Source organism: Salvelinus alpinus, chromosome 20, assembly GCF_045679555.1.
Source record: "Salvelinus alpinus chromosome 20, SLU_Salpinus.1, whole genome shotgun sequence".
Lineage (NCBI taxonomy): Eukaryota > Metazoa > Chordata > Actinopteri > Salmoniformes > Salmonidae > Salvelinus > Salvelinus alpinus.
The window spans coordinates 31,735,111-32,223,571 of NC_092105.1; the positions used below are offsets into that span (position 1 = coordinate 31,735,111).

The 488,461-nt window shown below is 43.5% G+C and overlaps 11 protein-coding genes, 1 long non-coding RNA gene, 2 other non-coding genes and 2 pseudogenes across 43 annotated transcripts; 8 read left to right on the forward strand and 8 right to left on the reverse strand.

Annotated features, from left to right (window-relative positions):
• Positions 1 to 490: 490 nt before the first annotated feature.
• gli2a (GLI family zinc finger 2a) lies at positions 491 to 114,336 on the forward strand. The gene is made up of 14 exons (XM_071355278.1): positions 491 to 896; positions 27,956 to 28,097; positions 69,277 to 69,382; positions 80,070 to 80,275; positions 87,371 to 87,565; positions 95,982 to 96,183; positions 97,413 to 97,614; positions 99,043 to 99,153; positions 99,373 to 99,504; positions 102,627 to 102,776; positions 103,752 to 103,916; positions 104,192 to 104,470; positions 107,674 to 108,022; positions 109,932 to 114,336. Exons 2-14 carry the CDS (start codon positions 27,983 to 27,985, stop codon positions 112,277 to 112,279), a joined length of 4,560 nt encoding a protein of 1,519 aa, XP_071211379.1. The 5' UTR covers positions 491 to 896; positions 27,956 to 27,982; the 3' UTR covers positions 112,280 to 114,336.
• A 12,382-nt stretch (positions 114,337 to 126,718) lies between these two features.
• LOC139547101 (sterile alpha motif domain-containing protein 9-like) lies at positions 126,719 to 155,875 on the forward strand (annotated as a pseudogene).
• A 15,110-nt stretch (positions 155,876 to 170,985) lies between these two features.
• Positions 170,986 to 186,042, reverse strand: LOC139546656 (sterile alpha motif domain-containing protein 9-like). Of its 4 annotated transcripts, none has more exons than XM_071355283.1 (6): positions 185,765 to 186,042; positions 183,229 to 183,278; positions 182,875 to 182,934; positions 181,893 to 181,947; positions 181,719 to 181,789; positions 170,986 to 177,668 (listed from the first exon to the last, which is right to left on the reverse strand). In XM_071355283.1, exons 5-6 carry the CDS (start codon positions 181,722 to 181,724, stop codon positions 173,127 to 173,129), a joined length of 4,548 nt encoding a protein of 1,515 aa, XP_071211384.1. In that variant the 5' UTR covers positions 181,725 to 181,789; positions 181,893 to 181,947; positions 182,875 to 182,934; positions 183,229 to 183,278; positions 185,765 to 186,042; the 3' UTR covers positions 170,986 to 173,126. The 4 variants fall into 4 exon arrangements, with proteins under 4 accessions (XP_071211384.1, XP_071211381.1, XP_071211380.1 ...); XM_071355280.1 differs by having other exon boundaries at positions 183,108 to 183,278; XM_071355279.1 differs by lacking the exon at positions 183,229 to 183,278.
• A 5,712-nt stretch (positions 186,043 to 191,754) lies between these two features.
• On the reverse strand, positions 191,755 to 197,413 carry LOC139546657 (transcription factor CP2-like protein 1; annotated as a pseudogene).
• Positions 197,414 to 201,488: 4,075 nt separating this feature from the next.
• clasp1a (cytoplasmic linker associated protein 1a) lies at positions 201,489 to 292,192 on the reverse strand. Of its 22 annotated transcripts, none has more exons than XM_071355286.1 (44): positions 292,040 to 292,192; positions 289,982 to 290,673; positions 257,717 to 257,795; positions 257,332 to 257,435; positions 256,982 to 257,073; positions 256,549 to 256,624; positions 256,041 to 256,138; positions 248,893 to 248,963; positions 229,892 to 230,115; positions 229,701 to 229,793; positions 229,430 to 229,575; positions 228,812 to 228,947; positions 228,523 to 228,593; positions 228,353 to 228,412; positions 227,535 to 227,612; positions 226,108 to 226,275; positions 225,563 to 225,609; positions 225,295 to 225,468; positions 224,525 to 224,551; positions 222,013 to 222,120; positions 221,514 to 221,543; positions 220,419 to 220,583; positions 218,755 to 218,859; positions 217,677 to 217,739; positions 216,871 to 216,974; positions 216,408 to 216,431; positions 215,836 to 215,947; positions 215,547 to 215,679; positions 215,020 to 215,083; positions 214,468 to 214,631; positions 214,136 to 214,214; positions 212,962 to 213,105; positions 212,054 to 212,158; positions 208,805 to 208,951; positions 208,482 to 208,588; positions 207,998 to 208,126; positions 207,508 to 207,646; positions 206,964 to 207,213; positions 206,615 to 206,674; positions 206,222 to 206,412; positions 205,793 to 205,921; positions 205,419 to 205,625; positions 204,174 to 204,290; positions 201,490 to 201,761 (listed from the first exon to the last, which is right to left on the reverse strand). In XM_071355286.1, exons 2-44 carry the CDS (start codon positions 290,174 to 290,176, stop codon positions 201,675 to 201,677), a joined length of 4,902 nt encoding a protein of 1,633 aa, XP_071211387.1. In that variant the 5' UTR covers positions 290,177 to 290,673; positions 292,040 to 292,192; the 3' UTR covers positions 201,490 to 201,674. The 22 variants fall into 22 exon arrangements, with proteins under 22 accessions (XP_071211390.1, XP_071211398.1, XP_071211387.1 ...); XM_071355284.1 differs by having other exon boundaries at positions 221,487 to 221,543; XM_071355285.1 differs by having other exon boundaries at positions 221,487 to 221,543; positions 292,045 to 292,170.
• On the forward strand, positions 258,175 to 258,299 carry LOC139547427 (U4atac minor spliceosomal RNA). The gene has a single exon (XR_011669497.1). It is a non-coding gene; the product is annotated as a U4atac minor spliceosomal RNA (small nuclear RNA).
• On the forward strand, positions 266,733 to 267,172 carry LOC139547224 (uncharacterized). Its single transcript, XR_011669365.1, has 2 exons — positions 266,733 to 266,956; positions 267,070 to 267,172. It is a non-coding gene; the product is annotated as an uncharacterized lncRNA (long non-coding RNA).
• Positions 292,193 to 296,805: 4,613 nt separating the features above from the next.
• On the reverse strand, positions 296,806 to 312,104 carry LOC139546662 (MKI67 FHA domain-interacting nucleolar phosphoprotein-like). 3 transcript variants are annotated; one of them, XR_011669261.1, is made up of 7 exons: positions 311,910 to 312,104; positions 307,485 to 307,579; positions 305,078 to 305,159; positions 304,093 to 304,299; positions 303,910 to 303,970; positions 299,708 to 301,715; positions 296,806 to 299,607 (listed from the first exon to the last, which is right to left on the reverse strand). XR_011669261.1 is itself a non-coding variant. In XM_071355308.1 (6 exons), the coding sequence occupies exons 2-4, from the start codon at positions 307,552 to 307,554 to the stop codon at positions 304,178 to 304,180; spliced, it is 246 nt and encodes an 81-aa protein (XP_071211409.1). In that variant the 5' UTR covers positions 307,555 to 307,579; positions 311,910 to 312,099; the 3' UTR covers positions 296,806 to 301,715; positions 303,910 to 303,970; positions 304,093 to 304,177. The 3 variants fall into 3 exon arrangements, 1 of the variants encoding a protein (XP_071211409.1); XR_011669260.1 differs by having other exon boundaries at positions 296,806 to 301,715; positions 311,910 to 312,097; XM_071355308.1 differs by having other exon boundaries at positions 296,806 to 301,715; positions 307,513 to 307,579; positions 311,910 to 312,099.
• On the reverse strand, positions 307,424 to 307,549 carry LOC139547428 (small nucleolar RNA ACA64). The gene has a single exon (XR_011669498.1). It is a non-coding gene; the product is annotated as a small nucleolar RNA ACA64 (small nucleolar RNA).
• A 16-nt stretch (positions 312,105 to 312,120) lies between the features above and the next one.
• On the forward strand, positions 312,121 to 323,860 carry LOC139546661 (high affinity cGMP-specific 3',5'-cyclic phosphodiesterase 9A). The gene is made up of 14 exons (XM_071355307.1): positions 312,121 to 312,560; positions 313,986 to 314,147; positions 314,286 to 314,337; positions 315,863 to 315,965; positions 316,090 to 316,232; positions 316,414 to 316,473; positions 320,234 to 320,411; positions 320,889 to 321,011; positions 321,216 to 321,308; positions 321,431 to 321,498; positions 321,610 to 321,712; positions 322,372 to 322,476; positions 322,660 to 322,806; positions 323,081 to 323,860. The coding sequence occupies exons 1-14, from the start codon at positions 312,473 to 312,475 to the stop codon at positions 323,282 to 323,284; spliced, it is 1,629 nt and encodes a 542-aa protein (XP_071211408.1). The 5' UTR covers positions 312,121 to 312,472; the 3' UTR covers positions 323,285 to 323,860.
• Positions 323,861 to 330,186: 6,326 nt separating this feature from the next.
• LOC139546664 (translin-like) lies at positions 330,187 to 332,737 on the forward strand. Its single transcript, XM_071355313.1, has 6 exons — positions 330,187 to 330,447; positions 330,730 to 330,823; positions 331,184 to 331,280; positions 331,496 to 331,611; positions 331,833 to 331,912; positions 332,038 to 332,737. Exons 1-6 carry the CDS (start codon positions 330,382 to 330,384, stop codon positions 332,266 to 332,268), a joined length of 684 nt encoding a protein of 227 aa, XP_071211414.1. The 5' UTR covers positions 330,187 to 330,381; the 3' UTR covers positions 332,269 to 332,737.
• Positions 332,738 to 333,957: 1,220 nt separating this feature from the next.
• LOC139546663 (putative nuclease HARBI1) lies at positions 333,958 to 337,913 on the reverse strand. Of its 3 annotated transcripts, none has more exons than XM_071355311.1 (10): positions 337,298 to 337,913; positions 336,938 to 337,008; positions 336,674 to 336,850; positions 336,522 to 336,583; positions 336,353 to 336,439; positions 336,224 to 336,265; positions 335,982 to 336,155; positions 335,214 to 335,902; positions 334,821 to 334,932; positions 333,958 to 334,726 (listed from the first exon to the last, which is right to left on the reverse strand). In XM_071355311.1, exons 1-8 carry the CDS (start codon positions 337,453 to 337,455, stop codon positions 335,867 to 335,869), a joined length of 807 nt encoding a protein of 268 aa, XP_071211412.1. In that variant the 5' UTR covers positions 337,456 to 337,913; the 3' UTR covers positions 333,958 to 334,726; positions 334,821 to 334,932; positions 335,214 to 335,866. The 3 variants fall into 3 exon arrangements, with proteins under 3 accessions (XP_071211412.1, XP_071211413.1, XP_071211411.1); XM_071355312.1 differs by having other exon boundaries at positions 335,029 to 335,902; XM_071355310.1 differs by lacking the exons at positions 335,982 to 336,155; positions 336,224 to 336,265; positions 336,353 to 336,439; ... (2 more) ...; positions 336,938 to 337,008; positions 337,298 to 337,913 and adding an exon at positions 335,029 to 335,144 and having other exon boundaries at positions 335,214 to 335,859.
• Positions 337,914 to 338,468: 555 nt separating this feature from the next.
• LOC139546665 (uncharacterized) lies at positions 338,469 to 348,112 on the reverse strand. The gene is made up of 4 exons (XM_071355314.1): positions 346,744 to 348,112; positions 343,951 to 344,549; positions 343,643 to 343,788; positions 338,469 to 342,922 (listed from the first exon to the last, which is right to left on the reverse strand). Exons 1-4 carry the CDS (start codon positions 346,832 to 346,834, stop codon positions 342,103 to 342,105), a joined length of 1,656 nt encoding a protein of 551 aa, XP_071211415.1. The 5' UTR covers positions 346,835 to 348,112; the 3' UTR covers positions 338,469 to 342,102.
• Positions 348,113 to 349,274: 1,162 nt separating this feature from the next.
• Positions 349,275 to 351,825, forward strand: LOC139546666 (translin-like). The gene is made up of 6 exons (XM_071355315.1): positions 349,275 to 349,535; positions 349,818 to 349,911; positions 350,272 to 350,368; positions 350,584 to 350,699; positions 350,921 to 351,000; positions 351,126 to 351,825. The coding sequence occupies exons 1-6, from the start codon at positions 349,470 to 349,472 to the stop codon at positions 351,354 to 351,356; spliced, it is 684 nt and encodes a 227-aa protein (XP_071211416.1). The 5' UTR covers positions 349,275 to 349,469; the 3' UTR covers positions 351,357 to 351,825.
• A 1,294-nt stretch (positions 351,826 to 353,119) lies between these two features.
• LOC139546667 (uncharacterized) lies at positions 353,120 to 437,482 on the reverse strand. 2 transcript variants are annotated; one of them, XM_071355317.1, is made up of 8 exons: positions 437,224 to 437,482; positions 389,348 to 389,519; positions 384,296 to 386,217; positions 363,437 to 363,635; positions 361,395 to 361,596; positions 358,602 to 359,200; positions 358,294 to 358,439; positions 353,120 to 357,573 (listed from the first exon to the last, which is right to left on the reverse strand). In XM_071355317.1, the coding sequence occupies exons 3-8, from the start codon at positions 386,185 to 386,187 to the stop codon at positions 356,754 to 356,756; spliced, it is 3,858 nt and encodes a 1,285-aa protein (XP_071211418.1). In that variant the 5' UTR covers positions 386,188 to 386,217; positions 389,348 to 389,519; positions 437,224 to 437,482; the 3' UTR covers positions 353,120 to 356,753. The 2 variants fall into 2 exon arrangements, with proteins under 2 accessions (XP_071211418.1, XP_071211417.1); XM_071355316.1 differs by lacking the exon at positions 437,224 to 437,482 and adding an exon at positions 413,569 to 413,834.
• Positions 437,483 to 441,500: 4,018 nt separating this feature from the next.
• LOC139546669 (ELL-associated factor 2-like) lies at positions 441,501 to 452,910 on the forward strand. Its single transcript, XM_071355318.1, has 6 exons — positions 441,501 to 441,692; positions 442,137 to 442,231; positions 442,323 to 442,459; positions 442,658 to 442,830; positions 443,455 to 443,724; positions 451,320 to 452,910. Exons 1-6 carry the CDS (start codon positions 441,590 to 441,592, stop codon positions 451,367 to 451,369), a joined length of 828 nt encoding a protein of 275 aa, XP_071211419.1. The 5' UTR covers positions 441,501 to 441,589; the 3' UTR covers positions 451,370 to 452,910.
• The last annotated feature ends 35,551 nt before the right edge of the window (positions 452,911 to 488,461 follow it).

Genomic DNA, 488,461 nt, shown 5'->3' on the forward strand with positions numbered 1-488,461 from the left:
AGACACATTTATCAGAAAGGCCTGCTATATATATGAAAAAAGTGTCAAGCCCATTGATAATTGCGTAAAGTGCCTAATGTGTAGGGTATATGGAAGGCTTGTTTCCAAATATATTTTTTTATCAGTGTTGCTGCTGCTATAATGCCAGGCCAAGACAACTAGAGATGGGGAAATAAATATCAATTACCAGAAATATGTGAAGGCCAAATAATTATTCATTGGGTGGGGTTCGGTGGGTGATATACTAATAAATTGAAATGATATCGTATTCTCAAATGAATAACCCAAGTGTCTCTGACAAAAACTGTCCTCCCACAAAACGTTCTGTCCGTGAAATCAAACAATAATTAAACTTTATCTAACTTTTCCCGAAACCCAACTGTTGGATTGAGTTAGCCCGGCCCATCTGGAGCAGCAAATGGCCCAACTCAACAGGGAGCAGGGAGGAGGTGGGGGGGTGAGAGTAGAGGGAGAGAAAGAGGGGATCGGATTGAAAACACATCAGCCTGAAGATCTCACCACCGCATGTCTAGAACAACTGTCGATTAAAATCGAGTCTTTCAGCGAAAACACGCAATGCGCTTTCATATGAAAAAGCGCAAAAGGGAGTGAGAACTTTACTGCTTGAAGATGATGGATTGTAAAAGTTAGATGCGAGTATAAATGCGCCCCTCCGAATTAAATTTGTTATCCGAGGGATGCAGTGCCCGTAATTTCGAGTAGAATTTCAAACTTTTCTTGAAGTGCACCTCAATGGATTTTTTTCAAAGGGACATATCCTGTCCAAGCGGTTTTGATTGAAAAAGTAGAGTTTCAGTACTATAGTTCCCGGATTCTTTGCGGAGAATCATCGGACAAAGTGAACAAGAAAACAGGGTCTAAATAAATCATTCAAGGTAAGAAAAGTTTTTGTTGTGGTGTAGCCTAGATGACAGCTTTCACCACCGCACATTGATTTGGATACATTTTACAATTCCAATTGTTCTTATTTTCTTATTTGACAACTCTTGATGTTGAATGTAATATGTGTTTAAACTTAAACCACTATCCTGCAGTCACAGTTTAATATTGCGTGTCAAGGACTGAAGGGGTTTCTGGTAACTCCACATCTCATTTGCACTTTGAAATTATTTTACATAGGAATCTAAACAATTCTGTCCTGCAACTTGATCCAAATGTGAAGAGATGTGATCAGAAAGCTGCAGCGCCATTCCTACAGTCCTACAAATGCCTCGGAGTAGTAGAGCTATTGTGATCACTCACCATCTTTAACTATGATCCCAAAAGTTTGTTCAAAGTTCAGTGTAAACAATAACTTTTATTTTGCAATACATTTTGTGCATATTTTTTTATGGTTGAGATTGAAGGACTCATTGTGAGAGGCTATAACCTCTAGAAGGTTTGTGTTTTCAAATATTGTTGTATTGTCGATCATCATTTTTTGTGCATTCTGATAGACAAATATTGCATAGGCTACATTCCAACTTAAGGTAGTGGCTACAAGTTGATAGTGTCGAAGAAAGTGATAGGTAGGTGCTCAGGAGGCTCTCACTTCACTATGTGTACAGACTATTTCAAGATCCCTCTCATTTAAACACTTGCAAATAAAGATTTAAAAAATAAATGCTTCAAGTGCTTGGCATGCTGTAGAATTAAGGCCACCTTCTTGGATCTCCCTGGTCAGTAGGAGTTGTGTAGCCTACTTATTGTTGAAAGATTCTCAGTTAGCTTGTTTGCACTGTAGCCTGAGTAATCAACAAACACTTGATGCTTTTGTGCTGGGTAAAAACACCTATATTTGCGCTTGGCTTTTACTCATCTAGAGTGTGTGCTAATAATCCCTAGGCTCACGCCTGAACTAATAATATGAGCACCATTTTCTTCCTTGCTTTGGTCTCAGATCAGTTACAGAACAACTGGTTTTAGGGTTGTGTGTCATTTCATAGGATAGAGCTTAAAGGTAGAATAAATTCCTTAATCAGTGACTTTCATCAACTCAATGTTAAATCTGATGAAAGTCATGTTAAAGTTATTTTATGTTGAAACTGCAGGGTTTTACAAAGGAACAATATGAGTTTTTCTAGAGAATGAAGTGAAAAGAAAACAGTGAAATTACAGAAATTATTAAGAGTAAGAAAAAAGTAAGAGAGAACCAATGTTTCAGGAAAAATCTGACTTTTTCCAAAAGCATTTTTGGTGGTGTGCATTTCTGCATTGCGCATGGTGTGTATCTCTGTGCATGCACCATGAGTGTGTTTTTAATTTAATATGATGATGCCCATGCAGTTGGAGGGATCATTAGCATAAGAAAAAAGGTTTAGTGCATTTACCATTGTGCTGAATGAAGAGTTCCAGCAGTCAGACCCAGGGAGAGTGAAAGGATGTAAAGAAATGATGGGGCTATTCAGCTTATTCAGACCCTGCCTGGGGCTCCCTTCTCTGGGCTCTGAAACCCATGGTGGCGATGTCACTTTCATCTCCTGAGCCAGATCCAGCCTCCCTCTTTTCTGTTTCCCCGTTCCCCGTTTCCCCCCGTTTCTCTCTTTCACACGTCTCTCCACAGCTAGACCCACTTTATTGATCTTCTCCTTTTCTTCTCTGGAAGTCTGTGGAAAATGTAATGAACCGAATACTGGAAAGGGAAAGGATGGGAGGGGAGGCTTTTTTAAAGACAAATACCGATGAAGTCTAGCGTGCAGAAGGGAGAAGAGGAAAATAACAACCCCCCCCTATGGAGAGATCTCAAAAGTTTAGAAAATAACAGGGTCTTCTTCTTTCTCTCTCACTCTCTCACCTCATCTCTCACCTCAGTGAGCTAAGACACTGTACTGTACTAATAAAGCCATTTCATTTACCACTGCATGGTATTCCTAGATTGCAGTCCCCCTTAAACTTAAAGGGATTCTCTGGTACTTTTGTATACTTTTTAGCCAGTTTCTGAAAGTAGCACTCACAAGCCAAAAGTGGTCCCTGAAAATTGCGTACTACGTCACACACTGTATGTGCAGATGTGCGACACCACGTAATTTCTCTCTGTCTGTATGTTGTTACAAATACATTTTTCCAAGCATTGGATTTTATATACACATTTGCATTGATTATCTTTTTAATTTTTTTTACATGTCCGGGACAGATGATATATATTATTTTCAGTCACAACTATTACAGATTAATAACTAATACAGATTAAATCGCCTTGTTAATGTCCAAAAGCAGAAGGCTCTCTTTCTATTTCCCCTGAAAACCGTAACATCCAGTTTTTGGGTACCCAGCAGATGCTAGCTGTCACTCATATAGCAAGGGGCTGAAGCTCATTGGTTGAACTCGAATTGCTAGGGGGCTGACCCACGTGGGGGAAAATGTAGGGAAAAGGGCACAGCACAGGTTTCAGAAAAACAATTGCTTTCAAACTAGGGATTTTGTGCTAATTGAGGTAAATCTGCTCATAGATTATGCATGTATGAACTACACATTGACACATCCAGCCCAAAGCGGGAGGTAAAAAATATACTTAGTAGTCGCCAACGTACCGGAGCGTGTCTTTAACTGCTCTGTAATCTAGAGAAAGGTCAGTATTTCAGTTATTAAGTTTAGAAAATTGTTGTGCTTAGGAAATAATTGTTGTTGTGCTTGTAAGAGAACCTTAGCTGGTTCATCTCTCCATAGATGACATGTTTTCCAGAAGGCTGCTTTCCCACAATTATGTGCTTGTTTTGATTGCCAAAATACATGGTTATATTAGGCCATTATGATTTTAAACCACACAGTTTAGATACAGTGAAAATGTTGATGGTTGAATTGTATGCAAAGTGCCCTACAGTGCATTTAAAATGTATTTTCATCTTTCCATTATTGTTAAGGAAAATGAACATGCCAACTTCCCAACTTGTTAGGCCTGCTGTATGTTTTGGAACACGTTATTGAGGTCAACACTATTTCCCTTTTATCTACATGAAGTATATCCCTGACATTTTGTACAACGAGTGGTTGCTATGGAGTGAAAAGAGCTTTATCATTGTAGACTTATCAGAGACACCCCTTTGAGCCTGTGGGACAATACTGCAGGACCTTGCAGCCTTCCTTCAGCCCAGCCCGGGGGGAGCTGTGGAGGGTGGCTGAAGTACACTCATGTCTGGAGCTCAATTGGTGGGAATTTAATGGCCATTTAGGGAGCTGTAAAAAGACAGCTATGTGATGAGTTAGTCTAGTCGGCCGCGCCTTGCTCTTCTTACAACGAGCCTGTACTTGAGATGGGGGGGCAAAGTGGGAAGTGGGGAGAAACACAGAGACGACTAAAGTGCCAGCAGCCGGCAGAGTAGCTACATTCATTTATTTTCAGGGTCCCTGTTTGAGTTCCTCTCTGCGTTGGCTTGGATGGCAAGAGGACACAATCAAGGCTTTTTAGTGGCTGTTGTCCCACACCCTCGAGGCATCCGGCTCATTCTCTCTCAAGTGTCTGGGGTTAAATAGGATCACATGATATCCGGTCTGGGAGAGAGAGTGCAGTTCAGCCTGCTCTGCCTGGCCTTGTCCCCTCATCCCCCTCTACATCTCCTACAGGGTTGGCTAGGAGTGAGCACTAAGATCCGACCTCGTCCCCTTCTCCATCTCATAGTGCCAGCCATGAATGAGACACACAGTCACATGGAAAGTGAGGTTTCATTGGGTTGAGAGAATTGACTTCTGTTATCAAAAGAAAATGGGAAACCGGTATGGCCTAGTTCTTTGTAAAAGCCATATGTCATTGTAGAAGTAAAGGAGCGAGCCCGATGTGGTTTTAACTAGCCATTTAAGTACTGTAAGGTAAAATCACTGACAACCTCCTTCCATCGCGATTGATGTCATCAATCATGCGAGGCGGCAGGCACAGTGAGTCCCCCTCATCAAAAGGCAAAAAGCTAGGCTACAATTATGAAGGAGCTGGTTTCTCTCGAGGAAACACTATTTCCAGGTTTCTGTTAGTCACGCAACAAGGCCTAATGATCTATTTCCTCTAGGCCTACCCATTTATTTCACCAAATTGTCCCAGTCAATCACCATGACAGGCACTAAAGTGGGGATATTTTGGGGGCTTTTGGACTTCAAGGGAGTGTCCAGAATGGCCCCTATTCTCTTTTATAGTGCATTAGTTGTGACCAGAGTCCTGGTCAAAAGAAGTGCACTACGTAGGGAATAGTGTGCCACTTTGGGGCCTCTGGACTCCATGACTCTGTAGTCTCAGCCTACCTTTACATGTCCAAGCTGTTCTCTGAGGGAGGACGGAATGAAACTTCAACAGATTAAATAACGTATACTATTTACACGTTGTTATATATGTGTCAACACCAGAACATCTTGACATGGTACCCAGCCCCCTGCCAGAGTTCTCCAAAGGAAGTTGTCCAGCTTGTGGAGGGGATGACACAACATTTATTTAATTACTTCACCCTAAAATAAACCATTGGGTTTAAGCTGCAGAGCTATGCACTAGCACAGCAAAAACCACAACTGGACAGGCCCACTTTGCTCAACCCGCTGCATGGCTTAAAAAAATGACTGGTTGCATTGGTATTACATCCCATGTTACCAATACACTACTAGTCAAGCTTTTCTGGTGCACTGGCACCAACATGTAGCTGAACCATGTGCCTGTGCCTGGTTCTTCTTAGTTCTTGGAGAGACCTGAGCTCATCGTGGCTCATCTGAGGGGGTTGCCTTGATCCTGCTGCTAATTACCTCCTATAGCGGGTTAGCTAGAGTAAAACTTGATCTTCTGTTACATCAGGGAATCCTTCTTCCACTGTAGCTGGCAGTAGCCCAGGCAGAGTAGCATTATTAACACCACTGTGTCTTCTCCTATCTTCCTCTCCATTGCCAATGAATGAACAGATTCATTGTGTTGGTTGTTCTTAAGACTGACATGGACTCCCAGACAATGCAGCATTGTCTTGAATGTTTGCCGTCGGCTTTAATCTGATGCAGCAAGAGGCACTGGCAGCACACGCAGCACATTCAACAGTGTGTGTGTGTGCTGTGCATGCATGCTCTGTTTGTGCTTCCAACATTGGGGTTTTGAGAAAGGCGAGAAGAGTCAGTTGTAAGTTGTGATTTATCCGAAGGCCTCCCATAGCTACAAAGCAAAGTTGACTTGTTGACTTGCCCATAGGGGCTGAGGGGCTGAGCGGTTGGCTGGCTAGGCTCTTCTTATTACGTTTCATATAATGAGAAATATTAACTCCTTGACTCTCAGCCAGGCCACAGACTCCTCTGTAATAGACTGGGAGACGAGCTGAAAGCATTGAAAGCATTGAGCTGCTTGCTAAGAAACCATGTGGCAGTCTTTAGCAATCTCTCCCCTTCTTCTACCCCTCCTCCCTCCCAGAAACATGACCACTTGCTGTCTGCCTGCCGCCATTGCATCGGCCTCTCTCTGACTCAGAACAAGACTGGTTCTGGGTTCAGTCCAGGTTGAGGTTACTCTTGTCTTGGAATCCTCTCATTACAGAGAGAGAGAACAGGATGGGATGTTGATTGTATGTGTACATGCTGCCTTTGTCTTCGTTTTCTCTTTGAATGTAACTGGAAACATATAAGACTGTCAAATACAATGCCGTTGCACGATGTGTGCTGGTCAGGGTTGCATCAGCAGGCAGTTATGGCATAAAAGTCTTGAGGTTCTCCTCGCCTGAGTTAAAATACCTCTTGATAAGCTGTAGACCGCACTCATAGGGCTGTATAGGGCATAAGCAAACAAGAAAATGCTCACCCAGAGGCAGCGCTCCTAGTGGCTGGTGATTTTAATGCAGGAAAACAGAAATCCGTTTTACCTCATTTCTACCAGCATGTCCCCTGTGCAACTACAGTGATAATAACTCTAGATCTCCTTTACTCCACACACAGAGATAAATCCGAAGCTCTTCTCTGTACTCCATTTCTAAATTGGAACATAACTCTATCCTCTTGATTCCTGCTTACAAGCAAAAACTCAAACAGGAAGTACCAGTGACACGCTCAATACGGAAGTGCTCCGATGAAGCGGACGCTAAGCTACAGGACTGTTTCTCTGGCACAGACTGGAATAGGTTCTGAGATTCATCCGATAGCATTGAAGAGTTTACCACATCGGTCACCGGCTTCCTTAATAAGTGCACCAACGACGTCATCCTACAGTAACCGTACGTACATATCCCAACCAGAATTACAGGCAACATCCGCACTGAGCTAAAGGCTAAAACTGCCACTTTCAATGAACGAGACACTAACACGGACGCTTAGAAGAAATCCCGACAAACCATCAAACAAGCAATGCATCAATACAGGACTAAGAGCGAATCCTACTACACCGGTTCTGATGCTCGTTGGATGTGTCAGGGCTTGAAAACTATCACATATTACAAAGGGAAACCCAGCCACGAGCTCCCCAGTGCCATGAGCCTACCAGATGAGCTAAATGCCTTCTATGCTTGCTTCGAGGCAAGAAACACTGAACCATGCGTGAGAGCATCAGCTGTTCCGGACAACTGTGTGATCACACTCTCTGTACCCTATGTGAATAGGACCTTAAAACAGATTAACATTAACAAGGCCACAGGGCCAGATGGATTACCAGGACGCATGCGCTGACCAGTTGGCAAGTGTCTTCACTGACATTTTCAACCTCTCCCTGACCCAGTCTGTAATACCTACATGTTTTAAACAGACCACCATAGTCCCTGTGCCCAAGAATGCCAAGGTAACTTGTCTAAATGACCAACGCCTCTTAGCACTCGCATCATGAAATGCTTTGTAAGGCTGTTCATGGCTCACATCAACACCATCATCCCAGACACCCTGGACCCTCGCCACAGATGACGCAATCTCTATTGCAACCCACACTGCCTTTTCCCACTTGGACAAAAGGAACAAATACGTGAGAAAGCTATTAATTGACTACAGCTCAGTGTTCAACACCATAGTGCCCTTGAAGCTCCCTGGGACTGAACACCTCCCTCTGCAACTGGATCCTGGATTCCTGACGGGCTGCCCCCAGGTGGTGAGGGTAGGCAACAACACAGCTGCCGCACTGACCCTGAAAACATGGGCCCCTCAGGGGTGCATGTTTAGTTCCCTCCTGTACAATAGCGTGGCCGTGCACGACTCCAACACCATCATTAAGTTTGCCGACAACACGACGGTGGTAGGCCTGATCACCGACGATGATGAGACAGCCTAAAGGGATGAGGTCAGAGACCTGGCAGTGTGGTGCCAGGACAACAACCTGTCCTTCAACGTCAGTAATACAAAGGAGCTGATCGTGGATTACAGGAAATGGAGGGCTGAGCACACCCCCATTCACATCGATGGGGCTGTAGTGGAGCAGGTCGAGAGTTTCAAGTTCCTCGTGTCAACATCACTAAGGACCTATATTGGTCCAAACACACCAACACAGTTGTGAAGAGGGCATGACAGCGCCTCTTCCTCCTCAAGAGGCTGAAAAGATTTGGCATGGGCCCTCAAATCCTCAAAGTTCTACAGCTGTACCATTGAGAGCATCTTGACTGGCTGCATCAGCGCTTGGTATGGCAACTGCTTGGCATCCGACCGCAAGGCGCTACAAAGGGTAGTGGGTATGGCCCAGTACTTCACTGGGGCCGAGCTCCCTGCCATCCAGGAACTCTATACCAGGCGGTGTCAGAGGAAGACCCCAAAAATTGTCAACGTCTACAGCCATCCAAGCCACAGACTGATGTCTCTGCTACCGCACAGTAAGTGGTACCAATGTACCAAGTCTGGAACCAACAGGCCATAAGAATTCCCCAAGCCATAAGACTTCTAAACAAGACTGCTAAATAGCAAATCAAATGGCTACCCGGACTACTGCATTGACCCATTTTTGCACTAACTCACTAACTTTTTTGCACATATGCTTCTGCTACTGTCTATTATCTATCCTGTTGCTTAGTCACTTTACCCCTACCTATATGTACAGTACACAGCTACCTCAATTACCTCGTACCCCTGCACATCGACTCGGTACTGGTACTCCCTGTATATAACCATGTTATTATTTACTTGTTATTTCTATTCGTTATTCACTGTTTCACTATTAAAACAATAAATTAAATAAACATGTCATCCTTAACTCTGAATGACTGGAAAAGGACCAGTAAGTAAACATTTCACTGTGTCTACACCTGTTGCCTTCGAAGCATGTGACAAAAAGAGGTGATTGGTCTGTCCTCTTCTACACATAGCTCCCCTTTGTCAGTATGGAGAAGTGTGGAAGTTCCTTAAATTGCAGAGATTGTAAAATGTAATGAAGTCACTTGCGGTGTTAAACTGCCTACTACTGCCATCTCGTGTGGGTGGCTGGTCTTTATACCTCAAAGTTGTGAGGTCTCAATGCTTTTGAATCATCGCTTGTAAAAGATGGACACATTCTGACAACTGATAAAGTAAAGTAATCTCTTTTCACTTCTTAGTGTGCTTGGGCAGCTGGTGGTACAGAGCTCTGACCCCCCACACACACAGACAACAGCCAGGGCTGTCCCATTCTTGTCACCAAGGCATCCGATCTGAGAAACAGCTGATACACTGACGACTCACACCACACACACAAACACGCACTCACTACAGAGATACAGTCTAGTTTCAAAAGCACTTATACTGTAATGATAATCTCTTGTAATAACAATGTGGATGTCACCATTAGATAGACAAACTTAGAACGACAAATGGCAACTTTAGATTTTTGCTAACTTTGATTGAAAGGTATGCACACATACGCTACACACCATACCGCCCACACCACCCACCATGGACTAAGGGGCCTAGTGAGGATATTGACAGCTGTAACTGTTGAGAGTGAGTGCTAACAACACATTTAGGATAAATTACCAGGCCCCAAATGCTACTGGGAGAAAGAAGACAACTCTGCAATGTGGCACAAACGACAGCTGATCTGAGCTGGGGGTTTCGCCCATAGAATTATATGAGCATCTTTGGTTTGTCCTCTGGAAGGGAAGACAAGGGGATCACCTGTCCTGAGCAGATGACCACTTCACTGACCATACATGACACAACTTGATAAAGTGCCCAAATGTGCTTGTTACTGCATGGCCAGAGCATTACATAACAAAAACCTCCCCAACACACAAACCCCTATGTAATTACATAGAGATAAATTGAAATGATCACTGTTAGCGAACATGAAGCAGAAGTTAAATAACCAACAGTTAGGAAATTCCTTGGGTGATTGTGTGTAGGCTGTGTGTGAGTCTCCACATCTGTTTTCTATTGGTCAGGAGACAAAGAGATTAACCACAGGATATTACATTTACTAGCAGGGAGTGGTGATGAGGAGGGTGGGTAACAGGGAACAGCTCATCCACATGGCTTTTCTTTCTGTGTAGATCTTTTCATTATGGGGCTCACTGGAGAAACATGGTCTCTGAGGGACTGACTGATTGCTTCCCAGTTACTAAGAACAGGACACATGATCTAGTGGACCCCAGTCATTGACTGTATGTGTGTACAAAATTTGTTTTCTCATAGACAAAATCCAAAATAGCATCCTATTTCTTATGTAGTACACTACATTTGACTTAGCTCTGGATAAAAGTAGTGCACTTATCGTGAATAGGGTATATAGTCAACTGCCGGTTCTTTCAGGCTTCCTATGTGAACATGTTACAGCAGTAATAGTAGTATTTTCCTAGCCTGGGAATCCACACTACCTTTCACTGTTTCTCTTCAACTGTTAGTCTGGCCTTCCTCTAGCGTTTGTGCTCAAATTTCTCAATCTACGGTTGGTTCACTCAATCTTCCTTTGTGAACATGTTAAGGTAATAGTTTCCTTTCCCGGTTCATTGACCAGGAGGATGCCTATCTATATGACATATCACACAACAGATATTCCTTCCTGGATCTGAGTCAGGCACATGACTAATGAAGGCTCCCAGGTCTTTTTTCGCCATATTTAAACATGTGCCCTTTTTAAACCAGGGCTTCAAAGGTTTGCAGGAGTCTATGTTTTTCTGAAGATAGTGATTCACCCATCTAGAATGTGCCTTTGTCTTAACCCCAGCTTGTCTTGTTTAACAGAGACATCTCCGTGTGCCATCAACCTAATAGGACTAATGTGAAACATGGCCCCTGGAAAGGCTTGGAAAATAGACTAAATCAACTCAGATTTTGAAACTAAACAGAATGGTTGGAGATGTTGCTTTTGTTTGAATTAAAATAAATCAAATCACATGTTATAGTAAGACAACACACTTATTTTTGTACAATATATGAGAGAGCGAGAGGGAGAGAAAATGTGCATTACACATGCTATCTTGAGTGTAGAATGAGATGAAAACCTGTAACGATCGTCCTGGAAAGAAGGTGACCAAAACGCAGCGGGGTAAGTGTTCATTATAATTTAATAAATAACCTGAACACTGAAACAACCAAAAACAACAAAGTCTGGGTCTGGGTGGGCATCTATCCGCGGTGGCGGCTCTGTCCTTAGTCTTGGCCCACTTAGGTGGCGCCTCTGGAGCGGGGACCCTTGCCGCCGACCCCGGACTGGGGACCCTTGCAGTGGGCCCCGGACAGGAGGGCGACTCTGGCGGCTCCGGACAGGAGGGCGACCCTGGCGGCTCCGGACAGGAGGGCGACCCTGGCGGCTCCGGACAGGAGGGCGACCCTGGCGGCTCCGGACAGGAGGGCGACCCTGGCGGCTCCGGACAGGAGGGCGACCCTGGCGGCTCCGGACAGGAGGGCGACCCTGGCGGCTCCGGACAGGAGGGCGACCCTGGCGGCTCCGGAGAGGAGGGCGACTCTGACGGCTCCGGACAGGAGGGCGACTCTGGCGGCTCCGGACTGGAGGGCGGCTCCGGACAGGAGGGCGACTCTGGCGGCTCCGGACAGGAGGGAGACTCTGGCTGCTCCGGACAGGAGGGAGACTCTGGCGGCTCCGGACTGGGGATCGTTGCTGGCGGCTCCGGACTGGGGATCGTTGCTGGAGGCTCCGGACTGGGGATCGTCGCTGGAGGCTCCGGACTGAAGGGCGTCACTGGAGTGGAGAGACACACAGGAGGCTTCGTGCCATGGCTCATCACTGGAGGCTTCTTGCCATGGATCATCACTGGAGGCTTTGTGCCATGGATCATCACTGGAGGCTTCGTGCCATGGATCATCACTGGAGGCTTCGTGCCATGGATCATCACTGGAGGCTTTGTGCCACGGATCATCACTGGACGCTTCGTGCCACGGACCATCACTGGAGGCTTCGTGCCACGGATCATCACTGGAGGCTTCGTGCCACGGATCATCACTGGAGGCTTCGTGCCACGGATCATCACTGGAGGCTTCGTGCCACGGATCATCACTGGAGGCTTCGTGCCACGGATCATCACTGGAGGCTTCGTGCCACGGATCATCACTGGAGGCTTCGTGCCACGGATCATCAGTGGAGGCTTCGTGCCATGGATCATCACTGAAGGCTTTGCTCTGGGAGAAGGCACAGGACTCACCAGGCTGAGGAGACATGCAGGAGGGTTAGGGCTTAGCACAGACACAGGACTCACCAGGCTGGGGAGACATGCAGGAGGCCTCTTCCTTGGCCGAGGCACCGGATACACTGGGCCGTGGAGGTGCACTGGCGGTCTCGAGCGCAGAGCTAGCACAACTCGTCCTGGCTGGATCCCCCTGTAGCTCCACCGCATAACACGGTGCCTGACCAGTATGACGCTCGCCACGGTAAGCACGGGGAGTTGGCTCAGGTCTCCTACCTGACTCCGCCAATCTTCTCGTGTGCCCCCCCAAAGAAATTTCTGTGGCTGCCTCTCGTGCACGTTTCCTCGAGCCAACTCCTCGTAGCGTCGCCGCTCCGCTTTAGCTGCCTCCAGCTCCTCTTTAGGATGGCGATACTTTCTCGGCTGTGCCCAGGGTCCGTTGCCGTCCAAGATTTCCTCCCATGTCCAGGAGTCCATTCCACCACGCTGCTTGGTCCTTTGGTGGTGGGTAGTTCTGTAATGATCGTCCTGGAAAGAAGGTGACCAAAACGCAGCGTGGTAAGTGTTCATTATAATTTAATAAATAATCTGAACACTGAAACAACCAAAAACAACAGAGAGAGAACGAAACGAAACAGTTCTGTCTGGTGCAACAACACAAAACAGAAAACAACTACCCACAACAAACAGGTGGAAAAAGGCTACCTAAGTATGGTTCTCAATCAGAGACAACGATAGACAGCTGCCTCTGATTGAGAACCACACCCGGCCAAACACACAGAAAAAGAAAACATAGAACACCAGACATAGAATGCCCACCCCAACTCACGCCCTGGCCAAACCAAAATAGACACATAAAAAGGATCTCTAAGGTCAGGGCGTGACAAAACCACATAAATGATACAGGGGCTCATCACTAGCCAAACCACTGTAGTAGTGGGATTGAATTATTACGAATAAAGAGGTAGATTATACTGAGAATAACTCACTGTGTGAGACCTCCAGATGACCAAACCACCACATGCAGTGGGATTGAGTTATTACGATTGAAGAGGTTAGTACTGAGAATAACACACTGTGTGAGTGCCTTGACCCCAGATGTTACCCCTGAGAGAGAGAGAACAATCTGAGCTGTTTGTCCTGCTGATAGATAAGTACTGTAAGTACTCTGTGGGTTTTAGTGAGTAATGTCCTGTAACGCCACATGTCCTCTGGGTCCAGAGGGCATGCAGAGTACACTGGGCACAAGTGCAATGTCTAGGTAGAACAATAGTAAATAGGATAGGCCAATTTCATGTTCAACAGTGTGTGGGTCTAAAGGGAGGAGAAACCTAGGCCTAAACCATTATGTTGTTGTGGTAAAATCATTGCTAAGGTTAGCCAGAGTAAATGCACAGTTGCGAACTTGGAGGGGAAACTGTTGGTAAGTGAAAAGAGGATTCAATTCTAGGTGTTTTGATGGTGCTGTATGTCACAAAGTCAGAAGGAAGTCAGCATCGGTCTGGCCAAGGCAGTTAGGTTAGGTCTGGCCATGCAATGGAAAATAAAACAGCTGTATTTTGTCTGAATTAGCCGGTGGCCTTCCGTTTTTTCGAGGAGGAAATGGGTTGGATTTTGGGTTAGCTGAATGACTATGTTCATTCACTGTACTCTGTTAAGGCCAGGACAGGGGAGAGTTTTTGTAATGGCAGGTTGCAGAGAGAGAGAGAGAGGGCGAGAGAGAGAGAGAGAATCTTACCAGCATCATCATCATGAGATAGGAAAAGGAGTGCAGAGAGGAGTCTGAGAATCTTCAAATAAGAGAGCTGTCTTTGATGTCTGTTTGCATTCCTTTCAGTGTTGGTGAAAGAAGAGATGTTAAACGGAAATGGAAGAGAGGGAGACACTTGAAATTGAATAAGGCGCTAAGAAAAACACACACCAGGTCTCCAAACAAAAGCAATGGGGAGAGAGAGAGAACGAGAGGGAGAATAATTGAGAATAAGAGTGTAGAGATCAAGGGATCGAGAGACTTAAGGAAGGGAGAGAGAGCGAGAGTGTGTGTGTGAGAGAGCAGAGAGAGGGTAGTTGTCCGCTACATCTCTGTGCTGTTTTAAGGCTTTGTTGTGGTTAAGTGGCACGTCCTGGTGATCCATCTAGCTAAGTAAAGGCTGGCAGTATCAGGCTTTGTCCTAAATTACATCCTATTCCCTAAGTAGTGCACTACATAGAGAATAGGGTGCCATTTGGGACATAGTGTCACATAACCATTGTTCAGGGCAAGGAAGGGTTCATAATGGAGCAGAAGTACAATATCTGGGTCTCCTCTCACTTGTTTGCGGTGGTTGCTCCCGTCCTCATGCTTTTCCCTCAAATGGGCTGTTACACATGCCTTTGTTTCCTGTTGATTGTCTCACTCAGAAACGCTATAATGACAATGTGCATGAAGTAACATGTATACAACTTGTTTATGGCTTTTGAAAAAAAAACTTGTGTAATGCAGTATGATAAAAACAGGACTAGAGGACCTTGAGCAGAGGCAGGGAATGAAAACACGAAAAGCCTTCTCTCATTGTAGTTAGTGCACAGTAGAGTATGGATGGAAGAAGCTGCTTTTTACTATCCCAGGACCCAGCCTTGGCCAGGCTCAGACTCGCTCACTGAGAGGTGTGGTATTGGGAATGGGGCAGCAGAGGGACAAATTCAAGAAGGGGGGCTGGGGGTCTGGTAAAGGGGATTATCCACACCACCCAGCACCGTAGAGTCTTCTGCCTCTAGTACTGTGGGGTGGAGGGTGCCGGGGTGCCGTGATTCTGTTGGCACGCTGCACTAGGCTGACCAGCCAACCAGAAGAAGGGGAAAAGAAGAAGAAGAAACGGCCTCTTGTTGTTTGTTCTCCTCGTCCTCCATCTGTCTGTTCAGTTCCTGACACCTGTACTGTCCTGTCAGAGCCTGACACCCTGACAGGGGCAGATAGGCCCAGTCTTCAGGGACTGATGGAGGGGAGGATAGGGCAGCTAGCGAGACCTGCATGGTGCTGTGGGGGGATGGGATGGGGGTGAAGTTGGGGCCACTTCGCTTCTATCCCAGCAACACACTTTCTAGCTCTATAACCCAAGCTTACAGTACACTTAAGATCCAAGCCCTACATTTTTTATAATGGACTTAACAGAACAAGCTTTTGTCTGTTAAATTCACAACTTGGAGCTTAATTTGTATTTGTGATAGTGATAGGGAAGGGCAATTGATAAACCAATACTCGACTTGATTTAAAAGCAGAAAACAACTGCGATTATTTATTTTTTTAAATTTTATTTCACCTTTATTTAACCAGGTAGGCTAGTTGAGAACAAGTTCTCATTTGCAACTGCGACCTGGCCAAGATAAAGCATAGCAGTGTGAACAGACAACACAGAGTTACACATGGAGTAAACAATAAACAAGTCAATAACATGGTAGAAAAAAAAAAGAGAATCTATATACAATGTGTGCAAAAGGCATGAGGTAGGCAATAAATCGAATAATTACAATTTAGCAGATTAACACTGGAGTGATAAATCATCAGATGATCATGTGCAAGAAGAGATACTGGTGTGCAAAAGAGCAGAAAAGTAAATAAATAAAAGCAGTATGGGGGTGAGGTAGGTAAATTGGGTGGGTAGTTTACAGATGGACTATGTACAGCTGCAGCGATCGGTTAGCTGCTCGGATAGCAGATTTTTAAAGTTGTTGAGGGAGATAAAAGTCTCCAACTTCAGAGATTTTTGCAATTCGTTCCAGTCGCAGGCAGCAGAGAACTGGAAGGAAAGGCGTCCAAATGAGGTTTTAGCTTTAGGGATGATCAGTGAGATACACCTGCTGGAGCGCGTGCTGCGGGTGGGTGTAGCCATCGTGACCAGTGAACTGAGATAAGGCGGCACTTTACCTAGCATAGCCTTGTAGATGACCTGGAGCCAGTGGGTCTGACGACGAACATGTAGCGAGGGCCAGCCGACTAGGGCATACAGGTCGCAGTGGTGGGTCGTATAAGGTGCTTTAGTAACAAAACGAATGGCACTGTGATAAACTGCATCCAGTTTGCTGAGTAGAGTATTGGAAGCTATTTTGTAGATGACATCGCCGAAGTCGAGGATCGGTAGGATAGTCAGTTTTACTAGGGTAAGTTTGGAGGCGTGAGTGAAGGAGGCTTTGTTGCGGAATAGAAAGCCGATTCTTGCTTTGATTTTGGATTGGAGATGTTTGATATGAGTCTGGAAGGAGAGTTTGCAGTCTAGCCAGACACCTAGGTACTTATAGATGTCCACATATTCTAGGTCGGAACCGTCCAGGGTGGTGATGCTAGTCGGGCGTGCGGGTGCAGGCAGCGAACGGTTGAAAAGCATGCATTTGGTTTTACTAGCGTTTAAGAGCAGTTGGAGGCCACGGAAGCAGTGTTGTATGGCATTGAAGCTCGTTTGGAGGTTAGATAGTACAGTGTCCAAGGAAGGGCCGGAAGTATATAGAATGGTGTCGTCTGCGTAGAGGTGGATCAGGGAATCGCCCGCAGCAAGAGCAACATCATTGATGTATACAGAGAAAAGAGTCGGCCCGAGAATTGAACCCTGTGGTACCCCCATAGAGACTGCCAGAGGACCGGACAACATGCCCTCCGATTTGACACACTGAACTCTGTCTGCAAAGTAGTTGGTGAACCAGGCAAGGCAGTCATTAGAAAAACCGAGGCTACTGAGTCTGCCGATAAGAATATGGTGATTGACAGAGTCGAAAGCCTTGGCCAGGTCGATGAAGACGGCTGCACAGTAATGTCTTTTATCGATGGCGGTTATGATATCGTTTAGTACCTTGAGCGTGGCTGAGGTGCACCCATGACCGGCTCGGAAACCGGATTGCACAGCGGAGAAGGTACGGTGGGATTCGAGATGGTCAGTGATCTGTTTGTTGACTTGGCTTTCGAAGACCTTAGATAGGCAGGGCAGGATGGATATAGGTCTGTAACAGTTTGGGTCCAGGGTGTCTCCCCCTTTGAAGAGGGGGATGACCGCGGCAGCTTTCCAATCCTTGGGGATCTCAGATGATACGAAGGAGAGGTTGAACAGGCTGGTGATAGGGGTTGCGACAATGGCGGCGGACAGTTTCAGAAATAGGGGGTCCAGATTGTCAAGCCCAGCTGATTTGTATGGGTCCAGGTTTTCCAGCTCTTTCAGAACATCTGCTATCTGGATTTGGGTAAAGGAGAAGCTGGGGAGGCTTGGGCGAGTAGCAGCGGAGGGGGCGGGGCTGTTGGCCAAGGTTGGAGTCGCCAGGAGGAAGGCATGGCCAGCCATTGAGAAATGCTTGTTGAAGTCTTCGATTATCACGGATTTATCGGTGGTGACCGTGTTACCTAGCCTCAGTGCAGTGGGCAGCTGGGAGGAGGTGCTCTTGTTCTCCATGGACTTTACAGTATCCCAGAACTTTTTGGAGTTAGAGCTACAGGATGCAAATTTCTGCTTGAAAAAGCTGGCCTTTGCTTTCCTGACTGACTGCGTGTATTGGTTCCTGACTTCCCTGAACAGTTGCATATCGCGGGGGCTCTTCGATGCTATTGCAGTTCGCCACAGGATGTTTTTGTGCTGGTCGAGGGCAGTCAGGTCTGGAGTGAACCAGGGGCTATATCTGTTCTTGGTTCTGCATTTTTTGAACGGAGCATGCTTGTCTAATATGGTGAGGAAGTAACATTTAAAGAATGACCAGGCATCCTCAACTGACGGGATGAGGTCAATATCCTTCCAGGGAACCCGGGCCAGGTCGATTAGAAAGGCCTGCTCGCAGAAGTGTTTTAGGGAGCGTTTGACAGTGATGAGGGGTGGTCGTTTGACCGCGGACCCGTGGCGGATACAGGCAATGAGGCAGTGATCACTGAGATCTTGATTGAAGACAGCAGAGGTGTATTTGGAGGGCAGGTTGGTCAGGATAATGTCTATTAGGGTGCCCATGTTTACGGATTTAGGGTTGTACCTGGTGGGTTCCTTGATGATTTGTGTGAGATTGAGGGCATCAAGCTTGGATTGTAGGACTGCCGGGGTGTTAAGCATATCCCAGTTTAGGTCACCTAACAGAACAAACTCTGAAGCTAGATGGGGAGCGATCAATTCACAGATGGTGTCCAGGGCACAGCTGGGAGCTGAGGGGGGTCGGTAGCAGGCGGCAACAGTGAGAGACTTATTTCTGGAGAGATTAATTTTTAAAATTAGAAGTTCGAACTGTTTGGGCATAGACCTGGAAAGTATGACAGAACTTTGCAGGCTATCTCTGCAGTAGATTGCAACTCCTCCCCCTTTGGCAGTTCTATCTTGACGGAAAGTGTTATAGTTGGGTATGGAAATCTCAGAATTTTTGGTGGCCTTCCTAAGCCAGGATTCGGACACGGCAAGGACATCAGGGTTGGCAGAGTGTGCTAAAGCGGTGAGTAAGGCAAACTTAGGGAGGAGGCTTCTGATGTTGACATGCATGAGGCCAAGGCTTTTTCGATCACAGAAGTCAACAAATGAGGGTGACTGGGGACATGCAGGGCCTGGGTTTACCTCCACATCACCCGAGGAACAGAGGAGTAGTAGGATGAGGGTGCGGCTAAAGCCTATCAAAACTGGTCGCCTAGAGCGTTGGGGACAAAGAATAAAAGGAGCAGATTTATGGGCGTGGTAGAATAGATTCTGGGCATAATGTGCAGACAGGGGTATGGTGGGGCGTGGGTACAGCGGAGGCAAGCCCAGGCACTGGGTGATGATAAGAGAGGTTGTATCTCTGGACATGCTGGTCTCAATGGGTGAGGTCACCGCATGTGTGGGGGGTGGGACGAAGGGGGTATCAGAGGTACGGAGAGTGGAACTACGGGGTCCATTGCAAACCAAAACAATGATAGCTAGCCTGAACAACAGTATGCAAGGCATATTGATATTTGAGGGAGACATACAATAAGGCATAAAGTGATTGCAGGTCTTGATTGGGAGAGCTAGCTAAAACAACAGGTGAGATAACAGCAGCTAGTCAGTTAACACAGCAGCAGCAGGTAAAAATGGCGACGGCTAGGCAGAGAGGGTCGGATTAACTACACACAGATCCTGAGTTAAAGCACAGAGCCGACAGATAAAACACAAATAAACGGAATGGAGTACCGTGAATTAATGGACAGTCAAGCAAGCATCAGCTATGTAGCCAAGTGATCATAGTGTCCAGGGGGCAGCCGTAGATGGAGCAGTGAGGCCTCCACTAAGCTAGCCCGCGGCGTAAGATTGTTCGATAGACCTGTTCAGATAGCAGCCGATATGCTCAAGACAGCTAACGATTAGCGGGCCGCAGTTAGCATATGGGCGTTCAGGTTACGTCGCGATGGAGGGGCCAGTTGAATAACTCCCTCGGGCAGATAACGTCGGTATCCCAGTCGTGAAGGCCCGGGGGGGCTCCGCATCGGCAGTAAAACGGGTCCGGATAGGTAATTGTAGCCCAGGAGTGGCTGATGGAACTCTTCAGCTGGCTAGCTCCGGGATAATTGGTGTTTGCTCCGGAATTGATGTTAGCCAATAGTCACTCGGATAGCAGCTAGTTAGCTGCAAGATCCAGGTGTAAATGTCCAGAGATTGCGGTAAAAATCCGGGGATATGGAGAGAAAATAGGTCTGGTATGCTCTGGTCTGAGTCGCGTTGTACAAAACTGGCAATAGTTTTCCGAGCTAAAGGATAGCTGATAAGCGCTAGCTGTGGTTAGCTGAACTACTCACGTTAGCTTGTGAGCTGGCTAACTTCTGGCTAGATGAATAACTCCCTCGGGCAGATAACGTCGGTATCCCAGTCGTGAAGGCCCGGTGGGGCTCCGCATCGGCAGTAAAACGGGTCCGGATAGGTGATTGTAGCCCAGGAGTGGCTGATGGAACTCTTCAGCTGGCTAGCTCCGGGATAATTGGTGTTTGCTCCGGAATTGATGTTAGCCAATAGTCACTCGGATAGCAGCTAGTTAGCTGCAAGATCCAGGTGTAAATGTCCAGAGCTTGCGGTAAAAATCCGGGGATATGGAGAGAAAATAGGTCTGGTATGCTCTGGTCTGAGTCGCGTTGTACAAAACTGGCAATAGTTTTCCGAGCTAAAGGATAGCTGATAAGCGCTAGCTGTGGTTAGCTGAACTACTCACGTTAGCTTGTGAGCTGGCTAACTACTGGCTAGCTTCTGTTGTAGATTTCGGATACGAGGTGAATAATACCTTTGAGGAGAAAAAAAGCAGATCCGCACCACATTTGGTGAGGTAGGTTGCAGGAGAGTGTTTTGAAGTTGAGTTTTTAAGAAGAAAAAAAATATATATAAAAGAAATGCGAAGAAAAATATATAAAAAATATATACACGGGACAGGACGAGGACAAAGCACACCTGACTGCTACGCCATCTTGGATTGACGATTAATGGGTTGTCAGCCAGATGTTCCTATAAAACATTAATCAAATCAAATGTTATTGGCCGCATACACATATTTTGCAGATGTAATCGCAGGTGCAGCGAAATGTTTCTAGCTCCAGCAGGGCAGTAATACCAAACATAACACACAAATCTCAAGACTAAAAATGTATTAATTAAGGAATATCAGAACTAACAATGTAGCAGTCACTAAGGTGCAGGGTAAAGTTGCAGGGTCTCCGCCTTCTAGATGGTAGCGGGGTAAGCTCGTTGATGATTTTCTGGCCTTCCTGTGACGCTATCAAGAAGAAACTCTCCTCTTTAGGGGTCATTCCACGGAACACAGTTAGACACTGACGTTGAGGGTTTAGTATGTGCTCTGGGGCTCATCCAAGAGCCTTTCATTGTCTTTGATTGTAAAACAAACATCTTTGTTCCAAATTCCTAAATATAACACTTCTTACTACTTTGGTTTGTGATCGGAAAAGGAAATGTCTTATGGTTGAGTTGTCAGCCTTAGTGACAAGATGGCTGGAAGGAAGACAACTTTTATTTGCTTTTGGCATGACAATAAATAAACAGATGCTTTCTAAACCTGTTAGCTGCCCACCTCTTAATCGGCTTACCTTGGCACAGGGACGGGCAGCGGGATGGGCGACTGGCACCTTTGAAGGGTCATACCAATAGCCAGTGGTCCACCCTTCCTCCAATAGAACATAACATGTTGGAGGACTACATGATACCAAAAAGAATACTTCATACATGAGCACACATTCAATTACTTGATAGAGTTCTGTAAGTACTGCTCACAGTGACTTGTGTATAACGGTAGAGGAACAGAAAATACATATTTAATCAATATATTACCAAAGCATATAGAATAATTCTTCGAAAGACATCATCAGTTGAGAAGTTCCTATTTGGTCTCTAAAATATCAAAATACTGCAAATACTGTGTATGCCATAACTCAAGTGCTGTTGGTTTTCTTAAGCTCTGAACCTATCAAGTCATTTAAACATTTTTAGTATATGACAGTGTAAAATAAACAGTGTAAAACATAGTTTATGTTGCATTCATTTAAAGTTCTGACTGCCAAGTGCCCACATCTGTTAACAAGTGTGTGGAAACTGTGTCACTTCACTTTGACACCACAGCAGAGCTGTTTTAAGTGTGTTTTACTACATTGAAGAGTAGTCCTAAAGAACTACAGAATTGTCAATATCCCACCCATGAATTAGGTAGCACAAGTTATCTGTTGTTGGGAAATCATGATTAATAAGCCCATAAATTAAATCAATTAGGTTTGTTTAGACACTGTCAATAAGGAAACATTCATGTTCTCTCACTGAAGAGTAAAACCAGTGTGGATAACCATGACCACAAGCTAGTGCCTAGTGAGGGTGTGGAATGGCCTCCTCTCTTAGCTTTAGACCGCTACTTGTTTGCACTTACCCGAGGATAATCGTGTAGGTTCCACAAACTCAAACAAATGGCTTGCTGCCAAGTCTTCTGCCGTTCAAACAAACATGTAAATGTGTTGACATAGTGGTGTCATAGTGGCTCAGGACAGACTGCTGAGCGTCTGTTCTTGTCACATTTTTACTATGGAGGACATTAGGAACGTATTACACTGAAAAACTGAAAAACCTGTATCTACAGTGCTTTCAGAAAGTACTGTACTCACACCTCTTGACTTATTCCACATTTTGTTGTGTTACAGTCTGAATTTAAAATAGATTAAATATATATCACTGCCCTACACATAATACCCCAGCCATCACTAACACAGAGAGGTTGTTGCCTACATACAGACTTAATATCATTGGCCACTTTAATAATGTTTACATATCTTGCATTACTCATCTCATATGTACAGTTGAAGTCTGAAGTTTACATACACTTAGGTTGGAGTCATTTAATCATGTTTTTCAACCACTCCACAAATTTCTTGTTAACAAACTATAGTTTTGGCAAGTCGGTTAGGACATCTACTTTGTACATGACACAAGTAATTGTTCCAACAATTGTTTACAGACAGATTATTTCACTTATAATTCACTGTATCACAATTCCAGTGGGTCAGAAGTTCGCATACACTAAGTTGACTGTGCCTTTAAACAGCTTGGAAAATTCCAGAAAATTGTGTCATGGCTTTAGAAGCTTCTGATAGGCTAACTGACATAATTTTAGTCAATTGGGGGTGTACCTGTGGATGTATTTCAAGGCCTACCTTCAATCTCAGTGCCTCTTTGCTTGACATCCTGGGGAAATCAATAGAAATCAGCCAAGACCTCAGAAAAAAAATTGTATACCTCCACAAGTCTGGTTCATCCTTGGGAGCAATTTCCAAACGCCTGAAGGTACCACGTTCATCTGTACAAACAATAGTACGCAAGGAAAAACACCATGGGACCATGCAGCCGTCATACTGCTCAGGAAGGAGACGCGTTCTGTCTCCTAGAGATGAACGTACTTTGCTGCGAAAAGTGCAAATCAATCCCAGAACAACAGCAAAGGACCTTGTGAAGATGCTGGAGGAAACAGGTACAAATGTATCTATATCCACAGTAAAACGAGTCCTATATCAACATAACCTGAAAGGCCGCTCAGCAAGGAAGAAGCCACTGCTCCAAAACCGCCATAAAAAAGCCAGACTACGGTTTGCAACTGCACATGGGGACAAAGATCATACTTTTTGGAGAAATGTCCTCTGATCTGATGAAACAAAAATAGAACTATTTGGCCATAATGATCATCGTTATGTTTGGAGGAAAAAGGGGGAGGCTTGCAAACCGAAGAACACCATCCCAACCGTGAAGCATCATGTTGTGGGGGTGCTTTACTGCAGGAGGGACTGTTGCACTTCACAAACTAGATGGCATCATGAGGAAGGGAAATTATGTGGATATATTGAAGCAACATCTCAAGACATCAGTCAGGAAGTTAAAGCTTGGTCGCAAATGGGTCTTCCAAATGGACAATGACCCCAAGCATACTTCCAAAGTTGTGGCAAAATGGCTTAAGGACAACAAAGTCAAGGTATTGGAGTGGCCATCACAAAGCCCTGACCTCAGTCCCATAGAACATTGGTAGGCAGAACTGAAAAAACTTGTGCGAGCAAGGAGGCCTACAAACCTGACTCAGTTACACCAGCTCTGTCAGGAGGAATGGGCCAAAATTCACCCAACGTATTGTCGGAAGCTTGTAGAAGGCTACCTGAAGCGTTTGACCCAAGTTAAACAATTTAAAGGCAATGCTACCAAATACTAATTGAGTGTATGTAAACGTCTGACCCACTGGGAATGTGATGAAAGAAATAAAAGCTGAAATAAATCATTCTCTCTACTATTATTCTGACATTTCACATTCTTAAAATAAAGTGGTGATCCTAACTGACCTAAGACAGGGAATTTTTACTAGGATTAAATGTCAGGCATTGTGAAAAACTGAGTTTAAATGTATTTGGCTAAGGTGTATGTAAACTTCCGACTTCAACTGTATATACTGTATTCTATATTATCTATTGCATCTTAGCCTATACCACTCTGACATTGCTCATCCATATATTTATATATTCTTATTCCATTCCTTTACCTAGATTTGTGTGTATTAGGTATTTGTTGTGGAATTGTTAATGTTGCTGCACTGTCAGAACTAGAAGCACAAGCATTTTTGCTACACTCGCAATAACATATACTAACCATTTGTATGTGACCAATAAAATGTTATTGTATTTTTTCGTTTATTTCACCTTTATTTAACCAGATAGGCCAGTTGAGAACAAGTTCTAATTTACAACTGCAACCTAGCCAAGATAAAGCAAAGCAGTGCGACAAAAACTACAACACAGAGTTAAACATGGGATAAACAAACGTACAGTCAGTAACACAATAGAAAAATCTGTATTCAGTGTGTGCAAATGAAGTAAGGAGGTTAGGCAATAAATAGGCCATAGTGGCAAAGTAATTACAATTTAGCAATTAACACAGGAGTGATAGATGTGCAGATGAGGATGTGCAAGTACAAATACTGGTGTGCAAAAGAGCAGAAAAACAAAAACAAATATGGGATGAGGTAGGTAGTTGGTTGGATGGGCTATTTACAGATGGGCTGTGTACAGCTGCTGTGATCGGTAAGCTGCTCTGACAGCTGATGCTTAAAGTTAGTGAAGGAGATATAAGTCTTCAACTTCAGTGATTTTTGCAATTCGTTCCAGTCATTGGCAGCAGAGAACTGGAAGGAAAGGTGGCCAAAGGAAGTGTTGGCTTTGGAGATGACCAGTGAAATATACCTGCTGGAGCGCGTGCTACGGGTGGGTGTTGCTATGGTGACCAGTGAGCTGAGATAAGGCGGAGCTTTACCTAGCAAAGACTTATAGATTACCTGGAGCCAGTGGGTTTGGCGACTAATATGTAGCGAGGACCAGCCAACAAGAGCATACAGGTCGCAGTGGTGGGTAGTATATGGGGCTTTGGTGACAAAACGGATGCACTGTGATATACTGCATCCAATTTGCTGAGTAGAGTGTTGGAGGCTATTTTGTAAATGACATCGCCGAAGTCAAGGATCGGTAGGAGAGTCAATTTTACGAGAATATGTTTGGCAGCATGAGTGAAGGATGCTTTGTTGCGAAATAGGAAGCCGATTCTAGATTTAATTTTGGATTGGAAATGCTTATTTAATGTCAAAGTGGAATTATGTTTTTCGACTTGAGTCAATAAGTATTCAACCCTTTTGTTATGGCAGGAGTAAAGATTTACTTAACAAGTCACATAATGGGGCATCCCGAGTGGTGCACTGGTCTAAGGCACTGCATCGCACTGCTAGAGGCATCATTACAGATCCGGGAGACCCATGAGGTGGCGCACAATTGGCCCAGTATCGTCCGGGTTAGGGGTAGGGTTTGGCCGGCTGGGATGTCCTTGTCCCATCGCGCTCTAGCGACTCCTTGTGGCTACCGGGTGCATGAACGCTGACTTCGGTTGCCAGCTGTACAGTGTTTCCTCCGACACATTGGTGCGGCTGGCTTCCAGGTTAAGCGAGCAGTGTGTCAAGAAGCAGTGCGGAGTCCATACGGGAGTTGCAGCGAGGAGACAAGACTGTAGCTACCGATTGGGGAGAAAAAGGGGTAAAAAGTTTTTATATTTAAAAAAAAATTATAAATAAATAAATACAAGACAAATAGTAAGTTGCATTGACTCACTCTGTGTGCCATACTAGTGTTTAACATGATTTTTGAAGGACTACCTCATCTCTGTACCCCACACATAAAATTATCTGTAAGGTCCCTCAGTCGAGCAGTGAATTTCAAACATAGATTCAACCACAAAGGAAGGTTTTCCAATGCCTTGTAAAGAAGGGCACCTATTGGGTAGATGGGTAAAAAAAAAATCTGACACTGAATATCCCTTTGACGATGGTGAAGTTATTAATTACACTTTGGGGGGTGTATCAATACACCCAGTCACAAGAAAGATACAGGAGTCCTTCCTAATTCAGTTGCCGGAGAGGAAGGGAACCGCTCAAGGACTTCACCACGAGGCCAATGGTGATGTTTAATGTCTGTGATAGGAGAGAACTCAGGATGCATCAACAACATTGTAGTTACTCAACAATACTAACCTAATTGATAGACTGAAAAGAAGGCAGCCTGTACAGAATAAAAAAAATTCAAAACATGCATCCTGTTTGCAACAAGGCACTAAAGTAGTACTGCAAAACACTTTTTGTCCTGAATACAAAGTGTTATGTTTGAGGCAAATCCAATACAACACATTACTGAGTACCACTCTCCATATTTTCAAGCATAGTGGTGGCTGCATCATGTTATGGGTATACTTGTAATTGTTAAGGATTGGGGAGTTTTTCAGGATCAAAAAGAAACAGCATGGCACTAATCACAGGCAAAATCCTAGAGGAAAACCTGTTTCAGTCTGCGTTCCTCCAGACACTGGGACAAGAATTCACCTTTCAGCAGGACAATAACCTGAAACAGGCCAAGTCTACACTGGAGTTGCTTACCAAGAAGACAGTGAATGTTCATGTTCATACAGTTTTGACATAAATCGGCTTTAAAATCTATGGCAAGACCTGAAAATTGTTATCTAGCAATGATCAACAACCAATTTGACAGAGCTTTAAGAATTTTGAAAAGAAGCTCTTAGAGACTTACCCAGAAAGACGATTCTAACATGTATTGACTCAGGGGGTTGAATACTTATCTAAGTTATATTAGTGTTTAATTTTTCATGATATTTCTTCCACTTTGACATTTTACAGAGTATTTTGTGCAAATCGCTGACAAAAAAATGACAATTACATTTATTTGAATCCCACTTTGTAACACAAGAAAATTTGGAAAAAGTAAAGGGGTGTGAATACTTTCTGAAGGCGCTGTATTTAAGTGTACGTTTTCATATTGAGTGACCTCTTAAAACTATGTACAAACATGGTAGTTACAAGTTACAGTATGTTAATGTGTTATTTGACAACTATATCCTGAGCGATACTTCTTATGACATACAGTCAAAACGTTTTGTTTTTATTCTCTGCCGAAAAGTTAAATAACTACATTTAGTTTAACTGTGCAAGAGAGAAGACTAGGACCAGACACGCTAGATGATGTAAAATGGTAGCTAGACTAATTTCTCCTTTTGTGTCGTTGTTCCCAGACAGTGCCCGGTAACCAGCAACGCTATGCTTTACCTCAGAGAAGTCTGCTTCATGTCATAGAACTAAATAGTTATATATACAGTATATATATATATATAATAATTTTTTTAAACGCAAGCATTTTCTTTCTTATTCATTTCATATTTTATACACATTGTTGGACTGTAATACAGAGTGTAAAATCTGTAGAGCTCCCTCTGTTGGCAACTCGGGCACAGCTGGGGGAACTCTTACATAGGATAATACAAGCAGTGAATGTGTTTTTTTCTGCGTGTGTGTATGTGTGTGTCCATGTGTTGTGACCAAAATAACCTCCTCATTCCAAAATATCCTAATTAAAAAAGGAATTGTGTCAACAACCTTTTTATTCGCTTTCCACATGTTTTGCTTTAATCTCTCCTTCTCCCTCTCTGTTTCTCTAGGTTGACTCTGACTCCCTGCTGTCCACCATGGAGACCTCTGCTCCGACAGCCACTGAGAAAAAGGAGCATAAGGGATCAGGTCTGGATGGAAGCAGCTTCTCAGACCTGCCAAAGAAACCATCTCCCACTACTGTGACCAGAGGTATGAATGACTAAGCAGTGGTGGAAAAAGTACTCAATTGTCATACTTGAGTAAAAGTAGATGCCTTAAAAGAAAATTAATCAAGTTCACGCAGTAAAATACTACCTGAGTAAAAGTCTAAATGTATCTGGTTTACAGTGGTGGATACAGTGGTGGAAAATACAGTGGTGGAAAAAGTACTACATTTTCATACTTGAGTTATATTTGGGAAAAAACAGACAACATTTACGAACGCATTATTTGTTTTTAGTGATTCTGCCAGATCAGATGCAGTAGGGATGACAACGCGTTATATTGATAGATGCGTGAATTGGACCATATTGCTGTCCTGCCTGAGCATTTGAAAACGAGTACTTTTGGGTGTCAGGGAAAATGTATGGTATCATAAATATAACATATTTTCTTTAGGAATATAGTGGACTAAAAGTAAACTTGTCAATGATATATATTAAAGTATAGATACCCCCCAAAACAACTTAAGTAGTACTTCAAAGTATTTTTACTTACTTTACAGCACTGTGACTAAGAGCTAACACCTTCAACTATACCTCCAGTCTCTGTCTGTACACTATAGCAGTGCTCCCAGTCAGAAGTTGGCATCTTTGATACCCAAATCAAATACATTATAGGTGTCCCCCTGTCATATGGTATCTCCAGAAGTTTTCTTCCAATATTTTCATTCTGAAAATATTTTCAATATAAAATACTTCTTGACTGAAATTGATTGTGCAGAAGGTAAAATCTTGCCTTTAGGTATTGTTTTTCTTTCGGTGGTCCATGTTGGTGTATGCTTTACATAGTGTCTTATTGACCCACTCAGTGGCACGTAAAAAAAAGAGATATGGAGAGGGACTGCATGTTTCAAGGATGTCAGAAACTGGGTGATGGGGGGAAAAAACACTATAATGAGGGCGAAAGACCTTGTTCTTACCTCGTGAGTATAAACGTTATAAATTACTAAAGCAGTCTGTGGTAACAGTGGACGACACAGTGCATCAGAGTCCTCTGACACCGGCGAGGACCGGGAAGTACCTTTTGATATGCTAATGAGCTGTATCTGATATTGTGGCATTGGTAAGTTATATTTAATGATAAGCTTGGTGACCTGCCATAAGCAAAGCCATATGAGCATTAATTGTTTAGAGAAATAGATTTAAGAAAAATAGGACGCTTCTCTCTGCCCTCAATGGCACCTCTTCAAAGAAATCCTACAAGATTGTTTCCAAACCTATTAATTATATTTATTGTACTGTATCCTATACAGGGTACCCTATTGCGATTATTCAAATCTACATAGACCAAATAATTGTGATAGTTGCAAATTATATTGTAAGTAATATAAAGCTGGTATAGTTTATTTTTATGGAAAGTAGCTGGCAGGCAACTCTTATGTGATGATAACTGTAGTGAGTTTCCATCCGGTCTGAGGAGAAAAAAGAGAGAGTGTGCGAGAAAGAGTGAGAGAAACAGAAAGTGTTAGAGAGGGAGGGAGGAAGAGGGAGATACAGATTAAGGGAGAGAGAGACAGGGAGAGAGACCTCTCATGTATTAAATATGAGACCTCGTGTTTTCATCAGTGAGTATATGTGATGAAATCTCCCCATAACGAAGACTGAGGACCTTGTTCTCGCCTCCAGAGGTTTAACATTATGAATTATAAACGACTGCATGGCGGAGCGGTTCAACTGGACTCTGAAGTCCTTCCTTCTGAGATGGACAAAGACATCTAGCGAGGGCCCACCACTAAAATGTTAATAGAACTTATCAGTCGTACATTTTTACTGTTTAATGAATGGCTTGGTGGCCTGCCATCGCCAAACTATAATCATCATGCATTCTTTATTCACGCATTGGCAACAGCGAAAGTAGAACATTTACACCCATACTGACTTTGTTACATAGTTATACTCCTATGTTTCTCATTTGTTTTTGTCCTTTTGATCAGTCTTTTCACTGGTCCTGCAATTAGTATGAATATGAATATAGGGCCAAATCTGTTCCTGGAGAGCTACCCTCCTGTATGTTTTCACTCGAACCCCAGTTGTAACTAACCTGATTCAGTTTATCAACTAGCTAAATATTAGAATCAGGTGTGCTATATTAGGGTTGGAGTGAACTTACTCACCAGGAACAGGGTTGAAGAGCCCTGATATAGGGCATAATGTGAATAAATCAATATGATAGTGTATTATTCTTAGTACATTTCTCAAAGTAGCCAATATCAATGGCCTCATTCACTCAACTCTATTGAAACTACTGTTAAGTCAAAGGGTAACTAACTGAAGGATCATCAGACCACTCGGTGAAAGGTCTAAGAAAAGCGCTCTAATGTCTGCATTAGCTTCAATGGTAAGTCATTACAAATGAACAGAGTTCCAACTACGGTACATCGTTTCCCTTCGCTGGCCTGCCCTGGACACGTTGGCAGGTTGAACATCAGTGTCTTACAAAGAAGACTCCATTTCAGTTTCATGGAGACATGCCTAGTTCAAGGGAAACTTCACCGCTGAACATTATTTGGGGTGTTTTTCCAGTTTCCTACATAATTATGAGTGATGAGGTGTTTCAGACATAATTATGCACCATAGCGGTATTTTTGCATTTCTGCCCAGGAGAGTTCAACCAATGATGTCATTGGTTGATTGAGCCTGCTATCTGAACAAAAAATGGGTTTAGTCCTGTTTTGTAGCAATTATTGTGGCCTTTGTGTTTTGCCGATTGCATGACGATCACGCTAGCAGCGAGTAGATATGATTGTCCTTGTTCAATAGATAGGAACGATGTTCCTAGCTGCCACATCATTGCAGGATATCTAGGTTGACTCATTTTCCCGAGCTTTGTAAAGACTACAGCCTGACGGGAGCCCTATTTCCTTGTCCAATTGTGTTCCCACCCTCGAAGGCAGGTTTTTAAAAATGGGTTTGGTACTAGTTTCTACAAGGTTCATGGGAGCTATGTTACCATGCACTGTCTAGCCAAGATGGCTAAATAATTACAATGGCTGCTTCTGATGATTCCTCTTTCCAAGAAAAGCTGGACGATGAAACAGTTTTCGATGTTCTTTTACATACTAACATGGGGACATACTGCCCTATTCATTTGAGCCGGGAATACACTGAAGAGGAGTTGAGACGAGTACATGAATTGCGAAACCAGCAAGCAGCGATGGGGAACCACGGTCAGACTCCGATGGATCGTGTGTATGTGACAGACCATATAGGTTTTGTTGCACACATGGATAGGAGTGTGCTGTAGACCCCTAAGATCAACTGGCGGCGGCAGCCTAAACCAGTTAGACCAGGAAGGCAAATGACAAACGAGTAAGTTGTTTTGCTGTTGGTACCTAGCTAGCAATATAAGCTATCTTTTCACACGAGGCAGTGCTGTTCAGTAAAGTATAATTTCGTGATCGATTCAACCATAACAGGGCTTACTAGTAACACTACAAGCCAAGCTAGCCATGTTGAGGTAGCTTTGTTTGCTTTACCCAAAAATGTACTGTAGCCTAATGTTATAGGTAGTTAGCTAACGTTAGCTAGCTAGCCTCAATGTATCTTATTAGGATTAAATGGATTAAATTAGAATTGATGATGATAATGAAGAGTAATGAGTAATGAAATTACTTTGGCTTTATGACTCGTATTAGTCTTTGAATAACTATACCTGTGTGTTGTAGCTAGCTAGGTAATGTGTGTCTGTGATATGTGTAATATTCTTTATTGTGCTGCAATACTAATACAGACAGTACACAACAATTGCCCATAATAGCGTTTTTGTAATTATTTTACAGACAATACCGCTTAGTGGCCTAGGGATTATATGTGTAGTTTGTTCTATGTGGGGAGAAGCTAGGCACAGGACACCGAATCCCCTTGCCTGCGTGGGTTGTTTGGGCCATTTAATTTATCCTTCACACGATGGACAGTATGTCGGATACAAATAAGTGGATGACTCGAGGAGATATGAAAGGTCCATAACAACAATCTCCCATTGTATCAAAGTGACTCCGAACATCTCACTGCACCCACCAAACACACCATATACAAATATTCCCTTTGTAGACCTGTAGTATTTGTTATAGGCGTTAGTTGTATATTTGTCTTTACTGCATACAGTATATGTCATACATTGCCATAATGTTTCTGTGTACTGCTGTGTAAACTCACCTCGCTCTCCAGAGCAAATTACATTTGTCTTGAATACAATCCATGTCTATTTATTTGCTACATTGACAGACTAATCTACTGATTTATTCAAACATGTTTACTTGCCAACAAATGAAAGTTGAAATGATACACCAACTCCCTCCATCATTTGTTTTAGCAGTAAGATTGTAGCTAGTTACTTCCCCCCAAAAGTATGAATATCACAAAGAATACATCCAGAAGTAGAACTCAGCACTTTATTGGTTTCTGATGCAGCTTTAATCACTTTGTCACTTGTCAGTACACATATACAAAAATATTATATAAACATTTTATCAAACTCCATTATATACATATGTAAAAGAGCTAGCAATATCTATACCACAGTGCAATTGTGAGCATACTAGGCATTCTATATTATATGACAACATCAGTCTAACATGGATGTGTTGGCTGAAATTATTCATCCAATGGGCTATAGGATCTCTACTACTAAAGCTGGTGTCACGGTCAGCAGCAGCAGGATTAGTCAGTGATTAACCAACATTTTTTTGTTGTAAAATGGTAGCCTAGTGGTTAGAGCGTTGGGCCAGTAACCGAAAGTTTGCTGGATCGAATCCCCAAGCTGACAAGGTAAAAATCTGTATTTCTGCCACTGAGCAAGGCAGTTAACCCACTGTTGCTGAAGACTTGGATGTCGATTGAGGCAGCCCCCCACACCTCTTGGATTCAGAGGGGTTGAGGTTAAATGCGCAAGACACATTTCAGTTGAAGGCATTCAGTTGTACAACTGACTAGGTATTCCCCTTTCCCCAGTACACACTCAAACAAGGTACTATATCCACCACTATATCCACCCATCACCCTCGTGTCAATACATCATGCTGACTAACCTTCACACACAATACCCACCGCCAGCAGACACCAATCTTTCATCCACACCATCCCATTCTTACTAATAACTCTGCTTTACTCCAATTTAGACTTCAAGTTTTGCATAAACAATCAACTAAGCCTCCATAATACAGAGAAAACTATGTTGTAGCCTACTTATAAACACGCCAACTAGGACAAGACACAGGCCATGTTTATGCCTAGCTCCAGCATATTTATTTGCTCATCGTGGAGTCATGGAAAGATTTACAGTAGCAAAGGTGACTTACAGTGCATTTGGAAAGTAATCAGACCCCTTGACTTATTTTTTATTTTTTATGCGTTACACCCTTATTCAAAAATGTATTAAATCGTTTTTTTCTCTCATCAATCTACACAATACCACATAATGACAAAGCAAAAACAGTTTTTTTGAAATCTTTGCAAATTAGTAAAAAAAGAAAAACTGAAATATAACATTTACATAAGTATTCAGACCCTTTACTCAGTACTTTGTTGATACACCTTTGACAGCGATTACAGCCTCATTTCTTCTTGGATATGTCACTACAAGCTTGGCATACCTGTATTTTGGGAGTTTCTCCCATTCTTCTCTGCAGGTTCTCTCAAGCTCTGTGAGGTTGGATGGAGAGTGATGCTGCATCTCTATTTTCAGGTCTCTCCAGAGATGTTTGATCGGGTTCAAGTCCGGGCATTGACTGGGCCACTCAAGGAGATTCAGAGACTTGTAGCTAACATTAGCTAACGTTCACTTGCAAAGTTACAAATCACATTGCCAGATAGCAACTGGAAAATTACATTGATTTGCTTTGGAATGTCTAGCCAGCATACTAAGAAAACTAACTAGCTTGGTTTAGATAAACAAATGTAGTTCGCTAGCTACGTTACCTCTGCTCGACTTCTTAGCAAGGTAACCAATTAAATGTTACCCCAGCAGCCTGTGCTTGTAGTTTGCACATCCATGTAATGAGCACCACACCATGACTAAACTTTACAGTTGTTGTCGACACAAAAATATAAATAAATAGTTGTTCGCAAGCTGATGTTCTATGAACGAGTGGCTGGTCCAGTGAGTAATTTTAGCAACCTGTTGACACCCATTCTCAGCTGGATCCACCTCGACAAGGGCGGTACTATGTCCTGAAATCGCTATGAATGATGGATATTGTGGTTTGCTTTTAACCAGGAAATTCACATGGCCCGTTTTATACCGATGAGATGCAGAAATGCTTGTATTTGGATGTAGTGAGGAAATTCTAGATTTTTCTGACACACATATATGTTAGTAACATATGAATGGACATATACATTGAACGACCAGCAGTGAAATGTCCCTTTTAAATTGGAGTCCATGACTCTTAAACCAAATGGAAGTATGTGTAGCCCCTATAGCTCTTAGTGCAAGGGGCCCTGACTAGAAGGGGAGGGGATGATGTTGGCTTGGCATGAATTCGCCTGTTCCTTGATATGCATCAGGCTGTTTCTTTAGCCGGGCCTTGTTAATGATTTTAAATGGGCACCCACGTTCTCCGTGACAGCCCGCATCTGTCTGGCAGGGCAGGCTCTTACTGTGTGTGTGTGTGTGTGTGTGCGTGCGAGCGAGCGATCGAGCGAGCGAGCTGTAAAGCTGCAACAGGACCCCTAGTCTGTAGGAGTTATTGGTCTGTCTCTCAGGTTGTGGTTCGCCAGTTGTAGGAACATGTGCACAGATCAGGTACTTCATACCGGGACAGATAAACATTCAAAGCTAAACCTGGCCTGGCTTTAGCAGATTCTCTTTCACACCAGCAAGGGAAGAGTGATGTGTAGGCATAGATAGACACAAGCTGTGTTCGAATACCCATACTATCATACTGTATACTACATATTTAAGGAGTGTATATACTATTAGTTCATTTTAGTATACTGTAAATGAACGGTATCCCTTCAGTTGAGTGTACTAGCGCTTTGCCTGTCTACCGGAAGTTGATGCTGTTGCTATGCAACTTCTTGCTAGCTTGTTAGCATAGCTAACAAATTACCAGCTTGTCAGAGTCGTGTGTATAGGTGGCAGGGAAGTCAGGCACAGGAGAGTCAAACGGAGTGTAAATGGAGTCTTTTAATATATGTCCACTTAAAATGCTCCAAACACTAATATGTACATACATAAAATAAACATGGGTACGAGGACCCGTCGCGCACCTATACAACCAGAAACAACACTGACATAAAACAATCTCTGACAAAGACATGAGGGGAAACAGAGGGTTAAATACACAACAGGTAATGAATGGGATTGAAACCAGGTGTGTGGGAAGACAAGACAAAACCAATGGAAAATGAAAAATGGATCAATGATGGCTAGAAGACCGGTGACGTCGACCGCCGAGCACCGCCCGAACAAGGAGAGGCAAGTCGTGACACAGCTAGACATTTTACTTCTTCATTAGCAATGTCCATTAAGAACGCACAACGACTATACCTTTTAGCTAAGCTAAGAATGCTGTGAATAATTCAATAAACGTTGGGTAGTTAGTTAGATACCATTTAGTTAATTTACTGGCAAGCAGGGACGGCACTAGAGATTCATGGATAGGGGGGCTAAGCTTCTTTTAGTGGGGTCTGGGCATACTCCCCCCTATAATAGGCCTAGCGACGTCCCTGCTGGCAAGTTTTATGTATTATTAGCCAACTAACGTTAGGTAGCTAGCTAACATACCAGTACATACAAGCAACTGCTGTAATGATATGCAATGAGGTTGGTTAGGCTAGCGTAGCTAACAAAATGGCACCGAACTGAACGTGTAACATAAGTTATTTGAAAAGGCATAATTTTTTTACATTGCTCAGTATTTTCTTAACATTTGTCATAATTAGTTTTTTACATTCTTCAAATCTGAAAATGTTGTGAAACCACGCCCATTTTCAGAAGAAATGCATTAAGGGCCCCAAAAGCACAGAAATAATGTTCACTGCTTGTATACTTCCTATTTTGGCAAATGTAGTACGACATCCGGGAACCTTTTGGCATACTTTGACCAATAAGCATACTACATACTCAATTTACATCACAAACAGTATGGTTAGTGCGGTTAGTAGGAGTATTTGAACTAGAGGTCGACCGATTATGATTTTTCAACGCCGATACCGATTATTGGAGGGCCAAAAAAAGCCGATACCGATTAATCGGCCAATTTTATTTTTAAATTTGTAATAATGACAATTACAACACTACTGAATGAACACTTATTTTAACTTAATATAATACATCAATAAAATCAATTTAGCCTCAAATAAATAATGAAACATGTTCAATTTGGTTTAAATAATGCAAAAACAAAGTGTTGGAGAAGAAAGTAAAAGTGCAATATGTGCCATGTAAGAAAGCTAACGTTTAAGTTCCTTGCTCAGAACATGAGAACATATGAAAGCTGGTGGTTCCTTTTAACATGAGTCTTCAATATTCCCAGGTAAGAAGTTTTAGGTTATTAGTTAGTTAGTTATTATAGGAATTATAGGACTATTTCTCTCTATACCATTTGTATTTCATATACCTTTGACTATTGGATGTTCTTATAGGCACTTTAGTATTGCCGGTGTAACAGTATAGCTTCCGTCTCTCTCCTCGCTCCTACCTGGTTTCGAACCAGGAACACATCGACAACAGCTACCCTCGAAGCAGCGTTACCCATGCAGAGCAAGGGGAACAACCACTCCAAGTCACAGAGCGAGTGATGTTTGAAACGCTGTTAGCGCGCACCCCGCTAACTAGCTAGCCATTTCACATCGGTTACACCAGCCTAATCTCAGGAGTTGATAGGCTTGAAGTCATAAACAGCTGTCACGGCCGTCGAATGAAGAGGACCAAGGTGCAGCGTGGTGAGCGTACATATTCCTTTATTTATATGACGCCGACAAAAACAATAAACAATCCAAAACAACCGTGAAGCTAAAGGGCTATGTGCCACAAACAAAGTTAACCTCCCACAAAGACAGGTGGGAAAAAGGGCTACCTAAGTATGGTTCTCAGAGACAACGATAGACAGCTGTCCCTGATTGAGAACCCTACCCGGCCAAAACATAGAAATACAAATAATAGAACTAAAGAACGTAGAATACCCACCCCAAATCACACCCTGACCAAACCAAATAGAGACATAAAAAGGCTCTCTAAGGTCAGGGCGTGACAACAGCGCAATGCTTGAAGCACAACGAAGAGCTGCTGTCAAAACGCACGAAAGTGCTGTTTGAATGAATGCTTACGAGCCTGCTGCTGCCTACCACCACTCAGTCAGACTGCTCTATCAAATCATAGACTTAGTTATAACATAATAACACACAGAAATACGAGCCTTAGGTCATTAATATGGTCGAATCCGGAAACTATCATCTCGAAAACAAGACGTTTATTCTTTCAGTGAAATACGGAACCGTTCCGTATTTTATATAACGGGTGGTCTAAATATCTAAATATTCCTGTTACATTGCACAACCTTCAATGTTATGTCATAATTATGTAAAATTCTGGCAAATTAGGCGGCCCAAACTGTTGCATATACACTGACTCTGCGTGCAATGAACGCAAGAGAAATTACACAATTTCACCTGGTTAATATTGCCTGCTAACCTGGATTTCTTTTAGCTAAATATGCAGGTTTAAAAATATATACTTCTGTGTATTGATTTTAAGAAAGGCATTGATGTTTATGGTTAGGTACACATTGGAGCAACGATACGCACCGCATCGATTATATGCAACGCAGGTCACGCGAGATAAACTAGTAATATCATCAACCATGTGTAGTTAACTAGTGATTATGATTGATTGATTGATTGTTTTTTATAAGATAAGTTTAATGCTAGCTAGCAACTTACCTTGGCTTACTGCATTCGCGTAACAGGCAGGCTCCTCGTGGAGTGCAATGTAGTCAGGTGGTTAGAGCGTTGGACTAGTTAACTGTAAGGTTGCAAGATTGAATCACCCGAGCTGACAAGGTAAAAATCTGTCATTCTGCCCCTGAACGAGGCAGTTAACCCACCGTTCCTCGGCCGTCATTGAAAATAAGAATGTGTTCTTAACTGACTTGCCTAGTTAAATAAAGATTAAATAAAGGTGTAAAAAAAAAAGAAGATTGTTATGAAAACTTGAAATCGGCCCTAATTCATCGGCCATTCCGATTAATCGGTCGACCTCGAATTTGAACAGTCTTTCTGTTTTGCCATTTTATTTTAATTGTCCTCTAGTAAGCAAGGTGCATTGTCTTCAATGTTACGTAAAAAAAAAAGAGGTTAGCCCAGAAAACCAGAGTAACCCTCAGATTGGAGTTGAGTTCAACAGTCACCATTGTGCCCTGTTGTGTCCCTCCCCCCACTCCACATACACTGGCTGTACAAATGTGGACTGTAGAGTGTAACCACTAGCCTAAACTCTGGGTCTAGTGACTACACTAGATGGATGAAGTGTCATTAGTTTTGTTAAGAGAGTAGTGAGCTAGTGATAAGGATGGAGCAGTGTGTTAATCACGCCCTCTGGTGTCCGTAAAGATGGTGAGTGAGTAAAGGTCAGGGTGAGATGGGTTCCGAGGGGTGATGGGGAGGTTAAGGCATCCGCATGCTTCCAATCTGAAACAGTTCGGGACAGTTTGTGAATATATTATGACAACATTTTGTGAGGTTTTTGTTCATTTTGTTCTTCGGCAAGGGTTTTTTCCGCTGTTTGTGCACACACATTTTTCTCTTGGGGCAACCCGAATTTCAGTAGCCGAAGTCTACGCCCATTATTCGGTCATTGTTCAACTGTGGGGATTCTTCAATGAAGTGTTTGTTATTATTCAATGGTAGACGACTCATTTCCATGCACATTTTCTCACTTGAAAAATACTGCACCAAACATCTTAGTTAGATGTAAAATTGCGTAACTAAAAGCATAAACATTTGACAGATTTCTTAAATTATTTTAGACTTATTCTATTTTGAGGAAGTGTATACTGACTACGTCATCTCAAGATGGACAAACGGTACTATTGCCACCTTTTTCTCGTTTTTCTCGAGTTCGGCTAGTCGCCAGCCGACCGAAGCGTGCATAAGGCTTTTGAGGTGTGCGTGAGAGGGGGAGCAAGGTGCGTCTCTGCCATAGACCTCTCTCTGGGTCCCTGGGCTGCTCTGGAGTGGGCGCTCCGGAGGTTAGGCTGCTGGCAGAGAAAAATGTGACCAGAAAAAAAGGCTACCCGCCCGCCTGGTTGTCCACAGGCAGCGTCACTCCAAAGGGACAGACACAAATCTTCCTGAGAACAGGATTTCTGCTCTTTCTTTCTTTCCCACTAATTGGAAATACCTAGTCAGTTGTACAACTGAATGCCTTCAACTGAAATGTGTCTTCCACATTTATCCCAATCCCTCTGAATCAGAGAGGTGCAGGGGGCTGCAATAATCAACATCCACATCTTCGGTGCCATGCTCAGGGGCAGAGCAACAGATATTTAGCTTGTCAGCTCGGGGATTCGATCCAACAACCTTTCGGTTATTGACCCAACGCTCTAACCACTAGGCTACCTGAGGCCCTTACCCTGCTGTGGTACTATGGCCCCATGAAAAAGCAGGGAGAGAATAGAGGATCTGTGACTCAGCGGTTAGCCAGTGCTGTCTGACCTCTACCTCCTCCCTTATATGTTGAACTAACTCCATGGTCCCTCTGGTGTTTTAAACTGATCAAATAATAAATATCCTGATGAGTGGAATATTCTCTGTACTTTTTAAGATATTCATAGCGTTACTCTAACTGCACAACGTGGATGAGTGCCTTCGTATTCGTTCCCTTTGTCTTTAAAAAGAGTAAACAAGACAATGCAAGAGATAAATAGTTCTGGTTACTGTCTTGCACAAGACACCACCTCCATTGACCTTATTATTTTGAAAACAGCTTGACACACACATTTGAAAAGCCCATAATATATTTATCTTTAATTTCCCCAGTATATTGTCATGTTGGGAAAGAAACGACCAACTCTATCCAGTGTCATCTATTTCATGACATTGTATCAATACTGCATTGGCTAAGACCCGATACCTGAGAAGACTATACCAGGCAGGTCTTACAGGAAGGCCAAGCTATTGACTGGTTTGGCCCAATTCTGCTTTCCTGTCAGGGCGCTCCTCTTCTATAGCACACAGAGACAGATATCATTACAGAGCGGGAAAGACGTTCATTTTATTTTTATGGTCATGTTCTGTCAAACTGAATAGATCCTCCTAAAATGGTGTCTTATTTTACAGTAAATAGGTTATATTTCATATCTAATATGTTTTAAAAGAGGTTCATACAGAGTCTGTCCTGGGCAGTCAGCTCAATACATTTCTTTATACTTATACATTCCCTTGACTCTAAGTCTACATCAGTGTGAAACAGAGCTCCTTGGAAAACAGATTGTGTTATACTGAGGAGTTTCAGAAGTTACTCTGCCTCTGTCGGTAGTCATTAGAGCAAGTTCAAGTCTGAAAAAGTTGTTGCCTGCATAGGCTTCAGCACAGGGTCCGATACACTTCTGTTCTCTTGCCGGAAATTGGACACGGGTTGGGTTTTGCATTTTACAGTTGATTCTCTGGATAGTTGTTACATAGAGTAAATACATTCCTATGCTGAGTTCAGATTAATATTTAAGATGCTTAGAACACTACTGTGATCACAATAAAAAAATATATATATATGTTTGTGTGTGTGTGTGTGTGTGTGTGTGTGTGTGTGTGTGTGTGTGTGTGTGTGTGTGTGTGTGTGTGTGTGTGTGTGTGTGTGTGTGTGTGTGTGTGTGTGTGTGTGTGTGTGTGTGTGTGTGTGTGTGTGTGTGTGTGTGTGTGTGTGTGTGTGTGTATTTAATTAATTAAATCAGCACAGTATAGTACATCAATGCTTAAAGTAACAGTATAGTGTCTGTACTGTCTCTTTTCTATAGATTGACAGAGCTGAATACTTTGACAGAGTTATGTCTCTAATGTGGTTATGAAGCATAAATCATTCTGTAATAAAAATACATCTCTGATATTGGTTGTTTCTTTGTAACGTTCTTCTGCCTCTTGCTTCAAAGCTTCTAGTTAAAGTGAAGAAAAGAAACTGTGTGCTTTGGGCACCCTCTGCCTATCACACGTAAATCTCTCCTTACAAGATGTGTCCACACACACACACACACACACGCACACACACAGCGTCCAAAGACAACACGTTAGGAGTTGAGAGCAATATATGGATACTTTAGGGGATTTGCTGACACCCTTCCTCTCTCTTTCTTTCTCTCTCTTTCCTTCTTCTTTTTCTCTAACAGCACGCCGTTCCCAACATGCTCTGTTTAATCCAGGTCTCCTACTCTGAGATGTATATTTCCTGTTTTGGGTACGTGATATGGATCTGTCGGTCAGCTCTGGATGGGCTGTAGAGTTTTGGTTCTCCGCTTTCCCCCCCCGGTGCCCCCCCTAGGAAACCCCTGCCCTTTGCCTTCTCTAAATGGGGGGGGGGGGGGGGGGTTTACACATCCAAAATAATAACAGTAGCTAGCTGGACAAAAACAAGGTTCACTACATAAAGAAAACGGGAATGTCTGCTTAACGTAGACCTCTAAAAAGACCCCCACCCCTCACCCCCCACCCCATGTAACTCTAACTCTTATCAACCTGAACTAAGAGCCTTCCACGCCTGCTTTCATCCACTAATGTACCCCTTCACGCTCACAGTTCAAGTGAACAAAAATAAACCACTGAGGAGTTAAACAAAAATGTGTGTAAAACTGTAAACACAGACAGGGGTGCTTATGTAAACAGGTCTGTTCCTATAGCTGGGGTAAATGGGCTAGAGGCTATTCATATGGCTGGTCTTCTAGGCTACAGCAGGACAGCCTGAGGCCAGAGGAGTCCATCTTTTCTGAGAATGTTGTCGGGGAAAGTTAATTCCAATATTGATTGTGAACAACCAGAGATATATTATTGCCACAATTGATAAAATCACAGTTCTTTACTGTGCTTAGCTAATTTGACACTTCACCTAAAAAGAGCTATTGGCCTATAGCCATCGCCAGTATTAGAGCGCTTTGACTGTGCTGTTGCAGCTCTGTTAAGCTCACAGGAAATTGACTTGTAGCGACACTAGAATTTCTCCTCAAGCTGGGGGAGTTGGTTTGCTGGTAATTACAGATCTAAGGTTACACTGCTGACAACGGCTGGCAATACCACAGCATTAGCAATTAGTCTCCTTATGGATGGCTTTTATTAGTAGAGAGAGTCACACATCATGTTCAATACCCTGCATCTGTAAGCCAGACAAACTTTGTCTAAGTAAACTCCAGTCAAATAAACAGACAAAAGAAAGGGTTTTAAAACATGTTTCTTTTGGTTTAAAAAACAAACAGAAATGGTTTAACGTTTTTTCATTATTTGTTGGGGTCGCTTTTGTCCAAAATAAGCGTCAGGTCAGCTTAGCTTGAGGATGAGTAGGAGAAGAAATTCAATAAACATTGTGTGGTCAGTGCAGGAGTCAGCAGCAGCGTGAATCCTGTCTGAAACAAGAAAGCAGTACGTCCCAAATGGCACCCTATTCCCTGTAGTGCACTACTCTTGAACAAGGCCCACAGGGAATAGGGTGCCATATGGGACAAGCCCAGTGTGGCCCACGGCCCTGACACCAGGGCTACTGGCCTTCCTCCAAGGACAGAACGCATGCAGGCAGGCATGCAGACGGCATGACTACAGTAAACTGTGTGACCAGCAAAATAAGCAGACAGGGTAGCCTGAGTAAATGCATCAGACCCAGGAATAACAAACAAACAGAGGCATCCCAGACGAAAACTCTGTCCTGGCTGGAGACTAGTATACAGTTCTCCTAGAACAGGGTCAGAAAGGAAGGAACAGCCAATCCAAGAACCAATCTATGCCTTATGTTTTCCATTGTGTAGTGTTGAAGTCTCCTCCATTTTTCTTGTTTGGTTAATAGTGCAAATGAGTGCAGAATCAGTTCAGTTCTGCACATATCCCCTGCACTATGCAATGGAGTAGCAACGTTTCCTCCACTCTGAGAAAGTCCTTTCTATCACTAGCTAAATTACAGTATATACAGTACACCCTGTAATTATACTGCAATCTTGAGACCTCAATGTATGGTTGTCATGGTCCTGAGTAACATGTAAACAAGCCGCTGCCAGCCTTATGGAAAACGAGTTTGTAATCTCATACATCAGACAGCTCTGGGAAAAGTGTTGGGGGATGAGACGAAGGATGGATTTGGGAAAAATAAATAGTAATTTTCATAACAACTGGGTAGGAATGGAGTGAGTGATTGAGTGAGTGAAATCCCTTCATGTGAGCTCTTTGGTTAGGAAGTATGGAGATTTTGAGGATTCCCTCATACCTTCTTTGTTTCATTAAAATGTTATTTACACTGAACAGAAATATAAATGCAACATGTAAAGTGTTGGTCCCATGTTTCATGAGATGAAATAAAAGATCTCAGATATTTTCCATGCGTACAAAAAGCTTGTTTCTCTCAAATTCTGTGCACAAATTTGTTTACATTCCTGTTAGTGAGCATTTCTCCTTTGCCAAGATAATCCATCCACCTGACAGGTGTGGCATATCAAGAAACTGATTAAACAGCATGATAATTACACAGGTGTACCTTGTGCTGGGGACAATAAAAGTCCACTCTAAAATGTGTACACCACACAATGCCACAGATGTCTCACGTTTTGAAGGAGCATGCAATTGGCATGCTGACTGCAGGAATGTCCACCAGAGCTGTTACCAGAGAATTGAATGTTAATTTCTCTACCATAAGCCGCCTCCAACATCATTTTAGAGAATTTGGCAATGTGTCCAACTGGCCTCACAACCTCAGACCCTGTGTAACCACCTCATGTTTCAGCATGATAATGCCCTGCCCCATATCACAAGGATCAATCCACAATTCGTGGAAGCTGAAAAATTCCCAGTTCTTCCATGGCCTGTATACCCACCAGACATGTCAACCATTGAGCATGTTTGGGATGCTCTGAATCAACGAATCGATGTGTCTGACGGCGTGTTACAGTTCTTGCCAATATCCAGCAACTTCGCACAGCCATTCAAGAGGAGTGGGAAAACATTCCACAGGCCACAATCAACAGCCCGATCAACTCTATGCGAAGGAGATGTGTCGCGCTGCATGAGGCAAATGGTGGTCACGTCAGATACTGGTTTTCTGATCCATGCCCCTACCTTTTTTTTAAGGTATCTGTAAACAACAGATGCATATCTGTATTCCCAGTCATGTGAAATCCATAGATTAGGGCCTAAGGAATTTATTTCAATTGACTGATTTCCTTATATGAACTGTAACTCAGTAAAATCTCTGAAATTGTTGTGTTTTTGTTCCATTTAAATGCATCTTGTCCTTATGCGCTGTACATAGTGGCAATGGTAGATAGTGTCATGCCCTCTGTATACTTATTACAGTAATGAAGTGTTGCCTTCCCTATTACCACTCTGACACTGTGACCAGTTCAGGTGAACAAGAGGTTAGTGTTGTTAGACTGGACCCATTATTAACCTCAGTCAAATGACATTTCTTTTTCCAATGCATTACGACTTACAATGTAAAGCCTGTGTATTAGCAGTATAGTCTGTGCAGTCTGTGTTGTGGCCTAGGTAATTTCCCACAGTAGGAAATATGCATGTGCATTCTTGGCCCAGGCTTCAAAGGATCAACAGGGTCATCCCACGGCTGCAGCAGATACAGACTTGTCTCTCTCTCGCTTTCTCTCTCTCTCTCTCTCTCTCTCACCCTAAGATCCCCCCCCCCCCCCCGCGCCCTCACCTCCACACCTCCACACACACATAAACACGCATGCATACGCACACACACAGACACATGCCTCCACCTCTTCCAATCCCGCTGCTTTAACAGGTCCTTATCTTATCAATGATAGTGAGGATGGAATCAAACTGTCATGGTAAACAAGGCGGTAGTCTCTGACATGTTGTGGCATGGTTATAGACTGTAATTAATATAAGACCCAGAGACAACTTTCCACTTCAATTCTGGCCAATAGGGTCTCGACTCTCAATTTAATGGCACATACTGCAGCGTTGCACACAGCTGCATCTACAGTATGTTACATTTAATTCAGTTATTTCCAAAATACAGATTCCAAACACGTGGAATCCCAAACAATGAGAGTTTACTTACTCAATCTATAACAGTGTAGAAGCAGTCTGAGACATGTACATTTGCAGGAATGTACATGTGTAAAGTATATACAGTACATGTCCTATGGATGTGTACATTGTCCAAGTGTTAGCTTTGGCTCTGAGAGGGTTTGGATACTTAAGAAAGAGCTCAGTAAATCCTTCTTATTCATCAAAGTTGTAGTTCCTGCTCGCTCTGAAATTCCCACGGCTGTATTCACTACACAGTGTACTTAACTGAAGAGGGGGGGAATGTTTACATTTCAAGCGTCCGCTTCTTTAAACTCTCATGAATAACAATAATTTAGCCAGTGAGTTTTTACAGTTTAATTTCTTCATTGTGAGGGGATAAACCTTTAATTATGACTGAGGAAGTTGCTTAATCCACAGACAGAAGGAAGCTGAGCTCACAGGCTGAGAGGTATCTGGGACTTTTTTCTTCCTGAGGCCACAGTTTAGTTTACTTCTCTCTCTCTCATATATATTATTTGTTCAGTTATGAACATTTTGCCTGATCATTACCACTAGCAGGGTGTCGGGGTCCCTTGCAATTAGTGTTATGCTCCAGGTAATATTTCCTTCCTCTAGGCCAGTCAGGCCAACCTCTCTCTCCTGGTAGAGAGAGGCAGGCGTCTGGGCCTGGAGGGATACAGTCAGGCCAACCTCTCTCTCCTGGTAGAGAGAGGCAGGCGTCTGGGCCTGGAGGGATCCAGTCAGGCCAATCTCTCTCTCCTAGTAGAGATAGGCAGGCGTCTGGGCCTGGAGGGCCGAGAGGGAGCCAGTCAGGCCAATCTCTCTCTCCTGGTAGAGAGAGGCAGGCGTCTGGGCCTGGAGGGCCGAGAGGGAGCCAGTCAGGCCAATCTCTCTCTCCTGGTAGAGAGAGGCAGGCGTCTGGGACTGGAGGGCCGAGAGGGAACCAGTCAGGCCAATCTCTCTCTCCTGGTAGAGAGAGGCAGGCGTCTGGGCCTGGAGGGCCGAGAGGGAGCCAGTCAGGCCAATCTCTCTCTCCTGGTAGAGAGAGGCAGGCGTCTGGGCCTGGAGGCCCGAGAGGGAACCAGTCAGGCCAATCTCTCTCTCCTAGTAGAGAGAGGCAGGCGTCTGGGCCTGGAGGACCGAGAGGGAACCAGTCAGGCCAATCTCTCTCTCCTGGTAGAGAGAGGCAGGCGTCTGGGCCTGGAGGACCGAGAGGGAGCCAGTCAGGCCAATCTCTCTCCTAGTAGAGGCAGGCGTCTGGGCCTGGAGGGCCGAGAGGGAGCCAGTCAGGCCAATCTCTTTCTCCTAGTAGAGAGAGGCAGGCGTCTGGGCCTGGAGGACCGAGAGGGAACCAGTCAGGCCAATCTCTCTCTCCTGGTAGAGGCAGGCGTCTGGGCCTGGAGGACCGAGAGGGATCCAGTCAGGCCAATCTCTCTCTCCTGGTAGAGAGAGGCAGGCGCTGGGCCTGGAGGGCCGAGTGGGAACCAGTCAGGCCAATCTCTCTCTCCTAGTAGAGAGAGGCAGGCGTCTGGGCCTGGAGGGCCGAGAGGGAACCAGTCAGGCCAATCTCTCTCTCGTAGTAGAGAGAGGCAGGCGTCTGGGCCTGGAGAGCCAAGAGGGAACCAGTCAGGCCAATCTCTCTCTCCTAGTAGAGAGAGGCAGGCGTCTGGGCCTGGAGGACCGAGAGGGAACCAGTCAGGCCAATCTCTCTCTCCTGGTAGAGGCAGGCGTCTGGGCCTGGAGGGCCGAGAGGGAACCAGTCAGGCCAATCTCTCTCTCGTAGTAGAGAGAGGCAGGCGTCTGGGCCTGGAGGGCCAAGAGGGAACCAGTCAGGCCAATCTCTCTCTCCTGGTAGAGGCAGGCGTCTGGGCCTGGAGGACCGAGAGGGATCCAGTCAGGCCAATCTCTCTCTCCTGGTAGAGAGAGGCAGGCGCTGGGCCTGGAGGGCCGAGTGGGAACCAGTCAGGCCAATCTCTCTCTCCTAGTAGAGAGAGGCAGGCGCTGGGCCTGGAGGGCCGAGTGGGAACCAGTCAGGCCAATCTCTCTCTCCTAGTAGAGAGAGGCAGGCGTCTGGGCCTGGAGGGCCGAGAGGGAACCAGTCAGGCCAATCTCTCTCTCGTAGTAGAGAGAGGCAGGCGTCTGGGCCTGGAGGGCCAAGAGGGAACCAGTCAGGCCAATCTCTCTCTCCTAGTAGAGAGAGGCAGGCGTCTGGGCCTGGAGGACCGAGAGGGAACCAGTCAGGCCAATCTCTCTCTCCTGGTAGAGGCAGGCGTCTGGGCCTGGAGGGCCGAGAGGGAACCAGTCAGGCCAATCTCTCTCTCGTAGTAGAGAGAGGCAGGCGTCTGGGCCTGGAGGGCCGAGAGGGAACCAGTCAGGCCAATCTCTCTCTCCTAGTAGAGAGAGGCAGGCGTCTGGGCCTGGAGGGCCGAGAGGGAACCAGTCAGGCCAATCTCTCTCTCGTAGTAGAGAGAGGCAGGCGTCTGGGCCTGGAGGGCCGAGAGGGAACCAGTCAGGCCAATCTCTCTCTTCTGTTAGAGGCAGGCGTCTGGGCCTGGAGGGCCAAGAGGGATCCAGTCAGGCCAATCTCTCTCTCCTGGTAGAGAGAGGCAGGCGTCTGGGCCTGGAGGGCCGAGTGGGAACCAGTCAGGCCAATCTCTCTCCTGGTAGAGAGAGGCAGGCGTCTGGGCCTGGAGGGCCGAGAGGGAACCAGTCAGGCCAATCTCTCTCTCCTGGTAGAGAGAGGCAGGCGTCTGGGCCTGGAGGGGCTCGAGAGGGAACCAGTCAGGGGTTGCCAACAGCCAAGAGCCAGGCAAGCCCCATGCATGCAGCCTCGAGGAACATAGAGCCAGAGCTTTCCCAATACTACTCCTTGGCCTGATGATCACTCCATAACCACATACTGGACTGTCCAGTGCAGGTTTGGGGTCAATTCCATTTCAGTTCAAGCCTCAAGGACAATTGGAATTGGAGGTAGATTTTTTATATATATACATTAGTAGGCCTACAGCAGCTACAAATGACTTACTACATAGGAGATCTGACATTTTAGTGTGTCAAAGAATGTAAAAGTGTCAAAGATATTTGTTCTTGTCTGCTTGCCGAAATGTAAAAAAGTATCATTTATGTTCACTAACACAGATTTCTTCAATACAGTCTTGTATGGTTTTGCCAGGAAATATAACTTTTAGCAAGTCAAGAGAAACAGTGAATAGTGTTTTTGCAGGTGTGCATGCATCGACTAACACTAGACAAGGCTTTAAATTATTCTTTAAATAGGGCCTTGTGTGCCTGTCTGTCTGTTTAGTTAGCTCATGTTCAGGACAACTTGACATGGCAGCTTGTCAGACCAATAGAGACAGTGTAATTGCCCTCAACTCCCTAAGAAAACCTAGTTTGACTGACGAAATAACATGAATACGAAACCATTTTCCATTTCCAATTGACACAACTCGGCTACAATGAGAAAAGCCATAACAGTGTAGCCTAGAAATCAAGCCTTACTACAAAAATTCACAAGCTGTACCATTATTCCTATAAAGTAAAAGATCTGTGAAAGAGCATAAGTAGTGTTGGTATGTAAATGAATCCCTTCAGAAACTGACACCTTGTCCTCCTTCACCAGTTACAAAACAGTGTGCATACTGCTTGTATAAGAAAAGAAACTCTTTGTCGAGAATGTTCTGTATTCTAAAGTTTTACATAAAACGTATGGCAAATTTTTTTCCCTCATAAACACTGTGAAATGGAATTGGTCTGAATCGAACGGCTCCAGTTTCTTTCCTACAGGACCAATGGAAAAAAAAGTCCCAATTAACCAGCTGCGTGTTTGTCACGATATTTAGCACAGGTATGGAGAGGTCACACTTTGAACTGAACAAGGCCCTTTTGTTTGTTAAGGACTGTGTTATTAAGGATAATTGTCACCGCCGGGGTTTTAAATGTACTGCAACATGCAGCCAGGCAGACATGTTCCTGTTGTGAGGCAGAGCATTCAAAAGCATTGGCCTGAACAAGGCACTGTGCAGATCCATTCAACTTGAACAGATACAATTAGTAGTTATTGGGGATGCTGCAGTACTGTAGGGGATTTGTAGATCAGTAATTCTGTGTGAATTCTTACTTAGGTTTATCCGCTCAAGCGCAGCAAATGTATTTTCTGTAGGGGGGGGAAAGTATAGTTTCTGCTATAGTCTCCCCCTCTCTCTGCCTCCACTCAGTTAATGGAACCATTACCCTGTCATATTACAATACATATAACCTCAGGTGATCTCAGGCCTCGGTGCTTGTAAATTCTCCTGAGACTGGGGGGGCTGTTATGGGGGGCTGGGGGTAGAGACGTGGGACTATGGTGGCTGGTGGAGGGGCTCAGTTACTCCATGGTTAGGGTGATTAGGACCACTACTTAGTATCTATAGGAGCTGATACGTGGCGGTCTGCAGGTCTGACAGGTTGCTGCTGGCTGCATACATGGTTTCAGACATGATCCTGTTCAGGCTCAGTGATAGAGCAGCCTCGACACTCTAAAAGACAGTGAAGTAGGACCTGCACACACCATTGCTCCACCACATACCGTTAATTAGGCTAGTAAATGCGCAATGTTTTGATCAGGATCATATTTAACTATTTTAACAGGATAAAGCTCTGTCTCCCCTACTCACTCCCCACTCACTCCCCTGTCTAGGCTGCTGCGGTGACCGGATTACCGCCACACTGGCAGTCATGAGTCATGACCGCAGTAAAATTCCACATGACCCTTGAGTCACGGTAATCTCCTCCTTATCATACTGTGGACACGTGCTGGTAGTACCCAACTTGCTAATGACAATCAGGTTGCTAATGGCCTGGTACTCAGGGCTCTATTGTCCCTCTAACCACTCTGACATTAATGCAAATGTGATTGAAAATCACATCAAACACTTATCATCAAAACAGTATGTGCTTTTAAAGCTCACCTCACTGTGATTGATCAATTTGAAGAAAGAAGTTCAACAACAGGTTGAAACTGAGTGGAAAACATGGTTGTTGTGGATGTTGTTTCAATGCCTTAACACAACGAAATGGACAACGCTTTATACGGTGATTAATTCAAAACACCCATAAGCATATTAGAGTTTATGCATAGGCCTATGAGCCCAAGCCTGAAAAAACCCTGAATTAAAATAATGATTGTGCATTGTACAATACATAGCCTACCGCATATTACGCACGGCAGAATATTTTTTATTATTTAAGATGTCTTTGGTACACTCAAATTAAACAAATTCTAGCCTTTTGAATGTGGACTATATTATTATGCATACTGGATGGACTGGTTACCCTATGCTACGCTCCAAACGTTCTATTCTGGGAGAGGACCTATAGGCCTAAGCGATGCTGTTGGTTCATTGATTGTGCATGGCGGCTAAGGCTAGAATTATAGTACATTTGTATTTGATTTTGAATAGCCAAGTAAAAGGGATTTTTTTTATATTTTCATAATTAATAGGCTGACAAATGACCTTTAGCTACAGAATATCTCACCACCGTGCATTTCCATCTCTTCCTCTCTCTCCTTCATTCCTTTCGCCAGCGCGCAGAGAAATGAGTTTAATGAAATATGTTTCATTGTGAAAACACGTTACTATCGATGTTCCCAAACAGATTTCACTAGGTTTCCCAAATTAAGCACTGGGTAAATGCAGGAACGGGGTTGGAGAGCCCATGGCATACTTTCTGTTTTATTAATCTAAGTTAAATTATATTCTTCTTACTATAAAATGATATGCTATAAAATAATGGCACGGGACTTATAAGCATATCTTGTCTGCTAAATGAACAAGCTTACAGCCTGTGGCAATGGATTTATTGTGACGGTATAGGCCTATATTAAATGTATTTATGAAACTTTTTTTAATGTAAATGTTCCAAATGTGCGCATCAGTGGCTTATATGCCTGGAGATGCTAAACGGGTTTATGTTAGTTAATGGTCAATTACCGTGAGACTGGAAGTCTTTTGCATGACAATAACCAGCTAACAAAATGTAATGAATGCCAAAGCCCTACCTCTGTCCATCCCACCCCACTTCACCCCAGCTATGGGTGTAAAATGCAGGAAATGCCCAGGAGTTAGTGGCCTAAGCGTAAGGGGAAAAGAGGCTGAGGTAAGACAAAGAAAGCAGCTCTTGAGTCAAGTGGTGGTGGTGGTGGAGCTAAGCTGTGTGTGGCTCTGGCAATATAATACGTCTTGGAGAAAAATATGAAATATAAAGCTATCAAAGCAACCACTGGATTTCTGCAACGTCGTCATTAATTTCCCACATCCAGCAGCTATGATGACTTCACGGTCACACGAGAGCTCCTCTCTGTCGAGAGAGCAGCATGTGGTCGGCTTATTTAAAGTTTTGAGAATTAAAAATAACACGAGCAACATATGCACTCAGTACAACCCACATGAACAATTTGACAAGTGTTGCGTCCCAAATGACAACCTATTCCGCCCTATATTGTTCAAAGTAGTGCACTTTATAGGGAATAGGGTGCTATTTGCGATGGATACTTGGATTATTTAGGAGACATCTGTGGCACATGTGGATCATCTCATCATCAAGGCGGCAGCGGCGATTGTTAAACCAATGTGCTGCTCTTAGATTGAGGGCTTTCTTTGCTTTGAGTGGGAAGGATTTTTTTTGTCAGAGCCTTGGAAAAACAAGCACTGTGCTGTTTTAACCCCGTCAAAACCATCCTAACCAACCAACCAATGTCAGGAGGCCAGATGCTTGCCTTACTGTATGTATGGATACATTCCTTGACATTTAGATCTCAAGTGCAGTATGTGAATGTATAGTACTTTACATTACATCGCTCTAAGGTAGGGACAAACCAAAAGGATGGGGCAACAGTCAGGTGATTTTTTTGGGGTGGTTCGCCAGTCCTATGTGTCCTCTACTTAAGAGACTAGAGCTCAAACCATTGACACCTGTTAGGTTCTGAACAAACAGAGTGAAAACTCAAACTAAGTTTATTCAACCCACTGTGTGCTTTAGCTGCAGACACAACATACAATCACACAAGCGTATATTTATACCTTCCGACTAGGCGGAGTCATCTCCTTGCATGTCTAAGATAAACACTCCCTCTTTGTCACTAGGCCAAAACACAGTAGGTTCCACTTACTGGTATTGTCATGGCCCTGCCTAAGTCTAGGACCCGCATGGGCGTGTGTGTGTGTGTGTGTGTGTGTGTGTGTGTGTGTGTGTGTGTGTGTGTGTGTGTGTGTGTGTGTGTGTGTGTGTGTGTGTGTGTGTGTGTGTGTGTGTGTGTGTGTGTGTGTGTGTGTGTGTGTGTGTGTGTGTGTGTGTGTGTGGACTGTAATCAGATGGTCTTCAGGGTGGGTTCCACATGCTTCATGGTCCTAGTTCCACAGCAACTGGCTTTACGTATCAGGAACTAAAACTAGACGGCTGCTCTTTGCCTACTTCCTTAGAAATATCAATATTCAGCATAACATGTTTGAACAGAATATTAACTTCTGTATTTCCGCTTGTCTCTCAGTAACTTTCCATACAGAGTTCCTACTCAACCTTAATTGACCCCCCCCCCCCCCCCCCCAACATATACATTTCTTATACATGTAAAATCATCAATAAGGTCTAGTATGGTAACATGAATAAGTACAGTATATTTCAAGCTAGAATCCAACACACCAAAATTATGTCATCCATGTTGTCACCACATACACACAAACAGCATTGACTAAGTTCCACTTTTCCTCCTCACCTCCACATAAACATTAAGGAGTCCTTTTAAGTCTTGATGGGAAACATAAAACCTCTCTGTGCTCTTTGATAAGTTCCCTAAATGTCTCATTACAACAGTAGTAGAGGAGAGGGTCTCACCGGCTGGTAGTGATTTAGATGTGGGCTGAAGCCTTAATGACATACTCCTCAGTTACACTGCTGCTCTATCACTGGTGACAGCCACGTTGTGTGCGCGAGCGTGCTTGTGTGCATTGGCCTCGTTGTGTGTGTGTGGGGGGGGGTATTACAAAGTGCCGGAGCAATGCAAGGCAGCCACAGCCATGTAGAAAGTCCTGATTGTATTGGCGTCATCACAGTTTAGATTACATTTTGAATTAACTTTTTTCCAAAGCAACCATGTACCATTTCTGTAATCTAAATTACTCTAGGATAGGGTTTTTATTTTTGACTTTTATATATTTAGAAATATTCTAATTATGAGTGTAATGGTATATCTGTACAGTATATAGTAAAAACATACTAGTTCATTTGTTCCAGATGCTGAGAAAGAAATATATAGTATATGAATTCAAAAATCCATTGGTTGCATGTCAAAATCAGTTTAGTCACTACGAAGCCTGGCTGAATAGTGCAAGGTGAGGACAAACACACACACACACACACACACACACACACACACACACACACACACACACACACACACACACACACACACACACACACACACACACACACACACACACACACACACACAGCCTTCCCGCCATTTCTTTTCACCTCTCATTCTCCCAGAGAGTAATTGTACCTGTCATTAACAGTATAATTACCATATTAATGTGTCTAGTGTGATGCCTGGCTCTTTTCTACAGGATAATGACCCTCCTGTTAGCTGTGACAGCACCTATTGAACACTCCCCTCTCACTGTCACTCTCTGCCTATTCACTCACACTCCTCACCATTTAAACACTTGAGTCAGCTGCAGGCTCAGTGCTCTCTCTTCTACTTCACCGTCTCTTCTTACAAATCATTGACTATTATCAATCCTTCATTCTGGATACTTAGTATGAATCTTTCATTGTGACAGTGGGAGGAGGTTTGACTTCTATTAGCAGATTGATGACCTCTATAGTTGTTAGACTGATTTGTATCTTCTTCCTGAGGACCTCAGATTGACAGACTTGGGCCTGGGTCTGACTGGATCAATAGAACTACATTTAGAATGTTTCTGATTCTTAGAAGGCTGGGATTCTATTTCTATGACTGGATCAGGGAAGCAAACAAAAAAGTGATTCACATTATCGCTGAGTAATACTGTCACGCCCTGACCTTAGAGATCCTTTTTATGTCTCTATTTGGTTTGGTCAGGGTGTGATTTGGGGTGGGTATTCTATGTTCTTTCGTTCAATTATTTATATTTCTATGTTTGGCAGGGTAGGGTTCTCAATCAGGGACAGCTGTCTATCGTTGTCTCTGATTGAGAACCATACTTAGGTAGCCCTTTTTCCCACCTGTCTTTGTGGGAAGTTGACTTTGTTTTATGGCACTTAGCCTTTAGCTTCACGGTTTGTTTTGTAGTGTTTATTGTTTTGTTCGGTGTCTTTTCTAATAAAAAGAGAATGTACGCTCACCACGCTGCGCCTTGGTCCTCTTCTTACAACGGCCGTGACAAATACTGAATCATCAATGCAAGAGATGGCAAAAAGTACCGGCACACTCCCGTTAACCGAGTGTTACACTCAGTAGCACCCTTTCTATCACCAGACAGTCTCTTAATGGTAGCGGGTGAACAGATGGTAGCCCACTCTGGGCTGTGTACGTGTGTAAAGGGCACTGCTTGCTTAGCTAGTTCCACTTCCTCCTGATTTGGCTCACACCGAGGCTCGAACCCAGTACCTTTTGCTTTGCTAGCATACGTGACCGCCCTGCCAAAGTGTCTTACCAGTCGTGCCATTCAAAAAGCTAGCTATTCCGCGGAGAAATGGGGATACTTCAGGCTGAGGAGTAAGTTTCACACATCGTGTGTGTGTGTGTGTGTGTGTGTGTGTGTGTGTGTGTGTGTGTGTGTGTGTGTGTGTGTGTGTGTGTGTGTGTGTGTGTGTGTGTGTGTGTGTGTGTGTGTGTGTGTGTGTGTGTGTGTGTGTGTGTGTGTGTGTGTTGTCTAGAACCCATGTAGGGTGTTTACCCAGGAAGGCCCGTCCGTTCCTCCCCCCTCACCAAACCACGCATACCAGCCTCCCCCAGACCACACTAAGATCAATATGACAATTCTTTGCTCATCAAGGACTGAAATCTGAGAGACAGACGGAGAGAAGACAGAGGTACGCCATGCCCTCCTCTGACAATATTTACCATGATGTTGAGAAGGCTTATAGGAGTGTGTGAAGAAAACTTAGTGGACTCACAATTGACTCCTGGGCTTGACTCCAAACACACTTCAACACATGGACTTTCTTTCTGAGGGGCCTTGATATGTATACGTATACAATCTTATTAGAGCTATATAGTGGCAAATAGTTTTTTACTATTTATTCTTGCCCCACACAAACTTTTTGGGAAGATAAAGGAGATCCCAGCAGACGAGTTCTGAGGTAAAAAAAACTCCTCACCTCTCTCATCTGGGACTGTCACACACACTGGGGAAGTAGCAGCTAATTTTATCACACAATGTAGCAGCTAGCTATTGTCACTGGACTCCTGGTGACAGATGATTAGTTATCATGAAGGTTGTTGTTGTAGCTGAGTAATGTCCCAGCCGCTCTTTCTCTCTCCCTCCTTTTTTCTCCTTCCCTCTCTCTCTCTCTGTCTTTCGTTTCGGGTCTTTTTTTTTCACCTCTATTTTCAGTGAGGAGCTGTTGCAACAAACACGGATGGTGCTTAACAAGTAACATCTTAAACAAAAATGTTCCTTGGGTTGTAAATGGATTCCCCAGTTCTACATGACTTCACCCTCGGCCCTATACCACCCTACACGTCAACCCATATCCCCCAGTACTAGTAACTGTGTGTGTGTCTAAGGTCTCTGTAATGGGCTTACTCTCACTACATTTTACTCAAGTCACTCGCAATGTTGTATGAACTCTCCAGTGCTTGATTTGCCTGCACACTCAAACTAAATGAAGACTAATTAAGATGGACATATAGACGAAGACAGATTAACCTCCCTTCTCTTCTACAACGTAAATCTACTGTTAAATATTTTGACCTCTCTGCCAGCCACGAAGGGGCTGAAGAAAGAGACATGTGTTCCTCATAGACCCCTGTTTATTTTACTTTTATACTTGCATTACAGCGTAGTAAACATATCAGCTGCGCCTGGTATGTGAAGCCAGCTCAAAGATGCCGGCTTCTGTACTATGGCGAGATGGCTTATCGCTTTCCACAAGGCCCTCTCAATGCAATAGTTTGATCAAGGGAAGAGAAGCATCTCCCATTGGAGGAATCAAGATGTATTTCCTTTTTATTGGATTAAAAACATTAATGTAATCAAGATGATGTAATCTGAGTCTAACTCAGTAAAATGCTAACGATTTTGGTACAGTTCAACATTTCAAAAACATTTACGATAAATCCACTGAAACTTGTATGAAGGGTCCATAAACATACCTTTCTACATCTGGAAAGCAGTACGGTTTCCAAAACATTTAGTCACTATTGATATGGGTACCATGCTGAGCTTTGGGTGCTCTGAGAAGCTCTGAGAAGTGTAGGCAGTGTGTTGATGCATTGAGCTCTCAGCTCTCCGCTCTCTCTCTCTGTAGTGCTTGATAGTGTTTGGGTAAGGAGAGCTCTTCTGCCTGAAGGGTTGTTCTACTTATACAAGCACTCCATGACAGACGACAGAAAGAAAAAGACCACGTTTACTTGGCCGTTCCTGAGGTTAGCCTTTTAATTCATGCCATTGTTGACTCTGTGCCCCCCCTCCCGCCATCCACCAATCCCATTCCATTCCTCCTCTACTCCAGCGTGAAGCTAGTCAGTGTGTTTATTTTTCTGTTACTGGGCCGAGGATGTTGTGAGAGGACGACTAGCTCCCATTTTGATTTAATGATTACCCGGCCGCATCACCCCCTCCATCTCACCCGCCAAACCTCCAACACCCTCTCTGTACCTAACCATCACCCACTTCCTATACCTAGCCTAACCCAGCCCTACAAACATCCAACTCCCTCACCCATGGTTCATCCTCATGCTCCAGATTTATACAGTCCAGCCTGGTAATATCCTAACCACCCCAGTGAACACCCACTTAACAACCCAAAAATGCACCCCTATTGTCCAGGGAGAAAAGGTCCTCTCCTCCTCCTCCCTCCTCCTTCCCACCCCACTGTCCCCTTTTGAGACCGGGCCCTTCCATGCTGTGCTATTGGACATTCCCTTGGTTTTTCCCCCACCCCTGACTGCCTCACTATAAACCAACCCGGATGCTCCAATTAAGAGCCTTAATCTCTGACTAGGCCCTCGGACATAAAAGGGGGAGTGAGCGAAAGGGACTGAGAAAGAGAAAAGGGGGGAGAGAGGGGCAGAGAAAGAAAGAGCGGGAAAGGTAGAAAGAGGGGGGAGGGTGTAAGGGAAATGCGTCCCAAAGTTCAGTGGCTTTCACACTGGCGGTGCGGGTCTGTGCTGTAAAAAAATTATAAAATGAAGGCTGGTGATAAATCATTTCACTTTCTCTGTGTGGGAGATGGAGCTGTAGCCAACACTCTCCTGGTTTAAGACCTTGCTTGTTGTTTTTAATGTAAATGTGACATTGATTCCTTCAGTTAGCGTAGCCTGCCCAGCTAGCTGACACAAAAACCAAATAGTAGTTGCAAGGCACTGAGTTAAATCCCCTACTAGACTAGCAGTAGTATATTCACAAACAAAATGGTTCTGTTTTAGGAAGAGAAAGAGTCAGAGCCTGACCGGACAGCCTGTCTGAATTCTCAGACCCCTAAAAAAGCACCTGCGAACCAATCAGACAGAGGATCTCTGACCCTTACCCAATCACATCAACCATCTCAGATCCTCCACAGCTGTTTCTCATTGCTGTTTTTAAAACTCGTTCCCTGAGTGAGAGAGTTTCCTTCAGACCAGAAATCCCAGGAGAATGATCCTGAGACCAGACTGTCTGTGAGGAGGTGAGTCAGGTTCTTGTTCTGTGTCAGCAGCCTAGTGTTATCAGTGGCAGTTTAATAGAGTCCAGAATGTGTCTCTCTCTGAGACACTCCCCACATCCCCTCTTGGCTCACCCCACCCCTGTCAGGCCCCAGTTAGGGCCCAGAACCCTGGCTACCCAGGAGGCTATCACCCCGGGGTGACCCCCAGCCACAACACCCAACCCCCCTCAGACAATGCTCCCACGCATTGTCTGGCTATGGAGGGCACTTCCTCTGTTTCTCCCACTCTCTCCCTGTTCCCGTTAAAAAATACCCTTTTGTGAGGGGCAGAGGGGGGATGTGCTGAACCAGTGCTGACCATGCCGTCATCGGGCCGTTAGGGTTGTGAGGGCGTTCTTTGTATGAGCTGGCAGCTTTTCTATCAGCTGTGATGCAGATGTCAAAGGGTCAGATAACGCTAGCTGTTGTGGCCGCGGTTCCCGCACTGGGTTTGAGGTGAGACTTTGCTTAGTTGTTGCATTAGGAAGACGAACAAAAAAAAACAATGTGCAATCAGTAAGAATAGAGAATAATATAGAAATTGCAAATCATGTCAACTGTGTTAGAATAAGAAATAATACAACTAAGCTTGTAGATAGCATTGTGTCGAGGGACAGTTTTATTCACACAATCTTAATTCAACAGACAACCTCGTTTTATCACCATCTCTGCTGTATAGACAATAGACTTAGTTCTCTGTGCTCTAAGGTAATTAGTGAACCAGACCCACACCTGGGTGTGTTAACCAGGGTTAGGTCAGCTGATCCAGTGATCCATCAGAGTCTGGTCAGGTAGCTGATTAACCAGACAGACCATCAGTCTTACAGAGACCCTCGCTCCTCTCTGGTCCCCAAAGCTACAGCATGCTAACGGTATGCTAACATACCAGTCATCAGTCTTACAGAGACGGCACGCTAATGCTAACATCTAGGCAGTGGTGGAAAAAGTACCCAGTTGTTATACTTGAGTAAAAGTAAAGTAAAGATACCTTAAAATGGCTCAAGTAAAAGTAAAAGTAAGTAAAAGTATTTGGTTTTAAATTTACTTAAGTATCAAAAGTAAATGTAATTGCTAAAATATACTTAAGTATTTAAAGTAAAAGTATAAATCATTTGGAATTCGGCACGATTTCCTTTTATTATTTTACGGAGAGCCAGGGGCATACTCCAACATAATCTACAAACAAAGTATTTGTGTTTAGTGACCCAGCCAGATCAGATGCAGTAGGGATGACCAGGGATTTTCTCTTTAAGTGCGTGAATTAGACCATTTTCCTCTCCTGCAAAGCATTCAAAATGTAATGAGAACTTTTGGGTGTCAGGGAAAGTATATGGAGTAGAAAGTACATTATTTTATTTTGGAATGTGGTGGAGTAAAAGTAAAATTTGTCAAAAATATAAATAGTAAAGTACAGATACCCCAAAAAACTACTTAAGTAATACTTTAGTCTTTTTACTTAAGTACTTTACACCACTGCATCTAGGTTCAAAAGAATTCTTAACAGCTTCTACCCCCAAGCCATAAGACTGCTGAACAGCTAATCAAATGGCTACCCGTACTATTTGCATTGACCCGCACTTTTTTTTAACGCTGCTGCTATTCACTGTTTATTATCTATGCGTAGTCACTTTACCCCTACCTATCTGTACATACTGCCTCAATTACCTCGACTAACCTGTACCCCCACACATTGACTCTGTACCGGTACCCTCTGTATATATACCCTCATTATTGATATTTTATTGATACTTTTTTTTACTTTAGTTTATTTTGTAAATATTTTCCTAACTCTTATTTTTCTTAACTGCATTGTTGGTTAATGGCTTGTAAGTAAGCATTTCACGGTAAGGTCTACACCTGTTGTATTCAGCGTATGTGACAAAGACGATTTGATTTGAACATCACAGGCCAGTGAAGCCACACGGCTGCCCCCCTCAAGCTCTTCTTTCTCTAAATGCCCAGCATAATGTAGTCCGCTCCCAGCTGGGTGATGCATGGCGGTCATTAGACCCTGATCCCCAAGACACGTCTGCCCAACGCGGATATCTGCATTTCCCTTCCAGCCATTGCCCCCCTTTCCCCCACACTACCATAACATACAGGCCCTACTGTTATAACTTACTATATGGCAAAGAGAGGTGAGGTCCTAGTCTTATTACAGTGCCCTAAAGACAATTAAGAGCACAAGAGGACCAGTGCCCCTCCCTACCTCAGCTCAGGTATAGGTGATGCATCATACTGACTGGTGGTCAAAGAGCAGTCAGATTTGGGGTTGGCTGAAACTGAGTTTCTTAGGAGTGATTGGTTGGATTAGGCCTGTTGTTTGACGGAGACGGATGATGGCAGAGAAAAGCCAGCTGGAGGGAGGGAGGGAGGGAGAGAGAGAGAGAGAGAGAGAGAGAGAGAGAGAGAGAGAGAGAGAGAGAGAGAGAGAGAGAGAGAGAGAGAGAGAGAGAGAGAGAGAGAGAGAGAGAGAGAGAGAGAGAGAGAGAGAGAGAGAGAGAGAGAGAGAGAGAGAGAGAGAGAGAGAGAGAGAGAGAGAGAGAGAGAGAGAGAGAGAGAGAGAGAGAGAGAGAGAGAGAGAGAGAGAGAGAGAGAGAGAGAGAGAGAGAGAGAGAGAGAGTGAGCGTGTTGTGAGAGTGTTGACTGTTAAGGCCCATCATGCAGGCTGTGTTTAGGGCCAGTTGCCATGGGCACCCCAAGATGTGTCCGATCTTCATCGGGCGTTGTGTAGCCGTGTCCTGAGTTCGTTTCCTGTACACAACTCTCTCTCTCTTTCTCTTACACACACACCCACACACACACACATTGTCTAACATTTACAATGGTGCTTCTCACACAAAGTTTCCCTGCCTGATATGATTTAATGAACACCATCGAAGAATCTGAAGTGGAATAATGAGTACTCTCTATAAAAAAACATTTTCAAAGAACATTCTCCCATCCTCCCTACATAGTCTCCCTTCAGCCCCCTCAATCTTACTGTTTAACACGGCATATGGATGCCCTAGCCAAGCTGTAACTGTCACCAAATGGACAATGTACCGTTTGAGACGTCAACGTCTTCAAATAAATAATTTAAATCAACCACTTCCCTGAGTCAACAGAGCTGGAACTGAAAACAATGTTACTTTTCCATACTGTATGTTTATTTGAATATTAAAGTGAATTTCCTCTGCCTCTTAGCAGCCAGTCACTGACTTCAAACTTCAAATCAGTCAAAGAAAATAAACACAGGTTCTCTGATAGACATTCATTCTTCATGTCACATGTTGCTATGGAGCCAGGCCCTGACCTAATTTACTTACCTTTAACCCCAAATCCCCTATCAATAAAACATGTATCATTTTACCATCTGCCCCTGAGGGAGGGGTGTGAAGAGAAGAGCACACACACACAGTCTCTCTCTCTCGCACGCACACACACTTAATACTTCCTTTCAGAGGTGGTATGGTTGTTTCGTGCTCTGCTGTAAGCCCGTAATCCTTCTGTCGCCATGGTGAGCCCATGCCTCAGGAGGAGTCAGCACCGCAGACTAAACCTTGGGCTGTGAACTTTAAACTGGTCTTGGATCAGTCTTAATACATTGGCCTATTAACCTGTTGTGTGTGTTGAATTGGACTAGGATCTGACTAACCACACAGGCTTATTAACCTGGCTGGTTCATGCTGTGTGTGTGTAATAATAGTCATAGGTCAGTCTAAATACACAATAGGAACAGTTTAACCTCTCAAATGGGGCTAAACTGTTGTGGTTGAATGGATGTGCAGTACTATTGACGTCTAAAAAAAGGCTTCTCTCCCTGTATTTCTCCTCAGCTTGGCGTTAACAAATTGCACGCTAGCTACCGAAATCTTTCCTCCAGCCACCGGTAGCCTTACGCCGGTCAGACTGTTGCTTTGCTTCCCATGGTGCAGTGCAGCACAGGCCAAGACGGGACGGGGCTGTTCGTTCGTTGTGTGTAGAAGTTGGCATGGTGCTGTGTAGTTAGGACCCCAGCCAACTTATTCTGCTGGAATGTCCTGTCTGAATGGAACCCCCTCCTACTCCTCTCCTTCTTTCCCTCCTACCCTAGCCCCCTCCTCTCCTCCTTCCTCTCTTCCCCTAGCTCCCTCCCTCTCTCATACCCCTCTCCCCTAGCGTCCTCCCTCATTTTCTCAGAGAGCGTGACAGAAAAGCTGTTTTAATTACCCTGTCCAGGCTAGGTCTCTCTCTCTCTCGATATTATTATCACTAAGTACTTCCTTAGTGGATGACCCCCTGTGCGTTCCTAATGGCACCCTATTCCTTATATATAGTGCACTACTTTTGACCAAAGCCCTATGGGTCCTAGGTCAAAAACCGTGCACCATATAGAGACTCGGGTGCCATTTGGGATGCAGACCCTCTTCACTTCAATGTAGAGCCCTGATCTGATCCTTGCTACTGCTGGCTGTGTCTGGACATGAAAAGTTAATGTTTTCCCTTTGCTTTGAGCATCACAGACAAAAAACACACACCAGTGCCCTTTGTTAATAACACATGTCTCTGTCTTTAGGGTGAGAACACACCCGACCACAACAAGAATAAAGGTTGTTGTCTGGATGTTTGACACATCTAAGATCATTATTATGGGGGATGGAATCCAATAATATTTTTAAAGACATTTAAGCAAATGTAATGATGAGGGAACATCTACAGGTGTTGAGAGCACACAGATATGTAAATGAACACAAACAAAGTTAACACAGTTTAAGAAGCATGTTCCCATGAGGTGGGTGGATCAACTCCACTAAGCGATCCACAGAGATGAAAGTAACTGCCTTGAAGTGACAATGAGCTGCTTCACGGACACTAACTAGAATCTGATGAGAACATCCTGGCTGTAACTAAACCTTTCTGCACTGGAGGCTCACATTTACATTTTACATTTGAGTCATTTAGCGGACGCTCTTATCCAGAGCGACTCACAGTTAGTGCATTCATCTTAAGACTGCTAGGTGGGACAACAACAAATCAAATACATTTTTATTTGTCACAGGTGTAGACCTTACCATGAAATGCTTACTTACAAGCCCTTAACCAACAATGCAGTTAAGAAAAATAAGAGTTAAGAAAATATTTACTAAATCAACTAAAGTTAAAAAAAGTAACCATAAAATAACAATAATGAAGTTATATATACAAGGGGTACCGGTACCGAGTAAATGTGTGGGGGTACAGGTTAGTCGAGGTCATTTGTACATGTAGGTAGGGGTAAAGTGACTATGCATAGATAATAAACAGCGAGTAACAGCAGTGTAAAAACAAAGGGAGGGTCAATGTAAATAGTCCTGGTGGCCATTTGATTAACTGTTCAGCAGTCTTTTGGCTTGGGGACAGAAGCTGTTAAGGAGCTTTTTGGACGTAGACTTGGCGCTCCGGTACCGCTTGCTGTGCGGTATCAGAGAAAAGTCTATGACTTGGGTGACTGGAGTCTTTGACCATTTTTTGAGCCTTCCTCATAGTAAGGTGGGGGTTGAGGGGGGTGCTGTGGGATTATTTCAGATACTCTTTGAAGAGGTAGGGTTTCAGGTGTTTTCGGAAGATGGGCAGGGACTCTACTGGCCTAGCTTCAGAAGGAAATAGAATCCCTTCTATCCATTCAAGTAGTTCTATGTCTATGATTACATGCAGTTTTGTATAGTCTACACTACTGTAGAGTCTACAGAGAGCAAAGTGAGAGGGTGTGTTCTAGACACTTTCAGCATTGTCTTGCCAGAGGAGAGTGAGAGTGTCAGGGTGCAAAAGTGTGTGAGGGGAGGCTGGGGCAGTGTGTCCCTACATTGCTGCTCACCCAGGGGGACAGCTGGCAGTCCAGTGCCTGTGGACCCTACCCTGTACCATGTACCCAACCCCTGTACCTGCCTCTTGTTGTCCCTGTGGCCCAAGAAACAATGCAGCTGTCTGGGTGATGGAACAGGCCTACTCAGTCTATCCCCCTAGATCAGAACAGCTCCTCTCTCTCTGGGGCTCCTTCCTTTGTCTAATAAGAGGAAGTTGTTCCTATTTTCTTGTTTTCAAGTTAGGGTATGCCAACTCCAGTAGACTCTGAGTACCACTGACCTACTTGACCCAGACCCATTCCATATCACTCCATCCTCTTCAACAGCCCACTCTCCCTGCCTCGCATCCAGAATTGTTGGGAGCCAGGAGACATGTTTGGATAAACGCTGGAACTTCTCCCCACAATCATCTCCCCATTAAGTTTTTACAGGGTGGCTTTTTGTTGCTTCTAACGTACAAGTTGACTTGTGTCTGAATGTGTCTTCTCTTTCATATAAAGGGAAGAGAGAGGCTCGTTGGCAGACGTCCAAAGTAGAACAGGGTTTCCCAAACAAGGTCCTGCCCCCCCCCCCCCCCCCCCAAAAAAAAAAACTGCAAATGTAGTTTTTTGTGTAGTGCTAGGGCAAAAAACAAAACGGGCACCCAGGGGGGGCCCTAGGACCGAGTTTGGGAAACCCCGGTGTAGAACGTTACAGAGACTGAGGTCCTGGAACGTGGAGGGCGAGGATGTTCAATTACACTGACTTGATGTCATGATGAACACTGTTTTGTTTTAGTTGTGCTACTTGACAAGCAGTCAATGATGGGGAAAAGAACATATACATTACCTTCTTCATGATTAATGCCACAACGCTTGTAAACAATTCCATGCAAGTCAACCATTTCTAACAACAATCACAGTTGTTGGGACAGTGCATACCTGAAACCATGCATTTGTATGTCACAATAACCCACAAATTAGGTTACGGTACAACAGGCAATCATGAGAACAATAGGCTCAATTGCGACTAAGTACCAGTAATGTCTTGCTTTGTGTTTGCAGTTCCCAAAGAAAAACATTCAAAATATTCCTGTTTGGCCTCCAGGCAGACAGAGTCGAGTTACAGTGGCATGTTTTCTCAGCCATGGCTTCAGGAGCCTCCATGAGTCTTTGTGCAGTAATGAAGCTAAGTACATATCAAACAGGAGGCTGCCAAGGAAGGAGCCATCATGCTCAGAGAAGAAAGTTGAAGAAAGTTTCCTGTCTTGTCTTCAAACACCACTGCTCAGAGGCAAAGCACTGTGGTGGGCTTAGCCTCAGTCCTTATAGCTTTAGTCCTTTTCCTCTCAGGTGGGACATGAGGCCACAACAATCTCTGTCGTTTGCCTAGGTTTGTGCTCTGTTCGTGGGCTAAGCTTTGTAGTGTGGTGCCTGTCCATCAAAGTGACAGGGGGCTCTGCTGGGCTTTAGTGGCTTTAGTGATGACCCAGGAATGCTGACTCTTGCAGGTAGAACTTCCCCTTGAAATCACGCACACACACCCTCATTGCCTGCTTCCACATCCCCCTATCTCCTTCATCACCCTATCCCACACAGGAGATAATGATCTGTGCCACCTAACCTCTGACCCCTATAGTCTCTGCTCCCCAGGTCATCTCTGACTCACTGGAGCGCATGATGCTGCACAAAGAATCTTAATACAGAGATCCCAGAGACCAACCAGCCAACCCAAGAGAGCTGGCCTGGCCTCCTCCTTCTCCTTCTTCTCTTTCTCCTCACTGCAATGCACACACACTAGCCTGGATCCAGTTATAAAAACATATGCTTTCACTTACTCCCATTTGTGGAGTAGAATCAGGGCAATTGTTGGGGTGGCATGTGCTGCTGAATATCCTCGCTTTGATTTTATTCAGCATACATTTAAAAGGGGAGGATGTTAAAGGAGGAGAAACTGAACTGGTTACAACTTAGAAAGTGTTCATAAAGACAGCTAGAGGGGGAGCTAAAGAGGGTCTAAATAGGCTCAGACTCAGATGTATTCATCACACTAATTAATGAATGTCTGTTGTTTTTAACAAGACGTCCCATTAGCTATGAACCTTTTTATGGCAGGAAATTGTTGATTTGTGCATTTTTCTAGTCTTTCACATAAACACACTCATCGTGAAATAACTGTGTGTTTCATCCCTTTTACACATAGAGCGCTATTAAGAGACACAGTACCCGGGGCGAACGATCCAGACCAGACTGATTGTAATTTAAGGTTTCAATTACTGGTATTATTGGAACAGTAAAAATGTACAGTTACACCCCATGCTGTGGAGGTATGGAGCAGGAGTACATCATCCTCAGCTAGCTAGCTTGGTGAAATGCCTGCTGCTTCTCTTTGTTGACTCATTCCAGCTCAGGACAGCAAGTAAGTGCTCTCTCTCCTCTTACATGAACCACTACTAGTGTGTACGGTAATAATGGTTTAGCTGCTGCCTGTGAGGTGAGCATCTCCAGTATAGCAGGGAGGTTTTCATCTCAATGCTGTTGTTCCTTGTTTATGTCCAGACTGTAGCACTCCTTCACATGGGCACCTCTACACGCACGCACACACACACACTTACACACACACACACACCAAGTTCAAAGGGATGGATCGCAGCAGGTCTTTGTCATCTCTCATGTTTGAGATGTAGGATTCCTCAGGACCACTCTTTATTTAGTCATTCTTCTTCATGTGTGATAGTGCCAATATTTGACACAAAACTGCTCAGCCAGCCCTCTGAAGTGGTTATGTTTGCTGCATTATAGCTTTTTACCCTTTAAAATATTTCACTGGAAAGTCTTTATTGAAGTGGATTTTCTCTCTCGCTCTCGCTCTCTCGCTCTCTCAAATTCAAAAATTCAAGCTGCTTTATTGGCATGAAAAACATTGTGTCAATATTGCCAAGCAACAATATACATTGTAATAAAATTATAAACAATTACAAATAATAATATAAAATGGCAGTAAATAATAATACAAAATTAAATACAAAAATAATAACAATAAAAGGGTAACAGTCAATAGTAGAATGTAATGTAATAAATATAAAAATATAAATATGGAAAATGAAACTATAACTAACTTATAACTAAATAACGGTCATCTTCACCATTACATCAGTACTACAACTACTATCATCATTACCACTACTTCTACCACCACCATCACTAAACTGCTATCATTACCATTACCACCCATACCACTACTATTTGGAATGATAAACAACAATAATAATAGTAATAACAATAACAGTAATAACAATAATAGTAATAATAAGTAAGTTACTGCTTACTATGCAGATGTTATTATTCAGTGTCCCTCAGGCTATGGCAGGCAAATACATATTTGGCTGCAAGAGGAGCCATTGCTCCTTCGCCCATGAGTATTTTTAGTTTTTCCTCTGGGTTTAATAAGTTCAAATTTGGAATAAATGTAGTCATTTCTGTGAATAATGAATCTCTTGGTGAGGAATATTTATCACAGTAAAGGAGAAAGTGCATCTCTGTCTCTACCTCCCCTGTCGTGCAGTTACCACATACACGCTCCTCTTTGGGTAGCCATGTCTTTTTATGTCTGCCGGTTTCTATTGCCAATCGGTGGTCACTCAGCCTGTACTTGGTAAGGATCTGTCTCTGCTTCGTATCTCTGACAGAGTAGAGATAATCAGCCAATTCATATTCTCTGTTTAGGGTCAGATAGCAATTTAGTCGGCTTTGGGATTTTGTTTCGTTTTTCCAATGTTGTATATATGAGTCCTTTGATTGGTTCATGATTTTGTTTATTGGAATTATTTATTTTGAAGCAGTGCTGGTGTCAGCTTGGTTGGTTAGGTCCAACACCAGCTGACTGAGAGGGCTCGTTTCTGGGCTCAGCTCTTGGGTTTGAAGTGCTTTAAATTGCAGACTTGAATTTGGACTTGAATTTAGATGTAGCTGAAATTTTAATGATCTTTTCTGTATTTTCATTATTACTGGAAAGCGGCCCAATTCTGCCCTACATGCATTAGTTGGTGTATTTCTCTGGACTTGTAGGATTTTCCGACAGAATTCTGCATGTAGAGCTTCAATTGGATTGCCATAATTTGTCCCACATTTTAAAGTCCAGTTTATTGAGTGGCCCCCAAACCTCACTTCCGTAAAGAGCTATTGGTAGGATTACACTGTCAAATATTTTGGTCCAAATTCTAATTGGGATGTTGATTTTGAATAATTTCATTTTTATTGCATACAATGCTCTGCGGGCTTTTTCTTTGAGTGCATTTACTGCCATATTAAAGTTTCCCAATGCAGATATGGTCAGACCAAGGTAGGTGTAATTTTTAGTGTGTTCAATTATGGTGTTGTTCAGGGTGAATTTATATTTGTGTTTCTGACATCAGTATTTTGGGGGGGAAATCATGATTTTCGTTTTTTGGAAATTTACTGCCAGGGCCCAATTATGGCAATATTGCTCTAGAATATTAATGTTCTGTTGAAGACCTTCTTTGGTTGGTGATAGAAGTACCAAGTCATCAGCATATAGCAGGTATTTCAACTCTGTGTCAAATAGTGTGAGTCCTGGCGCTGGAGAATGGTCCAACATGTCTGCTAATTCATTGATATAAATGTTGAAAAGATTTGGACTCAAACTGCAGCCTTGTCTCACACCTCGACATTGTGAAAAGAATTCTGTTCTTTGGTTTTTGATTTTTATTGCACACTTGTTTTCTGTGTACATACATTTTATTAAGTCATACACCTTACCACCAAGCCCACTTTGGAGAATTTTGTAGAATAGCCCTTCGTGCCAAATAGAATCAAATGCTTTTTTAAAGTCAATATAGCAAGCAAAGATTTTGCCCTCTTTTTTTGGTGGACTTGAGCTTTGCATTTAGTTCTTGTTGGGTTATTGGGTAATCTAATGGATTTTGGTTGTTTTTAATGACTGATTCAAGGATGTTAAATTTTTCTTTAATTTCTAATTGGTTCTGTTGTAAGTCTTTTTGTGGGATGTTTTTGTATAGATTATCAAAATAAGTTTTCCAAATTCCTACATCTTGTATGGCTAATTCTTGTGGCTTTGTTGTGCTTAAATTGTTCCACATGTCCCAGAACTGATTTTGGTCAATTGCGTTTTCAATTTCATCAAGTGTCTTGTTGGTATAATTCAATTTCTTGCGTTTGTTTATACTGTTTCAGAGTTTCAAAGTATTCATATCGTAGCTCTGGGTTGTTTTGCTGCTTATGTTTTTTGTTTGACATTTGTCTTAGGTGTTTTACATTTCTCTCTCTCTCTCTTTCTTCCCCCCTCCCTGTACAGGTCCTCACCATCTCTTCCCCACGTTTCACACACCGATCCCAATCGATATGCGTCACCACGAGGGGAGGTATCATTACGAGCCACATCCCCTCCACGCCATGCATGGGTAAGTAAGACTAATGTACTCATTAATTCATAAAGTGGTGGTTTGAATTTAAGTTCAGATTTGCACCAGTTGTGTTGCACAGGAGGGCAGAATGTGAGTGTTTATGGCCAAGGCATCTAGCTCAGTGGTGCCCAAACTCTTTATAGTCCCGTACCCATTCAACCTCCAGCTGCGTACCCCCTCTAGCACCAGGGTCAGCACACTCTCAAATGTTGTTTTCTTTTGCCATCATTGTAAGCCTGCCACACACACACTATACGATACATTTATTAAACATAAGAATGAGTGTGAGTTTTTGTCACAACCCGGCTCGTGGGAAGTGACAAAGAGCTCTTATAGGACCAGGGCACAAATAAAATATAATAATAATAAATAACTTTGCTCTTTATTTAACCATCTTACATATAAAACCTTTTGTTAATTGAAAATTGTGACTAACTCACCACAGATTAATGAGAAGGGTGTGCTTTAAAGGATGCACATAACGCTGCAATTTTGGGTTGTATTGGAGAGAGTCTCAGTCTTAAATCATTTTCCACACACAGTCTGTGCCTGTATTTAGTTTTCATGCTAGTGAAGGCCGAGAATCCACTCTCACATAGGTATGTGGTTGCATAGGGCATCAGTCTCTTAACAGCGTGATTTGCCAAGGCAGGATACTCTGAGCTCAGCCCAATCCAGAAATCAGGAAGTGGCTTCTGATTCATTTAAATTTTCACGGAACCATTGTTGCAATTTCGATGAGGCTCTCTTATTCAGATATCGGTAAGTGGACTGGAGGCAGGACATGAAGGGATAACGAAACCAGTTGTTTGCGTCATCCATTTCGGGAAAGTACCTATGTAATTGCGCATCCAACTCACTCAGGTGCTTCGCTATATCACATTTAACATTGTCCGTAAGCTTGAGTTCATTTGCACCCAAAAAATCATACAATGATGGGAAGACCTGTGTGTTGTCCTTGTTAATGCAGACAGAGAAGAGCTCCAACTTCTTAATCATAACCTCAATTTTGTCCTGCACATTGAATATAGTTGCGGAGAGTCCCTTTAAACCTAGATTCAGATCATTCATACGAGAAAAAACATCACCCAGATAGGCCAGTCGTGTGAGAAATTCGTCATCATGCAAGCGGTCAGACAAGTGAAAATTATGGTCAGTAAAGAAAACTTTAAGCTCGTCTCTCATTAAAAAAAACGTATCAATACTTTGCCCCTTGATAACCAGCAAACTTCTGTATGTTGTAAAAGCGTTACATGGCCGCTGCCAATATCATTGCATAGTGCAGAAAATACATTTGAGTTCAAGGGCCTTGCTTTAACAAAGTTAACCATTTTCACTGTAGTGTCCAAAATGTCTTTCAAGCTGTCATGCATTCCCTTGGCAGCAAGAGCCTCTCGGTGGATGTGGCAGTGTACCCAAGTGGCGTTGGGAGCAACTGCTTGCACGTGCGTTACCACTCCACTATGTCATGGCTTTTGCACCATCAGTACAGATACCAAACATGAGCAACAGCTAAAAGCACTGTTTGAAAATGTGAAGGAAAAAATTAATTTGGCGTACCCCGGATGGCATTGCATACCCCAGTTTGTTAATACCTGATCTAGCTAAATTGTTGGGCACTGGCTTCTGTTTCAGTTTGTTAAACCTTATCTTTAATTAAATGAATGTTTTCTGGAGTGTGTCCTGTTCTTTACAAGAATGTGAATGAGCAGGTCAGTCATCACCCTGGAGTGATTTACCCTCGGTGGTCCCGCCATCTCTCCCTCCTTTCATCCAAGTCAGAGAGAGAGAAACCTTTCCAAACGGAGAGAGAGAAAGCCAGGTCCATATTAAAGACAGATGATACTGAGAGAGAGAAAGGAGAAAATAAAGAACCAGTCGGTTTAGCACCAATACAACAGAATGTTAACATTTCCGTTGGTATCTCCCTTTCGTTTCATGGTGTGGGACTTGGAAAGCTCTGTAGTTCCGCTGGCAGGGTGCGCTGAAACGCTAGGGAGCATTGCCAGAGAGACATCCTCTTCACATTAGAGGAGATCCACAGAGAGGGATCTGTCAGACAGACAGACAGACTGAGGCAGGCAGGCATGCAAGCTATCAAGAAAGAAAGATAGACAGAACTTTGGCCAAATTGGGCTTATTTTCGTCATTCAGGCTCCACCCAAACTGACACATTTCTTTCCAGTCCACACCTTTTAATTTGTTGTCCGTCCCAGAAAAAGTTTGGTCTGCTTAACATTGCCAGCTCTCCTCTCCTTTCTCCGCTTATCTTAAAAAACACAAAGAGGTGGATGAAACAAATCAATAGGTTTGTGGGACTTCTATTTGCATTCCCAGATCTGATGGTGATGGTGATACATACTTGGTTCCTGCAGTGGAAAAGCTATTCATCACTAGACAAACCAGGGAGGAGGACGAGTGGAGTTGGAAACAGAGTCCTTACTCCGACTGCCATGATTAATGTGATTTGATCTTGACAGTGCTCCCCTAATTCATCAAGCCCCTGATCTAGCTGTCTGTTCCTCCGCCTGTGCCAAAATCACCCTAATTACATATACCTTGCTCTGCAAATTAAGTAGCGGTGTCATATGTCGGCGGTGTATGTCGCTTTGTTACCCGCACTGCAGTATGTCAGGGGTTCTGCTTCCTGTCTACCTGAACAAGACGGCTCCGCACTGAGACCCTTCATCACTGTTTGCTTGGAAAATAATGAGGGCATGGGTCATTTTGTCAGAGCTGTCATATTTACAGCTATCGGACTATTCCTACTCTGGTAGAAGGGATGGATGCTGCCTTCATGCCTGGCTGGCAGCGCCTCAGAACAGAGCTAGCTATGGGACAGTTCCTTCTCTGTTTATAGCTAGTTTCCATATACACTGAGTGAACAAAACATTAGGAGCACCTTCCTTATATTGAGTTGCAACCCCATTTGCCCTCAGAACAGCCTCAATTCATTGGGGCATGGACTCCACAAGGTGTCGAAAGCTTTCCACAGGGATGCTGGCCCATGTTGACCCCAAAGCTTCCCACAGTTGTGTCAAGTTGGCTGGATGTCCTTTGGGTGGTGGACCATTCTTGATACACACGGGAAACTGTTTAGCGTGAAATGTGCCTGGCACCTACTACCATACCCCTTTCAAAGTCACTTAAATATTTTGTCTTGCCCATTCACCCTCTGAATGGCACACATACACAAACCATGTCTCAAGGACTAAAAATCCTTCTTCAACCTGTCTCCTAGCCTTCATCTACACTGATTGAAGAGGATTTAACAAGTGACATCAATAAGGGATCATAGTTTTCACCTGGATTCACCTAGTCAGTCTATATCATGGAAAGAACAGGAGGAACAAGAACCAGAGTTCCTAGGGAGGGATGCTGCATCAGTCAGTACCTGGCTAGATAGGCCTCTTAGTTACTCATGGATATGGCTAGATGCACCAAAGACATAAGAGTAAACTGCCTGGAGCATTTCGCTGGTCTGGACTAGGGGAATTTGGCAAAGTTCTTTGGAGAAAGATTGGGACATTTGGGGAAAGATGCATTCATCCCTCAACAGTACACTACAGTGCTTGCTTGCTCTGAGACAGTGTAACAGTACAGAGCTTTGCTTTGAGACAGTGCTTATAATGTGCGGTGTAGGCCTAAAGTGGATTGTGGAAATGGGCATCCTCTGTGTGAACCCATAAGTCAGTGAAGAGGGAAGCCAGCCTCTTCTCTCTGCCAACATGTTGGAGGGGGTAATTAGTATCCAAAATCCAGCCTTCCGTTCCCAGAACATAAACGGCAACACAACGAGAGGAAGCAGAAAACAGATCCCCACTCATTCCAGATCAGCAGGACCGCTATTTATTCTTTTTGGGAGTTGGATCCAAATTGCAGCATTAAACTGAACTGAATTCTGCCCCAAGGTTTTGTGAGGTGGAGCTGGAGAGCTGCGGCCTGCACCACCCCTGTACGCAAACACATGCGGTCCAGCTTACCAGGCAATCAGTCTAGGTTTGGAATGTGTTGATTAAATGGACTTTCCAGATCAGCTATTTGTTTTTTCTAGTTTAAAGTACAGTTCCCGAGCGTGCGTTAGAAGGGAAGCCGATCTTGAGCATGCTGATTGGTTAGCATTGGAAGATTGGGTTAATCCTGAGCATGCTGATTGGGTGTCAGTCCATTGACACTCAGTTTTTTAGGATGTTGGTTCTAGCCTTCACTCAGTACTAATGGAAGGATTTAAAAGTTCCTGTGAATTATTGCGAGGAATGCATTCATGAAAGGACAGAAGCAGCTATCAATCAAATGGTTTGAAAATGTCAAGATTTATCTGGCAAATTTAGATAATTTGGTTTGAAGAACTGCAGAAGTCACCAAGTTGAATCAGAATAAAAGATAAGTGTGTCTTTGCATACTAGCTACTGTCCCCACTAGGTTTCTAGGTCATCCTGATTCCTTTGTCTGCTGTACACAGAGTCCAATTGTTAAAGAATAGTATATCATCAAAGTTTGAGTCCAAATCCTCAGCATCCTGATGAAGAGTCCCAAAAACAACTAGGAGCTCACTGTAGCCCCATCCCCAGCCCCTGTGGGGTAACACAGCTTGCATCCCAAATGGCACCCGATCCCCTTTATAGTGCACTACTTTTGACCAGAGCCCTATGGGCCCTTGTCAAAAGTAGTGCACTATATAGGGAATAGGGTGCCATTTGACACACAACCACAGTGATTTATCTCAATGGGAGTGGCTGCCCAGAAGTACAGACGAGAGTGTGTCACGTCGTAATTCATCTGCTGAGCCAGTAGGGAAAAACATGCCAGAGAGGCAAATACTAACTTGTTGGCGGTTCCAGACAGCCAGGCAAAGAAAGTAGAGAGAGAGATCCACTGAAACAGGATGCCTGAATTCACATAACCTTCAGTGTTGGGGAGGAGAGGTAAAGGCTGCTATCTGTCTGTCTGTTGGTCCAGAGAAAGGCTTCCTTAACTCCTTGTTCCACCACCCTGGAGTTGCTGGAAAGACTAAGGCTACTTAAAAAGAGGTGTTGAATACAGTAGGTACAGGTGGCCCTAACCAGCCTATGTCCATTTACTGCCCTGCCCCACACCAAAAGGACCGCACAGAAACATCCCCCTCCCCTATCCTCTGTACTCCACATGCATACACACAGTTATGCACTTACTCATATGTTTTTGAAGCTCAAACAAGCAATCCCTTGTCCAAATGCACTTTTTCTCACACTAGGAATCTAACAATGGGATAGCAGAGAGTAGCTACATAAGCTGGTAATCATACAGTGAAGCAAACAACAATTACTTCAAGTGGAAATGTACAGTACTGTAGTTTGTGTGGCTTGTATTCACTCTCCACCTTTTACTCCTCCTACAATATACAGTGCATTCGGAAAGTATTCAGACCCCTTCACCTTTTCCCCATTTTGTTATGTTACAGCCTTATTTTGAAATGGATGAAATAAAAAAAAATGGACTCATCAATCTATGCACAATACCCCATAATGACAAAGCGAGAACTGTTTTTATTTTTTTATTTTAGCAAATGTATTAAAAATAAAAACAGATACCTAATTTACATAAGTACTCAGACCCTTTGCTATGAGACACGAAATTGAGCTCAGGTGCATCCTGTTTCCATTGATCATCCTTGAGATGTTTCTACAACTTGATTGGAGTCCACCTGTGGTAAATCCAATTGATTAGACATTATTTGGAAAGGCACACACCTGTCTATATAAGGTCCCACAATTGACAGTGCATGTCAGAGCAAAAACCAAGCCATGAGGTCGAAGGAATTGTCCGTAGAGCTCAGAGACAGGATTGTGTCGAGACACAGATCTGGGGAAGGGTACCAAAACATTTCTGCAGCATTGAAGGTCCCCAAGAACACTGTGGCCTTCATCATTCTTAAATGTAATAAGTTTGGAACCAAGACTCTTCCTAGAGCTGGCCAAACTGAGCAATCGGGGGAGAAGGGCCTCGATCAGGGAGGTGACCAAGAACCCAATGGTCACTCTGACAGAACTCCAGAGTTCCTCTGTGGAGATGGAAGAACCTTCCTGCAGCATTCCACAAATCAGACATTTATTATAGAGTGGAAAGACGTAAGCCACTCCTCAGTAAAATGCACATAACAGCCCGCTTGGAGTTTGCTAAAAGGCACCTAAAGGACTCTCCGACCATGAGAAACAAGATTCTCTGGTCTGACGAAACCAAGATTGAACTCTTTAGTCAGAATACCAAGCGTCATGTCTGGAGGAAACTAGGCACTGCTCATCCCTTGGCCAACACCTTCCCTACGGTGAAGCATGGTTGTGGCAGCATCATGCTGTGGGGATGTTTTTCAGCGGCAGGGACTAGGAGACTAGTTAGGATTGAGAGAAAGATGAATGGTGCAAAGTACAGAGAGATCCTTGATGAAAATCTGCTCCAGAGCGCTCAGGACCTCAGACTGGAGCGAAGGTTCACCTTCCAACAAGACAACAACCCTAAGCACACAGCCAAGAAAACGCAGGAGTGGCTTCGGGACAAGTCTCTGAATGTCCTTGGGTGGCCCAGCCAGAGCCCAGACTTGAACCCTATTGAAAATCTCCGGCGATACCTGAAAATAGCTGTGCAGCAACGCTCCGCATCCCAACCTGACACAGCTTGAGAGTATCTGCAGTGGACAATGGGAGAAACTCCACAAATACAGGTTTGGCAAGCTTGTAGCATCATACCCAAGAAGACTCGAGGCTGTAATCGCTGCCAAAGGTGCTTCAACAAAGTATTGAGTAAAGGGTCTGAATACTTATATAAATGTGATATTTCTTTTTTTTTTCAATTATAAATTAGCAAATATTTCCCCAAAACATTTTTTGCTTTGTCATTATGGGTATTGTGTTTAGATTGTTGAGGGGAAAAACAATTTAATACATTTTAGAATAAGGCTGTAACGTAAAAAGAATATGGGAAAAGTGATTCTGAATGCCTTCTAAATGCACTGTACATAGCTACAGACAAAGATAAAGAGACGACTGTCTGTCTTCCACTCTCCCAATGACTTCATAATATAAATAATAATAATAATAAAATAAATTATAAATGCCATTTAGCAGATGCTTTTATCCAAAGCGATTTAAAGCCAATTTATGCTGGATCTGAAAATGTGGTCGGAGGCTCCGTATGGAGGGGGTGACGCAATTGAGAAACCTCCGGAGGCATGCAGAGGCCAAATCGAGCTCCGTGCCAAATCGAGCTCCGTACTGCTTCACCGTGCACCTCCCAAATTTTGTAACAATGTGGAGGGCTTCGTATAGCTGGTTGACAGTAGGTGGGCCGGGAGGTCCTGTATAAACACAAATTCACTTTCTTGAAAACTTCCTTCGCAACAGCTCTGCAGTGCTACAGGAAGCGCATGAAGTATGAATGCCCTGAATTCTGCAGAGGCCGTATCGCAGTAAATGCTATATGGCCACTGCAGACATCAGATTGACCATGCAGGACCTTTCACAGTCATGCTTTTATACATGTTACGTACAGGTGGTCCCGGAAATCAAACCCTCTATCCTGGCGTTGCAAGCGCCATGCCCTGCTAACTGAGCTACAAAGGACCATTTCAGTTTCTTCAGTTTAGTCTGGTAGCCACCCATGGCGCTATGTATGATGGAATTCTCTTTAAATGACAGGTTCTGATGTAGAGACTGCTCTCCCAGGCTCGTTTGTTCAGGGTTGTTGCACTACATACTCCGTCTGTGACTAAGACCTGTCTGTGGAGAAACAGTTCAAGTAACATCTTGTCAGAAAGAGGGCGGATTGACAAGACTTCAATAATAGTAGCTGCCAGAGAGGTCTCCTATTTGTTGTCTCCTGACAGGCCAAGGTAGTACATTTCACCTCATTATCAAAGACTCAAACATGCACGTGTGTGATTAATGGTGTTTGTTAACATGTTCTGTGTCATACCGTGACAGACAAATAAGGTTTCGATGATGATTATGTGTGAAAACTGCAATGTGTTACTGCGGTATTTTGAAGCTCAAAGAAAAAGGCATTCAGAAACGCTTCACCATTGAAACAAAGGAATTCAAGGGATTTAAGAAAGGTATATGTGTCAATTGTATGTCATTTCTCCATTTGAGCTCTGATCAAATAAATAATTTAAGTCTGGGAGGTAGGGCACGACCAATTCATTTTGCACCAGTCAGGTCAGTTGTTGTTCATCATTCTTGCACTTCAAGCTTGTTTAGATTCCATCTAGGACGGGGCTCCCATAAGGGAGAGCATTCACAGCCTCCACAAACTAGCCAATTTCAATTTCACAGTTTCAATTAAGTTTATTGACTTATATTCCAAATGCTTGAAAGGAGTCCATACCACTGTATGTATAAACACAACATTGGCCTCTTATCTGGCTTTAAATGTTTATTAAGAAATGGCACATTTGAAAATGTTCACTTGTGTACTCTGTGTTGATTCTCTGTGGTTGAGGTCGGGACCACAGGCGAGTCAGTCAACGTCCAAAATTGTACCATATTCCCTATTTAGTGCAATACTTTTGACCAGGGTCCATAGGATTTTGGTCAAAAGTAGTGCACTATATATAAGGAATAGGGTGCCATTTGGGATCGCAGCCTCAGCCGGCTCTAAAGGCTCTTTGGGGTCGTCACACCTCAGATCCCACCGCTGCCTCCAAATGACACTCCCCCCACAGCGCAGCGATAACCGGGAACACTGTGGCTAAACATGAAGGACGGTGACCAACCAGCACGGTCCGTAGTAAATTACTCAGACAGATAAGAGCACTCTGGTGCCAGTTTTACGAAACCTGGAGCTTCAGTGAAGCTGAACGCTAGTCTGTGAAACTTGCACAGGCCTCTAGACCCGCGCCTTGTGGAAGCTCCAAGGGGAGGGAATCAGCTTGTGTTTTTGTGTATGGAGCGTCTGTTTCTTCTCAGCTCCCCCAGAACAGAACAGAGACCTCTTTATGGGCCGTCCATTGGAGGGGTTGACGGCAGAAAGTTGGCCATCAGACAAGGCTGGTTGTCTGTAGGCGTTTACTGGAAACGGAGGGAGCAGCAAGAGCTGGGTTGGGTTGGGTTGGGTGCAGGTTGGCTCCCATACAGAGGGGTATAAATGAGCGACTGAGGTGAACCCAGGCCTTGCCAAGAACGCTAACATCTCAGACCCACCTTTCAGACCCACAACCAGCCTCTGCCAGCTTCTCATCCCTATGGATTTCAGTGAGAGATCAGTATAACCAAATCCACAGATTTTACGGGAAGAAGCCATATCAGTATTTCAACTATTTTCTTTACCTCATGTACTCCTGGCACATATCAGCATTTACTACGGAAATGTGTGTTGTAAGTCTAAGGTCCACGTAGTATCTAATATGAATTCTTATCATTATAACTAATAGATATTAAAACATCTTTGTGTATACTAACTTATATCGGCTTCAAATACTTTTTTCTTCAAAGCAAGAGCATTTTTAGTGTGGTGCCTGCCTGCCCTGCAACTCATCAGTTGAGCAGACTGAAGTCTGGTACGCTGAGCCCCCAACCCCACCGTCCCCACTTTCCCCCATCCTCCCCCACCTCCTCATCCCACTCTCCTGAATCCACCCCCATGTCCCGCTCCACTTCATCAACCCTCTCCTCCCCCCTCCCCAATGGACAGCATACTATGACTCATTACAGTGGTAATTTGGAGACTAATGAAGTGTGAGGACGTGGTACTGGCCTGCTTTCTTTAAAAACACCTCCTGACACATCTACTCCTTGGTTAAGAGAAGCAGCCTGTAGTATAGGAGAAGCCTGTAGGCCTCTATAGCAGCAGACAGAGAGTGGAGAGGTGAGGACGTGGTACTGGCCTGCTTTGTTTAAATCCTGACATCTTCTCCTCTTCACCTGTTTCCAGGTGCTGTACTGCCTGGCTCACCACACACAGAGGTTTCAATTAGACCCAACAACCATATTAACACAAGGAGTAGCATGCCCCTTCAAAGAACAAGCTTTGCCAAAAACAGTTAAAAGAACTGTGCCAGCGGCCAGCAGACACCCGGCACGGTATTCGGTGTTCTATTCTGGCTTCAGGGAGTAGCTATCAAGAGTTACAGCAGCCTCCTGGCTGTGTTTCTACAAGCAGACCTGCTAGTTACCTGCCAACAGATGACACATTTATATCCCACTGACTGTGACCTGTGGGCTATATTATCAATGACTCAACTTTAGTCAGGGTATCTTGTTCTATTAATCTGGTAGCTTGAAGGTGGCCGACGAGACGCCTCAGTTTTTTACAGTTACATCCGGATGGATGTGCTGACTCGTAACAGGGCTAAGTACTAATATGAGAGACACCTTGGCTGTGCCCACCCAAACAGACACCCAAACAGTAGGCTTTTTCATAGGAGTGTAGTCTGAGACCCTCAGTCTCAACTTGTTCAATGCTTCAGGCAGGAGCGGTTCACTAGGACAGATCAGGAAGTAGTAGTGGATCTGGATTGACATGTACATGTTTTCAGGGAATGACCTGAATGGCAGACATACAGCACATGTAAACCACTAACATGTTCAATTCACAAAAATCCTGTTGTACAAAACACTGTTTTGCATTACTCTTTCAAGGTATTCATGCTTGTGCATGGTTGTCTCTTTCACTCTATTTCTGTTACTAACTCATTTTCCCTCTCTCTTTCCAGACATCATGGCCTAGCAGGCAGCCCGGTCATCTCAGACGGCATCTCTCTGATCCGTCTGTCCCCCCACGCAGCAGGGACGGGGGATTCCCCCTTCAGCCCCCCTCACTCCTACGTCCACCCCCAGATGGAGCACTACCTCCGCTCCATGCACAGCAGCCCCACCCTCTCCATGATCTCTGCTGCCCGCGGACTCAGCCCTGCAGAAGGTGAGACACACACATACAAACTACTGGCAGTTATAGGGGAGCTTACTGTAACGGAGCATTAAAAGAAATACAAAATATTAAAAAGTGCATCATATTTTCTACGCCCATATCTGTCAGATTGTACATGATATATATACAAATGCTAAGAATAAGACAGAAATATAGTTTGAAAGTTGTTATGTAAGGGTGTGTGTTGATAGATTTACAGACATTCGGTTCAGTTTTAAGGAGGTGAGATGAGAGGATCAGACTGTGTTTAAGGGAAATAACACTTAATGGATAGTTCTCGCTATAAACACAGAGAGAGAATGTCTGGAACACATCTCCCAGAACACACCTGGGTATATGTTGTTATGTTGTTTACACACCAGATTACCCACCATACTGTGAAAATTTGTCTAACACCTAATACACTCTGCTACATTAAAACTTTCTCCATTCATCCTCTCATGTAATGGGATGTGTATGGTTTATACAACGGGTGGGTCTAATCCTGGACGCTCATTGGTTAAAACCGCATTCCAACCGGTGTCTATTCCACAAGTTACCACCGGCTAAAGCTATGACGTTGAAATGCCTATTTACTCTGTTCCGTCTCACTGCGCAATCCACTGTCTCATCAGCCCAGCCTGGCAAGTTATGAACTTGATTGCCACTATAAAAAGTTATGAACTTGATCACCACTATAAAAAGCATGTAGACATTATCTCCCATTTCTTTTAGACTAGCAATTGGTTTTCAATAGCGGTAAAACTTGCTGTCTTTCCCTTTGATATTTGCAACATTGTTTCAGTATTGAAATTCAATCTCCAGCTGTCCCATGTAATGAACGTGTTGGGAGTCAGAAGGAGACAGACAGACAGGCAGGCAGCTTTTCTCAGCCAGTCGAAGTCATGAATCAGCATAATTTTTATGGATATTTACAAAGAAAATATTTACAATTTACCGGTTAAAACGAAACGAAGTAAAAACAGGTCAAACGAAACAAAGTGCAGCTAGTTTGCAGACTTTCCAGCTTCAGTTTGAAGTGATTGTGTTAACTGTGTTGTTGGCTAGCTCCTCTGAACAACAATGTCCTGACGAGAGAGCACATTATCTATGCCAGGTGAAATAGTGTATCATTAGCTCATTATTATTGATGTATCCTAATAAATATCACTAGAAAACAGCTTAAACAAACGCAGCTACTTTGTTGTTATTCTGGCTGTGCTGTTTGACGTGACTGTAAATTATCCGTAGTTGGCTAGCTAGCAAGCAAGGGATAAGAACGTTGCCAGCCAGTATGGCAATGGAACATTTAGAACAAAGTCAGGGTTGCGTCCATAGATGCAGAACAAAAAGACTCAACGACTGGGTCACGTCACCGGCAACCAAACCGATAGAACGAACGACCAGCTGGCTTGGGTAGCAACCATAGATTTGTGTCGGGACTATATTTTGTGGAAGAATGAAATAATATGAATACATTTAAATAAAGTTTTTAATGAAAATACATACAGTTGAAGTCGGAAGTTTACATACAGTTAGGTTGGAGTCATTAAAACTATTTTTTCAACCACTCCACAAAATTCTTGTTAACAAACTATAGTTTTGGCAAGTCGGTTAGGACATCTACTTTGTGCATGACAAGTAATTTTTCCAACAATTGTTTGCAGACAGATTATTTCACTTATAATTCACTGTATCACAATTCCAGTGGCTCAGAAGTTTATATACACTAAGTTGACTGTGCCTTTAAACAGCTTGGAAAATTCACAAAAATTTTGTCATGGCTTTAGAAGCTTCTGATAGGCTAACTGACATCATTTTAGTCAATTGGAGATGTACCTGTGGATGTATTTTAAGGCCTACCTTCAGTAGGTGCCTCTTTGCTTGACATCATGGGAAAATCAAAAGAAATCAGCCAAGACTTCAGAAAAAAATGTGTAGACCTCCACAAGTCTGGTTCATCCTTGGGAGCAATTTCCAAACACCTGAAGGTACCATGTTCATCTGTACAAACAATAGAATGCAAGTATGAACACCATGGGACCACACAGCCGTCATACCACTCAGGAAGGAGACGCGTTCTGTCTCCTAGAGATGAACGTACTTTGGTGCGAAAAGTGCAAATCAATCCCAGAACAACAGCAAAGGACCTTGTGAAGATGCTGGAGGAAACGTGTACAACGTATCTATATCCACAGTAAAACGAGTCCTTTATTGACATAACCTGAAAGGCCGCTCAGCAAGGAAGAAGCCACTGCTCTAAAACCGACTTAAAAAAGCAAGACTACAGTTTGCAACTGCACATGGGGACAAAGATCATACTTTTTGGAGAAATGTCCTCTGGTCTGATGAAACAAAAATAGAACTGTTTGGCCATAATGACCATTGTTATGTTTGGAGGAGAAAGGGGGAGGCTTGCAAGCCGAAGAACACCATCCCAACCGTGAAGCACGGGGGTGGCAGCATCATGTTGTGGGGTGCTTTGCTGCAGGAGGGACTGGTGCACTTCACAAAATAGATGGCATCATGAGGAAGGGAAATTATGTGGATATATTGAAGCAACATCTCAAGACATCAGTCAGGAAGTTAAAGCTTGGTCACAAATGGGTCTTCCAAATGGACAATGACCCCAAGCATACTTCCAAAGTTGTGGCAAAATGTCTTAAGGGCAACAAGTCAAGGTATTGGAGTGGCCATCACAAAGCCCTAACCTGAATCCTATAGAAAATTTGTGGGCAGAACTGAAAAAGCGTGTGCGAGCAAGGAGGCCTACAAACCTGACTCAGTTACACCAGCTCTGTCAGGAGGAATGGGCCAAAATTTGACGTTTGACCCAAGTTAAACAATTTAAAGGCAATGTTACCAAATACTAATTGAGTGTATGTAAACTTCTGACCCACTGGGAATGTGATGAAAGAAATAAAAGCTGAAATAAATCATTCTCTCTACTATTATTCTGACATTTCACATTCTTAAAATAAAATGGTGATCCTAACTGACCTAAGACAGGGAATTTTTACTTGGATTCAATGTCAGGAATTGTGAAAAACTGAGTTTAAATGTATTTGGCTAAGGTGTATGTAAACTTCCAACCTAAACTGTAAATCATTAAATGTTGGTTACCTGTTGTATAAAAGTGTACACTGTGTGTGTGTGTTTGCATGCGTGAGCGTGCATGAATGTGTGAGTGCTTACGTGAGTGTAAGAGAGCTAGAGAGAGAAAGAAAGAGTGTATGTGCACATGCTAGAATGTGTGTATACGTTTCTGAACAAATGTTTGGGTATCGGAAACCATGGAAATTAGCAAGGACTAACAGAGCACATTTCCCTCCCCAATATGGAGCTCATATGATGACAGGCCTGTCCTCACGACCCTGTTACAACAACAGGTTGAAGAGAGTAGAGAGAGCTGCCTGAGAGGCTACAAAGGCTGAGAGATAGAGCTGTCTTAGATACAGATAAATCACTGAGTGTACTCCCCTGTTGACTTTAATGGCTCTGTGGCTTTTAGGAGAAGCAATGCGGAAGAGATTCTGTCACTGATAAAGTGGCAGTAGTGGCAAAGAAGTATGTCATAAAATGGAGGGCATTAAGCTTGAGTGAACATAAATAAAGTTGTGTAAGCGTGGAGCCTATCGGAGAATACTGTAGATAATTCTCGAGATAGAATACCTGTAAAGTAGTTGTAGACAACTTGTTTTGAGTGTAGTTTTAGTAACCTAATGCCTGGACACTACTGTTAATTGTCCCAGAGATTATTATTTTTCCTATGTTGTTGTGGAGCTATAGAATCAGTCCATTTTATCAGCATATCAACTTGGTTACATCAAGAAAGGGACAGATCTTCCAATTATAGGAAACATCCACACCCTTTATAGTCAGTGTTGTCAATGTCTACTATATGTCTGATACAGCAGTGTAGGGTCACCCCAAACCATGTAAATGAGATAGAGCCTCCTTGCTCTGCCTTCTGTCTGTTGAATTCCCTGGCTTTATGAGCTGGTTTCACCGGGACGACTACTGGTTTTATCCACTACCCTCCACTACCATGCTCCTGTCCTTGTGTCTGTCTTATCCACTACCCTCCACCATCCTCATTCAGTCTGTCCAGTCCAGTCCACTACCCTCCACCATCCTCATTCGGTCTGTCCAGTCCAGTCCACTACCCTCCACCATCCTCATTCTGTCTGTCCAGTCCACTACCTTCCACCATCCTCAGTCTGTCTGTCCAGTCCACTACCTTCCAGCATCCTCAGTCTGTCTGTCCAGTCCACTACCTTCCACCATCCTCAGTCTGTCTGTCCAGTCCACTACCATCCACCATCCTCAGTCTGTCTGTCCAGTCCACTACCTTCCACCATCCTCAGTCTGTCTGTCCAGTCCACTACCCTCCACCATCCTCATTCGGTCTGTCTGTCCAGTCCACTACCATCCACCATCCTCAGTCTGTCTGTCCAGTCCACTACCTTCCACCATCCTCAGTCTGTCTGTCCAGTCCACTACCTTCCACCATCCTCAGTCTGTCTGTTCAGTCCACTACCCTCCACCATCCTCAGTCTGTCTGTCCAGTCCACTACCTTCCACCATCCTCAGTCTGTCTGTCCAGTCCACTACCCTCCACCATCCTCATTCTGTCTGTCCAGTCCACTACCTTCCACCATCCTCAGTCTGTCTGTCCAGTCCACTACCCTCCACCATCCTCATTCTGTCTGTCCAGTCCACTACCCTCCACCATCCTCATTCTGTCTGTCCAGTCCACTACCATCCACCATCCTCAGTCTGTCTGTCCAGTCCACTACCCTCCACCATCCTCAGTCTGTCTGTCCAGTCCACTACCCTCCACCATCCTCAGTCTGTCTGTCCAGTCCACTACCCTCCACCATCCTCAGTCTGTCTGTCCAGTCCACTACCCTCCACCATCCTCATTCTGTCTGTCCAGTCCACTACCCTCCACCATCCTCAGTCTGTCTGTCCAGTCCACTACCCTCCACCATCCTCAGTCTGTCTGTCCAGTCCACTACCCTCCACCATCCTCAGTCTGTCTGTCCAGTCCACTACCCTCCACCATCCTCAGTCTGTCTGTCCAGTCCACTACCCTCCACCATCCTCAGTCTGTCTGTCCAGTCCACTACCCTCCACCATCCTCATTCTGTCTGTCCAGTCCACTACCCTCCACCATCCTCAGTCTGTCTGTCCAGTCCACTACCCTCCACCATCCTCAGTCTGTCTGTCCAGTCCACTACCCTCCACCATCCTCATTCTGTCTGTCCAGTCCACTACCCTCCACCATCCTCAGTCTGTCTGTCCAGTCCACTACCCTCCACCATCCTCAGTCTGTCTGTCCAGTCCACTACCCTCCACCATCCTCATTCTGTCTGTCCAGTCCACTACCCTCCACCATCCTCAGTCTGTCTGTCCAGTCCACTACCCTCCACCATCCTCAGTCTGTCTGTCCAGTCCACTACCCTCCACCATCCTCAGTCTGTCTGTCCAGTCCACTACCCTCCACCATCCTCAGTCTGTCTGTCCAGTCCACTACCCTCCACCATCCTCAGTCTGTCTGTCCAGTCCACTACCTTCCACCATCCTCAGTCTGTCTGTCCAGTCCACTACCCTCCACCATCCTCAGTCTGTCTGTCCAGTCCACTACCTTCCATCATCCTCAGTCTGTCTGTCCAGTCCACACAAAGCAGCTACTGGAAGTGGTTATGTGATCCGGCAGGCGAGGAGAAACTAAAGCTTCTCTGTGGGCCTCCTAGCCAGCACAAACAGACGCCTGTTCTTTTTTTACCACAGCCAGCCCTAATTAGTCCTGATAGGACCGTTTTGGTGTGGCCCATGGTTTAGGCACTGCAGAGGAAGGGGGCTCAAACCTCCACCCCTCCTTCCCCTCTCTCTCTCTTCTCCCCAGTTTATCTAACTAACAGTAGTGACATTAGGTCAGGGGTGGTTGGAGTAAAACATATATACTTTAAAATGACTAAAACCAAATGGAAACTGTGTAGAAAAATAGACCTACATTCATACAGTTTCTTGACTGTGTCCACCTCGCTAATAATCACCCAAATGAAAGCTAGACATTCAGGGAGCATCGGAAATAAAACTATGGATAGAGGACTATTTTTTGTACATTTCTACGGCGAGGAAATATAGCACATTTTCAGTGCAGCCCTCCAGACCTCTTTGATGACTGAATGTGGACCCCCAGGGTAAAATTGGTTTGACACCCCTGCATTAGGCCCTTTAAGGGAGTTCAAACCTCCACCCTTCCATCCCTCCTTTCTTCCGCTTCTCCTTTCTCTATCTGTAGAGACGTTAGCCCCTGATATATCCGCAGGGGCAAACGGAGAGCAGGAAACAGGGGGAGGAGGCCACAGTTATGGCTATAGGCCACAGTGGCTCACTGCAAAAGGAAAGAAAACAAATCTACATCTCACTCTTACAGCTTGTGACACTTTTAAATGTGGGTTTACAGGGTGCAGGTGTTAACACGTTCTACATCAATATTTCCGTAATGCTCAAGGGTTTCCCTTCTCTACCACTATGGATGCCATTTTATGGCTGTGTGTGTGTGTGTGTGTGTGTGTGTGTGTGTGTGTGTGTGTGTGTGTGTGTGTGTGTGTGTGTGTGTGTGTGTGTGTGTGTGTGTGTGTGTGTGTGTGTGTGTGTGTGTGTGTGTGTGTGTGTGTGAGCACGTGCGGGTAATCTGTCTCAATGAATTTATGTACGAGACAGGAGAAGAGCAGGAATGTTCTATTCCCTCCCTCTTTCTCTTCTTCGTTTACTCCCCGAGGTCATTCACACACCCCAGCAAACCTCAAAGACTTCACCTATCTTTTATCAAAAGCCTTTTGCCCTCCAGGCATCTTCTGTAGCATAGATCTTCAAACCTGTGAAGCAACGCACCATGTCTGTTCCCCTCTGTCTCTCCGTCTGTCAATTCTACTACTCACTGTTTTGGTCTGTGTCTGTCTCTGCGTCCTCTCATTTCCCCCCCCCCCCCTCTCTCTGTCTGTTCCCCTGTCAGTCTTCCCTGTCCCCATGTCAGTTGTTCATTAGTTGACCTGTGTCTCACATCTCACCCCTCTCTCCATCTCTGTCCGACAGTGACCCATGAGCACCTGAAGGAGCATGGTCTGTTCAGCCTGCCCCCTCCACCTCCAGGTGCCAACCCTACAGATTACTACCACCTCATGGCCAGTGGCAGGAGCACTTACGGAGACCTCATCATGCAGACCGGGGCGGCCGCAGCAGCAGCAGCCGCAGCAGCACACCTGCCCGACTACATCAGCCCTGTGGACGGTGAGTGACCCTGAAATCCTGAAACACACCTTCCTGGGGTGTACCCCAAATGACACCCGATTCCCTAGATCAGGGGTTGGCAACCCTGGTCCTGGAGTGCAACAGCCACTGCACTGCAGGATTCTTTCCCAACCAGACACCACACCTGATTCTACCTGATTCTACCAATCACCTCACTCAACTTAATTGAATAAATTCATCACCTGGTCTAAAGCAAAACATGAAGTGCCTGTGGCCCTACAGGGTTTCCTACCCCTGAACTACCTTTGACCTGACACAGCCCAGGTCACACTGACTATCATATGTGGGACTTTCCCACCTTACTGCTAGCTGTATCATACACTGAGTGTACCAAGCATTAGGAACAACTTTGTAATATTGAGTTGCACCCCCCTTGCCCTCAGAACAGCCTCAATTTGTCAGGGCATGGACTCTACAAGGTGTCGAAAGAGTTCCACAGGTATGCTGGCCCATGTTGACTCCATTGCTTTCCACAGTTGTGTCAAGTTGGCTGGATGCCCTTTGGGTGGTGCACCATTCTTGATACACACAGGAAACTGTTGAGCGTGAAAAACACAGCAGTGTTGCAGTTCTTGACACAAACTGGTACGCCTGGCACCTACTACCATACCCAGTTTAAAGGCACTTAAATCTGAATGGCACACATACACAATCCATGTCCCTATTGTCTCAAGGCTTAAAAATCCTTCTCTAACCTGTTTTTGTCCCCTTCATCTACACTGATTGAAGTGGATTTACCTGGTCAATAAGGGATCACAGCTTTCACCTGGTCAGTTTATGTCATGGAAAGAGCAGGTGTTCTTAATGTTTTGTATACTCAGTGTACATTGTGAAGTATCCATATGCCACACTACTAAATACTAAGAGCCTCATCACCCTTTGTGCTTACCTCCAGGTATGTGGTGCTGTGCTTTTCATAGATGCCCTTTCTTCTTCTTGTGGCTTTCTGTGTGTAAGACTTCCCCACATCAAAGCAAGAGGAGCATTCCTGGACTTATAAAAAGCCTCAGTCATAGCAGGGGGTGTCTATAAACACATAAAAGCCCATGACAGAAAGGCCGACCACTGTTCTCCCAACACAGGCCTCTAATTTACACAGCTAGTCGCATAGTGTTTCAGGTGTGTTACTCTGTTATGAGTAACATCCTACAAATCCACAGTGGTAACCTTAAAAGGGCAACCATGTTGAGAGGGAGAGGAAAAGAGAGAGAGAGAGAGGAAGAAAGAGGAGAGAATGAGATGGAGAGAGAGAGTGAGTGTGTGAGAGATGATACAGAGATGAGAGACAAATAGAGAAAGCGAGAGAGAGAGAGGTTTGGCAGTGGATGTACTATATTTCAGGCAGCAGCAGATGCCAGGGCTTCTGAATCTGTCTCTTCTCTGTTTCTCAGTCAGTGTTATGGCAGGTATACTGTAAATCTGTGGTCCCTGCTCTGCTTGTGCAATCTAACGGCAGGGATAGAGGATAGTGGCAGGCAGGGGAGATTTAGTGACAGTGTGACAGAAGAGACGTGGTGAACAACCCTGCTTTTCACAGGAGAGGTCAGACATATGGTCAGGGACCATAGCCTTGCAGACAGTCCCAGGCCTATGAACAGAGTGATAAGTAAGGCCTAATAATGCTGCTAGGACCTGGAGATTATTTCAACTCAGGAACCTTCCAGTTAGCTGTATGAATGGGCAATACAGTGCTACAGAGTGGAAAGCTAAACTAAACTGTCCATGAAAGTAAGCCTTTCGATGCCTTTCGACCGTCAAACACATACATTCTCTGCCTGCCTGGCACAGACTCCCTGTTTGGTATCCATATCACTTTTATCCGGTCTCAAACCACCCAAGGGAAAAGAGTGAGAACGAGCCATCTACCATCTAACGGTGTTTGCACCTCCTGTCACGCTCTCCGTCCACCCTGCGTGACGCTAAAGCACCAATCCTCATGTGCATGCTAGGAAAACGCTACCGCCATGATCCCTGCCAACGCAGGATCCACCTTGAAATGAACCGTTTAAATTACCCCTCAATCACTAAATCAAACATGAAGAGAGGGAGGAGGAGGGGAGGGCATGCAGATTTGGGCATAGAGGTTGTTGTCTTCCTCCTTCACTACTCCGTCCCTCCATTCCTCCATCCATCCTCCCACTCCTCTCTCCCGGCGTGACCGCCACTGCTGCTGGCTTCCCACAGTTGTTTGGGGAGGCTGTTTGCTCAAACACCCACAGACACCGACTCACACAGCACAGAACTGGGCCTTCTCCTCGCCTCCCCACACCCCCCTCACCTCCACACCTCCCCCTGGCAGGTTTATTTGGTGTTCTCTACTTCTCAAACCTGGCTGGGTTTGATGTGGTCAGCGTCCTGGGCACTCTCTGGCTTGAAGCTCTCCGTTAGTGCGGTTAGCGAGGCTAGCAGCTCCACAGACACACACAGACTCTGTATTGACCTAGCCAGTCAGCTAATGGCTCAGCGTCTCAGCATACGGCCTGGCTGAATAAAGACCCTCATTTAATGGCAGAGAGGGCGATACATATGCATCGAGACCGCTACGTTTGTTTTGGAAGCCTAGCGCTGATAAAATTAAATAAATTCATATGCATATTTAAAAATCAATTTATGCTCTAATAAATTCATTGGACCTACCACAAGAGCTGAGTCCTCAGCGAACCCAAAGTTATAGTATGGCTGGTTATTTTCCCTTCCCAGTGATTCCTATTAGTACTGCAAACATGAGAGAGTGGGCTTAAAAAATAGTGATCGTTAATAAAAGGGAGAAATGTGTTCATGGAAAATTCTGCAGACTAGCCCTAGTGCCGGGTGTACAGTAAAGTTTTAAGACAGTCAGGTGTTCTCATAGTTCCATAGGGTTAATGTATGGATTTACTGTAAGTTTTACCACTTGCCATTAAGCAGAGCTATAACCTGGGTCTTTTCTCAAGAACATAGCTAAATGACACTAAACATGGCACCCTGATGCTGTCCAGTTTCCCAGAGCTAGCTGCTCAGGACAGACCATGTATCCCTGTGCTCATGCGTGGTACTGTATACAGTACGTTGACAATTGTATACCGTAATACAATTAATGAAACAGTCAATAATCTGATCATTAATCTGACTGTGTGCAAACCCATTCTCAGTTTTGGATCCCTTTGTTGAGGCCTTATGCTCCGCAGAGAGTGAAGGGGAGTAGGTAGCTAAGTAGTAATGCTTTCTCTAAGAACACATTATGGGCCCTGGTCAAAATTACTGCACTATACAGTGTAGGGAATAGAGTGCCATTTGGGACGCAGCCCAGTAGCTCTCTGCTCCTCTCCTCCGCCCACTGTGTGACTGATTGAGGCATGGGTGCCATGTAGGCTACATGCAGTCTGCTCCGACAGGCCTACAAAACAAACACCGACAGATCCTCCTGCCGTCCGTCAGTTGGTTGGTTAGCGTGGGCCGTGCTGAAATGCCAAGTGTGCCTCTGTGCCAGTGGCGTGCTCTGACACGTTCATCCACTAAAACAACATAGACCAATTTCCCCCGCTAATAGCAGACACAAATGTTTCCACCAAACCAGGCAGAGGCCAGTTGGGCCTTGTTCCCTAAAGCCCTTAGTAAATCTATTGCGTGTGGCGTGTGATGTTATGAATTGTCTCACCCAGAGATCTCAGATAGATCGATGGATAGATGGAACAAATCGGTCCAGAAAAGAATGTGTACAGTCCTCCTCTGAATTGTTTAATACCGATGTGGCCCTCAAGACAAAATGATTAGCCACCTCTGCACTAGCTGGAACAGCATTTTCACCCTTTTCAGTGTAAATTTAAATACTGTAAATCCTACAGATTACACTTCATCATGTCTTAATAGTAAGCTCACTGAGGAACGCGCCAAACAAGGCTAAACAAGGGGGGAGGGTTGTAGAGCAGCATAGGACCCTGCTGCCGGGAAAAGAAACGCAAAGGTCCCATGACAATAGCTGCTGCCAAAGTAAATGTCTGCCATGCAGTCAGAGGAAAAAGAGATCTTAGTGTTTGGGGAGCAGGAGGGAGGGAGGGACGGAGAATGAGGGGGGTCTTGTCCAGTCCCTGCGGACTACATACACAAACACTTACTGTATGAACACACATGAGCCCCCGGCAGAAGTGTGCACATACACAAAAACACACAGCTGGCTTTAGCAGGACACTGGGGGCTCATAGGGGAATCATCGCAGTGAGCTCCCTCTAATAAAATGTGCAGTGATGGTATTAGCGAGATTTACCAGGAAAAATAAACATTCCTCCCCACTCGGAGGAGAGCAGAGGGGATCGGGGGTGGCTGGACTTGGCTGGGGCTCTTGGCTGGCTGGTACCCAGGCTGCGGTGTTGTTTAGGGGGGAGAATGGGCCTCGCGCTGGGCCTCTCTCCCTCGCCTCGGAGGACCAACGCCTGACCCGGCATGCTTTACCTCAGTCTGGGGTCATCTGAAAGAGAGAGAGCTAGAGCAGTGGAGGTAGTGGATCCACTGTACAGCAACCCTACTAGAGAGAGAGACCGAGTGAAAGAGAGACCAGAGAGAGACCAGAGAGAGACCAGAGAGAGACCAGAGAGAGTCCAGAGAGAGTCCAGAGAGAGTCCAGAGAGAGGCCAGAGAGAGGCCAGAGAGAGAGACAGACAGACATAGCCAGAGAGCAGCAGAGGTAGTGAATCAACACTCCTAACTAAATGACCCAACAAAGCCAGGCCCTCCACAGGGCTCCACTGGCTCTCCTGATGGGAAAACAGAGCCCAGATAAAGAGACCCTACATCCCATTGTAATATCATTCTCTCAGGCTAACTACTAACTACAGGCCTCTAAAGCCTGTTGCACTGAACAAAGGGAGACTACCTTTGTGTGCTGTGTGTGGAACCTGTGCCAACTCTCATTCGGGGGGCTTTGGTTTGGGGGCTGTACTGGGAGGGACGGGGGGGTAAAGGATTAAGGATTACTACCCTTCAATTACAGTATTCAGATTTTCCACAAAGCCATTTCCATCAAAACAGCAAGGCAGATGCTTAAAATAATCGCTCAGCCCCCTTTTAGTTTTTTTTGTTAATGTGCACTCAAGTGCCTGTGATTATGAACCTATATATCAGTCCAGATCCCCCAATTATAGCTAACCCTCCCTGTGCTCCACTCTGCTCCCACAGAGACAGAGTCCTAGACCTAGAGAACAGGACATATCCCTCGGGCCAGCGCCACGCCACCTCCCTGCTGCCAGAATCTGGCATACCCCTAAATTAGAGCCCCGCCATCGATAAAGCACTCCATCACTGTGTATGTTGCCTGAGTAACCTCAGGCAGAGCAGACACAACAATGACCTCACAGGGGTGCTTATTTTTGTCCTGTTACGCACGTGTTTTTCTGCATATACCAACTCCCCCTGAGACACCCGCAGGGAGTGGGGTCACGGCCAGGGTCACCATTATACAGCGCCCCTGAAACAATTAGGGTTAAGTGCCTTGCTCAAGGGCACAGTGATAGATTGTTCACCTTGACGGCTCCAGTATTCGAACCAGCAACCTTTCGGTTAATGGCCCAACGCTCTAACCTCAAGGCTACCTGCCGCCCTAATAAATTGCGGCTGTCTTCAGGCGCTGTCTCTCTAATTTGGGGGGCCAGTGGAGGAGTGCATCCTTGGTGTGCCAGGTCCAGGCTAGAAAAGCAAACGCTGCGCTCTCATGCACACACTGTTGACTAACACATTAACTACGGATGGGGATTTTGGGGTTGGAGGTATGAGGTATGAAAGGGGTTGAGACAATGTTAAGGGGGTTATTACTACAGTATGTCTGGGGATATAGGTGTGGGTTTTTGGGGGGTGAATCAGTCTTTTGTGAAGGGGTTGAGATCATGTCTGGGGCTAGGGATATGGAGGGTTTTGGGGTATGGGGTATGAGGCTGTCTTTTGGGAAGGGTGTCCAGGGGGTGAGGCAGGCGCCAGTTTCGCCAGGCTGTGAGCCGTACCTCGCTTAGTTTCCTGCTTTATAAAGTGGCACATTAATAAGCAAATCTCCCCTGAGGTTCAGTTCTGTGGTGAGCAGAGATTAATAAGACCACTGCACCACACACACAGACCGAGACACACACACAGACAAACACACGGCAGCTCCACAATGGGCCAGCCCAGTCCCAGGCAAGAGAGAAAGAGCCATTACACTCGATGCAAATCTGAATCCACCCCTAGCCTTTCTAAAGAGTATAATATAAACCACTGTCGTATCCGGGTAGCAACCCTCTCCTCTCCCCACTCCACCCCCTCTCTCTCCTCCCCCTCTACTCCCCCGATAACCCCCCCCCCCCCTCCTTTCGCAATATGCCTAATGATACTTGATACATTTATTTTTTTAGCTTCATAGAAGAACATTCTTAGGGACCGATTGTTGTTTTTGTCAACTTTTTCATACATCTCTACAGCTGAGTTTTCATTGAGCAGCCAGAGTCCCTCTGAAGTCCTGCAGCTCTCTAAGTAAGCACATAAGCCTTTTGTTTTACAACTCAGCAACATAATAGTCTTTTTTTACACACACCCACACACGTGCGCATGCCCCGACACCCACCCACACACACACCATGTATAAGACTACCATTTTTACGGCCATAGGTTTGGATAAGTATAGTGGTCTCTGAATCCATATGGCCTGAAAGAAAGGATCACTAATTTACCCAATAAAGGGTCAGGGGATTGGCTGCAGGTTGACAGTGGTGTGTTTGACATGTTGGCAGGTGGTGGTGTGTGCGTCTGTCCGTGTGTTTTGGGGAGGTGTGATGGGAGCTATTAAGAACTTCCTGTTGCCAGCGCCTCTGATGATGCCCCCTGTTAGGCCTAATAACCCCCCATCCCAGACCAGTACTACCCCCACCACTCTGCCCTGGTATGTGTCCTGCCACGCCACATCACACCAGGGCTAATACTCAGCACCTGTTGGCCCACAGCAGCTGGACAACGCTACCCCCTACCCTTACCCCGTATTCTGCTAGCCACTGCCCCCTACCGAAAGGTAGCTGGATCGAATCCCAGAGCTGACAAGGTTAAAATCTGTCGTTCTGCCCCTGAGCAAGGCAGTTAACCCACTGTTCCCCGGGCGCCGAAGACGTGGATGTCGATTTAAGGCAGCCCCTGCACCTCTCTGATTCAGAGGGGTTGAGTTAAATGCGGAAGACACATTTCAGTTGAAGGCATTCAGTTGTACAACTGAATGGGAAAGTATCCCACTTTCCCTTTACCTTCCCTACCACTACCTCTGTCTTTCTCTCCCTAACTGTCACCCATTGCCACAGGAACAGAGTCAAACCCAATCCCACCAAAGAAAAATTCTATTAACTTTTTGAACAACCCTGAAAGACATCTTTCTAAATGTCTTTGACCACCTGAAACTGTTTTATGTAGCCTGTAAAAGGGACTTTCCATTGCATGTCCCAAAGAGGAAGGTTAAAGTGAACTACGTGCTCAATTCAGGTCAGAATTACATGCACAGAACTCGGTTAAGGATGTCTACATGCATTCTTACAGAATAATGATGATTATAATACACAACCTGAGGGAATTAGTTCCAAAAGTGTCAAAGTTGACACAATACCAAATCAACAGTTCGTGGAAAAAAACGTAATGTTTGGTTTTTATTGTAATATTCGTGCTCCAAAAACAGCTTGGTAAAAGCCATCCATGACTCTCTGGGTTTACCTTTACCTTTTGTAGCTATGCTTCATTCTTTTAATGGTATTCTCAAATCAATTTGTATAAATTGCCTCCATTTAACATGCTGAAATACAACTGACTGGGTGAGATTCTTATCACGGTAATTACAGCAAATTATTGGGAGGGATTCATTATGCATAAGAGGATGTGAGCGTTAAGGGGAGGAGGGGGGTTGGGGTGGTGTTAGAGAGATGATGGAGAGAGATATAGTCTGCATCCCAAATGGCACCCTATTAGCTATGTAGTGCACTACTTTTGGTCAAAAGTAGTGCAGTGCACTAAATATGGATAGAGTGCCATTTGGTACAGCATAGACAGACTGAGGGGGACTGTACCTTAGTCTAGGCTAGACTAGCACTAGAATGACCTCTACTAGAACACCTCTGGATAAACAGGTTTCTTCTGCTTTCATCTTAAAACTGTAACTCTTTGGGGGTTTACTGACTGACATTAGTATTCTTACTTTTTAGTATGCTGTGGGAGTATACTACTAGTGACATTTTGTTTTCTTCTCACAATTGTTGTAACACTTAGTCAGGGTAGGGAGAAAGGGTCACTAACATGTTGTGTGTATAGGCTTTCTCGTTGGGATTTAGCCTGGGTACTGCAAAGCACTGCTGATGTTAAAAAGGCTTTATAAATATGTTTGTTTGATTGATTGATTGATTGATTGATTGGTGCTCTCGATCTGCAGTGTCCCGGTTCTCCAGCCCCAGACTGAACCCCAGGCTGAACAGAAAGCGAGCCCTGTCCATCTCCCCTCTCTCAGATGCCAGCATCGACCTGCAGACCATGATCCGTACCTCGCCCAACTCCCTCGTGGCCTACATTAACAACTCACGCTCCAGCTCTGCAGCCAGCAGCTCCTACGGACACCTGTCAGTCAGCGGCATCAGGTACAAGATACACTACATGACCAAAAGTAAACTCGTCAAACATCTCATTCCAAAATCATGGGCATTAATATGAAGTTGGTGCCCCCTTTTCCGCTATAACAGTCTCCACTCTTCTGGGAAGGCTTTCCACTAGATGTTGAAACATTGCTGCGGGGACTTGCTTCCATTCAGCCACAAGAGCATTAATAAGGTTGGGCACTGATGTTGTGCAATTAGGCTTGGCTCTCGGTCGGTGTTCCAATCCATCCCAAAAGTTGGAAACAGAATTGTCTAGAATGTCATTGTATGCTGTAGTGTTAAGATTTCCCTTCACTGGAATTTAGGGGCCTAACCCGAAACACAGCCACAACCATTATTCCTCCTTCACCAAACTTCACAGTTGGCACTATGCATTGGGGCAGGTAGCATTCTCCTGACATCTGCCAAACCCAAATTCGTCCATCCAAACCCAAATTCGCCAGATGGTGAAGCGTGATTCATCACTCCAGAGAACACATTTCCACTGCTGCAGAGTCCAATGGCGGCGAGCATGGTGATCTTAGGCTTGTGTGCGGCTGCTTGGCTATGGAAACCCATTTCATGAAGCTCCCGACGAAAGGCTTCCAGAGGCAGTTTGCAACTCAGTAGTGAGTCTTGCAACAGGACAGATGATTTTTACACACTATGCACTTCAGCCCCCGGCGGTCTTGTTCGGTGAGCTTGTGTGGCCTACCACTTCACGGCTGATGTTTCCACTTCACAATAACAGCACTAACAGTTGACCGGGGCAGCTCTAGCAGGTCAGAAATTTGACAAACTGAGTTGTTGGAAAGGTGGCATCCTATGACGTTGAAAGGCATCCTATGACGTGCCACGTTGAAAGTCAGTAAGGCCAATGTTTGTCTATGTATATTGCATGGCTGTGTGCTCGATTTTATACACCTATCAGCAATGGGTGTGGCTGAAATAGACAAATCCACTAATTTGAAGGGGTGCCCACATACTTTTGTATATAGTGTACATGTGGTGCACACACATACAGTACACAACGACTGTTCTACACATATACATCTCTAGAACTTATGTATTACTTTCAACAATCGACACATAGGGCTCCACATACACCAATCAATCATAGAATAGCTGCATAGCTTATCTCTATAACTAAGTGATTACAGTTATTTTATTTGCTGTTGTATTTAAAAATGGAGTGCATCCGCTAATAACTGTCCTGTCCTTTCATCTCTCAGTCCGTCGTTCACCTTCCCCCACCCCATCAACCCCATGGCCTACCAGCAGCTGCTCAGCCAGCAGAGAGGCCTGAGTGCGTTCGGCCATACTCCTCCCCTTATCCAGCCCTCGCCCTCATTCGCTGCCCGCCAGCATGCCCACGCCCTGGCAGCCTCCACCCTCAACACCACCCACAACACCTCCAGCTCTGAGTCCAACCAGGTGAGTAGCATTGTCTTACGTCAGATATCTGCACTTATATGTCTGATATCTCACAGACACTGGTTTAATTGTGACGCGCATGACGATGTAGTCCTAGAGATCCTATAATTCATGTTTTCTATGCAATTCTATGAATGGAGTTGTGAATACCCAGAGAGGGATACGGATGAATTCCATTCAGCTATAACACAGAAACCAAAGCTCTCTAACGTGAATGGAATGTAGACTGTATATTGTCCAAAGTATACTACGTAAATTATGGATAAAATGATGGCATGCTAAATTAATCCAGCCCAAGAGTATCATAAACTGTCAAGTGTTTTTGGCTAGGGTTCGCTCCGCTATGAGCTGGAGGATGACTCCCTCCCATTAGCAGCAGTTTTTATCTGTCTCAGTTCATAGAAGTGTTTCCTTTGTCTCCTTTATCAACCTATTGTATACATGGTCTCTATGAATGTAAACTTCCCCCTCATCTACCGTCACCCCCTCACACACACACCCATAAATTCCATCACTATGTCAATTTTAGTATACCAATGTACACACAGATACACACACACACACACACACACACTGAACCCCCCCCCCCCCCCCCACCCCTCACAGACATTGATCAGAACCACATTTCCCCTGGTTTCCAGCCATTGAAGGTAGTGTTAGTGAGAGCATGGGGCCGCTGAAGCACAGTCAGCGCCGTACTGTACTGTAGTGGCTGGGTGGGATTTGGATACTAGAGAGACCCCTCCTCACTGACCCCCAACCCTCACTTCATATCCTTTTTTATGATGCTTAAACACACACACGCACACACTCACACACTCACACTGAGCGTCTCCTCCACAGAGCCTGTGACTGAGGCGTAAAAAGGCCTGTCTGTCTGTTATGTTGAGAGTTGGTTGGAGGATCAAAGCTCTGAGCGTTGCAGTGTGGATAATAATTTCTCTCTTTTCATATTTCCCCTGGCTGACTCTCATAAAGCAGTCTAAACTGTTTAGTCTCTGTGTCGGGTCGCTATACGAGTTATGGGCCCTGAGCCTGGTGCTTGGCTGGCTCTGGTTGACTCTGAAACCAACCAAACCTCACATCATCACGTTACCATAGAACAGAGCCAGTCAGCCAGCGCCAAGAACAATACTGTGATGTCGCTCTGACTTTGCTCTGAGTTATCTTAACTCTGCCTCTGTCTCTACACACTCCAGAGCACTGCATCTCTGACTCCTTCTTCTGTTTAGCCACTTAGCAGACACTTTTATCCAGTGAGTGCATACATTTAGTGTATAATCCCTGTGTGAATTGAACTTGACATTTTTACCAACTGAGCCATTAAGGACCACTCTATCTAACCTCTACTTCTCTCTCTACAGTATGTCCTTCAGAAGGCTGGTATAGTCTGTGTCTCTAACGTCTACCTCCTTCTCTCTCCTGCAGAATGCTGGTGGTGACCCGGCGGTGAGCAGCACAGTCAACCCCATGATCACCAAGAGGCACAAGGTCAAGACAGAAGCAGAAGGACCCCGGCCCATATCACCATGCTTTCAGGTATGGGATCCCACAACCTATTTTTTGCTTCCCTTATCTTTACAGTGAGTTGTGCAAAAGCAATCTTAGATCGTTAAGCTGCAGATTAGCAAATGCAGAATAGTACAGTATACTTGGTTATATACAGTACAAGCTATTGTCAACACACACACAAACTGTGTGCTTGCATGCACATAAGACAGTCATGAACCCCTTTTGACTGAGTCCTCTCGTCCACAGGAGCATGTCCTGGACCTGAGTGAGGAGCTGGACAAAGATGAGTGTAAGCAGGAGCCAGAGGCTGTCTACGAGACCAACTGTCACTGGGTCGGCTGCAGCAAGGAGTACGACACCCAGGACCAGCTCGTTCATGTGAGTAATTATTAAGTGATCTTTAGTAACCACATAGAGTTAGGACATCTGTGAGTAGGGGCCTGCTGGTGCCTCTACAGTCAGGGGATATGCTTGTGACTTTCAGTGGACAAAAACTTAAGGCAAGAGAGAGGCACACAGATACAGGAAGAAGTCTGAAAGACACCCTCCCATTTCCCACCTTTTTTTAATGTTCAAAAAGGCCTCCTATGCTCCTCATTAAAGCATCAGTCCAGTCAGGTTTAAGATTTAACCAGTCAAGGCAGTAGTAACTGATCCTTTCCTGTGGCGGACACGCGCAGGGTTAATGAGGCCTGTTGATTCTGACTGAGGAGATGGAGGTACTCTAACGCCCCTGCAGATGTGACCCCAATCCTTGGCTCTCAGCCACCTCTGACCTCTGAACCCTAGAGGCATGGCAGTAAATCCATCGTCATACTCAGAGCTCTGGAACTCTGTTTTATTCCTTTCCTCTCTAAGGAACCCCTGATGCAGCCCTATGTACTATACTCCAATAGGCTATGATTAACTGGGATTGTCAGTCCAGTACCCAGACTGGGAGTCTCTGAGCTGAGTCTGGAATGTTCTGAAGTCTCTAACTCCCAGTGTTACGGGTCAGGAATGGATTCACCTTAGCCCCTTTCTCGACCCCTTTCCACCCTCCAGTCTGTCTTGACAAAGAAAGTCCAGGAGTAGAGCCACCTTAGAACCCCATTTACCCCCTCTTTCCCCCCTTTGCTCCCCTCTCCTCCCCCACCCTATCACTTCTCCCCCCTCGTCCTGCCACCCAGCCCCCTGGCCCCAGTCGTCCTGACAGAGGGCATGTCCAGACCAGCCCCAGTAAGTTCCAGGATCCATTCCCCCTACACTGCATCTCTGTCAGGGATTGAGGGGATTAGGGAACAAAGCTAGGGCCTGGTGGTGTGGATGGACATGGTGAAGCAGATCACATACCACAACTCACTGGAATAAGGGAAAGGCAGCAAGGAAGGAAAATAGAAAAATTAACAGTAAATGTCCATGTGTGAATGAGTCTCTTGTTACAGTAACTTCTAATTACATACCAACGTAGATGTAGACATCTGTAGATGTAATAACTGAGAGTCTGCTGCCAAGTATTTGATAGGACTTTATCCCTCCATCTACAGTACACACCCCCTATACTGTAGTTCCAAGGTTTCACACAATGTTCTCACCAGTCATACAAGTGAAATCACTCACCTTGACAAAAAATACACTAAATTATGGCGTAGAACTTCTAAGTTCTATTTACCCAAAGTAATCCTTCCCCAATAGCCCCAAATTATGGTTTCAGTATGGTATGAAGAGTACATGGCTGAAAATGGAAGCCTGTTGCAGGCCACACACTTCACTTGTTCATCCACTTTTCCTCTGAATAAGAACTGGGCAGGATCAGGACTGTCAACCACTAACCCAGTCAGTGGGTGGATGGCTACATCCCAAATGGCACCCTATTCCCTATATAGTGCACTATTTTTGACCAGGGCCCCGGCTTGTGACAAAGTGGCCACATTAGTAGGATATAGTGAGGGTAAAGGTCCCAAGGAGACAAAGTGGTTTGTCTGGCTGTGTGAATATTTTCCATGTGGTTGTTTGTGTGTGTGTGCGTGTGGCTCAGTAGAAATAGAGGGATAGGCACTAAGCAGGGTAATCTTACCAAGTGGCCTTGCATGCCTAGACAATACAGCAGAATGAGTCTTCCTGCCCTCCTGACCACACACACTTAAATGAAAGACAGGCAGTTCCTCTGAAACAAAAACTCTGTGTTTGATTCTCAGTTTGTTTTCTGTAATTTAATGGAATGTAACTCTAGACATTTATGTCCAATCACTGTCATGTTTTTGAAACGCTCACGCAAAAATGGATGCATGTCTCCAAGGTCCTTTGACGATCTTTCAACCATGTCTGTGACGGCTAACATTTTAAAATACCAACTCTAGTTCAGTTTGTATCGTACAGTACAGTACAGTACAGTACAGTACAGACAGACAGACAGACAGACAGACAGACAGACAGACAGACAGACAGACAGACAGACAGACAGACAGACAGACAGACAGACAGACAGACAGACAGACAGACAGACAGACAGACAGACAGACAGACAGACAGACAGACAGACAGACAGACAGACAGACAGACAGACAATTTATCTCCAGGTAGAAAATAAAATCAACCATTCAAGCATGGACATCTCAGAGTAGTGTACACACGGTATGTTACACACCATTGGTTTCCTGATCAAAGCGAGAGAGAGAAGGAGATGTGTGTAAATCTCAGGTGTCAGGAAGACAAGTCAGGATTGTGTGCGTGTGTGTTTAACTATTCTTGAATAGTAAACAAACAAAAATTTGACCAACTGGGGACATTTTGTTAGTCCCCACAAGGTCAAATGCTATTTCTAGGGGGTTTAGGGTTAAGGTTAGAATTAGTGTTACGGTTAGAATTACGTTAGAGTTAGGGTTAGGAGCTAGGGTTAGTTTTAGGGTTAAGGTTAGGTTTTTGGGTTAGGGTAAGAGTACGGGTTAGGTTCAGGGTTAGGGGTTAGATAAAATAGGATTTTGAATGTGTGTGTGTGTGTGTGTGTGTGTGTGTGTGTGTGTGTGTGTGTGTGTGTGTGTGTGTGTGTGTGTGTGTGTGAGACGCAGGGCCTGACAAAACAGTCCCACCAATAACACATCACAACCCTTTGTCTACAACGTGACGAATGGAAACTTACTGTCAGCCTTGATGGATGGCGTTGTCACTCGTGGTCTGGCGTGGGGAAGGGAAGAAGGTTGTTCCACTCTGGTGGGAACTCAGAGAGGGATGGTTGGGAGGTCTGCTCTCACAAGCTTTTTGCTGACTCAACTTCTCCTCCACACACACACACACACACAACAACAACACACACACCATCCCACCTCAAATGAGCAGGAAGGGGACATTTTTAAAGACATAAACAAATCTGACAACTTGTTGATTGAGAATATCAGATCCTGAAACAGATGAGGTTCATGTCTATCTCCCAGACAGGTTGAGATACATGGATATGCCTGCTCTGTTTTACTTCCATGTGTTTTATTCCCATGTAACCCCATGTTCCCCTGTTCTCTCTGCAGCATATCAACAATGACCACATCCATGGGGAGAAGAAGGAATTTGTGTGTCGCTGGGATGAGTGCTCGCGGGAACAGAAGCCCTTCAAGGCTCAGTACATGCTGGTGGTCCATATGAGGCGACACACTGGAGAGAAGCCACACAAATGCACAGTAAGAACTCTAATTCCCAACATGCACCTGGGAATGTACACATTCTCCCAATAAGCCCAGAGCCTTCTGTAATAGATCACGGATAAGCCACTCACTTAAGTATCTCTGCTTGTATCACACACATTTATAAGTCCTACCTCTGGTTATGATTCTGCTTTGTGCACTATAATAACTATAGACCATAGCCTTAAAATGGTACTTTAGCTTCTCACCAGTAGAAATCCATCCACTCCACATAGTGGGATTCATCTGTTGCACTGATTCACTCATGATAACATTTTTGTGTGTAGTATCCTCAGCTTCAAAGCTCAATAATGAGGGCTTGTGAGTCCATTAAAAGAGAACTTCTGAGAAGAGAAGACTTCACAAGGCTGATTGACATGAGAGGAGGATGTTAGTCATTCAAGTGTAAAGAGGACTAGGGGTCCATGGGTCCTTATTAAGATCTACTCTACTGTATAGTTTAGTTGCTAAATCCCACATGCATCTCATTCACCCTAGCTATCTCCCTCTCTACCAAGTCTTGTGTTTTTGAAAGGGAGGATCTCAGGTCTTTTATGTCCACATTTGAGCTAATCTAGTTTGATCCCATCTCACACTCTCTGTCAATTACCCACAGTGCACAGCATAGCGCACTCTGAAGGAATACCAAATCCTACCACATAACAATGCATAGCATACCAAACTAAACACAGAACTACTCAGCTGCTTTGTTTCAACAAAGTGTTCCATGATGTCTGGCGCTTTGCTTAAATAGTTCTAATAGTCATTTTTCTCAAAGAGCAAATCATTTTTGTGGTATATGTCAGTCTCTTTTAATAGTCATTTTCTCAAAGAGCAAATAATTTTGCATGATGCATGTCAGAGTCTCTGAGGCTATTGCTAATGCTGACCTTTGTCTGTCTGTCTCTCTTCTCTCTCCCTCCCCCTTTCCATCAATCAATTTTTCCATCCATCCCTCCTCTCTCTCTCTAGTTTGAAGGATGCTGTAAGGCCTACTCTCGCCTGGAGAACCTGAAGACCCATCTGAGGTCTCACACAGGGGAGAAGCCTTACGTCTGTGAACACGAGGGCTGCAACAAAGCCTTCTCCAACGCCTCAGACAGAGCCAAGCACCAGAACAGAACTCACTCCAATGAGGTAAGGCTTCTATAGACACCCAACCATAGACAATCAAATGAGAGACATACTGTGAGCTACATCTATGTATTTACCCACTGCCATTATTTAAATCAACTAATGCACATTTAAGTTCATTGTGTTTACACTTTTAAGGATTTTTATGTCCAATATGCAGTCAACATTCTCTGTTTTATTTATGTTTTACATAATGTATTTTCAGAAGACAATGGATGAAAACAATAATCAACTTTAACATCAGATAATAAGATATTATGTAAAATGATTCTTTCCAGAAACCCTACATCTGTAAGATCCCTGGGTGCACTAAGCGCTACACAGACCCCAGCTCTCTCAGGAAGCATGTGAAGACGGTTCACGGACCTGAGGCCCACGTCACCAAGAAACAACGTGGCGATGTGCCCCCCAGGGGTCCTCCTAAGGGGAATGGAGAGAACGAGGCAAACGCCAAACAGAGTGGTAGAGGGATGGATGGAAAAATGGAGGCCAACAGCACCATTAGAGGAGCAGAGGACTGCCTGCAGGTCAAGTCAATCAAGACTGAGAACTCAATAGTAAGACTGGATGTGACATTTTATTGTGTCATAACAGCTGCTTTTAACAAAGCATTGACTTTGACTATTGTCAAAATCCTATCATCTACTACTAACGACTTAATACTATAAATGCTAATCTTAACATTATCATTCATACATGTTCTATGTTATTTGAGTCTTGTGACGCAAATGCAAGCCTTTCACCATTTATCACATCACCTTTCACATGAACTGATCTGTGATACAACTGCTGATGGTCTATCCTCTTCTTAACCTAACTCACCTCTCTGGTCACTGCTTGAATGTGCTTCTCTTTCCTTAACACTTTCCCTATTGGACAGGCTTCCCAGAGGTGAGCACCACCACTGTTTCTATTCCTTTCAATGCTTTTTAACACTGCATGTCAATCCTGAGTCAACAGTCAATATATTTGAAATGTACTACTCTGTTCCTCCATGTATTAAAAACAGAGGACTTTCCAAGAGCTTCTTGTTTTAAAGTGTGTACTAGCTACAGTTAGATGTTGTGATGTACTGTGAAATCTACCCAATGAGTTATACAGTGCCTTTGGAAAGTATTCAGACCCCCAGACTTTTTCCACAATTTGTTACATTATAGCCTTATTCTAAAATGGGTAAAAATATCATTTAAAAAATCCTCAGCAATCTAAAAGGCCCACACCTGTCTATATAAGTTCCCACAGTGGACAGTGCATGTCAGAGCAACATGACAGCTTGAGTGAATCTGCAGAGAACAATGGGAGAAACTCCACAAATACAGGTTTGCCTCATACCCAAGAAGACTCGAGGCAGTAATCGCTGCTGTCTTCTTGTCAGAGCGAAAACCAAGCCGAGGGAATTGTCCGTAGAGCTCCAAGACAGGATTGTGTCAAGGCACAGATCTGGGGAAGGGTACCAAAAAATGTCTGCAGCATTGAAGGTCCCGCAGAACACAGTGGCCTCCATAATTCTTAAATGGAAGAAGTTTGGAACCACCAAGACTCTTCCTAGAGCTGGCCGCCTGGCAAACTGAGCAATTGGGGGACAAGGGCTTTGGTCAAGGAGGTGACCAAGAACCTGATGGTCACTCTGACAGAGCTCTAGAGTTCCTCTGTGGAGATGGGAGTACCTTCCAGAAGGACAACCATCTGTGCAGCACACCACCAGTCAGGGCTTTATGGTAGAGTGGTCAGATGGAAGACACTCCTCAGTAAAAGGCACACGACAGCCCACTTGGAGTTTTCCAAAAGACACCTAAAGACTCTCAGACCATGAGAAACAAGATTATCTGGTTGGATGAAACCAAGATTGAACTCTTTGTCCTGAATGCAAAGTGTCATGTCTGGAAGAAACCTGGCACCATCCCTACAGTGAAGCATGGTGGTGGCAGTATCATGCTGTGGGGATGTTTTTCAGCGGCAGTAACTGGGAGACTAGTCAGAATTGAGGCAAAGATGAACGGAGAAAAGTACTGAAAGATCCTTGATGAAAATCTGCTCCAGAGCGCTCAGGACCTCAGACTGGGGCGAAGGTTCACCTTCCAACAGGACAACAACCCTAAGCACACAGCCAAGACAACGCAAGAGTGGCTTCGGGACAAGTCTCTGAATGTCCTTGGGTGGCCCAGCCAGAGCCCAGACTTGAACCCTATTGAAAATCTCTGGCGATACCTGAAAATAGCTGTGCAGCAATGCTCCGCATCCCAACCTGACACAGCTTGAGAGTATCTGCAGTGGACAATGGGAGAAACTCCACAAATACAGGTTTGCCAAGCTTGTAGCATCATACCCAAGAAGACTCGAGGCTGTAATCTCTGCCAAAGGTGCTTCAACAAAGTATTGAGTAAAGGGTCTGAATACTTACAGTATATAAATGTGATATTTCTTCTTTTTTTTCAATTATAAATTAGCAAATATTTCCAAAAAATGGTTTTTTGCTTTGTCATTATGGGTATTGTGTTTAGATTGTTGAGGGGAAAAAACAATTTAATACATTTTAGAATAAGGCTGTAACGTAACAAAATGTGGAAAATGTCAAGGGGTCCAAATAGTTTTGAAGCCACCGTGCCTCCATCTTGGCACTCCCTCAACGTTGTAAGAAATATTTTAGAAGCTATAGAATGGCGTTTATTAATGTCAACAATAAAAAATCCACGTTTATTCTATTGCACACACCTTAATGCTTACTTTTAAATTATGTTATGTGAGCTAAACATACAAATAAAACATTTAAAAATATATTTAACAATTTCCTTAATTAAATATAATATAATTTGAATATAATTTTTTTCAAAGTACTAAAGTTACTGCCCCCACTACAACAGAACAATACTTAAATACATGTCATTTTGTCCTTAAAACATTTAAGTGAAATACTGTGGAATTCCATTCATTCCTATGTAGGACTGCTCTCCTGGGGAGTGCCAATATGGCCAACAGGTGGCTTCAAACCCTCTCATTGGCCAATACATAGCATCAGCAATCCAGGGTTTGTATACTATAAGGACCCCTTTGTACACACACACACACACACACACACACACACACACACACACACACACACACACACACACACACACACACACACACACACACACACACACACACACACACACACACACACACACACACACACACACACACACACACACACACACACACACACACACACACACACTTCAGTTCTATTCTTCTGTGGCCTAGAGATCTGACAGTAATGTCTGTCAGGCCATGATAAAAGTAATTATCAAATTAATATTCAAACAACGGGACTGTTCAGCATGTGCGCCGAACAAATAGTTCCAGCAATCAAGCTGTGATCAAGACTCTTTCTAGTTCAGTCTATGTCAGAAATAACCACTGTCAACACTTGACTGTGATGAGAATCACAGTATCCCCCGTCCCTCCACTAGACATGTTTCCTTTAGAAAAAATCTAACAAATCAATGATAAATAAGATTATGAAACTTTAGCTAGGCTACATAATTCATTTAATTTGTGGTTTTGCAAAGTTTACCTAATTTATTAATCAGAATTTTGCAACTGTATTCCAGTATTTAATCTTTAAGCATCTTTTTTATAATAACAATGCCCTGTCTGACAGTGATAACCGTTTCACACTACCATGCCAATCCGAACCAAATCGACTAGAGTAATGTGAAAAGCCCTTAATAGGCTTGATTCGGTGTCTAACCTGAACCACCTATCCTGTCCCCCTCTCCAGACGTATCAATCCAGCCCGGGCGGTCACTCGTCATGTAGCAGTGAGCCGTCGCCACTTGGCAGTGCCCACAACAATGACAGTGGAGTAGAGATGGCCCTGCACAGTGGGGGCAGCTTTGGGGACCTGAGTGCACTGGACGACCCTCCCATGGTGGACTCCTCCACCCTCTCCCCCCGCAACTCGGTGGGGGTGGGTCTTGGGCTTCATAAAGGGGGAGGAGTCACCATCAAGCTGGAGAACATCAAGAAGGAGAGGCTGAAGAATGTGAGGGACTCTTGTCCCTGGGCCAACTCTGGTCCTCAGGCACCTCAGGTCCGAAACACCAAACTGCCTCCCATTCCTGCTGTTGGTAAGTGTGAAGTTCTATACTGGAACAATATAGTTTTTGATAACAACTGTTTTTAAGAACCTACAATAATGCTGAAGGATTAGTAAACGATAATAAGGAAGAAAAAAAATATTGTGGAAAAAATATTGCACATCCATTATAGGAGAGATTGAGTTGAGAGGAATATGTGAAGAAGCCTTAGAAACCTAGAAAGGGGTTTTGCCCTACAGTGGCTTGCGAAAGTATTCACCCCCCTTGGAATTTTTCCTATTTTGTTGCCTTACAACCTGGAATTAACATTTTTGGAGGGTTTGTATCATTTGATTTACACAACATGTAAAGATGTCTTTGAAGATGCAAAATATTTTTTATTGTGAAACAAACGAGAAATAAGACAAAAAAAACTGAAAACTTGACCGTGCATAACTATTCACCCCCCCAAAGTCAATACTTTGTAAAGCTACCTTTTGCAGCAATTACAGCTGCAAGTCTCTTGGGGTATGTCTCTATAAGCTTGGCACATCTAGCCACTGGGATTTTTGCTCATTCTTCAAGGCAAAACTGCTCCAGCTCCTTCAAGTTGGATACGTGCCGCTGGTTTACAGCAATCTTTAAGTCATACAACAGATTCTCAATTGGATTGAGGTCTGGGCTTTGACTAGGCCATTCCAAGACATTTAAATGTTTCCCCTTAACCACTCAAGTGTTGCTTTAGCAGTATGCTTGGGGTCATTGTCCTGCTGGAAGGTGAACCTCTGTCCCAGTCTCAAATCTCTTGAAGACTGAAACAGGTTTCCCTCAAGAAATTCCCTGTATTTAGCTCCGTCCATCATTCCTTCAATTCTGACCAGTTTCCCAGTCCCTGCCGATGAAAAACATCCCCACAGCATGATGCTGCCACCACCATGCTTCACTGTGGGGATGGTGTGGGGATGGTGTTCTCGGGGTGATGAGAGGTGTTGGGTTTGCGCCAGACATAGCGTTTTCCTTGATGGCCAAAAAGCTACATTTTAGTCTCATCTGACCAGAGCACCTTCTTCCATATGTTTGGGGAGTCTCCCACATGCCTTTTGGCAAACACCAAACGTGATTGCTTATTTATTTTCTTTAAGCAATGGCTTTTTTCTGGCCACTCTTCCGTAAAGACCAGCTCTGTGGAGTGTATGGCTTAAAGTGGTCCTATGGACAGATACTCCAATCTCCGCTGTGAAGCTTTGCAGCTCCTTCAGGGTTATCTTTGGTCTCTTTGTTGCCTCTCTGATTAATGCCCTCCTTGCCTGGTCTGTGAGTTTTGGTGGGCGGCCCAATCTTGGCAGGTTTGTTGTGGTGCCATATTCTTTCCCTTTTTTAATATTGTATTTAATGGTGCTCCGTGGGATGTTCAAAGTTTTGGATATTTTTTTATAACCCAACCCTGATATGTAATTCTCCACAACTTTGTTCCTGACCTGTTTGGAGAGCTCCTTGGTATTCATGGTGCCGCTTGCTTGGTGGTGCCCTTTGCTTAGTGGTGTTGCAGACTCTGGGGCCTTTCAGAACAGGTGTATATATACTGAGATCATGTGACAGATCATGTGACACTTAGATTGAACACAGGTGGACTTTATTTAACTAATTATGTGACTTATGAAGGTAATTGGTTGCACCAGCTCTTATTGTGGGGCTTCACAGCAAAGAGGATGAATACATATGCACGCACCACTTTTCCGTTTTCTTTTTTTTTTTATAATTTTTTGAAACAAGTAATCTTTTTTCATTTCACTTAACCAATTTGGACTATTTTGTGTATGTCCATTACATGAAATCCAAATAAAAATCCATTTAAATTACAGGTTGTAATGCAACAAAATAGGAAAAATGCCAAGGAAGATGAATACTTTTGCAAGGCACTGTATATGTTATAATGTGGTTCCTTTTGTTGGTTCCTCAGGTTCCCTTCTGGAAAACTCTAATATGATCGCTCCACCCGGGCCCTACCCTGGTCAGCGTCTTGGTGACCTGTCATCATGCGAGGTGACCATGCTGAACCAGCTAAACGAACAGGGCCGCCGGGACAGCAACACCAGCACTGCCAGCTCAGCCTACATCAGCCGGCGCTCCTCTGGCATATCCCCCTGCTACTCCAGCCGCCGCTCCTCCGAAGCCTCGCAGTTCAGCAACCGCCACAACAACATCAGCTCAGCCGACTCCTATGACCCCATCTCCACAGACCTGTCCCGTAGATCCAGCGAGGCCAGCCAGTGTGGAGGTGGAAACCTCTCTAGTTTGCTCAGCCTCACCCCTGCCCAGCACTACCATCTCAAGGCCAAGTACGCTGCTGCAATCGGGGGAGCTCCACCTACACCTCTGCCCAACATGGAGCGTATGAGCCTCAGGACCAGGATGGCCCTGTATGGGGACCACGCCCAGGAAAGAGAGAGCTTATCCCACTCTCAACTGTTCCACCCACCTACCGCATCAGTTCCCAGACGCTGCAGTGACATCGGCTACGGTAGCCATAGCATGATGCCCCACGAGGTCCCTGGGAACCTTCCCCGGCGAGCCAGCGACCCCGTCCGCAGACCTACCCTAGACCCACTGTCCCTTCCACGAGTCCAACGCTACAACAGCATGAACAGTATGAACCCCAACAGTATGATGCCTCCTCCCTCTGCCGACCGCCGGGGCCTGGCCATGCAGAGCTACACGCGATCTGACGGAAGCCTGCACCACCACCCCTTCGCCCCACGGCCCCCCAGCATCTCAGAGAACGTGGTGATGGAGACCATGGCCGTGGACGGGCTGGACCATGCAGGAGATGAGGACATGGTGCTACCTGATGATGTCGTACAGTACCTCAGGTCTCAGAACACTGGCCCCGGCCAATCAGCAGGCCCCGCCGACTACGCCAACAGTCAATCACAAGGCGGCTTCCAGGTCCAGAGGAATATGACCTCCTCCCAACAGCAGTTCTATGGGCAGAGGAGGATGGCCATGGTGGATGCCAACATGCCCCTGTCTGGGTCAGGCCAGGCTCCCCTACCCCCCTACCAGATGAGCCCTGGGTCTGGCTCCCAACAGCAGCAGTACCCAGCCTCTCATAGTATGAACAACAAGAACAACATGCCAGTCCAGTGGAACGAGGTTAGCTCAGGGACTGTGGATGCTACAGCCACCTCCAGACTCACCAAGCAGAACCTCCTCAGAAACAACAACCTGGCCATGGTCCAGCAGAGACAAAACTTTGGGCATTTCCAGGGTAGAATGGGTAGTAACAGTAACCAGCAGGTGATGCCCATGAACCAGAATATGGTGCTACAAGGCTACACCCAGAGAAGCAACTCCCAGTGGATCAACTCTGTCCAACAGCAACAAAGGCAGCCATGCAGCATGAACTATCCTGAGCAGATGAGTCCCCAGCAGGGATATGGCCAAGAGATCATCCCTGTCCCTAACTCTGGATCTGGGAATGGCAGCCTACGACCCAACTTTAATGGCATGGCACTGCCCAATGGCAGGGTGATGGCTACACACAACAATCCTGATACGCAGATCTACAGGTCAAGGACTCAGGTTGAAAGCTCTGCCCCCCACATGATTCAGGTTGACCAGCAGAACTACAGTATTTCTTCTCAGCAGCAAGACGTCAATACTGGGAACAGAGCTGGGATGCAGCCCAGGCCTCCCATGGAGCCCAAGTCTATGAGCAGTAGACAACACTCAGGGTCCAGAAGTATGATGCAGCAGAACCGTTTCCCTCAGTCTGACTTACATCACAACACCTCTGAGGCCAGTCCAAAGAGGCCGGGTGGCACCGCAGCACATACCGGCGGACATAACAGAGACTCAAACTCCAATGCTTCAATGTTTTATGCTGGCCAGATCCAGATGTTTGAACCCAATAACAACCACAATGTGAGCTTCAACTCCCCCATGTCCCCCTTCATGGGCCAGACTCCGGGAGGCACCACTGTTACCATGGCATCTCCAGGGGTCAACCAGGTCACCAGCACCGTTGACTCATCCGGCTCCTCTGGATCGATCTCTGGGGTGGAGCATACCCAGATCGACTTTGACGCCATGTTGGATGATGGAGACCACTCCAGCCTGATGTCAGGGACCCTAAGCCCCGGACTCCTCACCAGCCTGTCCCAGAATTCCTCGAGGCTTACCACCCCCCGTAACTCTGTGACCCTGGCCTCTGTGCCAGCAGGGATCGGTAATATGGCCATCGGAGACATGAGCTCCATGTTGACCACCCTGGCTGAGGAGAGCAAGTTCCTCAACATGATGAGCTAAGGCCTTGGCTGTATCACAATAATCTCTCCTTTCTCCCGAACTGTGCACTTGTTCACTTCCCTTCTTGGATTTGAAAGAAAATGTATGGAAACTCCCTCTAGCATAGCCCATGCCCCACCAATCCAATGCTTTTAATTTTGTGGGGAGTAGGGAAAGAGTGCACACTTCGGAAGGAAAGAAAGATTATTGGGATGCCCCATTGTGTATTACGACCATTTCAAGGAAAAATGTACTATAAAAGCACTGATTATATGTAACAATATGGAAATAGTTACTCTTCAGGAGCATGTCGATCTCCGCTGGCCTGTATAGAGACTTTGCTTATCCAGTAATATGTCATATTTGCTCAAGTACATTTTAAGTAGTGTTTGTGTTGAGAAAGTAAGTATAGTAAAGACATAAGGAACATTTTAAAGACATAAGGAGCATTATCACTGTTTTGAGAAGCCATACTTTGTATCTACGAATAAGAATAGACCAGGGTATAAAAATACATCAGCAAATATGTGTCCATTGCTCCGTATTTGTTGATGTTTGTTACTCTTTAAAAAGCAGTGCACTGATAGCAGTTCACGAAGTGCCTTGCTAAATAGATCATGTTTGAATAATATGTGAATTCATGAAACATACATACATGTAACGATGTTGCCAGGTAAAAAGGCATATGGAAATATTAGAATAATTTTCTCATTACGACCTTTGATCATGTTTATAGATATACTGTATGGTACGTGCTTTAAATTATGTTAAAGAGACTTGATTATTGCAAGCTAAGTACAATATGATGCAACTATTGAACATTGTGATGCTACATTGTTAACATCCATCCATGTATAGAGGAGCTTGCAGAGGAACAGGATCCCATGCAAAGCTAGAGCCGGTTTTCGTGGAGCCAGATTAAGCCTAATGAAGGACTAAAAACCATCCTGAGTGGAGATTCTCAATTGAAGTGATTTTTAGTCCAGGACTATGCTTAATCTGTGTATGTGAAACCAGCCCCTAGTGTGCAGGAGATGGCCACTTGTCATACTGTATAAAATATCTTCCAAGTGCCCTCCAGAAGCTGTACAGTAATTTCTAAGGACCCTCCTCTTTGTGAGACTGACTGTATGATAAAAAAAGGACAGAGATCTGCCTCAGTGTAAATCAGTCTGTGGAGACACACGCTAACCTGGACTCAGGGGTAGACGTAGCATAGTAAATTTAAATACGGGACACTCCTATTAGTAGGATATGTATTAATTTGTGGATGCCCATCATCCATTTCGGATGGTATGTTATGAATTACAATCCGTATGATATGTTATGAATTGCAATTCTTACAATATTTAAAGAATTGCAATTCGTTCAATATGTTACAAATTTGCAAAACGTATGATATGTTACGAATTCCAATTTGTTGTGCTTAGCTAGGTGGTAAGGTGGCTAATGCTAACGTTAGCTGGGTGGCCAATGTTAGCTAGACTAGGGATTCAAGTTAGCAGTTGGATTAAAGGATTAGGATTAGGGGAAGGGTTAGCTAACATGCTAAGTAGTTGCAAAGTAGCTAAAAGTAGTAGGTAGTTGCAAAGTTGCCAAAATGCTAAAGTTGTGAGATTCGAACACTCAACCTTTGGGTTTCTAAGCGTTTGTGTTATACGCCTGCCCACCCACCCTGACCAACCGCCCTACTTTAATTTTTGCCTTAAGTAACCTTCTCTCTTATGTAACCAATCCAAACTTAACACATCCTAATTTGAGTATCCCTGATTTACATTTACTATGTTACGTCTAGTCTATTAGACCAGGGTGTACACACAGACCCTGTGCCTGTCTAGGATGTATCAGATCTCTGAAGGAATATGCTAGTACTCCATGTGTACTCGGTGGACATGATTACACACTAATTTGTGGATTCATTACCCCTCCCTACTCCCTGGGCTAGACATGGACTATATGGAGAATCAAATAAGGGATGAATTACTTTGATTACAAATCATATCAAGAACAATGATACACCGCAACCTCCTCAGTTTTTATTTTAGTTTGCTTGCTGGAATTAAAGTAGCCTTACCGTATGTACAGGTATGCTGCCCATCCATTTTACTATTGTGTGTGTGTGTGTGTGTGTGTGTGTGTGTGTGTGTGTGTGTGTGTGTGTGTGTGTGTGTGTGTGTGTGTGTGTGTGTGTGTGTGTGTGTGTGTGTGTGTGTGTGTGTGTGTGTGTGTGTGTGTGTGTGTGTGTGTGTGTGTGTGTGTGTGTTGTATATAGCTTTTGTACATTTCAAATACAGTATCTCAGTTTTTTCTGTTTTAACCAAAGTGCTGTGTTGTGTCTCCTTTGAAATCACATGGTCTCGTCCCTCTGGGACACATGAAAGCAAAGAATCGTTATTCAAACTCTTCAGCACACACCCTAATGAATTCTAGACACCATGAAAACCATCCTCATGTCAAAGAATTCATCTTGATCAAAAATACACTGGACGTGTCGGAGATTATATTTTTAATATTTTTTTTCTACATCATGTTTACACCGTGAAGAGAGCACCTGTTCACCTGTTCAAGAAGTTGAGGGGATCCTACCCATATAATTGCATAGGATCTTTATGATTCTACCCCCTTAACACTGCCCATACGTTTCATATCATACATAATTTTTTCCCTGGTCATTTATACACACAAACTTTTTACTGTTTATAGCTAATATTTGTGTTAGCTGATGTAAAAAAAAATATGCATTTGCTGTTGGAAAAATATCATCTAGCTACAGCATTTGATGCTTAGCGGTAAACGATGCCTATTGTTCACTTAGTTCACGTTTTGAAGGGTAATTTTATCATAGATGAAGGTGAGTGGTGGTTAAAAAGAAAACTCTAAGAACATAATAAGTTACTAGTAAATAATGTAGGGCAAACTTTTTCTCTTTGATCCCTTCTCGTTCATACATTCACAAAACATATTTACTTAAACAGGCTCCATAGATATGCATCTTATGAGGCTTTTACAGTTTTTTTTTTACAACGTTGGCGAGGGCAAATATTCTACCTCTGAAAACCCAGATGAAAAAGGATCCTCCGAAAACACAAAACGCTTAAAGAGCCGTTTCTAAAGTTAGCTGGCATGTTGTCCAAAATCGACAGTGGCAGGCAGGCTTTGAGGAAAGGTTTTTCAGGAATCACATAAAATGCACCAGTGGAGAAAGATAAAAAGAAAGACAGACAGAAATAAAGAGAGAAGGAAAAAGAGGGAGAGCGAAAGCGTGTGTGTTGAAGGAGAGCCAAAGAGAGGGGGCTGTAAAAGGGATGACGCGTGGAGAAAGTGTAAAGAAAGGGGGAACAAATGATTTTACTCTGACAGGCAGCAGAACTCTGCTGAGGATCCTTTTGATGTTTGTCACTGATTGCTCTTGCCACTGGAATTCCTTATTCTCTCAGAGAAAAGATGGGAGCAAAATAGCCCGGGGTAAGAATGGATCTCAGAGAACAAGATGTTAACACGGGAGCCAAGATGATCAGTAACGGACAAGGCACTAACTAATTAGACAAGAACACAAACGAGGTGATACAAGACTAAGAGAGAGGGAGAACTGAAGATCCAAAGAGATGGCCTGCCTGCCTGGCCTGGCATGCAGTCTCAGAGCATCACATTCTAGAATAGTGTTCTCCATGCTGCTTGGTCCCATGGTTCCAGTGATTCCACACAGAGATGCAGTTTTCTAAGAACAGGGAGAGGGTGGGCTGTGATCTCTGACTCTTTCTCTGTCCCTCTCTCTCTATCCATAACCCCTCTCCACTCAGCTGTCCCCTAGTTGGTAGACTCTGGGCAGCTGGAGGAAGGAGAGAAAAAGAGAGAGGAGGGAGGGCAGGGTTTTTAGCTGCTGAGGGAATGCATGAAACAATGCCACCAGACATTACAATTCACACTAGGTTCAGAGGCCTCACGTTTTTTTTTTATCTCAGGACATTTCCCTTTGTGCATAAGTGTCCTTAGTGGACTTTTGCCAGCAATATAAATCACTAAGTAAGCACCTCTTCCTATCCTCATCCTCTCACATGTCAAGATCCACTGCTTTAATAGTAAGCAATTTTCATCAGCTCTCAAAATCCTCCCACTTTCTAATGGTATAAGGGAACCACGTTACTAAGCAGTTAAACTGAACTCAGTCGGTTGTAAACAATAGATCATTGCTTGTGGGGCGGAGTGAGTTAAATACCTCAACATAATACAAATAAATCCATCCGGAGAACTGCATTTGTTGTTGAAAGAGACAATGATAAGCCTAAGAACAATGTCCCACACAATGTTTGATCTGTTGTCTATCTATATATTTATAGATATAAATGGATAGAATATATATATGCAATGCATTTGGTCAGTAATAAGTCCCCTTGACTTTTCACATTTTGTTACGTTACAGCATTATTCTAAAATGGATTCAATAAAAATATTTCCACACGATACCCCATAATGACCAAGCGAAAACAGGTGTTTTAAATAAATACGATTAAAAATTATAAACAGAAATATCTTATTTACAGAAGTATTCAGACCCTTTGCCATGAGACTTGAAATTGAGCTCAGGTGCATCCTGTTTCCATTGATCGTCCTTGAGATGTTTATATAACTTGATTGGAGTCCACCTGTGGTATATTAAATTGATTGGACTTGATTTATATAAGGTCTCACAGTTGACAGTGCATGTCAAAGCAAAAAACAAGCCATGAGGTTGAAGGAATTGTCCGTAGAGCTCCGAGACAGGATTATGTTGAGGGCACAGATCTGGGAAAGGGTACCAAAACATTTCTGCAGCATTGAAGGTCCCCAAGAACACAATGGCCTCCATCATTTTTGGAACCACCAAGACTCTTCCTAGAACTGTCCACCCAGCCAAACTGAGAAATCAATTTGAAAAAGGCACATGTGACTCAATAAAAGGTACATGACAGCCCGCTTGGAGTTTGTCAAAAGGCACCTAAAGGACTCTCAGACCATGAGAAACAAGATTCTCTGGTCTGATGAAACCAAGAGTGAACTCTTTGGCCTAAATGCCAAGCGTCACGTCTGGAGGAAACCTGGCACCGTCCCTACGGTGAAGCATGGTGGTGTCAGCATCATACTGTGGGGATGTTTTTTAGCGGCAGTAACTGGGTGGCTAGTCAGGATCGAGGGAAAGAGGAATGGAGCAAAGTACTGAGAGATCATTGATGAAAACCTGCTCCAGAATGCTCAGGACCTCAGACTGGGGCGAAGGTTCACCTTCCAACAGGACAACTACCCTAACACACAGCCAAGACAACGTAGGAGTCTCTGAAAGTTCTTGAGTGGCCCAGCCAGAGCCCGGACTTGAACCTGATCGAACATCTCTGGCGATACCTGAAAATAGCTGTGCAGCGATGCTCCCAATCCAAACTGACAGAGCTTGAGAGGATCTGCAGAGAAGAATGGGAGAAACTCCCCAAATACAGGTGTGCCAAGCTTGTAGCGTCATACCCAAGAATGTGATATTTCTTTCTTTAGTTTTATAATTTGCTAAAATTTCTAAAAACCTGTTTTTGCTTTGTCATTATGGGGTATTGTGTGTAGATTGATGAGGGAAAACATATTTTTAATGCATTTTAGAATAAGGCAGTAATGTAACAAAATGTGGTAAAAGTCAAGGGGTCTGAATACTTTCCGAATGCACAATGTATATATACAGTACCAGTCAAAAGTTTGGACATACCTACTCATTCAAGGGTTTTTCTTTATTTAATTTTTTTTTTTTTACATTGTAGAATAATAGTGAAGACATCAAAACTATGAAATAACACATATGGGATTATGTAGTAACCCAAAAAGTGTTAAACAAAACCAAATATATTTTATATTCTTTAAAGTAGCCAACCTTTGCCTTGATGACAGCTTTGCACACTCTTGGCATTCTCTCAACCAGCTCCATGAGGAATGCTTTTCCAATGGTCTTGAAGGAGTACATGTACTTCAAATCAAATCAAATGTATTTATATAGCCCTTCGTACATCAGCTGATATCTCAAAGTGCTGTACAGAAACTCAGCCTAAAACCCCAAACAGCAAGCAATGCAGGTGTAGAAGCACAGTGGCTAGGAAAAACTCCCTAGAAAGGCCAAAACCTAGGAAGAAACCTAGAGAGGAACGAGGCTATGAGGGGTGGCCAGTCCTCTTCTGGCTGTGCCGGGTGGAGATTATAACAGAACATGGCCAAGATGTTCAAATGTTCATAAATGACTAGCATGGTCAAATAATAATAATTACAGTAGTTATCGAGAGTGCAGCAAGTCAGCACCTCAGGAGTAAATGTCAGTGGGCTTTTTTAGCACGTCCGGTGAACAGGTCAAGGTTCCATAGCCGCAGGCAGAACAGTTGAAACTGGAGCAGCAGCAAGGCCAGGTGGACTGGGGACAGCAAGGAGTCATCATGCCAGGTAGTCCTGACGCATGGTCCTAGGGCTCAGGTCCTCCGAGAGAGAGAAAGAAAGAGAGAGAGAAGGAGAGAATTAGAGAGAGCATACTTAAATTCACACAGGACACCGGATAAGACAGGAGAAGTCCTCCAGATATAACAAACTGACCCTAGCTCCCCGACACATTAACTACTGCAGCATAAATACTGGAGACTGAGACAGGAGGGGTCAGGAGACACTGTGGCCCCATCCGATGATACCCCCGGACAGGGCCAAACAGGAAGGATATAACCCCACCCACTTTTCCAAAGCACAGCCCCCACACCACTAGAGGGAAATCTTCAACCACCAACTTACCATCCTGAGACAAGGCCGAGTATAGCCCACAAAGATCTCCGCCACGGCACAAACCAAGGGGGGGGGCGCCAACCTAGACAGGAAGATCACGTCAGTGACTCAACCCACTCAAGTGACGCACCCCTCCTAGGGACGGCATGAAAGAGCACCAGTAAGCCAGTGACTCAGCCCCTGTAATAGGGTTAGAGGCAGAGAATCCCAGTGGAGAGAGGGGAACCGGCCAGGCAGAGACAGCAAGGGCGGTTCGTTGCTCCAGAGCCTTTCCGTTCACCTTCACACTCCTGGGCCAGACTACACTCAATCATATGACCTACTGAAGAGATGAGTCTTCAGTAAAGACTTAAAGGTTGAGACCGAGTCTGCGTCTCTCACATGGGTAGGCAGACCATTCCATAAAAATGGAGATCTATAGAAAGCCCTGCCTCCAGCTGTTTGCTTAGAAATTCTAGGGACAATTAGGAGGCCTGCGTCTTGTGACCGTAGCGTACGTGTAGGTATGTACGGCAGGACCAACTCGGAAAGATAGGTAGGAGCAAGCCCATGTAACGCTTTGTAGGTTAACAGTAAAACCTTGAAATCAGCCCTTGCCTTAACAGGAAGCCAGTGTAGGGAAGCTAGCACTGGAGTAATATGATTAAAAAAAATGGTTCTAGTCAGGATTCTAGCAGCCGTATTTAGCACTAACTGAAGTTTATTTAGTGCTTTATCCAGGTAGCCGGAAAGTAGAGCATTGCAGTAGTCTAACCTAAAAGTAACAAAAGCATGGATTAATTTTTCTGCATCATTTTTGGACAGAAAATTCTGATTTTTGCAATGTTACGTAGATGGAAAAAAGCTGTCCTTGAAACAGTCTTGATATGTTCGTCAAAAGAGAGATCAGGGTCCAGAGTAACGCCGAGGTCCTTCACAGTTTTATTTGAGATGACTTTACAACCATCAAGATTAATTGTCAGATTCAACAGAAGATCTCTTTGTTTCTTGGGACCTAGAACAAGCATCTCTGTTTTGTAGAAAGTTTTCAGCCATCCACTTCCTTATGTCTGAAACACAGGCTTCTAGCGAGGGCAATTTTGGGGCTTCACCATGTTTCATTGAAATGTACAGCTGTGTGTCATCCACATAGCAGTGAAAGTTAACATTGTTTTCGAATGACATCCCCAAGAGGTAAAATATATAGTGAAAATAATAGTGGTCCTAAAACGGAACCTTGAGGAACACCGAAATGTACAGTTGATTTGTCAGAGGACAAACCATTCACAGAGACAAACTGATATCTGTCCAACAGGTAAGATCTAAACCAGGCCAGAACTTGTCCGTGTAGACCAATTTGGGTTTTCAATCTCTCCAAAAGAATGTGGTGATCGATGGTATCAAAGGCAGCACTAAGGTCTAGTAGCACGAGGACAGATGCAGAGCCTCGGTCTGACGCCATTAAAAGGTAATTTACCACCTTCACAAGTGCAGTCTCAGTGCTATGATGGGGTCTAAAACCAGACTGAAGCATTTCGTATACATTGTTTGTCTTCAGGAAGGCAGTGAGTTGCTGCGCAACAGCTTTTTCTAAAATTTTGGAGAGGAATGGAAGATTCGATATAGGCCGTTAATTTTTTTATATTTTCTGGGTCAAGGTTTGGCTTTTTCAAGAGAGGCTTTATTACTGCCACTTTTAGTGAGTTTGGTACACATCCGGTGGATAGAGAGCCGTTTATTATGTTCAACATAGGAGGGCCGAGCACAGGAAGCAGCTCTTTCAGTAGTTTAGTTGGAATAGGGTCCAGTATGCAGCTTGAAGGTTTAGAGGCCATGATTATTTTCATCATTGTGTCAAGAGATATAGTACTAAAACACTTAAGTGTCTCTCTTGATCCTAGGTCCTGGCAGAGTTGTGCAGACTCAGGACAGCTGAGCTTTGGAGGAATACGCAGATTTAAAGAGGAGTCCGTAATTTGCTTTCTAATGATCATGATCTTTTCCTCAAAGAAGTTCATGAATTTATTACTGCTGAAGTGAAAGCCATCCTCACTTGGGGAATGCTGCTTTTTAGTTAGCTTTGCGACAGTATCAGAAAGAAATTTTGGATTGTTCTTATTTTCCTCAATTAAGTTGGAAAAATAGGATGATCGAGCAGCAGTGAGGGCTCTTCGATACTGCACGGTACTGTCTTTCCAAGCTAGTCGGAAGACTTCCAGTTTGGTGTGGCGCCATTTCCGTTCCAATTTTCTGGAAGCTTGCTTCAGAGCTCGGGTATTTTCTGTATACCAGGGAGCTAGTTTCTTATGACAAATATTTGTAGTTTTTATGGGTGCGACTGCATCTAGGGTATTGCGCAAGGTTAAATTGAGTTCCTCAGTTAGGTGGTTAACTGATTTTTGTTCTCTGACGTCCTTGGGTAGGCAGAAGGAGTCTGGAAGGGCATCAAGGAATCTTTGTGTTGTCTGAGAATTTATAGCACGACTTTTGATGCTCCTTGGTTGGGGTCTGAGCAGATTATTTGTTGCGATTGCAAACATAATAAAATGGTGGTCCGATAGTCCAGGATTATGAGGAAAAACATTAAGATCTACAACATTTATTCCATGGGACAAAACTAGGTCCAGAGTATGACTGTGGCAGTGAGTAGGTCCAGAGACATGTTGGACAAAACCCACTGAGTCGATGATGGCTCCGAAAGCCTTTTGGAGTGGGTCTGTGGACTTTTCCATGTGAATATTAAAATCACCAAAAATTTGAATATTATCTGCTATGACTACAAGGTCCGATAAGAATTCAGGGAACTCAGTGAGGAACGCTGTATATGGCCCAGGAGGCCTGTAAACAGTAGCTATGAAAAGTGATTGAGTAGGCTGCATAGATTTCATGACTAGAAGCTCAAAAGACGAAAACGTCATTTTTTTTTTGTCAATTGAAATTTGCTATCGTAAATGTTAGCAACACCTCCGCCTTTGCGGGATGCACGGGGGATATGGTCACTAGTGTAACCAGGAGGTGAGGCCTCACTTAACACAGTAAATTCATCAGGCTTAAGCCAGGTTTCAGTCAGGCCAATCACATCAAGATTATGATCAGTGATTAGTTCATTGACTATAACTGCCTTTGAAGTGAGGGATCTAACATTAAGTAGCCCTATTTTGAGATGTGAGGTATCACGATCTCTTTCAATAATGGCAGGAATGGAGGAGGTCTTTATCCTAGTGAGATTGCTAAGGCGAACACCGCCATGTTTAGTTTTGCCCAACCTAGGTCGAGGCACAGACACAGTCTCAATGGGGATAGCTGAGCTGAATACACTGACTATGCTAGTGACAGACTCCACTAAGCTGGCAGGCTGGCTAACAGCCTGCTGCCTGGCCTGCACCCTATTTCATTGTGGAGCTAGAGGAGTTAGAGCCCTGTCTATGTTGGTAGATAAGATGAGAGCACCCCTCCAGCTAGGATGGAGTCCGTCCCTCCTCAGCAGGCCAGGCTTGGTCCTGTTTGTGGGTGAGTCCCAGAAAGAGGGCCAATTATCTACAAATTCTATCTTTTGGGAGGGGCAGAAAACAGTTTTCAACCAGCGATTGAGTTGTGAGACTCTGCTGTAGAGCTCATCACTCCCCCTAAGCACTTGTTGGCTGCTTTTCCATCACTCTGTGGTCCAACTCATCCCAAACCATCTCAATTGGGTTGAGGTCGGGTGATTGTGGAGGCCAGGTCATCTGATGAAGCACTCCATCACTCTCCTTGGTCAAATAGACCTGACACAGCCTGGAGGTGTGTTGGGTAATTTTCCTGTTGAAAAACAAATGATGTTCTAACTAAGCGCAAACCAGATGGGATGGGGTATCGCTGCAAAATGCTGTGGTAGCCATGCTGTTTAAGTGTGAATTAAATTATAAATAAATCCCAGACAGTGTCACCAGCAAGACACCCCCATACATCACACCTCCTCCTCCATGCTTCACGGTGGGAACCACACATGTGGAGATCATTCGTTCACCTACTCTGCGTCTCACAGACACGGCAATTAGAACCAAAAATCTCAAATTTGGACTCATCAGACCAAAGGACAGATTTCCACCGGTCTAATGTCCATTGCTCGTGTTCCTTGGAACAAGCAAGTCTCTTCTTATTATTGGTGTCCTTAAGTAGTGGTTTCTTTGCAGCAATTCAACCATGAAGGCCTGATTCACGCAGTCTCCTCTGAACAGTTGATGTTGAGATGTGTCTGTTACTTGAATTCTGTGAAGCATTTATTTGGGCTGCAATTTCTGAGGCTGGTAACTCTAATGAACTTATCCTATGCAGCAGAGGTAACTCTGGGTCTTCCATTCCTGTGGCGGTCCTTATGAGAGCCAATTTCATAATAGAACTTGATGGTTTTTGTGACTGCACTTGAAGAAACTTTCAAAGTTCTTGACATTTTCTGGATTGACTGACCTTCATGTCTTAAAGTAATGATGGACTGTTGTTTCTCTAAGCTTATTTGAGCTGTTCTTGCCATCATATGGACTTGGTCTTTTTCCAAATAGGGCTATCTTCTGTATACCACCCCTACCTTGTAACAACACAACTGATTGTCTCAAACACATTAACGCATTAAGAAGGAAAGAAATTCCACAAATTAACTTTTAACAAGGTACACCTGTTAATTGAAATGCATTCCAGGTGACTACTTCATGAAGCTGGTTGAGAGAATGCCAAGATTGTGCAAAGCTGTCATCAAGGCAAAGGGTGGCTACTTTTAAGATTCTCAAATATGAAATATATTTTGATTTGTTTAACACTTTTTTGGTTATTATGATTCCATATGTGTTATTTCATAGTTTTGATGTCTTCACTATTCTTCTACAATGTATAAAATAGTACAAATAAAGAAAAACCCTTGAATGAGTAGCTGTGTCCAAACTTTTGACTGGTACTGTATATGGATGTGTCAAATGTATCATTTGAAAAGTTTTTTATTAAAAATGTAGTTACTTGTCACATTTGACTACTACTACTTATTTCTCTGAGAGTGAGGCGTATATATAGCGTTTTGCAATAAAACATGATAATTTGTCTTTCTGAAATGATACCATCAAGTGATAGACGTCAAACAAATACTTATGTCATTGAACAACCCCTTGCCATGATTAGGTGGTGAAAAAACACATCTCTTTTAGAAGTTCTTTAAACAATAAAAGCTCATTCTGAAAATGGATATAGAGCGTTTTGTAATGAAACTCTTCATATCTACACAAGACCACTAATCATGCAATTTTATACATCCATTACTGAAACATTAGATAGCACACACAAAAAGAAAGTAGATCAAAAGAGGCTGTACACTCAGAGAGTGAATGAGAGTGGATGAAAGTATCTCATTCTATTTTTAGAAACAACAGTGTGTCACATTTTCACATTTGACCCAAGAGGGCAGGTCATCATAATAAAGTGATTGGACTGGGGCCCTCTCTCTCCATCTTTATCTCTCTGTCTCTCTCTCTCTCTGTTTCCCTCTCTATGTTTTTATCTTTCTCTCCCTCTCTCTCTTTTTCTCACTCTCTCTCATCAAAATCTTCCTGTACACAGCCCAGTCCATTGAGATCAGAGGGACGTGACCTGCGTCAAGGGGCACCTTCTACACCAAAGGGGCCTTGGCCTATCACCCAAGCCTCCAGGCAGTAGCCTATGCAACACTATATAGCTCAATCTGACACCATAAGTTATTATCACCCTAGTCTCAGCCCAGAGGATGTGCACGCTCCTCCATGAAGGACTGCATTGTGGCCTGACTCTGGGTAGAGACCATAGAGAAACAGGACCTTGCTATGATCCGTGACCTTTCATATATACGCTGCTACTGTGACGAAGCACTGGAGAGGTCAATGGCTACAAGGGGGAAAGAGCTGTGTGGGCTGTTAAAGAAGAATGCATTTGTGAATGGGGTTTGGGTTGAGGGCAGAGGATTGCTGATTGAAGACTTCTGTGAGTGAGAGTGAGAGGTAAGGGAGAGGCGAGAATGGATGACCCTGTTCGAGCCCTAGCTGGTCAGGGAGGCTCATAGTTCCTTCTTTTAAGTTTATAATGTATTTCCCTTTCCTGTTGTAATTGGCCTTTGGGATGGATACACCCATCACCATTCCACCCCTGACTACTCCACCCACATAATTTTCCACCGGAAATTGCTGTTGTAAGGACTTTATAACTTAAGAAAGTGTAAGAAACTATTTTTTAATCATTATGTATGGAAACCTCAACTTTTAAAAGCTTAATTGAGCCAAACATTCTGTTTAATAATTGTTTTATAATCTGAAAGTTGAGGGGGAGTTCAATTGGCAAAAAATTATCTGAGCAAAGAGTTATAAAACGATCAAGTTTAGTACTGTAAGTAGAGGCAGTTTGGTTTTGGCTAACGTCTACTGGTTTGGCTCACTTGTGTCTTTCTTTACCCAGGCCACTAACCCAAGAACCTACCTTAAACCTCCCTTTAACTATAAAAACCCTCTAATTTCCCTGTTTTTACTTCTGGGGGAATCACACTAATAGGCTGAGCGGTGTCCACCCAAACCCTGACCTTGTGACCTCCTAGTTCTGGGACTGAGAGACAGACCTAAACTAGGGATTCAACAGAGTGGAGCACAGTGGGCGGGGATGGAAACTCCTACTAGGCTGTCCTGGGTGCCTATTTTCAAAACTTTACCATTGCAATTATACCCCAAAATACAAACTGAAATGACCGTTTGAACAGCAGAACAGCTAGAATAATAGAGAAACAGGGTTTTAGGGTTAGAGGCACCTCAGGTATTTATGCTAGTGTTAAATATCCTCTGCCCTTAATTTACTTCCTGGGCCAATATTCATAAAGCATCTCAGAGTAGGAGTGCTGATCTAGGATCACATCCCCCCCTGTCCATTCATTATAATCTGAAAGTCAAAAATGATCCTAGATGAGCACTCAGATGTTTAAAAATACATGCCATGGTCTGATTTTGTAATGTGTCTTTTCCCAAGTCCCCATAAGAATGGGTCAGATGAGGATTTGCAGCAATTAAATTACCCCTGATTACATTAAGTGGGTAAGGGACCCCAGCATGTCACAGGGATAATATATTCCCCCAGAATCCCCCTGTCTGTCACATGGTACAGGAAACAAGAAGAGGTCATGATGCAGCAGAAACCAGCTGCCCAAACAAAACAGCCTGTTTCCCTCTATAATCTATTCGACGCTTACCCTACTTACCCTGGTTTTCTATTCTACCTGATAATTATTGTACCCACCTGGTGTCGCAGGTCTAATACACTCCCTGACAAGAGTTGAACAATGAAAAAACGCAGTGGAACTGGCTTCGAGGTCCAGAGTTGAGTTTGATGGGTCTATACCACAGGAGGTTGGTGGCACCTTAATTTGGGAGGATGGGCTCGTGGTAATGGCTGGAGCGGAATAGGTGGAAGGGTATCAAACAAATGGTTTCTATGTGTTTGATGCCATTCCATTTGCTCCATTCCAGGCATTATTATGAGCTGTCCTCCCATCAGCAGCCTCCACTGGTCTATGCAATGGCACAGTAGTCCACCAGGCAAATCATTCATGTGTCTCCTTTAACACCAAGACTTACTGTGGGAGAAGTGGTCTGATGAACCACAGTGACATTGTTGGGAATGAACCAATGTACATATCCTGAAAATAGCTCCATCCCATGAAGGGTGTGTATATTTGGCATGTGTCCTCAGATCCTCAAAAAGTTCTACAGCTGCACCATCGAGAGCATCCTCACTGCCTGGTATGGCATCTGCTTGGCCTTTGACCGCAAGGCACTACAGAGGGTAGTGCATACGACCCAGTACATCACTAGGGCCAAGCTTCCTGCCATCCAGGACCTCTATACCAGGCCATCAGATGAAGGCCCTAAAAATTGTCAAGACTCCAGCCACCCTAGTGATAGACTGTTCTCTCTGCTACCGCATGGCAAGCGGTACTGAAGCGCCAAGTCTAGGTCCAAAAGACTTCTTAACAGCTTCTACCCCCAAGCCATACAGCTAATCAAATGGCTGCCGAGACTATTTGCATTGACCCCCCCCCCCCCCTTTTATGCCCCCCCCCCTTTTATGCTGCTGATACTCTCTGTTTATTATCTATGCATAGTCACTTTAACTCTACCTACAAGTACGTATTACCTCAATTACCTGGACTAACCGGTGCCCCCTCACATTGACTCTGTACCGGTACCCCCTGTATATAGCCTCACTATTGTTATTTTACTGCTTTTCTTTAATTATTTGTTACAGTTATTTTTTATTTAACACTTATTTTTTATTTAAACTGCATTGTTGGTTAAGATATTCTTGTCTTTCATTGTGATTCAATTTATTTTTATGTTTCTACCTCAAGACCTGGTGTGACCAGTTTGCTTTTGTGGTGTTGTCACGATCGTCAACGGGACTGAGAGAGGACCAAGGCGCAGCGCGTGGAAAGTACATCTTCTTTTATTTTAAAGAAGGAAAAAACAAAACAACAAACAGAACAGACGACCGTGAAGCTATACAAAAATCAGTGCTGACACAAAACACTTCGACATAGACAATTCCCCACAAACAGCTAAAGCCTATGGTTGCCTTAAATATGGCTCCCAATCAGAGACAACAATAACCAGCTGTCTCTAATTGAGACCCAATTCAGGCAAGCATAGACTTTCCTAGATACCTACACTCAACCATAGACACAGCTAGACTACTATACTAAACATAAACCCAACTACTCTAATAAACCCCCTAAACCTTACAATCACCCTAGACACTACAAAAAACACATATATTCCCCATGTCACACCCTGACCTAACTAAAATAATTAAGAAAACAAAGAATACTAAGGCCAGGGCGTGACATAACCCCCCCCCTTAAGGTGCGAACTCCGGGCGCACCAGCACATAGTCTAGGGGAGGGTCTGGGTGGGCGTCCGTCCACGGCGGCGGCTCCGGCACTGGTCGTGGTCCCCACCCCACCATAGTCACTACCCGCTTTCTTAACCCCACTGGAATAAGGGGCAGCACCGGACTAAGAGGCAGCACCGGACTAAGGGGCAGCACCGGACTAAGGGGCAGCACCGGACTAAGGGGCAGCACCAGGATAAGGGACAGCACCAGGATAAGGGGCAGCACCAGGATAAGGGGCAGCCCCAGGATAAGGGGCAGCTCCGGACTGAGGTACGGCAGCTCCGGACTGAAGGGCAGCACCGGACTGAAGGGCAGCACCGGACTAAGGGGCAGCACCGGACTAAGGGGCAGCACCGGACTAAGGGGCAGCACCAGGATAAGGGGCAGCACCAGGATAAGGGGCAGCACCAGGATAAGGGGCAGCACCAGGATAAGGGGCAGCCCCAGGATAAGGGGCAGCACCAGGATAAGGGGCAGCCCCAGGATAAGGGGCAGCTCCGGACTGAGGTACGGCAGCTCCGGACTGAAGGGCAGCACCGGACTGAAGGGCAGCACCGGACTGAATGGCGGATCCTGGATGGCTGGCTCTGGCGGATCCTGGCTGGCTGGCGGATCCTGGCTGGCCGGCTCTGGCGGATCCTGGCTGGACGGCTCTGGCGGATCCTGGCTGGACGGCTCATGGCTGGCTGACGGATCTGGCTGCTCATGGCTGGCTGACGGATCTGGCTGCTCATGGCTGGCTGACGGATCTGGCTGCTCATGGCTGGCTGACGGATCTGGCTGCTCATGGCTGGCTGACGGATCTGGCTGCTCATGGCTGGCTGACGGATCTGGCTGCTCATGGCTGGCTGACGGATCTGGCTGCTCATGGCTGGCTGACGGATCTGGCTGCTCATGGCTGGCTGACGGATCTGGCTGCTCATGGCTGGCTGACGGATCTGGCTGCTCATGGCTGGCTGAAGGATCTGGCTGCTCATGGCTGGCTGACGGATCTGTCTGCTCATGGCTGGCTGACGGATCTGTCTGCTCATGGCTGGCTGGCGGCTCTGGCAGATCCTGTCTGGTTGGCGGCTCTGGCAGATCCTGTCTGGTTGGCGGCTCTGGCAGATCCTGTCTGGTTGGCGGCTCTGGCAGATCCTGTCTGGTTGGCGGCTCTGGCAGATCCTGTCTGACGAATGGCTCTAGCGGCTCCTGACTGACTAACGGCTCTGACGGCTCGGGACAGACGGGCGGCTCTAATGGCTCGGGACAGACGGATGGCTCAGACGGCACTGGGCAGACGGATGGCTCAGATGGCGCTGGGGAGACGGACGGCTCAGATGGCGCTGAGGAGACGGACGGCTCAGATGGCGCTGGGGAGACGGATGGCTCAGATGGCGCTGGGGAGACGGATGGCTCAGATGGCGCTGGGGAGACGGATGGCTCAGATGGCGCTGGGGAGACGGATGGCTCAGATGGCACTGGGCAGACGGATGGCTCAGATGGCACTGGGCAGACGGATGGCTCTGGCCGGATGAGGCGCACTGTAGGCCTGGTGCGTGGTGCCGGAACTGGAGGCACCGGGCTAAGGACACGCACCTTCAGGCTAGTGCGGGGAGAAGGAACAGGGCATACAGGACCCTGGAGACGCACATTAGGCCTAGTGCGTGGTGCCGGAACTGGTGGTACCGGGCTGGGGACACGCATCTCAGGGCTAGTGCGGGGAAAAGGAACAGGGCATACAGGACCCTGGGGACGCACATTAGGCCTAGTGCGTGGTGCCGGAACTGGTGGTACCGGGCTGGGGACACGCATCTCAGGGCTAGTGCGGGGAGCAGCAACAGGACGCACAGGACTCTGGGAACACACAGGAAGCTTGGTGCATGGTACCGGACTGGAGACACGCACCATAGTGCTAGTACGTGGAGGAGGAACAGGGCACACTGGACTCTCGAGGCGCACTATAGGCCTGGTGCGTGGTACCGGTACTGGTGGTACCAGGCTGAGGGCACGCACCTCAGGAAGAGTGCGGGAAGAAGGAACAGTGCGTACAGGGCTCAGGAGACGCACAGGAGGCTTCCCAACCTTACCTGGTTGTATGCTCCCCCATATCAACATCTCTCTCTCTTCGCTCTCCTCCAATAACACCAACAACTCCTCAAATGTCTCATAATCTCCCATCCTTGCACTTTCCTCCAATCTGTCCAATAACTCCTCCACATTCTCCGACTCATACCTTCGTTTAACAAACTGCTCCTGATGGTAAGCACGGGGAACTGGCTCAATTCTCCCACTTGACCCAGCCACACTCCCCGTGTGCCCTCCCCCAAGAAATTTTTGGGGTAGCCTCTCGGGCTTCCAGTCACTCTGCCTTGATTTACACTGCTTGGTCCCATGTTGGTGGGGAATTCTGTCACGATCGTCAACGGGACTGAGAGAGGACCAAGGCGCAGCGCGTGGAAAGTACATCTTCTTTTATTTTAAAGAAGGAAAAAACAAAACAACAAACAGAACAGACGACCGTGAAGCTATACAAAAATCAGTGCTGACACAAAACACTTCGACATAGACAATTCCCCACAAACAGCTAAAGCCTATGGTTGCCTTAAATATGGCTCCCAATCAGAGACAACAATAACCAGCTGTCTCTAATTGAGACCCAATTCAGGCAACCATAGACTTTCCTAGATACCTACACTCAACCATAGACACAGCTAGACTACTATACTAAACATAAACCCAACTACTCTAATAAACCCCCTAAACCTTACAACCACCCTAGACACTACAAAAAACACATACATTCCCCATGTCACACCCTGACCTAACTAAAATAATTAAGAAAACAAAGAATACTAAGGCCAGGGCGTGACAGGTGTCTAACTATCAGATCATTTTAAATTGTCCGCACACATATCGTATAATTTAGGTTTATGCGCTTACTTTTTATATATGACAGAGAAACCACTGGACACTGGTGGTTCAACGAGTCCACCAATCTTACATCTCCAAAACCATCAAAAGGGTTCATTAACTATCATAAGGACAGTGTGTCATTGGCTCTCTCTCTCTCCATACATCGACCCCAAGTCAGGTTAGTGCCATGCACCAACATGAAAGGCATCTCTCCTGCAGTACACTGAACATCCCCCAGGAGAGGCCCTAGAAAATCTTCTACGTAATTAAAATTTTACTGAGTGTCAGAGAGCTAGCTGAGTTAGCTGAGGCTCGACGCCTGGGGGTTTGTTCAGAAGGCATTTTAGATCGTGATCGCCTGAGGTGCCTTGAAGATGTTTCTATTGATATTCACTTTAACAAGCTACATGTGCAGACAACTAAGACACGACAGAAAAGAAAAGCAGATGATTTAGCTAGCTACTAGCACATAACAGTGCAAACATAACCCCTTACATGGCCGGTGATAAAATAGTAGAAACCATTTTACATGGCCTTGTGGTTTTGCTTCCAGTTTATATGAGAGTATTATTCTTGTGAAAGTTAGGAAGGTCATTCTTTCAAACCACTTGCATGCGCCCTAACAAATACACAGTTAATTATGAAGTTATAAAACAATGTGTTTGTGTGTGCGTGCGCATTCGTGTGCCCTTCTCTTCAGTTCTCCACCAGCGTGGCTTTACAAGCAATGCTAAATAAAACGCTGTGCTGTGGCCAGCAGTTCACATTTACCTAAAATGGACTCCAGCTGTACAGCAGAGTAGAGCAGTGAGGTTTCCCAGCTGTGGTGCGATGCAGACATGGGTTCAAATACTATTTGAAATCTTTCAAATACTTTGAGTGTTTTCTTTAGCCTGTCTGGAGTGCCAGGTAGGTGGAGTTCGCACTTTTGCGACTATTGTATTTGATCCATTGCGACAGGCAAGATCAATCAAGCCCAGCTAATGTATTTGAAATTATGACAAATAGTACTTGAACCCACCCAGCTGTGGTGCGATGCTGACAGCGCTGACAGGCCTATCCGCCCAGAGCACCCGCCTGCCTGCATGCCCTCCTGCCCTCACACAGGAACAGGAAACCCATCTCTGTACCAACAGCTCTAGCAGGAGCAATCAGCATACCCCAAGACAGCCATGTTATTTCACAACCAATCAGTTTTCAGGGAACTCTAGGAAGACACTTGTTTGGTATTCTCCAGTGTAGTGCCTATCTTGGGTAAAAGTGTTCCCTAGTCCTTTTTCACATTTCTCATACATGTCAGAATGAAAATGTACACACATGAATTGATGAACAAATAAAAGACGAACAGCAAACAGATAACTGCAAATAGAGACAGCTCGTTTTACTACTTCCTTACACACACACATGTTAACCAAGCTAAAGAGGTCTACCACCGTGGCACTCGAACCATAGATCCCACTGGGCACAGACGTCAATTACACATCGATTCCACATTGGTTCAATGTCATTTAATTGAAATGACGTGGAAACAACATTGATTCAACCAGTGTATTCCCAGTTGGATGTCACTGTATAATCCACCTGTAATTATTCATGATATGCCCCTTTCAATATCCCTCCATCTGCCTAAGTGACTCTGTTGCACTTGGAGTTTATTAAGACAACATAAAACAAGCTCTGATTAATACACAGTAATGACACTGATCATTATTTCATCTAGGTGCCCAAGACACTGAAATAGCACTGAAATAACAATTCAATAAATTCATAAAATCAGCATTAGAAAGGCAATTCTAGTTACACTTTAAGTGTTGCTTCTTATGGCGACCTGTGCTGCTTGCTACTAGCCCCCAGAACATGTACAATAGCCTCAGTCATTCTGCCCATAGGGATGGAGAGAGGAGACACTTACTAGCCCCTTTTAGTGTAATTTAAGCACAGTGCTAAACCCCACACCAATATCTGGGCTTTTAGCACTAGCAACATGTCAAAACCTTCCATTTTAGGTGGGAAAGGATTCTCACACGTCACATCAACATGGGTGGGGGTGCAGGGCCAAAACAGTTGGACTGGCATTATCACCAGCTAGAGATTCTGGTGTCCATCACTGTGGTACGGTGCATTCCCCTGGACATCCTTGTTAGTGAATTTAGTCCTCACAGTTAAACCTGATTCTCATGATAAACAACACATTTATCATAAACATATGAATATTATCATTTGCAAACAATTATTGACTATTTTATCCAGGAATCTTATAAGCAAACCACAAGCCTAAGTACAGTGCATTCGATAAGTACTCAGACCCCTTGACTTTTTTCACATTTTGTTATGTTACAGCCTTATTCTAAAATTGATTAAATTGTTTTTTCCCCCCTCATCAATCTAAACACAAAACCCCATAATGACAAAGCAAAAACATGTTTTTAGAAATTGAAATATCACATTTACATAAGTATTCAGAAGCACCTTTGGCAGCGATTACAGCCTCACGTCTTGGATATGATGCTACAAGCTTGGCACACCTGTATTTGGGGAGTTTATCCCATTCTTCTCTACAGATCCTCTCAAGCTCTGTCAGGTTGGATGGGGAGCGTAGCTGGATGGGGAGTGTATTTTCAGGTCTCTCCAGAGATGTTCAATTGGGTTCAAGTCCGGGCTCTGGCTGGGCCACTTAAGGACATTGAGACTTGTCCCGAAACCAATCCTGTGTTGTCCTTTCTGTGTGCTTAGGGTTGTTGTCATGTTGGAAGGTGAAACTTCGCCCCAGTCTGAGGTCCTGAGCAGTCTGAAGTAGGTTTTCATCAAGTATCTCTCTGTACATTGCTCCGTTCATCTTTCCCTCGATCCTGACTAGTCTCCCAGTCCCTGCTGCTGTAAAACATCTCCACAGCATAATGCTGCCACCACCATGCTTCACCGTAGGGATGGTGTCAGGTTTCCTCCAGATGTGGCACTTGGCATTCAGGCCAAAGAGTTCATCAGATCAGAGAATCTTGTTTCTCATGGTCTGAGTCCTTTAGACTCCAAGTGGGCTGTCATGCACCTAATACTGAGGAGTGGCCTCCGTCTGGCCACTCTACCATAAAGGCCTGATTGGTGGAGTGCTGCAGAGATGGTTGTCCTTCTGGAAGGTTCTCCCATCAGGAACTCTGGAGCTTTGTCAGAGTGACCATTGGGTTCTTGGTCACCTCCCTGACCAAGGCCCTTCTCCCCCGATTGCTAGGTTTGCCCAGATCTGTGCCTCGACACAATCCTGTCTCGGAGTTCTCTGACAATTCCTTCGACCTCATGACTTGGTTTTTGCTCTGACATGCACTGTCAACTGTGGGACCTTAAATAGACAGGTGTGTGCCTTTCCAAATCATGTCAAATCAATTGAATTTACCACAGGTGTACTCCAATTAAGTTGTAAAAACATCTCAAGGATGATCACTGGAAATAGGATGCACCTGAGCTCAATTTCGAGTCTCATAGCAAAGGGTTTGAATACTTAGGTAAATAAGGTATTTCTGTTTTTTATTTGTAATAAATTTGCAAACATTTCTAAAAACCTGTTTTCACTTTGTCATTATGGGGTATGGGAAACAAATATGTAATCAATTCAAGATTAAGGCTGTAACGTAACAAAATGTGTAAAAAGGCAAGGGGTTTGAATACTTACTGAGTGTATGACTGTATGTTGTCAAACAAATAAAGTGAAATATTTTTGACAAACCAATCCTTCTTGAAAAAATTCACCATGATGGGTTTTAGCCACTAATCATAGGCCAGTTTAATGGTCATGAAGACGCCCATTATATTCTGTGGCAATTATGGGGCCAGTTGTTGCAGAGGGAACGTTATCGCCAGGTCCAGGAATATTGGCCTCTCCCACCACTCTCTTCGGCCCTATCAACCATTGACTAAAGACATCTGTGGAAGACATCTTTATCACTGGATAACCAGAGGATATTGTGAGAACATTGGCCTGGCCTGGGCTGTCCCTTAAGTACACTGTTTGAACAAGGTCTCAGAGGACAAAGGGGTTTCTGGTCTAAAGCCAACTGGAAGAAGAATAAATGAGGTTAGGACATAACTGGAGTGATTGTCCTTTAAATGTGATCCAACTGTGGGGCAGAAAGAATGTGAGGGATGTTCTGTCACAGAGAGAGCATGTGCGCAGCACGCATGCACATGCACACATGTTTACACTTATGGCTTAAAACTATCTATAGTTGGTATCAGCCAACAGGCAACAAATATGAGATACAAGAAGAATACAGCCTCTCCTATCTTAGTAAATCACTTGCTTGGCTACCCAGACTCCTTGCTCCGGCCAAACGCTACAGCACGCCCACGGACATTAGTTTCTTGTCTGCAATGACTCTGGATCTGAGTACCTCCCTGACCCTTCACTGAATGCGAACACATTCTGGGCTGTCTGATTGGTGCAGACACCAATGGGTTGTGGGCCAGAGCCAGATCACACATGGGTAAAGCGGCGGATTAAAAATGTGTCATTGGCTTTGATACTCTTGTTAGAGAAGATTCAGTCGCCCCTCGTCACCATAAATGACTTCAATGATGGCAGACTTAGAATAAAGTATGTAGCAAAGAATTTTGTGTGAGTCGTCAGGCTAGTAAATCACATACGTGGACTAAACCAATAAAACATTTCATTTTATATCAGTGTAGTCTATACATCTCCTCTCCCACCAGACCATGTTTTAACATCCATGAATGACAGACAGACAAAATGAAGACAAAATGATGATCTGGCAGCGATACAGACAGGGCTCTCTCTGACTTAGTGACAGTCTGAAAAACCTTCTCTCTCACTCGGAATAGAATAAAAAATCTGCCTGCTTTGTATTTCAGAATTAAAAACCTCACTGTGGTTTTCCATTTTCCTCTTTCCGGCCACACCACTAGCCAGGGCCGGATTACCAAACAGGCATACAGGGAAATGTGTAGAATAGCAGTAGATTTAATTTAAAACTGAAAACATTTATCTCAGCCTCATGGAAAAATGTGAACAGAAAAAATGTGAACAGCATGAGATGACCTATAAAACAAAAAAAATATTTGCCACGTAGAAAAAAGTGTTGAATTAAAACTGCAACATTTTCTCTTGAAATGCAGTAAGTTAGCTGAGGGTGGTTGGTAGGTCGGTGTCCCGGGGCCCCAAATGCAGTAGTCCGGCCCTGCCACTAGCCTTTGTGACAGCACAGTTCCAGGAGCCAGAATCCCTACTGGGTTTTGTCCATTAGCAATGCAGAGAAAGAGACATTTACTGAAAAACAAACAACAACAAACAAAAGTGAACGGGGGGACAAAAATAAACTTGCACATGACATAAAATAATTGCCAGTCACAATTTCAAACAGATGTGTGTTTGGATGGAGTTGGCCCGGCCAGGCGGCTCGGCGGCTGTTAAATAGAGTAATTTGATTCGAAAAACAAGCAGTGAGTGAGTGTGAGATGGGCTGAGGGCCAATGGGACCATTCAGAGAGCATTCTAATGACTCTGGAGGTCAGGGGTCGTCGGAGTAAAAGCAGATCAGAGAGGATGTGAGGCCGGCCGCCAGGACAAGGCCCATAAATCCACCCATCTCAGCTCCCCTCTCTCTTTTGGAGGAAGCCATCTTTTTGCTTGCCATTAGAATTAAAACACAATCACAAGCCTCATATTGTGCTACAGCCAGGGCCAATCCTAGCGGTTATAATTCAAAGAGGTCAATGAGGTCATGTATTTTAAGAGCATTTGAGGAGCATTGTGTTGCTGGCTGCTCTCTGGGTGACTGAAGGGTTGTGGGAAACTGGCCTGGACTTTATTTGAATTTACAACTGAGTGAACAGTGCATGCACTCTGTAATGTTGAATACAACATGATTTGGGACATTTTCTGTGAGTAATTATTCTACAAATGCTGCATATTACAAACATAAAAATGCAATATTTCAATCAATTAGGATTTTTTTTAAATCAAGAAGAATGCCATGAGAACAGTGTTGTATTAAATGTCCTCTAAATCACTGTAACAAAAAAAATATGCGAGTGCAAGAAAATAAACTAACCGTCTCCGGGGAAAATCCCAGAATTAAATAGTTATTCTTCCTATTTTCAGCCAGCCAGTCAGCCATTCGTTCAGCCAGACAGCCATACAGAAATGTTTTAACACTGAGCGGACAGCTGCAGTTTACGGCAGAAATGGTGCAAGACGATCAGGGTCATTTTCATGGCTTGGCCCTTGAGAGAACACACACACGCCTTTCAATTCTGCATGTAAAAACTTTCAGCAGGACGGCAAACAATGGCTGAGAAAAAGTGTGAAGAAGGGAAAATGGTTCTTTCACTCAACAGCTCAGGCCAATTTGAATGCTCGGGTACTTCACTGTAGAATAGCTGTGATATGCCCTCTAGTGGTGAAGGAGTAGAATGATTCCTTTTTAAATTACAAACTGGAGGAAAAAGCAGATTGCGGTTTTGTTCAGATACAACCCATGAGTTACAAAGAGTAGATACACACCAAGTATCTCTGAAAAAGACATATAGAACATCCAATCAAACATTTCAAAGAATAAGCATGTGAAGCTCAGATCAGTCATTGTAGATCACATGTTTTACACAATATCAGCCATTATCATCATGGACAGTATGTATATGTGTTCCCTTCCCACATGAGAAATTACTCTCTGAAGCATACTATCCCCACATTCCTAGCCCCCCACCACCCAGCCCACAGGGGCTGACAGAAAGAACCACAGAACAGGGGGCATAATGTTCCACTCTGTGGCCCTGCATGGGGCTGTGTGACCATTGGACCTGATGAAGACCTGAGTGGTCAAAACATTGTTAAATAAATCACATGGGAGCATAGAATGCAATAACTGGACTGTAGAGATGCTTTTCGCCCTTGGTGCACCAACCATGACTCTATCTCTAGGACTGTGCAGCACCATGCCACCCCTCACATCCCAGTCTCCAACCAGCTCCAGTGGATTCACCTCTAACCTCTGACCCCTTTCTTCTAACCTCCTGACCCTCAGCCCATGACATGGTGTGGATTCCTTTAAGCTTGGCGACTCACCCCTGTCCACTGGAACCTAGAACATGAACTCTGGGTAACCAACGTGCTACGGCGTTAATGCTATGTACTGACATCTACCAGGCCTCACCATATAGATAGCTCAACCTAATGTCAGATGAAGATCTGTGAGTTAGGCTGGTGTAAGAGTAGCTGGAGCATCTCTGGAATGCTTTAGAGCTGCTGTGATGTGTCATTTTTCAGTGGCAAATATTGTAAAACGCAGCTGGACATCTTTGTTTTAGACCCTAGAACGAATCTCGGGAACCAAACAGTCTGTCACAAACAAGAAATTACCCTAAAAATACAATATCTCAGAGTCATGCTGCTAGAAAAGTCAAAGTCAAAGTCAATGAAATAAGGATTTACAAATCCCCCCCAAAAATGTGTTGTAATTTTGTTAAATCTAGAGGAATCTTAAATAATAGCTCTACCGTGTGTTAAGTACTCTGATTCAGACTCAAAAAGCCTAACACCCCCCCACCCCTGGACCAAATTTGGGAAACCCTGTACCAGAGAATACTGTCATTAAGAGATACATTTGTCATCATAATATCATTCTGACAGCTCTCAATCCCCTGAGCATGATGGAGACCTCAGTTATCACCATAGACATACATACATCGTTGGCCATTACCACCACATCCATACTAAGCAGGTGTCTCCAGACCCCCATAAACAGGGAGACCTAGCAGGTGACAGGGTTCCCAGGAGGATCAATCACACGCCTGTCTGTCATTCATCCAGTCAGGTACTGAGAGGAGGAAAGTGGACACAGGTAGAAGAATATGGGCCAGATTTACTAAGCTTTCCCCTATGTTTGAACCTATTTCAAAAGGGAATTTAACATGTGATTTGTCCCTATTGGTGCAAACGGTTAGGATATCTGGCTTTTGTATCTCTTTGTGTCTGATCAGCCACCATCTTCTGTGCAGTGACCCTGCAGACCTCAAAAGTCTGCCACATTCTACAATGTCCCAGCATGCAAAGGGACATGTCACCTCCCATGAGCTTCTCCGATTGCAGCCATCTGCCACCGTAATATATGGACTACAAATACCTGCTAATCATCAGGACACGACACCTTTGAGTCACTCAGGCTACCATCAAAAGTCTTACCACCCTCTCAAAGCCTCCAACTATATATTGTCCATATTTGGGAGATTGGCTCTCAGTAGTACTTCATTTTGGTCTAGACATATCTTGGTTCAGTAATGACTGAGGGCACTTACAGTTATCGTTTATTTGTATTGATGAGTAGTTACTTGTCATAGGTGACTTACTTGTTGTAAAACACAAAATAAATAAAGCATATACAATCCTTTTTGAACACTCACACAAAACGGGACAAACTATTTTCATGCCACATTGATACAGCTATGACCCGAAGTGGTTTTCCTAGCAGGTAACAAGAGCATTTTTTCACTAACCCTTTTCCTAACGTTAACCTAATTCTCCTATAACATGCTACAAATAAGTAACTTCCGGTTGTAGTTGTATCGAAGTGGCATGAAATGGGTGTTTGAATTTCTCTTGGACCCATAAAGATAGATAGAGGACTCTTCATGGATATAACTTGTTTTAGCATTGACATTGCAATTGCTATTGGACATTGCCATCACCCACCATGTTAAAGTAGTCAATTGTGTGGGGATTACTATGGGTTGTAGCCTCAATAGTGCTGCTCGTGCTGTCACAGACGTTACAATGGCACAGATATAAATATGGTTCCTATATCTATCTCTATGGTTGGACCTTGCGTATAAGGGGCACACTCTTTTCACAGCACTTGGATACAGCGACGAATGGAAGTGATTCGAATTTATATGTTTAAAGATAATGATTAAATAATTCCACTCTGAAACCATATAATTGTATGAAATTGATTAGAATCATAAAACTATAATCTGATGTGTGTAGTTTTAGTCAGAATTAGAACAATGATCTATTGTTCCTTTTTAGTATGTAAGCAGGGTGCAAGTGGGAAACAAATGATAAGAGGAGCTATCGACAGACAAGTTGTACTACTGTGTTCCTTACAGGACATTCTGTCTCCACACGTGGAGGGGAGAAACTGTTAGGCTTGCAGAAAATTATGAAACATGTTGCAGATTAAACAATGTATCTGTGTAGTGGAAAAACACTGACTGTCTGAGCAAGGCGTAGTTTAACATTTGAACTTGTTTGTGTGTGTTATAAAGACTGTGTTTTGCATTCTTGACTTTAGAACGTTCTCTGAATAAACTGAACTAATCTTTTGCATGAGCTGAGTCTTTGCCTAATTATTATTAAACCCATGGTCTTACAAACCTCGGGGATTGGTCAAAGCTATTGATTGTTAGTTATTATCATTGGGATTGAAAATTCTCGTGACAGTTGAAGCCTCAATAGTGCTGCTCGTGCTGTCACAGACGTTACAATGGCACAGATATAAATATGGTTCCTATATCTATCTCTATGGTTGGACCTTGCGTATAAGGGGCACACTCTTTTCACAGCACTTGGATACAGCGACGATTGGAAGTGATTTTCCTAGCCGTTTAGGAGAGCATTTTTGGTATCCCTAAACCCTAACCCTTTTCCTAGCCTTAACCTAATTCTCCTAACCTGCTACATTCATTCTCCTAATCGTATGCCTAAATTCTCCTAACCTGCAACGAAAAAATAACTTCAGGTCTTCTTCTTTTAGGGTACCTGTTATTCCCCTCTTGTGCTTGAGGCGCCATCATCTGTCAGACTTGGGCAGTGCGTCCTTATTCAAAGAAAGCATGATGCCTCCGATGCCAGCATTATATTGCTCTGTTTTGGAAATGTACAAGTTAGATTTGACTCACTTTACTCAATGGGACCACACAGAACAGTTGATTGCTGCCTGCAATCTTATGCTGTACTATAGGTAAACTGGAGCCCCAATGTTGGATACTGTGACATATTTGACAAATCCTCATGTCACCATGACAAACTGGTTCTTCGATTATAGTCACTTCATCAATGTGTCTTCTTGCATTGTTGAAAATACAGAATCTGCCTATCAAACGCAGAAAGGCCATAGTAGCCTACATATATGATCAAACCAAAATAACATCTACTAAAACCTGAGGCAAATAAAAGATACAGGGTTAATTTGGGAGTTACCTGAGATTCTCCATTCTCCAGACGTTCTGTCTGGAGAATGACGTTCTGTCTGGAGAATGACGTTCTGTCTGGAGAATGACGTTCTGTCTGGAGAATGACGTTCTGTCGGGAGAATGACGTTCTGTCTGGAGAATGACGTTCTGTCTGGAGAATTGGTCATATATTTATTATGGTACTTGCTTGGGGAAAATATCGAAAAATGTTCAGCCATACAGTAGCAAGACATTGAGTGTTGGCCTGATGTGAGAGTGTGGAGGGTAAGAATGGTCTGCAAATAAAGGTCTGAGCTTTCAGCATGAGTGAAATTTATCAGCATATATCAAGGTTGTACAGTACCAGTCAAAAGCTTGGATACACCTACTCATTCCAGGGTCTTTCTTTATTTTAACTATTTTATACATTGTATAATAATATTGAATACATCAAAACTATGAAATAACACATATGGAATCATGTAGTAACCAAAAAAGTGTTAAACATATCAAAATACATTTTATATTTGAGATTCTTCAAAGTAGCCACCCAGGTGTGTCTAAAATGTTGACTGGTACTGTATATTTACACTACCGTTGAAAAGTTTGGGGTCACTTAGAAATGTCCTTGTTTTTGAAAGAAAAACACATTTTTTGTCCATTAAAATAACATCAAATTGATTAGAAATGTTAATGTTGTAAATGACTATTGTAGCTAGAAACGGCTGATTTTTTATGGAATATCTACTTAGGCGTACAGAGGCCCATTATCAGCAACAATCACTCCTGTGTTCCAATGGCACGTTGTGTTAGCTAAGTTTATAATTTTAAAAGGCTAATTGATCATTAGAAAACACTTTTGCAATTATGTTAGCACAGCTGAAAACTGTTCTCAATAAAGAAGCAATAAAACTAGCCTTCTTTAGACTAGTTGAGTATCTGGTGCATCAGCATTTGTGGGTTCGATTACAGGCTCAAAATGGCCAGAAACAAAGCACTTTCGAGTGACGAGTTTCAGAAGATTCTTGTCCTGAGAAATGAAGGCCATTGCATGTGAGAAATTGCCAAGAAACTGAAGATCTCGTACAACGCTGTGTACTATTCCCTTCACAGAACAGCACAAACTGGCTCTAACCACAATAGAAAGAGGAGTGGGAGAACCCGGTGCACAACTGAGCAAGAGGACAAGTACATTAGAGACTCTAGTTTGAGAAACAGATGCCTCACAAGTCCTCATCTGGCAGCTTCATTAAATAGTACCCGCAAAACACCAGTCTCAACGTCAACAGTGAAGAGGCGACTCTGGAATGCTGGCCTCCTAGGCAGAGTTCCTCTGTCCAGTGTCTGTGTTCTTTTGCCCATCTTAATCTTTTCTTTTTATTGGACAGTCTGAGATATGGCTTTTTTTTTGCAACTCTGCCTAGAAGGCCAGCATCCCAGAGTCGCCTCTTCACTGTTGAAATTCAGACTACTGTTGTGCAGGTACTATTTAATGAAGCTGCTAGTTGAGGACTTGTGAGGCGTTTCTCAAACTAGACTCTTGTCCTCTTGCTCAGTTGTGCACCGGAGCCTCCCACTCCTCTTTCTATTCTGATTAGAGCCAGTTTGAGCTGTTCTGTGAAGGGATCTTGTTTAAGTTGACGAGCAACGAGATCTTCAGTTTCTTGGCAATTTCTCGAAACCACAAATGTTGATGCTCCAGATACATACAATCCAAGATGGTGTAGCAGTGCAGACATTGTTTGTCGTTCTCCCGTGTAACTTTTTTTTCTTTTCTTTTTTTTTCTTTTCTCGTCTTTGTATATATTTCAATCTCTTTTTCCATTTTTAAATTAAATATACCTTCCGGCAACCCGCCTCACCCAATGTGATACGGATCTGCTATTTTTAGACCTTATAGCCAGAACCTCCATCATGAGCTAGCCATCAGAAGCTAACCAGCTACTAGCTATTTAGTCATCGTTAGCCACTGCTAGAGGCCTTTACCTTTAGCACAGACATCAGCCGCTTTTAGCCTGTTTTTTTCCACTACAACACCGGATTCCTGCCGTAAGCCCTGGACCATTACTCCTGATCATTGCAGCTAGCTAGCTGCTACCGAGTGGCCCAGCCCCGAAGCTAGCCTTGAGCCAGGCCCATCTCCCAGCCTGCTCAGTGGACCCTATGATCACTCGGCTAAACAGCTGATGCCTCCCAGACTCTTCACTGACATGACTAGAATCCAGAACATCACCGGATTCTTGTCGTAAGCTCTGGACCTTTGCATCGGGTCATCGCAGCTAGCTAGCGGCTACCGAGTGGCTATAGTGGCTAACGCCCTTGTCCCAAAGCTAGCACCAGTTGCCTCGAGCCAGGCGCATCTCCCGGCTAGCAAACAAAATTTCTCCAGCTACAATACCTCTTTTGCCAACTGGCCTGGACCCTTTGTCGACACGGAGCCCCGCCGATCCATCACGACTGATCTGCCAACGTAATTCCATCCATTGTGCCCTCAACCAGCCTTTGCCGGACATCGGTGAAGATGCTTCTTCTAGCCCCGGCCTGCTAACTTTTTTTTTTTTTTTGAACGCCATGTCTCCCGCTTGCTAGCGTAGTAACGACTACCAAGCGGCTTCCCTGATTCATCTATTGCTGTTCACTGGACCCTATGATCACTTGGCTACATAGCTGATGCCTGCTGGACTGTTCATTAATCACGGTACTCCATTTGGTTTATTTGGTTTATCTGTCGGCCCCAGCCTCAAACACAGGCCATGTGTGTAGTTAACTGACCCTCTCTGCCCATTCATTGCCATTTTACCTGTTGTTGTTGTCGTAGCTGATTAGCTGTTGTTGTCTTACCCGTTGTTGTCTTAGCTAGCTCTCCCAATCAACACCTGTGATTGCGTTATGCCTCGCTTTATGTCTCTCTCTAATGTCAATATGCCTTGTATACTGTTGTTTAGGATAGTTATCGTTGTTTTAGTTTACTGTGGAGCCCCTAGTCCCACTCAACATGCCTCAGATACCTCTTTTGTCCCAACTCCCACACATGCGATGACCTCACCCAGCATAACTAGTGCATCCAGAGATGCAACCTCTCTTATCGTCACTCAATGCCTAGGTTTACCTCCACTGTACCCGCACCCTACCATACCCCTGTCTGTACATTATGCCCTGAATCTATCCTACTATTCCCAGAAATCTGCTCCTTTTATTCTCTGTCCCCAACGCACTAGACGACCAGTTTTGATAGCCTTTAGCCGTACCCTCATCCTACTCTTCCTCTGTTCCTTGGGTGATGTAGCGGTTAACCCAGGCCCTGTGTGTCCCCAGGCGCTCTCATTTGTTGACATATGTAACCGTAAAAGCCTTGGTTTCATGCATGTTAACATCAGAAGTTTGTTTTTCTCACTGCTTTAGCACACTCCGCCAACCCTGATGTCCTTGCCGTGCCTGAATCCTGTCTTAGGAAGGCCACCAAAAATTCTGAGATTTCCATCCCCAACTACAACATTTTCCATCAAGATAGAACTGCCAAAGGGGGAGGAGTTGCAATCTACTGCATAGATAGCCTGCAAAGTTCTGTCATACTTTCCAGGTCTATGCCCAGACAGTTCGAACTTCTAATTTTTAAAATGAATCTCTCCAGAAATAAGTCTCTCACTGTTGCCGCCTGTTATAGACCCCCCCTCAGCTCCTAGTTGTGCCCTGGACATCATATGTGAATTTATTGCCCCCCATCTATCTTCAGAGTTCGTTCTGTTAGGTGACCTAAACTGGGATATGCTTAACACCCTGGCAGTCTTACAATCTAAGCTTGATGCCCTCAATCTCACACAAATTATCAAGGAACCCACCAGGTACAATCCTAAATCCGTAAACATGGGCACCCTCATAGATATTATCCTGACCAACTTGCCCTCCAACCACACCTCTGTGGTTTTCAATTAGGATCTCAGCGATCACGGCCTCATTGCCTGCATCTGCTATGGGTCCGCGGTCAAACGACCACCCCTCATCACTGTCAAACGCTCCCTAAAACACTTCTGCGAGCAGGCCTTTCTAATTGACCTGGCCCGGGTATCCTGGATGGATATTGACCTCATCCCGTCAGTAGAGGATGCCTGGCTGTTCTTTAAAAGTAATTTCCTCACCATCTTAAATAAGCATGCCCCTTTCAAAAAATGTAGAACTAAGAACAGATATATCCCTTGGTTCACTCCAGACCTGACTGCCCTAGACCAGCACAAAAACATCCTGTGGCAGACTGCACTAGCATCGAATAGACCCCACGATATGCAACTTTTCAGGGAAGTCAGGAACCAATACACACAGTCAGTTAGGAAAGCAAAGGCTAGCTTTTTCAAACAGAAATTTGCATCCAGTAGCTCTAACTCCAAAAAGTTTTGAGACACTGTAAAGTCCATAGAGAATAAGAGCACCTCCTCCCAGCTGCCCACTGCCCTGAGGCTAGAAAACACTGTCACCACTGATAAATCCACGATAATCGAGAATTTCAATAAGCATTTCTCTACGGCTGGCCATGCTTTCCTCCTGGCTACCCCAACCCCGGCCAACTGCTCCGAAACCCCTGCAGCTACTTGCCCTGCAGCTACTTGCCCAAGCCTCCCCAGCTTCTCCTTCACCCAAATCCAGATAGATAGATCTTTCAGATGTTCTGAAAGAGCTGCAAAACCTGGACCCGTACAAATCAGCTGGGCTAGACAATCTGGACCCTCTCTTTCTAAAATTATCCGCTGCCGTTGTTGCAACCCCTATTACCAGTCTGTTCAATCTCTCTTTCGTATCTTCTGAGATTCCTAAAGATTGGAAAGCTGCCGCGGTCATCCCCCTCTTCAAAGGGAGTGACACTCTAGACCCAAACTGTTACAGACCTATATCCATCCTGCCCTGCCTTTCTAAAGTCTTCGAAAGCCAAGTTAACAAAAAGATCACCGACCATTTTCAATCCCACTGTACCTACTCCGCTGTGCAATCCGGTTTCCGAGCTGGTCTCGGGTGCACCTTAACCACGCTCAATGTACTAAACGATATCATAACAGCCATTGATAAAAGACAGTACTGTGCAGCCGTCTTCATCGACCTGGCCAAGGCTTTCGACTCTGTCAATCACCATATTCTTATCGGCAGACTCAACAGCCTTGGTTTCTCAAATGACTGCCTCGCCTGGTTCACCAACTACTTCTCAGATAGAGTTCAGTGTGTCAAATCGGAGGGCCTGTTGTCCGGACCTCTGGCAGTCTCTATGGGGGTACCACAGGTTTAAATTCTCAGGCCGACTCTTTTCTCTGTATATATAAACGATGTTGCTCTTGCTGCGGGTGATTCCTTGATCCACCTCTACACAGACGACATCATTCTGTATACATCTGGCCCTTCTTCGGACACTGTTAATTAATCTCCAAACGAGCTTCAATGCCATACAACACTCCTTCTGTGGCCTCCAACTTCTCTTAAACGCTAGTAAAACTAAATGCATGCTCATCAACCGATCGCTGCCCGCACCCACCCGCCCGACTAGCGTTACTACTCTGGACGGTTCTGACTTAGAATATGTGGACAACTACAAATACCTAGGTGTCTGGCTAGACTGGAACCTCTCCTTCCAGACTCATATTAAACATCTCCAATCCAAAATAAAATCTAGAAATGGCTTCCTGTTTCGCAACAAAGCCTCCTTCACTCACGCTGCCAAACATACCCTCGTAAAACTGACTATCCTACCGATCCTCAACTTCGCCGATGTCATTTACAAAATAGCCTCCAACACTCTACTCAGCAAACTGGATGCAGTCTATCACAGTGCCATCCGTTTTGTCACCGAAGCCCCATATACCACCCACCACTGCGACCTGTATGCTCTCGTCGGCTGGCCCTCGCTACATATTCGTCGCCAGACCCACTGGCTCCAGGTCATCTATAAGTCTCTGCTAGGTAAAGCTCCGCCTTATTCAGCTCATTGGTCACCATAATAACACCCACCCGTAGCACGCGCTCCAGCAGGTATATCTCACTGGTCATCCCCAAAGCCAACACTCGCCTTTGGCCGCCTTTCCTTCCAGTTCTCTGCTGCCAATGACTGGAACGAATTGCAAAAATCGCTGAAGTTGGAGACTTATATCTCCCTCACTAACTTTAAGCATCAGCTATCTGTTCAGCTTACCGATCGCTGCAGCTGTACACAGCCCATCTGTAAATAGCCCATCCAACTACCTACCTCATCCCCATATTGTTTTATTTACTTTTTTTGCTCTTCGGGCACCCCAGTATTTCTACTTGCACATTGTTACGTTCCCCAGTTTCTGTGTTGTAGCTTTTGTATTTGAGTGTGTTTCTGTGTTGTAGCTTTTGTATTTGAGTGTGTGTGTTTCAGGAGATAGACTCCTGTAACTCCCCAAGCAGCTGATTGGTCGACCCCAGGCTAATTGATGATTGGAGCTGACCCCGCCCCCTCGTCAAGAAGCAGCTGACTCTAATCACCATTGCCACCTGAAGATATAAAAGCCAGTGTTCTGTTCAGAAGAAAAGAGATGAGATCATGAGAAGAGATTAGAGGAAGATTGAATGTTTTGGAGAGAAAATTGTTAGAGAGAGAGAGATCATTGTAGGCTGAGGAATGCAGAGAGTTTGATTGTGAGAGAGATATTTGCTAAGAGAGGAGGCTGATGGCTTTGGGTTAATTTACTATGTTAGTTGTTGTTGGTAGCAGCTTTGCTATGTTCTGTGTTTGTTGTTCTTTAGTGGCCTGAGTTAGTTTACTCAGTTTTGTTGTAAAGTGTTTGTGAAATTGTTAATAATTATTCTGTTTCATTTGTTCCCAGGGGGGAAGGGGAAGGCACTTAGGGAGTGCTTAGGCAAGAGGCCCGCGGGCATACATATACCCGTAGTATATTCATTGTCTAGGCACACTAGGTAAGACCTGGGCGGACCACCCCCTGTATTTTGGTTTAGGGCACCAGGTGGTGTTAAGTTAGTTAAGTTAGGTTAGGTAAGTTAAGTGAGTAGGCAGGTTAGATAGGAGAGGGGAGCTTTGATATTTACTTTCTTTGCTTTGGTTCCGTCCAGCCCCTTTTCCCCATATGACCGTGTAGGAAATAAATCCTAGTAAACGGTAAATTCTACCTTTGTCGTCCTTTCTCCCACCTACAGTTCATACCTCTTGCACTTCACAGAGTTGGGTTGTAGCAGGGAGTTGCGTTCCCTCTTCTCAGAGGCGTGCGTAACACACATCATGTTCTGCACATCTATCACTCAAGTGTTTAATTTCTAAATTGTAATAATTTCGCCACTATGGCCTATATATTGCCTTACCTCCTTACGCCATTTGCACACACTGTATAGACTTTTTCTATAGTGTTATTGACTGTACGTTTGTTTATTCCATGTGTAACTCTGAGTTGTTGTTTGTGTCACACTGCTTTGCTTTATCTTGGCCAGGTCGCAGTTGTAAATGAGAACTTGTTCTCAACTAGCCTAACTGGTTAACCTTTTCTCAATACAGGGGGTGCTGTTTCCACTTTGGAAAATATCGTCTCCAAATTAAACTGCCTCATACTCAATTCTTGCTCGTACAATATGCATATTATTATTACTATTGGATAGAAAACAATCTCTAGTTTCCAAAACCGTTTGAATTATGTCTGTGGGTGAACCAGAACTCTTTCTACAGCGAAAATCATGACAGGACATGCGAAGCTCTGAAAAATAGTCTCTGATCTCGGATCAGTTAAGCTCTGTGTGCCCTATGGATCGAAATGAACTGCACCCGCCTTCCCCTGGATGTCAGTAACCAATGAGAAGTGGAATGGCGTCTCTACGTGTTTCTCAGAGTTTATAAAAGGCAATGGAGTGAGATGTCCCTTCTTTTGGACGCTCGCCAGGACGCAAGGGAGGACATCAGAATGGCATGCTCAAAAGCTCTCGTTATTGACCAAAGATCTATCCGTCTGTGATTTAATTCGATATAGGTGTTAGAAACATCATAACGAAGTTATTTGAAACCGATTTATATCAGTTTATGCGAGTATATTGCTATTTTTCGGAATTTCCTTAGTATTGCGTTTGAGGATTTGGACATGTGTGTGCCGTGTAGCTATCGTTAGCTGCTAGTTCCGAAGTTGAAGAGGTCGTTTTACAACAAAGCAACGATTCTTTTGGACAAAGGACACATTGCCCAAGATACTGATGGAAGCTCGTCCAAAAGTAAGAGTTATTTATGATTTTATTCCGTATTTATGTGGAAAAATGTAAACGCAGTTGTCGGCCATTTTTTGCGGCACTAGTCTGGCTGTAACTCACAATGTATGTCTAGTAACGTTAATTTTAAAAATCTAAATCAGCGGTTGCATTAATAACCAATGCATCTTTCATTAGCTGTCCAACCTGTATTTTTTTTGTCAATCTAATCGATAAATAATCGTAAACATAGGTGCCTTTCCAAGATGGCGCCGGCCAGAATGCATGCCATGTTTTGACAGATTACATTGCATAACCACGATTTGTGATGCTAAATATGCACATTTTCGAACAAACTCTATATGCATTGTGTAATATGATGTTACAGGACTGTCATCTGAAGAATTCTGAGAAGGTTAGTGAAAAAATTAATATATTTTGGTGGCGTTATCGCCCCTTTTGCCTTGATTCAATGCTGGGGTGATGTTAGCTCATGTGGTATGCTAATATAACGATATATTGTGTTTTCGCTGTAAAACACTTAGAAAATCTGAAATATTGTCTGGATTCACAAGATCTGTGTCTTTCAATTGCTGTAGGCTGTGTATTTTTCAGAAATGTTTTAGGATGAGTATTTTGGTAATTGACGTCGGTCTCTGTAATTATTCCGGCTGCTTCCAACGCTATTTCAGATTGCAGCTGCAATGTAGAACTGTGATTTATACCTGAAATATGCACATTTTTCAAAGAAAACATATGCTATACCATAAATATGTTATCAGACTGTCATCTTATGAAGTTGTTTCTTGGTTAGTGGCTATATATCTTTATTTAGTCGAATTAGGGATAGCTACTGATGGAGTAAAAAAAGTGGTGTCTTTTGCTAACGTGGTTAGCTAATAGATTTACATATTGTGTCTTCCCTGTAAAACATTTTAAAAATCAGAAATGATGGCTGGATTCACAAGATCTGTATCTTTCATCTGGTGTCTTGGACTTGTGATTTAATTATATTTAGATGCTTGTATTTACTTGTGACGCTATGCTAGGCTATGCTAGTCAGCTTTTTTACTGTGGGGGGTGCTCCCGGATCCGGGATGAGTACCAAGTAAAAGTTAAATAAAGGTGAAATAAAAAATAGAAATACTCAACTAGTCTAAAGAAGGCCAGTTTTATTGCTTCTTTAATCATAACAACAGTTTTCAGCTGTGCTAACATAACTGCAAAAGGGTTTTATAATCAATTAGCCTTTTAAAATGATAAACTTGGATTAGCTAACACACCGTGCCATTGGAACACAGGAGTGATGGTTGCTGATAATGGGCCTCTGTACGCCTATGTAGATATTCCTAAATAAATCTGCCGTTTTGTGGCGGCTGAATCAGAATTAGTTGGGTAACATAGATAAATAAGATGTTTTATTTATATAATATGCTTATGTGAGATACTTGTCATTAGAATGTATCCCTTTGGACTATACTGTTGGCAGGTGCACTTTTCCCTTCTCAGCTAGGGCTCAGTCACTTGGGGCCCAGAGAGGGGTGAGGTCAGAATGGAACATTGTCTTCATATGTGAATGTATCTGTTAAACCATGTGAAGGGATGGCGTGATTAAGGGGGAACCAATTATCTCTTGGCTCCACAATGTCTGTGCGCAAGTCACTCCCCTCAGTGAGCTTGTCCAGGAGTGGGGAGAAGAGGGGGTTTATTTGAGATAGGAGTATATAAGAGTTGACACTTGAATTTTGGTCATATTTTGGTACTATGAAGTACCAAGAACGAGATTAGAACCTCGTTTTAGAGACCAAACTGAGCGATAATTTATAGCTAATGCTATCTGGCTATGGGATACTCCTTTCTCAAGTTAAAGGCCCTTTGTGAAGAGTTCCTAAAGATCTGTGGTTCGTCATGTAAGTTGAGAGGGGTGTATCTTTGCTATAAAAGATCTGTTGCCATTATGTTGGGACTCTCAACAATTCATTATAGATAGTGAATTGTTGAAAGTCACAGGGCTATGGTGAAGCTCATATTATTAAAGATGAAGTTTAAGTATAACTCTGACTGGTGTGTGGTTTGTAACTCTCCTCATTTGGTAATACAAAAAATTGCCACGACAGTTTCCAGCTACAATAGTAATTTACAACATTAACAATGTCTACACTGTATTTCTGATGAATTTGATGTTATTTTAATGGAAAAAAAATGGGTATTCCTTTCAAAAACAAGGACATTTCTAAGTGACCCAAACTTTTGACCGGTAGTGTGTGTGTTATATATATATATATACACACACACACACTACCGGTCAAAAGTTTTAGAACACCTACTCATTCAAGGGTTTTTCTTTATTTTTACAATTTTTTTACATTGTAGAATAATAGTGAAGACATCACAACTATGAAATAACACATATGGAATCATGTAGTAACCAAAAAAAGTGTTAAACAAATCAAAATATATTTTATATTTAAGATTCTTCAAATAGCCACCCTTTGCCTTGATGACAACTTTGCACACTCTTGGCATTCTTTCAGCCAGCTTCACCTGGAATGCTTTTCCAACAGTCTTGAAGAAGTTCCCACATATGCTGAGCACTTGTTGGCTGCTTTTCCTTCTCTCTGCGGTCCGACTCATCCCAAACCATCTCAATTTGGTTGAGGTCGGGAGATTGTGGAGGCCAGGTCATCTGATGCAGCACTCCATCACTCTCCTTCTTGGTCAAATAGCCCTTACACAGCCTCGAAAGTGTTGGGTCATTGTCCTGTTGAAAAACAAATGCTAGTCCCACTAAGGCCAAACTAGATGGGATGGCATATTGCTGCAGAATTCTGTGGAAGCCATGCTGGTTAAGTGTGCCTTGAATTCAAAATAAATCACAGAAAGTGTCACCAGCAAAGCACCCCCACACCATAACACCTCCTCCTCCAAGCTTTATGGTGGGAAATACACATGTGGAGATCATCCGTTCACCCACACCGCGTCTCACAAAGACACAGCGGTTGGAACAAAAAATCTCCAATTTGGACTCCAGACCAAAGGACAAATTTACACCGGTCTAATGTCCATTGCTCGTGTTTCTTGGCCCAAGCAAGTCTCTTCTTCTATTTGGTGTCCTTAGTAATGCTTTCTTTGCAGCAATTCGATCATGAAGGCCTGATTCACAGTCTCCTCTGAACAGTTGATGTTGAGATGTGTCTGTTACTTGAACTCTGAAGCATTTATTTGGGCTGCAATTTCTTAGGCTGGTAACTCTAATGAACTTATCCTATGCAGCAGAGGTAACTCTGGGTCTTCCTTTCCTGTGGCGGTCCTCATGAGGGCCAGTTTCATCATAGCGCTTGATGGTTTTTGCGACTGCACGTGAAGACACTTTCAAAGTTCTTGAAATGTTCTGTATTGACTGATCTTCATGTCTTAAAGTAATGATGGACTGTCTTTTCCTTTGCTGATTTGAGCTGTTCTTGCCATAATATGGTATTTTAACAAATAGGGCTATCTTCTATATAGCCCACCTACCTTGTCACAACAAAACTGATTGGCTCAAACGCATTAAGAAGGAAAGAAATTCCACAAATTAACTTTTAAGGCATTCCAGGTGACTACCACATGAAGCTGGTTGAGAGAATGCCAAGAGTGTGCGAAGCTTTCATCAAGGCAAAGGGTGGCAATTTGAAGAATCTCAAATATGAAACATACTTTGATTTGTTTAACACTGTTAATGTTACTACATGATTCCATATGTGTTATTTAATAGTTTTGATGTCTTCACTTTTATTCTACAATGTAGAAAATAGTAAAAATAAAGAAAAACCCTTGAATGAGTAGGTGTTCCAATTTTTGTTGACTGGTAGTGTATATATAAACTCACTTTGCAATCATCAATTTGTATAATATCCCCACAATATGCTGTCTTCTCAGAAACACCAGAGACCACATATGTATTATGTGAATCTGACAATTTTTTAAAGCTTTTTCATGCTTGCTTTGTGTAGTATACACATCTGTTATGTTTGGCTTGTGAGGAGAGCTGAATATGCGCTAAAACACCAACAAATGTTGAGTAAACCTGCTCAATTGTGAATGATTTTGTTGTTAACATCTATATGGCTTATGAATTTCAATCAAATCAGCCTATTTTTTTCAGAATGAAGAGGAAGGCAAACCAACTGACCTGACAGATGAGATTAAGAATTGTAATAAACATCACGTGAAACAATGGGCTCTCAACGAGGCTTGTGTGGACGGTGAATTTGCAGATATCTTGCTTCAGCAGAACATTAACGGGCCCAGTCTTTTACTTTTAGAAAAATCTGATTTACTAGAGGTGGGTGTCACACTGGGGCAAGCAAAGTTGATCATTCACAAGCGGGATGAACATTTGAAATTTAAGAAAGAGCAGTTGAGTAGCTCAACAACTAATCAGTCTGGGAGACCATGCAAGCCGTACCCTTTTCATCGACACCATGATGCCTGCAGATACAAGGTGAACAGCGTTCTTGATGTCACAGAATCAGGTGCATCAGACTATATCGAACCCTGTCATGAATATAAAGGATACATCCATATGTCAGAGGCAGCTGTGGAGAGCAAAATGAACAAGTTCACTGATGAGGTTATTCGATTTGCAGCAGCCTGCATGAATAGCCGCACTAATGGCACCATACATTTTGGAGTTGGTGACAAGCCAGACTTTGTTCATGGACAAGTTTTGGGAGTTAGCGTCCTGGACAAAGAGGCTCAATGCTCTGCCACAAGCCATTGAGGGTCATTTTGAATATAAACATATCCAGACAGCCAAGATCTGCATCAAACCACCTCGATTTGTTGAGGTTCTCAATCCTGATATGACATCATCAGAGAAGTATGTGATAGAAGTGGACATCGTGCCAGACTTTGTGATCTGTCAAGAGAACATCTATCACGTTTCCAGCTTGGATACAAGGACATCAAAGAGGAAATCCAAAAGCAAAGAAACAGAGAAAAAGGAGAAGAAACTCTTCTTCATTCGTGATCACAGCAGCAGCAGGGATCTCCTTGCACAAACCACTTCTGCCAAGCCAAAGGAAGAATACAGTAGGTTTGTCGACAATGTGTCATAGCTGTCACAGCTAAGAAAACAAGCGGAGGAAAATCGCCTTAGTGTGGTTAAAAGTAGTGTCCAGGGCTCCAGACTAAGTGAAATGATAACAGGTGGATCCCAATCCTTAGACAAGTCCCACTTCGAGAGGTATTTGATAGTGACCAACAAATCACATTTAGTTCAATTGGAATCCCTGGGATATATTCCTGAACTGAACCCAACTGCTGATTTGGACTTTGACCCTGAGTCGACAAAACATGGATTGATGAAGTACTTTGAAGACCAGAGTACAATAAATGTCCACTTGCCAGTACAATATAAAATCACAGAGGCTGTCGAGGACATTGCTAGCAAGCTAAAACTGACTCGAAACACCAGCTGGATCCTCTGCAATGGGGGTATTGAAAGAGAGATACCCTCAGATGTAGATGACTGGTTAATAGAGAAAGGAGTCTGTACGAAATGTGATTTCATTCCTGTGCCGGAAAGATGTGCTACCACACGAGATTCCTGGTTATTTTTATATTGCTGTCTACTGTGAGTGAGAAAATGGACCCTCTACTTGAGACCTTCAGCACATTCTGGCAGGAGCTCAGAGGAACAGAGCAAATACTTTGCATCTGTGAAAATGAAGAAGGATTCACTTGCTGGAGGGACCTGATTGAAGCCAGCTATGGATTAGACATTAAAGCAAGATCAATATATGAGCTCAGTTTTGCTGACGTTAATGGCACCGTCCTCAGCCTGTGGTCAGACAACCGGAAATCCAGCCGTTTCCTACCCTGTGGAGGAGGCAGCAAAGTGATGTTAAAAAAGAAAGAAGAGGACAGCCTGTACATCCTGAATATTCTGTGTGTGAATCAGTGTGAGGGAGGAAATGAAGACAAGGCTCGCATACAGGAGAAGTTCTACAAAGGAGGAAAGGTGTTATGGTGGAACTTCTATTTCTCTGAGCAGCCAGGATCCATGTCATTCATCAAACGGGACAAGTTCGACTACATCATGAACACTGTCCTACCAGCTTTGAGCTCTTTGAGAAACGCTTGTGTGTCCTTCAAACTTTTGCATGTCCCAGGATGTGGTGGAACTACACTAGCCATGCATATATTATGGGCACTGAAAGACAAGTTCCGTTGTGCTGTTCGAGGGACAGAACTGCTGATCCTGCTGTTGTTGCCGAGCAGGTGGTCAAGCTACTGATGTATGAGACAACAGAACAATCGGCCCGGATTCCTGTGTTGCTCATGCTAGATGACTTTGAGGAGATGGATGACGCATATGATTTGCAGCAGCTCATTGAGAAGGAATGTGTCAAGAAGGACATTGGATCTAGGTCCCCGCAGGTCATTCTACTCAATTGCATGAGGGCTGAGTCTTCGGAGAAGACTGAATCAACTGAAGACACTGTGTTCATTGGCAATAACCTCTCTGAAATGGAGCAGAAGCAGTTTGAGAAAAAACTAGAGGAGATTGAGAAGACCTATAAGAATGCAGACACATTCTACGCTTTCATGATCATGAAGAACAACTTTTCACCTGAGTATATACAGGGTGTGGCTCGCAACACCCTAAAGAGCTTCAACATAAATCACAAACATGCACAACTCATTGCCTAGAAGGCCAGCATCCCGATGTCAACAGTGAAGAGGCGACTCCGAGACTGGTGTTTTGCGGGTACTATTTAATGAAGCTGCCAGTTGAGGACTTGTGAGGCGTCTATGTTCACCGACTCGTTATCACAGGGCTCTCTCCCCCCGACGCTAACCCAAGCCTCCATCTCACTTATACTTAAGAAAGAATAAGATCCTGCGGAATGTGGTGGATATTGGCCCATTTCACTTTTGATGTCGGTTGGAACCCTGCCTTCAGGATCTCATTTCTGATGATCAAACGGGTTTCATAAAAGGGCGACAACTGTTTTCCAATGTATGAGGGCTTTTGAATATTATACTCTCTCCTATCTCCCCAGACCCAAAAAAGTGTTGTTTCCCTTGATGTGGAGAAGGCTTTCGACCGGGTGGAGTGTGATTATTTATTTAAGATTTTGGGAAGATTTGGTTTTGGGTCCAATTTCATCTCATGGATATGTCTGCTCTATTCTGCTCCTACGGCTAGTGTACACACCAACTCTCAACACTCAAAATACTTCCACCTCTGAAGAGGGACCCGTTAAGGGTGCCCTATGTCCCCGATCCTTTTTGCTCTTGCGATAGAACCACGTTCCTTGGCCTTTGAATTATCACCATCATACACTGGAATCCACCGAGCTGGTGAAAAGCACAAAGTGTCACTGTACGCAGATGATCTACTATTATATACAGTTGAAGTCGGAAGTTTACATACACTTAGGTTGGAGTCATTAAAACTCATTTTTCAACCACTCAACAAATTTCTTGTTAACAAACTATAGTTTTGGCAAATCGGTTAGGACATCTACTTTGTGAATGACACAAGTCATTTTTCCAACAATTGTTTACAGACAGATTATTTCACTTATAATTCACTATATCACAAGTCCAGTGGGTCAGAAGTTTACATACGCTAAGTTGACTGTGTCTTGAAACAGCTTGGAAAATTCAAGAAAATTATGTCATGGCTTTAGAAGCTTCTGATAGGCTAATTGACATCATTTGAGTCAATTGGAGGTGTACCTTTGGATGTATTTCAAGGCCTACCTTCAAACTCAGTGCCTCTTTGCTTGACATCATGGGAAAATCAAAAGAAGTCAGCCAAGACCTCAGAAGAAAAATGGTAGACCTCCACAAGTCTGGTTCATCCTTGGGAGCAATTTCCAAACATCTGAAGGTACCACGTTCATCTGTACAAATAATAGAACACAAGTATAAACACCATGGGACCACTCAGCCGTCATACCGCTCAGGAAGGAGACGCGTTCTGTCTCCTAGAGATGAAGCAAGGAAGAAGCCACTGCTCCAATACCGCCATAAAAAAGCAAGACTGCGGTTTGCAACTGCACATGGGGACAAAGATCCTACTTTTTGGAGAAATGTCCTCTGGTCTGATGAAACAAAAATAGAACTGTTTGGCCATAATGACCATTGTTATGTTTGGAGGATAAAGGGGGAGGATTGCAAGCCAAAGAACACCATCCTAACTGTGAAGCACGGGGGTGGCAGCATCATGTTGTGGGGGTGCTTTTCTGCAGGAGGGGCTAGTGCACTTCACAAAATAGATGGCATCATGAGGGAGGGAAATTATGTGGATATATTGAAGCAACATCTCAAGACATCAGTCAGGAAGTTAAAGCTTGGTCGCAAATGGGTCTTCCAAATGGACAATGACGCCAAGCATACTTCCAAAGTTGTGGCAAAATGGCTTAAGGACAACAAAGTCAAGGTATTGGAGTGGCCATCACAAAGCCCTGACCTCAATCCCATAGAAATTGTGTGGGCAGAACTGAAAAAGCATGCGAGCAAGGAGGCCTACAAACCTGACTCAGTTACACCAGCTCTGTCAGGAGGAATGGGCCAAAATTCACACAACTTATTATGGGAAGGTTGTGGAAGACTACCCTAAATGTTTGACCCAAGTTAAACAATTTAAAGACAATGCTACCAAATACTAATTGAGTGTATGTAAACTTCTGACCCACTGGGAATGTAATGAATGAAATAAAAGCTGAAATAAATAATTCTCTCTACTATTATTCTGACATTTCACATCCTTAAAATAAAGTGGTGATCCTAACTGACCTAAGACAGGGAATTTTTACTCTGATTAAATGTCAGGAATTGTGAAAAACTAACTTTAAATGTATTTGGCTAAGGTGTATGTAAACCTCCGACTTCAACTGTATCACTAACCCTGTTTATTCTGTCGATAACATAATGCATATTTTAAACACGTTTTGATCATTTTCAGGATACAAATTGAACATTCAGAAAAGTGAATGTTTTCCTATCAACCCTGCTGACAAGCAAATTCCCCAAATTAGCCCTGCCTTTCCCTCTGTTGCCTTCTGGTTTTTCCTATTTGGGTGTGAATATAACACACTCTCTGGCTACCCTCCATAAAACTAACATTGCAAGCCTAGTCACACGAGTTAAAGCAGACTTACAATGCTGGGATTGTCTGCCTCTCTCATTAGCTGGCCGAATCCAATCTGTTAAAATGAATATTTTACCTACAGTAGGTTTCTATACCTTTTCAATGTCTTCCGATCTTTCTGCCAAAATAATTTTGGTTGTATAGGCTCATCAGTCATTTTATCTAGGCAGGCAAATCACCTAGGATACATAGAGCAATACCTCAAAGAAGGAGACAAGATGGAGGATTGGCACGTCCAAATTTACTGCTTTACTATTGGGCAGCCAACATTCAAAAGATTATGGTCTGGTGTAATGCTCCAGGTACCAACTGGTGCTCATTAGAGGCGCACTCCTGCCAATCATCCTCCCTTTCTGCTCTTGCCTGTGCCCCACTATCCTTGTGTCCTTCAAAGTATACGGGAAACCCCATTGTGCGCTCTACTTTGAAGATCTGGAGACAATTTCGGCAACATTTTAGCCTTTCTGCCCCTTTTCCTCTAAGCCCTATCTGTAACAACCACCTATTTTTTTTATCCTATTTTTACCCTCCAAACTCCACCAGGATTTTGTTTTGTGGCGTGAGAGAGGTTTGGTTTGTTTCAAAGATGTATTTTTAGATGGGAAGTTTGTCAGTTTTAATGATCTCGTAGCTAAATCTAATCTTGCTCATTCTAATCTTTTCCGCTATTTTCAAGCCCGTAACTTTGTTCGCTCTCATTTTCCCACCTTTCCTCAACCACCTCCCAAGACGTTGCTAGAGGAGATTTTGTCCCTCCCGTGGAATCGGCAAGGTCTGATTTCTAGATTATATGACATTATGCTGTCCTCTGAGCCCTCTCCAATAAACAAAATCAAGACAGACTGGGGTAGTGAACTTGAACTTGACCTTGCAGATGACTGGTGGGAGGAGGCCCCTCTTAGGGTTAACTCCACATCCTCGTGTTCTCGGTTGAGTTTCATTCAGTTCAAAGTATTGCACAGAATTCAATACACCAAAGAAAAACGTATTAAATTCCTCCCAGATGGATGACACGTGATAGATGTTCATTCACTACGGCAGACCACACCCATATGTTTTAGTCGTGCTCTTATAGCCCACCGGCAGATCGTGCTTAACTGGAAATCCTTCAAACCTCCCACTGCAAAAAAATTAATTAATGTACAACATACTTTCACCACAATTTTTGTGTTGTGGTACAAAAGTGAACCTAGTACTTCACAGGAAAAGCGCTCGAGAGAGAGATGCCAAATCATGTTGTCAAGTCTGACCTTGAGGCTGGCCAGGCTGGTAACTGACAGCCACCAGCAGGATCTACTTGAACTGGCCCCAGGATCCTAACCAGCTACAGGCATGCTGGGTAAGCTAGAGACCAAGTTAGGGAGAGATTGGTGCAAGGATAGCCTAAATAAAGAGGAACACCCTTGGCATGGGCCATCATCGCGGACCTTCTTTCCGTCCACACTCTCACTTCAGGCCAACAACTTAGGATGCCTTGCTTTTGCTATAATAAAAACTTTTTGGAGATGTTTTGTCCCAGGTGCTGCTTGTTGTTACTTGGCTACCTGCCAAACTTACATTTAATAACCATTTAATCAAAATCTGCATTTAACACAAATACCAACGTCTTAGTTTTTGCTTCGCTCAACCTTTTTCACCCCAGACTCTTTATCTGGACATGGTTCTACAGGACCACCAGCCGAAAAAGCTAAGTAGTAACAATAACACTATGCCATCTAATTGCATTCGCTGTACTCATAATTTACAGGAGAACTATCGCCTTATGGTGAGGATAGCCATGTTGCAAGCCCAGCTTCAGATGCAATTGCTAGGCATGGGCAAATTAAGTGTAGGAAAGGATGAAACAGCATGTGCCACCAGTAAGTACAGAAAGTAGTAAAAATGTCCCTGCGCAGTCGGGCAATTTTCTCAAGGCTTCTGGAAAGAAACGCTGTTGGCATGCTCAACCAGTGTCGCTCATTCAGCCTACAGAAACTTTCAACCGGTTCTCCCCATTAAGCTACGATTCGGAGTCTGAGGCCGAGCCTTCTCAGGTCTCTCCTCCATCCGTTACGGGGTCTGAGCCGCCGAAGCCTCCCACCATAAGATCGGAGAAATTGAAAACCCTCTTCATTGGTGACTCCATTACCCGCAATAGATTTATCCGCAAAAATAATAATCCGGGGATCATACACTGTTTACCAGGGGGCAGAGCTACCGACATAAAGGCTAATCTGAAGAGGGTGCTGGCTAAAGCTAAAACTGGCGAGTGTAGAGAGTATAGGGATATTGTTATCCACGTCGGCACCAACGATGTTAGGATGAAACAGAGATCACCAAGCGCAACATAGCTTCAGCGTGTAAATTAGCTAGAAAGGTGTGTCGGCATCTAGTTATTGTCTCTGGCCCCCTCCCAGTTAGGGGGAGTGATGAGCTCTTCAGCAGTCTCACAACTCAATCGCTGGTTGAAAACTGTTTTCTGCCCCTCCCAAAATATAGAATTTGTAGATAATTGGCCCTCTTTCTGTGACTCACCCACAAACAGGACCATGCCAGCTGAGGAGTGACAGACTCCATTCCAGCTGGAGGGGTGCTCTCATTTTATCCATCAACATAGACAGGGATATAACTCCTCTAGCTCCACAATCAGATAGGGTGCAGGCCAGGCAGCAGGCTGTTAGCCAGCCTAACAGCTAAGTGGAGTCTGCCAGCCTAACAGCTAAGTGGAGTCTGCCACTGCACAGTCAGTGTAGTCAGCTCAGCTATCTCCATTGAGACCGTGTCTGTGCCTCGTTCTAGGTTGAACAAAACTAAAGATGGCGGTGTTCGCCTTAGCAATCTCACTGGAATAAAGACCTCCTCCACTCTTGTCAATATTGAAATTGATTGTCATATCTCACATCTCAAAAAATTGCCTACTTAATGTTAGATCCCTCACTCCCAAGGCAGTCATAGTCAATTAACTAATCACTGATCATAATCTTGATGTGATTGGCTTGATTAAAACATGGCTCAAACCGGATTCATTTAATGTGTTAAATGAGGCCTCTCCTGCTGGTTACACTAGTGACCATATCCCCCTGCGCATCCCACAAAGGTGGAGGTGTTGCTAACAATTACGCCAGCAAATTTCAATTTTAAAAAAGAAAAGAAATTACTGCGTTTTTGTCTTTTGAGCTTCTATTCATGATATCTATGCAGCCTACTCAATCACCTTTTATAGCTACTAATTACAGGCCTTCTGGGCTGTATACAGCGTTCCTCACTGAGTTCCCTGAATTCCTATCGGACGTTGTAGTCATGGCAAATAATATAATTATTTTGAAACATGGAAAAGTCCACAGACCCACTCCAAAAGGCTTTCAGAGCCATCATCAACTCAGTGGATTTTGCCCAACATGTCTCCGGACCTACTCATTGCCACAGTCATACCCTGGATCTAGTTTTGTTCCATGGACTAAATATTGTGGATCCAATTTTTTTTTTTCATAAACCTTGGACTATCGGACCACCATCTTATTATGTTTGCAATTGCAATTTCTCAGACCCCAACCAAGATCATCAAAAGTCGTGCTATAAATTCTCGGACAACCCAAAGATTCCTGGGTGCCCTTCTAGACTCCCTCCACCTACCCAAGGACGTCAGACTACAAAAATCGGTTAACCACCTAACCGAGGAACTAAATTTAAACTTGCTTAATACCGTAGATGCAGTCGCACCCCTAAAAACAAAAAACGTTTGTCACAAGAAATTTGCTCCCTGGTATACAGAAAATACCCGAGCCCTGAAGCAAGCTTCAAGAAAATTGGAACGGAAATAGCGCTACACCAAACTAAGTCTTCCGACTAGCTTGGAAAGACAGTACCGTGCAATATCGAAGAGCCCTCACTTCTGCTCACAATGCTAACTAAAAAGCAACATTCCCCAAGAGAGGATGGCTTTCACTTCAGCAGTGATGAATTCGTTAACTTCTTCGATGACAAGATCATGATCATTACGGACTCCTCTTTGAATCTGCGTATTTCTCCAAAGCTCAGTTGTCCTGAGTCTTCACAGAACTGCCAGGACCTAGGATCAATGGAGACACAAGTTTTTTAATCCTGCATCTCTTGATACATTCATGAAAATAGTAATGGCCTCTAAACCTTCAAGCTGCATGCTGGACACTATTCCAACTGAACTACTGAAAAGGCTACTTCCTGAGCTTGGCCCTCCTATGTTGAACATAATAAATGGCTCCCTATCCACCGGATGTGTACCAAACTCACTAAAAGTGGCAGTAATAAAGTCTCTCTTGACCTTGACCCGGAAAATGTTTAAAAAACGAATCGGCCTATTTTAAATCTCCTATTCCTTTCAAAATTTTGGGAAAAGCTGTTGCGCAGCAACTCACTGCCTTCCTGAAGACAAATAATGTATACAATTAATCTTTGTACAGTTGTCTCAAATAAAACTGTGGACCCTGATCTCTCTTTTGACAAACCTATCAAGAATATTTAAAGGACAGCTTTTTTCCATCTTCGTAACATTGCAAAAATCTGAAACGTTTTGTCCAAAAATGATACAGAAATGCTAATCCATGCTAATCCACTTCTAGATTAGACTACTGCAATGCTCTACTCTCGGCTACCCAGATAAAGCACTAAATAAACTTTAGTTAGTGCTTAAAACCTGTTATGGCTGCAGGGGGCGTATTGGAAAAACTGGAAAATATGTGCCAATTTTCAAACGGCCTCTTAATCAATTTTTGCTCTTACAATATGCATATTATTATTAATATTGGATAGAAAACAATCTCTAGTTTCTAAAACCGTTCTAATTTTTTCTCTGAGTGGTACAGAAGTCATTTGGCAGCACTTTCCCTGACCAAGAAGTAGAATGTCAGAAATCTATGCTCGCTTCAACGTTATGCCTATACATGGTCATTATACGTAAGACCCTACGTACACTCCATACGCCTTGCTCTGGGTGTCAAGAGGGTGTGAGAGAAGAAATCTTGTGATCATCTTGTTCAGAGGTTGAATAAGAGCTATTTCTTTGACGTGACCGACCACTTCCGGAAGTCTGAAGCGCGCGACTTGGGAGTGATATTGCGTTCTGTTTTGCTGCTGTTTTGGACGGGAACAATCTCCGGCTGGGTTTTTATTTGATAAATGAGACCATATCATCGTAATGTATGTTTTTTCAATATAGTTTAATCAGATTATTTGAATTTTTTTCGGGAGTTTTGCCGTGTTCCGTTCTCTGACTTTTTTTACGTTGGACAAATCCGTGCCAGTCGACCAGTGCCAATGCTAAGTGAGAAGGGAAAGTTGCCATTCTGACTCCAAACAACGACTCATCTGGACAAAGGACACCCTGATCAACATTCTGATGAAAGATCAGCCAAAGTAAGACCCAATTTATAATGTTATTTCATATATCTGTCGTGCATGTCAACTGGTCGCGGGCGCCCAAGTGTGTCTGGCTATTGTGGCTATGCTAACATAGCGCTACATTTTGTTTTCGCTGTAAAACATTTAATAAATCGGAAATATTGTCTGGAATCACAAGAATCCTGTCTTTCAATTGCTGCACAGTATGTATTTCTCAGATATGTTTTATGATGAGTAATTAGTTATTTGACGTTGGTGTCTGTAAATGTTATGGCTGCTTTCGGTGCAATTTCTGATTGTAGCTGAAATGTAATTTATGATTTATACCATAAATATGCACATTTTTCAAAAAAAACATATGCTATACAATAAATATGTTATCAGACTGTCATCTTATGAAGTTGTTTCTTGGTTAGTGGCTATATATATCTTTATTTGGTCGAATTAGTGATAGCTAGTGACGGAGTAAAAAACTGATGCAGTTAGAAAAGTGCTGTCTTTTGCTGACGTGGTTAGCTAATAGATTTACATATTTTGTCTTCCCTGTAAAACATTTTAAAAATCGGACATGTTGGCTTGATTCACAAGATGTCTACCTTTCATATGCTGTATTGGACTTGTTAATGTGTGAAAGTTAAATATTTTAACAAACTAGATTTTGAATTTCGCGCCCTGCACTTGAGCTGGATGTTGTCATAAGTGTACCTGTGTCGGGATTGCAGCCCACACGGCTGCTGGAGATCTAGAACTAAAAAATGTGATAATGTTACTCCAGTGCTAGCTTCCTGTTAAGGCTAGGGCTGATATCAAGGTTTTACTGCTAAGCTACCAAGCATTACATGGGCTTGCTTCTACCTATCCGATTTGGTCCTGCAGTACATACCTACACGTACGCTACGGTCACAAGACGCAGGCCTCCTTATTGTCCCTAGAATTTCTAAGCAAACAGCTGGAGGCAGGGCTTTTTCCTATAGAGCAAAATGTTTATGGAATGGTCTGCGTATCCATGTGAAAGACGCAGACTCGGTCTCAACCCTTAAGTCTTTACTGAAGACTCATCTCTTCAGTAGGTCCTATGATTGCGTGTAGTCTGGCCCAGGGGTGTGAAGGTGAACGGCAAGGCACTGGAGCGATGAACCGCCCTTGCTGTCTCTGCCTGGCCGGCTCCCCTCTCTCCACTGGGATTCTCTGCATCTGACCCTATTACGGAAGCTGAGTCACTGGCTTACTAGTACTCTTCCATGCCATCCCTAGGAGGGGAGCGTCACTTGAGTGGGTTGAGTCAGACATTATCTTACTGTCTAGTTTTGCACCCCCTCGGGCTCGTGCGGTGAAGGAGATCTTTGTGGGCTATACTCAGCCTTGTCTCAGGGTAGTAAGTTGGTGGTCTGTTGATATCCCTCTAGTGGTGTGGGGGCTGTGCTTTGGCAAAGTGGGTGGGGTTATATCCTGCCTGGTTGGCCCTGTGTCCGGGGGTATCGTCAGACGGGGCCACAGTGTCCCCCGACCCCGCTATCTCAGCCTCCAGTATCTATGCTACAATAGTCTATGTGCCGGGGGGGCTAGGGTCAGTTTGTTATATCTGGTGTAATTCTCCTGTCTTATCTGTCGTCCTGTGTGAATTTAAGTATGCTACCTCTAATTCTCTCTCACTCTCTCTACCCCTCCCTGAGGACCTGAGCACTAGGACCATGCCTCAGGACTACCTGGCCTGATGACTCCTGGCTGTATCCAGTCCACCTGGTTGTGCTGCTGCTCCAGTTTCAACTGTTCTGCCTGTGGCTATGGAACCCTGACCTGTTCACCGGGCATGCTACCTTGTCCCAGATCGGCTGTGTTTGACTCTCTCTCTCTACCGCATCTGCTGTCTCGACCTCTGAATGCTTGGCTATGAAAAGCCAACAGACATTTACTCCTGAGGTAATGACTTGTTGTACCCTCTACAACCCTGCCAGTCATCTATGAATGTTTGAACATCTTGAAGAACAAACTGGCCTTAATTGCCATGTACTTGTATAATCTCCACACCTGGCATAGCCAGAAGAGGACTGGTCACCTCAGAGCCTGAATCCTCTCTAGGTTTCTTCCTATCTTCCTAGGTTCCTGCCTTTCTAGGGAGTTGTTCCTAGCCACCGTGCTTCTCCATCTGCATTGCTTGCTGTTTGGGGTTTTAGGCTGGGTTTCTGTATAGTACTTTGTGACATCTGCTGTTGTAAAAAGGGCTTTATAAATAAATGTGATTGAAGTGTCATACGCGTAATACTAAACAGAGAAAGATACACATTTTGGTAAATGTATGACAAAATGTATCTGACTCTATTTATTAATGTACAACATACTTTCACCACAACTTGTGGTAGGTGTTTTTGACAAGATATAAAGTGTACAAAAATGAACTAGAGTGAGATGTGAAATCATGTTGTCAAGTCTGACCTTGAGGCTGGCCAGGCTGGTGACTTACAACCACCAAGACCTACCTTGACTGGCCCCATCCTAAGCTACAAGCATTCTGGACAAAGCTGAAGCCCAAGTTGATTTTGTTTATAACACATGCCATTGAATAATAAATTGAAGTCAGAAGAATAGTGCAGAGCAGTGCAAAATACTTGATGTTGAATGAAATCACATCCTCACAGTCATGGCAGTCAAGTCTAAATTTAAGATGGTCTTTCATAAAAATGTAAGCATTGCCAGTAATACTTTATTCAGGGGCGCAACTTTCACTGTGGACGTGGGGACATGTCAAATAAAATAAAATAGTATTTGTCACATGCGCCGAATACAACAGGTGTAGACCTTACAGTGAAATGCTTCTTTACAAGCCCTTAACCAACAATGAGTTGAAGAAAAATAAGTGTTAAGTAAAAAATAGATAAGTAAACATTTTTAAATAACAGTGACGAGTAATTAAAGAGCAGCAGTAAAATAACAATAGCGAGGCTATATAGGACCATGCCTCAGGACTACCTGGCATGATGACTCCTTGCTGTCCCCAGTCCACCTGGCCGTGCTGCTGCTCCAGTTTCAACTGTTCTGCCTGCGGCTATGGAACCCTGACCTGTTCACCGGACGTGCTACCTGTCCCAGACTTGCTGTTTTCAACTCTCTAGAGACAGCAGGAGCAGTAGAGATACTCTCAATGATCGGCTATGAAAAGCCAACTGACATTTACTCCTGAGGTTCTGACTTGTTGCACCCTCGACAACTACTGTGATTATTATTATTTGACCATGCTGGTCATTTATGAACATTTGAACATCTTGGCCATGTTCTGTTATAATCTCCACCCGGCACAGCCAGAAGAGGACTGGCCACCCCTCATAGCCTGGTTCCTCTCTAGGTTTCTTCCTAGGTTTTGGCCTTTCTAGGGAGTTTTTCCTAGCCACCGTGCTTCTACACCTGCATTGCATGCTGTTTGGGGTTTTAGGCTGGGTTTCTGTACAGCACTTTGAGATATCAGCTGATGTAAGAAGGGCTATATAAATACAATTGATTTGATTTGATTTGAAAGAAGGACACCTCATTATATTGCTCTGAACGAACATGACCGCAACATGATATCTGCAAATTATTGAAATAAATAATCAATGCACACATTTGATCAGTAGGCTAGTTTAGGAAATGTGATTCAAATTTGACCCACTTCATTCAATGTCGTGGGACAGCCATTCACTACAAATAACATTATGTGGCTCAGTGGCTGTAACCTTATTGCAGTACCGTAGATAAATTGGAACACCAATTTAGACACTGTGAAATGTTTTGAAAAATCCTCATGTCACCATGATAAACTGGATCTTCGATTATAGTCACTGCATCAGTGTCTTCTTGCATTGTTGAAAATACAGTCTGTAATATCAAATGTAGAAAGGCCATAGTACATGAACAAACCCCAAAATCAGCCAAACCTGAAGCAAATAGAAAATACAGTATGGGAGGGTTGATATGGGAATAAGAATAACAGGTGGAAGTTCTGTCTGTATCGGAGTCCCTTTTTGACATGCCGGGGGGTAATTCTGACCTTTTGAAAGAACTGTTACATTTATCTAAGCACCAGACGAGAATGCATCTACATATAGTCACTCTTAGTGATTATGTGCGTCAAGGCATTATTCCAAGGGGACTCAGGTGGCAAAAAGAACCATCATTGGGACAGCGCACAGATTTCTGTGAGCGCTGGTGTGCCGTCCTGAACAAACGCTCTATTGATATAATGACATTAATTGTTGACCAGATGAAAAATGATTTTATTGAAATGGATAACACAATTGAAGAGAAACGCACAGCTATACAAGGAGCTGTTAATGATGATGGCTACAGAAATAAAGGAACTTAAAATCAAGAAATTCAACCAAGACAAAAAAGACAAGGCCGATGACAAAGTCTACTTCTGGAGAAACTCTGATTATAGAGGTCCTGCTTCTGCTCTCCATGACAGACGCAGGAGGGTTACCGCCTACTTCTATCCCCCTGTCTCACTAACGCTCTACAACCAGCGCCTCATCTGCTTCCAGTGCCAGTTTTTTATCCAACAAGAGACTGTGCCGACGGAAGGGCGGAGGTGGCCGCAGGCATGCGCACCGACCAGATGCCGCACCCGACGGGGTAAGAAGAAACGACTACCAGAGGCAGAGAGTCCCAGAACCCACGGGACTGTGTGTCTTTAATTTATCAAGCAAGATATTGAGCCCTGCCCATGTCTCCTTGCTTAATAAAGGGTTATCTTTTGTGCCTACAACCCAGTGCAACGATTTTGATGTAAAGGTAGACATGTTAAGTTTTTTAGAAACAGCCGTTTAAGGGAATACTTTAGCTCCCCTAATCCTGACATTTCTATTGAACCAGTAGGTTGCTCACCTGCACATACTCCGACTCCTTTTAGAAGCAAGAGTTATTTTGTACCTCCAGCTAATCGCAATCACTCTATTGAGACATATTGCAGACTTGTTGAAAAATATGTTGTTCATCTCCTTAAGAACAAACAGGAGTACATATCTTTCCATAATTTACCTAAGGATGAAAAACAAGCTTTGCTTGATTTACAATCCTATACTTCAGTCCTTACCCGCCCTGCCCTACCTTACCCGCCCCGCCCCACCTTACCCGCCCTGCTGGTTTAGTTGTACTCATGGATAGGACAGTTTATGTAAATGAGTGTCATAGACAACTGTTTGACAACACCTTTTACAAGAAACTCAGAAGTGGCCCCACTGCCCAATTTCAGAAGACGATCTTTACTGTCCTAGATGGGTATTTAAGTTCTGGTCAGATAACCAGAAAAGAACACGACCTTTTGGCTATTCAACACACTAAAATTGCCACTTTCTATACTTTGCCGAAATTACACAAGAATTTTACAAAACCTCCAGGGTGCCCTATTGTAGCGGGCATCGATGCCGTAACAGCCCCTCTATCTACTTTTGTTGGCTTTTTTATTGGACCACTCGCAGAACAGCTCCCCTCCTTTGTAAAGGACACCAGCAGTATGATCTCTATCATTGAATCTCTTGATCCTCTCCCTGAGAATACTTTGTTAGTTACTTCTGATGTTGAGTCGTTATACACAAATATTCCACACGATGGCGGTATTGAAACTATGGAACATTTTCTTCTGCAACGTTACCCTAATGAACTACCTTCCAGTGCATGCATTATAACATTGGCTGAAATAGTACTCACACACAACTACTTCATGTTTCTAAATTATTTCTATTTTCAGACGAAGGGTACTGCTATGGGATCCCCCATGGCTCCTAACTACGCTAATTTGTATGTGGGTTACATGGAGAAACAGTCTATTTTCAATCCTCAAAAATGTTTTCTTGCCTAACATCATTATTTGGAAACGGTATATTGATGATATTTTTGTTCTATGGAGGGGTGAACTCCTGTTCTGAGCATCTGAGATTTACTATGCAATCTGATACACGTCAAATCAGTTTTCTTGATCTTCTGATCTGTGTGGAAATAATGTTCTATATACTGATCTTTTACAGGAAACCTACTGATCCTAACAGTTTGTTGAGGGCTGATAGTTGTCACCCACCGCCCTTGAAAAATAGTTTGCCCTACAGCCAATTCTGTCGAATCAAAAGAATTGGCAAAAAACTATCAGAAATATGGCTGAGACGCCAAAAAAATTCAAGGAGAGGGGGTACAAAAATGGTCAGATTAATACTGCCATTAAGAAACTTCTAAATAAAACGAGACATGACCTTTTTCAAGGTCAGTCACGCAAAAATAATCATTCTTGCGTTCTTACTACCCGCTGTTCAAAGTGCTCTGAACAAATTAAGGGAATCGTTCACAAACATTGGCACATTCTAAGATCCGATGATAGTATCGGTAATGTGTTCTCGGACCTTCCCTTGGTCGTATTCTCGCGGGGCAGAAATCTCAGAGATCAATTGGTAAACTCTAATTTACCACCCCAAGATGGTAACGTCTATTTGCGCCCATACTGGATGGAAACTACAAGTGTAATGGCTGTGCTCAATGCAATGGCACTTATAAATGTAGATCCTTCAAACACCCCCAAACAGGGAAACAGATCCCAATCAAAGGTGTTATCACATGCTCCACTAAGGCAGTTATTTATCTTATAACTTGTCCTTGTGGTAAAAATTATGTTGGTAAAACAAAGTGTGAATTAAAAGTACAAATCTCGGGGGGCATCGTAGCACCATTCGGTGCAAAAACTCGATTTACCCAGTTGCGGCCCACTTTTTGGAAGTGAACCACTCGATTTCGTCTCTTAAGTTATATTGGCATCGAACATGTCACCTTCCCTAGGAGAGGGGGTGGCCTCGATAATTTATTGTTAAAACGAGAGGCTGCCTGGATCTTTAATTTAAAGACCCTTGCTCCCTTCGGTCTCAACATAGACTTTGATTTGAAGCCATTCTTGTGATTTTGCTATTGTAATGTTTGTAGGCTTATGTAGACAAATTGTATCTATGATCGTACGCTATCCATGTATGTTTTTTGTATGCTATTTTAAGATATGAGAATTAACCAATGATATCAGGCCACACCCGGCCATGATTACAGACACCTGTGTGTCTTTTGACACTATATAAACGAGTCACCCCGCAGTGTTTGTCATTATACCCTGATGAAGACAGCTTGTCTGTCGAAACGTTGGACATTACATTTTTGCATCTGAGCTCCTAGAGTGTGCGGCTCTCCTTTATTTTTCATGTGTTCCACTGAACTTGACACCTTTTTATGGCAGTGATGGTCGCCTTACTGATTATATGATTGCTGTAACACATCATAATCTTGGCATTTAATACAGAACAAATAAGTAAATAATTTTTATTCAGGAAACATGATTGGAGTATTTACTACATGGTTATGATATTGAGTGCTTTGGAGATATTTTAACAAATAATATTTTTTACAAACATCAGTGCATTTATAAACACATGAATGAAAATGTTTAACTGGATAGCTGCACTGCATATATAAACATCAAACAATTATATCAATATCACTTTAAAAACAAACAGTAAAACAGTCAAATAAAATTGGAATGCATATACTAAATGGTAAAACTAATTGTAAAAGGAAATATAAACAGTAGCACTGTACAAACAGTAAATCAAACTTGGAATGCATATAGTACTAACAGTAAATGGTAAAACCAAAGAAAAACAGCAAAACAGTACACACAGTCAAATGAAATTGGAACACATATACAGTAGAAGTAATAGTAAATGGTAAAATAGTAATATTTCCTTACTCAATTTTAAACCTAAATATTATTGTGCTTGAAAGAAATAGATCCTGGAGTCTTTGCTAGAGATATAACATTGCAACAATCTGACAAAAACCCAGATTAGATTATGTATACAGTATATTTTATATTTACACTACCGGTCAAACGTTTTAGAACACCTAATCATTCAAGGGTTTTTCTTTATTTTTACTATTTTCTACATTGTAGAATAATAGTGAAGACATCAAAACTATGAAATAACACCTATGGAATCATGTAGAACCCAAAAAGTTCTTAATGAGTTTGAGACCATCAGTTATGTTGTGACAAGATAGGGGTGGTATACAGAAGATAGCCCTATTTGGTAAAAGACCACGTCCATATTATGGCAAGAACAGCTCAAATAAGCAAAGAAAACGACAGTCCATCATTACTTTAAGACATAAAGATCAGTCAATACGGAAAATTTCAAGAACTTTGAAAGTTTCTTCAAGTGCAGTCGCAAAAACCATCAAGCGCCATGATGAAACTGGCTCTCATGAGGACCACAACAGGAAAGGAAGACCCAGTGTTACCTCTGCTGCAGAGGATAAGTTCATTAGAGTTACCAATCTCAGAAATTGCAGCCCAAATAAATGCTTCACAGAGTTCAAGTAACAGACACATCTCAACATCCACTGTTCAGAGGAGACTGTGTGAATCAGGCCTTCATGGTCGAATTGCTGCAAAGAAACCACTACTAAAGGACACCAATAGTAAGAAGAGACATGTTTGGGCCAAGAAACACGAGCAATGGACATTAGACTAGTGGAAATGTGTCCTTTGGTCTGAAGTCCAAATGGGATATTTTTGGTTCCAACCACCGTGTCTTTCTGAGACGCGGTGTGGGTGAACGGATGATCTCCGCATGTGCATTTCCCACCGTAAAGCATGGAGGAGGAGGTGTTATGGTGTGGGGGTGCTTTGCTGATGACACTGTCTGTGATTTATTTAGAATTCAAGGCACACTTAACCAGCATGCCTACCACAGCATTCTGCAGCGATACGCCATCCCATCTGGTTTGGGCTTAGTGGGACTATCATTTGTTTTTCAACACCTCCAGGCTGTGTAAAGGCTATTTGACCAAGAAGGAGAGTGATGGAGTGCTGCATCAGAATGCAGAGTGAAGGAAAAGCAGCCAACAAGTGCTCAGCATATGTGGTAACTCCTTCTAGACTGTTGGAAAAGTATTCCTCATGAAGCTGGTTGAGAGAATGCCAAGAGTGTGCAAAGCTGTCATCAAGGCAAAGGGTGGCTTTTTGAAGAATCTCAAATATAAAATATATTTTGATTTGTTTAATACTTTTTTGGTTACTACATGATTCCATATGTGTTATTTCATAGTTTTGATGTCTTCACTATTATTTTACAATGTTGAAAATAGTAAAAATAAAGAAAAACCCTTGAATGAGTAGGTGTTCTAAAACTTTTGACCGGTAGTGCACATTTTAGTCATTTAGCAGACAGTTAGTACATTCATCTTAAAATAGCTAGCTGAGACAACCACATATCAGTCAGTTAGTACATTTTTCCTCAAAGTAGCTATCAGCAAAGTCAGAGCTAAAAAGGGGGGATAAAGTGTGAGTGTTAGTTAATAATAACAGTAGGTTTATAATAGGATTCAATGTTGAACCAATTTTTAAGACTTAGGCCGGAATTGCATCAGTTCTGCTCTTCTGGATGTTCAATATATGTCGTAAGCCAGTGGGCCCTTCATTGAGAAACCAATGACAAAAGATACTTTTTCTCCCTCCAATTTTCCACAAAGCTGGCTTTTGAACATTGGAATGACTTCAATCGTTGAGCCTGTGCTCCAGGTATCTGTCAAAATTAATTTTCTTTGTACCCATCCTATCACCCTGCAAAGAAGCTCCTTGACCCTCTCGTGCTTCCATATTTTGCCATTTTCCCAGAGCGAAGCAAAGTTTTCTTGTGGGCTTACACACCTCTCAAGTTCTCCAAGGTGGATAAGACGGTCATAGCCCTGTTTCTTCCCCAAAAGGAAATGGACAACAGGCGACTTTCCATTCAGCACAGATTTCATCTCGTTCCAGAATGATGTCCTCATCTGTGACACATAGCTTCCCAACTTCTGAGACTCCACAGTTTGTGACACAAAGATCTGTTGTGGCCACAACAGAGCTACAGCAATGAAGTGCAATGCCAAGGTCTCACCATACGGGATTTGACCTTGAAGAACTTGGCAAAGAAGATCAATGAGGGTCTGATACGGGCGAAGGAATTGAGATTCAGGTTTGACACAGCTTAGCACAACATTGGCATAGATGAAATTGACTATTTCTCTAACACTCCTTACAGGATTTTTACTCAGAATGAAGTCATACTGCCGGACTGTCTTTACCATCATGTCAGTTTGGGTACCATTAGAGAGACAATTTAGAATCCCAGAGTAAGTATCAGCTTTTCTCATCTCCAAAAATTGCCTTGCCTTGTGAATTTGAAGCATGATGCTCAGGTTCTTGTTTTTAATCAATTCTGTGGAATCCATCATGCAAAAGAGGTCACTGTATAGCTGAAAGCATCGGAAGAGCTCCTGTCGAGTTCTTTCCTCTCGACTGTCTTTCAGGGTGAATCTGGAACCCAAATTGACATGAAAGCTGTCAAGAAAATCAAAATGCCTCTTCATGTTATGTCTGAGGTTGTACAGAAGATCTTCAAATTCACGGAGAATGCCGTAATATGAGGCATGTTTGTGATGTCTGGAATCGTTCCTCGCAACATCTTGGATTGTAATTCTGCCAGAGAGAACTTCACTCAGAATATCATGACGGACATTGCCTGCAGAAAACACTGGACTTTTTCCCAGTATTTCGATGATGATGACCGCAACCTGGATTTCTCCAAGGCAACCTGCAGTGTTGAAAGGGCTGTTGTCTCTCTTGTTTTGTACTCTCAGAGTAGCCTCCTTCTTTGCAATTTCCTGTGTATCCCTGAAGGCCTCTGTTGCTGACTGGGCCATTCTAAGATAGGCTTTGAGCTTTTCAGGCTTCATGGTACCTTCTTTGTCACTTTGTATTGCACACTTTAGCTCATGCTTGATCACTTGTGCAGATGTGTCAGAAATATAGGAGTTATCTCTGGAAAGATCTTTCGCATTCTTTGCCCAGGTCTTTGCCTCCCTGAAATCCCTTTTCTTCAGGTATTGGTATCTGGCAAAAAGCTGAGAGATGATAGCATCTTTTTCAAAGCGCTTGGCTGCATTGAATAGCACATTTTCTTCAACACCCGGTGTCTCCTTTGCAATATCCTGGATGAGAGGTGAGAACTGAGAATCTTCACCCTTGACTGAGTGACGTCTTTTCACTAACATGGTGTGAACATCCTTCATGAGTTTGTCTTTGCCCTGTACGCACTCATAAAGCTTATCTGTGGTGAGCAGTAGATCAGTGATCTCAGCTTTGGTTACACTGTTTGTTGTAAGCTCCTGCAAACAATACACGGCCATGCTTGAGTGGATCATTCTCACTGCCTCAAATACAACCTTAGCCTCCTCTGTGCAGCAGGTCACTAGAGTGGAAAACTTCCCAAATCCAGCCTTAACATCGGAGGATCCACTATGTGGCTTGGTCTGGAGGCCAAGAAACTCTTCACAGAGAGAGACTGAGAGTGTTGCACCCTTGCAGTAGACATTCAACAAGACCAGAACAGCAATGAGTTGTGCATGTTTGTGATTTATGTTGAAGCTCTTTAGGGTGTTGCGAGCCACACCCTGGATATACTCGGGTGAAAAGTTCTTCTTCATGATCATGAAAGCGTAGAATGTGTCTGCATTCTTGTAGGTCTTCTCAATCTCCTCCAGTTTTTTCTCAAACTGCCTCTGCTCCATTTCAGAGAGGTTATTGCCAATGAACACAGTGTCTTCAGTTGATTCAGTCTTCTCCGAAGACTCAGCCCTCATGCAATTGAGTAGAATGACCTGCGGGGACCTAGATCCAATGTCCTTCTTGACACATTCCTTCTCAATGAGCTGCTGCAAATCATATGCGTCATCAATCTCCTCAAAGTCATCTAGCATGAGCAACACAGGAATCCGGGCCGATTGTTCTGTTGTCTCATACATCAGTAGCTTGACCACCTGCTCGGCAACAACAGCAGGATCAGCGGTTCTGTCCCTCAGAACAGCACAACGGAACTTGTCTTTCAGTGCCCATAATATATGCATGGCTAGTGTAGTTCCACCACATCCTGGGACATGCAAAAGTTTGAAGGACACACAAGCGTTTCTCAAAGAGCTCAAAGCTGGTAGGACAGTGTTCATGATGTAGTCGAACTTGTCCCGTTTGATGAATGACATGGATCCTGGCTGCTCAGAGAAATAGAAGTTCCACCATAACACCTTTCCTCCTTTGTAGAACTTCTCCTGTATGCGAGCCTTGTCTTCATTTCCTCCCTCACACTGATTCACACACAGAATATTCAGGATGTACAGGCTGTCCTCTTCTTTCTTTTTTAACATCACTTTGCTGCCTCCTCCACAGGGCAGGAAACGGCTGGATTTCCGATTGTCTGACCACAGGCTGAGGACGGTGCCATTAACCTCAGCAAAACTGAGCTCATATATTGATCTTGCTTTAATGTCTAATCCATAGCGGGCTTCAATCAGGTCCCTCCAGCAAGTGAATCCTTCTTCATTTTCACAGATGCAAAGTATTTGCTCTGTTCCTCTGAGCTCCTGCCAGAATGTGCTGAAGGTCTCAAGTAGAGGGTCCATTTTCTCACTCACAGTAGACAGCAATATAAAAATAACCAGGAATCTCTTGTGTGGTAGCACATCTTTCCGGCACAGGAATGAAATCATATTTCGTACAGATGCTCCTTTCTCTATTAACCAGTCATCTACATCTGAAGGCATCTCTCTTTCAATATCCCCATTGCAGAGGATCCAGCTGGTGTTTCGAGTCAGTTTTAGCTTGCTAGCAATGTCCTCGACAGCCTCTGTGATTTTATATTGTACTGGCAAGTGGACATTTATTGTACTCTGGTCTTCAAAGTACTTCATCAATCCATGTTTTGTCGACTCAGGGTCAAAGTCCAAAACAGCAGTTGGGTTCAGTTTAGGAATAAATCCCAGGGATTCCAATTGAACTAAATGTGATTTGTTGGTCACTATCAAATACCGCTCGAAGTGGGACTTGTCTAAGGATTGGGATCCACCTGTTATCATTTCACTTAGTCTGGAGCCCTGGACACTACTTTTAACCACACTAAGGCGATTTTCCTCTGCTTGTTTTCTTAGCTGTGACAGCTGTGACACATTGTCGACAAACCTATTGTATTCTTCCATTGGCTTGGCAAAAGTGGTTAGTGCAAGGAGATCCCTGCTGCTGCTGTGATCACGGATGAAGAAGCGTTTTTTCTCCTCTTTCTCTGTTTCTTTGCTTTTGGACTTCCTCTTTGATTTCCTTGTATCCAAGCTGGAAACGTGATAGATGTTCTCTTGACAGATCACAAAGTCTGGCACGATGTCCACTTCTATCACATACTTCTCTGATGATGTCATATCGGAATTGAGAACCTCAACAAATCGAGGTGGTTTGATGCACATCTTGGCTGTCTGGATATGTTTACGCTCAAAATGGCCCTCAATGGCTTGTGGCAGAGCATTGACATATGCCTCTTTGTCCAGGACGCTAACTCCCAAAACTTGTCCATGAACAAAGTCTGGCTTGTCACCAACTCCAAAATGTATGGTGCCATTAGTGCGGCTATTCATGCAGGCTGCTGCAAATCGAATAACCTCATCAGTGAACTTGTTCATTTTGCTCTCCACAGCTGCCTCTGACATATGGATGTATCCTTTATATTCATGACAGGGTTCGATATAGTCTGATGCACCTGATTCTGTGACATCAAGAACGCTGTTCACCTTGTATCTGCAGGCATCATGGTGTCGATGAAAAGGGTACGGCTTGCACGGTCTCCCAGACTGATTAGTTGTTGGGCTACTCAACTGCTCTTTCTTAAATTTCAAATGTTCATCCCTCTTGTGAATGATCAACTTTGCAGGCCCCAGTGTGACACCCACCTCTAGTAAATCAGATTTCTCTAAAAGTAAAAGACTGGGCCCATTAATGTTCTGCTGAAGCAAGATATCTGCAAATTCAACGTCCACACAAGCCTCGTTGAGAGCCCATTGTTTCACGTGATTTTTATTCCAATCCTTAATCTCATCTGGCAGGTCTGCTGGTTTGCCTTCCTCTTCATTCTGAAAAAAAAATAGGCTGATTTGATTGAAATTCATAAGCCGTATAGATGTTAACAACAAAATCATTCACAATTGAGCAGGTTTACTCAACATTTGTCTGTGTTTTAGCGCATATTCAGCTCTCCTCACAAGCCAAACATAACAGATGTGTATACTACTGCAAGGAGTGTGCAAAGCTGTCATCAAGGCAAAGGGTGGCTATTTGAAGAATCTCAAAAATAAAATATATTTTGATTTGTTTAATACTTTTTTGGTTACTACATGATTCCATATGTGTTATTTCATAGTTTTGATGTCTTCACTATTATTTTACAATGTTGAAAATAGTAAAAATAAAGAAAAACCTTGAATGAGTAGGTGTTCTAAAACTTTTGGTAGTGTATATATACAGTTGGTAGTGTACCGGTAGTGTATATATACAGTTGAAGTTGGAAGTTTACATACACCTTAGCCAAATACATTTAAACTCCGTTTCTCACAATTCCTGACATTTAATCCTATGAAAAATTCCCTGTTTTAGGTCAGTTAGGATCACCACTTTATTTTAAGAATGTGACATTTCAAAATAATAGTAGAGAGAATGATTAATTTCAGCTTTTATTTATTTCATCACATTCCCAGTGGGTCAGAAGTTTACATACACTCAATTAGTATTTGGTAGCATTGCCTTTACATTGTTTAACTTGGGTCAAACGTTTCAGGTAGCCTTCCACAAGCTTCCCACAATAAGTTGTGTGAATTTTGGCCCATTCCTCCTGACAGAGCTGGTGTAACTGAGTCAGGTTTGTAGGCCTCCTTGCTCGCACATGCTTTTTCAGTTCTGCCCACACATTTTCTATAGGATTGAGGTCAGTGTTTTGTGATGGCCACTCCAATACCTTGACTTTGTTGTCCTTAAGCCATTTTGACACAACTTTGGAAGTATGCTTGGGGTCATTGTCCATTTGGAAGACCCATTTGCAACCAAGCTTTAACTTCCTGACTGATGTCTTGAGATGTTGCTGCAATATATCCACATAATTTTTCTGCCTCATGATGCCATCTATTTTGTGAAGTGCACCAGTCCCTCCTGCAGCAAAGCACACCAACAACATGATGCTGCCACCCCCGTGCTTCACGGTTGGGATGGGGTTTTTCAGCTTGCAATCCTCCCCCTTTATCCTCCAAACATAACAATGGTCATTATGGCCAAACAGTTGTATTTTTGTTTCATCATACCAGAGGACATTTCTCCAAAAAGTACAATCTTTGTCCCCATGTGCAGTTGCAAACCGTAGTCAGGCTTTTTTATGGCGGTTTTGGAGCAGTGGCTTCTTCCTTGCTGAGCGGCCTTTCAGGTTATGTAGATATAGGACTCGTTTTACTGTGGATATAGATACGTTTGTACCTGTTTCCTCCAGCATCTTCACAAGTTCCTATGCTGTTGTTCTGGGATTGAATTGCACTTCTCGCACCAAAGTACGTTCATCTCTAAGAGACAGAACGCCTGCGTGGTCCAATGGTGTTCATACTTGCGTACTAATGTTTGTACAGATGAACGTGGTACCTTCAGGCATTTGTAAAATGCTCCCAAGGATGAACCAGACTTGTGGAGGTCTACAATTATTTTCTGAGGTCTTGGCTGATTTTCCCATGATGTCAAACAAAGAGGCACTGAGTTTGAGTACAGTATCCACAGGTACACCTCCAATTGACTCAAATGATGTCAATTAGCCTATCAGAAGCTTCTACAGCCATGACATCATTTTCTGGAATTTTCCAAGCTGGTTAAAGGCACAGTCAACTTAGTGTATGTAAACTTCTGACCCACTGGAATTGTGATACAGTAAATTATAAGTTAAATAATTTGTCTGTAAACAATTGTTGGAAAAATTACTTGTGTCATGCACAAAGTAGATGTCCTAACCGACTTGCCAAACCTATACTTTGTTAACAAGAAATTTGTGGAGTGGTTGAAAAACGAGTTTCAATGACTCCAACCTAAGTGTCTGTAAACTTCCGACTTCAGTGCTCAGACTGTCCGCAATAGGCTGAGAGAGGCTGGACTGAGGGATTGTAGGCCTGTTGTAAGGCAGGTCCTCACCAGACATCACCGGCAACAACGTCGCCTATGGGCACAAACCCACCGTCGCTGGACAAGACAGGACTGGTAAAAAGTGCTCTTCACTGACGAGTCGCAGTTTTGTCTCACCAAGGGTGATGGTCGGATTCGCATTTATCGTCGAAGGAATGAGCGTTACACCGAGGCCTGTACTCTGGAGCAGGATCGATTTGAAGGTCACCGTCATGGTCTGTGGCGGTGTGTCACAGCATCATCGGACTGAGCTTGTTGTCATTGCAGGCAATCTCAACGCTGTGCGTTACAGGGAAGAGATCCTCCTCCCTCATGTGGTACCATTCCTGCAGGCTCATCCTGACATGACCCTCCAGCATGACATTGCCACCAGCCATACTGCTCGTTCTGTGCGTGATTTCCTGCAAGACAGGAATTTCAGTGTTCTGCCAAGGCCAGCGAAGAGCCCGGAACTCAATCCAATCTGGGACCTGTTGGATCAGAGGGTGAGGGCTAGGGCCATTCCCACAGAAATGTCCGGGAACTTGCAGTTGGCTTGGCGGAAGCGTGGGGTAACATCTCACAGCAAAAACGGGCAAATCTGGTGCAGTCCATGAGGAGGAGATGCACTGCAGTACTTAATGCAGTTGGTGGCCACACCAGATACTTTTGATTTTTACCCCCCCTTTGTTCAGGGACACATTATTCAAATTCTGTTAGTCACATGTCTGTGGAATTTGTTCAGTTTATGTCTCAGTTGTTGAATCTTATGTTCATACAAATATTTATACATGTTAAGTATGCTGAAAATAAACGCAGTTGACAGTGAGAAAAAAAGCAGATGCCTCACAAGTCCTCAACTGGTAGCTTCAATAGTACCCGCAAAACACCAGTCTCAATGTCAACTGTGAAGACGCGACTCCGAGATGCTGGCCTTCTAGGCAATGTTCCAAAGAAAAAGCCATATCTCAGACTGGCCAATAAAAAGAAAAGATTAAGATGGGCAAGAACACAGACACCGGACAGAGGAACTCTGTCCAGCATCCCGGAGTCGCCTCTTCACTGTTGACGTTGAGACTGGTGTTTTACGGGTACTATTTAATGAAGCTACCAGTTGAGGACTTGTGAGGCATCTGTTTCTCAAACTAGACACTCTAATGTACTTGTCCCCTTGCTCAGTTGTGCACCGGGGCATCCCACTCCTCTTTCTATTCTGGTTAAAGCCAGTTTGCGCTATTCTGTGAAGGGAGTAGTTCACAGCGTTGTACGAGATCTTCAGTTTCTTGGCAATTTCTCGGACACAATAGCCTTAATTTCTCAGAACAATAATAGACTGGCGAGTTTCAGAATAAAGTACTTTGTTTCTGGCCATTTTGAGCCTGTAATCAAACCCACAAATGCTCATTCTCCAGATACTCAACTAGTCTAAAGAAGGCCAATTTTATTGCTTCTTTAATCAGAACAACAGTTTTCAGCTGTGCTAACATAATTGCGAAAGTGTTTTCTAATGATCAATTAGCCTTTTAAAATTATAAACTTGGATTAGCTAACACAACGTGCCATTGGAACACAGGAGTGATGGTTGCTAATAATGGGCTTCTGTACGTCTACGTAGATATTCCATTAAAAATAAGCTGTTTCCAGCTACAATAGTCATTTACAACATTAAACATTTCTACACTGTATTTCTAATCAATTTGATGTGATTTTAATGGACAAAAAAATTGCTTTTCTTTCAAAAACAAGGACATTTCTAAGTGACCCCAAACCTTTGAACAGTAGTGTATATATACAGTACCAGTCCAAAGTTTGGACACACCTACTCATACTCACACCTACTTTTTTCTTTATTTTTACTATGTTCTACATTTTAGAATAATAGTGATGACATCACAACTATGAAATTATACATATGGAATCATGTAGTAACCAAAAAAGTGTTAAACTCGTACAGTAAATATTATTATTATTTGTGTTATGAATTCAATGTTAAATACCTCCATTTGGACTTGTTCAGCCTTACTGAAATCCTTTAGATCCTTGTCTCTGAACTGGTTTCTCAGTCAAACTGATGGAAAAATCGAAAAATTGTTTAGTACATGAAATGCAATAGTCAGTCACCCATTGAATAAGCCAGAGAGAAATACCATTAAACAAAAACCGTGATTTACCACATTGTTTTCTGTCTTCACCATTTCCGCATAACTGCTGTGCTGCTGCAACATGCTGTAAACATAAAACCAGGAGGGGTAGATTACATTATTGTGAAACTGTCTAAGGATACCAGCACAAACATTGTAACCAAGGTGTGGCGCACTTGCTGACCCAATCGCTTTAGTGCCCCTCATTACAGACACAACCCGTTTCAATTAATATATATTAAATCATGAAGTGAAACAAAAATGAACTGAAGCAATTCAGTTTGGATTCAGTCTCTGAATGCCTACTATAGCAGCCACTCTGTATAAGGCAAGATGTGGTTGGGAAAATCAGGTGCAGGAGAGAACAGACAAAACCGCAAATGTACATCTGATTTTTTTTTTTTTTAAATGCATTACTTTTACCATGTCATTTCTAAGTACCAAGTAAATACCATGTAACAGAAATACAATCTTAACTGCTGTTCAGTAGTCATTTCAATTAAGATTAATTGATTCTATAAAAATATAATTTAGGCCCATGTAAACAAACTGCCTTCTTGTTCAAATATGTGTAAACATGTTGATCTCATGGGCTGTCCATCATTGCATCCATACCAGCTCTATCTATCAATTTGAGAGTGGTTACATTTCTCCAGACCCATTTCTCACTTTCATAGCAAGTGGGGCAGGGCTGCATCTTGCCTGAAACACTAATTAAGAGGGTTGAGGCTTAAATTATTTAAAAAGTAGTGTAGGCCCCCACTTTTCTTATAGTCTAGGCTTTATATGTTAGGCTTCTCAAGTTTAATATGCATCATGTCAATGATTTTCATAATGCACGAAAATCGGTTCAAATAGGCGTTTTAATGGCATTAACTATAGAAATGTATGCAATATCCGGATAATGTATAGCCTAACTGCGAGAGGTGTTCGATACTTCAGACGAAACATATTTTATCATGTAAAACGTTGTCTATGTAGCCTATAACGTTACGTAAAACTGCAAACTTACCTTTCATTATTATAGCTTTCCTGATAGCAACTTGTTCGATTGGGTCGAAAGAGAATAAACCTAAGAATGCGGAAGATGGGGAGGGCGGTCTGTTAGCAATTTGGCAAGCTTTTGACTTCGCTGAAATATAGTGTAAACAATAGCAAGTCTTTCTAAACCAATTAAATTGAACACTAGTATAGAAATATTAAGACTTAGTTGAAATAGGTATTTTAAACGAGTATGTGTTATACTGAAAAACATAGCATGCGGAGGTGGGCTTTAGCTGTCCGTCTCTTCTGGAAATGTTGTATTCCTTTCCCTCAATTCGGCGCGTTTCAGTTGAAACGAAACTTAATTTGAGGTGTATCTCACTCGTAAAAGGTGGCTTCCTCAATCTCATCATTTTATGTGCTTCATCTGATCTGAAAAGAGAGGATATGCACTCTTGATGTAGTCCTGTATTGTGTTTTATCCCCTGTTCTCTACACAAATTATATGGAAATCCAGACGAGGGATCTACTTTGCAAACATACAGTACCAGTCAAATGTTTGGACACACCTACTCATTCGAAGGTTTTTCTTTATTTTGACAATTTTCTACATTGTATAATAATAGTAAAGACATCCAAACTATGAAATAACACATATGGAACCAACAAAGTGTTAAACAAGTGTTATAAAATCAAAATATATTTGAGATTCTTCAAATAGCCATTAACTTGATGACAGCTTTGCACACTTTTAGCATTCTCTCAATCAGCTTCTCCTGGAATGCTTTTCCAACAGTCTTGAAGTTCCCCACATATGCTTTTCCTTTACTCTGCAGTCCAACTCATCCCAAACCATCTCAATTCGGTTGAGGTCAGGTGATTGTGGTGGCCAGGTAATCTGATGCAGCACTCCATCACTCTCCTTTTTGGTCAAATAGCCCATTCACAGCCTGGAGGTGTATTGGGTCATTGTCCTGTTGAAAAACAAATGATAGTCCCACTAAGCGCAAACCAGATGGGATGGCGTATCGCTGCAGAATGCTGTGGTAGCCATGCAGGTTAAGTGTGCCTTGAATTCAAAATAAATCACTGACAGTGTCACCAGTAAAGCACCCCCACACCATCACACCTCCTCCTCCATGCTTCACGGTTGGAACCGTTCATGTGGAGATCAGCTGTTCACCACTCTGCGTCTCATGGTGGTTGGAAACAAAAATCACAAATTTGGACCCATCAGACCAAAGGACAGATTTCCACCGGTCTAATGTCCATTGCTCATGTTTCTTTGCCCAAGTAAGTCTCTTCTTCGTATTGGTGTCTTTTAGTAGTGGTTTCTTTGCAGCAATTCGACCATGAAGGCCTGATTCACACAGTCTCGTCTGAACTGTTGATGTTGAGATGTGTCTGTTACTTGAACTCTGTGAAGCAGTTATTTGGGCTGCAATTTCTGAGGCTGGTAACTCTAATGAACTTATCCTATGCAACAGAGGTAACTCTGGGTCTTCCTTTCCTGTGGCGGTCCTCATGAGAGCCAGTTTCATTATGGCGCTTGATGGTTTTTGCGACTGCACGTGGAGAAACTTTAAAAGTTCTTGAAATTTTCCGTATTGACTGACCATGTCTTAAAGTAAATGATGCACTGTTAATTTGATCTGTTCTTGCCATAATATGCACTTGGTCTTTTACAAAATAGGGCTATCTTCTGTATACTACCCCTACCTTGTCACAACACAACTGATTGACTACCTCATGAAGCTGGTTGAGAGAATGCCAAGAATGTGCAAAGCTGTGGCTTTGGGTGGCAAAGGGTGGCTACTTTGTTTTGGTTTTGGTTACTACATGATTCCTTATGTTATTTAAAAGTTTTGATGTCTTCAATGTTATTCTACAATGTAGAAAATAGTAAAAATAAAGAAAAACCCTTGAATGAGTAGGTGTGTCCAAACATTTGACTGGTACTGTATGTGCGTAAGATCACGCAGCATCGAGCCAGAGTTGTTAAACTTTGATGGAGATTGCTTGGTGGGTTTGCAGTTGTTCTGAAGTGTACATGTATGTATTTGCAGAATCAGCAAAGAGTTATTCAACTTTGATGGAGAATTAAACATGAAAGAGAAGAGCACTGAGTCCTTCATCGATGAGCCATATGAGAGCCGTTACACAAGGTTTTGAACACCAACAAAATCTCGTTTAGGGCCCCAAAAATGCTAGGGGTTGCCCTGCATAGAATGCAACAGGTTGAACAATCTAATTGGTAAACTTTTCTACTATGAGGTTGTCTGATTTTGCTGTTGCTTACAGGTGTTGTTGGCTGTGGAAAATGTAATGTGGGCAAAAATGTTTCATTACATAGGCCTACTACCGCGATTCAGCTCTGCTTGGCTTAATTTAATACCTGGAGTAAACAAGTGGTGGGGTTGCATAAGGCTGAAACATAAATTAAGGGTTGTGGCTTTAATTATAAAACAATTCAAAACTCCATGAAGAACCCTCTGTAGAAAGGGTTCTACATTGAACCCGAAAGGGTTCTACTTGGAACCAAAAAAGTTTATTCAAAGGGTTCTCCAATGGGGACAGCTGAGGAACCCTTTAAGGTTCTAGATAGCACCTTTTTTCCCCTAGGGTGTAGTGTAACACTTTTCTTGTAGTTTGCACCCTATATGTTAGGCTACTGTAGTTCAATCTGCAACATGTCCATGATTTCCATAATACACGAAAATCGGTTCAAATGGACGTTTTAATGGCATTAATAATAATAGGCCTATAGAAATTTGACATCCAGATAATGGATAACCTACGTGCGAGGGCTCGTCGATGTCAAATGAGGATCGATATCAGACTGAACATGAAACATATTTGATGTAAATTATAATTATATTGGATGCTTTATTATAATGTAAAACGTAATGCTAACTTACCACTCATGATTACAGCTTTGAAAACAGCTTTCAACATGACATAGTTTGCTGGTCTTTGTGGTGAGAAGAAACGATGGTCCGGTGCTGAAAAGATTATGTTGAAAGGAGGAAAAAGATCTGAAAGGATGCAGAAGACTCAAATAATATCACGGAGAGGGCGGTCATAGTCCGAAGAGAGGGCGGTCTGATGGCTAACATCCGACTTCACTGAATTAGTGTAAAACAATATGAAGTTGTTGTTGACAAATTCAATGTAACACTATTATAGAAATATGAAAGATTTTCAAAGACTTTGTTAAAATAGTTATTTTAAACGATTATGTGTAATACTGCACCTGCGTGCGGGGGTGGGCTTTAGCTGTCTTCTCTGGGCAATCCCTTTCCTCAGTTTCCTCAAACATTCGGAGCATTTCAGTTGAAACGAAACTTCACTTGGGGTGTATCTCAATAGTCCGAAGTGGTCCTCTCTCTGTCTTCTCTTTTTCATCTGTGCTACTGAGTTGAAAGGAGAGGATATGTCCATGATGTACACCTGTACTTTAAGTTAATATTATTATTTTTTACTATTTCTTATTGTTGTTGTATTGTCGAGAAGGAACCTGCAAGTAAGCATTTTGTTGACAATGTATACCATGTCTATCCCATACATAAGAATAATAAACTTGAAACGTGTTCTGTTTCCTATCCCTTTTCTCTACACAAATGATATGGAAATCCAGAGTAGGGATCTACTTGAAATTTATTCAAATGCAGACAAACCCAGCAAACAGCCTACAACCTTGAAGCTGAAAGCTCAGACCATTATTGTAGATCATTCTGAGTCCTCCTACCCTGGCCACAGGATCCTAACCAGCTACAGGACATGCATGCTGAACGAAGCTGAAAGCCAAGTTGGGGACATTGGTGAGAGGACAGCCTACTGTATGCTGCTCAATATAACGTACCATGAAACCTGATCGTATGACTAATTTGAACTTTGTTTTGCGACTACAAATGCAGTCCTGGAATACTCTGTAATAACCATAGATCCTATAATTGACTCTGTATGTAATTCTATGGTGATAATGTTATAAATACTTCATACACGTAATGTAAAACACCAATGTGTAGTGTAAACGGATCATCAGGTACAACTCAAATTGTTACTGTAGCCCAGCGAATTTATATAAAAAAATGATAAAAACAGCTGGGAGTATTAATGGTATTATAAGCAATTTTACATTGTTTTTCACAATGCAAATAGTTTATTACAATAATAATAGTAAGCCTTTAGTCTGTCACATTCACTGATAAAATTGACTAAATTTGACAGACTAGATATTGTATGTAAAAAATACAGAATGGTGGTCCTCAAGAGCTTTTGATAGTGATTTGGTGGACCCCGGAACGGAAAAGGTTGATAACCGCTGGCCGGTCTTACACAAAGTGGCATTGTTACCAAGTTGTCTGGTTCTGGTACTCCCTCTCTCTGTACCCCTTGTGACCAGACTGACCTCACTGCTACAGAGGAACTGGGAGGTTATGTCAGGGGTGAAGAAAACAGTGAATAGTCAACATCACAATACCTAATGAGGGCCCTTAGACCAGGGATGGGCATCTTTGATGGGGGTGGGGGCCACCGAAAAACAGAACTCACCATGAGGGGTCGCAGTGGCTCGTGGGTCGCATAACAGACCCCCCACCTAGCTTGCGAGCAACATTTATTTTTTGTTTTAAAGTTCATTTCCGGCAATTATACACATTTTGTCATGGGGCTGAGAGAAGATTTAGTAATTGTATAACTCATTTCATGCAATTCTACTCATTTTGCCATGGGGCGGAGAGAAAAATGTGCGATTTTACAGCTAATTTCCTGCAAATTCTACACATTTTGCCATGGGGTGGCGGCAAATGTTTGCAGTTTTCAATATGATAGCTGATTATCAATGTGCCTCACCCCGGTCGGTAATTCGACCATGCTTACTACAAGGTTAGATACCTGGCCGGCAGACTAATTTACCAATCTAATAAAAAAAATGCTGACATGGGCTAATTGAGTGACTGCACAACCAAATTTCAAAATTGCACCTTGTGTATTCTGTTATTCTAACCGTCAACAGTAGGTGAGACCCCGACTGAGTTCCTAACATGAAACAACCCCCCCCCCCCAATTTAACATAAAACTATTTTTTCCGCAATCGGTCCACTGGCCTACAAAAGGGGGCCAACATTTGCCCATCACTGCCTTAGACCATCCACCTACTCTTTCACAACTCCCGTGTTATACAAGTGCACCCTGACCCGTGCTTTTAGTAGTCGGACCTGCAGTTTGTTGTAAATCTAATCTATATGAAATGCATTGAGATTATTTCGTTTATAACATATGCCATCATTATAGTCGTTTGTCATTGGTTGAAGCTCAATATTAAAATCTCCCTACCATCATATCTACAGTAAGCCAATAAAACACCAATGTCGATGAAAATGTGCAAATCAACTTGGAGGTACACAACACACTCTCCTCCTCTCATTATGATCTGTCCAGCCGTTACCGAGAACAATACCACTATACCAGATTTTTTACAGTCAAACTGGCTAGACACTGTAGCTGGCTTCATGCCATTTTAATCCAAATTTGCGCTGACTGACCAACAGTGAGTGTCAAGTTACTTTTCAGTGTGTTCCCAAAGATCTGAACCCAGTAAGCAAAATTAGGTTTATACTAGTCAGGGCTGAATAGATTTTGTCAAAAGGAGGAGAAAGATCTGGAAGGATACAGAAGACATACAAATAGCTAAACTCACGGAGAAGACAGTCTGATGGCAAACATCTGATTTAACTGAATTAGTGTAAAACAATAAGAAATTGTTGTGCACAAATTCCATGGAACACTAATATAGAAATATAAAAGATTTTCAAAGACTTAGTTAAAATAGGTATTTTAAACGATTATGTGTTACATTATACTGAAACTGCGTGCGGGCTTTCGCTGTCTGTCTCCTCTGGGCAATCCCTTTCCTCAGTTTCCTCCTTACAAATTCAGAGCATTTCAGCGGAAACAAAACTTCACCCCCCTCCCCTCTTTAAAGGGAGAATCCATATGTTTTGTATAAATGCAAATAGCCATGTCTATGACGTAATAGCCAGGGCAATTTTCCCAATATCGATGGAAAGCTTACAAGTGTTTTTTATTTCACCTTTATTTAGCCAGGTAGGCCAGTTGAAAACAAGTTCTCATTTACAATTGCGACCTGGCCAAGATAAAGCAGAGCAGTGCGACACAAACTACACAGAGTTACACATGGAATAAACAAACATACAGTCAATAACACAATAATAAAAAATATATATACAGTGTGTACAAATGAGGTAAGATTAGTGAGGTAAGCAATAAATAGGCCGTAGTGGAGAAGTAATTACAATTTAGCAATTAAACACTGGAGTGATAGATGTGCAGGAGATTTTAATGATTCATTGTTTCTATAACGGTCAAAGAACTCACGTTTCTCAAAACACCACGTACAGAAAACGTTCAATGAGTGCATCTTTAAAGCATGTGTCGATACTGATAGGATCCAAAGAAAGGCAGCACTGCTCTCAGATCAGTGTTCTCCATTCAAATCTTACCTTAACATTAGATACGACGGATCAGCTCCTAGAAATAAATGATCACCTATAGCTGCAAATATTGAGGCGGATTATTCTAATGCTTAGGCTATGCACTAAATCAAATATTTGGCACATCGTTGAGCACATGCTGTTAGGCCTACACATCATGAAATTGAGGCAAAAATTAGATACAGTAGCCTACAATTAGCAAAATAAATCTACATTTATTGAACATGAAATTGATTTAAATATATAGGCCTATGTAGCCTACTGTATCTTTTAATGTAGTCATGTGACAAAACTGCACATAGAGTGGCCGTTTGTTGCCAGCACAAGGTGCACCTGTGAAATGATCATGCTGTTTAATCAGCTTCTTGATATGCCACACCTGTCAGGTGGATGGATTATCTTGGCAAAGGAAAAATGCTCACTATGAGGGATGTAAACAAATTTGTGCACAACATTTGAGAGAAATAAGCTTTTTGTGCATATGGAACATTTCTGGGATCTTTTATTTCAGCTCATGAAACATGGGACCAAAACATTACATGTTGCATTTACATTTTTGGTCAGTATACATGTTCATTTCACAGAGGTAATGAACTGCCCATTGATCAGCACAGCATTTTGATAAAACAGGACCATGTGTGCAAAACAACAGTTGCCGTACCAGGCGGTGATACAGCCCAAACAGGATGCTCTCAATTGTGCATCTGTAACAGTTTGAGAGGGTTTTTAGGTGACAAGCCAAATTTCTTCAGCCTCCTGAGTTAGAGGCGCTGTTGCGCCTTCTTCCCCACACTATCTGTGTGGGTGGACCATTTTAGTTTGTCCGTGATGTGTACGCCGAGGAACTTAAAACCTTCCACCTTCTCCACTGCTGTCCTGTCGATGTGGATAGAGGGGTGCTGCTTCTGCTGTTTCCTGATCCTCTACTTTGTTTTGTTGACGTTGAGTGAGAGGTCGTTTTCCTGACACCACACTCAAGTGCCCTCACCTCCTCCCTGTTGGCTGTCTCGTCGTTGTTGGTAATCAAGCCTACTACTGTTGTGTCGTCTGCAAACTTGATGATTGAATTGGAGGTGTGCATGGCCACGCAGTCATGGGTGAACAGGGAGTACAGGAGGAGGCTGAGCACTCACCCTTGTGGGGCCCCAGTGTTGAGGATCCCAGGTTATTTTCTCCAAAGGCCTTTAGCATTAGAAAGTGAGAAACAATTATAGATTTGTAGATGTGTCTGACAGTCATCGGAGTGCAATTCATGGGTGAATTATTTCAATAGAAAAGAAGAAAAATACATTTCCTAACCTATATATTTTATTTTCACTGGAAAAGTCCTTCAAACATCAACCCCTGGGCATCAAAACAAAAAGATACAAAGACAGCTGACACTTAGAAACAAACATAACATTATCAAGCAAATTTTCTGGCAACAGTGTACAGGAACAAACTAACAGTAGGTTAAGTCTTACATTAGATGAATCACACACACACACACTTTAAATACTTGATTTGAATCAACCAATCAAATGTACAAAAAAGGATCCAAACATTTCAAAGGTCCCTGTATGCATGGCACGGGTACAGAAAGCACCTTCTCCAAACAGCTAGGCTGCCCACGACAGATGAAAGAGAGCAGTACCTAGCCAATTGCTTTGCCCTAGTTTTTGTCAGGCCTGCAATCTGGAGCCCGCGCACTGCAAGCCTGTGTACCTGGCCGAGACTGACGAATATCAGCGCCACCAGCTTGCACCTACACCCTAGGCTGTCCAAGCGTACCGCGATGGGCTGGTACTTAAACAGCTTCTCGGCAAAGGCCCGCTCTGTGTAGTCATCAAATGAGCAGCCCACTTAAAAAATGAGCACACACACACACTGTAGAGTATCTGAGAAAGTGGAGAAGATCCTACAGAAAGGCGGGAACCTGTGACACTGAAGCCACTGCAGCGTGTCCTGCGGTGAGGACGATGGCACAAGGTGCTACATGTCAAAAAGAAGAAGAGCCATTGAAATAACTAACTATAGCACCCACTGACTGCCCATCGTCTCCAAACAATCGCCTAAAAAGATAAGAGATGAGAGCAATGGCATTAATACTACTCCTGCTGTTACTTACTCAGAAGAGCAGCCAGACAGAATCAGCTCCCCCTGCTGGATTGGAGAGCTGTTGCTATAAAAGTAAAGTGTAACACAAACAGGGAAGAGAACAAGAGTTGGGTCATGGAGTAATGATTTGTGCTGATCGGACTAGTGCAAATAGGCAGTTCCAATGGATTGGACGGTAGATAATGGAGGATCTAATTTGGCTGAACTGAGACCTCGTCCTACATTTGCCTGACGACTCATACTGAATTTTACTCCGCCCGTCCGCCCTCCCTCCCTCCCTCCCTACATCCATTTATCGCAACATACATTCAGTCTTTGACTACCACCGCAGAAGTCCTTTCTGGTGACGTCAAAGTGAGGGGCATTGTACAAAACAAGTCATCAGCGTTTGGATCGTTTCTAACCAATCAGAGAATTAAAGCCAATGACTATTTCTGAAATGCAGCTTTACCCATGACTTTTTAATGTTGTTGCACTGCCGAGAAGGAACCTGAAAGTAAGCATTTCGTTGGACGGTGTATACCATGTGTATCTTGTACATTTGACTAATAAAACTTGAAACTTTAGTTTTACCCATCAGTGAAGCTACATGAAGTAGGGGAGCTGTGGTAGGCTGGGAAAGGAGTGCAGTTAGTGCTACCGAGATTTGGGGCATCAGGCCAAAGGGAACACTGAAACAAAAGAGGCAGAAAAACTTTAATAAGATGGTCCTGGCAGTGAGAGTGGCAAGTCTGGTGCATGTTTTACTAGAACATTGTGATTGTAGTCTGACACAGACATAGGTGGGAAATCCTAGAAAACCAAAACCAGGTTAGTAGAAAACAATCACTATTTGTTCTGGAACAACAAGCACTATTGGTTCCTGCATGTTGGCTGATGCCAAAAGACAAGGCACTGACACCCTAACTGTCTAAATCATTAACAGACAACTGTATCAAGGGCTAGTTAGAGTGACATTCAACTACGGAGTCCAACGACTAAAGCAACATATTAACATGTTATGACAGAATAGCTAGTCAAGAGACACACGGCCACAGTGTCAGGTCCCTTACCTCTGTAAGCATGGTGGTTTCATGAGAGGGATGATATTTCTCCCTGTCTTAATGGGACTTTATCAATCTTTTCCCTGTCAGTCTTCAGTTTGCGATCAGCTCCTTTTGTCTTCAAGAAGACAAGAAAACATTAGTTAAGTACAGAAAGAAAATAAATGAACAATTAGCTCACACCCACACCCAGTAAGAGCCCCTTTACCTTGAAGACCTCGACCTGACAGCTGGAGAAATGCAGATGCTCCAGGTACTCTCCATGTTCGTTCTGAGTGAAGGTGTCTATCTGGAAACGGAAGGGCACTCCCTTCTCCCCACAATGCTTCCTAGGGGTTAACTCGGTGCTAATGCAGTTGACCTGCACACAAACAAACATACACAATCCATGAGACATTCTATAAATATGGTAATAAGAATTTCAAATGCAAGAGACGTGTGGGATTGGAAAATAGTCACTCTGGGAAGTGGGAACTCACAAATACTTTAGAAATTCCTTAAATTCACCTTAAAAAAAAAAAACATTTTATATGTCAACGGGATTTTACTTCAATCCCAATTCCACCTCTGGACCCAAATAAGGTAGAAAGCAGGGACAATAAAGATATTTGACCGTGTTACCTGAATGAAGATGGATGCGTTCTTGACAGGATCCCAGAGAAACTTTACAGTGTTGAGCTGCAGCGAGTGGGCACGAGGCTTGACGACACCCACAGAGAGGAGAATATCTGAACACAATCAATAAATCAGTCAATGAAGCAATCAGTCAATCACAGCAGGCAAGAAGGAATTGTAACGCTCTATTTTACACCCCGCCTTTTGCCGGGTAGTTACTTAGAAATTACTAGTTAAAATGATAAATACCTAATAACTGAATAGTAATTACACTTCAATATCAGACCTGTTATAAAGTTGATACAAAGGTAATGTAGAAATCCTCAGATATCTTAGGTCAATTATCAAACATAGACTGTGGTCAGACTTTACTTAAGACGTTCTCTGGTCTGCAGGCAACCAGACTGACCTATATCCAGATCCTGTCCCCGGTATGTTCCATCTTCATTCCTCCAGCTGCTGATGTCCTGTGTACTGCAGGCAGCAGTCATGAAACACCACATGCACAATGCTCTGTGGACAAGCAGGACAAAGCATTAGTACGAAGCACAGTGCCTAAGCAAGGCAGCCTCGCATGTGGCCAATCACCATGTCGTTCGGCAAAGTGCGAAAAGCTACACACAATCCCCCAGAAGAACCATTTACAGATCATTTCGTCAGGCAACATTAAAGGAGTGGAAATTCTATGGATTTCATCACCCATGGCTTCAGCTCATACGAGTAACACTTAAAAGAACAGCCTACAGATTCCCACAGAGTAAAAACATATCAAGGGAGATAATGCTGCTGTTAAAGATGGAATCCGCAGAAGGGGGAAACAGCGCCACTGGCTGCCCCACCACCATTGCTATTGTTGTCGAACTAAGGAGCGTCGCGCAGCATGGTAAAATAAAAATACACCGCGCGATGATGTCTGATGAATGTTTCGCCATTAAGGATTCCGGCTTTAAAGCCATAGGAGTCCATTATGTCTGTCACGCCCTGGCCTTAGTTATCTTTGTTTTCTGTATTATTTTAGTTAGGTCAGGGTGTGACATGGGGGATGTTTGTGTGTGTTTGTCTCGTCTTGGGTGGTTGTATTGTCTAGGGAGTTTTTGTAGAGTTCATGGGGTTGTGTTCAGTGTAGGTGTTTAGGTAAGTCTATGGTTGCCTGGAATGGTTCTCAATCAGAGACAGCTGTCTATCGTTGTCTCTGATTGGGAGCCATATTTAAGGCAGCCATAGGCATTAGGTAGGTTGTGGGTAATTGTCTATGTCTATGTTGCATGTGTGCACGTAGTTTGTATAGCTTCACGTTTGTTGTTTTTTGTATTAGTTTGTCAGTGTTCTTCAGTTTTCGTCTTCGTTATATTAAAAGAAGATGTATTCATATCACGCTGTGCCTTGGTCCACTCTTTCACCTCAAGACGATCGTGACAATGTCTGATTGTTGTGAAGTAAATAACTGCCTTTATAACACAATTATTTGTTGACAGATGCTGTGGGATAAAAACATCTATGAGTGCTATTAAGACGTTAGTGAGGAATCAATAGTAGCAGTTTGAAATGGCACCATTTGAGAACTTTTTGCTAAGCACATACATACAGCGTTGAATGTTTAAACCACTGGTCTGGAGAGTTAACGACAGAGTAGATAACTGTCTATACATACTTTATTATTGTTTCCACACATACAAAAGGACATCAATTCATGTTTCTCCTCGCTGTTGCATTAGTATTAAGTTAATTGCACACTAAACCTACTAAGATAAAACAAATCGTAAAATGAACAACCTGTAAAAACAACCTGTTTCTGTTCATTTCAGGCTGTTACACGGAGACTCATGCATGGCTGCCCAGAGCCCAAGGCCATAGACACACCAAACATGTCATATGTTTGTACAAGTTCCACCTGTTCCATTCTAGTGTTGTTAGACTGCTTCATTGAGCACAACCGAAATCTGACGGTCCTTTCCTGACAGCCTGACGACACGGAACTTTCAAGTTGATGAAGCTGTGTATTCGGACATGTCTAAATTCAATCAAATGACTTAATTTTTGCATATGCATATCAGCCTTTGTTTTAAAGAAAGTCAACTGATTGAATGTCAATGGTGATAGACAAAGGTATGTCAAAGTCTTGACTCCCATAATTGAAATCACTTAAAAAACAAACATAGAACCAACATATTATAACAACCTGCAACAAAATGTGCACACAGTGGCAACTTGAGTTGTACTAATGGGTGTTATTCATAGACCAAATATACCACTTGTTCTTTTTCAAATAATGAAATAAAGTTAAACAAGGTTTCCTTTACAACAAACAACAAGTGTCTTACTGAAGATATAAACAAAGGATTGTCCTAATTTCCTTGCTATAAGATAAAACACTCGATTTACATTTCAACAACGTAAAAATGTTATAAGTCCCAGAAAGCAGAATTGTCCCATAAAGCAGAATTGTACGTAAGATAAACATATGCAAAAAGAGCAAATAAGACAACTAGAAGGTACATGATGTGTTGTGTGATGAAGCTGGTGTGTTGTAGGGTAAGCTGAACTTAGTGGTGTGTGTAGTGGTGTCTAAGTTCAGAAGGGGAGAAGTTGGATGATAGTACCAAGTCTTCAAAGATGGCACCTGCCCAAACCCAGAGGTGGAAAGAAGAGGACTGATGAGTCACCTGTGTGTTGACAGTTTCAGGAAATGGAGGATACATAAACAGATAGAGAAAAAAGGGTCAGGGAATAGGTTACATGAAAGTCAAAAATACATACACAATACAATTAACCTACCTTTAAACATTTGCTGCTTATATCTGTATACTACACTAGTTCTGTTAACCATACGGATTTCGTAGGACTGACCTATATTTTTAAACATTAAAACAAACCTGATTAAAATGGAAAAATGTGAAATAAATTAATCAGAGAAAAAGGCAGTGTAGGAATAGGAATGTATTAAATTCAACACCTTTTCTTTTTTACTTTAAAAATCAGGTGGTGCCTCTAGAGAGCCCTTGCAGTATCCCCCAAAGGTTTTCAACCACATTATGGTTGAGCCTGCCAATTGTAAACTGCAAAGCTTTACTGTTACAATATACATCCTAGCAAGCAAGTGCTTCTGTGCAATAGTAATATCATATAAACATATACAAGAGAGAGAATATGACCAATACATTAACTTCCTTTGCCTAAAGATGAGCTTGAAGTTGTGTGTGATGCAGTTTTGTTTAAGAAGGATGTTTTTCCACATTTGATCTGTGCTGAGGGAGAATGTTCTTCTGAGTGGGCCAACCCTCAATGAAATTAGTTCTTCAATCCCATCCAACAACATGTGCATTTAGTAATAAAGAAAGATAGCTACCTTGGTTTAGATAAGTCAGAGTTTCATCCTGCTGTTTTACAGCAGGCGAGGTTGCTGCACAGAGAACATATTGAAAAGGAGACAGTTTGTCTCCATTTTCTGTTGCGTGTCATTCCTCATCGTGTTTCAGGAAAGGTGACAAAATATCTCTAGAGAGAACAGGAAAAAGAGGGGGGGAAAGGTGTGGTTGCTCATTAGAAGATTTATCTAATCACAAATAAGTCGGAGGCTTCTCAATGGTCAGCCAGAGATTGATCTCATCAGCACCTCTTGGCCAAGGTGCAAAAGTAGGTAAAAAAAACAACTTGTATGATGCATAATCACATTGCATAAAATTATTTAGGCAGATGATGTGTACATTATATTTATATCTGAAATACATTGGAATAGGTCAATTTGCAAGGCCTCGGCCAAAGTTCATGCAAGCAAGACTCAAGTGTGATAATGGTGAAATGGGTAAAACAAGTTTAAAAAGTCGAGGGTGTCATGGCCTTAGTGCGCAAATAAACAATTATTGTTGCTTTCAGTCCCCTTCAAATAAAGCATTTAAGAAAAAAATCACGTTTTTCTCTATTGCATTAAACTTTTCTGATGATAAAAACGTTTCCTAAAAATACAAACGTTTCCCGATTGGAGATGTCCACTTACCGAATATAACTTGCAGTTGAATGCTGATGGTAGTGCTTGGGCTGGTTGTGCCAAAACAACATGTTTTCCAGTGCAGCGTCTATGGTATCCTCAGAAACAGAGAATGGGAATTGGATATGGCACCCTGATCTTTCACTTCCACAGGTAGGTCTGCTAGCTCTCTCAGACGTTTGCTGGCCAGCTCCCTGCTACAGGCTTATATACCCGCTATGACATCACTTTCAATGTATTAGGACACCTCACATAACCTTTGAGAAGCAGAGTGTGACTCACTGTTTGTGTCCCAAATGGCACCCTATTCCCAATATAGAGCACTACTTTTGACCCGGGCCCATATTGCTGTGGTCAAAAGTAGTGCACTATGTAGGGAATAGGGTGCCATTTGGGATACATTCACTGACCCACCTCCCCTGCCCCGCTGGTAGTGGTAGCCTAAAATCAAATCTTATTTTTCTAATGACAAGCACAGTCAGATCTATCTTCATGTAACAAAAAATGTGGCTAACACACCTCGGCACTCAACTCTGTAAATGAACGGGAGACTGAGCAATCCAACTGCAAACAATGCTACTGATACTGCTGCCTCGAGTCAAAGTGGATCAACTAAATATACAAAGACCAACCTACATAAAGTATATTATAAAAAGTGAATCAACTTTCATGGTTGTTTATTTCTAGAGCAAACAAATGTACATTGTTGCAAATCATCTATCACAGGTGGATGTTAACGAAACCTTTCTGTACAAGTTGTCATGAAAAACAAAATAAAACAATTATATAAATACAGATATGACTCTTACATGACAAAACAAACACAAATAATAACATGCATAGTGAACAGATTTCTAGGAATACCATCATCAGTAGATCATGTGGACAGTAAATGAGCCAGATCTTCATGAGTCATCAGCCAATACAGTACTTTATGTCTGTAACAAAATGACTGGCTTCCCTTACACACAATAAAATACAATTAACATACTTGTAAAAGGATGATGGCCCCATTTGAAAACAAAAACCATTTTTTTGCGATTTGAAACTGTTAAGCAGATGGGAATAGTTGCCAGATACTGTACTTAAGTACCAAGGCACACACACAGCATACCTTATAAAGCCACATGCCCAAATTTGTAGTACTTTACTAAAGGAGAACTAGGATACTTTTACAGTACATGTCTGCTTGGCATTTTGAGACGGTTATGCCCTGTACAGTGTACATAATTGTCTAGGGCAGACGGAGACTGTTAAGTTTTGGTCAATTTACAGAACACCGTGAGTGTATTGCGGCCAGGTGTCTTCCTCCCCTACCAAAATAATAATTTAATTGTTGTAAAGGCTGACCAAACTGATGAGGTTACAAGTGCACTTCAACAGCCAAAACAGGACCCATCGATGTAAGGCAGCACAAATTGGATGTGCTGCCCAAAAACATGCAAGCTAATTCACTAAAGAGCAAAAAAGTGAGACAGCCAACCTTTTCATTTCATTTCATGAAAGTTGCAAAGCGGTGATTGATCAAAAGTTATGTACAAAATACTTAGTTTGCTCATCATGGTATTTTCTTTATTGCAAAAGCTGTAGTTAGGTGACGGGAAGGTGACAAGAAGAAATGTGTAATACTGTATTATTATAAACAACTTAAATTTGCATCATCATGGTGAATATTATTGTATCTGTTTGCAAGCCTGTTTAGTGTAGTTCATGGGGTAATGGTTTCACATTTTTAAGATCTGAGAACTTCTGTATGTACATCCATCCTCTCCTTTCAACAGTACAAGTGATCCAAACATTATTTAGGAAAATGAACATAAGGCCTGATAGGGCCGGTTTCCTGGACACAGATTAAGATTAGGATTACAAACACACTTTCAATTGATATTCTCTATTGAGAATAGTTTCTAATCCAGGACTAGAATGAATCTGTGTCTGGGAAACCAGCCTGTAGTTTCTTTAGATTCTGTCTCAATGAATGCACTGATCTCCTTCCAAAACCGAGCATATAACTTTCGCATTATCTACAAGTGTAGGGTTTTTACTCATCAGACAAGTACACGTTATAAGCAGCAGCATCATAGTTAACAAGTAAAATGCCATAATCTGGCTACACAGGTGGAAAAAGGGGGAATAAATAAATGTGACACTGGATTGTTTGTTGTCATGACTGACAATGGCCCATTCATTCAGTGTCTGACATCATTAGCAACATGGTCATTGAATAGGTTGAGAACACTCATTCTAATTTTATGAGTTGGGAGGGATCCATTAAATTTCACTTGATTTGAATCAGGGATAAAAAATAAAAAAATATATTATTGTCTTTTCTTCCCTAAATAATGTTGTTAATTTGACAAATCCGAATGGAGTTAACCTCAACCATAAGGTCAGAAAGAAACACAGTTCCATATTTCTCTATATCCTTATTTCACACAAAAAAAGTTTAAACATTTTGAACAGCTTTACATTTTAGTGTTCATTTTGTGTTGAAAAAATGTAGATTATCAAATGTATTTTACTGTATTTTTATTTAATACAGTACTTATTTCTCAGGTTAGAGCCAAGCTATTAGCTGCAAGTTGGTCTCTGACAATGTTTCCGCCGGAATTTCTCACAAACTAATAGATAATAATAATAAAACATAATGTTTGCCTACCTGGGCGTAAGTGAGGCTTCATAATTGTCCAACTTAAAATGTTCAAATATTTCTTCTAACACTTTTTATAGGATTTCATAACATCATCCCTCAGTTTATAAAGAAAAAACATGAGATTACTACTCATTCTACTAATTTCAATTGCTGCCATATTTGGTGTTCAATGTTCCCAAACACAAGTCTTCAACCTGGTTTATATCAGGGCTTTGTATCATCACTGGGCCAGCCATATGATTCTTAGTTTATCACAAACTGAATGCCATGTGGTCCCCATGCGAAAGAGGTATTCCGACCTCAATTGGCCTTCCTTGTTAAATGTGAAGGAATTCATTCGTCCAACTACAGTATAACTGCATTTTAAAAGGGATGTTTTTTTATTTTCTTCCGAACCAATTTCAGGGCATTATTTGCTATTGGACCATATCATTGTTATTGGACCATATCATAACTCCTGGTTTCGCCTTTCCCCTCCTGTTACTTTTTGAATGCTCAACCAAATAAGCATCCAAAGTTACATTATAAAAAATGTCAGCAAAATAGAGTGTTGCCGTAGATGTACAGTAGCTTGACCCCCATTCATTCTTATAGAGAAGTCAAAAAGCGTTAAACCACCCTATACCCAGACCACACGTTTACAAAAACTAAATTAAAAAAAGACAAAAAGGGAGAAAATTTGTCATTTGTCATCGAAAGAAATTTGATGACAAATGAAAGGACAAGTTCACTGGAGAGAAAATAAAGAAAAGGCCGGGAGCAAAAGTAAGTGAATTGAAGATGTGATTGAAGCAGAGGGTCATCCGGAGGAATCCAGCGTGGTGAAGGAGAGAGAATCTCAGGAATGGAGAGGTCTGGAAGAGGCACAACTACAGTACCAGTCAAAAGTTTGGACACACCTACTCATTCAAGGGTTTTTCTTTATTTTGACTATTTTCTACATTGTAGAACAATAGTGACGACATCAAAACTATGAAATAACACACATGGAATCATGTAGTAACCAAAAACGTGTTAAACAAATCAAAACATACTTTATATTTGAGATTGTTCAAAGTAGCCACCTTTTGCCTTGACAGCTTTGCACACAATTGGCATTCTCTGAACCAGCTTCATGAGGTAGTCACCTGGAATGCATTTCAATTAACAGGTGTGCCTTGTTAAAAGTTAATTTCTGGAATTTCTTTCCTTTTTAATGCGTTTGTGCCAATCAGTTGTGTTGTGACAAGGTAGTGTTGGTATACAAAAGATAGCCCTATTTGGTAAAAGACCAAGGCCATATTATGGGCTCAAATATAATCATCAAAGAAACGACAGTCCATCATTACTTTAAGACATGAAGGTCAATCAATGTGGAAAATGTCAAGAACTTGACCTGGCCTCCACAATCACACGACCTCAACCCAATTGAGATGGATTGGGATGAGTTGGACCGCAGAGTGAAGGAAAAGCAGCCAACAAGTGCTCAGCATATGTGGGAACTCCTTCAAGACTGTTGGAAAAGCATTCTTTATGAAGCTGGTTGAGAGAATGCCAAGAGTGTGCAAAGCTGTCATAAAGGCAAAAGGTGTCTACTTTGAACAATCTAAAATCTAAAATACATTTTGATTTGTTTAACACTTTTTTGGTTACTACATGATTCCATATGTGTTATTGCATAGTTTTGATGTCTTCACTATTATTCTACAATATAGAAAATAGTAAAAATAAAGAAAAACCCTTGAATGAGTAGGTGTGTCCAAACTTTTGACTGGTACTGTATGACTGTGTCCCAAATGGCATCATATTCCCTATATAGTGCACTACTTTTGACCAGAGCCCAAACGTAGTGGCCTATATAGGGAATAGGATGCCATTTAGGACACACACTATATCCCCTAATTTAGATGCAAAGTACAGACAGGCAGATCCCTCCTACAGCTAGCTGTGTGAGGACACATCCGAGGAACTGCTGCTGTTGCTGTTGGTCGTCTGGGCCCTCTTGATGTACAAGTTCAGCAGCTTCATCTGCAAGAAGAATGTTATATTATATGTTAAAACATAGTTATTATCATGGTGGAGCAAGGAGAAGTGGTAAGAGAAGTTATAATGGCACTGTCAATTCGGAAGTAAACTGAAATTCCAATACTAGGTACTTAATTAGTAATTCAACACTAATTAAATGTTTCCTTTGCACAACGTTTTACTACAGTGTTCCCTAATGAGTACAACCCTGACAAACTCCAGTCCTGTACCCTTATGCAACCCAAGGACACGGGCTCCCGCAGATGGAAACTGGGGCAAAAATGACCCTCTCAACAACACACCATAGAGCAAACTAGTTGAAACCAGATGCGATCTACAGACCAATGCTGGCACTAAGACCGTACTCAATGAGCTGTATACCGCCATAAGCAAACAGGAAAATGTTCATCCAGAGGCAGCGCTCCTAGTGGCCAGGGACTTTAATGCAAGGAAACTTAAATCTGTTATACCTAATTTCTCCCAGCATGTTAAATGTGCAACCAGAGGGAAAAAAACGCAAGACCACCTTTACTCCACACACAGAGACGCGAACAAAGCTCTCCTTCGCCCTCCAGTTGGCAAATCTGCCCATAATTCTATCCTCCCGATTCCTGCTTACAAGCAAAAATTAAAGCAGGAAACATCAGTGACTAGGTCAATAAAAAAGTGTTCAGATGAAGCAGATGCTACGCTACAGGACTGTTTTGCTAGCACAGAATGGAATATGTTCTGGGATTCTTCCGATGGCATTGAGGAGTACACCACATCAGTCACTGGCTTCATCAATAAGTGCATCGATGACGTCGTCCCCACAGAAATCTCTATTGCACTGTTCATTGAGTACAGCTCAGTGTTCAACACCATAGCGCCCTCAAAGCTCATCACTAAACTAAGGACTCTTGGACTAAACACCCCAACTAGAAGCCATGGATTACAGGCAACATCCGCACTGAGCTAAAGGGTAGAGCTGCTGCTTTCAAGGAGCGGGACTCTACCCGGAAGCCTATAAGAAATCCCACAACGCCCTCAGACAAACCATCAAACAGGCAAAGCATCCATACAGGACTAAGATCGAATCGTACTACACCGGCTCCGACGCTCGTCGGATATGGCACGGCTTGCAAACTATTGCACAACTGAGAGCTGTCCAGTGACACGAGCATACCAGACGAGCTAAATTACTTCTATGTTCGCTTCGAGGCAAGTAACACTACGGCTGGGCGATATGGTCAAAATCTCATATCCAGATATAGGTCATTTCATATCCCGATAATGATACATATCACGATATAGCACATTCAAATATAAAATGAGCACATGTAAAGGCCTATTTCTTATTACATTTTGAATTATACTCAACAAATAAAAGGTACTTACTCATATTTGATTATTTATCCTTTTATTTAGAACCATTGTGCAAATTTTCAATTAAGCATTTAACAAATTTATAAAATATGACTGTATAAAATCTAAAAAAGGTAAATAGAAAACACTTAAACTATAGTTGCAAACAAAATAAATATAGACCTAAAATAAATAAATAAATAAATAGTTTGTGTTGCAAATTTCCTTCCACACGACACGTGGAAGAACGCAAAGCGTCGTCCAATTGACAAAAAATATTAACAATGTCCACACTGTATTTCTGATCAATCTGATGTTATTTTAATGGACAAAAAAAAAGCGAATTTCTTTCAAAAACAAGGACATTTCTAAGTGACTCCAAACTTTTGAACGGTAGTGTATATATGGGGCGGCAGGTAGCCTAGTGGTTAGCGCGTTGGACTAGTAACCGAAAGTTTGCAAGATGGAATCCCCAAGCTGACATGGTAAAAATCTGTCGTTCTGCCCCTGAACAAGGCAGTTGACCCACTGTTCCTAGGCCGTTACTGAAAATAAGAATTTGTTCTTAACTGACTTGCCTAGTTAAATAAATGTTAAATAAAAATAAAATATATCTTAGATTCTCCCCTTTTCAATCGACTCACTATTTACCCCCTTCCAATGGTTATGCTGGGGAGAAAATCTTAGCTCTAAATTGTTTAACCTGTAATCAAGGCTTTGTAGTATTGCTAATCATGGCTATGCCACAATAGCAATTTTGCCACCTAATTGCAGGGTATGTATACTAGTAGGCCTAGTTGGATAAGGCTGAATATGCACATGATGGAAGTTAGAGGTAAAAATGAATTATTTAATGGAAAATGCATTGACTAAAATATGACTAAAATTATCCAGTTTTACTCGACTGATAATAACAAACTAAGAATGATGAAATTACTCAAATGTGACTAAGACAAAACCTAAATCTAAAATAGCTGCCAAAATGAACACTGGTGTGTGGTGTAGTGTGTGTGTCTGTCAGTCAGGACTTTGAGATGCTGATCGAGAACATGACAGTGGTGGGTAGTGTACCTTGCTGCCTGTGAGTAGCTGCAGGTGTGGTTTGAGCTCTTCTCCAATCACGGAGTAGATGGCCACCAGACAGAACACACTGGCCTTGCGAACACTACTCTCCGTGTTGTCATAGCCCTGGGAACAGATTTACGACGATCAGTATTAATGGACTGGCTGCCAGAAGGAAATACAGACAGAGAAACAAGTGCACACACACATTCACAAGCAGCAATCAGTGAACACACACACGTACAGAACACACACCGAGTCATTGGGAATGTGGGAGCAGTGGCAGATGTGTGTGCTCAGGGATCGAGTACAGGCAAACATTTCCATATATAAATAAGGCAAACTGTTCCCACTGTCCAAATATGAACATGAACAAATATGGTATAGGCCTAGAAACTGCCAAGGATTTCTCTAGATTTTCTTTCAATGCCTCCTTTCCCTAATCCTGCATTCACAGTTCTTAACAAAGTCATCTGCAGAACTAAAACAAATTTAGATCTAAGAAAACAGAGAAACACTTATTTTACTATGCAGTCATAATATGATTGAGGCATTTGCTGTCTGTCCACCACTCCATACACAACTCCACACCTACATAGACACATTTCCAGGTACAAATAACTGTTCCCATAGTCCAAATATCAACATGAACAGATACGGTGCAGATACCGTCAGGATGTTTCTACTTTTCCTCCCACAATGCCGCCTCCACTAGTCCCGCATTCGATACAATAAAATAATATATGCCACTTGGGACACACTTCATTGATCCATGCTGAAATTGAACCCACAACCTTGGTGTAGAAGGTCCAATTCAGCTGTTTTTATCTCAATATCAAATCTTTTCTGGGTAACAATTAAGTACCTTACTGAGATTGTTTTCTATTAAAATGGTAAAAAAGAAACAAAAATAGCTTCTTAGCAAAGAGCAATTTCTCAAGCAAGAATTTAACAAAGACTGTCTGGAAGTGGTCTGAGTGGGGAGGGGAAAACTAGCTGTTATTGCAGAGAGGTTTGGAACTCTCTTATTTGTCTATTAACTAATTTACCACCTGGTAGGTAAAAATTCCATCGCACCAAAACAGCCTGAAATTTCAGGCAGTATTTTCAAACAGCTCTTACACTAAAAGGTAATTATCATAATTTGACAGTATTATTCCAACCAGTGTGGCAATATATATAAAATCAGTTTTGACAGCACTGGGCCACACTCTTACCAAACACTCATAATGCCAAACAGGACCAGATTCTCACCTGCAGTAGTCCTGGTATGATATCAGGCAGCAGCTGGTGGAGGGACTCCTTGGTGATGCGTTCTATTACCTTGGTCTGCATCTTGATGGCAGCCAGGTTGATGGGGTAGTCAGCCGTCTGGACGATAGGACACAGCACCTTGATACACTGCTCTGGGTGGATGGAGCCGGCTAGGGTGGAGGCAGCCTCCTCCGCTGCCCGTACCACCTGGACAGAGAGGGAAGAGATCACTCATAATGCCTTTGTATATGGTGTGTACAGAGAGAACAGGACAGGTCCTAGTACCGAGGCATGGGGGGACACCCTTGCTTTTTCAGATGCCTATTGTGTAAAAGGCTATAGAGCAATAATGTAAAGAATAAAAGGAGTTGTACCTCCTTGTGGGAGTCTTTGTGTGCCTCCAGGGTCTTCATGATGGTGAGTTCAGCATAGTTCTTGAAGCGGGCCGGTTGGTTTCTCAGGATCTCCTTCAGTACCCGCAGAGCCAGGGCCCGGATGGTGTGCTATATGAAGGGAAGAGGAAGAATGAGTGTCCATTAAACCTCAAAATATACACATACTTTACAGCCCTGCTGGAACCATGCATGTCCACCACACACACCCACACCCACAGCCAAACCAAAACCTTCAACCCGTAGCAAGGCTTTCAAGTTAGCAGCTTAATAAACAAGCTATTTGGTAGTAAAGCTGCTGTCTAGTTATTCTGTATGCATGTGTTTGACACAATCACAATCATTGCAAGTAAAACCTTTGAAATAGCAGTGATCTGCATAATCAGAGCTGCAGGAGTATAGGATCCCTACGTCTTTATCTCCCAGTGTTTCCAGAAGCAGTAGGAGGATGGTCTTGAAGTGTTCGTCCCACACGGCCAGGCTGTCCTCTCGTGTGATCTTCAGCAGCTCCACCAAGGCCCCCTTACGCTCATCCACACGCTCATTGTGATTGGACAGCTCCTTCAGAAGATCTGCCACAAGGTCTGAGTGGTCCTGGGAGCCTGAGGAGAGGACAGAGGGGAGCACTGGGTGAGTGGTATGGCCCATACACCCCTCAGGCATACTTAGCGAGCTAGTATCCCCATGAACACAGCAAAAGTGACAGGGAATCACTCAAGACATTGAAATGGATGGCAATGGAAACAGCAATGAAACACTATAAAAAATTAAAAAAACAACAGTCATAGAGTAGTGAGTCTTTACCAGGAGCAAAGCCCTTAGGCAGCACCATCTTGTTTTCACCACTGCCGTCCTGCCGACGGCCTGTAGTGGGAGGGAGGGAGGGGGTGAGGAGGAAGGTAGACAATCAGGAGGGAGGACTGACTATAGCCAGCAGACTCACTATTCACTGGTAGAGGGCTATCCTATTCCCAATGTTTTTCATTAGCCACCATGTAACACTAGAATGGGCCAAACCTATTCTTTCTTTGTGTTGCCAAAACCTGAAGACGCCACACCATCATGTCATGACATTACAGGATGGATCAGAGTTGGTCAACATGGAGGTGGCGTCACAGGGTTAAGGGTCAAGCAGAGGTCAAAGGTGACTCACAGTCTCTGAACTGTTCCACGTCATCGTCGAACACGGCCTCCTTTAGGGCACTCTTGTCGTAGGATGAGGTGATGGTGTCCCCATACCCGTAGGGGGCGAACTCCCTGGCCCGCGGCCCGGAGAAGGAGCGGGGAGACGGAGTGTTGAGGAGGGAGGTCTTGTTATCCAAGGCTGTACGCCCACCCTCCACCACATCCAGCCCCAAACGGGCATCTGAGCCTGGGGAGGACGCCACACCTTCACGCCCCACCTGAAGAGAGAGATAGAAAAGAAACATAGTTGTAGTCAGTTTTTATGTCTTAAAGATGACAACTTTTGATGTAAAAAGAGCTTTATAGATTAACGTGATTGATTGTTACTCATGCATGTGAAAATGGCTATGATAACCAGGGAGGAAGAAACAGGAAGCAACAGATTAGCCTAAATCTACACTTGATTTAACAATTAGCTATTTTGTAATGTGCTTCTCGTTGATGTCCCTTTCCTTCTCCAACATCAGTGTCAGTCAGTCAGTTTAATTTCCAGAGCTGAGGTAATGACTCACAGCATCGTCCCTCTTCCCTCTTGGTTCGTTGAGGTCCTCCTGGCTGCGATAGCTGAAACTCTGGATGGCCTCTGTGACCCCTCGCAGGGAGCTGTAGATCTCATCAGAGTTCATGTTCTCTGTGTCATACTCCAACATACTGAGACAGAGGACGACAGGGGTGAGGGGTTATATACAGGGTGGTAAGGACAAAAACAAACACAGAGACAAATACTCACACGAAGAGACTAGTTGTTTTAGTCTTATACCATGCAAGGGCTCATATTCATTGCTGTAGGTAAAATATGTATTTTGAATGCAGCTCTGACCATCGATGATTGGCGTGATGCTATAACTAAGAAGGGAGAGATAACTATCCAGAGAAGACTGGATGCCATAATGCAACATGAGACTTGAATCCCAAGGAATCCCTATTGGTCGAGCGAAATTTGGAGGACTTCCAGTCCCGCCCCTCCTGGGGCCCTGAGGCCCTGCCCCCTAGGAGTGTTACCTGGGAGAGTACGCTCTGCGGAGGACCCTGAGGGCGGGGCCAGAGGGGGTGGAGGGAGGCGGAGGAGGATGAGGGGGAGGGGGGTGCTTAGACAGCCCATCGCCACTCCAACACCCACCCCACAACCGACTGTGGCCACAGCACAGCACGGCCACGAGGGAAGGATGGACAGAAGGAGGAGGGAGAGAACGGGGCAAGGTGGGGGCAACAACACAAGGGATCACACACACAGAGAAGAGAGAAAGAAGGAAAAAGAGAGAAAGAAGAAGGGAAGAGTGCAGCAGAGGGAGGAGAAAAGAGAAAAAGACACTAGTCTGATCTGAGTTGAGGTTAGAGGTCGGCATGCATTAACAAGGAAAGAGTATTAGAATGCATGGTGAAGAAGAACAAGCCATCAACCAGCGCTCCGTGGTTTAGCCATGCATTAGGAGACACAATGACACTATCCCTGTAGATAAAGGTCTGAGAAAAGGGAGGTACGTACCTCGGAGACAGCCCACCGTGGGAGCAGTTGGTCGGAGAGGTGAGGGGGCTGGTCCGGCTGGGGGTGTGGCGGGGTGGGGTCCGCCCAATAGTGTTGCTGGGAGAACTCTGAGAAATAGAAAGAGAAAAACAAGTTCATGACTTACAAAACGTAATAATCGAAGATCATGACCAAATGGAATGAAACCATTGGATCGCATACAAGTGAATTAACTAATCTACCTCAGAAATAGGTTCAAAAGCTCAATCTTTCAAATCACCCCACCAAAATTGACATGGCTGCTAGTGTAAACACATCATATATTCCTGGTTGTATTCCTTTACCACGCTGCTGGTGTTGCTGGAGTTCTTGAGGTGGTTGTGGAGCAGCTTGGTGGCCCCGTCCTGGAAGGTCTTGGGCAGGGCTCCCAGCAGCATGGTGAACTCCGGGGTGTTCAGCTCAAACAGAGAGATCAGCACCACCTGTGCCGCCTGGGGGGCAGAGGACAGAGGGACATACAGTAGTCAATAGTGGGTTATGGACTACCTGGGGGGCAGAAGGGATAGGTACATACAGTAGGGAGCAGAGGGGATAGGTACATACAGTAGGGAGCAGAGGGGATAGGTACATACAGTAGGGAGCAGAGGGGATAGGTACATACAGTAGGGAGCAGAGGGGATAGGTACATACAGTAGGGAGCAGAGGGGATAGGTACATACAGTAGGGAGCAGAGGGGATAGGTACATACAGTAGGGAGCAGAGAAGATAGGTACATACAGTAGGGAGCAGAGAGGATAGGTACATACAGTAGGGAGCAGAGAGGATAGGTACATACAGTAGGGAGCAGAGAGGATAGGTACATACAGTAGGGAGCAGAGAGGATAGGTACATACAGTAGGGAGCAGAGGGGATAGGTACATACAGTAGGGAGCAGAGGGGATAGGTACATACAGTAGGGAGCAGAGGGGATAGGTACATACAGTAGGGAGCAGAGGGGATAGGTACATACAGTAGGGAGCAGAGGGGATAGGTACATACAGTAGGGAGCAGAGAGGATAGGTACATACAGTAGGGAGCAGAGGGGATAGGTACATACAGTAGGGAGCAGAGAGGATAGGTACATACAGTAGGGAGCAGAGAGGATAGGTACATACAGTAGGGAGCAGAGAGGATAGGTACATACAGTAGGGAGCAGAGAGGATAGGTACATACAGTAGGGAGCAGAGAGGATAGGTACATACAGTAGGGAGCAGAGGGGATAGGTACATACAGTAGGGAGCAGAGGGGATAGGTACATACAGTAGGGAGCAGAGAGGATAGGTACATACAGTAGGGAGCAGAGGGGATAGGTACATACAGTAGGGAGCAGAGGGGATAGGTACATACAGTAGGGAGCAGAGAGGATAGGTACATACAGTAGGGAGCAGAGAGGATAGGTACATACAGTAGGGAGCAGAGAGGATAGGTACATACAGTAGGGAGCAGAGGGGATAGGTACATACAGTAGGGAGCAGAGGGGATAGGTACATACAGTAGGGAGCAGAGGGGATAGGTACATACAGTAGGGAGCAGAGAGGATAGGTACATACAGTAGGGAGCAGAGAGGATAGGTACATACAGTAGGGAGCAGAGAGGATAGGTACATACAGTAGGGAGCAGAGAGGATAGGTACATACAGTAGGGAGCAGAGGGGATAGGTACATACAGTAGGGAGCAGAGGGGATAGGTACATACAGTAGGGAGCAGAGGGGATAGGTACATACAGTAGGGAGCAGAGGGGATAGGTACATACAGTAGGGAGCAGAGAGGATAGGTACATACAGTAGGGAGCAGAGGGGATAGGTACATACAGTAGGGAGCAGAGGGGATAGGTACATACAGTAGGGAGCAGAGGGGATAGGTACATACAGTAGGGAGCAGAGGGGATAGGTACATACAGTAGGGAGCAGAGGGGATAGGTACATACAGTAGGGAGCAGAGAGGATAGGTACATACAGTAGGGAGCAGAGGGGATAGGTACATACAGTAGGGAGCAGAGGGGATAGGTACATACAGTAGGGAGCAGAGGGGATAGGTACATACAGTAGGGAGCAGAGAGGATAGGTACATACAGTAGGGAGCAGAGGGGATAGGTACATACAGTAGGGAGCAGAGGGGATAGGTACATACAGTAGGGAGCAGAGGGGATAGGTACATACAGTAGGGAGCAGAGAGGATAGGTACATACAGTAGGGAGCAGAGAGGATAGGTACATACAGTAGGGAGCAGAGAGGATAGGTACATACAGTAGGGAGCAGAGGGGATAGGTACATACAGTAGGGAGCAGAGGGGATAGGTACATACAGTAGGGAGCAGAGAGGATAGGTACATACAGTAGGGAGCAGAGGGGATAGGTACATACAGTAGGGAGCAGAGGGGATAGGTACATACAGTAGGGAGCAGAGGGGATAGGTACATACAGTAGGGAGCAGAGGGGATAGGTACATACAGTAGGGAGCAGAGGGGATAGGTACATACAGTAGGGAGCAGAGGGGATAGGTACATACAGTAGGGAGCAGAGGGGATAGGTACATACAGTAGGGAGCAGAGGGGATAGGTACATACAGTAGGGAGCAGAGGGGATAGGTACATACAGTAGGGAGCAGAGGGGATAGGTACATACAGTAGGGAGCAGAGGGGATAGGTACATACAGTAGGGAGCAGAGGGGATAGGTACATACAGTAGGGAGCAGAGGGGATAGGTACATACAGTAGGGAGCAGAGGGGATAGGTACAGTAAACAGTGTGTTAGGTGGGCTTCCTCTGGGAAGTAGGGTACAGACATAATAGTCAATAGTGGGTTATGTATTTATGTATTCCTACAGAGAAGCCCTTTGCTCCACTAAGAGCTATGTCTGTTGTCAGGTATCCCTACCAGTGGAAGGCTTGGAGGTACACAGTGAGTAGTGTTATATACTGACTAAAACAGTACTGAGAAACCATTGGTCACTTTATCAAACACGTTTTTGCAACTATCGCTGTAATAGAGTCCATTATATGTTTGCGGTAAGAGACATCATGCTTCTAGCAGGTCAGATATTGCTTCCAACAAGCACTGAGACATTCCCTTAATAAGCACAATGTTAAATCAAGTGATTCCTTCTACTACAAACGACCATGTTAGCATGCATATGGGCAGGGTGTTAATGTGGTTCAGAACAGACAAATGTGTTCGGCACAGAGAACAGAAGAGGAAAAACAGCAGTCAAGTTTTCACGTGGTTATTTAGCAATGACATCGGCCGGTAGAACTCTCACTTCAAAAAACAAAGCAACAATCCATTCTCACAGTCCTTACATAAATACTGTTTAGTGTTTTGTTGGCCAACAAAAGTATTTTCACTCTCAAACCAGTCCATTTATCCACAATCAAAATAGCAAGGCATAGCTATTGCAGGTTAGAGCGAGCGATAGAAAGGGCTAGAGAGGGTAAAGGTGAGGTGGAGAGGCCACACTTGAGATCGTTTCCCACTCGTTGAGGCAGTTTGGTGTCGGTGCAGCTCGGCGGGCGGAGCGTGCTTGGCATTGGACAGTGATTGGTTGATGAGCCACTACCTGCTTACACCTCTCTTCCAGGTGCCCCTCCCCGGCCTGCTGGGACAGTAAGGCTGCCGTACCGGACCTGCCTGATAGCTCCTCCACCACCCAGTTATGAAGGGTCTGGGGCACAGTGGCAGGGGGGTAGAATTATGGGTATTGTAGTTTTGACAAAGGAAAGCAGATGTTTATAGTAGTACACTACTATAAACCTAGACATGGTTATAGCTGTAAGCCGGGTTCTCCTGTGGGATGCAGTTGAGGTATATCAAATTTGGTTCTATTATAAAACAATAAAAAGCATTAAGAAAAATATCTTTCCCCCACCATCAAAGGTCATTTTGAGTCTACCTGTTTTTAGTACCCTACTGCGTGAGATACGCCTTGTGTTTAAACACTAGCTAGTTGAGGACTTCATTTGGAACTAGTGGAAAAACAAACAACCCAAGAATATACACGTCCTGCCTCAGCACAGGGAGATAGTGTCTGCTAACCCAAGCTCATTCCTGGTGGCACATGGCATCATTGACAACCGCTTAGAACATCAACGAATACAAACAAAGGAGGTAAAACCCACTGGATCGATAGCTACAGTACATAACTAGATCTTAATATCAATAACATTGAAAAACTATTCAATGCAATTCCTCTAAAAGGATGGGTTCTGAGTTTGTTAAGATTTATCAACAAATGATAACACACTTAATCCAAGTGAATATATCATAAAAAACAGTTCAAGCTGAATTTGTTTGAGGAAGTAGGCTAATCCAGCTGCTGTACTATTAGCAGTGCAGTATTCGCATGGCTTTCTGCCTGGACAGCATGTGGTTCAGCTAGTCCTTATAGAGCAGACCATAGGGACTACATCACCTACTGCAGCAGATACCTACAGTAAGTAGTAGTTCCTACTTCCCACTGAGACATACCTTCCTGACGTCAGAGCTCTTGGGTTCTGTGGTCCACGTAATGATGCGAGATACAGCCAGTCGCGTTTCACTGGAGTTGACAAAGTCTGTAGGATCCATCTGTCTTCCCAGTGACTCTATGTACTTCAGGATGGCCACCTTCACCTGTGTGATACACACATGGTTTAGCTTCACGATACACACATGGTTTAGCTTCACGACACACACATGGTTTAGCTTCACGACACACACATGGTTTAGCTTCACCATACACACATGGTTTAGCTTCACCATACACACATGGTTTAGCTTCACCACACACACATGGTTTAGCTTCACCATACACACATGGTTTAGCTTCACCATACACACATGGTTTAGCTTCACGACACACACATGGTTTAGCTTCACGATACACACATGGTTTAGCTTCACCATACACACATGGTTTAGCTTCACGACACACACATGGTTTAGCTTCACCATACACACATGGTTTAGCTTCACGACACACACATGGTTTAGCTTCACCATACACACATGGTTTAGCTTCACGATACACACATGGTTTAGCTTCACGATACACACATGGTTTAGCTTCACGATACACACATGGTTTAGCTTCACGATACACACATGGTTTAGCTTCACGATACACACATGGTTTAGCTTCACGATACACACATGGTTTAGCTTCACGATACACACATGGTTTAGCTTCACGACACACACATGGTTTAGCTTCACCATACACACATGGTTTAGCTTCACCATACACACATGGTTTAGCTTCACCATACACACATGGTTTAGCTTCACCTTACACACATGGTTTAGCTTCACCTTACACACATGGTTTAGCTTCACCATACACACATGGTTTAGCTTCACCATACACACATGGTTTAGCTTCACCATACACACATGGTTTAGCTTCACCTTACACACATGGTTTAGCTTCACCTTACACACATGGTTTAGCTTCACCATACACACATGGTTTAGCTTCACGACACACACATGGTTTAGCGTCACCATACACACAGGCATTTAGCAAGTTTACTTTTAAAATGTTTGACAATATCACCATTGTACTGTAGTTACTGGCATATGAAATCTTAAATTGTTAGACCCAGAGCCAACCCTCAAAACAAACACAATGATCTAGTTATGTGACCTTCTCTGCATACTGTACCTTGAGGTTGGGTGTCTGTGTCTGATCCACAATGAACCTCATCAGGATGTTAAACTGCTGATCAAACGGAAAAGACTCCCTGAGAAGAACAAAACAATATTAGTTACTAAATTAAATGAGCGAAATTACACTCAAAATTGTATTTTCACACGACTGAGCCAAAAACAACTGTAATGAGCTGGGCTAGTTACAAATCCACCATAGTCGCTAGAACAGTGCTGAAAAGGACTGTAAAAAGAAAATATCCAAGTCAACACAGTTTGGTTTGGGTCGGCATGATAGTGTAAAAATGGTTTGAGATGTTATTGGAGGGGGGATTTAGAGGTCCATACCTGGTGATGTCCAGAGCCTTCTGAACCTTGGCCTGGACAGACCCCAGCAGGTCAGCACCCATCTTCTTCAGTAGCTGGGTGAGCAGGACGAACAGCCAGTCCTGCAGGTCCTCTCTGTGCACCAGGATAAAGTCTACCAGAGTCTCTAGAAACATACTGAACACCTGAGGAACACACACACACACACACACACACACACACACACACACACACACACACACACACACACACACACACACACACACACACACACACACACACACACACACACACACACACAGCTACCATCAACAACTGACAACATATCATCTTTATAAGTAACAACACAGGCAATAAGTGTCTGTATAGTAGAAAACTGAGAATAAAAACACACACTTACTCTCTGTTGTTAAAATCCACACCAAAGCAGGCCATGCAACAAAACACACTCAATTAGTTTTCAGACAAATCCCTGCTAAGCAATGGGTTTTTGAATTTCAAAAGTAAAAGTTATGAGTGAGTATCATTGTATTGATATGAAATGTTCAAACAGCTGAACATCCTGTCACCTACCTTGCTGTGTGGATCTGCAAACATTCTGGTGAAGATTTCACAGAGTCTCTTCAGCTCCACCCGGCTGCAACACACAACAGCATCCGCCGGCACACATGAATAAACATAGGCACACACAGACATCAGAGAGGCTTGACGTAAAGCGCCTCCTTCAGGATACAGAATGCTGGAGGCCTGACAGGGAAACTAAGAGAGAGCCGACAGTGAAACTGCTTTGTCTGAAATTCATCTTTAACTGCACAATCTGACAGGCGGCTTTATACCTGCAGGCTGCTCACAAAGTCATTTCTCCCCCAATTAAGGAAAGCTATAAAACGAAACCGATCGCAGGACCCTTGACATAATCGCCTCTTCAAAAGTTGGACATTTTCAAAAAGGAAATGACCATGAAATATGAACAAACACAGCAGGCACAACACTCTAAACAGAAAATATACCTTCTCCAAATTCTACATTAGAAACACAAACCATTACTTTATCCTTATAGATTCCTTTGTATAAGGTCCACCCCCCTGCCCTGGGCTGACCTGAGTATTCTTTGACTCTTCAGCAGGTTCTGCAGTCCCAGCAGTCCCTCCTTCCTCTCAGACCAGTTGGAGCTGGCACAGTGGTTGAGTACCTCTGCCACATCCTCTGTCTGACGCAGGTAGTGAGGGATACCTAGATAATGACAATAATTTATACAATTTAGCAGACGCTTTAATCCAACGTGAGTACGTACATTTTAGCATATGTACATCTAGTGGGAATCAAACCTACTACCTTTGTGTTGCTAGTGCCACGTTCTTATCAACTGAGTAACACAGGACAACATACCTCCGTTTCGGGAGCCGTACGACCGTTCCGAGCAGGCGCTGGACGCATCACTGTTAGCGTCATCGTCAGAATAGATACCAGGAGACTCATAGCGCCGCCTCATAGGCTTCCGCTGTTGGGAGGGGAATGGGGAGGGATGGGTTAATGGTGAGTTCATAGGTCATAGGACCAGGAGAAAAGTGGGACAGACAGACTAAAACTCTAGGAAAAGCTTGTTCACTCAAACTCAGCCATGATGTAGGATTTGATGAGCTACGACGCACAATTTCTAGTAGGTTGCCATTCGCAATGAATGAGGTATTGCCATGCAATTTGTTCCAACTGTTGATTTATCATGATTGATATGGACATGCAATGAGATTATTAAGTTATGTTATAAGAATGCATACTGTTAATCATAATATGGGAGATTTTATTGAATAATAAATCAAATCTGCCAGTTAGGCTTTTAGGCTAAGGGCAACATTTAGTGATAATAATATAATATATATAATATAATATTTTGCATGTACAATCTTTGTTGATTAGTGAATAGAATGAACATACAAACGGTACACAAATTGGACAATTACCTTATTTCTGGAGTCTCCTAATAGCTGAAGTTAAAGAATGAGTTAACCAATGAGGAAAGAAGAAAAGAGGTGAACTGTCAAGGGAAAACATGAGTGCAGTCCTGCTGGTGAGTAAAAGAAGCCATTTTAAAATGTTTTTCTCTACACATTAGCAATGTTGAATTACTTGCAGTCTAAGTTTATCCCCCATATATATTCTGATAGTCATACACAAACCAACACAAGCACTCTTGATGATTTCATGTCATTACATTTGACTTCTTAATGCAGTTATTTTCTGCCAAATGCAAAACAGGCAAAACCTCCTGGGAGTAATTAGATTAAACAAGGCCCACAGCAAAAATCCAAACACTGCATACAGCTCCGCATCAATCCCTCGGCCATTAACTGTCACTCTATCTTGAGACAAACGGTAGTGATGTCTTCAGAACTGGCAACCGGTAAGAGTTGATTGGTGACTTACCAGTGCGTCAGCCACAGCAGCCTCCACCTCAGTGCCAGTGTTGAGGACTCTCATGGCGTTCACCGAGGCAGAAATGCGGGCCTGGTGGATCAAACCAAATCGGTCTGGGGGGGGGAAGAGAGGGGTGAGAGGAAACAGAGGAGAAAGCCATTGGAATTGATGTCAGGGACTTACCTCAGAATACGGTAATCAAATCTCAGGTAAGACATGGCAAAGAAATTAAAGAGTTTGGCATGAAAACACCAAAAAGCTTGAAACTGAAACACCAAAAAGCTTGAAAATGAAAACACCAAAAAGTTTGACTGATAAATGAAAAAAGATGCTGAAATAAAGATGAAGAGGCACCAACCACCAAAATAAATCACCACAGAATGACTTGTTGAAACACCTCATGAAAAATGAAGAAAAAAGAACCCCACTGACACATGCAGACAGGAAAATAAAACAAATCTGATATGAGATACTTAATACACTAAAGTACAAATACATTATACAACGTCCAAAAAGTCAATAACAAGGAGAAAATGATATAGGTGGGGATATCATGATTACGCAGTATGAAACACAAGCATTTTAAAATAAAATCACAAAACATCATATTGAAGCAGAGGACCACAGCACATACTATGAAAAATCTTCTTGTCAATTAAAAGAAAAGACCATTACAAGCTTGAAAAGTTGGAATAAATGTTGCCTCAGGGTGGGCACAGCAGGGTGGGCACAGCCCTCACAGTACTATGTATGGACACATGCTGGCATAGTCACTAATATGGGGGACGGGGAAAGGGGTGGGGCATGCAGGTCACCTGACTGGCTGTGGGGGTCAGCCGTGGATAAGGCGCTGGTAGAGCGGGAGGTACGTCGGGAGGCTGCAAGGGACAGGACGGGTGAGTGACACCAGCGGCGTTAGTGACACATACACGACAGGTACCGTCCTCTGTAGACGACCAAGGCTCAGCGCCTGGCTGCATTCAGCTACTATTGCTATGACCAACCAGCCAAACAGGGGGTGCTTATATTTGTCCTGTTTCACACATGTACAAGTGTGTGTTGTGAAATGGAAGTGTGTTTTTTTTTGCATATCCCACGGCGACCCTGGAGCAATTAGGGTTAAGTGCCTTGCTCAAGGGCAGATTTAATCTAGTCAGCTCGGGAATTCAAACTAGCAACCTTTCGGTTACTGGCCCAATGCTCTAACTGCTAGGCTTCCTGCTGCCCACATCTACAACAGTCATAGGGTAGGAGGGGTATCCCTCACGCATCCCACTTTGTCACACAATTTTGTTGCTTTTTCCCCCTCTGTCTCACATGACAAAGCAGTGACAAAGTTGTGTCCTTTCCTGTAATGTGACAGCAACACAGGAAAGAGCAGAGAAGCAGGTCAGCTATGGACATTGAATACGATGATGCACAGTAAACTGTTTACTGTAGTCACTGCCTTTTTTCTCTGCCTCTTGATTTAGATTTATTATGAGATATGTACAATAAATCAATAAATCATTGGAGAAAAATTTTCAAACCGAATCCTTCAACATCCAGAGATTGTGATCTTTTGGTGGTAATTTATTACACATTCAAAGACACAGAAACGTACTTATATAGGATAACATTCGGAGCATTCCCAACAAAACAGACAGAAGATATTCTATTCCAGAACCTTTGAGAGGGTTAGTGCATGCAGACTAGATCAGAACAGGCAAAAGGAGAGGTCTATACGCCTTAGTTCTCGAGTGGGATCTTCTATCTAGATGTCCTGGGGTGTAGAGAGGCTGGGACAGAGAGTAGGGGTCTAGAGGAGGGGGACTAAGAGACTGAGGGGTGTGTACTAGTGGGCCTTGCTGCTTCCAAGAGGCTTCCTGGTGTCCGGTTGGTTGTGGTACTCACCAAGAGGCTTGAAGCCCCGAGCAGGGCTGGTGTCTCGGCTGCTTTCCCTAGATGTGTCCCTGCTGCAGCCCTGACTCATGCTGGGCCGGGGGATACGGCTCCTTGCTAGCGTGTTGTAGGAGGAGAGAGGAGTACCAGGAACAAGAGCTTTACCACACAGCCTGGCTGTCAGTAAGACGGTAGAACACAGGTTTGTGGTTAGTGAGGTGAGGCCTGGGGTGGGGCTGGGGTTGGAGACTGGGTGGAGAGTGGGGTGAGGGGGAGGAGGACTCTGGGGCGTGGTGCTGGGTTGGAGTATGCTGGACGTCAGGTTAGATTTTAAACACCTACGTTAGCGCAAGTCAGTTATTAAATGTTTTTCTTATTTCACGACAAGGTTAGGTTGTCTGTGAAAAGACTTTTGGTATGACCGTAGCTTACAACAGATACAGAGTTAACATACAAAACAAAAACAAAAAAGATAAACAATAACAAATAAATAAAAAATAAGAGGGTATAACATGGTTTGGTCAAATCACCAAAGGAAATGAAAGACAAACAGTTATATTCAGTTATTGTTATAATAAAAAAAAAACATATGATGAAAAAAGACGTCAAGAAGAAAACCAACTACATATCAATGGAAAACTTTCATTACAACACATAATTGTTTATTGTGTGTATCCATCATTTTTAAATCTCATCCATGGACAGATATAAAAAAGGCACCCTTCCCAACTCAGACGATGGTATTGTTTACAACAGACTGACAGACAGACAAGAGGGTGACCTCAGACAGCACACTGATAACAAGCCAAGATGGAGAGAGCTGGTTGGTCAGCCCTGGCATTGAAGAAATACACAGACCAATCAATCACAGCGATAGCACAGAGTCAGAGAAGAGCCAGTGACTCAGACTGACTGGAAGGACATAAGCTGGGCTGCTGATGACCAGGCTAGCCCTACAGAGGCTCATCCACTTTCCTGAAAAAGGAGGCACCACCCCATTGATGTGACACGCCTGGAAGATGCTAACAAATACAACCAAGATGAGAGCCCTCCCAAAACACAGTTCTACTTAGCTGCTAACCTAGACAGACAGTTATAGTCTGAAGAAGCTGAAAGACAAACTCTTACCATTCACCCTCTACTAGGGGCCTTGACTTTTGCCATTCAGCATTTTTTCATCCATTATTTGAGTGCAAAAGGTACTTCATAATAGAACTATGGGGGTCCCTTGTTCAAGGCTTATCTTCTGTGTTTGTGTTTCCTTGTTTTGTGTTTATGACCAGGAAACCTAGATCATGTATATCTGAGCTTCAAAGGACCCTCTTGGTGTACTGTATATACTGTTATCACTAGATAGATGGGAGAGTGCAATGACGGCGTTGGGCATATCATCGGTGTGGTATTATTTATCAAGCATTTCGCTACACCTGCAATAACATCTGCTAAATATGTGTATGTGACTAATAAAATGTCATTTGAGCAGCATGTGCTGTATGCTATGTATGTGCATCCGGTGTGTAGGTTATATAATGCACTGTTTATTAAAGCAGTTACTTAGTTACTATGTGCGTTGTTAGCAAATGACAAATGTATTTTTCCTAGTGTATAGTGTGCATGCATGCTCTATGTTGGGTTTACTTGCATGATGCTGATATTGTGATATAAATGTCCCTTACCTAGGCCCAGTCTGTTAGGCGAGGAATCTCTACTGCAGCCCTGGCTGCGGGGGACCTTGCTCCTCTTGTCTGCAGGAGTGCTGGAGGTTGCGGGGGGCCTGCTGATCCTCCCGTACCCAGACGAGTGGCCCAGCAGCTTGCCAGGGGAACTGGAGCGACTGCCAGCTGCAGCAAGGATAACACACAGGACCCACAGTCAGAGAGAGTGAGACATTACACCCTTTCAGACAAGATATGATGGGTCACAGCGAGTGACGCACCTCTCCATGGCATGCTGGGAAGGTTCTGTCACGGCTCAAAGCTGAATTCCCTCATGCTCTGCCTCCCTCTTTCTGGGGATGTTTCATTACTTCAATGTTTCTAAAGGCATATGTTGCTTTTATTGTGGTAATAACACCTAGCAGACACTTTTATCTAAAGTGACTTACAGTACAGTGAGTCCATAATATGTGTATGTGATCCCAGTGAGAATTGAACCCACGACCTTGGCTTTGCTAGCGCCACACTCTTACCAACTGGGCACATACAATTTGTTTAGAGTGCTTTGGGACAATGATATTCTCTGTATATCCTACTAGGCGGATAACATAGACATGTGGTTTCAGCTTCGATGAGATAAATAGTGACAGACAAACAGATAATAAACAGTTGCAGGACAAACAAGATGGGGTTAAATCCAGGGTGTAACTGGGCTTTGGGAAAACAAACCAGTGATTATAACAACAACAACAACGACAACAGTTCAGAGGACATAGACAACCACCAATATTAACGACATTGGACAACAACCAATATAAACAACATTGGACGACAACCAATATTAACAACCAAAATTAACAATCAACAATTTAAGATAATAAGGCAATGCGGAAGGAACCACGTATTCTACAATGCAAACTCCAAACAGCTTGTGAGACTATAAAAAAAAAAGAATTATAATACAGACACTTGAGTTGAATGGAGCATGCTGGTATGACGTGATGAGTCTAAAAACTAAAAGAATGAGTTGATTGACATGCAGAGATCTGCAGAGGATGAAGGGGCGGTACTAAGAACTGGACGCTTTACTCTGATTGGATGAAGTTCGGGCCTTACCACCCCCAGTGGGGTTAGCAGATCTGGATCCTGTGGTTGTTATGGTAGCGAGCGGCAGAACAGGACGTGAAAATAAAAACGGTCAATGTGACAGGAAGTAGTGTTTACCCAGCATGCACTGGGTCAGATGTTAACTGTGCATGTCATGTTACACGTGCAATAATCATTGAAGCCCCTCAAAGCTTCTCAGACACAGAGAGAGAAAAACCACACACAAGACACAAATACATCTTGTGAAAAGGTGCAGTAATAACAGTGGTTCCAAGTTCCTTCAGGATGCTGAAGTATATGAGGTAAAATATCACACAGACTGACGAGAGAAACTGAAGGAGAACCTAGTATGACCTCACAGCAGGCAGGTTAAACGTCATACTGAGGGTTTACATGAAAGAGACTGGAGATGACAATGTGGACTGGCTTCCCTGTGTTCAGACAGTGTGCAGTGAGGGATAAATTTTGCTGACAGTGTGTGTGTGTGTGTGTGTGTGTGTATACTCACGCTGGGACTGGGACATCATTTTGGCTCGGCTGCGCCCCCTGCTGTCAGTCACAGTAGCGCTGGCTCCGACGGCATTGCCGGAGCTTGTTCTCCTCGTACGCACACGGCCTGGAGACAACAACACACACACAGGGAGAGATGGACACACACACAGGGAGAGATGGACACACACACAGGGAGAGATGGACACACACACAGGGAGAGATGGACACACACACAGGGAGAGATGGACACACACACAGGGAGAGATGGACACACACACAGGGAGAGATGGACACACACACAGGGAGAGATGGACACACACACAGGGAGAGATGGACACACACACAGGGAGAGATGGACACACACACAGGGAGAGATGGACAAACACACAGGGAGAGATGGACACACACACAGGGAGAGATGGACAAACACACAGGGAGAGATGGACAAACACACAGGGAGAGATGGACAAACACACAGGGAGAGGTGGACACACACGCAGGGAGAGATGGACAAACACACAGGGAGAGATGGACAAACACACAGGGAGAGATGGACAAACACACAGGGAGAGATGGACACACACACAGGGAGAGATGGACAAACACACAGGGAGAGATGGACAAACACACAGGGAGAGATGGACAAACACACAGGGAGAGATGGACAAACACACAGGGAGAGATGGACACACACGCAGGGAGAAATGGACACACACGCAGGGAGAGATGGACACACACACAGGGAGAGATGGACACACACACAGGGAGAGATGGACAAACACACAGGGAGAGATGGACAAACACAGGGAGTTAGTGAGAGAGTTGAAGAACCTACACTATAAATGATACTGTATCCAGGAAGCTGTTCACCACAGTTCACTACAACACAAAACACTGAAAGAAACTACTATAAACAGATGGTGACAAAAGACCTGGCTGAGGAGAGAGAGTGTTCTGAAACACAGATATAGGGAGAAACAAACAGAATATTTCTACAGATTCCCACAAAGACCACATTCTCACTCAAGGGCGCCATCAAACATGCATTGGATCTGAGAAAGGTTTGTCTTGGTTTTGCTTTTTTATTATAGTTTTTTGTTGTTGTACTTTTTACTCCTTTTTCTCCCCAATTTCGTGGTATCCAATTGGTAGTTACAGTCTTGTCCCATCGCTCCAACTCCCATATGGACTCAGAAGAGGCGTAGGTCGAGAGCCATGCGTCCTCCGAAACACGACCCTGCCAAGCCGCACTGCTTCTTGACACACTGCTCGCTTAACCCAGAAGCCAGCCGTACCAATGTGTCGGAGGAAACACCAGCGTCAGCGTGCATGCGGCCGGCATGCCACAGGAGTTGCTAGAGCGTGATGGGACAAGGACATCCCGGGCGGGCACACCCTCCCCTAACCTGGACGATGCTGGGCCAATTGTGCGCCGCCTCATGGGTCTCCCGGTCGAACCCAGATCTGTAATGACGCCTCAAGCACTGCAGCGCCTTAGACCCCTGCGCCACTTGGGAGGCCCGAGAAAGGTTTGTCTAAAGCAACTAGTAACATGACCCAACACACCTTGCTTTGGAACATGTCAAACTGTGCATATTATACACAATGTATGACATTCATTAGCAAAATCCCACATATAATGTCTCTAGCATTATCATACTTGTAATCCAGCTAAGTAATGTTCCTAAAAGCTAGGACAACACAGACTGACACTGAGAAAGTGATCTCTTTCCACAACAGCAGGAACTTGGCCCTAAATTAAGGAACACCGTAGCCAATAATAACTCTTACTTTCAGACAGTCTTCATAAGCGCTTTGTTAGAATGTGGGCGGAAGCTATGACCTTATTTTCATTGGAAGATGTTTGTTATGCGAGGTCCTCCTTAGTCAGAAAATGTTGCACTAGATTCTAGAACAACCGCATTACACAACAGGATAGGGGACAGCCCTTTCTTTAAACAAACAACAAACTTTGGGTCTAGAAAGTCTCAGTGACATGTAGATACAGGGGACTAAATATAGAAAACCAAGAGGTAGACGATCAGCTTGAGAAGCAGGCAAGACTAAACCTCAGCGGCCTCTGACCCCTAACTCAGACCACTCACACACAGACAGAGACCACAGGGTGGGCGAGTTTCCCTGCATGCAACATTCACCTTTACACAAATACCACAGGGTCCTTTCCCTTCGCTAATCACTAATAAACAGTACAAAATGTAAAGGACAACGACTTAGGAGGATAACAAAATGAGTTGTGTATAACGTGCGGGGGAGGAGAGGTGTTGTGCTGTGTTGACTGCAGATAGCTATCTAACCATGTCTGTCGTCAGTAATCAATTATTACCGTGTTGGTCAAACATGCAGACCTACCAGATATACCAGACGAAGAGGTCAGAATGATGTAGTAGTGCACTATGGGTTAAGTTAGTGTGTAGACAACACGGAAAAGAGGACAGACAGGAGGGAGGGGGGCCAGTCGAGCAGTTGACTGTCCCCGACAGACACGGAACACAAACACACAATCTTACCAGTATCAATTTTACCAGGTGTGCCATCTTTTGAGCATAACGCAAAGCAAGGTGGGGGTGGGGGGGGGGGGGGGGGGTGGAGCAAGTGGAAGAAGAGGTATAGAGTTAGACATTAGCACCAGTTAGGCAGGAGAGAGAGAGAGGAGAGAGAGACAGAGAGGAGGGGTGGGGAAGGAGAGAGATAGTGGTGACAGGGAGAGGCAGGAGTGAAAGAGGGAGAGAGAGGTGAGTGAGCGGGAGAAAGAGGTCTCATTGGTAAAGGACTGCAAGCAGTACACTCCACAGGGATGTGTTAGGGCAAGAACAGAGGGACAGCATCTGGATTGCAGCACGCTTCAGTATCAAACTGCGCCATTTTCGGGGGGTTCATCATTAATTATCACAATCTTAAATATTGATATAAAGGTCAGTAGCCATAACTTGGCTAGAGTGATTATAGGCAGCCATTTGTCATGTTTAGTTTAATTAGTTTACAGACAAACCTTCTGGCCTTTTTGTATGTTTCTCTTCAGAGCACAGCTTAACGATGTCTTACTAACAACATCACATGAATTAACATATCCACTCTGGCCATAAAAACCAGTGGTTTTCAGATTAATATTTCTTCTAAATAACGTAATTAAGACATTGTGGAGACTTTGAGAAATGACTGTTGCAGAACTGACATCCTGTGACCATGACATTTTGAAATATAGTTTGGTGTGGTGTGTGTGGGGTAGTTAGGGCCTGGCATAGATGGACCTGGGGAGGGGGGGTAGTGTGTGTTTTACCTAGTGAGGCGTAGGAGCCTGGGGGCAGGGCAGCTGCTGAGCTGAAGGGAGAAGCGGAGGGCACGGTGATCAGGCGTGACTTGGCGCTGGCCGCGGCGTTCACGTCGATATCACTACGGGAACGTTGAAGAGAACCGCCGGAGTTGGAGTTCACCCTGGAACTCACCATCTTACCTGCCATGGGGGAGAAGTTGAAATATCAACTGATTATAAAAACATATAAAAAAGGTGACATGGAATAAACCCCACATTTTAGTAGTACTCTTACCCCTTGTCATGCTGCCTCCTATGGCACTCTTGACAGACAGGGGCCGGCTGAGACAGAAGGACACACCACCATGAGGTTAACAAACAGATTTATGACAAACAGCCCAGCATCGCTGTGCATCAAACTGTCAAAACAAGACAAAGTCATAGGTCTGGACATTAGTACAGGGCTCGGACCCCTCTGATGATGAGGCAGAAAAACCATCCTCAGTCTTAAGAGTAAAATGACATCACTCTGTCCAAATCCCAACTCCGGCCTCATCATAACAAACACTGTGCTGGTGAATCATGGTATATGAGATCAATGGTCAACAAGCAGAGGAGGATGATTAAACTGGATCAACCAATAAATCACTCCCAGTGTTTTCCTAATCTGATAATAATTGCTGTGCATGAGGTAGACATATCCATTAGTGCTATCTTAAAATCAATGTTAAATACCCTTTTAAATCTCTTTCCACACATCCTTATGAATCATGGTAACATTTCACAGAAATGGAGGAAAGGGTGGATGGATGACGAGAGGAAGGAGAGGGGATATCTTACTTGAGGCTCTCCTGTGAGGAGGAGGATGAGCGGTCTGATTGGGGGAGAGACACGACACTGTCAGAACTCTTCAGGTGAGACTGCAGAGCCTTCTGATAGGTTGACTCCAGGGCCTGGAACAGATGCTCCGCCTCCCGGCTGTAGTGGCCATGGAAACCCCAATAACACCTATGGGTGAGGGAGGGAGGGGGGAGACAAGGTCAGAGGTCACATGAAGGTCACAGACGTCACAGCCCCTTGTATAAGTAGATGAACATAACTGTCAGCACACGACTCATATGACAGCACACCTGACTCTGAATAAACTACATGACCAAAGGTATGTGGACACCTGCTTGTCGAACATTTCATTCTAAAATCATGGGCATTAATATGGAGTTGGTCCCCCTTTGCTGCTGTAACAGCCTCCACTCTTCAGGGAAGACTTTCCACTAGATGTTGGAACATTGCTGCGGAGGCTTCCATTCAGCCACAAGAGCATTAGTGAGGTCGGGCATTGATGTTGGGCTATTAGGCCTGGCTCGCAGTCGGTGTTCCAATTCATCCCAAAGGTGTTCGATGGGGTTAAGGTCAGGGCTCTGTGCAGGCCAGTCAAGTTCTTCCAAACCCAATCTTGACAAACCTTTCTGTATGGACCTCGCTTTGTGCACGGGGGCACTGTCATGCTGAAACAGGAAAGAGCCTTCCCCAAACTGTTGCCACAAAGTTGGAAGCACAGAATCGTCTAGAATGTCATTGTATACCGTAACGTTAAGATTTCCCTTCACTGGAACTAAGTGGCCTCGCCCGAACCATGAAAAACAGCCTCAGACCATTATTCCTCCTCCACCAAAGTTTACGGTTGGCACTATGCATTCGGGCAGATAGCGTTCGCCTGGCATCGCCAAACCCAGATTTGTCCGTCGGACTGCCAGATGGTGAAGCGTGATTCATCACTCCAGAGAACGCGTTTCCACTGCTCCAGTGTCCAATTGCGGCAAGCCGAAATTTGACGAGCTGGCTTGTTGGAAAGGTGGCATCCTATGACGGTGCCACGTTGAAAGTCACTGAGCTCTTCAGTAAGGCCATTCTACTGCCAATCTTTGTCTATGGAGATTGCATGGCTGTAAGCTCGATTCTATACCCCTGTCAGCAACAGGTGTGGCTGAAATAGCCGAATCCACTAATTTGAATGAGTGTCCACATACTTATGTATATATACTGCACCTCACCGCCGGAGAAAGTGACATATGAAACAATGCTTTGTAATTAAAAATCCAGAAGCATTAATACTTTTTCAAATGATGACTAGCAGTAAAATGAGAGACACAGACAGACGGCATATTATTCCATATCGTCATCCACTTGTGTCGGTCGTGAACTGCTAAGACTTGAGGACAAATTCTGACTCATTTACAAAAATAAACAACCCCCCCAAAAAAACTTACTTTCTCGCGACCGATCTGGCCTCTGAGTCAGCATCATGGATCCCTTTCTTGATGGTTTCAGTCAGAACAGCCACGTGCCTGGTGGGGTAGTAGGGAAACATGACAGAGACAACTTCAGGTACAGCAGCCAGGAAACCACAACTACACCAATGGAGAGGACACACAGACTTCCTCATTTCCCTTGAGACTTCAGTATACACTCCTCTCTTCTTCTCTTCTCCACTCTCCTTCTCCACAGGGGGAAAGTGACCACACAGCACGCTTTCTACATGCTTTTAAAAATCTCAGCAGGGTTGTCACGGCAACCACTGGGGACGCTCCGTCGAGGATTCTGATGGTGATGGCTCGCTCCAGCCCTCCAGCATCATCAATTTAACTAGGGATCATCAGTCGCCCAGTCAACCAACACCCAACTACTTACAGTAAATGTCACACGGCAGAGAGTAGAAGAGAAGTGAGGAGTAGGAGCGGAAAGAGGGAAATCTAAAGCGCAGCACCAACAGGAAATGTGAATTATTATGTGGATTATAATTTATATTTTTGTAGGGGTTGATATGATTTTCGTAAGGGAAATTTCTAAGCGAAAATTATGAACTTCAGAAGCCTTTTTAAACCTCAAATACATTACATGTTTTAAATATCCTGCATTGCAGTTTTCCTGCAACAGGGAGATCAAATTAAGATTCTACATCTGTACACAAACACAAATATTGGTTGGATCCTGAGCAGAAAAGCATGCTACAGTCTGTTGTTAGTGTTTATGTCCTGGATGAATAGTATTAGCATGCAGGGTGAATGCTGAAAGGGTGTGTGTTTACCTCTCCAGTGTGTGTGTCTGCCACTCCAGTAATAACAGCTCTAAGAACTCATAACTGCGCCTGCAGAGAGAAGACATGATGAGCGTTAACACATTATAAGGGAAACCTCAGGAAAAGCTAGAAGATTTTCACACAAAGTAACATCACACAGAAAGTCCTCGAGTCGTTACCTTCTGACGGCCACTGATTTGGACATGCAGTTACTAGTGATGATGGGTATGAGACGTGAGTAGTGTGTGTGCTGGAAGAGAAGAGGAAGTACCAGACATCATCCAATACAGCTTATTTCACACCTCCCAGTGTCTTAACATTTTGCAAGCAGACATCATTCCAACTGAGTAATAAATACATCAGGAAATGATTTATTTTACAGTAGAAAATGCATGAATCACACTCATCCACTGTTGGTCAACCCCTGACATATATGATTGCCCGTGCATATGTGTGTACAGTACTCACCCTGAGGATGAGACGTATGGCTGCCATGCCAGACGTGGCCATCACCTTGGCACTGTTGGGCACCAGGTTGAGCAGTGTGGGCATCAGGGTCTCTGCACAGTGGTCAAACTTGTTGCCCAGCAACATGGACAGGTATCTGAAGAGGAAAGGGGAGAGATTCAAGACATCAAAACAATAATCAATCAGTTTTCAAATCTCCACATATACATTTGATTTGAGGTTCTAGACTAGTGTACCCGTACTTAGATATGAGGCAGTAGCAGCCTACAAGTTTTCCAGACTCAGAGTGGTTAATTGTCAGTCAGTGATGTGCTCCTAATGTGGTAGTGATGATGAGCGATAGAGCGGAGAGTCAAGATCCACATATAAAGAGTATCCGGGTTGATGGACTGACAGACCAGGCCAGGCGAGACCAGGTCGCTTTCCTCATGTTAATGTAACCCCTTCACTGAGGCATTTCACCTGAGCTGCTACATCTCTAAATCATCTCTCTGGTCAACCTTTACTCACCCCGAGTCTGAGATAGCACCTCTTGGAACAGATAGGTTCAACAGTGTAGTTAACTCTACTTGGTGTGGAAGACTGAGGTTGAAAGCGGTTTTGTCTGCAGGTCCTTACCCCAGTGTGATGCAGGCCTCTCGTACCACCTGGGACCTCAGGTCTTTAGCTGACAGCTTCAGAGGGGCCTCCAGCAGACGGAGCTGCTGAGGGAAACTATCATACTCCAGCGCTCCAGCCAGGAGCAGAGAACGAACCTTCTTCAGCTAGAAAAAAAGGAAACACAAAGAACTATAATACGCTACCAACATCGTGTCTTACTGCAAGAATTTACAGTACGAGGCTGAAAACGATCATTTAGAGACTGATCATTTGTGTGTGTGGTCCTTACGGCGACAACTCTGTGCTCCCAGTCGTTTTTGTCGTCAGATAGAACCTCCCGAACCTTGGAGAGATTGTCCTCCATATCTCTGTTGGAGTGGATCTGGAGATGTACAGAAAGACAAGGACAGGAGTCAGACTGGGGTTGATAACAATTCAAACTGTAAACACACACACGTTGTGCCTATCTGTGCAGGTTACCTGGATTGTAGGAACCTCTTCAAAAGCCTTGATGAAGTCCTCCTCATCAACAGCACCTGCAGCAGCATCTTTAGCAGAGATCTTGCCGGGTCCGGTGGCAGAGCTGGGCCTGCGGACAGAAACCGCAGCTACAGCCCTCCTACCACTGGGGGGCGCCTTGGAGGACGATGCAGAGGAGGAGGACCGACCCCCGTCCACAGAGTCCTCATCATCAAAGTTCTTATCTGCAAGGGGAGAGTGAGAAGTGGTGTTCATCCATTTTGATGTCATATTCTCAGCATTTGTGACCATGTTCATTAGGACACACCACAGGGAACCGAAAACAAGCATTTTCTATTGGACAGCTACCCCAGTACGTCCCAGTTTCACTCAGTTTTCTGACAGTTTTCTTATGTTTTGTGCCTACTGAAGACTAGGATTTCTGGAAAACCAGGGCATTTATTGAAAGTTCCCAGAATTTTGCTACCCTACTGAAGACGACCCTGTTCTTTGGGCTGAGAGTGTGCGTGCCTGAACCCAGCCATCTGCAGTGCTGAGTGTAGCTAGCCCAAGTCATCTGCAGTGCTGAGTGTAGCTAGCCCAAGTCATCTGCAGTGCTGAGTGTAGCTAGCCCAAGTCATCTGCAGTGCTGAGTGTAGCTAGCCCAAGTCATCTGCAGTGCTGAATGTAGCTAGCCCAAGTCATCTGCAGTGCTGAATGTAGCTAGCCCAAGTCATCTGCAGTGCTGAATGTAGCTAGCCCAAGTCATCTGCAGTGCTGAATGAGTGTAGCTAGCCCAAGTCATCTGCAGTGCTGAATGAGTGTAGCTAGCCCAAGTCATCTGCAGTGCTGAATGAGTGTAGCTAGCCCAAGTCATCTGCAGTGCTGAGTGAGTGTAGCTAGCCCAAGTCATCTGCAGTGCTGAGTGTAGCTAGCCCATGTCATCTGCAGTGCTGAGTGAGTGTAGCTAGCCCAAGTCATCTGTAGTGCTGAGTGTAGCTAGCCCATGTCATCTGCAGTGCTGAGTGAATGTAGCTAGCCCAAGTCATCTGTAGTGCTGAGTGTAGCTAGCCCATGTCATCTGCAGTGCTGAGTGAATGTAGCTAGCCCAAGTCATCTGCAGTGCTGAGTGAGTGTAGCTAGCCCATGTCATCTGGATTGTCACTGTTACACAAATACAAGCCGTTCTGTCACCTCTCCAGTTTTCCAGTTTACACGAGGGATTATGAATACAGGGAAAATATGATCCGGGAGATATGCCTCGACCAAGCCAGCATTATTTTAGAGAAGGCATCAATATAATAATAATAATTTAACAAGTGTAGCGCTTTTCATTACAGAAAATAATTTCAAAGCTATATCTCTCAGCACGTAAAACAAATTGACAATAATAAACCATTTTTAGGAACGAACCAAACATACAATAGGCCATCAGAGTCTGAACTAATGTAGGCTAGTCTGAACAGATCACAATAGTAGTGATCATTCTGAAAGATAGCAAAACAAGACACCACTCACACTAAAAGACAAATAGCCCCATAAACAAAGCAACAGGTAGACAGAGAGAAACGCCCCGTTCACCACTCCGTCCATGTCCCCCTCATCCTCCTCTCACAACCCTCCATCCCTCCATTAGACTGCTAACCTGGAATTACCATGAAACTGATACATCTATCAGAGACAGACAGAGAGAGAGACATTTGAGAAAGGCAGATCAATTGGGGGAAAGAGGAGGAAAAGATTTGTAGAAATATCGGTAGGTAGTGTGAGAGGAATGGTAGAGAGAGAGAGAGAAACACCACAGGAAGAGATAATAGCAGCAGGTTCTTACAGGCACAGATCTTCTTACACACCAGCTTCCTCAGCAGCATGATTTATGGCACACTCACTAAAGATTTCCCCAACCAGGCTTCTGCATCAACAGTGTGTGTGTGTGTGTGTGTGTCTGTGTGTCTGCATGACGCGGGCAGCTCTGATGACACGGTGCTAGACCAGCTTAAGCCCTTCTGGCCAAGGGTTAGCTGTCAAAAACAGCAGTGTGTGTGTGTGTGTGTGTGTAGCAGGAGGATACTGGCAGCTCCTGCAGTGCCAGCATGGTGTGACATGTCCATAGGGACACTGACTCTCGACCACAGAAAGGGGGGGAGGGGCCAGCACCTGTGATGTCATCTCAGACCAATCATTGTTTATACAGGGAGTTGGGTGAGGAAAAAACAAAGAAACCTAGCCTGATGGTCATTGGTCCTGGACAAACACTGTTTATAGTCCCACCGCTGTTATTTACACTGAATAAATGCATACGAATGACATGTAAATTAATTATTTGGCGCCGCACCATAACACTATGAGAGCTCAACATTATGTTGGCTTTATTGTCCCCTGAAGCCTGGTTAGTGTGATTACTGCGCTTCACAGCATGCTATCTCACCCACCCAGAGATAAGAAGCTTTGGTTCCAACATAACAAAAGCTTGCCTCATGCAAGCTGCTAAAATGATACATAGTTTGTCTCTTGAGTCTCACTGTATCCATCCACTTTTCGTTTATCTGGAGAAAGGTGGTGAACATGAAGCACATACTGGTCGTATCAAACGTCTCTCTCATGTATACATACTCATCCAACGACGTGCTTTATTACTTGGACAGTGAGAATACACTAGTTATTAACCCCTGGCTCTCCAGTGAATTGCGTTTTGAGTGTGGGGGCTAGCATTATCGTTATGAGAAAATAGTCAATACCGTGAGGACTGAGATTACCATTATTGTACCAAAGAGATCAGGAGGAGACTGCAGCATGTGAAAAGGCTCAATCCTAACCTTCAGCTTCATCCAACGACGTCTATCTTATTGATGGCGCACTTTCCATTTGCTTTCCACTGAGGCCAGTAACATGACGATACCAGAGACAGGGAGGGGACTGCAGCATGTGGGATGGATCAATCCTTTGCTAGCAGTAATGTCATTGAGTGAGCATCTTCCATCCGTTTTTTTACTGATCGTTAAATTATCTGCAGAGAGGTTTTAGAGAGCTGAAATAGAAACATTCCTTGAGACAAGATCCATGATGAATTTCACAGAATTTGAGCACAAGATGTATGAGATAACCGAGGTAAATACCAGCTCTAAACAGCAAGGCAATTAACCGAAACACCTTTAGTGAAAGAGCAAAACACGATGATGCATTTAGTTTATTGATCAGAGCAGCACTTGATCAAACGCTGACACAAATGTCAAGCTGATTTATACACACATAGGGACCAATTAACAAAGCCTGCAGAGACACGCGACTGACACACATGCCCTACGGGAACACACACACACGCATCTGCCAACTCTGCGGGCAGTAGCCTGGTTGTTAGCTGTGTGCTTGGTGCCTGTGGCAGAGCAGGGGTCGTGGTAGTGATCCACATGGCTCGATGAGATCATGCCTGCTCTGTCCAGTGATATATTTACTGTAAGCTGGACAGTCCTGTATGTGGGCTACTGTATAAATGTGCAGAGTATGACATATTTCCTGTGCTGAACTCTCAAAGGAAGAGAGTGGTGTAGCAGACAGGTAAGTTCATAAGTGTCATTGATGATAAAGGCAGTATAATAGGTGATGATGTCATGGAGAGAGGTTGTCCTCTGGCTCCCTCTGCTGGTTGAGGTGAAACACTGCTTTATCTGCCCCATAGACACATTCACATCATTGTTCGGCCCCATCTATCTTCATAGGAAGTTGTCTGACTGTGGTCTGTATCCTTCAGGAAGTTCAACGGTTCAAGTGTCCGCCGCACTGCAACAGTCTATGACTGGATTACAAATGGCACACTATTTCCCATGTAGTTAAATAAAGGTTAAATAAAAATAAATAAAAAGTAGTGCAATACATAAAAATTAAAAATAAATGTACCTTTATATAACTAGGCAAGTCAGTTATGAACAAATTCTTATTTACAATGACGGCCTACCCCGGGCAAAACCCAGACGACGCTGGGCCAATTGTGCGCCGCCCTCTGGGACTCCCAATCACGGCCGGATGTGATGCAGCCTGGATTCGAACCAGGTACTGTAGTGACGCCTCTTGCACTGAGATGCAGTGCCTTAGACCGCTGCGCCACTTGGGAGCACCCTAATAAGGGATAGGGTGTCATTTAGGATGCATCCTCTCTCTTCCACTGTTAAACATCCCAAACAGCACTGACCCCATTCTGACTGCTGCTGGAATCCAGCTATAAAACAATATTGTGCAGGAAACTGCTAGCTAGAGCCAGACAACTACATGGAAGAGAAAATAAGCCAGGCGAGACAGTTCAGAAGAACCAAAATAGCTCACAGTTCTCAGACTTCAGGAATGTTACAGAAACTTGGTTGACAATGTACTGTTCTGAACAGAGTTCTAAAGATAGAGAGAGGAGATAGAGGAAATAGAGAGAAGAGAGAGAATGGAGAAACAAAGATAGGATGATGAAGGTAGAGAGAGGGGGAAGTGATTGCCCTGCCAAGATAAACTGGTTATTATGACATTCTCTGAGAGGAATAATGAGGTAATGGTGGGCCATTCTCATGTTATGATTACTGTACGGACAGCATGACAAAACAAACTGTCATAAGAACTCACTGAGGGTGACTGTCATAACCACAGAGTACAGCACACTACACAATGTGTCCACTGGCTGCAGGCTCCAGCGACTGCAGAAGCAGAAGCAGATGAGAATCCTAATTTCACTCTCCACCCAGCATCCTAACTGCAGTGCAGGCAGCACTGGTAATCCCTGGGCCAAAGATTCATATTTGGGGGATTTTTTTAACTCACGAGATGCTTTTCTCCTGTCTGTCCTAAACTGCAGGGAGAGACTAAAGACACCCTGACACAATATATTTGATTTAGTTCCTCCCAGGCCAGCTTCTCCTGTCCTGTCTGTGTCAGGCTTCAGGTGCTCTGAGCACTCAGCTAATCTGGGGGGAGTTAGCCTGGTCCCAGATTTCATTGTGCTGTCTTGGCATGGCAATTGGTCTGTCAGCCTGCGAAGCTGACACTCTAGCCAGCAGTTTAGAGGAGTCTGAGGGCTAGAGGCTAATGGTTCAGCACAAATAGTACAATGTCATTACAGTGATATCTCTAAATGTGGACGACTATAAAGAAAACAGGGACTGCTCAGCCAAAACACTCTCCCCCATCCCTCGCTACTCTTAGACACACACACACGCATACACACATATACAGTTGAAGTCGGAAGTTTACATACACCTTAGCCAAATACATTTAAACTCAGTTATTCACAATTCCTGACATTTAATCTGAGTAAAGATTCCCTGTCTAGGTCAGTTCGGATCACCACCATCACTGACTGATGTTTTGAGATGTTGCTGCAATATATACACATAATTTTCCTCCTTCATGATGCCATCTATTTTGTGAAGTGCACCAGTCCCTCCTGCAGCAAAGCACCCCCACAACATGATGCTGCCACCCCCGTGCTTCACGGTTGGGATGGTGTTCTTCGGCATGCAAGCCTCCCCCTTTCTCCTCCAAACATAACGATGGTCATTATGGCCTAACAGTTCTATTTTTGTTTCATCATACCAGAGGACATTTCTCCAAAAAGTACGATCTTTGTCCCCATGTGCAGTTGCAAACCGTAGTCTGGCTTTTTTATGGCGGTATTGGAGCAGTGGCTTCTTCCTTGCTGAGCAGCCTTTCAGGTTATGTCGATATAGGAGTCGTTTCACTGTGGATATAGATACTTTTGTACCAGTTTCCTCCAGCATCTTCACAAGGTCCTTTGCTGTTGTTCTGGGATTGAATTGCACTTCTCACACCAAAGTACGTTCATCTCTAGAAGACAGAACTTGTCTCCTTCCTGAGTGGTATGACGGCTGTGTGGTCCCATGGTGTTTATACTTGCGTACAATTGTTTGTACAGATGAACGTGGTACCTTCAGGCGTTTGGAAATTGCTCCCAAGGATGAACCAGACTTGTGGAGGTCTACAATTATTTTTCTGAGGTCTTGGTGATGTCAGGCAAAGAGGCACTGAGTTTGAAGGTAGGCCTTGAAATACATCCACAGGTACACCTCCAATTAACTCAAATGATGTCAATTAGCCTATCAGAAGCTTCTAAACCTATGACATCATTTTCTGTAATTTTCCAAGCTGTTTAAAGGCACAGTCAACTTAGTGTATGTAAACTTCTGACCCACTGGAGTTGTGATACAGTGAATTATAAGTGAAATAAATCGGTCTGTAAACAATTGCTGAAAAAATGACTTGTGTCATGCACAAAGTAGATGTCCTAACCGACTTGCCAAAACTATAGTTTGTTAACAAGAAATGTGTGGAGTGGTTGAAAAACGAGTTCTAATGACTCCAACCTAAGTGTATGTAAACTTCCGACATTAACTGTACCTCATGCAGCACTGAATAATAATAACCATAACTAAAGCGTTTGACAATTTTCTTCCCTATAATGCAGAGATTTAAAATACATGTGAATGTAATATTGGGACTAGGAAAAGAGAAAGAGGGAAGAAGAGAATAGAGCTCTTGATACCATTCATTGATAGCCCGCTATGGGAGGAGCTCACATCCACTCTGTTGCAATGGTAAAGTAACCATAGAATAGCTGTGACAAACCACTTTGAGACTCTTGGTCAATCCTGTGTCACAGAGGACCAGAGTTCTTCTGCCTGGTCAAACTCTGCCTGGTCAGCCAATGATAAGAGAGCACAAAAACTCTCCACTCCTTTCAATAAGAAACCACTAATCATTAATGAATGCCCTTCTGTGCTTGAAATGATCTATTCGTTAATTTTAGCCTAGCTGGGTGTTAGACAGCCAACAAAGTAAAAATGCTGTCCTCAGGGAGGTAGACTAAGTGTGTCCCCAAGGAGCTACCATACCAGTGGGGTCTCTCCTACGTAAGGGCCATGATTGGTGATTGCCTACATGGTTGCCAGGGTGAGCAGACAGGAATGAGCAACCGCTGAAAAAGAGCAGAGGCAAAGTATTCATCCTAAAGTGTGGCCAAGTAAAGGGTAAATGTTTAGAGTGTTGTAGACAAGACTGTGGTAAAGTCAACAGAGTGCTGGCTCTCATCGTAAAGTACATCACCTCTGCTTAAGAAACGCAAGTAAGGGCCTCTGACATTTTCAACCTCTCCCTGACCCAGTCTGTAATACCTACATAGTTCAAGCAGACCACAATAGTCCTTGTGCACAAGAACGCCAAGGTAACCTGTCTAAATGACTATCGCCCCGTTGCACTCACATCTGTAGCCATGAAATGCCTTGAAAGGCTGGTCATGGCTCACATCAACACTATCATCCCAGACACCCTGGACCCACTCCAATTCGCATACTGCCCCAACAGCATTCTCCTCTGAACAGTTGATGTTGAGATGTGTCTGTTACTTGAATTCTGTGAAGCATTTATTTGGGCTGCATTCTGAGGTGCAGTTATACTAATGAACTTATCCTCTGCAGCAGAGGTAACTGGGTCTTCCTTATGAGAGCCAGTTTCATCATAGCGCTTGATGGTTTTGGAGACGGCAACATTTTCTGGATTGACCGACCTTCATGTCTTAAAGTAATGATGGACTGTCGTTTCTCTTTGCTTATTTGAGCTGTTCTTGCCATAATATGGACTTGGTCTTTTACCATATAGGGCTATCGTCTGTATACCACCCCTAACTTGTCACAACACAACTGACTGGCTCAAACACATTAAGGAAATTAATTGCACAAATTAACTTTTAACTATGTACACCTGTTAATTGAAATGCATTCCAGTGGACAAACTCATGAAGCTGGTTGAGAGAATGCCAAGGGTGTGCAAAGCTGTCATCAAGGCAAAGGGTGGCTACTTTGAAGTATCTCAAATATATTTTGATTTAACACTTTTTTGGTTACTACATGATTCTATATGTGCTATTTCATAACTCTACAACGTAGATAATAGTGAAAATAAAGAAAAACCCTTGAATGAGTAGGTCCAAACTTTTGACTGGTACTGTACATGTACACTACTGTTCAAAAGTTGGGTGTCACTTAGAAATGTCCTTGTTTTGAAAGAGAAGCACATGAAGAAGAGGACAAGTACATTAGAGTGTCTAGTTTGAGAAACAGACGTCTCACAAGTCCTCAACTGGCAGCTTCATTAAATAGTACCCGCAAAACACCAGTCTCAATGTCAACAGTGAAGTGGCGACTTCGTGATGCTGATCTTCTAGGCAGAGTTCCTCTGTCAGTGTCTGTGTTCTTTTGCCCATCTTAATATTTTATTTTTATTGGCCAGTCTTAGATATGGCTGTTTCTTAGCAACTCTGCCTAGAAGGACCGCATCCCGGAGTCGCTTCTTCAATGTTGACGCTGAGACTGGTGTTTTACGGGTACTATTTAATGAAGCTACCAGTTGAGGACTTGTGAGACGTCTGTTTCTCAAACTAGACACTAATGTACTTGTCCTGTTGTGCACCGGGGCCTCCCACTACTCTTTCTATTCTGGTTAGAGCCAGTTTGCGCTGTTCTGTGAAAGGAGTAGTACACAGCATTGTACCAGATCTTCAGTTTCTTGGCAATTTCTCGCATGGAATAGCCTTCATTTCTCAGAACAAGAATAGACTGACGAGTTTAAGAAGAAAGTGCTTTGTTTCTGCTCATTTTGAGCCTGTAAGTGAACCCACAAATGCTGATGCTCCAGATACTCAACTAGTCTAAAGGACAGTTTTATTGCTTCTTTAATCAGAACAACAGTTTTCAGCTGTAATAACATAATTGCAAAGGGTTTTCTAATGATCAATTAGCCTTTTAAAATGATGAACTTGGATTAGCTAACACAACGTGCCATTGGAACACAGGAGTGATGGTTGCTGATAATGGACCTCTGTACGCCTATGTAGATATTCCATTAAAAAAATCTGCCATTTCCAGATACAATAGTAATTTACAACATTAACCATGTCTACACTGTATTTCTGATCAATTTGATGTTTTTTAATGGACAAGAAATGTGCTTATCTTTCAAAAACAAGGACATTTCTAAGTGACCCTAAACTTAACGGTAGTGTTGTTTTTTTCCTAAACCCCCCCCCCCTCTTTTCGGAGCTCAAAAAATATATGTTTTTACAGCTTTTTCTTTTGTTGTTGCATGTATTTCTACACACATTTTACATACATGGCACTTCTTTTTTTGTTGTTAAATAGTTAACCAATAGCTACCCAGACTATCTGCATTGACCCTTTTGCACCAACTCTTTAGACTCATCACATACGCTGCTGTTAATGTTTATTATCTATCCTGTTGCCAAGTGACTTTAACCCTACCTATATGTACATATCTACCTCAATGACCTGTATATCCCAGCACATAGACTCGGTACTGGTACCCTGTGTATATACAGTGGGGAGAACAAGTATTTGATACACTGCCGATTTTGCAGGTTTTCCTACTTACAAAGCATGTAGAGGTCTGTAATTTTGATCATAGGTACACTTCAACTGTGAGAGACGGAATCTAAATCCAGAAAATCACATTGTATGATTTTTAAGTAATTAATTTGCATTTTATTGCATGACATAAGTATTTGATACATCAGAAAAGCAGAACTTAATATTTGGTACAGAAACCTTTGTTTGCAATTACAGAGATCATATGTTTCCTGTAGTTCTTGACCAGGTTTGCACACACTGCAGCAGGGATTTTGGCCCACTCCTCCATACAGACCTTCTCCAGATCCTTCAGGTTTCGGGGCTGTCGCTGGGCAATACGGACTTTCAGCTCCCTCCAAAGATTTTCTATTGGGTTCAGATCTGGAGACTGGCTAGGCCACTCCAGGACCTTGAGATGCTTCTTACGGAGCCACTCCTTAGTTGCCCTGGCTGTGTGTTTCGGGTCGTTGTCATGCTGGAAGACCCAGCTACGACCCATCTTCAATGCTCTTACTGAGGGAAGGAGGTTGTTGGCCAAGATCTCGCGATACATGGCCCCATCCATCCTCCCCTCAATACGGTGCAGTCGTCCTGTCCCCTTTGCAGAAAAGCATCCCCAAAGAATGATGTTTCCACCTCCATGCTTCACGGTTGGGATGGTGTTCTTGGGGTTGTACTCATCCTTCTTCTTCTTCCAAACACGGCGAGTGGAGTTTAGACCAAAAAGCTCTATTTTTGTCTCATCAGACCACATGACCTTCTCCCATTCCTCCTCTGGATCATCCAGATGGTCATTGGCAAACTTCAGACGGGCCTGGACATGCGCTGGCTTGAGCAGGGGGACCTTGTGTACACTGCAGGATTTTAATCCATGACGGCGTAGTGTGTTACTAATGGTTTTCTTTGAGACTGTGGTCCCAGCTCTCTTCAGGTCATTGACCAGGTCCTGCCGGGTAGTTCTGGGCTGATCCCTCACCTTCCTCATGATCATTGATGCCCCACGAGGTGAGATCTTGCATGGAGCCCCAGACCGAGGGTGTTTGACCGTCATCTTCAACTTCTTCCATTTTCTAATAATTGCGCCAACAGTTGTTGCCTTCTCCCCAAGCTGCTTGCCTATTGTCCTGTAGCCCATCCCAGCCTTGTGCAGGTCTACAATTTTATCCCTGATGTCCTTACACAGCTCTCTGGTCTTGGCCATTGTGGAGAGGTTGGAGTCTGTTTGATTGAGTGTGTGGACAGGTGTCTTTTATACAGGTAACGAGTTCAAACAGGTGCAGTTAATACAGGTAATGAGTGGAGAACAGGAGGGCTTCTTAAAGAAAAACTAACAGGTCTGTGAGAGACGGAATTCTTACTGGTTGGTAGGTGATCAAATACTTATGTCATGCAATAAAATGCAAATTAATTAGTTAAAAATCATACAATGTGATTTTCAGGATTTTTGTTTTAGATTCCGTCTCTCACAGTTGAAGTGTACCTATGATAAAAATTACAGACCTTTACATGCTTTGTAAGTAGGAAAACCTGCAAAATCGGCAGTGTATCAAATACTTGTTCTCCCCACTGTATAAGTTATTTTTCCCTCGTGTTGTTATTTTTCTATTATCTCTCTCTCTGCATTATGGGGAAAGGCCGTAAGTAAGAATTTCACTGTTAGTCTACACCGGTTGTTTACGAAGCATGTGACAAATAAAATGTTATTAGCAGGTTGTGTACTACTGTCATGATTCATGAGGTCACCTATCATTTCTACCGTTGTACCCTTAAACAGGGCAAAACTAGCTTAACTGTGCTCCTCTCAAAGATGTGTGTTTTAGGGTTGTATGGGGGATTTGAGGCAAGGAGAAGATTAATTAACAATGTAACAGCTGAACAAAAAAGACGTCATAGTGGTGGACAGACTGACTGGGGCTACAGAGCAAGCAACAGCATCCTAACAGTCAGGGTTAGGGGAAATGCTTAGTTATCTCTTCAAGTCCAGACAACATAGAATTTATTCTGAACCATGACATTCGTGAAAACCATTCAACAGACAAGATATAATGCCGGGTCTAGTTCAGACCCGGGCAGTACACTAAATGCTTGGGTTCAGACTCTAAAATACCATGGACAGAAAACAAACAATGGCCATTTTGGGGGGGAAATGTTATCACAGCACAGAGACACATTTGTACTGTGAGACACACTGCAGCCATTTCAATGGCCTGGGCTATATGACCTCATTATAACTAAACACCCAGAAGTCAAACTTCACAGTAGCCAGTCTCTCTGCTTTACTTTCTCCCTTGTTCGCTCTCTCCCTGTCTGTCTGTCTACAGAGGAGCATATAGTTCTAATGACAAGTCACTCAAAAAGGTTGAGAGGAAAGACAGCAGCCTTCTATCTGTCAGTGAGGAAGGCCATACAGCAGGCTGAAGGGCAACGTCAGTTAACCCAACACTGATAGAACTTTGAGATATCCCCCGGGTCTATGGCAAGACAGACAGTGATGGATAATGGATATTCTGTCACTGGTACTCCTATGGTTGTAGCAAGGGCAGTAAGAGGGGTCAGTGCATCAACTTTTCACCTAGAGGTCTGACTGGCACAGCCATAGCTTCAGCAACATAACGCAGTGAAATTATAGTCCTTGCGTTCTTTGTATAATACCCTTCTATGTTTTATCTCATGTGTTAGGCTGCGGCCGGCTATATATCTTATAATTTGTCTCATGCACCCCCCTACTGTCAAAGGCATTCATTTCCCGTTATCTCCCTGTAGGAAGCATAAACATGACTGTAGTGGCAGCAGAGCAGAGATCAGCTAATGACATTCAACAGCTAGTTAATGTGACTGTCTTAGGGGTCCAATAGTTAATGTGCAACTGAATCAAAGACTCAGAGCTTCATTTATTTCTGATGGCAGAGAGGTGATGATACGAAGGCAATGAGGCCGTATGTTATGTATCAGAAGCCATTTCCTCTGAGCAGGCAGCAGAGGGATGAGCAGAGAAAGAGAGACAGAGTCACAGTGCATTGACTGCTGCTGTTAAGACTGTACACGTAGCAACTGCTTGTTTTGCATTTGAGGCACACAAGTCACATCACACACAGTCCGATCAAATGAACACTGAAGCCGGGAGAGATTTTTGAAGACCAACACTGTTACAGCAGACAACAACACACGTACTTGGTGAAAACTGTCTGAAGAGCAGATTAGTAGGCCAAGCAAAAACCCAGTTGGTAACATGCACTGACTGTTTTCCCTGATGGGTGGCAAACCTTTAGTTAAGCTTTGGCAGAGCCGCCCATGCCCTGGCAAGTAGGTCCTGTACACCCTTACACAGACCTCAAAGACATCCATTCATTCATTACAAGGTCCACGTGGGCAGATGGCTATTCACAGAATCCACTTGGTTGGCACCCTCATGGACAGAGAATGAAGTGGACAACAGGGACATTCACACAGTTTGTTTATGGTAAGTGATTTCAGTCTCGCTTACTCGGGCCTCTGGAATCAAAAACATAATACATCATTCAAGATCCATCTTATCAAAAGCAACAGTTTTATCTCTTATCTAATGAACAACATGCATGTCCATATTTATGCATCACATTTCCCAACAACAGTGATGGGGATATGATAGGGAGTCTGAGAGAATAAAAGCCATAACAAATGGTTGGTTTGAATGAACAGAGCTTCACTCTGTCCTTGAACTCTCTCTACTATCCCTGTGGACAGGTAGGCTACTTATGCTTGTCTTACATACTAGCACTGGCATTTGGAAGTCGATGAATGGGTACAGGTTATTCTCACCAGGCCTCTGGTGTTTCGTCCACCCTTCACACCCTTCACACACACACACACACCTGTCAAGGGTCTAAGTTACGTACACCCTGCCACCACCCCCACTCTGCCCCAGTGACCAGCGCTGGAATGGTACTCTGCCACAGTGACTGGAATGTGACCCATATAAAATGTGCACATTCACTCTGATGTAGCCTCTTGAGGTAGCAAACAGATGTAGTGATCATATCCTGTCACTGTTCCTTTAAGTTTTGGGGTGGTTGTTACCTCGTACCCCTGCCCATCGACTCGGCACTCCTTGTATATAGCCATGTTATTTTTTACTCGTTATTGTTATTCACTGTTTATTTATTCCTTGTGTCACTATTTCAATTGTTTTAATCTTTAACTTGAATTGTTGGAACAGGACCCGTCATTAAGCGTTTTACTTTTAGTCTACACCTGTTGTTTACAAAGCATGTAACATTTGATTGATTTGATTTGGTTGTCGTGGTAACAGCAGGTCATGTGCATAAAAACCACTTCAGAGGAACATAAATCTGACCCGAGCGTCCAGACAGAGGTCGCATATGGAGGATCGGCTTTGTATTAGGATTCAGATCCACATATGGAGGTGGTAGAAATCGGAAGTCAAAAGATCAGATTGCCTGTGTACATCTAATCTTCTCATTTCACCATAATATTGACCAACCTCGTCTGAAATTCATAGCAGCTTTCAGCTCTCTGTCACAACAGACAAGATGGATTCTTCCAGGGAGGACCGAGGATCAACTGTGTGGTTATGTATTGCCCGGCCGTAGCCTAGCGTGTCTGACAGAGAAAGCTTTGATCAAAAAGCTGCTGGATGAAAATATGAGCTAAGCTTTTCCTTCCAAATATCTTCTGCCTCAGGGAACAAACACAAAGCTTTCACGACAGGGCAAAAAGCAGCTTGACCTGATGCATGACAGCCAGCCCCATGAAGTTACTCAGTCCGAAACACGCACAACAAACAACTTATGAGTCACTGACCACTGTTAAGTGCAGAGCTGTTTGGGCCATTGGGTGGTTGTGGCATTTTAAGAGAGCAGAAAACAGCACTAAATTCAACCTGCCGTTTTCAGTCACCACAGGGAGGAAAGACAGAGACAGCGGTGGGCCATCTTACCTGAGCAGGTCAACGCACCAGGTCCAACACCGTCAGACTCAGCACAAAACTGACTGAACTCTAGTGTTTACATAACAGTACAGCTATTAACAGACTCTCTTCAAAGGGCTTGCCACAGTGATTTCACAGTTTGCGTCGCGTTCCAAAAATTACGCCGCACAAAAGTAAGTAGAACTACGCAGAGACCTACGCAAACGAAGCTCCATCGAATCCGTTGCGTAGACCGTGTGGAGCACTTAACACTTCTTTATGCTGTACAGAGCTGCAGCATCCATTGTGTGTGTGTGTGTGTGTGTGTGTGTGTGTGTGTCGCAGCTTGCACCATGCGATCCTCTGAGTGTGTGATGTGATTAAAAGGCTTTCTTTTGAATCTGAATTCCATCTCTGGCCTGTGTTAACCATCTCTTCCCCTCCTTTAAATGTTCCTTTCAAGAACCTTGCACGCACACACACACACACACTGAAGGCAGCTCACACAGCGCTCCCAGTCAGCACCACGAGACTAGCAGTAGAAGGTGAGGCGTGTGACTCATTATAACAGGTACATGGTCTAAACTGTGAAAACAAGGTAACAACTGGTGTTCTGCTTCCTCAGAGCTGAGCCTTGTGGGAAAGACAAGCAGCCATCTCTAGTCTGCAGTGTTTAATATTACACACACGCACACACCCACAGGACCGTGTGTAGGAGACAAACAGTCTTAACATGAGCTAACGTACCATGGAACCCCAAGGATTTAACACAACAAGGATGCTTTCTAACCAAAGCACCAGCTGACACATTATTATTACAGCATAATTCACAGTGACTTGGCTCGAGCCCATCACCCAGGCAGAGTTATTAATAACACTCCAATGAGAGCCATCCTTCAGTCCTCTCACTGCATATGTATATGACTTCTAGGAATGTCCTGCAACAAAAATAAATAAAAGGTTTTACACAGACGTCACAAAGTGTTGGGGGCACTGCAGCCTCCTGTTGTGAAGAGGGAGAGGGACATCTTGGAGGAGACCTCAATAAGAGATCTTTTACCTGAAGTAGGCTATTAAACACGTTACTTAAAGTGCCCTCAGTACTGCTTATTGTACAGGACGATCTGAAGTTAGACACAGGTACAGTGAGATGGAGCGGGCAGTGGCCGACGACGCAGCATCTTATCGCCAAAACAGCAGAACCCAAAACAGACTCATGAAGCAGCAGGCTGAGGGGGCGAAACATTTCCCACATTAAAACTGCAGAGAGGCAAAGAGGCGTGAAATACAATGTTTAATGTTTGAAATGTTAGCGGTGTGATATGGGCTATATAAAACTACACACCAAAACAGTGGTCTGTTTTATCATAATAACATCTCCTAGAATCAGAATGGCTCACATAGTAAACAACAACAAATTCTTCTCTATTCAGAGTGCTGGAATACAGCAGCCCACTGTCTGGACAATATGACCTGCGCATACAATCTCAAAGTGGTACATTGTCTCACAAGAAAGACACAAAATAAATAGGAAAAGGGTTAATATGATTTTCTCTCCTTTGCAAAAAACTGCCCCCCCCCCCCCTCCCCCAGTGCACCTCTAAATAGGCCAGGAGAGAGAGAGAGGAAAGAGAGAAAGATGGAAGGAAAAGCTCTACAACCATTAGCACCTGAGCCAGAGTCCAGTGTGTTCTGCCCTTGACATTAAAGAGTCCAGTCCATTCATGCTCTTACCTTCCCCGGTTGTCATAGTGCAAAGCCTTCCTTCCACGCAGAGCAGAGAGAATAGTGAACAGTCAGGGAGAATGTTGCTTTACGTCTGTGTGTGTCTCTCTCTCTCCCTGTTCTCCTCTCTCCATCCCCTCCCTTTCCTTCATCCTGTTCTAGTCTTGTGACTACTGCACCCGATACCGCTGCCATACCTCTCCTTCACCAGAACAAGAGGCTCAGGCTGCAGTGGCCCCCTCATTTTGCAGAGGAGTAACATTTGGGCTTTCAGCTGAAAAGCATTTCTCCTACCACGTAACTTTGGCATGAGATTTAACAGAGGCATCATGGAGGGTGAACATACAGTACAACAAGCAGCACAAACTGAGTCAATAGATGGCTGCTCTGTCTGTATCTTTATCTCATAAGTCTATCATCAACAGTACCTAGAAGCCTTCTACAAGAGTCATCTGGAGAGTTAGGCCAAATCACAATGTAGCAATGTGACATCTACAGTACGTCTTTATGAGATTTCCATCCCCAATCAGACAGCAGCCAAGCACCCTACATACCACAACCTTTCACCTCTTGAGGGGGAAAGCCCAGTGCTGACACCTCAGGAGTCAGGACAGTCCAAACATCATATTCCGTCATCTCTCTATCCAAGGACGATTAATTGCTAAAGCTCCTATTTCATGTCAACTGAACTGGAGCATGGTCTACTTGCAGCATATGTATGCCCTTTTGGGGAATACAGATTAGGACTACAGATAGAGATGAAATTCAATAGGTTTCTGAAGTGTACTCTTGTGGAGGGAGACACTCTATACGTTTTCCTCCTGACAGTAGAAGAACTACTCAGTCTCCTTGCTCTAACCAAACTGACACAGGGAGAGGGAGACAAATGTTTGGGCATGCAATTCAGAACACTATTTATAACGACTCTAACAAACAATCAATGCCCTTTCCTTTGGTTTCAGTCCATTAGCCACATTTCTACTGTGTTCCTTTGGGGTAATACAGCTGGTTGAGGAGAGGTTGAGGTTAATCTCGTCCGAAGGAAAGGAACAGCTACTCCTTCAGTTCACTGACTAGCTGAGAGCATTCTGAACCCAATCTGTGTCTCCAGGCAACGGCTAGCGGGCCCACACAACGCTGCACAGAACAAGGCCATGGCAGTACTCATTAGAACACATTGCAATAACAACAAGCATTTCTTATTGGTCAAGTTCAGGTAGTCCCTCCCGGTTTCAGTATGTTTGGTGCCTAATGAATATGACCCACGTCTCTACAACAAAAAGGCCCTCATTACCATGTTGTGTTCTGTTGACTGCACTCCTGTCCTCTGCTGTTTACGTACACACAGAAACTATTTCCCTCAGAGTGGAGAGCTGAGCTCCTTGTTGCAAGCTAAGGGGGAAATCTTAGTCATCGCCTAATTTGAGCAGAAGCGTTAGGGGAGAACAAAACGACAGCGCCAAGTGCATAATGAATAGTTTAATAAGTGTCATGGAATGAATCATCTATTACTTTTCCTTTTCCAATGAAAATGTCATCAAAACCGTGTGAGCCCGAAAGTAATCTGGAAATATGAGTTTAAATAGTGAGGGGGTGAAGCAACAAAGCCCTTACACCAAGAGAGGTGTCCTTGAACTGTTTCCTCCCTTTGAAAAGTTGGACTCTGATCAACACTGAGCAAAAGCAGACATAGTGGATTGTTAACGATGTGATGCACAATAAAACAGAAAACTTATGGTTAACTTAAATAGAATATATTTACTGTGCTACTTCTCAGGGTGGTTAGATTGCCATAATAGATGTGTTGTCTCTCTCAGTAAAGTCCATAGTAATTGTCCTTGAGGGAGAAGTTACTGAGGGCATGGAAAATAGTTCCTAAATGCTGAGCAGTTTCCACAGTTCTCCTCAGCTCAGCCATTCTACCTGTCCTGCAAACAAACACTACACCCAGTCAGCTAGAATGTGATGGAGTCAGCGAGCCATTGCCCATGACACTGCAAAGAGAACTCACAGCTCTGCTTACACACTGACAGTGAACACTGAAATTTCTATGAAACACACAAGGACAGTCCTACACATACACACACACAGGCATGGCTACACTGAGGGAATGCGACATCTGAGGCCCAGAGGAGCCTGTCCTCCTGTGGGGAAACTCCTCCACTCAAGCCCCAGGATGTCCGTCTGGCCTCCTCTCACCAACACACTAACCCACACACTGGCATGACGTCTGAGAGGACCTAACATGGGCAGGAGACAGCCAGGCCACAAAGGTGCGAACAGCAAGGGGGAGGAAGGTGAGGATGGAAAACAAGTGGTGAGAGAGGGGGAAGAGAGAAAGCTGGGGAAAGATTGAGGAGTGAGTGAGAATACAACCGTAGGAGAGAGGAACTCCATTTCTAAGCATAGCTGCTGGCCTAGTTCTCTCACACAGATGAGAACAACAAAAACTTCGACAGACAAACAGAAGTGGTGCAATATCTGTTTATCACCATCCCAAATCCTAGCCACATGTTTCTACAAGTACAAAAGAACACTAGTGACTGATATTTTTTTGTTTTGCCAAATCTCAGGCGGCACTTCCTGCATTTGGTAGAAAAAAGTCTAAACTTAAAAGGAGAAAAGTAAAGACTATGAGCTCCAGTTGTGTTGTGTTTAATTCCCTCAGCCCAAATCGAAATGTGCCTAAATATCCAGCCTACGGAGACATAGAGTCACGTGTAAGAGAGACGAGATGGGGTAGATCTCCTCATTGCCATCACTGCAGAGCCCTATAGCTTCATGAGAAACTGCTTTCAGCTTAGTCAACATCAGTCAATAACACTGTATTTTGAGTCCTTCAAACAGTTCCAGAAACTAGAAGTGCATACAAAATACACACGAACAGGAAAGAGAGAGGAACACAGGAAGCAAACACACAGACAGACAAACACCTCGAGAAGCCATGGTAATAACCATGAATCAACAGCTGCATCACTCACCTGAACCTGAGGATGGGATCATGTTCCCAGATCTTTGGACTTCATCAAATCTGCTGAAGATTACATTCAACCTGCAAAGGAGCGTTACAGAGGGTTATATTCAACCTAAGAGATTGAGGAAAGGAAGGTTAGAGAAAAGGAGAGAGAGAAAACAGGTCAGGAAACAGAGAGAGAGACAGGAAGATGAATCGCCGAGACTCACTGATTCAACGGACTGTATCGATTTCCACCTGGCCTGCTCAGAAGAATGGAGAGCCAAACTAGACCAAAAATAGACTAGTGACGGGGGGAAGAAACTCAATACAGTTACATATTGGGATGTTCTTTTTGACACTATAATCATATCATTTTGACAATATCGGAATATAACTGTTGCACAAGTTGGCTGTACCTGCACCAAAACTCCAGTATTTTTCCTTCATAGCTTGTTCCCCATCTTCTTTTTAAGTAGAGAGCCAATTTGTTTTCAGCACATTTATTTCCATGGCTGATCAAAGCTCTTTTTCTTATGGCTCTCTTGTCCCTCTACTGCAGACATATGGTGAGCAATATGTTTGGAACATCAAATCGCAATAAAAATCACAGTATCGAATTGCAATATATAAAGAATCGTGAGAATCGCAATACATACGTATCGGCACCTACACTACGGTTCAAAATCTTGGGGTCACGTAGAAATGTCCTTGTTTATGAAAGAAAAGCACATTTTTTGTCCATTAAAATACATCAAATTGATCGGAAATACAGTGTAGACATTGTTAATGTTGTAAATGACTATTGTAGCTGGTTGCAATTATGTTAGCACAGCTGAAAACTGTTGTTCTGATTAAAGAAGCAATAAAACTGGCATTCTTCAGACTAGTTGAGTATCTGGAGCATCAGCATTTGTCGGTTCGATTACAGGCTCCAAATGGCCAGAAACAAAGACATTTCTTCTGAAACTCGTCAGTCTATTCTTGTTCTAAGAAATTTAGGCTATTCCATGCGAGAAATTGACAAGAAACTGAAGATCTTGTACAACGCTGTGTACTACTCCCTTCACAGAACAGCACAAACTGTCTCTAACCAGAATAGAGGAGTGGGAGGCCCCGGTGAACAGCTGAGCAAGAGGACAAGTGCATTAGTGTGTCTAGTTTGAGAAACAGAAGTCTCACAAGTCCTCAACTGGCAGCTTCATTAAATAGTACCCGCAAAACACCAGTCTCAATGTCAACAGTGAAGAGGCGACTCTGGGATGCTGGCCTTCTAGGCAGAGTTCCTCTGTCCAGTGTCTGTGTTCTTTTGCCCATCTTAATCTTTTATTTTTATTGGCCAGCCTGAGATATGGCTTTCTTTGCAACTCTGCCTAGAAGGACCGCATCCCGGAGTCGTCTCTTGAGAAACAGACGTCTCACTAGACACTCTAATGTACTTGTCCTCTTGCTCAGTTGTGCACCGGGGCAGCCGTTTCCAGCAACAATAGTCCTTTACAACATTAACAATGTCTACACTGCATTTCTGATCAATTTGATGATATTTAAAAAATGGACAACAACAAAAAATACTTTTCTTTCAAAAACAAGGCCATTTCTAAGTGACCCCAAACTTTTGACGTAGTGTAAGTATTGTGATAATATCGTATCGTGAGGTCGCTGGCAATTCCCACCACTAAAATAGACCAAATAAAACTGGCAGTTGATAATTTAATAGGTAGAATGGGTATTTGGAGTGGCCTTGGCCAGGAGTAGAGTAGAAACCTGAAGGCAGGACTGATAAAATTGTATTACATTCTAAGTTCCCCCATTCTACAAAATAACGATTCTCTCCCCTTACAGCGGGGAAGAATCACATATGTGTTTCTGTCAGTGTCCCTGTATCCATATTGTACCTGTAAGTCAAAAGCAGCCTGCAGCACTTGGAGAATTACTGCTGACTCATACTTACACAGAACTTCTCCATCTCATCTAAAGAATGTGTTATTTAGTTTACAGGGAGAATCAGTCACTGACAGTCCCAGAGACATCAGTTCAAACACAAAAAGTGACTGAGGAATTTCAATATGTGAGGACTGGCTCAGCTGATGTGTTGAAAGCGGTCGCTAACTAACAGATGTTTACGACACACACATTTCTAAGCTACAGTTCTCTGCAAACTCAAATCAACAAAATGTAAAGATGTACTGTATGATGTACTAAAGATGTAGGATTTATCATCACTGCATTACACTGATAAAATGAGCCAGGAACATATTTGGTGTCAACTAGGGAAAATGCTGCGTAGATGCACTTAACAAGAACGTGTCTAGTAGGCAGCTAAATCCTTTTACACTCCAATGCAATTTTACACAATTTGCATCTCTCATTATATTCACATACACATATACTGTGTATACAAAACATTAAGAACACCTGCTCTTTCCATAACATACTGACCAGGTGAATCCAGGTGAAAGCTATGATCCCTTATTGATGTCACTTGGTAAATCCACTTCAAATCAGTGTAGATGAAGGCGAGGAGACAAGTTATAAATGTACACTGCTCAAAAAAATAAAGGGAACACTTAAACAACACAATGTAACTCCAAGTCAATCACACTTCTGTGAAATCAAACTGTCCACTTAGGAAGCAACACTGATTGACAATAAATTTCACATGCTGTTGTGCAAATGGAATAGACAACAGGTGGAAATTATAGGCAATTAGCAAGACCCCCCCCAATAAAGGAGTGGTTCTGCTGGTGGTGACCACAGACCAATTCTCAGTTCCTATGCTTCCTGGCTGATGTTTTGGTCACTTTTGAATGCTGGCGGTGCTTTCACTCTAGTGGTAGCATGAGACGGAGTCTACAACCCACACAAGTGGCTCAGGTAGTGCAGCTCATCCAGGATGGCACATCAATGCCAGCTGTGGCAAGAAGGTTTGCTGTGTCTGTCAGCATAGTGTCCAGAGCATGGAGGCGCTACCAGGAGACAGGCCAGTACATCAGGAGACGTGGAGGAGGCCGTAGGAGGGCAACAACCCAGCAGCAGGACCGCTACCTCCGCCTTTGTGCAAGGAGGAGCACTGCCAGAGCCCTGCAAAATGACCTCCAGCAGGCCACAAATGTGCATGTGTCTGCTCAAACAGTCAGAAACAGACTCCATGAGGGTGGTATGAGGGCCCGATTTAAAGTAACTGTCCAGTGTTTCCAGATTTCTATTAAATATAACCTATAATTAATTAACTACAATATGAGTGAAATTGTTTTCCTTCCAATAATTTTTTATTAAGTACTTTAAAAAGCTGCTTTTCTGTGTTCGAATGGTGTGGTCCAGGGTTTCCGTTAAGAACATATGGCGCCAGACAACGTGACCGGGGAGATTTTAATTTACCGGCCATTAGAGAAATTTACCGGACACTTATGCGTTGGGTGTGTAACACATTAGGGCGTCCACTGACAGTTCTCAGCATGACACAAATCACATTTCCATTGCGGTAATTAATCTTAACAAAACATGCAACTCCTGTAATGAAGCAGCCAATAAAAAGTAATTTTCAAAAATGTGCCAAAATGCAACTAGCGTGGAAAAGGGAAAACACCATTCTAAAAAGCACACCTGATGCAAGCGGTATATGACAGAGGTGAAAATCTCAGCTAGGAAACTCAGAAAGAGGGTGATTTTAAAGATGCAACAACTAGGATGGGTTGCTACTGTGACTAGGATAGTGTATTTGTCTTCTAGACAATGAAAGAACTGTTGATATGAAAACCAATAGAACAGGAGAGAAATGACATTTGAGGTAGTCTTTCATAGGCAGGGTGAGTGGCACAAGGCCTCGCTGATTATTGAGTTGGGCTGCCAGTGAAAAGCATCTGAAATATGTGTGAAGACAATGTGTCTTGAGTATAATTTAAAATGATGAGACAAGAAGAAGGGGAGGGGTGTGAGGCGAAAATAGCCTACAGACCCGTCTCTCTCCAGAATGCATGCGCTCAGCGCTCCAGAATCCACTCAGCTGTCTCCTGTCAATTTTGTGCATTCATTATTTCATGTGAATTGTTTGTTCTTTGATTGTTTATTTTGACAAATTCCCCGTTACATATGTCACAAGTAGTAAATGTACAGTAACCATTAATACCCATCATTTGGTTAAATTCATTTCTGACTCATTGCTTTGCAGGTCTCCATCACCTTGACATAACTGTTTCTGTTTTGTCCTGTCACACTAGAAGTGCATTGTATTACTAATTAGGCATACAGTCATTTACTGTTCTCATTCTCGGAGAGAAACATTGTAGAGTTCACAACCTGCTACACTTCTGAGAAACAAGTTTTGGTTTATTTCATAATCATCATTTACGAGTATAAATGTTTTCATTGTCTTTTCTTTAGAGTGCTTTGCTTTTTCTCCCAGTCAATTTGGCCGGGCAACAATTGTATTTATCAGCTTTTCATTATATATTTTTTATGGCCAAAAAGACAACAATTACCGGCTAACGGAAACCCTGATGTGGTCACACCCCAACAACAAAATGGTGTGGGCGTATAGCAATCATACAAAATATTCATCCGAGTAGATCGCTGATTGGCCAGCTGCTCCTCCTCAGGAGGATGACATCATCCTCTATGAGGAAATAGCAAGCATTTTTGAAACAGCCTGTTTGAGACACAATTTTGAGGTGGGTTTTTTTAAGTGTTTTTTTCTCCAATTTATGCTTTGTACACAAATACGAAAATAGGATGAGTCAACAACATTATTTGGGTAACAGAATCTTATTTACATTTTAAAAGTGAGATTTTCACTGGACAGTTACTTTAAATCACATTCATTATATCTAACTGTGGAAGACTTTGATGTATTCAAAGCTTTATTAAAAATGTTGAATCAAATAAATACAAGGTATTTGGCAGGAGGAATCTCCTCTGAACATATGGATATGAAGGCTTAGTTAGTATTTAACTGGATCTAACTAATCTCCATTGTAATTGCTCATGGATCTCTTGGAGCAAATGGATTGAGAGTGTGACTACAGACAGAAGGAGGGCACAGGTGGCCACAAGAGAGCCTCAGCACCCACCCTGGCCTACGCCCCAGACCAAATCTAATCATGGGCAGAGAAGCACTCCTAAAGCGAGACCAAATGAGCTTACCCTCTTCAAGTTCCCTTTATAAAAAGGCATCTCTTCCCTTTGGGTCTGGGAAATAGTTTTGCAATACTAGCTAAAACAATGAAGAGTGGTATGATTACCAATACAAGGACCAAAAATGGCAGCAGTAAACTAAATGGGAGGGGGGCGATCAGAGAGACAGATGGCTCGGTCAGAACAGATGTTCCCCTTTAACTCTCGAACCACGGAGACAAATGGGTATTAATCAATCTGCTTCCCTTCCCCACTCAACCATGCAGGCACTTAGCTGGAGGCCAGGCTGAGTCATCACAATTGTCCCCGTCACACCCACTACCATCATGATTAAATACTGTGGTATCACTTGGTATCATATCACTGAGAGACTTCAAGGGCAACTCAAGAGCCTCTGTGGCCAAAATTAGCCTATCGCAGGCCTGCGTCCAAGCTCTCCTCAGTAGTTGTTCTCCAATGAGGCATCACGGTACAGTGGACGTTCTAATCCAATAACAAGTGTATTGGTGTATGGATTCATTCAATAAAGACTGACGTCTGGCTACCATACACTCTATCCCTTCCCTACAGCCACTCCACAGACACAGGCAGGCTGGTGTGGCAGCGGTAATGTTATATATTACCCATGGTGCTTCACTAATTGGAGGTCTGACAGCCACAGTGAAAGGGAAGCTAGCTAGCTAGTGGTTATGATGGAGTGTTCCTTTATTAAACGCTGCAGGCCAGGGCAGAGCCCGTGGAGAGGGATCAGTAGATTATGACCGCTGATAGAAGACACTAGACAGCCATTCTGGGGTTATGGTCTGAGGCTACCAGAGCCTATGAGGCTTTATGTGGATAGCTGGACACTAGGGACTAATGGCCTGTTGAAATGATCAGCTTTCAGGGAGGCACTGCAGAAAAGTGAGACAATAATTTTCAAAATGCACTTTTGATTGAAAGATTCTGTATTGTCAGTGTTATACAGTAATCTTGAATGAAACACATCTAACACTTGATATTAACAGATGATTTAAACTAGGTTGTTTCCTTTACACGAGACCAACACCTCTTTCACATTGTTCTTGTCTACAGGGTTCTGGTATACAGTGGTTTTTCTACAGGGTTCTGGTCTACAGTGTTTTGGTCTACAGTGTTTTGACAGTGTTCTGGTCTACAGGGTTCGACAGTGTTCTGGTCTACAGTGTTTTGACAGTGTTCTGGTCTACAGTGTTTTGACAGTGTTCTGGTCTACAGTGTTTTGACAGTGTTCTGGTCTACAGTGTTTTGACAGTGTTCTGGTCTACAGTGTTTTGACAGTGTTCTGGTCTACAGTGTTTGGACAGTGTTCTGGTCTACAGTGTTTTGACAGTGTTCTGGTCTACAGTGTTTTGACAGTGTTCTGGTCTACAGTGTTCTGGTCTACAGTGTTTTGACAGTGTTCTGGTCTACAGTGTTCTGGTCTACAGTGTTTTGACAGTGTTCTGGTCTACAGTGTTCTGGTCTACAGTGTTTTGACAGTGTTCTGGTCTACAGTGTTCTGGTTTCCATGTTCTGGTCTACAGTGTTTTGATCTACAGGGTTCTGGTCTACAGGGTTCTGTAGGCTGTTGAAAGGATCAGAGAAAGTGTACAACAAGCACTTTAAGATGAAATGGTAGAGGCCTTTAGGACCTTTAAATTAGACCACACCCCTCTTTTCCATTGTTGTTGGCTACAGTATTTGCACAATAACCTGGGGGTGGGGCTGAGGTATGTGTCCTACCCTCCATACACACACCGCCTCCCACTCTGCGAAGTGTTTACCTGATCCATGCACAGTGTTTTTCACCTAAGAAATAATTCCTTTATTCTACTTCTGTGTTTTTAACTATGATCACAACCTAACATCCTAACGCACAGCCTTGTGCTGGGAAGGCTGCTGAATCAGCACTATACCTGACCCATTTACACACTCAGTACAGTAAGGGGGGTGGAAGAGGGAGAAAGAAGTATGAATAGTGATGGGGAAGAATGCGAGAGAGAGAGAGAGAGAGAGGACACACACGAGGTAGAAAGTCCATCGTACCGTGACTGTGGTAGGCCCTTCTTGCTAAGGTCCATCCTCACCCTCTCCCCCACGTGTCTGTAGATCTCCACCAGGCAGCCCATAGCTGCGTCTCTCACCTGAGGACAACGGGGGTAAGGTTCAAAAGGCAATCTTAGCGTTCTTAGACTAGATCAACTGTCTGTTAGAACTAGCTGGAGAATGCAATTATCAGTCACTTATATAAACCCTGTTTCAGCCATATTACTTGAAAACGATCATTAGATGTTTATGCGCCCACTAGTATATGTGTAATGCTCTTAAACAAGTAACTGTAGATAAACATTTAGCCTGCCTCCACCAGCAGATGGCCCTGTCATGTTGGGTGGTTGTACATCTCTTTACAGCCACTAAGGGGCTCCATGCCCCTATGGTAAAATGCTGCTGCAGTCGACTCCTTTGTCTGTGCTCTCTCTCTCCCTGGCCAGCAATGTAATAAACTGATTCATGACACAGCAAACAGACTGGGACACAAATAGGCTGTACATACCTGACTGGTGGGATCTCCTAGAAGATTACATATGTGAGGGACTATTTTACTGAGGGTTAGGCCTTGGGCTCCGTACCTGGAAGAACAAAGACAGAGGATGTCAATGACATCATTAGGTAAGCATTAGCTATAGCATCACAACAAAATAAAGACTCCTGACTATAAAGACCTTACCATATCATTGTATAATTCTCTATGATACACATCAGATAATATTGTCACATTTTAAATCAAATCAAGGCTCATCTATTCTCTTGGCAGTTAGCAAAATGTCCATTGCTATCAGAGAATTATACCCTGTCCATTACGCACAAATTACAAAAAACATTAGCAATGTTAAAATAAATCAGCTGAGAGCTATAATACACATCTGGTGTATAAGTAAGGACAGACAGATTCAAAGATGGGTGATTGAGAGGCCAGGCAGTCTTACATGTTGAGAGTTGAGATGAGACAAAGGCACACTCCCTCTCTGGTCCTGTTGTTCTTGTGTTTGAAGCCTCCCAGCATTCTGTCCCAAACATACTAGGGAGGAGAGGACAGGATATTTGTACCAGGTCAACAATCGATCACTTTTTTAAAATCATGGATCAGGATCATATAAATTAACATACAATCGAGTCAGGAATCAAAGAGTACTAGGGATACAGAAATCAATAAACTTGGCATTTATCAATTTGAGATTGTAGGATTGACTTTTGATAGTACTGTAGTATCACCACGAGAAAGCGAGGGAATCATATGATCCTGGTTTGTCAATAACTCGTCTGTGTGTGTACATACCTGTGGGGAGGCAGCCTGCTCCATGATTTTCAGCAGCAGGATTTGATCTTGGTCTCTGACTTGGTCTTTGGAATCACCCAGACGATCTATCAGACTGGCCAGTACTTGAGACACAGCAGAGAGATGGAGACACAGGGAAGAGAAGAACAGACAGGGAAAGAGGTAGCATTGTTATCTAAAGGTGTGAACGAGGAGTTAAAATCCAATGGAGCTCAATAGTCTAGTCTATGCAGGAATACAATACAGTGTTTTTTAGTCAGACATTTTGTCTAGAAACCTAAACCTATTTTTAATTTTGTCTAGAAACCTAAACCTATTTTTATTTGAACTAATTTAACCATGAAGAAAGCTATATTTTTAAGATAATAAAATTACACAATCTTACCTGTTCCCACATGGTTCCTAAATCGGTCCTGTAACCTTGTCACTAAGGCAGATAAAAGGTCTATACCTAGCAAAGCCACCTGGGAAAACACAAGAGGGACATTTTTAATAAATATAAAATACAAAATGACAAAATATGAAAAACCACATAGAAATTACAATATCATAAAAGATTTTACCAAAATTCTACTAAAACGAACAATTTCCCCCTCTTCCTTCTGATTGAGTTCAGTATGCAAATTTTGTTGCAAAGCATTGTGGGTAAACGGAAATATCTTCACTTGATCTGCTCATAAAAGAACAATGGATGATGCTGCTGCTCTGAAATCTTCGTAGTCTTGACCTATTAAACTTTAGTACAGCACTGCCATAAAAAAAAATATTTAAAAAATTGCCACCCACCATGAGGAAAACCATGGCTGATGTAAGCTAAGTGCACTGCCCCCCCCAATATATTCAACTTTCCTTGTCATGGGGTGAGGGAGCTGCTCAATGAACGTCTAGTGAGAGTAGCCCTGCTAACACCATAACGACACATAAGCATCACCTGAGCTTGCTCAGTCCATGGTGCAATTTTTGGAACCCAATCTTGTAAATAACATGCCACACTGACCAAAGATCCCAGCTGCATTGAAGAACACTGGCATCTACTGGTATGTGTGAGAAATGTAGGATGTACCAGCCATGGGTCGATTTTTTTCTTCAGCAGATGGTCGGGGGCCAGAACTTAAATACAAATAATTTGCTGACTGTAAATTGACTGCAAAAAGCCTAAACAGATTTAACATTTGACTAGATAATAATTTTAAACCTTTATTGGCTGGTGTTTTACAGTCTTATATCCAATAATAACATAAATAACACAATAAATATATTGGGGAAACCTAGTCCATATTATCCAATTTAACAGTCAGCTTCCTTCTACTGCACAACTTTAGCAGATATCCTTTCCTCAATTTAGGCTACAGGCTGGTTAAAGTTTACTTGAACAATACCAGCAGCAGGCATGTCTCCTCTGGGGCATAATCCTGATCCTTTGTTCCCAGGCGCAGACAAAAGGGAATTACAGTAATTATACTGATGACAAGCCTGAAACAAAAGGCCTGGAGGAGAGAACTAAAACTGGGTGGCCAGAGGAGAGGACCTTAAAAAGAGCCTCAAACTGCAGCTCTGATTTCAACCACATTTAGTCTCTTCTCGGAGCAGAATTTAGATTCCCTCTATGGACAGAAACTACTCACCCCAGAATCTGCTTACCCCATTGCTGTCAAAAGTGTATGATTACACTCACATGCACACTCTCCCTGTATTCATCTACACACAGACACACACAATGTCAGACTTGGGTGTCGGCCAATAGTGCCAGGAGGCAGGGTCATCAGGGGGAGAGGCGGATGGAGGATGGCTGCTGCAGTGCCCCCTTCCTGCCTGTTGATAGTGTGTGTGGGGGTATGAGTGTGTGTGTGTGTATGAGTGCGTGCGTGTAAGTGTGTGTGTGCGCATCCTCTCTTTAGTCTCCACCCCCAGTCTGAGAGACAGACCCCTCCCACTCTCTGGTCCCTGCAGACAGACAGATGGCTACCCCCTCCTGTCTCCCCCTGGCTCAGGGCTGGTAAACATAGTAGGGATTTGTCCTATCATCATGAATCTCTGTCATTTCCCCTCTCAATGACTTTCACCAGGGGAATGTTGATGTTCTGAGACAAGCTGGCAGACTGACTGGGTCTATCGTTCTACTTTTACTTTTTGTCAACACTTTCTTTCTCTTGTTTGTTTTAAAAGTTCACAGGAGGTGGTGATGAAGAATAAATAGGGGCAGAATGTACACTCTCCTGCCAGCCCACATCAATTCTGACCTACAACACAATTAGACAATTCCCAGACCTGTCTGTCCGTCCCACCTTGGCTAACTAACGAGTAGCAGAGTATGGATCCCCACCTAGAGATATATGCTACAGGATATTGAGGCTGGTGGCCATCCTGTCTGATGACACGCTGGTAAAATAAGCTCATCTCAGTCGCTGTGGGACCCACGTCCCCATTAAAACTGCAGCTCTCTCTACAGCACTGTATGCTGTAGCCATCTCTAGCATACAGTGGCATCACTTGCCAAGAGGACAAATGACTCAGACAATTATATGACAAACAGCACCTACAGTCCTACACACAGTAGATCTTTATATGTCAGAGATAAACAAGGAAGGGGACATCAGAGGAGTACATGCCCATCCTACTAGCATGAAGACATGCCACACAAAGCAAGTGGCCCCAGCCAGTAGGGCTAGCTCGGTATAGCCAGCCAGTAGGGCTAGCTCGGTATAGCCAGCCAGTAGGGCTAGCTCGGTATAGCCAGCCAGTAGGGCTAGCTCGGTATAGCCAGCCAGTAGTGCTAGCTCGGTATAGCCAGCCAGTAGTGCTAGCTCGCTATAGCCAGCCAGTAGTGCTAGCTCGGTATAGCCAGCCAGTAGGGCTAGCTCGGTATAGCCAGCCAGTAGTGCTAGCTCAGTATAGCCAGCCAGTAGGGCTAGCTCGGTATAACCAGCCAGTAGTGCTAGCTCAGTATAGCCAGCCAGTAGGGCTAGCTCGGTATAACCAGCCAGTAGTGCTAGCTCGGTATAGCCAGCCAGTAGGGCTAGCTCGGTATAGCCAGCCAGTAGTGCTAGCTCGGTATAGCCAGCCAGTAGTGCTAGCTCGGTATAGCCAGCCAGTAGGGCTAGCTCGGTATAACCAGCCAGTAGTGCTAGCTCAGTATAGCCAGCCAGTAGGGCTAGCTCGGTATAACCAGCCAGTAGTGCTAGCTCGGTATAGCCAGCTATATGTGTTCTCTATTAGTAGAGGGTTTCCTCTCGTGCCAAAATCCATCAGCCATCTGTATTACAATGGACACTTAATGACATCTCATTCACTCAAACATGTCTGCTATTCATCCCTGTGAGTCATGGAAAAGAAGGATTCCCCCCACACTCCTCTGATGTGGCTGGACCAGGCTTAGATTTAATCATGGCAAAGCCCATTCTCTTTTATATTACTTCCAGTGGCTTGACAAACCACACACACACACACACACACACAAATGCAGAGTGACCTCCCTCCCTTGTCTGCTGAGACAGTAGAAGTACATATTAGATCAGACAGGCATGGATGTAATGCAGATTCATATGCACGTACCCCCCCCCCACCCACACACACGGTGGGCTCTCACTGCAGTGATTTTCCATGAGTCAGGGGAACAGCTGGGCTGAGTGGTGGCTGAGTGGTTGAATGGCTGGAGGAGAGGAGAGAACAGCCAGCCAGTTAGACAACCTGTCCCTGTCCGGACAGACAGAGCCCAGAGGCAGAGCTACACAGTAGTTACCTAACACATAGCACCCTGTCATTACTCTGGATGCCTGACCCTCCTTTCCTCCCTCACATCAAAGGTTTAGCAGCTGATTCTGGATCAGTTTTGTGTTCTTAGCACTACCCTGGTTGGAGTCAGAACTGGGGGTTGACTGGACTGGTCCTAGACCAGTGCTTGGGGCCGGTAGTGAGTGATGCTGGTAATATTATGCTACAGCTACTGTGTGTGTTGTTCCCAGCAGCCGAGCACAGTGACTCAGCAATAGGTAGGCTAGTCAGCAGGCAGTACTCAGGAGCCTGAGGGAGAGCAGTCCTAAAGCAGAGTAAAAAAAAACAAGTAAACACGCATTAACCAAACATAAACACACGGCAGTATTTCCAGTCCACTTCACACATACGATGCTCCCTGCCTCCCCCTGTTAATGCTTGAATTCCTGAAGTGAAAACCGTCTCGTCCTCCAGCTATATAGAGATCCTAGATGAGTACCTACCCATCATATCTTCCCTCTGCTGAATGCAGCACTACAGAGGTGCTACGGCTATAGCTCTGGTATTTATCGTTTACTGATAGTAGTCTTATCTAAAGGCCGACGGTTCTGCCTGAACTTCAGCTCCAACGTGTGTTCTTCATGCTTAGGCCCTATATGCATATTCACTAGACTCAGCCATTCCCTAGTGCTGTGTTATGGTCACATCTCAGATCGAGATGAGATATTACATGGGACAGGGCTTCCAGATAAGCGGTGTGTATCTATCTGTGTGTGTGCAGAGGCTTTAGCCCTGGCTCTGTGTCTCCACACCTCCACATTACTGCAGCTAGGCCACATCCCTGCTCCTGCCTGAGGCTGTACAACCATCCCTACAGAACTAACACTAGCCTGTTAGACAGCTCACTACCATCCACGGGTTACATTCCCCACACCTCCTCCATCTCACATAGTTCAGTATAGAGATGGGTGCTGGAGGCATAGGTAGAGAGGTATAAGAGAGAGGCCATAGAGATGACTATAAACGCTACATCTATTTCTATGTATCAGGCCCAAACCATGGGACATCAATGTTCTGATAGTCTGGTGTTTTTAGGCAAACAGTGTGTAAGGGACCAGTGTTCTGATGTTCTGGAGGTGCGCATGGGACCGGTTACTGCAGGCAGGATGCGTAGCATCGTGACCACACAACATACTGACACTACGTAAAAATACACTTATGGTGAAGTGACGATAGAGAGGATTTGCAGGTTTGTTAGGCGAACATTATTGCATAACAAGTATTATGCTCCTCCATGACAATCTGTCGGTGTATGAGCGCAGGATAAATGAAAAGCTGAGTTAAAGGGTAGCCTCTGACAACACATCAAACACAACTCTCTCTCACACACACACACACACGTGGCAGCTAGGGTTGCACATTTTGGGGATTATTCAGAGGTGGAACATTTCCATGGAAATTAACGGGAATATATGCAAATTAATATTAATACCATTTAAATGTAGATGTTTTTTGCATTGGATATATTTACCATATCATATGAAGACCGAAACATAAACCTTATCATAAGTAGACAAATTGCAAATGATTAAATCCTTCCAATAGAAATTTAAAAAAACAATTTAGTTATGAATTTAACTTTAATTAAATGAGTTGACTCTTCACATGGGATGATTTCACTGAACCAACAAAAGGGAATATTGAATGATCCATTGCATCTCCCAAAAACATTTTCAACATACATTTGTAAAATGATAGTCTAGAAACTAAAGCTTTGGTTGTCTTCCTCTCAGGCTTCCATGTCTTCTCCCTGGACCTCCTCAATGTCCACCTCTTGAACATCAGATTCTGAGGCCTCATCTTCACTGTCACTTTCCAACCTTGTTGAGGATGGCTCGTTGTCAAGCTCAAAAAGCCTCAAATTTGCCTGGATGGCCACCAATTTTTCAACCCTTGTATTGGTCAGCGTGCTTTGGTGTGTGTGTTCCCAAACAAGGGCCAGTTGCATTCTGAGGCGGCTGATGTTGATGGGATTTGGAGGATGATGGAGGCAACAGGGGAAAGAGCCTCAGATCCACAAAGTCCCTTCCACCAGGTGGCTGATGAGATATGTTGGCACAACTGCCATATTGCATCTCCATCCCAAAGCCCTTGCTTGGAAGTGTACTTCGCCAGACTGCCAAGAACCTTGCCCTCATCCAGGCCAAGGTGGCGAGACACAGTAGTGATGACACCATAGGCCTCGTTGATCTCTGCACCAGACAGGATGCTCTTGCCAGCATACTTGGGGTCCAACATGTACTCTGTGGCGTATATGGGCTTTAGGCAGAAGTCTTTACACTTGTTGATGTATTTCAGAACTGCAGTTTCCTCTGCTTGGAGCAACAGTGAAGAGGGCAGTACGGATTTCTTCTCTTACATCTGCAAGCAGAGTCGGAACATCAGACAGGATGGCATTATCTCCCCCAATCCGTGCAATGGCTACTACTATAGGTTTCAGGAGTTTCAGGCTGCTTACCACTCTCTCCCAAAATACATCATCCAGGAGGATCCTCTTGATGGGGCTGTCCATATCGGCAGACTGTGATATGGCCATTTCTTGGAGAGACTCCTTCCCCTCCAGGAGACTGTCAAACATGATAACACCACCACCTGAATGGGTGTTGCTGGGCAACTTCAATGTGGTGCTCTTATTCTTCTCACTTTGCTTGGTGAGGTAGATTGCTGCTATAACTTGATGACCATTCACATACCGAACCATTTCCTTGGCTCTCTTGTAGAGTGTATCCATTGTTTTCAGTGCCATGTCCTTGAAGAACAGATTCAATGCATGAGCAGCACAGCCAATGGGTGTGATGTGAAGGTAGGACTCCTCCACTTCAGACCAAGCAGCCTTCATGTTTGCAGAATTGTCTGTCACCAGTGCAAATACCTTCTGTGGTCCAAGGTCATTGATGACTGCCTTCAGCTCATCTGCAATGTAGAGACCGGTGTGTCTGTTGTCCCTTGTGTCTGTGCTCTTGTAGAATACTGGTTGATGGGTGGAGATAAAGTTAATTATTCCTTGCCCACGAACATTTGATCACCCATCAGAGATGATTGCAAGATACAGTTTGCTTTCTCTATAATTTGCTTGACCTTCACTTGAACTCTGTTGAACTTTGCATCCAGCAAATGAGTAGATAAAGCATGTCTGGTTGGAGGGGTGTATGCTGGGCGAAGAACATTCAGAAATCTCTTCCAATACACATTGCCTGTGAGCATCAGAGGTTAACCAGTTGCATACACAGCTCGAGCAAGACATTCATCAGCATTTCTCTGACTACGTTCCTCCATTGAGTCAAAAAAATATATGATTCCAGGAGAACCATGAGCTGTTGCTATCAATAAAGTGCCTGATTCATCATTTTCACCTCGAATAGAAGTAGAGGGACTTTTGTCAGAGGTTTCTTGTTGTGAGCGCTGAGTGAACTTTATGCACTTGGCCAGATGATTCTGCATCTTTGTTGCAATCTTCACATATGATTTGGCACAGTATTTGCAAATGTACACAGCTTTTCCTTCTACATTAGCTGCAGTGAAATGTCTCCACACATCAGATAGTGCCGGTGGCAATTTCCTATAAAGATGAGATTTTTATTTTTGTAAAAATGAATAAAAATACAATTCCATGTACAGCTAAACAGTTAAGCAGTTAGATTAAACAACTCCTTTATAAGATAAATGTTTTAAAATGAAACAAGTATGGAAACAGGTGAATTAACACTCCTCAGTTAGCAGGCTCAAGCAAGCTGAAACCCACATGGTAGCAAAAAACTAACTAGCACAAATTTTTAACAAGTTAGAAATTATTTAAACACACTTTGCTGTAGGCTACTATTTACTAGTTAACAAAAGATCATGAATGTCGTATAAAATATATTCACCCCATCCAGTATTGTAATCAAAACTTACCAGAAAGCACGTAGTCCTGGGCTCAGGCAGTGTAGTAGTGTGGGCTCAAAAGCATCTCATTAGTGTGCAAGATCTTGAGAATCAGCTGTACATGTGAAGGAAGAGTGCGCTGAACATGTAATGGAAGATTGCACTGTGCATGCAGAAGGTTGCAATTCCATTGAATTGGGGATAGTTTAACCAAAATATGCCACAAGACCTAGAATTGCCTTATGTGTATCCCACAAAAAGGTTCACTGTTATAAGCTATATTTTTTGATGAATTTAAGCAACATTTCTATGGAAGATTCCCGGGGAAAATCTGGAAATTTACCAGAAAGTTTACGACCCTTTGCAACCCTAGTGGCAGCTGATGTTTTACTCAGCAGGTTTACCGCTTGCCCTCCCCTAGCCCTTTGTCTTCTCCCCCTCCAAGCCTATTCTTTGGGCAGAGTCAGTGAGTGAAAATGACCCAGAATCACCACGCTGAGGCTGAGGACAGAGTGACCACACACGTTCCCCTCACACACACATGCACAGGGATAGATACACAAACACACACACGGACAGCGGAAGCACAGCGCCAGCAACGGGACAGGCCTGTCCTACAGGATAGAAAAGGGCATCAGTCTGCAACATGATGACAAACAGGCAGCAGCTAATTTGTGATGTTTGACACTACATGACAGAAATCTGGGATCTACAGCCTGATCTGACTGCCTCTTCTCTGGGAGGACTTGTCTTAAAGTGATTAGTTATGCAGGTAAAATTGGTCAAAAGAAACTCCCTCAAGTTTGGCCCAAGCCATTAAATAGGCTAAGCATTGGCTAGCCCATGGAAACAAACAAGAAGAGAACAGGGGATATTTTTGATCAACCTTCCACAAACGAACACCATTCATGTTATTGAACAAAGAAGTGTCTTTCATGGAGAAGATGGGCTAACTGTTGTAGCCTAACTGTTTGGGTCTTGCTGGTATCGTGTGGTTAGTAGCTAGGGGAAACCTTTGAGATTGCTATCTTTCAGAATGCTATTAGAAGGTAAAGAAAGAGGTTGTGGCTACCTGTAGAGACAGAAGGGCAGGAGTGAAGCCCTGACTAGCTAAGACAAACCATAACAGAAGTCAGGAGGGGCAGGAAGAATTACCACAAACAGCCACACCCCGTCCTTATAGACGAGGCAGGCCACTTCCTTTTCTCTGACATAGACTTATCCGTGTGTGTGTGTGTGTGTGTGTGTGTGTGTGTTTCCTCAGTGTGTGGTCTCTGTAAGTCAGGATGGCACACGGCAGTGGGGGGCTTCCACTTGGAGAGAGACAAGGACAGGGACCTCAGGTACCCATCTGTGTTTCCCTAAATAGACAAAATTCCCTGCCTTGTAAGAAACTGTTTCACTTATGTCTGAGGTCAGTGGGGTAAGGTGGTAAAGGGAAAACATTTGGGGGAATCCCAACTCTGAAGACTGATAATAGATCAAATCAAATGTTATTGGTCACATACACATGGTTAGCAGATGTTATTGCGAGTGTAGCGAAATGTTTTTAGATCCGACAGTGCAGCAGTATCTGTTGCGCCTTCTTCACCACACTGTCTGCACAGTGTGCAGTGTGAGGGCGATTGCATCGTCTGTGGACCTATTGGGGCGGTAAGCAAATTGGAGTCAGTCTAGGGTGACAGGTAAGGTGGACGTGATATGATCCTTGACTAGTCTCTCAAAACACTTCATGATGACAGAAGTGAGTGCTACGGGGTGTTAGGAATTTTGTTAATAAATAGTTAAAACAAATTCTAGCTTTAGATAAAACTATAACTAATTGAACTCTGCACGCCTGGTGAAAAGAGATTTGTGTTGTGGGTTATAAAGTAAGCAGAAAGGGTCATTAAACTATGGTTGAACTGACCCAACTTAGCCCTGAGATGTTTAGATAAGGCTGTGGGTAACTTTTTAGGTCTTCCATTATCTTGAGTTGTCTGCTAAAGTGGTAATAAATTATAGTGAGCCTTCAGGATAATTGATTACATTGTGTGCCATGTGTGTGTGCTGTGAAGTTGGAATGAACTTTTGAACCTGTTTTCTATTTGTCAGGACAATGAGACTTATTCTGTAACCTATGACGTCATATCTTGTATATAAACCTGTGTTTATGATCAAATGGCAGCGTGCTCCGAGAATAAACACTATTATCTAATTTTAATAAGACTGTATCCTGTCTATTTTATGTTAATAAGTATCTTACAAATTCTTATAAATAGACAGATTGAATTTAATTAATGAGTATATTAGAGGAATTATTTAATTCCACTAACAGGGGCGATAGTCATTTAGTTCAGTTACTTTAGCTTTCTTGGGAACAGGAACAATGTTGGCCATCTTGAAGCATGTGGGAACAGCAGACTGGGATAGGGATTGATTGAATATGTCCGTAAACACAACAGCCAGCGCATGCTGTGAGGACGCGGCTAGGGATGCCGTCTGGGCCGGCAGCCTTGTGAGTAAAACATTTAAACGTGTTAACCCTCGCGTCGGCTACGGAGAAGGAGAGCCCAAAGTCTTTGGTAGCAGGCCGTGTCGGTGGCACTGTATTGTCCTCAAAGAAGTTGTTTAATTTGTCTCGGAGCAAGACGTCGATGTCTGCGACAGGGCTGGTTTTATTTTTGTAATCCGTGATTGTCTGTAGACCCTGGCACATATGTCTCGCGTTTGAGCCGTTGAATTGCAACTTCACTTTGTCTCGATAATGACGCTTTGTTTGTTTTATTGCCTTACGCAGAGAATAACTACACTGTTTGTATTCGGCCATGTTTCCAGTCCCCTTGCCATGATTAAATGCGATGGTACATGCTTTCAGTTTTGCGCGAATGCTGCCATGTATCCACAGTTTCTGGTTAGGGAAGGTTTTAATAGTCACAGTGGGTACAACATCTCCTATTCCTTATAAACTCGCTCACCGAGTCAGCGTATACATCAACGTTATTGTCTGAGGCTACCCAGAACATATCCCAGTCCAAGTGATCGAAGCAATCTTGAAGCTTGGAATCCAATTGGCCACACCAGCATTGGATAGACCTAAGCACGGGCGCTTCCTGTTTTAATGTCTGCCTATAGGAGGGGAGCAACAAGATGAAGTCATGGTCAGATTTGCCAAAAGGAGGGCGGGGGAGGTCCTCGTATGCGTCGTGGAAGTTAGAGTAGCAGTGGTCGAGTGTGTTACTTGCTCGTGTACTGCACGAGTCCAGTGAAGTTCCTTGATGGCCGTCTTGGTATCCCCTTGCGGGGGGATAATCACGGCTGTGACGATAAACGAGGAGAGTTCTCTAGGGAGATAATACGGTCGGCATTTGATTGTGAGGAATTCTAGGTCAGGTGAACAAAAGGACTTTGAGTTCTTGTATGTTGTTACAATTACACCATGAGTCGTTAATCAATTTGCACGCTGATAGCCACTGACCTCAGTGTTAAAGGTCACTCATAAAGGAGGTCATGGTGGGGCATCTGAGATAGAATTCCAACCGCTGACAGTACAATCAGTTGTTGTGTAGGTCTAATCAGCGTGCAAATTACAGTGCTAGAAGATGTTGGAGATGGGACCTGCTTGTTGGGTTAGGACAGTTGTCAGCTCTTAGTCGCCTGTCGCGTGTATTGTTGATAACGGATTTAGGTGTAACTGTTTGCACATGGAGCACCAGCTCATTTAACCAGAGCCGTTGAAACAATTGCAAATATGCTAGCTAGGACCTACAGTACACACTCATACTGTTATGTAACTTTAAACCATGAATTCAGTGTAAATTACACACAGCCGGTCCCTCAGGTCCAGATAAGCATAATGCATACCGTAGTACTCATTTAAGAGAACGTACTCCATCTTCAAGAGAGGCTATGGGCCTGTGCATCCCAATGTTTGAGATGTGTTCCTCAGACATATATTATTGGTGTAGGTGCTTGCTAAGGTGTTGCATTCTCTCCAGTGCTTGTAAATTGGGAGGTACCGGAACGCCTGAAAACACCCCCACCTTTATAATAAAGCATTGCATGGCATTATCATCACTTTTGCATACTGGCATAGCGCAGTAGAGACATTTGCAGAAGTTGCACACATGGGGACATTTTTTTGTAGCCTAGGGTCCGGGAAAAAGTTGTCCTTTTATGAACGCATTTCATTTTGAGAATCTGAGATCAATAACAACAACCTTGTCTTGAATCCATGAATAGCCTAGGCCTAGGTGTGTGGAGAGGAGACACATACTGTACAATATGAGGACGAAATTAGTCCTCAAAAAGCTTTCCAGTTCCACTGACTCACCCAAGGATGCAAGGCTCACTCAGCCCGTGTAAAAAGCCTCTCTCTCGTTTTACTTTGTAAAACAATGCTGTTCGCTCAATAGGCCTATTTGGAAGTTGATATCATATTAGGTAGCATACAGGCATATTAGTCTTCTAATTTCAGCAGGAGCCATTTGCTTTCCAATCTGTGTTTTCCCGCGATTTGGGAGCATGCTGTTCACTGACAGATTTGCCGCACGTTCTCAGCCTATATGCCTTGTGATTGGGCTACACACAATCCAAATCTAGGATTTTTTTTTAAACAAGCTATTGATCATCTGTGGCTAAATTATAGGCTTACTCCTGGTGTAGTATCCTGAACTATTTCATTTCTTTCTGAACTGACAACAGTAATTCCATAACTTTGGCAAAATGCATTTCCATTCATCATCAGGGGTGCTGCAGAACCTCCAGCACCCTTCCCTTCACCTATAATCCTATAAGGAAATAGATGTAAGTTGATCAGTAGAATGGTGGTACAGTATCATATTGTTGTTGACCAGCAGAACAGTGGTGCTAGCTGTGTAGCGCTGCCATGACACAGCAGCTCTAGCCTAACCTGTACTCACTTCCTCAGTAAGGCTGACTGGGAAAAACGGAACAACTCTGACAATGTACTATAGATAGAATAGATACACAGGAAAATGATAGGACAGAATCCAGAAGATTAACAGAAGGTGTTCTCCTTCTCCTCTCTGTCTACACTCAGTAGTTTTTTTTAATGAAATAGTTTTTAAATCATAGCTAAAGTTCGTACTGGTACAGATTCCGCGACGTGGTCAGCCTTTACGGCTGGGACCGCAAGTTTGTGTCCCAGATTCCTGTTAAGTAGCAGTTAGCTGCTAGTCATCCTCAAAACGGAGCAGGCTACTGCTAGCCCACCTGTGTTTTTATCCACGTCTGGGCAGAAATATCCACGTCTGGGCAGAGATGATTTCCACACAATCACAAGATCAAGATGAAGGTGGAACTGGTTGGACAGGGATTTGTCTGCCCTAAATGCACCACCATCAAGCAGTTTAGGGAAGAGATCCTCCGGCTGTTAGCTCGGCTGTGAGAAAAAGATAACCTGCTTTCTAAGTACACCAACCTTGCTGTAACCCAGGCAAACCGAATCTCAGTTTTAAATGCCCTCTGTAGCAAAGCTGTCAATAAGTCGGGCGGCGTTGATCTGTCGCAATCTAACGGACAGATGTTTAAAATCAACTCTGCGGCCCATGGGAGACTGGACACTCGCAAGGCGTAGGAGATCGGGGAGGCAGTCTGTCCACCCCTCTACCTGAGAAGATCCGATCCAGCTATCAAACAGTTTTGCCCCGCTTGAGACAGCACAGATCCTTGGTGTATACCAACAGCCGGCAGCCTCCCAGTGGCACCCTCCCCCATGCCCACCGCAGTTCAGCAGGTCGCTTCCCCATCGGATTCCAGCACGATCACTATCATTGTGGGAAGCTCGAAGGTGAGAGATTTTGGCCTGCCCACGATCTGTGGACCGACCAAGGTCCACTGTCATCCAGGAGCCCGTGTCCATGACATCAACTCCCCCTTGCCCACGGTTCTGGCCAACTACTCCAATACTGACACCATCGTCACGCTCAAAAGTTTTTAACGACCTACATTTTAGGTCATCTATGGAACTGAGGGAAGACTATAAACATTTTTTCAACACCCTCGCTAGCACAGGGAAGAGAATAATTTTCTCAGGCCTCCTCCCGTTCTGCCGAAGGGATTCGGAACATTTCAGCCGACTCTTTGCCTTGAACAAGTACTGAAGAAAGTTTGCAACGACAAGAATGTCTCTTTTTGTGACAACTTAGATTTGCTGTGGGAGCAACCAGCACTTTTTAAAAGAGACGGGATTCACCCCAACCACAGGGGTTCCAGGATTATATCCAGCAACATCGAAACTGTTTTAGAGACTGAAGACTGACGGACAAGGTCTGGTAGTGCTCCAGTTCTCCCTGTCAGAATAAGCAACAGAAGACTTGGAAAGCATATCAACTCCTGTAGACACGGCCCTATGGTTATTATGAGTAACATCATTTATGTTCCTTTAACTATGACTTCTAGTGAGTTTATACAAACTGTCATCTGCTACCATTCTGATAGATTGGAGACTGTCAGAAAACATGGTTGTAAAGTTAATAATTTGGTAGTTTTTCCATTCGTTACCTCGAGGCAGATGCCCCAGAGGCAGAGTAGCCCACACTCATTGAATATGGCGCTTTTAAATATTCGAGCAATCACAAGTAAAACCTTTCTCGTGAATGACCTCATTACTGAGCACAAAGTTGATTGCATGTTTCTCACTGAAACATGGCTGTCTTCAGACTGTAGTGCTTCTCTTATTGAAGCCTCCCCCAGACTACAGCTTTTCATACTCTATCAGAAAAGGGAAAAAGGGTGGGGGAACAGCCTCTATTGTTACTAATGCTCTCAAATGTAAGGACATTTCGATTGGCGTCTTTGGGTATTTTGAGCATCATGTTATACTGTTTAAATGTCAGCCACCAGTGCTGGCTATAACCCTGTATAGGCCACCAAAGCACTGCCCCACTTTCTTTACTGATTTTGCTGAACTATTGTCTATTGACCTTGAGAACTATGATAAAATCATTGTGTTGGGTGATTTTAATATGTATGTTGACAAAGCCCAATGAATTTATGAATCTTTTGAGCTCTATGGACTTTCTCCCAATATGTTACTGGGCTAACCCATAACCACGGCCATACTCTGGACCTGGTTATTACCAAGGGGCTTTCTATTGACATATTGACATATCCTCAATTGTTGATGTTGCTTTATCTGATCACCACTGTGTATTTTGTACTACTTTGTTGCCCATAGCACAGGGTAATACTGAACGCATTATTAAGAAACGCTTACCTCTGAAGTTGCTACAGATTTTATTGAGTGTATGAACAATATTCCATCACCTATTTTGCCTTCCTCTTGTGTTGATTTAGTTGATAACTTTAATAGCAAATTAAAGGGCAACCATTGATGCCATGGCTCCAGTAAAGTTGAAAAAGGCCACATCCAAAGGGAGAGCCCCTTGGATGAGTGAGGAAACTAATCAATTAAAAAGAAATTGCAAAAAGGCTGAGCGGAAGTGGAGAAAGTAAAAGTTGCAGGTCAATTATGATATTCTGAGAGAGCAACTTGGCATACACAAGGCAATTAGAAATGCTTATTCTAACTTGATCACCATTAAATCAGAATAATTCAAGAGTGCTCTTCGACCATTGACGACCTGATAAATCCTACCCCGCAAACCTATGTGAACTTTCCTCCTAATCTAAATGTGATGAGTTTGCGGCATACTTCAGAGATAAGATAACCAACATTAGGCTGGGTATCAGTCAAGCAAGATCTGATGAGAAGTTTGATGATGTGCCATAGCCTACCACGCAAAGGCACTACGGATTTATTTCCCCTGGTTGACACAGACGTGATATCCCTTTCCTGAGCATAACTTAAGCCTTCTACCTGCCTTCTGGATCCTATCCCCACCACCTTCATATAAACAATTTTTAATTGCATATCTGAAGAAGTGAAAGCTATTGTTAATCACTCCCTGTTCAAAGGCACTTTCTCGGAATAAAAGTAATCTAGATTCTTCAGCGTTTAGCAATTTTTGGCCAATCTCCAACCTACCATTCTTAAGCAACAGCTAAATGTTTTAAGTGACAACTATATTTTTTTACAATTCCAATCTGATTTCTGTGCCCACCACAGCACAGAGACAGCCTTAGTTAAAGTGGTAAATTATCTTAGAACCAACACAGATGCCAAACAGCTCTCGGTCCTTGTACTCAGACTGGAGAGGTGGGTGCCCTACCCGGTCAAGTTCTAAATTGGTTTAGCACCTATTTTAACCGGTCAAGAGTTTATCACCCTTGGTGAACAAAACGCAGAGAAAATACATATCACTTGGCGTCCCAAAGTTCGATTTTGCGTCCGGCACTGTTCAGTTTAAATATGTTAGCGTTATCAGAAAGCACAGCATTGATTTTCACTGCTACGGAGACGATACACAACTTTATGTTGTGTTACCAGAGGATTTTAGCTCTACGGATAAATTAATAGACTGTATTAGTGATTTAAATACTTGGATGCCTCACAACTTCCTCCAGCTAAATCAAGACAAGACTGAGGTACTTATTGTTGGAGCCAAAGCACAGAGAGAATCTAGCCGCACATTTGAATTCACAGGCAATAAAGATAAAACACCAGGCAAAAAACCTAGGTGTTATTTTAGATTCTGAATTAAATTTCGTATCACACATTAGGAATGTGACCAAAATAGCTTTTTACCAGCTGAGGAACATTGTCACGGTGCAGCCGTTTCTCTCTCAGGCTGATACAGAGATTTGATTACAAGCAGGCTTGACTACTGTAATGCTCTCCTGTCTGGTCTACCCAAGAAAGCCACTGGTCAACTGCAAAACATACAGAATGCTGCAGCACGGGTACTGACCAAGACCAGATGGAGAGCACACATTACACAGGTTTTAAAGTCTCTGCACTGGCTGCCTATGAGTTTTAAAATATATTTTAAGATTATTCTATTGGTTTTTAAATCAATCCATAATTGTGCACCCCAATACATGTCAGACATGCTTTTAAGTTATGTAACCAGTAGGTCCCTCAGGTACTCTGGCACTGGTCTTTTAACTATCCCAAAGCCTTGGGCCAAGAGGCATGGCGAGGCAGTCTTTAGATGTTATACCCCCAGCCTCTGGAATAGCCTGTCAGAGAACCTGAAGGGGGCCTTAACTGTGGACATATTTAATAGAGATCTTAAAACACATTTTTAGCTTTGCTTTTCCATGGGGTGCTTTTTTAAATTGTTCATGTTTTTTTATATATAGTAATATTTCAACTTTTATTTTCATAGTTTATTTGTTTTCCCCCCTGTAAAGCACATTGCATTGCATGTCTGTAATGTGCTGTATGAATAAAGCTTGATTTCATTTAATTTCATGCATGATACATCGTGCACACAAAAAAAAACATATGCTACATGAATCAACTGCGGTTGTAATCAAGTGATCGCTTGTATACCCTAATTGAATTGAGAGGAAGGGACTTTGCAAACACTGGATTACAGCAAAACAAGACAACACAAGAGAGGAACAAAGATGGAAAGACAGCCTTTAGATAGGGTCCATGACAGAGGGGCCTACACACAGGGGCCTGTTGTTTAGGAGACGAGAGGGGCCATCCTTATTGACGCTCATCTGATCAGCCACTCGGGGCCTCAAGCTAAGCCCCACTTTCAGGCCACAGACATCCCGCAATTCACTATGCATTCATTTACATTTTAGTCATTTAGCAGATGCTCTTATCCAGTGCGACTTACAGTTAGTGCATTAATCTTAAGACAGCTAGGTGGGACAACCACATATCACAGACATAGATGGGCAGGGATTCTGGGGTGCCAGGACAGAGATCAACTCAGACTGGGCTGAGCGGGAGCTGCCCTCCCGTAGGGAGCCCGTATGCCAGGGAGTAGCCTTAGAGAGAGGAGTTTATGAATAAATGTTTACAACGGTTTCCAAGTATTATAAAACAGAAGGTACAGTACATTTCTCATATAAACAGGGATTATATTGTACAGTGTCAGAATTTAGAAGTCTCTGATACAGAGGGGTCGAAAATGCTATTAGATGGTCAAGGGGCAGCTTCCGCTGTGCTTGAGTCATATTGAGTCGTGACGGACTGCAGCACTATGGACAGCAGCTACACTCAAAGGTTCTCTCTCTGCTCAACAAAGGGCCTGATGGAGAACTGTACAGTATGGTCAGAAGCCTCACTGACTCAAAACAAAACACATTGGTAATTCAACCCGTTTCCCATTACTATCACTTCACTCACTCCCAGATTTTGCAATCAAATGCTCTACATTTGAATAATAATAGTAATTTAAATACTAAAATAGCTGTGCAGCGACACCCCCCATCCAACCTGACAGAGTTTGAGAGGATCTGCAGAGAAGAATGGAAGAAACTCCCCAAATACAGAAATGCCAAGCTTGTAGTGTCGTACCCAAGAAGACGAGGCTGTAATCGCTGCCAAAGGTGCATCAACAAAGTACTGACTAAAGGTTCTGAATACTTATGTAAATGTGATATCAGTTTTCTATCTTTAATAATTTTGCTAAAATGTTTAAAAACCTTTTTTTACTTTGTCATTATGGGGTATTGTGTGTAGAGTGATGAGAGGGGAAAAAACTATTTAAGACATTTTAGAATAAGGCTGTAACGTAACAAAATGTGGAAGAAGTCAAAAGGGTCTGAATACTTCCGAATGCACTGTATTTGAAGTTGCCGGGTACTCCATATTATGTCAAACGCCGCAAAAACACTTTCCGGCATTCTGATCGTTTTTATGTAATAACTTGAGAAAGTAAAGTCAGGTCTAACTTTGCATTGGGACTTGTGTGTGTACTAATGAAAATCCATATGTTACATTTATCCTACCTACCCTTCAGTTAGAGAAATAGGCCTATCATCTTAGATACATCTCACAGGAAACCAAACCTTTCTCTAATTGGCCTGATGAATAATATGATAAAATGTTCCCCAATCATCTCTGAAAGGGCTATAATGAGCGTCTGAGGGCAGGACTGAGTGAGTTAATGCCTATCCTTTCCCATCTCTATTGTCTGGTTGCCACAGAGATCCCATATTCACCTGCTGGTGAACTAGGTTTAGAATTTTCAGAGTGATAACATTGAATGTTTGCTTAATTTTCAAAGTTGGTTTTCTTTCCCTCCAGCATAATGCTTTGACACAACCACCGAATACACAGAAAAATGCAACGTATAAGGAAATGTAAGCATGCCTGGCATTGAGATGTGCAATGCTGCTTAACTCGACAAATAAACTACCCCACAGATGAAATAACAGCCCAAATGAAATATTAACAGTACAAAGAGGAGTGACAGACAAAGCAGAGATGCAGCCCAACAGGACAGGGATGAGACCGCAGCAGGGATACTCTGGCAACAAAGAGCTTGTCATGACTTTGGGTTGTGTTTAGCCTAGAGATGATGCCTTGACAGGGTTAACAAGAGAAGACAGAGGGGAGAGAGAGAAAAAGGGAGCTGGCGGGCTGCCAAAGAGAGGAGGAGAGACACACACACACTAGCAGTCCAGTAGCAGTTCATTAAGACATACTCTAGTCCCCTTTCTCCCCATGCTATCCCATCCTCCTCCTCCCTCCTCCCCTCTGTGTCAACCCCATCATGGCGCTGCCCTGCTGCCAGCCCGGAAGTGCTCTCGCTGGAGCTCCACATCACCACAGTACAGCGCTGCCGTCTTAAAAACACCACTACCGCAGCAGCACCGGCATTAAAACCTGCTGCACAGCACACGGACAGGCACTTAGGTTAACTGCACACTCACACACATATGATCATGGATGCAGACACAAACACACTGCAGCAAGATACAATATGATCATCCATCCAATGACTTCAGTTCAGAGAACAAGGACAGAATGTAGCTAGCTAAAGAAATGAAACATGATGCAGAAGGACTGCCATAGGGGGGGGCTATTCTCAGACAGGTTTAAGAGGAATCTCACAAGAGAACATGGAGGTGGATGGCAGTCTTCCAATAGTGCATTGGCTCAGATGGGGGGGGAGACAGAAAGACAGACTGAGTGTGTGGAGATCGTGTGGAGGCCCAGAGCAGAGGACAGGAAGCTAAGATAGAGCACCTAACCCCCCCTGTAAACATCACTGACTGCAGCCTTGTGCTCCCTCCAACCACACATCAGTGTTTACAGTCTAACGGCTGTTTGCACCAAATAAATGGCTACACTACATTACAAGAAGAACACGGAGAGGGACTGTGTCCACAGCCTTCCTCTGCCTAATCCTTACACTGGTGCTCTGTGCATTCCTAAGGCTTCGCAAAACATAACAAGGAAATATTTTGGATTAACGTTTAACACAGGCTTGTGTTTGTCTTGGTTCTACCGGCACAAAGTCCTCCTCAGTGGGTTGACATGACCCCAGAGACGTTTCAGTACTGAACCCTACAGTCCTACCTGTCCCTGTCCCACAGTAGTGCTAGCTTCAACAGTCAGTCAGTCAGCAGGTCAGTCAGTCAGGTTTCCAAGAAGAAAAGGCTGGGCTTGCTGCTGTGCTGTACAGTGCATCATATTACAGTGACAAACTAGCCAGTAAGCCACACATAGGTCTGTGTTGCTCTGTACAGTACATATCATACAAGGTGAATTAAGACCAGAGCATTAGCACAGGCTTTGGGGAAAGGTTCGAGGCTTACTGGACTGGTTTTACTGCTCCCATCACTCAAACGAGGGACATGTTCCCCTCCTTGCCTCTCACCACCTGAAGCCAAGTGGGACTGTGAACAACTGCAGCTGAGCTAAAACGAAGGAGCAGCTTTCCATGACAAATGCCATCTATCATAAAAGAACATCCCCAGGGGAAAGACAAGTAGCAGTACTGGATTAGCAATGCAGAATATACTGACTGAGGAAGTATGTAGAATATAGAATATAGTTTGAGGCTACATTGGACAAGCAGCATTGCACCGATTAGCAGAACATATTATTGAGGAACTATTTGTATACATAGAATATGGTTTGAGGGTACGTTGGACCAGTGCCAGTTTGCCTCAGGTTTGTAGGATTTAGGTGGCCTCTTCAGTGACAACTTAATGCTAATACACCTTCAATGTAGCCACAGGGCTTATTGGCTTATCCTGATTTTGACAGTGCATACTGCATATCATGTCAGTACAGCAACAAGGCCAATATCAGCCGGCCACTATAATGGTTGTGACATTTGTGCCCTCTGTCCTCTTCTCGTCTGTCCGATGGCCATCATCCTCAGAGGAGAGAGGGACAGTGGGGGCGACACACAGGACTCCTCCAGCCAGAGGACAGGACTACACCAGCTAGATGACAGGACTACACCAGCCAGAGGACAGGACTACACCAGCCAGATGACAGGACTACACCAGCCAGAGGACAGGACTACACCAGCCAGAGGACAGGACTACACCAGCCAGAGGACAGGACTACACCAGCCAGAGGACAGGACTACACCAGCCAGAGGACAGGACTACACCAGCCAGAGGACAGGACTACACCAGCCAGAGGACAGGACTACACCAGCTAGAGGACAGGACTACACCAGCCAGAGGACAGGACTACACCAGCCAGAGGACAGGACTACACCAGCCAGAGGACAGGACTACACCAGCCAGAGGACAGGACTCCACCAGCCAGAGGACAGGACTCCTCCAGCCAGAGGACAGGACTACACCAGCTAGAGGACAGGACTACACCAGCCAGAGGACAGGACTACACCAGCCAGAGGACAGGACTCCTCCAGCCAGAGGACAGGACTACACCAGCTAGCGAGCCAACCTCTCTCTCGCTGCTGCAGCCTGTAAGACACAGGGTATTTGTCCCAAATGGCATCCTATTCCCTAGAGTGCACTACTTTTGACCAGGGCCTATAGGGCAGCTCAGTGTCACAGTGCTCTGTGCCTCGGTGCAGACAGAGACTTCACTAACACCCTGACACAGGGTGACAACGCTTCAGCCCAAAACTAGAGAGACAGGGTTCTTGCTGGGGTGTCTCTGAACCAGACAGAAAGAGAGAAAGGGAGTGACAGAGGCAGAGAAAGCGAGAGGGAGGGAGAGAGAAAGAGGTAGAGAAAAATAGTTATTCTGAAAAAAGTAGAGAGAGAGAGGGGGTGAGGCTAGAGAGAGAGAGAGAGGGGGTGAGGCTAGAGAGAGAGAGAGAGGGGGTGAGGCTAGAGAGAGAGAGAGGGGGGGTGAGGCTAGAGAGAGAGAGAGGGGGCGTGAGGCTAGAGAGAGAGAGAGGGGGCGTGAGGCTAGAGAGAGAGAGAGGGGGCGTGAGGCTAGAGAGAGAGAGAGAGGGCGTGAGGCTAGAGAGAGAGAGAGAGGGCGTGAGGCTAGAGAGAGAGAGAGGGCGTGAGGCTAGAGAGAGAGAGAGAGGGCGTGAGGCTAGAGAGAGAGAGAGAGGGCGTGAGGCTAGAGAGAGAGAGAGAGAGGGCGGGAGGCTAGAGAGAGAGAGGGGGCGTGAGGCTAGAGAGAGAGAGAGGGGGAGTGAGGGTAGAGAGAGAGAGAGAGAGAGGGCGTGAGGCTAAAGAGAGAGAGAGGGCGTGAGGCTAGAGAGAGAGAGAGAGGGCGTGAGGCTAAAGAGAGAGAGAGAGGGCGTGAGGCTAGAGAGAGAGAGAGAGGGGGTGAGGCTAGAGAGAGAGAGAGAGAGAGGGCGTGAGGCTAGAGAGAGAGAGAGAGAGGGCGTGAGGCTAGAGAGAGAGAGAGGGCGTGAGGCTAGAGAGAGAGAGAGGGGGTGAGGCTAGAGAGAGAAAGGGGGGGTGAGGCTAGAGAGAGAAAGGGGGGGTGAGGCTAGAGAGAGAGAGGGGGGTGAGGCTAGAGAGAGAGGGGGGGGGGTGAGGCTAGAGAGAGAGAGGGGGGGGTGAGGCTAGAGAGAGAGAGAGAGGGGGTGAGGCTAGAGAGAGAGAGAGGGCGTGAGGCTAGAGAGAGAGAGGGGGGGTGAGGCTAGAGAGAGAGAGGGGGGGGTGAGGCTAGAGAGAGAGAGAGAGGGGGTGAGGCTAGAGAGAGAGAGAGAGGGGGTGAGGCTAGAGAGAGAGAGAGAGGGGGTGAGGCTAGAGAGAGAGAGAGAGGGGGTGAGGCTAAAGAGAGAGAGAGAGGGCGTGAGGCTAGAGAGAGAGAGAGAGGGGGTGAGGCTAGAGAGAGAAAGGGGGGGGTGAGGCTAGAGAGAGAAAGGGGGGGTGAGGCTAGAGAGAGAGAGGGGGGGTGAGGCTAGAGAGAGAGAGGGGGGGTGAGGCTAGAGAGAGAGAGGGGGGTGAGGCTAGAGAGAGAGGGGGGGTGAGGCTAGAGAGAGAGAGGGGGGTGAGGCTAAAGAGAGAGAGAGAGGGCGTGAGGCTAGAGAGAGAGAGAGAGGGGGTGAGGCTAGAGAGAGAGAGAGAGAGAGGGCGTGAGGCTAGAGAGAGAGAGAGAGAGCGTGAGGCTAGAGAGAGAGAGAGAGGGGGTGAGGCTAGAGAGAGAGAGAGAGAGAGGGCGTGAGGCTAGAGAGAGAGAGAGGGCGTGAGGCTAGAGAGAGAGAGAGGGGGTGAGGCTAGAGAGAGAGAGAGGGGGTGAGGCTAGAGAGAGAAAGGGGGGGTGAGGCTAGAGAGAGAAAGGGGGGGTGAGGCTAGAGAGAGAGAGGGGGGTGAGGCTAGAGAGAGGGGGGGTGAGGCTAGAGAGAGAGAGAGAGGGGGTGAGGCTAGAGAGAGAGAGAGAGGGGGTGAGGCTAGAGAGAGAGAGAGAGGGCGTGAGGCTAGAGAGAGAGAGAGGGGGGGTGAGGCTAGAGAGAGAGAGAGGGGGGGTGAGGCTAGAGAGAGAGAGAGGGGGTGAGGCTAGAGAGAGAGAGAGAGGGGGTGAGGCTAGAGAGAGAGAGAGAGGGCGTGAGGCTAGAGAGAGAGAGAGAGGGGGTGAGGCTAGAGAGAGAAAGGGGGGGGTGAGGCTAGAGAGAGAAAGGGGGGGTGAGGCTAGAGAGAGAGAGGGGGGGTGAGGCTAGAGAGAGAGAGGGGGGGTGAGGCTAGAGAGAGAGAGGGGGGGTGAGGCTAGAGAGAGAGGGGGGGGGTGAGGCTAGAGAGAGAGAGGGGGGTGAGGCTAAAGAGAGAGAGAGGGCGTGAGGCTAGAGAGAGAGAGAGGGGGGGTGAGGCTAGAGAGAGAGAGAGAGAGAGGGCGTGAGGCTAGAGAGAGGGCGTGAGGCTAGAGAGAGAGAGAGAGGGGGTGAGGCTAGAGAGAGAGAGAGAGAGAGGGCGTGAGGCTAGAGAGAGAGAGAGGGGGTGAGGCTAGAGAGAGAGAGAGGGGGTGAGGCTAGAGAGAGAAAGGGGGGGTGAGGCTAGAGAGAGAAAGGGGGGGTGAGGCTAGAGAGAGAGAGGGGGGTGAGGCTAGAGAGAGAGAGGGGGGTGAGGCTAGAGAGAGGGGGGGTGAGGCTAGAGAGAGAGAGAGAGGGGGTGAGGCTAGAGAGAGAGAGAGAGGGGGTGAGGCTAGAGAGAGAGAGAGGGCGTGAGGCTAGAGAGAGAGAAAGGGGGGGTGAGGCTAGAGAGAGAGAGAGAGGGGGTGAGGCTAGAGAGAGAAAGGGGGGGGTGAGGCTAGAGAGAGAAAGGGGGGGGTGAGGCTAGAGAGAGAAAGGGGGGGTGAGGCTAGAGAGAGAGAGGGGGGGTGAGGCTAGAGAGAGAGAGGGGGGGTGAGGCTAGAGAGAGAGGGGGGGTGAGGCTAGAGAGAGAGGGGGGGTGAGGCTAGAGAGAGAGGGGGGGTGAGGCTAGAGAGAGAGGGGGGGTGAGGCTAGAGAGAGAGAGAGAGGGGGGGTGAGGCTAGAGAGAGAGAGAGAGGGGGTGAGGCTAGAGAGAGAGAGAGAGAGAGAGAGGGTGAGGCTAGAGAGAGAGAGAGAGAGAGAGGGGGTGAGGCTAGAGAGAGAGAGAGAGAGAGAGGGGGTGAGGCTAGAGAGAGAGAGAGAGAGAGAGGGTGAGGCTAGAGAGAGAGAGAGAGAGAGAGAGAGAGGGGGTGAGGCTAGAGAGAGAGAGAGAGAGGGGGTGAGGCTAGAGAGAGAGAGAGAGAGGTGAGGCTAGAGAGAGAGAGAGAGAGGTGAGGCTAGAGAGAGAGAGAGAGAGGTGAGGCTAGAGAGAGAGAGAGAGGGGTGAGGCTAGAGAGAGAGAGAGAGGGGTGAGGCTAGAGAGAGAGAGAGAGAGAGAGAGAGGGGTGAGGCTAGAGAGAGAGAGGGGGTGAGGCTAGAGAGAGAGAGGGGTGAGGCTAGAGAGAGAGAGGGGGTGAGGCTAGAGAGAGAGAGAGAGAGGGGGTGAGGCTAGAGAGAGAGAGAGAGAGGGGGTGAGGCTAGAGAGAGGGGGTGAGGCTAGAGAGAGAGAGGACCGTTGAACCCTCCACTGAGACATGGTGCGGGTAGGAGAGTTAAGAAGGCTGAGAGGAGACATTGAGGCGGTGTTGTCTAACTGGTTTCTTCAAGCCTCATCAAAACAGCAGATTCTGTGAGGGCATTGATTTGGTCAGAGACGGCCCAGCTTACCTTGTTTCCCAGGGCTACGGTGTGCTACACAGTGTGAGTGGCAGATTGATGGCTGAGAGAAGTAAGAGAGACAGTAGCCCTATCCTGCAAAGATTTAGAAGTGGTAAAAATGTGAGACAAAGGCTAGAGCTTAGGTTCTATTTTGCTGAGCTTGGGGTTGAGTATTATTTCCTGAGCTATAGAATCTGCGTCAGAGGTAAGCTGCTGCTTTGGGTAACAAAACAGATTTAAATAGAGCTACAGGAGTTTGGTGTTGATTGGTAGAGGAGGTTATTAGTGTGCTTTGGTGGAGGGGTTTAGTGTGCTTTGGTGGAGGGGTTTAGTGTGCTTTGGTGGAGGGGTTTAGTGTGCTTTGGTGGAGGGGTTTAGTGTGCTTTGGTGGAGGGGTTTAGTGTGCTTTGGTGGAGGGGTTTAGTGTGCTTTGGTGGAGGGGTTTAGTGTGCTTTGGTGGAGGGGTTTAGTGTGCTTTGGTGGATGGGTTTAGTGTGCTTTGGTGGATGGGTTTAGTGTGCTTTGGTGGATGGGTTTAGTGTGCTTTGGTGGAGGGGTTTAGTGTGCTTTGGTGGAGGGGTTTAGTGTGCTTTGGTGGATGGGTTTAGTGTGCTTTGGTGGAGGGGTTTAGTGTGCTTTGGTGGAGGGGTTTAGTGTGCTTTGGTGGAAGGGTTTAGTGTGCTTTGGTGGATTGGAGCAGGGCAGAATCAGGTGGCGATTGCTGCAGAAGACCTGAGTTTGGATGCCTCAAGGGATACTGCAGCGCCAGACAAGCAGGAGAGCAGGGCCAGCAAGCACTGTACCAAACATAAACACACAGTACCGCAAGCAGGCCTATGTTCTGACAGGCCACAGTGCAGACATTAGACACACATTCATCTTGCCTGGAGAAACCTCAGGATTAGCTGCTATAATGACAGTGTAATATGCCATTGAAAATACTGCTCCCATTATTGTGATATTTATTCAACATCAGACACACCAGCATCATTAAACTTTCATTAGGTCTACCATTACATGTTAAATGTTGTTTTAGAGTTGAAGTGAGGCAAGGCTGCTGGGTCTACAGACACACCCTTGTATGGCAGAGACATGAAAAGAAAGACTGCAGCAGAGAAACCATTGTGAGAAAGGAAATGTCAACTACTAGCACACTGATCACAGCTCTCCCTTGGTTGTTTGCCTGTATTTCCTCATTACATATGTACAAATCATGATGATGTCCACTGTGAGCTGAGAGTACAGACATGTACTGTTGTTATCACTGCCCTCCCTGTAAGTCTTAATGGCACAGTCTGCCAAATGAAGGACTAAATCACAGATTGAACAATGAGACAGATATTTCACTGGATGTATAAATGTGAAGCATCCGGTTGGCGTTTCCACTCACTACCAAATATGGTGATGAGGAAGCCAACTGTGGGGCAGTGGGAGAAGATGGAACGAGATGATTTTGGCCGACATTCTGGAAATGTTCTCATCGATTAAACATTTGATCTCAATAGTTTTCTGTACATAAAACAAAAATCTGTTATGAACAAAGTGGACAACATTTTGTAGACTTTACCCTTTGCAAAAGTTATGAAAAATTGTGCTGTTTAGGAGTGCAAAGGCGAATTGAGTTATTGCACATGCGCACTTCACAGAGTAGGCGTTCCCTAACGGAAATATGCAGATGCATACTAGAACGAGCCAATAGGATAATCGCTAGCGCGTGCTTGGCTCTGCCCACCTCCTTGCTTGTTATGCCCACTATGACTCATTTGTTCCCATTGGAAACGACAAGCTGTGGTCTATCTTGGTTTAGTTACAAACATCTTTGACGAAATACTACAGTAGTACTACTACAGTAATTCCACACACATCACACACTAAGCTAGAGCAGTGTCAGTTACTACGTAGGCGGGCTAGGACTAGTCTACATGTAGAAGAGCAGGAGATTCACTATTCTTCCGTTAGGGATTGGAGAGTATGCCTATAGGACCACTTGTTCATTCCATTATATATTATCTTGTTCCATTCAACAAAGACAAACAACAGGCCTGTAGTGACGACAGGACCAGATATAGGCCTATTCCTAGATTTGAGGATCAGTCAATGTGTTCAAAGTGAAAAGCTGTGGATATCCTTTGGTTAGGCTACAGGGCAATGTATTGGGAGATGTCAGTGACCATAAAGCCTGCACTACTTAGTCTGACCTTAAAATGTTCTCAGGCATCTACCCCAATTCCCCATTTATGGAGAATGCCCGACACACACACAGACTCTCTCTCTGGTTCTACCCAAATACTTTCCACATTACTCGGCCCATTAACCGCAGTCTGCATCCAGGCAAGCGTCGCTCCGAGGCACAGCCACTGCCTGGCCTGCTGTTCAGAGGCACAGCAGAGAAATCATTACACTACCAGACAATGAAGACTTTCAACTTTTAACCTGTGACACTGCACTAGTGTCATCACTGCGAAGGATCAATATGGATTGTGGTCCGTCTGGGCTGCAATCAAAAAGTGATTACAACCCTCTTTGGACCTGTGGAGCCCCATTCCTGAAACCCTCTCACTTAGTCATCACTGAACCTCTATGGAGCCCCTTCATCTAAGCAGTAACCAGGCCAGGGCAGCTCCAATTAGGCCTCTCTCTTTTTCAACACAGCTTTCAGGTCCTAAAGCCCACCTCCTATCCATGCCAGAAACAGCATGCGGGGGGGATGGGAGTGCTCTGCCTTAGTATACCAGCTCAGAGGGCCTGAGGCTTGGGGCAGAAACAGCTAAACACAGAGACTGCAAGGGTGCAAAACAGGGCAGACAAATGTCTGAAACCCACTAAACTATGTAAGCCAGGGCAAGTATGGCTTTGTTTAGATAGAGATCTGCAGTACCAGTATACATAAACGACGTATCACAACAAGAAATCACCAGCTTTGTAAATAATACAAGGAAATATCAACACAGACAGATGGGAAAGAAAAGGCGCATTGATAAATTGGACTGCTGATGTCCTCACAATTGTGATAGATAAGTCATAGGCCTACGTAATCATTTTTGCATGAATATCTGTTTTTGAAGGGGAACAATTCAGTTTATGTTAAGGTGCAATGCATCTCACGTTATTCAGGAGAAGTGATTCTTCGAGAATTGGGAAGGAAGGATTCAGGTAAAATGTCCGTACTGCCATTCTAATTTAGTGGAGTTCGTCTGTTTGTCCCAGGCACATAACATATGCTACATACATAGGCCAGTTAATTGCTGTAAAAAACATGCATGGTAAGGAGGAGACTATGAACCACTACCCTGTTAAGATCTGCTTTGGAGCGGATATCTTATGGGCCAGCAGCATAATATATGACATTCATGTTTTAATCATGTTTGTGGATTCATGTCATTAAACTTAATGGAGGCACTTAATCGAAGATGCTTCCTTTGTAAATCAGCATTAATTCTAAAATTATCATCAAATGTGTCCAACTATCTGAAATGAAAGTGTGCTTTCCCCCCCAAAAAGATTTCCATTCCAATCTTTCATCTGAAAAGCGTGATTATGTTGGTGACTTCATTGAAATAACTTGGATGACATGGCAAATTTACTCTGACCTCTGAAAACCAACAGGCTAATGTTCGAATGCCAACACAGGATCGATGCCATTAGCCTACTCTGTCTACCAACCGAACATGCTCCACGACAGCCTAAGGACAAAGGATATTGGACAGTCTGACCAACCAGTAAAACCTCTCTTAACTTCTCTTCCTTGCTCTAACTGTCCAACTCCCCTGACTCATCTCTTGAAAGCAAGCCCTTCAGCCTGCATCCATTTGATGCTCTCACATAGGGCTGTGGCGGTCACAAAATTTCGTCAGCTGGTGATTGTCAAGCAAATAAATGTCGGCCTCCCGGTAAATGACCGTTAATTAGCAAACACATTTAGCATCTCCTACAAGCCACTGATGCAGACCTTTGGAACACCTTCACAAAAAAGCCATTATTTATTTTAGATAGACAACATGCTTCTTTAGACCTATTTCAGAAGAACAGAATAGCATACTCTGAGTTGTCCTTATGTTAGGTCCTGATCTGGGCTACACTAGTTAATTTAGCAGACAAGATTTGCTTAGAATTTCGTGGCATTATTACATATTATTTTACATGGCATTTATGCACATTAATTAGCAAATCGATGACTATTTTCATTTTCATGCCAGCCTAGTAGGCTATACTCCAGTTGTAAAGATTAAAAATGTGCTTAATATTAGGAAAGCTGAGAAGTAGGCCTAGCCAATAGAAAGCTGATGGGATCCTCTTTTTAGTAGAGGCCATCACTCGGTTTTCTCACACAATTGCATAGCCTATAGAAATGTTGCGCAACATGAGCTCATGAAGTGTTTGATTAGATTTGACTACATTTGCATTGATGTCAGAGTGATTAGAGGGACAATAGAATGCCGAGTACAAGGCAGTTAGCAAGTTTGGTAGACTACTAATGACCATGAGCAGCATCAGCGCTTGGAAAAGCCTAATTACCGTGACTAAACGGTCACGTGGAATTTGACTGCTTTCACTCATGACCGCCAGTGTGGCGGTAATACCGTCAACGCAACAGCCCTACTCTCAATTAGAGGTCGACCGATTAATTAGGGACGATTTCAAGTTTTCATAAAAATCGGTAAATCAGCCTTTTTGGACGCCGATTATGGCCGATTACATGGCAATCCACGAGGAAACTGAGTGGCAGGCTGACCACCTGTTACGCGAGTGCAGCAAGGAGCCAAGGTAAGTTGCTAGCTAGCATTAAACATATCTTATAAAAAACAATCAATCTTAACATAATCACTAGTTAACTACACGTGGTTGATGATATTACTAGTTTATCTAGCTTGTCCTGCGTTGCATATAATCAATGCGGTGGCTGTTAATTTATCATCGAATCACAGCCTACCTCGCCAAACAGGTGATGATTTAACAAAAGCGCATTCGCGTCAGGAAATATGCAGCCGTTTGGGCCGCCTGACTCGTTGTGAACTGTGTGAAGACCATTTCTTCCTAACAAAGACAGTAATTAATTTGCCAGAATTTTACATAATTATGACATAACATTGAAGGTTGTGCAATGTAAGAGCAATATTTAGACTTAGGGTTGCCACCAGTTCGATAAAATACGGAACGGTTCCGTATTTCACTGAAAGAATAAACGTTGTGTTTTCGAAATGATAGTTTCCAGATTTGACCATATTAATGACCTAAGGCTCGTATTTCTGTGTGTTTATTATATTATAATTAAGTCTATGATTTCATATTTGATAGAGCAGTCTGACAGAGCGGTGGTAGGCAGCAGCAGGCTCGTAAGCATTCATTCAAACAGCACTTTCCTGCATTTTCCAGCAGCTCTTCGCAATGCTTGAAGCACAGCGCTGTTTATGACTTCAAGCCTATCAACTCCCGAGATTAGGCTGGCAATACTATAGTGCCTATAAGAACATCCAATAGTCAATATCAATACTCTACTCTCAATATCTCCAGTGACTGATATCTCTCTCTATTGAACGATGACATGTAGCTAGCTACACTCCTGAAACCCTTCATATCTCTATGCATCTCTATGGGATGACAGACATGGAGCTATCTAGCTTCTCTCTAACTGTACAGTGCCTTCAGAAAGTATTCACACCACTTGAATTTTTCCACATTTTGTTGTGTTACAGCCTGAATTTGAAATGGATTCAATTGAGATTTTGTGTCACTGACCTACACACAATACAGTAATCCCTCGTTTATCGCGGGGGTTACGTTCCGAAAATGACCCGCGATAAGTGAAATCCGCGAAATAGAAAACTTTTTTTTTTTTTACAATTAGCAACTATTACATGTATACAAATACAGTGACTCACGTGTAGGCCGTTTCGTCGACATTATGGGTTTAGGAGATGTTCGAAATTACAAGATAATTTGGCCAACTTAATGTAAATTTGCCAAGCTGTTTTATGTACGTACACATAACTGCACGAGACGACAAAATGATAGCACAATTCGTAGCATGTTTTGATACAAGAAGCGGGAGTGAGTTTTTAGCGAATCAGAATGCAGAGCACAATGCACCAAAAAAAAAAAAAAAATGCATTATGAAAATCCGCGAAATAGCGAATCCGCGATAAGTGAACCGCGAAGTGGCGAGGGATCACTGTACCCCATAATGTCAGTGGAATTTAGCTTATTTTTATTTTATTTTTTACAAATGAATTAAAAATGAAAAGCTGAAATGTCTTGAGTCAATAAGTATTAAGTGTTATAGCAAGCCTAAATTAGTTCAGGTGTAATGTGCTTAACAAGTCACATGGACTCACTCTACCCCCCTTTTCTCCCCAATTTAACAAAGGGGTGATATCCAATTGCGATCTTGTCTCATCGCTGCAACTCCCCAACGGGCTCAGGAGGGGCGAAGGTCGAGTCATGCGTCCTCCAAAACATGAACCGCCAAACGGCTCTTTTTATTAACACCCGCCTGCTTAATCCAGAAGCCAGCCGCACCAATGTGTCGAAGGAAACACCGTTCCCTGACGACCGAAATCAGCCTGCAGGCGCCCGGCCCACCGCTAGAGCGCGATAAGACAAGTAAAGCCCCCCCTGACCAAACCGCTGCACCACTCGGGAGCCCCCTACAATAATAGTGTTTAACATGATTTTTGAATGATTACCTGATTTCTGTACCCCAAACATACAATTATCTGTAAGGTCCCTCAGTAAAGCAGTGAATTTCAAACACTCATTCAACCACAAAGACCAGAGAGGTTTTCCAATGCCTTGCAAAGAAGGGAACCTATTGGTAGATGGGTAACAATAAAAAAGCAGATATTAATAGCCCTTTGAACATGGTGAAGATATTAATTACACTTTGGAAGTTCAAAGTATCAATACACCCAATCACTACAAAGATACAGGCGTCCTTACTAACTCAGTTGCCAGAAAGGAAGAAACTGCTCAGGAATTTCTCCATGAGGCCAATGGTGACTTTAAAACAGTTAGAGTTTAATGGCTGTGATAGGAAAAAAGGATGGATCAACAACATTATAGTTACTCCACAATACTAACCTAAATGATAGAGTGAAAAGAAGGAAGACTGTACAGAATAAAAATAGTATTATACATGCCTCCTGATTGAAATAAGGCACAAAAGTAAAACTGCAAAAAACATGGCAAAGAAATTAACTTTATGTCCTGAATACAAAGTGTTATGTTGGGGGCAAATCCAATACAACATATTACTGAGTTCCACTCTCCATATTTTCAAGCATAGTGGTGGCTGCATCATGTTATGGGTATGCTTGTCATCGGCAAGGACTAGGGAGTTGGCAAAATCCTAGAGGAAAATCTGATTCAGTCTGCTATCCAACAGACATTGGGAGACAAATTCACCTTTCAGCAGGACATTAACCTAAAATACAAGGCCAAATATACACTGCAGTTGCTTACCAATACGACATTGACTGTTTTTGAGTGTCCTAGTTACAGAAAATGTTTTATTTTATACATTTTGAATTCAGGCTGTAACACAACAAAATAAGGAATACGTCAAGGGGTATGATTACCCTTCTTACCTTGAAATTGGAGGAGTTGACCCAGGTGGTAGCGATGCCATCCACCATCCTGTCCAGAGCTGTCTGGTCTTGCTCCAGGTCCTGGGACTTCTCCTTATCCATGATGTAATCTATGAGCTCCTGTCCCACCTGCACCTTCCTCCCTAGGTCTTTCTGCACCACCTGGGCAAGACAATACTCCATATTGACCTCCATGGTCTCTGCCTCGTCACTCTCTCCTCGGTCCCACCACTAACTACCACTGCTCCAGGCAGAGGGAAGACAGAAAACAAATGGGTGTGACCCCTACTAGGCGTGTGTATGACCCGGGGAAAAAAGGAAACAAGTGCACACTCCACACACTAGCTGGATGCTGCCTATTTATATCCCTTGTGTGCCAGGAGCTAGCTGGAAGCCGAGTCACGGGGATAGATGGAGCCTAGAGAATGGCAGCTATGCACCATGTGTGTCTGGACGGCAGCTGGGGAGGGTTCTGTTCTCCCTCTCTCTTTCTCTTTTTTTCTTCTTTGTGATGAAGTGAGTGAGCCAAGCTGCTAGTACCAGGCTGAGCAGAGATGGTGGTTGGGAGAGCAGAGATGGTGGTTGGGAGAGCAGCAGCAGGTAAAGCTTAGGCTGTGACAGTAACTGGAGAACAGGGAAGGTCTGGAAGGAAAGAGCTTCATAACTTAGTGGTCCCTGGATCCCAGGAAGCCCTACCGGGGTCAAAGATAGAGAAGGGGAGACAGTTAACACAATCCCACCCTCCTCTCTTCAAATAGTAAATGCTCAACAACCTGCCGCCATGGCAACTGGGGTCAGTGAAGAGTTCACGGGAGCCCCCAAACCCAGTGTGTTACTGTAGCGTTGACACATGCCACTTCAAACACATTCATACCACTTGCTCTCCCTCTTTGACATGCTGACAGCTTGTTCACTGCAAATAAGATGGCTTTGTTTGTGTATGAAGTGACCTGCCAGCGAGGAAAGCCTACTTCTCCTAAGTACGTAGAATATGTCTCTGTCTGGACAATACATTTGTAGTCAAAGTGTTTGGTCAGATATGCCAAACTGGTAAAGGGCTAAAGATTTGCACTGCCAGAAAGTCTAACCCACATACTAAGAACCATGAAGTATAACTTATATGAAATATCTGTCAAATAAATAACTGTAAATTCAGCAGTGATATACCCTGGCCTAAGTCTGTGTTGTTTTACTAACTCCCATGGTAGTTGTTATGCCATGGGAGTTTTGGGACCAGGTTATATCATCTAATTTCATGTCAACTGTACAGTTTTATTAGCATGGTTCTCAGTTTGTGGGTACTGTCAGATTGCATGAATAGACACAGCACACTCACAAAGGATTATTCAAACAAAGACTTTCAGACCCACAACCTAGCTCTGGGACACATCATCGTGAGTCTGTTAATTGGTTGGTGTCCAATCAATACACAGACTCCCGATGTAGTGTCCTAAAGCTACCCACAAACTAAGCAGTCATACAACAAAAGTAAGACTTGTAAGACACCATTCTTTTGTTTGTTATTTACACTGTCTGAATGTACGTCAGAGAAACCAAACGTTTAGCTACAATGAATGAACAGATACAATTCTGACAAACATCCTTGTGTTTGAATCTTTGTACAGTTGCCTAGTACTGTAGTTAACATTACCTAGCTAGTTTTTGTGTTTGCTTGTGGCTGACAGATAACTAAAAGCAAAAGCAGCCGTATCCATTTGTCTCACTCATATTGCTAAACCGTTATTACTTAGTCAGGCGCTATCTGGTTCAAATAAACAAAAAATGCAGTAGTTCAATGGAAACACAATAAAAACAACAGCATATTTTGACGAGTGTTCCTACGGATCGGAGTCAACCGCTACAGTAGAAACCTTTTATTTGAACGAACTAGCTACCTAGCTAGCTAGCAAGCAAGCTAGATGGCGCTAACCCTTTTTCATTGATTAGCTAGCTAAACGTCCGATCACACACAGCTAGTGTAGCTGCCAGAACACACAATGTGAGCATCTACTCTGAATGAATGAATGCATTCATGAATAGATTAATATTCGTACTTACCATACCCTGTTCAGAAAGAGCAACACAAATATCTGAAGTCTGACAGCTTTGTAAATATTGTCGGGTTATGACAGTAGCATCGAGGCACCTCAGTCTCCACCCCGGAATGCCGTTTGGTGGACAAAGAATGGGATTGTCGTGCGCACGCGTCAATCTGGGGATTTTGGCACTTGGGAATTGACGCATGCACATTTCTGTTGTTCACTACTTCACTCTACTAGATAAATATATTTCATTTCCTGGATTATATGGCCATCTATGTAACTAGTACTTCCGTGAATGCACCGTTTCTTCATTTGAAGAGAGTGCTACAGCAACTCAGAACCTTTATAACTAAAGGGAGGCGAAATTGTGCCACCCATTTGACTCCCATTCCGATGCTCTGAAACCTGTTAAGCCAGTGCCACGAGTCTTTAGTGACATCGTGTGGCCTAAACAGAGAATAATTTTACATTTGGTGTCAATGGTGTCAAATTGAAATTTAATTGAATAGTTTTACATAGTATTGATGGCTGTCGTGGCTTTACTAAGGATGTGACCAAACCCAATATTATATTATATATATTTATTATATATATTATATTTATTACAGATCATATTGTAACGACCCGGTATTGTGTTCTGTGTTTGTGGGTGTGTTATGGTTCTCATGGCTACTAGCAGGGGTTAAATATGTCAGGACAGATGGAAAGGTTGGGGGGGTATGATGGGTAATCCCGCGGGATTTGGAAATGCATAAATAGGGATTACTGTCTCATCTTTCTTCTTTCTGTTCGGGGCCTTGATCTGTTCCTATGAGAGTGACCCTTAACTCGACAGGGTAACATTGTGTACGTTCGGCATTTAGCGGCGTGGGCTGTGGCCGGAACAATAGCCCAGTTTAGGAATAAACCTGTGTTCTGACCTGCACACCTAGAGTCCGTCTCTTTTCCCTTTATGACCCAGCTGGGTCATTACAATATGTTAAATACAGATCGCCCATCCACATCGAATGGGCCGCTATGGAGAGGCTAAAAAGCTTAAAGTTCCTAGGCGTGCACGTCACTGAGGACCAGCGCCTCTTCAACCTCAGGAAGCTGAAGAAATCGGCTTTGCCCCCTGAGCCACAGGCTGTTCACCCAGCTACATCTAGAAGACAGAGACATTACAGATACAGCAAAGCTGGGACCGAGACTGGTAAACAGCTTCTATCTCCAGGCCATCAGACTCTTAAACAGTCATCACTAGCATACCTCCGGCCAGTACCCTGTCCTGAACCTTAGAGACGGCTGTACATAGAGTCATTGGTGCTCCTGAGTGGCGCAACAGTCTAAGGCACTGCGTCTCAGTGCTAGAGGCCTCACTGGTTCGATTCCAGGCTATATCACAACCGGCCGTGATAGGGAGTCCCATAAGGGTGGCGCACAATTGGCCCAGCGTCGTCTGGGTTAGGGTTTAGACAGGGTAGGCCTTCATTGTAAATAATAATTTGTTATTAACTGACTTGCCTAGTTAAATAAAAATATATAATAATAATTTAACTCTGGTCACTTTATATGTAAACTTAGCAAAAAAAGAAACATCCTCTCACTGTCAACTGCGTTTTTTTTCAGCAGACTTAACTTGTAAATATTTGTATGAACATGAGAAGATTCAACAACTGAGACATAGTGTAAACTGAACAAGTTCCACAGACATGTAACTAACAGAAATTGAATAATGTGTCCCTGAACAAAGGGGGGGGGGGGGGGGTCAAAATCAAAAGTAACAGTCAGTATCTGGTGTGGCCACAAGCTGCATTAAGTACTGCAGTGCATCTCCTCCTCATGGACTGCACCAGATTTTCCAGTTCTTGCTGTGAGATGTTACCAAGGCACCTGCAAGTTCCCAGACATTTCTGGGGGGAATGGCCCTAGCCCTCACCCTCCGATCCAACAGGTCCCAGACCTGCAAATAAATATATCCCAATCTCGTCATATATACATATACAGTGGGGCAAAAAAAGTATTTAGTCAGCCACCAATTGTGCAAGTTCTCCCACTTAAAAAGATGAGAGAGGCCTGTAATTTTCATCATAGGTACACTTCAACTATGACAGACAAAATGAGAAAAAAAAATCCAGAAAACACATTGTAGGATTTTTTATGAATTTATTTGCAAATTATGGTGGAAAATAAGTATTTGGTCAATAACAAAAGTTTATCTCAATACTTTGTTATATACCCTTTGTTGGCAATGACAGAGGTCAAACGTTTTCTGTAAGTCTTCACAAGGTATTTTGGCCCATTCCTCCATGCAGATCTCCTCTAGAGCAGTGATGTTTTGGGGCTGTTGCTGGGCAACACGGACTTTCAACTCCCTCCAAAGATTTTCTATGGGGTTGAGATCTGGAGACTGGCTAGGCCACTCCAGGACCTTGAAATGCTTCTTACGAAGCCACTCCTTCGTTGCCCGGGCGTTGTGTTTGGGATCATTGTCATGCTGAAAGACCCAGCCACGTTTCATCTTCAATGCCCTTGCTGATGAAAGGAGGTTTTCACTCAAAATCTCACGATACATGGCCCCATTCATTCTTTCCTTTACATGGATCAGTCGTCCTGGTCCCTTTGCAGAAAAACAGCCCCAAAGCATGATGTTTCCACCCCCATGCTTCACAGTAGGTATGGTGTTCTTTGGATGCAACTCAGCATTCTTTGTCCTCCAAACACGACGAGTTGAGTTTTTACCAAAAAGTTCTATTTTGGTTTCATCTGACCATATGACATTCTCCCAATCTTCTTCTGGATCATCCAAATGCTCTCTAGCAAACTTCAGACGGGCCTGGACATGTACTGGCTTAAGCAGGGGGACACGTCTGGCACTGCAGGATTTGAGTCCCTGGCGGCGTAGTGTGTTACTGATGGTAGGCTTTGTTACTTTGGTCCCAGCTCTCTGCAGGTCATTCACTAGGTCCCCCCGTGTGGTTCTGGGATTTTTGCTCACCGTTCTTGTGATCATTTTGACCCCACGGGGTGAGATCTTGCGTGGAGCCCCAGATCGAGGGAGATTATCAGTGGTCTTGTATGTCTTCCATTTCCTAATAATTGCTCCCACAGTTGATTTCTTCAAACCAAGCTGCTTACCTATTGCAGATTCAGTCTTCCCAGCCTGGTGCAGGTCTACAATTTTGTTTCTGGTGTCCTTTGACAGCTCTTTGGTCTTGGCCATAGTGGAGTTTGGAGTGTGACTGTTTGAGGTTGTGGACAGGTGTCTTTTATACTGATAACAAGTTCAAACAGGTGCCATTAATACAGGTAACGAGTGGAGGACAGAGGAGCCTCTTAAAGAAGAAGTTACAGGTCTGTGAGAGCCAGAAATCTTGCTTGTTTGTAGGTGACCAAATACTTATTTTCCACCATAATTTGCAAATAAATTCATTAAAAATCCTACAATGTGATTTTCTGGATTTTTTTTCTCATTTTGTCTGTCATAGTTGAAGTGTACCTATGATGAAAATTAGAGGCCTCTCTCATCTTTTTAAGTGGGAGAACTTGCACAATTGGTGGCTGACTAAACACTTTTTTGCCCCACTGTATATCAACAGATTGGCAAGGGCACTAGAACAGTCTGCAGCACCCGGCATCACCCTACTAGAATCTGAAGTCAAATGTCTACTGTTTGCTGATGATCTGGTACTTCTGTTACCAACCAAGGAGGGCCTACAGCAGCACCTAGATCTTCTGTACAGATTCAGCCAGACCTGGGCCCTGACAGTAAATCTCAGTAAGACAAAAATTATGGGTGTTCCAAAAAAAGTCCAGTTGCCAGGTCCACAAATACAAATTCAATCTAGACACTGTTGCCCTAGAGCACACAAAAAACTATACATACCTCAGCCTAAACATCAGCGCCACAGGTAACTTCCACAGAGCTGTGAACGATCTGAGGGACAAGGCAAGAAGGGCCTTCTATGCCATCAAAAGGAACATAAAATCTGACATACCAGTTAGGATCTGGCTAAAAATACTTGAATCAGTTATAGAACTCATTGCCCTTTATGGTTGGGAGGTCTGGGGTCCGCTCACCAACCAAGAATTCACAAAATTATTTGTGGAACAATAACCAAATTGAGACTGCATGTAGAATTCTGCAAAATATCCTCTGTGTACAATGTAAAATACTAAATAATGCATGCAGAGAAGAATTAAGCCCATACCTGCTAATTATCTAAATCTAGAAAAGAGACGTTAAATTCTACAACCACCTAAAAGGAAGCGATTCCCAAACCTTCAAATACAAAGCCAACACCTACAGAGAGATTAACCTGGAGAAGAGTCCCTTAAGCAAGCTGGTCCTGGGGCTCTGTTCACAAACACAAACAGACCCCACCGAGTCCCAGGACAGCAACACAATTAGACCAAACCAAATCATGAGAAAACAAAAATATAATTACTTGACACATTGGAAAGAATTAACAGAGCAAACTAGAATGCTATTTGGCCCTAAACAGAGAGTACTGTACACAGTGGCAGACCTGGCTCTCAAGAGAAACCAGGCTATGTGCACACTGCCCACAAAATGTGGAAACTGAGCTGCACTTCCTAACCTCCTGCCAAATGTATGACCATATTAGACACATATTTCCCTCAGATTACACAGACCCACAAAGAATTAGAAAACAAACCCAATTTTGATAAACTCCCATCTCGATTGGGTGAAATACCACAGTATGCAATCACAGCAGCAAGATTTGTGACCTGTTGCCACAAGGGCAACCAGTGAAGAACAAACACAATTGTAAATACAACCCATATTTATGTTGATTTATTTTCCTATTTGCACATCGTTACAACACTGTATATAGACATAACATTTGAAATGCCTCCATTATTTTAGAACTTGTGAGTGTAATATTTACTGTTTATTTCACTTATGTTTATACATTTCACATGCTTTGGCAATGTAAACATGTTTCCCATGCCAATAATGCCCCTTGAATTGAGTCTAACTAGTAGAAATGTTGTTTTCGCTTCCCTAGCAGTTGAAACTCAAACATAGAAAAACAACTTTGCTTGTGAACAATACAATGTGAATAGCCAAGAAACTCAAGGACAAAGTCTTACTTTTGACTTGTTTCAAGTAAATTAGAACAACTTTTATGCCGGTGCATAGCTCTTCACGTGCGCACAGCCCCCATCCAGGCAGTGTTGCAGCGCGAGGTGGAATAGGCTATATTCATGGCTGCACGTTTCGTCACAATAATGTTAGGAATGTTGGTTTTAGGATTGATGCCTAGCTGAGCATTCAACTCAATTCAGTCTCAATTGCTACTGATTAAGATTTTGTCTAAAGTGCATTACTTTGGCTTGGAAACACAATGAAATTTCAAAAGGAGGCAAATAATTAGTAGGAAAAGCTTTTGTCATCATTGTGATGTCTCCAGATTTACTTTAGATGCATTATAACTTCTATGTTTGAGTTTCAACTGCCAGGGAAGCAAAAACAACATTTCTACTAGTTACTCATGCTAACATTGCCATCTCTTTAAATTTTCTATTTAACCTTTATTTTATCAAGGAGTCATACTGAGACCAAGGTCTCTTTTACAGATGAGCCATAAATTACATAAATTACACACATCAATATAAATACAAAATGCAAGTACAAAGAAAAACATGGTCATAAAAAAACAATCAGTATTAAGGTCCTCAATCGGCCTTCTGAATTTCCCTAGAGGCACCAAAACATAACATTTTAGAACATTTTGAAGATTATTCCACAAATAACATAGCAATGTATCAACCTACATGACATCAAAGAGGGCCAACCAACTTTCTGATAGAGAATGCAGTGATGAGTACAAAAATCATCACCTATAATAAAGTGCAGTGCAGTATGATAAACTGCATCTGGAGGCTTTAATGAAGTGGCAACTGCATTCACACGTCGACTGAATAATCTGCTTTCTACTGTTTAGTGAGAGGCAGGATCTATTTCTATAGAAGCCCATTTTTATTCTCAGCTTCTTTACTAACGCCTCAATATGCTTTTTAAAAGCTATCCAGATGCCCAGATATTTGTAAGAAGGGACACTATCATCAATATAGACACCATCAAAAGTACGTATGCTTAAATCAGAGTAATTATTATGAGCTCTAGAGAACATCATACTTAGTTCTCCCTGCATTCAATACTAATTCCAGATCAATAAAGATTTTCTTTAATACAATGAAGGCAGACTGTAGTTCAGATAGAGCCTGGTCAACCGTGGGGGGAATAGCATACACAACAATATCATTGGCATACAACTGCAGGTTCGTTTTTTACAGACAAGTCGATATTGTTAATGTAAACTGTAAAAGGTACAGGACCCAGAATCGACCTGTGCAGGACACCTTTCGTAACATCCAGGAAACCTGATTTAACACCATCAGTCAATACACATTGAGGTCCATCTGTCAAGTAATTTGTAAACCAGTTACATGCAGCCTGGTCTAGGCCAATTGAGGAAAGCCTCTGAATTAGCAGTGAGTGATCAACAGTATCGCGAGCCTTTGACAGGTCAATGAAGAGGGCAGCACAATGTTGCCTTTTATCCATACAGTTAACCACATCATTTATAACTAGAGATGCAGCAGATAGTGCTATGGCCTGGTCTAAACCCCAACTGATGTACATTTTGATTACATTTCAAAGATAAAGATCTTAGTTGAGAATGAATCAAAGATTCTAATATTTTAGCTAGGCAAGAAAGTTTAGAAATAGGGCAATAATTACAGTCGTATGAAAAAGTTTGGGCACCCCTCTGAGGCTGCATAATAATGTACTCTGTCGTCACAGAAAATGATCACAGTGGCATGCCATTCATTTTCTAATAAAAGCTGAGTACTGGGGTATTGTCCAGACAAAGATTTTTAGTGTAGCAATATTAAGTTGTATGAAATTAAATCAGATGTGAAAAATAGGCTATGCAAAAATGTGGGCACCCTTGTCATTCTGTTGATTTGAATACCTGTAACTACTTAGCACTGATTAATTGGAACACACAATTGGTTTGGTGAGCTCATTAAGCCTTGAACTTCATAGACAAGTGCATCCAATCATGAGAAAAGGTATTCAAGGTGGCCAATTGCAAGTTGTTGTTCTCTTTGACTCTCCTCTGAAGAGTGGCAACATGGGGGCCTCAAAACAACTCTCAAATGACCTGAAAACAAAGATTGTTCAACATTATGGTTTAGAGGAAGGCTACAAAAAGCTATTGCAGAGATTTAAGCTGTCAGTGTCCACTGTGAGGAACATAGTGAGGAAATTGAAGACCACAGGCACAGTTCTTGTTAAGGCCAGAAGTGGCAGGCCAAGTAAAATATCAGAGAGGTAAAGGCGAAGGATGGTGAGGACGGTCAAAAACAGCCCTCGTCCAAAGACCTACAACATCATCTTGCTGCAGATGGTGTCACTGTGCATTGTTCAACAATTCAGCGCACTTTGCACAAGGAGAAGCTGTATGGGAGAGTGATGCGGAAGAAGCCTTTTCTGCCCACACGCCACAGAGTCGCTTGAGGTATGCAAACGCACATTTGGACAAGCCAGCTTCATTTTGGAATAAGGTGCTGTGGATGAAACAAAGATTGAGTTATTTGGTCATAACAAGGGACGTTATGCATGGCGGCAAAAGAACACAGCGTTCCAAGAAAAACACTTGCTACCCACAGTAAAATTTGGTGGGGGTTCCATCATGCTGTGGGGCTGTGTGGCCAGTGCCGGTACTGGGAATCTTGTTAAAGTTGAGGGTCGCATGGATTCCACTCAATATCAGCAGATTCTTGGGAATAATGTTGAAGTTACGCCGGCGCTGGATATTTCTACAAGACAACAACCCAAAACACTGCTCAAAATCTACCCGGGCATTTATGCAGAGGAACAAGTACAACGTTCTGGAACGGCCATCCCAGTCCCCAGACCTGAATATCATTGAGAATCTGTGGGATGATTTGAAGCGGGCTGTCCATGCTCGGCAACCATCAAACCTAACTGAACTGGAGATGTTTTGTAAGGAGGAATGGTCCAAAATACCTTCATCCAGACACTCATTAGAGGCTATGGGAAGCATCTAGAGGCTGTTATTTTAGCAAAAGGAGGCTCTAAATATTGATGTGATTTTTCTATTGAGGTGCCCAAATTTATGCACCTGTCTAATTTTGTTTTGATGAATATTGCACATTTTCTGTTAATCCAATAAACCTCATTTCACTACTGAAATATTACTGTGTCCATCAGTTATTTGATAGATCAAAATTAAATTGCTGATCCAAACACCCAATTATTTATAAATGGAAATCATGGAAACTGTCAGGGGTGCCCAAACTTTTTAATACGACTGTATATAGGTCACAAGGGTCTCCACCTTTGTGAAGGGGGAGTACATGGGCCACCTCCCAAACCTTGGGGATAGTACCAGATATAATAGTCAGGTGATTCAATATGATTCAACAATCAGGTAGGCAGAAAGCTACAGCAAAAATGGATCAAGCATATCAGCCCAGTGGATAAAAATAAATCTAAAAAATTTATATTATATATATTTTTTAATTCACTTGACATAATGACAAAGTTGTTTTAGACTAATTATTTGTCTATTTCAGCAATGTCATTGTATTTCCAGGCCACTATAGAGTAAATTTGATGAAAAACAGTCATTAGCCCCTGTTCAGAAAGACTTTCCATTAAACATCAGTCAGACATCAATATGCTGCGGCATCTGTAGAACGTTGATAGCAATGGCAACAACACAACAGAAAGACGGCGGTGAAACACAGGATTCTTAGCTAGTTCGTGAATTAATTTACCAGCTCTGAAACAAAACAGCAGAAAAACTTTGAAAACAGCTACTCCAGCATTTATTTTATATAAATGTCATCATACTTTCCTATTTTTATTCACAAATGCGAGTGAAATGTTTGCACTGTGGAGCCCTGACCACCCCCAACTGGGCTCGTGAAATCAACATCTGACCAGCAAATACCAAAATCTACCCACATTTGGCAGGTGTTAATTTTAGGCCTTGGCTATAGCACTTTAGGAGGTGCTATACAGGTGCATAGGCTCTAACACTGTCAAACAGTCATTGAGTCTCTAGTCATTCTCTTCTGGGCAATTATATAGAGGACCAACCACCTTGTAAAAATGTATCTGCTTTACAAGCAAGGCAATTTAATTGAGTCATTGTCCCTTAAACAACAGGTGTTGACGTTCGTTCACTCTGCTCCTTCCTATACGACTGGCTCTTGTCCCCTGAGGGCTCTTCACATGTTGTGGGCTTCTCACTCCCTTCTAGGAAGGACTCCTCCTCAGTCTCTTAGTCGGACTCTGCTCCTTCGGTTGCTCGATCTAATCCCCGAGCAGACAAGGTAAAAATCTGTCATTCTGCCAGAGCAAGGCAGTTAACCCACTGTTCCCCAGGTGCCAAAGACGTGGATGTCGATTAAGGTAGCCCCCCACACCTCTCTGATTCAGAGGGGTTGGGTTAAATGCGGAAGACACATTTCAGTTGAATGCATTCAGTTGTACAGTCTGACTAGGTATCCCCCTTTCCCTTCACATTTGCCTTTAGACTTTTTTGGGGCGGGGGTATTCTTGATGATTTCCCCATCATCATCATCGTTGATCTTCATGGACCTCCTCCTGTCCAGAACTGAGGGGGTTCACACTGGAGTCACGTCTTGAGGAGAAAGACATTAACACAGAGAAACAACGTTTTAAATTTCGGAGCTATGGGGCTCTATTAGCATCTCCAATGATTTTCTTCCATGGATGGGAACATGTTAATTCCTACCGAGTGCAAGAATCCTTTACTTGTTAGATGTTGCGAAGTGAATGTGGGCACATGGGTTTAATCACCTTGCTATACAGAGCAGGCAATAAGCTTAAAACCTTTTCTCAATAGGGGGTGCTGTTTAGACTTTGAAGATTTTTCGTTCCCAGATTAAACTGCCTCGTACTCAATTCTTGCTCGTACAATATGCATATTATTATTACTATTGGATAGAAAACATTCTCTAGTTTCTAAAACCGTTTGAATTATTTCTCTGAGTGAAACAGAACTCATTCTGCAGCTCACTTCCTGTCAAGAAGTGAGATTTCTGAAATTGAGGTCTGTTCCAGGGTCGGTTTATAAATTCCCTTATAAGCTATGGGGCTACATGCACTGCATACGCCTTCCCCTAGATGTCAGTAAGCGGTGAGACTTTGAATGGAGCGGATAGCACCATCTGGGGGAGTATAAAACCTCTTGGAACGGAAGTACCGACCTTTTTGACGAGGCGCCTGACGCAGGAGGGAAACCGGCATGGCGTCTTCAAAAGCTTTCGGTTTAGCAGTTCTTTATCTCCGGCTCTGATTTAATTTGTTTTTTGTCTTAAAAACTTCATAAGGTAGTTAATTTAAACCGACTTATAGCAGTTTATTGCGATTTTCTGGAGTTTCTTTGTCAGGCGTTATCACGAGTTGGGCACCTCTCCGGTACATCGGCGTTAGCAGCTAATTTCTACAGGAGTAGAGGACATCTTTCAACCAAAAGACGATTGTTCTGGACAAAGGACCACTTGCCCAAGATTCTGATGGAAGATCATCCAAAAGTAAGAGCTATTTATGATGTTAATTCGTATATCTGTGGAAAGATGTAAAATTATTTGTCCGCCATTGATTTAGGCATGGTCTCGCTGTAACGCACGCTGAATGTCGAGTAACGTTAATTTAAAAAATCTAACACAGCGGTTGCATTAAGAACTAATGTGTCTTTCATTTGCTGTCCAACCTGTATTTTTTAGTTAAGTTTACGATTAGTTATCGATTAGATTAGGTTCCTCTCCAAGATGGCGTGGGCCAGATTGCCTGAAATGTTGCTACTAATCACATTGTATAACCACGATTTGTGCTGCTAAATATGCACATTTTCGAACAAAACCTATATGCATTGTGTAATATGATGTTACAGGACTGTCATCTGATGAAGTATATCAAGGTTAGTCAAAAATTATATATCTTTTGCTGGATTGTTACGATCGCTAACCTTTGCTACTGGTAAACGGCTTGTGTTTCCGGCTATTGTGGTAAGCTAATATAATGCTAAATTGTGTTTTCGCTGTAAAACACTTAAAAAATCTGAAATATTGGCTGGATTCACAAGATGTTGGTCTTTCATTTGCTGTACGCTGTGTATTTTTCAGAAATGTTTTATGATGAGTATTTCGGTATTTGACGTTGGTCTCTGTAATTATTCTGGCTGCTTCGGCACTATTTCAGATTGCAGCTGCAATGTAGAACTGTGATTTATACCTGAAATATGCACATTTTTCTAAAAAAACATATGCTATACAATAAATATGTTATCAGACTGTCATCTGATGAAGTTGTTTCTTGGTTAGTGGCTATATATATCTTTATTTGGTCGAAATTGTGATAGCTACCTATGCAGGGAAAAAATGGTGGGGGAAAAAAGTTGTCTTTTGCTATCGTGGTTAGCTAATAGATTTACATATTGTGTCTTCCCTGTAAAACATTTTAAAAATCAGAAATGATGGCTGGATTCACAAGATGTGTATCTTTCATCTGGTGTCTTGGACTTGTGATTTAATGATATTTAGATGCTAGTATTTACTTGTGACGCTATGCTAGGCTATGCTAGTCAGCTTTTTTACTGTGGGGGGTGCTCCCGGATCCGGGATTGGGACCAATTAGAAGTTAGAACGTACCACAATACTGTCGGCACAGTTATCTTACCCCAGACAACTGGCAAATCGAAGGTAATTTTCAGACTGTGCCTAAATCAAAGCTAAATGCATCATAAATGCAATCTTGTACTTTGATGTAGTCATTCACAAAAGTGTTGCCTAGTTCAGATTAACTGTCCTTACCTCATTACACGTGGATGCATTCAGTGTCATCTAACTTCTTCTTCTGTTGCACTTGAGAAGCCTTCAAAAAGAGAGTTTACAATTAGGCTACAAGAAAATAATTCTAGTTAAAATTGTTTAAAAAGTCAGGAATACAAAAAATATATATATCTTTTAAACCAATGAGTCAAATGCAACACTTACAAACCCTGGGAAGTCATAGTTGATTCCCTTTTCTGCCAGCCTTTAACGGAGCTTGACCTCTTTATGTAGGAGTCGTCCGGTCATCTCATTGACCTCCTCTGGTGTGTGTCTCGTTGTAGTGAGCCACAGCAGGCTGCCTGGGCTTCTTAAACGCTCTCTGTGATCCCACAAACAGCTCCTCATGCACCTCAGTAGGAACCAGATTATCTGGAGAATGCAAGAGAACTTTATTATCTCAGCTCTGGTGATGCTGAAATGGGTCTGCTGCTCTCCTCCCACAACATGCACTTCAAGACATCAAGAGCTAGGGGAAAATGTTAAACCTGAACATATGATTCTAGAATGAAATGAAGAGGTGAATTATTTCTTCAGATAAGGGAGCGGTCAAAATATACATAATTGTTACCCGGAGGAAAATGGGGTAGGGTCCTGCTCTTCTCAATTTCAGTCAGGGGGAGGATTTAGTATCTTTTATTTTTTTAGTCCAAGGGAGGGTCATGTAACTGGTAATCGATGAAATGTCATATTGCTCAGGGTTTGATCATTTGTTATCTCCATGTGTGCCCCTCATCCCTGATTCCCTGCAGGGCACACTATACCAAGTGCGCATAGTGTGTTCTCAAAATTATCCACAGCCTAAACTATAGGCCTAGGGTATGGCCAAGTCATATTTTTAAGAAAATGTACTTCCTTCTAGTTTTTGTGCTGCTGGGATGATGTATATAAAACTAGGCTACACTGCATTACACACTGCAATGGATAGGTGTTCTCAATCATGAGCCCGGCCTGTAGTTGCTCTTGCTGATGTAAACCCTTTTGTGCTGCCTAACCAATGCCTGCTGTGTACTGTGGCACTCCAGAATGCGAGTCAAAGTCTTCTTCCAATTTAAAAATATATATTTTACTGAAGGGAGGGCTTATTTCAGAGGTCCGATTTTCTCCTGGTATTCCTCATTATTAATAACAAGTACAGTCCCTAACTTACATTTGATCAGTCTCTCGCCCATCAGGTAGTTGTTCATGGTCTCAGCAACGATCTTGGTGACAATCAGTCGAACTCCACCTGTCTGTGAGAGGAGAATGTTGTTATGTAAGGGTTAAACGCTGACGTTCTGTACATTACCTTTGAAATAATGGACGATGCAGCGTGACGAGGAGGAGCCCATTTTTCAAGGTATTTATGGACGCGAACACAGTCAATTGTTCTTTATGTTCCGTTGCCATGCTCTTATCCCTTGCTTGCTAGCCAGCCAACTACCTACGGCTAACACAGTCACGACCTCTGTAGCCAGATTAACAGCAAAGCAACTGCATTTGCGTTTGTTTAAACTGTTTTCTACTGACATTAATTTGGATACATCCATAACAATGTGCTGATGATGCCCGATTTTGCCTGGCTGGCAAAGCTACAAAAGTTTGCCTTCTCGTCAGGACACTTGACACTTTTCATTACTTGGAGATTGCATTGCATATCAAACACAGGGCTATAAGCTAGCTAAATAGTTTGTTGTTAGCAAACCTGACAATATAACAACCAAATAAAAATAGAAGTTGCTGAAAACAGGAGGATTTGACAGCATAGCGCCACTTGCGACATGACTGCAACATTGAAGGACCGGAGAAATGTATATGTTCATCACTCACCACCTTAGGTCATCAAAAGATAGTGCAACAATAGTCTCTTCAAAAACAAATCAGTTAGAGAAGGGCCAATATTGTCCTTTTCTAGTCTATCAGTTTTGCTGATAGTCCCTCTACATAGCAAAGCTGTTGCTATGCCAGCCACCATTCACCACCTGAGACACGAGCACTACAAAATGCCCAGGAATGTCTAGCTAGGAAAATCAGCAGCAGCAAGCTTGCTCATTCTCCAACAGAAAGGTGCAGTATTGACACATTTATTAATTGACTAATCAAACTCTTGTTGCAAATATTAGTTTAGTTAATTCACTAATAAGAAGGCTTGTGTCAATGTGCCCAGACATGTATGCAATAAGCAAGCTCGCTAAGAAGATAAACGTTTACACTGACGGGTCAAATAGCTAACTAATTGTGATGTTAGCTAGCTAGCTAAATTAGCTACTATGCTAGCTAGATAAGCAAGGTTCTAAGATATCAGATAGGCGCTAATAGCCAACGTAGCTAGCTAATGTTAGCTGGTTATGATTTTGAACATGCACCATTTTCAGCAACGAGTCATCTGACTTGCTCTTTACTGGTGTGCTGATCTGACAAGCCACAAGCATATCCGTAAATGTAGTTGATAGACGGATTAGATGATTGTTGTAATAGGGAAAGAAGGAAGTGTTTTAAAATGTCTAAATAAAAGGTTGCCAATAGGTTTAGCTACCTAAGAATATTCCTGCATGTTTATGGACCAAGAAAGCTGTAGAGCAGTGTGAGTTCTAACTTCTCAAACTATGGACAAATGAGTCATTCAAACAGAACATGCATCGTAGTTTCACATTTTTTCCTACTCTCGCTCTCCTTGTTAGATATTATGCACATTTATGGCTTGGTAACAAACGTCATCGCCATTGAGCTAGTTCTCCTCGTAGCAGCAGCAAGTGAAATTATCGATGAGGGAGACGTGAAAGGGAGCGGAGTTAAAGCCTCGCTCTATCCAATCGTAGCAGTAGGATCAAGTTACAACCCACCCATTTCTTGACAGATAGTGCCTATAAGATGTCCTTCCATACAGGCGTGACATGCTGGAGTGATGCTTATTTGCAAATGTTGTTCATCAGTAGGCTAATAGAAGTCCCAAATTGAAGGCAAACAGATTGTCATCTGTAGCACCATAGACTCCACTGATCAGCCAAAACAAGATCAATAACTCAATAAATGCACACATTCCTATTGAATATGCATTCACCTGTATTGTGAGTAGGCCTATGCCATCTTAATTTACCCAGTTTATTAAGACATTTACCATTCAAATAAAATTACCATTATGTTATGTAGTTTGTTTTTTACTAATCTAAGTCACATTTGTTTGATTTTAAAACGGATGCATTAATGCATACATGGCTGTCTGGGAAATTTGGTCAATTTAATGATATTAAATATTGTCCATCGCCCTCTTTGATCCCCAAAAATCATCACCAGCCTTAAAAAAAATCCATTGGTTGTTCTGTAATCAGGACATCCAACTGTCCCGATATCCGGTTTAAATGCCCATTTTAAAATGCCCTTCTAGCCAATCAGAAACGAGTATTCAACAACGCTGTGGTATAAGGTCAAATAATTTAGCCTGTATCACCTCCCAATATGAACTCTAATGGTATCTAAATCTGATTGGTGCATGGCTGTTTCCATGAGTCAAGGGCTGTAATGTGGGGACATGGGTTTAATCACACTGCTATGCAAAGCAGGCAATAAGCTTAACGTACCACAATACTGTCGGCACAGTTATCTCACCAGACAACTGTTACATCTGAGGTAATTGTCAGGCGGTGCCATTCTTCACACCTGTGCAAAGTTGTCCCTGTAAAGAAAGAGGAAAATGTGGGTAAGACAGAACATTATGTAAAATGTAGTTCTCAAGCCAGCAGATCTCACTTGCTTACAGCTGCACTAGGGTGGAACCAGCATGAGATATGGCTCAGAAAACGTACCTCAATCCAGGGATGAGAAATTCGTTGTACTCCGAATTGTCCCATTATCATTAACTGTTACACCGAATAAATTAAACTACTGCTAGTTTAAGTATACTGCCATTTTCCTACAATACATTTTATAGTTTATCCAACCGCATTGTTTCCACAAGGGATGTGCTATAGCTGCATTAGCCTGCTAGCTAGCTAACTAGCCTCACTAGCTAGCTAACAGTAGCTAAGGCCTGGTAGTTAGCTAACTTGCCTTGCTAGCTAGCTAACATCACCCAAAGTTCACTCTCCGGCAGGGGTCGCACAAATCTACCCACATACTTCCATTAATTTGTATGGGTTACTATCAGACCAGTCATGTAAAACTTGTCGGGGTTGTAGAGCAAAACATATTAGTTTATAGCGCAAACGGTTCAGACAGAATTTGGTACATCGGCGGTACCGCAAATGCGTTAGGCTGACATAGGTGGATGCCGTGGATTGAGACGCAGCCCATGCAAAAAAAAACACCTATCTTAAATTGACGGATTTTGAGAGGGATTTTTAAAATCATGTTAATTAGATTGATGCATGGCTGCATCAATAGATTTAAGGATGAATATTCTTTGGTTGCATCTCCGTCGCGTCATGCCATTGTTAATTCTTGCAACTATAGGGGGTGCTGTTCCGCATTAGCATTTTTTGGTCTCCAAATTAAACTGCCTCGTGCTCAATTCTTGATCGTACAATATGCATATTATTGTTATTATTGGATAGAAAACACTTTCTAGTTTCTATAGCCGTTGGAATTTTGTCTCTGAGTGGTACAGAACTACTTCTACAGCACTTTTCCTGACAGGGAGTCAGATTTCAGAAATTTTGACCCCTGATCTGGGGTCGGTTTTAAGGTGCCTGTAGATGCTATGGAGAAACCGACACTGCCTACGTCTTCCTCTGGGTGTCAGTACGTCATCACGCTTTGAATGGATTCGATTGCGCAATCAGAGCCACTATAAAACACGAAAACGTGGAAGTACCGTTCTCTTCCTGCATGCGTCTTGCGCAAGATGGACATCAGACCTGCCTCCTTCCAAATGGTTGTTTAGCCAGTGATATTTCTCCGGTCATGTTTTTAGTCGTTATAGTTGTTAAAAACATCATAATGTAGTTAATTTGAACCGTTTTATAGCAATTTATATCCGTTTAGTGCGATTTTGAGGAATTTCTTTGTCGTGCACTCTGAAACTTTGGGCACGTTTCGGGGTCCCGTTCGATCGTTAGTGGACATTTCGAAGGACAGAGGACATCTATCGACCAAAAGAAGATTAGACCCAAGAAAGGATACATTGCCCAAGAATCTGTTGGAAAATCACCTCATAGTAAGAAATATTTAATATGATAAATCGTTGTTCTGTCGAAATATTTTAAACGCATATTACGCCATTTTGTTTGTTATAGCTTCTCTTGGCGAACGCTGTATAAGAAAGTAAGGATAATTTTAGAAATGTAAATCAGCGATTGCATTAAGAACTAATTTGTCTTTCGATTCCTGTCAACCCTGTATTTTTTAGTCAAGTATATGATTAGCTTTCGATTAAACTAGATCACTCTGAAAGATGACGTCCGACATTTTGAGGCTTGATTTCCTACTATTTTCATTGTGTAACCACGGTTTTGTATGGCTAAATATGCACATTTTCGAACAAACTGTATATGTATGTTGTAAAATGATGTTACAGGAGTGTCATCGGAAGAATTCTGAGAAGGTTAGTGAAAAAATTAATATATTTTGGCGATGATTACGTTATAGCTCTCTTTGGCTTGAATCGATGCTCTGGTAACGTTTGCACATGTGGTATGCTAACTTATCGATTTATTGTGTTTTCGCTGTAAAACGCTTAGAAAATCTGAAATATTGTCTGAATTCACAAGAACTGTGTCTTTCCATTGCTATGCTTTGTCTATTTTTATGAAATGTTTTATGATGAGTAAATTGGTCATACACGTTGCTCTCTGTAGTAATTCTAGTCGAGTTGTGATGGTGGGTGCAATTGTAAACTGTGATTTCTACCTGAAATATGCACATTTCTCTAACAAAACCTATCCTATACCATAAATATGTTATCAGACTGTCATCTGATGAGTTTTTTTCTTGGTTAGTGGCTATCAATATCTTAGTTTAGCCGAATTGGTGATAGCTACTGGTGGAGAGAAAAAATGGTGGACAAAGAAATTGTGTATTTTGCTAACGTGTTTAGCTAATAGATTTACATATTGTGTCTTCCCTGTAAAACATTTTAAAAAACAGAAATGATGGGTTTATTCACAAGATCTGTATCTTTCATCTGGTGTCTTGGACTTGTGATTTAATGATATTTAGATGCTACTATCTACTTGTGAAGCTATGCTAGCTATGCTAATCAGTGTGTGGGGGGGTGGGGGGTGATCCCGGACCCGGGGTAGAGGCTCATGAAAGGTTAAGAACGCTCTCAAGCCACCCTTTACCAGCGGTGCCCTAAAGTGGTGATAAACCCAGTTATTCTGGACAGAGGCTAACTACTGTTTAGTCTAAATTACACTATGCTAACGTTAGCTAGCTAAAATCCGGTAGCAAGCTCTCAATCTTAGCTAGCTAATGTTATACTGCATCTAAAGTCAATCTAGCGACATCAAAATGATGACAAAAGGTTTTCCTACTAGTTATGCCTCCCTCTTAATGTCATTGTATTTCCAAGCCACTGTAAGGCACTTTTGATGAAGACTTCATCAGCGCTCATTGACAATGCATTGTGTAGAATGCTCAGTCGAGGATGTACAAAACGAACGTTCAAAACAATATTGTAACGAAACATGCAAACCATGAATACACAGGAATGCTATCCGATCTTGTGCAGTTGTAAGCATGCGGTTCGGATCTGCTGGCTAGTAGTTAGCTAACTAACTAAATACTAACATTTAAGTCAGATAAATGCTGTCACTCAAATGTTGGGTAACCTAACGTAGCAGGCATAAAAAGACGTATGAGCGGAGTCTCCACAACCGTTTTATAGGGGAAACGGAAGTTAGGTTGAAAATACTGTATCCCTGAAACATCTGCATTCTGGCGACCCCACGAAGCGTGAACCAAAGACAGTACAGTGTGAAGATGTGCTAAAACTGCTTCTCCTATAGAAATCCCTGATCATGTTTGTAGGCGATGTCATGGCGATATTGGCTAGATAAGCAAATGTGCAGAATCACGTCGTTGGGTCTAATAGTCGCCTCACTACTTCAACTCCAAGGCACTCCCTATATAATGCAGTTTGAGGAAAACTAAAATGTGTCAGTTTGTCACTTTCACGAGGTTGGTGTAATAACATGTTCAACTACTTCAGACGTTGTCTCGAATTTAGGTTGTGCCTTTAGATTAAGAAAATTAACAGCTAAGGAAGAATGTTTTACTTCTCTCATTGACATCTCAAACCCCACACACCAGCCAGGAAGGCCAAAAAGATCATCAAGGACAATAACCACCCGAGCCACTGCCTGTTCACCCCGCTATCATCCAGAAGGCGAGGTCAGAACAGGTGCATCCAACCTGGGACCGAGAGACTGAAAAACAACCTCTATCTCAAGGCCATCAGACTGTTAAATAGTCATCACTAGCACATTAGAGGCTGCTGACCTACAGTAGTCACTTTAATGTTAAGATATTTTGCATTACTCATCTCATATGTATATACTGTATCTTAGTCTATGCCGCTCTGACATTGCTCATCCAAATATTTATAATTCCATTCCTTTAGATGTGTATTGTTGTGAAATTGTTAGATATAACTTGATAAATGTTACTGCACTGTTGGAGATAGAAACACAAGAATTTCGCTACACCTGCAATAGCATCTGCTAAACACGTGTATGTGACCAATAAAATTTGATTTGGTCTGCTTCGCAAGCGTTCCCGGAGGTCTCGCGATGTTGCATCTCTGGGTTTAGAAACTGGTTTGAATTTTGGGTGATGCTAGCTAGGCGTTAGCTACTGTTAGCTGGCTTGCTAGTTAGCTACCTACAAGTATAATGCGGCTATAGCACACCCCTTGTGGAAACAATGTGGTTAGATAAACACATCTATTGTCTAGAATAAAATGTATAGGTTTTGGGTATTAAGACTCTAGCTAGCAAGCTAGCTTGAGAACCTGGTCCCACGTGCATGGTGTGGATTTCAGTACAGTGCAATTTGGGCAAACCAACCTTGTTGGGTCGCTTCTTCATCTCCTGGACTTTCGTCTTGAATTCAGGCTCCTCTTTCAGGTTCAAAGCCAACAAAGCTTTAGCCGGCTTAGTAGCCGCCGGTGCCTTAGTTTCTCTCATGGCACTTATTTGACTATTTTTACATATATAAAACGATTCGCGAGACCGAAAACACGTTTTCTTCTTCCAGACGTCCTTAACACACGTGACTAGACTCAACATATAAATGCGAGACAGCGTCATATATCGTTTTGGAGGTATCAAGACAGCAAGCCTTATCTTGACCACAAAAACAAAATTATTCACAATAACTAATGATGACAGTTTGGAAAATAGTGAGTACCGAAAAAGATTTGCAATATCACTTTGAATAAAATGTATATCATATGAAAAGTGTAATGTTTATGGAAATCCATGGCATCAGATTCAACTGTTGCAAAGGGAGGGTATGTGTGTGTGTCAGAGGGAGGAGGGGTCGTTGGAGTGGGTCTCTACTAAATTAATGTGGTCACACAATAAATTCAGAACATTGAACAGTGAAGGCAGTGGCTTTAAAAACTGATATGGCAACAAAAATCATCTACTTTACTGTGAATGGAAGACCAGAGCAGGCAGAGTTTCCAGTGGATTGCCCTGCCCAGGATGTCAAAGGTAGGCAATTAAAATAGTATCACCTTATTATTTTGGTGTCTTTGAAATGTCAACAAATTTTCTTTTGTTGTCTGAAACATGATTTTGTTTTTGAACTCATTACTCTGATATGAGAAACCTCTCAAAACCTCTGAATTATTTATGATTTGTATACTTGTTTGACATTTCACAGCACTGTTAGGAGCTAGTAACACAAGCATTTCTCTGCACCCACAATAACATCTGCTATACTGTGTACACATCCAATAAACGTTGATTTTGAATTGATTTGATTTTGATTTGAAATAAATAAACAAAGTACATAAAGGGAAAGGTTAAAAGCATAGAGCACTTTCATTGCTTCTCTACCAGATCAAACAATGGATCAGAACTCAAGTAAAGCACTGAGACCTAAAATAGTTATGTAAGTGCAATCCATCAGAAGATGCAAAGACATGCAATCATTGTCTTCATCAAAAGAAGCAGACAGTCTCTGTATTGATAGAGAGAAATAGTGCATGCTTGATGCTTCAGCAGGGTAGAGACAGACACAGGTGCAGCTGACAACAACACTCTGCACTTGCATTTGCGTCAAAGCTAACATATGGTGTACATATGGCATCTTTAGAATTGAGTCGAGATGTGACGTATTGATGTGAGGGTTATTGATGTCTCAGCATTGTTGTGGGTTGCTACTCTAATGAGATAGAGGGAAGGGGTTATTGAAAGTCCATTAAAATAAATACATAACATGTCAATAATATTATTTTCCAAACAGTACCAAGGACAGGCATAAAGGAATGTAATTTAATTCAGTGATCAAATAGCTTGAGATGCATCTCATAGATGCTAATGTAATGAGAATTCATTTTCTTTCAAAGATTCTGCCTACTGCCTGTAGATTTGAATGCCTATAAACCTCTTTGGAGCGCACAAAAATAGCATTGATATAAAATGCAATCATAAAGTGCAATTGATCGTGGGTTTGAAATTAGCTCTCGAAGAATATCTCTCGAATCCTTTACCTTCTCATTTCGCCTCTTATTTTCTTCTCCCTTTTATTCCTTTGGTAGATGTTTTGCACGTCTATTTAGGCACAGACACAGTGTGATTGATAGCTTTAGATTACCCCTTTACAGAGCTGCCTCGGGCAATAATATTCCCTGTCTTCTAATCTTTGTGTGTATGAATGGCATTGACAAAAGCTTGGCCAAGATGCTGAGCACATAAAAACCTAGTATTTTGTGCACCTGCTGTACAGAGAGAGATCTAGGGGGTATGTGTGTGTGTGTTTGTGTGTGTTTGATTGCAAAACTCGAAACTAGTGTTGATTGAAGTGTTGAGTATTGGCAAAAATAGCTCTTGGTTGCCTGAGCTATTTTCACAGGAGATCAACTTAAAATGTTGTCTGTGTTTGCATGCATGTGTGTGTTTGTTACTTTCAAGATCTGTTCCGCTCTGCAGCTGAGGCAGGACCCCATGACATTCTGAAGCTGTACAACCCTAAGGGCAACATCATCAACATCTCCCCGTGCCTGGAGCCCAACAGTCCTAACTCCTGTTATAAGCTAGAGGTGGTGGCTGCTGACTGCAACAGTGAGCCATTAGGTATTCTCTGCCATGGCGCCAGAGACATTGGCTGACAGTGGGCATACTTGCATTGTTATTGTGTTGTAACTCTTGTTTGTTTCATTAGGGCCTGTGTATATTGATGTTAATATTTTAATTGTGTACCTCATGTTGCAGGTGTGGAGCTTGCTGTGGCACTAGGATTTGACCTCTCCTCCATGGAGAAAAGGTAAGGCTGACATGGTGTATACAGGAGTGACCATTCTCAAGGTTGGGACCCATTCTGAAACTGTCAGACCATGTAAGGGACCAAGCTGTGTGAGTCAGGAGGGCCATATGTTTTGTACCCCAGACTGCAGGGCTGTGTGAGTCAGGAAGACCATATGTTTTGTACCCCAGACTTCAGGGCTGTGGGAGTCAGGAAAACCATATGTTCTGTACCCCAGACTGCAGGCTGTGGGAGTCATGAAAATGTTCTGTACCCCAGACCAATGTTCCCTCTAATTGTTTTAGTCACTGAGCAAATCTCAGGTCTGCTGAGCGCAAACTTGAACGTTGTGAAAATTCTGTGCAACTTCCGGCGTGCGTTTACTGTGAACACTGAGGCTGTACCCACTTTAAATTAGTTTTAACAGTGGTCAAGTAGGCTACTGTGGCTATTTGATCAAAATGTAGGCCTACCAGAGTGGCATACCATGAAAAACAATGGAGAAAATGCCTCCCATAACATTTGAACATGGAAATAGTTGTTCTATCATTCAGCCTATAGTAGCAGCCAATGTGTGGTGTTCAATGTAGGCCTACATTCTATGAGACTTTTGAACAAAAACATGCAGGGATTGACATTAACCAGTTTATCCACTTGTCTTTCAGACAAGGAGGTGACAGCAAATGATGTTGTGTTGTTTGATGCAAGAAACCACTTTACAAAATAAAGTGCATCATTGTTCCCATAACATTATTACAGAGAATCAGACAAATGATGGAGTACTCTGCCTATTGGCTACTTAGCTTATTAAAGCCTGTCTTAAAATACAATACTGCCCCTTTTGAGACAAAAAAAGGCTCTTTACTTGACTCGCTTTTCAAAGATGTCTAGAAATGCACACGTTTTGTGCTCTTGTAGGAAGAAATCACTCCCCCAATGCTGACTACAAATGATCTATAACTGGGCTAATAACTCACTAACTAGCAAAGGATATGAACAAATGTCCACATGTCGCTATATCAAGCTCTCGCTTTGATCTCTAAACAAGCGCATCTACTCACGACCACTCATGCTGTAGAAACAGTCCAGTTCAAAGTGAATGGCACAGATCCATATACTGTATAATATAATATAATGGTATAACCATATAATGGTCCATTTGCATATAGGCCTACTGCAACTCTGATTGGTTATAGCGCACCGGTCTATGTAGAGTACAGGACTCGAATGCGTTCTGCCTAAAATCTCTTGCATAGTAAGTCTTGCATAGTTGGTTTTGTTTTGGTATATTGCCTTGAAAGTGGCTAATATTGCATTGATTAAATCACAATTCCCACAGTAAAGGAAAACATTGATAGTGTTAACTAACGGGGAAAACTATAGAAAGTTGAGTGAAGTTGAATCTCGTGCTTCTCTACGTGGGCTGATATTTCTTCTGTGGCAGTCCCGGGAGCTGTGTGCCCGTGCACACCCGCAGCTTAGAGGGAACATTGCCATAGACTTCAGGGCTGTGTGAGTCAGGAGGGCCATATGTTTTGTACCCCAGACTGCAGGGCTTGGAGAAGAAGATCCTGATCGAGGCTGGTGAGACTCCTGCAGTCGTGTACGAGATGAAGAGACAGGTGGAGTCATTCCGGGAGAAACTTGAGGTACGTTGTGTTATTGATGCTGTACAGATAAAATTTGATAAATGATGTGTAAAGGCTCATTCATATACCAGTATCATGTAAGTTCACTGTGTCTGCCTAGCCTAGTGTATCTGTGTCTCCACAGAGTGTTGAACATCTCAGCTGGCTGGGCCTATTCAAAGAGCTATCTGAGGGAACACAGAAGCCCTCTCCTTTCTACCACAAGAGAACGCTGCGCAAGACCAGAGAGGAATGTGAACATGTACGGGAAAAGTTCCTGCAGATGAGGCAGGTTTACTTACACTCAATGATGATAGAGACCATGTGACATCAGATTAATAGGCTGTGCCACTCTTATCAAGACTCCATTGCTTGAATAGTGGTGTTGCAATTGAGATCACACTTTGGATATCATATTATAAAAATTTGAGATGAAAATAACAGAATAGAAATGTTATGTTCTCCATAGTTCCCTGGAGGTTTCAGAGGAAGTGAGACAGTACCTCAAGACCCCAACTTTTGACAACTGGTGAGTTCCCCATCTATTTTCATTTTTTCCACTTTCCTTAGAAAATGTACTAATGGACTTTCTTACACAGTAGGAGTTACAGAGAGACTACAGACAGGGTCCTGTGAGTGGTGGTTGTGCGTGGGAGGTGAGAGGGTCGAGCAATGTCTCTGTTGTGTGATAAACAAACAGCATCTGCACCTGCTGCTTCAAAAGAGAGACAGGGAGAGACAAGGAGCCGGGCCTGAAGAGGATGGGGTTATTCAATCCTTTCATCTGTCGTACAGGCTCATATCAATATGAATGGCTGTCTGCTAAAGGAGGTCTTTATAACAAGCTTCGTTAACACAGGCACTTTTGAAGGATACATTATGCGTACGACATGCACGTCACAGCTTTCAGTCCAGTTTGGTTACAGTATATATTACTTCAGGGCCTTTTAGAACTAACATAACAAGGTGGAGACCACACTTCAAAAGAGGGAATATACAGTGGGGAGAACAAGTATTTGATACACTGCCGATTTTGCAGGTTTTCCTACTTACAAAGCATGTAGAGGTCTGTAATTTTTATCATAGGTACACTTCAACTGTGAGAGACGGAATCTAAAACAAAAATCAAGAAAATCACATTGTATGATTTTTAAGTAATTCCTTTGCATTTTAATGCATGACATAAGTATTTGATACATCAGAAAAGCAGAACTTAATATTTGGTACAGAAACCTTTGTTTGCAATTACAGAGATCATACGTTTCCTGTAGTTCTTGACCAGGTTTGCACACACTGCAGCAGGGATTTTGGCCCACTCCTCCATACAGACCTTCTCCAGATCCTTCAGGTTTCGGGGCTGTCGCTGGGCAATACGGAATTTCAGCTCCCTCCAAAGATGTTCTATTGGATTCAGGTCTGGAGACTGGCTAGACCACTCCAGGACCTTGAGATGCTTCTTACGGAGCCACTCCTTAGTTGCCCTGGCTGTGTGTTTCGGGTCGTTGTCATGCTGGAAGACCCAGCCACGACCCATCTTCAATGCTCTTACTGAGGGAAGGAGGTTGTTGGCCAAGATCTTGCGATACATGGCCCCATCCATCCTCCCCTCAATACGGTGCAGTCGTCCTGTCCCCTTTGCAGAAAAGCAGCCCCAAAGAATGATGTTTCCACCTCCATGCTTCACGTTTGGGATGGGTTCTTGGGGTTGTACTCATCCTTCTTCTTCCTCCAAACACAGCGAGTGGAGTTTAGACCAAAAAGTTATATTTTTGTCTCATCAGACCACATGACCTTCTCCCATTCCTCCTCTGGATCATCCAGATGGTCATTGGCAAACTTCAGACGGGCCTGGACATGCGCTGGCTTGAGCAGGGGGACCTTGCGTGCGCTGCAGGATTTTAATCCATGACAGCGTAGTGTGTTACTAATGGTTTTCTTTGAGACTGTGGTCCCAGCTCTCTTCAGGTCATTGACCAGGTCCTGCCGTGTAGTTCTGGGCTGATCCCTCACCTTCCTCATGATCATTGATGCCCCACGAGGTGATATCTTGCATGGAGCCCCAGACCGAGGGTGATTGACCGTCATCTTGAACTTCTTCCATTTTCTAATAATTGCGCCAACAGTTGTTGCCTTCTCACCAAGCTGCTTGCCTATTGTCCCGTAGCCCATCCCAGCCTTGTGCAGGTCTACAATTTTATCCCTGATGTCCTTACACAGCTCTCTGGTCTTGGCCATTGTGGAGAGGTTGGAGTCTGTTTGATTGAGCGTGTGGACAGGTGTCTTTTATACAGGTAACGAGTTCAAACAGGTGCAGTTAATACAGGTAATGAGTGGAGAACAGGAGGGCTTCTTAAAGAAAAACTAACAGGTCTGTGAGAGCCGGAATTCTTACTGGTTGGTAGGTGATCAAATACTTATGTCATGCAATAAAATGCAAATTAATTACTTAAAAATCATACAATGTGATTTTCTGGATTTTTGTTTTAGATTCCGTCTCTCACAGTTGAAGTGTACCTATGATAAAAATTACAGACCTCTACATGCTTTGTAAGTAGGAAAACCTGCAAAATCGGCAGTGTATCAAATACTTGTTCTCCCCACTGTATATATTGGCCACTTAGGGAAAAAACTAAAGCTACCATTAGGGTTACGAAATTCAGGGAACTGTCAATAAATTCCCTACTTTTCCAGAAATCCTGGTTGGAGGGTTCCGGATTTTCTGCTTAATTCCTCTTGGTTCTGGGATCCTCCAAACAGCATTTTGGGAAAACCAGGGAATTTATTTTTAAGTTCCTGGAATTTTTAAACCCTAGCTAGCATACAATAACCCATATCTTTGTGCCATTTACACTAGGACCACTTTCAAAACTGTTCTCTGAATATATATATGATTAAATATTCCAGGTAAGTGTTTGTTAGACCCGTACAGAGATTAGTCAAAAGGGCAACTCATCCGGAGCTACTGCATCCAGAAATCTATTAATCCATCACTTTACCTTATTTATCAACCCTTGACTAGGACACTAAAGGGCACATTTAAAGTGGTTATTGCTACATATGAAACATACAGTAGGTTACAGTTAGTACCTTGTTTAAAAATATATATACTGTATATTTAACCTTCAATGGAAAAGCCCATTGAGACCCAGAGTCTCTTTTTCAAGGGGGACCTGGCCAAGAAGGCAGCAATAATCAATACATTACATCATTAAAACATACAACAACATGATCCTACCTAAAAAACAGTCTGTAACAGTCTCCCATCAATATTTTAAATTCATTCAGTGGCACTAACATATCTAGATGAAGCATGGATTTTAGATTATTCCATGCGTTTGGTGCACAAGAAGAGAAGGCAGTCTTGCCTAATACTGTGAATGTCCTAAGGACTAAGTAGCAACCACCTAGCAGACCGGGTATGGTAACTGCTGGTAGTGTAGGAGACCAGACTACAGAGGTAAAGAGAGAGTTTACCCAAAAGGGCTTTGTACAGTAGATGAACACATACAAATGTATCTTTCTGCACATATAAAGTGAGGTCCAACCTACCATTTGGTACAATGTGCAATGGTGGGTGGGTGACTTGGCATTTGTAATAAAGCGCGAGGATGCATGATAAACAGAGTCCAGTTTCTCTGTAAGACGGAGGAGGTTGCATGCATATACAACAAGTCACCGTAATCAATTACAGAGAGAAAAGTGGCCTGAACAAGCTTCTTTCTAGCCATAAGTGGGAAGCAAGTCTTATTACAAAAATAAAAACCCAATTTCAATTTAAGCTTTGTCACAAGATTATCCACATGAACTTTAAAGGACAACTTGTCATCCAACCAAATACCTAGGTATTTGTAGGATGACACTTTCAATGGATAAGCCACCAGATGTGACAAAGCTAACGTTCTCTGGCAGAGTTCTAGCTCTGGTAAAGGTCATGAATTTAGTTTTTTGTACATTCAAGACCAGTTTGAGACCATAAAGGGAGTGATTGAAAAGTGACTGACAAGCAGTCTGGAGCTCTTCAACAGCCTGAACCAGAGAAGGAGCACATGAATATATAACTGTATCATCTGCATATAGATGTAACTTTGCTGGTTGCATCCCATTTCCCCAAATCATTAATAAAAATTGAGAACAACACAGGAGCTAAAATGGAACCCTGGGGCACACCTATATTAATCTCAAGAAAGCTAGACTTGTGATTGTCAGTATATACACAAGCGGTTTTATGACCTCCTAAAAATGAATGATTTGACCTTTGACACTTGACTTGTCCTGCTATGCGTGTGCAGGCAGTGGGAGGATGCAGAGATCATGGTTCTACTGCAGGTCATGTACACAGACCTGGACTTCATTGCCACCTTTAACATTGAGCCTGAGGTGCTGCACCAGTTCCTGTATGAGGTGTACAAACGCTACAACAACATCCCCTTCCACAACTTCAAACACTGCTTCTGTGTCACCCAGATGGTGGGTGAGTGAGTGAGTGAGTGAGTGTGTATGTGAGAAAGAGAGAGAAAAAGAGGGTGGTCAGGGGAAATCATGTAGTCCCATTCCTCTGTGCAATCATATAAAATGATCCAATTATCCAATCACCCTAAACCCTGATTGGTTAGGACATCCAGGCCCCTCAACCGATTTAAGAAATGGACTCAATATAATCATTCAGAGGTTTGCCAGTTAAGACATTGCGTTATTGAAGACCCACAAGGGATAACAACCTGCCATGATGTAGATTGAACAACCTGGCATATACAGTTTAAATAATATGCAATAACACACCAGTGCGACAGCACACCACCACTAAAAGTCCTTTAGAAACAAACAAAAACAAATGTCAATGTTTCTATTAATATAATTCCTGTGGATGAATGTTATAGCAATTATCCATCATTGAGTTGTATTCTCTCTGGACTGCTGCTCTTGCGTTTCTTTATTCTCTGTTAGATGTATGGGCTGATCTGGCTGACGGACCTGAAAAGTAAGATTGACAGCATTGACCTGCTCACCATGCTGACCTCCGCAGTCTGTCACGACCTTGATCACACGGGATACAACAATGCTTACCAGGTGACCTACCTGACCACCACAGATGTGTGTGTGTGTGTGTGTGTGTGTGTGTGTGTGTGTGTGTGTGTGTGTGTGTGTGTGTGTGTGTGTGTGTGTGTGTGTGTGTGTGTGTGTGTGTGTGTGTGTGTGTGTGTGTGTGTGTGTGTGTGTGTGTGTGTGTGTGTGCGCATGAATTGATAGCTCACTATCAGCTCTATCTTTCAGATAAATGCTCGTACAGAACTGGCCCTGCGCTACAATGACATTTCCCCCCTTGAGAACCACCACTGTGCTGTGGCTTTTGAGATCCTGGAGAAGGTATGAGTATGGGTGACTGGAGAAGTTATGGGTGGTATTGGCATGGGTGACTGAAGTTGGGCTATGGTGTGTGTGGGTCAACTTTTTAGATGTCAACAGTAAAGTGTATGTCTTTCTTACAGAATGAAAACAACATTTTCAGAAATCTGACAACTGAACAGTATAAACGGATAAGAGAGGGCATAATCAAGTAAGAATGTATTTCTTCGCATCCTCTTCACTAACACAAATATATGTTTACTTTGATCTAACCGTAATGTGTGGCGAGTGCATCAACTCAAGGCATTTAATGTATTCTTAGATGCATCCTGGCCACTGATATGACGAGACATAACGAGATCCTGAACAAGTTCAAGTCCATCCTTCCTGTCTTTGACTTCAGCAACAAGGACCACAGAGACGTGGTAAGAAAGGGTATGAATAAACAGTATGTTTCAGAAATAGTCCTATGTTTAGCCCAGTGTTTGAGGTGTCATGTAAATGTCACCCTGACTGGATGTCAGGTAAATGTCATCCTGGTACTCCCTGTTCCTTTTTAGTCAGATGTTGCCATGGTACCATAGGAGTCTACAGCCATGTTGCCAAGCAACATCAGATGGGAGAATCTTGGTATCTACTCGTGCTGATAGGGTACCAGCCTTGGGCTCTTCCTGACTGGATTAAAGTGATACGTACACTACCGTTCACTGTTGACTCTTCTTTAATCAGCACAACAGTTTTCAGCTGTGCTAACATAATTGCAAAAGTGTTTTCTAATGATCAATTAGCCTTTTAAAATTATAAGCTTGGATTAGCTAACACAACGTGCCATTGGAACACAGGAGTGATGGTTGCTGATAATGGGCCTCTGTACGCCTATGTAGATATTCCATAAAAAATTTGCCGTTTCCAGCTACAATAGTCATTTATAATTTATGACATTAACAATGTCTACACTATATTTCTGATCAATTTGATGTTATTTGAATGGATTTGCTTTTTGCTTTTCTTTCAAAAACAAGGACATTTCTAAGTGACCCCAAACTTCTGAACAATAGTGTATATCCCCCCTGTCTCCCTCCAGCTGATGATGATCATGATCAAAGTGAGTGACATCTCCAACGAAGCACGGCCAATGGATGTGGCTGAGCCCTGGTTAGACTGCCTCCTGCAGGAGTTCTACAACCAGGTAACTAAGCACCACAACACAGATATTGGTTATATTCCAATATAACTGCTAGCATATAACTTGGAATGTGTGGCTAAAACACTGCTTCATTCTAAATTGTATGCTACGGTGTATCATAGAGATACAGAGAGCCTACTACAATGTAATATTAATTCAGTCCTGCTCTCAACTGGCCTCCCTCAGAGTGACATGGAGAAGCTGGAGGGTCTTCCTGTCACCCCGTTCATGGACAGAGACAAGGTGACCAAGCCATCCTCTCAGACAGGCTTCATTGGCTTCGTCCTCTTACCCCTCTTCATTGAGCTGGCTAACCTTTTCCCCTGCCTGGAGGTAAGAGCTCCCGGTCTACAACCACTACACTAATGTAGCTTCACTGTGATGCAACTTCATTTCCAACTGCTCTGCATGAAGTGGAATCAAAAGGTACTGGGACTCATTCATATTTTAGAGTGAAAAGGGGTGCCGTTACTCAAGCAGTAGAAAATGCAAGGTGCAGCCGTGCCGGTATTCTGTACTGGTTGGCACTGGCCCAACTAAAGCACTGCCTAGCTGCCATATTTGTATAAACATATCCAGATCCCTTTTCCTCTCTGTGCCCCTGTAGCAGCACATCATAGACCCGGTGCGTAAGGCCCTGGACTACTACACAGAGATGGAGAAAGCCCTAGAGAGAGAGAAACTGATCCGAGCACAGAGCGACAAGGCAGCTGCAGCCAAGAACACTACACCCCAGAACTTACAGAACCCTCAGAAAACAGCAGATAGTCTGTCAGAGGCTGGGAATGCCTTGAAACCACCCACTCTGTGATGGCCTGCTGATAGGCTAGTCTACAGAATAACCAGGAGTAACCAACCAAACAATGAAAAGGACATTTCTGTAACATTACTGACTGTGTCACAAATAGGGCTTTGTGTTGTGTGAATTGAAGCACTTATATGGTTCCTTTGGTCTTTGTAGAGACAAGTTATTCACTATGTCGTGTTACAGGAGTTGTCTGCTGTGTTTTGCTACATAAATGTTTTTCACTGCATATATTCAGTTTTTCAAAATATTTGCATATGAATAATGGTTAATTACACAATATGACATACAAGACATACGAATAATTAGTGTGCAGTTATGTTTTTGTATTAGTGATATGCTTAAACGAAAGACCAGAAGAGCTATTGTCTAACTGAAAAATGGGGATAAAGCTTAGTGGATTTGTCTTCACTGAAAATCTGGACTATGGTTGCCATCTAGTGGATATGGATGTTTTTCATATTGATCATGTATAAAAAGGTCAGAAATAACAGATATTATATGAAATATGTTTTTGTATGTATTGTACTTTTAGATTTTTAAGTGTTCTACTTGGAGACAAATAAATAAACACAACAAACATTTCCTCTCGTTATATTCATATTTCATATTATTCCGCAATGTACATTGTACAATGGATACATTTTCATTATCTTGATCATTTGTAACTGGTTTCCACTAGATGGCACTCGGCCACAAAGTCAAAATTGCCTACTTAAAAATGTGCCTTTTGTCTAAATTTAAGGTTAGGGTTAGGCATAAGGGTTAGCAGTGTGGTTAATGTTAGGTGTAAAATCACATTTTAAGAAGATAAATTGTAGAAATAGGCGAGGTGTATGACTTTGTGGCTGTGACGACCTTGGAATTGCAGTAAAAAACGTTGAGCAAAATGCCGCGTTAATATGCTAATCGGAACTAGGAAACGCAGAAATGTTCAACTTTCCTGTTTCCGACTAGCTCGGAACGCGGCAATATTACGAACGGGTGAACAATCAATGATGTAGGGAAATTATGACATCACCTAAATGCACACATTTACGAAGGACCCATGCGTTGGGTCATGGCAGAGACCAAGCAAGGAGTTTTTGTATGGAGGTCAATGAGTGTCGAATTTGCTCAACACAAAAATGAATGGCAACAACTTCTCACCTCATAAATGTTTTATATGGAATAATGGGTCGATATTACATAGAAACAAGATTTTACCATAACTGGTTCTCGAAAATCCTTGTCCTTGTGTGAGGAGCTGTGTTTATTGCGCTATAACCCAATACTATATCACATGTGATATAATATTAGCAACTGTTGGCCTGGGTGCCTGTGTGTGTGTGCTGGAAGTAACATTTTGCCCCAGATAAGTGTGCTGAGAAGCTGTGGTTAACCTTGAGCGGGAACAGTATGCTTTCTATGCAGGTGCAAATAGTCCAACAGTGTTACAAAACTGTCTGACCTCAGTCTCTAGGGTGTGGGAGCGTAATCTACACAGCAACAGCGCCGGACACCAAGGAGCGCCAAGAGGCTGGGACCAGCCTGAGCACCTGCGATAGGCTGAGCAAGTTTAAACCACGCTCAGCGTCTACTGTGATAGGCCAACAGACGGGTTGGAACTACTTCTATCACAGTATAATAACTGTTGTTTGTACACATTTTAGCAGTTCTCTGCTTTACCCTGCGTGGTGATACAGTGAACCCGTATATACGAAAATTGCATTTACCATTTATCGCTTGAGTTTAATAAAAATACTTAAAGTATATTCGGTGACTCTGAATCACATTTTATCCTGATACCAGATTTGAATTGACGCAACCCTTAACACTTGTCAGCCAATTAGTTAGTATTAGTGGGAATCTATTTACGCAGAGAGAATTTATGGAAAGATACAACTTTGAGGTTTCAAGCAAGGAATATGACACTGTTATAAAAGCTTTACCTAGTGGGATAAAATCTTTACTTCAGAATAATGCATATTTTGGAACATCTATTGTAAGCGATATCCAGGTGAATGGCATAGGTTTACTAGATAAGAAATTCAACAATCGTTAATTAAGGGATATTTTCTACAGGAAGTCTATTCCCTCTGCAATATGTTTTTGGGCTTCATCGTTTGATGTAAACTTGCGCTGTGCTAGGCTCACTCCACACAAATGTATGGCCAATAAAGTATAGGACATCTCCTTTAAGATTATCCATAGATTATATCCGTGTAATAGCTTGATTTCAAAATATATACCTGATGTTACCAGTGAATGCAGTTTTTGTGAACTAAAAAATGAATCTATTGAACACTTATTCTGTAATTGTTTACATAGTGAGGTGTTCTGGACTCATGTTAAACTACACCTTGGCAAGAAAATGCATACAATCACAGATAAATCTAAATTTGACATATTATTTTACTACTCTGATTCCACAATTGAACGCCAGTACGTCATAAATCTCTTTATTTTATTGGGAACATTTTTCATACACAAATCTAAATTTATGAAGAAAAATACCCTTTTCTTAATTTTTTTAATCTGATTTGGAAAACTATTTAGAATCTTTAAAACATTTACCAAACAAAATGTCAATTTGCTTTATTTGCTACATGTCTGTATTTGTTTATATATAATGTGGATTTGTATTATAGTTTTTTGGTTCTCTTCCTTATTTCTTTGTGTAATCCCCCTGGCTGTTCTGTTTCTTGTGTTTTGCATGTTACTGTTTAATAATAAAAAATAAAAAATGAATGGCTTATTTGCTACGTGACGTTTATTTGATCGAATAGAAGTTTTGTAATGCTTAAGTTGTTATGAGCGTATTGATATAAGCAGGACACGTGACATCCCGGCAATTTTGAGAAAAAACACGTTATATCGGAATTCGAGATGGCTATGCATATGTAACCGATGTGAAATGGCTAGCTAGTTAGCGGGGTGAGCGCTAACATCGTTTCAATCGGTGACGTCACTCGCTCTGAGACCTTGAAGTAGTTGTTCCCCTTGCTCTGCAAGGACCGCAGCTTTTGTGGAGCGATGGATAACGATGCTTCGTGGGAGGCAGTTGTTGATGTGTGCAGAGGGTCCCTGGTTCGAGCCCAGGTAGGGGTGAGGAGAGGGATGGAAGCTATACTGTTACACATATTCAAATCAAAGCAAACTTTATTTGTCACATGCGCCGAATAAAACAAGTGTAGGCTTTACCGTGAAATGCTTACTTACAAGCCCTTAACCAACAGTGCAGTTCAAGAAGAAGAAAATATTTACCAAGTAGACTAAAATAAAACAGTAACACAATAAGAATAACAATAACAATAACGAGGCTATATACAGGGGTCACCAGTACCGAGTCAGTGTGCAGGGGTACCGGCTAGTTGAGGTAATGGGGGTGAAGTGACTATGCATAGGTAACAAACAAACAGCAAGTAGCAGGGCCGGTGGCGATTTTATGAATTGTTCAGCAGTCTTATGGCTTGGGAGTAGAAGCTGTTGAGGAGCCTTTTGGTCCTAGACTTGGCGCCCCGGTACCACTTGCCGTGCGGTAGCAGAGAAAACAGTCTATAACTTGGGTGACTGGAGTATCTGACAATTTTATGGGCTTTCCTCTGACACCGCCTATTATATACAGTGGGGAGAACAAGTATTTGATACACTGACGATTTTGCAAGTTTTCCTACTTACAAAGCATGTAGAGGTCTGTAATTTTTATCATAGGTACACTTCAACTGTGAGAGACGGAATCTAAAACAAAAATCCAGAAAATCACATTGTATGATTTTTAAGTAAATAATTTGCATTTTATTGCATGACATAAGTATTTGATACATCAGAAAAGCAGAACTTAATATTTGGTACAGAAACCTTTGTGTGCAATTACAGAGATCATACGTTTCCTGTAGTTCTTGACCAGGTTTGCACACACTGCAGCAGGGATTTTGGCCCACTCCTCCATACAGACCTCCAGATCCTTCAGGTTTCGGGGCTGTCGCTGGGCAATACGGACTTTCAGCTCCCTCCAAAGATTTTCTATTGGGTTCAGGTCTGGAGACTGGCTAGGCCACTCCAGGACCTTGAGATGCTTCTTACGGAGCCACTCCTTAGTTGCCCTGGCTGTGTGTTTCGGGTCGTTGTCATGCTGGAAGAACCAGCCACGACCCATCTTCAATGCTCTTACTGAGGGAAGGAGGTTGTTGGCCAAGATCTCGCGATACATGGCCCCATGCATCCTCCCCTCAATACGGTGCAGTCGTCCTGTCCCCTTTGCAGAAAAGCATCCCCAAAGAATGATGTTTCCACCTCCATGCTTCACGGTTGGGATGGTGTTCTTGGGGTTGTACTCATCCTTCTTCTTCCTCCAAACACGGCGAGTGGAGTTTAGACCAAAAAGCTCTATTTTTGTCTCATCAGACCACATGACCTTCTCCCATTCCTCCTCTGGATCATCCAGATGGTCATTGGCAAACTTCAGACGGGCCTGGACATGCGCTGGCTTGAGCAGGGGGACCTTGCGTGCGCTGCAGGATTTTAATCCATGACGGCATGGTGTGTTACTAATGGTTTTCTTTGAGACTGTGGTCCCAGCTCTCTTCAGGTCATTGACCAGGTCCTGCCGTGTAGTTCTGGGCTGATCCCTCACCTTCCTCATGATCATTGATGCCCTACGAGGTGAGATCTTGCATGGAGTCCCAGACCGAGGGTGATTGACCGTCATCTTGAACTTCTTCCATTTTCTAATAATTGCGCCAACAGTTGTTGCCTTCTCACCAAGCTGCTTGCCTATTGTCCTGTAGCCCATCCCAGCCTTGTGCAGGTCTACAATTGTATCCCTGATGTCCTTACACAGCTCTCTGGTCTTGGCCATTGTGGAGAGGTTGGAGTCTGTTTGATTGAGTGTGTGGACAGGTGTCTTTTATACAGGTAACGAGTTCAAACAGGTGCAGTTAATACAGGTAATGAGTGAAGAACAGGAGGGCTTCTTAAAGAAAAACTAACAGGTCTGTGAGAGCCGGAATTCTTACTGGTTGGTAGGTGATCAAATACTTATGTCATGCAATAAAATGCAAATTAATTACTTAAAAATCATACAATGTGATTTTCTGGATTTTTGTTTTAGATTCCGTCTCTCACAGTTGAAGTGTACCTATGATAAAAATTACAGACCTCTACATGCTTTGTAAGTAGGAAAACCTGCAAAATCGGCAGTGTATCAAATACTTGTTCTCCCCACTGTAGGTCCTGGATGTCAGGGAGCTTGGCCCCAGTGATATACTGGGCCGTTCGCACTACCCTCTGTAGTGCCTTACGGTCAGATGCCGAGCAGTTGCCATACCAGGCGGTGATGCAACAAGTCAGGATGCTCTCGATGGTGCAGCTGTAGAACCTTTTGAGGATCTGGGGACCCATGCCAAATCTTTTCAGTCTCCTGAGGGTGAAAAGGTTTTGTTGTGCCCTCCTCACGACTGTCTTGGTATGTTTGGACCATGATAGTTCGTTGGTGATGTGGACACCAAGGAACTTGAAACTCTCGACCCGCTCCACTACAACCCCGTCGATGTTAATGGGGACCTGTTCGGCTCGCCTTTTTCTGTAGTCCACGATCAGCTCCCTTGTCTTGCTTACATTGAGGGACAGGTTGTCCTGGCACCACACTGCCAGTTCTCTGAATGCCTAAATGATTATGTCGGTAGCCATGAAGTGCTTTGAAAGGCTGGTCATGGCTCACATCAACAGCATCCTCCCAGACACCCTAGACCCACTCCAATTCGCATACCACCGCAACAGATCCACAGAAGACGCAATCTCAATCACACTCTACACTGCCCTTTCTCACCTGGAGAAAAGGAACACCTATGTGAGAATGCTGTTCATTGACTACAGCTCAGTGTTCAACATCATAGTGCCCACGAAGCTCATCACTAAGCTAAGGACTCTGGGACTAAACACCTCCCTCTGCAACTGGATCCTGGACTTGCTGACTGGCCGCCCCCAGGTGGTAAGAGTAGGCAACAACACCTCTGCCACGCTGATCCTTAACACTGGGGCCCCTCAGGGGTGTTCTGACATGAGGCTAAGGCTAGTAGCATAATGTCTCTCTCCATTGAACAGGCAGTTGACGTCAACAACCCTCATTGAATATTCAAATAACTACAATAATGAGAAGTATCCACCAAGCCTAAAGGATCCACAGCCCACATTCCCGCTTCGCCGACAACAATTCAAATTGTTAACGCGGAGAGATCGATCATCTTTGGTAACAGTCGTCTCGCGCCAAACTGCGCATGTGTTGGCCGTCAACTCAAGCACTAAGTAGCTCTGTTCGAATACCTATACTAACATACTGTATACTACATACTTAATGAGTATATACTACATACTATATACTACATCTCCTCATTGGTTTATAGAAGCAGGTACCCACGTGCCATCTCCTCATTGGTTATACCCACGTGGGTGATTGAAAGACGAACTTTGTTGCCGGTTGTCGTGGTAATACAATGAAAGTTTAGATGCGATCACCATATAAGTTCAAAGATGAAAAAGCCTGGAAGGAGGAGAGATGACTAAAAACGATTCGGTTGGCCGTTTTATGTGTGGATTAATTGTTGGAGTAGAGGTCCTTGTGCATTTCAGGTAAAATAACAACTCAATGTTTATATCCCAGGACAAATTAGCTAGCAACAGCAAGCTAGCTAAATAGGACAAATTAACGTTAGCTAGCAAGTGCAAGCTAACTAGCTAAATTACCATACATGTTTAATGCTTTTCGACCTGTCCCCAAATTAATGTCATTGGTTCAGAGTTTGTTTTGATATTTTAACCTGCGTGTCGTGATCGCGTTTGGTGTGGGGGGGCAAAATATATTTATGCATGATAGCGCACGATGGCGCACGCGCGCAGCCGGTTTGGGCAAGGTGTAACAAATCATTTTTAACTTCTCTCATTGACTGCTCAAACCCGGGCTTGGTCTGCTTTACTTGGTCTGTTTCGCAAGCGTTCCCAGAAATCTCGCGATGTTTCGCCTCTGGGTTTAGAAACTGTTGTTTAACTACCAACTATTTTGATTCATTTTGCAGAAAGAACCAAACTAGCATATATTTTTTACAAAATACAATAATTTGTGTAATATGTCTGTCACGGAAATGTTCAGCTACATTCAGGCTTTTCTGAGTGCGGATCAAGAAATAAGAGAGGTAATCAATCAACAGACTGCTTGCTAATGTTTTTGTCAATCGAGCTAGCACCGAACCACTAGCAATTTACTCGCAGTCAGTTATACAGTCAGTAAGGTTTGCATTGAATATGTGAGGAATATAATAACATCCATTAAATGCACTGTATGTTCAACACTGTGCAAATGTATGTATTGCTAACTAACGTCAGGGCCGCTGATAGGACACACATGCATGCATTTCGTTTCTTCAAAATCATAACTACAGGTGTCTTGCTAGCTAACAGCGGACGTTCTCTTGCAGGACATAAGGAAAGTGGTACAGGTTCTGGAACAGACGGCGAGGGAGATCCTGACCCTGCTCCAAAGTGTCCATCAACCATCTGGCTTCAAAGAGAGTGAGTGCCCAATCACATGGGGTGTAAGTTAGTTATTCATTCTTGAACCGTAGCAAAACGTTCTGCAATCATTTAAGGTAGTCCCTAACTGTTTTGTTCCGGTTTCTTCTGTTTTTAGCCTAGTGAATACGACTCTGGACTATCACTTATGGTGGCTTACCTTCCTGACTGACTCATTGCTTTGCAGGTCTCCATCACCTTGACATAACTGTTTCTGTTTTGTCCTGTCACTCTAGTTCCCAGTAAGTGTGTTATTGCTCTGGAACTGTTAAGCAGAGAGTTCAAACCAAAATCCCCCTTGGAACAGCATTACAGGTAGCTACATAAACGTCTCTTTCTTGTCCCCCTGTCTGTCACAAGTCCCCAGTAAGTGCACAAAGGCCAAGGAACTGTTTTGTACAGTCAGGACGCAACTTGGAGAACTCAAAAACAAGTTCCCAGTGGAGCAGTACTACAGGTAAGCCCTACACATGGGTGAATCTGAAGTTGGCTACTTATTCATAACTACTTATTCACAGTTCCCGGTCCACAGAATGAAGTTCAAGGGAAATTTCAAGTCTCTGTATTACCATGTGAAGTAATGGAATGATATTGTCTGCGTGCGTGTCTTCTCTCCTTGTTATTGAAAGGACAATCTAACACGTAATTTTCCATCCTCCACTCTGCTTCTAGGTTCCATGAGCACTGGAGGTTTGTTCTGCAGCGCCTGGCCTTCCTGGCAGCGTTCGTGGTCTACCTGGAGAGTGCATCTCTCGTGACACGCGATGAAGTGGCACAAATACTAGGAAGTAGGTTCCCCCGGTGGATGGAGTTTGAACATTTTAGACCATTCCATTGGTAAATTTCTGCCCACCATGAGCACTAGGCAAGCTAATATGAATGTACCTATTGCCTTAAGTTTAGCTTTTCTTAAGGCAATGGGTGCATTCGCAGACTGTTCCTCTCAGACAGTCAATCGACAGTCAAGTAGTGTGCTGTGGTGGTCATACATTTTCCCTATTTCTTGCAGTCGAGGTGGTGCGAGAGAAGGGATTCCACCTGGATGTTGAAGATTACCTGGCAGGTGTGCTGATCATGGCCAGTGAACTGGTGAGAATGAATTAAGTGGCTTCGTAAATTCTATTACATCAGACAATACCATTTTCAATAATATATGATTACTTTTTGGATGGATTATTTACATGTATAAACTCATCTGTGTCTGTCCTCTCTAGTCTCGCCTGGCGGTGAACAGCGTCACAGCAGGGGACTATGGCCGCCCCCTCCGAATCTCCAACTTCATCAACGAGCTGGACTCTGGCTTCCGACTGCTCAACCTCAAGAACGACCCCCTGAGGAAGCGCTACGACGGCCTCAAGTACGATGTGAAGAAGATAGAGGAGGTAGTCTACGACCTCTCTATCCGTGGCCTGGCCAAGGAGCAGGAGGCTGGGGGAAACAAGTAGAGTTGTTAGGTGTAGGGCTGGGGCTCTACCCTAGGCTGGCTCCTGACCTCTCCATAACTGGGACTGTGGAGTCTTGACCTGCTGAATAGGAGGTCTGTGGCCCCTAGGACAGACTTGTGCATGTGATGAATGACAGTCTTGTCAGTGGGGTTTGTAAGCTTTTGATATAGAGGCACAGTTTGAAGGGGAGGGGTTGTTCCAGTTTGATTACTGGTGTTTGGAAATGTTCACTGTAATATCCAACATCATACTGTAATATGCCTGTTATTATCTTTCAGTAGTTTTTGCTGTTCATACATTTTGAACTGATATTTTGTACTTGTGTATGAATTATTGTTAATTTCATTTAAGGGGGTGCTGACTGGGTGTAAACCTCCACCCAGAAGAAAAGAGAAAGTGTTAACTACCATATTTAAGAAGCGCTTATTTTGTTTTAGTTCATGAGCAAATAAATAATGATTTTGTGCCATTTGTCTGCCAAAAGCCACGTGATGTAACATACGAATTTGCTTTCTGCTAGTTTGGTCTCTGATTGTTCTGTTCAGGGTTTATAACTCAAAATGCTCAAACAACCAATCAACAAAACATCAGAGGGAAGCAAGGAGACTAGGGGAGAATCTCAATTGCCTACTCCTCGCCTCCTTCTCAAAACCCATTGTAGGAGAAGGTCAGAGGGATAGCACCTCTGGCTTTCTCATCCAATGGGTTTTGAGAAAGAGGCGAGGAGTAGGCAATTGGGGTTCATCCTAGTAGGAGGACAAGAGGAATCACAGGGAGATTCTCATTTGGGGAAAAGACCAAAAAAGGAAAAGGGAAAAGACTCTGTGTGACCCGGAAACCGATAATTGGTCGAGGAGAGTGTCAATTTGTTTGTAAGCGAACGGAAGTGTCCTCCCCTCGATTTCCTTTCACCTTTATTTAACCAGGTAAACTAGTTGACAACAAGTTCTCATTTACAACTACGACCTGGGGCCTGTTGCACAAAACTAGGATAAGGGATTAAGCCAGGATATCTTGGTGATCCTGGCTCAATTGATCCGTAATCCGGTTGCACTAAAGATGGATAGGGGGCAGGAGGATATGTTATGGTATAAATTACCATGGAGATTTATTCTGTGGAGCTAGCCTGCTCCAGACCAGGCTAAATTCCAGGATCTATTTAATCTCATCCCTAATGTCAGTCAGCAGTCACCACAAATGGAAACCAATAGTTATTTCACTGCTCACTATACATTGTTATCACATAACTAGACCCACTGTTATTATTTAAACGTTTGTGATCATTAATTTCAATGATTTTGGATAAAAAATGATTTTTAGATGATGTTGCTATCATTAGATAATTTACAGTTTCCCATAGACTATAAGGCTATATATAAAATGATAGAATATTAGGGCCACAGAGGGGAAAAAAACACAAGTCATAATATTGTAACCAGTTGTTTTAAAGGAGGACAGTTGTTAAAATGACAGATGTGGGGCATTGTGAAATTGTACTTCAGTATGGTTTCATAAACAAAGACATGCTGATGTGCCAGAATATTAAGTATCACATTGTCATAAGTATCAAAACTGTAAAAACAATATGTAGCTTTTCTGCAGAAAGAACCAGCCTCATAAATTTATGACTTTATCCTTTTTCTTCAGTGTGGCCCTAGTACTCTGTCATATAAACAAATACACATTCCATATGAATATAAAAACACAATGTGTAACATTATGTTCCTTTATTGAATAAGGACAAAACAAAGCAGGTAAACCATCAGCTCCTTTCGAAACTGAAGTCACAGTGACTCTACAAGATGGAAAGCACAGAATCCAAGCATATTATACAAAATGATACATACACATTCAAAGGTCTGTATATAACACACCCTGCATGTCTGCACACTAAAATAAATGCAGGACAAATCCATACACATCAACTGAACAGACAAATGAATGGATGCAGTAGCCTCCCTGCAGCCTTGTATTACACACAGTATACCGCACAAACATCATAAGAGGCCAAATTCGTCAAAAAACGAACCCAAAAAAACCCAAATTCCTCTGCCACCGCAGGACATATTTAACCAAAATTGAAAGCACACATACTAACTAAAATAATTCAACACATATTGGTCCCTCAGCAGCCGACCACTGTCGTCATCAGGGAAGATTGCCGGATTGTCCCAGTCCATGGCTGGTGGCACTCTGGGGGCCCTCTCCTTCCTCAGGCAGGCCACATTGTGGAGGACAGCACAAGCCACAGTAATATCACATGCCCTAACAGGGCTGACCCTTAATTTGTGAAGGCAGTGAAAGCGTGCCTTCAGGAGGCCAAAGGTCATTTCAACTCTGGCCCTGGTCCTGGCATGGTTGTAGGCCTGCTGTGCTTCCTGGGGGTCTGTGAAAGGTGTCAGGAGAAAAGGCTGGCAGCCATACCCCCTGTCTCCCAGCAACACACCAGAGAATTCACCTGTCAACACAAAATCTCATCATTACTACCTCATAAACACAGTGATATTCTTGACACAGCCATGATGGTTATAAATAGGGGTTGTGTGGCTTACCTTGTGATAGGCACTGATAGATTTCAGAGGCCCGAAAGATTCTGGAGTCATGGACTGAGCCAGGCCATTTTGCCACAACATTGCTGATCACACAGTCAGCATTGCAGACCATCTGAAATCATAAGATGAGGAATATTACACCAATCAATGCACATCACTGGCAATGCAGAGTGTTCGTCAATGGACAATATCAAAAAGTTATGTTCACCTGAACATTAATGCTGTGAAAGGATTTCCTATTCACAAAATCGGCCTCATGGGCACCTGAGGGGGCTTTTATCCTTATGTGTGTGCAGTCCACTGCACCAATGACATTGGGGAAACCTGTCACACAAAGTAATGAGTATCCTACTATGTGTTAACAGTTGTCCTGTAATTTGTAGATCCTCTTACCTGCAATCCTATAGAACTCCTCTTTGATGTCACAGAGTCTTCTGTGGCCAGGGAAGGAGATGAAGACATCTGCTAATGCTTTGATAGCCAGACACACACTCCTTATTGTGCGGCAAATTGTGGCCTTGTTCAGCTGTTCTGCATCCCCCACTGAGTACAGGAAGGCTCCACTAGCAAAAAAGCGCAAGGCCACACAAACCATTTGCTCCACACTCAGTGCATGGCTCCGTGCAGTGCGGTGCTTAATCCTGGGACCCAGTAGTCTGCATAGATACCTGATGCCATCTGCAGAAAACCTGTATCTTTCATATAGATGGTCATCAGGGAAGGCCAGTGGGTCCAACCGGTCCCTGAAGACCCTTTCTCGCCTGAAGGCTCTCCTCAGCACAAGTGCTTCTTCATCCACCACATCTCGCACGAATGGGCATGCCATTGTCAGAGCAGAAAGGAACACACAATTTTGGGCCTTCATATAGGCTAGTGGCCACACCTGGTGCTGGGGGGGTGGGCAAAAGAGGGCGATGCCTTATAACGATGACTTGGTTGTACTGATTGCTGGGAAAATAAAAAAAAACTTAGAAAGATGCCACCGTCCTGTGTGCTCACAATAAGAGCTCATATGTCATGGCTCACTTGACTTTACGAGAATATACCTAATTTTTATTTTCAGCTGTGTCATCTTCTTGGAGCTGGGGGAGGAAAGAAAAATAATGATTAATACATTTGTGTTACAGTTAGCATACAGTGTACATTGAAGGCATATCTCACCTCCCTCTCAAGTTTTTTTATTTCAAGGTCCAGTTTCCTAATTGTCCTCTTTTTTATTTCGGACTCCAGTGCAAGATTTTCCATCTTTTTCTTCTTGTACTGAATGTCTATGTCTGCCAGTTCTATTTGGCGCCGGAGGTGGTTGCCATACAACTTTCTGATAGCTTGTGAGCTCTGTGAACACAATACAATTAGCGCAGCTGGAATTTGGCAGGATGTGGTGTCCTTTTATTAATACGCACTATGTTGCCAGGCTGGTTTTCCCACTGTATAGCATCTGGGTCCTGTAAAAGAAATTAGATTTTTTGATTTTGATGAGGACTCCTCACCATTGTAGAGTAAATAGTACTTTCACAGTCTTAACATGATACCTCATGCCTTCTGGAATCCAGAGAGATGGTCTCCTCCTCATCATCGTCTCCATCATGTGCTGTTGCTGCTGCACTGGGGCCTTCACCCTATCACATTTAATCGGATTCATATTGAAGCTAGTAGACAAGACATGCCAGGCCTACAGTATGCCTTTGATGGAGTACTCACTGGATCAGCATCGTCTGGTGCTTGTGCTGGTGGCTCTAACAGGAACACAGTGCTGCCAGACACTGCAAGGCAATAGGTAAACCAAAGTCAGACAGTCCAAATTGATTCAATATGAATGTGGTTGTATCCCATGTAGAGATGGAAGGACATACCTTGAATGAAGCGGGTGGCATCTTGGGAGGAACCTATGCTCGTCTCTTTCCCCCCAGGGATCCCCTCTAAGACGGGCCTGCCTTTATTTAGCTCCAAGGCCATGTCCTCTGCTGGGGTAAGGTCAGCCTTTGGTGACCCACCACCCGTGCCTTGTCTGTGGGTATTCTTTTTCACTGCTAAAACAGTACAGACAATGTGTGAGCAGGCACCTTCTGGGTACAATATATGCTTGTGCTTTGTTAAATATTAGTCAGGGACCATACCATTCTGCAGAATGTTCTTGTATTTGATTTTGACCTGCTGCCATGTCCGTTTTGGCCCGTTCATGTTTAATCTACACACACACACACACACACACACATTTAATGGAGTCACACTGCAAAAAATTACTTGGTATTTTTGTCTTGTTTTCAGTAAAAATATCAAAAAATGTATCATAGCTTTATACAGTGTGATGGAGTTACTTTACACAATTTCACTCATATCTGCAGTGCATTTCAATTAAAAATTTAACCGTTTCATAATTACAGTACAACTGCATTTTTGGAGATGTGAATTAAATATTTGAATTGTAATTGTGATGTTTCAGCGGAGCGGTGAGTGTGTAATTGTGCACTACTTACGCATTCAGGCGGTCTGCAATACTTTGCCACGCTTTTTCTCTTTGCTTTATCACTGTGGCGGTGTTGCCTTTCTTCTTAATTATATCTTTTACCTCCTCGTATGCCTCCATGAGGATTTGTGCTTCCGACGGGGAAAAGTACGCGGCTCTAGTTGCCATGGTAAATCAGTTAATCTGTGGCGGGGTCTATTTGAGTGAGCCGTGAGCGCGCACCTATCCAGGATTGGTTTCACCTGGCTTAATGAATCCGTGTCTGCTCATCCTGGCTTGGTCTTTGTGCAACCAATTAAGCCTGGACGCACATGTTTTGGCTTCATTGAGCTCAGCTGAGTCATTTATCCCGGATGTCTTAATTCTACTTTTGTGCAACAGGCCCCTGGCCAGGATAAAGCAAAGCAGTGCGACCCAAACAACAACACAAGAGTTACACATGGAATAAACAAGCGTACAGACAACACAATAGAGAAAAAAAGAAAGCCTGTGTACAGTGTGTGCAAATGGCGTGAGGAGGTAAGGCAATAAATAGGCCATAGTAGCGAAGTAATTACAATTTAGCAGATTAACACTGGAGTGGTAGATGAGCAGATGATGATGTGTAAGTACTGATACTCGATAACCAACTTTCGTTGAAGATAGTCATGTTTATCCTACCTGAGTCATTCGCGGAAGAGTTTTGATATCTGCCACACCCCCTTTGAATCAGCTGTTTTGTCAGAGGAAAAAAACATGCACACGTTTAAAAACGATATGCTACTTATAGTTTCATCTATAAAATGTCTGCAACAACTAGCAAAATAAATGTTTACTACTTTACACCTTTTGGGAATCCTCCTCTCTAAACGTAATTTGCCTGATGACCCGGTTATGGACAAGGAGAGTCTCAATTCATACAAATGCATTTGTTTCCACATTTACTTGCCTCTTCTCTTTGATTACCTTTGATCTTTTTCAAAAGGAGGAGAGAGGAGTTAGCAAGCCAATGGAGAATCTCCCTAGGAAAGAGCCATGGTGAATCTCAATTACAGTATTTCCTTGTCTCCTCTCTCTGTCTCCTCTCTCCTTATTTGCATAAGAGAACATCTTGTTCACTATTTCAGAATATCACTTACCTCAAGGCACAGTGGATGCCAATGGATAGCAATAAGTGGAAAGGAGTTACGTACAAAGACATATGTATTTAACATGTCATTTTTTAATATAATTCACAATATCTTACATAAAGGAAATATTACATTAGGTCTTTAAAATACAGAGGAAAACATTTGACAGTTCAGCAGGTCTAGGATATTGAAAAGGGTATTTTCAAACTGTTACACAGCATCAGTCTTCTCATATACTGTACGGTAGTAATCATTTAGTGGAACAAGATGGAAGCTGAAAGAATTCTAACCATAGTAATAGATTGGGATTCTAGAAATAAAATGAGATTCTAATTCTATGATTGTAACAGGGTAACGCCATTGGAAGGTGATGAACAGTAAGAGACAGGCAGTAGTCTACTCTGTACACCATTCTCTGCCCCAAAGTAGATTCACTACCTCATTGACATGTGCTACTCCTGGACTAGACCTAATCAGACTGAACAGTATACGTAGGTTAGATTTAGATGATAAGTATTGCCTTGACCTGCTGTGTGTAGTCAGCTGTGGTCTTATACGTTTCCCTAACATAAAGAGTTCTGTAAATAAACCATACAACAGACAGAATAAAGCTTTTGAATTCATGAACTGCAGATAGCGTTGTTGGAGAGTGACAGTCACACCATTCTCTGGATCTAGTTTGTAGTCTTAATTATAAAGTGCATCAAACAGAAAGAAGAGCCTTTAGATTCAGAAACATCAGACACAAAAACACATGTTAGAAGTAGGGAAGTCACACTTGAGATAAGAGCTCAGGTAAACTATGACGTAATAATGTAGTAACACTAGTAGCCAGATGGTGTGATAAGTATTGCCTGTAAGGTCTAGTCTGGCATCCAGATTGGTAAATGCAGTGTTCAGACTGGTATAACCAGGCTATATGTAACTTCTGCTACCTAGGGGCAGAGGGCTGTCTGACTCGGTGACCCTTTCCAGATACTCAACGTTTTATCAATGTTACTGTGACTGACAACAGAAAAAATGCTTTTTGTTAATTTAGAGTGAAATAAATACCCAAGGCACAAAAGCTCATAATTTCCCCATCTGCTTGTCGTGGAACGGAGCACTGTGGGGACATTTGAGGGGAGCTACTGTTTGCTTTAGCTACTAAACTCATGGTCCAGGTTGACCAACCAGTGTTTGAGGCCTTTCCACCTCCACTTTGGCCATGCTCTACTACCACATTCAGTTACAGGTAAAGGCTTTTTCGAGTTTGAATAAGCAGTTGGAAAATACTGGTTGGGGCAAAACCAGGCTAGGATTGAAGTTCAAGTGCAAATTATTCTAGGGTCTTAACCTCTGTAGCTCATTTGTGTCTATAATATCACTGTCACTCATAGGTGGTATAATAAGCTCTCGATTTACACCAATTACAAAGTCTGCCCAGATGTGAAGAAACAAAACTAAATAGCTAAAATTGCACAAATTATTGCTGCTTTGTGACTTGAACCCAGCCCAGTGATATAAGTACGTCCACCCAATGTGTATGAAAGACACGGTCTGCCTGGCATCCATAGTACTGTAGGAAGTCTCATGGGGTAGTAGGGAGTTTTGTCTGACAACTGAGTGACTTTCTTATTTGGATGCCGTATAGCTGCTCTTCTCTCCTGGCAGTGGACAGTGCTCCTGACACAGAAGGCAAAAAAAGAGGGAAGAGCCCAGTGCTTTTGACTTACCTTGGTCAGGTAAACAAAAAACTAAAGTTCCTGTCTTTTTTTTACTAAGCTGTGGTCCAAGTCCCCATTGTATAACTTAACATAGTTTTTCACTCATTTGTGCATTTTCATGAATACTACAGAGTAAACGTTTTCATGTTTTTTCAATCATCAACTTCAACCATGCTTTTCAACGCAGACACCTTGTTAGTCAGTATACTGAAAACAATTATCTTTCTTCAAGAGCAAACCATTTTGACAATCAAGGCCGGCAGTGTTCCCAACCAACCAAGTGTCTTTTTTGGTCATCCAAGTGGCTGATCGTTTTTTGACAGAAGCTAAAAACTACACTGAACAAAAATATAAACGCAACATGTAAAGTGTTGGTCCAATGTTTCATAAGCTCAAGTAAAAGATTCAAAATCATTTCCATACGCACAAAATGCTTATTTCTCTCAAATTTTTGCCACAAATTTGTTTACATCCATGTTAGTGAGCATTTCTCCTTTGCCAAGATAATCCATCCACCTGACAGGTTTGGCATATCAAGAAGCTGATTAAACAGCATGATCATTACACAGGTGCACCTTGTGCTGAGGAGAGTAAAAGGCCACTCTAAAATGTGCAGTTTTGTCACATAACACAATGCCACAGATGTCTCAAATTTTGAGGGAGCATACAGTTGGCATTCTGACTGCAGGAATGTCCACCAGAGCTGTTGCTGGAGAATTTAATGTTAATTTCTCTACCATAAGCTGGCAGTATCACAACCACAGACCACGTGTAACCACGCCAGCCCAGGACCTCCACATCCGGCTTCTTCACCTGCGGAATCATCAGAGACCAGCCACCAGGACAGCTGATGAAACTGAGGCTTTGCACAACTGAAGAATTTCTGCACAAACTGTCAAAAACTGTCTCAGGGAAGCTCATCTGCGTGCTTGTCCTCACCAGGGTCTTGACCTGACTGCAGTTCGGCGTCGTAACTGACTTCAGTAGGTAAATGCTCACCTTCGATGGCCACTGGCACGCTGGAGAAGTATGCTCTTCACAGATTAATCCAGGTCTCAACTGTACCGGGCAGATGGCAGACGTGTGGGTGAGCAGTTTGCTGATGTCAACGTTGTGAACAGAGTGCCCCATGATGGAGGTGGGGTTATGGTATGGGCAGGCATAAGCTACGGACAACGAACACAATTGCATTTTATCGATGGCAATTTGAATACACAGACATACTATTACGAGATCCTGAGGCGCATTGTCGTGCCATTCATCCCCCGCCATCACCTCATGTTTCAGCATGATAATGCATGGCCCCAAGTCGCAAGGATCTGTACACAATTCAGCTGAAAATGTACCAGTTCTTCCATGGCATGCATACTCACCAGACATGTCACCCATTGAGCATGTTTGGGATGTTATGGATCAACGTGTACGACAGCATGTTCCAGTTCCTGCCAATATTCAGCAACTTTGCACAGCCATTGAAGAGGAGTGGGACAACATTCCACAGGCCACAATCAACATCCTGATGAACTCTATGGGAAGATGTCGTGCTGCATGAGGCAAATGGTGGTCACATCAGATACTGGTTTTCTGATCCACGCCCCTACCTTTTTTTGAAGGTATATTTGACCAACAGATGCATATCTGTATTCCCAGTCATGTGAAATCCATAGATTAGGGCCTAATGCATTTATTTCAATTGACTGATTTTCTTATATGAACTGTAAAATCTTTGAAATTGTAGCACGTTGCTTTTATATTTTTGTTCAGTGTATACAGTATCTTCATACGCTTCGTTACAATATGGTGCACTTGTAGTTCTTCTTAGAAAAAAGTGTTATCCTCATCATAACATGGAAGCTCACAAGCCTCAGACAAACCCCATCCTAAAACTTCAGAAACAATTGCTCCACCAGAAGCATGGTCAGTTGTTTTTGCAGGAGTAGTACATCTATTTACACTGGTATCCAGCCAAAGAGTAAAACGGTGTTCCTCAGGGTTCGGTCTCAGGACCTGCCCTGGTTTGTGTTTATCATGATATTGGGGAGCGCGTTACGCCTCTTCCTCCACGGTCCCAGGTCACGGGTATACCTCTTGATCTGCCGGAACCACTGCTGCGTGCGGGATTTGTCAGATGCCCTGAAAACAAAGGCCTCCTTCCGTATATCCAGCACCTCAAAGGTGTCCTCACAGTCAGGGTCGGCCGACACCACACAGTTGGCCAGGCGGATGGGCTCCCTGAGCACAGTGAACTTGCCGCTGCTCTTGTCTTTGATGAGCACCAGCACACCATCCCAGACACCGTGCTCCTGCTGCTCCACCTTAGCCCCGCCGTCTGTCGGAGACAGCCCCTCCCCAGGCCGCTGTGTACGCACCATCAGCAGGCCCTGAACGTTCTGGAACTTGAGGCCTTTACTGCCCTTCTTTACCCACTGTCCGTCTGCGGGCTGGGAGAGCTGCAGGGGCCCTTCCATGACGAAGCGTGTGTTCTCCCTGGCCCATCCCACCGTCTTCATGGACATCTCCCGCATCTCAATGTTGATGACCTCGCGGTTCTTGCGGCTGTCGCGGCGAAAGGAACGCAACGACCAGGTGAGTGTTCCTTCCTGCTTGGTCTTCATGTTGATGTGCTCCAGGTGTGACTCCACGCGGCTCTTGGCCTCTCGGAGGCGGGCGTGGTCCGGGTGGCACTCTGTGGTGGCCTTGCTGATGCGGCTCAGCAGGAGGGGGTACTTGGTGACCCTCTGGAGGGGAGCCATGAGGAATGACCGCAGGTTCATACGCCGCAGGGCTGTATTGTCATTCTGGGAGACATCCAGGAAGATCCTGGGAGGCGAGGAGCGAGAGTGAGCAGGAGGGAGGGAGAGAGAAAGAGAAAGTGAGAGAAAGAGAGATAGAAGGTAGGGAGAAAGAGCGAGGGAGGGAGAGAGAGAAAGAAAGACAAAAAATTATATTAGCATACTGTTTAATTGCGATTGTAGGCCAGAGGTTCTCAGACCTAATTCTAAATTTGAGAGAAGTGGGAATCACAACCCACTGGGCAAAAACTGGTTGAATCAACGTTGTTTCCACATCATTTCATATTTTTTTCACCCAACTTTTAATCTAAATCCAATGACATGGTGACATTTTGTGTTGATTTCACATTAGTTGACAACTCAACCATATGTAAATCAAAGCTAGACGTTGAACAGACGTTTGTGCCCAGTGGGAAGACAAGGCAGGCTGAGTCATTATGGGTGAGATGTGATGTAGTTGGCTGGGTCTAAAAAAAGTTATGACTTCAGCACTGTTCTCAAAATAGGACCAGTTATGAATTAATCATAACCTTCCGTCTCTTCCATTAAGAATAACACTGCGCAGTGGGAACTTAGGGTTCAAAGTTACTGTTCCAGTACTCAGAGCACAGAAGAGGGCAAGAGCGCAGAGAATTCCTAAACAATACATTTTGTGTACATTTTATCTTCGTCTTGATCTTGAATTAGGAAAAATAAAAACCAAAGTTCCCTTATTTGTCTTTGAAGTGCTATTTTATACAGTCTTTACCTGAGCAGTTCCTTCTCCTTCTCCAATGTGTTGAGCATGTTGACAGAAGTGGACTGCTGCAGGCAGTATGTCTGGAAGGCTGGCAGCATGTTGACAAACTCCAGGAAAATCTCTCCAATGCACACTGTTAGGAGGTCCTCATCTCCCTGAAAGGGAACAACAACAATGACAATGATTCCATTGATCACTGTGTAACTACAACTCAAAATCAGAGCCATGAATGCAAGGATTTGCTGCCTATGAGATTGGCATCATATTAAACATTTGTTGAGCTGACTGGTGCTCTAGGTTGGAAAGTGTCACCTCACCTGGTCAAAGGCCTGATCGATGCTGTCCTGCAGATGTTCAGTGAAGCGTTCGTTGACGTCTATGAGCTCCTGAACGTTGCTGAACACCACAGTCAGCTGTTCTGAGGTCAGCAGCCCGGCACTCTGCATGGGACAGTAGAACTCCTCCTTGATGATCCTCAGGTCCTCCCCGTAGCTTGACTCTGTGTTCAGGAACTCCAAGATGGCTTCCTTCCTCTCTGTCCTCAGCTTGGAGCAGCGCTCACACATACCGGTGCCCTCCCCGTCCGTCCGGGCCACCCCGTGCCCGTCTCTCTGGCCACAGTCTGTGCAGGGTCTTTGGGCCTCCCAGGCCCGAAGGGAGTTAGAGGGTCTCTTCCAGCCGCGAGCCAGGCAGGGTCCAATCCCGCTGTCCACCCGTTCTACCTCTGCCCCTCCGCTGCTGTGTACTCTCCGGGTATCTTCGTCATCGTCGCGGTCGTCACACAGGCCCACCACGCCGCTGTCGGCACTGAGGCTGCTCACGGTGCTCCAGCGGTTATGCCCAGCCCTTGTCACGCCCAGAACCCCAAGACGCTCCTCACCGCGGGGCTCAGAGCGCACCCGCACCGAGGCAGGTGCTATGGGACACACATGCACAGAAAGGAACACAGGTTAGACCAACTAATGTTTATAAACACACAATATGTCTATGGGCTAGATTCAAGTCACAAGTCATTGTTAACAAGTGTACAGGAGGCCTCCCTGTCTCCAATCAATCCCACATTGTTGTAACGCAAAATTATATAAATGAATAACATGGTCAGATATGTAAAAAACAATCTTACCCCCACACCATCCCCTCACCTCTAAGGCTTGACCCTTGTTCTGACAATAATGTCAGTAGTATAAGGTCAACATTACTATATAGCAGGGGTAGGCAACTAGATTCAGCCGCGGGCCAATTTTTGTTGGAACATAATTATAATAATTTATACACTGCAAATTGAATACAAGTTTTTATTTTATTTAACTAGGCAAGTCAGTTAAGAACAAATTATTATTTACAATGATGGGCTACCGGGGAACAGTGGGAGCAGTGGGCTAACTGCCTTGTTCAGGGGCAGAAAGACAGATTTTTACCTTGTCAGCTCAGGGATTCAATCCAGCAACCTTTCAGTTACTGGCCCAACGCTCTAACCACTAGGCTACCTGCCTCCCCAAAAAGAGATTGTATTTGAAAATAACAATAATTTCATACCTTGATTACATTGAGACAAGATCACAAACCTCTTTTTATTTGTGGGAATACTTGGAAACAGATTTTCTAAAATAAACAAATTTTTAGCTGAATTCCTGTTAGCAATAAGGGAATTGAGGAGTGAAAGGTCACAAACATTCTGAGAATATGTTGTTATATAACTCAGCACAGCAGCCCTATCCTGAAGAGACAATACTTGTAGGCTCCTACTCTTCAAAACAGGCCCAATCTTAAAATGTCAGGGTAAGTTAGTGTAAGGGCCTCTGAAGATTGCCATCTAAAATCACAATCCGATAGCTAGCTCCTTTACAGTGATTCAGCTGGCTGCCCTGAACACAATCTGAGGGAAACAGAGAGGGGGGCTGAGGCTCTAAATATGAGCCCAGTGATTCAGAATGTTTCAATAGCAGAAAGACAGTCACACTGCAGTGTTGAGGTCCATAATGTACAGCTGAGGCCAGCACTTTAGAGAGAGTAAGTGAGGTCATAGCCAAGAACAATAACGTTTGTGGCAGTGGAACTGTTTGGGCGTTTGGGCAGCCTGAGGTTGGGTTCATGTGGGTTTTGGTTTCTTAACCCGGCTCATTGTTAGACTGTACAACATGGGCTCCATGCCAGACAAAGCCGCTGAGAAGACTGCCCAAACGGTAAGTAGGATGAGAAGGATGTGTGTGATGACTTGTGTGGGTAATTTTGTGGAATGGTGCGTTGTCAGAGGAATTAACACACGAAGAGAGGCTTGTGTTAGGAAAGACTATTGGATAAAGACTGAGGATAATGTGTGATTATGATGAAGTTGGACTGTTGATTTGATATGTGCTAGACAGGGATGTTTGATATGTGCTAGACAGGGATGTTTGATATGTGCTAGACAGGGATGTTTGATATGTGCTAGACAGGGATGTTTGATATGTGCTAGACAGGGATGTTTGATATGTGCTAGACAGGGATGTTTGATATGTGCTAGACAGGGATGTTTGATATGTGCTAGACAGGGATGTTTGATATGTGCTAGACAGGGATGTTTGATATGTGCTAGACAGGGATGTTTGATATGTGCTAGACAGGGATGTTTGATGTGTGCTAGACAGGGATGTTTGATGTGTGCTAGACAGGGATGTTTGATGTGTGCTAGACAGGGATGTTTGATATGTGCTAGACAGGGATGTTTGATGTGTGCTAGACAAGGATGTTTGATGTGTGCTAGACAGGGATGTTTGATGTGTGCTGAACAAGGATGTTTGAAATGGGCTGAACAGGGATGCTTCATATGGGCTAGACAGAAATGTTTGATATGGGCTAGACAGAAATGTTTGATATGGGTTAGACAGGGATGTTTGATATGGGCTAGACAGGGATGTTTGATATGGGCTGAACAGGGATGTTTGATATGGGTTAGACAGGGATGCTTGATATGGGCTGAACAGGGATGTTTGATATGGGCTGAACAGGGATGTTTGATATGGGTTAGACAGGGATGTTTGATATGGGCTGAACAGGGATGTTTGATATGGGTTAGACAGGGATGCTTGATATGGGCTGAACAGGGATGTTTGATATGTAGCTCCACTCACCACTGTCCCTGTCCCGACGCTGGCTGTGGAGGCATGCAGCTGCAGCGATCTTCATCTCCAGCTGTTTGCGCTTGGTGGCATCTGCCGGCATGGGGTCGCTGTAGTGGGGCCGGAGGCGGCACTCGCGCTGGGCCCTCACCGACTCGGCCGGCTCATAGGCTGCGTCTGAGCTGGAGCGCCTGCAGCCCAGGCCAGAGTTAAGCTGATTGGAGAAACACACCAGTCAATCAACTGTACATGTCATCTGCTATTGGCTGAAAGAGGTATGGTCAGTGTTGATAGAGAGAGGGAGACAGAGAGAGAGATGTAAGCATCATGTGAGAGGCTATAGGAAGTGGGTTCACTATATCATACACTCGGGGGCCTGAGAGAGCATTCTCTGTAGCATAGCCCCTGTTAATGGTGCCATCATGGGCTGAATTGCAACAGATATTAATCCATTCTGAACCTGGTTGGTTTGACAAACGAAATGGTGTTTAATATCCTAAGACACAGACTGTACTTTAAACATGACAGCTTTGACTCTGAGAGGTGCTCAATGTTGCATGTACTCAGACCGATAGACAGACCGACAGACCAAGGGCACATATCTGTATCTGTTTCCTTCTCGGAATTACTTGGGAAGCCTTGGAATGGAATGGAATACGAATTCTAGGGAATAAGAATGCAAGGGAAACCTTTGAGGTTGTAGAAAATATCCAAAATAGCAGAGACAACAGGACAAGTCTATCCTTTTTAGATAAACAATGGAATTTCCCAACAACACATAACAGCCTGACACAATGGCACCAATGCTAGGTGCTGTTCAAGAATGGATTGGGTGGATTGCGTTGGTGTCTGTCAAATTATTCATGGTGGGCTTCATTATGGAACTATGGATCAGGTGAAATGTCATCAGACTGACTCGTAACCGCTGAACCCTCACCCCTGACCCCTCAACTCTCTACAGACGCACATTCAGCATCATTAGGCGATTGACAGCATTGAGTGATAGCAGCTCATTGATTGACAGATCATCATTGATTGGCCCCCAAACTGCTAATGTCTAGATTCTGTGGTTCCTGGCATCAGCTTGATAAACAACAGATAGCTGCAGACCATTACATGATAAACAACATTGCTGTGGATAAAAGGGCATTGGGGTAAGTTTTCATATTCAAACAAAACGAGGATGGGAAATAAGACACATAGCTAAGGCTCTAGTATCGCACAGAACAATTAATGACGCAGTTCGATGCAGGTACTAATGAATTGCGGTTGGCCATTGCTGGAAACATGCACAGCCATTCTCCATGCATTTAATAAACAGTGCATGCAACAGCAACAATGACTATGAGCAAAAAACAATGGTGGCATATACAACGTTAGCATTCGTTCTCACCTATAGCATCCTTCCTCAATCTCAATCACACTCTACACTGCCCTTTCTCACCTGGAGAAAAGGAACACCTATGTGAGAATGCTGTTCATTGACTACAGCTCAGTGTTCAACATCATAGTGCCCACGAAGCTCATCACTAAGCTAAGGACTCTGGGACTAAACACCTCCCTCTGCAACTGGATCCTGGACTTGCTGACTGGCCGCCCCCAGGTGGTAAGAGTAGGCAACAACACCTCTGCCACGCTGATCCTTAACACTGGGGCCCCTCAGGGGTGTTCTGACATGAGGCTAAGGCTAGTAGCATAATGTCTCTCTCCATTGAACAGGCAGTTGACGTCAACAACCCTCATTGAATATTCAAATAACTACAATAATGAGAAGTATCCACCAATCCTAAAGGATCCACAGCCCACATTCCCGCTTCGCCGACAACAATTAAAATTGTTAACGCGGAGAGATCGATCATCTTTGGTAACAGTCGTCTCGCGCCAAACTGCGCATGTGTTGGCCGTCAACTCAAGCACTAAGTAGCTCTGTTCGAATACCTATACTAACATACTGTATACTACATACTTAATGAGTATATACTACATACTATATACTACATCTCCTCATTGGTTTATAGAAGCAGGTACCCACGTGCCATCTCCTCATTGGTTATACCCACGTGGGTGATTGAAAGACGAACTTTGTTGCCGGTTGTCGTGGTAATACAATGAAAGTTTAGATGCGATCACCATATAAGTACAAAGATGAAAAAGCCTGGAAGGAGGAGAGATGACTAAAAACGATTCATTTGGCCGTTTTATGTGTGGATTAATTGTTGGAGTAGAGGTCCTTGTGCATTTCAGGTAAAATAACAACTCAATGTTTATATCCCAGGACAAATTAGCTAGCAACAGCAAGCTAGCTAAATAGGACAAATTAACGTTAGCTAGCAAGTGCAAGCTAACTAGCTAAATTACCATACATGTTTAATGCTTTTCGACCTGTCCCCAAATTAATGTCATTGGTTCAGAGTTTGTTTTGATATTTTAACCTGCGTGTCGTGATCGCGTTTGGTGTGGGGGGGCAAAATATATTTATGCATGATAGCGCACGATGGCGCACGCGCGCAGCCGGTTTGGGCAAGGTGTAACAAATCATTTTTAACTTCTCTCATTGACTGCTCAAACCCGGGCTTGGTCTGCTTTACTTGGTCTGTTTCGCAAGCGTTCCCAGAAATCTCGCGATGTTTCGCCTCTGGGTTTAGAAACTGTTGTTTAACTACCAACTATTTTGATTCATTTTGCAGAAAGAACCAAACTAGCATATATTTTTTACAAAATACAATAATTTGTGTAATATGTCTGTCACGGAAATGTTCAGCTACATTCAGGCTTTTCTGAGTGCGGATCAAGAAATAAGAGAGGTAATCAATCAACAGACTGCTTGCTAATGTTTTTGTCAATCGAGCTAGCACCGAACCACTAGCAATTTACTCGCAGTCAGTTATACAGTCAGTAAGGTTTGCATTGAATATGTGAGGAATATAATAACATCCATTAAATGCACTGTATGTTCAACACTGTGCAAATGTATGTATTGCTAACTAACGTCAGGGCCGCTGATAGAACACACATGCATGCATTTCGTTTCTTCAAAATCATAACTACAGGTGTCTTGCTAGCTAACAGCGGACGTTCTCTTGCAGGACATAAGGAAAGTGGTACAGGTTCTGGAACAGACGGCGAGGGAGATCCTGACCCTGCTCCAAAGTGTCCATCAACCATCTGGCTTCAAAGAGAGTGAGTGCCCAATCACATGGGGTGTAAGTTAGTTATTCATTCTTGAACCGTAGCAAAACGTTCTGCAATCAGTTAAGGTAGTCCCTAACTGTTTTGTTCCGGTTTCTTCTGTTTTTAGCCTAGTGAATACGACTCTGGACTATCACTTATGGTGGCTTACCTTCCTGACTGACTCATTGCTTTGCAGGTCTCCATCACCTTGACATAACTGTTTCTGTTTTGTCCTGTCACTCTAGTTCCCAGTAAGTGTGTAATTGCTCTGGAACTGTTAAGCAGAGAGTTCAAACCAAAATCCCCCTTGGAACAGCATTACAGGTAGCTACATAAACGTCTCTTTCTTGTCCCCCTGTCTGTCACAAGTCCCCAGTAAGTGCACAAAGGCCAAGGAACTGTTTTGTACAGTCAGGACGCAACTTGGAGAACTCAAAAACAAGTTCCCAGTGGAGCAGTACTACAGGTAAGCCCTACACATGGGTGAATCTGAAGTTGGCTACTTATTCATAACTACTTATTCACAGTTCCCGGTCCACAGAATGAAGTTCAAGGGAAATTTCAAGTCTCTGTATTACCATGTGAAGTAATGGAATGATATTGTCTGCATGCGTGTCTTCTCTCCTTGTTATTGAAAGGACAATCTAACACGTAATTTTCCATCCTCCACTCTGCTTCTAGGTTCCATGAGCACTGGAGGTTTGTTCTGCAGCGCCTGGCCTTCCTGGCAGCGTTCGTGGTCTACCTGGAGAGTGCATCTCTCGTGACACGCGATGAAGTGGCACAAATACTAGGAAGTAGGTTCCCCCGGTGGATGGAGTTTGAACATTTTAGACCATTCCATTGGTAAATTTCTGCCCACCATGAGCACTAGGCAAGCTAATATGAATGTACCTATTGCCTTAAGTTTAGCTTTTCTTAAGGCAATGGGTGCATTCGCAGACTGTTCCTCTCAGACAGTCAATCGACAGTCAAGTAGTGTGCTGTGGTGGTCATACATTTTCCCTATTTCTTGCAGTCGAGGTGGTGCGAGAGAAGGGATTCCACCTGGATGTTGAAGATTACCTGGCAGGTGTGCTGATCATGGCCAGTGAACTGGTGAGAATGAATTAAGTGGCTTCGTAAATTCTATTACATCAGACAATACCATTTTCAATAATATATGATTACTTTTTGGATGGATTATTTACATGTATAAACTCATCTGTGTCTGTCCTCTCTAGTCTCGCCTGGCGGTGAACAGCGTCACAGCAGGGGACTATGGCCGCCCCCTCCGAATCTCCAACTTCATCAACGAGCTGGACTCTGGCTTCCGACTGCTCAACCTCAAGAACGACCCCCTGAGGAAGCGCTACGACGGCCTCAAGTACGATGTGAAGAAGATAGAGGAGGTAGTCTACGACCTCTCTATCCGTGGCCTGGCCAAGGAGCAGGAGGCTGGGGGAAACAAGTAGAGTTGTTAGGTGTAGGGCTGGGGCTCTACCCTAGGCTGGCTCCTGACCTCTCCATAACTGGGACTGTGGAGTCTTGACCTGCTGAATAGGAGGTCTGTGGCCCCTAGGACAGACTTGTGCATGTGATGAATGACAGTCTTGTCAGTGGGGTTTGTAAGCTTTTGATATAGAGGCACAGTTTGAAGGGGAGGGGTTGTTCCAGTTTGATTACTGGTGTTTGGAAATGTTCACTGTAATATCCAACATCATACTGTAATATGCCTGTTATTATCTTTCAGTAGTTTTTGCTGTTCATACATTTTGAACTGATATTTTGTACTTGTGTATGAATTATTGTTAATTTCATTTAAGGGGGTGCTGACTGGGTGTAAACCTCCACCCAGAAGAAAAGAGAAAGTGTTAACTACCATATTTAAGAAGCGCTTATTTTGTTTTAGTTCATGAGCAAATAAATAATGATTTTGTGCCATTTGTCTGCCAAAAGCCACGTGATGTAACATAGGAATTTGCTTTTGGCTAGTTTGGTCTCTGATTGTTCTGTTCAGGGTTTATAACTCAAAATGCTCAAACAACCAATCAACAAAACATCAGAGGGAAGCAAGGAGACTAGGGGAGAATCTCAATTGCCTACTCCTCGCCTCCTTCTCAAAACCCATTGTAGGAGAAGGTCAGAGGGATAGCACCTCTGGCTTTCTCATCCAATGGGTTTTGAGAAAGAGGCGAGGAGTAGGCAATTGGGGTTCATCCTAGTAGGAGGACAAGAGGAATCACAGGGAGATTCTCATTTGGGGAAAAGACCAAAAAAGGAAAAGGGAAAAGACTCTGTGTGACCCGGAAACCGATAATTGGTCGAGGAGAGTGTCAATTTGTTTGTAAGCGAACGGAAGTGTCCTCCCCTCCTCGATTTCCTTTCACCTTTATTTAACCAGGTAAACTAGTTGACAACAAGTTCTCATTTACAACTACGACCTGGCCAGGATAAAGCAAAGCAGTGCGACCCAAACAACAACACAAGAGTTACACATGGAATAAACAAGCGTACAGACAACACAATAGAGAAAAAAAGAAAGCCTGTGTACAGTGTGTGCAAATGGCGTGAGGAGGTAAGGCAATAAATAGGCCATAGTAGCGAAGTAATTACAATTTAGCAGATTAACACTGGAGTGGTAGATGAGCAGATGATGATGTGTAAGTACTGATACTCGATAACCAACTTTCGTTGAAGATAGTCATGTTTATCCTACCTGAGTCATTCGCGGAAGAGTTTTGATATCTGCCACACCCCCTTTGAATCAGCTGTTTTGTCAGAGGAAAAAAACATGCACACGTTTAAAAACGATATGCTACTTATAGTTTCATCTATAAAATGTCTGCAACAACTAGCAAAATAAATGTTTACTACTTTACACCTTTTGGGAATCCTCCTCTCTAAACGTAATTTGCCTGATGACCCGGTTATGGACAAGGAGAGTCAATTCATACAAATGCATTTGTTTCCACATTTACTTGCCTCTTCTCTTTGATTACCTTTGATCTTTTTCAAAAGGAGGAGAGAGGAGTTAGCAAGCCAATGGAGAATCTCCCTAGGAAAGAGCCATGGTGAATCTCAATTACAGTATTTCCTTGTCTCCTCTCTCTGTCTCCTCTCTCCTTATTTGCATAAGAGAACATCTTGTTCACTATTTCAGAATATCACTTACCTCAAGGCACAGTGGATGCCAATGGATAGCAATAAGTGGAAAGGAGTTACGTACAAAGACATATGTATTTAACATGTCATTTTTTAATATAATTCACAATATCTTACATAAAGGAAATATTACATTAGGTCTTTAAAATACAGAGGAAAACATTTGACAGTTCAGCAGGTCTAGGATATTGAAAAGGGTATTTTCAAACTGTTACACAGCATCAGTCTTCTCATATACTGTACGGTAGTAATCATTTAGTGGAACAAGATGGAAGCTGAAAGAATTCTAACCATAGTAATAGATTGGGATTCTAGAAATAGAATGAGATTCTAATTCTATGATTGTAACAGGGTAACGCCATTGGAAGGTGATGAACAGTAAGAGACAGGCAGTAGTCTACTCTGTACACCATTCTCTGCCCCAAAGTAGATTCACTACCTCATTGACATGTGCTACTCCTGGACTAGACCTAATCAGACTGAACAGTATACGTAGGTTAGATTTAGATGATAAGTATTGCCTTGACCTGCTGTGTGTAGTCAGCTGTGGTCTTATACGTTTCCCTAACATAAAGAGTTCTGTAAATAAACCATACAACAGACAGAATAAAGCTTTTGAATTCATGAACTGCAGATAGCGTTGTTGGAGAGTGACAGTCACACCATTCTCTGGATCTAGTTTGTAGTCTTAATTATAAAGTGCATCAAACAGAAAGAAGAGCCTTTAGATTCAGAAACATCAGACACAAAAACACATGTTAGAAGTAGGGAAGTCACACTTGAGATAAGAGCTCAGGTAAACTATGACGTAATAATGTAGTAACACTAGTAGCCAGATGGTGTGATAAGTATTGCCTGTAAGGTCTAGTCTGGCATCCAGATTGGTAAATGCAGTGTTCAGACTGGTATAACCAGGCTATATGTAACTTCTGCTACCTAGGGGCAGAGGGCTGTCTGACTCGGTGACCCTTTCCAGATACTCAACGTTTTATCAATGTTACTGTGACTGACAACAGAAAAAATGCTTTTTGTTAATTTAGAGTGAAATAAATACCCAAGGCACAAAAGCTCATAATTTCCCCATCTGCTTGTCGTGGAACGGAGCACTGTGGGGACATTTGAGGGGAGCTACTGTTTGCTTTAGCTACTAAACTCATGGTCCAGGTTGACCAACCAGTGTTTGAGGCCTTTCCACCTCCACTTTGGCCATGCTCTACTACCACATTCAGTTACAGGTAAAGGCTTTTTCGAGTTTGAATAAGCAGTTGGAAAATACTGGTTGGGGCAAAACCAGGCTAGGATTGAAGTTCAAGTGCAAATTATTCTAGGGTCTTAACCTCTGTAGCTCATTTGTGTCTATAATATCACTGTCACTCATAGGTGGTATAATAAGCTCTCGATTTACACCAATTACAAAGTCTGCCCAGATGTGAAGAAACAAAACTAAATAGCTAAAATTGCACAAATTATTGCTGCTTTGTGACTTGAACCCAGCCCAGTGATATAAGTACGTCCACCCAATGTGTATGAAAGACACGGTCTGCCTGGCATCCATAGTACTGTAGGAAGTCTCATGGGGTAGTAGGGAGTTTTGTCTGACAACTGAGTGACTTTCTTATTTGGATGCCGTATAGCTGCTCTTCTCTCCTGGCAGTGGACAGTGCTCCTGACACAGAAGGCAAAAAAAGAGGGAAGAGCCCAGTGCTTTTGACTTACCTTGGTCAGGTAAACAAAAAACTAAAGTTCCTGTCTTTTTTTTACTAAGCTGTGGTCCAAGTCCCCATTGTATAACTTAACATAGTTTTTCACTCATTTGTGCATTTTCATGAATACTACAGAGTAAACGTTTTCATGTTTTTTCAATCATCAACTTCAACCATGCTTTTCAACGCAGACACCTTGTTAGTCAGTATACTGAAAACAATTATCTTTCTTCAAGAGCAAACCATTTTGACAATCAAGGCCGGCAGTGTTCCCAACCAACCAAGTGTCTTTTTTGGTCATCCAAGTGGCTGATCGTTTTTTGACAGAAGCTAAAAACTACACTGAACAAAAATATAAACGCAACATGTAAAGTGTTGGTCCAATGTTTCATAAGCTCAAGTAAAAGATTCAAAATCATTTCCATACGCACAAAATGCTTATTTCTCTCAAATTTTTGCCACAAATTTGTTTACATCCATGTTAGTGAGCATTTCTCCTTTGCCAAGATAATCCATCCACCTGACAGGTTTGGCATATCAAGAAGCTGATTAAACAGCATGATCATTACACAGGTGCACCTTGTGCTGAGGAGAGTAAAAGGCCACTCTAAAATGTGCAGTTTTGTCACATAACACAATGCCACAGATGTCTCAAATTTTGAGGGAGCATACAGTTGGCATTCTGACTGCAGGAATGTCCACCAGAGCTGTTGCTGGAGAATTTAATGTTAATTTCTCTACCATAAGCTGGCAGTATCACAACCACAGACCACGTGTAACCACGCCAGCCCAGGACCTCCACATCCGGCTTCTTCACCTGCGGAATCATCAGAGACCAGCCACCAGGACAGCTGATGAAACTGAGGCTTTGCACAACTGAAGAATTTCTGCACAAACTGTCAAAAACTGTCTCAGGGAAGCTCATCTGCGTACTTGTCCTCACCAGGGTCTTGACCTGACTGCAGTTCGGCGTCGTAACTGACTTCAGTAGGTAAATGCTCACCTTCGATGGCCACTGGCACGCTGGAGAAGTATGCTCTTCACAGATTAATCCAGGTCTCAACTGTACCGGGCAGATGGCAGACGTGTGGGTGAGCAGTTTGCTGATGTCAACGTTGTGAACAGAGTGCCCCATGATGGAGGTGGGGTTATGGTATGGGCAGGCATAAGCTACGGACAACGAACACAATTGCATTTTATCGATGGCAATTTGAATACACAGACATACTATTACGAGATCCTGAGGCGCATTGTCGTGCCATTCATCCCCCGCCATCACCTCATGTTTCAGCATGATAATGCATGGCCCCAAGTCGCAAGGATCTGTACACAATTCAGCTGAAAATGTACCAGTTCTTCCATGGCATGCATACTCACCAGACATGTCACCCATTGAGCATGTTTGGGATGTTATGGATCAACGTGTACGACAGCATGTTCCAGTTCCTGCCAATATTCAGCAACTTTGCACAGCCATTGAAGAGGAGTGGGACAACATTCCACAGGCCACAATCAACATCCTGATGAACTCTATGGGAAGATGTCGTGCTGCATGAGGCAAATGGTGGTCACATCAGATACTGGTTTTCTGATCCACGCCCCTACCTTTTTTTGAAGGTATATTTGACCAACAGATGCATATCTGTATTCCCAGTCATGTGAAATCCATAGATTAGGGCCTAATGCATTTATTTCAATTGACTGATTTTCTTATATGAACTGTAAAATCTTTGAAATTGTAGCACGTTGCTTTTATATTTTTGTCCAGTGTATACAGTATCTTCATACGCTTCGTTACAATATGGTGCACTTGTAGTTCTTCTTAGAAAAAAGTGTTATCCTCATCATAACATGGAAGCTCACAAGCCTCAGACAAACCCCATCCTAAAACTTCAGAAACAATTGCTCCACCAGAAGCATGGTCAGTTGTTTTTGCAGGAGTAGTACATCTATTTACACTGGTATCCAGCCAAAGAGTAAAACGGTGTTCCTCAGGGTTCGGTCTCAGGACCTGCCCTGGTTTGTGTTTATCATGATATTGGGGAGCGCGTTACGCCTCTTCCTCCACGGTCCCAGGTCACGGGTATACCTCTTGATCTGCCGGAACCACTGCTGCGTGCGGGATTTGTCAGATGCCCTGAAAACAAAGGCCTCCTTCCGTATATCCAGCACCTCAAAGGTGTCCTCACAGTCAGGGTCGGCCGACACCACACAGTTGGCCAGGCGGATGGGCTCCCTGAGCACAGTGAACTTGCCGCTGCTCTTGTCTTTGATGAGCACCAGCACACCATCCCAGACACCGTGCTCCTGCTGCTCCACCTTAGCCCCGCCGTCTGTCGGAGACAGCCCCTCCCCAGGCCGCTGTGTACGCACCATCAGCAGGCCCTGAACGTTCTGGAACTTGAGGCCTTTACTGCCCTTCTTTACCCACTGTCCGTCTGCGGGCTGGGAGAGCTGCAGGGGCCCTTCCATGACGAAGCGTGTGTTCTCCCTGGCCCATCCCACCGTCTTCATGGACATCTCCCGCATCTCAATGTTGATGACCTCGCGGTTCTTGCGGCTGTCGCGGCGAAAGGAACGCAACGACCAGGTGAGTGTTCCTTCCTGCTTGGTCTTCATGTTGATGTGCTCCAGGTGTGACTCCACGCGGCTCTTGGCCTCTCGGAGGCGGGCGTGGTCCGGGTGGCACTCTGTGGTGGCCTTGCTGATGCGGCTCAGCAGGAGGGGGTACTTGGTGACCCTCTGGAGGGGAGCCATGAGGAATGACCGCAGGTTCATACGCCGCAGGGCTGTATTGTCATTCTGGGAGACATCCAGGAAGATCCTGGGAGGCGAGGAGCGAGAGTGAGCAGGAGGGAGGGAGAGAGAAAGAGAAAGTGAGAGAAAGAGAGATAGAAGGTAGGGAGAAAGAGCGAGGGAGGGAGAGAGAGAAAGAAAGACAAAAAATTATATTAGCATACTGTTTAATTGCGATTGTAGGCCAGAGGTTCTCAGACCTAATTCTAAATTTGAGAGAAGTGGGAATCACAACCCACTGGGCAAAAACTGGTTGAATCAACGTTGTTTCCACATCATTTCATATTTTTTTCACCCAACTTTTAATCTAAATCCAATGACATGGTGACATTTTGTGTTGATTTCACATTAGTTGACAACTCAACCATATGTAAATCAAAGCTAGACGTTGAACAGACGTTTGTGCCCAGTGGGAAGACAAGGCAGGCTGAGTCATTATGGGTGAGATGTGATGTAGTTGGCTGGGTCTAAAAAAAGTTATGACTTCAGCACTGTTCTCAAAATAGGACCAGTTATGAATTAATCATAACCTTCCGTCTCTTCCATTAAGAATAACACTGCGCAGTGGGAACTTAGGGTTCAAAGTTACTGTTCCAGTACTCAGAGCACAGAAGAGGGCAAGAGCGCAGAGAATTCCTAAACAATACATTTTGTGTACATTTTATCTTCGTCTTGATCTTGAATTAGGAAAAATAAAAACCAAAGTTCCCTTATTTGTCTTTGAAGTGCTATTTTATACAGTCTTTACCTGAGCAGTTCCTTCTCCTTCTCCAATGTGTTGAGCATGTTGACAGAAGTGGACTGCTGCAGGCAGTATGTCTGGAAGGCTGGCAGCATGTTGACAAACTCCAGGAAAATCTCTCCAATGCACACTGTTAGGAGGTCCTCATCTCCCTGAAAGGGAACAACAACAATGACAATGATTCCATTGATCACTGTGTAACTACAACTCAAAATCAGAGCCATGAATGCAAGGATTTGCTGCCTATGAGATTGGCATCATATTAAACATTTGTTGAGCTGACTGGTGCTCTAGGTTGGAAAGTGTCACCTCACCTGGTCAAAGGCCTGATCGATGCTGTCCTGCAGATGTTCAGTGAAGCGTTCGTTGACGTCTATGAGCTCCTGAACGTTGCTGAACACCACAGTCAGCTGTTCTGAGGTCAGCAGCCCGGCACTCTGCATGGGACAGTAGAACTCCTCCTTGATGATCCTCAGGTCCTCCCCGTAGCTTGACTCTGTGTTCAGGAACTCCAAGATGGCTTCCTTCCTCTCTGTCCTCAGCTTGGAGCAGCGCTCACACATACCGGTGCCCTCCCCGTCCGTCCGGGCCACCCCGTGCCCGTCTCTCTGGCCACAGTCTGTGCAGGGTCTTTGGGCCTCCCAGGCCCGAAGGGAGTTAGAGGGTCTCTTCCAGCCGCGAGCCAGGCAGGGTCCAATCCCGCTGTCCACCCGTTCTACCTCTGCCCCTCCGCTGCTGTGTACTCTCCGGGTATCTTCGTCATCGTCGCGGTCGTCACACAGGCCCACCACGCCGCTGTCGGCACTGAGGCTGCTCACGGTGCTCCAGCGGTTATGCCCAGCCCTTGTCACGCCCAGAACCCCAAGACGCTCCTCACCGCGGGGCTCAGAGCGCACCCGCACCGAGGCAGGTGCTATGGGACACACATGCACAGAAAGGAACACAGGTTAGACCAACTAATGTTTATAAACACACAATATGTCTATGGGCTAGATTCAAGTCACAAGTCATTGTTAACAAGTGTACAGGAGGCCTCCCTGTCTCCAATCAATCCCACATTGTTGTAACGCAAAATTATATAAATGAATAACATGGTCAGATATGTAAAAAACAATCTTACCCCCACACCATCCCCTCACCTCTAAGGCTTGACCCTTGTTCTGACAATAATGTCAGTAGTATAAGGTCAACATTACTATATAGCAGGGGTAGGCAACTAGATTCAGCCGCGGGCCAATTTTTGTTGGAACATAATTATAATAATTTATACACTGCAAATTGAATACAAGTTTTTATTTTATTTAACTAGGCAAGTCAGTTAAGAACAAATTATTATTTACAATGATGGGCTACCGGGGAACAGTGGGAGCAGTGGGCTAACTGCCTTGTTCAGGGGCAGAAAGACAGATTTTTACCTTGTCAGCTCAGGGATTCAATCCAGCAACCTTTCAGTTACTGGCCCAACGCTCTAACCACTAGGCTACCTGCCTCCCCAAAAAGAGATTGTATTTGAAAATAACAATAATTTCATACCTTGATTACATTGAGACAAGATCACAAACCTCTTTTTATTTGTGGGAATACTTGGAAACAGATTTTCTAAAATAAACAAATTTTTAGCTGAATTCCTGTTAGCAATAAGGGAATTGAGGAGTGAAAGGTCACAAACATTCTGAGAATATGTTGTTATATAACTCAGCACAGCAGCCCTATCCTGAAGAGACAATACTTGTAGGCTCCTACTCTTCAAAACAGGCCCAATCTTAAAATGTCAGGGTAAGTTAGTGTAAGGGCCTCTGAAGATTGCCATCTAAAATCACAATCCGATAGCTAGCTCCTTTACAGTGATTCAGCTGGCTGCCCTGAACACAATCTGAGGGAAACAGAGAGGGGGGCTGAGGCTCTAAATATGAGCCCAGTGATTCAGAATGTTTCAATAGCAGAAAGACAGTCACACTGCAGTGTTGAGGTCCATAATGTACAGCTGAGGCCAGCACTTTAGAGAGAGTAAGTGAGGTCATAGCCAAGAACAATAACGTTTGTGGCAGTGGAACTGTTTGGGCGTTTGGGCAGCCTGAGGTTGGGTTCATGTGGGTTTTGGTTTCTTAACCCGGCTCATTGTTAGACTGTACAACATGGGCTCCATGCCAGACAAAGCCGCTGAGAAGACTGCCCAAACGGTAAGTAGGATGAGAAGGATGTGTGTGATGACTTGTGTGGGTAATTTTGTGGAATGGTGCGTTGTCAGAGGAATTAACACACGAAGAGAGGCTTGTGTTAGGAAAGACTATTGGATAAAGACTGAGGATAATGTGTGATTATGATGAAGTTGGACTGTTGATTTGATATGTGCTAGACAGGGATGTTTGATATGTGCTAGACAGGGATGTTTGATATGTGCTAGACAGGGATGTTTGATATGTGCTAGACAGGGATGTTTGATATGTGCTAGACAGGGATGTTTGATATGTGCTAGACAGGGATGTTTGATATGTGCTAGACAGGGATGTTTGATATGTGCTAGACAGGGATGTTTGATATGTGCTAGACAGGGATGTTTGATATGTGCTAGACAGGGATGTTTGATATGTGCTAGACAGGGATGTTTGATGTGTGCTAGACAGGGATGTTTGATGTGTGCTAGACAGGGATGTTTGATGTGTGCTAGACAGGGATGTTTGATATGTGCTAGACAGGGATGTTTGATGTGTGCTAGACAAGGATGTTTGATGTGTGCTAGACAGGGATGTTTGATGTGTGCTGAACAAGGATGTTTGAAATGGGCTGAACAGGGATGCTTCATATGGGCTAGACAGAAATGTTTGATATGGGCTAGACAGAAATGTTTGATATGGGTTAGACAGGGATGTTTGATATGGGCTAGACAGGGATGTTTGATATGGGCTGAACAGGGATGTTTGATATGGGTTAGACAGGGATGCTTGATATGGGCTGAACAGGGATGTTTGATATGGGCTGAACAGGGATGTTTGATATGGGTTAGACAGGGATGTTTGATATGGGCTGAACAGGGATGTTTGATATGGGTTAGACAGGGATGCTTGATATGGGCTGAACAGGGATGTTTGATATGTAGCTCCACTCACCACTGTCCCTGTCCCGACGCTGGCTGTGGAGGCATGCAGCTGCAGCGATCTTCATCTCCAGCTGTTTGCGCTTGGTGGCATCTGCCGGCATGGGGTCGCTGTAGTGGGGCCGGAGGCGGCACTCACGCTGGGCCCTCACCGACTCGGCCGGCTCATAGGCTGCGTCTGAGCTGGAGCGCCTGCAGCCCAGGCCAGAGTTAAGCTGATTGGAGAAACACACCAGTCAATCAACTGTACATGTCATCTGCTATTGGCTGAAAGAGGTATGGTCAGTGTTGATAGAGAGAGGGAGACAGAGAGAGAGATGTAAGCATCATGTGAGAGGCTATAGGAAGTGGGTTCACTATATCATACACTCGGGGGCCTGAGAGAGCATTCTCTGTAGCATAGCCCCTGTTAATGGTGCCATCATGGGCTGAATTGCAACAGATATTAATCCATTCTGAACCTGGTTGGTTTGACAAACGAAATGGTGTTTAATATCCTAAGACACAGACTGTACTTTAAACATGACAGCTTTGACTCTGAGAGGTGCTCAATGTTGCATGTACTCAGACCGATAGACAGACCGACAGACCAAGGGCACATATCTGTATCTGTTTCCTTCTCGGAATTACTTGGGAAGCCTTGGAATGGAATGGAATACGAATTCTAGGGAATAAGAATGCAAGGGAAACCTTTGAGGTTGTAGAAAATATCCAAAATAGCAGAGACAACAGGACAAGTCTATCCTTTTTAGATAAACAATGGAATTTCCCAACAACACATAACAGCCTGACACAATGGCACCAATGCTAGGTGCTGTTCAAGAATGGATTGGGTGGATTGCGTTGGTGTCTGTCAAATGATTCATGGTGGGCTTCATTATGGAACTATGGATCAGGTGAAATGTCATCAGACTGACTCGTAACCGCTGAACCCTCACCCCTGACCCCTCAACTCTCTACAGACGCACATTCAGCATCATTAGGCGATTGACAGCATTGAGTGATAGCAGCTCATTGATTGACAGATCATCATTGATTGGCCCCCAAACTGCTAATGTCTAGATTCTGTGGTTCCTGGCATCAGCTTGATAAACAACAGATAGCTGCAGACCATTACATGATAAACAACATTGCTGTGGATAAAAGGGCATTGGGGTAAGTTTTCATATTCAAACAAAACGAGGATGGGAAATAAGACACATAGCTAAGGCTCTAGTATCGCACAGAACAATTAATGACGCAGTTCGATGCAGGTACTAATGAATTGCGGTTGGCCATTGCTGGAAACATGCACAGCCATTCTCCATGCATTTAATAAACAGTGCATGCAACAGCAACAATGACTATGAGCAAAAAACAATGGTGGCATATACAACGTTAGCATTCGTTCTCACCTATAGCATCCTTCCTCATACAAAATACATGACGGCCATAAACCCAACGACCCTGGCTATCGATGCTGCTGCTGTAACCTCAACCCCAGCAGAGGCTAAGACGTGATGCTCGGATTATAGCAGAAATTAACACAATGCACCGACAGCTACTGACGGACGGCTAGCGTCTGGGTAGCTGCGTTGTTTCACACAGAGAGGACCAGACAGACAGCCGAGCCAGCAGAGCAGCACAGCACAAAGATTAGATGAAGAAGCCCAGTTAGTTACCACCATGAACCTGCTCTTCAATCCTCCCTCTCTGCTGACTCCTGTTCCCAGGCAGATGCAGAGCTGAGCTGAGCTGGGAGGAAGACGCTGAGACTGAGGCTGGAGCTGCATGCCTGCATGCCTGCAGTTGTCAGAGGCTCATCACATACCTCTGCCTGCCTGCCTGGCTGTGAATGTGTGTGTGTATGTGTGTGTGTGTGTGTGTGTGTGTGTGTAGTCCGCCTGCCTGCCTGGATACGCAATCCCTCTGTTCTGTTCTTCCCTAACCATCCTCACATTCCCCTGTCTGTGTGCGTGCTTCAGCCCACTGCTATCCCCAGCATGTTGAGTGAGTGAGAGACAGAAAGAGAGAGAGAGAGAGAGAGAGGGAGAGAGAGAGAGAGATTCTCCTTACACATTCTGCAGCTAGTTCCTCTCCTCCTGCTCCTCCTGCTACAGGCTTGTCGCAAGACTCCGCTCCGCAGGCCGTCGTGGTTGTCATGGAAACAGCAGAGGAGTGACAGTCCGGTGGGGGAGCGGTGATGTCAGTGCTTTCGTCCTGGTCACCTGACAGCCTGACGGGGGCCTCCGCCGCTGCAATCTCTGCACTGCAGCTGGAGACAGAGAAAGACAGGGGGGGAATAGGGAAAAAAGAGAGGAGAGAGAGAGAAAGGATAGAGAGAAAGAAAGAGGGAGTGAGGGGAAAAGATGAGGGGTGTTAGAGACGGCAGAATGGCAGAGGATAGAATTATGATTCCTGGCACCTCTCTCCTCTCCTCCCACCATCCAAATCATTCAGTTTCATCAGACCTCCCCCCTCCTCCTCCCTTCCCTCTCTCCCCCTCCTTCCTCCTCCTCTCCACCCCTCCAGGGACCTCTCCCCCTCCTCTCCTTCTTCTCTCGCCAGCAGAGGGGCTCTTGGCGCATCAATTCCCATTAACACCTGAACTCCTGGACCACAGGGCAGGATGGCAAGATGCTGCCTCCCATCACTCTACATGCATCACACATCTGCCTCTGGTTCCTTTGTGTGCCGACCAGCCATGCTCCGAGCATGTGTCAGCCGTGTGTGTGCGCACCCAGGGACATTGCCTGCTCCTGAGCTCTCTCCACATAGACATGCATGTATGTGGGCATGGATATACACATACGCACACATGCACACACACACAGACAGTATGAGCTAGCTGCTGAATGAACATTACAACAGATCAGTCTGCCTGCCACAATCATGGTGTCCGTTCACGTCACATTGTGATTGACTGCACTATACAGACAACGGAGAAGAAAAATCACAATATCCTTCCCAAAGCTCCATTTAAATGTATCTCTCCTGGCAAGAAAATAGCCCAGCTATTTGGCCAGGGATGTAAACTGTACCCTAGCAATTTGCAATATTCTACATTTTATTTATTTCCGTCAATCATCGGTGTGAAAGTCATTATTTACATCATGTTTGTGTATTTCAGGGATGGGCAATTTTGACGTAACTCATGAGGGGCCGCAGTGGCTCGTGGGTCTGCGTACCCACATTCATACCCACTCCACTCCTTGCAAGCAAAACATTTTAGCGGCCCCCCTCGTGACAGTGAAGAGGGGAAAAAATATGTTTTAAAGTAAATTCCTTGCAATTCTACACATTTTCCCACAGGGCGTAGAGAAAATGTTGCCGTTTTAAGCAAGTTTGCTGCAATTCTACACATTTTGCCATGGGGTGGAGAGAAAAATGTGCAGTTTTACAGCTAATTTCCTGCAATTCTACACATTTTGCCATGGGGTGGAGAGAAATGTTTGCAGTTTTTAATATGATAACTGATGATCAATGGGCCCCAGGCCGGTCGGTAATTCGAACATGCTTACTACAAGTTTAGATACAATGCCTTCGGAAAGTATTCAGACCTTGACTTTTTCCACATTTCGTTACTTTACAGCCATATTCTAAAATAATTAAATCGTTTTTATAAATGTTTTATTTATTTATCATCAATCTACACACAATAGCCCATAATGACATAGCAAAAACAGGATTTTAGACAGTTTTGCTAATTTATATATATATATATATTTAAAAAATGAATCGCATTTAATGTATCACATTTAATTAAGTATTCAGACCCTTTACTTAGTACTTTGTTGAAGCACCTTTGGTAGCGATTCCAGCCTCGAGTCTTCTTGGGTATGACGCTACAATCTTGGCACACATGTATTTGGGGAGTTTCTCCCATTCATCTCTGCAGATCCTCTCAAGCTCTGTCAGGTTGGACGGGGAGCGTTGCTGCACAGGTGTTTTCAGGTCTCTCCAGGGATGTTCGATCGGGTTCAAGTCCGGGCTCTGGCTGGGACACTCAAGGACATTCAGAAACTTGTCCCAATGCCACTCCTGCGTTGTCTTGGCTGTGTGCTTAGGGTCGTTGTCCTGTTGGAAGGTGAACCTTCGCCCCAGTCTCAGGTCCTGAGTGCTCTGGAGCAGGTTTTCATCAAGGATCTCTCTGTACTTTGCTCCGTTCATCTTTGCTTAGATCCTGAATAGTCTCCCAGTACCTGCCACTGAAAAATATCCCCACAGCATGATGCTGCCACCACCATGCTTCACCGAAGGATGGTGCCAGGATTCCTCCAGACGTGACGCTTGGCATTCAGTCCAAAGAGTTCAATCTTGGTTTCATCAGACCAGAGAATCTTGTTTCTCATGGTCTGAGAGTCTTTAGGTGCCTTTTGGCAAACTCCAAGCGGGCTGTCATGTGAGGAGTGAGTCAGTCTGGTCACTCTACCATGAAGGCCTGATGGTGGAGTGCTGCAGAGATGGTTGTCCTTCCGGAAGGTTCTCCCATCTCCACAGAGGAACTCTGGAGCTCTGTCAGAGTGACCATCGGGTTCTTGGTTACCTCCCTGACCAAGGGCCTTCTCCCCCAATTGCTCAGTTCGGCCAGGAGGCCAGCTCTAGGAAGAGTGGTTCAAAACTTCTTCCATTTAAGAATGATGTAGACCACTGTGTTCTCAGGGACAATCAAGTAATTTAAACATCTCAAGGATGATCAATTGAAACAGGATGCACCTGAGCTCAATATCGAGTCTCATAACAAAGGGTTTACTGAATACTTATGTAAATTAGGTATTTCTGTTTTGCAAACAAACCTAAAAACCAGTTTTTGCTTTGTCATTATGGGGTATTGTGTGTAGATTGCTGAGTTTTTATTTAATCCATTTTAGAATAAGGCTGTAACGTAACAAAATTTGGAAAAAGTCAAGGGGTCTGAATACTTTCCGAAGGCACTGTAGCTAGCCTAATTTACCAATCTAAAAGATATTTGCTGACATGTGCCAATTGATTGACTGCTGATGCATAACCACATTTCTAAATTGCGCCTTGTGTAATCTATTATTCTAATTCTAATTCTCAACAGAATGTTGAGACCCCGACTGAGTCCCCTCCATTTAAAAAAAATAATATTTCTATATTATTATTGGTCTACAAAAGGGGGGCCGCAGGCCGCCAGTTGCCCATCTGTGGTGCATTTGCTTTGTCTTGTTATCTCACATCACGGCCCTACACTATTCCACAAACCCTGTCTCTCTAGCCTCATTTAACCTGCTGTACTGCCATCTATCTCTGGTCTGTCATGTAGAATAACATCTACTCTGTGAATTTGCATAATTTGTCCTCTTAATTGGTAGTTACACAACTCTGTGGTGTCCCTGTCTGAAGCCTCCCTCTCTAACTCAGAAAATCATCGCAGAAGGATTTGATGACAGGCACGAAGTTCGAAATTGAACAAACCCATCGTAGTTTAACCATGCCTGACAAGAATAGGCCCCCGAGAACGGTTCTCATCCGCTTCCTACGATCTACAGCCCGGGACAAGGTACTTAAAGCGGCGAAAGAAACGGGTGGTGTTCAGTGGGAAGACAGCCGGCTGTCTTTTTTCCTGGACCTGTCCAAGGAACTGGCAATGAAGAGGAAGAAGTTTGCAACGGCAAATAACCAACTACACGCGAAGAAGGTCAGGCATACACTGACATTCCCAGCGACCCTGCTCTTTACTTGGAAGGGATTATTTTCAAGGACAATGTGGAGGCAGAGAGATTCTTGCTGGAGCAAGGTGTTTAGCCCAGATAAAGAAGACGAGACAAGGTACAGCCTATGTGTTTGTGGGACTCTGGGGAGTGTTGCTACAGTAATTTAGCCTTTCAAGCGCCTCACGGCCCATAAGGAATTTTGAGTTGAGACCGCAGGTTATCTTTTGCAGCTTCAAAGACAGTTCTGTGATGATTGACTCATCGAGAAGCAACGTTACGTTCCTAGTTGCTTTGTTTTATATTGGGATTGGTTTTCTAAGTTTATTTACACTGTTTTATTGTACAGCAGGAGCATATATAATGTTATATAATGATGTTCATTAGAGTTGTCACGAGTGTTAAATGGGACACTTCACGCTCACAGGCTATAACTACTCAGTGCAAATATGGCTAATGGTTATGTAAACATAATCTCTTGGAATATAAATGGTTGTAAATGTAACCAAGAAGAGGAAAATGATTTTGACATATTTAAAATCCAAACAGGCAGATATTGTGTTCATACAGGAATCACATTTAACAGATACAGAGGCACTGAAATTTAGAGCGGACTGGGTTGCAGAAGTTTATCATTGCTCATTTAATTCCAAACAAAATGATTACTCTGATTATTGCTTATTTAATTCCAGACTCTGATTAACAAAAAACGTAATTTTGAAGCAACACTCTGATGAATTTGGCAGGCTTATCTGCATTGAGGCTCTTATAAATGGGATTAAGGTAGTGTTATGCAACATAAAACAAGGAGGACCCAGATTATGAGGTCAACTGTACTGGGAAATATAGAGGGGCAGATCGTCCTTGCTGGAGACTTTAACCAAGTAATGGACAATATGATTGATAGAAGTAAATGTACAAGTAACTCCACGCCAAAGGATAGACTTGCAATACATATGCTAGTAGAAGATATGGGCCTTTAAAGACATATGGAGATTAGTCCATCCTAATGATAGAGAACGTACTTTCTTCTCTCACTGTCATAACACACTCCAGAATAGATTTGTTCTTGATATCTAATTTCATGGTTAATAATGTGATTGATTGCAAGATTGGGCCCATTGCCCTCACAGATCATGCTATAGTAGTGTTACATGTTGATATAAACTCCGAAAATGTGACGAAGGGTAGATTTAGACTCAACACCATTCTATTACAAGATGAGGTATTTACCCAATCACAAGCAGATGATCTTAGATCCTTTTTTGAAATCAACATAGGGTCAACTGAAAAGGTTTCCACGGTATGGGAAACCTCTAAAGCATTTATTTGAGGGAAAATAATAGCACATGCGTTCAAAAAGAAGAGAGAAGGGTCTGAAGCAGTAAAAAGATTAGAATCGGAGATATGTGGCCTGGAAAGGGATTTGGCAAGACATTTCACAGATAGCACATTTCAAACTGCCTGCAAATAGAAATTTCAGTTGCATGAAATGTATAAAAAAAAGGCAGAATATGCACTGTTTAGATTTAGAACCAGTTTTATGAGGGAGGTGAGAAGACAGGCAGGCTACTAGCAAGACAACAGAAAATGCAGAACACTTCTAATGTAATTCCATTAATAAAGGGCAATAAGATGGAGACCTCATTGAAAGAGATAAACAGTGTGTTTCAATGTTTTTATGAAAATTGATATTCATCCTCCTATTCAGCGAGCCCCATAGATATGGATACTTTTTTGTCTGGTATAGAATTACCTAGATTATCAGATGGCCAGGTAGAGGACCTGCACTATACTATAACAGAAGAGGAGATTAGAGCCGCCATTTTATCTATGAAAGCAAGGAAATCACCTGGTCTGGATGGCCTTCCTGTAGAATATTATAAAAGTATATTGACATTCTTGTTACTGTATTGACAGTGGTTTACCAGGAGGCATTTAAAAATGGCTCCCTTCCAGACACCTTTAATGGGGCTTTGATATCGCTGTTTCCTAAAAAGGATAGAGATACTACAGAACCTGGGAATTTTAGAGCTATCAGCCTTTTTAATGTGGATTGTAAGATTCTTACTATGGCCGTTGTGATACGCTTAGAGAAGGAACTACCTAATATTATAGTGAACAAGTAAGATTTATTAAGAACAGAACCTCAACTGATAATATGAGGAGGCTCTTACATCTCATGTGGTTAAACCGCTCAAATATAGTTCCTACCGCTGCTGTCTCCTTAGATAGTGAGAAGGCATTTGATAGGGTATAGCGGGCTTTTCTCTTAAGAACCCTAAAAATATTTGGTTTGGGACCAGACTTTTGTAAATGGATAGGGGTCCTCTATTCCAATCTTAAAGCAACAGTACTTACGAATGGAATTATGTCTCCTTTTTTTGTCTTTCTAGAGGCACAAGGCAGGGTTGCTCACTCTCCCCTCTCCTGTTTACCATCATCTTAGAGCCTATTGCGACAATGATAAGAACAGATCCAGAAATTAGGGGTGTACACGGAGGAGGAAAATAACACAAGCTGCTTATGGATGCAGATTATATTCTACTGCTGGTCTCTGATCCTCTTCAGTCTGTACCACAATTACTTACGTCATATTCTAGTATGTCAGGCTACAAAATTAATTGGAATTAGTCGGAAGCAATGCCAATTAATACCATATGTTACTCTGGAACCACTACCCCATTTAATTTCAAATGGGTTCCTACTGGGATGACATTTTTGGTTATTAAGGTGAGCTCAAATTTGGAGAAAGTGATAGGACTAAATTTTGAGCAACTACTAGTCAAGATTAAAATAAATTGAAACAAATTGTATTGGTCACATGAAATGCTTACTGACAAGCCCTTAACCTCTCTGGGATAGATGGGACGCTTGCGTCCCAACAGCCATGTCAAAATGTAGAGCGCCAAATTCAAAAAAATTATATAAAATTAAACTTGATTAAATCACACATATAAGATATCAAATTAAAGCTACACTCGTTGTGAATCCAGCCAACATGTCAGATTTCAAAAAGGCTTTTCGGCGAAAGCAAACGATGCTATTATCTGAGGATACACCATAGTAAACAAAGAGAGAAGCATATTTCAACCATGCCGGCGCTACTCAAAACGCAGAAATAAAATATAAAAAACGCATTACCTTTTATGAGATTCTTTTGTTGGCACTCCAATATGTCCCATAAACATCACAAGTGGTCCTTTAGTTCGATTAATTCCGTCCATATATATCCAAATTGTCCATTTATTTGGCGCCGTTGTACCAGGAAAAACAGCGTTCAATTTGAGCAAAATCACGACACAATATCTAAAAAAAATTACCTCTAAACTTTGCCAAAACATTTCAAAGTACTTTTGTAATACAGCTTAAGGTATTTGTAAACGTTAATAATCGATCAAATTGAAGACAGGTCAATCTGTTTTCAATACAGGATATCAACAAACTCACGGAACATTTCATGTCTTGCCCAAATCTCAAACATAAACAAACGATCGTCACTGCGCACTTCCGGGTTAATTCCTCACCGTTCTCATGATCATTGCAACTCCACTAAGAAAAAACCTTGCATGGAGCCCCAGGCTGAGGGAGATTGCCAGTACTAATGTGCGTCATCCATGTGCGAATAGTCAGTAGAAACTGTCGTCACCTTCTCACTGAGTTAGCATTGGCGATGGTCTTGTAGCCCATACACAATCCATGTGTAGGTCTACAATCGAGGAACTGACATCACTAGAAAAGCTCTTTAGTCCTGGCCAGGGTGGAGAGTTTGGAATCTGACTGATTGATAAGCTTCTGTGGATAGGTATCTTACAGATATGATTAGAAACTGAGTTTTAGAAGCACTCCCTCTAAGAGTGTTTTCTATCCAAATCTACGTACATTATATGCATGATCTGATATTCTGGGAGCCATGAGTAGCACGAAGATTGAGAAGGGCGTCACGCTACTTATTTCCCTCATTAAAGTGCAAATCAATCTATAACATTTTTGACACGCACTATCCTAGAGATTTTTATTGTTAACCAATCACTGCACTGTTTAAATAAACCTATGAATAAGAATTATAGACTAATAATTTCTTTATCAGTGAACAAACGTACATTAAAGCAGCAGCAGATAAAATAACTAATAGCCGTGACTGTATATACAGTGGGGAGAACAAGTATTTGATACACTGTCGATTTTGCAGGTTTTCCTACAAAGCATGTAGAGGTCTGTCATTTTTTATCATAGGTACACTTCAACTGTGGGAGACGGAATCTAAAACAAAAATCCAGAAAATCACATTGTATGATTTTTAAGTAATTCATTTGCATTCGGTTCTGTGTCATACAAACTAAAATGTTGGTATCATAGAATCGGACAGGGAGAGGTTGAAAATGTCAGTGAAGACACTTGCCAGTTGATCAGCGCATGCTCGCAGTACACGCACTGGTAATCCATCTGGCCCTGTGGCCTGGTGAATGTTGACCTGTTTAAAGGTCTTACTCACATTGGCTGCGGAGAGCGTGATCACACAGTTGTCCGGAACAGCTGGTGCTCTCATGCATGTTTCATTGTTATTTACCTCGAAGCAAGCATAGAAGTAGTTTAGCTCATCTGGTATGCTCATGTCACTGGGCAGCTCTCGGCTGTGCTTCCCTTTGTAGTCTGTAATGGTTCGCAATCACTGCCACATCCGACGAGCGTCGGAGCCGATGTAGTACAATTCGATCTTAGTCCTATATTGATGCTTGCCTGTTTGATGGTTCGTCGGAGGGCATAGCGGGATTTCTTATAAGCTTCCGGGTTAGAGTCCCGCTCCTTGAAAGCGGCAGCTCTAGCTTTAGCTCAGTGCAGATGTTGTCTGTAATCCATGGCTTCTGGTTGGGGTATGTACGTACGGTCACTGTGGGGATGACATCATCGATGCACTTATTGATGAAGCCAATGACTGATGTGGTGTCCTCCTCAATGTCATCGGAAGAATCCTGGAACATATTCCAGTCTGTGCTAGCAAAACAGTCCTGTAGCTTAGCATCTGCTTCATCTGACCACTTTTTTATTGACCGAGTCACTGGTGCTTCCTGCTTTAATTTTTGCTTGTAAGCAGGAAACAGGAGGATAGAATTATGGTCAGATTTGCCAAATGGAGGGCGAGGGAGAGCTTTGTACGTGGAGTAAAGGTGGTCTAGAGTTTTCTTCCCTCTGGTTGTACATTTAACATGCTGATAGAAATAAAAATGGATTTAAGTTTCCCTGCATTAAAGTCCCCTGCCACTAGGAGCGCCGGCTCCTGATGAGCGTTTTCCTGTTTGCTTATGGCAGAATACAGCTCTTTGAATGCGGTCTTAGTGCCAGCATTGGTCTGTGGTGGTATGTAGACAGCTACGAAAAATACAGATGAAAACTCTCTAGGTAGATAGTGTGGTCTACAGCTTATCATGAGATACTCTACCTCCGGCGAGCAAAACCTTGAGACTTCGTATGTTGTTTACATATATACATAGTCCGCCCCCCCCCCTTGTCTTACCAGACGCCACTGTTTTATCCTGCCAATACAGCGTATAAATCAGCCAGCTGTATGTTGATAATGTCGTCGTTCAGCCACGACTCCGTGATGCATAAGATATTATAGATTTTAATGTCCCGTTGGTAGTTTAATCTTCCTCGTAGGTCATCGATTTTATTTGCCAATGATTGCATGTTAGCTAGTAGAACAGAAGGCAGTGGGAGTTTATTTGATCACCTTCAAATTCTCAGAAGGCAGCTTGACCTCCGTCCTATTTTTCTCCATCTTCTCTTCACGCACATGACGGGGATTTGGGCCTGTTCCCAGGAAAGCAGTATGTTGTTCATGTCAGGGTCGTTGGACTCGTTAAAGGGAAAAAAGCTTCTGCCAGTTCGCGGTGAGCAATCGCTGTTCTGATGTCCAGAAGGAGGAGGAGGATAGAACTCGTGGGGATTGACACTCACACCCTGTTGTAAATCAAGAGAGAAGAGACGGAGAAGATCCAGGCCTGTGCTCTCCAAATTCACCAAAGGACTGTGCTTTGTCTCAACAGACCTTTATTTACCGCTGAAACTCTAACACGTTCAAAAGCAAATACTGGAACAATATTTCTAACGTAGAACGTGGGGAATGGTCAAAGGCGATCTACAGAACACTAATGTCATTTTGTTTGTTATTTTATGATGTCATAAAAATGTTATAAAGGAAATACTGTAACTTGGAAAGTATACCCAGTACATAGATGTGAGTTGAGCATGTAATATGAAAAATGATGAAAGTGTTTTTGTTACGAGAGGAATGTTAAGTGTCTCTGTCCCTCGCTCCCTCTCCATCTCTTCTTTAACAAGTATCCATGTTGTTATCATTCCACTAGGGACCTCTTTTTCAGCGTATTGTCTCCAGTCAATAACCGGTGCAGAGTATGTATGTTTATCCTGTGTTCCCATTTAATTAGCTAGTAAATAAATAATTAAATCGATTTGTGTAGTACTGAATCATAAATAAGGCTTGGGTTTTTGCAAGGAGATTACAACTATTCAGAATGATGATATGATACGAGGTTATGATTAATAAGTTAACTGTTTATAGATGTGATAGGTAAAGACCTTTTAGAGTTTAATTCGGGAGATGGTAACTGTCACGCCCTAGCCTTAGTATTCTTTGTTTTTTGTAATATTTTGGTTAGGTCAGGGTGTGACAGGGGGGATGTTTATGTGTATTTGTCTCGTCTTGGGTGGTTGTATTGTATAGGGGGTTTTGTAGAGGTTATGGGGTTGTGTTTAGTGTAGGTGTCTAGGTAAGTCTATGGTTGCCTGAATGGTTCTCAATCAGAGACAGCTGTCTTTCATTGTCTCTGATTGGGAGGCATATTTAAGGCAGCCATAGGCATTAGGCTATTGTGGGTAATTGTCTATGTGTAGTGTTTAGTGTCAGCACTATTTGTTTGTATAGCTTCACGGTCGTCTGTTTGTTGTTTTTGTTCGTCTTCATAATAAATAGAAGATGTCTTTCTATCACGCTGCGCCTTGGTCCTCTATTCAAAGTTACGAAGATCGTGACAGAATTACCCACCAAACAAGGACCAAGCAGCGTGTTAAGCAGCAGCAGTAGCAGCGCATACAGGATTCTTGGACTTGGGAGGAGATACTGGATGGTAAGGGACCTTGGGCACAACCGGGAGAATATCGCCTCCCTCGTGAAGAGCTGGAGGCAGCTAAAGCCGAGAGGAGGCGATATGAGGAGGCAGCACGGAAGCAAGGCTGGAAGCCCGCGAGTCAAACCCAAACATTTCTTGGGGGGGGGGGCTACAACGGAGTGTGGCGAAGTCAGGTAGGAGACCTGCGCCAACTCCGTATGCTTACCGTGGAGTGCGAGAGTACGGGCAGACACCGTGTTATGCGGTAGAGCGCATGGTGTCTCCTGTACGTGTGCATAGCCCGGTGCGGGTTATTCCACCTCCCCGCACTGGCAGGGCTGGATTGGGCATTGAGCCAGGTGCCATGAAGCCGGCTCAACGCGTCTGGTCTCCAGTGCGTCTCCTCGGGCCGGCATACATGGCACCAGCCTTACGCATGGTGTCCCCGGTTCGCCAACACAGTCCAGTGCGGGTTATTCCACCTCCCCGCACTGGTCGGGCTACGGGGAGCATTCAACCAGGTAAGGTTGGGCAGGCTCAGTGCTCAAGGGAGCCAGTACGCCTGCACGGTCCGGTATATCCGGCGCCACCTCCCCGCCCCAGCCCAGTACCACCAGTGCCTACACCACGCACCAGGCTTCCAGTGCGTCTCCAGAGCCCTGTTCCTCCTCCACGCACTCGCCCTATGGTGCGTGTCTCCAGCCCGGTACCACCAGTTCCGGCACCACGCACCAAGCCTCCTGTGCGTCTCCAGAGTCCTGTGCGTCCTGCTGCTGCTCCCCGCACTAGCCTTAAGGTGCGTGTCCTTAGCCCGGTACCACCAGTTCCGGCACCACGCACCAGGCCTACTGTGCGCCTCAGCCGGCCAGAGTCTGCCGTCTGCCCAGTGCCGCCTGCACTGCCCGTCTGCCCAGTGCCGCCTGCACTGCCCGTCTGCCCAGTGCCGCCTGCACTGCCCGTCTGCCCAGTGCCGCCTGCACTGCCCGTCTGCCCAGTGCCGCCTGCACTGCCCGTCTGCCCCGAGCCGTCAGAGCCGCCCGTCTGTCCCGAGCCGTCAGAGCCGCCCGTCTGTCCCGAGCCGTCAGAGCCGCCCGTCTGTCCCGAGCCGTCAGAGCCGCCCGTCTGTCCCGAGCCGTCAGAGCCGCCCGTCTGTCCCGAGCCGTCAGAGCCGCCCGTCTGTCCCGAGCCGTCAGAGCCGCCCGTCTGTCCCGAGCCGTCAGAGCCGCCCGTCTGTCCCGAGCCGTCAGAGCCGCCCGTCTGTCCCGAGCCGTCAGAGCCGCCCGTCTGTCCCGAGCCGTCAAAGCCGCCCGTCTGTCCCGAGCCGCTAGAAGCGTCCGTCAGTAAGGAGCCGCTAGAGCCTTCCGCCAAACAGGAGCCGCTAGAGCCGTCCGCCAAACAGGAGCAGCCAGAGCCGTCCGCCGGACAGGAGCAGCCAGAGCCGCCCGCCAGCCTGGAGCAGCCAGAGCCGCCCGCCAGCCAGGAGCAGCCAGAGCCGCCCGCCAGCCAGGAGCAGCCAGAGCCGCCCGCCAGCCAGGAGCAGCCAGAGCCGCCCGCCAGCCAGGATCTGCCAGAGCCGCCAGGCAGCCAGGATCTGCCAGAGCCGCCAGGATCTGCCAGAGCCGCCAGTCAGCCAGGATCTGCCAGAGCCGCCAAAGCGGGTATTAACTATGGTGGAGTGGGGGCCACGTCCCGCACCCGAGCCGCCGCCGTAGGAAGGCCCACCCGGACCCTCCCCTTCTGTGTCAGGTTTTGCGGCCGGAGTCGGCACATTTGGGGGGGGGGTACTGTCACGCCCTGGCCTTTAGTATTCTTTGTTTTTTGTAATATTTTGGTTAGGTCAGGGTGTGACAGGGGGGATGTTTATGTGTATTTGTCTCGTCTTGGGTGGTTGTATTGTATAGGGGGTTTTGTAGAGGTTATGGGGTTGTGTTTAGTGTAGGTGTCTAGGTAAGTCCATGGTTGCCTGAATGGTTCTCAATCAGAGACAGCTGTCTTTCATTGTCTCTGATTGGGAGCCATATTTAAGACAGCCATAGGCATTAGGCTATTGTGGGTAATTGTCTATGTGTAGTGTTTAGTGTCAGCACTATTTGTTTGTATAGCTTCACGGTCGTCTGTTTGTTGTTTTTGTTCGTCTTCATAATAAATAGAAGATGTCTTTCTATCACGCTGCGCCTTGGTCCTCTATTCAAAGTTACGACGATCGTGACAGTAACTCTTTAAAAGAACCGCTCTCGTGGTGCCCCAGATCCTAATGAGTTCATTGTTACATGATTCATTTAATCGGGTAACAATCAAACATAGTTAGTTAATTACATAAATAACAGTCTTCAGATTAATGTTAAAGTCAAGTCACAACAGAATATTCCAGACCGGTATTTTAAACAATATGACAAATTAACAAAATACTTTTTGTGGGATAGGAAAAAACCCAGGATTAATATGAAGAAGGTGTGCTCACCAAGGAATGTAGGAGGCTTGGCTTTACCATATGTTAAATTGTAAAATGTATCATTTGAAATGGCTACATTTGCGAAGCATTGGGGCAAAAGGGATGCTGGCTTGGATTGGATAACATTAGAGTGTGAACTAAGTTATATTTTCACCTCTATTGATACTCTGTCACATAGTCTTATAGGGGAGAGGTTTGTTGAAACTCCCAACACAATTTTGTTACACTCAAAAGAGGTGTGGAGGACAGTACACAAGATATGTGGAATTTCACATCTAAATCCAGGATACTCATCATTGTGGCACAATCCTAGGCTACGGATAGGAAAGAAGTCTGTGTACTGGAAGCTGTGGCTAATGAAAGGAATTCATACTATAGGTGATCTGTACAATGAAGATGTTTTAATCTCATACTCAGATTTGGTACAAAAATATGATGTCGGAGACAAGGGACATTTCTGGAAATATTTACAATTGAGAGAATGTTTGTTAACCGGCTATCAACAACATCCAGGAAAGAACCCAATAGCTGAGTATTTGGAATTACCCAAACATAAAGCAGCCATTTTTTCCTCAATATTTAGTCATCTGCAGAGCAAAGACTGTAAAAACCTCAGAACAATATGGCAAATTGACCTTAAGTGTGAAATTGAGGATGATACCTGGTTGAAGTTCTTGTCTAGCTCAGGGAGGAACATAAGGGAAGCCAGGGGGAAACTTACTCAATATAAGATACTACATAGGTTTTATTGGACCCCAACAAGGCTTCATCAGATGTGGCTGACCAATAGTTCTTTGTATTGGAAATGCCAAAAAGACACTGGGACATTTTTACACGAAATATGGGAATGTACATTAGTGCTACCTTTCTGGGAGGATGTTTTGAAATAGCTGGAGGAATGGTTGAGGTTAACAATTCCAGTTTCACTGAGAATATGTCTCTTAGGCGATAGAACAGAGTTACCTAATGTAACAAATGAGGAATTTGCACTGATCACTGTTGGTATGGTTACAGCAGCTAGAGTAACGTTCATGCCACTCCTACTCTGAAACAGTGGATAGAATCAATGTTGGAGGTGGCATCTTATGAACAAATACTTGCTAGGATCACTGGTAGAAACAACAATTCTAGAAGCTGGATGCGTTTTATTTGTCATGTTTCTAAGACTGGAAGGTGATTACTTATGCTTGTGAACCCATTTAGTTCAGTATTGTAGCTTGTGAGATACTGTTTGACTGTGTGCTATGTTGGAGGATATGTCTGGAAGTCATGCTCAATGTTTTTATGCTTTACAATGTTTATTTATTTGTTTGTTTGTTTGTGGAAAAAATGAAAAAATAAACACAAAAAAAAGAACTAATAAAAATAAAAATACATTAAAAAAAGAGTACATTTATGCTTGATCCAAAAATGTGGTTGAAGGCTTCGCATGGAGGGTGTGATGCAATTGTGGATTCTCTGGAGGCACGCAGAGGCCAAATCAAGCTCTGTACCGCATCACGGTGTGCCTCTCAAATGTTGTAACAATGCGGAGGGCTCCGTATAGCTTCACATTGACATGATTGGTTGACGGTAGGTGGGGGCGGTACATCCTATATAAACACGAACTCACTTCCTTGACAACTTCCTTCACAATAGCTCTGCTCTGCTAAGCGCAATAAGTATGAAAGCCCTGACGTCTGAGGAGGCCGCATCGCAGTTAATACTGTACGGCCACTTCAAACTTCAGATTGACCATACAGAGCCTTTAATATGCGCTCCTCCGGAGATCTATTCAAAATAGATCATGCTGCAGGCAGGATAGAGAAAAAAATACATGTTTAGAACTGGTAATTGATCGCATGGTGCAAGAATGAATGCAGTTAATTGATTATTGAATGTTATGACGGACATAGCTTTGTAGAGCCAAAACATACACAACCTCTGCTCAGCAAACTCGAACTCGAGAACGAACCGTTTGGGGTGCTGCAGTTCGCTATTGATATTGTGCTTATCAATCACCCTCACGGCAGTCAAGCAATGCATTCCGCCAGGAGTCGTTCACAATCTAGTCCGGTTGCGGCCACAACTAGACCTTGTTTCAAATGTACCAATAAATAATTGTATTTGTATGCCTCGTAATGAACAAATGTACATTGTTTAAAGCACTCTTTTACAAGTCTCAGTTACAAATAACAGCTCCAATAAGCCCCTTAAAGCCAATTTATGTTTGATCTGGATATGTAGTCGGAGGCTCTGTATGGAGGGGGTGACACAATTGCCGAGCATCCGGAGGCATTAAGAGGTCAAAATGAGCTCCGTACTTTGAACATGCAGCGCCTTTTATGTTGAATGACGTGAACGATAGGCTTGTAGAATCATGAGAGTTTTGAGTTCATCGTTCGCCGGTAGGGGATCCTGCGTGCTCGACGCACGCACGCACACACACACACGCACACACCAACTGGCCTACACACTAGCAACACTCACTAGCATTTGCTAAGGTTTTGAAGTCTTTAAAATGCAACAAAGCAAACTCTTTATCTTCAGACGGTGCAGGTGCCATGGGCATAAAATGAATAATTAGGGATGTGTCCCAAATGGCACCCTATTCCCTATATAGAACATTATTCCTATATGGCTCTGGTCAAAAGTAGTGCACTATGTAGGGCAGGGGTCCCCAATTACATTCAACATAGTTACAAATAATTTGTACAGTGCAAACTGACCTCAAGAATCCCAAACAGATATAGTATTTGAAATTTCAAACCTTGATTACATTGGAATATGGTCACATATGCCACTCTGTTTGTGTGAAAATTTGTGAGAATAGATTCCTAAATTAAAATCACTCTTGAGATGATTTCCTGGTGATTTTACAGTCTTTTGTGTACCCAATAAAATCACCTGCGGGCTGAATTTGGCATGCGGGCCGCCTATTAGGGAACCCTGATGTAGGGATATTGCCAGAAAGAGGCAATAAAACCAGAGGCTGGTGCATATCCTTCCTTCCAGCTGGAATAACTTTCATTAAAACCTTTCCTTCCAAATATTACCTGTCAGCCTGTAGATGATTCATGTGGGGTAATAACATGAAACATAATTTATTAGCTCATGGACTGTGTATGATATATCACCTCTCTCTGCCTGCGGTACACTGTGATATTGAAATTAGTATATAGTCACTCCAGCCATATCATGTTTGTTCATAAGGAATCCATACTGTATATTCTAAACATGGATGGTGACTCTGTAATCTCTCTGTTAATGTCTTTATATATTAAAGGCCATGTTAGGCAAAAAACAACACACTAAAACCTAACCTGTGTATTTGTCATGAGGAGAGAGCGAGAGCAACCACATCTTAATGCACACTAAGCACACCCAAGAGCACTGTTTTAGAACTTCCCACCGTTAATAGATTCCTGCTCCACCATCCCATCAGGTGTAAACTCCAGTATTGTAATTGCCTGGTGAAAAACCCATCAGACTAGCCACAGTTCGATAGCCATCGCGATCGTAAGTCTGTATGGGACACAGACGAGTGCGAACACAAGACTTGTTTAATGGAGCTGAGAGAAACAGAGTCGTTAAAACTAGACCCTTGGGGTGCATGCATAACAATAGAAAATGATTCATTTTGAATTACCAATTTTATACTATTACAATATTCACGGCTATGTAACGGAGGTCATATTAAAACCCATTAAGAATACATTTTGTGTTAGAATATGAACATACTGTATATTAGTAAAATGTCCTACATACATGTATTAATACACTTGGTAAAAGCTACCTCGTAAATTCTAGCAATTCCTAAGCATGGGGATGAAAAACTATTAAACCTCCCTAGGTTCCTTGTCCTCTGGTCCCATGTCCAACATGTGTGAGGAGTGTAATATTTGAATGTACAGTACGTCACATAGCTTTCCTTTCTGGTGAACACACCACCTATATAATATATCTTCTGTGGTATCATGCAGTTCAGTCCGCAGTCTGTATCATCCATCATCACCTCTATAGTACTCTCTGAGAGAGGTGAGGGACACAGTGATATCTATGGGTGGGAACAAGCACAGAGGAGAACCCTGACTTTGACTGTCAGGGAGACAGCCATTTATGACATGAGAGAGAGAAGAATACAAGGCTATCCATTTCTCTCATGGTCAGCACTGACACGTACAGTCCTATAACTCTTCTCTAGTCCACTGCATCTTGTCCTGAGACATGGTTGTAGAATCCTATCCCAGTGAGCAAAACTGGTCGAAAATGTAATTTAAACAATTTTTGCCAATGAAATTAGGTGTTTTCAACCAGTAATGTTCACTGGGTATGGCTGTTAGATACCATAGGAGTCTACAGCCATGTCTCAGGGAAAGTCTATACCATGTCTGAGGCTACATGTGCCTGTCTGAGTCTAATGTTGTGTACTGGCCTGGGTGATGCCAGGTTGTAAGCCTATGAACAATGCCAAAGCAGGCTTTATGTCTCTCCTTGATTTGCCAAACCACACCAGACTGAAGTCTTCATCTGTTTAGCAAGCAGTATCACGTTTCCGGTAAGACCAAAGTGAGGCAGGGCAGGCAGGCAGGGGTCAGTAATCCAGAGTAGGGACAAAGGCCCCAGACGGCAGGAAGGCTCAGGGTCAGGGGCAGGCAGAGTGGTCAGGCAGGCTGGCTCAGAGTCAGGACAGGCAATGGTCAAAACCAGGAGGGCAAGAAAAGAGAGACTGGGGAAAAGCAGGAGCTGAGAAACAAACCACTGGTTGACTTGACAAACAAGACGAACTGGCAACAGACAAACCGAGAACACAGGTATAAGTACCCAGGGGATAATGGGGAAGATGGGCGACACCTGGAAGGGGGTGGAGACAAGCACAACGACAGGTGAAACAGATCAGGGTGTGAAAAACAGTGTGCCAAACCAGATGCCAATCAGTTGGCTGTCCTGTGAGTATATGGATCAGACCTGGGTTCAAACGGTATTTAGCCGTCCTTGTTGGAAATACCCTAGCGCAATGGAAACAATAGAATAGTCCCAAAAGTTCATACCCTATCCATCTGCCTGAAGACAAACCCTTAAAGTATGTGAAAGATTACAGATCCTATTTGAACCCAGGTAGGTCTGCTATGGAGATGATGTGTCAGACTGGAAATGGGAGACCCTGGCACAGCCACAACAGTCTCCTCTGGTAGCCAAACCTGTCTGATTCAACAACTGTGATTAATAAATACCAACACTAACACTATTGTCGCCCCTGCAGAAAAACACTACAGCACACCCCAGCATGATGTGGGCCCAATGCGGGCTAAAATATTGGCCCTATGTAGGCTGCCAACATTGGGCCAATGAGCCTTTGCTCATTGGCTCCACGTTGGCCCCCAAGGCATTTGCCCAGTGTGGCCAGCCCATATCTGGTGAAGGCAGCACTCACTTTGTCTGAAATATGCCCATCTTTTCCCAGCAAACATGCCCACATTTGCACGATGTGAGCCCAATGCGCGCCAAAATATTGGCCCCATGTCGGCTGTCCACATTGGGACGATGCGCTTTTTCTATTTAATAGGAATTAATTTAATACATTTATTACAGTTTAATTCAATCAATCAATCAATCAATCAATTTTATTTTATATAGCCCTTCGTACATCAGCTAATATCTCGAAGTGCTGTACAGACACCCAGCCTAAAACCCCAAACAGCTAGTAATGCAGGTGTAGAAGCACGGTGGCTAGGAAAAACTCCCTAGAAAGGCCAAAACCTAGGAAGAAACCTAGAGAGGAACCAGGCTATGAGGGGTGGCCAGTCCTCTTCTGGCTGTGCCGGGTGGAGATTATAACAGAACTATGCCAAGATGTTCAAAAATTCAATGCATAAATTGCATTATTTTCAAGCCTTAAAGGTATTAAGGGAACATGATAGATTGTATCAGAAAGACAACAAAGTTGTTACTATCATACATGTATACTGAACAAAAATATAAACGCAACATGTAAAGTGTTGGTCCCATGTTTCATGAGCTGAAATAAAAGATCCCAGAAATTTCCATATGCATAACAAGCTTATTTCTCTCCAATTTTGTGCACAAATTTGTTTACATCCCTGTCAGTGAGCATTTATCCTTTGCCAAGATAATCCATCCACCTGACACGTGTGGCATATCAGGAAGCTGATTAAACAGCATGATCATTACACAGATGCACCTTGTGCTGGGGACAATAAAAGGCCACTGTAAAATGTGCAGTTTGGTGACACAACACAATGCCACAGATGTCTCAAGTTTTGAGGGAGCGTGCAATTGGCATGCTGACTGCAGGAATGTCCACCATAGCTGTTGGCAGATCATTTATTGTTAATTTCTCTACCATAAGCCGCCTCCAACATCGTTCTAGAGAATTTGGCTGTACGTCCAACTGGCCTCATAACCGCTGACCACGTGTAACCACGCCAGCCCAGGACCTCCACATCTGGCTTCTTCACCTGTGGGATTGTCTGAGACCAGCCACCCGGACAGCTGATGATACTGAGGATTCTTTCTGTCTGTAATAATGCTTTTTTGTGGGGAAAACTCATTCTGATTGACTGGGCCTGGCTTCCCAGTGGGTGGGCTTATGCCCTCCCAGGCCCACCCATGGCTGCACCTCTGCCCAATCATGTGAAATCCATAGATTAGGGCCTAATGAATATATTTAAATTGACTGATTTCCTTATACGAACTGTAACTCAGTAAAATCATTGAAATTGTTGCATGTTGCATTAATATTTCTGTTCAGTATATTTTTTACAAGAGAAAATGTTCAGTTTCTCACATATCACATGCACTTATTTAAGTATTTTTAAAGACTTCATTGGCAGTGTACAAGATAAAGAAAAATTGGGCATCACACAACAGAACACTTAAACAGTTAGAGCAAACTCAGTAACGGTTTCACAAAAAGAACTGTGTGCAAACCACGCTCCCAAATATTCTAATGAGCCCCCGCCTCTAGCTGGGCTTGGTGTGAGCTAGCCCCTGTTGGGATGGGGTGGGCTAGCCTGTGTTGGGCTGGTGTGGGCTAGCCTGTGTTTGGCTGGAGTAGGCTAGCCTGTGTTTGGCTGGAGTAGGCTAGCCAGTGTTTGGCTGGAGTAGGCTAGCCTGTGTTTGGCTGGAGTAGGCTAGCCTGTGTTGGACTTGGTGTGGGCTGGCCCGTGTTGGGCTGGTGTGGGCTAGACTGTTTTGGGCTTGTTGTGGGCTACCCCATGTCGGGCTGGTGTGGGCTTGGTGTGGGCTAGCCCGTGTTGGGCTCTGATGTGGGCTTGTTGTGGGCTAACCCGTGCCCACCTTGCCCCTACATGGGCCAATGGGGTCATGTTTGTTGGGACCCATGAGATTCAATTTAGCCATCAAAGAACTACAAGATTTCAAAACAAGCTTTTTGTCAAAAGTGTGTTTATCTTAAATAAAGACTATACAGATTGACAAACTACTAAATAAATGGATTTTCTAGTTAATGATTTCTTTACATGGCTAAGGTCCAATATTGCATTTCATTTAGAATTGTACCTTTCATCTGAGTATGCATATAGCTTAGTAGGGCAAGATAACGAGTCAAACTGAGATAGATAAACAGCTCATTACTGTACAATATTGTGCAATACTGAAGCCCATTGATGATCGTATTGATCATGACAACTACCCCTAACTCCACCTTCTTACTAACCTCTTCTTGATGAGGTCCAGGGCTGATCCGATAAACCCTTCCTTCATCTTGTAAATCTTGGCTCCGTAGCTGGAGAGGTCAGTCCTGTCCAGGAGCAGGGCTGGGCAGCAGCTGGAGGGGCCCTCTGCACTCTCCCTGCGTGGAGGAGGGAAGGGGACTGAGGAGGCCCCCGGCACACTGAGCTCCACACTGGGCCTACTGACTTGGGCCTGGGTATGGTCCATGGTCCCCTCCCCCTGCGTCTGACTGGAGGGCTGGAGGGGAGAGCGAGGAGTAGGGCCGGTACATATAGCCATGGTAGAGACTGTGGTCTGAATGCTGGTTGTTGGCTGGGGAGTGTGTCCGGTAAAGATGGGAGTGGCTGAGTTGATAGCACTGGCTGTGGGAGCTGGCGCAACCACCATCACCCTCTCCTCTACTCTTAAGTCTGGATGACAGGCTGGTGGTGGGGGAGCCCCAGGGGAGCTGTCACTCTGCCTGGCCTCTCCACTGCTTGTCCCCTCCCCACTCCCCATCTCTTCCATCTCTCCACTGCCTATCCTCTCACTGCTCTCCCTCTCCTCCTCCTTCAGTCCCACAGTGGGAGACTGAGAGTATCTCCATCCCAATAGAGCTGTCTGAGTCTTACAGTCTCTGCCCGTCCCTGGGGTCTGACTGCCAGTACCAGGCTCTGGCTGTTGGTCTATTGAAGCTGTTACTGTAGTGACATTACCCTGGCTCTCTGTCTGTCCACCCTCTCCCTCTCTCTGCCTCATCCTCTTAAACTCCTCAAAGGTGGGGATGTGCAGGCGGCCCATGGGGGGTTTCTTGCGTTCGGCTATTATCTCTGCACAACTCCCAGTGACAGAGATGGACTCGGTGGTGTAGGACTTGGTCATGTCCGGGGTCTGAGGGGTCTCAGGGGAGGCGTGGAGGGTCAGGTTTGGGGTGCTGTTCTGCCGGCGGAGCTGCAGGCGTCTCAGAACCTCTTTCTTGATTTCCTCAGGGCTGGTGATGCGCCGGACACACAGGGGTTTCCCAACGTACCCCTGGTAGGACGATGAGTCCCTCTCTGAGCACCCCCCCAGGATGGGAGGGGTACTGCTTGGGGTTATCTGCGGTCGAAGAGGCTTTAGGGGTTCTGCCGCTGCCCGGGCACTCTGGAGGCGGAGCTTCTCCCTTAACCCCTTCCTGGCGGTGGTGGTAGCGTTCACCCCCCAGTCATCCACGCCGGGGAACAGCCACTGGGGGAAGAGGGGCAGCTCCTTCCTCCCCAGACCCCCCAGACGAGCATTGGGGTAGAAGGCAAGGGTCTCAGGACTGTAGCCCTGGGGCCCTGTCCCCACCGGGGGCCCATCGTACCAGTGGCTGGTGGCAGTGCAGCGGAAGATGAACTCACTGTCCATGCTGCCCCTGTGGGGTGCGCTATAGGGGGATGAGTAGAGGCCTGGTTCAGACACAGAATTACTCCAGTTCAGGTTCTCCATGCTGCGATAGAGTCTAGTCCCGCTGTCTGGGTTAATGTTCACACAGGGCCCTGCGTGGTCCGGCTCCAGGCCTAACCCTGACCCTAACCCCAGCCTAGAGTCAGGCCCCCTGGGTGGGTGCTGCACACTGTTGGTGGAGCAGTAACGGAGGCCAAGATTAGTCAACAGGGCACTGCTGTTACACCGGGGCATGACGGGGCACTGGCCTGGGTAAGGAGGGTAGGGGGGTACGCTGTGGCCTCTGAAGCCAGAAAGGGGTTGGGGAAGGGGCAGGTCGGTGAGGCTGAGGCAGGGCTCCAGGTCCATGGTGAGACCAGCGGTGCAGGTGTAGCCCGCAGGGCCGTGGCCGGGGGAGCAGCCCGCGGAGGGGTAATCACATGGCGGAGGGGCCTTCACGTCCGGCATGGCTGCAGTATGAGCCACCATACTGCAGAGAGAGGCTCTGGGAAACTGGCCCTAAAGGACAGAGAGGAGACACAGGGGAATGAGCTGGGAGATGCATGCACGCACATACATACGCATGCACACACACACACACACACACACACACACACACACACACACACACACACACACACACACACACACACACACACACACACACACACACACACACACACACACACACACACACACACACGCATACACACACTGCCACAGTGCATCTATACATGAGCTGTACTAACACATTTCAGGAATTTCATTTGAAGGACAGACACTGAGGGTTGTTGAGATAATCCTTGAAATAGCAAATACATTCCATACTGTACATACAGCAAATGTTATGAATGAGATAAAAATTATTTTCAAAAACATTTTGACCTTAGCGTGATGGTTGAGCTTCTGTGAAATGTTGATCATTGTTGTGTTCGAGACCACCTATAGGGAGACCGATTCAAGACCAAGACAGGAGCAAATCGAGTCCGAGTCAAGACCAAGACCAAGACCAAGACCGGGAGGGGGGTGAGACCGAGTCAAGACCAAGACCAAGACCAAGACCGGGAGGGGGTGAGACCGAGTCAAGACCTAGACCGGCAGGGGGGTGAGACCGAGTCAAGACCAAGACCAAGACCGGGAGGGGGTGAGACTGAGTCAAGACCAAGACCGGGAGGGGGTGAGACTGAGTCAAGACCAACCGGGAGGGAGTGAGACTTAGTCAAGACGAAGACTAAGACCGAGACCAGAAAAATGCAAGTCCAATTCAAGACCATGATTGTAATTGTGTCAAATCGCCACCATAATTAGTTCAAAATTAGTTTAAAAAGTTCAAAATGTCCAGTGTTTCTGTGTTGATATTTCAGAACAACATATGGATTCTTTAGACAGTCAGAATGCTGAGGGAAATAGAGAGCCACTCTACTAATGATCCCTAACCCAAACAGGTCTATACTAGAAAACAATACTAATTATGTTACAACAAATATGTCTCCCCTTACTAATAGTGAGCGTTCAACTTTCAAACAATTTCCCCCACTCTTCCCTACCAGCGAATCAAGGAAATTCTTATGCTCTTACTGAATGGGAGCTGATAATTATGGTCTTATTATTATTATTAGACCGCTGGTCTCAGCTGGTCTAAGGAAGAAATTATGAGTCCTCATTGTCCGAGACCGAAAAAAGTTATCTGACACAGAGACACTCAATCTGTGGTCTGGAGACAGGACTCGAGTACTACAACACTGATATTGATGCTGTGGTTTTGGCCATGTGGATAACCACTGTCCCCTCCTCCAAACAAGTTCATTGTCCCTGATGCGTGGTTTCTTCCCTTAACTTGAACAATCACATACATATTTTTTTTAATGGTATCGCTCCGCAGCAATGAATAAAAGAAGGGATTTATTTCACTCTCTCTCTATCCGCTTGGGCCGTGATGAAAAACGAGAGGAGGAAAATAAGACATGAAGCTGAATGGACAGTAATAAAGACTGCCACTTTGCAGTTAGCCTTCGGCACTCATTCTACTAATCAGAGAGGAGCAGTGGATTAGGAGAAGAGAGAAAGAGAAGAAGAGACAGAGACAGAGACAGAGACAGAGACAGAGACAGAGAGACAGAGAGACAGAGAGACAGAGAGACAGAGAGACAGAGAGACAGAGAGAGAGAGAGAGAGAGAGAGAGAGAGAGAGAGAGAGAGAGAGAGAGAGAGAGAGAGAGAGAGAGAGAGGGAGAGGGAGAGGGAGAGGGAGAGGGAGAGGGAGAGGGAGAGGGAGAGGGAGAGAGACAGAGACAGAGACAGAGACAGAGACAGAGACAGAGACAGAGAGAGACAGAGAGAGAGAGAGAGAGAGAGAGAGAGAGAGAGAGAGAGAGAGAGAGAGAGAGAGAGAGAGAGAGAGAGAGAGCAATAGTGCTGCGTAGTGGACTAACTCCTCTCTCTATCGCTGTAATTAGTACAAATTGCATGGCTGGGGGCCAGGACAGGGCCATACATATAGCTAGCTACCTCTCTGTAATCTTCAGCACGAATTAGGGTCAAAAGACAGACAGCACTTAGTTATAAAACAGGGCTGCGTTAGGCAGAATCATCATCCCTCATCTCTCCCTGATGCATAGATGAATGCAATAAGATGAGGTTTATTTACCAATGCACCCCTCCTCTCTTACCAGCTGGCTCTATGGCGCTAGAGAAAAACAATAGCTTAGTTTGATGGTAGATAATAAGTATATTAATATTCTTAACATGCTGGAGGTAAAAGAACGATATTCAGGTTTAATTTAAAACTCTGTTAGGCTGGATTGAATGAGCTGCGTGCCTTGACAAAGGCTCTGGTATTTATCTCTGCATCTAAATGTACGCAGGCAAGTGGATCCTTTCAGCGCTGGAGGTTGTCGTTGTCAATCATTCTTGTGAAAGCCCTTTTGCCCCGGGTTGTGTACTCGCATGTGTGTATCTCTCGCTTTTCTTAGAAAAAATACTGATGTGAATATACAGACTTAATTTGCATTAAGAGCATGTCTGATAAGCACGTGCGAGGTGTGTGTTGTGTGTGTGTGTGTGTGCGTGTGTGTACATGTGTGGCGTACGTGTGTGTGAGAACCAATGTCTCTGAAGCTTCTCTCCCTTTCTGATTGAATTACAGCTAATCTAAAGGCACACAGTGAGGCAGGCTTTATTAGGGCCTCGACTTTCCCTGCTCTCTCTGCTCCTACTGTCACTGCCACTAACCATGGTGTATTTCATCTCCTCTGGCTCCATAGTAAATCAGTCATACCGATCCTCTGTGAGGAGAAGAGGGCCCCAGTTAATAAGAGAGAGGAGAGGAGCTAGTCCGTAAATGATATGGGAAAGTTTTGTTTTTTCTGGAAGGTGACTTCCTTTCAGTGATGGTTGAAGTGTGTGTGTGTGTGTGTGTGTGTGTGTGTGTGTGTGTGTGTGTGTGTGTGTGTGTGTGTGTGTGTGTGTGTGTGTGTGTGTGTGTGTGTGTGTGTGTGTGTGTGTGTGATCACCTAGATGAGTCAGTGTGTGTGTCTAGCTCTCAGGAGGTTACACAACAACCTCAAGCATCATATTCCAGTGATCTATCATGTTGGTAACCCAATCCTCTGATCACCACCCGTTAAGCCCAGTAGCAGTCTAAACTTACCCCATTTGAATCAAATCTCGGTGGCCTTGTTCTCCTTCAGTTTAGCCTCCTGGTCATTGGCTCCATCCCAAACACACAGCCTCTTTGGTTTCTTCACAGTCTGTCTTCAGTGAAGAACAACAGTGTGTCTAGTCTAGAGATGACAGCATCCAGATACCCAGACAGTCCTGGCCTGGAGCAAGAAGAGAGAGATACAATTCCATCAATAAGTGGATTCAATAGAGTCAAATAAACAAACCAGCAGAAACAGCTGAAACTAGTATTTCTGTCTTCTATGAGGTAGTGATGGGGGAAAAAATGTATAGTTACATATTGGGATATTATTTTTGATTATATATCGTATCGTATAATTTTGACAATATCACAGTCTTATTTTTGCGCTAGTTGGCTGTACCTGAACCAAAACTACAGTATTTTTCCTTCATAACTTGTTCTCCATCTTCTTTTTCGATAGGAAGCCAATTTGTTTTCTACAATACATATAGAATCGTGAGAATCACAATAAATATTGTATCGGCACCTAAGTATCATGATAAAATCATACCCCGTGAGGTCCCTGGCAATTCTCAGCCCAAGGGGGTGGGGGGTAGAGATAGAGAGAGAGAGAGAGAGAGAGAGAGAGAGAGAGAGAGAGAGAGAGAGAGAGAGAGAGAGAGAGAGAGACAGAGAGAGAGAGAGAGAGAGAGAGAGAGAGAGAGAGAGAGAGAGAGAGAGAGAGAGAGAGAGAGAGAGAGAGAGAGAGACAGAGACAGAGACAGAGACAGAGACAGAGACAGAGACAGAGACAGAGACAGAGAGATACTTCTAGAAGTATTTGATAGTGTAAAAAAAGCCGAACTGAATTAGCCGTAAGTGAGTAACATCATTAGAGTTTTATTACTAGTTCAGGGAAACACACACACTGATGTTCACACATCCAACTCTAATCACTGTATCATGCAATTCAACTACTGGGCTTCAAAGCTGAATGACAACATTACACAACATTTTCCACCATGATAAAACTGCACAAATACAAGACTAACCAGGACAGTCAAAACCACACATCTTATGTCAAACTACACATCTCATGTCAAACTACAGACAACTCTAAAGAACTGAAAGGATCACACAACTATTTCCACAGAAATAGAAGGCAGAAAATATCACAGAAGCACATTCTTACCTAGTTCTAAACTTGCTTCAAGCCTCTAGAATATATTCCTATGTCTTCCATTCCAAAGGACCCTATCCCATCCTCGACACACACATCTCTGCATCCTCAGTCATCATAGCTACCTGGGAGAGACAGAGTCTAAAAGCAGCACAGTCACTGACGGCACACGTTACTTTTTTTAGAAGCCTGCCACTTTCCATTTGTGACAACCCCCTTGGTAGGTAGCGGGGAAGGTGGAGAATGGAGTAGCAAAAGCCTGAGGTTTGACAAGCCAAGTGCCTAGAACGTAGAACGTGAGGCAGCAGCAGCAGCATCAGAGGAGCTGACACACACACACACACACACACACACACACACACACACACACACACACACACACACACACACACACACACACACACACACACACACACACACACACACACACACACACACACACACACACACACACACACACACACACACACACACACACACACACACACACACACACACACACACACAGAGGAGCTGCAGCCCAGTAGCTTCTTTCATCTATCTTTAAAACCACAGTGGTACTGCTCACTTCACATCCTGCTTACCACAACAATATCCTGATCTGACACACATTGCAGCTGTGTGTGTGTATAGTCTGTTTGGACAGGTGTCGGAGTCATTTTTATCCAATATGTCATGTGGGACATCACTGTCAGTTACCAGTGCCCCACTGAGTTGACTATAGTGTATTAATTACTTTTCGTGTGTGTGTGTGTGTGTGTGTGTGTGTGTGTGTGTGTGTGTGTGTGTGTGTGTGTGTGTGTGTGTGTGTGTGTGTGTGTGTGTGTGTGTGTGTGTGTGTGTGTGTGTGTGTGTGTGTGTGTTTGTCTGTGTGTTTGTCCCATTGAGCATTAACCACTGAGCACTCTTACACAGTCTATAATTATGTGATAATAACATGCCAGTTAGTTGTGACACCTCCTCCAGCCGTTCCTATCCAGGGAGAAAGGAAATCTGTCTGCTGGGTCTGTCTGTCTCAAATCATCTCCCTGCCCTGGAGGACAACCAAGAAGGAGAAAACCACTTTGGCAGAAATAAAGGCCCAGGGACTGTCTCTCTCTCTCTGTGTGTGTGTGTCTGTGTGTGTGTGTGTGTGTGTGTGTGTGTGTGTGTGTGTGTGTGTGTGTGTGTGTGTGTGTGTGTGTGTGTGTGTGTGTGTGTGTGTGTGTGTGTGTGTGTGTGTGTGTGTGTGTGTGTGTGTGTGTGTGTGTGTGTGTGTGTGTGTCTGTGTGTGTGTGTGTGTTTGTGTCTGTGTCTGTGTCTGTGTGTGTGTGTGTGTGTGTGTCTGTGTCTGTGTCGGAAAATGCCTGATTTTGTATGTGCTGTTGTACGAGCGTGTGTGTGTGTGTGTGTGTGTGTGTGTGTGTGTGTGTGTGTGTGTGTGTGTGTGTGTGTGTGTGTCGGAAAATGCCTGTCTTTGTATGTGCTGTTGTACGAGCGTGTGTGTGTGTGTGTGTGTGTGTGTGTGTGTGTGTGTGTGTGTGTGTGTGTGTGTGTGTGTGTGTGTGTGTGTGTGTGTGTGTGTGTGTGTTTGTGTGCTCGCACATGTGCATGTGTATACTCTGCGGGTGGTAAGTGTCTGTCTAAACATCATGGACCACTATGATGGCCCAGCAGGTGTTTTAGGCTAATCCTCCATACTGTGTGAGTGCTGTGTGAGTGACAGGGAGCACCAGCAAAACCAGCTGGAGAGCAGGGAATGGCCGTCCCTCACTCTGGGACACCATGGGATGGTACTACTGATGAAGTGTGAACTGGTGTGACGTGAAGTGTGGTGATGTGTTCAGTGTTCCCTTCACTGACTTCTCAGTACCAAACTTGGGTGGGATCTGTGGTGGTGTGTGTGCAAGCCAAGCCCTGTACAGTATACAACAGCCTGTGTCATTAGGTGGCATTGAGCCTGAAAACACGGACAAAACCTGGCCAGTTGGAGATTTGAAGGCTCAGCCTCAGTCACTCTGCACTAAGACGAAGTGACTATTCACTAGACAGTATCCACACACAGGAAAATGTCTTGGTTCTTCCACCACCATGCTATTCTCAACGACTGTGTCATGTGTCACTGCTGCCATAATAACATTGACCTCTGACAACAAAGTTATGGTCAAGACAAGAGTTAGAAAGTAGGACGGCTATGTGGATGGTTAAAAGGTTGAGAGGTAGCTGGACTATGAGACATGTTTGAACTGTTAGACATGCATTTGTTAATTCAACAAAATCTCTTATCCATATTGTCCTACGGTCAGTGAATGCAATATATTGGGCATTAGATAACAGTACAAATACAAGTATCATCTAGGCCAGGGGAGTGTCAGCGCGTTTCTGGGTTTTGCTTTCACCTAAGACCTAGACAAGCAGGTGAGGGGAGTTCTTTACTAATTAGTGACCTTAATTCATCAATTAAGTACAAGGGTGAAGCGAAAATCCGCAGACACTTGGCCCTCCGTGGAACGAGTTTGACACGGGATCTAGGCCCATCCACTGGTGTGTCAGCTATACCATATAGGGGCTTTTCATGTTGTGCTTTACAATAAGCCGAGACAGACGTATGGTGAAGTTGCCATTACACAGGTGCAGTAACATTACTAGGTCACTGGAGCATCAGTAACAGCAGTGTCCTTCAGTAAGTTAGGCTAGTAATATACCCAGGCCAGGACTGAAGTTTAAAAAAAGGCCAGAACAAGGATCACTGGAGATGCAATGTTGAGGCCCTTTGCTCCACTAGGAATTAACTCACTCAGACCAGGTTCCCTATGATGATGGATCTGATCTGCTGGTATGTGGCAGACTGGCAGTCAGTCAGACAAGCTCTGATTTAGAGAGCATGTCTGGTCAAGTGGGAACACTCCTGGCAGTAAGCACATTATTAGATGCTCGATATAGTCCTGTGTTCAATCCTTACTTTCCACATTTTCTGCCTGGTCTGTCTCCTGCCTCTATTTCCATACTGTCTGAATAAAGCTCTAATACTACAAAAGCAGGGTGGAATACCACTCTTCGTAAAAACACATGCATTTACATTTTAGCAGACACTCTAATCCAGAGCAAATTACAGGAGAAATTAGGGTTAAGTGCATTGCTCAAGGGCACATTGACAGACTTTTCACCTAGTCGGCTCTGGGATCCGAACCAGCAACCTTTTGGTTACAGCACTGTTAACCGCTAGGCTACCTGCCTTAGTTAACAGAGCAAAACAGAGTGGCCATGTTGGCATTAGATTCTACAAACTGTCTGTCTTGCGGGCTGGGGGAAAGGATCCAGCAGTGACTATTAATCCCAGAGATTGCATCTGATCTGGTCATGTAGCAATCCGATAGGCTGGAAGCCTTGGATACCAAGGGTTTATTGATCGACTAGAGATGCTTATCGCCAATATCTTATGTAACCATTCATTCACATGACCCTTCAATGGAATACTGGTCTCATCGAGGGAATCAATCTCCAGATAATTTCACTAAAACAAACCACATGCACTTAATAGTTACTGATGGAATCTAATCATTTAAACACATTATAAACTGATTGGCTGACAGCCGTGGTATATTACGGGTACGGCAAAACATTTATATTTACTGCTCTATGTCACACCCTGATCTGTTTCACCTGTCTTTGTGATTGTCTCCACCCCCCTCCAGGTGTCGCCCATCTTCCCCATTATCCCCTATGTATTTATACCTGTGTTCTCTGTTTGTCTGTTGCCAGTTTGTCTTGTTTGTCAAGCCAACCAGCGTTTTTGTATCTCAGCTCCTGCTTTCCCCAGTCTCTCTTTTCTCGTCCTCCTGGTTTTTGACCCTTACCTGTCCTGACCCTGTACCCACCCGCCTGACCACTCTGCCTGCCCCTGACCCTGACCCTGCCTGCCATCCTGTACCTTTGCCCCACCTCTGGATTACCGACCTCTGCCTAACCTGACCCTGCCTGCAGTCCTGTACCTTTGCCCCTGTTGCTGTAATAAACATTGTTACTTCGACAAGGTCTGCATCTGGGTCTTACCTTGATACTCTAATTACGTTGGTAACCAGTTTATAATAGCAATAAGGCACCTCAGGGCTTTGTGGTATATGGCCAATATACCACGGCTAAGGGCTGTTTCCAGGCACTCCGCGTTGGGTCGTGTGTATGAACAGCCCTTAGCCGTGGTATCTTGGTTATATACTGTACCACACCTCCTCTGATCTTATTGCTTCATTTTAGGCCTTGCATAGCTGAACTTACACAAATGAAATGGTGAGCTTGATGTAGGTCTATATATGAAATAACACGAATTGCCCTTGGAAAGGACTGAAATTACACAGGTTTATGGCTGCCTCCTCTGGCATGTCTGTTTGTAATACGAGCACACAGGACACAACACCTTCACAGACACTAAGTACACTGAGTATAATGGTTAACTGTGTGTAGCTCTGGATAAGAGTGTCTGCTAAATGACTCACATGTAAACAGGAGAGGCTGATTAAAAAGTCAAACACAGGAGGCTGATATAGGTACAGGCAGGGTAATACGATGCTGGGATCCTGATGAGTACCTGTCCGTCTCCTGTCAGCCCTAGAGCAGAGGAGAGGGGGGAGGAGAGGGTAGACAGAGGGGAGTTGAAAGTAGAGGAGGGGAGGAGAGGAGAAGAGGTGGATGGGGAGAGAGAGAGGAGGGAAGGCAAGGGAAGGCAAGGGAATGAAAGGATATGAGAGAGTGGAGGGGAGAGGAGAGGAGGGAGGGGAAAAGTGGGAGGGAGGAGAGGTTACAGAGAGAGAAGTGGCGGGAAGGGGTGAGTGGATTCTGACAAGCCATCCTTACTGTAGGTGCAGACAGATGAACTCTCTTCAAAGTAGGAGGAGACAGAATACTCAACGAGAGAGAGAGAGGGAGAGCCTGAATAAGAGCGAGATGCCAGGAGACAAAAAAGAAGGCATAACCTCCATTTCTCCACCTCTCTCCCCTCTCATCAGTCAGAGAAATGTGGGTTAATAAGAATCATCCCGGGCTCAGCAGTCATCAACTCCTACTACAACTCTCTACAGAGTCTCTCTACAGAGTCTCTCTACAGAGTCTCTCTACAGAGCACCACCAGGGTATAGACGACTAGCATAGTAGCGTTCTGGCAACATCAAAGGTCTAACATGGAAGTCTGGAGTTAATTAGGCGACATGTCCCTGGGATGTGTGTGAACTACAAGGCCATGGGGAGGAGAGGCTGTGTAGAGGGGGTGTAGTTTAGACTCAGAACACAGAGAATGCACTCTACATTCTTAGAAACAAGGGTTCCAAAAGGTTCTTTGGCTGTCCCCATAGGAGAACCCTTTTTGGTTCCAGGTAGAACCCTTTTAGGTTCCATGTAGAACCCTCTGTAGAAAGGGTTCTTCTATGGGTACAGCCGAAGTACCTTTTAAGGTTCTAGATAGCAACTTTTTTTCTAAGAGTGTGCTGTGTTTCCCTTTTCTCATTATTTGTTTATTTGTTATTTGTTTATTTAACCTTTATTTAACTAGGCAAGTCAGTTAAGAACAAATTCTTATTTACAATGACGGCCTACCAAAAGGCAAAAAGGCCTCCTACGGGGACGGGGGCCTGGGATTACTTAATTATTTATTTTTTTAAATACAATATAAATACAGGACAAAAACACACATCACAACAAGAGGGACACAACACTACATAAAGAGAGACCTAAGACAATTATTGAGCTGAGTCAAGCCAAGTCAAGTGCTGTGCTTGTCTGGTTACGAATCCACCACAGTCGCTTGAACCATGCTGGAAAGGACAATGTGAAAGAAAAATATCTGAGCCAGAACAGCACTGTACGGGTCAGTGTGAAAAGGTTACCTGTTTAGTAGTGCACAGGCCTGTTCAGGAGAATGTAACGTTACAGAACGATCACATACAACTGTATTGTGTAGAACAGACATGCTTGTATGATTGATAGAATATGGAATCATGTCATCTCTATTCTTTATTTCTATCGGCATTGTGCACAACGTTTCACATCACTGATTACAGCTCAGGTGAAGGCTGGGCATGTCTCTGTTCTGTTCCTGGACGGTGAGTGGGCGGAGGTCATTCATTACCTTCCACTGAATATTTCACCAGTCTGAGTTGTTAACTGGCTCTATGAATAATACAGACAGGGAATGAGGTGATATGTAGGTTACCTTCCAAATGGCACCCTTTTTCTTATATAGTGCACTATTTTGGACAAGGGCCCATAGGGCTCTGGTCAAACGTAGTGCACTATATAGGGAATAGGCTGCAACTGCCATTTGGACACTCATAGATAGCACAGACACGGCCACCTTTCTTCTTTTGTAGGATTTTTTCCATGAGCACAGAGCAGCCAAATGCAGCTCCGCTTCACTCTATTTATTCAAAGAGACAATGAATAGAGTCTTCAATAGAGAGAGAGACTGTTCAAAGGAGCACATCCAACCAATCCATGCAAATCATGTCCAGGGAAGGCTATCATAAAATACTATAATACTATACTATAAAGATAAGAAGCTTGGGATGATGGTTTAAATGAAGGGATGATGTGCGATGTCAAATATGTCCCAAACTATAACTATGTGCTTGTTTTGTGGACCTCTTCATATATTTGCTTGTTGTAACGCACATAGGATGTTTCAATTTGATTGAGTGGAAAATGGCAGGCCTAATGTATTGGTATGTTCTTCAGCGACTGATGGACACATCATTCTCAGTAACGGTGTTAGGAACCACACACACCTTTCATCTGCTGTTTGTACGCCGTTCATTCGGCGAGGTGTGTTTAGGTGCCACCCGCCGGGTTAGGTGTAATGATCGTTGTTAGAAGGATGGTCGGACCAAGATGCAGCGTGGGGTAGGTTAATCATTATTATTTATGATAACCGGCACAAAACAAGAAAGAGTAACAAACAGCTTTGTAGGGCTAAAAAGCAACAATACAAAATCAAGATCCCACACACAACAGGTGGGAAAAAGGCTGCCTAAATATGATCCCCAAACAGAGACAACGATAGACAGCTTTCTCTGATTGGGAACCATACCAGGCCAACATAGAAAAGAAAGAACTAGACTACCCACACTAGTCACACCCTGACCTAACCAAAATAGAGAAATAAAAGGTTCTCTAAGGTCAGGGCGTGACAGTACCCCCCCAAAGGTGCGGACTCCGGCCGCAAAACCTGACTCAATGGGGGAGGGTCCGGGTGGGCATCTAGCCTCGGTGGCGGCTCCGGTGCGGGACGTAGACCCCGCTCCGCTCGCGGATCCGCCAGCTGTGGTGGCGCCTCTGGTGTGGGGATCGTCGCCGGAAGCGCCGGACCGTGGATCGTCACCGGAGGACCCGGACCGTGGATTGCCGCCGGGGACTCCGGACCGTGGATCGTCGCCGGAGGAACCGGACCGTAGATCGTCGCCGGGGACTCCGGAAGCGCCGGACCGTGGATCGTCATCGGAGGCTCCGGACCGTGGATCGTTGCCGGGGACTCCGGACCGTAGATCGTCGCTGAAGGCCCCGGACTGGGAACCCTCGCTGAAGGCTCCGGACTGGGAACCCCCTGCTGGAGGCTCCGGACTGGGAACCCTCGCTGAAGGCTCCGGACTGGGAACCCCCGCTGGAGGCTCCGGACTGGGAACCGTCGCTGGAGGCTCCGGACTGGGAACCGTCGCTGGAGGCTCCGGACTGGGAACCGTCGCTGGAGGCTCCGGACCTTGGATCGTCTCTGGAGGCTCCGGGCCATGGATCGTCACTGGAGGCTCCGGGGCATGGATCGTCACTGGAGGCTCCGGGCCATGGATCGTCACTGGAGGCTCCGGACTGCGAACCGTTGCTGGAGGTTCCGGATTGTGAACCATCGCTGGAGGTTCCGGGCTGCGGAACGTCGCCGGAGGCTCTGGACTGGGAACCGTCTCTGGAGGCCTGGTGCGTGGAGCTGGCACAGGATGTACTGGGCCGTGGAGGCGCACTGGAGGTCTGGAACGTAGAGCTGGCACAACGCGTCCTGGACAAATGACCACCTTCGCACGGCAAGTGCGGGGAGCTGGCACAGGATGCACTGGGCTGTGAAGGCGCACTGGAGACACAGTGCGTAGAGCCGGTACAGGATGTACTGGACCGTGGAGGCGCACTGGAGGTCTGGAGTGTAGAGCTGGCACAACGCGTCCTGGACAAATGACCACCTTCGCACGGCTAGTGCGAGGAGCTGGCACAGGACGCACTGGGCTGTGAAGGCGCACTGGGGACACAGTGCGTAGAGCCGGCGCAGGATGTACTGGACTGTGGAGGCGTACTGGAGACCAGGAGCGCTGAGCCGGCACAACCCGTCCTGGACAGATACCTACTTTAGCACGACAAGTGCGGGGAGCTGGCACAGAACGCACCGGGCTTTGGAGGTGCACTGGAGACACGGTGCGTAGAACCGGAAAACATGGAACCTGAACGGTGACCAACTCCACATGGTGAGTACATGGAGTTGGTTCTGGTTCCCACCTTGGCTCCGCCAACCACCCCGTGTGCCCCCTCCCAATTTTTTTTTAGGCTGCCTCTCGGGCTTCTGTCATGGCCGCGAACCCCGGTGTCGTTGTTGTTGCTCCTTCGCTGCCTCCGCCTGCTTCCATGGCAGGCTTCTGTCTCCTGCCATAATCTCGTTCCACGTCCAGGATGTCCTCCACTCCTGGCTTTCCTCCCAGGCCCAGGATCACTGCTCCTCCTGGGCACGCTGCTTGGTCCGTGGGGGGTGGGATCTTCTGTAACGATCGTTGTTGGAAGGATGGTCGGACCAAGATGCAGCGTGGGGTAGGTTAATCATTTTTATTTATGATAACCGGCACAAAACAAGAAAGAGTAACAAACGAAATGTACAGCTTTGTAGGGCTAAAAAGCAACAATACAAAATCAAGATCCCACACACAACAGGTGGAAAAAGGCTGCCTAAATATGATCCCCAGTCAGAGACAACGATAGACAGCTTCCTCTGATTGGGAACCATACCAAGCCAACATAGAAAATAAAAAACTAGACTACCCACCCTAGTCACACCCTGACCTAACCAAAATAGAGAAATAAAAGGTTCTCTAAGGTCAGGGCGTGACATTAGGTGTCTGACCGGGGACGTTTTCGGCCGTTCCTACATGTAGAATTGGTTTGCAAATTGCGTTTGGCACTCTGTTCAGAGGTGCTCTCGGCCAGCAAACGCTACCGGTGTGTCCGTGCCTTTAGGGGACAAGATGATATAGCTTTGCATTGGTACAATTTACCCCTGGCTGGTTTAGCAATAGTAATATACTGTACCTGTTAATAGGGTGCTGGTGGCAGCGGTGCCACTGTGAAAGTCAAAGAGACAGATGTACAATGTCAATACCAACCAGAATCAATATGTTTTCCATGTCAACATAGTTAATCGTTATGGTTAAATGAAGGTTCAGAAGCTATATGCTGAATGGGTCATTCTACAGAAGTGTTGCAAATTGGGGGCTGGGAAAATAATTCTAATTTGTATCCTATTTTTCCAAAACTTTCAGCACACATGTCTTCCGACATATGCTGGGTAGACATACAGTTGAAGTCGGAAGTTTACATACACTTAGGTTGAAGTCATTAAAACACATTTTTCAACCACTCCACAAACTTCTTGTTAACAAACTATAGTTTTGGCAAGGTGGTTAGGACATCTACTTTTCCAAATTTTTCCAACAATTGTTTACAGACAGATTATTTCACTTACAATTCACTGTATCACAATTCCAGTGGGTCAGAAGTTTACATACACTAAGTTGACTGTGCCTTTAAACAGCTTGGAAAATTCCAGAAAATTATGTCATGGCTTTAGAAGCTTCTGATAGGCTAATTGACATCATATGAGTCAATTGGAGGTGCACCTGTGGATGTATTTCAAGGCCTACCTTCAAACTCAGTGCCTCTTTGCTTGACATCATGAGGAAATCAAAAGAAATCAGCCAAGACCTCAGAACAACAATTGTAGACCTCCACAAGTCTGATTCATCCTTGGGAGCAATTTCCAAATGCCTGAAGGTACCACGTTCATTTGTACAAACAATAGTGCGCAAGTATCAACACCATGGGACCACGCAGCCATCATACCGCTCAGGAAGGAGACGCGTTCTGTCTCCTAGAGATGAACGTACTTTGGTGCGAAAAGTGCAAATCAATCCCAAAACAACAGCAAAGGACCTTGTGAAGATGCTGGTGGAAACAGGTACAAAAGTATCTATATCCACAGTAAAACGAGTCCTATATTGACATAACCTGAAAGACCGCTCAGCAAGGAAGAAGCCACTGCTCCAAAACCGCCATAAAAAAGCCAGACTACGGTTTGCAACTGCACATGGGGACAAAGATCGTACTTTTTGGAGAACTTTCCTCTGGTCTGATGAAACAAAAATAGAACTGTTTGGCCATAATGACCATCGTTATGTTTGAAGGAAAAAGGGGGAGGCTTGTAAGCTGAAGAATCGCTTGCAAGCCGTGAAGAACGGGGCTGGCAGCATCATGTTGTGGGGGTGCTTTGCTGCAGGAGGGACTGGTGCACTACACAAAATAGATGGCATCATTATTATGTGGATATATTGAAGCAACATCTCAAGACATCAGTCAGGAAGTTAAAGCTTGGTCGCAAATGGGTCTTCCAAATGGACAATGACCTCCTTCCAAAGTTGTGGCAAAATGGATTAAGGACAACAAAGTCAAGGTATTGGAGTGGCCATCACGAAGCCCTGACCTCAATCCTATAGAAAATGTGTGGGCAGAATTGAAAAAGCGTGTACGAGCAAGGAGGCCTACAAACCTGACTCAGTTACACCAGCTCTGTCAGGAGGAATGGGCCAAAATGCACCAAACCTATTGTGGGAAGCTTGTGGAAGGCTACCCAAAACGTTTGACCCAAGTTTAACAATTTAAGGGCAATGCTACCAAATACTAATTGAGTGTATGTAAACTTCTCACCCACTGGGAATGTGATGAAATAAATAAAATCTGAAATAAATCATTCTCTCAACTATTATTCTGACATTTCACATTCTTAAAATAAAGTGGTGATCCTAACTGACCTAAAACGGAATTTTTATTAGGATTAAATGTCAAGAATTGTGAAAAACTGAGTTTAAATGTATTTGGCTAAGGTGTATGTAAACTTCCGACTTCAACTGTATATACTACTAGCACACTTTGTTAGTATTGCATATTTTAAATATTTACCTGAACTCCTTACCAACCCACACAATTTGTCACTACCGTAAAATTGGTAGTGAACCATGCACAGAAATTGTATTTGCATATCAAATTAACAAAATAGTAAAAACATGCTTTTTAACCTGATTTTCAAAACCTTGACATTAGAGAATTCTCCATTGTTCTCTGTACAATGTTGACTGTACGAATCTGAAACTTGTTGATTGATTGAATTACGTATGCATCCAATTCATTATGTTGTTAGATATTTAAACTGCTTGACCTGTGTGAAGTGTCAATCATAGAGATCAATAGAACTGTAAATGGATATAACTCGTTGTCACTCCCTGGCCATAGAGAGGGTTTTAGTCTCTATTTTGGTTAGGCCAGGGTGTGATTAGGGTGGGCATTCTATGTGTTATATTTCTTTGTTTTTGGCAGAGTGTGGTTCCCAATCAGAGGCAGCTGTCTATCGTTGTCTCTGATTGGGAATCATACTTAGGCAGCCTTTTCCCACCTGTGTTTTGTGGGTAGTTGTTTTCTGTTTTGTGTCTACACCTGACAGAACTGTTTCGTTTTGTTCTACTTTGTTATTTTGTTTCAGTGTTCAGTTTGATTAAATATCATGAACGCTTACCATGCTGCACCTTGGTCTCCTTCTACTTCATACGACGAGCGTAACACTCGTTTTAGTATAGACTGTAGATGGGTATAATTCGTTTTAGTATATACTGTAGATGGATATAACTCGTTTTAGTATATACTGTAGATGGATATAACTCGTTTTAGTATAGACTGTAGATGGATATAACTCGTTTTAGTATATACTGTAGATGGATATAACTCGTTTTAGTATATACTGTAGATGGATATAACTCGTTTTAGTATATACTGTAGATGGATATAACTCGTTTTAGTATATACTGTAGATGGATATAACTCGTTTTAGTATAGACTGTAGATGTATAACTCATTTTAGTATAGACATTGCCATCAAGTCGAGTAAACTTGAGTACAGTACAGTATAGTAGAGTACAGTACAGTACAGTACAGTAGAGTGCAGTACAGTACAGTACAGTAGAGCACCGTACAGTACAGTATAGTAGAGTACAGTAGAGTATAGTAGAGTACAGTACAGTATAGTAGAGTACAGTACAGTACAGTGCAGTAGAGTAGAGTACAGTACAGTATAGTAGAGTACAGTAGAGTACAGTACAGTAGAGCACATTATAGACGTCTATGTTTTGGCCAACTAGATGTCAATGCTTGGGATCTTGGAGGGTTGGAGCCCCCTTGCTGGCTATGCATCTCAATACTAGAAAATAGTAAATAAATATCCAACGTTTGGCGACTTAACAGTTTAAAAAATATATATATATGTATATATTTGTGGTACTGCAATTTGCACAACTTCTGTAGAATCACCACATAAAGTAATCACCCAATGATCACACATGCACTAGAGGTGAGGGTATGATGTAAATAGCAGTCAACCCAATAACAGTGACTGTGTCCCGAATGGCACCCTATTCTGTATATAGTGCACTACTTTTGACCAGAGCACTATGGGCCCTGGTCAAAAATAATGCACTATTTGGGAATTGGATGCCATTTGGAACACATACAGTGTAATAGAGCCAATCAGAGGAGTGGATATCTGTCACTCCATTCCGGCTCTGGTATTGACTCATGGAGGGTTATAGATCCATCATGGATCTGTCACTACCACCAGTTTCTCTGGACACAGCCCAAAATAAAGCAGACTCTCAGGGTTGGAAATAGGGGGAACACAGGGAATCTGGGTTCCTAGTTTTTTATTGTGAATTAAAGGACTTTACATGGGTGAGTTCCCAGAGTGACTTTTTTCCGTTTTCAGACTGCTCTCCCCTCTTACGCAATCAAACAGTCCATTGAGTGCCAGCCAGACCTGAATGACATGGTACTGTACTGTACAGTAGCCTAATAATTGCTATCCACATGTGACAGTGCATAAACTGATGAATACAGTACAGTAGGCCTGGAGAGAGGCATGCAGACAGCCCTGAGTGAGATGAAGATGCTACTGTATTGTTGATAATATAATAATTCCCATCCACATGTGACAGTGCATAAGCTGATGAATACAGTACAGTAGGCCTGGAGAGAGGCATGCAGACAGCCCTGAGTGAGATGAAGATGCTACTGTATTGTTGATAATATAATAATTCCTATCCACATGTGACAGTGCATAAGCTGATGAATACAGTACAGTAGGCCTGGAGAGAGGCATGCAGACAGCCCTGAGTGAGATGAAGATGCTACTGTATTGTTGATAATATAATAATTCCTATCCACATGTGACAGTGCATAATTTGATCTGATGAATAAAGTACAGTAGGCATGGAGGGAGCATGGCTGCTGTACAGTATATCATGTAACGTAACCCAATAGTAAGCTGATTTCCCTATCGGGACTCTGAATGAAAACGAAGCAGCATCCTAATTCTCTTTTAGACTTATGAATCAATGTTGGCCATGCAGGCAGCAGTCCTTTCTCTCTTCCATCCCTGAAGGCCATTCTTCTTGTCCTTCCAACATAATATGAAACCCTGAGCTCTGTCCGCTGCACACCTGGGTTCAAATACTATTTTACAGCATTTCAAAAGCTTCAGCTGTGTTTTATTGAGCTTGCCTGGCAAAATGGAAACAATAGAATCGTCACGAAATGATTAACCCGCCTATCAGGCATTCCAGACAGGCTAAACCAATCGCTCAAAGTATTTGAACGATTTCGGATAGTGTTCACTTTTTGGACCAAGGTCTGTTCAGCTGCATGGACAACAGGAGGCAGAGATGGTGGTCGCGCTCCCGTCCCCACTTTTGGCATTTCTGTGACAAAGAGCTGCACTATTTTTAAAATGAAGCAAGCTATGCTAGCTCAGTGTTTGTGGCGCTCTGTCAATTAGGCATTTCATTCCTAGTTTATACACAAGAGTATCACAAGAGGTTTCTCTCAATTCAATGGCTCCTTGTATAAACACAGGACCTGATTGTTGATAACTACCTCAAATCAAATATGTTTCCTGTCTCATTTAAATAATTAGCCCTACAGAAATGTTTAATGCAATGGATACAAAACAACGTGGGTTCCGACAGCAGACCCCTGTAAAAAATATCATTTAGAGGTCTGATTACTACTACTTTAAATCGAATTGTAGGCTACACACAGTGGCTCCCAACTCCAGTCCTCAAGTACCCCCAACAGGAACCGGTGTTTGGAATTCATTTGAGCCAGTTTGCTACAGCAGGAACATAATCCTGCAGCTACAGGAAATGTGAATTATATGTGAATTATAATGAATGGCCATTTTTGTAGGGGTTGATGGGGAAAATCAAGTTTGAAATTTCAAAGTGGAAATTACAAACTTCAGAGGCCTTTTTAAACCTAAAATACACTGCATTGCAGGATAGTTCTCCTGCAACAGGGTGATCAAATACGATCCTACATCTGTATGTTTCTTGTTGTTGATAAACTACTTGAAATCAAATATGTATGTTTACTGTCTCATTTAAATACGCCTTATGCCTTATAGAAATGCATAATGCAATGGAAACAAAACATTGTTGTTTTTCAGGCTGATGGAAACAAAACAACCTGATCTGATCCAGTAGAGTACAGTATTTGGGTTCAAGTAGAGGTCTCTGTAAGCCCAGGCAGTGTAGTCTAGTAGTGAGGCTTCCTGGCTCGGCTGTCGCCTTTACAGTGTTTCCTATTTTTGTTGTTGTTACTGCTGCAGGGGGTAATGACATCAACACCGCCACCACCGCCACCACCGCGGCAACGGTAACAATAACAAAAACAATCTAGGGACCTCTGTGAGATGAGTGTGACCTCATTCCTACATGATAAATCTCCTCAGAGAGAGAGAGAGAGGCTGGGGTAGAGTGATACAGAGAGAGGTGGAGAGAGAGGCTGGGGTAGAGTGATAGAGAGAGAGGTGGAGAGAGAGGCTGGGGTAGAGTGATAGAGAGAGGCTGGGGTAGAGTGATAGAGAGAGAAGTGGAGAGAGAGGCTGGGGTAGAGTGATAGAGAGAGAGGTGGAGAGAGAGGCTGGGGTAGAGTGATAGAGAGAGAGGTGGAGAGAGAGGCTGGGGTAGAGTGATAGAGAGAGAGGTGGAGAGAGAGGCTGGGGTAGAGTGATAGAGAGAGAGGTGGAGAGAGAGGCTGGGGTAGAGTGATAGAGAGAGAAGTGGAGAGAGAGGCTGGGGTAGAGTGATAGAGAGAGAGGTGGAGAGAGAGGCTGGGGTAGAGTGATAGAGAGAGCGGTGGAGAGAGAGGCTGGGGCAGAGTGATAGAGAGAGAGGTGGAGAGAGAGGCTGGGGTAGAGTGATAGAGAGAGAGGTGGAGAGAGGCTGGGGTAGAGTGATAGAGAGAGAGGTGGAGAGAGAGGCTGGGGTAGAGTGATAGAGAGAGAAGTGGAGAGAGAGGCTGGGGTAGAGTGATAGAGAGAGAGGTGGAGAGAGAGGCTGGGGTAGAGTGATAGAGAGAGCGGTGGAGAGAGAGGCTGGGGTAGAGTGATAGAGAGAGAGGTTGAGAGAGAGGCTGGGGTAGAGTGATAGAGAGAGAGGTGGAGAGAGGGGCTGGGGTAGAGTGATAGAGAGAGAGGTGGAGAGAGAGGCTGGGAAACATAAAAGCTTTGGGGAAAGAATATGTGTTGAGGAAACAGAGAGAAGGAGGAGGAGCAGGAGAGCGACATGGGAAATGAGATAAGAGGGAAAGCGAGAGAGGTAGAGAGAGAGATACTAACAAATAATGATGGCGCATGATTTAAAGACGGTAGGTAGCATGGGAGAGGAAGCATGAAAGAGAGAGAAAGAGAGAGCGATAGAGGGAGAGGGAGGGCGGGGAGAGATCGAGAGAGAGAGACAGGGTGAACAGAGAGTGAGATGGAGAGAGTAAGACAGAGAGACACAGCAAGAGTGTGAGAGAGAGAGAGATTGAGAGAGACAGGAGAGAGAATGAGGGAGTTAATCCCAGGAGTGTTGTCGATAAACAAAGAGAGGGTAATAAGGGAGAATTTACTCAGGAACAGATGGCAGAATGACTCATTCATATCACTGACAGGGGAATGGAGAGAGAGTGGAGAAAGGAGAGAAAGATGGAGAGATAGGGGCAGTGAGGGAGAAGGAGAGGAGGGAGAAGGGGGACCATCAGTAGCGCCTGTCTAGAGTGATTGATATCAGTCATGTCTTCCATCACATCACCACCCTGTATCTGACTGCTCTGTCCTTGACTTCTCACAAGAAAAAAAAACGAATAGAAAATTCTACCCATGTTAGTCTGCTTATGAATATAAACCTCCTGTTTCAAAGGCTTCTCAGAGAAATCACACTGTTAAAGTGGGACGGAACACCAAAGAAGATCATGAGAACTTTTACAATAGAAAATGATTAGACATCCCATCGTAATAAAAAATGCATACAAAATAAGACTTCAAACCAATACTTGCATTCAAAACATTCAATCAGGCAACCACATGCTCTCGTGGTTTTGTCTTTTTAAAGAACAGATCAATGAGGCCCTTTCACCCTGCTGCCTGAGAATGTCATGTCAGTAGTAGCTGTTCCCCATGAGGAGCTGATCAAAGTATTGGCATACACCTAAAGAGGATCGCTCCCCCAGAGCCCTTCATTCATTGCTCTGGGCTCTGGTGTCAGAACAGGGATCACACAGCTAACTGTGACAACCAACACAGAGAGAGGAGAGGAAAGGGGGGAGAGGAGAGATCAAAGCGGGGGAGTGGTGGGCTCCCTGGGTCTCCTAGTCTCCCTAAGCCAAGGCCAGGCTCGTAATGGGCTTACATGCGGGAGGAGGGGAGAGAAGGAGGGGATGAGGAGAGGTCAGGGGAGGTGATTTGGAATAAAAGGGGAGGAGAGTCATTGATCAGCTGTCATCTGTTTGCTGAGGAGCTAAACACCATCTCGCTCTATCTCTCTCTCTCTCTCTCTCTCTCTCTCTCTCTCGAAAGGTTGCCGGATCGAATCCCCAAGCTGACAAGTTAAAAATCTGTCATTCTGCCCCTGAGCAAGGCAGTTAACCCACTGTTCCCTGGGCACCGGAGACGTGGATGTCGATTGTGGCAGCCCCTCGCACCTCTCTGATTCAGATTCAGGGTTAAATGCGGAAGACACATTTCAGTTGAAGGCATTCAGATGTACAACTGACTAGGTATCCCCACCCCCGTCTCTTTTACACCTTTCAAACCAAGACGTTTTTCCGTTTTTCTGCATTTTGTTATGTTACAGCCGTATTCTAAAATGTATTAAATAAAAATATTTCCTCATTAATCTAAACACAATACCCCATATTGACAAAGCAAAAAACTTGGTTTTAGACATTTTTACAAATGTATAAATAAAAAAAGGTACATAAGTATTCAGACACTTTGCTATGAGACTGGAAATTGAGCTCAGGTGCATCCTGTTTCCATTGATCATCCTTGAGATGTTTCTACAACTTGATTGGAGTCCATCTGTAGTAAAATCAATTGATTGGACATGATTGGGAAAGGCCCACAACTGTCTATATACAGTGTTTTGGTTTTGGTTCCACAGTTGGCAGTGCATGTCAGAATAAAAACCAAGCCATGAGGTGGAAGGAATTGTCCGTAGAGCTCCGAGACAGGATTGTGTCGAGGCACAGATCTGGGGAAGGGTACTAAAACATTTCTGCAGCATCGAAGGTCCCCAAGAACACAATGGCCTCCATCATTCTTAAAACTCTCAGACCATGATAAACAAGATTCTCTGGTCTGATGAAACCAGGTTGAATTTTTTGGCCTGAATGCCAAGCGTCACGTCTGGAGGAATCCTGGCACCATCCCTACGGTGAAGCATGGTGGCGGCAGCATCATGCTGTGGGGATGTTTTTCAGTGGCAGGGACTTGGAGACTAGTTAGGATTGAGGGAAAGACGAACAGAGCAAAGTACAGAGAGATCCTTGATGAAAACATGCTCCAGGTTCTTCAGGCTGGGGCGAAGGTTCACCTTCCAACAGGACAATGACCCTAAACACACAGCCAAGACAACGCAGGAGTGGCTTCGGGACAAGTTTCTGAATGTCCTTGATTGGCCCAGCCAGAACCCGATCGAACATCTCTGGAGAGACCTGAAAATAGATGTGCTGCGGCGCTGCCCATCCAACCTGACAGAGCTTGAGAGGATCTGCAGAGAAGAATGGGAGAAACTCCCCAAATACAGGTGTGCCAAGCTTGCAGCATCATATCCAAGAAGACTCGAGGCTGTAATCACTGCCAAAGGTGCTTCAACAAAGTACTGAGTAAAGGGTCTGAATACTTATGTAAATGTTATATTTCAGTTTTTTTATGTTTTATAAATTTGCACAATTTTTTTTTTAACCTGTTTTTGCTTCGTCACTATGGGATATTCTGTGTAGATTGATTAGGGTAAAAAATTTTTTTTATACATTTTTGAATAAGGCTGTAATGTAACAAAATGTGGAAAAAGTGAAGGGGTCTGAATACTTTCCGAATGCACTGTACATTTATGCGCAAATATTTATATAATAACCATCATTTCGAAGTAAACTTGGAGTCACGTGATGACATGTTGTGTGGGCCTCCCACTACGACTTGTCCAGAAAGCATGCAGTTTATTAAAGATGAAGTAAGTTATGTTCCAATACCAGAGTAGGCCACTCACTACATAACGCCATTTTGTTGTGAGACAACCATCAGTAGTTAAAAATGCAATGGAAACCCATTAAACTTGTGTTTTTTTATTCAGTACATGGGAATTTAACCGCAAAAGTTATTTCTATGTGCACTATGTCACCACGCACAGCCTTTTATCCGCAACAAGTCCACTTGATGGAAGGAAACACATGAGTGGGGAAATATTCATATTGTCTTTATGCTGATTTTTGAATAGTCACATGAAAATCTGTTGCCAATTGAATAGAAACCTAGCTAGTTATCCGAACATTTAGCCAGAATGTTATTTAGCTTAACAAGTGCATTATTTTGCTCTTCACTCACAGTGGTTTAGTATCCTAGGTCTACTCCCAACCAAAACCTGTGACTTTACTTAGTCAATCAATGTGATTTTGTTTCACTGAATCTCTGTCTGTAGGCTATTTGGTTAACTGGTTTCTGTCTGGGCAAATAAGTGGAGGTGGTATAGGTATAGCTCATCTATTCGTTTGCTCATCGATCAATGATTAGAAACATTTAGCATGCAATAATGTAGCCTAAATCAAGTGAAGGCCTATTATTTTGCTCGATCACGCGTATAGGCAACTGCAAAAGCCCGCGGAGGTTGTGAAACATGAACACGAGACTCACATGCTTTTGAAAAAATGGATTGCTATTATTCTCTATCATTATCATGGTGAAGAAAGGCCTACTCTCAATGCAAGACCTACCCCAGCTCCCTAACAAAGCGGAGTGAAGGTAGGAAAAATATGAAATGTGGATTAAAAAAAAGCATGGGCTATATTCTGTATATTTCCTTATATTCTTAGCCTACTATTAAATAGTCTGTATGTGTGTTGACTGTGATCTTATGTGTCTTGTATGTTTAATGAACAAAATAAGTATTGATTTCATGTGCATGGCATAGCCATTTAGCATATAGGCTGCACAGACCAGTAACATAATCACATTCAAAATATGCAATTCTATTCTTTGGAAAACATATTTTATTTGTCTTGTAATGTTTCTTAGGACCTGCCTAAAACAAATGAATAATGGATTTCTTTGTGATGGTGTATTTGGATTTTTGGAAGCCTTTATTTAACTAGGCAAGTCAGTTAAGAACAAATTCTTATTTACAACGACGGCCTGCCAATCGCCCTATGGGACTCCCAATCATGGCCGGATGTCATGCAGCCTGAATTCAAACCAGGGACTGTAGTGACGCCTCTTACACTGAGATGCAGTGCCTTAGACCGCTGCGCCACTTGGGAGCCCAATGGATTATTCAATAGATTTATCTACTTCCAATCCTAAACGTGCCAGCATGTGCACGGGAGAAAAAAAAGACTTACACTAGCAAGAATGTGGTAAATTGGATTGTATCAATTGGTCTCTAAAAAACATTGGAAGATTTATTTTTTTTTTACAGGCAACATACCGTAAAGTCTGTCTGTAAAGGGTATAACTCTCTCTCTCTCTCTCCTCTCTCTCTTTCGGTCTCTTTCTTTCTCTCTCACTCATGCTGGTGTGATGAACACATAGCTGTCTATCACTCCTCACAGCTCTACAATCACTATCATTCAGACAGACCCAGCACAGCAGAGCACAGGAGGGATATGGAGCTGCTGTCATATCTGGGTTGCAGGGAGACAGACAGTCACACTATCTGCCAGTTCAGAGCCACATAAAGTCCTACACAACATGCTGTACTGTTTAGGAATGACATTTGGCAGCCTGAACTGTCTACTACTATTTTAATTCTACTGAGCCAAAAATAGCAGTACAGTATTTTTACCTGGGAGCTGTGACAACTCCTTCTCATCCTGGAAGCATGTTCAGCATTAGTGAGTCTGATTTCTTCAATTGTAGCTAACATCAGAGGGGTTTTCCATTATAATTGAATAAAAAACATATTATGCCAACTGAAAAATCAACCTTTTTAGCAGGTAGCACAAGTGCCATTTTTGCTTTTACAGTGAGTGTAGTGAGTGGGGGAGTCATATTTTGTGAAAGACCCTAGGATATCCTCTTGTTAGTAGTCTTGACTGGTGGCAATCAAAATGATTACCCCCCATCTGAACCTGGTTGGTCCCGAACCCTTTACACAACCTACATTTTCTTCGCTCTGACGGAAACTGTACAAACCTGGACAAGTCAAAGAAATATTTTCCAATTTCCTGGGAGGTGACTCTCCCCTCTATTTTTCACCCCCACTCCCCATCTCATCTTCTCCATCTATCTCTACCTCTCTCCTACTTTCTCTCTATCTCTACCGATCTCTCGCTCCCCTCTCTCTCTCTCTCTCTCTTGCTCCCAGTCTCTCTCCTGCTCTCTGTCTCTCTTTCAGCAGATGAAATATTCAGGGGAGCCGGCATGCTGTGCTGTTTCCACCCACATGGCTGGTAGCTGACACCTATCGCTTCTGACTGCTGCAGCTCTGCTACCTCCTCCTCCCTCTCCCCTCCTCTCCTCTGGCTGCTCCCTACTCCCTGGCCGTCCTGGTGCGACTGAGGTCAGAAGACAGAGCCAGTCAATTTCTGCATCCCAAATGGCACCCTATTCCCCTATGTAGTGCACTACTTTTGACCAGCGCCCATAGACACAGCATTGTCTCCTCTGCAGGCTGCAGCCCAGACCAGATGAGACCATGATACAATCCAGTGCACAGGAACACACCATCGATCCTCCCATCGAGCTTGCCCAATTCATCTGATGGGAGGCCGGGTGACTAATCCCAATCCATGTGGGCCAGACAGAAATGGAGCGAGATGAGAGATTACATACAGTATAATGGAATAACAGACCAGCCCTCCAGTGTTATGACCATAAACATAGAATTACTAGAATGGAAAATGCCCCTCAGACCCCAGGAATGTGACTCCTGGGTACACTGAATGACTGGTAATTCTATTGCTATGTCTATGGTTATGACCCTGGGCCCTGCCTCTGCCTTGCTCCGCCACAACATAAGCATCAGAGGGTCAGAGAGGGTCAGTGAATATTGTGATATTTGACATTGACGATATATTGTGATGTGCAAGATGATACTCTATTTGAACTTCACAAATAAAAAACGGTGTCGTTTTATCTGCTAGGCTGTATCAATATGTTTAAAATGAAGTCTAAATGAATTAACAAAGCCTTAGTTTTTCAGCATACTAAGATGATTTAATAAGAATGCAACTATAATAGCGTAAATAAGCAGTCTAGAATGATCTAGTCATTAACAGCGCAAAACGATTCTATGGAATATCAGGATATTTGGAGTAGCAAGAGATCTCCCCAAATATCCCCAACCCTTCACCAGTCATGTGACAGGGGTGTCGGATGAAGATCCTCATATTCAGCATTTTTCTGCTCACCAGAGTGGAAGGACATGAAAACACACACCACGCACGCATGTACACACACACACACACACACACACACACACACACACACACACACACACACACACACACACACACACACACACACACACACACACACACACACACACACACACACACACACACACACACACACACACACACACACACACAGCTAACACAGGGCTAAAGGCTGACATCTGATGTCTGTTCTGAATAAGCAAACATGTAAATCGTGTTTATCTCCAGCCCTGTCAGAAGTGTGTACAGTACAGAATACAGAGGTTGCACTGTGTTACATGCAGAGCAGACAATTCACCATGTGTCATCCGAGGAGTTTCCTATTCAACGTTACTTGATGAATAATTGATTTAAAGTATCTCTCAAATACATACAGCCTTAAAAACACAACACCTTGCAGGATATGCTTTCCCTAAGCTATGCTTACTATAGCCATTCAGAATAAAATCAAAATGTGCACTTCACGCCAACAATAACACTCTGGATATTCCACATAGCTGCATGTTCGTACAGCCCCTACAGACCATCAACAGCCTACTGATGCAGAAGTCTGACTGTCTCACAGTCAGATTGCTCACAAAAAAGCATATTTTTTTTTTTACTACATGATGAGTACACACAATCATTCCTCAAATCATTAACCATGACAGAGTATTCACAAAATGCCCTTTCATCAGCAACAACTGTCATCAGTTCTCTCCAGTCCTTTTCCCATGAAAGAGAAAAATACTACACAACAAAATTGTAAACATGCATAAAACATGAGAGACATGACGCTCTGCCGACCCACCTTTGTTGTAAGTGCGTGTAGTCGTCCCTATGAGCTCAGTTTAGTACAGCAGGTAGGCAGACACCCTCTGCTCTGCTCTCTCCTCTAGCAGCGTGTGTGTGTGTGTGTGAATACTCCAGCCCTCTCTCTGCCTGGCTATTGTCACAGGCAAGGGAAGGGAGCCCTACTGAGCATGCTCCAACTGAACAACCCTCCCCGTCGGCATGGAAACCGGGAAGCGGGGCAGGCAGCAGCCCTGTTCAAGTGCCGAGGTGCTTTCTACTCAACCTCTTTATCCTCTCTGTTACTCCTCTCTCTCTATCTGTCTCTCTTTCTCTCGGTTTCTCTCCGAAACACACATGTCCAACTCACTGGGGGGGGCTAAAAGGGTAGTTCCTCTTCTCTATTCCCCTGTGTGCCCGCCACTCGCTCTCTCACACACACACACACACACACACACACACACACACACACACACACACACACACACACACACACACACACACACACACACACACACACACACACACACACACACACACACACACACACACACACACTCCCCCTAAGGCAGGGGCGCTGTGTCATGGTCCTTTAATTTTGTTATTCATTCTCCTTAATCACACAGCCTGACGGTGATGTAACAAGGACCTGACTTATAAAGTAGCATCACACATGCCCCGCCCATCTGAGGATGTGTATTTTTCAGCCATCTATTTCCTGTGTTTGAGAGGTGCAATATTAAATCTCAATGGATTGATTGCTTAGATTTTATTCCTGCGACTCTTTCATACCCTTGCTTGCGCCTGTCGCTTTTTCCTGTTAATGTTACGACTGCGGAAATATTTGTAATGACCTGTCAAACACTTTAAACAGTACACTGACCTGTCAAGCAATGTAAAGTATGTATAGATGGGTGTAATCTAGACCCAAGCTTGTTCATTTTTAATCCGAGGGTATCCTGCTATTGACACACTTGTTGAATTATGCAACAGAACGTGACAACAACAGTACTGACAGCGCAGGTGAGTGCAGGTAGGCCTAGACACAGCAAGCATTCATTTATTCATATACATAAGTACACCCAGTGTGTTTACGCAAATTAGGCACATATAAAAAATAAGTTTAAAATAATTGTGTGGGGGGGGGATTTTACCCTCTTTTCCTCCCCAATTTAACAAAGGGGTGATATCCAATTATGATCTTGTCTCATCGCTGCAACTCCCCAACGGGCTCAGGAGTGCGAAGGTCGATTCATGCATCCTCCGAAACATGACCCGCCAAGCAGTGCTTCTTAACGCCTGCCCGCTTAAGCCGGAAGCCAGTTGCACCAATGTGTCGGAGGAAACACTCTTCAACTGATGACCAAAGTCAGCCTGCAGGCGCCCGGCCCGCCACAAACCCTCCCCTAACCCGGACGACACTGGGCCAATTGTGCGCCACCCTATGGGACTCCTGGTTACGGCCGGTTGTGACACAGCCTGGGACCCTGGTCTGTAATTTTCTTTATTTTAACACAAAATGTATATATGAATGAATTCTAAGAAAAGGAAAGTAATATTTCACAATAAATTGAATACATGAATTTCCACCAAAATCTCTGAAACCCATTAATTATTTGTCTGTGCCAGTAAAATATTTATGTACTATAATTCAGTCTAGATCTGATCGATTTTCAAAATTCTAAAAGTTTGGAGTATCTTCATCCATTGTCGAACTGTTGCATTTATTAGAATTGTTTTGAAAACATTTTGACAATTTTGATGACCGTTGCTAAATAAAAGCTGCCCATTCATTCACAATGTGTCCTGAATAGCACTAATCTGTCCCATTAACCAAAATGGAATTAAATTACTCTAAACAAATGAATGTAATAAATAGCATTTATTATATAAATGACATGGACGTTTGTTCTGAAATAAATTATTATCTTAATAATACAAATATGACATTGGTGAAGTTAGAACTGATCAAATACATGCCCCCCAGCAGGGTTTCTTATCCTCATTTTACATATGGGTGGTCCCAGGAATTGAACCTACAATCCTGCCATTGCAAATGCCATGCCTCTACCCACTGAGCCACAGATGACCAATGTTATGTACTAGAATTCCTCTCATATGTCCAGAAGGGATAAATTCACTGCTCTTTTCAGATGAAAATATACAACATCAAGGGATGTTGCTACAGCATTCTGATGCATTCCCAGGGGTCAGCGTCAGCTCACTGGGGGTATTTAACCTGCAGGTTGCTCTAGTAATTACTCTATGATGATGCTTGGTATTTACAGCCTATTACAGTTACAGGGCATATGGACCACAGGGATAATCCTCCAGCAGCTATGACCCAAGCACCTGCCCTGTTTCCTATGGGAACAACAGCTCCCAGAGCCTGCAGTGAAACTGAACAGTAAAAGACAGCAGCCATAAGGTCAAATGGGTGATAGCCAGGGGGTGGGGGACTGTGTGTGTGGGGGTGTGTGTGTGTGTTTGGGGTACCACAACACCTATTTGAGAAACAGTAGTGCCCCTGCCCCCCTTGCCTACCAATCAATGCCAATCTCCAGATGTAGGACCTTAATTTGAGCCAGTTTGTTACAGCAGGAAAATAATCCTGCAGCAACAGGAAATGTGAATTATATGTGGGGGAAAATGATAGACATGTTCTGTAGGCGTTGATCATTTTTTTGTCCGGGCAAATCAAGTTTGACATTTTAAAGTGGAAATTACAAACTTTAGAAGCCTTTTTAAACCTCAAATACACTACAAGGTTGCAAATTCTCAGCAACAAAAGAGCATCTCTACTGAACTAGCCCTGTTCAATACCATCGGACCGTTTTAAAACACCAATTACTCTGCTTCCTTGTTTTGGTTTGGTCTCTCAGTAATACATTAGTGATGTAGAAAGGAGAAGCCTTGGCTTCGGCCTCCAGCCTATCCATTATCAGCACTCAACACAGCTACAGGGTCAGGCCACCCTCTATCTCCCCAGGGGGTGCTGCATACACAAAATACTCCCTCCTCTGTCGGTTGTTCCAAGCCAGGCTGGGAGCACACACACACACACACACACACACACACACACACACACACACACACACACACACACACACACACACACACACACACACACACACACACACACACACACACACACACACACACACACACACACACAAATAATGCAGAACTGGTGTAACGGCTTATGGCTCGGCGAGGTCACAGGTCAGGGGATCGATGGTGGCATGGAGGAGGAGGAGAGGGATTATGTATTGCAAATAATCACCTGAGATTCATACTATCAAAAACCACTTAACACAACCAACCATCAACACACAGTAGTCCCATACCTCAAAGTGTATTGCATGAAAAATGATTCACAGTGAACATTTGCATAGCCAATACAGTGTAAAAGCTTGACATTGAAAAATGTGTATAAAATGCCTATTGATCTGCCCACTAAATCCAAACACATCACTGTACATGACACTAAAGGAGAAAGGTTGGCAGGGCGACATGCCCGTTTGTGGCCTTCAGCTTTGGGGTGAGAAAGATTTATCTTCTCTGGTCTGGCTGGCTGGCTGGCTATCTGGTTAGCTGGCTGGCTGACTGCCCATATGGCTAGTTAGGTGGCTGTCTGTCTGGCTGTCTGACTGCCTGTATGGCTGGTTAGGTGGCTGTCTGTCTGGCTGTCTGACTGCCTGTATGGCTGGTTAGGTGGCTGGCTGGCTAGCTGGCTAGCTGGGTGGCTGAATGTGGTCTCTTGGCTGAGTCCAGGGACGTTGCGTCCGCTGCCCCACTCCGGCCAGCGACTCAGAGATATATCATTTATGAGGGCTCCACCACCGGACTCAATAATGCATGGGGCCTTGAGTCACGGACAGTCTTTTAGGGAGGGAGGGAGGGAGGGAGGGAGGGAGGGAGGGAGGGAGAGAGAGAGAGAGGGAGAGAGGGAGAGAGGGAGAGAGGGAGGGAGGGAGGGAGGGAGGGAGGGAGGGAGGGAGGGAGGGAGGGCGCAAGAAAGAAAGAAAATAACAGTGTGCCGCTGTCACTTTCTTTAGGGATACTACATTTAGTGTGGTTCATGACTCAGGGGGTGAAGGAGGGACTGGCACAGTGTGAGAACAATACTGAATTATGGGTGGCCCATCTCTTTCTCAGGTGGATGACGTCAGCAGCCCATGATGCTGTGAGAATGCAGCATGGAAAAAGGGATTTCCCTCCAACACAATACCAATGAGCACATCAGGAAATACATTCATTCCACCACACACACAGGATATAAGAGTCTCCTTAAGACCACCACCGTCTATAAACGTTTTCTGTACTACAGAGAGGAAGAGGAACCATTTTACAGGCACTGTGTTTACAGTCACATTGTGTAAATTAACAGAGCATCCCTTCCGCTGCATTCTGCTACTTTCAGGACCACACAATGGCTACTTGTGTGATACCCCCTAGAGAGGAACAATGCATTGTTTGTAGCCTCGTTGAAGCTAAATGTTTGTTTACTGAGGGGGATACCTAAATACAGGACCACCGGACGTCGTAAAATATGTCCTCTACTGATTTGTTTTGTGGAGAAGGAGAGGGATAACAGGGGCTTGGTGCTTGGCAACCCGCTAGAGTATTTTATGATCAGTCAATTAGAGAGAGAGACAATCGATTGAGTGATGAACAGACACAATGCACAATGAACACAGTGACACACATAGATACAAAACAGGACAGGCTCAGACATTTATATAGTCACATTATTGGTTGTGCTCTTCAAATGATCTATTGACACAGGTCAATATAAGAATAAAGGCTAGGTTAGGTTAGCGTTTTCCATTTTACTCTTACTGTGGGTGATGATGGCTTTCACTAACAACACCACACAATTTACTAGGAGAGAGGGACATGCCATCCATTGCATAGAGCCACAGACAGTATTGTAACCTATATCCCCTGGCAACATGGTGGCTCTAGTGGTCATACTGTAGCTCTCTGGCTTAATCCCAAATGGCACCCTATTCCCTATAGTGCCCTGGTAGTGCACTATGTAGGGAATAGGGTGGCATTTGGGACACACAGCCTCTGAGTCTGTCTGTACATAATGTGACTCTCTGGCTCCCTGCATACTGTAGCTACAGCAAATCCCTAGCACGGCCAGGTCTGGGGTCCTGATTAAATGTTATGCATGTCGAGGGAGCATGCTAACACAATCACGCTGCTAGCAACAGCAGCAGTAGAGTACATCAAATCAGCAACTCTCCTGATGGGAACCCATGAAATCCAATTTCCCTATCTATCCATCGTCTCTATCTCTCTGCAGTACACTGTCTGGGAAGATGATCCCGCTAAAGGAAGCATTCATGGCTTACCTTTCACTACACTAGTAATCAGTAGCTGGCTGACACCACAGTCAGGTAATACCACTGCTGTAAGGTAATTATAGGCTAGTGGCTAGGCTAGTGGCTACCAGTGGCTTATATCTGTATACAAATACATATCCTCTGGTGGCTAGAAGTGCTGTTATTACTACGACTAGGAATACTGAAAATAACCAGACCTGACAATCTCTACAGGGAAATTACATGGTATGGTTAATCCTCTCTACAGGGCACAATATTATGATTGAGTTTCACTCATCTGCAAATTGGCTGACAATTACATTGGGAAGCCTAATCAACTGTCTCACCAGATATATATTAAATACTGGCCCCAAGCCACTGATGATGTCTAGGATTGGAATGGTGCATCTGTATGTGTGTGTGTGTGTGTGTGTGTGTGTGTGTGTGTGTGTGTGTGTGTGTGTGTGTGTGTGTGTGTGTGTGTGTGTGTGTGTGTGTGTGTGTGTGTGTGTGTGTGTGTGTGTGTGTGTGTGTGTGTGTTTGTGCGTGTGCGTGCGTGTGCGTGTGTGTGTTGAGGGGGTGGAACTCAAACCAACCCAATAATCTTTATGGTAATAGTAAGGAAGCACCATCAATATTAGCACAACAAAGTCAGGGGAGCCTTGAGAAGTCCTTTCATCACAGATCCAGCCACCGAGATGGGAGTATTATGATGCAGAATATTCAGTGTGCTCAAGGCTCCTGAGTGATATTGTGCTGGGCTCACAACGGTTTGATGAAGGCAACGGGCAAGGATGAGTCCATTACTTTTCTGCAAAGAAAAGTCTTGGGCGGGCCGCCTACGTTTTATCTCGGTCCGCCTAAGCCGGGATGGTAAAACGTTTTCAGTGTAACCTTAAACTGCTAAAACCATATTTAAAACTGTACAATTTTCTCTGTGCCTCATCACAAAATGTGTATAATTGCAGGAAATTAGATTTAAAACAGCATCATTTTGTCTCTGCGGCCAAGAGGAGGGCATCTAAAAGTTCTGGTTGCCAACCGCGCCATTGGCCAAGCCCACTCCCACGCCCTGCCACGCCCACCACCTAAACCCCATTTTAATCCAGAAAAAAACCTGCACTGTGGTCCATGTCCATCCTATTGCTTTTGAAACCATAATCTCAGCCCTAAATGATGTGTCATACTAAACAGGACAACAAGTATCATTGATGACTTGATCATACCTCTCTAGCATCCTGCTTCTAGAACTCAACACAGAACACTCAGTATTACAGTAAAAAACCGTCAAGGACACACATGGATGTTTACTAGGAAATGCACCTGAGAAAAAAAGGCCATTGCTGAGAAACAGATCTTGACTACATTTACATTACATTTAAGTCATTTAGCAGACGCTCTTATCCAGAGCGACTTACAAATTGGTGCATTCACCTTATGATATCCAGTGGAACAACCACTTTACAATAGTGCATCTAACTCTTTTAAGGGGGGGGGGGGGTTAGAAGGATTACTTTATCCTATCCTAGGTATTCCTTAAAGAGGTGGGGTTTCAGGTGTCTCCGGAAGGTGGTGATTGACTCCGCTGACCTGGCGTCGTGAGGGAGTTTGTTCCACCATTGGGGTGCCAGAGCAGCGAACAGTTTTGACTGGGCTGAGCGGGAACTGTACTTCCTCAGAGGTAGGGAGGCGAGCAGGCCAGAGGTGGATGAACGCAGTGCCCTTGTTTGGGTGTAGGGCCTGATCAGAGCCTGAAGGTACGGAGGTGCCGTTCCCCTCACAGCTCCGTAGGCAAGCACCATGGTCTTGTAGCGGATGCGAGCTTCAACTGGAAGCCAGTGGAGAGAGCGGAGGAGCGGGGTGACGTGAGAGAACTTAGGAAAGTTGAACACCAGACGGGCTGCGGCGTTCTGGATGAGTTGTAGGGGTTTAATGGCACAGGCAGGGAGCCCAGCCAACAGCGAGTTGCAGTAATCCAGACGGGAGATGACAAGTGCCTGGATTAGGACCTGCGCCGCTTCCTGCGTGAGGCAGGGTCGTACTCTGCGAATGTTGTAGAGCATGAACCTACAGGAACGGGTCACCGCCTTGATGTTAGTTGAGAACGACAGGGTGTTGTCCAGGATCACGCCAAGGTTCTTAGCACTCTGGGAGGAGGACACAATGGAGTTGTCAACCGTGATGGCGAGATCATGGAACGGGCAGTCCTTCCCCGGGAGGAAGAGCAGCTCCGTCTTGCCGAGGTTCAGCTTGAGGTGGTGATCCGTCATCCACACTGATATGTCTGCCAGACATGCAGAGATGCGATTCACCACCTGGTTATCAGAGGGGGGAAAGGAGAAGATTAATTGTGTGTCGTCTGCATAGCAATGATAGGAGAGACCATGTGAGGATATGACAGAGCCAAGTGACTTGGTGTATAGCGAGAATAGGAGAGGGCCTAGAACAGAGCCCTGGGGGACACCAGTGGTGAGAGCACGTGGTGCGGAGACAGATTCTCGCCACGCCACCTGGTAGGAGCGACCTGTCAGGTAGGACGCAATCCAAGCGTGGGCCGCGCCGGAGATGCCCAGCTCGGAGAGGGTGGAGAGGAGGATCTGATGGTTCACAGTATCAAAGGCAGCCGATAGGTCTAGAAGGATGAGAGCAGAGGAGAGAGAGTTAGCTTTAGCAGTGCGGAGCGCCTCCGTGACACAGAGAAGAGCAGTCTCAGTTGAATGACTAGTCTTGAAACCTGACTGATTTGGATCAAGAAGGTCATTCTGAGAGAGATAGCAGGAGAGCTGGCCAAGGACGGCACGTTCAAGAGTTTTGGAGAGAAAAGAAAGAAGGGATACTGGTCTGTAGTTGTTGACATCGGAGGGATCGAGTGTAGGTTTTTTCAGAAGGGGTGCAACTCTCGCTCTCTTGAAGACGGAAGGGACGTAGCCAGCGGTCAAGGATGAGTTGATGAGCGAGGTGAGGTAAGGGAGAAGGTCTCCGGAAATGGTCTGGAGAAGAGAGGAGGGGATAGGGTCAAGCGGGCAGGTTGTTGGGCGGCCGGCCGTCACAAGACGCGAGATTTCATCTGGAGAGAGAGGGGAGAAAGAGGTCAAAGCACAGGGTAGGGCAGTGTGAGCAGAACCAGCGGTGTCGTTTGACTTAGCAAACGAGGATCGGATGTCGTCGACCTTCTTTTCAAAATGGTTGACGAAGTCATCAGCAGAGAGGGAGGAGGGGGGAGGAGGGGGAGGAGGATTCAGGAGGGAGGAGAAGGTGGCAAAGAGCTTCCTAGGGTTAGAGGCAGATGCTTGGAATTTAGAGTGGTAGAAATTGGCTTTAGCAGCAGAGACAGAAGAGGAGAATGTAGAGAGGAGGGAGTGAAAGGATGCCAGGTCCGCAGGGAGGCGAGTTTTCCTCCATTTCCGCTCGGCTGCCCGGAGCCCTGTTCTGTGAGCTCGCAATGAGTCGTCGAGCCACGGAGCAGGAGGGGAGGACCGAGCCGGCCTGGAGGATAGGGGACATAGAGAGTCAAAGGATGCAGAAAGGGAGGAGAGGAGGGTTGAGGAGGCAGAATCAGGAGATAGGTTGGAGAAGGTTTGAGCAGAGGGAAGAGATGATAGGATGGAAGAGGAGAGAGTAGCGGGGGAGAGAGAGCGAAGGTTGGGACGGCGCGATACCATCCGAGTAGGGGCAGTGTGGGAAGTGTTGGATGAGAGCGAGAGGGAAAAGGATACAAGGTAGTGGTCGGAGACTTGGAGGGGAGTTGCAATGAGATTAGTGGAAGAACAGCATCTAGTAAAGATGAGGTCAAGCGTATTGCCTGCCTTGTGAGTAGGGGGGGAAGGTGAGAGGGTGAGGTCAAAAGAGGAGAGGAGTGGAAAGAAGGAGGCAGAGAGGAATGAGTCAAAGTTAGACGTGGGGAGGTTAAAGTCACCCAGAACTGTGAGAGGTGAGCCATCCTCAGGAAAGGAACTTATCAGGGCGTCAAGCTCATTGATGAACTCTCCAAGGGAACCTGGAGGGCGATAAATGATAAGGATGTTAAGCTTGAAAGGGCTGGTAACTGTGACAGCATGGAATTCAAAGGAGGCGATAGACAGATGGGTCAGGGGAGAAAGAGAGAATGTCCACTTGGGAGAGATGAGGATCCCAGTGCCACCACCCCGCTGACCAGAAGCTCTCGGGGTGTGCGAGAACACGTGGGCAGACGAGGAGAGAGCAGTAGGAGTAGCAGTGTTATCAGTGGTAATCCATGTTTCCGTCAGTGCCAAGAAGTCGAGGGACTGGAGGGAAGCATAGGCTGAGATGAACTCTGCCTTGTTGGCCGCAGATCGGCAGTTCCAGAGGCTGCCTGAGACCTGGAACTCCACGTGGGTCGTGCGCGCTGGGACCACCAGGTTAGAGTAGCAGCGGCCACGCGGTGTGAAGCGTTTGTATGGTCTGTGCAGAGAGGAGAGAACAGGGATAGACAGACACATAGTTGACAGGCTACAGAAGAGGCTACGCTAATGCAAAGGAGATTGGAATGACAAGTGGACTACACGTCTCGAATGTTCAGAAAGTTAAGCTTACGTTGCAAAAGATCTTATTGACTAAAATGATATAGTACTGCTGGCTGGTGAAATAGGCTAGCTAGCAGTGGCTGCGTTGTTGACTTTGTTTGAAAGTGTAGCTGGCTAGGTAACCTCTAACTGGCTAGGTAACCTCGACAATTACTCTAGACTACACAATTATCTTGGATACAAAGACGGCTATGTAGCCAGCTAAGATCAAACAAATCAAACTGTTGTACTGTAATGAAATGAAATGTAATACTACCTGTAATACTACCTGTGGAGCAAAGCGGAATGCAACTACTCGCTCCAAACCAAACCGGAAGTGCGTATCGTAGAGGGAGAGGCAATAGAAGTGTTGTTTCTTGTATTATTGTCTTTTGTGTCTTTAGAGGACTGCTTCACCTTAATGTCCCCTTTCCCTTTTCTTCTGTCCTTATTTTGTCCCACTTTGTCCCTTCTTTGTCCCTTCTTCTCTTCTGCCAACTAGACACTCCTTGTTAGCTAGCTAGCTTCTTTCAGGAATGTCCCTAGCAACTGCCTAGCAACAGGTAAACAACTTAGCTAGCTAAGAAAACAGTATAATTTTATGAAAAATTGTTACTTTTTCAAAAGCCTTTCTTCTTTGTTTGCTGCTTGTTTGGTCTCCTATTCAGTTTGCAGTTTTCTTTTGATTTTTTTTCGATGTACTTTACTCTAAAAAAACATTTAAATTTCAATATTTGTAGGAGCTCATCTTTTCAGCTGCTGCTGCTTAATTCGGAACTCCGGAACACTACTACTGAAAACCAACAATGTATTCCAACTCAGACAGCTCAAACTAAGAGCAGCATTCATGAGGGTAGAAGCCGCTATGAACTGAATAAAAACCATGATTGTTTTAAAAGTGATGATGTTAATATGCAGAAACAATACAACACCATTAGACAAATATTCCTTTGTTACGGCAGGGAGAGCTTACAGGCAGTACATTATCACAGAATTATATTGTGCCTATGGGGTTTCATTTTTCTGAACACAAGACACACACAGACACACTGGAGAGCTTCATGCTTACAGCCTTTATCTCTATCCGTTCAGCCCCAGATAAGGAGAGAATTTATATTGTTTTTCATGACAGAATGGCTCCATTTCTGTTTTGGAGAGAGAGACGCAACATGGACGCCCCACTCTGAGAGGTTGCATAGTCATTTACCGTCCTAGAGAAGCCACTGTAGCCTCAGGGAGCCACAGAGAAAGAAAGAAAATGACATTGTTTCAGTCTGTCTAATCTCTTGTGGAAAGATTCTGCGTGTAAACCAAGACAATCTGTCGGTACTAAATGGGATGTGTAGGATAAGACCAGCAGTAGTTCTGGTGTTTTTTGTCTCTGGTTATTTGGAAAAATCATGATTTTGCAGGTGTTAGGCACATCTTTCATATTTCGGAAGGAGAGGGGACATTCGCCCATAACTTGCAAAGAGAAAGGGTGGAGCTTCTCGTTCCGGTTTCGCTCCTCATTCTAGCATTGCTTGATGTCTTCTATTAACATGTATGGACCCAGAACTTAATCGAGCAGCTGACCAATTATGTGAGACTTTAGTTCTGGGTTAACCGAGATTACAGTCTGTCAGACCAGCCGTTTGATTATACTGCTTCACCAGTCCCTGAAAATGATCATATGCAGTTAGTTGCAACTATCAAGGGATGCTATTAAACCAGACAGAGCCTTAGAATTCTTTAATCAGAATGCTTCTCTTATCATTGGGAGGGACGTTGACCGACTGAGACTGACCCTTTTACCTAAACACAGTCAGTGGAGATTCAGAACCAGAAGCATGACGATTCAGCTCGTTTGAGGATAATCCTCCCACCTCAACAACAAATGGACAGAGTCTGAAGCCTGGCCTGAATCTCAATAGTTCTCCTGTTGTACTGGGAGTCAACAATCTATTCCTTTGCCATGAAACGTATTCCTTTGCTTGTAGGTTACACACTGCCTGCCTTCAACCGCGCAGGTAAATAAGATATGCTGCATGCCTTTACAGTCATTACCATTCCACATCTGTGTGCTGATTGCTCTCTCGGCATGCTTACATGCATCTCCCTCTGTGAGGAATACCTTTCGGAGCCATTTAGAAACTGTGGAGATATTCTACAACAGTTGAAGAATATGGAGTATAGGCATATAATAACAATAGCTCTTTGTATGAGATTTCTTTCTTTGTTCTTTCCTCTAAAATGTTCTTAAGGCCAAACCTCAAACCACTCAGTCATAATGGTACAGTGAATGGTGGCTAGCGGCTAATTCCACCAGAGGAGCTGATGGGAATTCCTGGTGAGCTACTGTCCTAAAATAAGAGAGTGCTGTGGACTGGAACTGCTGTTATGTGGCTGGCTGTAGTCTGTAGGCTGGGTCTTGTGTACTAGGCTGCTAGCACGGGCACCCCACAGAGAAGAGTGATCAGCCATTACCTTTCAGCCTTCCAGCCACTCAACCACAGCCAGTCCATAGACAGGGAGAAGGACCAGCCAGGCAGGCAGGCAGGCAGGCAGGGCTGAGGTGGGGGGGGTAAGAGGGCTGAGGCACAGGGGTGGGAAAGAGCACAGCTGGAGCCTCTCTATATATTTACTCATGGCTAGTCCAATGATGTGTGCACACAGAGAGAGCACACAGGGGGAGCTTTTACCAAGCAGTGAGGTGTGAACTGTGATATGTCTGCCTTTTAGCACAAGGGGGACTTTCATTATGACAGAACAGCTAAAGGCTACCACAGGTATCGCAAAATAGGTACAGGCCTAAACCCATAGATTTCATCCACCTTGAATGTTCTTTAAGAAACAAAGAAAATAGCTAAATCATGCATTGAACAAAGCACAACGGCTAATCGCAGGTTTATTAATGGGAGATAATTAATGGGAGCTAATATTTTAGCAGTCATATTTTCCCGCTGGTCTGCAAGCTATCTTACTAATAGCGTGTTATAAATGCAAACAGGTCCTAGCACTGTAGGCTAGGTTGAATCTTGTGGAAAAAAGGTATTGACATCATTTCAAAGGCTGTCAGTGGACCAGGGGCATCATGTGATGACAAAATAATCTGTAGCATGTGCATGGGAATGCCATAGTGGAATTCCGATGGACGGTGAAACAACATACAACATGACAGGTAACTATACTGAACAAAAATATAAGCGCAACATGCAACAATTTCAATGATTTTACTGAGTTACAGTTCATGTCGCAGAGGCACAGCCATGGGTGGAGCCAGGCCCAGCCAATCAGAATGTTTTCCCCACAAAAGGGCTTTATTAAAGAATGAAATACTCCTCCGTGTCATCAGCTGTCCGGGTGGCTGGTCTCAGACGATCCCGCAGGTAAATGTACATTTTTATTTAATTTGACCTTTATTTAACTAGGCAAGTCAGTTAAGAACAAATAATGTATTACAATGATGGCCTACCCTGGCCAAACCCTCCACTAACCCGGATGACGCTGGGCCAATTGTGCACTGCCCTATGGGACTCCAGATCACAGCCGGTTGTGATACAGCCGGGATCAAACCCGAGTCTGTAGTGACGCCTCTAACACTGCGATGCAGTGCCTTAGACCGCTGCGCCACTTGGCCCCCCAGAAGAAGCCGCATGTGGAGATCCTGGGCTGGCGTGGTTGTGAGGCCGGTTGGACGTACTGCCAAATTCTCTAAAACAATATTGGAGGCAGCTTATGGTAGAGAAATTAACATTAAATTCTCTGGCAACAGTTCTGGTGGACATTCCTGCAGTCAGCATGCCAACTGCATCTGTAGCACTGTGTTGTGTGATAAAACTGCACATTTTAGAGTGGCCTTTTATTGTCCCCAGCACAAGGTGCTCCTGTGAAATGATCATGCTGTTCAATCAGCTTCTTGATATGCCACACCTGTCAGGTGGATGGATTATCTTGGCACAGGAGAAATGCTCACTAACAGGGATGTAAAGAAATGTGTGTACAACATTTGAGAGAAATAAGCTTTTTGTGCATATGGAACATTTCCGGGATCTTTTATTTCAGCTCATGAAACATGGGACAGACCCTTTAAATGTTGCGTTTATATTTTTCGCTCGGTATAGTTCATACATACCAGTAGTCAAAGGCACATTCCCATTTTAAGAGGTTTAACCCCCAACTAATCTCAGCAACCCAGAACCAAATGACACTCTAAGCCCCAACAGGCCTGGTATGTTTTGTTTGACACAGCAGAACATGGGTAGTACAGTAAGTGCAGGGGTATTAGCATGTTATTTAGTGTTGACTGACTGGTGACCTTGCTGCTTTCCTCTTTGACTAAGTGCCATTTATTTTCCACTTGGCTTTTTATTCTCCTTGTTCGCGGATGGAAACCCTGACAACTGATGACAGCTGAAAATAAGCCTTATGCGTGTGTGAGTGTGCGTGAGGGCGGGCCTGTGTGTGTGTGTACATGTGTGTTAATGAACCATTTCACTATCCTAAACAGCTATAGATCAGCGTGCAGTGAGTCATTAGTGGTGTGTTGTTGCCCCAGCTGTATAGTCTTTAAATACCCCAGTGATGGTAATTATTGGCTCTCCACAACAGCCATGTGTGTGTGTGTTTGTGTGTGCTCTGCTGCGCCCTCTGCACCACCGCCCCGGGCCTGCCTAGTCTGATGCGCTTTTGTTGATTGTCTGTCTGGGAGGGGGATCCTCCTCTGCCTTTATATCTCTCTCTCTCTCCCTCTCTTTCATCCCCCTCTCCCTCTCATCTCCCTTTCCTTCTCGCTCTTTCTCTCTCCCTCTCTTCATGCAGCTGTGACTGATGTTTTAACAAGACACAATAGGATCTGTTTAGCCACAAGCCAGGAAAAAAGGTTGCTCCTAGGTCCCTGGGGAAGAGGTTACTGTGGTGGAGAAGGGGGGCAGGAGTGGGGGTGCCCTCTAAAATGAACAGGCTTTCTGCAGTCGTTATTTACCTGGCTGACACTATCAAATTGCCATTGTATTGTTCTGTTTTTACATTAGAACTTTGACCTGTAACCAATCAATTATAGCAATAGTGAATTTGGAAAGAGTGGGACATCATATAAACTGGGACAGCTTAATCCTGACACGTTTTTATCTTGGTTAGACAAGAGAAAATCTAAACTATTGTTACTAAGCCCTTGCAGAGAAACCACATGATCAAAATCACATCACTTCAATGATGTGACATCATAGAAGAGGGCAGAGCAAGCTTCAAACAGGAAGCTCACCCCACAATGCACACAGTAAGATCAGTGACATAGCTTTTTTCTGTTTTGATGGTAAAGTTATAAAACTTTCATAAATAATGCACTGTGCCCTATTGTGATGTAAATGTGCATACTATGTACTGGTGCATTAAAATACATATAAGTTGCCAATATTATGTTTAAATTTTGTAATAAATAAAAAACATGGTTGTTTGCTAGCTAAAGTAGGAAGGCATGGAGTAGGTAAAGTGGGACAGCCTTATATAGGCTTTTCCAATGGAGGAAAGCGATCCAGTTTACATTAGCCACCACCTGTACAGTACATAGGTTAGGCAGGGCTCTAGTTTTTCTAGTCCTACATCCTTTACATTTTTTATTGTAGCACTTTTTGCATTTCCGTCTTCTGTAACCTCTTCAGGGATCTATCCAGCATATTAGTCCATTTCTGAAATCCTAAGATGTTTCCTAATCACAAAAAATGGAATTGTCACTGGGGTACAATTAGGACTTTAATAATGGTGTCCCAATTTATCTAACCTACTGTCCCAGTCTACCAAATGCAAACTGAAAATATGGTTTTGACAAATAGGTGTGTCATGCCTCCTGTGAATACGATATCAACATTGTTGTTGTTCTTTTTGTGATTAGGAAACATCTTGAGGATTTCAGAAATGTATCATGTGTTGTGCTAATATGTTGGATAAATGTCAAAAGAGGTTACAGAAGACAGAAATGCTAAAAGTGTCCCACTTATTCCGAATTCACGCTATGTGGCAGCCGTATCGAGGGAGTTTGATAGTGGAGATTGAGTTATTTAATCAGGTTGTCATTTTCCACATTATTTTTACATTAGAGAGATAATGGTGCTCTTGAAAGAAGGCAGCATTCCTCTGATCAAGGGCAAGTGCCAAGCAACTGATTTGATGTCAGCGCTTTCAAGGCGCAGGGGGGTACACGGTAGACCCTCCCTTCCATCAGTCCAGTCAGAGCTACCTGAGCTGCTGCACTGGGAACAAGGGACACCGACAATCTCCAAATAAGATACACATGAAGCAATATTTATGGCGCCCTATGATTTTCATCCAAGTATGAAAATATAATATCTCACAACTATGTTGGACAGCAGCAGTGGAGATGGTGCAAATAAGAAGCCAATTGATGACTCATACCGAAATCCAAAGGCCAGTATGTTAGAGATCCACTCAGCAACACCAGCTGTGTTTCTACAGTAAATAGGCTTAACCTAAGCATTTTGAGAAGGACGCAGATTAAGGAGCCTCAAACCTTACGGTAAACTTCAGTACATGAGTCTGCTCGGTTATGCAGTGAATATGGGGGTGTAACTGCATCTTGATTGGTATACTACGCAAAAGTAGAATATGAGTTACTACCGTAATCACCTAATGACTGTTCTCTAATGGCTTTTACTTAACTATTTGGAAGTCATTGGACCTAAAAGTCCTGATCTCAGCCAATAGCTTAATGGAATGAACACAATTACATTCAGAGGAGAAAAGTAATGCCAACATGCTCCAAATGAAAATAGATTGCATTACGGTACGATGACTGTCTCAAGTAGGTATCAGCAATAGGCATTAGGATGGCTGTCTCAAGTGTACATCAGCATAAGACCCCTCACCTACCTGCCTGCCAGGGATATCTGCTGCTTCAGCCTGAGTAAACTGCCTGTCTGTCTAATTACATCTAGTGCTATTGACTCTTTTTAGTGAGCTACACTGTGTGTGTGTGTGTGTGTGTGTGTGTGTGTGTGTGTGTGTGTGTGTGTGTGTGTGTGTGTGTGTGTGTGTGTGTGTGTGTGTGTGTGTGTGTGTGTGTGTGTGTGTGTGTGTGTGTGTGGCCAGCTAGAGACATACTGTAGTGTAGGAACCCACAGCAACATTTCCTGACCTTTGTCCACAGCACATCGCTTGATTAAATCCCTGTTAAGCTCTGAGAGGCACAGCGTGAATAATCCACCTGTTAAGGCTATGATCACTCTTGTTGTTCAATGTCAAGCTTGTGTCTTAAAGCTCAGACACACCAGTAGGTTTTCAAAAGTTTGCCTGCCAGTCAATCTCTTTTATGTTCACACAAAGACCTTGAAGTAGTCAGCCACTCAGCCTTGATAAAATACTCCAAACCAGAAGGTGGCAGTGCTGTTGTTTGGCAATGCATGTCTGTGTGAGTCTAGATTCTAATGTTAGCTAGCTAGCTGCGCTAATGTTACTATTTTGTAGAAACCCCTTGTTGATACTAGCCAGATGGTCACGCTCCATAATCCCATACTAACTAGCTAATGTTAGCACAACATAGATAGCTAGCTAGCTAAGGACTCTGCACTAACTCAGCGGCTAACACAGGCAGCTGTTTCATGGAAACCAGCTAATCCATTGTGATTTAATTATAATATCAATACTAGCTGCAGTGGTTAGCTAGCTTGGAGGAAGTATTTAGTGTTGTTTGTGTTGCGTCTGTGCATTTAGCTAGCTACCATCCCATAGCCAACATTGCATATGAAGTGTTATTGGCTCATCTGTGAATGTACAGAGAAAATTCCATTTTTTTTCCTTTTTATTGTCTCTCTCGTTGGCTCCCCCAAGTGGGTGTTCGTGCTCTCTGATTTGCTCAAAGTCAAGTTGTTGGCTACTAACGAGCATTGCGATTCTGCAAGTAGAAATGTTAGGTTCGTCGCTACCGGGTCGGCATGTAGCAGGTACCGCTTTTGTTTTAGCAAGAGAAGGAACGGCCTCTCACTGTGATAATTACCTATCGGCAGTCTATCAGCAGTGATATTCTCGGTGTGTTTCATGCTTTAGTAGTGCAGAGTGAGTTCTATAATCACATGAACCAGGGGGAATTCTATATAAATCCAGTTGTGCAAAGAAAATCATGGAAGCATGGAATGAGAGTGCCCTTGCATGACTTCCTTTGCAATCCTTCCATCACGCACGGAAGAGATATGGTCTTCACATAGATGCTTTTTATTGTGACATACACCGGTGAGCTTCAGGGAAATGTGTTGTTTTACAGGCTCAGCCATGGTAATCTGGCACCCCTGGAGCAAATTATGGTTAAATGCCTTGCTCAAGGGCAAGTCCATAGATTTCAGGTAATCAAACCAGCTAACTTTCGGTTAGTGGCCCAATGCTCTAACCACTAGGCTACCGGCCGCCTACCTCATCTATACAGCATAAATTACAGATGATAAACTAAGATGTCCGTCCCATCAAGTGTTGTGAGTAGTGAGTCACCTGGGACTGACTATAGGCTATATGCAGTGGTGACCTGTCACTCAGGGCAGGTGGGGCTCTGTTTAGCAAAAAAAATTATATATACAGTTGAAGTCAGAAGTTTACATACACTTAGGTTGGAGTCATTAAAACTCGTTTTTCAACCACTCCACAAATTTCTTGTTAACAAGCTATAGTTTTGGCAAGTCGGTTAGGACATCTACTTTGTGCATGACACAAGTACCTTTTCCAACAATTGTTTACAGACAGATTATTTCACTTATAATTCACTATATCACAATTCCAGTGGATCAGAAGTTTACATACACTAAGTTGACTGTGCCTTTAAACAGCTTGGGAAATTACAGAAAATGATGTCATGGCTTTAGAAGCTTCTGATAGGCTAATTGACATCATTTGAGTCAATTAGAGGTGTACCTGTGGATGTATTTCAAGGCCTACCTTCAAAGTCAGTGCCTCTTTGCTTGACATCATGGAAAAATCAAAAGAAATCAGCCAAGACCTCAGAAAATAAATTGTAGACCTCCACAAGTCTGGTTCATCCTTGGGAGCTATTTCAAAACGCCTGAATGTACCACGTTCATCTGTACAAACAATGGTACGCGAGTATAAACACTATGGGACCACGCAGCCGTCATACCGCTCAGGAAGGAGACGCGTTCTGTCTCCTGGAGATGAACGTACTTTGGTGCGAAAAGTGCAAATCAATCCCAGAACAATTTTAGATTCTAGATTTAGATTTAAATTTTAGATTCTTCAAAGTAGCCACCATTTGCCTTTTGATGACAGCTTTGCACACTCTTGGAATTCTCTCAACCAGCTTCACCTGGAATGCTTTTTCAACAGTCTTGCAGGAGTTCCCAAATATGCTGAGCACTTGTTGGCTGCTTTTCCTTCACTCTTCACTCACTCTTCACTCTTCACTCCAACTTATCCCAAACTCCTCCCAAACCATCTCAATTGGGTTGAGGTCAGGTGATTGTGGAGACCAGGTCATCCGATGCAGCACTCCATCACTCTCCTTCTTGGTCAAATAGCCCTTACACAGCCTGGAGGTGTGTTGGGTCATTGTCCTATTGAGAAACAAAGGATAGTCCCACTAAGCGCAAACCAGATGGGATGGCGTATCGCTGTAGAATGATGTTGTAGCCATCCTGGTTAAGTGTGCCTTGAATTCTAAATAAATCACTGACAGTGTCACCAGCAAAGCACCAACACACCTCTTCCTCCATGCTTCACGGTGGGAACCACACATGCAGAGATCATTCGTTCACCTACTTTGCGTCTTACAAAGACACGGCGGTTGGAACCAAAAATCTCAAATTTGGACTCATCAGACCAAAGGACAGATTTCCACCAGTCTAATGTCCATTGCTCATGTTTCTTGGCCCAAGCAAGTCTCTTCTTCTTATTGGTGTCCTTTAGTAGTGGTTTATTTGCAGCAATTCGACCATGAAGGCCTGATTCACGCAGTCTCCTCTGAACAGTTGATGTTGAGATGTGTCTGTTACTTGAACTCTGTAAAGCATTTATTTGGGCTGGTAACACTAATGAACATATCCTCTGCAGCAGAGGCAACTCTGGGTTTTCCTTTCCTGTGGCGGTACTCATAGCCACAGATTCATCATAGCGCTTGATGGTTTTTGCGAATACACTTGAAGAAACTTTAAAAGTTCTTGACATTTTCCGGATTGACTGACCTTCATGTCTTAAAGTAATGATGGACTGTTGTTTCTCTTTTGTTATTTGAGGTGTTCTTGGTATAATATGGACTTGGTATTTTACCAAATAGGGCTATCTTCTGTATACCACCCTTACCTTGTCACAACACAACTGATTGGATGAAACGCATTAAGGAAAGAAATTCCACAAATTTACTTTTAACAATGCACACCTGTTAAGTGAATGCATCCCAGGTGACTACATAATGAAAGCTGGTTGTGAGAATGCCAAGAGTGTGCAAAGCTGTCATCAAGGCAAAGGAAGCCTACTTTGAAGAATCTCAACTATAAAGTATATTTTGATTTGTTTAACACTTTTTTGGTTACTACATGATTTCATATGTGTTATTTCATAGTTTTGATGTCCTCATGTGACATCGGGTAATGTAGGTATCATCGAGGGCAGGTAGTGTGCCTCCGGTAATGCGTTGGACAGACCGCACCACCCTCTGGAGAGCCCTGCGGTTGCGGCCGGTGCAGTTGCCGTACCAGGTGGTGATACAGCCAGACAGGATACTCTCAATTGTGCATCTGTAAAAGTTTGTGAGGGTCTTAGGGGCCAAGCCAAATTTCTTCAGCCTCCTGAGGTTATTTTCCTGGCACCACTCTGCCAAGGCCCTCAGCTCCTCCCTGTAGGCTGTCTCGTCATTGTTGGTAATCAGGCCTACTATGGTTGTGTTGTCTGCAAACTTGATGATTGAGTTGGAGGTGTGTGTGGCTACACAGTCATGGGTGAACAGGGAGTACAGGAGGGTCTGAGTACACACCCTTGATGGGCCCTTGTGTTGAGGATCAGTGAAGTGGAAGTGTTGTTTCCTACCTTCACCGCCTGGGGGTGGCCCGTCAGGAAGTCCAGGACCCAATTGCACAGGGCGGGGTTCAGACCCAGGGCTCCGAGCTTGATGATGAGCTTGGAGGGTACTATAGTGTTGAAGGCTGAGCTATAGTCAATGAACAGCATTCTTACATAGGTATTCCCCTTGTCCAGGTGGGATAGGGCAATGTGCAGTGCAATGGCGATTGCATGGTCTGTGGATCTATTGGGGCGGTAAGCAAATTGAAGTGGGTCTAGCGTGTCAAGTAAGGTTGAGGTGATATTATCCTTAACTAGCCTCTCAAAGCACTTCATGATGACAGAAATAAATGCTACGGAGCGATAGTCATTTAGTTCAGTTACCTTTTCTTTCTTGGGTACAGGAACAATGGTGGACATATTGAAGCAAGTGGGGACAGCAGACTGGGTTGGAAGAGATTGAATATGTCCGTAAACACTCCAGCCAGCTGGTCTGCGCATGCTCTGAGGATGCGGCTAGGGATGCCGTCTGGGCCGGCAGCCTTGAGAGGGTTAACATCCTTAAATGTCTTACTCACATCGGCCACGGAGAACGAGCGCTCACAGTCCTTGGGAGCGAGCCACATCGAAGGCACTGTGTTATCCTCAAAGTGGACAAAGAAGGTGTTTGGCTTGTCTGGGAGCAAGACGTCGGTGTCCGCGACTTGGCTGGTTTTCCCTTTGTAATCTGTGATTGTCTGTAGACCCTGCCACATCAGTTTCATCAGCTGTACGAGTGGCTGGTCTTAGACGAAGAAGCTGGATGTGGAGGTCCTGGGCTGATGTGGTTACATGTGGTCTGCGGTTGTGAGGCCGGTTGGACGTACTGCCAAATTCTCTAAAACAACATTGGAGGTGGCTTATGGTAGAGAAAGGAACATTCATTTATCTGGCAACAGCTCTGGTTACATTCCTGCAGTCAGCATGCCAATTGCACGCTCCCTCAAAACTTGAAACATCTGTGGCATTGTGTTGTGTGACAAAACTGCACATTTTAGAGTGGCCTTTTATTGTCCCCAGCACAAGGTGTACCTCTGTAATGATTATGCTGTTTAATCAGCTTCCTGATATGCCACACCTGTCAGGTGGATGTATTGTCTTGGCAAAATAGAAATGCTCACTAACAGGGATGTAAACTAATTTGTGTACAAAATTTGAGAGAAAAAAGCGTTTTGTGCAGATGGTACATTTCTGGGAGCTTTAATTTCAGCTCGTGAAAAATGGGACTAACACTTTACATGCTGCGTTTATATTTGCATTCAGTAGAATATGCATAAAATGCATCCTTCAATTGCAACGGCTGCCTATGTCCACACATATTGTCTCAAGAAAATGTTATATTTTTAATACCCTCGAACCCAAGTTAGGCATACCGAATTTCAAAATAGGCCATCATCACTCAATCGTGAATGAGCACCCAAAAAGCTAGAGCCGGTGTTGTGCCGAAAACTCCCTCCTCTATGTTTAATATAACACACATACATTATTAATTTCGGTTGCCTATCCTGACGTGAAGTTTGTTCTATAGAAAGTATTTGACTCTGATGTGTGACACAGAAAGTATTTGACTCCAGCCACAAAATTAAGGAAATTGGAAGGGGGGGGGGGGGGATTCTGGCAGGTGGGAGATTTTCGGCACAACACCGGCCCTGGTACATTTCAAATCAAATCAAATCAAATGTTATTTGTCACATACACATGGTTAGCAGATGTTAATGCGAGTGTAGCGAAATGCTTGTGCTTCTAGTTCCGACAATGCAGTAATAACCAACGAGTAATCTAACCTAACAATTCCACAACTACTACCTTATACACACAAGTGTAAAGGGATAAAGAATATGTACATAAAGATATATGAGATGAGTAATGTAGGGTATGTAAACATAAAAGTGGCATAGTTTAAAGTGGCTAGTGATACATGTATTACATAAAGATGGCAAGATGCAGTAGATGATATAGAGTACAGTATATACATATACATTATATTAAGTGGCATTGTTTAAAGTGATTGATGACAGACTGTAGCCTGCTTTAAAGCAGAACTCCCCAGGTGAGATTACAGCTCAGTGGGGCAGTTGTTTCCATCCCTGACACCTTTTATTCAGGTAATGCGGTTAAGTTATTTACAGGCACGCAGGTGTAGCGTGGTTCATGGTCCTTGTGTGCAATTTGGTGCGTAATCTAGGGGAACAACATCACACTGCTACACAGGCAGCATAAATTGCTTTGTTTATGACCTTTCCTCCAGCTCTCACTTCTCCCTCACCTAGATAGGGTGTGCGAGATAGATAGGTCGTAGACACAATACGGAGACCACACAGGCCGATTAAAGTAGCCTATAAATGGTCCTACAGCTCCCCAGTCAAATGATACTCATCTGATAGAAATATTCAAGACAGAGCTACTGGTCAGCAGCCCAATGAGCCCTATACTCTCATCTTGGCATGGACAAAGGCAAACTGTTCCGGTTGTCACCTTTTTTCGGAATGAGCACTAATGAGTGGAAAGGTGAGGCTACTCTACTGCACTGTGCATGCATAACGGCTATATAATTGTTGCCCTCCCAACAATAGAATAATAATATAATGCAATAAAATCATCCCAAATAGGTGACACATTCAGTCACAAAACAATATAATACAAAGCCTATCGTTTACTTCGACATTAGCTACAATCACAGCTCGCTTTGTTCCGTATCCCTCAACAGAAAACCGCTACTATAATCAGCATGGGACATCATCTCGCAAAATTGCTACAGTCAAAGAAGTATGTATATTTGATAGGCCTACTTACATGAATAGTAGTAGTCTACTTTTCAAAGTAGCACCTCCTCAGAGAATCGCATCACGAGCAGATTTCCATTCCAAATGGTCCGAATCCCGGACCAACAGTGTCACTTGCAGCCAAACTCGCTTGTCTGCGCTTTGGCTTTCATCGATTTGCTGACGTTTTAACGCTTTATTTTTTTCTTCTTCAAATTCACGAGATATAATAGGTATATTTGTATCTTTGTTGCGCGAGCATTTGGGGGAACACTCGTGTCCCCAATGTATAACGCTGTAAAACAGCACGCTTCACAAACGAAGTCTCATTGGAAACAGGACGGGGGGGGGGGGGGGGGATTTGCATATTCTACACAAAAATATAACACATTTAAGAAAATGTCCAGTGGCAATTAAAAATGTGGTATACTGTATATCACACTGTTACATTGTGTTGTTGCTTTGTTAAATGTATCACACTGACACTATTGTCACCAGGCCTATAAGCAGGTTATGCTCCATTCAGCTCTTAATAGTAGATGAAACCTGGTCATGAATGGACATATCTTAGTTGTAAAGTCAGCCACTCAGCCTGCAATATCCTGTTACACAGCCTGACACTGGATCCTATGGTGAAAAAAAGGGCAGGGGTATTCTGTCTCCCTGCCTGGCTATTAACTTACTGCACATGGAGGATCCTCCTTTGTGGCCCACCAATATCATTAGGGAAAGTTCAACATTGCTGCTAGGATAGTTCAAAGGCAATCCTTGGCAACTGATATCACCATAGGATTGCCTTTGTTTCCTTCCATTCATGTTGACAGAAGCCCTACTGCTTTCCTTTCACATGGATGGGGCTCTCGTCATGGATACCATACACTGCTATGGTAAAGATGCAGTAGGCCTATGCCAAGTTTTTGGTTGGGTCTACAAAAAGTACTGCACTGTACACATTTGCACCATAAATTAGCAAAGAATCTCTCTTTCTTTACCTCCCCTTTAATTTACGTTTCAGTGTTCTCCACTCCACCCTATCATTATATCTCTATTGGCCTTTTACCCTTCTACCTCGCCTCATCCTTTCTCTTTCATTATATTGCCAATTGTCTCTCTCATTCCCTCCCTCCCTCCCTCTCCCTCCCTCCCTCTCTACCTGGTTGTCATTTACAGTAACACACCACACTTGACGTCATTCTCCAACAACAGGGTCCAGACGAAGCTGATGGGATTGGCACTTCAACCTTTTCAGCTCTTTGAGGTGATTCGGGCATATACAGTTACAGTGACCAATGTTGTCATATGAATGTGGTCTTGACTTTCAGAATCTTCACATTCTCTTTCTCTACAATTGATCCTCTAGCTAGCCTACTGTTTAAATGGGGTACATAGGCTATTGCTTGTGCAGACAGCAAAAGTACAGACACAGCAGGCATTAAAGGATTAGGATTCATTAACAGTTTAGGAAAGGAAAAGAGCTTATTATTACCACAACAAGGCTTTGGGGTTAGAGCCCGGCACCGTAGGCTCAGCTATTCCATCGTCATAGTAGCAAATGACTGTAACTAATTAATTACTTAGACCACCTGTTCAAAGTATTGGCCTACTAGGCTACTCTCTCTCTTTCTCTCTCTCTCATTGTCTTAAGAATCACAATTATTTTTAACAATGCAAACAATGCTGTTCTGTATTATGAAATACTGGGCTAATACTGTATGTTGTCTTTAATAACATTAAAAGCTCTAAGAGTTGAAAATGGTTAAAGGCCCAGTGCAGTCAAAAACATTATTTTTTTCTGTGTTTTATTTCATATTACAACAGCTGATGAAACTAACACTGTAAAAGTATGAAAAACATTGTGCAGTGTTATTTTCTGATAGTTGCATGTTGAAAATACAATCTACACAGAAAAACCTTCAACACTTTCTAATCAGAAAGTTTGAATAGTTTTGGCTTTCCATGGCATCACCATGCGGTAAATTGGTTAATAGACTAATAACAAAGAGTTCCAAACCTCTCTGCCAATAACAGCTAGTTTTCAGAGTCTTTTGCTAAACAGGTATTTTGCCCATTTGAATGGAAATCTATTACATTAAGGTAGCCTACTTAATTGTTACCCAGAAATAATTTGATATTGATATAAAAACGTCTGAATTGGGCCTTTAAGTGTTTGGCTGTGTTTGTTTGTCTACTTATTATAGGCCCATCGCTACTTTGGAGCAGGCCATCGACGACTCCTCTCCATCACACTCTGTTCTGTGTGATGTTGTCATATACACTACATGACCAAAGGTATGTTGGACACCTGCTCGTTATACATCTCATTCCAAAATCATGGGCATTAATATGGAGTTGGTCCCCCCCTTTGCTGCTATAACAGCCTCCACTCTTATGCAAAAATGTTCCAATAGATGTTGGAACATTGCTGCGGGGACTTGCTTCCTTTCAGCCACAAGAGCATTAGTAAGGTTGGGCGCTGATGTTAAGCAATTGGACCTCGCCTGGCTCGCAGTCAGCATTCCAATACATTCCAAAGGGGTTCGATGGGGTTGAGGTGAGGGCTCTGTGCAGGCCAGTCAAGTTCTTCCACACCGATCTCGACAAAGCATTGGACCTCGCTTTGTGCACAGGGACATTCTCATGCTGAAACAGGAAAGGGACTTCCCCTAACTGTTGCCACAAAGTTGGAAACACAAAATTGTCTAGAATGTCATTGTATCCTGTAGCGTTAAGATTTCCCATCACTGGAACTAAGGGGCCTAGCCCGAACCATGAAAAAAAGTCCCAGACCATTATTCCTCCTCCACCAAACTTTACCGTTGGCACTATGCATTGGGGCAGGTAGCGTTCTCCAGGCATCCGCCAAACCCAGTTTCGTTTGTCGGACTGCCAGATGGTGAAGCGTGATTCATCACTCCAGAGAATGCGTTTCCACTGCTCCAGAGTCCAATGGCGGCGAGCTTTACACCAGTTCAGCTGACGCTTGGCATTTCGCATGGTGATCTTAGGCTTGTGTGCAGCTGCTCTGCCAAGGAAACCCATTTCATGAAGCTTCCTATGAACAGTTCTTGTGCTGACCTTCCTGCCAAAGGCAGTTTGGAACTCGATATTGAGTGTTGCAACCGAGGACAGATGATTTTTACGCTCTACACGCTTCAGCACTCGTCAGTCCTGTTCTGTGAGCTTGTGTGGCCTACCACTTCGCAGATGTTTCCACTTCACAATAACAGCACTTTCAGTTGATGGGGCAGCTCAAGCAGGGCAGAAATTTGACAAAATTGATTTGTTGGAAAGGCGGCCTCCTATGACGGTGCCATGTTGAATATATAGTATATATATTTTGTATATATAGTGTAGAAGCTCCATAAATATAAAACACTTGTACGGTTATAACACAGAGTTTCAAAACACAGAGGCGCAACATCGCGAGACTCCCGGGAATGTTTACAAAACAGACGAGACCGGTATTTGATAAGTCAATGAGAGAAGTGAAAGATTCTTCATTAGTTGTGAATTTTCTCAAAATCTAAACGCACAACTTAGACTTCACACAATGTCTTAAGTAGTTGAACATGTTATTACTCCAACATCGCGAAAGTGACAATATGAAACGTTTCATTTTCGTAAAAATCTACTTTATATTGAAGGAGTGTCTTTGATTTGACGGCCTGCACATGCGCGGTTAGGCGCGAGACGACCGTTTGTTAACCTAACCTACATATCAAGATACATTTTCAATTTGTATAAAAGTTTTATGGTGCGTATTGCTTTTTGTTTTTACATTTACTGATAATTACAAAATAATATTTTAATTCTATCTTCAATAATGTGAAGAGGGGTTTGTTCTCCGCCCACTTCATTTTATGGATAAAGAATCTTCCATGAAAAATAAACTAATTAACAATGAAAGTTAAATCAGCGTCAATATCATTTGGATCAAAATAAAACAAAATATCAGTCTCTCAAATTAACATTAATAGTAGTTTATTTTAAAATAAAATCTAACTCACAACAAAATCTTCTGACATAAGAACGACCTGATGACGTGTTTCTGCGCATGAGCTTAGCTAGCCAACGTCGCCATGACATCGCCTATAAGTGTGATCGGGGATTTCTATTGGAGAAGCAGTTTTAGCCTATCTTCATACTGTACTGTACTGTTTTAAGCAAACCCATGTCATGTGACATTACCACTGAAGCTACTTCCGCCTGAAATTATCCAATTGGTGATTGACAGGTCTTTGAACGAATCAAAAAACGAAAATAGACCAGTCTGACCAATCACAACGAAGAAAGGGCAGAACTTAGCTTTTGAAGTCCATAATTCGGTCATAGATGGTATCGAATGGAGGTGGAAAGTATCATGTTTGTTAACATATGGTTGAAACCTTTATTAGAATATGAATGCAATAACATACTCAAACTTTGATAATCAAGAACATGTTTTGAAATTAGGCGAAACATTTGAGAAACAACCCAAAGGCGCTTACCACACGGTGAGATGTAAGTGGCATTTTGATCATACTTGCTAGCTAACTTGCTATGATAATATTAGCTAGCTAGTTAACGTTAAGCCCCAAAACATACTATTCAAATTAAATAGCTAGCTAGTTACTTCGTCTAAATCGATGTCACTTTATTAAAAGTGATCTAGTTATCCATTTAGAGTCCTTAGTTTAAACTGTACTATTACATGTTTGTACATTTAATTGGGCTTTTGGCTAGCCGCACTTGCTTCTGGCATCCATTGATCCGTTTGAGCAGCTACAACAATAGTGGTGGCCTTGTGGCTCCATCTGTTGATGAACAGTGGTAACTTCAACTTCATTATATCAGAATGGACCAAACCAATGATGTTTTTGTGCGTAGCCTTCAGTCTGCCCATATGCTTTGCTGTGTAATTCAGTAGTTTGGAACTCAGGCTGTTCTTTTATCTCTTTGATCCAGATGACTTTAAACCAGCCTCCATTGACACCGCCTGTGTGGGGGAGCTGGAGGTGGGAAAAGGAGAACAAGTTACTATCACACTGCCCAATCTGGAGGTAAGAATTAAGCACATAAATGACCCCCCCCCCTTTTTAATCTCTATATCCAGTGATCAACTGATTACCTTGATGTTCCCCTTTTACCTAGGGATCCACTGCCCCTGTAACAGTCTTCAAAGGATCCAAGAGGCCTTATATGAAGGAATGTATTCTCATCGTAAACCACGATACTGGAGAGTACCGTCTGGAGAAACTCAACAGCAACATTGCTGTCAAGAAGACCAGGTGGGTGGACAGACTACGGTCGACTTGTTTATTTGGGCAAACTGTAACAAAACATTTTTGCAATGGAAAAACAATAAGCATTTCTTATTGGACACTAACTCTCCATTTTGAACTGCTTCCTTTCTAGATTATCTTGTCATTCTGATTTGCATTCCATATTTAGTTGTTAACTATAATCTCGTGTGTTTGGGTTGTCAGGGCTGAAGGCAGCAGTAAGATCCAGTCTCGTATAGAGCAGCAGACCAGTCGTCTGAGCCAGCAGATGAAGACTAGTGGTAATGGCAGCAGCAGCAAGACCCCAGCAGGCTCCAAGAGTTCTCCTCCCAAAGAGAATATGTCCCCTGCCTCCCCCATGGATGACATTGAGAGAGGTATGTAGATCACCAGTAGAGCATCATGTGTAAAAGCTATCCTTCTCTCAAACCATCTACACCGAACAAAAATATAAACCCATGTACACATGTAAAGTGTTGGTCCCATGTTCAATGAGCTGAAATAAAAGATACCAGTAATTTGGCATTTGCACAAAAATCATATTACTCTCAAATGTTGTGTACAAATGTGTTTACATAACTGTTAGTGAGAATTTCTCCTTTGCCAAGATAATCCATCCATCTGACAGGTGTGGCATAGCAAGAAACTGATTAAACAGCACGATAATTACACAGGTGCACCTTGTGCTGGGGGCATTTGTGTTTTTTAAAAAGTTATCTGTGACCAACAGATGCATATCTGTATTCCCAGTCGTGTGAAATCCATAGATTAGGGCATCATTTATTTATTTCAATTGACTGATTTCCTGGTATGACCTGTAACTCAGTAAAATCTTTGAAATTGTTGCATGTTGGGTTTTATATTTTTGCTCTGTATAGATTCTAGTCCATGGTCATATAAATGAAACAATTGCTATGTTTGTAAATCCTCTTGTGTTGTGATTCAAGGTCAGAGGTGACATCATTGTTTTCTCTCTCTCTCTCTGTGTGTGCGTGCTACAGAGCTAATGGCAGAGGCGCGGGTCATGGACCAGATGAGTAGTGGGGACTCGTCCTCAGACTCCCACAGCTCCTCATCCTCCAGTAGTGGGGACAGTTCCAGCGGTAGTGACTCTGAGGATGAGTCCCGGCACCCCCCCCCCCCTAGACCCCCTGGGGGTCCCCCCACAGGGCCACCACCCCACCAGGGCATGCCTGTCCTCACCACTGTCACCACCACCACCTCCCCACCATCACCAACTCGCAGTGGAGGACACCTATTGAGCACATTAAGTAAGTTCATCCCTATCTCTTCTGTTCTCTCTCTCACTTACTCTCTGTGTCAGTCTCTCTCCTCTCCTGTAAAACTCTAATAGTTCACTTAATTTCAGTTGGTGACAAAACAAGAATCATTATACCATCTAAACCGCTCTGAAATATAATTTAAATAAACAAAAATATTGTATTTTCAGCTGTTTGAAGCTGGTGTACAAAACAGAAAGTAAAAGAAACTTAAGAACAGGAAGCATAGCATCTTAGACTTGCTTTCAATGAGAGCTTGGTTTGTTGCCCAAAAAGTTACACATCGCAGCTTTAAATACTTGTATAGAACCATTTTATATTTGCATTGCCATATCAGAATTTATTTTTGCATTACTGTGGATGTAGGCTAGGATTGGGCGATGTCTGGGATGACACATCATCTCATCGACCTGATCAAACATCGTTGATATACAATTGTATTGTCTATCTATTTATTTTTCCCAGGGCTGGGGGAGCGTGTCGTTGCGTTGCATAGCAACGCGTAAACGATCTGTAATATGAAGCCTCTGTCATGCACAAATCACCCGATTTAGAGTCTAATGATTAGACTCTAAAATGTGGAAATCATCTTACCAATATTGTATTTTCTTGTGTGCAAATACATTTGATAAATATAAATCAATCATATGGTGTGTGTGGTACTGATAACTTTGAATGGTGATTTGGAACCAAACGTTGTGCGTTTTTCCTATTTTGTTACATTGCAACCTGTAATTTAAATAGATTTTTATTTGGATTTCATGTAATGGACATACACTAAATAGTCCAAATTGGTGAAGTGAAATGAAAACAATTACCTGTTAAAAAAAAAAAAAAAAAACATTCCAAACGGAAGTGATGCATGCATATGTATTTACCCCCTTTGCTATGAAGCCCCTAAATAAGAGCTGGTGCAACCAATTACGTTCAGAAGTCACACAGATTGCACACAGGTGAACTTGAACAAATTAAGTGTTACATGATCTGTCACATGATTTCAGTATATGTACACCTGTTCTGAAAGGCCCCAGGGTCTGCAACATCACTAAGCAAGGGACACCACCAAACAAGCGGCACCATGAAGACCAAGAACACCTCCAAACAGGTCAGGGACAAAGTTGTGGAGAAGTACAGATCAGGTTTGGGTTATAAAAAAAGATCCGAAACCTTGAACATCCCACGGAGCACCATTTAAATCCATTATTAAAAAATAGAAAGAATATGGCACCACAACAAACCTGTCAAGAGCTGGCCGCACACCAAAACTCACGGACCAGGCAAGGAGGGCATTAATCAGAGAGGCAACAAAGAGACCAAAGATAACCCTGAAGGAGCTGCAAAGCTCCACAGCGGAGATTGGAGTATCTGTCCATAGGACCACTTTAAACCGTACACTCCACAGAGCTGGGCTTTACGGAACAGTTGCCAGAAAAAAAGCCATTGCTTAAAGAAAAAAATAAGCGAACACATTTGGTGTTCGCCAAAGAGCATGTGGGGGACTCCCCAAACATATGGAAGAAGGTACTCTGGTTAGATGAGACTAAAACTGAGCTTTTTGGCCATCAAAGAAAACGCTATGTCTGGCGCAAACCCAACACCTCACATTACCCCGGGAACACCATCCCACATACCCCGGGAACACCATCATCGGCAGGGACTGGGAAACTTGTCAGAATTGAAGGAATGATGGATAGCGCTAAATACAGGGAAATTCTTGAGAGAAACCTGTTTGTCTTCTAGAGATTTGAGACGGGGACGGAGGTTCACCTTCCAGCAGGACAATGACCCTAAGCATACTGCTAAGCAACATTCGAGTGGTTTAAGGAGAAACATTTACATTTCTTGGAATGACCTAGTCAAAGCCCAGACCTTAATCCAATTGAGAATCTGTGGTATGACTTAAAGGTTGCTGTACACCAGTGGAACCCATCCAACTTGAAGGAGCTGGAGCAGTTTTGCCTTGAAGAATGAGCAAAAATCCCAGTGGCTAGATGTACCAAGCTTATAGAGACATACCCCAAGAGACTTGCAGCTGCAATTGCTGTTAAAGGTGGCTCTACAAAGTATTGACTTTGGGGGGTTGAATAGTTATGCACGCTCAAGTTCAGTTTTTTTTGTCTTATTTGTTTCTCAAGAAAAAATATTTAGCATCTTCAAAGTGGTAGCATGTTGTGTAAATCAAATAACACAAACACCCCAAAAAATCTATTTTAATTCCAGGTTGTAAGGCAACAAAATAGAAAAAATGCCAAGGGGGGTGAATACTTTCGCAAGGCACTGTAGTCAAAGATGTAATCAGAGGAGATGATGACCCTCTGGCTTGGTGGAGAGGGAATGAGGGTCGCTTAACGCTCTTGACCAACTTCGCCTGCAAAAAGCGTTCTGTCTGAATGTGTTTTCAGTAGGCCAACAGCATGCAATATTGTTACCCTGCTCCGCAGTCTATTAAAACTAGAAAAGGTGAACATGCTTGTGTTCCTTGCCAGAACTTTGTCAGCTAATATATAATGACAAGAAAAATAGTCAGAATGGTTATTCATTGCACTTTCTATTTGTTGAATTTTCAAAGCCTGTATTCACACATGCGTCTTATTCAAAATAAATGTAGCCAAAATGTTGTGCCTTAACATACTTATTTGCAGTGTAATTTTTTGGGGTAATTTAATTATTATTTATTTAGTTATGTGTAGCCTATCCAAAGGTGGGTTAGTCTTTAGTCTTTTTTTTTGTTCCTGCTTTTGGAGCTTATGTAATGCCAGTTGCGCAATTCAAGGACGTGAATAAACACTTCCACAATAACAGAAATATTAATTTCTAAGTTTAACTTGTACAGGTAATGTTTACTTCATTGACAGAAGCCTAGTGTAGGCCTGTAATATTGGCTGTTTGGTTTGCAAGGTTTGTCCAGCTGCACACCATTTGTTTTTCCTGAAGCTTTGGTCAGGTGGAGGCCAGAAAATTAAGGTTTCTTTAAACTTCCCATTTTATTATTCTATCTGGCAATTGTTGGTTCTCTCTTTCTCATTATTACCATATCATGTTTTTATGTAGGCTATTCAACAACAACTTTCTGAGATCGAACTCTGTTACTGGCCTCCTAGATTGATTTGAAAGTTGATCATGACATTTTGGCGCGCTGCGCTCCGTCTACAATGTATATTGTAGACATACTATTGCATTATGTGAATAGTAGGCTAAGTCTACCTATCTACCACATATTTATTGAAAAAGGCTATGGCAAATTGGAATAGGTAGGTAATTTGGCATGTCTGTAAAAAAAAAATAAAAAAAATAAAAAAGGATATATATATATCTATACACTGCTCAAAAAAATAAAGGGAACACTTAAACAACACAATGTAACTCCAAGTCAATTACACTTCTGTGAAATCAAACTGTCCACTTAGGAAGCAACACTGACAATAAATTTCACATGCTGTTGTGCAAATGGAATAGACAACAGGTGGAAATTATAGGCAATTAGCAAGACACCCCCCAATAATGGAGTTGTTCTGCAGTTGGTGACCACAGACCACTTCTCAGTTCCTTTGCTTCCTGGCTGATGTTTTGGTCACTTTTGAATGCTGGCGGTGCTTTCACTCTAGTGGTAGCATGAGACGGAGTCTACAACCCACACAAATGGCTCAGGTAGTGCAGCTCATCCAGGATGGCACATCAATGCGAGCTGTGGCAAGAAGGTTTGCTGTGTCTGTCAGCGTAGTGTCCAGAGCATGGAGGCGCTACCAGGAGACAGGCCAGTACATCAGGAGACGTGGAGGAGGCCGTAGGAGGGCAACAACCCAGCAGCAGGACCGCTACCTCCGCCTTTGTGCAAGGAGGAGCACTGCCAGAGCCCTGCAAAATGACCTCCAGCAGGCCACAAATGTGCATGTGTCTGCTCAAACGGTCAGAAACGGACTCCATGAGGGTGGTATGAGGGCCCGACGTCCACAGGTGGGGGTTGTGCTTACAGCCCAACACCGTGCAGGACGTTTGGCATTTGCCAGAGAACACCAAGATTGGCAAATTCGCCACTGGCGCCCTGTGCTCTTCACAGATGAAAGCAGGTTCACACTGAGCACATGTGACAGACGTGACAGAGTCTGGAGACGCCGTGGAGAACGTTCTGCTGCCTGCAACATCCTCCAGCATGACCGGTTTGGCGGTGGGTCAGTCATGGTGTGGGGTGGCATTTCTTTGGGGGGCCGCACAGCCCTCCATGTGCTCGCCAGAGGTAGCCTGACTGCCATTACGTACCGAGATGAGATCCTCAGACCCCTTGTGAGACCATATGCTGGTGCGGTTGGCCCTGGGTTCCTACTAATGCAAGACAATGCTAGACCTCATGTGGCTGGAGTGTGTCAGCAGTTCCTGCAAGAGGAAGGCATTGATGCTATGGACTGGCCCGCCCGTTCCCCAGACCTGAATCCAATTGAGCACATCTGGGACATCATGTCTCGCTCCATCCACCAACGCCACATTGCACCACAGACTGTCCAGGAGTTGGCGGATGCTTTAGTCCAGGTCTGGGAAGAGATCCCTCAGGAGACCGTCCGCCACCTCATCAGGAGCATGCCCAGGCGTTGTAGGGAGGTCATACAGGCACGTGGAGGCCACACACACTACTGAGCCTCATTTTGACTTGTTTTAAGGACATTACATCAAAGTTGGATCAGCCTGTAGTGTGGTTTTCCACTTTAATTTTGAGTGTGACTCCAAATCCAGACCTCCATGGGTTGATAAATTTGATTTCCATTGATCATTTGTGTGATTTCGTTGTCAGCACATTCAACTATGTAAAGAAAAAAGTATTTAATAAGAATATTTCATTAATTCAGATCTAGGATGTGTTATTTTAGTGTTCCCTTTATTTTTTTGAGCAGTGTATATAGTACCAGTCAATAGTTTGGACACACCTACTCATTCAAGGGTTTTTCTTTATTTTTACAATCTTCTACATTGTAGAAGTAATAGTGAAGACTTAAACTGAAATAACACATATGTAATCATGTAGTAACCAAAAAAGTGTTAAACAAATCAAATATATTTAAGATTCTTCAAAGTAGCCATCTTTTGCCTTGTTGACAACATTGCACACTCTTGGCATTCTCTCAACCAGTTTCATGCACCTGGAATGCATTTCAATTCAAGGTCAGCATCCCAGAGTCGCCACTTCATTGTTGACTTTGAGACTGGTGTTTTGCGTGTACTATTTAATGAAGCTGCCAGTTGAGGACTTGAGGCGTTTGTTTCTCAAACTTGACACTAATGTAGACACCAGTTTGCGCTTTTCTGTGAAGGGAGTAGTACACAGCATTGAATGAGATATTCAGTTTCTTGGCAGTTTCTCGCAAGGAATAGCCTTCATTTCTCAGAACAAGAATAGACTGACGAGTTTCAGAAGTACTTTGTTTCTGGCCATTTTGAGCCTGTAATCCCACAAATGCTGACGCTCCAGATACTCAACTAGTCTAAAGGCCAGTTTTATTGCTGCTTTAATCAGCACAACCCTTTTCAGCTGTGCAAAATGGTTTTCGAATGGTCAATTAGACTTAGAATTATCAACTTGGATTAGCAAACACAACGTGCCATTGGAACACAGGGTTTATGGTTGATGATAATGGGCTTATGTAAGCCTATGTAGATATTACATAAAAATTCTGCCGTTTCCAGCTACAATAGTCATTTACAACATTAACAATATCTACACTGTATTTCTGATCAATTTGATGTTATTTTAATGGACAAAAAAAATGAAATTTCCTTGTTTTTGAAAGAAAAGCTAAGTGACCCCAAACTTTTGAGTGTGTGTGTATATATACAGTCGTGGCCAAAAGTTTTGAATGACACAATAATTTTCACAAAGTCTGCTGCCTCAGTTTGTGTGATGGCAATTTGCATATACTCCAGAATGTTGTGAAGAGTGATCAGATGAATTGCAAAGTCCCTCTTTGCCATGCAAATGAACTGAATCCCCCAAAAACATTTCCACTGCATTTCAGCCCTGCCACAAAAGGACCAGCTGACATCATGTCAGTGATTCTCTCGTTAGCACCGGTGTGAGTGTTGGTGAGGACAAGGCTGGAGATCACTCTGTCATGCTGATTGAGTTCAAATAACAGACTGGAAGCTTCAAAAGGAGGGTGCTGCTTGGAATCATTGTTCTTCCTCTGTCAAATATGGTTACCTGCAAGGAAACCTGTGCCGTCATAATTGCTTTGCACAAAAAGGGCTTCACAGGCAAGGATATTGCTGCCAGTAACCATTTATTGGATCATCAAGAACTTCAAGGCGAGTGGTTCAATTGTTGTGAAGAAGGCTTCAGGGCGTCTCCTAAAGTTGATTCAGCTGCGGGATCGGGGCACCACCAGTACAGAGCTTGCTCAGGAATGGCAGCACGCAGGTGTGAGTGCATCTGCACGCACAGTGAGGCGAAGACTTTTGGAGGATGGCCTGGTGTCAAGAAAGGCAGCAAAGAAGCCACTTTTCTCCAGGAAAAACATCAGGGACAGACTAATATTCTGCAAAACGTACAGGGATTGGACTGCTGAGGACTGGGGTAAAGTCATTTTCTCTGATGAATCCCCTTTCCGATTGTTTGGGGCATCCGGAAAAAAGCTTGTCCGGAGAAGACAAGGTGAGCGCTACCATCAGTCCTGTGTCATGCCAACAGTAAAGCATCCTGAGACCATTCATGTGTGGGGTTGCTTCTCAGCCAAGGAGTGGGCTCACTCACAATTTTGCCTAAGAACACAGCCATGAATAAAGAATGGTACCAACACATCCTCCGAGAGCAACTTCTCCCAACCATCCAGGAACAGTTTGGTGACGAACAATGCCTTTTCCACCATGATGGAGCACCTTGCCATAAGGCAAAAGTGATAACTAAGTGGCTCGGGGAACAAAACATCGATATTTTGGGTCCATGGCCAGGAAACTCCCCAGACCTTAATCCCATTGAGAACTTGGTCAATCCTCAAGAGGTGGGTAGACAAACAAAAACCCACAAATTCTGACAAACTCCAAGCATTGATTATGCAAGAATGGGCTGCCATCAGTCAGGATGTGGCCCAGAAGTTAATTGACTGCATGCCAGGGTGGATTGCAGAGGTCTTGAAAAAGAAGGGTCAACACTGCAAATATTGACTCTTTGCATCAACTTCATGTAATTGTCAATAAAAGCCTTTGACACTTATGAAATGCTTCTAATTATACTTCAGTATTCCATAGTAACATCTGACAAAAATATCTAAAGACACTGAAGCAGCAACCTTTGTGGAAATGAATATTTGTCATTCTCAAAACTTTTGGCCACAACTGTACTATTGTCTGACATATCATCAATGGCGATGACATCATGATATCTGTCACATTGTTGATTTATACCATAATATCGCCCAACCCTAATGTATGCTGTACGTGTAAGACTGTACTCTACTGTACGTGTAAGACCTATACAGAACCTAGTCAGGCTAGAAGCGTGTATTTCCTATTTTCTATATTGTGACATGGTATGGGGGTGTTGATGTTAAATGCACCACTTAACTCAATGGATTTATAACTTTCCCACTTCCACCTTTTTGCAGAGAATGACCTGCAATTAAGTGAGTCTGGCAGTGAAAGTGACGATGACTGACCAGTGAGTGACCACTATAATACTGTGGGTGTGTTCAAGAGGTCAGTCTGTGGACAGCTGCACGGACCTCCAGATGGATGGGCGTCCTTTACGGTCACAACAGAAGTGGAATAAGACGATGGAATATGGATGTGATCTTCTTAATGCCAAACAAGACTGCACTCCTACACCTCCGGAAGCAACACCGCTCAGCACCAGCATTTCAGTTTAATGTGTCTTAATAATTCTATCAATAGTCTGAGTTGTCTGTCTGTTAGTGCCTTTTTGACAGACATGGGCCAATAGTTGTGATCAATTCTCTTATCTACACATTTGAACTGGATTATTTTCACTGTTCATTTGAGTATTTACTAGTTACTACTAGTTTAGTGTTACTACTAGTTGGCCAAAGTGAACTGGGAACCATACTCCTGATTTGAACAGACAAGGTACTGCTGTTATCAAGGATAGCGTCAGTGTTTCATTAGTTGTAGTACTTAGCCTTTCTGCTGTGAAATAATTACTCTTAAAGTATAGGGAATAGGTTGAAGCAGTCATATCATTTAGTTTATTAGGATTTATCTTCATGTTACTTTTTTTGTTTAATATATATATGGCCTAGCAACATATCAAGGTGGGGGTATTTGAGGAAACTAGTGCACTACTTGAAATGGATTGATTTAGCCTAGCGTGGGCTAAACGCAACTTAACGATTTTGCTCAGTGTTGCTACTTAATGTATTTGAAAGATTACTTGGCTTTGTAGCTTTAAACCTTCAATACTTGAATCTGACTAATGAATATTTATATTTAACATATTTACTCAAAGACCAACAGCTTAACAGCAATGGGAGTGTAGGTAAACTAGAGCCTGATGCCAGTGAGTCTTCAGCGCTGCCTTTAGAACTGCCTTTCCGTTTACTACCATCTCTTCTGTTGCTATTGTTACAGGGGCGAGTCTCAAAAGGGTTTCTTTGCTGATTTCATTCATCTACTCATTCTAAAAAAAAAAATGCATTGGAGGAGAAGGCTTGAGGGTATTAAGCTTGGATCTTCTCCATTGCATTTTAAGAAAGAGGTGATTCATCAAGGAATTCATGAGACACGTGAGGAATCCAGGAAAGACTTCTTAGAAAGAGCCCAGGTCATATCCTGCTACCGCAGGATATATTATTGCGTCGCAATAATCTCTCCTTTCTCCCGAAGTGTGCACTTGTTCACTTCCCTTCATGGATTCGAAAGGAAATCACTGGCATATGGAAACTCCTAGCCCATGCCTCCACCAATCCAATGCCTTTATATTTGTGGGGAGTTGTGAATGAGTGCACACTTCAGGAGAAAGGAGAGATTATTGGGATGTAACAACCATGACCTCTAATAACAACCTCGGGCAACTGGGAAAGAAGGGCAGAGAGTGAGGAAACAGCCTCTGACTGGATAAATAACAATAAATTGTAATAATAATAGTAATATGTTGGAAGAATTGTGGATTCAGTAGGTGGTCATGAATAAGTAACTATTTGGACTTTTTTTATTTTTCGATAAATAAAACGTTAAATTGTTTGTCAGCGTTTTGTGTTAGGTCTCTTATTTATCTTATGTTGGAATGCTTTATTATGCACTATTCTCTTACTCAAGTTGGGGGGGAACCAGCTGCTGTGCAATACTAATGTAATTAAAACTTTGCAAATGAGAAATTCTGCCAGAGATATTCCTAGATGTAAATTGAAATGTTACCAAATATAGAAACATATTGTGATTTGCTATCAGAGGGATGCATTTGGCAAGGCCCCATCTTTTTTAGATACCTCTACCGAAGGTAGAACAAAACAACCATGTTTTTTCACATCTCCGTCTCCCGTTTATGAAACGGATGTTTGTGTAAAAATATTTTACTGCAAAAGTGGTTAAATTGATAGATATTGGGACATACCCCCTAAACTCTAAAAGTACAGAATAATGTCTGGCTTGGGGTGGGCCACAAACTAATTTAACCCAATATCGCAAGCTCTGACATTGCTAAAATGTGGAATACAAGTAGTCGTCTGCCCTATATACACAAACAAACATCATTAGGATATCTTGGAAATATAGACATGTAAACACAGAGATACAATAGGTGGAAATATAGACATGTAAACACAGAGATACAAAAGGTGGAAATATAGACATGTAAACACAGAGATACAATAGGTGGAATTTAGCCAAATTTGATCACATTCACATTTTATCCAAACACAAATAAATGGGCTATACATAGGCTATTACCACATTACATTACTGTCATGAAAATTATGTTCTCGATGTTCATAAACCCAATTCAATTAACTACTCAGCCTGAAACCCAGAATTTGTAGGAAACTGGTTGAAATGAATCAGACAGAGGCCCAGCTACGATAGTCAGAAAATGTATTTACGAGAGCGCTGCTGTGCATATACAAATACGTTCCTTTTATAACCTTCTCTTAACCTACGCACATACATACACACTAACATTTGGATTCTCTCTTTTTCTCCTGGAGTCTCACCACAGTTTATTACCACTCAGCTGACAGTTCCAGTCCCCCCCAGATACAGGAAACCTGGAGGGGCTCTCCCTGTCCTATCTTATCTCCCCAGAGTTATAGCTGGGTCGGTTCAAACATAGGTTAAGGATCCTCTTTGTTTTCTTTCGGCACACACATACATTCCTCTCTTCCCAGTCCAACCTAGTTGGACCTGTGTTTATTCTTTTTAATTACTCCTTGTCGATGCTACATAACCTCTAATCCCTAATGGTTAAGTTTCCGGGTAGAATTATTTAATCATTCATCTTAACCCTATATAAAATCTTTTAACAATTACCAGCTCAGTTGAGCAGACTGAGAAATCATCTTGTTTTCTTCACATACATTTCTGTAAAGGGTTCTTGCTTCTGTATGTCAGGAGTGATGTGTTGTCAGGCTATATAAATATAGTTACAGTTCATATAAGGGAATAAATTCATTAGGTCCTAATCTATGGATTTCACATGACTAGGAATACAGATATGCATATGTTGGTCACAGATACCTGAAGAAAAAATAAAGGTAGGGGTGTGGATCAGAAAACCAGTCAGTATCTAGTGTGACCACCATTTGCCTCATGCAGAACAACACATCTCCTTCACATAGAGTTGATCAGGCTGTTGATTGGGGCCTGTGGAATCTTGTCCCACTCCTCTTCGATGGCATTGCGAAGTTGCTGGATATTGGTGGGAAATAGAACATGCTGTCGTACATGTCGATCCAGAGCATCCCAAACATACTCAATGGGTGACATGTCTGGTGAGTATGCAGGCCATGAAAGAACTGGGACATTTTCAGCTTCCAGGAATTGTGTTGTACAGATCCTTGCGACATGGGACTGTGCATCATGAGGTGATGGCGGCAGATGAATGGCACGACAATGGGCCTCAGGATCTTGTCACAGTATCTCTGCATTCAAATTGCCATCGAATAAAACGCAATTGTGTTTTCTGTCCGTTGTGTATGGCTTCCCATACAATAACCCACTGCCACCATGGGGCACTTGTTCACAACGTTGAAATCAGCAAACCGCTCATCCACACAACGCCATACACGCTGACTGCCATCTGCCTGGTACAGTTGAAACTGGGATTAATCCTATAAGAGCACAGTTCTGGCAATCGAAGGTGAGCATTTGCCCACTGAATTCGGTTACGACCCAAACTGCAGTCAGGTCAAGCACGCAGATGAGCTTCCCTGGGACGTTTTCTGACAGTTTGTGCAGAAATAATTAGGATGTGCAAACCCACAGTTTCATCAGCTGTCCTGGTGGCTGGTCTCAGCTAATCCCGCAGGTGAAGAAGCCGGATACAGAAGTCCTGGGCTGGCGTGGTTACATGTGGTCTGCAGTTGTGAGGCCTGTTGGTCGTACTGCCAAATTCTCTAAAATGACATTGGAGGTGGCTTATGGTAGAGAAATGAACATTCAATTCTTTGGCAACAGCTCTGGTGGACATTCATGCAGTCAACATGCCAATTGCATGCTCCCTCAAAACTTGAGCCATCTGTGGCATTGTGCTGTGTGACAAAACTGCTCATTTTAGAGTGGCCTTTTATTGTCCTCAGCACACGGTGCACCAGTGTAATGATCATGCTGTTTAATCAGCTTCTTGATATGCCACACCTGTCAGGTGGATGGATTATCTTGGCAAATGAAAAATGCTCACTAATAGCGATCTAAACAAATTTGTTCACAACATCTGAGAGAAATGTGCTTTTTGTGCATATGGAACATTTCTGGGGTCTTTTATTTCAGAGCATGAAACATGGGTCCAACACTTTACATGTTGCGTTATATTTTTGTTCAGTATATATTTACCGGAGGACAGTGGAGCGGTGAGCGTTTTGCTAGTTAATGTGCTTTGTGCCCGGCCTGCACAACCTGTGATTTCCGGGAATCTGATTGGTCTAGACACAGAACAGAAAGCACATAACCTGCAGCACTCTGATATAAAGGACAGATATGCTTACGCAGTGCGCAAGATGAAAATCAAGTCTCACGAGCAGCGGCGATTTTAGCATGTAAATCTTGTTGGGGCAAACTCAACCATTTTTTTTAGATGCATGCCAGCAAAACCACAACACTAAATAATACATTAATTCCACTATAATGGTGAAAAAACGGTGCCCACAAACTGTTAGGGCCTATATAAAGCTGTCCCAACAGCGGAGCATTCCTTTCAGCACCATGGAGTGAATCCTTACCACAGCTACACCTGAATATCAGCAGAGTCTTGTCTGGCAGCGAAACATTTCATTCAACTGCCTTTTAAAAACCATAGCTGATATGGCTGACTTGCTTAAATAAATATGATTTCTAATGACTCCTTGTGGATTTGTGTAACTCGCATTATCCCTCAATAATAACGAATGCCAACATGAGTTTTGAACCATACACAAACATTATTACATTTCTGTTCAGTAAATTCATGAGGTTTGTTCTTATATCATTAACATTTACAGTATCTCTAAGTATAAGCAAGTGCAAGCAAACGAGCTGCGACGAGGTCCTTCAGCACTTTCAAAATGGACACCGACAGAAATTCAGATAGGAATTAGTTTAGATAAATTCAGCAAGATGTTGAGAACTTACCTTGACTCTTATTTAAGTCACCACAGAGTGAGAGAGAGAGATGCGGTTAATTTACCATTTGAATAATTTTATTTGCCCTACAGTGCCTTCGGAAAGTATTCAGACCTTTTTTTGTTCTTTTTTTTTTTACCCCCTTTTTCTCCCCAATTTCGTGGTATCCAATTGTTAGTAGTTACTGTTTTGTCTCATCGCTACAACTCTCGTACGGGCTCGGGAGAGACGAAGGTCGAGAGCCATGCGTCCCTCCGAAACACAACCCAACCAAGTCGCACTGCTTCTTAACACAGCGCGCATCCAGCCCGGAAGCCAGCCGCACCAATGTGTCGGAGGAAACACCGTACACCTAGCGACCTGGTCAGCACGCATTGCGCCCGGCCGGCCACAGGAGTCGCTAGTGCGCAATGAGACAAGGATATCCCTACCGGCCAAACCCTCCCTAACCCGGACAACGCTCGGCCAATTGTGCGTCGTCCCATGGACCTCCCGGTCGCGGCCGGCTGCGACAGAGCCTGGGCTCGAACCCAGAGTCTCTGGTGGCACAGCTAGCACTGCGATGCAATGCCTTAGACCACTGCGGCATTGCGGCATTAGGCCACTGCGGCATTGCGGCCTTAGACCACTGCGGCATTAAGCCCCGTATTCAGACCTCTTGACTTTTCAAAAATATATATATTTTAAAATGTATTAATTAAATTAGTTTTTTTCCCTCATCAATCTACACACAATACCCCATAATGACAAAGTAAAAACAGGTTTAAATTTTTTTTTGCTAATTTATTTTTTTTTTAAACCCTGAAATATCACATTTAGATTAGTATTCAGACACTTTACTTAGTACTTTGTTGAAGCAACTTTAGCAGCGATTACAGCCTCGAGTCTTCTTGGGTATGACGCTACAGGCTTGGCACACCTATATTTGGGGAGTTTGTCCCATTCTTCTCTGCAGATCCTCTCAAGCTCTGTTAGATTGGATGGGGAGTGTTGCTGCACTGCTATTTTCAGGTCTCTCCAGAGAAGTTTGATCCGGTTCAAGTCCGGGCTCTGGCTGGAACACTCAAGGACATTCAGAGACTTGTCCCGAAGCCACTCCTGCGTTGTCTTGGCTGTGTGCTTATGGTCATTGTCCTGTTGGAAGGTGAACCTTCGCTCCAGTCTGAGATCCTGAGCGCTCTGGAGCAGATTTTCATCAAGGGATCTCTCTTTGATCTGTTCATCTTTCCCTCGATCCTGACTAGTCTCCCAGTCCCTGCAGCTGAAAAGCATCCCCACAGCATGATGCTCCCACCACCATGCTTCACCGTAGGTGTTGATGGCAGGTTTCCTCCAGACATGATGCTTACGATTCAGGCCAAAGAGTTCATTCTTGGTTTCGTCAGACCAGAGAATCTTGTTTCTCATGGTTTGAGAGTCTTTAGGTGCCTTTTGGCAAACTCCAAGCGGACTGTCATGTGCCTTTTACTGAGGAGTGGCCACTCTACCATAAAATCCTGATTGGTGGAGTGCTGCAGAGATGGTTGTCCCTCTGGAAGGTTCTCCCATCTCCACAGAGGAACTCTAGAGCTCTGTCAGAGTGACCATCGGGTTCTTGGTCACCTCCCTAATCAAGGCCCTTCTCCCCCTGATTGCTCAGTTTGGCCGGGCGGCCACCTCAAGGAAGAATCTTTGTGGTTTCAAACTTCTTCCATTTAAGAATGATGTTCTTGTGGACCTTCAATGCTGTAGACATTTTTTGGTACCCTTCTCCAGATCTGTGCCTCAACACAATCCTGTCTTGGAGCTTTACGGACAATTCCTTCAACCTCATGGCTTGGTTTTTGCTCTGACTTGCACTGTTTTTCGTGGGACCTTATATAGACAGGTGTGAGCCTGCCAAATCAATTGAATTTACCACAGATGGATTTCAATCAAGTTGTAGAAACATCTCAAGGATGATCAATGGATACAGGATGCACCTGAGCTCAATTTCGAGTCTCATTGCGAAGGGACTGAATGCTTATGTAAATAAGGTATTTCTGTTCTAAATTCTAAAAACCTGTTTTCGCTTTGTCATTATGGGGTATTGTATGTAGATTGCTGAGAATTGTTTTATTTAATCAATTTTAGAATAAGTCTGTAATGTAACAAAATGTGGAAAAGTCAAGGGGTCTGAATACTTTCCCAAGGAACTGTATGTGGTCTAAAAAGGAAGGAAAATAGAATCATGAGGATCCACTTTTATAGACAATAGGCCTATCCCAATGCACAGACAGCGCATTGCGCAAACAAAACAATCCTTGCAATATCAACTGGAATTACATGGGTCTTATACTGAACTTTCACTGGCAAACATGGTTACAGACCCAACAACATTATAGTATTCCCTCTTCGTGGAGAAAAGAACATGAGCTATAAGTAAGCAAAACAAAGAAATGCATCATTACAACATTACCTAAAATTATGAATAAGATACTAATGAGATAGACTTATGTAAGCAATATAACAATTGAGATGTACAAACTATGGTATAAGGGAACGATGAGCGGATAAGAGGCAAGCCGTAATTTCGATTAAGACAATAATGAGCCAGCTAAAACCCTATTTGTTTAGCACTTTTGAAATGGACAGTGACACAATTCAGAACATGGGCCGTTCTTACAGTATTCTCTCTGTACACCAAGTCAGAAACGTAGGATAAATAACAGGGGCATATAAACAAACAATGAAAGCTTTTACAATATTTCTCTAAAACTGGATATAGGCTACATGTGCACCACCAAGTCAGAACAGTGTAGGCGAAGTTCTGAGGGGGACCAAATTATTAGGGTGAGACACACGGGCTACTAACAGCTTACTACACAATATACACTTAGTATTATACATATATCCCTGGCATATTACATTATTTATGCAGCAGCATACAAGACATAGGCTTATTTTTCGACTCACTATTGTTGTGCTGTGCTCACAAGGTGGCGCGCGGTCTCTCTTGTGGGCAAACTTTGTCATCAAAGTCTGGCATTCTTTATATGTATAGTATTTTCAAGACTTCAGTGATCTTCTGGTAGCAAAGCCGGAGCTCTAGAAAGCAACACAAGTTCCCGACTTGGTATGACCGTTCAAAACCTATTTTCCCAGTCGTTTTTTCAGAGTTCCCAGTTGTCTTGAAATCACCAAAGTCCGATATTTTTCAGTTCTGAGTTCCCAGTTGATTTGAACACAACAGGTTGGCAGCATGGCCAATGTATTCAACCTTTTCTTGTCCATGGTGTTGCGTGTGAATGTTTATCCTTTTAAGCTTGAAAAATAGACACTTTCAGACAGATGTTTTAAATCCTTAAACCCAGACTTGGACCACACACCCTCTCCACCAAATAGCAGGGAAGCAAAATACTGATTACTTCACATAGCCACTGATTTCTTCCAAACCACTCATTGTTGAATTTGCGATTTCCGACATTGTTGTGTAATGTTTATGTCCAATGGCAGATACGCACCGATACGTTTTTATCTATAATTTATTTTCATATGACAAGGATTGAAAAGGATTTGCCAGTAGATTGTATTGGGAATTTTTCAGTTCATGTGTGACGTCTTAGAGTAGTCAGCAGGATAAGTGCACTCTATATGTGTGTCTAGGTCATTAGATACCATTAGATATGCACCTGTCTTGGGAGTGGGCATGTCTGTTTATTTTTGTACAATTGCTATGGCCAAATTTTTACTGTTGCTATGGTTAAGCCACAAATATAATCTATGCCATAATGTGAAACCAAGCTAAAATTAGTGCAAGGCAAAAATATAATGGTGGCTAAATGCCAGAGGGGATGAATCATTCAAATAAAGAGGAGTTACGTAAGGAGGAAAACTGTATAAAAAGTGTGTGCCAAGGCTGGAAAGGGAGTTGGTTCATGAACCAGCTCGGCTTATATTACTTTGTAATAAAGTATATTTGAACTCACAAGCTCCAGTATCTGAGAAATATTATTGACTGAATATTTCCACGACAATTGTCAACATGATTCATGATGACGACTGCTTGTCTAGCTAACTAAGATTTTGAAAGTATGATGTTGACATGATCAGTCCAATCAACACTATGGTAGATATAATGTGACTTGACATTTTATTTATGGCCAATGACCTTGAGCCTTCTTGGATGGGCACTTTTAATGTACATTTATGACAGCACCCAAGAGAGCTTGAACTGCCTAGCTCTCCATGAAGATTCTGCGGTGACATAGTTTGTTTGCAAACTGTTATGTAACACGAATAAATGCCAAAATAACATGCAAAATAGGCTAATTATAATTTAGGATCACGGGTCGCCACTGCTCACGAATCATACAGCTGATGTCCAAATTAAGTCACAAGCAAGGTTGGGTAGTAACGGATTACATGTAATCCCTTACATGTAATGGATTACATGTAATCCCTTACATGTAATGGATTACAAAAACACTAACTGTAATCCGTTACGTTACCAGCAAAAATATTGTAATCAAATCAAATTTTATTTGTCACATACACATGGTTAGCAGATGTTAATGCGAGTGTAGCGAAATGCTTGTGCTTCTAGTTCCGACAATGCAGTAATATCCAACGAGTAATCTAACCTAACAATTTCACAACAATTACCTTATACACACAAGGGTAAAGGAATGAATAAGAATATGTACATAAAAAAAGAGTACAGTATATACAAGAGTACAGTATATACATATGAGATGAGTAATGTAGGGTATGTAAACATATAAAAGTGGCATTGTTTAAAGTGGCTAGTGATACATTACATCAAGATGGCAAGATGCAGTAGATGGTATAGAGTACAGTATATACATATGAGATGAGTAATGTAGGGTATGTAAACATTATATTAAGTGGCATTGTTTAAAGTGGCTAGTGATACATTTATTACATACATTTTTCCAGATCAGATTAAAGATACTTTTGAAAAAGAAGGGATGTTTGGTTACAAAAGAAAAAGGTATGGCAAACCAATTGTGGTGGAAAATATACCTTTACCTAATAATGAGGAGAGGCAAAGTCAATAATCAATCATGGTATTACTTTTATTAAAAACATAGTATAATAAGGAGGCTGGTCACACCACCCACGTAGGTGAAATGGAGCGAGAGCATCCTGGTCAAAAAGTACAGGAGCATTTATATAGTCAAGCTACCCCATGCAAGCATCTGCAAAACACATGACCCTATGTATGTGAATGTGTTGGTGAAGGGAGACAAATGGGTGAAAAGGTTGCCTCGGTCTGTCGCAACTGAGTGAGGTCAACAGGAGCCAGAATGAGAGCGTCTGCTAAATGACTTAAATGTAAATGTAAATGTAGTCACTCCAGACATACTTCCTATAACAGTAGCTCAACGGTTCCCCCAAGTTGGGCAAGCAAGCGCCTTTGACTGTCGGCCCAGATGATGTGTGGTCGTACTGGTCACACACACACACAAAACATGTATCTTTCGCCCAGAAACAGGCTCCAAACAGAACAATAGCTCTATCACTTGTGTGCAGAATATAACACTTTTCCCTGTCTCCAGTTAAGCTAAGAGGAACCAGTTAGTATCTGTCAGCTTTTGGCTGAGCGCCCAGATATCATGGGGTCATACTACCCACACAGAACAGTTAGAACAGGCCTCTTATTAATGCACACACACTTTAACACTTTAAGGTTTATTAACAGAAAATGCCATCAAACAATGCAGTGCATTTTTTGGATGGCGTTTCAAAGAACAATTTATTTTTATAGAAGAAAAGGGTAGGAATGTAACAGTTCATTGCAAACTATGTTTGGCCACGGTAAAGCTGCTGTCGACATCCAGAGACTCGACTTGAAGGGAACACTTGGAGGTAAGGATGGCGATTGGCAGGTGTGGCGCGTTAGCTTGCTTAGCTAGCTAGTCTGTAGAGACAGACAGGCCGTCTTCACAATGTTACCAATAGTCAGAGATTTCAGAGAGTACTAGCTACCTAGTTCGTCAGATTTCTAGCTAGCTGGCCTGTTTAGTTTGCTAATTTGCTTGCCAACTCTCGGACACTATGTGGTATGCTGCTCACTTAAGGCTGCTCTGTCGGTTGCTAGCTACTGCAGTTAGGAAGATATCATAGCAAGTATGCTATTGTGCTAATTTGTTACAAATTTCGCTGATTAAAATATATTTTAACTAAGATAAATCAGTTGTAGATAGTTGGGTGAGATTCACTGGGCTACATAGCCTAGCTAGCTAAATAAAAAATAAAATAAAAAATGTTTTGAAAGCAAGTTGCACTCTGTAACCCAACATAACAAGATGCTCACTGTCAGGGTTGTTGCTAACTTAATTAGCAAGTTAGCTAGCTATGGTTTCAGAGTAACATGGTATCCAAATCAATAAAGCCACACAGCAGTTTTCCTGCTGTTCAATAATTTTTTCAACCCAAATAAATAACTCAAAGTATAATACTATATTCGTCCATAGTTGAAAGAAATATATTTCAGTATTCCTAGACAAACATTATAAACCACCATATTCACGAGTAGAGGTGCTTTCATTCCGCAAGCTAGTAGAAGGAATCAGTGGTGGGAGAAATGTCATGTGTAGAAAGACTTTGATGCAACAAATTGAAAGGTAATTTGAGTCCATGAAAGAAGCTCTCTCCACCAAACTCCAGAGCGTAAAGTCAGTCTGCACCACATCAAACATCTGGTCTGCCCATAACAGAAGTTTCTTCGGCATGAGACGCCACTGGCTCGAGGAGGACACCTTGGAGAGGAAGTCAGCTGCTTTGGCTTGTGCGAGACTGAGAGGACGTCATACCTACAATGTGATTTCTGCCAAGTTAAGTGAAATACATGCAGACTTTAAAATTCAGCACAAAGTGAAGGCCATAGTGACAGACAATGGAAGAAACTTTGTAAAGGCATTCCAGGAGTTCAGTGGAAATGAAGAGGAGCAAGATGAGACGGATGATGGAGTGGGGTTTGATGATACGGGTGCGATTCTTGAGGAGGTTGAGCAAGAACTGAACTTTTTTCTCCCTCCACATCAGCGTTGTATGGCACACACCCTCAACCTCATCGCCATCAATGAGGTGGACAAAGCTGAACCCCAAGGTCCGTCACGAAAATTGTACAGAAGTGCAATGTCAAAATGTTCCAGCATTTGGAACAAAGTACATAGGTCCACATTAGCTTCAGAGGCAATAGAGGACATTGCAAGCGTAACTGTGCCATGTGTGACAAGATGGAGCTCAGAGTACCGTGCCATCTCCAAACTCATAGCCCTCACAGATGACCAGCTGGGGCAAATCTGGGAAGCAGCAAACTACATCCTTGTGAGATTGCTTTTCTCAAGTAGTACAGTACAGTCCTACAGCCACTCGCATTCTCTATTAATCTTCTTCAGGGAGAGAAGAAGTGTTTTCTTGGCTTTCTTATCCCAACAATCCTAAGCTTGAAGTCTAAGCTCTCAGAGAATATACCTCTTGTGACATTCAATGCACACATCATCACTGAGGTCATTGAGGCTATAGGCCGCTGGTTTGGACCTATGCTAAGCACCCATGAAGCAAAAATGGCAAATGCTACCGTGCCAAAGTTTCGACTGTGTTCGCTGAACCCTGGAAAGAGAGAGATGCGGAGCACATTAGTTCAAAAAGCAGCATCTTTGGAGAACACACACTCCCAAGAGGTTGATGAACGAGTCTGATGAGTCAGAAGACAACTTTTCTGTGTTCGGAGTGTTAAGGCTGCGAAGGTTCAACTGAGATAGGAACAATACCACACCTGAACTTGGTTAAAATAATTGTTTAATTCAATAGTTAATAAATGGCAAATGCAATTTCCGTATATACGGGTTCACTGTAACATCAGGCAGGATGAAAACAGAGAAGACACTTGTTCCTGACAAAGATATTATAATATACTCATGACAGAGATAGTTCCCGCTTCCGAGCCGGCCTGTCAGAGTAGAGACTGGGCGTGGTTTAGACTCACCCAGCCTATCGTTGGTGTTGGCGCTTAAGCTAGTCCTAGTCCCTTAGCGCATGTGATGTCCCGACGCTGTTGCTGTGTAGATTACGCTCCCTCACCCCAAAGACTGAGGTCAGACATCTCTACAACATTGTCTGAGCTATTTGCACCTGTATACAAAGCCCACTGTTCTCGCTCAAGGCTAACCACAGCTTCCCAGCACACTTATCTGGGGCTCACTGTTACTTCCAGCACACACACACAGACTCCCAGGCCAACAGTTGCTAATATTCAATCACATCTGGCCAGGTAACAACCTTGCCTACTCTAAATAATGACTTAGGTAAGATAAGTAAAATATCCTTATGTTCTGACATTATCATGTAGGAGCGCCCCTTCCAAAACTCCCCTCTCTGCTCTCAAACCTTCAAGGTCTCAGCAGTGCAGGGAGGGCTCCTCTGTCTGCCCTTTCCCTTATCTGTCTGTAACAACTGTGTTGTTTCCAAATTTTAACTAAATGTCTCACTGTTTGGCTTCATCTAAACTCATGGATTTTTAGAAAAACATGTCTATGGTGGCAATTTCTAAAGTCCTTATATAACCTTAATCAACCTATCACCATCCTATCAATAATCCTAAATCATCACATATGTCATATACCCCTGTCAATTTTAATACTATTTAAATAAAAATCTTCTAATGGCCAAAACAAATGCTAACCATATCAAATCCTTTCTTTACTAATAAGCTCTCTCCCCCAAGAGTCCACTATATTTTATTTAACAATAACATTGGTTATCCTTAAACTCAGTCTCATAAATAATTAATATATGTTTTACAGTGTGGATACCTTATCAACAGTAAAATACCACTCCTAAGAACTGAAACGTATTTATTTTCATAAATAATTGTAATGCCTATGTATTTTCCTGCCCTATTGGCTTAAAATATCTCCTGTTCAACCCTCAACGTATCATATCTTCCCCCATTTATTATCGATGACAAATGGGATTTTTTTCTGTTGTAATACCAAATCAATAATAGCCAATTCAAAACCTTCATAGCCAATGTTTTAAAAACAGAATCCGGAACCACTTCCTCTTTCTCCCTAGAGGTTATTCCCCTGCTCCCCACAATTTGTTCTACCTCAATTCCATTTTTTCCTCTGTGGTTCAAACTACAATTATGTTCAAGAGCTATAAACTCCATTACAATTAATTTACCTCAAAACTAGTATCCCAGATGACCACAAATGTATTATCTTCATGCCCCCCCCTGTGGCTGATCAGACCACCTGGGAATGCAATGAAAACTGGTCAAAGGTTACACCACCCCCTTACATTCGTGTTCCATACCATGTCTAGACCTATTAAAGAACCCCTTATCTTTAAAAATAAAAAATAAAAAATTCCCTTGTCTAATTAAAACTCAGAAAATAAAACTCCTAACATTCCATATATGAGTGTATCCCTTTAAGATATCTTGTCTCTGGGAACATGGAAATCCCCTTAACCCAAACGTTTACTACAAACAAAACCTAATAATTATGATAATACCCTCAAATCATTCGTTTTAAATTTCCTCTATGTTTCATGTAACTCATTCAGTCTTTCTCCAAATTTTCTCCCCAAAATACTTTATACCCTGCCATTACACTCACACAACTGTGATAAACGTGTACTGTCCCTTTAAAATAAAACACTCCCAGCCAGCCATACCAGTTTGCGGCCGGTCATTGTTCCCCATAATGAAAACAGATCATGTTTAGAATACGTTTACTTCTTGTTCGAATTCCCTGGTGTTACCTAAACAAAAACCAATAACTTTTAGCCACTTTTGAAAAGTGACTCAAAGCTATAATGCACGCCGTTTCCCTCTAAATGACACAACCAATTTTCTCTGTCATAATTTGATACGGCCACACCCGGTGGGGAAAGTACAAATTGTATCCCGTTCCTCCTATAATACCCAACGCTAAATTCAACGTTGTGGTTAAATATACGGATTTGCCAATCATTATCAAATGTTGAATATACAGGTTAAGTAATTTTATCAAATAGATTAGTATAGTTCAAATCAGGATATGCGTTTACATATACATTCACACTGTTGCTCTCTTTAATTAAAAAACTCCTCAACTATAGTATTTATTACTAAATGGAATTAACAATCCCCAATATAAGAATTCTTATCAAATATGTATTCAAATTAATCACAGTCACAACATCATTGCCTGGTTGCAAAAGTGCATTGTGAGTTATGTCAACAACTAGCGTTCAACCCGTGTTCAGAACGCAGCAACTTTCAACGAACTGTAAATCATTGTTGACTAACTGCAACAGGCAATAGTACAATTTAAATTGGCAATAGGCCAATTTATCACAAAGGTTGGATCTTGAATAGAATTTACAACATCCATCAACAACTCTCAATCGAAATTATACTGCCAGAAGTACAGTAACGAGTGTACCTGAACAATGGCCAAATCCATTCGAGTAACGTTATTGTATATCCCACCTAATGACGTTGTTTTACGTCGTTACACAACAAATAATCCTGTCTCTAGCAACGTACCCTGAAAATTAGTAGCCAATACAATACCAAAACTAACTCTCTTATTCCTGCCTCTAGGCAAAACATCCACTTACTCCAACTGAGTTTTGCACCAAAACTATCGTATAGGGTCACCAATTGTTAAGGCTGCGAATGTTCAACTGAGATAGGAACAATACCACACCTGAACTTGGTTAAAATAATTGTTTAATTCAATAGTTAATAAATGGCAAATGCAATTTCCGTATATACGGGTTCACTGTAACATCACGCAGGATGAAAACAGAGAAGACACTTGTTCCTGACAAAGATATTATAATATACTCATGACAGAGATAGTTCCCGCTTCCGAGCCGGCCTGTCAGAGTAGAGACTGGGCGTGGTTTAGACTCACCCAGCCTATCGTTGGTGTTGGCGCTTAAGCTAGTCCTAGCCCCTTAGCGCATGTGATGTCCCGACGCTGTTGCTGTGTAGATTACGCTCCCTCACCCCAAAGACTGAGGTCAGACATCTCTACAACATTGTCTGAGCTATTTGCACCTGTATACAAAGCCCACTGTTCTCGCTCAAGGCTAACCACAGCTTCCCAGCACACTTATCTGGGGCTAACTGTTACTTCCAGCACACACACACAGACACCCAGGCTCCCAGGCCAACAGTTGCTAATATTCAATCACATGTGTTATAGTATTGGGTTATAGTGCATAATTCAGAACCTCACAGATGATCTTCGTGTGTATAGTTTATCTATTATTGTCTATTGTACACCATAGTCAGCAGTCTCCTGATTCACCCCCCTCCCTCTACACCCCTCCTGTGCCTCTCTAAGATTAGCACAGTTTCGGTCACACAGTACAGCGCCCTTCTTAACACACACACATTTTACACTGCTTGTTCATATCTTATGCCCTTGTACAATGTTGCATACACACACATATTTCAGGCTGTGGCCTCATGGTTAGGCTATGAGAACTTTTTACTCCTGAGAACAAAGACAAATTGTCAGGCCTACATGTGTCAGTAGCTCAAACTTTAATTAATGTAAAATCCTTCTAGTTTATAGTTATTTAAGCACGCTAAGCCTAGCAAAACCCCACAGGAGGTGCAACAACAAGGGCCAGTGGCACTGCAGAGGAGGAGGTGAGGAAATACCTCGAAGACAAAGACAAGTCTTTGGCTCCTTGAAATCATTCCCCATAGTCCAGAACTTGTTTCTAAAGTACAACACTACACTACTCTCCAGTGGCCAGTTGAGCGTCTTTTCAGCTATGGTGGAAACCTGTTTACCCCCCAGCGAAACAGGATGTCTGATGCTCATCTAAAGCATGTCTTCTTGCTGCGGTACAACAGCAATTTCTGCCTTCAATCATCTGAGAAGGCTAGCTTCATAATAGGCCTACTGCAATACCATGTCTGATATGTGGGTTTATTGCACCTAGCTGCACATCTTCTGTACTGGTGTCCCGTAGGGTAAGTGTTTAGCACCATCCATGTTGCTGTGTTACTTAAGCCCTTACTTATACCTGGTTTTAACATGTATCCTTTTTTCTGCACATTGTGTTTGTGACCACATTTTTAGACAAGTGTACATGATTAAAAGTCGCATTGTGGTTTGACTGTGATCATATCTTACGTGGACAAGATCAGGATAAAGGATGCATGTTAGAGGCAGGTATTCAGGGTTTAAATACATTTTTGAAACAATGTTTGTGATGTGTTCTAATGTGTCTCTGCTTAGTGGCTCAAATAAATATTGTTCAAATGGTAATAATATATATTTTTTTTTATGTGTTTTTTCAATAACTGCTGGTGTGCAATGTCTAATATTAAAGAAGTCTCGAGATATTGCTCGTCTGAGGTAGAATACCTCACGATAAGCTGTAGACCACAATATCTACCAAGAGTTCTCATCTATATTATTCGTAGCCGTCTATTTACCACCACAAATCGATGCTGGCACTAAGACTGCACTCAACGAGCTGTATAAGGCCATGAGCAAACAAGAAAATGCTCATCCAGAAGCGGCGGTCATAGTGGCCGGAGACTTTAATGCAGGCAAACTTAAATCTGTTTTACCTAATTTCTACCAGCATGTCACATGTGCAAACAGAGGAAAAAAACTCTAGACCACCTTTACACCACATACAGAACCGCATACAAAGCTCTCCCTCGCCCTCCATTTGGCAAATCTGACCATAATTCTATAAGGAAGTACCAGTGACTCACTCAATACAGAAGTGTTCAGATGACGCGGATGCTACGCTACAGGACTGTTTTGCTAGCACTGACTGGAATATGTTCTGGGATTCTTCCAATGGCATTGAGGAGTATACCACCTCAGCCACCGGCTTCATCAATAAGTACATCGGCGACGTCATCCCCACAGTGACCGTACGTACATTTCACAACAAGAAGCCATGGATTACAGGCAACATCCGCACAGAGCTAAAGGCTAGAGCTGCCGCTTTCAAGGATCGGGACAATAATCCAGACACATAGAAGAATATTGGCTATGCCCTCAGACAAACCATCAGACAGGCAAAGTGTCAATACAGCACTAAGATTGAATCCTACTACACTGGCTCTGATGTTGTCGGATGTAGCAGGGATTGAAAAATATTACGGACTACAAAGGGAAACCCAGCCGTGATCTGCCCAGTGACGCGAGCCTACCAGACGAGCTAAATGCCTTTTATGCTTGCTTTGAGGGAAGCAACACTGAAGCAGGCATGAGAGCAACAGCTGTTCCGGACGACTGTGTGATCACGCTCTCCATAGCCAACGTGAGCAAGACCTTTAAACAGGTCAACATTCACAAAGCCGCGGGGCCAGACAGATTACCAGGATGTGTACTCAAAGCATGCGATGACCAACTGGTGTCGTGGAAAATCATTTCAAATACAACGCTTATCAGAACTTGTAAATTCAAACATGCTCTTTATTACAACTGTACAGCCCACTGGCATGTCCCCGCGGAACACACCCCGCGGAACACACACCCTCAGAAGTCCAGTCCTTTATATTTATATCCACATAGTATTGTCCATCCCTTATGAAGTCATTCACCACCATCTGCTTTCAATTAGTTTATAATGGTGGCCGGACCCTCTATCCCAGTGTGTGCAATTCCTTTAAGCGCCTCTCTGTCTGACATGTATGTTTGTAATAGAATGGTCAGACCATATGTCTAGTGTCCAATTGCCTTTAAGCGCCTCTCTGTCTGACATGTATGTTTGTAATAGAATGGTCAGACCATATGTCTAGTGTCCAATTGCCTTTAAGCGCCTCTCTGGTATGTGTGCCTCCAGTGGAATGTGCTGACCACAAGTCCAGTGTGTCCAACTGTTTCAAGTGCCCATGTGTCTGATCAGTCCGTCAGCACAATGGAGAAAACAAGAGGGCCAGAACGTCCCCTAGTATATCTCCATTACCACAGTCTCATGATCAACGTGAACATGTGGCTCGCTACTTTAATGTTCAGCTGTCTTATGTTACTACTACAATCCCCCCTCTGGGGCTATTAAGCCACATAAATGAGACAAATAAGACTTTGGGATAGTAAATGAAAAGACCTATGATAAACAAGAAAATACAAAAAATAAAAACAAAGTGAAGCATATAAACCAACTAGACCAAACATCTCCAATATTCATAAGAGTAAAAGATCCAATCAGAAACATTAAAGAAAACCTAACTAGACCAAACATTTCAACAATATCCTCCCTTGCAGACACCTACCAACCTTTGTGAAATGATTAAAGACATGGTCCATAGACACTTGTAACCGGAATACCCTCTGTTACCTAACATGTGTTTGTAAAATGAACCTAATTTTAGAAGGCAAAACTAATTGAAAGGAAAAGAAAATATATATATGTTCATCGATATATATCAAAAAATTCAAAGAAACATACAAAGAACACAAAGCATCAGGCAAAATAAAAATTCTAAAACCCCATTATCTAGGAGCACAGTCCTCATCCTTACAAATAAGACAATCTCCTCTTTAACACTTGGCACAGAAAAAAGGTTCTGGGTGATGGTTATGACCATCCTCATGAATTTTTGTACACCACTTGCAATAGTGACGCAAATGACACTTTTTGTGGACATGTATAAGTAAACATATATCTGAACTGGGTAATTGAACATATACATGGAAATCATCCTTACGAAAATCGTGACACGCATGACCAACCCCCCAATCACTTCATAGAGACAGTTAGGGTTACCAAAGGGGCAGTCAAGAGGTCCTCCAACTGCATTGCAAGGCTTTCCATACTTATTGGTATAATTGCCTGGGCTTCCCGGTACAAAATTAATCACCACAGGAGAGTCATCTCTCATTACAGACATCTGTTTAACTGTTGTCTGAACCACAATTAACTTTACCAGGGGTATAACACAACAAACTACAATACCCAGAGTCAATAACCCTCCTTCCAACACGATGGCCATCCTAGCAAACATGGCACCCCACTTTCCTAACGCTAGGACTAACCAATCCCATACAAGGGAGTCTAAACCAGTATTAGCCTTTACTTCTGCTCATAATCCTTTGAGTTTGTCCATAGCAATATTGGGAATAAAGGTGCAACAGTCATCCCCAAACATGACACAAACTCCACCCTTCTCCGCTAAGAGCCAATGGAGAGCCTGTCTATTTCGCCAAGTCATTTTACTGGTAGCCTGTACCTGTTCCCCCAACGCCGTTGGAGCCGAATCAGTATAGTTAATGAACATCTGTTGGTTATAATATATATAATTAATCCACTCTAAATTTTTATTTGGTGTTATCCACAAAAACATAGATTCAAATCCTGATTTAACTTCATCTCTTGCCTTGAACTCTCGAGGTACACCTCTAGGCTGGCCAATTGCATCAAGGTATACCTCAGGGTCTTCCTCATACTTCCTTTTAACTCTAGAATTAACATAGTCATCGTGGGGTGATTTAATAATGGTAACCTGTTGAATTGCTCTTACTAAGACACAAAGACCAATCCATTCATTAGGCAATACATTCAACAATTTGTTTTTTCCACACATCCAGAAATTATCCGCAATACCTCTGTCTTGATTCTTTAGCATAGTGAGAGACGGTGCAACCTGAGTTATGCGACCACACAACCCTTTTCTATTCATAATCAACCCTTTATCATTACTTTTACGAACTCCCACATTCTCTAACACCCAAATAGTATCACTTCTACTGTGGTGTTTCCTACATCAATTCCTTCGGTGTGGTGTCTGTAAAAACATTCATATTTTCCTTCAACCACGGTACCTCTGTCTAATTGAGGTACAGTTAATTCAGTTCTAATGTTATAGGCATCACAATCATTGTCTCCCAACATGGTCTTATTCAACATAGTTTTACCCCTAGTGCTTACCCAGAGCAATCCTATATTCTATGTCACACAAGGGAATAGAATACTTTCTATTGGTACAATGGTCATTTTTCCAACTTACACAGTTTTTAAATGATGACAGTTCAGGGACTATTAAAAGATCAGACAAATGTGATTTTCTACACAAAATACAATTGTCCATTCTGTGTTTGTTTGCCATATACTTAGCCCATTTGTACCACTCGTTCTTCACTACTTCTTCTCGTGTGCTGTCCTTGAGTGGCTCTAATATATCTAATTCTGTCGCTTTTTCAATGTTCTTATCTTGAGGTAGATCATTAGAGTTTATCAGAAAATTCCAAATGTCAGTAAAAAACTCTCCTGACTCTGATGTCTCAGGTTGCTTTGTGGGTACAGTGATCTGCTTGGTAAGGGAGGTCGATGTCATCTTAGTGGTAGCTACTGTGGTCGTCACAGCAACCGCCACCCTTGTTGTTGTCACAGGTTCTTCCTGTTCAGGTGCAGGGGTAGGATCAATCTTAATGACCATGGTGCTACTCCCTTCGGTCACTGTTGTTCTTGTTATTTCAACTATTAATTCTTCACCTTTAACTGGTTCAATCTGATTCATGATGAGCACCCTCTCGTCTTTTTCTTTGATTAATGTCAGGTCACATCCTTTCGGATCCCAAACGACTTGTCCCTTTGTTTGGTGATGTGTCCATCCACAGAGTGCCATCTCCGGTAAGGGTTTGATCCTTATGATTGAGATAGACTTCAGTTCTCCAGCTTCTGTTATAAGTTGAGGTGGAACAGAGATTCAAACCTTGTCAGTCTTTTTGGATTGTTCGGCTGATTCCTTTCTACTCTTCCAGCTTCCACCATACATCTTGATTGTGCATTAGTCTGTTGTTTCTATACTAGCATTCACTGTTACTTCTGTTATGTCAATGTCATTATTCTTTTGTTGTTCCAACATCAATTGTCTGTAAAGGAGACCATTCAAAAGTTTGAAAGTCAATTGTGGGGAAATCCCCATTTTCTTCAGCTTGCGGGACTTTTCCTCCTCTTTCTTCACCTGAGGCTCCCTCCTCAGGCCGGACTTAACTTCCATCTGGAAGGTTTCAATTTTTAGGGCAAAAGATGTTCTCATTCTGTGCCTTGTGAGGCCTCTCCTCCTCTTCTGGGTGCATTAGTCGGTGCACTTGTCGTATTTTGGCTTTCACGTGATTTGCTGTTTTCTTGGCTCCTCCCTGGCTCCCTCCTGGTGAATCAGCATCCTCTGTGTCCTCATCTCTATGTGGTTGTATCCTTCTTTCTGTTGGGACTCAGGTGCAGTGGTTCAGATGGTACCACCTCTAGCTTCCTTTCACTTGGACGGCCGTTCTTGTTGCTTTGCCCACCTCATAGGGTCCTTCTCTCCTCGGTTGATCCCACTTCCTCCGGAACACTCGAACGTAGACTAGATCTCCTGGTATCACTGTAAGAGGTCCTTCTGGTCCCCTTGGATCATCAGATGCGGAACCTCTCGTCCTGGTTCAGGTTTCTGCCTTCTTTCTGTGAGGCATTCATACTTAGAGACTTATGGCCTCTGTTATATGATTGCACCATACATCCTCTTACTTCCATCACTCATCACACAACAAACTGACATTCCAGCTGAAGCTGGCGAACCCCTCTCCTTCTGTTTTCCTAAACATAAGACTTGGAAAACAACAGACAAAACATAACAGCATTGACAATGTTATGTGTTATGCATAAATATATTCATGCAAACTGAAATCTGAGACCATGACAATTCCCACTCTCTCTTTACCTGACTCTATGCCTCCAGGATACTTTTCTGCTGGACTCCACAAAAATAAAAGACCTAAAAAGCTTCCTCATGCTTCCACCCAGTCTTCCCCTTTCGGCCCCAGGTTCTGAGAGGTGTTCCCAAATCATGTCAATTTTTACTTAGTTTCCCATCTGCTCCATTTCAACTGATAATCATGTGCATAACCTACAATTAACATTATCTCTTCTTGAATTAATTCAACACTGTTTATGCTTTCATATCAATCCCTTTAACATGTTTGTTTAGAGTATAATATCCTATCATCTATTCTTTTTCACATGATGTATTAAAAAATGAAACAAGTAACCCTCAAACTCAACCCAGTATGTCTATAGTGGAATCTAGTCTCTCTCTCTCTCTCTCTGATTCCACGTCCTCTGTCATGGTGTTTTCAAGCTCACCCTTTATTCAGCTGGACCTCACTTCTCGTGAGACTTATGTACCCACCAAAGAGAAACATGAAGAACTTTACCACTGCAGTGTTGTAAGAAGTATACCACCAGCCTGGTGTATCTTGATGTACACTCAGTCTCCAGAATGCAGCCCAAGCCCTTCCATTTCTGGGAGTTTTTTTTCCTGAGAACATACACACTAACACATGGGTTATTCCCTGACAACAGACTTCCTTCTTATAGCAAGATCACTAAATCTTAATTTTTAATAACAGCCCTATGTAACCATTCTGCCTCAAATACCTGGCCTCCTGCCACAGAAATATTCATAATGATAGTCAAATGATTGTCCCTACAGCAACTGCTGTAAAATAACATATAATCATTCAAGCATCTTCCAGTTGGATTAATATCCAATCCTAACAAAACTAAGTCATAAGTTTCTTAAACTTTTGCTCTAATGTTCAAAATGCCACCACTTATTCTTTTTACCATATCTTTAGATATGTGAATTGTTCTATTTACTTTTGAATTGTCCCTATATTTTACACAGCCAGCTGTCTTTCATTTTCTGTGAATTATCTCTATTTTTATACATAGTTTCTAGAAATAACACCCCTTCACTACCATTACCTTCTTTTATGAGTCCCCTAACCCATAACTGCCATTGTTTGATACATACTTAAAACATCCTTAAGTCAATTTATATATCATTTATATCAGTATCAGTCCCTCCTCAGGAACATATACACAACCATATGTTCCTCAAAACAAAAATAAATTGACCAAACGAGAAAAAGAGAAGAAAAATAAAAATAAAAAATAAAAATAAAAATTATAATAATTGCACATTTGCAATATTACCACTACTTGTAATGTAATTAAACCTGGAGAAAACGTCCATCTGTTTCATTCTTTGCCCATGTTATTATTGGTCTCTTTCTTCTTCATTCATGGGTATCTTCGCACAACAGACTACCTTTTTATTCAATTAAACATTACATTTTATCATTACAATTCCAATGACATTATAAAACAAAAGAAACAAAAACCTGTAATCTAATATTCTGGAAGTTTTGTCAACCTCCTTGTCCCAGGATTAGATTCCAGAGCGGCCCTAGGCCTATTAAATTTAAACAGTGCTATATCTAAATAACTAAACAGTTATTTTTTTTATTTTTTTTTAATACATTTTCCAACCCAATATTCAGGATAACAATCCTCAGTGTTTACTTTAACTCAAATTTGACCTTATCAATTCAATACACATCATCCCTTTAATAATTAACATTTATACTAAACACTTTTATTACCAGTATTATCTAATTTCCCAATAGCCCTTTTGTCTCAGTTTTTCTCTCATGAGTGGCCTGGTAATAAAAGTTCAATACCCCAATTCCTTTAAATCATAATTCACCCTGGCCCATATCATTTCAGCATATCTATTATTTGATACAGTTCACAGGTCATCAGACACAGTTGTCCCTCACTATTCAGTCGATTAGGGTGGGTATGAGCTCCACACCCACTTGTGGTGATATTCTCTCCCATGCCTTAAAGCATTCTGACGTCACCTTTTATGACAACTCCCTTATTCTACTGGTGATCTCCCAGATGAACCACAGATGATGTATCCATCAACAAAACCCACACAGAAACCCACACTCCAATAAACCCCCCGGAGTAACCTACATCACTTTTTATATGCAGAATGAACAAAGCACATTTGTGTATTTACCCAAAGACCATAACCCCAAGGAACTGATAATTTTACCTATGAACACATGTTATATCAAAAAAACAAAAATAAACCTATTCCGAATAACTTATTCAATTTAAGGGTACAACTCTTCATAATTTTCCCAGGGACATAATAGATTTTCAAAGTAATTATACATTTTGAATAGAGTCTTGTGTCTTTTAATCATTTAAAAATTAAATCCCACCTGTTCCAACAATTTCTAGTAAAAGGTGATCAGTCTTTCACAGGAAATTCTTAGGAATCAGGGCATTTTGACACCATTAAAATGTTTCCACTCCCCTTTCTTTAGGAACAACTTAAATACATTTTTCAAAAAATAATTCCATCATTCTGCATACCCAAATTGAAACTGAAGTGGAAAAAGCCCTTCCAATAAATCTACTAATGTATATTCATTCCCAGTACACGGTGCACTTACTAGTAAACCATAGCCAATAGCACACAGGGACTGGACTCACTTATCCAGAACTCCATTTATTAGCCTTATCCAGATATTTTTATTTTTAAAGCGTCTGACTTTAATTAACTGCTTTCCACAGTAATGCAGACTCCAATGATATTTTGACCAGAGAAGATTAAACCCTTTTTTTCTGGAAAAGAAAGTATACATATCGTTAATTTCACAACGTCAGCTTTTAATCTGCAAATAGTTTTTATTCCATAAACATCTTAACATTTTTCAGAGAATGACGGTATAGAATGTCTAACAATTAAAATTCCATCTGTACTCTACTATATGTCAAGTCAAACGTGATCTAATACTTCGTCTTGACCACATATAAACTGTAATCTCTATGAACCACTCATTGTTCGCTCAGAGACAATACACCGCCAAGTAAAAATTCCATTCACACTAACCTCAAACCGATTAGTTGTTTGTTATTTTGACAAGGAAATAAACTCTCGTATATCGGCATTTCCTGCTACCACACTAAGTTCTAGTGTCACCTTACACTAATTTTTTTATAGTAATGTATTTTCTGAAGATAGAATGTTACCGGGTAATGGCGTCCCCCATTATCCAGTTTTTTCATATTCAATCCGAAGTCGGTAGAACTAATGTGCGCGTCTTTCAGTGACTCCATGGCTTTTTAAAAACCCTCTATGCTAGGGAGAAACAATCATTTTTGTTTTCATGCCACTATTTATTCATTTATTTTTCCTAAATACTCCCATACACCTTTTATTTATTATTTTTCCGAGGTAGAGCTAATCTCCTTTCCAATTAATAATTCATTTGTCACATCACTTAATTTCTCTTATCAAAGCCTACTCTTTATAGTACAGACATTATTTCTGAATACTACAGAAGACTTAATGTCTTATTCTAGTACAGTACTTCAAATATCACTGTGTTTTTCCCTTTACGGATATCATTATTAATTCATTTTATCCGTTTGGTTTATTCTATTCTTATAGCTCTAATCAATTTTATGATTACATTTACATTACATTTAAGTCATTTAGCAGACTCTCTTATCCAGAGCGACTTACAAATTGGAAAGTTCATACATATTCATCCTGGTCCCCCCGTGGGAATTGAACCCTCAACCCAGGCGTTGCAAGCCCCATGCTCTACCAACTGAACCACACAGGTCCACTGCCCGCTCCGTTAAGATCTCTATCTAACGTCTTACTTTTACCTTTATTTATTTATTTTGTCTCTACTTTCTTACCTCTTCTCCATATTCTTATTGTTTGATCCTATGGTCAATTTACTAGTGAGTCAAGCCACCCCTGTTCTCCTTTTTATCCTGGCCACTCGATTTTGCACCGCTGTCTACCCTTCAGGCTATTTTTTAGACCGTAGCTTCTGTAGACACAGAGTGTCTGACGGCCTGTTTTTTCCTCCTTCTTTGTTTCACCGTACGCGAATTCTTAATGTGTCCTGGATTCCACTATTTATCTTAACCAACCTAGATTCATTTTTAACTTTATAGTATAATTTCAATTTATTGGCGCTCCTACTTTCTGTTTTGTTTCACACTTTTCTATCCGTATTTATACTATTCGGTTAACGCCTTTTTAAGTATTTTTATTTATTCTTTGTTTTGACACCTTTTTTAGTAATTCTACTATGGTCGCTTATTACTTTATCACATCAGTGTTTTTATCCTTGATTACAACTTATTTTACTTCGATGTTTCTTAATTTCGTTCCCTCTGCCTAATAGCAGTTAACAGCACCCTTCCTCAACGTTCTACTCTATTCACAGGAAGGCTGCGAGCTCCCTCTTCTGGACGTTCTGCCTACACACACACAACTTGTCTTTCCTAATGTTCTATTTTTACACAGATCCACTCATTTCTTACAACATTCTCATTCATCCTTTTTATTTTTCACCTGTTCATTCAATCCCTTTGTTTTTACCTCAAAACAACTTAGTCTTTCTTTATTGACTTAATTCACTTCCTCCTACATAAGCCTAGACTGCTAAGATTTCTACAATATGACGAGACTACTGTCTAATCGGATCAGCTTGTCTTCATATCCTATTCACCCCCCAATACTGATCTTTTCTTCTATTATTAGAGTAGTATTGTGGCGTGACCTACTGAATTTCAAAACATTGTTAGCTAGACAGAGCGGTTTTTTATTCGCAGGATTTCTTTTGCATTTGAACGCCGCACAATCGGGCCAACGTTTTCCTGCACCTACATATTTCACCCGTACAGTCCTCCTTTCAGAGCGGAAACTATGAATATTTATTTAACTACTGATTTATGTTTTGACCGTATAAGTTACTTTTGCAGTTGAACGCCGCACAATCGGGCCAACGTTTTCCTACAACCTACTGATTTATGCTTTGACCGTATAAGCTACTTTTGCAGTTGAACGCCGCACAATCGGGCTAACGTTTTCCTACAACCTACTGATTTATGCTTTGACCGTATAAGCTACTTTTGCAGTTGAACGCCGCACAATCGGGCTAACGTTTTCCCTGCCTTCTAAATATTTCACCCGTTCAGTCCTTCTTTCAAAGCGGTAACCATGAAATATTTATTTAACTACTAAATATTCACCAACAGACCCTTCTGCCGCGACGTGAATATCCCACCCAAGCAGACCTTTTTAAAAATGTTCCTTTTTTAAAGAGCGGTATCGTGGCTTCCTAACTACTTATTTATGCAGTTCTCTGTTATCTCTAGAGCCGTTATTCATAAGTAACCTGTCCAAGCATTCCTTCTACTAATTTTATTGAAGAGGTATCACAGGATTTTCTACCTACATTTTCTGTTTTGACCGTATGGGCTGTCCCACATTATAGCCAACCATCTCAGCCAGATGGCGCAAACAACCGCATCATTTAAGCTACACATTCGAACGGTCTGATCTGAACGAGCGCATGCATGCCCACTCTACATCTAACACAAGCAAAGTTCACAGCACCTATTCACTCAGTCTCTATACATGCGCATACATTTATATTTAATACAATTCCCCAAATTACACATACATGCAAATTCATTGAATTTAAAAGTTCTTTTGTATTTACTGGTTTCATTTTAGGAAATTTTAAAGAGAGACTTACGTGGCGCTCCTCTCGCTGAGACAGTATCTCTGAAGCAATCTTACACAAACATTTCAACTATTGTAAGAACTTGCTTACCGTCTAGTTGGGCGGCCACCCTTGTTTGCCAGATTGTCCAAAGAAACTATCTCCAGCCCTGAACGCCATTCCTCAGTCCCTGTCCCTCCTGGCTCAGCTCGCCAAATATGTCGTGGAAAATCATTTCAAATACAACGCTTATCAGAACTTGTAAATTCAAACATGCTCTTTATTACAACTGTACAGCCCACTGGCATGTCCCCGCGGAACACACCCCGCGGAACACACACCCTCAGAAGTCCAGTCCTTTATATTTATATCCACATAGTATTGTCCATCCCTTATGAAGTCATTCACCACCATCTGCTTTCAATTAGTTTATAATGGTGGCCGGACCCTCTATCCCAGTGTGTGCAATTCCTTTAAGCGCCTCTCTGTCTGACATGTATGTTTGTAATAGAATGGTCAGACCATATGTCTAGTGTCCAATTGCCTTTAAGCGCCTCTCTGTCTGACATGTATGTTTGTAATAGAATGGTCAGACCATATGTCTAGTGTCCAATTGCCTTTAAGCGCCTCTCTGGTATGTGTGCCTCCAGTGGAATGTGCAGACCACAAGTCCAGTGTGTCCAACTGTTTCAAGTGCCCATGTGTCTGATCAGTCCGTCAGCACAATGGAGAAAACAAGAGGGCCAGAACGTCCCCTAGTATATCTCCATTACCACAGTCTCATGATCAACGTGAACATGTGGCTCGCTACTTTAATGTTCAGCTGTCTTATGTTACTACTACACTGGCAAGTGTCTTCACTGACATTTTCAACCTCTCCCTGACCAAGTCTGTAATACCTACATGTTTCAAACAGACCACCATAGTCCCTGTGCCCAAGAAAGCAAAGGTAACCTGCCTAAATGATTACTGCCCCGTAGCACTCACGTCGGTAGCCATTAAGTGCTTTGAAAGGCTGGTCATGGCTCACATCAACACCATCATGCCAGAAACCCTAGACCCACTCCAATTTGCATCCTGCCCCAAAAGATCCACAGATGACCCAATCTCAATCGCACTCCACACTGCCCTTTCCCACCTGAACAAAAGGAACACCTATGTGAGAATGCTGTTCATTGACTACAGCTCAGCGTTCAACACCATAGTGCAGACAAAGTTCATCACGAAGCTAAGGACCCAGGGACTAAACACCTCCATCTGCATTCCAGGTGAAGCTGGTTGAGAGAATGCCAGGAGGGTGCAAAGCTGTCATCAAGGCAAAGGAAGGCTACTTTGAAGAATCTCAAATATAAAATATATTTTGATTTGTTTAACACTTTTTTGTTTACGACATGATTCCACATATGTTTTTTCATAGTTTTGATGTCTTCATTATTATTCTACAATGTAGAAGATGGTAAAAATAAAGAAAGACCCTTGAATGAGTAGGTGGGTCCAAACTTTTGACTGGTACTGTTTGTCAACTCTAGGGCAGACTGGGAGATTCGGGATGGCGATGACATTGGATAGGCACAATTCCTATGACATGCGAAGGCCCACTAAGTTGATGGCATTTCTTGTCAAATAGTGTCAGGTTGTGTTAGTTCATTGTAGTGAACACCTGTCACCTGTGTGGTTGCATCCACCCGATTCACCATAATGTCACCAAATCAACATGTACGGCAACTCCAGGGCATACAGCCAGGATGGTGGACATAATTTTTTGGACAAAATAAATGTGCCAGCTCAACCCAAGCAGCATAATAGTGCACCGGAACTATGCACTCACCACAAATCTATGGCAAGACCTGAAAATGGTTGTCTAACAATGATCAACAACCAATTTGACAGAGCTTGAAGAATTTTGAAAAGAATAATGAGCAAATGTTGTACATCCAGGTGTGGAAAGCTCTTAGAGATTTACCTAGAAAACTCACAGCTGTAATCGCTGCCAAAGGTGCTTCTACGAAGTCAGGATCTGAATACTTATGTGAATGATATATTTCTGTATTTCATTCTCAATAAATTAGCAAAAATGTCTGAAAACATGTTTTCACTTTGTCATTATGGGCTATTGTGCTGTATCACATCAGGCTGTGATTGGGAGTCCCATAAATAACAATAGCCACAACATCAAAAAACATGTGTCACTATATGTGTTTTTGTCAGTCATGACCGTACAGCACTGAATTACAGCAAATTTGACATGACAAGTTATCTGTTAATCAGCTACCAGAAAGAGATTAACCTTTACTTTTTGGTAGCTGATGAATAACTTTCCTAGTCAATTTGCTGTCATTCAGTGCTGTATGGTAGTTAGCATGAAAATCTATAGTTGAAGTCGGAAGTTTACATACACGTTTTTCAACCACTCCACGAAACGTTTGACCCAAGTTAAACAATTTAAATGCAACGCTACCAAATACTAATTGAGTGTATTAGTATTTGGTAGCGTTGGGAATTTTTACTAGGATTAGATGTCAGGAATTGTGAAAAACTGAGTTTAAATGCATTTGGCTAAGGTGTATGTAAACTTCAGACTTTAACTGTACATTTAAACTCAGTTTTTCATAATTCCTGATATTTAATCCTAGTAAAAATTCCCTGTCTTCGGTCAGTTAGGATCACCACTTTATTTTAAGAATGTGAAATGTCAGAATAATAGTAGAGAGAATGGTTTATTTCAGCTTTTATTTCTTTCATCACATTCCCAGTGGGTCAGAAGTTTACATACACTCAATTAGTATTTGGTAGCATTGCCTTTAAATTGTTTAACTTGGGTCAAATGTTTCAGGTAGCCTTCCACAAGCTTCCCACAATAAGTTGGGTGAATTTTGGCCCATTCCTCCTGACAGAGCTGGTGTAACTGAGTCAGGTTTGTAGGCCTCCTTGCTCACACAAGTTTTTCAGTTCTGCCCAGAAATGTTCTATAGGATTCAGGTCAGGGCTTTGTGATGGCCACTCCAGTACCTTGACTTTGTTGCCCTCCCTCATGATGCAATCTATTTTGTGAAGTGCACCAGTCCCTCCTGCAGCAAAGCACCCCCACAACATGATAATGCCACCCCCGTGCTTCATGGTTGGGATGGTGTTCTTTGGCTTGCAAGCCTCCCCCTTTTTCTGACATTAAACATTCTTAAAATAAAGTGGTGATCCTAACTGATTTTTACTAGGATTAAATGTCAGGAATTGTGAAAAACTGAGCTTAAATGCATTTGGCTAAGGTGTATGTAAACTTCCAACTTCAACTGTATGCCAAGACTTGAAAATGGCTGTTGAACAATTATCAACAACCAGCTTGAACGAGCTTGAAGAATTTTCTAAGAACAATGTGCAAATGTATAATCCAGGTGTGCAAAACTCTTAGAGATTTACCCAGAAAACTCACATCTGTAATTGCTGCCAAAGGTGATTAAAACATGTTGTCACGCTGGTATAAATTATTCGGGAGACAGGCGCAGGAATGCGTAATCGTTTAAAAAAATTGTACACAAATTACGGCGTACCGTGTAAAGACACGGGGAGGAACACCAAGCAAACATGAAACAAAAACACAGAGTTGAAACCCAAACAAAAGAACGAGGAGTACCTCAAATGAATACACACGTGCACAATGATTAACGCACGGGACGTGACCCGTAATTCTCTACGCAATCCACAAGGGCACGAATGCCCAAAACACACAGCACAGGTACTCACACGCACCAATGGACATAGTAACAATAATCGACAGCACATCTCTGAACAAGGGGCACACTTATACAAGGACTAATCAGTGGGAATAGGAGACAGGTGTGCGTAATGAAAGTTCCAGAGGGATCCGTGACACATGTATTGACTGCTTGTATTTACAAGCATTTCGCTACACTCGCATTAACATCTGCTAACCATGTGTATGTGACAAATAAATTTGATTTTGACTCAGGGGTGTGAATACTTATGTAAATGAGATATTGCTGTATTTCATTTTCGTAAAATTTGCAAAAATGTATAACCACATTTATTGTTTTTATGTGATGTCATTTTTGGAACGGAATTAAAGTGCGCCTGTTCACTACACTCTGCTCTCCTGCACCTGACTTCGCCTCCCGTACACACCCTTGACAACATTCTTACAACAATAGCCTGTTCATGGTAGATATTTCAACCTATTGTATCTCTGTGTTTACAGGTCTATATTTCCAAGATGCATTAAGATACTCTAACGCTGTTTGTTTGTGTATTGACTACTTGTATTACAAATGTTAGAAATATCAGAGCTTCTGATATTGGGTTATATGAGTTTATGTGTCTCTTTGTGTGTCACGGTTGGAGGGTGTGAGGTGTCACAGTATCTGTCAATTTAACCACTTTTGCAGTTAAATATTTTTCACAGTCATCCATTTCATAAATGGAAGACATTAGATATGTGAAAAAACATGATTGTGCTTTGTTCTACCTCCGGTAGGGGCAGGGGCGAAAATCTGATATCAACCTTGGAGGGGACAATTACATTAAATTTTCTCAAGAGCAATTCCTGAGGGGGACACCAAAAGTAGTGCTGTAACACATAGCATACGTTGTTATATGTTAAATGTATATTGAGGAACCATAATTCCTACAACTGGATAATTGATAGGTACAGTAGTTAACTGAAGGGTTTTCCCAACTTGTTCAAATGTTTAAATCATTATAATTCTACTACTAATAATAGTTATAGCAGTGCTCCTTACCAGTCCAGTATGTATGCAGGTATTCGTACTTACAACCAACAATATCAAGAAAGGTCAGTAGGTGACAATGGTACTGTACACTGTATGGGTGTAGTTTTCATAAATACAATGAACATGGTGTGATCACATCTAAAAGAATCTCCATTGAGAACCATCACAAAGTTGGTCTCCGTATTGAATTGACCTTTTAATTTTACTTTTTCTGATACATTTATATAGTCATTAAATATGTGCACCTGGCCTGAGTCTACTACAATATCTTTGCAAGAACAAAAAGCTTAAAATAAGTACAGTTCTAAAAGCAAAATAACTACTTCAATGAAAAACCCAAATAAATCTAACAAAATATCCTTCAGTCAGTGTCTCAACTCTTCAAACAGCAGCTATGGACAAGTATGTCGCACAAAGTATGCAATTTTAAATAAAATAACATGAAATAAATAATTTGTAAGTGTACTGAAAACTACTAAACAAAAGAACAAATATCAATTACACCAGGGGTTCTCAAACAGGGGTCCATGGCAAGGGGTCCGTGAAATAAAAAAAGTGTAATGAATGTAGTCAGTACCACAAGGTTTCCAGTAAGTTTACATATAATATAGAGGGGGTGGAGGTCCCTGAGGACCGCTCAAAACCTTGCCTGCCTTGCCTCAAAATATGCAGGGGTTCCAGTACCCCAAAAAGGTTGAGAACCACTGCTATACACACTACTGAACAAAAGAACCGAGCATATGTTTGCGGGTTTCCTCAACAACACATCAGTTGCCACTTTCGCAATGCACTCGCCTGTTGTCTCCGACACCCTGTATAGCCCAATAAACTCCTTGTGAGGGACATGGTCATGGTCAACATAACGCAGACAGACATTCTCCTGTTCAGCACCAGAGACATCTTGAGTACCATCAACAATTAATGAAAATTGTACAATCGGAAGAGACCTAATCTCAGCTGGAATGCCTCGAATGACTATTGGCCATGATGTTCAGAATTTCATTCTGTGCTTTGGGGCCTGTGTACATTGTGGTACGCTCTGTTAACCACTTCAGTAAAATGGGATCGTCCTCTTCTGCCCTAAGTTTCAAAATCTGGTATAAATTCCCACTGTCATCCGTGTGGCCTCTAAAGGCTTGTCCCTGTCTTACTACATGCCGCACCGAACTAACAATTTTCATCAAGCAATGCCTTGCGTCATCCTGCTGTTTACCCCACGCGCTGGATAACTGGACACTGATTGGATTTAGCTGGTGTGCTGTTACAATTACAAAGTGGCGGTGGGTTTGGCAGTTTTGATGTGCTGTGAATTTTTAATTTTCCTAAATCCTGCACTAATGAAGGCAGCATCTCCTCTTTGGCCAAAAGATGGCTGGCTTGAAAACCCTTGGCTACAGTGAAAACACAACACTCCTTTTATTGATGGATTATAATGTAGCCAGGGGAAATCGCGAAACCATCTCTTGAAACGTCAACACTCTGTTGGCAAGAGTTTGCGGTTCTATAAATTGTGGGTGTGGCTGATATGGTTTTGTGCCATCACTGTGGTAACTGGACAATGCTGTGCCACTGTCCCCTATACTGGTGCTGCTGGCAACAAGGGTGACACTTGGTCCTGCCGTGGCTGTGACACTGTCCTCTGAAGTCTCTCTCCCTGGCTCTTTCCCTTTCACCACCCTAACTGACTCACAGTCTGTCTCCTAGAAAATAAATAAGGTGTTTGCCGTGATCCTAACTACCGGTACCCAAAACTACACAATTAATCACAACAGCAATACCATTGCCGTAAACAAATCTTAGTTTAGTCACCAGTTTAAGTTGAGAGTGGGGGTATCCATGGCATTTTCCAATTATGTCCCTATTTTACAAGTCAAAAAAATTGAGAACCTTTCATAATGTTGCCAAACAAAGACTCAACAAACTTACCTGAGACTCCCTGTCTGCCAATCTGTCCCTGCATATCTGTCCCCAGCTCTGCTGTCTGTGTGCCATCTGTTGCCTGCTCTGCCTAATGACATCATTGTGAAACATTTCCATTAGCATTTCACTTCTTTCTTATGAACATTTTATCAACTAGTCTTTGAGATATTAGGATACTAGAGTTCTTACTATGCGTTTTGGTGTACTGACAAATACTCTGATGTCCGTCTTCTTACTTTTTTTCTGCCATTTTTCTACCTGGCTGGCTGGCCTAGCTGCACACACACACATTTACACAACACATGCTGCAACCTTTTGTAATTGTAATAGTTTGTTTCATATTGGCTGGCTTCCAACAATAGCTGAATTTGTAAAGCTAGCGAGCACCAATTCCGTTTCTGTGTGTTTGCTATAATCTTTGCTACCTGGTTAAATAAAGGTGAAATAAAATTTAAAAAAGTTCACTAGCGACAATTTATCTTTTGCAACGAGACCATTATATATATTTAAGACAATGGTAGAAGAGAGTGTAGTTCTGTTCTGTTCAGTTTGGACTTCAGTTTATCGCTAACCTTATCACAGGGACGTCGAAGCACTACAGCTGCATGCTGATCTTGGAATAAACTGACGATAGCAAAGATTCCATCTTTGACGACGCCACATAAATGGAATAGGTACTAGCTAGCTTGATAGTTAATGTTTGCTTTAGTTTGCGCGCTAGCTCTGCAAATTCAGCTAGTGTGTGAACCCTGCCAACATAAAAATAAATAAATAACATTGCTATGGACCTGCTATGGATTGACTGGATTAACCTCACGTCAGTTACGTACATGTCCCTTTCGGACAGTAGCTACGAACCCTCTATTACCTTGCCAGCTAAAGAACTGGCAGTGGATCAAACCATTGTGAGGCAAAGGGCGGGGGGGGGCGCAATCTTTTGAAACTTAAAAACGCGCTATTAAGTGTCTATAATCAGCACAAGTGCTTTCATTGCGTATTATTAATATTATTGAAATTACATAGTTATGTTTACAGTGATATATTGGGGGGGACAAATCATATTTTCCCCAAGATGGGGGGGTCGTGTCCCCCCCCCGTCCCCCCTGGGATTTCCGCCTATGGGTAGGGGTATCTAAAAAAACAAAAACCCCTTTATTTATTTACCGTTATTTTACCAGGTAAGTTGACTGAGAACACGTTCTCATTTGCAGCAACGACCTGGGGAATAGTTACAGGGGAGAGGAGGGGGATGAATGAGCCAATTGTAAACTGGGGATTATTAGGTGACCGTGATGGTTGAGGGCCAGATTGGGAATTTAGCCAGGACACCGGGGTTAACACCCCTACTCTTACGATAAGTGCCATGGGATCTTTAATGACCTCAGAGAGTCAGGACACCCGTTTAACATCCCATCCGAAAGACGGCACCCTACACAGAGCAGTGTCCCCAATCACTGCCCTGGGGCATTGGGATCTTTGTTTAGACCAGAGGAAAGAGTGCCTCCTACTGGCCCTCCAACACCACTTCCAGCAGCACCTGGTCTCCCATCCAGGGACTGACCAGGACCAACCCTGCTTAGCTTCAGAAGCAAGCCAGCAGTGGTATGCAGGGTGGTATGATGATCTAATCTCCTTTGATGATTTATAGAGCTCAAGCCACTGACTGTAACCTTGGATTGTAGGGAAAGGTTTCCTCTGGCAGTAAAGGGGAGTTCACATGGATAGCCGACAATAAACGGTATCAAAGTTTACTAGCGTTCTGAAAAACTAGGACAACAGTGGCAGTTGGATGGCTGCAGTGTTGCCAACTTAGTGACATTGTCGCTGTATTTAGCGAGTATTCAGACCCCTCTAGCGACACATTTTCAAAAAAGCGACTAGTGACAAATCTAGCAACTTTTTCTGGTGTTATTGGAGGCTTTTGGAGACTCTGATGTGAAAGCACGTATCGTTCTTACTCTTCTCAACAAGCAGCGG

Excerpts from the sequence above, each read along its gene's own strand:
- LOC139546664 (XM_071355313.1), top strand. The coding sequence starts at position 330,382 with ATGTCTGTCACGGAAATGTTCAGCTACATTCAGGCTTTTCTGAGTGCG. Across the intron at positions 330,824-331,183 it reads ACCATCTGGCTTCAAAGAGA|TCCCCAGTAAGTGCACAAAG; the intron begins GTGAGTGCCCAA and ends GTCTGTCACAAG. Across the intron at positions 331,913-332,037 it reads TGATCATGGCCAGTGAACTG|TCTCGCCTGGCGGTGAACAG; the intron begins GTGAGAATGAAT and ends TGTCCTCTCTAG.
- LOC139546662 (XM_071355308.1), bottom strand. The coding sequence starts at position 307,554 with ATGGCACCGCCTGACAATTACCTCAGATGTAACAGTTGTCTG. Across the intron at positions 305,160-307,512 it reads TCAGATGTAACAGTTGTCTG|ACAGGTGGAGTTCGACTGAT; the intron begins GTGAGATAACTG and ends CTCCTCTCACAG. Across the intron at positions 304,300-305,077 it reads GGGCGAGAGACTGATCAAAT|ATAATCTGGTTCCTACTGAG; the intron begins GTAAGTTAGGGA and ends TGCATTCTCCAG.
- LOC139546666 (XM_071355315.1), top strand. The coding sequence starts at position 349,470 with ATGTCTGTCACGGAAATGTTCAGCTACATTCAGGCTTTTCTGAGTGCG. Across the intron at positions 349,912-350,271 it reads ACCATCTGGCTTCAAAGAGA|TCCCCAGTAAGTGCACAAAG; the intron begins GTGAGTGCCCAA and ends GTCTGTCACAAG. Across the intron at positions 351,001-351,125 it reads TGATCATGGCCAGTGAACTG|TCTCGCCTGGCGGTGAACAG; the intron begins GTGAGAATGAAT and ends TGTCCTCTCTAG.
- LOC139546667 (XM_071355317.1), bottom strand. The coding sequence starts at position 386,187 with ATGGTGGCTCATACTGCAGCCATGCCGGACGTGAAGGCCCCTCCGCCA. Across the intron at positions 363,636-384,295 it reads CTGGACCTCATCAAGAAGAG|CTGCAGTGCAGAGATTGCAG; the intron begins GTTAGTAAGAAG and ends CTCTGTCTCCAG. Across the intron at positions 359,201-361,394 it reads GCGTCGGGACAGGGACAGTG|CACCTGCCTCGGTGCGGGTG; the intron begins GTGAGTGGAGCT and ends TGTGTCCCATAG.
- gli2a (XM_071355278.1), top strand. The coding sequence starts at position 27,983 with ATGGAGACCTCTGCTCCGACAGCCACTGAGAAAAAGGAGCATAAGGGA. Across the intron at positions 97,615-99,042 it reads CCAGCTCTGAGTCCAACCAG|AATGCTGGTGGTGACCCGGC; the intron begins GTGAGTAGCATT and ends TCTCTCCTGCAG. Across the intron at positions 99,154-99,372 it reads CCATATCACCATGCTTTCAG|GAGCATGTCCTGGACCTGAG; the intron begins GTATGGGATCCC and ends TCTCGTCCACAG.
- LOC139546663 (XM_071355310.1), bottom strand. The coding sequence starts at position 335,685 with ATGAAGGCCCAAAATTGTGTGTTCCTTTCTGCTCTGACAATGGCATGC. Across the intron at positions 335,145-335,213 it reads GGAGTTCTATAGGATTGCAG|GTTTCCCCAATGTCATTGGT; the intron begins GTAAGAGGATCT and ends TTTGTGTGACAG. Across the intron at positions 334,933-335,028 it reads TTCACAGCATTAATGTTCAG|ATGGTCTGCAATGCTGACTG; the intron begins GTGAACATAACT and ends TTATGATTTCAG.
- clasp1a (XM_071355284.1), bottom strand. The coding sequence starts at position 290,176 with ATGGAGGTCAATATGGAGTATTGTCTTGCCCAGGTGGTGCAGAAAGAC. Across the intron at positions 229,794-229,891 it reads AAGAGGTTCCTACAATCCAG|ATCCACTCCAACAGAGATAT; the intron begins GTAACCTGCACA and ends GTACATCTCCAG. Across the intron at positions 212,159-212,961 it reads AGAGCTCTGACGTCAGGAAG|ACCCTTCATAACTGGGTGGT; the intron begins GTATGTCTCAGT and ends ACTGTGCCCCAG.
- LOC139546669 (XM_071355318.1), top strand. The coding sequence starts at position 441,590 with ATGAATGCAATAACATACTCAAACTTTGATAATCAAGAACATGTTTTG. Across the intron at positions 441,693-442,136 it reads CGCTTACCACACGGTGAGAT|ATGACTTTAAACCAGCCTCC; the intron begins GTAAGTGGCATT and ends TCTTTGATCCAG. Across the intron at positions 442,831-443,454 it reads CATGGATGACATTGAGAGAG|AGCTAATGGCAGAGGCGCGG; the intron begins GTATGTAGATCA and ends TGCGTGCTACAG.
- LOC139546661 (XM_071355307.1), top strand. The coding sequence starts at position 312,473 with ATGGCAACAAAAATCATCTACTTTACTGTGAATGGAAGACCAGAGCAG. Across the intron at positions 312,561-313,985 it reads CCCTGCCCAGGATGTCAAAG|ATCTGTTCCGCTCTGCAGCT; the intron begins GTAGGCAATTAA and ends GTTACTTTCAAG. Across the intron at positions 316,474-320,233 it reads ACCCCAACTTTTGACAACTG|GCAGTGGGAGGATGCAGAGA; the intron begins GTGAGTTCCCCA and ends ATGCGTGTGCAG.
- LOC139546665 (XM_071355314.1), bottom strand. The coding sequence starts at position 346,834 with ATGCCGGCAGATGCCACCAAGCGCAAACAGCTGGAGATGAAGATCGCT. Across the intron at positions 344,550-346,743 it reads GCGTCGGGACAGGGACAGTG|CACCTGCCTCGGTGCGGGTG; the intron begins GTGAGTGGAGCT and ends TGTGTCCCATAG. Across the intron at positions 343,789-343,950 it reads TCGATCAGGCCTTTGACCAG|GGAGATGAGGACCTCCTAAC; the intron begins GTGAGGTGACAC and ends GTTCCCTTTCAG.